This window comes from Myodes glareolus, chromosome 27, assembly GCF_982192425.1.
Source record: "Myodes glareolus chromosome 27, mMyoGla1.1, whole genome shotgun sequence".
Taxonomy (NCBI): domain Eukaryota; kingdom Metazoa; phylum Chordata; class Mammalia; order Rodentia; family Cricetidae; genus Myodes; species Myodes glareolus.
The window spans coordinates 1,410,021-1,949,967 of NC_142052.1; the positions used below are offsets into that span (position 1 = coordinate 1,410,021).

General features: G+C 42.3%; 2 protein-coding genes across 3 annotated transcripts; both read left to right on the forward strand.

Annotated features, from left to right (window-relative positions):
• The first annotated feature begins 26,636 nt into the window (after positions 1–26,636).
• Positions 26,637–460,073, forward strand: Reln (reelin). 2 transcript variants are annotated; one of them, XM_087902405.1, is made up of 65 exons: positions 26,637–27,106; positions 93,366–93,476; positions 161,171–161,306; positions 214,340–214,410; positions 225,900–225,932; positions 228,364–228,442; positions 244,699–244,795; positions 249,458–249,509; positions 268,785–268,881; positions 271,304–271,544; positions 286,634–286,779; positions 300,121–300,272; positions 309,340–309,452; positions 310,956–311,164; positions 311,976–312,104; positions 312,786–312,895; positions 315,693–315,759; positions 320,479–320,712; positions 321,381–321,542; positions 327,336–327,572; positions 342,746–342,938; positions 343,655–343,767; positions 349,173–349,310; positions 350,046–350,232; positions 356,097–356,302; positions 358,047–358,218; positions 358,658–358,858; positions 362,105–362,337; positions 367,189–367,346; positions 369,557–369,764; positions 370,846–370,922; positions 376,695–376,853; positions 377,022–377,210; positions 377,729–378,002; positions 378,742–378,882; positions 378,985–379,162; positions 382,295–382,379; positions 383,249–383,431; positions 384,980–385,151; positions 385,252–385,354; positions 387,050–387,279; positions 392,338–392,558; positions 394,615–394,762; positions 396,831–397,089; positions 397,925–398,174; positions 402,722–402,890; positions 413,925–414,065; positions 415,319–415,496; positions 417,426–417,619; positions 421,310–421,566; positions 427,064–427,218; positions 428,600–428,814; positions 433,550–433,727; positions 435,414–435,589; positions 435,737–435,843; positions 437,515–437,757; positions 438,870–439,045; positions 441,938–442,011; positions 443,454–443,615; positions 444,642–444,799; positions 447,233–447,452; positions 449,269–449,466; positions 450,464–450,562; positions 451,187–451,270; positions 454,696–458,971. In XM_087902405.1, the coding sequence occupies exons 1-65, from the start codon at positions 26,881–26,883 to the stop codon at positions 454,823–454,825; spliced, it is 10,494 nt and encodes a 3,497-aa protein (XP_087758531.1). In that variant the 5' UTR covers positions 26,637–26,880; the 3' UTR covers positions 454,826–458,971. The 2 variants fall into 2 exon arrangements, with proteins under 2 accessions (XP_087758531.1, XP_087758530.1); XM_087902404.1 differs by lacking the exons at positions 451,187–451,270; positions 454,696–458,971 and adding an exon at positions 458,983–460,073 and having other exon boundaries at positions 26,638–27,106.
• A 37,965-nt stretch (positions 460,074–498,038) lies between these two features.
• On the forward strand, positions 498,039–536,327 carry Slc26a5 (solute carrier family 26 member 5). The gene is made up of 18 exons (XM_048433508.3): positions 498,039–498,231; positions 499,164–499,303; positions 506,162–506,272; positions 507,620–507,786; positions 508,753–508,917; positions 511,571–511,723; positions 514,197–514,279; positions 522,506–522,653; positions 524,162–524,275; positions 525,344–525,421; positions 526,069–526,164; positions 526,336–526,442; positions 529,875–529,944; positions 531,031–531,123; positions 531,917–532,024; positions 532,821–533,021; positions 533,584–533,638; positions 535,789–536,327. The coding sequence occupies exons 1-18, from the start codon at positions 498,080–498,082 to the stop codon at positions 535,980–535,982; spliced, it is 2,235 nt and encodes a 744-aa protein (XP_048289465.3). The 5' UTR covers positions 498,039–498,079; the 3' UTR covers positions 535,983–536,327.
• The last annotated feature ends 3,620 nt before the right edge of the window (positions 536,328–539,947 follow it).

Sequence of the window (539,947 nt, forward strand, 5' to 3'; positions counted from 1 at the left end):
TCTTCCTGCTTGGGTGTTGCGGCAGAAGAGATACACAGCCCTTTAATGTTTCAGTCAGCCCCGAAGTCTTATGCGCCATTCCCTCAAACCCCTGAAGGCAAGGGCCAACTCAACATCTGTAATCCTCACACAGAAGCAGTTCTTCCCGAATTTCAAAACTTGAAAGCAGAAACTTTAATCTGTTTCTCACACAGATACTTTTCAACTGCTGCCGAGCCTCTGTGCTTCCTAGAAAACAGCAGGGCTGTGGTTTCCGACATTGACTCTCTGATAGAACGAAGCCATGCAGTAACTCCGGATAGGAGCCACGGCGTGTTTCTTCTTCCGCTACAAATGCTGTGTATCGCCTAAGAAAAGACAATTACCCAGTCAAAAGGAAATGTGGACGAGCTGAGAGAGAGATCAGTTGGTAAAGTACTTGCCTAGGTTCCGGGTTTGATCTTCCCAGAGCTCACATTGAAGCAAACAAAAAATGGTGATACAATTGTAACCCCAGGGCTGGGGAGTCAAAGACAGGTGCATCCCTGGTCTCAATGGCCAGCCAGCCTAGCCTGCTTGCTGAGTCTCAGGCCAAGGAGAGGCTCTGTCTCAAAAAATGGTCGCACCTGAAAAGTAACATCCAAGGGTGTTTTCTGGCCTTTGTATGCATGAGTACACATGTATATGTATCCCACACAACTGCATACATTCCCTACACACATGCATGCACTCCCCACACACCTACATGCACCACACACACACCTACATGCTCCCCACACACCTGCGTGCACTCTGCACACCTGCATGCACTCCCCACACACCTGTGTGCACTCTGCACAACTGCATGCACTCCCCACATACCTGCATGCACCCCGCACACCTGCATGCACCCCACATACTTGCATGCACCCCACATACCTGCACGCACCCCCCCACACCTGTATGTACCCCACACACCTCCGTGTACCCCCTCACAATCTGTATGTACCGCTGCACACCTGCATGCACCCCCACACACCTGTATGAACCCCTGCACACTTGCTTGCACACACACACACCTGCTTGCACCTCCCCCCCACACCTGTATGGTACCCCTGCACACCTGCATGCACCCTCACATACCTGCATGCATATTCCCACAAGTGTACCTGCAGACGAACATACACATAGAAATATGGCTAATATTAACAGGTCATATCTATCGGATCTGTACAATCAAATGCTTATCTCAGCAGTGGTCCTAGCAATTTGAAGAGGGACAGGCACTAGAATACACATTTACCATAAAAGACAGCATCACAGGGAAGTGGGCAGTTGTTCTTGGATCTAGTCTCATGGCCAAGCCATTCCAGGACTTGGGTTCTCACAGCTACTCTATTCTGTTTTCTTACCCACAGAACCCAAAGGAAGAATAATGATCCTGGGGAAGAAAGGAAGGGAAGCCCTTGAGTAAAATATTTAAGGACAAGTGACACTCTTCAGAAAATTAGTTTAATATTTGATAACACCTTTTATTAAAAACTCACTTGATTTACACCTGATTGGCTTAACATCTAGTTTAATTTGTTGTGCCTTCATTTACAAAGGGAAAAGGCTGCATTTACCTGTTCCCTTTGTAGCTGTATCGGGGCAAGCTCTTGGGATTTTTCAGTATGACAGAGCTGTATGAAAAAAAACGGTGGTGGTTGGGGATGGCTTAGTCAGCCATGCAAGTCCGAGACCTGTGTTTATAACACTGTTATAGACCACCAGAGCCTGTTGTTTACAACACGGCCAGCTGTAAAGGTGCGTACTTGCAGCCTGAGATCTGAGAAAGCAGAGACAAGGGGACTGCTGGGAATTCCAGGCCAATCAGCTTAGCCTATTTGTAAGTTTCGAGCCAGTGAGAGACCCTCGGTAGATGTCATCTGAAGAACAATATGTGGCTTCTGTATACATGTGCATACATCAACTGTACCCCTTGCACACACATGGACATGTGCACATACCTACCACACATACACATAGATACATACATACACACATACTACAATGACCTCTGAGTTCATTCTATATACTTAAGCACCATTGTAGCTCTTGTAGACAATATTTAAATAATATTTTCTTATCTGACATCTGAGAGGAACGGAGGGCTGAAGAAGCTAAGAGAATTATGCTTTAGGATTCATTTTAGGTGAACAGGGGCTCTAAAATGACAGCTTTCTTGTGTTGTCTACCCTGCCCACCCTCACACCTCAAAGCAGAGACTGAAACCATTATTCTCGTGTCTCTTTTTGTCTGTGTCCTCCAGCTCCTCCCCGGTGAGGTCCTTCCAGTAGTTGTACTCCTAACACTGACATTTCTTTTCAGACTAAAACTTCCTGAAATCGTGGGGGAATTGTGTGATCGTGGACTCGAGTGGGGCGGAATAAATGTGCTACAAAAACCTGACAGAATAATCTAAGTAAAGCAGCTCAGGGGAACGTCAGCAGTTAGGGGGAGGGAGGTGAGAGATGGATGTCCCGGCGAGTAGGCATTAGTTCCTTCGTTCCTTCTGGGGGACATCTTTCATTATTATTAAACTTCGTCTCAGGGAGTAGAAGGGCTCTACTGGGGATTGCCAGTCAGAATTTATAAAGCAGTTGGATTATAGAATATCTGAGGACAGAGCAGCTTTTTGCTTAAAATTGAACACCCAGTAAACAATCGGTGTGTACTTGGTGACACGGCTCTGAAGCTCAAAGGAATTCAGCGGAAATATCTATATGGCTGCAACTTAACCTATTTGTAAAATAAGTAGTGTTGTTCTGGCGTTTTTGCATTCATTCCCACTTGCGTTTCTCAGCTACACTGTCCGATTGGCATGACCGGAACTGTTAAAGGACAAACACATATCCAGAAAAGCACAGGGATGTGGAGGGTTGTAGCTCAGAGGGAGAACACATGTTTCATGTGTGATCCAAACTCTGGATCGAACCACAACATTTGCCCTCCAAAAGCAGATGATCCAGAATCTGTGTCTTGTCCTGTAAACTTAATATAAAATGTTAAGCAAAGTGCTTCCACCAACGAGAGTGTCTTTCCTCTTTTATTGAAAATAGATATTTTTCATATAATATATCCTGATGACAATTTCCTCTCCTACCCCAAGTTTCCCCAACCTCCCCTCCCATCCAGATACATCCCTGTGGTAGTTTGAATGTAATTGGTCCCCATAATCTCATAAGGAGTGGCACTATTAGGAGGTGTGGTTTTGTTGGAGTGGCTATGTCCTTGCTGGAGGAAGTGTGTTACTGTGGAGGTGGGCTTTGAGGTTTCCTATGTATAGGATACCACCCAGTGTCTCAGTGAGCTTCCCGTTGCCTATAAGATACAGGGCTCTTAGTTACTACTCCAGTACCATGTCTGCCTGCAGGCCACTGTGGTCCACAGCATGATGATAATGGACCTCTGAAACTGTAAGAAATGCTTCTGAATTCAATGTTTTCCTGATTCAGTCTAAAGATTCATTGGGACAGGATTACACACTTGAAAGAAAAAACACACTTCCTCCAACAAGGACATACACACTCCAACAAAGCCAAACCTCCTACATTATATAATAGGGTTGCTGGGCACCAGTAGAGACATATTGGTCCATATTTAATGATTGTCCTCTTATACTAGTATCTAGTCATCTGGATTTGGGATAATTGTTAGGCTAGATGATAATATCTGTTCTTGTCTTTGTTTGGTGTGTGTTTTGTTCCTTGGTTTCAAGCCTGTGAAAAACAATAGTTCTTGTCACATCTTCAGCAATGTAACCTATGTTTTGCTACTCCAATGGAAATATAGTTTTTCTAAAATAAATGCAAGAGTAAATAATTTGCTGTCTGCTAGACCTAAACAAGGAGTCATGTGTCTTATTGCAACTAGCAGCCATGTTCCTGGTTGCCAGGTATCCTGATGGAAGAAACATGCCCGTGAGATAGAAATCTATGGTCTTTTGTAAGCTGCTAAATCAACCAAAGTTGCAGCCATACTACGTAATAACTTTTGTTCTATGAGAATATATTCTTATTATTGCCTAAGTCAGCTTGATAACGTAATTGATATTAGTAAGGAAACAAATGGAAACAATGAATGCATAAGATCTTTCAAAGTTCAAAGACATTGTGTAAAAGTACATTATTAGACAGAATACTAAGAAAATTGTCTCAGCCCATCTATAAAGGGGTGTGCAATATGCCTTATTGGGGTTCAAGTTTGTGCTGGTTAACTTTTTGCTAATTTGACACAAGCTAGAGTCATATGACAAGAGTGAACCCCAATTCACAAAATGTTTCTCTCAGGGTGCCTATAGGCACTCTACGGGGCATTTTCTTGATTAAAGGTTTCTGTAAGAGAGCCTACCCCCACGGAAGGAAGGAGGTACCACCACTGTGCAGGACGTCCTGAGTTGTATAAAAAAGCAAACAACGAAATCCATGGGTAACAAACCGGTAAGCAATGTTTCTCCTTGTTCTCTGCTTCAGTTCCTCCCTCCCTCCAGATAATGCCCTAAATTCCCTTCACGTAATTCTGTAAATCAAACAAACCCTTTCTTCTCCAAGTTGACCTTGGTCAGGGTTTTTATGGCAACAGAAGCCTAACTAGGTCAAAATTCTTAGGCTTGATTGAAGGGCCTTGTAGCCAGTATATAATTTCTGAACTGGGTGATTGCTATCTTACAATTCATTTCCACAAACTTCTGTCCTCAAATCTTCTCTTCCTTTTCTTTAGAAGTACTCTTTCCATTAGGGGCTCAGTGGAGCTCAGTGGTAGAGTATTTCTTTTCCTAACATATCAAAGCAAGGCTCTGGATTTGATCCCCAACCACAAAAACAAGCACTCAAGGGTTAATATGTAAAACAGTGACAGAAACCTGTGAATAAAACCAAATTATCAAGATTATTTTTATTTAAATGTCCATTGGTGTGACCTTACTAGTATATTCTCAAAGATCCCTGCTTATTTCCACAGAAGAGTTGCAAGCTTATTGGTTTAATTCCATGCTGTGATCTTTATGTTGCCTTCCACCCATGAGAAATTATTATGCTGTATATTAAATATATCATATATTATATACATTATATATACCAAATATATTAAATGTATTATAATATGAAGATTAGTGATAGATGAGTAGTTTACATTTCAAATTAATAATATTGCAAAGTGTTCAGAAAGGAGATAACGGGTGTCTATGAAAGGTAAATTTGAGAGTTATTCACAAAAGCAAACTTTTTTTCTGAGGCAGGGTTTCTCTATATAATTCAGGCTCTCCTAGAAGTCTCTCTGTAGACCAGGCTGGCCTCACACTTAGAGATCAGTTTGCATCTGCCTCCTGAGCACTGGGATTAAAGGCATGCACCTCCACCACCCGGACTGTATTTGTTTTTAAATGACATTCTATAAACAAATTAATAGAAGCATACTTTGGATCATTGGCATCTTATAATTAAAACTGCTGGTCCAAAGCCCACAGCCTGAGCTATGTGCCTGCGTCCAATAGAGTCAATGCCAAGAGAGACTTCTTGAGTTGTTGCCAGGCAATAAGAAAAGAACACTGGTGGGTTTGACACACTAACGACCTCTCACCAAGGAAGACCAAATGGCCTCTCACTAGGGTTTGTGAACTGGTTGTCCCAGGAGTCTAATTAGAGGAAAGTGGAAGGACAATGGAGTCATCAAGTTGTATCATCCCAAACTTGAATGACCTTTCATCTTAGCTATAAGTTCCATATTGATGTTACAAGTGGGACTTAATTTCAAACAGCACAACTCATTGTATAAAATTAGAGTATCAGCTTGGCTTGCTTTTGCCGCTTTGTATCCTTAATAAAATATACTAATCTGAAGTAGATGAACAAATAATAACTGTCCATATCCTCAAACTTATTTGTTTAAGTACACATTTAAAAACATCTCAACTTTGTTCCTCACCAGAAACAAGTTACATGTCTCTTTGTTTCTTGGTTTCTTAATAAAAGGAGATAACAATGTTATGAACCTAAGTAGGTTTTGTGAGGATTGCATAGTGTAATGAATGAAGTACGCTCAGAAAAGCACTCAGAATTATAGTAAGTACCCAGGGTTATATCTACTTCTTTACCTTTACCAGTATTACAAATAAAGTTTAGGTCAACCTTCAAGGTTCACGGGGATGTTTTCCCTTTGAAGGGTACAATAGAGTTTGATGTAGCTCTTTCCTTTCTAAGTCACTGTTAGAAGCTTGGTGAATGGTCTTTGGCTTCTCAAAAACAAGGGTTCAGGTATTATAATTATAAAAAATTATAATTATTTTGGGACTTATTTGTAGTACTTATTATGTCCCAATCCATATTTTCCTTTCTTCTTTTGTTTATACCCTTAACTAAAAAGCTCTTGTTCAATTTTATATGTTTTTAAGGACTATCCCAAGTCCATTTGGGAACAGAAAACACATAAAAACCAACCAAAGTGCATGTTCCCTGTTGGTATATATGATAACAAGGCATTTAAAAGACAAGCTGACTAGACATGTTACCACACAGAGGGGGAATCTCAGAACTCATTTCCTGGACTGTGAGGATTTCTCATTGATGGCAGCTAGTTCTGCACATTTTAGAAAAAAATATAGTGTTTGCTTAAGTTCTTTAAAACAGATTTGATGGGGATATTCCTCTATATGCTGTGAATAGTTTTTTTTTTCCTTTTTTTTACCATTGGTTAATAAAGAAGCTGCTATGGCAGGGCAGAATATAGAAAGGCAAGAAATCAAAGCAGAGATGGAGGAGGAAAGAAGGTGGGTCAGAGAAATGCCATAAATCTGCCCAAGAAGCAGGTGGTAACAGACCTCGTGGTAAAATATAAAATAATACAAATGGGTTAATTTAAGATGTGATAGTTAATAAGAATCCTGAGCTAATAGGCCAAGCAGTGTTGTGATGAATATAGTTTCTGTGTGATTATTTGGGTCTGGGTGGTCAGAAAACGAAAGCCCAGTGTCCATTACACAAATTTATCACCCCAATGTAGCCTTTTCTTTATGTTGCTAAAAATATAGTGGACAATTAGTTCATTTAAAAGACTGAAAATCTGTCTCTTTTAAGTTTAGATTTTTAAGTTTCTGGTAGTTCACGTTTCGACAGAAGGAAGATCGTGCCCTGTGGTAAAGAGTCTGCCATCCTTGTTCAGAGAACAGAGTATTGTTTGTGATGACAACTATACAATTTCTGTTTCCTAATCTTTCTCCTCTATTTTCTGGGCCAGGTTTCTGCCTCCAGCATTTTGTTCTGAGAGAAATGAGTCCTCCGCAGGAGAGTTTTTGCTGCTTATAAGGATTTGTTAAGTGAGATGAGAAATAACATGATTCACCAGGTGTCGAAACTTGCTACTTATAGTCCCTGGGAAAAATACCTATCCACGTATTCAGAATTGTTACTTTTAAAGCAATTAGCACTTCACATCAGAAGTTGAGATGAGAGAGAGGAAGTGATAACTCCACCTACAGCCTCATCCATATCCATAAGAATGATTACTCGCCAATTTTAATTTCCTACCAACCTGACCTTTGACTTTCATCTATTTTTTCTACCATCTATATTTCTTTAATGTATATTAATTAAGAGAAAAATAGGACCTCCATATAATTACTTTTTTGGTTCATAATTCTAATTTTTATTTTTAGAATTAACTTGAAATTATAATTGCACCATTCCCTTTCTATTTCCACCCTCCAAATCTTCCCATGCAGCCCCTTGCTCTCTCTCAAAAAGCTGTTGTTGTTGTTATTGGTGGTGGTGTGTGTGTCCTAAAGAAAGTTGAGAGTGGGAGCAGAAGTCTTCCTCAGGGAAGAGACCCTGCCCTCATTGGCTATCCAGTACCATGTGGTCAGTCTTCATATCATACAGATACAAACAGCACTATGCAGGCCAAGCAGATTGTTTCTGCATGGTAACTTACGCTGTTATTTGCTTGGCAGGGTCTCTGGCTAGTTATCCTCTCTCTCCACCTCCCCTGCTAGAATGATGTGCTCAACCTCTAATGACAACTTCCATGTATATCCTTGCTCCTACACATCCAGTCAGTTCAGATATTAAAGCATTGGCTTCTATGAGTGAAGGGCTTCTCCTTTTATTGGTTTTTGTGATCTCTACCTGCTGGTTTGACTATAGTCTACCATCAGCATCTGTGGCTTTGCGTGATCAAGGTCTACCTTCTGCAGAAGGATACAGTTAGATGGTTATAAATGGCTTTTTACAGTGCAGTACTTTTCCAACACAATTACTAACACTAAATCTCATTTGGACTGGCATACAATAATTTTGACGTACAAAATTTTGAGCTGGGGGCTGGGATGATGACTCTGATTAACAACCACACGCAGTTCTGGCAGAGGGCCAACATTCACATGGTAGCTTACAGCGGTCCTTAACTATAGACCTAGGGGATTCGGAGCCCTCTTACGGCTGCTACAGGCACCAGGTACACACACAATTCACATACATACATGCAAGCACTGTCTTAGTAAGAATTTCTATTGCTGAAGAGACACCATGACCACAGAAATTCTCATAAAAGAAAACATTTACTTGGGATGGCTCACTTACAATTCAGAGGTTTAGTTCATTTTCAGCATGGAGAGGAGTATGGTGGCATGCAGGAAGATATGGTGCTGGCTTCTTCTTGATCAGAGGCAACAGGAAGTGGAATGTCTGTCACACTGAGTGAGGCTTGGCCAAGAGACATCTGAAAGCCTGCCCCCACAGTGACACACTTCCTCCAACAAGGTCACATCTACTTCAACAAGGCCTTATCACCTCCTAATTGGGCCACTCCTTATGAGTTTATGGGGGCCAATTACATTCAAACCATCACAGGCATACATGTAGTGCACATTCATGCATACAGGCACACATGCAGTGCGTATACATACAGGCAAAACACTTCATACACATGAAATTAACGAAATATTTAAAAATAAGTTTTTGCTGGTCAGATGAGATGGTAAAGGCATTTGCCACCACGCCTTATGACCTGTTTTGGATTCTTCACACTCAAATGTTAGAAAGAGTGACCTATTCTTATTGTCCTCTCCATTCCATGGGTGACACACACATTTTCCCTGATCTGTGATTCAGGCTCATATAAAATGGTGTGTACTGAGTTGATCTGAATAACAATCATAAAGGTACCCAAAGTGCTTTCTAACGTTGTCCCTCCATGTTTGCTAGATTATCTTCCCAGAACACATGCCCTTAGAAGCAAAGCTTTTCCACCCAGGACTGAAATTCTCTAACAGAGATAAATAACATTTGCGAAACGTTAGATAGACCAAGTTAACAGAGCCATGTGGCTTGTTTTGAGAAGACCCTCTTACTACCCTCCCCATAACTTGTTTCAAAAAGAAAAAAGTGCAGAATCATTCACTGAAATTTATTTTTTTCCTTAAAATGTGACATTAAGCTTTAAATCACTAGAGTAGGTTTAACAGATTGAATATATGTATATATAATTGCTATATGATGGCCACTTGTTCGTTTTGTGGCTGCTCAGCCCTGAAATAATCACACAGAAACTGTATTATTTGAATTGCTGCTTGGCCCATTAGCTCTAGCTTCTTATTGGCTAACTCTCACATCTTAATTTAACCCATTTCCATTAATCTGTGTATCACCATGTAGCTGTGGCTTACTGGCTAAATTTCAGTGTCTGTCTCCAGTGGAGCTACTACATGGCTTCTCTCTGTCTCTGACTCCTTTCTCCCAGCATTGAGTTCTGCCCTCCCCACCTAGCTAAGCTCCACCCTGTTATAGGTCCAAAGCTATGCTTTATTAACCCATGGTATCCACAGCATACAGAGGAGAATTCCACATCATATAATATGTATTATTATTCTATGTGTATACGTATATACTTACTCTAGTAAGTTTACATATACATATACCTCATGTTCAAAAGACATCTCAAGCCAGGTGGTGAAGGTGTGCACCTTTAATTTCAGCACTCTGGAGGCAGCAGATCTTTGTGAGTTCAAGGCCAGCCTGGTCTACACAATGAATTCTAGGTTAGGCATGGAAAAACAGAGAAACCCTGTCTCAAAAACCAAACCACACCAAACCATACTAAAACAAAACAAAAACTCAAAGCAGAACAAAGCGAAGGGATATAAAAAAAGCTTTCTTCTACCCTTACTCAATATCCTTTACGTGTTTGGGTATCTCCCAGAAGTGCTCTTTGTGTATGCAAACATGTACTTGTAGTTCAGTGTTTCCACACAGGATACTGCATGTCTGTCTATCTGCTTATGATGGGGGAGGCAGGACAAACTGTCTAACTCTGTTTTATTTCATTTCCAGAGTAAAGCAATATCAATAGCCTTTCAATGCTCTAATGAAGACAAAAACTGACTTTTTCTGAGGTTTTAAAATGGGAGGAGGTCCTCTACTTTATTTGCCAATTTTCTTCTGCTACAGAGTATATGGACCCACAATGTACAAACTATGAATCTTATTCTTTTTTTAATTCTGAACAACTAGTAATCCACAGGATAGATATAATAATAATAATTTCTATTAAAGCATCATTCCTGGAAATAATGTGGCAATCACCCTTGCAGTAAACTTTCCATTTCTGTAGTTCTGCTTTAAGAGCTTTTCAAAGATGCTACTCTCTGAATTTCCCAACATGAGACTCTTATGCAAAGGGATGCAAGCCTGTTCCATCGGTGGCATATAATACAGTGGCTCACATGCCATTGGGAACAATCAGTTCTAGCATTAATTGTAATTTGCCTGCTGCTTTTATTTGCATTTGTCCAGTAGGATCAGCTTTTGGTTGTAAGTACTGGCCATAACAGTCATCAGTAATTTCTCCTGGGAACCAGATGTCTGTGTCATCTCTCAATGTCTAACCATCTTCTTGTCTTCTGTTAGTCTTGATATTACCAGTAGTCTATAGAATCACTGTATATCAGTTGCCATAACTGTTGTGTATACATTTTCCTACTGAACGGATTATCAGAGGGGTGACTTAATGGCCAGTTGTGGATCAGACTATCTATATTCAAATTCTAAGTTTATCTATTTTTGTGTAATCTGAGGTCAGGTACTCATCATGTGAAATTGGTTGAAAATAATGCCTATTTCATCTGATAGGATGGAGATATATCAATCATGTGGAATGGCATTTATCACACAATAAACCTATGTTTTTATTTGCTGTCATTATGTTTGTAATAAGTTTTGCTCTAAAAGTCTTTTAAATCATTATATAGACTCTGTTTATTAGTTTATTTAATGGCTTCTAAAGATTGCCTCTATCTACTTATGCAAACCAATGGCTTTTTAAATTTAAATCTATATTTATTTCAGTGCGCTTAGAGAAGTAAGAAATGAAGTTTGTGATTTTTCTCTACATGACTAGCCTGCTATACTTGTATTGTCTATATTAAATAAACTCCGCCCTCCTCTGCTATCAGGTTGCCTGTATACCTGGTTTTTCTTTTCTCTCCACGTGATTCCATTACTTCCTTGTTTTTTCATATTGTTTTTTTATGATAGCAGTATAGAAGATTTTGATAGGCTAGTCCCATTTCAAGATTCCTTTATCAATAGAGTCTTTTAGTTATTCTCAAATATTTCAAATTATCCTTTCAAATGTTATTCAGCATAGATATCATTGTTATGTTTATTGCTAATTTGTATATAAATATTTTATGCACATGAATGTGTGTCTATTTGTACATGTATGTGCCAATGTGTTTAAGTAAGTGTGTGCACCTGCCTGCATATGTATATTTGTGTGTGTGCATGTGGAAGTTGGAGGACATAAATACTTATTAATAACTTAATAATAACATCAAAAATATTAATATTGATATTGGATGACATCTTCAGGAATGTCATCTACCTCCTTTGAGACACAGACAAATTGGCTGATCAGAGAGCCCCAAGACTCCTCATATTACTCTGTAGTGCCGGTATTGACTACAAGTTCAGACCAGTATAGTTGGCTTTTTATTTTCATGGGTTCTGAGTATTGAACTCAGGTCTTCATGTGTACATGGCATGCTCTTCTCCAGGAGAGCTGCCTCTTAGCCCTGAAAACATTTTTGACAGTAGATTTAACTATTAGATTTGAGTTCAGTCTTTGCTATCATTTACTGGCTGTCTCTGGCACATCCTAGGCATTCAACTACTAATTACTCTAATGAAGCTCTATGGAGCCCTTTTAAGTTCACTGAGCCTGGCCATCTGTATCTATAGAACGACACAGTAATAACAGCTCTGTGCGTTTACTGCGGAGACGAAATGAAATGAGTCCCTTTGCATACAAATGTTTTCTCAGTAACAGAATGCTGCAACAATGTATAGTGTAGCATGAAACTGAAACTTTGACCACTGGACTGGGAAGCAATGTGTTGAATACTTACAGTGTTTCTGTTTCTGTGACTTTTGTTTATCTGTTTTGTTTCCTTTCTAAACAGTTTAGCATTAAACACCAGCTGAGTGGGAGATACCTCAGCAGCATGGACTCTTCATGGGGTGATAGCTCAGATGCTATCTGGTCTTCATAATAAAAACACGGAGTCAGATATAGGAGTTAATGCTGGAAGATCAGAGAAGCAGAGAAACCAGCTACTAGAGAGTTCTTTTACCTCTACCAACACTTAGATCAAAGAGGTGATCTTGTCCTCAGATTACCTCCTCAGAGTGCATCTGTCTCCATTAAACCTCGGACTGCCTTGAACTCCTGTCTCCTCCCGCCCTATATCCCTCCCTTCACCCAGCCATATCACTCCTTCCTCCTCCACCTCCCTAGTGCTGGTATTAAAGGCCTGTGATCCCAAGTGCTGTGTGTGAGCTCTGTTTCTCTTTTAGAGAGATTCAATCTTGTGTAGCCCAGGGTGGCCTTGAACTATCAGAAGTTCCTCTGCCTCTGTCTCCTGAGAGTTCTGGAATAAAAAGTGTGTGCCACCACTCCTTGGCCTTTAGTGGTTTAGCGCTACACTCTGATCTTCAGACAAGCTTTATTTGTTAAAGCATAAACACATATTACTATGTAGGGTTTATCTGATACATGGTAAAAGGCCTCAGGGTTTCCTCAACCCTTCAGCCTCAATTTTGTAGATAGATAGATAGATAGATAGATAGATAGATAGATAGATAGATAGATCAGGTAGCATATCTGACCATAAAATTATGTTCACAATCTTAAAATTTCATCTGCAAGCAAGGTGTTATGGTGCTGTTACACCAAGCCTGTTACATGCCCCGAGGAAGGAGACAGAAAACACTGATGGGTTCCTTATATGGGTTTACCATATAAGTGGCCCACTGATGGATCAGAGCTGCAGGACAAGGACTCAGGAGCCTTGTTTCTCCTGACAGCCCTGAGCAGGGGCAGAAGAGGAGTTTAGAAGCACAAAAATCACAAACATTTGTTGTCAAATTACAGTTACAAATTTTACTAGTCGGGATTTAGAGATTAGAGGCTTTCTTGAATATTCCACCCATTTCTATTAATCTGTATATCACCACGTGGTTGTGGCTTGCTGGCAAGGTTTGGTGTCTGTCTCTGGTGGGGCCACCTGGCTTCTCAGTGACTCCCGTCTTCTTTCTCCCAGCATTCAGTTTAATTTTCCCTGCCTAGCTCGTCTCTGCTGAGCCACTGGCAGAAATAGATTCTTTATTAACCAACGGTATTCACAGCATACAGGGGGGAATCCCACATCAGATTTCTATGAGTTTGAGGCCAGCTTAGTTTGGAGACTCTGTCTCAAAAAATCATTTGCTAGGCTAGTAATGATTATTCTGCTTATTAGATATTTGAAGCACAATTTTCTTCTCCCTAAGCTCAAATTTTCTTGTTTACATCTAAGTTGACCCAAACTAGACCCTGTCATTTTGACTTCAAGCTCATCAAACTGCCAGCAAATGAAACCTAAAATACCTGCAACTAAATAAATGGCTACACATTAACAAATCATGTCTGCTACAGTTGACAATAAACATTAGATGACATAATCACCAAGCCTCAGTCTTCACTATATTTTAGGATTTATATCTGAGTTTATATCTTAATGAATAGGCTTATGTGTGCTCTTAAACTCTCTGTGAACCAGTTGTGAGATATCTGTCTGTCTATCATCTATCTATCATCTATCTCTATCTATCTATCTATCTATCTATCTATCTATCTATCTATCTATCTATCTATCATCTCTCTCTCTCTCTATCTATCTATCATATATCTATCTATCTACTTTTCTATATAGATATATATTCAGAGAGAACACATATATGCATAGAAAGAGACAAGGACAAATAATTGTTCTAATAATATACATATTTATATCAAATATTAGCAAAAATATGGTGGAAAAGAGTAGCAGATACATAAGATGAAAAAGTCTAGAGATCTAATAGAAAACATAAGGACTGCAGGCAACAAGAATGTTGTACATGCTGTATAAGATTCATACTAGTATATTTAGTTTTCAACCCTCTAGCCCTGCCCTCCATAACAAAAACAGAAAAATGGCCTTTTGCTTATTAAATATTAGTGAACTTCTCATTAATTTATTTGGGAAAAAGATATGGTGCCAAATCAAATAATTCTGGAAGCTTGTCATTGATAGAATTGTTATATATTGCCTATGGTTTTGAGCTATGTTCATATTCTAGCCATTAACTAAAAAATAAGAACAAAAACATGTCATTGTATCTTCTGTGTGAAAAATAAAGTCTCGTAATATCATAGGCATGGAAGTTGCTTATTATTGGACATTTAGCACTTTGTTTGAAACCGACCCATGACCCATTTAAGATCAAAGTTCATGCAACTGGCAAGTAATGGTGGCTTTATTATGTGTCTCTGACACGTGACGTACACAGAAAAGGAATTCATAGTGATAAATTGTTTGGAATGAACAAGTTCCCTCAAATTCTTAACAACTTTCTCAAATTTAAATAAAGACAAAGAATGAGAGAAATAAATTAGTAGAGGTAGCCAATTTTATTCCCCCCAACCAAAAGAGGAGCACACATTCCTAGGTCTTGAACATTTTTATGCCTCTCAGGGTGAGTTTCATGGTCTAAGACCCACACATTCTCTAAACGTGACAGATTTTTTCAGTGCGCTAACTAGGCCTCTGTGGGCAGACTGAAACCTTAACTATGGTTTTCTGTATTTGGAGGAAAGGACAGAAATTCGCAATCAGAAATGTTGCCTGTAAGCTGCACATAATCAAAACCCTTCCATGCACACCTGTGTGCCACATGTGTGCAGACCCTGTGATAAATAAGGGCCACAAGTCGGACGTTCTACAATAGGAACTTGATGTCAGAACTCCTTCTGTATATGTGTTGCTTTTATTGGCTAATAAATAAAGAAACTGCTTTGAGCCTATAGCAGGACAGAACAGATCGAGGCAGGGAAAACTAAACTGAATGCTGGGAGAAAGAAGGCAGAGTCGAGGAGAAGGCATGTAGCCCTGCCGGAGACAGATACCAGACAGAACCTTGCCAGTAAGCCACAGACACATGGCGATACACAGAGTAATAGAAATGGGTTAAATTAAGATATAAGAGTTAGCCAATAAGAAACTAGAGCTAATAAGCCAAACAGTGATTTAATTAATATAGTTTCTGTGTAATTATTTTGGGTCTGAGCTGCCAGGAATGAACAAGCTGCCTCATACAACAGAAAATGGAAGCTCACTTTGGAGCAAGAAAAGTCACTGACCTACACAGGTTTTCTTACCTCTGTCTTTCTAGGGCGGGGATGAACCAGACAGACATATTCTTCAGCAGGAGAAAACCCTTCACATGGCCTCTTGGGTCATAGGGAGGGCTTCCCAGGCAGAAGGGCTTACAGTTGAGACCAGCATGGTGAGGAAGAATGCACCTGTGGTTCATGTAGTAGAAATCTTGGAACAGTTACCTGTTTGGGGGATTTGAGTTGTGCTGGAACCAGTCATACACATGTGCCTATTCCAACCTCTGGGGCAGCTGCAAGGAAAGTTGTGCTTTGGACGTTCTTATCCTTCCACGTTCATGCCGTCACCAGCTTAATCTCCAGTGCAGCAGGGTTCAGGTGGGACCTAATGGGAAAGGTTTAGGTCATAAGGACAGAGAGCCCAGGAATGAGTCAGTGACCTTATACACAAAAGGGCTTGTGGGAATGTGTTTGCTATGTCCATGCTTCTGCTGTTGGGAACAGTACTCTACAGGGTGGGGCATCCAAGGCACAGTCACAGACTAGGATCTCGGGTACAGCATCCAAGGCACAGTTGTAGACCAGGACCTCGAGTGCAGCAACCAAGGCACAGTCACAAACCAGGATCTCTCGAGCACCACATACCAGTGTCTTGATCATGAAGTCAGTCCACATAAACACCTGTTACAAGTTACATGGTTCTACAAATCTTCTATAGTAATATAAATAATATTAAATTGGTAAAGTCCCAAATATTTAACACCTGGTCCTTTATAAGGAAAGTTTTTAGGCTTTAACCTAATCCATAGCTTATAGCCATCTCAAGAAAAGTAAGCTACTAGACTGTTTTGAGACAAAATTAATTATAATTTCATGAATAAAATCTCAGTGGCTATGTGACAGTTTCTCTGTAGGCTCTTTCCTCAGGTGTATAAGAGCTTCCTGCAACTTTAGCTGGAACTTCTCATTCGTGTAAGCCTGCATTAGTTGGTTGGACACCTGTTTGCACAACCTTCTGTTTACGATGCTTTGGTTACCCCTTCCTCCCCTACTCTACTCTCTTGTCCCTGGGGGAGTTTTAGTCCTTGAGACTTAGTCCAAGTCTCCCTTAAGGCACTTCATACTCACTGAGACATCCTAGCAGCACGGTCACTGCATCTGACTGTGTTCTACAGCGCCTGCAAGGACCAGAATCGGTAACATTCATGTTGTCAAGGTCTTGCTTACACAAGAGTCACACGTGTTTCTTCCACTCAGCTTTAACTCACTCATTTTGTATCATCATGGCTTGGTACTATACCTGGCATACTATAGCTGAACTATAATTCATGAATTAATTATATCCAGTGTTACTACTCATAAGTAGAACTCTGAACACCTATTCAATGGGAGGAAATTTTTGTAAGGAAATGTCTCAGAAGGTTTCTTTGGACAAAGTGGACAGATCTCTCCAATTCTCTCTCTCTCTCTCTCTCTCTCTCTCTCTCTCTCTCTCTCTCTCTCTCTGTGTGTGTGTGTGTGTATGTGTTACAGAAAACTTACTTTCTAAGCACTAATAATGGAATATTGAATTCCAAAATAATTTTTTTGCAGTGAAAAGTCATGTACTCTGAAAGCATCTATTGTGTTTTCTGTAATCTCAGCTGTAGTAAGACATTGATAATGTGGGTAGTATTTTCTCAGAGTATTTCACTGAATAATTTTCCCATTACTGAATACTTTTCCCATTACATCAGCATATATAACATTGAATCCAACAATATTAAGCAAATTCTTCTTCTTTAAATCTAACTATACTAGAAAGCTTTCAGGAAAAAAATAATATGCGTATGTAATTTTATTATGGGGGTAGCATGTCGAAGAGTCCAACAGAGACACTTAAATGCTGTTGTTTTAGAAAGCATTGGAACCCTGGTCTCTGTTTGATGGTGGTCCAGACCTTTTATTAAATGATATTAAAATTCATTAGGCTGAATTTTGTATATTGCTCAGGGGAAGAGTGCCTGTTTATAATTTGCCCTATGTTTGTTCACCACCAAATTAATAATAATAATTATGATAATAATAATTAATAATAATAATTGTAAGTGGAGACTGTGTGTTTATTTTCTGACTTCTCAGACCCAAATAATCACACAAAACTATGTCAATTACAAAACTGTTTGGCTGATGGCTCACGTGTATTTTTAACTAAATCTTTTTTAAAAAATATTTTATTTATTATGTATACAATATTCTGTCTGTGTGTATGCCTGCAGGCCAGAAGGGGGCACCAGACCTCATGTGGTGGCTGGGAATTGAACTCAGGAACTTTGGAAGAACAGGCAATGCTCTTAACCTCTGAGTCATCTCTCCAGCCCTTAACTAAGTCTTATATCTTAAATTAACTCATTTCTATTCATCTATGTATTGTCTTGAGGCTGTACTGGTAATGTTATAGTGTTTGCCTCCTTTGGCAGCTACATGGCGTCTCCCTGACTCTGCCTTCTTTCTCCCAGCATTCAGTTTAGTTTTTCCACCTAGTTCTATTCTGCCCTGCCATAGGCTGAAGCAGCTTCTTTGTTAAGCAATGGTAATAAAACATATTCACAGCATACAGAAGGGAATCCCACATCAAATAAATAATAATAATAATAATAATAAAAGTTAAAATTTACCTTGCTTTGAATGTTACTCGTGAATATGAGCCTGTCTCAACCCTCACCAGATACTCTACATTGACGAGAGGACTTGACATAGGATGAGTTTCCAGTGGGAGTCAATGGAAGAGCACGTGCACCCTCAGCTGACAGCGTGGACGTTTACCCCTGGCTCTGCTTTTCATCCCCACCTTTCTTAGGGTACACTTCCCTCAGGAGGCCCACCCTCCCTCTGTGTGGGCTTCAGATGCATCTATCTCTGCACTGCGCTCTAGGGGAGATGCCCCACACTGGGACAATTGCACTTCTATTGAGCCACTGGTTTGAGCGGTGACACGTGACTCTCAGGCAGCCCAATCAGATTCAGTCCTCTAAGGATAAAACAAGCCTCGACTGTCCAGGAGCCACCATGCTGCCAGGGTTTGCCCGCGAGGTCATTCTGGGAAAGAACAATAAGAAGTAGGTGATGGAGAGCCCAGCAGCGTTATTTCAGCTGTGTCTGCAACTAAAACTTCCCCAGAGCTGGTCAGTATTCGTAATCAGTAAACTGCCTTTTGATTAAACTAAACTAAACTGAATTAAGGTCTGCCGAGTTATCACCAAAAGGTTTTGTCAGTTCTGTTCTACAAGTAATACTAGACAGAATTTTTTAAAAATTACCTGGAAATGATTTCTGTGAAGATTCCACAGGAGCTCAAGTTAATAGAAAAGTAAAAGACAACATAAAGAGAATGAATTTGGGAAATTGAATATCTCCAAAAGGATTTGAGGGCAGCTTTAAAATTTAACCAAACCACCATTAACCATTCTTGAGGCTAAGATGTGAGAGATGATATCATATTTTCCTTTCCAGTTTTAATTCCATAATTTGACTATGGCATAGTACTTCAGACATGTTCATTAACATTTTGAATGTATAATTAACACTTAAGTGGGAATATAATTTTTCATTACACAATTTAAGAGTTAATTCATTATGATAATTGTATGTAATGAAATAGCATATTATACAAAATTGTATTAGAAACATTACATGTTTAATACAATACATAAAACAACATATAACAGCAAACACCAGGTGACCTACTCATTTAACCTGTCTATTTAAAACATATTTAAAACATACAAAATATACTGAAACCTCCCATATCTTTCCTTAAAATCCCTCTCTTTCTTCTGCCTACAGGTAATTACCATTCTGTATTTGTTATTTTCATTCACTTATTCCTACTCCACCGTATACCTGTGAATGCTTAAATAACGATAGTACTATTTGGCATCTCCCTAAGCTTAATATCAGTGTTCATTTTCTTATATTTTGGTTGTAGGCCCAGTCTTTAACGGCTGAGCCATCTCTCCAGTCCAATAAGGGTATATTTTCTTATATTGAGCTTGCTTTTTAAGCTAAACATTGAATTCGTGAAAGCAGCTCCTTTGAGCAGCTCTTCATTGACATTTACTACAGTAGAGCAGTCTATTCCAAGTTCTTCACAGGCTGAGAACCTGGTGTGTGCTGAAGGATTCCCTCCAGTTACGAGGCTGCCCATGAACCACGTTCGTCATGAAGACACAGCATACACGCATCCAGCTTGTACACTTTGAGTGGTAGCACAATATTTTGCAGTTAAACACAGCCCAAGTTCCTCCTAACTTTGAAAGTATTAATTGCTAGTTTTGTCCCCATATCTTATTTTAAAGGCTCATGAAAACATTAGTATAAACATTTTCAATATGTTGACAATATTCACATTTCAATATGATTACTTTCTTTTGAATTCCAAGTATTTTATTAAAAGTTGTTAAATATACATAAACATTAACCTAAGAACAGCCTCACGGATCTCACCAGTCCACCAAAGAATCTCCTCACAGAGGCAAAGCTGAGACGCGGTTTCACACTGCATACTCCTAAGATCTATCTGAGAAAAAGGAGTGTTCACATCTTATATAGAGCTCCATGGAAATGTTCCTGGCAGCGTTACTGTGAGTCACAAACATGTGGATGATATCCCTACCGTACATGAGGATATAGCTTTAGCAACGAAATAAACCTGATTTGTGGGAGTGGCTCAGTGCTTAAAAGCTTGCATACATGTATGAGGCCCTGTGTTTCACATCTAGTCCCGCAAAACTTGCAAACTAACCCCCCCCCAATTAACTACGGAAACACTCGACAACATGAAGGAACTTCAAAATATTGTGCTAAGTGAAAGAAGCTAAATCTAAACTTAAAGGTGTTTTAATTCTGTTTGTATGAAATGTTCAGAAAACTCATTGTTCCCCAACCATATAAAATATCATGAAATGTTGCGTAACAACGATGTGTACACTGTCCTACCGATGATTATGTTGGAAAATTTGTCACCTGATTTTTTTTTCCTTTAATATTTCTTACATTGTTAGCAATCGTGAGCCATTTCATCTGGAACTCACAGAACAATGTGTACCATAGCACTGAGTGTGTGACTCAGGAGATGCAGAAACATGGAACAGGAGACTTCACTGCGTCAGCTGATAACAGTGGGACCACAGGTCTGTGACTTTATTTTATTATACACGCAACTCTGCTTGAGTTAAAATGCATGTATTTCAGGTTATATATAAAGATACAACATACCTGTATCTTTAAAAACATGTCATTTCATGTACTCCTAACAGAATAAAACTAACAGCTTGAAACACTTGTGTTGTTGTGGCTGTTTTTCAACAACTGCCATGACTCATATGGCCTTGAACTCTCTAGGTGACCGAGGCTCTCTTAGATCCCAGTACGTCATCCTCTGAGATGCTAGAATTATGGGAATTTTTCACAATGCTGAGTGGCATTTGGAAGTTCGTAGAAAGACAAATGTGATAGAGGAGTCGGGAAAAATAGAAAGGGAAGGGTTATAAAAATGTCTGACTTATTTTTCCAATTTCCTAAAGCCTATTTACCATGCAAACTGGTTTCTAGGTTCTGAGACCCATTGGAAGAAGCTTATGAATGTAGGGGTGTGTGTGTGTGTGTGTGTGTGTGTGTGTGTGTGTGTGTGTGTGTGTGGCGGGGGAGACCTGGTCTGATTTTACAGTTTTATGTAGCTAACCAATAGCCTCAGAACATGTACTGAAAAGCCCACTTCTTTCTTTTTCTCTGCAGGGCTGGCTGCCATGTACTGACTTTCGACGTATTTGGCATGTCACTGTGTATACTGTCCAGGTGTTCCCTTACGTGGTTCCAATATCAGTGCCTTCAAAGGAACTGGCTTCCTGAACTCAGAACACAGACCTGCGCATTTTGTGCAAGGTCCTGCAAAAACATTGCAGCCAGGAGTTTTCGTCCTGTCTAAAAGTCTCCTAAAATCTCAGTGATTTCCTTTACTTTCTTTAAATAATCTTATACATTTACTTTTTTTTTTTTTTTTTTCTGGGCCTAGTTGCCGCACGTGAAGAGCTAGCTAGCTATTCCATCCTCTCAGGGGCAGATGCCTCTGTCCTTAAGAGTTAAATTTTTACTGACATGAATTTTCACTGTGAGAATACCTGGCCATTCCTGATGGTCCCTTATTCATAGTTATGATTTTTTAAATGTTATTTTTTCTAACTTTATTATTATATGCTGACAGCTGAACATTCCAATACCAGAGGCCTAGTGGACCTGACTCTGGCCATCCGCTCTCATCACTCACTGGGACATGATCTCTCCTGGTATTGGTGATTTTTGATTGTGAACAGGTGTTTCATAACTCCCTGACTGAAGGAGTTTTTTGAAGTCTTACTTGAAGTTTTTGCTCCGTTGCTTTCCTGAAGATGTTTTAGATTCATTTCTGCAATGCGTGTAGGGACACTTCAAAGACAGGAAACAAAATCTTGGCTCGAGAGCTTCCAAGTTAAATGAAAGTGTGAATTGGAGCCAGAATCTCTTAAACCACAGTTTTAAATTTGGGTGAGAGGGTCCCCTTGAGGTCACTACCCTCTGTCGAGATTAAAATCAACGTGGAAGACATCCCCCACCTCCGTTCATTCTTTCCCCGAGGGTCTAGAGATTTGGGCATGGGCACCAGCTTTATGAGCTTATCCCTGATCACGCCTTAAGAGCTTTTGTACCATCATAGACGGGCGTTTTCATAAAGCACACACACAGAAGCCCACTTGGGAGTTACGGCGAGTTTCTAAACACTCCGTTGTGGTTCCTATCTGCAGGCCAGCCCTGGAGTGTGGGCTGATCTGCAAAGCCACTTTGAGGAGCATAACCCTATCATCCTCCCCACCTGGGGACTGAGCTTTATCTCCTGTCCCCTGCCCCACAGGGCCACCGAAGAGAAAATCCAAGGACTACCGAAATGGGCAGATGCATCAAAGCGCCGTGGGGGCTGGATCCTTTGTTATCGGTGGATTCCTGGTTTTGCTTCACGTTTGCTATGTAAGGGCTTCTCTTTATTTTTCACTGGTTCTGCTGAGCTAGGTTCCCTTCCCAACTCTCTCTTATCTGGAATAGATATGCATTTGTTTCATCAAAAGGTACATGAAAGAGTATTTTAAACCGCAGTGTTTACGGTTGAACAATAGTCAAAACTTAAACATATTTCTAAAATGAAAATAACTCAAAACTACAATAATAATGAATGGTGATTTTTGTCTCATTATGAGGGTTATTCATAAAAGTGAATGATCCTTTGCCACGCGCACCAACGTAGATATTCTCACAGTCGTGACTTTTGAGCCAAAAAAGCTGAACATAAAACCAAATATAGTGTGTAATGCCGTTTATATAAAATTTACAAACAGGCAAAAGAAAAAAAAATCATCCCGAACACCCTGCTGCAAGTCCTCTTCATAGCTTGGGGAAGAATAGTTGTTCAAAGGACAGTAGAGACTTTTGCCTAGAGCTGTGTGGATGCAGTTTACCCAGGATGCCCCACGTCACTGGAGACTTTCGCCTGGAGCTGTGTGGATGCAGCTTACCCAGGATGCCCCACATCACTGGAGACTTTCGCCTGGAGCTGTGTGGATGCAGTTTACCCAGGATGCCCCACGACACTCTGCTCTGCACTGCAAAACAATCATTTCCTTCATGTGTATGGGTGTATTTATCTGTGTGTATGTCTGTGTGCCACGCACATGCCCGGGACCTGCAGAGGCATGATGAGAGTGTCGAACCTCCTGGGACTTGAGTTACAGCCAGATGAGAGAATCACGAAGATGCTAGGAACTGATTTTGGTCTTCGGGAAGAGCAGCCAGTGCTCTTGGACACTGAGTCATCTCTCCAACTTGAGTGAGTAGGTCACATTTTATACTTACGTTTCGCTTACACTTCAGCGATATGTTTCTTTTCCACTTTATTCACTTAAATAATAAAAAAGAAAGACTTAAAATGTAGCTTCCCTAACAGCCACAATTTGCCAAAGGGTGAAACCCTGACCATTGCCAGTGACTGCTGACGCATCCATCCCCACTACTTCCGTCTCTGATCCAGCACCTATTTTGTTCCGCAGACCCATAGGTGGGGTCCCTCCACTTCTCAGCTTTGTGCCCCTCAACCCTCTGTGAATCACGACATCCCTCCCTCTGGTTAGAGTCTAGTTTTTCCTCGGCATCTCCTCTCACTGCTGTATGTTGAGGATGATCTTTTAGGCATGTATATGACTACAATAGGAACTGGCTTACCATGTTTCCCCTTCACGGAGGGACGGCCACTGGCTGCACTGGTTGCTCCACCTGCTTGTTTTTCCCCTGGAAGTCTTTCTTGCACTAAGATGCTTTTTGGCCTGTGAGATATTTTCTTCCTTATGATGCCAGCTCCTTGGAGATCTTAATGTCAGTCCCTTCCTCAGGAAAGCCAAAGCTGTCCTCTCTCTTTCTGTCCCTTTTTGCTTGCCAAAAGCATACATCAGTGTTGTGATTCCATAATTGATCATAGTAATTGGCATCTATCTCTCCCGCTTGAAAGGTAACTTCAGCGAGGCAGGAACTGCATTTCCCCAGCCTAACAAAGGTTTTACATACCACAGTTTTTCGATTATCATGTGCTGAATTAATGAACGAGTCATGTACTTTACAGTATGTTAGAAACTGTGCTGAAAATTAGATTAAAAATCAGTTACTTTTGAAATATATTTAAACACTGGCGAGAAGTCAAAACCCTCGCTAACTCTTTGGCGTTCAGCATTCTGTCTTTTGCTACACTTTGGTCACACCACCCGTGGCCCGAGTCACTAGGTGCTCCCCATCACTGGGTTCTCTGATCTGCTGCTTCAGCCCACATCATCCTTCCTGTTTCTTGCTGCTTTTCCTGAGCCTGGCCTGTCCAAGCACAGTGCTGCTTCAGGGCCTTTGGACTGTGGTTTCCGGGTCTCACGTTCTTCCCCCACGTTCACACGGCCCTGCCACATGAAAAGGTTCCAGTTTTCCCTCCCGTCTCTTGACAACTCGGTGGAAAGCAACCTTTTTTGCCCTATAAACTAAACTCTACGTTCCTGTTTTGCTTCTGTATAGCATTTGCCCATCAGAAGTAATCCTGTCCTCTGTTCTAATCTACCCTCTCTTCCAAGATGAGATTGAGAGTTTTATGTGGTCTGGCACCTAACTTTGTCTGCTGCTCCGGGGAACACGTCTAGCACTTTGATGTATAGGAGGCGTTTGGCAAATATAGTTGAATGACCCGGTTGAACATTTGCTTTTTCTCTTCTGTATGTGACAGCGCTGCCTGGTAGTTCACACGTGTGCACTCACTCAATACCTGCTATCCAGATGTAGCTGTGGGTTACTTAAAATGTGATAATATCAGTGAAGAATTCACATTTTTCATTTAGACAGCTATTGTGTGTACGCGCCACCGTAATGGCAGCTGCAGCTATAATCACCTGATGTAGTCGTGGGAGGAAGAAGTTTTCTCAGAGGCCGGCCTCAATCCATGGTGGCTGCAGTTTCTTCTCCGGCTAAGGCTTTAGACGGTGGCCGGCCAGAAGCTTTTGGGGTCAGCTTTCTTTCGCCTGACTTGGGACAAACTATCAACAATTCTGACTTCTTCCTTGTGAAATGGGGCAACTTTGCTTCTTCCGGTGGTGGGGTGGTGGAGGTGGGATTATGTTAGGCTGAGATCTACAGCCTGTAGCTTGCATGGAACAGAGCTCCAGTATAATAATTATTACTAGGTGTGTGTGTGTGTGTGTTACAGTCGTTGAACTTCCAGGGGATTTGAACCATTGGAGACCAATAGGCAGTTAAGAGGAATAAAAAATCTGTCTTCTTACACCCCTGTCCCCAATGCAGGCTTGACTACCCTTTTCAGTATTACAGTTTCCGGAGGTTTTTTTTTTTTACAAGCAGACTTGCTTATCCAGGCTTGATGGTGAGCCTGGGACGGTGAAGAAATGCATTAAAACCTGGCAGCCCCGCTCTCCCGTTTCTGGATGCCGCAGGGCTCCTACCAGCCTTGCTCCGTTAAAAACGTGCTTCTGGATGATTTCACGTCGCCACCGCAGTCCTGCGTGCGACAGCTCATTACCACCCGCTTCATCGCTGCTGCCAGCCACTCCTCTGCATGCCTTCCCCTCCCCCACCCCGGAGACAGTGGTCATACATGACATGTTAAGAAATAAACTCGGACTTAAAATTTATTATCCCCATCTCGGCCCTAGGAGTCCAGTGGCAAAGCATAAAGGCAAAGTCTGGCGAAGAGCGCCTGTCGGGTCCCCAAGGCCAAGCAGCCTGACAATCTGACCTCGCACCACTCCAGGTGGTAATACCACTGACATCCAACCTCCCTTTCAGCCTGGTTGCAAATGAGGAAGGACCTGAGCAGGGGCAGCGGCGGGGCTGCGAGGCCCGGCTGGAAAGGGCGCGCGGGGCACCGTCGGGGTTCTGGGTCACTCGCGGGCGGATCACCGGGACAAGTGCTGGCCGCGGGGGCTGCGGGGCTGCGGGGCTGCGAGCCTCAGGAGGCGCGGTGAGCAGTCAGTGCAGACAAAGAACCGCGCAGTCCCCGCCGCCCTAGGCTTCCCCGTGCATCCTTGCAAAAGGAGCAGCTGAGAGCCCCGGGCTTCGCCTCCTCAGGCAAACCCGTCTGCCTGTCGGTCCGTGGTGGCTTGTCGCTTGGCTGCGACAGGGCAGCCCTGCCCTTCTGGCCCGAGTGGGACGTGGGCAGGGGACGCGTACGCGCCGGGCGCCTGCCAGAGGTGCGAGCTGAGCCCGAGGGGCGGGGACGGGCGCGGGGGCGGGGGCGCGGCTGGGACACGTGTGTCGACGGCGGGGGGAGGGGGTGGCGCCCGGGGCTTTAAGAAGGTGTGGAGGGGGCGGGAGCTTTCCCAGGCCCGGCCGAGGGGCGTCGCGCACACACAGGCGGCGGCGCTCGGAGGCGGACGACACCGCTCTCTGCGCCCGTGGCTCCGGCCCCGCGCTCCTCTCTCGCTCCTGCGGCCCAAAGTAACTTCGGGAGCTGCGGTCTCCCGCCAACTTCTCCCGCGGGCTCGGTTGCCCGGAGCCGCTCGGCTCGAGCCCGCGGCCGGCTCGCCTTCCTTGCGCGTGGCTCCAAAACTGAATGAGAGAGCGCGCGGGGCGCGCGGCGGCACGGAGCGCGGCGGCATGGAGCGCAGCTGCTGGGCGCCGCGGACTCTGGTCCTGGCCATGCTGCTGCTGGCGACATTGAGGGCGCGCGCGGCCACCGGCTACTACCCGCGCTTCTCGCCCTTCTTTTTCCTGTGCACCCACCACGGGGAGCTGGAAGGGGATGGGGAGCAGGGCGAGGTCCTCATTTCCCTGCACATTGCGGGCAACCCCACCTACTACGTACCGGGACAGGAATACCATGGTAGGTACCACGGCATCCCTATGCGCCACGGTGGCCCGCGAACGTATCTTTCCATCCTCTTCCTCCTTCCCAGGGGCTAGCGAGACAGGGACTGGGACAACCCCCTACCACAGCGGGGTGTGCTGCCCGGGGTGGAGAGAGAACTTAGTGGAGAAAGGAGTCTTGAGTTGGGATTTCAACAGTCCCTAACATATCTGAACTGGCGCTTGTGTGACAAGACAGACAGGCCCTGGGCACTGCTGCCTTTTCCCCCTCAATCCTGGTTCCTGCAGCTGCCGAACCTGCGCATCGCATCTTTTTTTTTTTTTTTTTTTTTAACTCCAGTACTTGGATAACAGACTTTTGTTCCGTCCTGGGTCCCCGCTGGTGGGTCCCCAGGTGGCGCTGGGGTTGCCATTGGGCTTTTCAGGCCAGCTGCCCACAGTTTGGAGCGCTCTGCCCATGCTGCCCACCAGCCCAAAAGTTCCCGCTGCCCTACAGCCAGGAGTCCCTCGCGATCTGCCGAGTGTCGGGCAGTCCTCAAGAAACAGAGCGACTGTTCCAGCCTTTTATTCTTTTAAAGTGTCGTTTAAAATATCAGTAATTGGTGATCTCTCTCATTCTCTTCGTACTACTAGCTTGGTGGTTGTTATGTTCCTAGTATTGTCCGGGCCACGCTTACTAATGACCTGTATCTGCGCAGCTTTAATTGTCTGGTCGAGGCTGCATGCCACTCACTAAAAGCGGATCCCTGCCCCAAAGGGATCATTATGCAGTCCTTCATCGAGGTTAACCATTACTCAAAAAAATAAAATTTCACAACAAGAAGAGCAATTTAATGTAGGGCATATATTTTTAAGTCAAGAGGAAATGTGTGGAGAAATAAAATGCGTTTACTTTCTGTGTGCATACTGCGACCTCTTAAATAATGATTAAAAACTATGAAATGGGAAAATTTCCACACAATGTTTATATCTAATGAAATAGAAACTATTGCTGAGTGATGCTGTCCATAGGTGCTGTCTCTCAAAGGTTACAGGTGTTGGCATAGCAGAAGGTGATTCCTGAGCGGCTGGCATTTCACATAGATCTGTATGTGAAAAATTACAAGAATACACAAGTATTTTGTTTCAGCAACGCCTCCCTATCTGCTCCTAGAACACGCGGTCTGCCCAAGTACATGCTGGATATTTAAAACACCACTTTAGCAGCTTCCTTGTGGTGCAGTGACCGCCTTGTCGGTGGTATTTCATAATTAGTTTTAGAAAATTAATTTCTGTAACTAGTCTCTGTAATAAAAAGGTTTACTTGTATGCTCTCCCCTTCGGAGAATTATCTGGTGATTTTCCTAGGGTCATGGAAAGCTTTGAAGTGGAAGGGACAGCCAGGAGGATGAGAACCGAGACCTGACCCACAGACTGACTGGGACTGTTGTCACTTGGTGTGACCCTTAGCAGAGACGCCAGCTAGCCTGCTAGCTGGGCGTGCGGTAGGTCCGGGAATGAAGGCTGGCCTACAAGGGGCCTCTCTCAAACTGTGATGGGAGTCTCCGATGATTACACAGCCCTTCAGACAGCACCAGTCAAGAATAAATAAGAATATGCCATCTGCAGCTTTTGTTTTTGCTATAAAGTTAGCAGATGAACCTGAGATTGACTGTGATCCTGTCATTAAACCTGGAAGGCAGGAATGGGTCACTTCAAGTTGGGCATTGTAGGGAACAGGTCCCCAGTAACTCTTTTATGCCACCAGAAAAGCTGGAGAGATTTTATTCTGTAACTTGAAAGGCCAAAATATTATAGAAAATAATGTCATTTTTAAATCCCTATTGAATGTAGTGTCAGAGTTTTAGAATTGGATACTAGCTGTATAGCTCCAGGCCTTTTAAGTGTTTTTCCTATAAAATGCTCTACAGGTAGGAGAAATGCTTAAAACAGAAGTAATACTTATATATATATTTTAAATGATTAAAATATAGCATCTGTAAGACGTGACTCACCACAGGAAAGTATAAATACGTTTGTGATCGACTCATTTTAATGCATGTTGGTGGCAGAAGGTTATTTGGCCAACGAGCGTTCTTATGTGAGGAACTCTATAAAATACTGGTTTGAGAATCTCTCTCCTAGCCTTCTGAATCTTCTAAATGCAGCTCTCACAGTGGGAAGAAACCGAATTTGTCTTGGATTGCCACCGAGATGAGCGATTTGGATGGATGGCGTTTGGGTGGAGAGCTGGTAGTTGTGTGTTTTGCCTCCAAAGACTGTACTGAGACAGAGCTGATGTGTGGGACAGCAGCCATCACACTGCTAATGGAGAGGCCAGCGGTGCTCTGAGGCTTGGGCTGTGTGACGGAGTAATACAAGTGGTCCCAAATTATCCATTCTTGTATGAAATACATTTATTTAAAGATTTCTGTTGGAGATCTCTGATGAAACAAAGGCAGTGACACCGTGCTGAAGAAGTTGGAGCCCCTAGCAAAACTGTCAGGGTTTCTAACATTAAGTAGGAAGGCTGTCTCTTTGAAGTAATGGCAGCTTATTTAATGAGTTCCCCTCTCATGCACATAGGTGGCATTCAGTCTCTTCTATCTATTTGTAAATTCTCTTATGTGAGACTCCTGATGGCATTGTTAGTCCTGACAAACTGCTCTGTCTTCTCGTGAGCACACCACAATGCACGGTTCAGCAAGAAGCTACCACATCCTTCACGTTGGATTAGAGAGGCCTCAGAATGAGAACGCTTTTGTTTTCAAGAATTTATTTTTTGGGGAGTCGGAGTCTAAAAATATGACCAGTTTCCCAGTGGATTTCCAGACTTCAAATCTGTGATTTTTTTTTTTTTTCTGTAGAAATTTGCAAACAACCAGAAAGGGAAATGGGAGCCTAGGTGGCCCAGCCTTGTAACCATGTCTCTCTCATGCCACGCCCAGCGGTACTCTGTCTCTTCTAGGGACCAGCGCAGTTCTTGAGGTGTGTGAAGGCCTAGCTGAAGTCTGTGCCCTGCTCCCCCTGACAGACACACCATACCTCTCCCTCAGACCCACCCTCGGGTGCACAATTACCATGTGTCTGTTAACTGCTCTTCTGTGGTCTAGCCAGTGTGTTGAGAATTGTGCATGTTACCTTCTCCCAGCTTTATTCAAGACTTCAGATATATATGCTATATATATATATATATATATATATTATGTATATATATTGCTTGGAACAACTATAACCTCTGGGGAGCAGACAGAAAGCCTTTTAGACACCTGCGAATTCATGTCAAATAGGAACCTGCCCACCATCTAACTGACGTTACTCAGCCACCACTGGGAAGAAGAGGCCAGGCATTCTGTTAGCGCCCTGCCCAGCAAAGCCAATCCTTTCCCAATGCCTCAGCATTCAGAAGGCAGTTTACCAGGCTAGGCAAATGGACTAGAACCCCTGCTATTGTGGTCGCATAAAGCAGAGGAAGTATTTCATTATCTGTGAGAAACAGGCTCAGAAATACTGACTGAAGGGTAAACAACAAGAACTTACCGACAGAGGATCAAATTGGTGACGTGAGGAGCCGTGGGATAGGAAAGGGCAGATTTTACTGCATTTTCTCCACCCAGCAACACTATCAGTGGTTTTCTGATTCCGTATTTCTTGTCCACCATTTTCCACAAGTGATATCGTAGGGAAGGCAAGAGAATCAATTTCATAGTGGTCAACCCGAGCATTCACTTTAAAAGGTATAATCAGGACACAGTAGTAAGGATACTCGGTGGTAAGAATTAAAGTTACTGCTTTTGTGGGTATATGCGCCCTGCAATCAACTGGTTGCTATGTAAAAATTTCTCTTCAAAGAAAGTGTAATGTTGTGTGGCCTTCAAATACAGAAATGCAATCTTTGTTAGATGCATATTTTGAAAACAAAACACAGACTTAATTCCTTTTAAGGGAATGGTTTTATTATTTGAATAAAAGCAATTGTGGTTGCTAATGTAACCGCTGTTGGTTGGTGTATGTCTGTTTTTCCTTGTTAGGTTTTCAGGGTCTGGAGTCAGCATGTTTTCACGGTTAGACTTACTGATCACGTGCAGTTTCTATGAGAAATGCACCTGTGTCCTGTGCGCATGTATCTGTGAAAACCGGGCATCTTAAAGCCTTACACCTCCACTTGTGATGTATTTTATCTTAGTCTCTACAGTTTATTACACACATATTTTGTTGATGTAGTTCAGAAATTTTTAAAAATCGTATAAACCTTTGTGTAATTTATATTTTGTGTGTTTTAGTTCTGATCTTAAACTTTAAAAAACATGTTTGGAATTATAATCTAAATCATCTCATTTGGGCAGAACTTGAGCTCATTCATGGCACCACAGTACTAGAAATTATTTACTTAGAATAATACCCTTCGTTTGGTGAATGTCTATGTTGAATTACTACTTCATTTAGATGTTAAATAAAATATAGTTGTGCCTCTACAGTCATGAACGGCCTTTCTCCAGTAAAAGTTTCTTTTAGTGGATTTCAAAGTTTTCATCGACTGATTTGGTTAAAAGAAAACATTTAAAAGTGATTTTTAATTTTTTTCGCATTCTTGAGTTGACTCCGTAGGATGGTCTGTGAGCCTCATTAATTACTTAGGAACGATTCCACATTAGACCATTATTTTATTCTGATAATTTATAATGCTTCTTTGAGTAATTATTAATTATAATTAATTGTACTCATTATTTCTTCCCAACTATGCTGAGGTACAGCGCTTTCCTTCAGAGAAGCCTCACATCTAAAAATCATGAACTGAGTGGCCAGTGCCTTGTGAACATTTAATTCAAAACGTTTATAAAGTTTCCCATGTCTTGTAGAAGCAGAAAAATGGGGCTTCTGTATACTCAGGAGAAGAAAGGGGTGCATCAAAACTGAATATGGTAAGATCACTTTGAGCAGAGAGAAAAGGCTTACACAGCACTGACACGGGAAATAAATTTATCTAAATTTTAATTTAATTTAATTTTAATTTTAATGGAAAATTAATCTATTACCCCCTGATTAATGAAGTAACCAAGCCAAAATATAATTTCAGTCATATCCATTTTAAGCAAAAAAAAAAAAGGTTGTATAACACATTTTCAGAAATTGGGATTGATTTTTAAATACCAAGGTCCTGCTCAGCAGTTATGGTCCAGATTGTTCTGGCAAAGAACCTGAGTTCAGTTCCCAGCACCCACATCAGGGACTCACAACCTCCAGGAGCTCCAGCTCCAGGGGGCTCTGACACCCTGGCGTCTGGAAGCACCTGCACACACCCACACACAGATACATAATTAATAACAAAATGTTTTAAAAATACAGATTCTGCATGATTTTGGAGAAAAAATGTGTAGTCCTTTTTTTGTTTCTTCTTTCTTTTTTCTCCTTTACAACTTTTTAAAAAACTCCCTTTGCCTTTTGTCCCTTCAGATTTCCCCTTGTGACTGCTCCTTTAGCATGCTCTAAGTATAATGTGGAAGATGTCATGACATTTGCATCTTGTATTGTAGTTTTTACCTGTTTGCAATAACTGAAGTGGGTACTAGGTTTATATAACGCTACGTTAGAATATCAAATTTTCTATTTCATGTTGTTCGCTTGTTCATTATGGCATGATTTTTTTTAACGATAGGTTATTTATTCCCAGTAGAAAATTGGCTCCCTCTTACACTATAGAATCTTTCAGATACTGGTCAGTGCTGGCACACATGCCTTTAATTTCAGCATTCAGAGGGGCAGAGGCAGGTGAATCTCTGTGAGTTCAAGGTCAGCCTGGTCTGTAGAGTGAGGTCCAGGACAGCCAGAACTGTTACACAGAGAAACCCTGCCTCGAAAATCAAAAATAAAACAAACAAACAAAACCAAAAAAAAAAAAAAAGATCTTTCAGAGTTTTCAAGCCTATAGTTATTTAATTCTGGGTTACTGCTCTCCTCACTCTGGTCAACCTGCAGAATCTGAGAGAACAGACACCCTAGTGCCGGCTCATGCCCCAGCCCTACCCCGTTTTTGATTTAGGAACAAGTCCAGCCATATTTCAGAGCTGCAGTCTTTTTAAAAGCGTAGCGAGATCCTGACACACAGTAGGTATGACTGATAGCAGCTTTGCCTTGACTGCCTTCCATGAGATAAGGACAGCAAGTGCTGATCAGAGATGCTCACCCATGCCTGACCGATTTTGTTTTGCCAAAGTGTGACGTCCCTTGAGGGAAATTCTAGATTGAGCAAATTGAGAGTAGTCACAAAAGTCAAAAGAAAAGCTACTCTTCATCAAATTTGCATAATGAGAAAGTGCTTCCTATCCCAAATTAATATACAGTTTGCCTACAATTATAATGGAGCTAGTGGAATAGCTGTGGTCCAACCAAAACTTTTAGATGGTTTAGCATTCCTTACTAAAACCTTACTATTGCTGAGTTATCTTTTTTTTAGAAGCTTTAATAACACTATAGATGTGTATGTGACTTGGTGGCAATCTAGGAAGACTGATAGGATAAAGACATCAGTTTAATGTATTTTATCAAATTCTATTTTATAATCTGAGGTAAGATAATTTAAATATGTAATTCTGCTGAATTAGAATTGAAAGCTACCGATTTTGATAGCAGATTCAGAATAGTTAGATCAAAGACTGACTGGAGAACCAAGTTCACAGTGATCTGGTGGTAAACAGCAAGGGTGGCACATCTACAGAGAAAAATACCCTGGTCAGGGAGGCGTTGGCTCTTCAGTGTATTCTGACTCCGCTGTAGCGAGGCTGTCATGGATGACAAGTGACTGTTAGGTTGTAGGGACGCATGGGTTAGATGATCTCACTGGCAGATTCCATAACTTAACAGCTTCTTAACCCAACTCCTGTTAGAAAGTCTGGGTGGCATCATCTTCTCTAGACTGTGTTGTAGGAAAAGCAACCTGATTTGAGACCCTGCAATCCTCATCTGGTGGTCTGAGGTTATTGTTTTCACCAGAGATCCCTTTTGTGTTGTTCAGGTGAACTTAGTGTCCAATCAAATGTGTCTTTCAAGTCTCTCTGTAGCGTCGGATAGTTCACCGATACGAAATAGAAGTTGGGTCTCTAGGAAGTGCTTGATCAAACTGGTGAAGGGGATCTTTAAAATGACTCAGTAGGTCACCCTATTCTTCCCAGTGGAGTATGGATGCAGAAGTCTTACCACAGGGGCATGTGCTAGGAATGTTTCCGTGCTCTTATTTATATCAGCCCTGAAATAATGCCTGGATTTCTAGAAGTGTAAGAAATTGCTCTTCTTTTATCTGATAGTTGTGCTTCTTGTATTAAACTCTGAATGACCTGATCCTCCCATACAATTAATTACTTTCTGTAACTTCGTGGACTACAACGCTTTCAGAATATCCCTTAAATATGCTCTATCTGTGGGTTTCAAAGACAGGACATTTCATGTGAACATCACTTCTGATTTGGGAACGTAACCTCTCCTTGACCCCCAACTTCTGGGATTTCTTATATACCACCAATTTATATTGTTGGTTTCTTTCCCTGAGCTCTATTTCCTGGCATTCCTATCTCTCTAAAGTGCACTGTCACCATATGTAAATCCTGTTGACATTGAAAACACAGTAGATTGTGACGTGGTTGTAAATGTGAGCTCTGCCCCAACTTTAACCTTGTTTGTTATGGATGGCTCAGTCTCTAGGACCAAATCCAAGTTTGTCATTTCTCTAGCTTGTTCCATATTGACAGAGGAAACAGACGTCCCTGCCCTACCTTCAGGAACATGCCGTCTCCCATTCAGCCAGGCACCTTTGCTGTGAATGCTGAAATATCCTATGATAAGGTCCAGTTCTTTTTATACTTCCTTTTCCTGCATAAACACTTCCTGCATTTTCATCCTGCAAAACATGATCTATGCTGTGTCCACTGGTTGTGATAGGAACTATAAGGGAATCAGTTGGTTCTCAGTTCCTGGAAAAAAAGAAAAAAGGGATTGCGGGACTGAAGAGTATTGTGCTTCCAGGGGACTGGAGTGCGCATTGTATCACTTAAATCCTAACTGCTCAAAACTGAATGTAACCCCAGCTCCAGGGGATAGTGCACTTCTGGTCTCTGCATGACTTGTATGCATATACCCACCCAAGTCAGATACACATATACACAATTAGAAATAAGGTAAATATTTAAAAAGGAAAAATGAATTTCCATTCCCACTCCAGGCACTGATATTTTCTGGAAGAACAAAAGACAAACTCAAGAAACTTTTGAAAAATTGATAATAATACTAATAATATCAGAACTTATAATATAAAATATAATATAACTAATAATATAATATAAACACTAATAATAACAGTAATGGTTAATATGTGCCAGGCACCCATATGAAAGCCTTATGCATATTAATTCATGTAATTTCGCCATAACATCTTGAAATGGATACATATGCATCCCTTTTCTGAGGGCGGAAATTGAGTCCCTGAGGTGGAAGTGTGTTATGACTAAAATGTTGTTATTGGTAGTTTTAGTTTTTAGTCCATTCTGCCCCAGAACCTATACCTTTAGGTGTTCAATTTTAAAAATGTTTATTTTATCAAAAGAAAAATAGCAGAAGTAATTATCAATTCAAGAAAGAGAAAACAAAGAATTGGAAACCAAGGTTTGCTACTTTAAAGTTAGTAAATAAAGACTGGAAAATCCAAGCAGAGAACTGCTCTCCTTGTTCAGCAGGCTGGGCAGAAATCGCCTTCTGATAAAGCACAAGGGAAGATGCCCGCTGGTCTGTGTGACCCCGAAGAGGTGGCCTTTGGTTGGTGCCTTCCAAACGTGCTGACAGAAAGCACACACCAGTTTGATCTTCGTTTAAACTCATTTTTAACACTTTTAAAATGTAACTTTTAGTAAGGCTTTTTACTAAGGGGGATTAGTTCTTATTTTGCTTCATGAATAGGATCTGAATATCTAAATAAGATTAAAAGTTTAGAGAGAGCCATCGAAGGAGATTTTGGTTGAAATTTGTGAGATATTCATTTCTTCAGGAAGTTGTGTTGTGTCCCCGTCTGCAACAGACCGAGTGGCGTGCCACATATCGGGGTTCTTGTTGGCAACACAACTGATGTTGGTTCTGCAATGACAGCGTTTCAGATCACAGAACGATGGGAAAACAGTGAAACAACATTTGTCGTGTACGTAACTTTGTAGTTATTTTTCATTCATGATTCTCTTTATTCTTGCCTCTGAAAGTTGAAACTTTCCTGACATGAAGGCAAAGCTCAGCTCCAAACTCTTGGATTGGGGTTGGGGAGTGTGGGAGAGCACAAAGCTCTGTGTCTGGTGACCAGAATCAGACTTCCATTAGTATGCAAATGTCCTGGTCATCACTGCTAGCAGTTTATTCCAAGGTTTGAGGGCAGGTTTGGATTGAGACCCAGTGAGTATTTTTATAAGTCAAGTCAAAGGGTAAAGGGCTGGTTCTGTTTGGGGGTTTCTCTTGTAAAACACACAGGTCATCAGGGGAATGATGAACACAGGGTCATCATTCCTGTGTTCCCTAGGAGAGAAAAATTTCCCTCAATCAACTCCAACAGCTCTGTAATAGCCTTTATTAAAATGCCATAAAACCTGGAAGTGTTCTGTGTATAGGCGTCTTTTCTCAAGCCTGACAAACTAGGCTGTGCTTCCTTCCGGCATTTTCTGATGACTTGTGTTGAGCTGAAGCTCAGTAGGTCAATCCATGGGCTTCCTGGGAGGTGGGGAAGGAAGTCATAGTGCAGCTTATCAGGAGCTCTGACCTATTACAGGGTTAACATTTTTAGAATTTTCCCTTCAAACAAGACTGGCTTTTTCCAGACTGTTGGCACGCTCTCGGACAGATACTTTGTTGGAAAGTATTTTAAACATATAGGAAACTACAGTAAATGAAATATTCTAAATTGGCTTCACTAATGAGTACCCAGAGGGTTGTCCTCCGTATCTGTTAAAACAAAATACAAACATGGTTGACGGCAAACTCTTCCCATTGATTAAAGTACTCAGTGGCCCTAGAGTTGATCTGCCCAGCTTAGCTCCGCTCTTTCCTGCTCATCCTACACCAGATAACCAGTCATTCCAAAGCATACCATAATGGGTAATATATTGTATATATGCCATGAAGTTGAAAACATGTCAACAACGGAGACTGTAGCTTGGTGGCAGTACAAGATGTGTGGGCCCCAAGGTTGGTTGTTGGCCTGCAAAAGAAGCCTTCACAAAACAAATACCCTTCACCTTCACCAAAAAACAAAAAACAAAATCCTCAGAAAGAGCCTGCATTATTTTGGCTAATTTAAGATTAAAGAAGACCGTGAATGAAAGAATTTCCACCGAAATGTACAGGCTGTAGTATTAAGCATCTATTTGTCAATATAGTAATATCTCTAAATTTTTCCTTGTGAAATCAGCCTAACTTGAAACTTTGTGACTTTTATCAGTTACCAGGGAGGAAAGGATTGCTCTGCCAGAAGCCAAGACCAACTATGGCTACTGTGAACTAAAACTAATAAATAGAAGGTAGATTGTGTTTCAAAGAAAAAACGTAAACGCTGCACTGGGAAATCATGATATTGTCTCAAAGATCAGATAGGGAGTGCTGCTGATGGCTCCAGGGCAGCAGACAGACTTCTCACAGGTGGCACGGGTCTCCTCCAGTCTTTTTATATTCAAATGCCTCAGACCACAAAGGACAGAAGCCTCCCTGGGGCAGGGCAGAGGGGTCCTCTTGTCATACATATGGATCTAGCCTAAAGGAGATGCACCTGCTTTTACAGTTTTATGGCAATGTTGGGATCTCTTGAATGTTGACTGTGCTGTTCAGATTGCCTGTCTTCCTGCAGGAGCAGGGCTTCTTCCTCCCTCTGACTGTTCTTCACCAGACCACCAGGGGTCTTGCTCTCAAGTTTCTTCAGGGGAACCTAAAGGCAGTGAGCATGCACATGGCTCTGCCTTCAATATCCCTGTCAGAAACCCAGCTCTTTATTAACTTGGAAATGTCAGAAAGCTTTTCTCAGGACCAAAGCAGAACTTGTCACTGTGGATCACCCCCTTTCCCTCTGACACTTTCTCAATGGACTTCTTAGATGTCACCTACCTGGCTGCAGTGTCAAGGGACCAGGAGTCTCTTTTCTGCTTTCTCTTTGTATCGGCCCATTTCCCCGGGGATGCCATCTATCCTGGTGCTTTAAGTGCAATCCACACGCGGTTAACTCCAAACAAGACCTCTGCCTACTGTTTGTTACTGCGACTTACTGTCTGCACTTGGCTGTCTGCCCGGAGCTTCTTGTGCCTCTCTGTCATGATGCCCCTTCACAGGCTCCTCCTGGAGTCTCCCCAACTCTCCAAATGTCAGCTTGCTCTCTGGAGGTACATAGTACCCCCAATCATTGTCTGACACCCCTCCAAAGCTTTCCAGCTGCATATTACAACCCTCTGAGTCCGCCCTTGGCTCTGCCACCTCTCATCTGGCTACTGCAGCCAGCTTCTTCTCACCCTCCTCGCCTCTGTTTGGCTCTGACTTGGGCTCCACTGGGCATCTAGCTAGGACCAGGCTGCTGCTGTTCTTTGCTGCGTACTGTCTACCAGTTTGCCTCCGACAGCCCTCTACCTTTGTCTTCGTACCCAGTATTCTATTCAGTGTGCCATCTTCATCATAAAAATTGCCAGAATTAGAATAATAAATTGCAAGGTAATTTTATCTTCTGTATCTTTTGTTCCTCCTATCTCCTAGAGAAAAAGATAAAAAACAAACAAACAAACAACAACAACAAATACCCTTTCCATGACGTGACCTACAGGACTTGGAGTTCTGTTTAGCATTCGCATCCCAGGATAACCTCATGTTTGTTCTTTGTAATTCTAGTCCTTGTCAGCTGTAACCTAGTGGGAACTTCCCTGACCATACTACTTAAAGCTGCAGTCCCCTTCTTCCGATGGCCCATGTTTCTATTGACTGCTTTTTTCCCCGTTGTACAGTGCCAGACACGTTGGTGAACAAAAGTCATGTGTGGGATTCCTTTAAGAGTCATAATTGCCAGTGATAATTCCAAAAACACAATTAAAAAGATCTTTAATGAGGGTGGATTTGAATGTCCGGTTTCTGCTTTGGCTGTTTGAAATGGACGATAACAATGTTTAACAAGTTTGAAAAGCCCGTTTCCACTTTCCCACCCTCTGTACTCCCAAGTTCTCATGACTTCCGTGAGACTATGTGAGGTTATTTATAGCAGCTTTTGGACTGGCTTCACTCTAACTATATGTTCGCATATCCCCGAAATTCTCAGAGCAATTAGTAACTACAATTATTAATAGAAACTATAATGGATTTTAAGTCTTTCTTCCCAGAAACTTCTTCTCTGTGCTGTACCATAAATAAATCCCAAGCAATCTTGATGAATGGGTAGATAGTTTTTATTAAAATCTTCATCTCAATGGGAATAGATAATGAGAGGCAGACTAAAATAGTTTCAACTGATATGCCACAACCTTACATAAAACACTTACAAATAACAACCTAGAAGTTTTACCTAAAATCCGTCTTCTGAGAAAAACCTTCCTGACTAGAGAGAATTGAATAGAGGGAGGAGCGGCTCTCTGCTTCCCTGTCAGTGAATTAACCTCTCTGTCCCTAAGCTATGTGGCTTTGTGACCCTCACCTTATCTGTTAAATCCTTTGCTTGTTTTTCATTCTAAGAAATTGTTTGACAATTTCATACATTTCTATGATGAATTTTAGCTGATTTTACCACCTGTTCCCCTCTCGCTTCCACCCTACGCCCCTGCTGAAACCTTTCTTTCCAGCACGTCTCCCTCCAGCTTCAATCCCTCCACGGCGCGCGTGCGTGCATGCGTGCGTGCTACGTGGTGCTGCGTGCGTGCGTGAGACAAAGAGACACACACACACACACAGAGACAGAGACAGAGAGACAGAGAGAGAGGCAGAGAAAGAGGAAGACAGAGAGAGTCACTGAGTTTAGTTAGTTTCTTGCTCCAGTGTGGTTGGGAGACGATTTTCTGGGTCAGGGGCTATACCACTGAAGAAAATGTCATCCCAGTCCTAACAGCCATTATCTGCCAATAGTTCCTCAGGGAGGGAGATGGGACTTTATGACTTCCTCCAGCATACTTTTAAGTATTGATTTTTAATAACGTGTAGGTAATGTTAGCAATTTTTTAATGCTATGTTTTATAAGCATTTCCCGTTTTCCTATATGGATTTATTTTTTATATAATCAAAGAGACACGGACTTGTTCTACATGTTTCTGATTAGATAGGGTAACAGCTGTGTATTGTTGATTTGTTAATGCTGGACTCACAGTCAATGGCACCGTGACTCAGCCTGAATGTGCTGTCTCTGTAATGTATCACGGCCTTGTGTTCTTACAGCACCGGGCAGAGCTATCGTGCTGTCTTGGGAGGCCATTTACACATTGAAATCATCAAAGGAAGCCCCAGGGGGAAAGTGGTAGCAGAAAGATTGTGAAAAGGATGCTTGTTTATTGTTTTATAATCTTTATAGCGTTGAAGGCAGAATCCGTCTGTTTATTGCGTTGGAAGAGAATGTTCTGTGTATTGCACAAAGAAGCTCCCAAACAAGACAGAAGGCAACACATTTCCCTCTGCAGAAAGGGTGTGCTGCGGCCCACCCTGAGTGAGCAAGCACAATGGGACCGGAAGTTCACTTAGCTTCTCTTCTAACACGGATGGTGACTATGCCTCCCATTGATGGGAGCTGGACCTCAGTCTGTCATTTGGCTACTTAATAATTGGTGTAAAGGCAATGAAGGAAGGTGGAGGGGTCAGCATAAGCAGCTCCTGGTCATCACATCTGGGGAATGCAGCAGGACCTTTGTGTAAGGAAAGCTTTACCAAGCGGGGGAGTTTAAAGGATTTAAGCATCTTTACGTAAAAGGTTTTCAAGGTGGGGGAGATGATGGAACATTGGCTTTTGGCAAGCTGGCCACCTTTGATAGAAAAAAGTTTTTCACAGTTCTGTCGGAATGTAAAGGAAGAGGCAGCTTTGTTTGGCCTCAGTTGGAATTGTATGTGTCGGAACCTCAACTTCATGTTGCTCACAGATGTCTAAGAAAGGACCGTGGGATTTGATCTTGGGATTCTAAGTGAATTTACAAGCTAGGAGCTTGTTCGTAAGAATGGACTGCACATAACACTGTGGAAATTGAATAGCCAGTGTCTTCTTTCTTTCAAGCGACAACCTTTCCTATCCTCCCTCTTTATATGTGAAGTGTCCCAGTGAGGTGGTGGCCAATGAGGCCATGGGTATTGTCCTGCACTCATTTTGGTCTTGTGTTTTCCGACTTCAGTTTTATGAAGACTACCAAAGAGTTCTTCTTTTAATTTTCAAAGGACCTAACTTGCTAGCATATAAATATAAAAATATTTAAAACTCATAAAATAAAACTATCTAAGATAAATATATTTTATTAATATTAAGATAAATAGTAAAGGGGTTCATTATTGTCTTCATACATGTATGTAATGTATAATGTGCTTTGACCCTTATTTACCTTTTCCTGTCCGCCTCTCTGCCATCGATCTCCTTTGGCCTCCCAATTGGTCCTCCTTTGATTTTTTTTTTTTTTTTTTGTGTCTGTGTGACCTAATGAGTTTGGTTACAGTTGATTGCATGAATGTGTGGGTGGCAGGGGGCTTTCTTTCCTGAGCTCTGGATATTTGCCCTGTACCACAGAAGAAGTCTCATTCCTTGCCAGCCACCACCACCTGCTGATGGATTCTCAAGGAGGGGTGAGGTCTCACGAGTCCCTCCCTGCTCCATAGTAGATTGTTGATGTGATGCTGTGTTATGCAAGTCTTGGACAGATAATCGCAGCGGTGCGAGTTTATGCGTGCAGGTGCCGCATTCCACAACATCCCACCCGTTTCCCTTTGTAAAATTCATTTGTTTTTGTATGTGTTGTTTTGTGAATGTCTGAGCACCACTTGCTTGCAGTGCTCCTGGAGGCCAGAAGAGGGCGTCAGCTCTCCTGGGCCTGGAATTGCAGATGGTTGGGCGTGGTCATGTGAGCCAGGGAAATGAACGTAGGTCCTTGGAAGAGCAGCCGATGCTCTCAACCGCCGAGCCTTCTATTCAGCCCCTGGCTCTTATATTCTTTCTACACCCTGTCTGTGATGTTCCCTGAGCTGTGAGGGTTGGTATAGATGTCCATTTAGGGACGGGTACTCGGCAGTCACTGGTTCTCAGCACCTACCAATTATGAGTCTCTACTCTACACTAAGCCTTGCCCGCTACAGGAGCAGCTTCTCTGGCCAGAGCTGACAGCAGCGCCAATCTACAGGGAGAATAAATGTGTAGAAGGCAGGTTGGGGTCCAAGTCTGTTTAGCCAATGAGACTGGTAGCTCCCCACTGAGCAGCCTCCTTTATGCTGTGAGCAGTGACAGGCGCTGATGATCTGATGCTGGAGTGCTGTGTCCTGCAAACCCGTTCTTAGTTCAAGCTCAGCAGTCACCCGGACTCTCACTGAAGGAAAGTCCTGGTCCATCTAAGGCTGACGGGTGAAGAGCTTTGGAGTTGCCTCAGAAAGCACAACTAGAGAGGCCGCCGGTGCACAGTTAAGTGGAAGGTGGCAGATCTCTACAGAACCCGCACTCCGGTCCTGTGGCAAGGGAATAATGTATACAGGTGCCCGGGGTGATGAGTCTCAAAGATGGAAGAGCAGAGCCCGAACTCTAGTTCAGCGGGGAGGCAGTCTGGTGAAGAGGAGGCTTCGTGTTTGTCCAGAGATGTTGGATTCTGCTCCGCCACACTGTGCCTGTCCATCTGTGTAACAACATGAGGACACTCGGAGGGAGGACGTTCCTTCCCCATGGCGTATACTCAATGAATGGGAGTTGTAATCAGAGCACAGCCAACAAGGTGGTTTCGACACTTCAGGTGTGGGGGCAGAACAGACTCCAGGTAAAAGTAGAGGCGGTTTGGAGGAACAATAGTTTTGGAAACACATAAAGATTCCAGTGTGATGGTTCTGGATTCATTGCTGTATGATTTTCCTGGGGGAAAGATGTGTAAGTTGCTATAGGCCAACCAGTTAGAAATGGGCAGCGTCTTTTGTTCATTTAATGCCTGCATTTGGGAAATAAAGGCTGCCGAGGAGCCTAGTTTCTGGACATTTACAGTTGCCAGCACTTTTCCGCTGCACTTGCCTCTAATCCTGGCTAATCCACTTGGTAGTATAAAACACAAGCAGGACATCTTAGCCATTCAGCTGGGTGGTACCAAACACAACCACTACACCCTAGCCATTCACCATAAAACAACATAATGCCCTTTTAAAGTATTTTATGTCCTTAATGTTACAGTCTGTGCAAAAATTAAATTAGTTTCCTCCATAAGTTCTCAATGAAAAATTTTAAGGTAATAGAAATAATTCAGATTCTAAAAATAGGAAAAGAAAAAAAAAGAATGTGGCTTGGCTAAGTTCTTACTACACCTTTATTTAAACAGTTTAGAATTTTAATTTAGGGTTATAAAATAAAATCTTTTCCAAATGTTGGACACTGTTGACACACATGCTCCAGATTTCCAGATGTAATTGAAACAAAGGACTTTGCTGTGTCATCTGCAGAACGAGGGAAAGAGTTGAGGATCGCACCAATCCAAGCAGCTAATCGTGGAAATACACAAGTAAATGCGTTATTCCTATTGATATTGACATTAATTTTCTATGCCCAATGACCTATTTATAATAGACTCCTAGCTTCTAAGATGCAAATGTTCTAAGGACCAAAATACATCACACACACGTTTAAAAAAATACAAAAAAATGATGGTTTTATTTTATTGTTCCCATTGGAAAACCATGGTTTTATGAGTGTGATACTTTAACATCCTGACTTATTTATTCAAATTGTCATTTTAAAAGGCCACACAATAATGTATTTTCTACCCTGTGTGTTGATGAAATTGCTCAGGGCAACGATTTCTTTCTTGAGGACAAAGGCACTTCACTGACATTCTGAGTTCTTTCCAGCATGTATAAAGATGTATTAATGCAGTCCCCTTCTTTGATGCATTTATGCCAGGCATGTATTATGGGCACCACTTTTTAAAATCTTTATTATTTTGATTTAAAAATACGTGCCATAGTGTTTGACAAATCTTGGTCCCAAGGTATAAGCAAGAAACAAAGCTTCTCTGGCCCCAAGTTTAGCCCAATTAATTCCCATGAAATGTGTTTGGAGCAACACTTCTTTATATAAGACAGTGTCTTGCAGTTTTCAATATTGTTTTAATAAGAATTATTTTAGTTCATTTTACTTGTTACTCATGAATGTATAAGGTAGCAATAATATCTGTGCGCCTATGTGTATGTGAGGTGTGTGTGTGTGCGCATGCGCGTGTGTGTGCGTGTGTGTGTGTGTGTGTGTGTGTTTTACACACACGCGCACATTTGTAGGCTGAGAGAGAGAGAGAGAGAGAGAGAGAGAGAGAGAGAGAGAATTAAGTATATACAGCCAGTGACCGGTTATGAAGGAGAAGGGGCAGGCATGCCGTCCCATAGTTTACAGGACATAGCCATGATCAGGGAAAGGGGAGGAAGAGAGTCAGTGTGGGGACACGAAACACAATTAATAAAAACTGAGGCAAATTGCGGTTTAACCTGAAAACCAGAAAAGCAAAGCAGCCAGCCTCTGGCTCTTAGCTCGACCTCAGTCCAAAAATGATGATCCTGCCTCCAGGAAACCTCAGGATGAGACTGAGATTGAGGACTGTCTCCTCCTATTTTATAATCCTTTCTCATTATGCACCACTACCTCCTGGTTTCTATGGCAAGTTCAAGTTAGTGTGGCTACTGGGATTAAAGGTGTGTGTCATTGCTGCCTAGTTTATAAGGCTGGCCAGTGTAGCGGTTTTACTTTTCTGATCTTCAGGTAAGCTTAATTTATTAAAATACAAATGAAATACCACTCCAGGGATAGGAAAGTGTATCTTGTTACAGGTGTTGGATATTGCTTTGTTGAGCTGGCTGTGAGTGACGGGTAGTTGACAGTATCAGGGTATCCACCTAAAATAATCCAAAATGGAAAAGATTTTAGAAAAGAAGAAATCCAGTCTCAGGAAAGAAAAAGAACTTTCTACTCTAGCACTTTAGACATTTTTCAGACTCCTTATCTTGGAGGCTTTGAGGAAAGCCCTGTACATCTGCCTGTGGGGCATTCAGAAATTAAATATTACTGTTCTTAAAAGATAGCTAAGGTTTAACTTCATGTATCCCACTTCTGGGCACTATGCTAAGTATTTCATAGATTATGATGATGATGATATGTGTGTGTGATGTATGGCTGTGTATGTTCCTGTGTGTGGATATACTGGTGGAGGCCAGAGACCTTTGGGTTCTTCCCTCATTGCTCTCCACCTTACATCTCGACGTAGATCCTCTTACTAGCCAGAGAGATGAGCCCAGGGCTTACAGATTCCATTAGATTATCTGGCAGCGAGCTCTGGGAATCCTATTTCTAATCACGTGGTAGTGAGGTCACGGGCTCTTGCCACTGAGCCTAGCATGAGTTTTAGGGATGGAAACTCAGTTCTCTTGCTTGAGCAAGCAAACATTTTACCCATTGAACCCCCTCCTTTGTCGCAAGACGATACTCTAATATAGATGTTATGGGCAGAACACAGTATGATGACTCTCCCACGGTCATGGTGCTAAGCAAAATTCAAAACAGCAGAGCCCGAGTTTGCAATCCTGAGTTACCTTTGGTGTGTTAGACTCAAACAGTCAAAGAATGTGACATCAGCAGCCTATTGTGTTCGTATTTCTTTGCCTTTGAGCTTCAAAGACTGCATAAGTCATCTAGTGAACCATGCATCCCCCCCTCTTTTTTTTGGCATTTCTTGCCAATTTCTTCTTGTTTATTAGCTGTCACAACATATAAATAATTGAAAATGGGGTCAAGGACCTGACTTCATTTCTATGCTCCCCACAAGTTGCTCCACAGACAAAGCTGAGATGGGTCAGCTTCTCTCTGGGATCGTCGGGGTCCAACCAAAGCTTTAAAATTTGGTGCTGAGTGTCTTAAACTTTAAAGCCTGCAAGAAAGATGGATTTTTGAGGGGAAAAGCTTGTTTTCATTAGGGCCTTAAAGAGTAATTATCTCGCTTTTTCTCTCAGTTGCCATTGCTTGCCTTAGCCAAGAACGCTGAAGTCCAAGAGGGGCTTGTTTTCTGACACATTTTAAATCCCTGTTCATTAACACTTTTTGAACAGCCACATCATCTATAGACTCATACGAAGAGCATCGTCTGACCTGACGATTTCACAGGGTTCTGACTTGTGGAGGGGAGCAGAGTTGTCATTTATCACAATGAAAAACTTCCAGGAATAGAGGTGCAAAAGGGTAATCAGGAGCTGACTTTAGGGGAGCTGTTGAATACATATGCTAAAAATCTTGTCTACAGCTCTTACTACCTTTCTTTGGCATAATTCAAGCCCTATGCCAAACCTACAAAAGATCCATAGAGTCTTGGCATAGAAGCTGGCGATCAGGAATCACATGCATAGTAAACTGGAAGTCTATTGTGACTGCAACCTGGGATAAGAGAATATTGGGTGAGTGTAAGTGCACTATTGGGCACTCAGTATGCACCCTCCCGTCTTAGTAAATGCTTGTGCAAACACCGTGATATGGGTGTTTTTCTGCCCACTGAAGAGGAGTGTTGGAAAGAGCTTCCTGCTCTGTTGGCAGGGTTGTGGAGTGAGGGACCGGTCATCAGCAGCTCTCCAGACCCTCATGTCAACATCTGTCCTATGAACACTTTGTGTTCCTTGTGTCCAGGTGAGGGGAGGCAGATTCACATCCAGGAGTCTGAAGTGGGAGGCTGGCTCTGGAGGATGCTGCCCTTCTGCTTCTGGTTGGTACTCATGGATGGCTGTGCCCCGCGTCACCATCCTTCAGCCCATCACTAATGCTCTTTGAAATCCTTTATTAAGGTATTGATTGTGCTTTCATGAGGATTTTCTGCAGATTTATCATGTTTCCTGTGTCACACAGACATGTGACCATTATTTAGCCAAAAAACCATGAAGATTCAAAATCTAATAAAATCCCCATCTGACAACATCCATCCATCCATCCATCCATACATGTAAACCTAATACAGGTGTGTGTGTATCTGAGAGGAGGGATCAAGGGCTTTCGGAGGGCTGGACCCCCAAATAGAGATGAACAGAAATTACAGCAAGGTCCTGCTGTTCAGTGTGTGTGTGTGTGTGTGTGTGTGTGTGTGTGTGTGTGTGTGTGTAAAGAGAGAGAGAGAGAGAGAGAGAGAGAGAGAGAGAGATTGAGATTCAGTTCAGACGTACTAACTACGTCAAATAATTTGAACTCCCTGGGAGCATCTCTTCTTCCTTTATATTACAATTAGACATACAGTGGTGTTTTATTAATGTTATATATAAGTTAATAAAACAAAAACCATCTGTACCATGATTGAGGTGCCCTGTTAGAATTCGTTAATTCTTTTTTGTAAAAATCAGAGAACACACCTTTTTAGCTTCAGCCGCACAGGTGTCATGACCCCAGCCGCTTTTGTAGCTTGTTTTCCTTTACAGGTTCTTCCCTGCAGTTCAGAAACAAGCTGGAAAGTCTCCTCTCCCTGGAGACTGCAGTCTGTTTTCTGACGAGGCTGGGGCCGTGAGCATGAGCAAGCCCTCACGTCCCCGTGGTGGCATCTCTGCAGCCCCGTCCTTTGTCTTTCCTGTGTCTGTCTCCTCAGTGTTCCTTCTGCTTAGCGGTGAGAGTCTCAGTCTCCTCTTATCCAGGCTCATACTTCTGATAAATATTCAGATCAATATGAAAGGATAATTTTTTTTTGCTTGACTTAAAGAATCCCAAGACACCAAAACATCCGTTCAGACCCCGGCCCACCTTCCTCTTTGTTTTTCTTGGATTCCCATTTCTACGCCCACGTTGTGTACAAGAGCTCTTTATTATCTGACTGGAACAGGAGAGCCATCTTTAACCTGGCCGCCTCCTTTTCCAGGCTGCGTGGAACTCTTAACACCTCTAAAGCCTTTTAAAAGCAGTGATAACAGCCCCTTTGGGGAAAAGACAGAAATGTGGAATTTTTTTTTTAGTTGTATGTATTTTCATATCATAGTTTTACTTCTCTCCAAAGATTGAAGTTTATCAGTATAATTTTTAATTTAGAAATTTGAAACCAAGCCAAAAAGAGAGAGATTCCTCTCTCTGTCTCTGTCTCTGTATCTGTCTCTCTCTCTGTCTCTCTGTCTCTCTCTCTCTCTCTCTCTCTCTCTATATATATATATATATATGTATGTATGTATGTATGTATGTATATCCTGGTTCCACTGCCAGAGGCCCCACAGTCTGCCCCAGCCACACAACTGTCACCCACATTCAGAGGGCCTAGTTTGGGCCTAAGCAGGTTCACCTGCTGTCAGTCCAGAGCCAGTGAGTGTTCACTAACTCAGATCAGGTGTTTCAGTGGGTATTCCCATCATGGTCTTGACCCCTTTGCTCATATTAGCGCTTCTCCCGCTCTTCGACTGACCTCTGAGAGCTCAGATACTTCGCTGTGTATCTCTGCATCTGCTTCTATCAGTTGCTGGATGACATTCCTAGGATGATCATTAAGGTAGTCATCAACCTGATTACAACAGAAGACCAGTTCAGGTACCACTATTGGTCTTAACTGGGTTCATCCTTGTGGATTCCTGGGAATTTCCCTAGTGCCAGATTTCTTGCTAGCACCGGAATGACTGCCTCCATCAAGATATCTCTTTCCTTGCTCTCTCTCTGTGTCCTTCCCTTATCTCTGCCATCCTAGTCTCTCATGTTCTCCTTACCCCTTCTTTTCTTCCCTCCCTCTCTCTCTTCCACCCGCCCCCCAACACTTCTGATTTTCTCTGAAGATCTTGTCTATTTCCCCTTCCCATGGGGATCCTTGTATATCTCTCTTAGAGTTCTCCTAGTTACCTACGTTCTCTGGGATCATGGATTATAGTCTGGTTATCTTCTGCTTTATGGCTAATATCCACTTATAAGTGAATACATACTGTATTTGTCTTTCTGGGTCTGGGTTGCCTCCTTTAGGATTTTTTTTTTCTTCTAGTTCCATTCATTTGCCTGCGAGTTTCAAGACATCGTTGTTGTTTTTTTGTTTTCTTTTCTTTTCTTTTTTTTACCACTGAGCACTCCATTGTATAAATGTATCACATTTTCTTTATCCATTCTTCAGTTGAGGGGCATCTAAGTTGTTTCCTGGTTCTGTCTACCACGAATAATGCTGCTAAGAACACAGTTGAACAAATGTCCTTGAGGTATGAGTGCTCATCCTTTGAGTACATGCCCAAGAGTGGTATTGCTGGGTCTTGAGACAGATTGATTTCCAGTTTTCTGAGAAGCTGCCATACTGATTTCCAAAGTGGCTGTACAAGCTTACACTCCCATCAGCAATGAAAGTTTCCCTTTCTCTGCATTCTCTCCAGCATAAGCTATCATTAGTGTTTTTCATCTTAGCTGTTCTGACTAGCCTAAGATGGTATCTCAGAGTTGTTTTGATTTGCATTTCACTGACGAGTAAGGATTCTTTCAGTCATTTGAGATTCTTCTGTTGAGAATTCTCTGTTTAGATCTGTAACCCATTTTTAATTGGATTATTTGGTATTTTGATGTCTAGTTTCTTGAGTTCTTTATATATTTGGAGGTCATTCCTCTGTCGCAATGTGGGATTGGTAAAGATCTATTCCCCTTCAGTTGACTGTCCTTTTGTCTTATTAACTGTGATCATTTGCCTTACAGAAGCTTCTTAGTTTCAGGAGATCCCGTTTATTTATTGCTCTCAATGTCTGTGCTACTGGTGTTATATTTAGAAAGTAGTCTCCTGTGCCCATATATTCAAGGCTACTTCTCACATTCTAATCTATGAGGTTCAGTGTGGCTGGATTTATATGGAGGTCTTTGATCCATTTGGACTTGAGGTTTTTTTAATATTTATTTATTATGTATACAATATTCTTTCTGTGTGTATGTCTTCAGGCCAGAAGAGGGCACCAGACCTCATTACAGATGGTTGTGAGCCACCGTGTGGTTGCTGGGAATTGAACTCAGGACCTTTGGAAGAGCAGGCAATGCTCTTAACCACTGAGCCATCTCTCCAGTCCCTGGACTGGAGTTTTGTTCATGGGAAATACATAAGGATCTATTTGTATTCTTCTACATGTTGACATTCAGTTATGCCAGCACGATTTGTTGAAAATGCTTTCTTTTTTTCCATTGTAGAATTTTAGCTTCTTTGTCAAAAATCAAGTGTCCATAGGTGTGTGGATTAATATTGGGGCCTTTGATTCAATTTGATTGGTCCACCGATCTGTTTTTGTGCCAGTACGAAGCTGTTTTCATTACTGTACCTCTGTAATAGAGCTTGATGTCAGGGATGGTGATGCCTCTGGAAGTTCCTTTCTTGAACAGGATTGTTTTGGTTATCCTGGGTTTTTTTGTTTTTCCATATGAAGTTGAGTATTATTCTTTTGAGGTCTGTGAAGAATTGTGGTAGGATTTTGATGGGGATTACATTGAATCTGTAGATTGCATTTGGTAAGATTGTCATTTTTACTATGTTGATCCTACCTATTCAAGAACATGGGAGATTTTTTTTTCCATTTTCTGATATTTTCTTCAATTTCTTTCTTCAAAGACTCAAAGTTCTTGTCATACAAGTTTTTCACTTCCTTGGTTAAAGTTACCCCAAGATATTTTATGCTGTTTGTGGCAATTGTAAAGGTTGATGTTTGTCTGATTTCTTTCTCAGTCCATTTATCATTTGTATATAGGAGGGCTACAAATTTTTTTAGTTAATTTTTTGTCCTACAACATTACTGAAGGTGTTCATCAGCTGTAGGAGTTCCCTGGTAGAGTTTTTGGGGTCACTTATGTGCATTATCATATCATTTACAAATAGAGAAAGTTTGACTTCTTCATTTCCAATTTGTATCCCCTTGATCTCCTTTAGTTGTCTTATTACTCTAACTAGAATTTTGAGCATTATATCGAATAGCCATTGAGAGAGTGGATAGCTTTGTTTTGTTTCTGATTTTAGTGGAATCACTTTGAAATTTTCTCCATTTAATGTGATGTTGACTGTTGGCTTGCTGTAATTTGCCTTTATTATGTTAGGTATGTTCCTTGTATCCCTAATCTCTCTAAGACCTTTACTATGAAGGAGTGTTGTATTTTGTCAAAGGCTTTTTTCAGCATCTAATGAGATGATCATATGGTTTTTTTCTTTCAGTTTATTTATATGATGGATTACATTAACAGATTTTCATATGTTACATCATTCCTGAATCTCAGGAATAAAGGCAACTTGAAAATGGTGGATAATTTTTTTCGATGTGTTCTTCTTAGATTCTGTTTGCCAGGGTTTTATTGAGTATTTTTGCATCAATGTTGATGAGGGAGATTGGTCTGTAATTCTCTTTCTTAGTTGAGTCTTTGTATGATTTGGGTATTTCTGATACCTTCTTTAATCTCTTTCTTTCATAAACTTGAAGTTCTTGTCATACAGATCTTCACTTGCTTGGTTAGAGTTGTCCCAAGACAGTTTATATTATTCATGGCTATTGTGAAGGGTGTTATTTCCCTATTTCTTTCTCAGTAAGTTTGTCATTTGTGTATAGAAGGTCTACTGACTTTCTTTTAGCTAATCTTTTATCTAGCCACTTCATTAAAAGTGTTAATTTCTTGTAAATGTTCCCCAGTAAAACTTTTTGGGGTTGCTTATGTATACTAGCCTCTTACCTGCAAATAAAAATACTTTGACTTCTTCCTTTCCAGTTTGCATCCGCTTGATCTCCCTCAGTTGTCTTTTTATTTATTTATTTTTATTGAGCTCTATATTTTTCTCTGCTCCCCTCCCTGCCTCTCCCCTTCCTGCTTCGACCCTCCCCCAAGGTCACCATGCTCCCAATTTACTCAGCAGATCTCGTCTTTTTCTACTTCCCATGTAGATTAGATCTATGTAAGTCTCTCTTAGTGTCCTCATTGCTGTCTAAGTTCTCTGGGATTGTGGTTTGTAGGGTGGTTTTCTTGGCTTTATGTTTAAAAACCACCTATGAGTGAGTACATATGTTGTCTTATTGCTCCAGCTAGAATTTCAATTCCTGTATTGAATAGATATAGGACAGGTTTGTCTTGTTCTTGATTTTAGTGGAATTGCTTTGAGTTTGTCTCCATTTAATTTGATGATTGTTACCAGCTTGCTTTAAGTTGCCTGCATTGTGTTTAGGTTTGTTCCTTGTATCCCTGATCTCTTCAGGACTTTTATCTTAAAGTGGGGTTGGATTTTGTCAAAGGCTTTGTCATCATCTAATGAGATGATCATGTGGTTTTTATTTCAGTTTGTTTACATGGTGGATTCCATTAACAGATTTTCATATGTTGAACTATCTTACATCCCTGAGATGAAGCCTACTTGATCATTGTGGATGATCTTTTTTATGTGTTCTTGAATTCAGTTTGTGAGTATTTTTGCATCTATGTCCATGAGGGAAATAGGTCTGTAGTTCTCTTTTTTTGTGTGGTTTGTGTATCGAGGTGACTGTGGCCTCATAAAGTGAGGTAATGTTCTTTTTGTTTCTATTTTGTGGGATAATTTGAGGAGTGTTGGCCTTAGCTCTCGTCTTTGAAAGTCTGGCAGAATGCTGCCATAAAACCATCTGCCCCTTGGCTTTTTTATTTTTGGGGGAGACTTTTAATGACTACTTCTATTTTTTTAGGAGTTATAGGTCTATTTCAATTGTTTACCTGATTTTCATTTAATTTTGATAGACAGTATCTATTGAGAAAATCACCCATTTCTTTTAGATTTTCCAATTCTGGGGTGTGGAATTTTTTTTTCTTTTTTATAAGTGTGATATAATGATTCTTTGGATTTCCTGAGTGTCTGTTGTTAAATTCCTCTTTTTATTTCTGATTTTGTTAATTTGAATGTTCTCTCTGTGTCTTTTAGTTAGTTTGGATGAGCATCTATCTTGTCTAACTTGTAGATTTTCCTCAAAGAACCAACTATTTATTCCTGAGGTTTTGAGAAGAAAGTATATTCCTTTGTGTTTGGATGAAATGTTTTGTAGCTGTCTGTTAGGTCTTTTGGTTCATAAAGTCTTTTATCTCCCGTATTTCTCTGTTTAGTTTTTGTTGGTGAGAGTGGGCTATTGAAGTCTCCCACTCTCAATGTGTGATTTAAGCTAAGTAGTGTTTCCTTTACAAACATGGACATCTTGTGTTTGGGAAATAGATGTTAAGAATTAAAAAATTATCTTGATGGAGTTTTCCTTTGATGAGTATGCAATGATCTTCCCCATCTTTTTGATTAATTTTGGTTTGAAGTCTATTTCAATAGATATTAGGATGGATACACCAGCTAGTTGCTTAGGTTCATTTGCTTGGGAAAATTTTTTCTAACCCTTTACACTGAGTTAATGTCTATTTTTGGTGTTGAGGTGTGTTTCTTGTATGCAGCAGGATGGATTCTGTTTTTGCATCCATTCTGTTAGCCTGTGTCTTTTTATTGGTGAATTGAGTCTGTTGATATTGAGAGATATAAATGCCCAATGGTTGCTAATTTCTGTTATTTTGTTGTTAATGGTTTTGTGTGTGTGTTTCTCTTCTTTTGGTTTTGCTGGTGTAAGATTATTAATTTCCTGTGTTTTCATGGGTGTATTTAACCTCTTTTGGCTGGAGTTTTCCTTCTAGTACCTTCTGTACAGCTGGAGTTTTGGATAGATATTGTTTAAATTTGACTTCATCATGGAATATCTTGTTTTCTCCATCTATGGTTTTTGTTGGGTATAGTAATACTGGGTAAGTTTCGCTGAGTATAGTGAAGGGGCGTGGTCGATTGATAATTAACCAGGCCAACTCAATACAAAAAGATTTAGCTTTCAATAATTGGGAAAAAGGGGAAAACTTACATGACCAGAGATCCCACAAACACCAGGACAGCAGGGAACCAAAGCGCACCTGCCAGGTTTATAAGTAAATTTTTGCCTTAGGGCAACACGCCCCATGGACAGAATGTGATTGGCTGAACTCTCCTATCACCTTCTGTACAGCTGGAGTTTTGGATAGATATTGTTTAAATTTGACTTCATCATGGAATTTCTTGTTTTCTCCATCTATGGTTTTTGCTGGGTATAGTGATGCTGGGTAAGTTTTGCTGGGTATAGTAATCTGATCTGGCATCTGTGTTATCTTAGAGTCTGTAGGACATCTATCTAGCTCCGTCTGGCTTTTAGAATCTCCATTGAGAATTCAGATGTAATTCTTTTTTTCCCTTTTTTTAATTTGACATAATTTCTTCATTGAATCTCTGGGAAATTCACATCATGTACCACCCACCTCCCAGTCCCTCCATATTCTGCCCACTACCCCTGCAGGGCCCCTCAAGATAAAATTTTTTAAAATTCAAACCAAACCATAACAAAATAAATAAGCAAGCAAACAAAAAAGATAAACAAGCAAACAAATAATGAAAAAACAAAACATCTTTTTACTCCTCTTTTTTTTTTTCTGCCTCCAACACCTACTCATTTGTCCTGGCGGTATTCACAAAAGGTATACCATTCTTTTCCATTCAGCTTTACTAGCAAATGTTCATTGCAATGAGTATCTGGTCTCGTTCAAGGTCTCTGGTTTCTGGTGCACCATCATCACTGGATCCTCACCAAAATGCCTCTCACATATCCTGATACCACCCAAGTCAATGAGCTCCTTTGGGTATAGTTCCACAGGGCCAGTCCCTTCATGGGCTGGGTGTTGTTGGCATTCGCCTTTAATCCCAGCCCCTGGGAGGCGGAAACAGGAGGCCAGCCTGATCTACAGAAGGTGTTCCAGGAAAGAGAGAAGCCTTCTCTCGAAAAACAAACAGGAAAAAATGGACTAGTTGTAATTATGATACATCTACCCTTATATGTTACTTGGCTTTTTCTCTTGCAGCTTTTAATATCCTTTCTTTATTCTGAATGTGTAGTGTTTTGATTATCATGTGGCAAGGGAACTTTCTTTTTGGGTCCAATCTACTTGGTGCATTGCAAACTTCTTGTACCTTAATAGACATGTCCTCCATTATTAGGTTGGGAAACTTTTCTTCTTTGCTTTTGTTAAAAACATTCTCTGGGCCTTGAGTTGGGTTTCTTTTTCTTCCTCTATTCCTATTATTCTTAGGTTTGGTCTTTTCACATTGTTCCTGATTTCCTGGATGCTTCGTGTCAAGAACTTTTTAGGTTTAAGGTTTTCTTTAAGTGATGAATATTTCTTCTATTATATCTTCAACACCTGAGATTCTCTCTTCCAGCGATGCTTGAGTCTAGCTCATAATCCCTCAGCTTGTGGTTGTTTTTCCTATTCTCATTTTCAGGTTTTGAGCATTTCCTTTAACCTTTTTTTGGCTTTCTTTTAGAGATGTATTTATTACCTCCATTTTTTTGTTTGTCTTTTCCTTGATTTCTTTAAAGTATTTGTTCATTTGAATACCTCTATCATCTTTATAAAGTTGTTTTTAAGGTCATTTTCTTGTGCTTCAGCTGTGTTGGAATATCCAGGTCTTGCTGGTGTAGGATTGCTGGATTGCTGTTGTTGATTGGGTTCTTTCCCTTGAGTAGCAAAGAACATAGATAGCACAGTCAAGGGGCAGAGAGACTTTTAGAGCTGGAGACGTTTTGGAGTCCCCAAGATGTAAAGCACAAACTGAATGTCACTGAATTAATTCAGATCGTTTGTGTGACAGCTAATATTGATGTCAGCTTGGCAGCTTCTAGAATCGCTCAGAAGACGAACCACTGGGATGTCTACGAAGGAGCTCCCAGACTGGTTCCACTGAGCTGGGAGGACTCACGCTAAAATGTGTGCAGTGCTGAACCTCGGGATGAAGTCCAAGCTGTGCATGAAGAAGGAGGAAGCTGGTTGAGCACCAGCCATCACCAGTGACTCTGCTTCCTGTCTGCAGGCACGGGAAACCAGCCACTTTGTGGCCTTGTCTTCTCCAACATGATGATGTACCATAAATGCTAAGCCAAAATGAACCTTCTTTCCTTATGTTTACTTAGCCAGGTACCTTGTCAAAGCAATGAGGACAAGAATTAATACAATACAGACTCACCATGAACCATCAAGTCAGATCCATTCTTCTGCCACAGGAGAAAATAATTTTCAGTTAGAAAATGATTTGATTAGTTTGTTCATTTTTAGCTTTCTAGAGGATGAAATCTAATAGATGCTTGTAGTACTATATTAAAATGTCTCATGGAGGTGCCATATGGTCATGAGAGACTTCGAGCTAGTAAACATTTTGTATGCCACTTAATTAATTGTGGTACAGTTAATTAACATGAAGCTTAGAAAAATGGATTGTGTCACTCAGGGTCTCATCTAGAATATATAAGAATGGTATCTTGCCAAATAGTTATTAAACATGAATTACATAATGCACTTTCCAAAAGTATAAGCAGCTTACTTCATTGGGATTGACTTCTGTAGTATACTAAATGCCAGGCCCGAGCTTCTTTTTCTCTTCTCCATGAGAAGATGATAAGGTTTGACCAAGCTCTTGACATTATCTTTAGTTGAAGAAACTTTATTCTTATTGGCTGTATTTCTTATGTTGTCTAAATTACTTTTCTTTAAAAATGGGTAGTAGTGTAGTTGTTCAAGCCTCTAATCACACACACTAAGGAGTGTTGAAAGTTCCAGTGTCCCCCTACCCCGAAACTTACAGAAATGCTCTCCAAATTTATGTAAAAAGAGTTCTGAGCTCTGTGGTAGAGTCTGCTTAGCAAGTACAAAACCCCAATTGAACCCCTAATGCCACACACACACACACACACACACACACACACACACACACACCATAAATATATAGGGAACCATTTACTCTTTTCCGTGTGTGTAAAATACTGAAGTTAACCTATACTTAGATTAATAATTTCTCATCATTTCTGTTTTAGTGTCTTTAACACAGAAGTTCTTGTCAAAACTTAAGCACTTTGATAATGCAATTATAAAATCTGCTTTCAGTGTTTTACTCTTATGTATAAAATTCACCTTATAAATTCCGTGGTGGAGCATGATCTCATGAGTGTTTGGAATTTTTAATTTTTCATGTGTATTTTTCCACCATCAGCGCTGCTTAGGTCTCAACAGTAGATGAATGGCAGAAAGGATATATGAGGAAAAACAGTCGAAACTATTTCCAAAAAGGAAAGATGGGAGTAAGGTGTCCTCATTGCCCTTTCCCTCTCAAAGACACTCACTCTGTTCTCTCCCAAAGTGTTTGGTTTGGTGCCTATCACCATAGCATAGTCGCCAGCTGATTTATCCATAGAGAAGACAGGAGCAGGATATGAACTAGAGCTGGTGGGTTTTGATCATTTGTTTGAGCCAAGCATTTCACCACAAACCACTAGCTGAGGTTACATTCCCTCTTGGTATTTAGATGGGCATATTGAATATTCTTTGTATAAAAGTGTGTGTGTGTGTGTGTGTGTGTTTCCCTTATAATTGCCTCAAAAATATCAGTAGTGCCAAAATGTTTTTTTTAAGAGCACATCTGTCTGCTTTTAGTGAATCTGTGGAGAAAACTTAAGTCTGCAAGTAACTGAATTACATTTTCTAGAGTTACTCTGAGTCCGCTTGTACTTGTACACAAAGTGCAGTATATTGAGGGCATGGGTCTTACTTATGGGGAGCTGTAGATAGGGCAATACCATTTTCAATAAACTGTTTAGGATCCAATCAGGAATTTGTCTTCAGAAGCATATATTTGGCATCCCGTCCATCCCTGTTGGTTCCAATGTTGAAACAAACCCCTTTCTAGTCAGCAGGAGTCTTGGAACTCGGAGCAAGCCACAAGATGGGAAAGGGAGGGAGGAGACTGGCTTGGGTAGTTAGTCCTCACAAAGTCACAATGGGAGGTGAAGGCTATGGTGCCTGTGACATCAGTTTCATTGTAAAAGGCTATAACCATTAAGTAGGGTTCTGCAGAAGGACAAAAAATGTCACATACTAGTCTTCCAGTCGATGGAATTAGTAGCAAAAAGCAAGAGCCATGTTATTGGAATATCCCTCTTATCCACCTACATCAGAGATACAGAACGGGACTGTTGGCACTTCACATTTAATCACTCCCGTGACGTAATGATCAACAGAAGAGGTTCCTGAACTTCTGACGATGCACAGCTGCCTGCCTCCCTGTTAGTTCTACTACTCACGAAACCCAAACAAAAAGAATCAGAGTTGCTAATATACATGTCTCCTGTTTAATATCCTGAAATGCAACAAGGGCAAGACTTAAGATGCTCACCCACCCTTTTCTGTTTGCTTTTCTGAAGCAGGACCTTACTCTGTAGCCCAGGATGGCTCAGAAGGCATCATGGTCCTCCTGCCTCAGTGTAATGTGGGAGGTCCTTCTGTATATTTGTTGCTTTAATTGATTAATGAATAAAGCTGGCCTATGGCAGGGCAGAATATAGCCAGGCTGGAAGGAATAGAGAGAGAGAGAGAGAGAGAGAGCGGGCAGCGTTAGGGAGACACCCATGTAGCTGCTGAAGGAGGCAGGCACTATGTAGCTGCCCAAGAAGCAAGAGGTAACAAACCACCTTTAATCAGGTTAAAATATAAAATAATAAAAATGGGTTAATTTAAGATGCAAGAGTTACTTAATAAAAAGCCTGAGCTAGTAGGCCAAACAGTGTTGTAATTAATTTAGTGTGATTATTCGGATCTGGATGACCAGGAAATGAAAGAGCAGTCTCTGCCTACATCAGTGTCTTACTTTCATTTCAGTTGCTGTGATACAGTACCCTGCAAAAGCAAGTTAGGGGAGAAAGGGTTTACTTGAACTCAAAATTCTAGGTTACAGCCAATCATTGCAGGGAAGTCACCAGGAACTTGAAACAGCCAATCCGAAGAACAAAGTTAATGAATGAATCCAAGCTTATGCTCAGATTGCTCTCCCACTCTGTTGAGTGAAGGATCTTTGTGCCTGGGGATGATGCATTCCACACTGGGAAAGTCTTCCCACCATAACTCAGTCCATCAGGATGATCTCTCACAGACATGCCCATGTGCCAGCTCCATCTAAGCAGTCCTCCCTTAAGAACCTTTTCCCAGGTCTCTAGACCGTCTAGTTGGCAGTTAAAACTGTCACACCCAAGTACTGGATCATGGGCATGTGCCACCAAACCTCCCCCTCACTGGTTTTTGCATATTTCCTTAGATTTCATCAGCTAACATAAAAACAAAATGGGTCAAAACAAAACCACTGGTATTGAACAAACCCTAAAAATCAATAAATATCAACAGCATTCAACAAAACTACAGTCAATGAGCATTAACTTGACAAAAGTCACAATGAAAATGTAGATTGCTCAAATCAAAATTATCCGGATATGTGAATATAAGTCCATTAGACTTCTAAAATATGCTTTATTAATTCTTTGAGAATTTCATATACGCATATAATTGTATTTTGACCATATTTACCCTCACCCTTAATCACCCCAGATCCACTCACCTCCCTACCCACTCTCAACTTCATATCCTCTTCTAAAAAAATAATTCACTGAGTCCTATCAGTGAAACATACATCTAAAAAAAAACCAACTCTCTCTCCCCAGAAGTCATCATTTGTTAATAGCTCTCCAGTTAGGGATGGTGACTCATTGACTTTCCCAGGCAAGAGTGTTGACTGGCTTGCTGTACAAGTCTTCTGCAGATGACTTAGCTGCTATAGTTCATGAGTGCTGCATTCCTGGTGAGTTCTTCTGCTTTGTAGGCATCATATAAAATAGATCTTTAGACTTGGGGGCTTTAAAGTCAAGAAGGCCTAAAACTTCTGAGAGCTGAATCACATAAACAAAAGTGTCAAAAGGGCTATGGTTGCTTAACAAAGGGTTTGATTTAAAAAGAGAAGCTTTGACAAAAGTTTGTGGCACTAAGTACAAACACCAGTATGAGACTGCCTGATCAACTGGGTCCATAGGAGACTTGACCATTTAGCCAAGTACTTGCTAAGACTGTGATTTATAGATACTTATAATATCTGATGTCATCTTTTCATAAAGACAGGGACATTACAAGATTTAAAATGAACACAAAAACACTTGTTTTTCTTCAAAACATGTTTAACTTTCTAAATATTATTCCCAATGTCTAATTTTACTTAGAATATAATGCCAATATATTAATATTTTTGCCATTTGCTTATAGTTAAAGATGGTTGCTTCTTATTATGTCAGTAGAATGCATTGTAGTAAGTAGATTGCTACTGAACTTCAAAGAAAATGGAGAAATCCATTAATTAATAATAATAAAACTCAGCTGTAATTAAAATTATAATCTTGTGATAATATTTTGATTCATGTACACAAAATTTATTTTCAGTGGCATTTCTGTATTCTCTTTGATAAAGAAAGGAGACTAGATTATATGCTATACACAACCACAAAGCGAATGTTTCATCACAGCTCTCTTTGAGAACCACAGTTATGAGCTGGTTGTGGTAGTCACAGATGGATGCCATTACTTGGACTCATGGCAGGATCAGAAGCCCTAGACTTGACTGCATAGTTAAACCCTGTGTCAACAAAAGAAATTCCTCTAAGTATATTTTTTAAAGACCTTTAGTGGAAAAGTCCCAGAAGTTGGAGAATTTTTTGTAGCAGGAAATATTTAGGAAACATCATGTAAAAAGTTGGGTGTGGTCGCACTGCTATTAATCTCATAACAGGAAGACAGAAGCAGGAAGATGTTGGGAGCTTCCTGACCAGCCAGTTTAGCCAAATGGAGAGTTCCAGATTCAAAAGGAGTATCTAACTCGAAGAGTAAGGTGAAGAGTCACTGAGGAAGATACACTTTTCTCTACATGGGGACAATAACTTTTGAGTGCACACACCATCACCACCATCTTCACCATCTTCACCACCATCACCACCACCACCACCATCACCATCACCACCATCTTCACCACCATCACCACCACCATCATCATCATCACCATCACCATCAACATCACTACCACCACCATTACCACCACCCACATCCTAAAATTAAAAATAACAAACCTCTAATCAGTGAATGTGATCTTCTTTGGATGTGAACCTCTAGGGTTTATGTCAGGAAAGCAGAACCTGCCTAAGGAGGTCATTGCCCACCGTCCTTTAAGAAGGGACTAGGCAGGGACATTTTCTTCCTTCTCTGTCCTCAGCAGACACTGTGGCACCTTCTGGAGACTTTCTAAATCTCCACAGTTAAAAGAAATAAAGTATTTAAGTCATGTAGACTGATAATTTGTGCTAACTCACTGACATGATCAGACACCCATTCACATATGAGGAAAAATAAGAACAGCCTGGAACATAATTCTGTCATTGTTATTGTATACAGAATGGGTGGTTTGGCATCTTACTAACATAAAGGCATTTCACTTTCCTGCTCTGGACTCCCAATCCTTGTTTCAGTGTTTAGCTCTACAGTGTATGACTGATACCCAGAAGTTTGCATCTGTACTTCACTGCCAGGATATCAAACACAGCAACTACCAAGGCCCCTCTGAGCTCATATGCTTTTGGGAAAACCACATCTATCCAGGCAGCTGCCAAACACCATTTATAAAAATATTTGGGAATATGGGCATAGTTTTTCTCCAAACTGCTTCCTGCTTTTTATTGGGCAAGTATTTTCTTTGTGGGGGTGTTTACAGCAACCTTCCAGGGGGTCTTGTTCCATGAAACCATATTGGTCTGGAAGCAATCCACAGGTTCTCATCTTCTGTGGAAATGAGAGAAGAACTTTTCCAAAGCAACATATTCTTAGACCCAAATTTGAAAGTCATGATACCTTTATAATATACACGCTAGTTTAGCTCAGCAGCCCATACAATAAAATGTCTCAGTGTACTTAGCTCATTCACAGTCAAAAAGTTCAAAGATAACATAAGAATATACATAATCCAGACTCTCTGAATTTTTCATTTTTACATTTCTTATTTTTCTTTACTCCTTTTAATCTATGACTATATGTACTCTGTCTCTTTAAAGACTTTAACCTTTTTTTAAAAAAAAACCATTAACTTCCTTTTATGACTCTCTATACTCTTTTTCTTCTCTCTTCCAAGCCTGCATACATTTATCCAACACTATGACTCATCTGGATTTGTCTTTATTGCATATTTGTAATTCTTTACTGTCCAGGAGCGCTTTTTAAAATGAGCGCTTCTTAAAACTTAAGCTGCACCATTACTAGGTCAAATATGGTACTCTCAACATGGCGGGGCTGCTTGCACCTCTGAGAGACATGCAGATGGCCCCATTCTCAGGCACATAACTGGTCCACATTGCCATCAAGCAAGGCACAGGAAGCTGCTCACAAACCCCATCCAAATGCTTGGTCTCCTGAAAGAGCCAGAGTTCGTGCTAACAGCACTGCCCAGAAAGCCAGCATTTTAAAATGGCAAGGCTTCCCCCCCCCCCGCTATGGCTGAATCAGGAAAAACTCTTAAAGGATCCATGCCTCTACTTGCTTCTTGCAAGCAAAGCCCATCCAAGAAAATGCTTCCAGAAAGCCATGCTTAACTCTGTTCTTTTGTGTCTAGAATTAATTTTTAAGCTTACTCAGGTTTTAAGTGGATTTTAGTTGGTTTTGTGGGTGCCAACCTGTTGGGTGAAGGGTCGCTTCTTTTTCCTGGCCACCTGGCTATCTTAGACTTAAAATAATCATACAGAAACCATATTATTTAAATCACTGCTTGGTCCATTAGCTCTAGCTTCTTATTGGCCAACTTTTACATATTAATTTAAGCCATCTCCATTAATCTGTGCATCACCACGAGGTCGTGGCCTACCAGCAAAGTTTCAGCATATCTATCTCTGGTGGCAGCTCCATGGCATCCCCTGACTTCACCCTTCTTCCTCCCAGCATTCAGTCCAGTCCTCTCCACCTACCTAAGTTCTGCCCTATCAACAGGCCAAGGCAGTTTTTTTATTTATTAATGGTAATCACAACACACAGAGGGGACTCCGATATCACCTTTCCTTTTTTTGTTAAAGTAAAAAAGAAAGTTTTAACTTTTACATAATAAAATTACATATAATAAAACAGGTATTAAGCAAGAATTACAGTTACAACATATATATATTATCTTGTATCATAACTAAGGAAAACTATAATTATAGCTAACTATTCTTCAACTCCAACAAAGATTCCAGAAGGATATAACATTACCTAAGTAAACAGGAAGTACATTGTAAGCAACTTCCAAAATTCTAGAAATGACAGAGACATCTTGCTGCCTGGACAGTTACCGAAAGTCCTTCTGTACCATTGGGGCATCCATTTTCAGCCTACAGGTCCCTAGTATCCCACAGACTTTTCCATGAAGCAGGAAATTTCAGACCGTTCAGTCACTTTTTTCTGTATCCTGCAGAATGTCTCTCAGACTCTTTCATGAAGCAGGAACCCCAAGAATCATCTCACCTTTAAGCAAGTTTAGCAGTCATTTCTCTGTGGGTCCTGTATGTCCAGTTAAGCAGCCCAGACAAAAGCAGTTTCTCGCCCAAATGGCAAACCAACTCCATAAGGAGCCTCTTTGATGCCCATCTGCCTCTTAAAGTAATTGGTGCTGTCAGGAGCAAATGTGTTTCATTGTCATGAAAAGTCCTAAGTTCTTAAAACATTTTAAATGCCATATTCTGAAGGTCTCTGAAAGATTTGAAGGATACCCATCTTACTGAAATTTATCACTGTACATCTAGAAAATCTAACTAACATGACTACAAGCTTGACTATTATAGATGATTATCTACTTACCTATATTTCTTAATTATACATTACATTTTTAAATGAATGGCACAATCACAATACCTTAATGAAGAGCAGAGATACATATACATATAACAAAATTGACCTTAAATTTGTATCAGTAAACGAAGATCCATGCCAATGCAAATCTCTACAGCAAAACACCATAAGCAGATCCGAACAGCAAAAAAGCAGCCCACAGGAGTGCAGACTGGGACATGGAAGGGCAGACTCACAGTCTGAGAGAGACCCAGATGGTGTCTGCTCATTGCCTCTGCACATGGTGGAAGCCAGCTGACCTAGGTTTCCTTCATAAAGGCAATAATCCTATTCATGAGAGAAAAGGCATATAGAATAATAAATCTATGAATGTTTTATAGAGTAGCCTCAGAGAATTTAGTCCATATTTATACAAATACTTAAGCTTTTAAAATGAATGCTAAGCACTTTCAGGCACCAGGCAAAGGTGTGATTTTTACCATCCCCTCTATCAAGTTCTCTAAAGGTATTTCTCAACACTTCCAACTACCAGAAGAAAATTAATGAAACTTATGAAATGTGGTATTATCAATATTCCTGCGAAGCAGTAGCATTAAATATTAAACATTTAAATGAGGAAACACTGATTAATTCATAGTATTCTGAGCAGCTTATAAATGTTTAATACACATATTTTTTTCTTGATTGGGTATTATTTAGCTGAAACCATGGTCACTGTAGAACTATTCTGTTATTACTTATAATTACAGGCCTACTTTATAAAATGATTTTTTATAGAAGATATTATTCTGCACAACACACTACTTTTGGTTAATTATTTCATGTGCTAGAACAAAATGAAAAATTGCCAACAATACTCATGAAACATTTTAGACCCTCATCGTCTCAATAGTTGAGGGTTAAGTTTGCGTAACGCCAATGAAGGAAAAGCACCTTAATGTTGAGTTGGCCCTGTTTTTAGTGTTGGTGGTTTGTTATTCAGTAAGTACTATAGAACATCCTTTCTGCACATGGCCCTGAAGATACAGTAATAACAAACAGGGGGAGCGGGGCCAGAATCACCATTTCACGGTGTCCTGGGGGACCACTGGATTCAGAAGTTGAATAAATAATCTCACAGTTATTTTCTATTTATTGTCAGTGTTACGCAATGGTACAAATTTTAAATATTCAGTGACTTTTTTTTTTTTTACATTGAAGGATGGGAAAGAAAAACTTCTGAGAAAGAGATTTTATGGTGTGTCTTACAGGCAGAGTGACTACAGAAGCAGGAAGAACATTCTGGGCAGAGAGGACCATGCTAGGCTTTGAGGCCCAAGGGGTGTGTTAAACTGAATCATGTCTTAAGTCAAAATGGCATTCCAGATGAGAGGTGGTGTTCTCTCTATGGTAGGATTAGCCCTTGGCAAGTATCGGAGAAGCCCAGCGAATCAGTGGTATAACCTCACTATAAAAATGGATGAAGGGATTTCACACTGTAGGGATCTCCCTGCTATGTGGCTACTTTGCCACCATGTGGCTGATTCCCATCCTGGCTTAACTCAAAGGTCGTGAACCTCCTAAGCTCCCACTTGTGAATCAATAATAAACTTATTTTGAAAACAAAACAAAACAAAAAGCAACCACAACCAACACAAATAAAAAACTATCAGAAATACTTCTAAAAAAGTGTCTTAGGGTTCTTTTGTTTGTTTGTTTGTTTTCCATGTTTATTTTGTGTGCAGGGGGTGGAAGGATATTCATTCCACGAGGCCCGTGTGGAGGTCAGAGGACAACTTGTTAGAGTTGGTTTTCTTTCATTATGTTTTTTTTTTTCCCCCCAAGAGATCAAACATTGTGAAAATCCCAAAGCAGCAGAGAAACACACTTAGGTTCTGGTCCACATTTGAAACAAAATCAGACTGAGAAGGCAAGAGTTACATTTTTCTGCTGTTCAATCTCTGTGTTTTACCACATGGAAGCCATCACACCCCACAATCTAGCAGCCGACTATTCTGTCTTTGATGAAATTTCATCAGTCAGGAATCCATCTTCAAGAGACAGTGGTGTAACTGTTTTGCACACCTGACTTCGTAAGTCCTCATGGTCCCCAACAATGTCTCCCACACCTTTTTCTGCTTAACCTGGATTGTGTCACCAATAGTGAGAAATTAGGTCACTCTCTAATAACTGAGCTGTAATCCAATTTGATGTGGTATTTATACAACGTAACTTACTCTTGATTTGAGCTAGACTTGGGTGAGACTGAACTTCTGGTCCTATTCTTCAAGCCCCCGGTAGATGATCAGCTGTGGTGTTCTCGGTAGAATATTCCCAGAGCATCCTTCTTCTCCTGTCACCCAGGCTAACGTGTTCCTCTAACTCTAGAGCAGAAACAGATATTAAGGACTGCTCATTTATTTATTAGTGAAAATGCCACTGCTACCCCTCTTACATGACCACCAGTGTACAATCCCACAGTTTTATATCCACTCTCCTCTAGTAAGTTTCTGGAGACAATTGATCCATCCTGGGAGTTCCAGGGCATGGGTAACCATGAGTCCCATTGCTGCTACCAAATCTACAGGGGTGTGTTCTTGGCTGGTACATGGAGCTCAAGCCTTAAGGCGGTCCAAATAGGTCCAATATTATTTTATAATCTAAAAGACTCTGAATTTTAGATAACTGTCTGTAAGGACTATGGGGAAGTTAGTAATTTCTAATTTGTTACTTAAAGCCTTCTAGAATTCCTTAGTATTTAATTTTGGCTAATATAGTTATTTCTCAATAGTTTTCCTCTTCAAATTTGCATACTTAACTCCAGTTAGTCTTAAGGAGGTCTCCTTTAATCCCCATTGTCACGCCACTTCCCTCATTAAATCTCGGGATTTGTGAAGTTAGTCCAAGAGACTGGTGATGTGTATGGAAGCTTGCCTCTGATTCGGGGCTTTAATCCAAGTTGTGTCTCAGCCCCATTTAATCTTTAACTCCCTCTCTGCCCCTTTCACACTCATTATGACAAAATTAAACCTTCAGGAGAGCAACTTCTTTCAAGAGGGGAAAATTAGGCTCACATTGATGGGATGTTTTAAAAGTCTGTTATTTATTTTATTTTATATTTTATATTATATTTTACTGTGTAGCCAAGACAGACCTGTAGCTCACTGTGCAGTCCAGGCTGGCTGGAATTTAGGAACCCCTCGCTTCTGCTTTCCAAAAGCTGGGCTTGCGGGCATGTGCCACCTCAGCCATGCCGGGCTGTGATCGTCTCACCATTCTGTGTATCACTTAGGAGAAAGTCACTGTGATCAAGGAGTCTCGTCAGAGTGCAGTTACTGCCGCTCCATCTGCACTAAGTGACCAAAAGTAGAAGAGTGTTTAGTGTCTGGTGTCTGAGTCTTCAGATAATTCCATTTGCATTCTGTAAATTAAGGCACAAAGTAGTGATTCTCCAACACGGAGTATTTGGGATACCTATTAAACATTCAGATTCCATGTGTCCGCTTTCCTATCACTCCTGTGTCTTGCCTACAAATTCTGTTTTCTTAGATGGCGGTAAGGTTGCAAACCAGTAGTCTCTAAATGTCCTAGGTGGCTCCTGAGAACTAGGTTTGTAAGGTCATGGGCTTAAGTTCTTTCATTATACTAAGAGAAACACACCAGGCATGGGAAGGTGAGTGTTGCATCGTCTTACTTATGGATGACATATCCCAGGCCCAGTGAGGAGATTCAGGCCAAAGAGTGCGGAGTCACTAGGGGTCCCTGCTCGGCAAACTGTGAACTCTTCAACAGTCTGGGACATTATTAACACTCTGCTTTAAAATTTTAGATTTAGGAGATTATATACTCCTTTTAAAAGTTAATTTATTTTTAGCATTGTTTCAAACAGTATGTTTTGGTTATATTCTTTCCCCTCCCCCAACTCCACCCAGAACCATCCTGCTCCCCCCCCCATATTTTCTTCTGTCTCTCTCAACAAAAGAAGGGAAATGAAAATTAAAAAAGCTTTACAAATCAATAAGTATTAAAAAAAGTGCATAAAAACATGGTGTCCATTTTGTCTTAGCATTCTACTCCTCAACATGGAGCATGCCATGGAGAGTGGTTGATATGCCAAGTGATGCTTTATTGGAGAAAACTGATTTTGCCTTTCCTAGAAGGTATTAATTGCTAATAGTGTCTTTTTTTATTATCGAAGAGTAGAAGATAAACATCTTACATATACACTTTAAGCAAATATTGGCTGTGGAAATTTTTGGATGATGGTATTTCAGTTGTTTTTATCTTTTTGTTAAAATATTTTTTAAATTAAATGAGCAGGTATCACATTATAATTGAAAATTTTAATTTAGTTTCAGAAAGTGAGAACTAATTTTCACGTGGGTCAGTAAGGTGAGAGATTGAGACGGAAGGAAGCAGTAACATGAAATCTAAATATGTAGGTTTACTACAGAGAAAGAAACAGCTCTAGATTGAACTTGGACTTTTGAATGTGAAGAATGGGAGGTTTTACAGGAAGAAAGCTCCAATTCATGTGACCTTTGGACGGCTCGATGGCCGGCCTGTGTGTCCTGGTCACTGTTCTGTTGACAGAGGCAACTCTTATACAAGAAAGCATTTAATTGGGGCTTGCTTACAGTTTCAGAGGCTTAGTCCATTATCATCATGGGTGAGTAGGGTAGGGAAGCAAGACAGCACGCAGGCAGACTCGGGAGTAACAGCTGAGAGCTGCATCTTGATCCAAAGGCAGCAGGAAGGGAGACTCTACCCTCAGTGACACACTTCCTCCAGCAAGAGCACACTTCCTAATCTCTCTAATCCTCTCAAATAGTTCTATTCCCTGATGACTAGACATGAGGGGTGGGGATTCTTATTTAAACCACCATACTACCGTCCTCTTTTTCCTGTTTTGGTTTTTCAAGGCAAGGTTTCTCTGTGTCGCTTTGACTGTCCTGAAACTCTCTCTGTAGACCAGGCTGGCCTTGAACTCACAGAGATTCATCTGCCTTTGCAGGTGTGTGGATTAATATCCGGGTCTTCAATTTGATTCTTTTCTTATCTTTAGTGGTATGAAAGCTGTCCTAAGGTAACAGTTGTCTCTTCTGAGGGAATGGTATGTCTTTAAAGAAATTCCATCAGTGTACTTTGGGTCTGATGGTATCAGGGTAGGATATCAAGAAAAGTGGCCAAGAGGATGGTGTCATCCACAAAGGAAAAATTAGCCCAATAATGCTTATTGAGTAGAAGCCAACTCAGTTCCTCCTTGGCTTTTTGAAAAAGAACATTATTGTTCTCTTAACAATGCAGTTTCTGTGCTTAGATTGAATACAGAGTATTCTTCCTGTGTTAGGTAACAGGTGGAGTTCATCATGAACAAAAGGTGCCCCCATCTAAAATCCTAGACGCTGACTTTAGGAACAAAACCAACTAGAAACTTCCAGTTTCAGATCTGATTTCTGATCCATTCATCAATGACTCCCTCTAGTGATCGGAAGATAAACTTTACTGAGTCTGGAAGCGATTGTTTTCTTTAACGATTTGGTTACCAAAGGGCAAGATTTGGTTATCCTCTCAGAAGTCAGAGTTCATTTATTAGTAAGTATCTAGACTAACTCTCAAGCTCGATAGAATGTTGTCTACAAGGAGTGAGCAATTAGGGGTTCACATCAGGACAGAAATGTAGAAATTAGAGCTGATGAATGAATACTAAGAATCGGGGCTCAGAGAGTCGACACAAAAGTATTCTAATCTCAACTTTGTGCTTTCATTGATGGTTTCTAACAGCCTCGCTGTAAGTAAGAAATGAAGTCCTGTCATATGGTAACGTTAAAGTTTGTTAGCAGATTGAACATAAAACACACCAGACGATAATCTGAAATAGTCAACATATTTTTTTATCTTATCTAATTACTAAATCATTGTATCCCCAACTTCACATAAATTGGCAGTAAAATTCAATAAGTGTGGGGCATTCTAGATGACACAGCCAATAGAGAGCAGCTGGGTCTCGAAGCAGGGAATTCTAGATGACAAAGCCAGTAGAGTGTGCAACTAGGTCTCAGAGCATGGCATTCTAGATGACAGCCAATAGAGAGTGGAGCTGGGTCTCAGAGCATGGCATTCTAGATGACAAAGCCAATAGAGAGTGCATCTGGGTCTCAGAGCATGGCATTCTAGATGACAGCCAATAGAGAGTGCATCTGGGTCTCAGAGCATGGCATTCTAGATGACAGCCAATAGAGAGTGCATCTGGGTCTCAGAGCATGGCATTCTAGATGACAGCCAATAGAGAGTGCATCTGGGTCTCGGAGCGTGGCATTCTAGATGACAAAGCCAATAGAGAGTGCATCTGGGTCTCAGAGCATGGCATTCTAGATGACAGCCAATAGAGAGTGCATCTGGGTCTCGGAGCATGGCATTCTAGATGACAGCCAATAGAGAGTGGAGCTGGGTCTCGGAGCATGGCATTCTAGGTGACAGCCAATAGAGTGTGGAGCTGGGTCTCAGAGCATGGCATTCTAGATGACAGCCAATAGAGTGTGGAGCTGGGTCTCAGAGCATGGCATTCTAGATGACAAAGCCAACAGAGTGTGGAGCTGGGTCTTGGAGCATGACATTCTAGATGACAGTCAATAGAGTGTGGAGCTGGGTCTTGGAGCATGACATTCTAGGTGACAGCCAATAGAGTGTGGAGCTGGGTCTTGGAGTATGGCATCCTAGACGACAAAGCCAATAGAGAGTGTAGCTGTCTCTTGAAACATTCTTGCCTTTTAGAAAGTCTCTCCTCTGCTTTAGTAATTCATGAGTCAACACTGGGAAAATTAAGTTCATGTATTTTCATGTTTCTTTTCTTTTGAGTGGGTTTCTACAAAATTGACCTTCAAATGTTTAATTTATGTAGCTCATATACATGAAAATGATATAAATATACAGTTTATTGGATGATCACAAACTGAATACATCTGTGTAACAATAAATACACATTTTTTTAAAGTTTTGGATTCAGTTGCTATGAAGGGTTTGTTTCTTGTTCTTCTCATGTAGTATTATTGCCAGTGTTGCTCACGTTAGTACATACATTCCTCAAAGGCACTTTTCAGTGACTACCTGAGTAACCCTCAAGTGGATGCACAATATCCTCTGTACATTTTCACCAGACAGTCAACATTTAAAGTTTTCTTCTTTCTCATTTTTATAAATATCACAAAGGTTATAGTATTGGGCAGAAATTTCTAGCTGGGCTCCTTCTTTAGCATACATTTCTGAAGTGTAACTACTCGATCACAAAGCATGAATATTTTAAAACTTTTGATGCAAATTGACAAATTTTTCTAAACAGTTCTATCATCCCCCAGTGTCCCTGAGTGTGTATATCCCTGTGCACGAGCTTCACAGTTGAGAGAGGGAGAAAGAGAGAGGTCTTCACCTTCTATGGGGTTACCTACTGGCTTTTCTTCACTTACTAGCAAGGTTGGCATTCTTCCTGTTGATTGGGCATGCTAATGTATTTTTCTGTTTCATATAAAAATTAATGTAGAGCCATAAAATTAATCACTACTTTCTTTAAAAGATAAAACTTCATGAAGATGCCATTTTAGCTCAGAAAAAAATGTGGGTAGCTGTAAGCTTTCCCTTCACAATTACCTTTTCTAAGTATTTGTGGTTGACAAGGATGGGTTCCATTTCCTCAGCTATGATCCAGAAGAATAAGATGATGTTAGAGTCTTGACATGCTTCTTCACAAACACGTTCCAAGTGACTATCTTCACAGCTCTCTGAGGTCTGATGCAAACACTTACTTCGTGAAGAGTCTTGAACTACTTTTATTGCATCTAAAAAATGATTATGTCAGAAGATGGTATTTAAGTAGGTGAAACAACACATTCATATTGTTCAATTATGAGTAGAAACTCATACTTTTATTTTCTTTATATAGAATAAAATTAGACTACTTTTTGAAGAGTTTTCACTTTCTGAGAAACAAAAATGTGAAATTTAAGGAGGATTACACATAAAATTAAAATGTTATATGCCAAACATTTACAATTAGCTTTCAGTTCATGGGAAAAAATTCATATTAGGGTTAACTTTTAGGCTTTGAAGATGTGTTAAAATTTTGAAAATATGAGAGAAATTATATGGAGTTTTAAGAACTTTAGGAATTACTTTTTCTTCCTTAAGCACTTTTGTTTGAAAGTGGTGAATTCTAATATGGAAACAAAGAATTCATTCACAGGACTGAGGCTCTTTTGAGTGAGTGGGAGAGATATAGCTCCTTGCCAAATGTCTCTCTGTGTCTCCATCCTGTGTCTGATGGCTGGAGAACTGGTGGGCTGTCCTGTGCTTCATGTAATGAAGACAAGTAACCTACAGTTCTGAGCTCGTTAGGAACAGAGCATCTTAACATATCTGTTTTAATCCCTATGTTAGGACTCTGATCTCCAGCTGTTATAAGCATGAAGTGATTCTTTCCTTTTTGGGAAATAGGTTTGCCAGAATTTTCCCTGTAGCATAAAGTACTGGCTGTTCTTATTCTTTACATTTTAATGTCTACTAAATTCACTTTTTTACTAGTTATTTCTTATGAATAACTGTTTCTCATGAAGTAAAGCTATGAATGGTCTTATAGTTGAAAAGGACCTTGGAGATATATGACCTTTGGGTCCTCAGAACCAAATGCCAGCAATACCAATGTGAATGCCTGGGGTAGACAGTGGAAGTGGTGGGGCACAGACTGGAGGGTATAAACCTCACCTAAGGCATGTGTTTAAAAATTCACTCAAACACTTGCTGGACTAATGAAGCATGTTCATAGGCTGTATATGACTGATAGGCCTATTTATGATCTCTCTTTATTAAAAATAAATTGACCTTCTGGGTAAAGTTACTAAGAGCAGAGATGAAAGATCAAGTTTTCTAACTTCCAGTTGATAGATTATTTATTGAGTGCTTACTTTTGCCACACATTCTTTTTCTTTTTTGAAATAGTTCTTTTTTTCATGTGCTATATACTGATTATGGTTCTCCTACTTCTAGACCTCCCAGTTCTTCTCCACTTCCCGTCCCATCCAGATCCACCCCCATTCTGTCTCTCAAAACAAATGGGCTTCTAAGGAGTAATAATAATAATATAATAAAATATAAGAAGAAAAAAACAAAAGCAAGCACATCAGAGAAGGATAAAGCAAACAACAGAAGGATAAGAGCCCAAGAAAAGGCATGAGAAAAGGCATCTATCTATCTATCTATCTATCTATCTATCTATCTATCTATCTATCTATCTATCTATCTATCTATCTATCTATATAGAGAGAGGTATATAGAGACCCATTGCTTATTAGGGGATCCTATAGGGGACATATTAGGGGATCCCATAAAAACACAAAACTGGAAGTTATAAAACACACAAAATATTTGTGCAGTAAACAAGGAGGAAAACAATACCAAGTAAAACAACTTATTTAAGATAATTGTTGTTCTTAGTGCCTGTGCCAACTATGTTCTGTTGAGGAAGTCCTTCCTGTGCCAGTGAGCTCAAGGCTGTTCCCCACTTTCTTTTCTGTTGGGTTCACTGTATCTGGTTTGATGTTGAGGTCTTTGGTCCATTTGGAGTTGAGATTTGCAGAGTGATCGATATGAATCTATTTGCATTCTTCTATATACAGTCATCCAGTTTGCTGAAGATGCTGTCTTTTTTCTGGTGTGTATTTCTGGCTCCTTTGTCAAAAATCAGGTGTCTGAACATGTATGGATTTATGCCTAGGTCTTGAATTTGATTCCATTGATAAACCTGTCTGTACACATTTTTGGATTGCTTTTATTATGTGGATGCCATCTCTTTGCAAAGGTAGGTTATGTCTAATGTAACATAATTAACAAATACATATAGAGATATGTCCATAAAGAAGATAAAGATGAAATCGATGTAGAAAAGCATGATATAAAATGGACAAAAACCTTAAAAGAAGCTTGCAATAGAGCATATAAATCAAGTTATTACAAATTAGAATGTACTGAATTTTGAAAATATTGATTAGTCATCAGACATCTTTGAGATTTAAAACAAGAATATAAACAGAGTGAACAGATAGAAACTTACAGAAGTCTATGCAGAAGAAATAGAATTTTATCAGGAAGAGGTAAGACAGGTGTGTGTGTGTGTGTGTGTGTGTGAGAGAGAGAGAGAGAGAGAGAGAGAGAGAGAGAGAGAGAGAGAGAGAGGTGGATAGGCAGACAGAGACAGAGAAGAGAAAAGGGGGGGAGGGAATGAGGAAGGAGGAGAGATTGTAAGAACAGTCTCAGTAATCCAGACCTTTATTTAGCTGGGTTTGATTCTGTGATGGGAAGAAAAGAATGTTTGGTCAGATCAGACTCTGAGGAAATGTGTTGTTCAAAGATAGGGTGAACAGTCATCTAGAGTTTGAGACTATTGTTTATAACTTTTTTCTGTATCCAAATAATAAAGAGAAGTAATAAGAGATTTTTTCAATTGCAGCCTGAGTGGAGAGGGAGTGTAGTAAGAAAGAGTCCTCTGAGCAGTGTCTGGGAGACAGGAGAGCGAATGCTGAAGACCACTTACAAAGATGTAGAAGCCACTGTTTGGATGCTCACCTTCCTGGACCTGGGGGGAACGGGGAGGACCTTATGGACTTCCCATAGGGTAGGGAAACCTGACTGCTCTTTGGCCTGGAGAATTAGTGGTAGGAGGTGTGGGGAGGGGAGGGAAGTTGGAAGGGGGGAGGAGGTGGAAATTTTTTAAAATAAATAAATAAATAATAAAAAAAGAAAAAGAAGATGTAGAAACCATTCATGCAAGGGAGGTAGTATGAGAGGAAAACAGATTTGAGGTACGGGAAGAATTTATTCATACTTAGAAAAAGTGGCAATGCTGGGAATGGATATGGCAGAAGGATAACGAAAACAAGAGAAATGTTAAACATAGTTCTTGGTCTTAGATTTTGTGCCCGTTTATTGTACACAGCGTTTGGAGACAGAGGAAAAGACACTGAGAGAGTTTTATATTAGAAGTGGAAGGATGGAGTTTTGATGCTCCACGAGGTCACCGAAAGTCTCATACATGTATTTTTTCATCATCTGACACATTGTAGGGACTCAGAAATAGTTGTTCTAGAAATAAATTATGATTTACTTTTGAGAAGTGTGTGTCGATGTCTTTGGGATATTAATGCAGTCAAAAAGAACTTTAGAAGAGAAACATTAGGGATCAATTTATGTGTACTTAATTCAAGGTGTTGGAACTGCCAGATATCAAGGGTAAAGAAGTCCATGTATTTATTGTATACATGTAAGAATTTATGATAATAAGCCTATTATTTTGTACACTTAATATACACTAATTTTAAAAAAAATGGCCAAGTACTGAAAGCCTAGGACAAAGCCTTAAATAAATAACAGATTGTAGAGGGGTTTTCCAAAAAGGATGAGAAGGCATTTCTCATTTTGTAGGAGCAGGCAAAAGCTGCAGCTCTTAGATAGGATAAAGGGTTAGAGCGGCACCCAAGGGCCAGTACGACACACAAGGGTGCGACGCTGGATTTGAAAGCTACACTTCGTGAATTCAGTAGGAGTTGTACTCTGGATTTGTTTGAGCTAGAAACTATATCAAAATGACTTGGAGAGTGGATAGAAGTGAAGAAAGAAAGGGGTGATCTGGAGGCAAATTGTGTGTACGGTTAGACCAACCAAAAGTACAAAAAAAAAATTCAGGAAACCAGGGCACTCTTTAACACAACTAAGTAAGATGCAGAGAAAATTCTTTGGCTTATTTCAGAAGTTTACCGACCACATTTTAATGCTCGAAGAGTAGAATATAGATGACTTCTAATGTATGCAACCAATGTGATCAAAGATATCTACAGCTCTACGCTTCAGCTACAAACTGCTTATGTTAAAAACTCAAATAAATATATCCATGAAAATTCGGTTCCATGTAGGGTCCTTCCCAGTGTAGCTGCTTCTTCAGAGGTTGTTGTTTTTTTCCAGGAGCAGGTAAGGTGAACATATTTTTTCATTGCCACCTGGAAGAATATACATTTTGATTAATGAAATTCCTAAACCACTGAAGTGTCCCCCCCTTTTTTTTTGCTTCTGTTGGTTATCCTGAATCCCGAGCCACAGTATTTGTGCTGCCCCCACTCCTGAGTGGAATAATAGGAGCACCGGCTACCCATCGGTGCTGTTGCCTAGCAACAGGAGGGGATGCTGTTTATCTGTCAAGTTTTGGCCGCAACAGAGTCTAGCTTCAGGAGGCTTGAGCACAGTGGCTCCAGGCACTTTCCCCATCATCAGCGGATGTTTCCCTTGTGAGGTCGTGGATCTGGATGATCTTCGAAAGATGGATTTGGCAGAGAAGTGATGGATATAGGACGTGATCATCTGGAGATGGAGATAAATATTGGAAAGTGGGATTTAGGTTTTTGGCTACACCTTAAGATTCAAGAATAATGGATTTCTGGCAAAGGATAAAAGACAAAGTAGAGCCAATAAAAACGAGACATAATGTGATTGGAAGAAATATGATTCTTACTGAATATGAGGAAGTATGGGACAAATCCAGATAACCTGCAGATGGAAAAATGAGGCAGAGAACACACTATGTATAAAGTATATAAGGAGCCAAAGAGGAAAAGATACAAAGGGTACACATGGGATTTTAATATAAGGCAACGATTTATATTTTAGCTTCTGCTGATATTTGGAGGTATTGTACAAGGTAGATCAGGTGTGGTGGTCAGCTATCCTAGAGGATTTCAGACAAATTCCTCAATGTCAGGCATGGCCGAATTAACAGGCAGCATTAGAAACACTTAGAGAACAAGAAACTACATGGTCTTTTAGGGTCCATCATCATCCTTATGGGCAGGGAACCTTAGCTTTAGAGTCTTAGTTCCCTTGCAGGGGTCATCACCTATCCTGCAGTTCTGTCTCTCCACAGAGCAAGCAGGGAAGGAAACCCACAGAACGAATCAGTCAGTAGGAAAAAAATGCATCTCCTAGGGCCTGCTTGTCCGAAATCAGGGATCATGGGCAGCCCCATCAGAAGAGGACTATCCTTCCGCTCTGGGAAGCTGAACTTAGGCGCACCTCCTGTTGCAAGGAGGAGGACCTGCTTTTAGTCAGCTCCAGGCAAACTCAGCTGGTGGGGAATCCTGCTCTTCTTAGAAGTAGGGTAGCTGGTGAGGTTGGAACACAGCGTGGAAGGAGTGTGTTTTAGGTACAGCAGAGCCTTCCCATGCTTAGTCTGCTCGTGAAAGCCTCATTAAAGTTTCAGGACTTTTGCAAGCCAGTTGTTTAAAAGTGAGTATTAAAATTTAAAGTATGAAAAATTCATATTAAATGATATTAAAAACAAAGGTAATGCATGCCAATAACTCATCGGTTGCTACTTGTCTTTTTTATTTTCTACAGTTCCTATTGCTTCTGCTTTCTGTGTAGTAAGGAGAAATACTCCAGGGGGAAATAAGGGGGCTGTTGTGCTTCTTCTGAGGGTTAGTCCAGAGGGTTGACAGTTGGAAGCTTGAAATGGGCCACGGTAGGAGTGGTGGTGTTTATAAATACCGCAGACCAGAGCCCTGTGCCCAGAAAGGCAGCTGGTACACATTACCAGTGTGCCGCTGCCCAGGCCCCACCAGTCTTGCTGTTTTATTGTGCTCCTACCGGCTTTTCACTGCCAGTGGCTGCCTCTCTGCCAGAGGGCTTTCCTGAAAGGCCACTCTCCTGCTCTTGTGTGCTGCAAGCTTGAATTAGCTTCTTCTCGGAGCTGCCTTGAGCAGGGACGATGGATGTGTATGCCCCAGATGTCTTGGTCCTTGAGTGGGATAATTGTGTTTTACACCTTTCCCCAACGCTTGTTCACAAGATGTCGTTTCTTCTGCCTGCTGTGATGTTCGTTGTTGACTGTCCTTCCTTCTGTCTATCACTTCTTCTGCTTCTGAGGTCGTCTCTTTTTACCTTGCTTCCAAGTCTATCTCTAGAGAGTTGTGTAAACGTCAGGAGAGCCGTGAGATCGAACACCTGCTTTGTTTCAGCCCTCAGGGGAATGGTTGTCCTTTTCTAAGTGTTAAGCGACAAATTTTCACATTTTTTGTGGGTTTTTTTTGTGTGTGTATGTGATTTCCCATATACAACTGGCCCTCGGATATAGTGTGAAAGGCTGCGATGTACGTTGTGAAGAACACGTGGTTGCTACACAGCTGTGTTCAGGCCTAGACTGTGGTGCTGTAGTTCAGTGAAAGTGAATTACTGTGTGTTAAACTGTGTGTCTTTGAACTGAAATCTGTATAAACTAAAGTTATGTACTGAAAAATGAATGAAAATAACACATGAAGCTCACCAGAAACCAACCCTAGGTGTTGAACTCTTAGATCGTCATAGCAGAATGCTCCAGAAAGTAAGGGAACAAACATTGGCTTTACTTCACAATGTCAGAAGGTTGAGTCTATCATGATGGGAAGACTGTGGTTGAGAAGAACAGTTCATTTTGTGATATCCATCACGTGAAGCAGGAGGAAATAAAGAAGGGGTCAGAACGAGGAATCCTACCCCTGCCAGTGATCTGTGCTCTGCTGCTTCTTACCAACCTCCAATGGTATCACATTATGAATCCGTGAAGGGGCTAATTCGTTGGTTAGGTCAGAGTTCTTATGATCTCATTTACTTTGGAAATGTCCTCATAGAGGTGCACTTGGCCAGTCACCACATTTCTTCAATCGAGGAGAACGAAGACTAACCATCGTTCACGACAACTCTAGAGGACAGCTACTGCAAACAGTGGGAATCTGTTGTGTGGTGGGGTTAATGTAAGCCCCAGCCGTTCAACTCCTGCCTTTACTTCTATCATGAAATTCACTCAACTTTGTTATATAAAATGTGCAAATCAAAAACCACATACAGTTATCTCCTTTACCAAGGATGCCACCACAGGGCTCTGGTGTTGCCTGGAGTGGTCACCCCAAATCCTTTGCAGTCCTGGCTTCTCTCTCTCATTCTGAATTTGTGCAATACTCACCAGTCAGAGAATATTCACTGGTATTATGTGGGGTCTCCTAAGAACAGGGCATATTATTAAGTGTTTTTTGTGTTGCTTATACTAGAAGGCAATTGCAGTATAATACAAAGCAAAGTAGCATTTTACTGGAGCAAATTTCTGAATACAGCTTCAGTTCAATCCTGTTAGGACTTCCAGTTGTGTGGATAGTTGGCATTAGAGACTCTTCCTGGGAGCTGTCACGGCAGCCCTTCAGGTCACTGTAACTGCTCTACCCTGAGACCACCTCTCTGATGCTTATCTGGGTGGACATTGCTGAACCATGCAGATTCCTTGGTCTTCTTCCAATTATATAGACTCCTGGAGGGGCGGGATCTAAAGGTTGTGATTCAAAATACCCCTCAAGTGTTGAGAAGTCTGAGTTATGAAAGTAAATTTTTGTTTGGGAGATTTTAGTTGGCGAATGTTTCTACCAAATTCTCGTTGTTTGGCTACAAAATGTTTTCATTTGTGAGGTAGGCAAATAAAGAATAAGTACATCTTATAGTTTAACTGATATTTAAAAATGTGTCTAGAGCCTTTATGTATACAAATAGCTATAATCATTATATGTTTGTAAAAATGTTATTTCTACATTAGCTTGCCTTTCATCCAACCCTGCTTTGCTATGCTGTCTTTAACTTAAAATTTAGGTCAAGTTTTTGAAGAAAAATTAAAAGTTAAAACCGAATATGTGTGAAGGCTCGTTTAAGATTTACTTAGAAAGCCTGCACCAGAACCTGAGGCCGATCACCTTCTGAGAAGTGATCTTTGAGTCCTTGGCAGAGATCTTTGGTTTAACCAATCTTTGATAACTGATCACTTCCCACCTTCCTGGACTCCTGAACCAAAGACATTTCCTGATTATTCACACTTGGAATTTTTCTTTACTCTTATCTTTGAAAAAAATAGGCCATGTCTGCATTGAAGATGGAAATTTGTACTTAGCTGCAAAGGATTTGTTGTTTTTTAAAAAATATATTTTTAAGACTCATCAGACGAAGTGCCATGTCGTAATATACAAAGTGCAGCGTTTTCTATTGTACCCGTATTATATGTAATTGCAGCTTAATGTTTCGTGAATTATCTGTGCATCTATTGCTTTTTCCGAAAATTACTAAATAACCCTCAGGCTGTCTATCAATGTGTCATGTAAATGATTTTCAATTTAATTTTTTTGAAAAGCATTTATTTGTAGTATATTAAGAGTGCAACTAGCCATGTACTAATATTAAAACATCCTCTTTTATTTACTTTTCTTGCCATTATTCTGTTAATCTCAGTGTTGGTGAGTTTTGAAACATGGAGTAGGGATTCTACTAAAAGGGATGAGAGCGAGACTCAGATGTGCCTTTTGTAACTGTGCAGGTGACTCACCGTTGTACCCTGCCAGGATTGGGGCTTTATAGGTATCTTTTCAATGAAAGAATGAGTTGAGCAACATACATAATCTGATCATAAAGTTGAATGCTTTTAAAACTGGCTTATACAACAAATCAGTTACCATTCTGAATTCTCTGTACGGCATATGCGTTATTTACCCAGTAAATATTTAATGTCTTCTTTGGTCTTTAGCTTATAATTAGCTGAAAGCACATTAAAATACACCACGAAAGAATATTATAGAAAAACCTTTGATATAACTTTGTCATATTTTATCACCACATCCGTTTGAAGTGCATCCACTATGAATTATGTCGGTCATTGGTTCCTTTTTGCCCTTTGCTGCCATGACTGTAGTACCGACCATGTTACTTCACATACACGGTTGTGCAAATATGATCCACAGTGTGAAAAACCCACACATGTAGAGTTAGAATCCAAAACCAGTGTGTGTTTCAAGTGTGCTGTACTAACAAGCGTGGCTTTATGATTTGCAGCATGAGTTCAAATCCCCTTTAGCTGTCGTTGTTCAACACCACATTCGGAGGGATAGAAGAGATGCTCTGTGTTAACAGAACACTGCTTAAAAAAACAGAGTAAACTAGAATAATTATCTCTACTTGACTATTGTCAGACCTTATACAACTGATCGTAGAAATATATCTGATTTGGAAAAAAAAATATTACCCATGTACCTGCTTTCTGTTCAAACAAACAATACAATACAACATATTATTACATATACATATAACCAATACAATACATACAACCAATACAATACACTTACCAGCACAGTGCTTAGGAGATGCTAGGTTTATTTTTACTCATTTTTCTCAGCCCGGAAAAGCTTGATTGACATCAATGAGTCAAAAGACATGCATTCCTGGAACTTCTATTGGGAGATCGGGGGCAGTAATCTCCCCAAATGTGTTCTTTTAAGGCGAATCTTTGCTTAAATTTTACTAAATCATGATGAATTATAGACAAGGAGTTCTTTACTTTTAAAAAAGCAAGAACAAAAGGATAAAAAAGGCTGAAAACCTGAACACCGCACTCCTATTCACATGGCGTTAATAATTTATTGAGTGCAGGGCCAACAATATGAAATTTTCATGGATGAGCATCAACCAACCTCATATAAAAGCACTATGAAAAATAAGGTCAGAGATATTTCACAAATGCCAGTGATTCTTGGCTACAATTTTTTTAAATCATAGTTAGAACTGTTATCTATACAGCAAGAGTATTTTTGTTTCTAGAAACTAAATAATGCGATCATTTTTATTTAAAATTTCAAAAATTTTTAAAATAAAAAAAATCAGAGCCATAAAAGTCAAATATAAATGTCGACCATAAAATTATCTCTGCTCTGCTTTAGGTGCAAGTAAAAGACACATTCCTTCTTTATATTTGAGATTTAGTGATCTCAAATCTTGTGATTAAGGAATTAGAATTTTGGATAGACTGCCTTATCTGTAGATTTTAAAAATATTGTTTGGTTCCTCAGTGCAGGCCCATTATTCTGTTGTGCGTCTCCCTGTCTACAGATGGAATCCCATTGGAGTAATGCATTTTATCCCAAAATTAAGTTAATGTTTTGAGAAATTGTATGTGTGTGGGGGGTGGGATAGGAGGATTTCTAGACACATTTGACCGCACCGTTTTTTAGCTCCTAAGAATGATTTAAAGGAGGGGAAATGTTTTCTTACTGGTGGTGCTGCAAGACGAGATACACAGAGAACACATTGTTCATCTGAATCCGGATCAGTAGTAGATGCATCGCAGTTGGCCTCCCAGAGATCCTGGCTCCCCTCTCCAGCCTGTACAGGGTACGTCCCATGCCCTAGAACGCATTTAATATATCATTAAGTGTTGCAGATGACAGGTCTTGTCACCTGCCACAAATCCTGGCTCGTGTCCAGCTTGCCTCCTTTCTGGTGAGGACAAAGGTGCAGGCTCTTGCCAAGGCATTGTTCCTCTCGCGTTGGGAAGCACACTGACCCAGGGCTCTTTGACTTTATTGGTTTGGCCCTCGGTGTGGTTCCTTCATCATGCCGCTGTTACTGCTCCCCAGAGGCCATTCCTGCTCCTTCCTCTCTTCCCCAAGGGAACAGATCTATCTGTTCTATACATTCGGATCTATCTGAAATGAAAAACAACAGTAATAACAGTCATGACAAATGGCCATAATAATAATTGGCGTAGCAGGTATGAGGTGAAGTGCATTCCAAAGAGCAGCCTTCTGGGCACCCTCTTGGGCATAGTCTCCTGTGCCTAGCCCGAGGACTTGGGAGCAACACTGTCTACCGCCTTTCAAGGAAGCTAAATCCAGCCTCCCTCTTAGTCACGTGGGAAATGGGGGCTGCTGTGTTTAATTCATCAAAGATGGGAGGCACGGCTTCCACTTATGAAAGATACCTCTTACGTGTCAGGTAAAGCTTTCTACTCAACTCACCCACCCTCCCACTCCATGTTAGCTTTCTCATCGGTGAAATGGTAAAATAATAGTTCTTATCTCTAAGGCACATTGAAAAGATTGAAAGTTTAGAATAGCATTTGGCATACAGTTCTACAGATATCATTTAATGGTTGTTATTATGAAGGAAGTAACTGTTAAATGTGAATACAAGCCTGCCTTTAGAGATGGTCTATGTTGGCAGTGTGTTAGACTATGGAAGGAGGAAAACAATGGGTATGGTAAGTGTTTCTCCAAAGAGGGATAGAAAGGAAGTTGCTCTAGTCAGACAGCCGATCTCCACCAGTCCCCTTTTATTTTGGTGTTGGAATTAGTAAGACAGGAGGCATCTCATTCCATCATTTCCCCTTGGTTCATTATATAATTTTTAATTTTATTTTATGTATACGTGTGCTCTGCCCGCTCATACTACCGCACACCAGAAAAGGGCATCCAATCTCAGTACACATGTCTGTGAGCCACCATGTGGGTGCTGGGAATTGAACTCAGGACCTCTGGAGGAGCAGCCAGTTCTCTTAACCCCTGAGCCACCTCTCGAGCCCCATCATTATTTAAGTTTTAAATTAAAAATTTTAAATGTGTATGGGTGTTATGCCTGTGTATGTGCCTGCCCTGGTTCTTTACTTAAGATCCCTGTGTTCAGTTCCCTACTGTGAATTCACGGCCTCCTTCAGTGAACTTGACGCTGGTAATTTTACATATTTAGTGGTGTTTTAACTTATACAATTTAATGATATATTGTTATATTCTGCCATGCGGTTGGAAATGTTATTGAAATGGCTGGTAGTGTTTGCAACCATGGGAGGAAGTCACACAAACAATGGAATTATGGGAAGCGGTTCGAGGGTCAGGCTCTTAGAGAGCTTTCAAATGGCAGTTACACTGTGATCTTGAACACCTTGATACCCAGGCCCAGGGTCACTTTAAAGAAGAATCAGTAATCGAACACATGGCGTTGACAACATTTGGCAGTAAGACACACAGTTTGTTTCATTTTCAGAGAAATATGTTTGTTCCCCAGGCTATTTAATCTGCTCTATATTCAGAAGGCAAACCATAAGGCAAAAATGTTGCAGTGATATTTTTAATATCAACACTATTGCATTCTGCTGGTGTTTTCTGGCTTTGAAATAAATAAGATTAAGAGATGAGAGCTCTTAGTGAAGGGTGCCTCACCACTAATATTTAAACATTAATTTCAATATTTTTGCAATTTGCCACCATTTGATGTTTGTCATTTTGAAAAAAAAAGGCAAAAATATCACCCCAGATATTGCATGCTTCTTTGCCGCCCAGATTCAAGGCCTTTTGTATGGTGTGGAATGGAATGTGCTTGCAGTGATCCGTGTTTAATGGGCTGTAGAGCATTGTGGCCAAGAAGCTTTGGGATGACAATAAACAGCCTGTCATGTCTAAATTTGTGTTCTTAAAGACTTCCACTGGTTTTCTGCAGGAGTAGTACTGGTTCTTATTGGGAATATTTGGTAGAAGCTATAATTGAGAATACCTGGGTCTCTGTTAGTCCTTGTGAGGCAGAACTGCTCTCTGCACCACTGATAAGGACCACATCGTGTTGCTACCTCGTCACAATGTTTCTATTTTGCTGCCGCAGCCCAACGACCGTGTTCATGGTCCCCTGGCAAGAAGCTCATCGGCCCTGTAGCACAGATGAGGGCGAGGTGTGTATAACCCCCTCAGGCTTCTGATCCTGTCTGATTTTTTTTTATCCGAGGAAATGGCATGAAGACTTTAGATAGAAGAAAATGGTGTAAGATATCTTAGAGACAAAATTACAAGATTAGTGTGGCACATACATAAAATATGCACCTATATTCACATAGAAGGTACTTGTGAGCATAGGAAATATTGCCAGGTTTAACGTTCACTTCTACTGAAATTTTCTCAGGTATTTTTGAGTATTGTGATTAATTACTGAATTACGTTTTCATGAAAAGTGCTTTAAACCTTCATATTTCATATATCCATATGAAATACTCCTTTTCCTAAAGAAGTCAGATTTCCATTTGAATTACTCTGGCTACATTATTTTGCTTTTTTCTACCAATGTATTTTACGTTGTGATATGTGTCTCTTTATAAACCCAACAAAACTGAGTCGAAGCTCTGCTTTGGCCTGATCTCTGGGAAGCATGGTTCACCTGGTTTGCAGTTTCTGGGATCTTGGGGTTCCCAGGAGGCAGAGAAATCTTTCCCCAGGAAATCGGACAGACGCCCTGAGGCAGATGGCTTCTGAGCTCACACCTGAAGAATGAGTGAGATTTGAACAAAGGTCACAGGAAAGCCAGGCTATGTGAGAGTGCCTTTCAATCATATGACAGACAGGAAGTGCAGAGCCATTCTAGTGAGATTGGATCCGGGATAATTCCCCTTAGATAGAGGAATTTCCCTGGTGGTGCTGGTTATGGCGGTCACCTGCAGGTCTTTGAAGCCGCAGTTCAAATGTAGGGTGCTAATTCTGGATAAGAGGAAGCTCAAGACCTAGAACAAAGGGCAATGCCATCCACTAAGGCACATTTGCTTTCATATTATGGATGACAACACACTCGTTATTTCAACCCTAAAAATACTAGAAGGTTCAGGATTCTATCTAAAATCCATAATATTGCTAGTTTCTTTATATTGAAGCTACCTAGTTCTATCTAAAATCCATAATATTGCTAGTTTCTTTATACTGAAGGTACCTGGTTTTATCTAAAATCTATGATATTGCTAGTTTATTTATACTGAAGGTACTAGTTCTATCTAAAATCCATAATATTGCTAGTTTATTTATACTGAAGGTACCTAGTTCTATCTAAAATCCATAATATTGCTAGTTTCTTCATACTGAAGGTACCTAGTTCTATCTAAAATCCATAATATTGCTAGTTTCTTTATACTGAAGCTACCTAGTTCTACCTAAATACCCATAATATTGCTAGTTTTTTTATACTGAAGGTACCTAGTTCTATCTAAAATCCATAATATTGTTAGTTTCTTTGTACTGAAGGTGCCTAGTTCTACCTAAAACCCATAATATTGTTAGTTTCTTTATACTGAAGGTGCCTAGTTCTATCTAAAATCTATAATATTGTTAGTTTATTTATACTGAAGGCACCTAGTTCTTTTCACAACACCTCAGTTTTATGAAAAATACAAAAAAATGGCTACAGAGAGATAAGGATTTCCTAGGAAACAATTTTCTATTTTTTAACACGAAAATCTGTAAGGCTGCCAGCAGCACCTGTGGAAAGTAGATTAAGCAGGTAGGCGCTTAGAGCATGGATTGTTATTCATGCTTTCTATCAACCTTAATGTCTGAAATGGATAGGGGGAAGCATCCTGTCCTGTAGTGTGTTTAGTTAGGTATCCATTAGATATGCATAGCATGACAATTGTTCATTGTAACTGTAATCCAAATATTAAGTTGCAATAGAATTTTTCCTATCTTAATGTGCCCTAAGTTGTATCTCTTAATTATAACTTCTTCTTATACAAAAATGTTTCATCCATGGTTTTAAAGAAATAATACTTATGGAACATTTTAAATTATGTAATTTGGGATGATAACATTCTGAACCAGTGTCAGAAAATTAGCAAAATTTCTCTAGTGGTTATTGGTATTGGTATCTTTTGCTTTCTGAAAATGGATTATCTGTATCTACAGAGCACACATGTGCACACATACACTCACAGTGATTCAGGTAGAGCTTGCTTATTTTAAAAAAATAAATAGTTATCTCTGTCTTTTATTAACCATCTTCATCAGTGGGTCAAGTATTATGGGACCTACGACTGCTTTGAGTTTTTGTGGTAACTCATGGAGATTGAAATAAGTTTCATTCACAATGCTAGCTTCAGTTTCTTCTATCATGAACCATATCAATATTCCATATAGTGTTTCTGGTCACTTGTCGGGAGTCCCTTTTAGGCTCTCAAGATTATTTCACTTGTTTAGTTACTGGCAGGTGCAGCTGTAAATAATGAACTGAGACTAAAGAAATGAAAATAGGTCTTGAGGGGTTCGTTCCAGAAAATTAAAAGAGAGCAGTTAAGTGAGAACACACACGAAAGCAAGAGCCAGTGCTTGTGAGCTGACAGGTGCAGCCTGGTGCAAAGGGATGCAGAGACCAGAGAGCAGGGAGGAGCCTTGGTAAAAGCTGCCCCTTGAAAGGATGGAGGTGTGGAATTCGGAGCGGCGGCAAAGACGACTGTGTCCAGAGCCGCCTCCAAGCAGAGACAGTACTTGATTTCTGTGTTTGCTTTTTAGGACATCTTGGCAGATTAAACAAGGGGTTTCAAACAGAGACAAGTGGAAGCATTCTAGTGAGAAAAGAAAGATGGCAGGCGAAGGGTGTGCTCAACAGTTCAGTGCCCAGGGTCTTGGTGCAGCGCCCCAGAGGTTCACTTACTTCCTGCGTGGCCTCTGTAGTCTCCAGTCCGTGAGGCCATGTGGACTGCAGGCCTCCTGAAATTTCCTGCAAGAGAATAGGAAATCTAAGCTGGACGTAGTGGGGTTTTGTTCCTGCTGTTTTTGTTTTGTTTTGTTTTGTTTTAAAAAATGTTAGCATTTAATGAATCTTCCTGTATGGCTTCAAATCATAGCACAGGCACATCCAACACCGCTAGCTAGTTCCTTCAGCTCCTGTGCGGACGAATTCGGCCCTCATGATCACAGGCTGCTGCAGGACCTCTCCCTTCCCTGCGATATAGCAGAAGTCTAACTGCACCACATCAGCTATGGGAGCAGCTCCAGTCTTGTCTTTTTCAGTGTTAACCCGTGTCTGCCCGCTAACCAGTGTCCACAGTCTGGTTCCTCTTTAAGTGGCAATGCTTCATCCAAGCTTTAAGTCCCCGGCGGGCATTTGTTGAAGCTGATTCTGTGGCGATGCATGCATGCCTCCAGCATTTTCTTCAACTCCTGGATGCCCGTGGTGCTTACGGCTGAGTCCGTGGCTGCGGATCACGTGGTGCTCTGCTGGGTCCAGGGCTGTGAATCACGTGGTCCCAGAGTTTCTGGGTCTTCGTCAGAGAAATCAGACCCATTCATTTCTTTAGTAATGGTTCCTAGCGTAACCACTGCCATGGCTTGGGATGACTCACTTGACAGAAAGAGAGGTCTGAAATTTCACAAGAGTTGGGGCAACATTTCCCTTTCTTAAAAATAAACAAGAGAAAGACAAAGAGATTCGAAATTCACATGTGGACTCTTCATCTCATCTGCTTAAAGAGATGGAAATGGAGGCTTGTTACACACTGTCAACAGGGTAGCTTATTTTTTCAAAACTGCATTTTTTCCTCTAAAAATGCTTTAAATTCCCAGGTCTAGCAAACAGAGAAGATTATAATCAATTTGTTTCAAACAAGGAATATTTTCTTTTAGTTGATCATGCAAACATTCTGCACAAGAGAACTTACATACATGTAAGTCTACCTGCTTATGTTTTTTTTAATTTTGCAAATGTTTTTGGCTGACCTTTTGGTTAGTTTCTCTCTGCATTGCTCTATCTTGGATTCGGGAAAAACATTTTACATATTTAAAGAGCCAGGCTTTCTCTGTCTCTCTCGCTCTCTTTTTTTCCCCATGTGTATTTTCCAAATGGGATTCAGCTGACCTAAATCCTGGAGTGTGGAATTTATAGCACAGTTCTCGGGAAACAACCTGAAGAGGAGATAACCCCACTTTATTTTCTGTGAATGAGTTAGTCACTATTCATTCACCAAGTATTTAGCCAGCATATAAAAATGTCATGATTTTATCTAGACGCTCAAGATGTTTTACTAAACAAAACATCGGAAGTGATTTGGTGATTACATTGTTCTACAGAACAAGACTTACAATCAATGTAATTAAAGTACTGTGAGTAGATGCATCAATATACTTTGTTACATGGTAAAAATGACAGAAAAACAGAGAAGAAATGTAGACTCAACTAAGGGATTCTGGGAATGCGGGGGAGGTGGGCAGGGTTGTCTGCCGTTGCAGATACTACATTCAAGGCAGCCTTCATTCACAGGGGGGTATTTGAGTTGATGCTTGAAGCGGGTGAGGGAATTGGCCCTTCAGGTTCTGAAAGGAAAGAACCTAAGGTGATTGGGTGGCTAGTGCCAGGACTTCTGAGCCAGGAAGCTAGGATGGAGAGAGACAACAAAGATGAAAATGCAGAAAAAAATCCAGGACGACCAGACAGTAGTTGCTGTGTAGGTCACTAATGCGTAGACTGCCTTCCTCCGAAGTTAGGGGAGACTCTAAAAACAGTGGCATGGCCTGTCAGATGTGTGTTGTAAAAGAATTTTACTGAATTGTGCTGAAGACAGTCTGCAGAGGAGAGAGTAGAGCTGAGAGGGCCAGGTCACGGAAATGATGAGACCGTTTGTGGGAAAGACAGTGCTCACCCAAAGCAGCAAGACATGTGGCCAGACTTGGAATATGGTTTCAAGCAGAGCTGGCAGGATTGGTTGGAGGGCTGTGTGAGAGGTTTGGGAGGAGCTTGATTCCAAAGGGGGCTGAGATGTTTTCGGTCTGGATAAGCAGAGGCCGGTGTGGTTATCCACTGAGCGTTGGTTACATGGAGGGCAAGGTCTCACGATACCTCTTGGATATCCAAGTGGGGATGCCAAGCAGGAGCTTGCCATGTGTCTAGAGCTGAAGAAGAGGCCTGACATGGGGCTAAAACTTCGGCAGTAGTTAGCTTACGGTGGTATTTAAATCAAGGGACAGGGTCTCGTGTTTCTCAATAACTCCATTTCATTCGCTTGGTGTTCAGAAATGATTTCTCAAATTTAAATACACCCAGAAGGGCCACATAATGGGTGTTTGACAGATCCCAGCATGGACAGGATCTTGGACCTAATTGGGTTGGCGAGGGAATGAAGAAAAAGGTAACTGGGTGAACTAGGCTCTTGGATGGAGTATCCACAACACCCTGGAAGTTCAGGGTGTGTACTGTATGCAGTTGAAGAGGGAGGCTATGTTACTGCCTCCAGCTGAACATGGAGGTGGGGTAATCACACACAGATAGACAAGGGTTCATGGTGAATCAAAGAGGCAGGTTTAGCAACCTAAGTAGGAGCAGCTGTAAGGGGACAGTCTTCAGGTTGTAAATATACAGAGGGAGGAAGCTGTGATGGACATTTTCTGCAAACATTGTGGACATTGGCGCTTGGTTCCTAGAGGAAGGCTTTGTCCTCTCTCTAAGCCTCGCCTGAGGAAGGCTTTTTTTCCCCACGGGCCCTTGACAAGACCTTAGCCATGTAAACAGCACACGTTCACTCAGGGTTTTCTCTACTCTCTTCAGTGTCCACATCTCCACCAAGAAAATAGGACCAAGTGAATCCCAAACATTCCAGGCAGTTGGAAGATGCAGACCTCTCGGGCTGCAAAGAGCTGTGTAATTTGTGACGCCGCCAATGCATCGGATCTGTCGCTTGTCATCAGTGGGAGGGGCTTTGGTTACGGGGTGGGCACCTCCATTTAGGGTTAGTGCTGAGTTTTTGAGGACAACCGAGGAAAGAACCCTCAGCTATGTTCTTGTACTCAGGCATGTTTTCATGTTTGTTTCACTGCGTGGATCATGGAAGACTTATGGAGGGAGGGCAGGCATATAAGCTGGAGATGCTGTTCATCTTGCGTTTAGCTGCTCACAGCTCTGACTCGGTGGGAATGTTCAGAGACGGAGTCGTGAGAGGAGGGGAGCTGGGGGGTCCTTGCAGGTCACAGGAATTGATGCGGGCTGTCCAGGAACTAGATAGTCAGAGGCTTCTAGAATTGTAGATATCCAGGAGCTCTGTGCAGGGTTCTCAGTTCTCAGTCTTTCTGTTCTCAGTCAGAAAGAGCAAGGTTGTGTTTAGGGCTTGGAAGTTGGAAAGGAAAGGGCCCCGGCTCGTGAACAGTTTACTGCACACACAGTGTGGTGTTTAGAAGGTAGAGCTCCATAGTAGACATGGTGGCTTCTAATTCTTCCAGTGTGCTGCGTAGTGTCTTCCCTTTTCTAAACGAGGAATCGAAGACACCCACTCCAGTCCCTCCCTGGTCAGCATGGAGAGAGTTGAAGCTCAGATTCAGAGTTGCCTCCAATACCAGACCAACACGCTCATGGTATCAATATGTTTTTTGTAAGGAGCTGGAGCTGCAGTGTAGAGTACAGAAGACATCACAGCAGCCAGGACGTGATGCATTGGAACTTAATTACTGCCTCTCTACTGATTGCAGTGATGTGGAATGAGGAAGCTGCTTTCCCCTCAAACTTCATAAAGCCAGGAGACACAGAAGCAATTGAAAAATAATTAATCTTAGTCAAGACAGCCGAGTCTGTAATCTCAGCTCTGTGGAAGGTGAGGGAGCAGCAGAAATTCAAGGGCAGTCTTGGAACCTTAGGAGATCCCGCCCCGGGACATAAACAGAAGGCTGGGGATGACATGGTGTTTTTAAGGGTACGTGGAGGGCCCCGTTCAGTCCCCAAACCATGTCTCTCTCTGTCTCTGTCTTTCTTTCCTCTTGTTGAACTCATTGATATACAGGAAATCAGCTTCAGCAGAATCAACCACAGGCTTTGGACTGAGCAACACAGACTTCGGGACCCTGGGATTAGGATATTATTCTGCAGATGAGGAAATTCAGACACAGAGAGATAACTGGGTCTCCTAAGCCCACACAAGCATCCAGTAGCAGAAGAGGACCTGATACCTGGGCCTCATCCCTTCCCTGCCTCTGCCCAGGGGCCTTCCCGTCCGAAGCCTTTTGCCCTTTTGATAACAATGCCACTGATTGCTGAGGTTTTTGCTTTATTTTTCCTTCGTGCATGTGAACAGCCCAGTAAAAAAGCTGTAAACTACTGGCCTGTGTGACACTTTGGGATCGAAAGAAAACAGAAATAAAAATAAAACACAAAACAAAAAAGAAACCACATAAACAAATAACACAACCTAGAATCATGTGGGGAGAAAATCTCGACTGAAAAACGATTTAGTTCAGGCTGGTCTGTGGACATGTCTCTAGGTCTGTCTTGACAGTCAGTAGACCAGGTCCACCGGGTGTGGTGCCCTGAATTGTGCAAGACTGAAGAAAGATAGCTGGACAGAGGCGCAGACAGACAGGGAACAGGGACGCATTTTTCCTTCTTGTCTCCCGACTGGGGGTGTGATGTCACTAGTTCCTGCCTCGCCTACCCCAAAATGATGAGCTGTAACTTGGAGTTGAAAGCCGAATGTGCTCTTGCTTTCCCCATGTTATATCCTGTCCTAGTGATAGAAGTAAGAGTATATTAGGAATCAGACATTTAGGTGATAGCCCTGGGTGCGGCTCCGTAGATTGCTCACTTTTTATGCCGGGGTAATAATAATACTTCCCTCACACACATGCTTTGACAGTTAAACGAGATGCATGTAGATTGGCGAGCTCAGAGCCCAGATAACTGATTTATATTCCAGCACTGAACCGTACTATTATTTTTTTTTTTTAATCAGCCGTTGGAAAGGCAATGTATTCGAATACCCAGTGCCATTTGGGAGATGGCCTGATGCGAGGCTGTTTTATTATATACGCGTCTTGTTTGATGCGGCATGATAGGAATGTTTCAGACCATTTATTTCTACTCACTGGACGTCCTAGAGTTTCATTTAAACCATCTCATCAGAGTTAATGTGACTGACCATTCTCCCTATTACCATCCAGTGGGATGGCAGCCTTGATCTGAGCCCTACCAAAATAACATCATTACCTTCCTCTCCTGCTTCCCCCAAATGGTGTTGTCTTTATCTTATCAAGGCTAGGCACAAAGGAGGTCATGGTTTGTTTTTAGGATGGGGACCAAGTTACGATTTTAAGAAGCCTAACCCAAAGCTTGTGCCATACAGATTGATTTACTCCAGCCTTCTTCAGAGGAACGTTCAGCTCTGCGGCCGTAAAACCGTGTGGACCTGTCTTGTAGGCTTTGCTCTGAAACACAAAGCACACAGCGGTCCCTTTCTCGTTCACAAGAGGAGCAGACAGACTCTTCTGGATCCGTGTGCTCCACTGAGAAACTTCAGGGACCCCATGACAAGCACCGCGGTGCATCTCTCTGCTCTCCGTTCAGCCAACAATAGATTGTTTCCCACAGTATGGAATAAAGTTTTTTTACAGTGTTTTGTCATAATGCCAGAACTCCAGCCATGCTTTGATAGCCTTCAGGGGTGGGACTGGAGATGGTGTGTGTGTGTGTGTATCTATCTGATGGTACATTATTTTCAGATTTTTTAAATGTAGCTAGGAAACATGCAAATGAATGCAAAAGCTAGGACCAGCAATTACAAATTATAAACACTGAGATTCTGAGGCTTTTGTTTCCTCTGCAATTTCGTGTGTGTGTGTATGTGTGTGTGTGTGTGTGTGTGTGTGCACACACACACACATACACATACATACAGATACACAACAGACAGACCCAAAGTAACCGGCTAATTTGCCGATGACTACCCCCCACCCCGACACTCCAGAGTTGTCTGTTCTCTCTCACTATACTAACGGAAGTCTTTCCCCCTCCTCTGTTTCAGTTACCATTTCAACAAGCACCTTCTTCGACGGCTTGTTGGTGACGGGACTGTATACCTCTACAAGTGCTCAGTCTTCTCAGAGCGTTGGAGGCGCCAGTGCTTTTGGATTTGGTAAGCCATCCTGTTCGAAGAGCCGGCAACTGTCAAGATTTTAGACAGTTACGCCGTCTTTGCTGTTTCGGGAATATCAGTTTTGAAAGTGTTCAGCTTTTGTGACTAAAGAGAAAATCATGTAAAATTGTATGTGTATGTGGTGCTTGAAATCAGGTGCTGTGTTGAACCGTTGTACTCAGCCTGCCATGGTCTTGGTAGACAATTTCCCTTTTCTGAATTTTCTTCCCCCACTTCTCTCCCTCATGCCTTGCTTCCTTCTTTCTTTCTTCTTGTTTTTGAGCACACATGGCTTCTTCATGTGCATTTATTGTGCTTTCTTCTCACTCATTCCCTCCCTTCCTGTTGTCCCTTGTGTAGGTCTCTTCTCCCCATGCGGTTCTCCCGTCTGATTTCTTACCATGTATATTTTATAGCTGTCTATTTCCAACCTCCCCTAAGGTGTTTTATTCACACCTCATGATCTACTTTCTAGTTTTATGGCATATAAATAAACATATAATTTTAAATATAGGTTCTGCATATTTAAGAAAACATACTGTTAGGGTTTTTTTTTTCCTTAAAAAAACTGGTTTGTTTCACTAAGCATAATACTTTTTAGTTGCATCTACTTTTCCAGATAGGTCAAGATCTCATTTTATGGATGCATGAAATTGCACTGTGTGTATGCGCACTCTTTTTCTCCATTCAGCTGTTGATGGGTATCTAGAGTGGTTCTGTTTCCTGTGCTGTGCGCTCATCACCAGCACCTCACTGTGCTGTGCTGACCCAACGCCACTCTGGGATGTACCCGAGTCACCATAGGACAGCTCTGTTCCCGGCTCTTGAGGGACCTCCATGCTGACTTCTCAAGTGGCGTGGGGTGTTTCTATTCCCACCAGCACCAAATGATAGTTACCATTTTCTAACATCCTCACCAGGGAATGACAGCCTTTCTGTCCCCTCTCTACCATGATATTCTTGGCTCTGTGGGTTTAGTGTAAATTTTTGAGTTTTTCATTCAATTTGATGAAATTTATTTTGCCATCCATGGATCATTCAGTTTTCATAGTTATACCAATCAGATGGGAGAAGAAAAGTTCCACACTGTTTAATAAGAAAGAATTGCTTAAAGGGGGCTCAGCAGTATTTGTTAATTTAATCCTATGGGTATTTATAAAAGAACGTCACTTAATACTTAAATGACTTAAGTAAAGTGTTCGTTCTTAAATCGGAGATCTGGCAGATTACACCTGTGGCAAGGCAGACGGCTTCATGAAGGTCATTAATCACAGAGGATTCTCAATTTGGAAATCTCTGATTTGCCCGTATGCTGCAGTCATGCCAACCTGGATTAAATAGACTCTGAAGAACATCAAAACTGCACATTTCATAGCAAAACCATTGATCTTATGCTAAAATCGTGAAACTATAAAGGCGTGGCAAAGATAGAATTGCATTGTCAAAAGCCAGCATGTGCTAATGCTATTTATTACATAAATATTTCCCCGTATGAAAGCTCGATACGTGGCCTATCCGAGATAAGGCCTTTGACCTTGTGGTTTATAGGAACCCGGAAGGCACCTCAGGGTTGTTTGACATGGGGAGTCATCCCATGGAGAATTTTAATCTGTTACTATTTTCTTCTAAGGCTAAAACTTGGGGGAAATATTCCTCTTAGGTATAAAGAGTCCACTGACTTAGCCTTATTTTTTTGGGGCTCCAGAGAGATGAAGGGTTTAGCTACAGTCATATCTATAGTATCTGTGCATAAATGTTACCACTTTATTATAGCAGAACTCACATGTGTGGCTGACAAATTTAGCTGATAGATCTTGAGGGCACTCAGCTCAATGTGAATTTTAGATGAATTTTTATTTTAAGTGTGCAATGTTTATCTACCAGGCTTGACCCTAACACAGTCAGTTTTCAAAAGCTCTGGAGCTATGGTTTGGTAACTTAAAGCTCCTTAGATGGTTCTTACTATTTTTTAAATTAATTAATTAACTAAAGTGTCTTGTTGTCCCAGTTAAGTTCCTGCTGTGATAAAATGCCCTCACAAACGCAGCTAAAGGGAGAACGAGTTTACCTGGCCTATAATTGGAGGGCTCAGTCCATCATGGAGGAAGCTCTAGTGGCCGGAGCCTGAGGCATCTGGACACAGCATCAGTAGTCAGGAGGCAGAGAATGAGGAACGCAGGTGCTTAGCTAGCGTTCTCCTTGTACGGTGGTCTGGTGATGCTGCCCACTTTAGGGTGGTCCTTCCACCTCACAGGTATGTCCAGGGACTGGTCTCAGAAGAGGCTCGGCTCCATCAAGTTGATAACATTAGACATGACAGTCACCCAGGTTGGTCTGGAGTCCTGGCAATGCTCCTGTCTCAGCCTTCCAAGCACTAGAAGTACAGGGTGAGTCACCAAGCTGGCTCTTGTGACTTTATCCAGGGCTGAGACACTGCTGGATCTTCTGCTACTCAGCACCAGCATCGCCTGCAATCCATCCGCACGGTTAGTTCTAGAATTACTCCATATGGGGGTGAATCCGAAACTGGGGTGGGGTGGACAGGGGAATCCAGTCATCATTTAAAAAAAAAAAAAACAAAGAACCTGGGTGATTTTGACAAGTTATTTCCACTGATGCAGTAGAAATACAGATAGCGGTTAAATGACCATATATAAATGTAATAGCAAGTAGAGGAAATTGATGGAATAGGAAATTTAAGTGGATTTCTGTTTTGGAGTAGTTTAGTGGTTACGGTGGGATGAGGCTGAAGTAATATGATTTATTCTTTGGTGCAGAACAAAAGAGTTGCCGAATACATAATTTGTTGTTAGTCTCTGGGTGTTTTGATGGAATGTGAAACATGGTTTGCTTGGCATTTTCCAACACGTAGGATTAATGTGTGATGTGTTTAACTAGCTGTGACAAGGGAGGCAAACAAAAGCATATAGTTGAGTTTAAATAGATTTTGGACAATCTTTTCTCCTATTTAGAGTTAATTTTCATTGTATTAATTACACCAAAGTTGCAGCTACTTTCTGGAATATCAAATGCATATAAGAAACAGCCCAAGTAAGGCCATAATTATTCTTCAGATACCATTGTAGAAACATAATTCTACGAACGTAACTACAGCCTTTTATGCAAAACCAGAATTTTTCAAATAAAATGCATGCCTTGCTGACCAAAAATAGATAAATGCCTAATAGCCAGAAATATATTAAAACAATAGCTACACAAAGATGCATTGTGTACAGCGATGTTTGGTTTGAAGTGCCTCATTTTGCTTGTCAGTGTAAGAAAACACTCTGCCCCAGGGAAGTGTGACGCTTAATTATGGATTTCTCTTTGTGTATCCCAGGGGGGAAAAAAATAAGAAAAGCGCCTTCCCCTTGTCTTTGGCTTTGAATTCTATCTAGCTCAATCATGTAAATTTTCAAGGCTTATTGTGGTTGCTCAATGAAGGGGGATTTGAATATCCTTTCATATAAAATTGTTCCTTGCCAGAGCTGAGATTCATTTTACTCGATTTTTAATATTCTGTCTCTGAACGCTAGAACTTTTACTCACGTTTTGATATCCTGCCTCTTAGATCGGAGAATCTGGTGGGCACAGCCGATGCAGAGTAACTAGGCTTGAAGCTGAGCCCCCTGATCAGCCAACACATCTGCCAAGTCAACAACTGTTTGATGAAATGTTTAGAGCCCTTGGTATCTTTCATTCCCCTCTTTTCGGGGGGCACTAATTAGACATCAAGTCATTTAAGTTATAAAACTCTTTAAAAGGTGAGATTCAATGAAATCAGTGTATGTGGAGGGCTGCTTTAGCGAGCAGATTCTAAAGTGTGTTCTTTTTAGTTCTTTCCTCCCAAGCACTCTTTGAATCTTATTTTAATGGTTATTAATAGATGAGTATAAATTATCTCCAATACTACCTTCAAATTATTACCATTAAAAGTTTTTAACTTCATTGTTATATTTTTTTTAAATATTATTTGGCACCAAGGCATATTTGCAAAGCAAAACACCTGTTCGAAGACAAGTCTTGGATCTATTAATCCATGGGTCTCTGGATCATAAAGATATGTGCTTCACCAGTGGGCTTAGATTTCATACCAAGGCTTCATTGCCATGATGCAAATTTCTGTTACTGCTTTCCTCTATTGACACTAAGAATAGAGACAGATGGGCCGCTTGAGCTATCTTTTGGTTATACTTCATAATAGGTCTAAGTAGAAGTGTTACACCTTAGCAGATTTTCACTTGGAAGCCCTTGTCCCTCCAAACATTTGGTGAAGTCAGTCGGTCCTAGCTGTTCTGTCTGGGTCTGTGAACTACCTGCATTGTGGACAGAGACACATATTTAGGGCTTATTATTTATCCATAAAAACAAAAGAGCCACTAGCAACCTCATTAGGTGTGGTGGATGTACCCATTTGCTAGCTTAAATTAAGGTAGTACTTTATATCAAAAGGTCTGGTTAAAGTTATTTCGTCTGTGTTTTTATGAAGAGATGTGAAAATAAATGCAATTTAAGCATCATTGTGTAATTCGAAGCCTGACCTTTTATTGGGTATGCTAAATGATCTGTAATTAACAAGACAATTCTAGGTTAATTAAACAAATTACTCTAGTCAATGGGACAAGGAGCAGAGCTGACAAGAGGTGGTACCACAATTAATTTCTCCTGCTTGCCGGGGATTAATCCAAGCATGACTTTATCCATTACATTTGGGTAGGCTGGCACTATTGGCAACATGAACATAAACCTTATCTGGTTAGTATTTGACACTTTACAAAGAATTCAGAGGTATTTCCTGACTCCTCCGTAACTTGAAAATCGCATCCTACAGAGTGGTAAAAAGTGTGGTATATATAAAATTTGTATATCAACGCATTCCCGGTGCAAATTAGTCATGGGCATAAGGCCTGAGGTGAGCTGTAACAGTCAGAGAAAGCAGTCTCCTGTAGTATCTTACCACATGATCTCTGGTGTGTGGCAACTCCGCTTCCATGCTGGTTTTTGCTAACTCACGTGACGACTCACCTCCCACAAATCTAGGTGCTTGCATCTGAAACATGAGAATAACAGACTGACCAACTTCACACAGTTATTGTATAGATGAAATGAGATATCCATTCAAGTGCCTGATATATACTATATGCTCAAAGTAGGCAGGAGACGTTGACTCTAACTGGATGTGTTCATTGCTCTCCCCAGCTGTCAGTGCACAGGTGGGGAAGGCAGGCTAGACAGTCACCCAGCATCTATGACACAAGGCAGAGCAAGTGTGAGGACTAAAGCTAGGTATTCTGGCATTATGGCCAGTTCTCAGAGGCTTCTAAAGACGAGCATTCAGGAGTGCACAAGATTGTTGACAGAGGTGTTTTGTTCTACCTGGTTCCCACAGTCATTAAGTCCCAGAGAAACCACACAGAGGTCCACATTAACTATAAATTGATTGGCCCATTAGCTCAGACTTCTTATTAACTCTTATAACTCATATTAGCCCATTATTTTTTGTCTATGTTAGCCACATAGGTGGCTCGGTACCTTATTTGGTGGGGCAATCACATCTTGCTTCTTCTGTGGCTGGGACAGGACTGTGTCCTCTTCCCTGAATTCTCCTATTCTCATTGATCTGCCTCTACTTCCTGTCTGGTTGCCCCGCCTATACTTCCTGCCTGGATACTGGCCAATCAGCGTTTATTTAAAATATAATTGACAGGGTACAGACCGTTGTCCCACAGCACAAGATGGCTGAGTAAGCACAGGTTCCTGTCACCAGACCTGACAGTCTGGGTTCTAGCCTCAGGACTCATGTGGTGGAAATAGATAACAGAGTTTGACAACATGTCCCGAGTACCATATATACTGTAGCAGTGCCTGCTCCTAAATAAATAAGTAATGTTTGCATGTATGTAATCATAAAAAACAGAACCCACATAGCACACGGGTATCATTTTGAAGGATACATTTTAATGCTTGTCAGTGTCTTTCTGAGATAAACACTTGATACCACTCTCTAGAGTCATCCAGAATAATCCAGAACAAATCTGTACCCACTGGCAGTCACTCTCCAGTTTCCCCACCTTTTGTCCCTGACGACTAACCACTCTGCTTTTTGTGCATATGAATTTCTTGCTTTGGATAACTGTTATAAATGGAATTATACAGTACATGGTCTTTTCTGCTTGGTGTCTTTTCTTTAGCATAGTCTCAAAGTTCATCATTTTGCTACAGAATAAGTATATCATTCTTTCTTATGGAAAAATAATATTCTGTTATGTGCATACAATGTTTTCTATTTAGGGTGTAGATGTGTGGAGGTTACCAGATACCAGAGTGGTGTGAATTTAGAGGAAAAAAAGAATGAAAATATTTAAAGGAATCACAACGTGTGGGGGGGTCATCAGAGCCCTTCAATACTTATCAGCAGCCCTGCAGCCCCCATAGATTAAAATTAATTAGTTTGTCTGGTGACTCTGACCTGAAAACAATTAAACGTACAAGACTCGTTTATCATGTGCCCTCCCCTCCTGCCATTCGTCAGACCATTGTAATATGTTTCAACCTCAGCCCCATTGCCTCAGTGTACACCAGGGGATAAACAAGCCAGGCCAGCCAAGTCCAGGGATTTGAACTTGATATTTTTAGCAGCTCTTCATGAGCTGAATGCAAGGGGTAGGTGACCTGTTTGGGTGAATACCTTGTGACCCTTCTAGACCTCCATCCTGACCCACTAACTCTGCTGAGCGATTGTAACACCCTTTCTCTCCTCCCTGACTTTGTTTCCTCTGCTAACACTGTCTCTTCAACTTCTGCTGTTGCCCCCAACAGTGCCTTGGCTTAATGTATGTACAACTGACCGGGGATGGGGGGATGGTACCATCCGTACAGTGCTAACCTCGTAAACACAAGGCCCTACGTTCTATCTTCAGAACCCAAATTAAAAATCTAGGTGCAATGGCACAAATTTGTGATCTCCGTGCTGGGGGCTGGTGATGGGAGGATCCTTCGGTCTTGCTGGTCTGCCAGACTAGCCCACTTGCCAAGCTGAGGGCCAGCAGAAAACCTGTCTCAGAAATAAAGTAGATAATTCCTGGGAACAATACCCAAGATTGTCTCCCTGCACACACAGATTAGAACATGCGCAAACAGACAAACGGGACACACAACCTTTAAGGAGTTAAGGAGATGATCCAGTCACATGTATGAGCAGAGGCACACGGGTGTGGAGAAGGAAGGACGTGGCTATCTTTAAGTTTAAGGAGATTTCTAAAATTGCACAGAAATCTATGTGTACACAGGTGCACACACATTTACAACTACACAGATATGTAATTCAGCCCCTGCGCTCTTCCCCTTTCTTCCTAGAGTTGGCAGGCACCCATGCTTTCAGGTCCAATGACTCGAGGTCTTTGTAGAAAAGATACACTGAGCTTCCTGAGACAGTCCATCCAACCTCATCTCTTGCGACAGACCCGAATCTATTTTACAGCATACTCAAGTTCTTACTTCATTCCTCATCTCTTTCCAGAAATGACAACTCTGTCATTCTTTGGGAATATGTTCTAAAGTAATTTTTAAATTGTGTGTATATGTGTAGGTGTGATGTGTACTATGTGTATACATGTAGGCCTCATGCGCATGCCACAGTGCACGTGTAGAGGGCAGGGGACATCCTAGGGTGTTGGCATTAACTTCTACCTATTTGGAGGCAGAGTCTTCCTGTAGACACACTGGGATTACAGTATGAACCATCACACCGTCTCCCTGTAGACACATGGGATTACAGTCCTGCATCATCACACCGTCTCCCTGTAGACACATGGGATTACAGTCCCGCATCATCACACCATCTCCCTGTAGACACATGGGATTACAGTCCCACATCATCACACCGTCTCTTGTAGACACATGGGATTACAGTCCTGCATCATCACACCGTCTCCCTGTAGACACATGGGATTACAGTCCCGCATCATCACACCGTCTCTTGTAGACACATGGGATTACAGTCCTGCATCATCACACTGTCTCCCTGTAGACACACTGGGATTACAGTCCTGCATCATCACACCGTCTCTTGTAGACACATGGGATTACAGTCCTGCATCATCACACCGTCTCCCTGTAGACACATGCGATTACAGTCCCGCATCATCACACCGTCTCCCTGTAGACACATGGGATTACATTCCTGCATCATCACACCGTCTCCCTGTAGACACATGGGATTACAGTCCCGCATCATCACACTGTCTCCCTGTAGACACATGGGATTACAGTCCCGCATCATCACACCGTCTCCCTGTAGACACACTGGGATTACAGTCCTGCATCATCACACCGTCTCCCTGTAGACACATACGATTACAGTTCTCTACTATCATGCCATGTGCAGTTTCTTCTGTACTGTAAGCATGTTACTCACCACGAGATCTCCACAGATGCTTATTCTAAGATTATAATTAGCCGGGCGATGAAGAAATATTTTTCATATAAAAGCACAGCTCCTGGCTTTAACTTCAGTACCTTCCCATGCGATGGCTCACATAGTTAATGTTAATGCAAATGTTAAGAAGTAGGACACTGGTTTTCTTCTTTTGGGTAAAAAGTTGTACTCTAGGTAGGATTTATCCATTTCCTGATTCCCTTAGAAACTCTATTATTATTTGTATTTATTAATCCTTAATACTTTGTATATTCTATAGACTGTACACTGCCAATATGTGTACCTAGAAATCACTGGAGAAATTTTGAAATGTAACCCATATATTGACTGGTTTTGTGTGGCAACTCCACACAAGCTAGAGTGATCAGAGAGGAAGGAGCCTCAGCTTGGTATTGCCTCCATAAGATACAGATGTAAGGCATTTTCTCAATTAGTTATTAATGGAGGAGTCACAGCCCATGGTGTGTGGTGCCATCCCTGGGCTGCTGGTCCTGGGTTCTATAAGAAGGCAGCCAGAGGAACAAGACAGGAAGCAGCAAGCCAGAGGAACAAGACAGTAAGCAGCTCCCCTCTATGGCCTCTGCATCAGCTCCTGCCTCCGGGATCCTGCCTGTCCTGACCTCCTTCAGTGATGAACAGCAATGCTGAAGTATAAACTGAATAAACCCCTTTCTCCCCAACTTGCTTTTTGGTCAGTGTGTTTCATCGCAACAATAGAAACCCTAACTTATTATCCCTTGAGATGAATAATTCTTCTAGGTCTTCATTTCTGCTCAAATGAATATGTTCAGTATTGGAGTGGTTGGATTTCTTATGAACAGAATCAAGAAATACACCTTCTACAGCAGATTATTGGTAGAAGTTGTCACTCTGTAAGTGAGGATTTTTACATTTTAGTGTGTCTACTAGTGTTTAAATTTTGTTAAATAAAGTATGTCTCTCTTGGCATACTAAATCCTGGTTTCTGTTAAAGACACCACTTTCAGGGCCCCTTGATGGTATGAGGGACAGGCCAGGGAAGGGCAGTGAATTTTCCTGGGGTGCTTTCTCCTGTGGCAACATTTTAAAGAAGAATCCTGAAAAATAAATTTCAGTAAAATTAAGCATTATTCCTCATATGAAAGCAAAATTGTTATATCATTTTCCCTTTTAAATATAAGAATTAGTTAGAAACACTGAGGAATCTTGGTATTTTGCTAAGAGAAGCTTATTTCCAGGGGATGTGCCAAACTGTCATTTTACCAGGAGCAGGTGCATGCTTCATGGGACAGGCTTAAAGGGCTGACCCGGACCTTACAGCCATGTCTAACCTGCAATGTAGTATTTGCGCTTGAGATTGCCCTCTACCTGGTAAATGCATTTGTGTTCTATGTTAACAGTTAATTGTTTACTGTTCTAGTTGATAGTGGAACACAGGAGAATGGAGTCTAAAAATGAGGCAGACTACCGTCTCATGCGATAGCCAACTTTATTCAGAACAGCAGACAGCTTACACTCTTGAACAATTAAGAATCACACGAGTAAAGTGTACTGTCACAAGGACAAGCCACATGTTTCAAACACATGTTTTCCCACCGAGACAGATAAACATTTAATTGAATCCGTTAGACCTGGGAAGAGCACAAAACCACATTCCAAGAACAGTTCTGTGTTTTGAAGAAACTGAGATCACAGACTCTTGTCTTGTTTCCTTGGAGTTTTCTCAGAAGCGCTCAGAAGTCTCCTCTCAAGACTCCATTTGCTGGCTCTGTGCTGACAGAAAATGACTTAAATAGACTCTTGGATAAATTCAGCTACTTCTTTCCTGGCAGTTAAATCAAAGAAAAGTAGATTTCATAATGCTATTAATTCCTAGAAATATTTTCTAGAATTATCTTTGAAATAAACGTGGGGGTGTGTGAAAGTATCACCTTGGCATCGACTAGGGGATATTTCTGGATGCAACTCTAGAATTTGAAAACGGACAGAGAAGTGTAATAAACTCACCTCACCAAATGAGGTGCATCCTGCCCCGTCTTCCTGTTCTGCAGTTTTAATTCTTCCCTCTTGTGCTCAGTTTTGCGTTTAGCCAAACAGAATAGACATGTAGGCTGTTCTCCGAGGCAGACGCAGAGCTAAATTACTGCTTTCAGGACTTGGAGTGTCTAAGTGGAAAGATACTTGCTAATGTGGGAGTTGCCATTTTGGAAAACAGAATAGCAGAGATTGTTAAGATCTCGGTTAAAGCTCAGATGGTGCCGCCCCGCCCAGTTCTCTTCCTTCGTGTTTTCATGCGTCAGAACCATGTTGTTGCTATTATCTAGTTAATTCTGCTATTTCTGGTTCTCTTGATGCGACGTGTCTCTCCAGATAAACTCTGATAACTAGCAAATTGAAGGTGAAATAAAAGTGGCTCTCGGAGATGGCATCTGGAAAGGTATTTCGTTGATTGGGAGGCAGAAGCAGGCGGATCTCTGTGATCCGCCTGTAGGAGCCTGGCCTACAGAGTGAGTTTCAGGACAGCCAGGACTGTTTCACAGAGAAACCCTGTCTCAGGGGGGAAAAATTATGTGCATGATGAGAAGAATGTTTTTAATCCTGAATGACCTACTGACATTTCTTAGAGTAACAACAAAAACAGAAAAAAATGTTGCTAATAAAAGAAGAATTCAGCTGGACATTTGGTTTTCTCTCTGGAGAAAAGGGCTAGCAACCAGCCAGGTCTCAAAATCTTGTGAGGCTGATGAAGTTGACTCCCCCGTCTGGCCCTGCTCCTTTTCTTTCTTCTTGTCTCCTTTTCAATAAAACACTGATGTCTGTCATATCTTAGAATGGACCTTGAATCCCGTGTGCACAGGGCCACTGTCCATGTCTTGAGATGTATCCACAGAACCTTTGTGGGAAAAGTGATTGCTGCTCTTAAAAGTTTTTATAAAAAAAGTTATTATAGTTTAATAACTCAAGCAGCATTCCTTCAATATGTTTTTGTCTTTACGAAATAAAACCAGAAGATGAAATCCACTCTGTATCCAGATGAGTGATTCTTGACATGGCTGTTCTTGTACAACCATCACCACTAGTGTGGAAACATGGCCTTTGCTCTGGGAAGAAGCCCATGTCCGCTAGCCAGGAGTTCTTCAGCACCTCCCGCCCTGAGTCCTCAGAAACCCCTAGTCTGCTTTCTGTGGATTTCTGAATTCGCTTACTCTAGAAATCACGTAAATTCATGCAGATGTGATTTTTCATGAGTGACTGATTTGCTTGCTGTTTTCAAGTTTTGTCTGCATTGACACTTACTTAAGTACTTCAATTTTATTTATGACGGAATGATATTCCATTTCTGGATATTCCATACTTATTTATCCAGTCTGTAAATGGGTAGTCTAGCTTTTATGTCCTGTGAACCTTCGTGCCCAAGTGTTTGTTGTGGGAACATACGGTTTAAATCCTCTTGGGTGTATGGCTGGGATGGAACTGCTGGTCATACATTACTTCTGCTTTATTTTAAAGGACTGTTTTCTATGTCAGCTACACCTTGCTTATCTTTTTAAAAATGGAACTGTCCAGTTGTTGTCTGTAGCAATGCATCTCCTTGCATCTCCACCTGCAGTGTGTGTGTGTGTGTGTGTGTGTGTGTGTGTGTGTGTGTGTGCGTGTGTGTGTGTGTATGTGTGTGTGTGTGTGTGTGCAAGTTGCAGTCTGCTCACATCCTTGCCAGCACTTGCTGTCTTCTGGTTTGGGGTTTGACTTGCTTTCAGTCACTGGTGTTTGTAGGTAGAGACCCAAATCTTGCTGTGGTTGGTTTCACTTTGGTAACATGTGAGGCTCAACCCCTCACCTGTCTGAGGTCATCCGTGTGTCTTTGGAGGAAGTCTGTTCAAGTTCGTAAGCCAATTTTTAATTGGTCCTTTTGTTTATTTATGTCGGCGTGTTTAATTCACTTGTTTGAAGTGTTTGGTCCAGTGAGGCTGATGGGAGTACTCTCGCAGATTTTTATAGTGAATTGGAGGGCTAGGTAATAAATTAAAAATGTCAGTTTTCAAATGTCAGCTGCGTGTTCTTTAAACACAAGAGTCCTCCCTGGGCCCCATGGTGATTTTGTCTTGTTTTCCTTAAACCACATTTCGAGTTCTGACTTTAGACTGTGCAGCCTGAAGCAGGAGTCCTCTACCTTCCTAATGCTGTGGCCCCAACCATGAAATTATTTTCATTGCTACTATTGTGAATTGTAATGTAAATATCTGATACACAGGATATCAGTATGGGACCACTGTGGGGTTCATGACCCACAGGTTAAGAACGCTGGAGTGCAGTTTCAGACTTCGTGGGTTTTAGTTTGTGTTTTAACAGGTTCCCTTTCCACTGTACTTTAAAAACAGCATTTCTTTTGTGTATGTTTTGCATGGATATCCTCATTCATATGCGGTAGATAGACGTGTGTGCAGTTATGTTATGTGTATTTCTTAAGCTACCTTTCATCACGTAAGTCTGGAACATTCTATTTAGTCCGTATGCAAGCAACTCTTAGGGATGTGCATTTTCTACCAATTATTCTCTGAAGTTATGTTAGAAGAGAGGAAAATGTGTAAATTAAATAAAGAGATTTGGAGTATGCACCACATAACAGATGTACCAGCTCAGACCACTGTACATTGGTACAGACCATTGTACCAGATTGAACACAAAGACCTCAGTACATCCCGTGTACAAGGCTCATGCGACCAAGTGAATGGATGAAGTAAATGGTCTTTCTGAGTTATAGTCCCATGCTTATACATGAGTACTCATCTAAGAAACTGTTACTCTTTAAATTGTTATTTATTTTTATGTATATGGGTGTTTTGCCCGCATTCAGGTCTGTGCACCATGTGTGTGCCTGGTGACCGTGGAGGCCAGGACAAAGCACTGGATCACCTGGGGCCAGAGCTACAGATGATGTGAGCATCATCTTGAATTGAACCTAGAAGACAGCTAGCTAGTGCTGCTAACCAAAGAGTCCGTTTTTTTTGTTTGTTTTTTTTTATTAAAAATTTCCACCTCCTCCCATTTCCCACCCCTCCTCCCATTCCCCCTCCCCCTCCCTCTCCAGTCCAAAGAGCAGTCAGAGTTCCCTGCCCCATGGGAAGTTCAAGGCAGGTCTAGGAAGGTGAGCAAACAGACCAGGCTCCCACAAAGCCCGTCCATGCAGTAGAATCAAAACCAGTGCCATTGTCCTTGGCTTCTCAGGCAGCCCTCCTTGTCAGCCACATTCAGAGAGTCCGGTTTGATCACATGCTCCATCAGTCCCAGTCCAGCTGACCTTGGTGAGCTCCCATTAGATCAGCCCCACCGTCTTAGTAGGTGGGCGCACCCCTCGTGGTCCTGACTTCCTTGCTCATGTTCTCCCTCCTTCTGCTCCTCATTTGGACCTTGGGAGCTCAGTCCAGTGCTCCAATGTGGGTCTCTTTCTCTATCTCCATTCATCGCCAGATGAGGGTTCTATGGTGATATGCAAGATATTGATCAGTGTGACTATGGGACAAAGCCAGTTCAGGCACCCTCTCCTCAGCAGCCCAAGGAACAAGCTGGGGACATCTTCTTGGACACCTGGGAACCCCTCTAGAATCAAGTCTCTTGCCAACCCTAAAGTGGCTCCCTAAATTAAGATCTACCTCCCTGCTCCCATATTCCTTCATCCCAGTCATCCCATTCCCCCAAGCTCTCCCCATCCTCCCCTTCTCCCTTCTCTCTCCCCCTCTCCCCTTACCCCCACCCCACCCCCACCCCCAAGCTCCCAACAGAAGAAGTTCAAATGACCAAAAGACACTTAAGGTCATGCTCAACATCCTTAGCGATCAGGGAAATGCAAATCAAAACAACTTTGAGATATCATCTTACACCTGTCAGAATGGCTAAAATCAAAAACACCAATGATAGCCTATGCTGGAGAGGATGTGGAGTAAGGGAATCACTCATCCATTGCTGGTGGGAATGCAAACTTGTGCAACCACTTTGGAAATCAGTGTGGTGGTTTCTCAGGAAATTCAGGATCAACCTACTCCAGGATCCAGCAATACCACTCTTGGGAATATACCCAAGAGATGCCCTATCATACTACAAAAGCATTTGTTCAGCTATGTTCATAGCACCACTATTTGTAATAACTGGAACCTGGAATCAACCTAGATGCCTCTCAATGGAAGAATGGTTAAAGAAAGTATGGAATATATATGCATTAGAGTACTACTTAGTGGTAAAAAAACAGTGACATCTTGAATCTTGCATGCAAATGAATGGAAATAGAAAACACTATCCTGAGTGAGGTAACCCAGACCCAAAAAGAGGAATATGGTATGTACTCACTCATAAGTGAATTCTAGCCATAAATAAAGGACATTGAGCCTATAATTCAGGATTCTAGAGAAGCTAAATAAGAAGGTAAACCCAAAGAAAAACATATAGTTATCCTCCTGGATATTGGAAGTAGACAAGATTGCTGGTTTTTTTTTTTAAAGTAATTTAAGGTGCCAAGGTTTGATTGAAGCCATGTCAGTTTACATTTTTGACCTTGTGTTATGAAAAAAATGACACACCACAGTTGAAGTAATTTACAGTGAACAAACATTATGTGGAGTTTACATGCAGTGGTATGCACACGTCTGATGGAGTTTACATGCAGTGGTATGCACACGTCTGATGGAGTTTACATGCAGTGGTATGCACACGTCTGATGGAGTTTACATGCAGTGGTATGCACATGTCTGATGGAGTTTACATGCAGTGGTATGCACACGTCTGAAGGAATTTACATGCAGTGGAATGCACACGTCTGATGGAGTTTACATGTAGTGGTATACACACATCTGATGGATATGAGATGTAACTGCAGACAAAGGAATAATGCAAATTCATATCAAAATATGTGTTATCGTAATCCAGAAAGTTCTCTCATGCTCCCTTCTGCTGGTTCCAGTTGCTGTTATGATTTTATTCCACTGTAGATTAGTGTTTTTTTTGAAATTTAAATAAGTGCATTTAGTCAATAGGCATTTTTTACATGACTCTGAGCCATTTGCTCTTGAGATCTAGCCATGTTGCATGTAACAATAGCTTGTACTATTTTATTGTTGGGTAGTCTTTGTTTGTTTTTATATTCTTGAATTAGATTTGCTCTAGCTCGTGTATACAGCTACTATAAACTTCTCATACAGTTTTTTTGGTGTATATTGATATGACTTTATTGGATATTTGTAGGCATGGCTAGATTTTATTTTATAAGAAACTGTTAGACTTTTACACTAAAGTAGCTGTATTTGCCTACATTTGCGAACATCGTGTGGGAATTATACTTGTTCGGAGTTTGGTATTGTCAGTGCTTTAATTTTGGTCACTTTGGCAGGCAGATGTTGGGATCTCATTGTAGGGAGAATTCCTTTCCTGTCAGACACACGTCCGTTTTCTCCACACAAGGACACAACAACAACCCCACAACCCCACAAAGTCTAACTTGGGGAACGAGTGAGTTTTTAGAATTTGCTTACAGAACCTGGGGGAAAGATGACTTATAGGGACATGGGAGACCCTAAGAGGACCTCGCCAGAAAGTCTTCACCCGGCATGGATGATGGATTTCCCACTGCCACACGGACGTCTACTCTAACCTGTATACTCTAACACTGCTTGAGGCGGCGTGCAGTTAGGGAAGGATTGCAAACAAATGGCTTGAGGAGCAGCTGGAATCTCAGGGGAGAATCTGATAACCCCCTCCACTCCCTCTCCGAGGGAAGATCAGCAGCCAACAGGTGGGATCTCGTAGGGCGCTTGCAAGCAGGCACCGCTGATCTGATGATGGTGACCCGTGTTTTGCTCTGCAACACCCACTGAGGTTTTAACTCTCATTTTCCAACTGACGAAAGATGTTGAGCACTTTTTTAAGTACTTCTTGGCAATTTTATGTCAAATGTTCACTTCTTGTATCTTTTGGGTAGGTGGAGAAATAACGGGACATGCATTGATTTTCTGAAAGTTTATGGTGTCCCTCATAGGTGTGGGCATGGTCCTACTCAACAGGAAGGGCTTGAGTAGCATTTTCCAAGTTCCCTTTCTTCTCAGCGTTCTGGGATGGTCACCCTTCCCAGACTATTCTCTTCACACAGGTGTCTGTTTGTCCCCCTCCTTTAAAAAAAAAAAATGACTCCTAAAGTGAAGCACAATTAACAAAAACCCAGAGACAGATATTCGGGTTCAACCTGAAGGTCAGAGAAACAAAGCAGCCAGCCACTGACTCTTACCTCGACTTCAGTTCAAAAATGGCGATCCTGCCTCCAGGAATCTCGGAATGAGACTGAAACTGTGAGCTGTCTCCTCCCGTTTTATAGTTCTCTCTAGGGCTGGGATTAAAGGTGTGCACCACTGGATTAAAGAAGTGCAATGCCTGGTTTCTATGGCAACCAGTATGGCTAATGGGATTAAAGGTGTATCTGTCAGGCTGACCAGTGGGGCTATTTAACTCTGATCTTCAGGCAAGCTTTATTTATTAAAATACAAATGAAATGGCATTACACCACAATATAATGAACTGCGTTGGGACGTTTTCTCCTATAATTATAGTGTATTCTGTTTGTATTTGTTCCCCAACCGTCTTGGGCTGCTCCCCCTTCTCTTCCCAAATAGTCTTCCTTCTACTTCCGTGCCCCCCGTTTAAAGCTTTAGATCCTACATAAGAAAGAAGTCAGCCAGTGGTGGTGCCCGTCTTTAATCTCAGCACTTGGGAGGCAGAGGTGTATCTCTGTGAGTTCAAGGCCAACCTGGTCTACAAGAGCTAATTCCAGGACAGCCAGGGCTACACAGAGAAACCCTGTCTTGAAAAACAAAAACAAAACAACAGCAACAACAAAAATAATGAAAACATGATGTCTTTCTTTCTAGGACTATTGTACTTAAAATAGTGGTGTCCAAATTCGCCCATCTTTCTGCAAATTTATACTGGATGACTGCAGCATTCGCTATTTTATACCAATTCATCCATGATTCTCCACTTAGTTCTACTTTTAAAAATAAGGACTGTTTTGGACTATTGAGTCTTTTTAATATATCCTGGTGTCCAAGTTGGCTTCAACTGTCAAACAACACAAACCTAGCGTCATCTGGGAAGAGGGAACTTAAATAGAAGAATTCTCACAACCAGATTGGCCTCTGGCCACATTTGCAAGGCATTTTCTTAATTGTTGATTGATGTAGGAGGGCCCAGGCCACTGTGGGTGGTGCTATCCCTAGCGACTACTGGGTTTGGGCTGTATAAGAAAGGTAACTGACCATCAGCTTGAAAGTAAGTCAGCAAGCAGCATTCCCTGTGGTTTCGGCTCCCGCTGCCTACCTCGAGTTCCTGCTTGGAATTGGACTATGTTCTGTAAAGTGAAAGAAATCCCCTCCTCTGTAAATTATTTTGGTGTTTATCACAGTAACAGAAAGCAAACTAGGCAAACAGGGTACTGGTCCAGCCTGTGCTTAGTTTGGCCATGTATTTTCCTGTTTACGCTCACTTATCCTTTGTCTCAACAATGTCTTGAGATTTGCAGAAGTTTTAATATTTTATAAGTTCTAACTCCTGGTTTCTTTGATAGTCATTGCTGCATGTCTGTCCAGAAGCCCCATTGCCTGCCTCGGTGTAAATGATTTTTGTTGTGAACACGTGTCCTGGATGGTGTGGCCTGACCGTTGAAATGCAATTAACTTCAATTATCACAACCTTTGGGTGAGAAGAAAACAGGGGCTGGGGCCTGTGCGCAGAGTTACTATAGACTCCCTATTAAGAATTCTTGCCTTTGGGAAAATACACAGTCAGGACCCTTTTCATTCTATAGCATTAGGTGTTTGCATTTAAAAAGTTTTTTTTTTCAATCCAAAGTGTGTAAGCTTCTAACTTTAGTGCCCCTTTACAAACTGAAATTGCCTCAGACCCCAGGACGACTCTGTGGTGAGCCGAATGGGCTTCAGGACGCTTGCTTCACACCAGAGCCTCATGCCAGAAGCCAAACAGATGGTAAACTAGATCAGAGATGACCCTCGGCACTCTCATTAGAGCAGTTGGGGAGATTTTAATGGGCCCCCGTTTGCCCGGTGCTGTGTTTAATGTCCACTGAACGGCCGCTCCTCCTCCCCTCCTCCCTCCCCTCCCCGTTACAAGTCAACAACCCGCATGGATGTTTGAATAAGGATTATCAGACACAATTTGCCCAGAAGATGTACAACCCTCTCGTGCTAATTAGCCAAGTTTCAATAATCACAGAGTTCTGCTATAATTGGAAAGAAACACCGTTTTGCTTGCCAGTGCATAACCACTAATTAACAGGAAGATAAAATATCCATGCAGTAGTCATATCTAGAAGACTCTGTTAACAGTTAATTAACAGACAAGTGGGTGCCAAGTCGACGTTGGTCAGAAAGTTCACAGATGAAGTTCTGTGACATAAATACAGAGTACGCACACTTTGTAAGCACGCTGCTGTTGAGCCAGAGCGGAGCATGGGCGGGGTAGGCCTTCGTGGTTTTGGCTTAGCCTTCCTATGGTTAAGGTCATGGTCATTGTATTAAAGAAACAGTGGGCTTGGTTCTGTGCACTTCAGACAACAGCTGCCGGTTGCTGCATTGTTGTTTACATATAAGCTTTAAAGCTCTGTTAATTTACTTTTCTCTTGATCGCAATAATTGCCTGGGCTTTCTCAGCCTGAAACTCTCCCCATGAAATTGGGCCATGACCCCTACATTTTTCTGTTTATTATAATCAGAATCAAGTGTGTAACACAGATAGCCCAAGGTTCACAAAGGAGAACATGAAAACTTGATGCCAGTTTTCTTTTTTTAATTAATTAATTTATTTGTTTATAAAAATTTCCACTTCCTCCCCTCTTCCCCATACCCTTCCATTCCCCCCACTCCCTCTCCTCCTCCCTCTTCAGTCCTAAGAGCAGTCAGGGTTTCCTGCCCTGTGGGAAGTTCAAGTTCCTCCCCTCTCCCTCCAGGTCTAGGAAGGTGAGCATCCAAACAGACCAGGATCCCAGAAAGCCAGTACATGCAGACATCTTGAATTTTGCATGCAAATGGATGGAAATAGAAAATGCTTTACTGAGTGAGGTAACCCAGACCCAAAAAGAGGAATATGGTATGTACTCACCTAAAAGTGGATTCTAGCCATAGTTAAAGGTCTTTGAGCCTATAATTCGTGATCCCAGAGAAGCTAAATAAGAAGGTGAACATGAAGAAAATCATACAGTTTTCTTTATTTTTGTTGATTCAGGAGGGCAAGGGTTACTAAAATGTTCTCCAAAAGTGTTTGAGAACAGACATTAAGCCTTTGTTTATAAAAGAGAGAGAGAGAGAGAGAGAGAGAGAGAGAGAGAGAGAGAGAGAGAGAAACTGAAGATACCTTCAAGCCTCTGTTCCTCCTGCCTCCACCTCCCGATTATGGGATTACATGTCTGTACCACCACGAGCAGTACAAGACTTTTTTTTTTTTAAAAAAAAATGCCTATTGTAACTAGAGTAGCAGACCTTCATGTTTTTAATAAAGTCTCTTTAGCTTTCTGTTTATGCTAATGGATGAATTCACATTATTAGCATATGCTGTTCGAACATGTGAGAGTTTTAAAAGTTGCCTTTGTGTAGGAAGTCTTAGTTGCTGGGCTAATACTAGAACTCCAATTATTTCTATACTGTTTGCTCAAAACGTTTACTACAGTGACAAATACTTTCCAGGTCTAAGCTGTTGTAGATTTAGAAGCTTTGGAACAGAAGGTCGCTAGCTGCTCAGGCGAGAAGAGGAAGAATACCCGGCAAACTGCGCTCTCGGTGGCTAGGTTGGGATGAACATACTTATCAGTTTCCTTTGAAATAAAGGAAAATTCATAAGGAAAAGGTTGAAACTGGAACACTTTAATAACGATAAACACGTTTAGCACATGGAGAGTTATGGAAGAATTATTGAATTAGTGGCTGTGGCAAACCATAATGTATTTTTATAGTCAATGCTCAGCTATATCGGAGAGTAGCTTTTTTAAAAAAAATTATAACTTGCAACAATGTGGAGGTCAGGGGATCACAGCAGGAGGTTGGTTCTCTTCTTCTACCAGGCGGGTTCAGGAAGGTTAAACGCAGACAGTCAGGCTTCACAACAAGTGCCTTTTCCCTCTGAGCCATCTCATAAGCCCTGCATAGAGTTTCTTCAAAGGATCAACAAAGGATAATCCTGGCATGTGATGGTTTCACTTCGTGTCCTCATTTCCTCCTCTGACTGATGTTGGGGTTCGCTCAGCCAATGCACTGATTCATTACACTTTCTTCCATCTTAATGGTTGCTGGTTTTTGAGGACAGAGTACTAGTCCGTCATTGCTGCTTAAACATGTCAGGCATTGCTTCATGAACTTTGTGGCCGTGTGAATGTGCCTTTGTGGGCTCGTGGCTGCACAGTACGGATACCAGCTGCTCCGCACGGTGACATTAAAAGCCCCCATATCATCAAGCCCTTCCCACACTGAGTATCTGTGGATATTGGCAAGTATTCATGTTGAGATAACTGTGTGATCAGATCTTGGCCATGTAAGATTTCTTCTTTCTCAAGAACAAAGCCATGAGTTAATTTATTTGGCCACAAGCACAGATTGTACTGAAGCACCCCTCCAGCTCCAGGCCCCTGTCAGCTTTACATTCTCTAGCTGGGTCTATGCAGCAAGGGGCCAGGCGTACTGAGGAGGGGGCTACCTGGCCAACTGGTAGACCTGGAGATAGACCTCCAAGGGTGCCTCAGCCTGGGTGGCCAGAATCCTGGAATTCTAACCCTCTGGGTTCCACGTAAGCCTCTGGTGTCTTTCAGGACCTGCAGCAGGCTCTTGCCACCTGCATGTTATATCCTTATTTTCCATCTTCCTGTTGGAGAATAGAAAGGAGACACCTTAATTTCTTTCTTTGATCTCCTGGCGGTATATTTTTCTCCTCTCTCTGCCCATGAATGGGTTGTACACTAAGTTCCTTCTGATCTGTCTTCACTCTCTTCTATACGACCGAACAGTCATGGAAAACTGTCCCCAACTGTCTCTTCTCTTCCAAAGCTCTTCTTGTTGGGCTCAGAGCTAAGGACATCTTTGCCTAGGCTTCACTTCCTTGCTATCTGTCCAAATACAGGTTCCCGACCACTCCCAGGTCTGCTCTGAAATACGTAATTTCCTAGGAGCCCACTCTTCTAGAAGGGGCAGTGCCGTGGGAAGAGTCAGTGGTTTTCATTTTGAACTAGACACCACCTAGTTTATATGCCCAGGCATGAAAAACAGCACAAGCAAAATGAATTATGAAAATTTGGGAGTTTTGACATTTTATTTTGCTGGACACAGGGTCTTACTCTGTACCCATGCTGGCCTTGAACTCAGAGACATCTCTGAAATCTTTCTGTCTTCACCAAATGCTGAGTCTGAACCAGTCCTGAAGAGTTATGGATCAAAATCATCTGAGCAAGTTGTATTGTGTTTATTATTTGTTGTTATTAGTGATTGTGTGTGTGTGTGTACATGTATCATGGAGTTTGTGTGGAGGTCAGAGGAAAGTTTGTGGGGGTCACGTCTCTCTGTCTGCGCAGTCTTGGGATTAAGCTCAGGTCATCAGGCTTGAGGGGCAACAGTGCCTTTACCTCCTGAGCCGTCTTGCTCACTCCTTGAAATAATTTAAAAAATAATATGTAATATTAATTTATTACTAATTTAGTAATAATATTTATTTAATTTATTTATTATTAATGCAATGATAATATATATTGATGTGTCATGTAACTTAAACTTCTAAAAAGTTTGATTCCAGAAATCTAAAAAAATTATGAGAATAAATTGCATCATGAATAACAGAAATATGCTAATGGAATTTTAAGATAGGAAAAAAGATTATCTCTGAGGTAGGTGTATATATATATATATAGGCCTTTCTCTCCAGGGTCTCAGCATTGGGTCACTCCCTGGGATAGGAGGAGACACTGGCCAACAAGAAGGGACCAGAGTGAATGGTGCTCTGCTCACAGGGGAAGTAGAGCAGTGTTTGCAGAGTCTTATGTATTCACTGGAGATTAATTTCCTGCCTCATGTGGAACATTTGTAATAGATGAAATCCAAGAAGAGGGGGTATCAGCTAGACAGTGGGGGATAGACAGGGTCTGGGGAAGGGTAACTTTGAGGGGCTCGAGGGAGGGAAGGGAGAGGGAGTGATATCATTATACTTCAGCTATAACAGTAAGAAATAAAAATGGAAACGTATATTAAAATGTTTAGAAGAATATTTTATACCATGAAATAAGACTCCAGGCTCCCTAGTTGCAATTTTTCTGTTTAACTATTTTGAGGTGTATTGTGAATTCCATATTTTACAATTCAGAAATATATATTTATTTATTTAAATGTATAAACTAAGTATATGTTAAATTGTATATATTTAGATATGTAAACTAAACTTAATACTTAAAAATGAAAAGGGAATCAAAAATAGCCCTTGCAGAAATTGGTTGTAACCCTCTCAGTGTTAGTCTGCTATCCTCATACACTTCTGGAAATGGGATCTATTGATCCAGATGTGGGGAGCTGTCACCTGCTAACAGCACACAGGCAGGGGGCAAGTGTCTATTGTCAGCATGCACACTACGTGCAAGGCCCTTTTTCCTCCGTGATTCGCCCAGTTCCCATAGGCCTCCTGTGCAGTAGAGGGATCCACGGTGCAACGTGACCACACAAGAAATCAGTCCTTTGTTGAATGTACGACAGGCAGGAAGGTGGGGCAGATTGTGAGGGCCCAAAGAATAGGAGCGTGTGGTCAGAGCTGGGGAGGAGGGGCTGGTGCCCCCAGGTGTAAGCGCTAGATGAAGACCTAGCCACCCTCTTCTCTGACGTACGCTAAGGAGCCGAGGAAAACGTAGAGGAAGAGCTGTCGTCTAAGTGCGACATGAGTTGTCTGAGCCAGTGTGCAGTTCTTATACACCCCCCTGGAGATGAATCTTGTGTCTCATGAGCAACGTGAAACACCACAGTCAGCTCAGGAAGACAAGGGCCACATATTAACCGGCATAGATGTATGATATGCTGTAATATACAAGCCAGTATCGTGCTAGGATTCCCCTTAATGCAAGCTGTAAGGTATCTAAGTGGTACCCAGTCTTGTTTTCAAACGAAGTGGGGTGTGTGTTCCAGCTCAAGTGTAATGTTTGAGGAAGACCGTGGGAGATAAATACCAGATGCTTCCCTTAGATATCAGCTGTAAGTTCTTCTCTAGCAAACTGACTTTGAAGAATTCTGTGTGAAGTTGCTACTATCTACTTTTGGACTCAGAGACAGTGGAGCACAAAAGTCATATCGTGTTTTATGTTGCTCAGTTCTCTAAATACAGACCTCGATTGCTCAAATGCTGCCAGGGCCTTGGTGTCTCCCTGTGATAGCATAGCGTGATATAGGACATACCAAGGACAGCCATGTTTCGTTTGATAGACACGCTGTACTAGAAGCACAGGGGGAAATGGCCATCTTACTTATCTAGATAGAGGACTTAACATAGTTTCTAGAGCTGGAGAGATGGCTCAGTGGCTAAGAGCACTGTTTGCCCTTGCAGAGGCTACTGATTCAATTCCCAGCATCCACATGGTGAGTCAAAAAGCGTTAGCAGAAACCTGGCTCTAGAGAAATTCCCAGGAATCCACAAGGATGACTCCAGTTAGAACCCTAAGCAATAGAGGAGAGGGAGCCTGATCTTAACTTGTCCCGTTGTCAGACTGATGAATATTTTAAATGTCACCATAGAACCTTCAGCAACTGATGGAAGCAGAGGCAGAGACCTGCATCAGAACATTAGACTGAGCTCCTGAGGTCCAGCTGAGTAGTGGGAGGAATGAGAATATGAGCAATGAGGTCAAGATCATGATGGGTTCACCCACTGAAGCAGTCTACCTGAGCTAATGGGAGCTCACCAACTCCAGCCAGACTGGGGAGGAACCAGCATGGGACCAAACTTGTCCCTCTGAATGTGGCTGACAGTTACATGGCTGGGACAGACTGAGGGGCCACTGGCAGTGGCACCAGGATTGATCCCTACTGCATGTGCTGGTTTTTGGGGAACCCATTCTCTTTGGATGGGTACCTTGCTCGGCCTGGATATAGTGGGGAGAACCTTGGGCCTTCCACAGGGCAGTGTGTCTTGTCCTCTCTGAGGATTGGATCAGGGCGGGGTGGGAGGGTATGTGGAGGAAGTCAGGAGGGGGAGGGAGTGGGACTGGATTGGTATGTATAGTGAAAATATATATATTTTTAAAATACCATTTTTAAATACCATTTTTTTAAAAAATACCATTTTCAGGGGATCCTAAGCCCTCTTCTGACTTCTACAGACACCAGGCTTACATACTGCAGGCAACACACTAATGCCCATAAAGTAAAAACAAAACAGTTCTCAGTACTAGAGCAGAGCCAAGACACAGGTGTGCTGGAATACTGACACAGACCTGAGGTATATGAGCATCTGAGTGTAGAACCTATTGCTGGAGGTGCCACAAGAAGTACTGAAGCCAGAGAAACGTTACAGAGCAGAGGCATGCATTAACAAAGGGTTGCCGCACTGAAGGAAGAATTGCATTCGCAGCAACTGTTTGGCCGAAACTCAGAGAGTCTATACTACAGGGTCCAGCTAACTTTGCGCTGAACTGCCCTGTTTTCAGACAGCTCAGACTATATTGTGCTACCTGCTTGGAGGAGGCTGGGGAAATGTTTGAAGTATTAGCCTGCAGACAAGGTTTTACTGGTGCTGCATGTAAAAGCGTGCCCTTTCTCTCCAAAATGAAGTATGTGGGCCTTTGTCATTGGAAGCAGGAAACCTGACACTTGACAGAATCTTTGCTATTCTCGTTTGTGGTTTCATCTCCCTTCTCCCTTTCCCTTCTTAGTGGAAAGGATAATACATAAGTCTTGAGAGCATTTTCTGCCTGCACCCCTGCCTGGTTCTCTGAGCAGTGAGAGACATGAGAAGCCCTCTCTCTCTACTCCTGCCGCAGCCTTTCCTCAGTAACCCCTCTGGACTCTCAGAAGCATAACATTTTCCGGAGCTCTTTGCACTTTCTAGGAGTCTTGTACTTTATCTCTCCTGCTCTGCTTTATGTTCACGGTAGCATGTTCAGGCAAGGGCAGCAGTGATCCAGTCTTCCCCTGGTTCTCCCGTGGGTGGAATTGGCCGCTTTCTTGCCATGAGCATCCCATATAACACAAGAGTGGTTGGACAAGCTGATCTCCTCCTAAACGTGTTAGATCAGAGGGAGTTTTACTTGTCTGAGCTAGGTAAAAATTGTCTTCCCCTTCTAAAGCACCGTGGGATTGTAGTCTGAGAACAGTTTAGAGATGGTGGGAACTCCCTAGGCCCTGGCTTTATCTTCCAGGATAAGGCAAGACTTGTATAATTGGCCAGCTCAGCTTCTGTCTTCTCTCTTGTTAGAAGCAGAGCTGGACGATAAGAACGAGGGGATAAGAACGAGGGGCTGTAGCTCCCTCATACTTGGTATGCTAGGGTCATGGATTAGAGGTCGATGGCCGGCAGGCTAAGTGAGGATGTCAGGATACTCCCAGGATCTGAGAAGGCCAAGGTAGGGATGGTCAGTCAACAGGACAACTTACAGAGGCTGTAGAGCCACACTCTGCAGCCCAGACCGGACTTGACATAAAGCCTCTAGCGAGGGCTGCTGGAATCAGGTCCCGTCTACCCACGTGCCTTGTCCTTTTGTGCAGAACCATTTGCTAGGAGAGGTCAGGGATTTCCCAGCTGTGGGGTCATAGGACTTCACCTTTCCTGAGCTTGTAATGACTCTACAAAAAAACCAATGATAGGCTGCTAGGCTGGTGGCTCTAAGGATATCTTCTTTCAAAAATGTAGCTACATTTGAACCCTTCTAATTAGCAAGATCCTAAATAAACGGTCTTTTGACCATTTAATACCTGTATGGAGTTAGGCAATGTTCAGTGTTGTTCTAAGTATATGACCGTCAAGGAAATGTAAAGGTTAAGACAGTTTTGTTTCAGCTTTGGGGATTTTCTGTGGTTTTTAGAAGCCAGGCTCAGGTTCTTGGTCTCAGCCCCATCAATGGGAAAAGGCTGATGAAAATATCTGGGGAGACAGAAGTCCTTGACATCTGTCTAGCTTTAGTTCATGTATGTATGTGTGTGTACACGTGTGTGCGTGTGCGTGTGCGTGTGCATGTATGTGTGCATGTCTGTGTGTGTCTTGTTGGTGACGTTGAGAGTCTTCCTCAATTGCTGTACACTGTATTTTGAAAACATTTTGTATTTATTTATTTGTGTGTATATGTGTTTCATGGTGCACACACGGAAGTCAGAAGAGAGCTTGCGGGAGTCAGTTCTTTCCTCTTCCAAATGGATTGAACTGTTGTCAAGCTTGGCAGCAAGCATCCTACTGGCTCAACCGTCTCACTGGCCCTGATGTATGTTATTTTGTTATTTATTTATTCATCCATTTATTTATTTATGCCAGAATCTCTCACTGAAGATTTGGCAAGGTTAGGTGGCCAATGAGCCCCAGATATTCGCCTGTTTCCACTTCCCTATCACTGGGTTTATTTACACTACAAACCACTCATGACTCTTACATGGTCTCTGGGCTTCCGGACTCAGGTCCCTGTGCGTGTATACCAAGAGAGCGCTTGCCAACTGAGCAGCCTCCTAGGTCTGTATGTGTATGTATATCTATATGGTCTACATGTGTATTCTTCAGTGATCTGGTAGAGGAGCATTCTGACCCACGCACCAGTTTGTGTAGTTTGGGGAATAAACATGTAAGGGAACTGCCACGATGCCCCAGAGACCTGGATGCAAAGAGGACCCCATGGAACAGGGAAGAATACGGAAAATCCTGGCAGGTCATGTCTAGTGACTGTCTCCTGGTAACTTTTGGCACATAAAAACATAGTTGATGCATGCCTTGCCGAGTTTTCCCTAGAACCACTGGTTAACTTCTCCTTAGTCCTCCATTGGTGTGCCCACGTGTAACGAAAGATGGACGTAGATTTCCTGGAATGTTGCTGACCACGTCCAAGGTCAGGAGCTAGAAGAGCCTTCCTACCTCTTCATTATTCTCCTCCTCAGAGTTGTCAGTGAGTCTAGCTCCCTAGCTCCCTCCTCACCAAAAACATGACAACATATTCTAATTGAAGCAAGTATAGACTATTTCCTCCCGTTGACACTCCTTGGATGTCTTTGTCTAGACTGTGCTGATCTTATGTGTGAACACAGAAGTCCCTTATTCAGCCAACTGTTGGAGAACGGGGCTGCTTGTTGGTTCCCAGCTGCTTAGGCACGAAATAATCACAGAAAAACTGTATTATTTAAATCACTGCTTGGCCCATTAGCACTAACTTTTTATTGGCTATTCTCTTACATATTAACTTAACCCATTTCTATTAATCTGTGTATCACTATGTGACAGTGACTTACTGGCAAAGTTTCAGCATATCTGACTCTGGCAGTGGCTCCATGGCTTCTCTCTGACTCCGCCCCTCTTTCTCCCAGCATTCAGCCAAGCTTTCCCTGCCTACCTAAGCTCTGCCTTGCTATGGGTCAAAAGCAGTTTCTTTATTCATTAATGGTAATCGCAGCACACAGAGGGGACTCCCACATCAGCCAACATCCAGCTCTGTGTGTTCCATCCTATCCATCCCATCTGTCCAGCAAGAGTAGACCACAAAGCCTGATTTACCACACCCATCATTCATCTCCCTTTTCACTTTTTGCTACCCTGGAACCCCAGTCTTTTCATAGCATTTTAATGTTCATTTTATGTAATTTCTTTCTGCATACATTTGATTTGATACCATGCATTGTAGCAGGAACAGTCTCTGTTCTCTAACCTGTAGGTTGTCTTTGCCTGTTTTGGTTGCCCAAGAGCTACCTGGTTCTGTGGTTGAAAAGGAAAGAGGTTTATGTAACTCATAGTTCTGGAGGCTAGAAAGCCCAAGGGCAGACAATTACATCTTTTTGATTCTTGGCAAGGGTCTCATGATACTTTAGTTTAGAGCCAGAAAGCTAGGGAGTTGAGGACAGGTTATAAGGGAGGGCTGAGGATGGGGGAGTTATCAGAGGCTGCTGATTAGAAAGGAAACAGTTTTCACTCCATTGTTTCTTTATTTCTGCCCACTTGTTGATTTTGAGAGAACGTGCTAGCCCTCCGGGATCCCTTTATAACAGAGAACTCTCACAATAACGCATGAAGGAAACCAGCGGGAAAGAGAGCTTTCTTCCTCTCTGACTTCCATCTTTCTGACTGACTTCCATCACATCTCAACTCTGACATTGAAAACAAAGTCTTGATGTGATCTTTGGTGGTAACAAGCCGTATTCAAACACAAGCACAGCTGTAACGTCTAAGGAGGCTGTAATGTAATGTCTTCTGCTGGCCTGGATGACTCAGCACAGGGTGTCCATGTCTTGGGATTTGTGTAAATGGCCAGACAAGTGCTAAAGGTGGAAAGGAAGTGGATGCTCAATTTCTTCTATTTCCATCCCAGTTCTTCAGCAGCTGCCTTGTGTTGGTGGCCTGCTTTTTCTTTGGGGACCAAACTGCTAAATTTGACCTAGGAATGTGCTAGCTCCAGAGGTTCTGGAGGATCTCTCCTGTTCATTATTAAGCCGTCCTTGGCAGCACTCTGGATACAGACATTAGAACAAAGTGGAAAGCCACCTTGGGCTGGTCCCTGCATTCCCTTCTGAATGTTTTGTCTTTATTTGTGTACTTTATTTGTATTCAGTTTTCTGAATTTATTGGTTTCTATATTTAATTCTCCCTGTCCACTTTATATTTTCAGTAGATTACTAACAAGCAAGTTCAAAGATGGCAGCTTTCTAACATTATATCCTCCAGAGCACCTAATGTGAAGGCAGATACATTGTGGGTGTAGGGTTATCAGTGGAATACATACACCATTACGGAGGCTGGAAAATTATGATGTTTCATTAAAGACTGATAAGTCTCCAGCGATCTTAATTGTTATCACAATTGTTAGTTCACAAACAGCTACGTTTATCTCGTAGCTGTTTCCTAGATAAGATTGTAATACTGTGAGATTTACTTAATTAGAATTACTTTTTCTGGTCTGAATATCAAAATGACTTTCATGTTCCACAAGACAAATAAGTCACCACAGCTTAAAATCAAGATGTGCATTAATTTGTACATGAAAGATAATCCCCCAATTGAAAGAGGCTAATTGGGGTTAGCGTCTGTTAGCACAGAATTATGAATGGCTTTGATAGATTATTTTTTAAGCATATGGAGAAATCCCTTTTTTAAACTTCCCATGATGGAGACTGTCTGTAGTTGATATTCTTTCAAGAATTTGATGAATAGCAGAGAAATCTTATCAAACATAAATGTTTGTCCATTTCCTTGGGATATGGATAATGAGTTCCCTCGTCCATTAAAGATGGTTGAATGCATGCATACCACAGAAGCAGTTTGGACATGTTTCTTCTCTTCTCTCCTCCTCCCCATGTACTGCCTGGAGGTTTTAAGAGTAACACAAACCAGAGAAACGGCTTCCTAATTGCCGTTATCATCGCCCCCCTTTTGTTTAAGTACTACTCATTAATAAATCTCAAGGAACAGGCTCTAATATGTAGACACGTCACAAAATTCATTTAACATCTATCTAGTTTCACTCTTAGCAATACAATTCCTTTATGGAAAAGAACAACGGCCATTGGATCAAAAACTCTTTTTTATTTAAAGGCCTGCTCAGTATGACATTGCATCTTTTATTGAAAAAAAAAACTCATTGAGTTTGAGTTGGGCACATTGTAATGTGGATATATAACTATATGGTTCTCAAAGCAACCTTTTGATATAAGACGTTGATAAAGCTGTCATAACAATACAGAAACAGGAATAACCAAACATGGAATTAAAATGAGGACAGGAACATTGTAAGGGGTGAATGCAGAAACAATCATCAAACCAGTCAGTGGGAACTAGAAAAGGGAGGGGGAGTGGGAAGGTGAAGGGAGGACTTAGGAGAGCAGAGACTTGGGAAATGACCAGTAATGCTAACAGAGTCACCATGGTAACCATATTAGGGCATGCCTCAGAGTAAATGTGCAACGAGGGGTGGTAGAAGTGGCTACATTTAAAAGAGAACACCGTGGTAGGGTGGAAAGGCAAGGCTGTACACAGACACAGATCAGAAGTCAAGTTTTAGGTTGGGAGGCTTTCCAGGGGTATGGCCCCCTGGTGTGTTCTTTTATGTTATCTTTCCCTTGATTCCATTTTTGAAGTTCTCTGTTGTGGGGTATTTGTACACTGTGTAAATGCATTGCTGTGGTTAGTGTAATAAAAAGCTGACTGGTCGATAGCTGGACAGGAGGTATAGGTGGGACTTCTGGGCAGAGAGAGAACTCTGGACAGAAGAAGGTGATACAGAAAGATGAGGTAGTGAGCCATGCAACAGAACAGAGATTGATAAAAATGAACTAATTTAAGTTATAAGAGCTAATTGGAAACTAGCCTTAGCTATAGACTGAGTTTTCATAATTAATAATAAGTCTTCACATTGTTATTTGGGGGCTGGCTGGCAGGGCAGAGAAAGACTTGTTGTAGTTCTCTAGGTTTTGGTTTACAGAAAAATATTTAATTAAAATAAAGCAAAAATGTTATTTAGAGAGCCACTATTGGTGGACTGGATGATTGGTTGCTTCATTAATTTATTATTTGTGAGACCATCACAAAGAAGGTAATGTGTTCCTTTGATGACAATATTATCTGATACATGGTTCTGCCTTTACAAAGTCAATATCCAGTACATGAGAGTGTGCTTGGCATGTCTGGTGGTGTCTAACCAACCACTGAAAATTTGCTTCAAATAGTATGGTTATTTAAATGACCATGGGTCTATAATTTGCCATGGTTTTACGAAAAAGCTTATCTCTATTCTATGAAGCATTTGCTAAGGAGAAGTATCTAAGAGGACTTAGTCACTTGTAAATCTGATGCCTCTGATGAGGTAGCTGGAGTATGGCTGATGCTTGGGTTGGATTCTGAAGGACAGATGACAAGTAGGTGGTAGAAGGGAAAGGACATAGAAGAGTGTCCCAGGGAAGGCTAAGACACAGGTATGGCCTGGCATATTCCATGGACTTGGGGTAGGTCAATGGCATTCAGAGTCAAGGAGAGGAGAGCCAGGAACAGAAGTATGTGATTAGAAGCATGTGATTAATTACAGGAGCAATGTTTATAGTATAATCAGGAGCCATATCAAAAAGGGCCATGTTTACTGGTTCAGACAGTACCCAAAGACCTTTCTCTTTTGAATAAGATATTGACAACTAAAGATGTTGAGAAGTTTACAGGAAATGAGAGGGATCAGATAATAGCTAAACAAAAATCGGGGAAAGGGCTACCACAGCAATCCAAGATGAGGAGCTAGTTCTGAGCTGTGCAAGACCAACAAGGTTCAGGAGTTTGAGTGGGAGGGAAGATAAGGAAAAAAAGGACTCTGTTAGGTTCAGCATTATAGGAAACAACCTTAGTAAAACCAGTGTAAATAAAAGCAGGGAACAATTGGTGGAGAATTTAACACAACAGGAAGTGATGCATTGGAAGAGAAAGAAAAAGTAACAGTTGGTAAGACATTAAGACAACTTGGTTGATCTGTTCATGTTGGAGAGGCCTTAGCATAGTTAAAATAACCAGGAGACAGAAGCTCATACTTCCTCAATACTAAGAAGTTATAACATCTGAGATGACAGATATGCCAGTTTCTCTGATATGATCATTACATGCCATACGTGTATTGGAATGTCAAACTGTGCCCCATGAATATATAAAGCCACTGTATACTACAAATAAGAACAGAAGCCAAGTCTGACACATGCAAGTCTGATAACCTGTAATCTCAGCATTTGGGAGGCAGAAGCTAGAGGATTAGAAGTCATTCTTTGTAGACAGAGGCTGCTCATTTATTTCCTGGCTGCCCAGACCTGAAATAATCACACAGAAACTATATTAATTACAGCACTGCTTGGGCAATCACTTATGTGTATTGTTAGTTATCTCTTATATCTTAAATTAATCCACTTCTATTATTTTATATTTTACCATGAGGCTCATGGTTTACTGATAAGGTTCCCCGGGCATCTGTCTCCTTCAACGGCTACATGGTGTCTTTGACTCCACTACTTTCTCTCTACATCTCTGTTTGGAATTACTGCCTTGCTCTATTCTGCCCTGTCTATAGGCCCAAAGTAGCTTCTTTATTAACCCATGGAAATAAAACATATTCACAACCTACAGAGGGGAATCCCACATCAATTCTTTGCTAAGCAGTGAGGATAAGGCCAACCAGGGACACATAGAACATTATATAAAAGAATAATATATTTTAAGAATAATTGATAAATCCTGAGCAAAATATATTAACTGTTGTGGTAGCTTGGAAGAAAATGACTCCCTAAGGGAGTGGCACAATTAGGAGATGTGGCTTTGTTGGAGTAGGTGTGACCTGTTGGAGGGCACAGCATATCACTGTTAGGGTGAGTTTGAAACCTCATATATGCTCAAGCTATGCCCAGTATCTCAGATCACTTCCTGTTGCCTGTGACTCAAGACATAAGAGCCCTCAGCTCCTTCTCTAGCACCATGTCTGCCTGCACACTGCCTTGCTTCCAGCCATGATGATAATGGACTGAACATCTGATCTGTTAAGTGAGCCACCACAATTAAACATTTTCCTTTATACGAGTTGTCAGGGTCACGGTGTCTCTTCACAGCAATAGAAACCCTACCTAAGACAATCATGCGTTCTATTCCTGGGTTAATAAATGGAAGACCAGAAATGTAAGTATCTTATCTCAGGTCATACAGCTAGGAGAGGAAGGGACAAAGTCTTAAACTTAGGTCTACTTCAGTCAGAACTCATGCTCTCTCTGGACACTGTGTGTGGGCGCTAATGATGCCTATAATGATCAAGAGACTGCTCCCTAATGAAATGGACACTAGGTATCTATAGCCTATAACTACCATTGCCCTTTTTATTGCATTTTACATCAGTTGCAAGGTGGAAATGAGTTATAATCTCTATCAGAGATGAGCTAAAAGTAAAAACATAGCTGAGAATAGTGTTACAAATGTATGAGTTACTTTTCCTGTTTAAAGGTCTAGTCTGTATTTTAGACCTTTTACAAGTCTTACAGTTACAAATTACACTTAAACATGCAAGTTTTCCTACCAGAACTGTAATGCCACCTTTCTGATATGAGGGCAGATGCTAAAGTCACCTATTTCTTAAGCAGAAACACAGATGAGGACAAATGGTCTCAGTCTTGGTTTCCATTTGGAAAAAATATCCTTATGTTTCGGTAGCTTTGTGCGGGAGAATCTCTCATGTAAACACACCGTAGTGTTAGATTCAGCTTGTGAAAAGTGCTTACAAAGCGATTTTCTGTCCTTTCTCTTTCTTTTTTTCCCCCTTCTAAGCATTGCGATGAAATGTAGGTGAGAAAAAGCAGCTCAAGGCAAAGGGAATTCATGGCTGGGATGGAGCCACCTGTGTGATTTTATGTGGGGAAGATCAGTGTTTAGAAAGACCCTTCATTTTTCCTACCCATGTCCTCAGTTGTCAAATACTGAACATTAGAAATGCATCTAAACTATAATTGGCCATGGGAAAGACAGCGGTCAAGGATATCAAAACATCAGAGAGCAGTGAGTGATCTCACCTCGTCCCGCCTATGAGAAGCTGCAAAATGATTAATAAGCCCATGTTGCCTTCTGGGCTCTCTGTTCGAGCTGCTGCCAGCCCAGTCAGTGTTGGGAAGGGGGCACTTGTCATATGAACTCATGTGTTGCAGGAAGCGTAGTAGTTGGTGTTGGGCAGGTCATACCCTCTTCAGAATCAAAGTGAGACAAGTGTCTTGATACGGAATGGGTGCATGTGGTGTGTTATCCTTCTAGGGGATGGTAACAGTGTGGTGGTCAGTCTCAATGACACTTCCCCAAAACATCAGAGCATAAAGAACTAACAGATGCTCTTCCCACCTTTACTAACTTCTGTTGCCCCTGCCTGGTGGGTAAAATATAAGTGAAAGGTTGGGAGCAATATCACTGGAGGGAGCTAATTCTGATATTTCACCTTTTTTAAGTACTTGTGTGTGTCATTTCTATTCTATAAGACATGCTTCCAAAGAGAAATACTTTCATTTCTATGAAAATTAAAGTTAATTATTTGAGTGACTTGTCACTTATCTCAAAGGCGATGAACTAATGTTAGACCTGTAGCTCTTCATCTCATCATCCCAAGAGAGCCGTCTTCATTCTGAAGAGGCCATTGTTTGATAGTGTTTTGTAGATTTCTTAAGTTCAAGGTTATTTAGACGTCATTGACTGCATTCCTAGTGAGCATTAAGATCTTAGCCTCAGGAGTATTTTGTTAGTAAAAGCATGTATTTTGTAAGGATTTCAAATCTGGTGTCTAAAATTTAAACTAAAATAGAAACAGCCCCTGGATCATCTGCCTCTTTGTTGGGAAAGAGAAATAATAGAAAATCAATCTTGAATTAATCTGTAGTCAGAAGCACACATTATGTTGGTAGACAAAAATTGACATATTTTTAAAAGGACATTGGGAATTTACTTGAAGACAGCAAAACAAATTTGATACTATTTATTTGCCAAATGCTTAGTTTTTAAATACCTCATCTCCATTCTGAGCACAAATGACTGTCTTCTTTTGATATATGTGTTAGAACTGACTTTTTTCTTCTTTTTGGGTTGGGGTGGGATTGAGAGAGGTTTTCTATGTAGCCTAGGCTGGCCTCAAACAGGTAAACTTCTAATTTAGCCTCCAAGTTGCTGGGGTTATAGATTGGCGTGCTTCACAAGAGCTAAAGAGCCAACATGAAAGAATGGCTTAGTGTTTAGTCTGTGGGTATGCCAAAGCCTATGGTGGGAGGCACCCCTCACACCCACTTCTATTCATCACCTTAACTGGGGATCTTGGGTCGGAGCCACTTAGTAGTGACTCTGTTATATTAATGGGTACCACTTCTCAGGAACAAGTATGAGATATGTGCACGTTGATGTTGAGAGAAGGGGTCAACAATCACAACTGATGCGTTCCAAGTTTTAAAAATTATCAAAGTAGACATCAAAGATGCAGTGTTGAAGAAATCATATTTCTAAAGGCCATGCTAACTCTAACTTCTTAGGATACATATGAGAGGGGGGAACTTTGTAAACTGAGGCAGGAAGGATGCTGATTTATAGTAGTGAAATCTGGGGTACAGGAAAGATGATTCCTTCAGAAAGGAACCAGCCTGTGGCAGGACTGTAGGCAGAGGAGAGTGTGACTGTTTAGAGTAGCTAAGGTTTAGCGTGACTTGAGAAGAGATCAAATATAGGATCCAAAGAAGAGGGCTGGGATCCGCTGTGAGATGTCTCACAGACTGGGAGCTGAGTTTTGAGAATATTTTAACTGGAAAGCCATGCAGCCAAACTACAATTATAATGACCCTTCTGTGGTCAGAATATAGGGAAGGAAGGAGGTTGAAGAGAGGAGATCAGGAATGGAAGGAGACTAGACAATAATCTAGGGGGAAATGCCAAAAGTACCAAGCTGATGGTAGAGAGACTAGTGAGACAGCAGATCTGCAAGTTGTCAGTTGCGGTCCAGGGAAGATAATTGTTGAAAGATGTAGGCTTCAGACCTGAGTGTCAGTTCCATGCTCTGGCAGGAAAGACACTGGGAATAACAATGAATCAGAGGAGTTAGGATCCTCACATGGTTGTGTCCGATATGCAACAGGAAGTCGCTCAGATTTGCAACTTGAGAGACATCTAGGAATGGGCTGATGAAGCCTTAGAGTAAATGAGATCACCCTTCAGGGAAAAGGAGAAGAGAAATGCCCTAAACTGAAGTGGGTGTTTGCTCCACCCTTGACCTTGGGTGATTCTAAGGAAAAAAAAATGATGTCCCCTCTCCCAACAGATTTTGTTTTCTCAGGGTTATGGGTAATTGTTATCTGTTAGGAGTGAAAGCAAAGGGGGAATAGATAGGATAGAATAAGAAGGTAGATTAGTGTATGTACTTGTAAACTATTTTAGCAACTCTTAGTTTTAGACAATTTACATTGGTGTAGATTCTTGTACATTGATACCTATGTAAAACTATATTTGTATTCCTGTCTAAGATAATTTGCATATTGATACAAATTCAAAATTGTATTTGTCATATTGTGTATGTTCCTATTTCTGTGTACAATATTTTTATACACAAATGTAAAATTGTTATTTTTATTATACTATATGTATGTTTCAACTTCTGCTCAAGATATTTATATATTGATACAAATTAAGGATATTTTTGTCATATTACATTATACATTTCTACCTCTGATTAGAATATTTTTATATATTGTTACAACCTTAAGATCATTGTCCTTATGCCACACACGTTTGAAGTGTTTTTTTTTTAATAATGTGAAGCTTTAGCCTTTAAGCTATATAAGTCATTAAGTTTTACAGGTTAATTGTCACCCATGTTTGTCATACTTACCGTTGTGTTAGTTATGTTTTCTAGATGCATAGAGATGTATTCTGCATAGAGAGGCGATCTTCAAACACTTCAAAGACCTACAGAATCTGGCATTTAAATGCTTCAATAATTTAGAATTCTGTTGATGTGAGACTCGACTGTTCATGGCAGTACTGGTCTGCTTCTGAGAGAATGGTGGGCACTGAAGACACTCCATGAGGATCTTGTTTTCTTCTTGACAAAACTGGCCTATCGGGCAAAGAACTGCCCGTGTCTCAACTGATGACAGTAAGCACACTGTCTGATCTGGACAAGCAGGACACCAGGAAAAGTGACTGTTGAACCCTGCCAACACAGAGTAGGATAGTCATTCGACTTTCCTTGCTTCTGAAAATGGTCTGTCAGATATTCTAGGCCTAAAGCCAACGTTAGTTGCCCCAAGGTTGCAGAGAGACTTTGAGTGACTCTCCAGGTAGCCAGCTGTTTCTGTCATTTCTTGCATCTTTGGAAGTCACTTGCTTGCACATCCTTCTTACTCAGATAATATCATTTTCCTTCTCAGGTCTTTGATGGGGTTGAAAACTAGATAGTCACAGGTCCCATCCTCTCTTATCTTAGCTAGGGCATATCAGGTAGAAGACTTAGACTCTTCAGGATAAGACAGCTACTGGAATAATCTCTGTAATTCGCCAGTCATCTATGATCTGGATATTTAGTATGGGCTTCTTACATGACATTGTTCTTGTTGGTTGTAGTTCTGTTTCTGTGTGTGTTATTACTCTTTCTCCTGGACACTAATTGATAATTGTTCTTATTGTGTATAGTTTTGTATTAGGTTGAAAATCTTCTTATTTAGACAAAACGGGAAGTATAGTAGGTATTTGCTCCACCTATAACCTTGGGCTCACTGACCCACTAGAGAGAGGCCTTACTTCTGGTCTACTGATTTAACCTCTGAAAAGGAAGAGGGGGTTGGTTGCTTACTATCTTGTATGGTGGTTGGAGATCAGACTGCTCGTTCCGTTCACACCCAGGCAGTACGGAAGACCATGGCAGTTATTTGTCTTATTATGAATCCGTGAGTATGCCCTCATAATCCGTTGATCTCCCTTTAAACAGGCTCTCCCGACTTCACCTACAGTAAACTGAGCTTTACTGATACCCTGGTGGGGGAGCAAGTGGATTTGCAAATAACTTTGGGAAGAGGCCTGGGAAAGAGAGTGGGCACCAGGTGAATGCCCATCCCAGATCAAGGGAAGAGAACATCTCTGAAAGAAGTTAGCAAGTTGACGAGGTGGAGAGATTGAAACAAAGTCTGAAAAGGACTTGCAGGATTTAGCAATCTGGAGGTTGTTGATATCCTAGTTAGATAATCCACCTAGAAAACAGTAAGTGGAACTAATTTTAATTTAAAATTTAAAGCCTGAAATAATAGGTTTTAACTAAAAATATATCATGAGCTCTAATATGTGATTTGATTATTTTTCATATTTTGAGTCAATTTTCAAAAAAGCATTAGCATTGTATGCTGCATATTTGAAAATCATTTATAGTTGAACGTTTTAGATGAAGATTAGTAGGTCACATATTCACACAGCGAAAATAAAACCAGCCATGCATTGGGTTTTATCCTATTAACACTCTATGTAATTATAACATAAAGGATTACTAGTGTCAGAAGAAGGTACAAAAGTAGTAAGACCTTAATGATAGTAATAACTTAGAGTTGATAGCATTTTCTATTTCTGTGTACATTCAAGGATGAACAAACCATACAATTTGATAAATACTTTTGGAGGAGGAGTGACTAGGGAAAACAGAACTGTGTATACTTGGTGTTCAGAACTTTAAATAACATGGTTAATCCCCACTGTGTCTTTATCCTCCGTGAGTTCTTTTTGTAGAGATTTTCACAGCTTGCTATGAAAAGCACATATACCGTGTTTCATTTTTGTTTGTTTTTTGAGGGTGAAGCAAACCTATTTGGAGCTTTAAAATAGCATGACAACTTATAATCGATGGAATGCATTTCTTCCCTTCTTTCTGTCTGTGGTCTTAGAGAGATACCAGCAATGATTAGCTGCTGGGAAAAAACAAAAATTGAAACTAGAACCACCAGCCCCTCAGGAGTGCATACCCAAGCAGCAGCAGCAGCGTGACCACCGTGGGAATTCATTTGCTGTTTTCGTTTGAATATTGCCTCAAGAATATGTGTTGGAAAGTGGCTTTTGTATGATATTGTGTTGACTCTTGAGGCTTGTCTCTCACACGTACTTAAAATATGAATTGTGTCTCAAATCTCTTGAATCTCTTTGGAATCATCCTTTTCCTAGGAAATTTCATTTATCAAGTCCTGGAGTGATTTCTGCTCATCAATTATGGATGAGAGAGTCAGGGTTCTGCGTTTTAACTGGTTGCAATTTTTGACATTTCCAGATTGACTGACAGAATTCCCAAGCCTTCTGTACGTTCTTTTCGGAGATGGTCAGTTAAGAAGTGAATCTTGGGTTTACAGCTGTTGTGTAGGTTTAACAAGGCGCTTTAAGTTTGCTTAGGTTGTGATTAATATCCAGCATCTTTTTGGTGTGGTGGAGTTAAATCTTTGTGCTAACCCATATTCAATTGTTGCAGCAGTATTTCAGAATGCAGTCTGCTGAGATGCTCAGAATTGATTGTTAAAAATATGTTTATGGTCAGAGGTGCAAGTGATGGTGTGAATAATCACTACCACAGGTTGTTAGTCTAATTTCTAGTAATGGGAGAATGGATATAATGTTTCTGATATAGTGCTAGCACGTATAGCCTCTGGTAGAAATGGCGGAGTATACCAGTAAGGCCAAGCTACGTATCAGAAGTCTATTTCCGTCTCGAAAGGAAATGATTCTGTTGTCTTCGTGATACTAAGTGCTAATGTGTTTATTTTCCCCATTGTCAACTCAGTCGTGTTCATTCTGAGTTTGATTTTCTTATGATGATGAAATGATGCCAGTGTCTTAGAACTACTTGTATGTCCAGCTAAGATACCAAGAAATCCAGAACTTTGCCTTGAGGATGAATCCTGACTTTGATGATCTTTGGTAGGGAGAATAGGAAGATAGTTTGGGTGTTGAGAAGCTCTAGTCCTTCATTGGCTTTGTACAGACATGTCCTGAAGTCTATTTAAGACACATGTTATAGAACTTTAAGGTGATCAGCCAGCAGTTGAGTTGCCAAGAAGGCAAAAATAATCAAAACTCTTCTGAGGAAAGTAATACAATCAGGTCTCTGTGTTTTATAATCAAGAATGATGACAAAATACAGTGTGATGAAGCCTATGATCAAAACGTCTTTGTAGTCAGTAGAAACCCATCGGAGATGGCCCTGACACTGAATTCAGTGAAGATATTGCAGCAACCGTTATAAATGTGTATGGATCTAAAGAAAAGTCTGTTCAAAGCATTAAATTAAAACACCATCTACTGAGTTTAACATATATCTTGAGAAATGGGAACTATAATAAAGGAGGTTGGACCAAGGAGGAAGTGTGGTCCTGCCCAGCATGGTGACTGAGTGGAGCATAGAGACCCACAGGCAGGCTTGGGTCAGTCTGCCCCAGGCACTATTGTGGTAAGCAAATGGATGCTGGAGAGAAAGAGAGAGAAACATAATGGTTTGTGTCCTGTGGACACAGGCGTGTCTGAAGAGGTGAAAGTGATGAAGAGCAGGCTGAGGTGGGTGACTGGATTGCTACTCAGGGCCATTGTCACATCTAGGCTTGGGCTGCTGCTGGGTCCCAAGTCTGGGTTCATGGCTCTCGATAGAGCTGCAGCCTGTATTGATGTCTGTGACTCCTGATACCAAGAAGATGGGGCTGTACAGAGTTGGCCCTGTCCCTCATTGGCTGCAACACAGGGGAGAATTTGTCCTGGTCCTCACCAACTGCAGCACTCAGTAGAGAGGCCTCTGCACCTCACCGGGGCAACACAGTAGAGCTGCCCCTGGTGGTGCCGGTGTGGGAGAGCTGGCCCTGAGAGGATGAAAGCAGGAGAACTGGCCCCACCCCTTGGTCATTACCGAACAGAGTAAACTAGCCTGAACAATGCTGGAGAGCTCACCCTGGTAGTGAGGACAGGGGAAAACCAGCAGGCTGACCAATCCTGCAACTACCCAGGCCCAGAACAAGGGTTATGAGTTGGCCAACTTCAATATGCACTCCATCTGTGATCTATGGGAGCACCTGTAGGGGCAGGTCCTGCAGACCCAAAGTGGTAGGATCTCCACAACACAGGACAAGAACAGAGGATCCAAGAAGAATCCCAGTGAGGAATCCAGCATCGATAGTGTAGCATAAACCAGAGCTCTGGAACCAGGCCAATGATTCTTTGCAATGAACACTTGCAGGTAAAGACACATGGTTACAAGTGTTTACTGGGTGACTCACTGTGTTACACTGCAGCTATCACGATGAAACTGATTTTTCCTTTTGTTTATTTTCTCTTAAATTTTATTTTATTTTATTTAGTGGGGTATTTGCAGGGGCAGTGGGCAGATATGAAGGGACAGGGAAATGAATGGGATGGAGGTGCTTGATGTGAAAGACACAGAGAATAAATAAAAGGAAAGTTAAAAATAAATAAAGGAGGCAGATGGAAATTCTACAGCTGAAACCTTTAGTACCTGAAGTGAGTATTTCACTGGGAGCTCTCAGCCTGCTAGAAACTACATAAGAAATTGACAGTAAACTTTCAGACAGAATAATAAGAATTATCTAATTTGTGGACTACATAGCACATAGCTTGAGGAAAATCTTTAGAGGTCAAAGGGAAAATGGTGGATGAAAAGAAGAAGTTGAGAGTTAGACATAAAATATGTTTTTGAAAGATAATGACCCTAAGCTGGGTGGTGGTGGCATAGTTCTTTGATCCCAGCACTCAGGAGGCAGAAACAATCGATCTCTGTGAGTTTGAGTCCAGCCTGGCCTTCAAAGTAAGTTCCAGGACAGCCAGGACTCAGAGAAACCTTGTCTTGAAATGCCAAAGTCATAATAATAATGACCCTAAATTCCCTCTATTTAATAAAAATCAATAACTTGGAAAGCCAAGAAGCTTAGCAGATGGCCAATAAAGGAAGTTTACATGTAGAGATGCTGTGGTCATCCAGAAACCAAAGGCAAAGGCAATCCTCAAGCGGTAGAAGGAAAAGCATTCATGTGAAACACAGCTGTGTCCTTCTTGTCAGAAACAGTGGAAGGATCGATGATGTCTCTAAACATGAAGAAACCTGTGCAAGCAGTGTTCATGTCCAGAAATGCATGGGGGTAGGTGGGCTGTAGCGCAGGGACGGAGCGTGTCAAACAAGAAGAAAGTTGTAAGTTCAATAGTCCCTGGTGGAGGTGGGCAGAGAAGAAAAGGAAGGGGGAAAAGGAGAGACAAAAAAAAAATCACTTAATATGCTATACAAGTAAATGAACATAAAATTTAGTCCTGGGTTGCAAGAAAATCTTATGCTTATTCAATTAATTCATCATGTATTATAGGATATACAGATGCAAATTAAAATAAATACATATTAGTATCCTGATCAAAGTTCACTACATAACACAAATATATATGGCTTTTGATATATAGAAGAAAACAGCAAATATAAAATATAAGCTTAAATTATTTATTGTGCTACATTATACCTAGCTTTTCACAGTTCTTGCTTCATAACTTTAAGGCCTGTACTCTGCACATCACAAAGTATGTAGTGTTATTAGTACTTCCAAATCTCCATACTTAGAAAGGGCAAGTAAAAAGTAGTTAGCTCACACCCAACTATATAAAAATGACATTAAATATAAAGACGTTAACTACTCCGAGTAAAAAGGCAGAGATTATTAGAGCAAGACCTAAATATTTTCTGTCACAGGAGGTACAGCTTACACAGAAAAAATACAAGCTGTTTGTACCAGAATGGGAAAAGACACACCATGTAAATAACATGCATGAGAAGTTAGTGAGATTATATGCATATGACAAAAGATAATAAGGAAATCTGAGTGAGTGGTACACGGGCAGATCCATGGAAAATAGTATTGATCATAAGGAACATGAATAGGTTCCTCAGCAGAACCCCAAAATTCATTAAGAAAATCTAGAACAAAAGGAAATCTCAGAAGCCTGATCCAGAGACTTCAGTTTAGCTGAGTTCCATCCTGTGCCAGGCAAACATAAGAAGGTGTTAGTGTTCTGTGACATTGTAATGACATTATAATAGTCAGTGTAGGGCTGTCAGGCTTTTTCTTGAACTATAAGGATGGCAACTTGGAAACAGGTTTTAGTCTGGTTTCTGTGTAATTTTAGTAACAAATTTAGTACAGTCTGTTCAGTTTATTTTGATGTGAAGGTAGGTTTAGACAACAATATGTTGTCTTTTAAATCTTTCTGTATATACTCAAGCGGTTTGTGAGTTGGAAAAAATACCAGTATTGACTTTAAATCTTTCTTTGGCTTGCCAGTGGTTCTACCAAACAGTTAGTTTGACCGTTTTGAGGGTGACTTTTGAATTATTTACTGATTCTACTTCACCGATTAGAAAGATCTCCATGTGCCCCAGGCTATAGATGCAGGCAATGTCTCCCTGCTCCCTAGACTGTGGTCTCAAGATGTGGGCTCTGCTCCCTGTTTGTGTCCCTGTGGGGCACCATCCCACTTATAAATGAAGGTGGCCTCAGGGTGCCTTTGGGGAGGGCCATTTTTTTTTCTAGAAACAGAGCTTTGAATTCTGTCAGGCACTTGGACAGAGCAGGAGGGCACTTGGCGCCAGGAGGAAGAAAGGCTTTGAAAGGGGAGGAGGGAGGACATAGCAGATGGATTTGGCTGGCTTCACAGTTTTGCCCAGGGTTGACTCTGGTTTAGAATATGAATTAGGCAGCTGCTGATGGGTACACATTTTGGTAGATCGCTTTCCCCCGTCTTACTTCTCTGTGAAATAAAATCAAGTGTGTATCCACTTCTCGGTTATTAAATACACATCATAGCTGCCTCATGCCAAGGGGAGACTAAATTTCAGGATGACACAGAGGAAAATATTGCAACTCAGGAACACCACCGAGGGTGGCTTTACATCTAACATTAACAGGTAAAAACCGTAGACCACAGATTTTCTTGAATGTTTCAGTTGAAGAAATACTGATATTCCTTATAGGGTTTGGGGTATTCCTAGTTAAATTTTTATTCTTTCCTTACTTAATTATAGTAGTTGCATAGCCAGCTCAGGACGTGGGTCTAGCACATTTTAAATGTTTTATGATATATATTCGCAAACAAAAAACAGCACAGAGTCTTCATATTTCTTGCCCAAAGGACACATAACAAGTCTGGGTGTGAGTCTGTTCTCTTTCAGCAAGGCAATATAATGAAGTCATCTTTCTCTTAAGGGCTGACATTTGGGGGGACTATCACCAAACTGGGAGACAGAAATGATCTGGCTTATCAAGTTTCCCTTTTTAAATGAAGGTAATGCCTCATGGTTTAAAACCACTGTGTGCTGCAATGAGAACCCATAAATAACATTTATTTCCTAACAAGATCCACACAGCAGTGTTAAGTTTTTTCAGGTAAACATTAGCTGCCATGTCATCAGCTACGGCCACTGTTAAGTAGCACCTATTCACTTTGGGTCCTGAGTCTGAGTAGGTTTCATTTTGTCCTTAGCAGGGCCCATTGTTCTATATACTTTGTTTTAAGCTAATGTATTTTATATCTCTCCTAGTTTTCTTTGACTCATGATATTGACATACCAGGGCAAATTGGGCCTCCCTAAGAATTCTCTCTCTAGATAATTAGGAGCATCCTTTGGTTCTTTGCCCAGAAGGATGTGATTGGGGGTGGAATGAGGTTGTGCAGACATCACAGGAAGCAGACAAAATGTTCCACAGGAACATGGGAAGGGAACCTTAGAGTTTCTACTTCTGTGTTTCTTTTATCGTTACCATATCTTATGGCTTCCATTTTGAGGTGTATTTTATGTTAGTGTGTAATGAATGCACTCTTTTATATCATATACTGGGGTTCATGTTTTACTGTAGCTATGCCTGGTTCCTGTATTTCTCAATGTTTTCAAAGCCTACAATTGCCTTTAATTTTATTTAAAATGTGAAAAATAGAAGAAATCAACTAGTTAGTAAAATATTCATTTTGGTTATGTAAAGGATTGACTAGGGTCTAAATAATTTTTGGAATAAAAGTGCAAGTTTTTAAAAATACAATTTATACGACAAAAGAAAGTAGTGACAGTGAGGTGGCTGTCCCTGCCCTCCATGTCCTGAGTTTGCAAGAGGAGCTTGTAGCTTTTTGTTGAGTGAGTTGTTAGAAGTGATTAGCTCTTGGCTCTGTTTTGAGGCAGGGTCTCACTCTGGCCCCAAACTCATGGTGATTCTTCTGATTCAGTTCCTGAATACTGTCTTTACAGGTGTAAGCCTCCATGTTCAAGTAGAGCATTTATATGAGACTTAAGTTCAGTCTATACCTAATTGAGAGTTTGGTTTGTTTTTGTTTTATCATGTATAGGTGTTGAATTTTACTGTTTACCTTCTTATATGTCTGACATGATGAGGATGTTTTCATTGGTTTTGTTGGTATGTTGAACAACCTTTGTATCTAGAAACAGATCTTACTTGGTCAAGGTGAATGTCACCTAATGTGTTCTGTCTTTCTTTGTTTTTCAAAACAGGGTTTCTCTTTATGGCTTTGATGCCTGTCCTGGAACCCACTCTGCAGACCAGCTGGCCTTGAACTCACAGAAATAAATCTGCCTGCCTCTGCCTCCCCTTGTGCTGGGATTTGAAGTTAGTGGGTTCTTGAATTTCTGTCCTGTATTTTGTCTGAAGACTGTTGTGTGTTACTTTGCTGAGGGACACTGGCCTGTAGATTTCTTCCTTTGTCTGGGTTTGGTGTCAGGGTAAGCTAGACTCATAAAATAAGTCTGGATATGTTCCCTCTTCAGTCTCTCGGAATGAGTTTGGGAAGATGTGTGTGTATGACTTAGCTAGGGTTTCTGCTGCTGTGAAGAACACCATGAGCACAAAGCAGCCTGTAGAGTTGGCATTTGTTTATTTCCGTTCATCACTGAAGGCAGTCAGGACAGGAACTCAGCCGGACAGGAGCCTGGAGGCAGGGGCCGATGACCGTGGAGGATGCTGCTCACTGGCTTGCTTCCCATGACTTGCTCAGCCTTCTTCCTAATGGAAGCCCAACCACCAGCCCAGGGATGGCCCCACCCACAATGAACTGGGATCTCCACCTTCAGTTGCTAATTAAGAAAATGTTCTACAGGCTTGTCCACAGCCCAATTTATGGAGATGTTTCCTTAACCAAGGTGCCCTCCTCTCAGATGACTTTAGCTTGTATCAAGTTGACATAAGTCTAGCCATTACAGTGTGTTTCCTGTGTGTTGGTGGAATTGACCTTTGTAACGTCTTGTTCTGAGTTCTGTTTGAGATTGTCAATGACTCCTTCCTTCCTTCCTTCCTTCCTTCCTTCCTTCCTTCCTTCCTTCCTTCCTTCCTTCCTTCCTTCCTTCCTTCCTACTCCTCTTCCTACTGGCCTGTTCAATTTACATATTTCTTCATGATTTTGACTGGCTGTTTGTATGTTTCTAGGAATTTATTTCTTTTTGGTTATTCAGTTTGTTGGTGCCTAATTCTTTATGAACAATCATCTCATCTTTTTTTTTTTTAGAAATGTGCTTAATTTAAAATTTTAGCTCAGTTTTTGTTGACTTCTTTTGTTTTTCTATTTTTGCTTTTATTTCTTTTCTTCTGATGGCTTTAGCTTGGTTTGTACTTTTGTTATTGTTTACTTAAAATAAAGTAAGTAATTTACCTCAGGAAACCTACCTCCTGCAACAATACAGGTCTACCTGGAGTACATTAAGCCAAGCAAAACAAACCAATCTTGGAAGGACAGGGCCTGCATAATTTCTAGTGGAGGCGGAATCTAAACTAGCCAAGTTCATGGATGCAGAGAATCAGGTGGTGGTTGTTCCACGATGGTGGGGGCAAATAGAAGTGCTGTGCATGGGTATGAAGTTTTGGGGATGCAGGATGAATAAGTTCTAGAGATCTGACCTCCATCACTGTGCAACCTATAGGTAACGGTACCATATTATATAGTTAATAGTACAACACCAGACTTAAAGGGTTTTCAAAATAATTCTGTGTCCTTATTGTACTCTCAGTGTGTTCCCCCAATGTCACATGAGTGTAGGCCTGAGATGACTAAGACCTTGAGTTGGAGGAGGCTGCTTGTTTGTTTATCGGCTGCTGAGCTTCAAAATAATCACACAGAAACTGTATTAATTAAATCACTGCTTGGCCCATTAACTCTATCTTCTTATTGACTAAAACTTACATCTTAATATAACCCATTTCTATTAATCTGTGTTTCGCCACGTGGCTGTGGCTTACTGGCTAAAGTTTCAGCTCTGTCTCCAGCAGTGCTACATGGCATCTCTCTGACTCTGCCTCCTTTATCCCAGCATTCCGTTTAGTTTTCCCCACCTAGTTCTGTTCCCCTATAGCTTGGCTATAGGCCCAAAGCAGTTTCTTTATTAACCGATGATATTCACAGCAGACAGAGGGGAATCCCACATCATTTGGTTGCTTTGAGTTGCACCATGTCTGTGTTTAAGTTAAAAGAAGTCAGCTATGCTGGAGAGAGAAGGAAGATTAAAGTGAAGTGATATGCGTGGTTCTTCCCACATATGCATCAGAGCATGCACACACACACACACACACACACACACACACACACGCACACACGTGCGTGCGCGCGTGCAGAGTAAACTCTATAGCAAATAAATTATATTTCAAAAAAGTTATTTGAAAACAAAAGCAGGGCCAATGAGATGGTTCATTGAGATCCTCTGTGAATAAAGGTAGTTAATACCAAGGCTGATGACCAGAGTTCAATCCCAGGAACTCCATGTTTGGAGGTCAATCCTGCGTGCTGTAGTATACATGGACACACACGCAAATGAATAGATAAATCTCAAGATATTTTAAGGACAGACAATAGAGACATTTTGAATTTAGGGATGCCCATATTCTGTTAGCATCTTAGCTTTAGTTTTAGTTGTCATGTGTGGTTGAATTAAATTCATTGCATGTTCTGTGATGTTTGTAGGAAATTGTCCTGTAAAGTAGATAAGAGGTAGTTTTGAAGGCCATGGCCCTGTGGAATTACACAGAGATACTCATATTTGCTCATAGTAACACTTTATGTCTCACATTTGTTTATCACTCTCTATTGTTGGGTCTCTGAGGTTGTGTCTAGTTTCTTGTCTTCTTCCTGTAAGGAAACAGTGTTTATAAAGAAGTTACTAAGTTTATCAAAACAGACGATTGAACTCTGTCCTCCTCTTCTGGTCCGGTGAATGTTATATGAGTTATGCCTGCATCTAGTGATCTGAGAGCAGAATTTGAAGGTCCAGCTTTCCAGTGGGGAAAGAAGCCCACTCTGCGGTGTCTGCGAGTTTCTGTGGTGTGAGGCTTCCCATCGTGGCTAACTGGGAGCTGCCTGTCTGATACCACTTATTCAGCCATAAGAAGAGATGTGTGACCTTGGCCTTCAAAGGCCAGATTGGGCCAGTCCTGCTGTCCTGTGGAGCTGTTTCGTAAAGTTGTTGTGAAGGGTTTTTTTTTTTTTGGGAGGGGGCAAAGCGCAGGTCATATAATAAGCCTCCTAACTTGTAGTCCTTCCTGGTTTTGTTTCTCCAGCCCTCCCTCTTCACCTAAGAGTTCCTTAAGTCCCTCGTTAAGCGCTTGGCAGCATCTAAACATTTAGAGCTGAGCGCTGCCAGAGGACCCATAAAACAGTGTGACTCTGCTCACTGCCACACTCCACATAATAATTGGCTGGCTACACATTGTAATTAAATAAAATCTTAAATACCTTGAGTCCTCAGGGAGCACAGTGTAGAGGTATTAATGTATTTGCTTTTCACAGAATCCTTGATAGGATGAATATTAAGTGTCTTGCAAGTTTGTGTAAAGTTATTTGGAGGAGATTTTTCTAGTCTTGTCATCATTAATTGCTTACTGCCATTGCTAGAAACATCTGGAGAATATTAAATTTTTCCATTTATAGTTAGGATATAATGAATGACATATGCCCAATTCAGTTTATTACAGCGAGGCATGCATATTTAAAGCCAATAAAACAAGTGATTGCATGAATGCCTTTGGAGGATGGAGTTTAATTGTTTATTTACGTAGATTTGATATTTCGTTCATGGGAGATTGAGGAATGTTTATTGCTATCATTGTACACATTTAAAAACTTCAGGTACTCTTAGTTTCCTTTGTTGATACCAAGCCCTCGGTATGATGCCTGTATCACCCTCCTTTATTGCGTGAGCTAACAATCCCCAAAACCTCTGCCACTGTGTTCTAGGTTCTGTCTGTTCAGATTTGGATAAGTCTCCTAAACATTTGATATAATAGCAAAGTTAGGAATATTACTCTAGGTTTTATGAACACTTTAAGTTTCTTCATTATTGGAAATAGAAAGAAACTGAATGTAATGTGTACCAGTTGTTTAAAAATTATACAGTCAACTTGAATTGTATTTAATCATGGTATCAAATGTGACATGTATGGAGATTCCGTATGAGCAGGGCATCCTCATGAAGAGACTGACACTGTGACCCACCGCATCAACCCAACCCTGCATTCAGTGTGCAATAATGCATCATTTACTCATGAAAACAATGCATTTAATTTCAGTTATCTTCTCTACTTAAAAAAAATAACAGTTTCAAAGGGAACAAGAACGTCCTGCATTTTTCAATGCCTGCCCAGCAGTCATGAAAAGTTAAAACTATCAAATGGAGTTATTTTCCCTCCAGTCACTTTTCTATATCCTCTGAGGAAGCCTGTGCTCAGCCCTTCATTGTAATAAACTGTCTAAAGCTCCTCCCCATCTAGGGCTAGCATTCATTGCTGAGGCCAGTTAGCTACCATATCATTATTCACTAGTAAACAAGATATTCAGACTATTGCCAAGATCTGCTGTAATAAAGCATAATAGCCACCAGGGTACTGCTGCCTTAGTGTCTTATACATTACAGGGGCTTGTAACCATACTGATTAAACAAGGTGTTGCACCAATAGCTGTGATGTAGAGAAAGGAAAGACCCTCATGACAAGTTACCTGCCTGCCTGGTTCCATAGCTGTTCAGTCCTAAAGAAACCCACATAGGTTTATATTAGCTCAGGCTTATTATTAACTAACTCTTACAACTTAAATGGACCCATAATTCTTGTCAATGTTTAGTCAAATGGCTTGGTACCTTTTATCAGTGAAGCATTCTCATCTTGCTTCCTCTGTATTTGGCTTGTGACTGCATCTCTGCCTTTCCTCTTCCCATAATTATTCTAGTCTGGCCACTCTGCCTATGCTTCATGCTTGACTATGTATACAAGTGAAACTTCTTTACAGTGTACAAGAGCATTCTCCAACAATATTTCCCCATTTTTTCCTTTTCAGAATAAGAATCCTGAATCTAATGAACTTTGTTTAACTATTTATGTTTGACCATTATGCATAACAATTTGTTACCAACACTCTAAACAAAGATAACTATCATAATCCATTTTTGGGAAATGTGGGTGTATCTTTTTAGGCTACTTTCTTCTGACTGGATTATGCTCAAGTCCTGACTGGAGTATTCTGTGAGGCTGGATTATCTCAGCCAGCAGTCTTGAAGCTATTCTGGATATAGGATTCAGAGGAAACTACAGCAGAGGTGCTCTGAAATGTTGGATTATCTGGGCCATCCACAGCTATCAGATTTTTTAGGGGGTCTTCCTTGATCAAACCTTGTTTTTCTTAACCCAGAATGAATCCACAGCCTCCTATTTCCTGTGGAAACAAAAGCAAAACCTCTTCTCCAAAGTAACATATTTTTTGACCTAAATTTTGAAGTCAAGGTACTTTCAAAATATGTATGTTGGATTAATACAGCAGCATTTCTAATAAAATGTCTTTTAACAGCCATTGCTCCTTCCTCAGCAGTCAAATGATTTAAAGACAACACAATAAAATACAGTATCCAGACTCTCTGTATATTTTTTCATCTTTATGTAGCTTTTTTTCTTACTCTAGTTCTTTCATTTTTATTTTTAATTTTTGTTTTTTTGAGACAAGGTTTCTCTGTGTATCTTTGACTGTCCTGGACCTCACTCTGTAGACCAGAGACTAGCCTCAAACTCTTAAAGATCCACCTGCCTCTGCTTTCCAAGTGCTGGGATTCAAGGCATGAACCATCACCCCTGGTTACTCTATTTTTTTTTCAAAGATTTTCTCCATCCTTTTTCTTTTTGCTCCTAAGCCCCCATATATTTTTAAAAGCACTGTAAACAATAAAGAGGTTTGTTATTATTGTTTTTTCATCTGAATCTGTCTTCACATCATATTTCTATCTTTTTCTGAGCATAAGTGTTAAATCTGCTAAGCAGCATGGCTATAATTAAAGCTGTGACTTTGGCAGCTGGCTCCACCTATTCATTAGCTTTCTGAGAGTCTAGCTTCATGGCAGAGCAACTGGTGGGAGTCATGTTTATTGTGACAACTCTGTGACGTTTGAAGTTCCCTGCCACCACCAAGAAGCATATCACCAGATGCTCATAAACACCATTTAAATGTTTGGTGGCACAGCCTCTTAAAAGAGCGACAAGGTTTTTGCTGCTAATGCTGAGTCAGGAAGCCTCTCTTACAGGAGCCATGTGTCTGCTTGCTACCAGCCACCAGCCAACCAGAGAAAACATGGTTATCAAGAAGCTGTGCTTGACTCCTTTTTGTCGGTCTAGAATTTTTTTCAAACCTTTCTCAGGGTATATATATATATATATATATATATATATATATATATATATATATATATATATATATATATTTTCACATATATATAAAAGGGCAAGTCAGTCATCATATGCCAATATTAGATAGATAGATAGACAGACAAATAATAGATAGATGGATGGATGGATAGATAGAAAGACAGACAGACAGGTAGATGATAGATGTATGAATGGATAGATAGATAGATAGATAGATAGATAGATAGATAGATAGATAGATAGAAAGAAGCAGCCACTTATCATATGATCTATTACTGATGCTTAGGATTTATGAAACAGTTTGAACACCCTACCAAAGCAAGCTTTCCAATACCCCTGTGAAAATGTAGTATGTCTAGAGAATCTAAATAACCATGCCAAGGTCACTCAGCCATGTAAAGAGACACAGATAGAGGCTACCAAGGGCCCAGTCCAGTTGTATACTCTATAGCCAATACTGAAAGCCAACCAGGCAATCCATATCATGCCAAGTTAACAACAGGCAATATGGAAGTAGGTTGGAGAAGTTGAAGAGACCACTGACAAGAACTGTCAGTATGTTAGAAATGCCACTGAAGTTGTCAGAGATAAATGTGAAACATGAAATAAAAAGCTCATCCAAGCCTTAAAGAAGTAGCTTTTCTCTCTTTGTCTCCTGTGACTGGCTAGGGAAGAACAAATGGGTGTTGTATTTTCCTCTTCTTGGTACTTCAAAGCCTGTTTTCCACCCCTGGATCTGCCTGGTGGGTGTGCTGGGTTGTGCTCTGCTTGTGGGTTCACTTAGAAGCTCTTGACATAAGCCATAAATCATCCACTGAGGGTTCTGGCAGTGTGGCCGAACCTCCTACCTGTGCATATGGATACAGATGCAAATGGAGAAGTATGCCTGTCTGTTACCCAGAAGTCAACCTTGGGTGTCATTTCTCAGGCAGCATCTATCGTATCTTTTGAGATGATCTGCTCCTCTTTCAAAACACGTCCCAAAATTTATCTAATAGTTTATTAGACTCACAAAACAGTTTATACTTCTGTCATGATGCTTACAGTCACTTGCTTTGGGCTTTTAAATATCTGTGCATTAACTAGCCTCCCATTGTCTTAAAAGACATGATTAATTCTCATTGGCAGAAATCCAGCATTCTGTCCAGCCAGACCAACGTGTAACTTTCTTGGCCAGCTTCAGACACCTGCTGGCACTTTCTCTGACGCTCCCTGGGAAGGTAGAGTGGATAACTCTGGTCCAGCCTTTTATTCTCTTACTCCATCATTACTATTCTTGCTATCTCCTTCTTGATCACCCTGGAGGATAAACTGAGTACCTGACATCTCTGTCATGAAATCTTAGTCCCTTAATTCACCTCTGGTCTGCTGAAGGCCTTCAGGTAGCTCTAGCTGCACTTTTTCTCTGACTGTGTTTTTCTCTTAGGAACATTTCTTTGCGAGGAGCTAAACAGGTTCTGCTTGCTTTAATTTTTGCTTGTGATGCTTATAAAATTGTGTTTTGTTTTGCTAAACTGACAGATAAAGCTAAATGTGTCAGAATTTGTGAGCCTGTACATATTTATTCTTACTTTGCAATGTATATGTATACTAATATTCTAAAATATACAACTTATAAATTTGATCTTAGAATTTAAAATTTCTTAAATTTTATTTCCAACCATAAAGGAATATTATATATGTCTAATATATATCTATATATAGTTTTTAAAAGTGGGTGATTGCCTTCTCAGTGAATTATTTGTATAATATAAAATAATACATAATTTAAACTTAAATTTTTCCCCCAAAGACTATCTAGAAGTTATGCTTACTTTATGTCTTAGTTACTTTTCAATTGCTGTGACAAACACCATGACCAAGGCAACTTATAAAATAAAAGAAAAAGTATTCAAGGGGACTTAGGTAGGATGAGTCCGTAGGTAAACATCCTGCCACTGTTTACCATGGCAGTAAACAGTGAGTCATAGTTCTGGGACACTAACTGTGAGTTTACATTATTATGTACAGGTAGGAGGTAGAGAGAGCTCACTGGGAGTGACAAGTACTTCTGAAACCTCAAAGCCCACCCCCGATGACATACTTCCTCTAACAAGGCCACACCTCCTAATCCTTCTCAAGAAGTTCCATCAACTAAAATCAAGTACTCAAACATATGAATGCATGTTGGGACCCTTCTCATTCAAATCACTATGCTTTAACAGTAATAAAATGGTGTAATACGTGATTCTAAAATTCCATTGCAGATAAAATGTTGCTAATGAAACTTAAAAGATGCCTTATTGTAGAAAAACATGATCATTTGGCTTAATGCATGGAATTGAATGAGAAATCAGTTTCAAGAAGTGAGTCATTTTCAGTAGGAAATGAAAATTTCTTGATATTACATGACTATTGTAGTCCCGAACTAATAGCACCTGTGGTTATCTGTCCATATCTACATCAGATCATCCCAGCCAGAAGTCTGACATAGACAGGGAGGATGATCTTTAGGCTCTACCCCATTACAGAGAAGCTGCTGTCAGTGGGTAGTTACAGGTAGGAAGAAAAAACATTGATTTTAGAGGGTTTAGTGATGGTAGGTTTTCCGTGCCCCAGTGGGTGGCTCCACTCCCATGCATCTATGGGTGACAGGACTAACTGGACTCATTGGGTTATTAAAAAGCATAGAGTAGGGAGGGAGTTGTTAGATATAACATGGAAGGAGTTAGAATGTGGAAATGGGGGTAGATATGATCATATTTAATTTTGCAGCATATGGGATTTTCAAAACATTAAAGAAAATGAAAGATATAGGGAAGAAAAATCAATTTATCTTCGACATATAATTTGCCTTTAAAAATGGAGGAAGAGTGGATCTGGGAGAGAGAGAAAGTGAGGGTACTGGGAGGAGCCAAAGGCAGGGAAACTGTGGTTAGGATATATTAAATACAAAACAAAAAGGAAATTGGCTGCCAGGTTCCAAGTGACTACATATTCAAATAATTCCCAAAGCACTTGAAGGAGTCAAATCATTATTCTCTGTGTAACTTCAGCTCACAGATTAGTACAGTTTTCTAAAAGATGATATATGTTCCAGTCCTATTTTTCCAATCTATCTTAAATCTGGGAACTAAGAATACATTTATAATCATTTAGATTCAAAGGAAATGAAATGCATATTTCTGAGATTTAGTATTCTAATCACTGCAATAGTAGGACATGAATTTAATAAAATTTAAATAGATGTAGTATACATCATGTGAAAAACAATTTTTCTTGAAAGTAGCATTGTCTTATTCTGGAAATACTTGAGTACCGTGGTAAACACGAGAACACTGAAAAATGAATGAAGTACATTTTTTAATCAAGCATCGTTTATTGTTACTGCTTTCTTGCTCAGTTCTAGGACTGAACCCATAGATACTTGTATGTGTTAGTCAAGTGATCTACCATGTCCTGCATCTCCAGCCCTTCTAACACATTCTTCTGGTACATGATCTGTTACCATGGTGTATAATAGTACTAAGTACTCACAGTGAACTTTATTATACCACATATTTTATTTATTATTATTATTATTTTTGTTGAGTCATATATTTTTCTCCACTCCCCTGTCTCCCTCCTCCCATCCCCTTCTGAATTCTCCCATGATCCCCATGCTCACAATTTACTCAGGAGATCTAGTCTTTTTTCTACTTCCTATGTAGATTAGACCCATGTATGTCGCTCTTAGGGTCCTCTTTGATGTCTAGGTTCTCTGGGATTGTGAATTGTAGGCTGTCTTTGTTATGTCTAAATGCCACTTATGAATGAGTACATACGATATTTGTCTTTCTTGATCTGGTTAACTCACTTGATATAATGTTTTCTAGATCCATCCAATGCCTGCAAATTTCAAGATGTCATTATTTTTCCACTGTGTAGTACTCCATTGTGTAAATTTTCTTTATCCATTCTTCTATTGAGGAGCATTTAGGTTGTTTCCATGTTCTGGCTATGACAAACAATTGTGCTGTAAACATAGATGAACACATGTCCTTCTGGCAGGATTTAGCATCCTTTGAGTATATAACCAAAAGTGGTATTTCTGGGTCTTGAGGTAGGTTGTTTACTAAGTTTCTGAGAACTTGCCATACTGGTTTCCAAAGCAGCTATACCAGTTTGTACTCCCACCAGCAATGGATAAGTGTTCCCTTTACCCCACATCCTCTCCAGCATAAGTTGTCATCAATGTTTTTGATCTTGGCCATTCTTATAGGTATAAGATGAAATCTCAGAGTTGTTTTGACTTGCATTTCTCTGATGTATAACACATATTTTAAGCTATACTTCTTAGTATTATACATGATCTAATGTTCTAATCTAACATTCTTTAATGTCCATAATTCTATGTATAAACAAAGATGAGGTACTAAATGAAGTGCTTTCACTAGGAAAAAATTATTTCTAAGTCATTAGGCACTTGCTAGGAATATTGATTGCTAAGAATAATTTTAATGGTGTATTAATCAGCCAACATTTATGCAGCATGTACTGCATGGTAGGCATTGTTCCAGACACTTTATATATGTTAGCATCATACCCAGCTAAGCAGGTAGTGTGGCTTTACATATTTTACATGTAAGTTTCCTGAAACCCATACGATTTAGCAAAGACATGGTATCTAGAAAAAGAAATGCAAACCTAGGATGTTTGACTTTGTAATCTTGTTACTGATTGGTTCTGTGCATCTGGTCCTTATTTCTGTTTCCCTTTGTCTGCTCTAAAGATGGATCTTTCTGTAAACACATAGCACAATGAAGAACACAGAAACAGACTAAAGAGTTTGGTTATTCTCTTACAAACAATGAAGGAGTGGTGGTATTCAAAATCAGTTAGATCAAATCATTTCTCTTAAGAACCAACATAGCAAGGGAATGAACGATGGTAGAATGAAAGATGCTATAGCAGGACACATCTTATTTTTCTGTTGTAGCAAATGAGTCCGGAACTCATCTTGACGATTCTTGGTGAGTTATTTTCTGTGCTGTTCCTCAACAGCTGAGGTTACTTTCAACTTGTGGTCATCCTTGTCTCAGCATGGCCATGAAAGCAAAGGAAGAAAGGAATATAAAAGTCTCCTATCTTCTGCTCTTTACTTCATCTAGGAAGCCATGCCTTGCAACTCTACTCAGATTCTGTTGAATAATTGCAACTGCAAAGGGAGAGAAAGGGTAGCAAGCATATTTAATGAGCTATAATGACTGTATCAAAGGCATGCCCAGTCAACTGGAGCAGAATGAGAGTTGTGAGAGCATTATTTCAGCCCTACATGAAACTAACTGAAGATGAAAGAAATTTGGTGGTTCTTCTGTAGTATGGACCTTACTCAGCAGGTTCTGGGTAACCAGCAGGAGTGAGCTTCAGTACCATGGAGAGTTACTATCATTGCATTGCTTTGACAGTGTGTGATGTAAGTTTTAATACTTTTTCAGAAGTGACTTATCTCATAAATATGTTAGGTACGTATAGTTGACATTGTGTACAGGAGAACTCAGAACACATAATCAATGAGGGAAAACAATTACCTGTACTGTGAAGATCCAAAAACAGTTCTGAAGGAAAGCCTCTTAGATGTGATCTATTGTCTCATACATGTAGTGAGTGATAAGAAAGGCTTTGCCACATCCAGGAAAGAAAGAAAATTTGGTGTCAGATTTAACCCTAGAGTTGTATCTTGCTGGCCTCTGTCCAAGCCGAGCAAACAAAAATAAGGCAATCATGGGGAAGGTAGAAGAGAAAGAAGGACAGCTGTAGAAAGCCTTGAAGGACTTGATGGCTGGTTAACTGGGCAGGAGGGGTAGAGACAATAGTTACTAAAGTGCAGGGCCTCATACTAAATATCTATATCTATACCCATATCTATATTATCTATCTATCTATCTATCAATCATCTATCTGTATCTCTATCTGTATCTATATCTATCTATCAATCTATCTATCTGTATCTATATCTATCACTTTGCTCATGATTCACCCCATTCTTCCTCCTTTGCTAAGGTGGAGACATGTAGCCTGGTTTCTCCCTATCTGACTTTCCTCGTGAGAACTGGACAGTGAAGTGTGCGGTATAAGGGAGACCTGGGGGGAGGCTATCGATATGCTTTAAACATAGTCATAGGGGACCCTCACTCTGGGTAAGAGCTGGTGGAGGCTCTGCTGCTTCCCATGTCGGGGCAGTCACGGTGTTGGTTCTATACTGAACCCTCCCCATGGCTTGTTGCATTGTTTTGTGCTCTTCTGAATTTTCTTCAAGTTTATCTGGCCCTTCTGGAGTAACTGTCTACTGTTTACGGGGTTCCTTCAATTAGACTGAGTTCTGTGGTTCATAAGTGAGAACGTCAGTAGACTGTACACCGGGCTTTTTTTTTAGATAACCTGTTTATACAAAATTTCATAGGAACTCCAAGAAAAGAATATTTTTAATCACTTCTTGGTCTGGTCTTTTGGCTAAGATCAAGTGTAAAAGCTTCTCGAGGGATTGAACTTATAGAAAGGAGGAGGAAGCGTGAATGGCACAGCACTTCACAGGCCTTGCCCTGGCAACATGCTGGTCACAACAGGAGAAGAGAAAAGGAGTCAAAGGAGCCACCGTGCCTTGGGGTGCTGGGCATGTAATGACAGAATGCCATGGGGGTTATTTGTTTTAACAAAGATAAAATGTTTGACAAGACAGTTCCTTACAGAGCTGTTCCTATGTGGAAGCAGTTACAGGTGATTTAGAATTAGCCTTGCTAGGGACACTTTTAGACCAGCCAGTCTGAAGGCACAGTTAAGATATCAAATCCTGCCTTTACATGCAGAGCCTTTCTGGGTCCAGCAGTGGTTACACTGCCTCTTGTTTACTATCTTGGCTCAGAATTCTTGCTTAGCTGGAGTGATGTGTAGCTTATTTAAAGGGGAGTTTTATGTGAGTTTAGTAGAGACAGAGAAAGACTGGAATTCAGTTTTCAGCTCTCTAAACAATGTTTCAACCCTTTTTGAACACTAGCTTAGTGACTTTATATACAAGTTGGCATATTAAGATGAGAATTGTTTCATGTAACCATTCCTATATTTCATTGGTTAAAACTTATTATCCATGTTACTAGACTTGGAGAGGTTGTTTAACTTGCTTAAGATCATTATTCCCCAATAAGTGACAGAGCCGAAGTCAATCAAACAGGGACTGGTGTGAAAAGCTCACCTCTCAGAGCTTCTAGAAAAGCTCTGAGAAAATGGGAACAGAGGTAATATTTCTCAGGGTTTCTAATGAACAAATGAGCTAGTCTTTGTAAAAAGAATAAAAAGCAAGAATTTTGCATCTTTAAGGATTAAATAAATATTAGCTGTTACTGTTTTTCCGATGATCTCATCCCTGCTGTGTTTGAGATTAGAAAATGGAGAGATATGAAGAGGTGAGATAGTAAGCTTTGTATTGCTGGAAGCGTCCATATGGAGCAAATGGTCATTCCTCTGGTAGCGAAGACAGCAGACCTGGGCGGGTGGAATGCGTTCTTGGAGTTGGCATTACTCCACCATGGCAGCGGTCTCAAGTTGGTGGCTCTGTCTTAAAGAAAGCCTTTTGGAGGCTCTTCTGAGTCCCCGATCTGGCTTGGGTTTATGACTCAGAACACCTCCTCTTTTTTACTTCTTTGACCTAAACTACCAAATATAACTCCTTTCTTGGGTAAAATGCAGCTTGTTAACTAGTGGTTATGTTGTGAATCAAACGTAAATAAGTTGAGGCCCAAGAATTGAGTTGGAACAGGGTAGTAAGATTATTCTGGACAGGTAGCTGGTGCGGTGTGGTGAGAGTAAAATGTTTGCTGGGCAAGCAGCCCACCCTAGCTCCTAGCAGCACACCCTAGCTCCTAGCAGCACACCCTAGCTCCTACAAGCACACCCTAGCTCCTACAAGCACACAGCTATTCAGGGAAGAGCCTGTTTGGTATTAGGAAAGAAGGCAGCAGAGCCCGGGGTTGGTCCAGCAAATCAGAGTCAGTAAAGACAGTGCATGCTCTGCTAGCTCTTTGGAAAGGGCGCTGATCCGCAAGCGCAGTAGCACTAAACATCTAGTCACTGTTGGCTTTGCTCCACAGGGGAGCAACTGTGACCTACAGCTGTCACAGAACTGGGACAGGTCGGGAGGAAGCCAACAGACAATGTAAGATAGAAGCTGACCTCGGATTAGATGCCCTTTACTGGTTCTGCTCTTCTTGACAAGTCACTGACACTCACCGTGCCGTGGTTCCCGAGTCTCTAAGATGGAGATTATAATAACAGCGAGCATACATAGCATTGTGAGCCATCCAGTCATTTCATCTGCACAGCCGTCCTGTTATTCTCCTGCCCATTTTCTTGAGGAAGAGCAAAGAGATTGAGGGACCCTACCAAGATTCCCTGGTTCCTTGGTATCGAGCATAGGTCTGTACAGGATCAGTTGCCTCCAGAGTCTGTGTACTCAGCTTGACCGTTTCCCAACAGCCCCTCCCATAAGATAAAGTAATAATATACGCCAAAGACACTGAGAAGACAGTAACTGTAGTGTTGGTTGGAGTGGAGACCCATCTCGGTGACCCTGATGAATGAGGAAAGGGCCAAGTTGATTAAGAATAAGCTCTGTTTACATAATTAATGAAGGATGTGGAACGGTGTACTTCTTGAAGCATCTTTAACATGGCCATCACCATACAATTCCAGAATGATTTTATAATTTATAGTTTTTTTGTTTCTTGGGCTGAAATATGAAAGCAAAAGTCTTCAATGTTTGAGAAAATGTTTTAGTCTCACTGTATGCTGTTCACCTCTTCTTCTGACCTGCTGCTTCCCAGATAAATGGCAACAAGCGTGTCTGAGGGAGATTCTTGGATTACATTTTCAGTGTATAAATCCCATCTACCTCTGTTGAAGTGTTTTGTATGTCGAACCATCGAAGGTGGCAAACAAGCCTAAGCCTGTAAGAATCAGCACTATGTTAACAGGCTATAGAATGCCTGAACGGAACTCCATACATCATTTTCTCCTTTTCTCTAAAGAACATGCTAACTTCCCAAACTAGGTTTTCAAAGCACTGTCTCATTAGTCGACGAAACCTTTTACAGAATGTGCACAGGATGAAATCAAAGGGGAAATAGAGATAATTATCTAACATATCCAGATAGTCTGGTCTTCTACATCTTAAGTAGTTGTAAGACAATAACTTTACTGGACTTTCTGACACACCATTTTACCAAGTATTCTTAAAGTCTTAGAAAAAAATCAAAGTAATGCCTGCAGTATTTTATCTGTCTGATTGGCAGGTGCATTTTTCATGCACCGTTCTGAACTTTTAATGCGCTTGCCCTTTGTCTCGCAATTCCTATACACAAGAAATTTTCATCTGAAATTCACAACAAGCAAACCAGGACACGTCTCTGACTCCTGATGCTAACTAACCATGGATACAGGCTTGAGTAACCCCAGACTTGAGTAACCATGTTTTCAATCCACAAAGCCTAACATGAATTTAATTTTCTCACAAGATTGTTATTTGAAGTATTAAAATCTTCAGTGTTGTTTTTGGAAGCAAATAAACCATATCTTATGAGACCAGGCACATTTTATTTTATACATTGGGGCTCATAGAACTCTTAGTTCTAGTTTTGAGGACCCCACAGTATGCACATTAAAAGATAGGGAAGTATTCCTCAGGGGAAAATGGGTTCATACAAGGTTTACTGACAAACTTAAAATAACTGAAGGCATGTCAGGGAAAATGACATCCCGGAAGGTACGGAAACGTGTGTCACTGCCTTTAAAAGGGATCATGGAGGCAAGTTTAGAATAATTGAAGACGTTATGAGATGAGCCTTGCAGCGGTGTGATATGGATAAAGGAAGCTGCTATGGGTTTCGTTCCTACCACAGTTTTCATAAGAAAACAAAGGCTGGATCGTAATAAACTAGTAATCTAGTGGTTTGTCCGACAATGAACTGAGATGGTCACGCTCTCTCCATAAAGGACTGTGTATATTAAAGTTCTACTGCTTGCTAATGTAGACATTAGGAGTAGTCTGTGCATATTCCGTTTTTCTGATGTGTGTATAAAACATCTAAAAGGAAAGAGTTTAACATCATGGAGAAACCAAGACAGGTACCTTATTTTGTAAAGCTTCGGAATTTGTACAGTAGACTAGTGTTCTTATCCCACCTCAGATCAGGAGACCCATACTCGTTTACTTTTGCTAAGAACCAAGTTCTCTTCTAAGTATTTTCTCAAGGGATGAAATTCTATATGAAATGTTTCATATGACAGTTTCTCTATAACCACAACAATGACTATAAAAAAAAACACTGATTAAATACATTAAACACATGGAGGCTGAATTTTCTCCCGTTTCCTTAAGAAACAACATAATTAGATTCTTTTATTTTAAATCTTTTCCTTTACAAGTATGATTAAAAACTCAACATGCAAATGTTTCCCTGCATGCAACAGAGGAAAAACTGTAAATTTAAATGTATTATTATCGTTAGATTTCAGATATCTCAAGAATAGGATTCCAGCTCACATATGTGAGTTTACATGTCTTTTGTGACACACACAGTCATTGAGGAGATCAGGGTAGATACAGCGTCCTGTGCTTTGTAGGACAACGAAATCCATTCTGACTGCTGCCGTCCTTTCTTATTTTTTTCTAGGTGTACCCTCATCATTAGGTCTGCATTTGTGCAGAATTCTCTTACCTTTCTGTTCATTCAAACTGTGCCGGGCACACTCTGGAGCCAAAAGAGGTCTTAGGGCTCAGGACCAGCATTTCACAGATGTCAAAATGAAACTGGCCAGGAGGCACACCCGACAATGGCTGCACATCTATGTATGCAAAGCTGAGGGGACTGTTTCATATTCTTAATGCTTATGTAAGAAAGGGAGATCCTAGCTTTCCCTCAAGACTCAGCACTACTGTTTCTGTCTGTAGCAGATGCTCTGGTCAGATTCCAGACCAGAATCTCCTTCGCTTACCACCTTATGGCCTTGAGCAAATTTTCTCAGTATCCTAACTGGTAGAATAATGTGTCCGTATCAGGGTCCCAGGTCATAGGAACTGTTTCTGCTGACATCCATTTTTACTATTGCCCTTGTACATATGAATTACCTTTATTTTTGAATTTGCATTTTTATCAGTACCGTCTAGTCAGCACAGACTTATTTTCTAGCTGGTTTAGTTATAATGTTAGTTTATTACTTCTTTCTCACTCATTCAAGTCATTTAGGGTAGAGTCTATTACTTCCATTTATTTGACATACTTTTGTACAGCTTATCACAATGTTGGCTGGAAGACAATGTTTTTTTGCCAACATTAGATTTTTTTCCCCTCTCTTTTCTATTTAAGTAACTATATTTCTAATGGTTGTAGCTCCATGAAGTGCTGGAGAGGTAGATATGGAAGGAACCCTGGAACTTGCTGGCTTGTCTCAAAGGAGGTAGACAGCCTTCCAGAGGGATGCCAACCATGGCTGTCCTTCTGCCTCCGTATGCATCATGCATACCCTATCACATGCATGCACACACATATACAGACACAAGGGTCCATAAAACATGCATGGGATTGTTTTAAGAGTAATGGGCAAGAGTATAGAATAATTTGCATTACTACAAAGACTGTGTTGGATACTTTTATATTGCATTGAAATTGATGATATGAGTAATTTTTACCCTAAGTTTAGAATTCTAGATTATGTTACTAGCAATAATAATATTAATGCTATAATTATTGCAAACAATAATATAATGTTCAGCAATGTATTATAATTTATAGCAATGTATAATTATAGCATTATACTATAATTTCTTAATAATATTAATAATAATTTTTAATGCAAGGTATTGCCTATAAATAATAATTGGTAAGTGACCTTTTAAAAATCCCCATTCTCGGGTTAGAGGTAACACCAAACAGTCAGGTTGGAGAATTACTGTCCTAGACAGCTGGATTCTCCAGAATCTTCACCTAGGACAGCCAGCTTACACTGCAGTCAAGTAGTAGGTGATCCGGACACTGACCGACTCTCTGAGAGCTATAAGGAATGAGGGCATGCTTGACCATGAATCCTATTACCAAGGCTTTGAAATCCTCTCTGTTCCGTTCATTTCCTCTCCCACATGATGATGGTTGGAACTTTTGTTTGACTTTGTGGCCAGACTGACTCTTGCAGCTGTGCCATATCTGCGCATTGGGTACCTGCTCCATGCCTGACGGGGAGGAGAGTAGCAGTTACTGAGTCACGGCTCCTGAGTCTGCTCTGGGCTCTCGTCCCTGGGAGTCTCATGTTCTCCCTAACTTTGTGGTTTCTCTGGCTTGATAAATTTTGTCTGCGATGCAGCTTTAAAAAAATTGAAATGAGAAAAGAACATCATTTTTACATTGCAAAGCTATCCTATTTCTATTTCTTGGGTCAGCTGTAACCTATTCCATCAACTTTCTACTGAGAAGATTCTGTTTCACTTGTGAAAGAAATGCATGGGTTGTGTTTCGTACCACCTTTCATTTTAAAGTTAATTTGTGTATTTAAACAGAAAATACTTCTTGACTATCTGTAACGGTCAGATACTGTGCTATCTGCTTGGATACAAAGATTAAGGTGGAGTCTCTCAATGGATGATGTGGGAATAAAGTCACATGCTGTGATGTAAGGACAAGTGGATTGCCGTAACATATGGGACAGGCACCTACCCAGTCATGGGGCTGGAGCAGTGTGTGGGCAGGGAAGTCTTCAAGGGCGTGTGTGATTGACATATCATTAGGTCCACCATGCTGACTTCTTTTCCAGTTTATCCAAGCTGGATCGACCCTTCCCTTGAAAAGAACATAGGAGTGAGACTATCGGAGATGACGGGACATATACTTCTATGTGTGGTGACCGGCACTCGGAGCTCAGACCCAGTAGACACATTAGGGAGAATGAGAGGCCAGATTGTGCTGAACTTCAAAATGGATTCTGAGAGTTGCATTTCTCTGGAGTCTGATGGGAAGCTATGAGAGGAAAACAAGCAGGAGATTGGGACAACCATGTGTACCTTTCTTTTTAAATTGTTTTTGTTGATATATTTTTTTCTCCACTTAACTCCCTTCCTCTCCCCTCCCTTCTTACCCTCTGCCATGGTGCCCAAGCTCCCAATTTACTCAGGAGATCTTGTCTTTTTCTACTTCCCATGTAGATTAGATCCATGTATGTCTTTCTTAGGGTCCTCTTTTTGTCAAAGTTCTCTGGGATTGTGAATTATAGGCTAGTTTTTCTTTGCTTTATGTCTAAAAGCTGCGTATGAGTGAGTACATATGATATTGGTCTTTCTGGATCTGGGTTACCTCACTCAATATGACATTTTCTAGATCCATCCATTTGCCAGCAAATTTCAAGACGTCATTATTGTTTTCTTCTGTGTAGTACTCCATTGTGTAAATGTACCACATTTTCCTAATCCATTCTTTAGTCGAGGGGCATTTAGGTTGTTTCCAGGTTCTGACTATGACAAACAATGCTGTTATGAGCATGGTTGAGCACATGTCCTTGTGGTATGATTGAGCATCCTTTGGGTATATACCCAAAAGTGGTATTGCTGGATCTTGAGGAAGGTTGTTTCCCAATATTCTGAGAAATTGCCACACTGACATCCAAAGATGCTGTACCAGCTTGCATTCCCACCAGCAATGCAGAAGTGTTCCCTTTACCCCACATCCTCTCCAGCATAAGTTTTCCTCAGTATTTTTTATCTTGACCATTCTTACAGGTGTAAGATGAAATCTTAGAGTTGTTTCGATTTTAATTTCTCTGATGGCTATGAATGTTGAACATTTTTTCAGTGTCTTTCAGCCATTTTAGATTTCTCTGTTGAGAGTTCTCTGTTTAGGTCTGTACCCCATTTTTTTATTAGATAATGTGTTCTTTTGATGACCAATTTCTTGAGTTCTTTGTATATTTTAGAGATCAGACATCTGTATGATGTGGGATTGGTGAAGACCTTTTTTAATTCTGTAGGCTGCAGTTTTGTCTTGTTGACCGTGTCCTTTGCTTTACAGAAGATTTTAAGTTTCAAAAGATCCCATTTATTGTTTCTCTCAGTGTCTGTGCTTCTGGGGTTACATTTAGGAAGTGGTCTCCTGTTCTAATGTGTTCAAGTGTACTTCTCATTTTCTCTTCTTTGGGGTTCAGTTTTGTAGTTGGTTTTATGTTGAGGTCTTTGATCCATTTGGACTTGAGTTTTGTGCACGGCAATAGATATGTATCTATTTTTATTCTTTTACATGTTGATGTCCAGTTATGCCAGCACCATTTGTTGAATATGCTTTCTTTTTTCCATTTTATATTTTTTGTTTCTTTGTCAAAAATCAGGCGTTTTTAGGTGTGTGGATTGATATCCGGGTCTTTGACTCAGTTCCATTGGTTCTTCTGTCTGTTTTTGTGCCAATACCAGGCTGTTTTCAGTACAGCAGCTTTATAGTAGTGTTTGAAGTGAGGGATTGTGATGCCTCCAGAATTCCTTTATTGTAAAGGATTGTTTTGGCTATCTTGGGTTTTTTTTACTTTTCCATATGGATTTGAGTATTATTCTTTCAATATCTGTAAAGAATTTTGCTGGGATTTTGACAGGCATTTCATTGAATCTGTAAGTTGTTTTTGGTAAGATTGCTGTTTTTACTATGTTCATTCTACCTACCCAAGAGCATGGGAGATCTTTCCATTTTCTGGTGTCTTCTTTAATTTCTTTCTTCAAAGATGTAAAGTTCTTATACAGGTCTTCCACTTGTTTGGTTAGAGTCACTCCAAGATATTTTTTGTTACTTGTGGCTATTGTGAAGGGTGATGTTTCTCTGATTTCTCTCTCAGCTTGTTTATCATCTGTGGAAATGAGGGCTACTGATTTTTTTAAATCTTGTATCCTGTTACATTAAAAAAGGTATGAAGGTAATTTATGAGTTCATGTGTTGTAGAAGTACTTTGATAGATTTTTTGGGGGGGTCACTTATGTAAATTATCATATTATCAGCAAATAGTGAGAGTTTGACTTCTTTACTGATTTGTATCCCCTTGATCTCCTTTTGTTATCTTATTTCTCTAGCTAGAACCTCAAGTACCATATTGAATAGAATGGAGAGAGTGGACAACCTCTGTTACATTGTCGTATTGTTGTTTATGAGAACATTGTGTTATACATATTTCTGTTTTCTTTATATACTTGTATAGCTTATTCATTATTTTTTCCATTTTTGCTAAATCAGACTATTTTCTGTGTATACCATTGTTAATTTATTCGTCCATCTCCTGGAATAACTTCTAGTCACTTCTGAGTGTTAGAAATGAACAAAACTGCTTCAAAGATTTGTTTTTATGTCTGTGAATGCAGGCTTCATTTCACATGGGCGAGCGGTAATAAAGCCAGCACTATGTGTTATGGTCATAGTATTTTCAATTCTACGAGAAAATTGTCTTCTAAAGGAACTGAAGAGTTTTTATCCTCACCAGCAGGCAGTATTGTCCATGTCGTTGGGTTGTTCTGATGCCAGTAGATGCCATGTTGTTGTTTTGGTTTGCAGTTTGCAGCAGTGTTGAGCATGTTTGTATGCTAATTGCCACATGTATTTTTTTTTTGGTACAGAATCTCTTCAAGTATTTTGTCTATTTTCTAAATAAGTTGTTTTCATATTGTTGAGTTTTTCGTCAGTCTTACTTGTGTTAAAATTAAGAGAACTCTTTTGTTACAGAGGATCGAAGGCATCCACCAAATGTCATTAGGTTTGGGTGGGTAGTAAACCTAATTTGGGGACTGTTTCATTTTTTTTTTGTAACATCCCTCCCTTTCTGTCTTGCAGGGATCATGTCTGACCACCAGTTTGGTAACCAGTTTATGTGCAGCGTGGTGGCCTCTCATGTGAGTCACCTGCCGACAACCAACCTCAGCTTTGTCTGGATCGCTCCCCCAGCTGGCACAGGCTGTGTGAATTTCATGTGAGTACCTAATGTGGATGTGGAAACATGGGGGGCAAATACTGCCTTTAGTGTGTGGGGCAAATACTGCCTTTAGTGTCAAGGGGCAAATACTGTCTTTAGTGTGTGGGGCAAATACCACCTTTAGTGTGGAGGGGCAAATACTGCCTTTAGTGTGGGGGCAAATACTGCCTTTAGTGGACTCACATAGAGTGCTTGTTATGTCTGCAGGTAGACTTCAATTAAAATCATTAACTGCAGCATTAAAATGAGGCAATGCTAGTTTGTAAAGTAGTTAATTTCCAATTATTTTTTGTTTTCTTTTGATTTTGTTTTTGTTTTTCAGGACAGGATTTCTCTGTGTAGCAACTCTGGCTGTCCTAGCACTCTCTTTGTAGATCAGGCTGGCCTTGAGCTCACTGAGATCCTCCCGTCTCTGCCTCCCATGTGCTGGGATTAAAGGCGTGTGTCATCATTGCTTGGCATTTCAACTAAGATTTGGTTTGCATATTTATTTATAAACTCCGTAGTTATTCAGTTCCAGCTAACAACAATGCTTTATAGACTAGAAGTCAGTGAGCAGGTAGGAGGAAGAAGAAGGGGAATGGTGAGAAGTTAAGATGTCGCTGAAGATGGGGGTTACATAGTGCAGGGTTGCAGCTGTATGAAAACCTCACCTCATGTGCTTCCCCTGGCTGCAGGGGTTGTAGCCCTAGTATGTTCGCTCTGTCTTTGGTAGAACACCATGGCAGCAGGAACAGGCAGCATGGAAAATTATACAGTTTGTTGAAGGAGTTGGGGATAATAATGAGAATATGAGAATGACGAATGTCCTTCAAAGTCATGTCCCCAATACCCTGCTTTCTTTCACTAGCTTTTACCTTCTAAAGTTTCTACAACCTTCCCACAGAATGCCACTTTCCTGGGGACCATGCCTTCAACGCATACACCTATAGGAGATACTTTAAATGAAAGCCACAACTTTAGGCATTTAAAGCCATAGGCTCCCATTCTGCTTTCTTCTTCCTTTTGTGATTTTTAATGCATTACCTAATGTCTTAGAACACATGGAATGCTAGCTGTGAAGACATTCAGTGACTGGCACCTAACTTAGCGTGTGCACGGTCTTTGTAAGGCTGATGGACTTGATAGCACACGCAAAATTTTAACCTCAGCACAGCCAATCTCTGGTGAAATTTTCATAGTTTTAAACCAAGTCACTCACTTTGAAACATTTTAAAAATTTTGCACCAAGAATTCAATACATTTGAGCTGAAATTCAAGGCAATTCTATAATGTGTTGTGGGTACCTTTCCAGTAAGTAATATAGGCTGTCTGAAGGGCCAGATAGTTACAAATGCAGCACACGGGCTGCGCTTACAGTCTTCCTTGTTTAAAAATCGTCGAGTGGGAGACAGAGGTGAGGCACGGTGAGGACGAGGGAGAGGTTGAAGGATCAGCTGTGGTGATCCACACAGACAGGGGTGACCATGAGCTTAGCATCGCTGTTTGTCACCTATTGATGACTCCGCCTAGCTGGTGTCGTCTCGTTTCCTCAATCTGTGTCTTATTGCTGTCCTGTTTATCTCAAACTAATAAACCTCAAGAAGAAAAGGGTGTGTAAGAGAGGAGTGAGGGTGAGCACAGGTAGGGACAGGAAGGAAGGATTCAAGGATAAAGCAGGAAAGCGAAGGAGGGACAGAAGAAGACAGAAGAAACCTTCGAGCCTTTTAACCTTAGAAATGATTGAAAAAGCCATCAGGGAAATAACAATGTTTAATTTACCTTATGCACGCCGTTCATCTAATTTAATCTAGTAATTCTCACAACAATGGAGCCCACTTTAGAGAATTACTCTCACTTTATAGATGGGGACATTGGAGTACAGAAATGTTGGATAATGAGTCTTAAGTCACTGTGAGCAAAACAGCCTGAGATAAAAGTGATTTTTTTTTCCACTGCTCTTACATGTAAGGTGATCACTTTTCTATTTTATTAAAGAGAATAATTATACCCATACCATTTAAGTCACATAGAATCTGCAGTGCAGCATCGGAACCTTTTCCACGTGTCTGCAGGTGTGGCCCACGGTTGGAAATATGCACAGTTACCCATGTCATCCAGACACCCAGACCAGCAGCACAGTTTCCCAGCTCAGCCAGATACCAAGAGGCACAAAAACTGAAAACAAAATGAACTGAGATATTTTCTATCTAAGATAAACTTGGATCAGCAAAGAGGGACCTGGGAGGGACCATACTTGATACTCCCAAGGAAATAACTTCTAGGGTGGTTGCTTTCAAAGAACTCTAAACAACAAGCGCAAAGATCATTTGAAGAGTTGAAGACACTAGCAGTTTCTGAATGCCTGTCAGGCTTGAGGTGGAACTGATACAGAGTTCTGGAACACTGCCTTGACTGTAGCCCGGATGCTTTTAACTTTTGATGGAAGCCATTCCAGCCTGCCTGGAGAATCCCATGAGAAAAATGGTAGTTGGATGTCCATTTATTTCTATCCATCAAAAGGAAATCCCACACTAATATCCGCTTTGTTACTTAAACACCTGAAATAAGGCAGTGACCCTACATCCCTGTCTGCTGGGAGTTCATTTGTGCCGCCAATGAGGGTGTCAGCAGTTGATACATACAGATTCTGCCTGGACCTCAAGACTACATGCAGTTTGCTGCAGGGAATACATTATCTCTTCCGTAAGTCTGAAATGATGTATCCCTACTGTGAGGTCAACTAGCTACACTGTTTTCTGAATAAGGAATTTCATCTGTAAATCTCAATTCTCTTTTTCCCCCCTGACGGTCTGATTTTCTTTTTTTATACACATCCTCCAATTTGAGACAATTATTTTCATGCTGCTTAGAAATGTACCTGTGAATGACAGGATAAAAACGTATATTATTCATCTGTAGAGGGAAAGGTGGGGAGCCTGGCTGTGGTTCGCACCTCCCGCCGGCCCTTGCTTTTTATCAGAGTCACACAGCCAATTAGGCTGCACAAGGTGACAGTCTAGCGTGTGCTCTCAGAGATCAGCACCTTGGCAAATGAGGTCAGGGCGCTTCTTGTGGATTTAATTTTTAATTGAGTGGAATGTGGTTGAGATACAATATATACATCAAATTCCAAGAAGGGTTGAAGAAATCAATTGTCATATTAATAGTGTGACATATTTTAAAAGTTTTGCCAATACTGGAAAGCGAAAACAGCTGTCTTCGTGTTTCTTTTCTCCATTCATTTGTTTCCACAAGGTAAGGCTCCTTGATTCTTTTAGGCTAATCTCCTAGGATCTCCTCAGGACCCCCATCTTTGTATCAGTCATAAGACCGCCAGAGGTGTAGGGATGCCTCTCAGTGTGGGAGATGGATATTCTGTAGCAGAATTCCACCGCAGGATAAACAGCTATGCTAGAGACTTTGCTCCTTCCTGGAGATACTTACTTGCTTTCCAGACAGTTGGGGAAAGTCTGTGGCAAAGTGCGGTCTTCCCTTTGCATGGCTTCTCTTTATAGGGTGAGGATGTCGAGAGTGTCTAGAAGGGCCTGGGGTTTGGAGGCAGAGCTGCCCTTCTCTGCCGGACCTTGTGGCTGAGGTGGGACAGCGGAACCTGGCACATCTGACTTGGAACCTCATGGAATGTCTGTGAAAGCAGACAATCAATGTCTACCAGCTTCTTGTGCTACCCTGAGAAATGCCTCTGAATCCAACCTTGCGTGATATTTGTGGGGAGGTTTAAGTTATTTCTCTATCTTTAGAGTTTATTTATCCAGCTTTAGAAGCCCCTAGTGAATTTTCATCCCAAAGTTTAACACATTTGAAATTAGCAATGGCAGTGACTTTGGAGAAACAGGTAAATAAATTTTTCCCTTGGCAGCGGACGCCCGATGGTTTGCCAATGTCTGTACACTTGGGTAATAGAGGAAATCACCGGAGTTATTTTTTGAACTTTACTTCTAGTTCAAAATCAGAATATTAAATCATGGGTGCAAATGGCAAATAAAATTCTTAATCCTTTCCCATAAAAATTGAAACAGCTAGTTTTGCCCTATATAACTTACCTAGGTACCGATATACTAGTAAGTGTATGTGCAGCCGTGTGCACATACATATATTCTAAGACTTGTTTGGAATTGTACTTGGTAGCACGGTAACTGCAAGCCGTGTACAACTGTTTGAATTAGATTAACTAAAATTAAATAAAATTTGAAATGTGGTTTCTCAGCACTGCCAGCTACATTTCAAGTTCTCACTCATGGCCTGTGACCAGTAGCTGTGGTCGCTGCAGCTGAGTAGCACAGATACACGCCATTTTGTCCCTTCCAGAAAGTTCCCTTGTGTGTGACAGGTTTAGAAAATCTGCTGAACCATATTCTCCTCTGGCATTACTTTGACATTTCTAGAAAGTAACCATATATTTCAAAGTATGATAGGTGCTTAGCACAGTCTGTTCTTACTCGGTGTTCTTACACGTGGAAGCTTACTCTCGTGTGCCTATTATTTAAACGATCTCATCTGGAGGGTAATCATTGAATATAAGAGCAATAATAGGGTCTAACATGTCGCTTGATGATGGTGGTGGTGTTGAGAGCAGTAGTGTTGTATTAACAGTAAACTCCACCTTTCGTGTGCTGGCGTGTACTGGCATGTACCTGCCATGCATTCTATGCCAGGAGTTCCTAAAAGGATTCAATAATAAATTTGACTGGAATTTTGACCTTTTACCTACTATCTTAAACTACTCTCCTATGGCACATTGGGAATGGGATTCATGAAGACAACATAGTACCTGGGAGATGCTTGGGATGGCATGAAGAAAGCCTAGAGGAATGTGTTGCCGTGCTCAACTCACAACAGATTACAGCTGTGTTTGAAGAGGGTTCTGACATCAGGGAAGATTAAGCTGATCCAGCAGGTGTTTCCCTGCTAAAATCATATAGAAATGGGAGCTAAGGCCATAAACGTTGAGATCTGTGAGAAGGAGACCCCACCAGACTCGAGGAGAAAGGAGAAATGGCTAGGCTGGCTGAAGAGGCAGAGCCGAAGTTGTCATGTCCTACAGATATTTAAACCCAGACTTAGGCCCTAAGTTTTGTTTCTTACCTGTGTAGACAGAACTGTTAGAGCCCCTTTAAAAACAGTAGAAGGCAAGAAAGGAGGGGCAACTGAAAGTAGGTGCGCTATATGAAGTATCCATTTTCTGGAAACACAGAGAGAAAAGGTTGCTATCTGCCTGGAGTCGTTAAGATAAGTTACTTATATTACTAACCCCTCAACGTGTGAAGAGTTGCTCTGGTGGTGAATGCTACCTGCCTGACAGGATCTACTAACACCTAGGAGGCAAACTTCTGGCCCTGCATGGCAGGAATTATCTCAACGAGGTGGAGAAGCCCACCCTGAGAGTGGGTGATGCCGTTCCCTTGTCCCGCGCTACCTTCTCGCCAGCAAGAACCACGCGGGACACATAGGATCCTTCTGCAGAAAAGCTTTATGTCTCTTGGGAGCTAGAGCATAAGCCACGTGGCGGAGACCCAGATAAGATGGAACCCAACCCTTATAAAGGAAACAGTCCTCGCTTCTGACGTGTCACTCTTGGATTGGTTCACTGCCCATTATCCCAGATAATGCCTCGGGAGTAGGCAGGGACGCAGCGGTAGAGAGTTACCAAGCACGTGCGCTGGGATTAAAGGCGTGTGTTACATCACCTTGGGGTCACAGAGGTCAATCTCTACCTTTGTTCCTAGAAGCAATGGAGAATGTGGTCCGGCCCTCCACATTCCCTGGTCTGCATAAAAAGGAGAAAGTTAGCTAAACACCAACATCCACTGCTCTTTTCCTCCTGACCGCAGATGTGCAGTGGTCAAATGCTCCAAATTCCTGCACTGACTTTCCTGCCGCAATACGTTATACCTTCAGCTGTGAACCAAAATTAAGCCCCTTCTCCTTTGAGTTGCTTACTTCAGGGTTGTTTTCTTTTTTCTTTTATGCATAAGGGTATTTTATCTGCCATGTATGTCTGAGCGGCCAGAAGAGGATGGCAGATCCCCAGGAGCTGGAGTTACAGAATCAAACCTGGGTCTTCTGGAAGAGCAGCCAGTTCTTAACTCCTGAGTAAAACAGACAGTGGTTTTATATCAATTGCTTGATATAAAACTCCATGTTAAGAATTAACATCTAGTTAATTTATAATGTTAGAAGGAGATAAAACAAGGAATAAGATTGAGCAACCTTAAGGAGATAGTGGAGGAGAATTTTAAGGACTGAGGAAAAGGTAAGCATCTTTTCTAACAAGATAAAGTAAATTAGCAGTGATACAACTGATAATTAGCCTTCAGAATACTACAACCAAAAATATCCAAGCCACCTAGAGAAAAGGTGTGTCACCTAAAACTTAGCAGGACCATAATCTTCTCATCTAAAGACAAAGAAAAACTATCTTCAAAATCATAACGAAAAACAACCATTACCCTGGGGTTCTGTGCCTGAAGTGTAGCAAATGTGAAAGCAAAGTAGATTTCAAAGCTATAGTTTAAAGATTTTTACTATACAAACCATTTTGAAGCAAGATCCTTAAAGAACTCGCTTTAGTAAAAAGATAAATCCAGGGGGAAAAAAAAAAGGTGGAAATGGAAGACCTCAAGGCATGGGGCACTCGTGAGGAGCAAGGCCATTTGGGGCACGTCCAGAATTTTAAGAATCAAATGTGGAAGTACTTGAGGAAATACTCACTGACAATTACTTTAATTGATGTAGTTGGACGTTTTTTTATCCGGACCATCTGCTCCCTGATACCGAGATGGAGAGTTATTATTAGTTATGAAAGCTCAGCCAATCGCTTAGGCTAGCTAGCTCGCTCGCTCTTATAACTTATATCAGCCCATATCTTTCCATCTGTGTTGTCAGAAGGCTCATGGCTTTTACCTGCCCTCCCACATGTCTGTTCCCCTGAGTCAGGCTGGCAACTCTGCCTGTCTTCTACCCAGCATCCTCTGTGCCTGGAAATCCTGCCTAGCAATTGGCCATTCAGCTTTTTGATTAAACCAATCAGAATGAAACATCTTCACAGTCCAAAAGGGTTATTCCATATCCATTTGCTTTAATTTTAAACCAATGGATAATCAAACTACAATGCAATATCGTGTTTGAGTTCAAAGACGGGAGAAAATATATTATTAAATACCTTCAAATTAACTTGAAAGATTATAGCCTTAAAGATATAAAGTTAAAAGTGGATATGAAGTTAGAACTTTCAAAGGAAGAAGAAGATTAGGAATTTAATTTTTACATCATTTAAAAATTATGGAAGTATAAAATGTAGCAGACCCTTAAACAAGTCTAAGTCCACCAGGGACTACAATGACCACAAACAGGTGAAAATTTACATTTGAAATTAACTTTCAGAATATCATTTCAAAATTGTAGCAGTATGCTTCTGAAAGTCAATCCTAAGCACAAGCTACAAAAAGAGAGCTAAAAGAAGGCTACCAGGCAAGAGCCTTACAAAATCAATTAAGTTTTGCTACATTAACCAGAAAAGTGTAAAAATGTATTAACTTCTTAAGAACAAGATAGTTTCCGTGTAAACAGAGCTGAAGCAAACATTTAAAACTGGAAAATACCTTTTATATGGCCGAATACTGAGTGCATATTCCCAACATTTAAATCACAAATAGCATTATTAAATTCTTTAAAACATGCTTGTTGAAAAGATGAAGAAGAAAAAGTGTTGGAGAAGACACAGACAAAGGGAATATCTTTTGGAGAGTCCTAAAAACAATTTGAGTAGAGCTACCATATGCCCAAGCAGTCTGCTTGTGGTTGCACATTCACAGGTAATAAAATGGATACGCTAAAGGAGTGTTTGCACCCTCGCGTTGATTATACAGTCTTCATAATATGTAAGATGTGGAAATAACTGATATCCACCAACAGGTAAAGGCCACGTGATCTCCATGCACATTGGAATGCTCTTCATTCTTACGGGGGCAGTCTGTTGTTTGTAACATGGTGGCCATGGAGGAACACATACTCATGGCAGTAAGGCAGGCTCAGACACAAACGGCACACGCTCCCACTTACACGTAGATTCTTTACGACGTTGGACTCTGAATTGCTGAGTGTGTCAGAATCGTTATCAGAGGATGGAGGTGGGCTTGGGCGTGTAGAGGAGAGAAGGTTTGGTCAAATGACCCAAAATTTCAGATGAAAGGGAGTTTGTGATCTATTGTACAGCAAAATGGAGAAACGCCAACAATTATAATATTAAAACATTTCAGAATAACTGAATTTCCAGTGTTTCACCATAGGCTATAAGCAATGATTGATTCACTTGCTTGAATACATCAAGACATCACACTATGCCAATAAGTAAATTTAATCTAGTTTATCAATCCAATATAGTATTAATTGGGGATTAACAAATATTCATTGAATGGGTATGTGAATGCATGGTATATGCCAAAGAATTAGAATATCTTGGTTTTCCCTCCAGGCGTGCGCTGGTAGCAGCAGGCTTTGTAATATGTTAATTGTTTGGGGAAATATCGACTTGGGCATTTGATAATAATCTCTCAGCAGTTCAAATTTTCTGATCTATAGTTTTTCTCTAGCAATTCCAGGGACATTACATAAATTATTCTAAGTATTAATTCTGATATTTGAACATTCTAGTACATGACTGTATTGTTTAGTAAACTGATTGAACTCCCACTTTTCAATGCTAAATAAAGGTTATTTAAATAATAAATAAATAAATAATCGGATGGTTCAAGTCCACGGAAAGGATTGCTATTATTGCTTTTTGCTTTATTTGGGATTTATTCTTTAAAATTTTGAGAAACTATACATGCAAAACACAATTTTTAACTCAAACAATTAAGTCAGTCTATGCTTAAAATTCTTTTGTTTATGAAATAAACATCAAACAAAAACACCTTACAGCACTAACATAGCTTTTAGTCACTGACGCCGGAAGGTCCTAGCTGGAGTCCAGTGTAAGGGGGTACCCTTCCCCTTCGTGTTTGTGGATGGGATTATGAAGAATGCTCTCATTATCTGAGCTGTATGTTTTAAAGAGCAATATTCTGAGTTCTGTAGGAAAGACAGACAGTGAAAATGCTTCTAATTAAAACATAGACTATGGCTGCAAGGTAGCTAAAATGGCTGTCCCTTCGCCAGACCCCTATTTAGTTAAAATAGTATGTTGGAAGTGTCTCTAAAGCTAAGCCACATAAGCCCTTCCAAATCCGCCTGCAGGCATTAAAGCTCAGATTGGAGATGGCACCCTTATTTGCTAAGTGCAGAGACGGTTACAAAAGCGCTTTTCTCACTCTGAGGATAAAAGCCGGAATATACTCTCATTTTGGCGACTGCCTGGCTCATCTCACCACCATCATTCTGATTTGGCTCAAACCCAAAAAGTAGCAAGTCAGTACTTACATGTCTATGGATCAAAATTAGATGAAAAATTGCTGTTTCTCATCTCCAAACCTATTTGCCGCACATTTTATAACCCTCAAGATGCCTTTTGTAATATGTGATAACGTAGCATCTGCCTAGAACGAGATTACTTTAATTATGGACTCAATGTCCTATTTTCTGCAAGTGATCCCCCGAGACGGGCTTCCCGCGGAAGGAGAAGTACAAGGATACACATTAAAGCCCGACGTCAACCCCGAAGACATGGTTAACGTGTGGCAAGGGCACCCATAAACTCCTTCATTTCCTCGTCTGCGCTGTGAGGGAGGAGTCCAGAGTGATAGGTTTTTAATTATTCTCGCATCTGCTGTTGTGATTTGGCATGGTAAGGGCAAGGTGAGCTTACCAGGTAACAAAATCTCAGACGAGTCTGCATGGAAAACATACTCTATTAAGCAGCATTAGCATCGTCCAAAATTTGTTCTGTTTCTTTTATATATATATTTATGTGTCAGTTTTCTCAACGAAGAAACAAGATGCTTTAATTTCTAATAATTCTTAAATTAAAATGTTGGGTAGAACATACTTTCCTTTCATGTTTGCTTTCAAGCTGAAAAATACTTGTGTTTTGTTAGGTAAGTGGTTTGCCTGTCAGTCCAGTTCTGGCTAACATATTGACTGCCTTATTATTAAGACTTCTTTGCCAACCAGAATAATGAATTTCACTTAGAATCAACATGGATAGCTTGCGTGTGTCCACCACAAATCTTAATACCATTCCACCAACTCAACATTATGAACGGGTGCTTAGAGGAAACGGTTACCTTTCTTTACCAGTCATGAGAAGAAGGCTCATGGGAGTCTCCAGAGCATAACCACACCCACATCCGGGTCACACGGAATCTGTCTGGCTCCTCAAAAAGGAAAACTGAAAAAGTGTTAATATTTGACATTTTTGGAAGGTTAAAGATTGTAGAAGACTAACTATGGGAATAAAGTTTAAACTGGAAACAAACAAAAAAAAACATTTAAGCCAGGATTTGGCATGAAAGGATTTTGTGTGTATGAAGGAAAACACACACACACACACACACACACACACACACCAAAAAAACTGCACCTACAATCACCTTAGGCAAAAACATCTAATCTTTAAAAATTTTTTATGATGACATTATTTTTTTCTGGTTTAGAAATGAAATGCTACTAATATTTCATGCTTTGATAAAGAAATTAAAATCAATATAAGGGATCTTTTTTATTTGAAACTTCTTTTCAAAAAATTTATTCTTTCATATTTTGAAATTATAATATAATTGCACCATTTACCCCTTTCCCTTTCCTCCCTCCAACTCCCCCCCCATATATACCCTTCCTTACCCTCTTTCAAATTCATGGATTCTTTTCTTCATTAATTGTTGTTATATACACATATATTCACATATATATGTGTGTGTATATATATATATATTCTTTTTATTATTATTTTATTGAGCTCTACATTTTTCTCTGCTCCCCTCCCTGTTTCTCCCCTCCCAGTTTCTCCCCTCCCCTTCAACCCTCCTCCAAGGTCCCCATGCTCCCAATTTACTCAGGAGATCTTGTCTTTTTCTACATCCCATGTAGATTAGATCCATGTAAGTCTCTCTTAGGGTCCTCATTGTTGTCTAGGTTCTCTGGGATTGTGATTTGTGGGCTGGTTTTCTTTGCTTTATGTTTAAAAACCACCTATGAGTGAGTATATGTAACAGTTGTCTTTCTGTATCTGGGTTACCTCACTCAAAATGATGTTTTCTAGCTCTATCCATTTGCCTGCAAAATTCAAGATATTGGTATTTTTTCTACTGTGTAGTACTCCATTGTGTAAATGTACCACACTTTCCTTATCCATTCTTCAGTCGAGGGGCATTTAGGTTGTTTCCAGGTTCTGGCTATGACAAACAAAGCTGCTATTAATATAGTTGAGCACATGTCCTTGTGGCACAATTGAGCATCCTTTGGATATATACCCAAAAGTGGTATTACTGGGTCCTGAGGAAGGTTGTTTCCTAATTTTCTGAGAAACCTCCACACTGACATCCAAAGGGGTTGTACCAGCTTGCATACCCACCATCAGTGCAAGAGTTTTCCCTATACCCCACAATCTCTCCAGCATAAGTTGTCATCAATGTTTTTTATCTTGGTCATTCTTACAGGTGTAAGATGGAATCTCAGAGTTGTTTTTATTTGCATTTCTCTGATGACTAAGGATGTTGAACATTTTCTTAGTGTCTTTCAGCCATTTTAGATTCCTCTGTTGAGAGTTCTCTGTTTAGATCTGTACTCCATTTTTTATTGGATTGTTTGTTCTTATGATGACCAATTTCTTGAGTTCTTTGTATATTTGAGATCAGACCTCTGACTGATGGGGGGTTAGTGAAGATCTTTTCCCATTCTGTAGGCTGTCATTTTATTGTTTCTCTCAGTGTCTATGCTGCTGTGGTTATATTTAGGAAGTGGTCTCCTGTGCCAATGCATTCAAGTATACTTCCCACTTTCTCTTCTATGAGGTTCAGTGAGGCTGGCTTTATGTTGAGGTCTTTGATCCATTTGAACTTGAGTTTTGTGCATGGTGATAGATATGGGTCTATTTTCATTCTTCTACATGTTGATGTCCAGTTATGCCATCACCATTTGTTGAATATGCTTTCTTTTTTCCATTTTATATTTTTTGCTTCTTTGTCAAAAATCAGGTGTTCGAAGGTGTGTGGATTAATATCTGGGTCCTCAGTTCAGTTCCATTGGTCCTCCTGTCTGTTTTTATGCCAATGCCAGGCTGTTTTCAGTATAATGTAAGGGATCTTAAATGTAGTCTAAAGCATTGAAATAAATATTTATACTTTCTTATCTATTATATATGCCATATACACTGAAAAAAAGTTAAAATATGTTGATACAGATAGACAGAAATTTTCATACTGCATAAATTTTGTAGGTAGACAGTTGAATCTGCGTTATTTACATGTCAATGTTTCTAAAAAGAAAAAGTCAGTATTAGTTTCTGTTTAGCTCCTGTGTGTTAGGAATGAAGGCAGGTTCACATCTCTTGGAAACAACTACATGATGTCATCAGCCACAGGAAAATAATTCAGATTTCTTTCGTATGATTATGGCTTTGAAAGTGCAGATCTCTCTTCTTTATGCCGTAGACCCAAATTGCTGTGCAGTTAAATACCCCTTTCTGAATGGGGTCAGAGGAAGAGTGGAAGGGGAGGGAGGTATGGATGGAAAGCAGGGGGGACAGAAAGGATGGGGGAGAGTTGGAAGAGAGGGTGGGGAAACTTCATGGTTGGTGTGTAAAATAAATGAAAAAAATGTTATTTAAATAAAATAAAACAGAAACATTCCAAGTATTTTTCTGATTATGAAAACAATTCTTGGATATATTAAAATATCACTTAGTAAGTCCCTTCATGTATATAGACTCACGCGTTTCTTCTGTCTCAGAAACCAGAATAGAGCCTCAGGGTGCATTTCTCCAGACGTGGATGTGTGCTTAATGGTAGTCTTAACGAATATGAAGTTCTACCATCCACTTTATTTTCTAATCTAGCTTTTCTAAGGGAAAGAAACATTTACATTATGAATGTTTTCCCAATAGACATCCGTCCACATTGCCATCCAGATAGCATCCTATTAGATATCTGTCCTGCGCTGTATTTAATCAGCCTGTCTTCTGCGGACACTGGGCTTGCCTCTGATGGGTTACTGTCATGTGATCTTATGATGGACAACCTCATAACTAATATGTTTTGTATATTTCTCATTGAAACTCTATTAGTCTCATATTAAAGTTAACTCTGAATCAATTCTAATAAAACGAGCGCTAAGACACGTATAAAACTGCATCGCACCGTTAGCTGAGGTGCACGGAGATCATAGTCAGTGTCCTAACTATTGTTCTCAGGCTTCAGTCATTGCTTCAACTTTTATCGTTCTGTAATGTTTGTTTATCATTCCGTAATGTCTGCTTCCTTCATTGAATCTCAATAAACACGTTAAAACATTTGCTTTCAACCGAAGGAAAACATTCTGTTTCCAAAGCCCCATGGAATTGACAGCATTTTACCTGATGGGTCAGTAGAATGAGATGCTTAATCTCTCTCTCTCTCTCTCTCTTTCTCTCTCTCTCTCTCTCTCTCTCTCTCTCACACACACACACACACACACACACACACACGTTTGTTGCTTTATTGTTTAATAAAATATCCTTTTATATAATAAAATATAAAACCATTGGTAAATGGGGTTTGGCTTTATTATATCATAAAAATGTTGACTTCCTGAATAGCTCATTCCCAAGTGATTGTAAGCTCTTGTTAAAACCTTCAAAATTATCACTCAGTTATTAATACTTTATATGACAGCATTATTTTCATCTTTCTTTCCTTCCACATTCTATTTTGTCTCATCTGTCAAAGTAAATTCTTTCTTTTCTTTTCTTTTTCTTTTTTCTTGAGACAGGGTTTCTGGGTGTAACAACCCTGGCCATCCTTGAACTCACTTTGTAGACCAGGCTGGTCTTGAACTCACAGAGACCCTCCTGCCTCTACCTCCTCAGTGGTGGGATTAAAGGCATGTGCCACTACACCTGGCTTCAAAGTAAATTCTTAATGTCAGAAAAGAAAACCTACAGCTGTATTCTAGAGCTCTATAGTTATCATACAAATAAATAGGAACATAGTTAATGCCAACCATTTTCTTCTATTTACAAGAATATTTACACTAAACTTTATTATCTGTGCAGTAGTGGTTTCTATTTTCATCTCTGTTTTTGCTGAATTCAAAGTGTAATATTCCTACAAGAAGAAAAATCGCATCCTTGGTTATCTGGCTGCCCTTACTCTCAGCTCGCTGGTCCATCAGTCTCCCCGAGGCACAAATCCACAGTGCATCAGTGCCCTTAGGTTTCCTTGGGAGTCAAATGGGAACTTGCCGTGAATACAAGTAGGATAAGCAAAGGTGTCAATATGAAAAGAAACCAGAGGGTTTAGAATAGAGAAATACAAGCCAGGAGAATAATCTGAGCTCACACAGTGATGGTCTCGGTTACTGCACCAACAGAGATCTCCAAGTGATGAGGGTTTGAGTCTCCAGGAAGACAGTGTGTTACCCAAGCTCCATTCTCAGCTCCTTAAAAACCACGGAACAGAGAATGTTGGCTTCATTGGCAGCTGCCATGTAGTCAGGGGTAATATTAGCTAAAATAAGTTCAGTGTAAGGTCTTTAGTCCATCGTTGCTAAAAAAAAAAAAAAAACCCTTTGAAATTGTGTGTGTGTTGAAAGACTCCTGTGGGCATCTTCCCTCGGGAGAGACCTCGTGCCCAAAGATCAGTCGAAAACATGCAGCCGGATGCAAGCAGCAAGAGGTTAAGAGGTTTATTGGATACCAGGTACCTGGGGCGACCAAGTCTCTCGGAGGACTTGCGCGCCTGCAGGTTGGGGGTGAGGGGTTCTTATAGGAGAGCAAAAAGCGAGGTTTACAGAAGCAAGATGCAGGGTGGTAAATTTTTAACCTAAATAACAATGGGGGGAACTACTCAACGGTTAACTGTTCCTCCTATCCTGCCCCCCTTTCCTGGCTGGTGACCAGATGTCTGATTGCACAGCCCCTGACTCGTGAGAGCCCCGCTTTATACGTGACTCAGGCCTCGCAATCCTCTCTCTTTGTTTCTATGGCCAGTCCATAAATCCCTGTCTTGCAGCCAGATAAGACTGTCCTTGCTCTAATTCTCAGGTATCTTCGCTCAGCATTCCAGAGGCCCTGAATTCCGGAGGCCCTTAATTAAGCCTGTTATTTGCTCAGCATCCCGGAGGTCCTGAGCTAGTTATCTGTGAACCTTTGCAAAACGGTATAGCTGTGGTTAAAACGAGGGGTCCTTAAGTGTGTGTGTGTGTGTGTCCAGAGAAAGATAGCTACTGACATCCACTGTTAAAGCATGACATTTTCTTTCTGGAGCTATGTAAGAGTCAGCACTTCCAAATGGATACCCACGCCCGACCCAGGCTGCGCGCTTCCTGAACTTGGGCCCACGAGAAGGGACGATTGTCCTGAGGGTTGAAAAAGAGACACAGACAAAAGAGACCTGGCTCATCTACAAGAGTAAATGGCAACTTTATTAAACTCAAGACAGGTATTTATATCAGTGGGCAAGAAGTATCGAAAATGCAAGGCCTCCTCCCATCCAGGAGCAGGAGGAAGATTAAAGCCTTCCTGGTGCCTTGGGCAGGGTAATCTGGGGAGCCAGGCTATCTGCCCACTGCTAAAACCTTGAATACAAGTGGAATCACCATAACAAAGAGAACCAGGTTTTAGCTAGGTTATCCCCTCAAGCCAGAGCTAGTGCAGAGTCTCCAGGAAGCGGAGGTCACACGGCCCTGCGAATAGCCAGGAGAGAAGGGAAGAAACTTTGGTAGCTACAGAGCTAGATTTCTGTATATTGAACTTTTTGCATTTTTATGCAAATTGATGATTTATATTTATTTGCTTCTTTTTAAATGTAAGGAACCTTAAAGCTACTACCTTTCTGCCGAGCCTACATTGAGAGAATGAAATTTCTGGAATACTCTCAAGTAAATTTTTACTCATTTCAAGACCCACTTAACAGTTTAACTTAATACTTCTGGAACTGAACGTGTAAGTGCTTTATGAACGAGTTGATCAGAGGGTTTAGATATCAACTACCTTTGAAATTTGTTTTTGTCATTTTGTGCCCATTCATAGAGAACTTTCTAGTACAGTGGTGGGGCTGGGGAGAATAGACCTGACCTTGGATGATTAGTGTGTGTGAGGAGTTGCTGAGCTGATAGCTCACACCTAAACTCCGGAAGCTTCAAGTATAGCAGTGGGGTGGGGGAGAACAGACCTGACCTTGGATGATTAGTGTGTCTGAGGAGTTGCTGAGCTGATAGCTCGCACCCAAGCTCCAGAAGTAAACTAGCAAGACTTCTCAGAGAACAAAAGCAAAAGACCAGAAGGAATTTAAAATGCTTTCCATGGAGATGCCCAAAGTAACACATTTGCAGGATGTGCCATTGTCAATATCTGAGTGGGAATATCTGAATTATAGAGTATTTTTTCTTTTTAGCTCTTTGGTGCACCTCTGCCAGTTCTCAGGACTGACTTTCCACAGCCCACTTTGCTCCATTTTCAATGTCTGAGTATAAACACCTAACTTGCAGAGCATCATCTTAGCAGTCTGGCACACCTCGGCCAGGTCTCAGGATTGACTTTTCACAGCCTGTTTTGCTCAATTCATATTTTAATTTTCACAATAAGATTGTCATAATAGCCAATAATAGCATTTAAAAAAAGTAGTGTTGTGAATCATAAAAATCAAAGCCTAGGAGCTGACAGTGGTGTAGTTACAGATACACAGTACTGATAAATATTTAATATCTCATAGGTATCTTACTCTTTGCTTGATGCATCAAGTCAAATTTAGGACTCCACTTTAAATATGGGGAAAATGCACCCTAAAGTCTTTCACCCAACTGCCTGTCTTAGAAGCCACAACACATAGGTAAAGTTCAATTTTATTTCTCTAGAAAGGATAAAACTATGTCATTGTGTGTAACATTTTACAAGGCCAAGTATTAGCTAGCATACACTTACACACTTGAGAACTGAGAATTTCTCAAATGTATGAAAATGGAGGAAAACTCATAGCCAAAATGACTCAAGAGATTGTTTTGTAATACAATAGTCACCTCCATTTCTGTAAGTTTGGTCACTTTTGTCAGCAAACATATTCATTATATAAAGTTGTTCCAATGACAGCTGAACAACCGGAAATTCACAGTGGACTTCATTCAGTAGAGCATCCCATTGCCTCTGAATCACCTTGAAGGTTGGCTATGAGTGCAAAATAGAGGCATATAACTTGGAAGACTGGTTTCGGGCCATTGTTAAGTCCGTGTATTGATGAGAGCAAAGTTGGTCTGTCCTGTTGTTGGGCTTATGTGGTATCCAGAATGGCTCACCTTACACTAATTGGGGAAACCGGGTTCTAGAGAGGAGAGCACACCATGAACTCCATGGCAACCATCTGCAGTATAGCCCAGGCCTCTTTCCTGCTCACCACCTGCCATGACACTCACCTCTCTTCCGCAGGTTCTCACTATTTCAAGGCGGCAAGCAGAACAGAAATAACTAAAGAACCACATTGTCACAGACTGTTAGCAATAACTAAAGAACCACATTGTCACAGACTGTTAGAAATAACTAAAGAACCACATTGTCACAGACTGTTAGAAATAACTAAAGAACCACATTGTCACAGACTGTTAGAAATAACTAAAAGCCACATCGTCGCAGACTGGTAGCAGATAGCTCATTAAGATGGTGGCACTTCACTTAGCTATTTTAGCTCTTCAGTGACCTTATAATTCTGGGTGTTCTGCAACAAGTTCAGATTGAAGTCACTGCCTCTTCCTGTTAATGGCATCACTTGTACACTATGTTTGAGATTTCTTTCTGTGCCCATGGGGTAAACCTGTTGGAGAGAGGTGAGCCGCTTGTTGGTTCCCGGCCCGCTCAGCTCCGAAATAATCACACAGAAACTGTATAAATGAAATCACTGCTTGGCCCAGTAGCTCTAGCTTCTTATTGGCTAACTCTTATATATGAATTTAACCCATTTTTATTAATCTGTGTATTGCCACGTGGCAGTGGCTTACTGGCAAAGTTTCAACATGCCTGACTCTGGCAGAGGCTCCATGGCTTCCCTCTGGCTCCGCCCTTCTTTCTCCCAGCATACAGCCTAGCTTTCCCTGCCTAGTTCTGTTCTTCCCTGCCATAGGCTCAAAGCAGTTCTTTATTCATTAACCACTAAAAGCAACACACAGATAGAATGACCTCCTACACCATAAACCTTTGGTTTTTCTGGACTCATCTAGAAAATTGGCTTGTATAAAATATCCCATTAATGAAGCACAATCACACATAACCATACTTACTTTAAAAATAGCTAAGTATCCTTCCCTCCAAGTAAGGAGACACAGAAATGTTCTCCCAGTTGGTTGACTCACTCTGCTTATCTTCCCATCTGAAGGAAGGCACGGTTGCTTTTATTTAGCCTTTTCTTCTTCAAAATTTAGTTAAGAAAAAAATCATGGTGAATTGCATAAACTCTATTCCTGGATGTATTTTCCTCAGTTCTCATTCAATTTATTGCAAGCCTTCAAACTGACAAGATTGTTGGTATTACTAGCTAACAAAAGATTGCCTGAGGATCACAAGAGAAACTATGCCCTGCGTGTAGAAAACATTTCCAATGGCGTTCCAGGAAAACCTCTGTCATGTACATTCATGTATTCATCACTGACCCAAAGCAGAGGAAAAAAACATGTTAATTAATTTCTCAGGTGATGTTAAACGGAGAGATGTTTGTTACACGGTATGAATGAGGAATTACACAAAATTCAAAGGGTCCGTGGGGATTCCTAGAGAGGATAGGAAATAAAACTGAGCAATTGTGAGAGGAAGTAATTTGAAACATTGAGATTAGATTAGTGGGAATTAGACAGCAATAACAGTAAACGAGGGCCAAGGTGGTAGTAAGTAGGAATTAGATATAAGCTTGAAGTCAACATAGTTCAAACACCACTGTGTGTAGGACCTTTGTATTCAGGCTCCATAGAAGGGATCAGATACACAGCTGGCTGAAGAGAGCTCATTGGTAGTTTCTTGACTACGTATTGATTGAAACAGGGCAAATCCTAATACAGCAAGTAGAAAGAAAAAGATTGGCCATTGTCATATGTATGCAAACACGGCATGGCCCAGGGAATCAGGTAGCAGCCATCTGCAGCCTGCAGTCAAGGCCTGGTCCCCTCATGTCCTCTCCCCGACCTTCCTGAGGCAGAGCTTTGGAGTTCTGCTTCTGAGCAGTAACTGTGGTCAGTTAGGTTGGTTCTGCTCTGCTTGTCCATTGGTTCTCTGGGAAGACAAAAGCAGGGGGCTGAGTCAAAAAACAGGGATAAGTGGCATGGGACCTAGGCAAGGTCAAAAGAGCCCACAGGGACAGATGTTGACATCCTGGGCAACGTTAAGGGTCTCTGTTTCCAAGCGACCCTACATGAAGATGGTTTGGGACTGCTGGGTAGAAGATGCCTGACTCGGAAGGGGAGTTCGTGAAAGTCATGTGAAGGAAACAGTTCTCTTAGTCATGAAAGAAAGCAACTTAAATGTGATACCCGTTGCTGACTTTTTATAGATCCTGTGACTGCAACCAGGCAAAACTATTCAAATACTCAGTCTCATTTTTATTATTATTATTATTATTATTATTATTAAAATTTTTCACCTCCTCCCCTCCTCCTACTTCCCTCTCCCTCTCTTCATTGCCCCTCCCCCTCCCTCTCCAGTCCAAAGAGCAGTCAGGGTTCCCTGCTCTGTGGGAAGTTCAAGGTCCTCCCCCCTCCATCCAGTTCTAGGAAGGTGAGCATCCAAACAGACTAGGGTCCCAGAAAGCCAGTACATGCAGTAGAATCAAAGCCCAGCGCCATTGTCCTTGGCTTCTCAATCAGCCCTCGTTGACAGTCACATTCAGAGGGTCTGGTTTGATCACATGCTCCATCACTCCCAGTCCAGCTGGCCTTGGTGAGCTCCCAATTAGATCAGTCCCACCGTCTCAGTGGGTGGGCACACCCCTCGCTGTCCTGACTTTCTTGCTCATGTTCTCCCTCCTTCTGCTCCTCATAAGGACCTTGGGAGCTCAGTCCAGTGCTCCAATGTGGGTCTCTGTCTCTATCTCCATCCATTGCCAGATGAGGGTTCCATGGTGATATGCAAGATATTCATCAGTGTGGCTATAGGATAGGGCCAGTTCAGGCACCCTCTCCTCAGCTGCTCAAGGAACAAGCTGGGGACATCTCCTTGGACCTGGGAACCCCTTTTAACAGCTTCTTGTTCACAAAAGTGTCATTAGCCTTCTCAAGGGCTTTACAGCGGCACCATTATCTCACTTTTTGGTTGGATCCATAAGTTGGACTCCAAAAAAGTTCCACAGCATTTTTATACCTGGTTTGTGTTTTACTTCAAAAGAAGTTGTGTGGGCCCATTAATCAAAGTCTGCATTAGTGTATACTTGCCGAGGGAAATCCATAATGAATTAATTCAGCTCAATGAAATTTTGTCCTTATAGAGTGTTTCAAAACCAAATGTTGCCTGTTCCAAGTACGGTAGCAAGGATCTTATTTACAATCGGGTACATACGTAGTTTGAGCTTCTTAGCATAAGTTACGGGGAATTAATGACTTGTTATTTATTGCTCAGCCACTCAGCAGAAGTGATTTATAGGACCGCGCTACGCACTGGTGGGCACTCTGCATCTCGATGCAGGCTGTCTCATCAATATCGTTAAATGAATTCGCAGTGACACAGCTCTGCTACTGTAGTTTTTGATATGAGGGATAACTGAACATAAATCAGGGCTTATGTTTAATTCATGAGATGTACCAATCTCTCATGGAGGCGTGAGTTAGGTTGGAGATGTCACAGACGTGTTTTACAGTGCCTCTATGTGCGGCTTCATACACCAGGTAAAAATAATAGGTCGCTTTGCGCTAGGCCACTCTCCAGATAAAATGCATTTTATTTTTATTTATGGATGATTGGATCCTATTGTTGTCCCACAAAAAGGACGGGCTTTGGAAAGCACAGAAGTGCAATGGAGGCCAACTGCAAGTTCACAACATCTTTAAATAAATATGGCCAATAATGACTTTTAAATTTTTTTATTTGCATATGATTTTAAAAATAGAACAATTGGGTACCAGCACAGACTCAAAAGAGTTGTCATTTTTTAAGCATTCAAACTTCAGCAATAGGTTTTTTTAATGCCCCAATTAACTGTTGGAGAATGGACCTGGTTATTTCTCCTTGCCAGTCCAATCTGTAGAAAGAATAATACTACAGCTAAACATGCCAACAAAGTGAGTTTCTTGCTCGTTTGGAAGTAAACAACTACACAAGGACAGGAATCAAGATACACTTCTGCACTAACTGCTCAAGGAAAAGGTAGAAAAATAAAACCTCCTGGCATGGGACTTCACTGGCATTGTTCGCGGTGCTGCAGTAGCCGGCATTTGCTCTTTGAACCAAACACTGTCTCAGTACTCGGTAATCCATGCAGAAGAGGTGATTTTTCCTGGAGGGCTGGATAATCTGCCTCCAGCAGAGCTGCGACAAGGGGCATTGGGATAATGGTGAGAGCGCCAGGTTGTCGGGGCTCATCACCAGCCCACTGTACAGTCCTGTGATCCGCTCCGCTGACGGTCACAGAAAGGACTGTGACATGTTCCTGCCGTAGAAAATAATTCCAGCATATGCAAGGAACTGACACAAATGTCTTTTCCTCCTTCCTCTGGTTCCGGTTGATTAGACCAAGCGTTGGGTGGTGATGATTTTAAGACCTAGTAATTTAGACCTTGCAAGGAAAGGAAGATGGATGAGCTATTGCTTTCAAGGCTGGAGTGACAAGGAGATGAGAGGAAATGACATTACTTAGTGGCGTAATAAGTAATTGATTTCATAACGCTTGGGGCAGAGGGCATAGTGAATATGCGTGCGGGAGAGCAGAGGACCCCCCCAGGCATGTCAGCAGAGGGAAGGAGAGTGGGAAACAATTGGTGCCGGCATGGGATTGCCTTGAAGGGGAAAATTACGAAGAAGGGTGGTGGTCACAGCATGACTGAGTAGTTCCTTTTGATAAAATTGTGAGCTTAACTGGAAGTAGATAATTTATTAAAGATAGAGATGTTCCATAAACTGATGGTTGAAAAATATGCTTCCTGGAATGTATATGTAGAAGATTCTACAACATGAAAGAGGAAAACCTGACTCTTAATGTCTTAGAAAAATAAAAGCCTGTCTTTGTTCACTCGGGGGTCGTCGATGCCCGTGTTCTCCATTGTGTGTGGTTCTGATCCACCCAGACACAATAGAGCTCCTCTTTGAGCTCACTGTGTCAGAATTTCCTTCAGTACTTTAGAGTAAATGATGACCTTGAAATTCTTCGGATTTCTAGTTTAGGCATCATTGAGTGTTGGACATGGTAACCAAAGACAATTCAATTGTCCTTCTGTAACTTTGGTTGGATCCAGGTTAATGGTGTATGGTGTTCATTATGTAAATACCATTAGTTTCTTTTCCTTTCCACCTCAAGATTTTATTTCCCCTAGGGTTGTTGGTTGCTTTTCCTTTCATTTGCTTCCATTTCATTTTTTTTTTTTTCGTTTTTACAAAGTACTTCTCTCAACACATTCCTGCCCATTGGGCTCTCAACAGTTCAAGCCTCGAGGTGAATCCCAGTAGAGGATTTGGTTGGGTTCTACTGTTTCTGTTGCTCTCCATGATGGCGTGAGTTATTCTGGTTTGGCAGTTTTCTCTTTCTGGATGCACTTCCTACGCCTCCACGTTTTGCCAGCACTGTTTGGAAGAGAACATCCTACAGAAAAGAGTAGACAGAAAAGTTCAGTGCTTCATTTGTATGCAGATACAGTTCTTGGCTTTGAATGATAAATTGATGTGTGTAGAATTCAGAATTGTGGTCAGACCTGAATTTATGTTGCATTACGCAGACATTACGCAGGATAAACAAATTGTCATATCTGTTCATTTAGGATACATGTAGCAACAGCTGAAAAAAAAGGGCCATATCCATGAATTTGTGAGAGACAAGGGGAAGAAGTTCAGTGCAGGGGTGAAGGAAGAGGAAAATGATGTAATTATATTTTAATTCCAAAAAATAAAATAATGATAGAATTCAGAATTGAAAATGTCTTTCTCAGAATTTGAAACATTGAACATTAGTGCTCTTGGTCATCCGTAGTCAAGTTGGGAGCTAGAAGGCAATAGAAGTTTGTTTGCAACCATATAGAATCTTTTTTTTTCTGCTTTTTTTAAGATCTTATTTTTTATTTATTATGTATACAGTGTTCAGCCTGCATGTATGCCTTCAGGCCAGAAGAGGGCACCAGATCTCATTATAGATGGTTGTGAGCCACCATGTGGGTGCTGGGAATTGAACTCAGGACCTCTGGAAGAGCAGCCAGTGCTCTTAACCTATGAGCCATCTCTCCAGCCCCCTGCTTGTTTGTTTTGAGTTGAGAAGTCTCAATATTTCTGATGCTGTTCATCGTTATATTTCCATTTTTTATCCATATTGGAAGTACAATGGCCCTTCTCCCTGTAAACTTGTTTTCTTCAGCCTTAAAAATGCTTATTGAATTCTGTCATTCAGGATTATTGCCTCTCCTGTCTTTGCTCATTCATTTACTTTTTCTCTCTTTTCCCTTCTTTCTTTTATCTGGAATATCTCTTTTTAAATTTTAGATAGGTCCTCTAGTTCCCTTTTTTTAATATCCTCTTTTCCATTCTGTGTTTACTCTACTTTCTAAGCAATTGCTTTGACCACTCTTTCCCAATCTTCTTTCTGGGGATGGAGTACTAAAATATGATATTCTATATTTAGGATAGATTCTTCTCTCCTGATTTTTTTTTGCCCCGTTCACATAATTTAACGTTTCCACTTTAAATTTTTCTTTTAAAAGTTTTATTATTTGTGGTGTGTGTGTGGTGTGTTTATGTACAAGTGAGTGCTTATGTGTGAAGCTCAGAGGTCAGCTTTTGTGGCGTCTGTTATCTCCCTCCACAGTGAGAGCCAGGAAGAGAAGGAGAGCTGGGGTTTCCTTTCAGGTTGGAAATGCTCACCTGCGTTTTCAGGACACAGCTAAGTTCTTGTTTGTTCCTGGTGTCTCCAGCACTCCCTTGTCCAGGGTTTCTGGTGGTGGAATGAGGGCCAGCGAATGGGTAGTGTGGGGTTGCTGAAAGGAAGGGAAAGTTTTGAAACAATGCTTAAACAGGCTTTCAAGCAGAGCCTTTGTTCTTAGTCTCCTCCTGAGTTCAGAAGCCATCCAGGGCCACTGACTCCAGGGCTTCTTCAGTTGGCTTCCCTGCTGGCTGAAGACGGTGGTGGGGTGTACGTTAGAACTTGTCCAGCAGCTTTGTAGTTGTCATGTCTGCCATCTTCTTGTCACTTGGCATTGTTCAAGCCACCATCTATTAACCTAGCAAAGTCCCTGTTATCATCTGAGGCTCATCCGGGAGCTTCTTCTCAGCATTTACTACCAACGGTCTCAATTGCCGCTTGCTGTTTCTCTACATTAGGGTGTGAGTCCATTGCTTTGACATAGAGCGAGTAACACGGTACCAGGGGGACCTTGTTGACTCAAAGGGCGTGGGCCCTCAGACACTTGAGAAGAAGGACTTTTCCTGGCTCGATCGGCCTTGAATACTTTATATTGACTCTTACGAATTCAGTTGTAACAGCACCTAATTTTAATGACAAGAAGATAAACTGATTTTAAGGAGAGCTCAATTTGGCTACTTGATCTGATATTTGTTTTTTTTTTTTCTTTTAAGATGGTAAAAGGTATATACTGCATCTTACCAATGTGTGTAAGGGGCTGCACTTCCCCTGTATAATGGTCACTGTCTGAGTCAAGGGCTAGCCCATCTGCACATCGCCTCGTATTTATGAGTATACTATACTAAGATGCTATACTTACCTAGCCCCTGTTTTGTATGAAACTCTTTGCGATGCTTGGTTCTTTCTTTTCTCTCAAATGTGTGCTATAATATTAATATTTATCTGAAAGATTAAGCAAGGCTTTATTTAGGCTTCTCTCAAAGTATCTACTATAGATTCCATGCCTCTTATCAAAATGCCGTTTTCCAAGATGGATGAAAGCTCATGTTTTGAATCTTTGGTTTCCACTTAGCAGTTTAAAACCTACAGATGCTTCCTTAAGCCACAGTGAGTTAGTGCTCATTACTATTGAATATCTCGTAAGAAAGTCCCCTTGAAGGCACCCATGGTGCTCTCTAGCTTCTTGTTTCTTACCCAGCCTTTCTCAAGACACCACTGTGGCCAAATTCCAAATGTGCCTTAAGGGAAAACCAGCCTTTGGGCCTTACATGTAATTGTAGATCAACTGTGTGACCAATTAGAGCAGTTTTTGTTTTGCTTTTCCTCAGATATAGTAACTCACCTTGTAACCCAAATAAGCCTCTTTTTTTAATATATGATTTTAATTTTTATTGAAAATGGGGGGTTTTCACACAATATATTCTGATCAAGGTTTTCCCCCTATCAACTTCTACCAGATCTTCTCTACTTCCCCACCCACCCAAATCCAAACCCTTCTTTCATCTCTCATCAGAAAGCAGACAGCTAAAATCAAGCAATGAAACCAGAATAGGACAAAATAAACAAACAAAAGGAAAAGAGTCACAGGAAAAGCCAAGAAACAAATAAAATGCAGAAACACACATTGACACATAGACAAATTTATTAAGAAATATAAAGCAGAAATAATTTTATATATACATATATATGTGTATATATGTGTGTATATCTGTGAGTATGTATATGCATATATGTGTGTATACTTTTATGTATGTATATGTATGTGTATATGTGTGCATGTGTGTATGTATGTGTGTATATATGTATATATGCATATGTGTATATATGTATGTATTGTGTATATATGTGTTTGTGTATGTATACATGTGGTGTAGGAGGTTCTTTTGTTTGTGTGTTGCTTTCATTGGTTGAATAAAGAGACCGCCTTGGACTTTTGATAGGGCAGCCCTTAAGTGGGTGGAGTAGACAGAACAGAAGGCTGGGAAGAAGGACAGACAGGCAGACGCCATGATTCCCCTTCCCAAGACGAACGCTGGCTAGACTCATGCCTCCAGTAAGCCACGACCTTGTGGTGACATACAGATTATTTGAAATGGGTTAGATTAGGATGTGAGAGTTAGCCAATAAGAAGCTCGAGCTAATGGTCAGGCAGTGATTTAATTAATACAATTTTGGTGTGATTATTTCGGGTGTAAGCTAGCGGGGCAGCCGAGACAAACAAGAGGCCCTGCTCACTACAACATACGTGTGTATGTGTATATGTATATACATATGTGTACATATGTATATAGATGTGTGTGTATATGTATATGTGTGTCTACACGTATGCATGTATGTGTGTGCATATACGTGTATGTATATGTATATGTGTATCTGTTGTCATATGTGCTACTCTTTATGGAAACCTGTGAAGAAGGAAAGACAGCTATTGTCTGACCTCATTTATTCCAGTTGCTGATGGAAAAAAAGAGATGGGTCTAATTTTCCTTCCACTTGATCCTGCCATTTTTCATACAATTTGAAGGGGGGAAACATAGTTGTCTGCTCATATAATGTATCAAATTTAAGTCAGATATTTAAATACTTCACGGAAAGCAATTCCTAATGGACCTCCTGATCAAAGTTAAACATCATCCATTCACGATCATGTGTCCGCCTTCCCTATTAGAAATACTCGGCTGATTGTGATGTTCAGCAAAAGAATATAGAGAAAAATACATCACAAAAAGCTAACTCAAACTTGATAACATAGACAAATTATTTTCTAACTCCCTTTTCACAGCTCATACTTAAGATTTAGGAGTTTAATTTGTTACTAGGAAATAACCTATTACTGCCTTCTGCACTATGTCTTAGTGAAGACATGCATTAGTGCATTAGATCTGTCTAAAGGACCTTGCTTCCCAGTTCATAGAAATAATTTGTGGAAGCCTGCATGCTGCAGAAACAGGTTCGGTGTTGTGCACATTATTTATACCCACATTTGAAAGAACATATTCTAACCTGGAGGCCGTGTGTAGTTCTCACAGTTACACAGCTAATATATGCATCGTTGCTGGCATGTGGGATGAATTACTTACCTGACAGTCTGTGACCCGTGTAGTGTTGCGGGCATTATTCCTAATTTGTCAGGCATTCAGAGCATAAATGATAGGTTTCTTTTCAGACCACTACTTAGTGTCATCCTATTTAAAATAGAAAAGCTTTCTAGCAACTGCAGACAAAATCTGAGATTTCTCCTCATTAATATTTTGGCTTTGTTATCAATCACCCAGACAAGTTAGACATAATTCAGAGAATTCTTCTACGTATCTCTTAACCTCAAACTCAGTTAACTTTTAAATTTCAGTCAACAGATACAACTCCCAAAGACAAAGATATGAATACATTAAAAAAAATACCAGTGGGTAGAGTTTTCCCCCTGTGAGATGAGGCGGAGAAAGGGTCTGATCAGGGCTACGTCTCCGTGCGATTATGAAGGTTAAGTTAATTATTGCAGAGGAGCTCTTCCAATTACACAGCAGTTGAGGACCTTAAACACAGAACTCAAAGGTTTTCTTGGTGGTTTTCCTAACCTTGAGATATTTTTGGGTGTAATTTTCACCCTTTCTGAAATTTTCCCCCTTTTAAGATAGCTGGCGAACCCCACTTTCTGAATCTTTCCCCGTAATTGCTCCTGTTGCTAGGAGAGGAGCAGAAGGCGGCATCCTAAGATGGGAGACCCTGCTGATTCCTGTTGCTCTGCAAATGTCGTCGTCAAGGATGTCATCGAGGCTCATAATGATCGTCACCCATTATCATTTGCAGGAGTGCCTGGAGAATTCTATCAGCCTTTAACTTTCCTGTAGCCTTTAGGATGCTGGACACTTTCTGCTGTCTCTAAGCAATTCGGTAACAGGGTTCAGGTACCTGTCCCCCACTGAGCTTAACATAAAGCCTCACACTTAGAAGGTGTCAAAGAGCGCATGTTGAATCAATCATTGGAGCAGTAAGTAGAGTCAGGGAGTTAGTGTCAGAATTTTCAATTATTACCACTCCTGTCAGACGCCTTTGAACCAATGTTATGTCAATCACCCAATTACTGCCTGCTATGAGTTTATTATATATGCAAAGAACACTGAGGATATTGAAGACATCAAACATATATAGAATGATAGTGGTGAGCTGAGTTAAAATGCATTAAAAGCCCTAGATATATTAAGGCATTTTAACCATTTGCACTGTGATTACGTTAACGTGGAAAAAGGAGTCTCGAAAGTGCATTTGTGGGTGAAAAGTAGTTGTAAACAAGAATACGTTCATACATTGAGCTTGAGTGGGAGAAGACGGAACTATTTCAACACTGCAACTGCAAAGCTGGTGAAGGCTTTTCAAAAAGAAGCGACATTATTCTTGGCCACAAACAGATCCCATGATGGCTTCCATGTGTGTGTGATTCCATGTGACCCAAAGAAGATATGTGTGTGTGTGTGTGTGTGTAAATGTGCGTGTGTGTGTGTGTGTGTGTGTGTGTGTGTGTGTGTGTGTGTATTTCCTATGGAAAGGATACCCTTCACATTCTGCTTGAGTTTTCAGCTGCCATCGTGAGCCTATTCCTGAAGGCACTTTGAATAAAACTGGGCTTCTGACTGTGTAAGGAGGCACGCAGGTCTTCCACTTTAGATGTCCAGTTTATCTTCTTGGGGGTTAAATACACAGTGCTGATATTATCCTTTGCTACTGAATAAAATGCTTCGTAAATGTCCACACGTAGGTGTCTTGGATGCATATGACTCCCACAGCATTATCCTATTTAGGGCAATTTAATGTTCTTTAAGTGAATCTGGTGTATAAAAAAATGCAAGTTTATAGGAAAAGACCAATTAGAGAATTGTAATTTTTTAATAGTCTTCCTTTTAATCACCAGCTACCTTTGTTTAACTTCCAGTACTCCCACAACATATTTTAATTCCCTAATAGATTTTTTTATGAATATGTGTACTACATTGAATTAGGCAAGTATCTATTTTAACTTAAGGGTTTAGGTGTCAAATTTCAGTTATATTTTGTTACTAAAAATAATTTTTAGGGCTTGATAATATTTGATCTTTTAAAGGAGTTTTTCAAGAACCTGAAGCTAAATTTGGGGTATTTATCAAATTCTCTCACTTCCCCCGTGAAGTCATGAAAATTTTCCATGTTTCGTGTTGTTCTTGCCTTTGTTTTCGTCTCTCCATGGGTGAAATCGTCTCTCCTGTCTTAACAGGAAATCTTAACCGAAAGGAACCCTGATTTTTTATTTGTTTTCTTCTTCACTAATTCAGGAAATACTTTTTGATCATGTGGCATTGGTAATGCCAACTGAGAAACACAAGGAGAATTGGTCATTCCTTTATGAAATCATTACCCTTATTGTGGCGGACAGTTACTGAGCAGTCTATGTATGTCAGGCTAAATGTTTTCTGTGATGTCATTTTAAGCCTTGACTATAGCCCTCTGAGATGGGTATAAGAGCTGGGGAGGACAGAGGCGCACATACTTTGTTCACACATCATTTCTTCGCTTGCTTTTTCACCGTTAGCGCACGCACCAGTCTCAGACTCGGGCTCTGAGGCTCCAGAGTCTGTGCTCATGACAGCTCAGTTCTGCTTGATGTAAGCAAAACAATCATTGCAATAGTGATAGACTTTCTCTTAGTTAGGGTGTCTATTGCTGGGGAGAAACACCATGACCACAGACACTCTTACAAAGAAGAGCATTTACTTAGGGCTGGCTTACAGTTCTGGGATTTTGTCCATTATCGTCATGACAGGGAGCATGGCAGCATGCAGGTAGACATGGTGCTAGAGAAAGAGCCGAGAATTCTTCATCTGGATCTACAGGCAGCAGGAAGAAGCAGTGACACATTGTGCATCTGAAACCTCAAAGCCTACCCGAAATGACTCACTTCCTCCAACAATGCCACACCTGCTCCAACTAGGCCACGTCTCCTAATAGTGCCATTCCCTATGGGCCTATGGGGGTCTGCTTTTATTCAAGCCACCACAGAGTTCGTGAAGGAAGATCCAAAAAATATTATCAATAATAAGGAATTGGATTTACTGTAGGTGAGAAAATGGGCCTCTTTGGGAAAGACAGAAGATGAACTCCAGAGATTACTGGGAGTTGGCCCAGCAGAAGGTAATTGCATAGTGCATCCCAGTGTCCTGAGGCAGGAAGTATTTAAGAGTTTAGGAACTCAGTAACTATGCTGTGACTGTGAGGAGATGGAGGAGTAGGGAGAGGAGGCAGGGAATGAAGAATGACTCACCTCTGGCCACAGAGGTACAGTTCATTGCACAATGTCACTTTGGCACGACTGTAAGATTAAACGGAATTCTGTTTAACTCCTCTCCATCTAGAAAAGCAGATTACTTACTCCTTCTAGACAACAGGTGCTTGAAACTAGCCAGACCATTTGTTTAATACAGTGGAAGGTGCGGACACCGACTCTCAAAACTGACTAAAGTAAAGAATATACATGTCTGTGGAGTGCTCAGCCACACATGGGACATCAGTGTCATTCCTCATTCCTTCACAAGGTTCAGGGACCATCATGGAAGAGGAGGTGCAAAGGCCTTATATGAGCCAGAGCTTGCGGGAGGAACAAAGCATAGCAGTTCCTTCTAACCATGACAGGACCGCTAGTATTGTGGACGCACAATGGCTGTGGTTGCTTGCACAAGACTTGTACAAGCTCAACCCTTGATTTTGTCACTATCGCCACAGAAGGTAGGGTGATCATAAGTCCCCATCCCTAGCTGAGGAGTTATTGACAGTTGATGGAATGAGAGTCAGTTTTCTTTAAGGGTGTGGCCCTGGTTTGTTGATCACACTCCCGTGGACGGTGCCATACCCACGGATAGCACAAACTGGATTCCGTGGGTTACCTACGTGTGAAAAACAAGGATATGAGATTAGGAGTGGTGAGAGATGAGCTTGGGTCTGGAAGAGTTGTGGGGGAGGAGATAGCTGGGATGGAAATGCATGTTATACATACATGAAATTCTCAAAGAATTAATGAATATGGATTTTTAAAATAGCTATATCAGAAAGCCAAAGATTCACAGACATAAAATACTTGGTCCCACAAGCCCTCTCTTTATTCTGATGCTTCTTTTGAAACAGAAAATCTCAGTGTAATCCAGGTTGGTCTGGAGTTTGCTGTCCTCCTTCAGCTCCAGAAGTGTGCAGGGTTTTAAGTGTGCACTGCTGTGCTAAGCTGGTTAGTTAACGAGCAGATTATGGCCACATTTCAGCTTCTTATTAACATGAAGGCTGGGTCTTCATGAATATTTTTATTGTGGTTGCAAATTTTAGTACTTCTATTAGATACTGATAATTATGGGAAACCTAAAAATGGCTCTCTAGATCCCACAACTAGAGAAGGCTGGTGTAGGAGGAGGCTGCTTGTTTGTTTCCCGGCCACCCAGACCCGAATAATAATACCGAAACTATATTAATTATAGCACTGTTTGGCCAATAACTTAGGCATATTTCTAGCTAACTCTTACATCTTAAATTAACCTATTTCTATTCATCTGGGTATCAGCATGAAGCTGTGGCTTATTGTTAAGGGTCTGGCAGGTGTCTTTCTCCTTCAGCAGCTAAATGGCGTCTCTCTGACTCTGCCTTCTTTTCTCCTCTATCTCTGCTTGGAATTCCTGCCTGTTCTGCTCTGCTCTGTCATAGGCCCAAAGCAGCTTCTTTATTCATTAACCAATAAAAGCAACACATATACAGAAGGACCTCCCACACCAGGCTGGTAAAGGATGAACCCTCCCCATGGTCAAGGCCAAAGAACTGCTGTTCCTCTTTGTATTTGGGGTTGTTTGTACTGACCTTTCTGGTGTTATATCCATGACTGCATCAAGCTTGTTGTCACAAGAATCTACTCCTCTAGTCCTCATATTAATAAGTAAACCCCTTCTACATGGGAGCAAACTGTTAAGTTTAAAGGCATCGCTTACTCCAGTTCTAGGGGATCTAATGCCCTCTTCTGACCTCGGAGGGCACCAGGTACACATGTCATATATATGTACAAATGCATACATATAGGCAAAGCACTCATGCACATATACATCCATATAGGTGAAACACTCATGCACATAAATAAATGTAAACAAACAAACAAACAAACACTGCCCCCTAGTTGCTCTCAGAGCAAGCGCAGCTAAGGAAGCGCAGAAGGCAGAACTGTTAGAGATTTGTGGAGCAGGGGCTGAACATTGCTGTACGGAGCTGCGCAGTCAGAGATGTTGTCACGGGGCATCGCCCTCACCCGTGAGCTGCGAAGGCTGAAGAGCCAAACACTGGCTGGCCAAGGGCAAGAATCGCAGTGCACGCGTAGGACCCACAGACAAAGACTTTAATCTGCGACTTATTAGCATAATTAATGATTGGTTGTTTTCTCTCTCAGATGAAAATGAGTTTGCGGGATCTAGTAATTGAGGGCACTAATTACATAAAGCTGCGCAGGCCTGCCCCAGGCAGAACTGGGTGTCTTTCGGCTTTGATTTGTAGCCTCCTTGCTTGGCAGCGCCGTGGACTCTTTATAACCGCCGTCGAGACCCCCAGATGCCCAGATTTTCAGGCTGCCCTTATCATTCCCTTGCAGAAGAAAAGGGTCAGGGTAATGAATGAGTTCACAGTAGGGTTGGGTGATAATTTAATAAAATTCATGGCCTGGAAATTTTTGTATTTACCAAAGGGATTTCAGTAAATATGGTGTGATATCTCGGACTGGAAACCGATGTGGAGGGCCATTATCAGAAAAGCCGGCAATGTTGGAATGATGATTTTTTTTTGGTGTTAAATGAACCATTGTTTATGCTTGTGTTAATATTATAATCTGTATGAATGGTATAGGAGATGCCTTGTATGGTCTTGGTAACTTCTCTACACACCTAAAAGCATCTAAAAATAAAACATTTCCTGCATAGATTGGATCTTATAAAGATGTCAAGTAATGTTCAGAAACGAATTATGAAATTTGAAACATAGAAATCATACTACAAAAGGTAAGGCTGTTTCTCCAGTTTTTCAGCCATTCACTTGCTAACCACTCTTGGTTAGTAAATCATTAGCTAGCTCATTCTTGAGCTGTAGCATTCTTTGCATATTAGGAAGTGTGTCTAAATTAATGGTAGTTCATTTATTCTTTCCATTGTAGTAACTACTGAGTAATGGTGGGGAAGAAATCTTTGAATTAAAGTTGTAAAGTAAGAACCACAACCATTTTCCCATCTTGGACAGGCATGGTTGAGTCTGAAGTTATGAATTAAGCAAACACTCACTGATGAGCTGGGAAGTGAGTAAGAAAGACCGAGGTTACTAACTTACCACGCTTTGAAACACCAGAAGAGTAAAGCTTACCTTGGTTTTAAATACTCTTCCAGGCTTTTGTTCTTTATGCAATAGCAATGTGGTGGGCCATCGGTATTCTTTCTGTGCCATAGTTTAAAGCGATAAGTGCTTGAATACATCTATTCAGCCCAATAGCCATAAGAATTTACTGTGTATCACTCTAAGGATGTTAAAATTGGGTGAGCATTGAAAAGTCACGATTTTCCTCTTGGATAGAAGATTGGCTAGTTGGCATCTTGTCGGATAAGGCGTAACAGAAGCTTGTTCTGTTATGGATATAAATTGGTTGACTTGGCAGTTGCTACAGCAATAAGCCATAATGAACTACAGAAAATGAATGTGACTCTTTTAAGATTATACCAAAAAAATAGAATATTTACAGGAAGGCAGAGGGTGACTTGAGAAGAGCTCGAGATGTATTGGGCAGTCTTCCTCATAAAAAGGAGTGGAAATAGTGTCTTCATTGGGATGCAATGTGATGTGCTTGTTCATGTGTACATGGATGTATTGGCATGTGCATGTATGAAGGTGCACCAGTGTGTGTGTGTGGAGGCCAATTTAGGCATCTTCCTCAGTCATACTTCTCATCTTTGTCATCACCATCATAATTTTTGTGGCTTTCCTTTGAGACGGGGTCTCTCAATGCATCTGGAATTCAGTAATTTAGACTAGCTGGTCAGTGAGTTCCAGGGACCTGTTTGCCTCTGCTGGGATTGCAGGCGTGCATCGACATTCCTGACTTTTTAGATGTGTGCTGGGCATCTGAACTGAGGCCGTCTCACTTGCACAGCCTTTTGAGCCGTCTTCCAGCTCCTGGGACTTTACCTCGGACCATACTGGCTCCTGCTTTTGCTCATGGTGAAGGATTGGTTTTGACTAAGTAGAAAAACTCCTAACAGGAGATAAACAGGTGTTTTGTCAAAACAGGGTCCAGAAATGAAGCTGTATGAGGAGATTCTGAGTGGGATGAGAAAACAAGAGTCTTGTTGTCCTTAGCATCAGGATCCATGTATCCGTGGTCCTTAGCATCAGGATCCGTGTATCCGTGGTCCTTAGCATCAGGATCCATTTATTCGTGGCCCTTAGCATCAGGATCCGTGTATCTGTGGTCCTTAGCATCAGGATCCGTGTATCTGTGGTTCTTAGCATCAGGATCCATGTATCCGTGGTCCTTAGCATCAGGAATTTGATGTTGTCTGTGAACAGTTTTTGTTGGCATACCTGGAACCTTGTAGTAAAAGACTTTAGAAATCACCTAATGGTCTAGGGTGAGCAGGGACAGCTCCCTACTGCAAGGAGTTCACTGGGACTCTATTGGTAAGGCTAATGTTGACAAGTTGCTTTTATAACAGCCTGTAAATAAATACCTCTCCAAAAACACTATAAAATACATCGTTTCAGGGATTCTTAGGCTTGCCAGTGAATCACACTTCATTAAAAAGCTGATCTTGAGCTAGTAAGGTGGTTCAGCCTGGCATGTGTGCCAAGCCTAACAAACTGAGTTCAATCCCCACAACCCACATGGTGGATTGCATCAAGTTTTCTTCTGACCCCCACACACATGTTAAGACATACCTTTACCTCTCTGGCCCTCCCTCCACTACACATGCTAATAAATAAATGTAAAAAGTATTAAATTAGATGTGCATGGAATTCGCATCTACCAAAGAAAGTGAAAATTTGAAATAAATGGGACCACAAAAACCTGTTGTAATCTTTGGTTAGGGAAAGCAGTAAAACCACCAGCTAGTTGGTAGTAATGATTGCTACAAGAATGTAAGATGGTTACTCAAGGCCCAGGACAGTATACTCCTGACTCAGAATAAATATATAGTACTTCACGTCTTAGGATGTAGATGTCAGAATGTATAACAATTTTGAAAACAGTATGCTTCGTGTAGATACTGTAATTTTGGTATGGGTTGAGTCCTTCGAAACAGTAATTTTCTGGCTGTGCTATACGGATTATCAAGTGCGCCGGATCTCATTGAAATTGGGCCTGTTCAAATGTATCTCTAGAATCACTAGTCTAGATTATTTAGTCTGAAGGTATACTGTTAAAACTTGAAAAACTACTTTGTCTAGCAGCTCTTGACGTCCCTCACCCACGGTGACCATCTTCACTCTTTGTTAAACCTTTCCCTGCAAACGCAGGTGACCTAGCATTGCCCTTAAGGAATTTCACATTTTCTCCCAGCAGCAACTGTCTGTTTTGCATTAGGTTATTACCTTTGTTAGTGTTTCTATTGCTGCGATGAAACACCATGGCCAAAAATCAAATTGGGGAGAAAACGATTTATTTGCCTTATACTTTCTTTATTGAAAGAAGTCAGGACAGGAACTCAAACAGGGCCGGATCCTGGAGACAGGAGCAGACGCAGAGGCCATGGAGGGGAGCTGCTTACTGGCTTGCCTCACTTGGCTTGCGCAGCCTGATTTCTTATAGAACCCAGGACCACCAGCCCAGAGGTGGCACCACCCTCCATAGGCAGTGCCCTATCCCACTGATCACTAAGGCCTTACAGCTGGATCTCATGGAAGCATTTCCTCAAATGAGGCTCCCTCCTCTCTGATGACTCTCAATGGCCTCAAGTTGACACAAACCAACCAGTACAGTCACTAACCTATCTTACCAAACTTGTACTAACCCTTGGTCTGGTCCAAAATCAGGCTGGTCAGGAGCAGAACCAGCAAAATCCTCTCCACTCAACCAACATGGAAGCCCTGCAGCTTGCTTGAGTGAGGAGCGTGACTTTATTCTGCTTCTATGTAGTTCAAAGTAAGTGTATTTGTGGGCGAGAAACAGACAAAAAAAAAATAGGCCCTCATCCAGAAAAACATCTTAAGCCTCTCTTGGTTAATTCAGTGTTACGATGTATCAAAACAATACATCCGGCTGCTGTGGATGTACTTGGAAGAGTTGTGGTCTTGCCTGAGCAGGGATAAAGTTCTTCTCTTCTTATGCCGACTACATAAAGAGGATTTTTGATTCATCATTACATCAATAATTTAAGATGTTTTCTTTCATCTAAATGTGTCCTGAGGCAGGTACGAGACAACTCACATATTGTAAAAAGAAAGAGTTCTTTGTTCCAGTGCTCAAAGTTCCTTATGATCTGCAGAAATTAAACTTTAGTTTAATTGAAATTTGGTTGTAATTTGAGGTTTTATAGCTTCCTTGGGCCACCTGCTGCAAATTTTAATGAACACTTGAAGGACTGCAACACTTACAAATACCAATTTAGCTCTGTTCTCTGGTGTTACAGACATGAAACCCCTTCCTTTTGTTTAATGTTGACCTCACAAAGTTGCAGATAAACCCTGTTGGAGGAGGCTGCTTGTTGGTTCCCCGCGGCTCAACCCTGAAATAGTCACACAGAAACAATATTACTTAAATCACACTGCTTGGCCCAGTAGCTCTAGCTTCTTATTGGCTAACTCTTACATATTAATTTAACCCATTTCTATTCATCTGTGTATCTCCATGTGGCTGTGGCTTAGCCGGCTAAAGTTCTGGCATCTGTCTCCAGCGGGGCTACGTGGCTTCTCCCTAACTCCGCCTTTCTTTCTCCCAGCATTCAGCCTAGCTTTCCCCGCATACCTCTATTCCCTGCACAGGTCCAAGACAGTTTCTTTATTAACCAATGCTATTCTTTATTAACAAATGCTTTATTAACCACAGCATACAGAGGGGACTCCCACATCAGTCTCCTGAAATACCTGTCCATCTTCCAGAATGTTTGTATCTTGAGGGTTTTTTTTTTTTATTTACTAGCGTGTCTTTCATGTACACACCGGAGGGGCATGGTGCACTTGGTGGCTCCTGAGCACAAACAGCTGGAGGAGAACTGAGCCTGAAGTTGGTGGCCATCAATCCCTAGCGATGCTCCTGTTGCCACCCTCCCCTCCCGAGGGCTGGTTTTAGACACGTGTGCAGCCGTACCTGGATATGTATGCCCAGGTTCTCACACTTGAATAGCAGATAGACTTGTCTGCTGAGCCATCTCCTTAGCTCTGGGTTTTGCTTTTAATAACAACTTCATTTAGATATGATTAACATATCACAATGTCAACTTTTCTCCCCCTTTTTAATGATTCTTATTGAGCTCTACATTTTCTTCGCTCCCTTCCCTGCCTCACCCTTCCCCCTCCCAACCCTCCCCCAAGGTCCCCATGTTCCCAATTTACTCAGGAGATCTTGTCTTTTTCTGCTTCCCATATAGATTAGATCCATGTAAGTCTCTCTGAGGGTCCTCATTGTTGTCTAAGTTCCCTAGGATTGTGGTTTATAGCCCGGTTTTCTTTGCTTCATGTTTAAAAACCACCTATGAGTGAGTACATGTGATAATTGTCTTTCTGGGTCTGGGTTACCTCACTCAAAATAATGTTTTCTAGCTCCATCCATTTGCCTGCAAAATTCAAGATGTAGTTATTTTTTTTTCTGCTGTATAGTGCTCCATTGTGTAAAAATACCACATTCAATGTCAACTTCTTAAATGTTTAAGTTGTTTTTACCATAACCACAGAATTATATAGCTTTACTAAAAATGTCTAAATACCTTTTCTCACCACAAAAGATGTCTTGTACACATTAGCAATCAATTTTCACTTCTCGCCCCATGTTTGCCCAAGCCACTAGCTGAGCACTCCTGTCTGTGCATGTGCCTATGTTGGACATTCCGTGTAAATGGAACCACACAATATGTAGCCTTTTATAACTTACTTTTTCATTCAACGTGTGGTCATGATCCTTCAACATTATAACATGAAAATTAAGTACTTCATTTCTATTTATGTTTGAATAATATTCCATTTTATGAACATGCCATATTTTTTATTTAGCCATTAATATGTTGGTGAACATCATTTTATGGACATGCCATATTTTATTTAACCATTCATCTGGTGGTGGCCATCATTTTATGGATGTGCTGTATTTTATTTAACTATTCATCTGGTGGTGAATTTTTGTTTTTAATTTGTTTGCTATTTGTGATGCTTCTCAAAACATTTGTGTACACATTTTTGCCTGAACATAACTATTTCGGTTGCTATGTGCATGTATGTGTCCCTAAATGCATGTATATGAGCATCTGGAGGCCAGAGGTTAATGATGGGTACTACCCTTTATCACTGACTGCCTTACATTTAAGATAGACTCCACCTCTCAACGTGAAGTTCACTCCTTAGGAAAGACTAGCTGGCCAGCAGCAAGCCCCTGGGATTCACGGGTCTCTATGACCCAACCTTCAGATTTGTACATGTACACTGCCGTGTTTGGCCTTTATATGGGTACCGCGGCCCTGTAGCAAGTTTCCATGGTTACACAGCAAACAATTTCTTATGCCTTCACCCCAGGCTTGGTGGATCTGTTTTCTTTTACCTCAATGACACGCCGGTTTATTTACTGTAACTTTGTGGTTGGTTTTGAAATCAGGCAGTCCACGTTCGCAAATTCTCTTCTTTATCGAGATCATTCTGATTCTTCTGAGTCCTCTGCATTTATGCTGGAATTCGGGACCCGTTTGTGAATTTGAGGGATTTTTGAGATGGGCTTAGCCTGTGGCTCCATTTGGAAGTTATTGCCATTGTACTTATTATTACCAATGTACTTATCCCATTGCTATGACAAAGTCACCGTCCAAAGCAACTTTACAAAGCAGGATTTATTTTGCCTAGAGCTTGAGTATACTGTCTTTTGTGGCAGAGAAGACATGGTGGCAGAAACGTCAGCCAGCTAGGTCTATCTTGGCTTAGAGTTTGAGAGTACCCTCCTCTGTGGTAGAGAAGACATGGTGGCAGAAACATCAGCCAGCTAGGTCTGTCTTGGCTTAGAGTTTGAGAGTACCATCCTCTGTGGTAGAGAAGGCATGGTGGCAGGCCATGGACCAGTTGATCACGTTGCACCTGGACAGGAAGCAGGGAGGATGGATTACGACCCCAGTTTGCCTTCTGTCTTCTTCCCTCTGTGTTTACTCCAGGGCTCCAGTGCCTAAGACTGGCTTCGCAACACGCACTGGAGAGAATTTATCCTTCCATTGTCTAGCAGATGTCCCTGAGTATGTAAAACTCGTTTTTCATCCATAGTATTTTAGAATTCACCAATGAAGTGATCTAGGCTTAAGATTTCCTTGTGAAAGTTGTGGGATTTTGGTGTGTGTATGCACCTGTTTGAGTGTGCATGTGCACTGGTATACATGGAAAGACTGCTTACATACAGAAGCATGTTTCTCTGCCACATAAGCATTTTTATTAATTGCTTGAGAATGCCATACATGCATATAATGTATTTGATCATAGTCACCCCTGAGTCCTCCCCACAACTCCTCCAGAAACTTCCTCTGTCTTGACTCCCTCAAAACTTTGTGACCACTTTTCCCCCTTTTGGAGCAAAACCCTTAGCAAAATTGATTTTCCTTCCCTCAACCCATCAACTACGGCTCATTAGCCCCACCCTTCTGTCCATGATGGAATGCACACTGAATTGACCTGCAGTCTCGAGTGGACAGCTGTGGATCATGAGTCAGCTGTGCTTTCAAGTCCAGAAGACACTGACATTGAGTTTGGATGTGTGGATGGAAGCCCAGAAGACACTAACATTGAGCGTGTGTGTATGTACACACAGACGTTGAGTATGTATGTCATTGTATATCATACAATGTCTGTATGTATGATACAGACATTGAGTGTATGTAGACACTGATATTGAGTGTATATGTGTAGACACTGACATTGAGTGTGTATGTAGACAATGACATTGAGCATGTGTATGTAGATACTGACATTGACCGTGTGTGTGTAGACACAGACATTTAGTGTGTGTATGTAGATACAGACATTGAGTGTATGTATGCAGACACAGACATTGAGTGTGTGTATGTAGACAGAGACGTTGAGTATATATATGTAGACACAGACATTGACTGTATGTATGTAGACACAGACATGGAGTGTGTGTATGTAGACACAGACCTTGAGTGTGTGTATGTAGACAGAGACATTGAGTGTGTGTATGTAGACAGAGACATTGAGTGTGTGTAGGTAGACACAGATGTTGAGTGTGTGTGTGTAGACAGAGACCTTGAGTGTGTTATGTAGACACAGACATTTAGTGTGTGTTGTCCAGAGACTGGAACTTGACCTTGGTGTCTTCCTCAATCATTTTCTACTCTAGTTTTTGTGAGGGGATCTCTTGATGAGCCTGAATCTTACTGATTAGCTGCCCATGGGGATCTACCTGTCTCTGTTCCCCACAGCTGGGGCTCAGACATATGCCACCATGCCCAGATTTTATGTGAGAGCTGGAGACACAAATCTAATTCCTCATGTTTGCAAACACTGTGCTGATTGAAACATCTTCCAAGCCCTTATTTATTGTTTTAAAAGATTAAATTACAAAATCAATCTCTTTTACTTACAGAACTATTTACATTTTTAACTTCTTGGATAAATTTAAGGGCTGTACATCTTTCTGGGGAAGATATATATTCCATCATAGCTGTTTGATTTTCTGTAATGTGACTTTATGTTCTCTTGTATGCCTTATTTCTTTAGTTAGTAATGATGCCCTAGTTCCTTTCTTCCTTGTAACTACCACACCATTCTGATTTACATAATAGATTCCAATTAACTGCAAAATCAAGAGGTGTATTATTTGTATCTTCTTCCTTTTTGAACAAAGCTTCATTTTGGTGGTGGTGTTGAACCAGTGATGGCTTCACTGTCTCCACTCTGAGGTTGTTTCTCTTGGTGTACTTCTCTGTCACTTCCTGCGAGAATGTACATGTGAAGTGTTTTGTTCCTTCCCTCCAGGTGACAGCTGTGCTAGAGCGATATTTTCAAATTAAAGTGCTATTTTCTGTGAAGGGCGCTGGCCTCGGGTGTGGCAGATGGCACACCCGAGAACGTTTCAGTTGATTTGGGAAGATGCTCTTTTCTTTTCCTGGAAGTTTTGGGATCTTCTGTTTGTCCCTGTTGGCTTTCAGCTTTTGACGATTTTGTCATGAACAGGATGTGTCTGTTTTATTTTCCGTGTCAGATTCTTCCTTACCATCTCCCTCCTCTCAGCCCCAGGTCTCAGTTCCAGCCCTCTCTGCTCAGTGTTTCTTGAAACAGTCGCTCGCGGTTGTCATAGCTCCCTAGCAATCATTTCATTCTGCTCATGCAAACTCTTCATTTATGTCTCTTCTTAGATTGTAATAATTACACCCTGACATACCTAGTCAGCCTGTATTTAACAACTAAAAATAAGTATGATACTCATATTTGAAAGTTTTACTGAGCATTTGCATACTGTTTTTTTATAGGATTAAGTCAGAAACCATGAGAAAACAGTCTCCAATCCATGGTTATTCTAGTCACTTAACTGATTTTATGGGAAAGCCTGTCAATCCTTTATGGATACTTAAGAAAAGCAACATTCCAGATACTAAGCAATGATATAAAATCCCATAAATAAATATTAAAAATAAATTCAAATTTCCACAAAGCTCTCATACACCAAAATAAATTCCAAGTGGACTGAGAAAAGCTTTCTAAAATAAAATGTTGGCAAATATGTATTTAACTGAAGTGAGACTGAGGAAGTACTTCCAAGCCCTAAAATCTCGTGGTATATTAAGAGGGAATTGAAACATTTAATTACATGGACACCAAACATTTTCCATGTTTGGTTCTTTTTAAAATTTTAAATTTCTTAATTTTCTGTTTCAAATTTTAAATTTTTTTATATCTCATTGGTCATGTGTGTCTCTGTGTGACGTTTGTGGTATCAATACGCTTATGCCACACTATACCTGTGGAGGTCAGAGGACGACATATCAATTTATCCTCTCCCTCTCCCTTGTGGGGTCCAGAGTTAAACTCAGGTCACCAGGCTTTGAGGAAAGAAAGTGTCTTTACTTGCTAAGTCATCTCACCTACCCCTCAAACTTTTTCTTAAAAAAAAAAATCAAAGTATAAGGACAGCAAAAGACTAAGAATAAACTTGATTAGAAATATTAACTATAAGTATAACAGTGGGCTAATAACCAAAGCCCTTAAGGAATTCTTGTAGATGTGTTAGGAAAGCATGAGAATCTATGGTTTGAGGACATGGATAGTTTGCAAAGGTGAACAATATCGCCAGAAGCTCACAAAGTATCTCCACTAATAGCCAGGAGGTTAGAAGTGAGAAGTAACACTGCCACTTGACTGAAAAGCGATGGATTGCTAATACTCAGTTCTGGCTGGAGAGAAGGCTCGCTAATGAAGAGCACCTGCTGCTCTTCCAGGGGACCTGAGTTAGGATCCTATCACCCATGTCAGGCAGCTCACAACCACTTATCCCAGCTCCCGAGAATCCAGCGCCCCTTGTGGTCGTCATGGGCACCTGCAGACACGTGCGGATACACGCACATACCCTCAAATAAAAATAATCTGGTTTTTAAAATGAGAGAGAACGGTCTACTTTTCCTTGATAAAACAGGCTGTTACATGAACTGTGACTCAGAGTTGAGTTGACTTGGGCGACTGTGGTGAAATCCTTAGGTTGGGTAGCACGTACAAATTTGGTTTCTAGAAGGACATCTTGTAATGCTGCCTCTTCCCACGTATGCACCTATGATGCCTTGTGCCACCCAGAGCTTTGGCGTCTCTCACTCACCTTTTTAATGGTCATGTTTTAATAATATTTGCATTTCACAATTGTACATATTTGGGCTATAAACTGATTATATAGTCAATGCATAAACATGAGGAATAATCGCAGCAAACAAGTTAAGAGATTTCTCACCTAAATGCTTAGCCCTTCTCCGCGGTAAGCACATTTGAAACCTCTTCTCTTAGCAGTGTTGTAAAGCTGACTGACTCACTCACCGTGCTCGGCGGTAGAGTTTTGTTTTTAGCCTCATCCCCTTCCCTGAGCCTGGTTACGCCCATTACCTCCTGCCCAGAGTCTGCATCCACCATCCTGATTTGCTCTTTGTGCGTCTATATCGTTTTTTACAAATGTGGTAACAGAAACTCTCTACGTTTGCTTTATTTCACTTCCCGTAAACTTCTCCACTTCCGTTCCTCTTATCACAAGTAACAGGATGTCCTTCTATGAGGCTGAATTGCGTCCTATCATGTGTATGTGTGTATCTCATGTTCTATATTCCATCTTCAGTCTCAGAAACTTTAAATTCGCCTTTGTGATGAGGGCCTGTGAACATGGGGAAACAGGCATCTCTTCAACAAACTGATTTCGGGTTTTCTGAGTTAAACCGCGGCGGTGGGATAGCTGGATCACAGGGTAGTTTACACCTACCTTTCAACCACCTCCCTTCTGGTGTGTGTGACTACTACGATGTTATATCCCTGTCACTTCTGTGCAAAGCTTCCCTTTCCTCCTTGTAGTTTGAGAAATTGTCATTCTAACAGGCGTGAAGTGCCATGTTATTGTGGGTTGTTTTGTTTTTGTTTTGATTTTTCGAGACAGGGTTTCACTGTGTAGCTTTGGAACCTGTCCCAGAACTTGTTCTGTAAACCATGCTGGCCTCAGACTCACAGAGATCTGCCTGTCTCTGCCTCCCAAATGCTGGGATAAAAGGCGTGTGCTCCCCCCCCCCCCCCCCCCCCCGCTATTGTGGTTTTATCTAACAGGCACGAAGTGGTTTCCATTTGCATTTCCCCAGTGATCGTTGATGGGCTCCTATTTGAAAACAACTCCTTAGGAAAATATTCATACAGATTCAGCCTCCAGGGCACCAAGAGGCCTGTACAGCTGTAGTCCAGCATAGGAAGGCCGAGTCTCGAGTGGGTAGCGGAACATGCCAGCATCTTCTGTTCTATTACTTTAATGTTCATGAAAGAAACAAGGCTAAAGGTCCGCAGGGGCTTGCATCAAAGTGTGGTGAACCAGTGACCCCACACAATGTGTAGTGGGATTGAAGTCCCTTTCTCTAGTCCCTCAGAGGGCCCTGCTTGAGGCTTTGAGGTTGAGGCCTAAATTGTAATAGAAGCCTCAATATGTTGGAGATGGTAGGACCATGGCACAATCCATGGAGAAGGCTACAGGCACAGGGCGGACCCACTCTGAAAAGGGCTATGTTTGCTACTGGGGGTCACACCCAGAGAGGCCTGAAATGGTCTGCTGTGAGTCCATCACAAGTCCCCATGTCAGACATGTTACTGTAGGGTTTTTTTCTCTGCTGGGCTATTGTCTTGCTTTGCTTTCATCTTTATGCCTTTATTCCTTCCTTTTGGAAGGGATTGGTTATTGTAGGATCTTCTAGAGGCTCACAGTTAAAGACATTGTCTTGAGTCTCAGAATTGACTTTAGACCTTTCGACATTGTCCAGGCTGGTAAAGACCGGAGGGGACATCCAAGATGGATTAATGAATTTTACATTCTGGGTTGAAAATGAGGCCCGAGGGGAAGGGAGCCTGAGTGATGTCGTGATTTAAAATGATGGGCTGGAGTGTCAAGTTGAGTTGCAGTGTTTAATCTTCATTGTTAACTTGCCTGGATTGGAAATCACCATGGGAACACACCTCTTGGCATGTCTGTGAGAACATTTCCAAAATGTTTAACTGTAGAGGAAAACTCATACGCTATGGCAGGATTTCTGTCCAGAATTCAGTGTTCTAATTCTCAATGACTAACAAGGGTAGAAATTGCTTCTTTATTAGAAATTCCATTGGCTTTCGCTTTGGCATAAAACATTTAACACATTTAACTCTTTAAATATCCAAAATGAATCTGCTGTGTTTAATTTTGTTTTAAATTCTCCTTCAACTTAGTACCTGTATTTTCTAAAGATAACCAGTTAGCATATCATTACCATAATTCCTTATAGTTTTATTGAAATTTTCACATGGTTGATCCACCCTGAAAAATAAGAGATATGTGGTTTTCGATGCTAGATCACAACGCAAACATTTGGATAAGGTCAACGTTACTCTTGACCCGTGTTGCAAATCCATCGTCTCGCTACAAATCTGTGCTTTAAACTTTAGAAACTACTCAGCTTGGGCTGCAGGTGCAGCTTGGATGTGGTGTAGACTTGCCTAGTATTAATGCAGCTCTGTGCTCCATCCCTAGCACTGCGTGAAACTATTGGTGCCAGTTGCTTGTTATCTCGGCAGTTTCCAGGTGCAGCCTGGAGGACCAAGGAGTTCAAGGATATCCTCGGACGTAGCGAGTTTGCACCCAGACTGGAATACAGGAGATACTGAGTCTGTTTATCTTGTAGATTAAGAAAAGGAGACTATCAGAGTTGCTTTGATTTGCATTTCTCTGATGACTAAGGATATTGAACATTTCCTTAAGTGTCTTTCAGCCATTTTAGATTCCTCTGTTGAGAGTTCTCTGTTTAGGTCTGTACTCCATTTTTTATTGGATTATTTGTTCTTTTGATGACCAATTTCTTGAGTTCTTTATATGTTTTGGAGATCAGACCTCTGTCTGATGTGGATTTTATCTTACACCTGTAAGAATGGCCAAGAGCAAAAACACTGATGACAACTTATGCTGGAGAGGTTGTGGGGTAAAGGGAACACTCCTGCATTGCTGGTGGGAATGTAAGCTGGTACAGCCCCTTTGGATGTCAGTGTGGTGATTTCTCAGAAAATTAGGAAACAATCTTCCTCAAGATGAGTGGATATATGCTACTTTTGGGTATATATCCAAAAGATACTCAATCATGCCACAAGGACATGTGCTCAACTGTGTTCATGGAAGTATTGTTTGTCATAGCCATAACTTGGAAACAACCTAAATGCCCTTCGACCAAAGAATGGATAAGGAAAATGTGGTATATTTACACAATGGAGTACTACACAGCAGAAAAAATAACAGTAGCTTGAATTATGCAGGAAAATGGATGGAGCTAGAAAACATCATTTTGAGTGAGGTAACCCAGACCCAGAAAGACAATTATCACATGTACTCACACATAAGTGGTTTTTAAACATAAAGCAAAGAAATCCAGCCCACAAATCACAATCCTAGAGAACCTAGACAACAATGAGGACCCTAAGAGAGACATACATAGATCTAATCGACATGGGAAATAGAGAAAGACAAGATCTCCTGAGTAAATTGGGACCATGGGGACCTTGGGAGAGAGTAGAAAGGGAGGGAAGAGGAAGGAAGGGGAATTGGAGAAAATATGTAGCTCAATAAAAAGAATTTTTTAAAAAAGAGGATAACTTTATATAGCTGATTAATGACTGTCCTTTCCAGCTGTGAAGGGGCAGTCACTGTAGCCCCTCAGACTTCCTAGGTGTGACAGCAGAGACAGGGGAGGAAGGAGCCACCATTGTCCTCAGGGTTTTGAGATGAAACAGCAGGAGTTGTTCTGCATGTTCATGTGAGCAAGTTGGTTCATTCATATAGATATATATATGTGTGTGTGTGTGTGTGTGTGTACACACATATGTACATATGTGTGTGTACACAAATATGACTTATTTCATAAATAAAAAATAGTCATATTAAACCTCTTTTCATTCCTTCTTTGGTAATTATTGGCTGGTAATAATTCACATGGATAGCAAACTTTGAATTGAAAAATATAGTTTTCTTTTATGTTCAAGTCTTTGTGACTGGCTTCTTGGGGGTGGACATTTTTTTTTTTGAATTAGTGATTCCCCTTCTTCAGAAGTTTGACCTCTTTTGAGAGACTTCAGTATCTAAAGAGTGACTGTTATCTTTAAGTGACAGTAGTGATTTCAAGTTGTCTCTCTCCTCACATGGGGAGTGTGAAAGCTGGATGCTTAAAGCAGTTTGTCCAGCGTCTTATAGCACATCCTTGGCAACGTGTGGTGTTGAAAGTGGGGTCTTCTCAGAGCAGCCAGAGCCTCAACTCTTGACCACAGCAAAGTGCACACATCCCATCCTCAAGTGCCTTGGCCAGCAGCTATTCTAGGAGTACAGTTGTCTGCACTTCTCAACTAACTACATGAGCTATTTTTAAAATACTGAATGTGGTGATTACAATGAACCTCTTCATTTGGGGGGATCTATAGAATTTGTCAAATGATAAAACTTAGCAGCCAAACATGATTTTAAAATTACTTACTTAATGGGACTCTTGTTGGCGGGCTTGCTTTAGAGATCTATGTGTCTTCCAAGAATGTAAGTACTCATTACAAACATTTTGAGAAAATTGGTCTATACTCCAGAAGACTGAACAATAAGGATATTTTCTGATCTCTTCTGAAAAAAATTACCGCTAATTATAGAAAATTAAGTGCAAACAGTACCAACATAGTTATTAGCACCACAGATTTGATGAGCTTTTCTCCAAAAGGAACTACAAATTATATAAAATAGCAATTATGATCCTGAATAAGGCTTGTCACTGAATCCCGTCGGTATCTACTCTTAAAAATATGGGATATGTGTTCCTAAAAATATATTGTGGGTTAAAAATGGAAGATCTGCCTCTCAGCGCTTTATAATTTTTTTAACATTTCTTGAGTGTGTGTGTGCATATATGTGCACATCCATATTATAATACATACATTTCCGTGAATTATTTGAAATCAGATTATCATATCATGAATAATTTTATAGACCTAGCGTGTTCTGAATAGGCCTGATACCACTGACTCCCGTGACCTGTGGTGGGCAGAGTCTTCTCCTGGGATGAAGCGGTGAAACGTGTGCTTGCCACCTGATTTTCCGTTTATTACAGACCTTGGGACTCCTACTGTAGGGTGGAGATTTCTGTGGGAAAGTGTCACCCCACAGTCCTGAAGGTTTATGAGAAGGAAAGGAACCCGTGGTTATCATGGGTCTGCCGGTGACTGAGAATGGAGAATAGGCAAGTGTTAATGATAGCGTTGGTTTGTTTGTTGTCTGGGAGGCACAGCGCTCACTGTGTAGCCCAGGTTAGCCTTCAACTCCCTGTGTAGCTCAGGATTGCCTGAACCCTGCAGCCCTCAGATGCTCTGGCTTTCCAAGTGCTGGGGGTGGAGGTTTAGGATGCCATACACGGAACTGGTATCTTAGAAGACGAATTTCCTCTCGGTGCTGGGTGTGTGGCCCGGATTCTAAGTCGAACTAGAAAATAAGCCAGTTTATCCAGAAGATTAAATTAAAGGTCCCAAAGGATTGGAGTAGAGCCCAAGCCAGAGCAGATGTGATATTAAAGTCAGACCTGAAAGCAGGCGCTCCCTCAGCAAGAGACAGAAAACCGCCACGTTGTTGTCTGAGTCAGGTTAGTGAAAACGGAATAGGTTAACCGCTCAGACTGCCCGGGCTCAAACTCTGACATCATCTCCAATTTTGTGGCATTTGTGATCACTAGTTCCATGTCTCAGGAAAACGAGAAGAATTTTACAATCTTCACTGGGTTCTTGTCAGGATTGAGTTGATTTACGGAGAGCCCAACAACAGTGCTTAGCGGGCGGCAAATCTTAGTTCTTAGTGGATGTTACAATAATAGCCGTGGTATACGAGCCCACTGTTATTGCTATGGCTTTCGCTTTTCCGAAGCAAAGAACTTGGGATAATTACACGGCGTGCAGTGCTCCTCAAGGCAGGTTTTCACTACTGAGACGTTTCCTGGACCACAGTAGCTAATGAGAACTTTAGTTCTAGAACTAACAAGTCCCGGGACTCCAGCTGGACAGATCAGTGCACTCAGCACTCCCTGCTCCCTCCTGCCGCTCCCAGGAAGACTCCTGCAGGAACTCCAAAGGAACTGAAATCCGCAGACCTGAAGTCAGGTCCCATCTGCCCAGGACAGACTCTGTGGCCCGCAATAAGCCTTCCGGTTCCCTCTTAATGTGCTGTTGACAGCTGGACTAGACCAGTGGCTTTCAAGAATGCCTCAGGAAGATATAGGGAATGCAGTACGCAGAGTATGTCAAATTAAGGCTAATTCTTCAAACACAGTTTGAAGTTCAGGCTTTCTGTCTTGGAATTCCATATGCATTTGATGAACGGGAATCACTGCTAAATGAGTTTTGGTTTCGTTGGGGTAAATACCCAGGAGAGATACAGCCGGCTCATACGTTAGGTCTGCTTTAAGTTCTTTGAGAAATGTCTACACTGACTGCCATAGAAACTGAACTGGTTAACATCCCCCCGAGTAGTGTACACACCATAGCCTCCAGACCCTCACTGTATTTAGCCTCATGGACTGGTGCCACATGGAGTCACAATATAGTTTCACTTGCATTTCTCTGCCCAAGTGGTACTGAATGGTTTTTCATCCTTCCTTGGCTAGTTATATTTTTAAGAACTGTCCATCTATTTCATTACCCCATTTGTTAGCTGAGTTATTTTATTTTGGGGGGGTTGTGTGTGTGTGTGTTCTTTATATCACAGAGATCTTTGCACATCAATATTTTATTCACAGTTTGATCCATGAGGATCAAACAATGATCCTTAGTGATTCACAGTTGCTAATCTATAAAATCAACCTAGGTGTTCGTCAACAGAAGAATAGCTAAGGAAAATACCACTTATAAACATAATGGAATTCTTGCCACACATTCACTCTAAGTGAATTAAGTCAGTCTCAGAAAATAACAAATGCTTCATCTTTTTTCTTAATTTTGGGTCCCAGACTATAGAAGAATAGAACCATATATGTATAAGATGCATTAAAACAGAAGCAAAACTACCCAGTAGAACAAAGGAGACCAGTGGGGTGGGGTTGAGGAAGAGGAGGGAGAAGGGCTAGGAGGAGCCTTATATTCTTGTGTGGAAACTGCATTTGTAACCAAATTGTTTTGTTTCATTTTATTTTTTACTTTACATCCCAGCAACAGTTTAACATAATTTAAAGACAAATTATATTTTTAAAAAGAAAAAAAAACTTTAAGAATAATAGAAGTTTTACCTAGATGAACTCCAAGGTCCCTTCAGCTACTGTTCTGCTATATGTGCTGAGATGCTTGTGAAACTGTTCACAGAGCCAAACATTGAGAAATAAACCTATAGGTAAAGGCAGTGACTTCCAACTCTGGAGTTGCTGAGTAGCTACAAGAACAGAATGGAGTAACACAGCACGGTGCTTTCTCATATTTGAAATCGAGATAAGGGCAGCTTCTGAAGCAGGTCTCTCACCTCTGTGCTTTGACACATCCTGTTTATGGAGAGCACACACAACCTGATGCTAACTAACTCTGTGGGCAAGAAGAACAATTGTAACAGGAATACTGCCAGCTCACAAAACCGTTTTGTGTGTGTGTGTGTGTGTGTGTGTGAGAGAGAGAGAGAGAGAGAGAGAGAGAGAGAGATAAAATTGTGGAATTTTTTATAAAGAGAAAAGTAATGATATGGCCATGGGTAATAATCTTACCATGAGTTTACTTTATACAGGTTATTCTAATTTCACAATATGGATGAAGTCTTCAGATTGTATAATTTTTTTGACTGTGTTTCAAATGCTATACACACTCGTTTCCAATTATAGATGGTTCCCTGTCAGTTACTCCAGTGTGGGCAACCTCCTTCACACACAGATACATGATGATCTCTGGTACTCTGGTAGAGTGGACTCAGGTCTCTGCTGCTAAAAGAATTTCTAGTTTGCCCCTTTCCTCTCCTCCTCTCCAGTCTCTCCAAAGTGGTCTTTTCCTTCCTGCACCCTGAGCTTCACCTGTTCCCTTCTGGTTTCTCCAACTTTTTTAAATTGATTTTTATTGAACTCTACATTTTTCTCTGCTCCCCTCCCTGCCTCTCCTCTCCCCCCTTCAACCCTCCCCTAAGGTCCCCATGCTCCCAATTTATTCAGGAGATCTTGTCTTTCTCTACTTTCTCCTTCCCATGTAGATTAGATCTATGTAAGTTTCTCTGAGGGTCCTCATTGTTGTCTAAGTTCTCTAGGATTGTGGAACAAAGCAGTTCTCTTAAGTGCTATATGCTATAACAGTCCTCTTGGTGGTTTCTGAAATATCCTTTACAAATGAAGTGTTTACAATTATGATGCAGCATTACCGTTAGAAGTAAGTGAGAAATAGATTTCAGGAGCACTGGGCTCAATTGATTTGAAGAATGGGTGAGGAAAATAATGTCACCACCTTCTCTCTGGACAGAAGACCCCTACTGATGAATAAGTCTATAACATATGTTTATAACTTGGAATGCCCAAATGTTTAGGCCTCACTTCAACTATCTAAATGTAAAGAAAACGTGTGTGTATAAATATATACACACAGAAAGATGGCTTCTTATAATTGATTAACACATAACAAGAACTGGACTCCTCTTGTAAGCGCCACGCATGCTGCGAGTTGAAGACTACCCCTGAGCCTTCTCACCAGTTCTGTCTCTTGTCTACACCCATGACTGCCTGTATTGTGCCAGTATGCGCATGTGTGTTAATTAAAGTATACTTTTCATAGTTGCACCACTGTGGTATGTTAGCGTGGAGCCGTGTCACCTATTAACACATCAGCATGGGCTGTTCCATCTTGATTTTCAGAGAGTTGAAGCTTGATTAGTGACATTGGGGCACAGGGACAATTCCATGGAGAACAGAGATCAGGAAGCCCCCCAGCGTGAAGTGAGAGGGTTCATCCACATGGAGCCAGAGTCAGTGCTATTGGGGGATGTCAGGAGCCAGGCGGTGCTATTGAACCCTGCACAGATTGAGATATTGACCAAAGGGTGTCCTACGGAGGAGTAATGAGAAGACCAAGTTTGGCCTCTCAGGAGTTACCCAGTGTGTTGTCTATAATCCACCTCAAGCAGATGTTGGCAGAATCACACTGTTTTTGTCCTGGGGTGATTTAATGTTAGTATGTTTTTGGACAGTAAATGTATTTGTATGGCTTCTTTTCTAAAATTAAGTTTCTCGAGGAATTGTGATCTTTTTTGTTCTAATTTCATTTAAGCAATCTATTTTACCTCAAAACCATTATTCCAGAGGAAAACAGTTCACATATAGAGAACAAGTAATTCTTCCTTTAATAAGACATTTCCAATTATAGCCATGGGGTAGCCAATCCGCTGCAGGGTGTTGGGTTTCTTTCAGTGTTCCATATGCTTATTTCTGATTAGAAGGAAAGATGTGTGGCTCCTGTAAGTGGTGAATTACACCCTGTGGATGGGGGGGGGGGGTACTTTATTCTCACAGATTTTTTTAAATTATAAAAGCTGTGAAGAGTTTTCATTTTTTGAAAACATTCCTTTAAAATATTTTTTTGCCTTAATTCTCCATGTTACGGTGACCATTATTTCAGAATTCTAAAAGTACTTGAAGAGAACCTGCCTCCCACACTGATAAGATACTCTACAAACCATTTTGTGTCGATGTATGGAGACCTTAATAAGAGTCTTTTCCACACCTGCTGTCTCCAAAATAAGCCTCAGATATTACAATGTCTTCATCAAGTCAGACCTGCAGATAACAGTTGGCCCAGGGGACTAAGCCTCCAGTCAAGCCTTCATTGTTTTTCACTTGCGCTGTTGGTTTAAAAATGTATCTGCAGATTTCAATTATTTTTAAGAACGCTTTAATATCAAGTATATTATAGTATTAAAATTAACCTTCTCCTTCTCACTTCCAGGGCGACCGCGACACACAGGGGCCAAGTGATTTTCAAAGATGCCTTAGCCCAGCAGTTGTGTGAGCAAGGAGGTAAGAGCATAGCGGCCCTGTTTCTGTTGGTTCCCTCTGAGTTACTCACGGCAGGTCCTACGTGTTATGACTGGGCTGCCGTTTCATTAATTTTCCTTTATCACGATGCTTTAAATTTGAATTATTGACCACTTCATATCCCTACTCATTGTTTATTCATTTGTTATTGATAAATATTGACTTCTGAACATAATTACTGTCAGCAAACAAACTAAAAGAAAATTTATCCTATTTTCAGAAAATTTTCTCCTGAATCACTTTTAGTTGTTGCAAAAGTGATAAATTTAAAATTTAATAGTAGTTATAAAATTGTACAAAATTAATCCCCTTTAATTTGCCACTTAAGTTTCTAGTTAACGTGTTTCTCATTATTACTTTACACTGTACTTCCTATGGCCTTGATTCAATTGGTCTTATCATGAGTTATCATATATCTATAGATAGACATAATCAGTATGATTTTACTTAAGTAAGTGACATTTGATAAATTGTTGTCAAACTTCTAATTATTTGCTAACAAATTCTTCACTCAGAAATTTCCTCCACAGATTCCAAACCTATTCTCAGTATTGTTTGCTTAAATCGACTTTTCTTCTCTGACTTTCAAGAATGTCAACATTAAAAATATGCCTTAATAGGCAAACTCATGAACTCTGTCATAATGTAAATATTTTCCATATTATGAAAATATTTACTGAAAACAGAATACCTAAAAGCAGGGAGCATCAGCATCATGAAAAATATATAATGTCAAAAAAAAACTACATCCAATCATACTTACCAGTCCCTAAAATTTAAGTTCTCTTATGCTGTACAAATGTATAAGTCTATTATAATTGGGTTGGACTATTTAAAATTAAATAAAAAGCTAAGAATATTAATGGGAAAAATTCTGAATGAATGAGGGCAAAACCTATCTTATATCATAGTATTGCATGTGCACATAATTTATGTCTGGTCCCTACGGTGTTGTTTAAAACCGAGCCAGGACCTGAAGGATATCACTGAACTCTGCAGCACATAATCCACAGAAATTGCATTGTTGCAACCAAGATAAGGTGGGAGAGCGATGACTTCCTGCTGCCAGGGAAGTAGCTGGTGCTGGAAACCCTGTGTTTATTTTGGTTCTTTCTACTTTTAACTAAAACATGATTTCTTCAAATAAAATAACATATTTTTGTATGTAATGATTTTCTATGCATTGCACAAAGAATACCTAGTATGTTTATGAAAGGAAGATATACCCTTCCCTATATACCACAGCACAGGGCCTTCCATCTACAATATATTTTAATTTGTTGATTCTAATTAAGCAATTAAAACAAGGCAGATTTTGTTTTGTGGAGCTTGGAACCAGGAGCATTTGAGATTGCATTGGGAGCCAGAAATACCGAGAAAGTAGAAGTATCTGTTGTCTGAGAACAGAATTCCGGCAGGTCATCAGCTTTGCTTCCTTTCCTCGGAAGACTGTCCTGCAGATGCTGTCCCAGCAGCTGCCAGGGGGCTGCCTGGACTCAGAATCCCTCAGTTCTCATTCCCACCCCACTCACCCTCCTCTCAGTCCTGCCTGAAAGCTGCGTGAGGGAGCCCTAGTCCAGAAGTCCAGTGCTCCGTGTACCCCCAAACCATCCCTTTTTCCTTGATCAGATGACCTTCTGTTCTGGCTGACTCAGTCTTCCAGATACTCATGCAAAAGGAGAGAGAGAAAGAAAGAGAAAGAGAGAGAGAGAGAGAAAGAGAGGGAAGGAAGGAGGGAGAGAGAGTTGACAATAATAATGTTGTGGTGTTTCTGTCTCCATCCATTGTGATCACACAGTGGCCTTGTCTGAAGCTGATGTCTGTGAGATTGTTTATGTCCCACAAGAGGACACCAAGGCCCTGCTGTGTGGGCTAAACCAGCTGCCAGACGTCAGTGTTCTTCTCTCTCAAGGCTGAGGAGAGAGAGGAAGCTAGCAAGCCATCATTTACTTTCAGGTTTCAGGCTTTACAAGTCCTTTGCAGTCAGGGAACTGTGGTTGGAACTATGGTGCGACCTTCTTGGTTGGAGGAGGCTCAGCAATCACCTGGGAAGGCTCCTGCTGAGCAAAGACTCAAGCAAGGTCAGCGGTCGAGATAACAAGTAGGAGCTCTTCAGTAAGGGGAGAGTGTGAAGGATTTTCTTCTTAAGCTTGCCTATGTCTTCTAAAAGTTTAGAATGAAATTATATTAATTGAGTGATAAGAAAAGAACACAAATTCTTCCTGCCCCTAAATTATAACTATATGTTTTACCTTTTGAAGATGGAGGGGCACTTCTGCTGAGCAGTTGAACTGAACTATTTCTCAAGAACTGAAGAGAAATGTAGAGTGCCTATGTCGCTCCTGTGTGTTGACTGTCCTGATTCTTAACAAGGCCTGTCTCCGTGTGTCCTAATTACCTTCCGAGTGTCCATTTCTCCCACCTGGAAGCCTTTGGAAAGAGGAATCATGTCTCAGTTTCTTTTCCTTTAATATATAATATGCTTGTCTTAAAGCATGCGCTTAATGGATGATGAAGAATCAGTGTGAAGGATTTCCTATGGGAAACTCGCTGCCTCTCCTGAGGAGCGTTTCCCATGGATCTCTGTGGGACAGACTGGCTATCACAAGACAGTATTCTGTATACTCTTGCAAAATGTATGTTCTGTCTACTAACAATCTGTTAGTTAGCACTGGGGAGATGGCTCAGTCAGTAATGTGCCTGTCCTGTAAGCATGAGAACCTCAGTTCAGATCTCAGCGCTCACATGCTAAACCAGGCATGGCATAGATCTGCAACTCGAACACTGCGGTGGTGGAGGACAGAAACAATCTCCAGAGATAACTGGTCAGCCTAGCTTCATCGGTCAGCTCCCAGCTCAGAAAGAGACCCTGCCTCAAAAACCAGGAGAGAGTGATTAAAAAAGACACTGACTTCTGACCACAATACCCATGTATACACATGTGCATACACACCCGCATGCATGTATGTTCACATGTGTGTATACATACATGAACATACACGCACATCACATTCATCATACATACAAATAAATGTGAAAATTGTTCACAGATCTCCATTTCATCTCCAATCAATTGCCTTAGATCACACATTGGTATTTTTATTTCGTCTTATATTCTGAGGTTCTGGAAGTAACAGGAAACACTCTGCAGATGAGTTCTTCCAGTAGCCATGGTCCAGACAACAGGCTGGAGTGTATCCTCATCTCTGCCCTGGAGAGACTGTTGAGCTGCCCCTGCTGTTGGTGGGATGTTTTGTGCATGTGTATGGGGCTATATGCCCATGTTCATTCACTGGCAATAAAAAAAAAACAGAAATGTCTACCAGTCCTCTCCAAGATTATTGAGTGCCTACTGTTGCAAGGAGAGGCTGCTTGTTCATTCCAGCCACTCAGCTACCTTAGCCCCGAAATAACCACGCAGAAACTATTAATTAAATCACTGCTCTAGTTTCTTATTGGCTAATTCTTACATCTTAATTTAACCCATTTTTATTAATCTGTGTATTGTCACATGGCAGTGGCTTACCAGGTAAAATTCCCTGTGTCTGTCTCTGGCAGATCCATGGCGTATCTCCGACTCTGCTTTCTTCCTCCCAGAATTCAGTTCTGTCTTCTCCGCCTACCTAAGTTTTGCCCTATCCAGCCAAGGCAGTTTCTTTATTCATTAACCAATACAAGCAACACACAGAGGGAACTCCCACATCAACCTACCGTGGGTGCTGGCTTTGCTAGGGTAGGTCATGAGGTATGTCAAGGAACAGAGCCCAGTTGGGTGGGAGGCAGGGGGAAGGATGGTCCCAGATCAGGAGGGTCTCAAGCAAAGGTAATACTGGATCAAAAACCCAAGGAGGAGCCAAGGAATTGGCATGTGCCTGTCCAAGGGACTTCCCAAAATGTCACTAAGATTTTTAAAGACAAAAATGGTAGTGAAGTGCTGTTTGGAGTACTTCAATAAAGATGAAATTTTAGAATAGGCTAAAAACTCTGAAGGAAGTGGAGTAGACCAGTTCTCCATAAGAATTACTATTGGGCAATCAAGAAAAAGATGGAATCATAAAATATTATGAATTACATAAAATTCATACTTGCTACATAGTCCAGAATATCCTTAAGGTTGCCTGATCCCCCTGCATCTACCACCCAAGTGTGTGATTACATTTTTATGCCACCACATCTAGTTCCAAGAAGATTTTTATTTTAAAAAATTAAATTTGAAAAATTCACAAGAATTACATGAGCCTGAATAAAAACAGTCACTGTTGCCAAAACCCTCCGACAACTCAAGGAAAAAGTTTATTCTTTATAGGATTATAAATCAAGTGTCCAGTGTGAAGCAGACGTGAGTAGGTCAACATGGCCGCGGCTGGACCAATTGTGCACACAAATCACGGCCAGGAATGGAGCAGGGAGAATAACGGTGTTATGTGTGTGTCCGCTGGCCTCTGGGCTTTTTGGCATACCTTCTTCAATCATGCACACTGATTATTTAGCAAGGCCAGCTGTCAGACTCAGTGGTCTGACCACAGGCATACCCTGTGGTGCCCCCGAAGGGTGCCTGCCATTTATAAACCGTGCTGGGACCCTCTGTGGTTGACTTGATGGCAGCGGTTAAAAAAGAGAATGCTTCGTATCGGAAGAAGAGTTCAGACTTACATCTGATGCAGAGAAGTTCGAACAACTCTGCCTTCCACTACCCTGGTAGGCTGTGAGGAGATGCTTGCTATGGGCACTGGGCTATGGTCATGGGCTCTATTGTTTCTTCCGGACATCAGATCCTTTCATTTTTAAATCATTTGTGTTAAGGATTGTGGAAATGTCAACTGTGAGCTGGAAGGGATGCAAACGTTGACTAATCAAACCCGTAAAGTAAACAGGGTATTAAACTTAGATGTGGTCCTCAAAATCTTCAAATGTACCTATAGCACAGGTTCTAATAGATCCTAATAATAAAAGTCTGGAGTCAGATGTCGGGGGAAATGCTGAGAGATCAGAGAGATGAAGGAGCCAAACCTTAGAACTCATGTCCGTGTACGAGGTCAGGGTCGGGTGTATTTCAGTGTCAGGGCTAATAATGGTGGTCAGCCCAATGCCCAGTTCAGGCAAGGCAATCAATCAGTCATTCAGTAGTAATATTTTTAAGCGTCATTTGTAGGTCATATCTACCAGAGTCTTCCCTTGGCTATACCCTTATTATTCAGTAGCTAAAATCAGTATTTTTCCAAAAACCTAAAATGCAAAATCTTTATTAAACCAGTCTTCTCTCGCAGTGTGAGTCAGAACTGTGGGTCACCTTACCTACTTTCGTTGCTGAGGGGGAAAGTAATTCACTGGAATGTCCCCCAAGTTAAAGATTTGCTTGTCAGAGACATCTGTTTCCCTGTGGCTGTTTTGTAGCTTGAGTTTCACTTTAGCAGCTACAACTTCTGCTGCTGGCATCCCCAGGCTTGTGATTTACACACAAAGAGGGCTGGATTGGAGGCCGGGGAAGCCATCCAGTAGCTGCCTCCTGCTTCAAGGTCTGAGAAAGTACCTAGCAGAGGAAAGAACTGAGGCCCTCCTGGGGCTCTGACAGATACAGCGTCCCTGAGTGATCCAGGACTGGCAAGATTAAGGGGAATGGCAGAACTTGCTCGTATGGTCACAGTAAAACTTCTTGCTAGTGTCCCTGGGTGGGTCCGTCTACTTTTTACGTTCCCTGGAAAGGGGTGTTTGAAATGGATGCTATTTCTTTCAAGGTGATTGAACAAGGGTGTAAACAGCCTTCTCTGCAGTTCTGGGGGCCGTATACATTCCCACTTGACAGCTTTATCTGGTCTAAAGTCAAAACACCAAGATTTATGCCAGAAAGGAACTTGACATTGGCTGTCTCTGAATGCCCGTAGAGCCAGCTTTCCACCCAAACTGCTATATAATCTGCTTGACTCCCTCATATTTTAAAGGACAGAGCCGAGATTTGAGTATATATAATTACTTAGGAGAGAAATTGCTGTCAACATACAATCAATCACATTTTCGTTTTTCCTTGTGAAGTATTATTTCATACGACTTGTTAATTCATTCTTATTTTGATGTATGTATAAAAATACACTTGAGCCTATAACAAATGAATACAGTTTTTCAGAAGTTTTTAGGCATTGTCACGTATTCATATCAATTAACATAAATTGTGTTCTGTCTTCGGTACGCGTATGTGGTGCTGTAACCAGACCAAAGGGAACTGTGTATGAGAGAATCACACCCCTGTCCTTAGATGGTTTGTAGTAGACAAATACTAGTCCACAACTGAAAACTCAAAATATGCATATAAAAAAACCAGTCACTGGAAGGCTGTCTTCCAATCTCCTCGGAGGCCCTTGCTCAGCCGTGTTCCTTACTTCCTCTTACTTTTCAAAAGTCCCCTCCTTGGTGATGTTTAAAATGCCGAGGTCATCACTCTTTGGGACAGGGATTTCGCTGTTGCATGCATCCCTCTGAGGGGGTTTCTCCCTCACACACCAGCCTCTGTAAAGAACTCCATATATCCTCGGGATCCACTCCTAACCCTGCTGCCTGGCCTGTAAGGATTCCACTAACATACTGGGAACCCGGCCAGTCCAGGGCCCTACTTCTCTTGCCTCCTTTTTCTAGTTTCTTCGTGGTTCCTCCCCACCACAGCGTTCATGCAGACGCTACACAAGATTCCATTCCTAAACTTCTTATGGTGCTTGGTGTCCTCACTCCTCTCGTTTTCTTCTCTGATCTCTGTCCGTTTATTTAGTGCTGACTCAGAGCCAGTAAGACAAAGTGGTTGAGAACATGGAATGTGCCTCTCTCTGCATTTGAGCTCCTGTTCTGCTACTGTGTAGCTACGAAGTTTTTCTGAGTCTCCATGCCCTTGCCAGTTACATGGGAAGAATTCCAGTGTTTGTTTTCCGAGTCATCTTACGTCTAAGGGCTTGGTCTTCTAGGTTGTATCCTAAAGGAATAGAGTGAAGGGATTACATGCCATCAAGGTCTGGCGTGATGGCTGGCATCTTGGTGAGTGTTAGTTGTCACTCTTCCTTATAAGCATGTTTTAGTCACTTTTCACGTGACTGACGAAGTAGCTGACAGCAGCATCTTAAGAATCTTCTCAGTTCTGCTCACAGTTTGGGGTTGCAAACCACAACACCCAGTGCCCAGCTCACTTTTTCATTTCGGTAGAGTCTAGGGAGCCGAGCCACGGAGCAGTGCCACCTGCCTTAACGTTAGGTCTTCCCACTTAAGTTTACCGAGTCTGGAAGCTCCTTCACAGACGTGCCCAGAAACGCGACGCCATGGGTTCCGCATCTTCTCAAGCTGACGATCGTGAAGAACCACCATAGGCGATGTACGTTTAGATGCCGTTTTAGTACCTTCAACTCGGTTCTATGCTGGACTTTACTTTCCTTGAAGGCTACCTCTTTTTTTGCAGGTCTGTTTTAGTAATCACCCCAAACACTAAATAGGAGCCCACGGAACATCTTTTGTTCATGCATGTCTGCCTTCCACGCTTATTCCAGTGTGTTTAAGATCACCTTATTTAATCTCCTTGGTATTTCTTAAAGCAGCCTTTGTTTTGTTCATAACTACGGCCACGGTTTGGGTTCAGCCCTTCCACCAGTTCATTTATTTCTTGACACAAATTGGATTTGTCATATAAGTGACCCCAGTCGTCCAGCTCCATCTGCCATTCAAAGTCTTCTCCAGACTGCCCCTGCTTCTCCTTCCCTCTGCTCCCCTTCTTCCCCTTACTGCCCCCCACTCCCTCTCCACTTCCTTCCATCCTCCCTTGTCTTTCTCCTGGTGGTTCCAATCTCAGAATGTTATTTCAATCCTGATCACATGTTCTTGGCCTTCAGTCTAACTTACTACTGACTTTCCTCTATTCTGTGAATAAGAACTATAATTTTTTAGTTATCAAAGGGTTAGAAATTTTTAAATTACAGAACGACATTTTAAAATAATGTATCAGCAACTCCTATGGTATATTACTTTATATTCTTATTTTTCACTCAAAAGATGCTGTTCATATCATGAGTAATTTTTTTAAAACTGTGTGACTGTTTCTCCAAAAATATATGTGCATGAGCTTGGCAGGACAATGAGTCCCAAAGTTTAGTCATTAGGGTTCTGTTATTGACAGCTCATAAAAAAACAGTCTTACCTGAAAGATTTCTCTAAGTCAAAAAGATATATTTTTGAGTCTGACCCTTTTAAGTTTATTTTATATATGAATGAGGATCAGCTTCTGTAAAACACAAATCAAATTGAAGTGGGGGATGAGAGGGGCAGGGAAGAGAAAAATAATCGCTAATACTGTAGGATTCTGTGTATAATTTAGCTGCTTTAGGTATTAAGTAATCTTTTATATTGATCATAACTATTTCCCAAATACGGGGAGAACTATATTCACTCTAAATTTATAACATTTTTGGAAGTTCAATTATCATACTTGAAGGTCAAATGGTGCTTTATTGCAATAAAATACAAAAAGTAATAAAGAAATTATTCCTGGGGAGATGAAAGTCTCGGATCATAGCTCATTAAATACTAACTTCACAGACCGTGTCTAATTTGTCATATTTAGCTTTGGAAATTTAATACATTAGAATTTCAAATTAGGGGAAAAGATACATGAGACCAAACTACCTAGGGCCTTTGAATTCCAAAATGATTTAGGAGGTTAAGCTCTGGTATCCTAGTGCCTGTATTTGTGTGAATTACCTGTAGTGTGTGTGTGTGTGTGTGTGTGTGTGTGTGTGTGTGTGTGTGAGTGTGTGTGCAAGTGTATATTACCTACCTGATTCAAAGACGGTCTTAAGCACTCAGTGACATGAACAGACAGCTCAGTTTCAGATATTTGAAGAACTGAAGTCTTCATTGAACTGAATACTACGCCCAATAAATCGGCTGAAATCTGTTAGAGCTACAGTGTTTCTGAGTCACGTGTTGACCTTAGAGCATCCTTCTGAAACAAGCCATTGACAGGAAATATGGTCTTAAGAAGGAGAGCACGTACAATCTCGTTTTCCCTAGTATGCCTAGATGCTGTGATTGTGTGAGGTCCTGGGAGGCCCAAGCTTTAAAGGACTAAGAACGAATTTCAGTTCTTGATTTTCATTCTGCAGTGAGTGGCTCAGTTTCTTTCCTACCTTTGAGTGCGGTGGTTCCCTAATGGATACCGAGTACAGAGTTTCTTCCTAACGCTAATTCAGCCTTGTCCAGTGGAAATAGAATGTAAGCCCTATGTGTAGTTTTAAATCTACAGTGGTCGCATGTAAGAAACAAAAATAACATAGTTAATTTAGTTAACACAGTATATGTAAAATATTAAACATTTCAACATTTTATAAGCAATATAAAATTATTAGAAGATGTTTTACATTTTTTCTGTGCTAACACTCAAAAATCTAGCATATATTTTATACGCAAAGTGCACTTAAGTATTAGAATATCTGGCTTCTTTAAGGTTTTATGAATTTGCTGTTAGAAGTAGTATTACATGCCTATCTGTCCAGTCTTAAAAGTCTTCAAAACTAGATTGAGCATCCAAAAAGCTCCTTTTCCTTTATATTCACATATTGACAAAATTTGTTCATTTTTAGGAGCGTTTATCTACCTTTGATACAAAGTGTGTGTATATGTCAATACTATGTGCAAATAAATTCTTTTATTTTTATCAACCCAGTATTGTTAATATGAAATTTGTAGGAATATAACATAAGACAAAAAGCAGCTATAGTATTATTTAATGTAACAGAAGGAGCTATGACTGATATCTAAAGGGTTTAGACAGTTTAGATGACACTGGGACTTACAAGTTAACATCTAACATCGATTCTCATAAGCAACTGTATAACATCAATACGTTTCTAGTTTATTTTATGTTTGTGCATGTGCGGGGTGTGGAGGCCAGAGACCCACGGGGGTTGCCTTACTTCACATTCTTCACCTTTTTTTTAAGATCAGGTCTCCCACTGAGCCTGGAGTGCACTGTTTCAGCTGCCCTGGCGGTGCAGTCGATACCGGGCTCTGCCTGTCTCTGCCTTCTGGTGCTGGTATTACAGTAGTTCACCACCACCTTTGGCCTCTCATAGGGCTGCCGGGGAGCCTAACTTAGATCCCACGCTCGTTCAGCAAGCACTTGGCACACTGGCTTTCTTTCCTAGCCCTATACATTTCTAGTTTGGAAGTTTCTGAGTCAAGCCTTAGAACTTTCATAGCAGACATGGGTTATTCCGACATTTGATTGCTCGAAATTTGTGGCCATAGTGGGCTACATAGTGAGATCCAGGATGCCTTGGACTATAGAATGAGACCTTGCCTCAAGAACAGCAGGAACAAATTCGGTTCAACACAGATCCTTTCACTCCCTCTTACCGGAAGCTCCCTGTTCAGCCTGTTCATATGCACTGTGATAATGGGAAAACATGCGTCCGGTGCCGTAGTCTTTGTGATTTTAGGTTATTGGGCAAATATTTCTTTTGTGTGGAGAAAACCTTCAATCAGAGTTAAGAATTCAGACAGCCTTTGTGGATCCCCTACAATTTGATCAATAGGAATCAATACAAAACACAAAATCTTTAAATGTATTATCTTTCATTTGTAAGAGTTCCACAAATGCCTTTCATAAATTTAATCATGGCACTCTCCATAAAATCTTCATGTGTGTGTGTGTGTGTGTGTGTGTGTGTGTGTGTGTGGTGTGTGTGTGCGTGTGCAAATTTTCAAGACAGGTTTCTCTGTGTATCCCTGGCTGCCCTGGAACTCACTCTGTAGACCAGGCTGGCCTTGAACTCAGACATTCACCTGCCTCTACCTCCCAAGTGCTGGGATTAAAGGCGTGCATGCCTAGCTTAAAATCTACTTTCTAAAAACCCACGCAAATATCTTCAGTATGCATTATGTGTTAAGCTGAAGTCACTTCACAGAATGGGTCTCATTTTAAAATACTGTTAATTCTGGATTCTTAGTTTGGCATAGCTGATCTATTGCCCATTGTAGGAGAAGTTGATTTTTCAAATCTAGTTGACAGTTTTCTTTGAAAATTAGAAAAGACTTTGGAGTGTCTGTGCCACGAACTCTTACATTTCGGCAGTGAACTGACATCTCCTCAAATTTGGAAACCATTATGGGGCAGGGTAGAAACAATTGTCAGCCATGTGACCTGGGCAGAGTCCTATGAGACAGGGTTTCAATGCAGCCCTGGCTGTCCTGAAACTCACTCTGTAGACCAGGCTGCCCCCAAACTCACAGGGGTGTGCCTGCCTCTGCCTCCCGAGTGCCAGGATTAAAGGCGTGCGCCACCATAACTGACTTAATATTTTTTTTTAAAAAAAATCCTGCAGGGTCAAAAGCCCTTAGCTGTGTGGTGTGATGTGTTTCATGTGAACTAAATTCTGTAGCTGCGTTTGTGATTGCTTGTCACTGGGTTTTACCTTTATGGTGAATCTGTTTTTCTTTTGTTCCAGCTCCCACGGAAGCCAGTGCTCAATTTCACCTCGGTAAGTGTGTAAGGATCTGACGACATCAGCTTAGTGCTCGGTCACCCGCCCACTTCTGGCACAGGCTGTAGAGTGAAAACCCCCAGCTCCCTGGCTCTCTGACCTTCACTGGGGTCACCTAGACTCAGGTTCGGAGGATGCTGGAGCTAATGGCCTCCCAGCCACTGCCCTGCCCCTCAAGGACTTCCTTATGTCAGCGCCCTCACTCTTAGAGTTCAGTGCCACCCTATGGCAGAGTGTCCAACAGCTAAGTTTCTCCAGAGCTCCCGCCCATCACATCAGAGTGCAGAGGCGGGAGCCATAAGTGTGGACACACTGGGGTCATTTTAAATTTAAGATTTCTGCTCGAATTCTTAGGTTGAAAGGGACAATTGTTCAGCTATTCCTTCTGGCATTGGAGGAAGCTGTTAAGTGATTACCTACTTTAAAAAAAGGAAGCCATGATTTCCTAACAGTACCGTGAACTCGGTGACCCCAACTCTTCAAGGCAAGGTGATGCGATGGTTAAAGGCACAGATTCTGGAGCCAAACTGGGTATTTTCATCTAATTGTCGCCACTTGCTTTAAGTTACGACATTGATCAAGGAATTTGTCTAAGCCCACATGTAAAAGAATCAATAACAATATCTACCTCACTGGGTTGGTATGTGTAAATGAAATTTCAAATTATTTAGTAAAAGGTATCATATTATCTGGTGATGAATGAATACCAAATGTGTTTCTGTATTCACTGAAGCTAACCTATGGTGGGGATTGTCTCTAGAAAACAATTAACCATTAAGAGTTAAATTTGTCATGTTGTGTCAGTGAAGACTTATTATAAAGCAGTTTCCTACTCTCTGTAGTTTGATATGAGTGAGAGGAATCGCCTTCACACATCCCAGTCCTTCCTGGCGTCTCTTACCATGGGGCCTGAGTTAGGTCCATTGCTTGCCTCTTGGGCTTTGCCTTTCAACCTACAAACCCAATTAATTTCTTTTTCTCTTTGGAAAATCTGCCTTGAGAAGCTCTGCTTTTATGTAATGCTACAGCTTGGGGCTCCTCTTTGGCAGCTGAACGTAACTGCTTAGAAGCATTCCTTCTGGCAGCCGCGACAGGCTGGTGGCCCACAGTGGCGCAGCGAAGTCGTGGCCAAGCTGTGACCTGAGAGAGCTGTACCCCGTAGGCACGTCCCACTCTGCATCCACACGCTGGGAGGGATCATTAACTCACCCCTGCTCAAAGCCTATCACTGGGTCCTCTCCTCCCTGCCCTCGTGCCTCAGGCTCTGAGGAGGAGCTACCGGAACTCCTAAGTACATGCTGGTTTGCTGGTTTCCATAGCTTCATTATAGGCTTGCCTGCTGGCATACCTGGTATTCAAGGGGTGCAAACTGCCATAGGTAGGATGTCACCAAAGAGAATTTGAAATTATCTTCCCTGATATTTGGAAGAGATTTTAATTACCCAGTGAGTTCAGAGAATTGTGTGACTGAGTCCCTAAAAGCAGAAAATAACAACTTTGAAAAGTATAAAAATTGTTAAAGGTCTCTGTTAGTCACATGGTATGATTTTAATTTTTCTGAAAAGTAGCTCAGTCAAACAAAATGATAAGGAAAGGACACAGGGGCTTTATATTACCCAAACTTCCCACACAAGCCTCCCAAATCCAACGAGAATGTTGTTAGAGCAGTGATTACCTTCTCCCTTCTCACTATGAGCACACTGACATCGTAGCTGGCCATGAAATCATTTTGCCCCACCTTCTTTTCAAAGCAAGCAGGCACTCTACAGTGTGTGAAGATGTTCTTTGGCATGCTCAAAATCCTGATGCTTAAAAACAGGCGTGGAATACCATTGCAAGGTGGAGCTGCTGGATTTTCCTCCATGGCTGGTGTCCCCGCATTCTCCCTGACTTTTAAATTGGCTCTATAGTTACACATGTGCTTTAGTTATATGTGCAGAGAGTATTTTTCTGTGTAATTCCGGTGGTTCAGCTAAGTTAGCAATTCAGAGCTTACTAAATGAATAATGAATGAGTATGAGGAATTCTAAAATCAAGCCAGGGCAACAGGGCCGACCGGAAGGACGAGAGGAAATGGGTCGGAAAACTCCATGGTAGCTGTGTGGGCTGCAGTAAACAGAATACTCCATTCCATTCCTCCATGCCTCAGTGAGCAGAGCAGTTCTGCCGAGGCTGTGGCTCGGTAGACGTGATGTGGATCAGGACACTGGCCCTCCTGTATGTGACCACTCTGTAGCTTCAAGTCTAAACACTAAACAGCAAAGTCTTCACCCTCCGCATTTAGGGACAGAGCAGTCACAACCACCTGCTTATATAGCTGACAGTTTTAATGTAAAATACGACTGTTCTTCCTAGACGCAGCTTGTGACACCCACAGGTAATCCCTCCATCGTGTAACGCTTCTCTCAATGCTCTCTTCCTCTCTTAGCCGAAATGCACAGTGACACTGTGATCCTACGGGACGACTTTGACTCCTACCATCAACTGGAATTAAATCCCAACATATGGTAAGTTACAGGAATGTGCTGCCTTTTGACCAGAGAAAGGATGCTGAGTTTGTTCCATGAAAACGTTTTCTCTCTGAAGGATCTGTTACTGAAAATTCACCTGCTTTTGAGTACTATGTATTGATGAAAATGGTTAATGGTGGAATTAACTATCTACCAGCTACCCTGCCATTAGGGTCTTCTTTAAAATTGGGTGGAGGTGTTCTTCAAATCTCTCGGTGCTTAGATGGATACTTAGTTTTATAAGATTTTCATATTCCATTCTAATTTACTTTTCTGTTGCTTAGTAAATACTGTGATCAGAAGGAAGTTGGAGTTTATTTAAGCTGACCTTCCAGGTTCGTCACTGAGGGGACTCAGGTCAGGAACCTGGGAGTGGGGCCTGAAGCAGAGACCTTGGAGGAACACTGCTCACAGTCTTGCTGCCATGTTTGTGTTCAGGTGCTTCATACAGTGAGGCCAGCTGCCTAGGGATGGTGCTTTCCACAGTGGGCTGGGCTGCGTACATCAGTTCGTCATCAAAAATGCCCACAGGACAGGCCAATCCTTCAGCGAAGGTTCCCTCTTTCCACGTGTGTCAAGTTGACAAGATCAGCCATCTTAGCCATATAGAACATCATGCTAGAATGTATTTAATAGTTACTGCTGAGTGGCAGAAGGAAAATGTCTCATGTGTAATGACAAATGGCTTCATCATAAATTGAAATAATCTCTCCTATTCGCTCTCCTCATTACCCGATTTTCTTTAGAAGGCTTTTAAGTATAAATTCCATGCAATTTTGAGGGCAACAAGATAATGAACTCAGAGTCAGTCTTTAGAAATCTTTGTATATAGCTTGAAATCTAAATGCGTTGGCCGTAGATTACAGTTTTGCTGACCTTAGAATAGGCCTGTGAATCAGACCTTTTGGGAAAATGATCTGAATTTTGGGCTTTTTGTAATAGGTATATGATTGTGCAGGAAAAGAAGAGTTTAAAAAATGCTAAACTTCGAACCTGGAATGAAAACCCAAGCAATAGCAATACTCAAGATCAGAAAGCAAATGATCCCATTACCCTTGATTGTCAGCGTATGAGGTCACTCTTTTTCTAATTTTTGCTGTTTAAACAAATATTTTAGTGGCATAATCAGTTAGCATATTGTACGCACACAAATATTTAGCCGAAATTGTTTAAGTAGGTTTTTTTTTTGGTTAGAAATTACATATCTCTTGAGTAGTTAATAGCATGGGACCCAGAAGAGGAATGAAGTCCCAGCAGGATTCTCTTGGAGAAAGTGGCCCCCAGACTGAAACCTGAAGATGGCAGACAGACAGACAGACAGACAGAGCACTGGGGCTCTAGCAGTAGCAAGCGGTCCTTTACATTTTCTCTAGAAACATATATTAGTCTGGATGGTGTTAAATACAATAGAATTTACTAACCCAGACAGACTCATAGTGTCCTGTAATTTACATATTTAAGAAAACAATGAATCACCGGACTATCCTTCTCTGGGAAAAATCCAAATATAAATGTCTTGAAATAAATAGAAGTTTGTTTTAAGAAAAGGCAAACAACAACAACAACAAAATATTCAGGAGCCATGTCTGACCGGAAAAGTTCTTCCTTTTCCCTTGACGTCTGTCGTTTTGCGTTCCGTGGATATAGACGTTAACGGATGATTGGGTGATTTCAGGAAAGTTCATCTCTGTCAGGCTGACTCATCACCTCCAGTTTTCCGGACAAATACAAAATGTGACTTTTATGGGATTCAAAATCTGTTGTTGTGTTTTTAAATCAATGAAATGTGATTGATTTTTACTTCAGCTATTTCCATGATTGATTGGGTATGATCTTTCCTGGTCAAAATTATGGATTTTGTGTCCCATTTGCTTATGCTATGATTTTTCCATTCTTTTGGACACTTCCCCTTTTAACCTTACAGCACCAGCGCTGCTGCTGGACGTGATTCTGAGCGCGTTTGCTGCCTGCTTGCCTATGACAGCCCTTTCACTTCGTTCCTTTAAGACTTTCTTTCTCCTCCTCCCCTTCCTTCCTTCCTCCCTTTCTTTCTTCCTTCTTTCTTTTTTTCTTTTTTTTTTTTTAAAGAAAACATAGACTATGACTCTCCTAATTGAGAAGGCGTTTTGTTAAATTAGAATTGACACAGCCTCAGATCAGGGCAGTATGGTTTAACTTCCAAACGTGTAGCTTGCTAACTTGGGCACCCTGAGGAAAATAAAGAGCTCTCTTCTTTCTGTGACCCCCATTTTTTGCAGCAAAAATGAGGCCTTGAGACGTGAGTGCTGCTACCACACCTAAGCATGACAGGTGTCCAGGAAAGTTCGTTCTTCTCCTAATTCATATTCCTCCCTTTTCCCTCTCTTTCTCCCTCCTTCCTTTCTTTCCTCCCCTCCACTCCTTTTTGCCTCGCTTTCCTTCCTCTTTCCATCTGCCATATTCTTCCCACTCTCCCACACTGCTTCCCTCCTTCCTGTGATGGTATTTATACAATGGGCTAGATTTCTTCTAAACCCAGACACGAGTCTTAAAATTGATCTTGATCCATTTACATGATGCTTCAGTCTTTGGATCACGTTTGTATAAAAAAAAAATCCGATTAAGTTTGCCTGCATTGCATTCTCTGTGAATGCAGTAAAAATGGATACGCAGACTCACACGGAAGGGCAAAGAGCGTTGTCGGGTAGCCAGGACCCCTTAAACACGAACATAAACTCCATCAGCTCATAACGAACACCCAGTAAATTCAGATATTCTAGTGTGTGTCTGTGTCTATGTATACATGTCGTGAGAGTTTATACGTGTGTGAAGGTCAGGACGGCCTTGAACGTTGGTCCTCGCTTTCTGTCTTGTTTGAGGCAGGCTCTCTGTGGTTCTCTGAGGAATGTATCAGTGTCTTACCTGTGAGCTTCAACAGGTTATCCCGTTTCCTCTTATCTTACTGGAGAAATGTTGTGAAAACAGACCTGCACTGCTGTGCCCTGCTTTAGATGGGTCCTGGGGATTCGAACTCAGGTCCTCATGTTTGCTGGACAAGTGTTGTATGCACTGTGTCATCTCTACAGCTTAATATTTTAATTGGTATTTTAATATTAATTTTTAATACCAGTTTAATATTTTTAAGAAAGTGACGAAGCCTCACCTTGGCTGGAAACCGTCTGGACAGTTTTCTCTCTCCTGCTGTCTGTTTCCACGTTTGTAATGATTGTAGCTGGGTGACCACAAGGCAAGGGTCATCATCCACGCCACCTCTGTGTCTCTGCGCCCGTGCCGCATACCACCAGAGAGGGGCAGGGTGCTGCTGTGGCACTTAGGGCCACATTCCCACAGCTAAACACCTCACCAAACAATCCTCCTGAAAAGAGAGATGTGACACTTGCACCAGTGTGGTCCCCACGTGGGTCTAGAGCCTCCGTGAGCCTCGTTCGGTTTATAATTCCTGTGGACAACCATAGGAATTCAGGGGGAAAGTCAGAAATAAACCACATTTTAGCTGTGTAATTCGCATGGACGATGAGTAAAAGGAAAAATGGTCAGGCAGTGAAGGGGAGCACCTTTAATCTCAGCACTCAGGAGGCAGAGGCAGGCGGATTTCTGTGAGTTCCAGAACAGTCTGATGTGCAGAGTGAGTTCCAGGGCAGGCTCTAAAGATACAAAGAAACCCTGTCTCGCAAAAGTGAAAAAGAGACAAAAAGAAACGAAAAAGAAAAAAGTAGAAATGAAGAAATCAGTTATAGCTGTTTAGTTTAAGATCCATTTTAAAAGCTCAGTCATTCACTTATTCGTTCCTGTTCATTTCTTCTAATGTCCATTTCTCGTTCTACTTTATGCAGCTTTTACTCTCCTGGTTGTTGCCTTATTACAGATAACTACACAGGAAATACAAAAAATAAAAAATGGCATTCCTATGGTCATGGTTAAAGCAGTAGCGGCATGTTTCCGCCAGGGTTTGGCGGGCAAAGGTGTTGGAATCAAGGAACATTTTGTACGCGGACGCAGTAGTGAAGGAACTCTGTGCTGAGCGGTTTAAAGATTTGACTTCAAAAATGATCACTTTGTTTAGTGAGAAGATCAATGAATGAAAGAATATAAACAATAAGGCCTTTCCCTTTCTAATAGAATTATATTCTCTTCCCCTGGAGCTGCTAGCTGTGGTGGTGGTTCCTCTGTCCTTCTAGAAATTATTTATATAAACACAAATGTAGTAACAAATTTCATTCGCAAGCTTGGATAGTAGGACGTCGCAGCTTCCTTTATTTTTCCGTAGCCCCCTTAATTGTTTTCCTTTTCACCCATTACACCTTAATTGGATTCAATTCCGGTTTGCCCTCTCCCTTTTCTCTAGATCTTAGCTAGGTTTCAGGAGTCGTATTAGTGCGATGGCATGTGGTAAGTCATCCCTAAGTCATCCCCCCTCCTCCGCAACCCCTTCCCGGTGCCCAGACGTGTTCCTGTCGATGCCCTCCAAATCTTCCATGACCAACTCTAGTCCTTGACAACTCCAAGCCCACAGAGACCCTTTGTTCCTGTCCTCATTGCTCTGCCAGGGCAGTTGCTGCTTCTGTTCCTGCTCCCTGCGTCTTGACTAGGGGAGAGGAGGCCGAAGAGCAGCATTCCTGCACTCAGCTATGCCAGCCAGGCTTGTGGCTGTTGTCCTTCCTCCCCCTGGGATGCACGGCTTCTTTGTCCCTGACTTTCTGTCGGCCGTCTATCTCTTCCCTGCTCCACCCGCTACTGTTTACTTCGTTTGAGAGTTAAGTTAGGAACAAAGACATCAAGCAGGCAATAGAGTAGTTCTCAGACTTGAGAGACACTCATCTGCCTTGGCCTGGGTGGTGGACCGCACGCAGGCCTACTTCTGAAGGACAGCAACGTCCTCAACAATTCTCAAGTGTCACTGAGCCTGCCTGGCTGTGAGGGGGTACGGATGGAGCAACAGGAGCCCATTAATGCTGCTGACAGCTCAGTCAGCAACTGTGCTCAGTACAGCTGCATCGCTGGTGATAGAGGATCCACAGTGCTCTCCCCATGCAGAAAAACCCTTTGAGCCCTGTCCCCACAAAAAGGGTGGCAATCTCATATGACTACATTTACATTTAGAGGCAGATTAGAAGCCACAAATCTGAAGGGCTGTGGATTAGCTCAGAGGTAAGGCATTTGCTTAGCACGCACAAGGGTTTAGATCTGAATCCCTGTATCTCCAGAAACCACAAGTATGCTTCTTCTCGTTAACACGTCACGTGGGTAATTACGACTTCGCATTGATAGTATAGGTTCCTTTTTATGAACTGAACTAATGTGACATCATCATTATGAAGCAATAATAATCTTGAGAAAGTATATGAGGCGTTGATGTGCTTATTTGTCAAAATAGAGACATATGCATTTCAGTTCTATAAATGTATCCCAATTAAAAAAATCACCAAGCTTTGGGAAAATGGCTCAGCAAGTAACATTGACTGTCATGCAAGCCTTGGGACCTGCATTTCCTCTCTGGAACCCACGTCGGGCTGAAGAAAGTGACCGCAGACTCATTTCTACGCTGACACTGTGGCATGCACACCTACACACGATAATAATAGAATAAGAACAGAAGAAAGCAAAAGAAAAGCAATAAAGTATATTTCTAATTTACAGTGGGAGAGAAAGGAGGAGAGGGAGGAAGAGAGGAAGGGAAACAAGAATAAATGAATTTTTAAAAATGATTAAGTAGAGTTTGAAGTGTCTTTGTCCCCCTAGGCAATTTGAAGTCGAGGAGGAATCTTTGTTTTGCCAAAGGTGTCCCTTTGATGCTTATTTTCCGGAGATTGCAGAAGGCATCTGAGACTGTAACATCCCGGATGCTCTGGCGGGAAGTCCAGAGCGACTAAATATCACGATGATAGATGGCGGCCAGGGGACAGCAGATGCTTCCCCTCCCGCACAGCGACAGGACAATAATAACAGCAGAACGTGTCCTGTAGCCTGATAGGGGCAGGAACTGCTTCCCAGGGAAGCCTCTTCGCTAAGTGTGTCGTGATACACAGGGATGCGGGGCATCTGGGAGAAAGACATGGTTGTCTCAAACCCTACTGGGTGAGAAGGCCTCTGTCGGCTGTTACAGTTCAGAAAACTCCAAAATCTACAGCGAGAAGACCACAGAGTCTGCCATGTCTGCCTTCTCTTGAAACCGCTAATTTGTCAAAGCGATTAGTATCAGAACAAAACAATGATGATTTGGTATAGTATTGTACTTTTCACCGAGAGAATCGTTGAAGAAAGAATCTGAAGCCCTGGTCTTAGTCTAGTGGAAACGGCATCACCAGGCAACGTAGCTTCCACTCGATATGTGGTTGAACCACTTCGTAGTTCACCAGCGTGTCGGAGACCCCGTCGCTCTGTAAATAACAGGACAAGAGGTCTTTGCCCCTCGGTGAGCAGGCATGAGCACTACAGTATAAGTGGGATTTCAAGATAATCAGAAAAGGAGGGGAGAAATTGGGTGAAATTATCTTGTTTGGGTTTGCTTGACAGAGTTTGTGGCCGTGAGGTCGGGAGACAGCGGAGCTTGTCGGGGAGAATAAACCTTATGCGTAGCTTTTACAGAGTAGGTCACTCAGAGAGATTGAGAACAGGTAAGAAAAGGGGTTGAGAGAGTATTCTGTGTTGACAGACCCTTGTCGGAACCACTGTTGTACTTTAGTGTTGAAGAATTAAAATTTTGCTTTCGGGTACCTGCGGTGGAGTCTGCTCTTGTATGAATCTTTGACACTTTTTCCTGCTGTTTCCTCTCTTGTTTATTCCCCATTGTTTCCATTAGTAACCGTTCCCTTGTGCTACAGAACTTCTCTGTCTCCTCTTTTACATCTAATCCTTCTCCTTATTATTTTTTACCGTGATGTAATTGCTCAGGGGACAGTCTTCATCTTCAGTAGAAAGGTGAACCCGGAGGTACCCACTAATGCAAGAGGGTTTAAATCTGAGACTATTGCTTCCTCCTCTCATCCGTGTTTGAGATGACAGCCAACACGAGCTCACTCAATGGAATTAAACGTCAAGCACATTCGAAACAAGCGAGAAAACGTTTCTCCGAGCAGTGTGCCGCCGAATTCGCCATAGGAGGAAATGGGAACGCCGTGTGCAGGGGTAGCGGTTCACAGAGTTATTTTTAACCTATTTGTCACCGTGCCTGTTAATGAAGGAGAGATCAGATTTTCAAGTCCCTAGTGAAATCGGAAGACTTCTCTTGCCTTCCACAGAGAGAAGTAACGAGAAAGAATGAGCTATAAATGGAGTTTGTCATTTTCACATTGAGGGGTGTTAGCTCCTTAGGAAAAAAAGGCATGACATGCTTGAAGGTGAGATTTTTCTTAGAGAGTGAAGATCCCCTGCTGTTGTTCTAAAACCATTATCTATTTACAAAGAGAACAGAGTTTTTTGAAATTTAAAAAACTTGATTATTAATTACTTCACAATGGTTGCATAAATAACTCCCAAATACATGGCCATGCTTTCTTTAGTACAAAACATCGCTTTGTTACAAAATGAAGTTGCCTGGTGGTACATGATGGTAATTCCAGTACCTGGGAGGCTGAAGTGAGAGGATTGCCATGTGTTCAAGATCAGTCCAGCCTAGTGAGTACTCGACTCACTAGAGAGACATGGCAAGACCCTGTCTCAAAAAAAAAAAATACAGCAAAATAAAATATGGCCGAAGGCTATAGAGGCCTGAGAAGACCTAGGATCTCCGGATCTGAGGAGCTCAGCTGACTGCTTAGCAGCCCACGGCCTGTGGACTCCCATTCACACTGGTTTGTCCGAGGGCCTTGATTTGTTTTTTTTGTTTGTTTGCTTGTTTGTTTTGTTTTGTTTTAATTGTTTTTATTGAACTATATATTTTTCTCCTCTCCCCTCACCTTCTACCCTCTCCCATGATCCCCATGCTCCAATTTACTCAGGAGATCTTTTTCTACTTCCCATGTAGATTAGATCTATGTATGTCTCTCTTAGGGTCCTCGTTGTTGTCTAGGTTCTCTGGGATTGTGAATTGTAGGCTGGTTTTTCTTTGCTTTATATATAAAAGTCCTTTATGAGTAAGTACCTGTGATATTTGTCTTTCTGGGTCTGGGTTTCCTCACTCAGTGTTTTCTAGATCCACCCATTTGCTGGCAAATTCCAAGATGTCATCATTTTTTTCTGCTGTATAAGTACTCCATAGTGTAACTGTACCACCTTTTATTTATCCAAGGAGCATTTGGGCTGTTCAAAGTTCTGGCTATGACAAACAAAGCTGCTATGAACATAGTTGAGCACATGTCCTTGTGGTATGATTGAGTATTCTTTGGGTATATATCCAAAAGTGGTATTGCTGAGTCTTGAGGTAGGTTGTTTCCTAATTGTCTGAGAAATCACCATGCTGATATCCAAAGGGCCTGAAGCAGCTTACATTCCCACCAGCAATGGAGGAGTGTTCCCTTTTCCCCACAGCCTCTCCAGCATAAGTTGTCATCAGTGTTTTTGGTCTTGGAAGGGCCTTGATTTGTAAATCACACATCAGCTTCTCCCAACATAATGTAATCTACACTGGGGCAGAGACACATTATCTTTGGATCAAAAGGTTATAAGAATAATTTTCTTTTTCGAGTTTTAAAACACTTTTTATGAACAAGACCAATATTAGAATTATTTTAATATCTCTGTATGAAAATGCTGGTGAAGAGACAGTTCTGGCTCATTGAATAGCTCACTGCTTCTTGTGGGGCAGAGTGAGGACTGACCTCTTGAGAAGTAATAAATTATGGATAGATAATGCGGTGTCCTAGGTCTCGGGGGCAAAGGTCATGCATCTCAAATGAGAATCTGATGATTAGTGTTTGTCGGTGACTCTCCAGGTGGCTACCTCGTTTCAGAAGTATGCCTGACTAAAGGCTTCTTGGTTTCACTCTGATCTGATGGAAGAATGAGTCATGTTGCCTGACAGCTCAAGGAAATAATACTGCAATTATTTATTTATTGTCATCGGGATGATGTCACCACCGACCATTCATAAATCTTCAGTTGTGAAAAAGAACTCAATGTCCTCATTAATCCTCCCCCTCTCTCCTGTGTCCCAAGGGCCTGCTGATCACTGCAGTGTGTGGGTCTCTGTCTCCAGAGCCACATGGTGCTCCTGATCCTCCTGGCTCTGTTGGCATACCTAAAAATTTTAAAATCAGAATAAATGATATAATGATATACTTAGAAGTGTGTTCCCTACTCAAATACACATCATATAAAATTCTTTGTTTCAAGATAAAAAACATAAAAACCTAAGTAGTACATTTGTTTAAAAAGATAGAAAATAGCAAACTTAGATGCTACAGGGTTGATTTTAGGGACAGCAAAACCCCAGTCCAAGAACTTTCTTCATTTTTCATCATCATGGTTTGAGCCTACGTGTTTTATTGAACAACATTCATAGGATCGTTTTATATGTTTGACAGCAAATGAAAGAAGTGAGAAGAGGGAAGAAGGAAATGAAAATAGGATGTAAAATAGATTTTGGTTAGTTATCCAAGGATAACTAAAGCAGCCAAACTTAATTCTTACGTACACCAGCCCTGTGAATTCACTCATGAATTTTTTTCCATGAAATCCATTTCGTTCATCTTATTTTTATTAGTGAAACCAAATCTTAAAAAAGATAATAACTTTAAGAATAGTCATTACAGAATTTCAAAGTAAGCTATGGCAGAAAAATGGCAATCCTTTGCAACACACAGTCCTTCCACAGATATGGAGTTCTTGTCTCTTCCTGCTGCGTTCAGGGTCGACCTGGATTCTGGTCCTATTTATTCTGGTGCTGTTTATCAAATACAGGGGTAATGAGATGCAGTGATGTCGCAGGTCCCCACTAACCTGATGATCTGTGAACTCCGGTAATAGAGGACGCTCATGTGGAACCTAACCATGCAATAATTAGGCCCACAGAGGGCTTCATAAATGCCACTCACACATCATCTTTGAAAATTACATGCATTTCCATTAAGATGTGTTTTAATCATATTGTTCTTGATGGGTATATTTTGACATGAACAGTTCCTATAATGTACCATGGTATCTGTTAAATTCTTATGGACAGCTTTCTCAAGCTGGGGAAATAGGAAGAAGGAGAATGTTTCTTGAATCAGAGAAACATTCCATATTTTTGCCATTAGGTAGAGTGAAAATTCATTTCTAATCCTTAGCCTGGGAGGTCACATTCCTTTTTAAATTGAGAAACAAAAGCCTATTTAACTGGGGTTATGTAAAACTTCCTCCTTCCCACACATCTGGAAGACTGGGCTGCCGAACCCTACAAAGCCTGATTTTCCACAGAAGGAGCTCAGAGGAAGAAGCCCAATTATGAGGCCATAGATTCAAATGTCACAGCAAACAGCACCTTCCATTCCCCTCTGTGAGCCCCAGTGAAGTTGGGATACTCGTCACCAAATCTAACCCCAGTTCCTGGAAACATGAAATGCTCGACAAAAGAAGAATAAAATTCTAGGCATCTAGAGGGTTTTAGTTTTTGAGAAAGGAGGTTAGAAGGCGAAAACACTTGAGAATTGTTCTGAAATCTTTAGTTAGCCAGGAATGATTCTCGATTTTATGTGGTTATTTACGTCTGTAGAATTTTAAAATCCATCTTGTCGTTCAGACACATCACAATTATCTTCTGAGAAACTCGAGTTTTCCCTTGTTCTCTTCTGTCTGGTTTCCCTCAGAATGGCTCCCTCATCTTGAATGATGGCTTTTCTTGCCCTTTGTGGTAACTTCTCATGTGGAGTGATACAATGTTTATCTTCTTGATAGAAAAGGAATGTTAGAAAGGTCCTGTGATACATTCACGATCAGGAATTTCACACTGACTGGCTGCACAGGGTGGTTAAAACAATTAGGGAAAGAGACCCCACTGCCAGTGAAACAAGGGAATTTAAGGCGTTAGGGTTGAAGAAGTTATGCAGAAGGACCACGGCAATAGTCTGAGCTCAGAAACCAGACTCGAGACGCCTGAAATGCCACTCAGGTGAAGCAGACCACATCAAGTAGGGGGAACAAGAATTAAATAATCCCACACCAGCTCCAAACAGGGTATACTAGGTTTTTCTTTATTAAAAGGGAGACTCATGGAACAGGAATGGGGCTCCAACATCCAGGTGTGGAGAGTGGGAAAAGAGGTCCGAGCAGGCTGGACCGCAGCTTTTTGGTACCCAAAGCCAAGCCTCAACCTGGTCCAGCCTCTCAAAGGTCATTGGCTAAGGGTGGTTCCCTATCACCCAGGGATACAGTTTTGGACTTTTTCTTTGTGTGTATGCCCTTCCTTGACCCCCTATCCTTAAAAATATATATTCTATTATGATTTCAACCAGATTCTAAGCTGTCATTTCTGGTGGTCTGGCTTGTCATCTCCAAATGTCCCTGCAGCCATAGAACATCGTTTTCAGTGTAGTCATTGCCTCAGTTCGTGCTGCCCAATGAGATAGGCACTCGTCACATAAGTCTGCTGAGCATTTGAAATACAGCTAGTCGGAATTAAGAAATGAATTACAACTTGGGGGCTACTATAAAAAAGAGACTATCAAATATGCCATTAATAATTTTTATGTTAATTACATGTGAAAATATAATTTGGATATACTTAAGACAAATAAAACATCTTGAAAATTAATTCATTTGTTTCTTTAGGTTAGGCCTTTTTGTTTGTTTTCTAACTTTTCCATGCTGGGAATTGAGTCTAGGACCTTGAACTTGCCAGGCAGATGCCCAACTTCCAAGCTACCTTCTCTTTGTAATGTAGCTATTAGAAAGTTGAAAAGTATATTCATTTATTTACTTATGAGGGTAGAGAGGCACAATGTGGCATGCACGTGGAGAAAAAGGACAAGTTGCGTGAACAGGTTCTCTCCTTCCAACGTGTAGATCCCAGGGATCACACCCAGGCTTGGTGGTAGGAGCCTTTCCCATCTGAGCCCTCTGGCCTGCAAACTGGAACTCAACTGTATGGCTCCTGTGTCTTACTTGAGTTACATAGTAGCCCTCGTGTTTTGGATCCTCCAGTCCATCATCCGCACAGAGATTTCTCTGAAAATTGAATTTGTCTCATGGCTTTGACTTTGGAAACAGAATAGTGGGAGTCTAAACATAGCTCTGGACATTGCTAGTTATGTTTCCTTGGGTGATAGTGTCTCTAAATTCTAGTTTTAATATCTCTAAATAAAAGTTAAAAAATTAGAGGACAATAGTTTTATGTGAGTGAGGGTTTGTTTATGGACTTCCTAACATGGTACTTCTCAGCCACCCTGTCAGTGTTTTATGAAATCCTCTACTGTCTAAGCCTGCAATGTGGCATCTTTCTGTGTGTACCAATATGATTCACTGAAGTAACAGTGAATTCAGTTTATGAATTCAGTTTATGAATCATGAGTTGAGTTCTGCGGATTCTATTCCCTACAGACATTGGTGTTTCTTCCTTGCTTAGTTTCTAGTAGAACCAGTTCAGAGGCTACCTTCTTCAGAAACTCTTACTCGTCCAGTTTTGATGGGGTCCCGCCACAGTCAGTATACATACCTTTCCTTATAGCATGTTAACTGCGGAAGAAGGAACATTGTATCAGTCCGCCATTGTATTGCTAAAGCTAAGCACAGTGTGTTAAAGTCAGGACCTCTAAGTCCTGTATCTGGTGGTATTAAACAGAAGACTGCAGTGATGATAAACGCATAAACACCACTTGCAGCTCAGAGAAAGGTTAGACCTGACCACCTAGAGGGATAGGCATTCAGGGAAAATTAAAATAAATTGTGTTGACAAACGCAGTCAGATTGTGAGAAAATCAAGCAAAGGATATTTAAAAGACTTTGGCAGGAAGCCCACTGATTTTTCCCATCAATCCTTGGGGGAAGCCTTCGTTCCTCCAGGTAGCAACCGTGTGAGTGACAGCTGGCACTTTTTAGCCCCTCCTCCCCGTTATTCTGCGAAGTAGAACCAGTCCTCCCAAAACCTTCACACCAATTCTCTAAGTCCTGGCTGTTAAGCTGTCTACATTAGCATTGTCTTTGAACAATATAGTAATATGCAGATTCTGCCCGTTACCTACTTAATCAAGACCATAGAGGAGGAGGTCTGCAATGCTTGCTGTATCAGTAGTATTTTCCTTCTATGTGACTGATTAAGAAGTCCTGGTGAACACATAGAGCTAAAATGGTTGCTACAGAAATCCAGGTGCCCAGCCTCAGATTCATATGAATAATGATAATTTCAGAGATGGTTCTAGAGCAGTGGTTCTCAGCCCTGAGGGGGTCACCGGAGTCACCTAAGACCATCAGGAATATCAGATGTTTATATTACAATTAGTTACAGTAGCAAAATTGCAGTTATGAACTAGCAACAAAGTAATTTCTGGTTGGGGGTCAACACAACATGAACAGATTAGGGTCCTTGAAAAGTCCCATAAAAGACTATCAGTCACATATGCAATGAGCAAGAGTGTTTATTAATAATAATATTTAAAAAAAAACTGCCAATACATTGGCATGGCAATAGCCGGAGAGACTTGAAGGCCCCCTTTTTAAGCAGGGTTAGGGGAATTCTAGGGAGGAGAGATTGGTCTGGGGGTTGATTGGTGCGGGGGAGGGGGGAGATGGGTCTGAGGGCTGATTGGTGCGGGGCCTGGCGAGATCAGTCTGGGGGCTGATAGGTGCAGGGGGGGGGTAGGGGAGAGGGGTCAGTCTGGGGGCTGATTGGTGCGGGGAGAGCAGGGGAGATCAATCTGGGGGCTGATTGGTGCGGGGTGGGCAAGAGAGATCAGTCTGGGGGCTGATTGGTGCGGGGGGGAGGGGGAGGGATCAGTCTAGGGGCTGATTGGTAGGTGATTCTAGAAGTTAGGGACTTTCCAGCAGCAGGGTAGGGCAAGTTATCTTAGCTAGCAGAAGGCTGCGGTGCCCGCTGATTGTTGCCCCTGAGTTGTGATTTTCCTGAGAACTGCTTACTCGGCTCCAGCCTGTTCGAGTAAACTGAAACTAAGGTCTGGTCTCTGAGAGAGCTACTAGCATGGCCTGCCTTGGCCCTTGTGTGGCTTCCTGGTCCTCTCAGTGGAACGATGCATTAAGAAAGTTGGAAGCTGCTGGCCTAGAACTGATAGCAGATAGCTATTATGAGTTTTGAATATTTTCTTATTTTTTTTCTGTCAAGTTTGATGTTTCTCTCAAGCTATTTCGTAATGACAAAGAGTAAATAGTCCTCATCTGTCACTAATATTAAAGAGGCCCATTAATTCTGTATCAGTGAAAATATTTCAATATTTAAAAATGTACTTTATACATATGGATGTTTTGTCTGGATGTTGTCTGTGCACAACGTGTGTACCAGGTGACCGTAGAAGTCAAAAGGCAGCATCAGATCCCCTGGGATTAGAGACCTCAAGCTGCCATGGGGTGCTCCTAACAGCTGCATTATCTCTCCAGCCCCTCACCCAACCTAATTTTTATGCTATTTTTTAATTAGACAAATAATAGGAAGAAATTCATATAGCTTACTCTGTACCAGGGAGAATAGAGTCAGATATACCAGGTTTTTTTTTTTTTAGTTACTAAGAAGGGTAGAAATTCACAATAGATTAATAGTGGTAATCATTTCATTAATAATAATAAGGTGCTACCTCATGCATAATGTGCCAAGCAGTATTATGAGATTTTTTTTATTTTAGGACTTCTGACCTTAAGAATAGTTCTACTTATGAAATTGTATTACGTTCGGTTATTCATTTACCCAGTATTTATTAATGCTACATAGGGTAAATGAACATGCCGAAAATGAATACACGTTTGGTTCCTTGCCAAAGCCATTGTCTTCCTTCTAATGTCACAGACATGTTATCAGACTCTCGTAGCACAGGAATAAGAAACGATTCCAACTTCCTGCTAAGATGTATGATACGATGAACTACACCGTATGCAAATCCTTATTAGAAATTCTTCTTCTTTGAAAAAACAACAAAGACAGTTGGCGTTGCTGATGTTCTGGTGGGAGCACAGCTGGAAAGACTGGTACCGCCGCGATTTGCTGATGGTAACACGGGTCAGACGTACTTAGACTTGTTTGCCAAGTCTACACTTCCTGGGCTTCTGCCTCTTGCCCTCAGGGGCTGCACCAGCTCTCTTCACACTCTGTCTCCTGTCTGGATGGGAGTTGCTGCCCCCTCCCTGAAAGCATAAACAACAGAAAGGAGTAACACAGTGGTCTGCCAAGCAAAGGGCAGAGTGCCCTTTCCACTGAGTTTGGCGCCTGGAATGTGGAGGTCTTTGAAACTATTCTTTTGGCATCAAATAAAGCATTCGTGCGGTTTGAGGACCAGATGGGGGAAATAGCTTTCTTCCTACATGTTAGCTGTGTGATGTCTGTCGGTGGCAATGGCCTAGCGAGGAGCATTAGAATGTTACTGAACATATTTCAAATGCCGTCCATTTTACTAGACATGAAAAAATACACTTTGAGCCTGTCTTACATTTTTATTACCTCAGTGTACAGTAATAAAATAGAGGATTAGATTCTTTTCAAGGTTAACGTAAGTCAGCATAAGTCCAAAACTTACCGGTATTAGAACCTGTGTGTATTCTTTAGTCATATGTAGATTACATTTGATTCCATTATGTGTAGCACAGTGGGATGTAAAAATGTATGTTTTCCTGAGAATAGTGATTTAAAGCAGTTATACTGGCCATACCACGAACTTATATTTGTGAGGCACATTTCCATTTTAGAGGTGTAGATTTTTAGCTTATTAGGTAATTGGATGTTGCTTTATTTTTACACTTGTATTGGGCCTATTGGGCTTCCATATCTTATATGCAACTGTTTGTTCCACCATATTCCAGTCGTAAGGCCTCCTATTTTTCCGCAACTATTTCTGTCAGCTTCTAGACACTGTCTAGAAGTCTTTAGATGTCACACAGTTAATTGTCACGATGGTTAGTTGAGGCTTGGGTCAGACTGTTATCTTCATTTTATTCATGAGGCAATTGAAACTTTAAGGAATTTCCTACCACGACAAGTTATTAAAAGACCTAAGATTTAATCCTAAGCCTTTCTGGCTTTGTGTTTTCTGAACCTCGTCAGAATCCACTGTACCATGACTGTCTACTACACAGGGACCATTTGAGCCAAGTAGCAATAAGTATCATGTGTTTCCTTATTGGAGCACAAAACCAACCTGTGCTGTTTAGTTCTCGGACTGAGGTTACGTTCTGTGTCCCTGCAGGGCTGAATGCAGCAACTGTGAGATTGGAGAGCAGTGTGGTACCATCATGCATGGCAATGCCGTGACCTTCTGTGAGCCATATGGTCCTCGGGAGCTGGTGAGTATGTGCTGCTGAGGTCCATCCTTTCATTACGGTGCTTACTCTGATTTTGTCAACACAAGTTTCTCTTACACTCTAGGAGTTCAGATGAAAATTTGAAGTATTGTTTGTACTATTATTAATGTCTCAAAATTGAGGTGGTGGTTTTATGATCATTTCTAAATATAAACATGACAGCTCTGTGATAAAACTGGCAGCATCAGTTTGTCTCACTAAACATGATTCATCACTATAATTACATGTGTGAAATACAGATGTGATTATGTATATCACATGTACACAATACATGTCATGTTTAAACGCATGTGACTAAGTTCTTATGTGAAGCCTTGCTCTTATCCTTACCATTTTTTTCTCTTTCCAAGTCAAGAGTTTCTTATGACTTTAAACTTTGGTTCCTAACAACAGATAAACTCCAATGGATATCTTTTTTAAAGAATGTACTGAATGAGTAGGTTTGCTTTTAATGTAATTCATGCCAAGCGACCCCAGGGTCACTCTCATTTAATTACCATGTTAGCCTTTGCTAGAGAAGGTAAATTGTGGGATTATACGTGCAATGAGCAGGCTAAATTAAAATCAGTGCAACCACTCCCATGAGCATACGGCTCGTGGGCCTTTTGTTTTGTCTTCCTTTCTGACGTGATGACTGCATTCATTTTACATCCCCGAAAAGGACATCTACAAGAGCTAGCTCCAGGACAGGCTCCAAAGCTACAGAGAAACCCTGTCTCGTAAAACCAAAACCAAAACAAAAACAGAAAACCAAAAACAACAACAACAAAAAAGGACATCAAAGCCTTGTGACACAAGGTCCTGCTGGCTCAGCCCTCGGCTTCTGGCATGTTTCTTGTGCTGCCTGGCAGGGGCCTGGCTGCTCTGCTCCCAACAGCCCCTTCTCCTCCGTACACATCTTCCTGTTCACCCTATGTCACATGGTGCGTTTCAAAGTCACTAACTTCAAAAGTGGCTGAAAAGATTAGCTTCCGTAGCAAAGAGGGGAGAAAGCCCTACGTATATGAGTAACTAAAAGATTTAGTTGTCGAGATGTGGAAGCTAGTTAACTTTGTTCTGCTTGAATATCCATTCTGTGGTAATAGATATATTTAACCTGTTGAGGATATGAGTTTCAGAACATGAATGAACTGAGTTTTCAGTGGGAACTAGACCACAAACAAAATTAATTAGGTGCAAATTAAAGTAATAGGTGCTTATAATTCAAGTCTCACAGGGTGTTATACCACTGCAGACTCTAGTAGTGAAATGCTCTCTGAAAAAAAATAAAATCAATTTGCTAGTACTCTTTAAATAATATACCGTGATTGAATTAATTATCTATAAACCCTAAAATAAAATTAATTTTATCATGGTTTATTGAGCTGAGCATAGCTGCCTGTTTGAGGAGATGCTCCATTCAGTAATATTCCTGAGAACACAGTCAATGGGAAATAAAAGTGTCTTGTGATGTAATGCCAGAATTCATATTTCCATAAATTCCCATAGTCAGTGAAAGCCACACGATCGTTTCTCTGTAGTCCAGTCTGTTTGGTATTAGGTTCGGACCCCGGCTGGCTAGTGTGGAGGTATAGATGTGAGACCATCTTCACTCACTTACCACCCCGTCACCTCAGCACGAGGCAGAGCGACCGAGGGATGGGGAGCTGGGGCCAGCCTGGGACTCGCAGCAAGAGCCTGTCTCCCAGTGTCTACATAGTAATAATCTTGTAAGATATGAGAGTGGCCTGCAGTTTGTATTCCCATCATAAGTATTTCTGGAAAATGAGCGTGTTCTGTAGGTCCGAAGAGATAGAATTCACAGGAATAATGTTCATTTAACTTTCAGTCAGTTATATTCTGTGCCAGCCCCCTAGAGGCCAAAGAATGTGGGGTACCCATGCTGCCTTCATAGAAAGCAGGCCAACCAAATGGAAAGTGAGAGATTCAGTTGCCAGTTAATATTGTATTTCCAAAATCTCGAGCATTCTTATGGAACCCCAAAACTGAATCCAATCGAAGCTGTTGTCCATGACAACTGATGAAAGTTACAAGCCCTGAAACACCACTTATTACACAATAGGCCTGCTTAGTTTTCATAATCTAAGTTTTCATAATCTAAGTTTTCATAATCTAAGTTTCTATAAATTTGTGAAGTGAAGAACCACAAGCCAAGAGTCTTTGTCAGTTAAGGCATTCGCTTTGGATCTACTTAAAAAGACACGTGCGTTCCCGAAGTCCTAACCTGGGGTCTGGATCTGAGGTCCTAGGGCTGGGTCAGGCTGCCCTAACCGAACAGGACCACGGCAGCGGAGACACAGGAGGTGGAAAATCAGGGATGGCATTTGGTTCAATGCGACTAACACAGGCGAGATGGCCAGTGTCCTAAGACCTGCCTTCTGGGGCTGGCAATGGCGCCAGGACCCTACAGGAGATTGCAGTGCGGTGTACCTGGTCGCCCTAGGTGACTGTAGTCTGGGTCATCTTGATCTCAGGTCTGGTGGTGTGGGCCCCACTAGCTCCAAAGGAGCTGTTAATGTCTTCCTGCTCACTCCAGCCTCTGGATTACAGATAAGACCCTTCACGCCAGTGCTTTCAGAGAGCTCCTGGGATTGAACTTGGGTCTTCATGCCTGCACCACAAAGACTGTATTAGCCTCGCGTATCTCCAAGGCCCTCTTGTTATTTTTTATAGAATTCACTATAATTCTCAGAATTTCACTAATCTTAGGGCCGTAGTAATGAATTGAGCATCAGACATCATAGGAGTCCTCAGCCTCCCTTGTGAAGGAAAAACAAATAGAATCAATGACTAATCAAAAGCCATGGTCACCTTGTTAGCCTCTGAAACTAAGCAGTGTGCCATGCATAACTTGCTGCCCAGTAGCAGAGGTCACAGCTGTGTGACATGGCAGGACAAGTGACCCAGCACCATTTATTATACCACCAGGAAAAGTACCGAGGATGCTCTAAGATGCTCTGTGTACTTGCAATAGCAATAACCATAGTACTTCTAATTTATATTTTAAAGAAACAGTTTCATGATTCATCTGGGAATCTATTCAGTTCCATAAAATCATTCAATTTATGTGAAATTAAAAGAAAATTTCTCTGTTGGTCGTGTGCCTCTTTGGATTTTAATATGAAATTATCTGGATGAACACCCATGAGGGAAGCTAGTTAAACCTACTTTAAAAGCTATGGGGGGAACGCAGATTGCTTTTCCAAGTATTTGATTGTTGGTATTTCTCTGATATCTCTGCTGGGAAGAAAACAGATAGGAGTCTGAGGAAGACAGGAGCCTGAGGTCTGGACATGTCAGCTAGAATTCCCTTTGTCAGGCCACAGCGCTGATTCGAGTTTGTTATACAGTAGGATCTTGTACTGACTCTGGCTGAAGGGACGATAAAATGTCCCTGCCATCCCCTCTTACCTTGGCTGCCTGCCCGCTGGAGTTCTACAGTCACATGGTTAAACGTGTCAGGTCATAAAGGAGCAAGACTAAGACAGCAGACTGTGCCTGTCTACTGAGGGTGTGTTTGCACACTAACCGCGTCAGAGAGAGGAGTTTCGTGAGACATCCATTCCTCAGTGGATGGTGCTCAGGAGCCCAGCGAAATGAGAATTTAGGTTTCATCTCATTAGAACTGTGTGCCTGCTCCAAAGAATAAATAACTTTATACATAATCATGTATGTGTCTCTCCTCTTTCCAAAGAGGAGAAGTTTGTCAATGAGTTCTTTGAGATGCTACAATTTCACAGAAGTGTGGGGAGGTTCTTCCCAGGCCCTTATTCTTAATATCTCCTCACTCTCTCCCTTCTCCTCTTCCCTCCCTTTCTCAATTTAAGAAATGTTCATAGATTCTTCAGTTCCTTTGCAAAGTTGTATAATCATTGCCACAATCAGTTTGAGAATATCTTATTATCTCGCCCGCAAAGATTATGGCATTTAAATTCGCTGTGTAGATTCTATGATGACTTTTAAGATATTCATCAATCTGACTACAGGGGAGAGCCAGTTCAGGCAATCCTCTCCTCTATTGCTTAGGGTCTTAGCTTTCTAGTCTTTTTGTTTATTTGTTTGTGTTTGTTTTTTTGTTTTGTTTTGCTTTTGCTTTTTTGATACAGGGTTTCTCTGTATAACAGTCCAGGCTGTCCTGGAACTCTCTGTAGACCAGGCTCAAACTCACAGAGATTCACCTGCCTCTGCCTCCCAAGTGCTGGGATTAAAGACGTGCACCACCACTGCCTGGCTTTTTCTAGTCTTTTACTCTTCCTTTATGACCCAGTTTTTGTTTGGTCGCCTTTTTATGAGACTCTCTTTGGCTCCCAGGCTGGTGATAACATAGAGGAAGGCGATGGGCTACATGTAGTCCTATCAAAAGCCCTTGCAGGGTGTCCTTGAAAGTTGTCTCAATGACTCTCTGAGAATCTTACCATCCAGACTCAAGTTGGGATCTCTCACAGTTTGCTCCCCAAAAGGGAATAAAGGAATCTGCCTGTGCTCCTCACGTTCATTAGCTCAGGTAATGGTACAGGTGAGAATGGTAAGCAGCTGGGGGAGTGTACCTCTGTGACCGGAGCTGTCGCGCTCCCTTGTTCCCAAAGCCCTGCTCCCCTCAAGTCTGTCTTCCGCTCACACCCCTTGTTTGTATTCTCTCTCTAGACCACCACATGCCTGAACACGACAACAGCATCTGTTCTCCAGTTTTCCATCGGTAAGTGTCTCTTAGCCATCGTAGCAATCTTTCTTAGAAACGCTTGTTTGAGTCAGAGAATACAACTGTGCCAGCTGCTTTCAGGATTGGGAATGAGTAAATCAGTTAAAAAGTGAAGTTGAATATTTTAAAATATTGCCAGTAGTAAGTAGTGTTGAAAGCGCTACAGATGATCTGTAACCTTTTAAAGACTTTTTATTATGTCCCATCTATGTATGGTGTGTGTATGTTTGTGCGTGTGGTTTATGGCTTGCATCTGGAGGTCGGAGGACAACTTGATGGAGTTGCTTTTCTCTCTTCACCCTGTGGATCTTGGTGATCAAACTCGGTTTCCAGAATTGGCAGCATTGCCTTTGCTCCTGGCTTCACAGCCCTGGAATATTTGTTATCAAAGATTATTACATATGGATGTCGAATGCATTGGGTTGTTCTGTTGTGGCAGAAATGCCCTCCTAGTTATGTTTGCTCAGATTAAGAGAGACATATGTTCAGTTTTGTGAACTCTGATGGGTAGAAAGAAGCTAAGATTTTATGTTTGACATAAATAACCTATGTTTAATTTTGATTGATTGATTAATTAGTTAATGAAAAAAACTACTGTATCTGGAAAATATTTCTTCTAAGGGTTTCTGTAGGAAAAGTAAAAGTCCCTACCCAAAATATTCAGTAACAATTTGCCTTTTAATGAGATGCTAGTGATTTTGCTACCTATTCCATTCTTTTTAAAATCTTATATATATATGTGTATATATATTTATGTATATATGTATATGTGTGTGTGTGTGTGTGTGTGTGTGTTTATGTGAATCAATAAGAAACTTGTACACATTTCCAAAGATAATATTCTAGAGAAAGAGAGAGGGTCTTCTCCACAAGACGTAGGTCTACCTCTGACCTGCTGCAGAGTTTGCTCACATCTGATAACCACATCCTGGCCAGTGTTCTGTAGGTTCCCCCTCCCCGCATCTGGACTTCCCGTCTTTGGAGACCAGCCGCTGGTAGAAGATCCTTTTCCTCAGCAGCTCCCATTCCATACTGCATGGCAGTTTGGGCGGCTGGGAGCCCACTGGGGTTGGCTCTACCAAAGTGCGTTTTTTTAGGCATACGCTTGTTACTCCTCCGTCAGCATGTCTCGTGTCAGCTTGTGCAGGTGTGTGAAACTGCCTGGTTACCATTTGGGGTACTTCTCACATTCAGTATAGCCCACATTCAATAGACAAATCAAAAGTGCATATTCGTGAAAAAAATGCTAGCAATGATAAGAAGTGGCGAGTTTTTAGATTTTTTTCAATCTGTTAACTTGCCTATCCTAACTTTCATGATCAAGACGAAATACGGTTCTTTTTATGGTTGTAATTTGACAATAACAAATTTTTAAAACTATAGCCTGATAAGCCTCTTCGTGGATCTTAACTAGAATTAATGTGTTCTATTTACTACACCACTGAAAAATCAAGGTAATTTATCTGTGTTGAGGGTGTATTTGTCGGGGTTCTGTAGAGTCACAGAACTTATAGAATGAAAATCTCTCTCCCTGATAAACACGCGCGCACACGCACACACACACACACACACACACACACACACACACACAATTTTTGGAATGACTCACAGACTGTAGTCCAGACAATCAAACAAAGACTGGCTGTGAACAGAAAGTCTGAGAATCTAGCAGTTGCTCTGTCCCACGAGGCCGGGTGTCTCAGGTGGTCTTCAGTGTGTGCTGGAATCCTGAAGAAGTGGGCTCCGATGCCAGCGAAGGAACAGATGTGCTGACCAGGCAGGGCAACTGGCGAAGAATGAACCCTTGCTTCTTCCATTGTCTGTATGTAGGCTTTAGCAGAAATGTGACATAGGTTAAGGGTGAACTTTTCCACCTCAAGATCTGAATCGAACGCGTGCGTCTTTCAGCCTAGATTAGATCAGATTAGAGGCATAGGTCTTCCTACCTCAAAGGGCCTAACTAGAAGTGGATTCACCCTCTTCAAACCAGTCAGAAAATCTCTCACACGTGTTCCCTCCATTTCTGGCTTGTAGTTCATCCCAGATGGAGTCAAGTTGACAACCAAGAATGGCCATCACATGGGGTGTTCTTTTTGTTAAAATAAACATTAATTTCAAATATTATATTCAGGAAATGAAGGACCACAAAGGAATCCATAATTTTCATTTTGCTCAAAGGAGAAGGGATCTAGCATCAGTTAAAGTATTCTTTATTGTAGAAAGGAAGAAAGTCTCATTTTGTGAGTAACAAAGATGACATCGATTCTCTATTTCCCAGCCTTTTCAGTCAGACAATTGCAATATCAGTTCAGTGGAACTCACAGAAAGGGAGCAAGCAAGGAGAACTAGGGAGTTGGTAGAGAATGTAAGGTTTAGCACGTGATATTCAGGACACAGAATAACTCCAGGCCAAGGGTTAAGGTTAGCTGTAGCATCTGACTTAGCCCAAACTTAGTTTTCCTACCTGTTTATAGATCAGCTTATATAATTGAGAGTGCAGATTTGGCGCCTGGTTCCTATATTAATGATATAAAGAGTCACAGGACCGAGGAAAAATGGGCCCAGGGAGAAAGGAAGAGATACAGATTCAAGTTTATAACCTTCAAAGTACATTTTAAAAATCCTTCTGGGTGATGGTTTTAAAATTTAAAAAATGAAATTGTAATGTAGCATTGGTAATGAATTTAGAGAAATTTTAGCTTATCAATTAGAAACTTCACTGGGAAATTCATGCACTACATTTTCAGACTAGACGTTTTAAAGGTATAAAAAGGATTAAGGCAACAGCAAACCGTTACCTACACTGTGTATGATGCTGCTGGGTAACTATGACATTACAGGTGGAGTTATTTCCAGGATGGTTGTATGTGCCTTATGATCCTTCACTTCTATGGGTGTTTGTGAGGTAGAAGGCAGTGACACCCTTCCGTTGACAGAGATGCTCTGAGTACCACATTTAAGCATGTACCAAAGTCCCAAGTGTGCCATAAATGTGTGGATTCATTTCCGACTTTACAAGCCTGTGGTAATGAAATATCATAATAGCAACTGCAGTTTCATAACTATTTCATCTATACCCGCCTCAAAAGTTATGCAGAATCAGCTTTGTGTTGTGAGCCCGGCATTTGCATTTCTTTATGTATCTTGGGATTCTCCGAATCCATACAGTTAATGGGACTATAGTCAGGCAGCCTCAGTGACACTACTGGAGAAGACATGTAGAATGTGCAGTGTTTCTCGTAGACAGTATATAGATAATAGTTATTATTTATGAGCTCAATTATGAATTATATTATTAGCTCTATTTTCATATTGTCCTTGTAAATATTTCCAGTTAAGTTACAAATATATCCTAAGAATTTCCAAGTACCTCACAGACCTGTATACAAAAATTGCTTACATTACTAAGTTGTGATTTTAAGTTCCTTCAATTATGTGTAATGTGGATAAATATTACCTGTATACATAAAATGCTATATGTATATTGTTCATGTGTCTACATGCATATAAAGAAATAAATATGCAAACACTCTTAAGTAGATGGCTTTGAATATTAAGAACATTCTGAAAGCCAAGTTTTGCAAGCTAAAATTTATCAGGTTATCAATAGCTAAACCATTTTTGAAAAGTGTCCTGAAATATTCTAGGAATTTTTCATTTTTCCATTCCGATGAAAGATCTGGTTTCCATTTCTGCGCGGAGGCATCGATTTGCTGCATTCCTCCTTTGAGTCATTGGATTCAGCTTATGGAATTTATGGTTACAGCCTTAGGGGCATTTGCCCATCTCCTTTAGATTTCCTCCAGGATGAGAGGAAAAATTTGAACTGATGCCCCTTGTGAACCATTATCTTACAGATTTCTCCAAACTGTTTTCTCAGACAGAATTCTGCTTCCAAGGGAAATACCAGAGGCTCCTCGTATCTGTCATTCACTTAACAGAGTTTTACTGGATATTTGCTTCTCATTGTCTTGAGATAACTTTAGCTATAGTAAAAGAGAAGGCGAGGAGGATACAGCAGTGTTACAGGCATCAGCTGGGCAGTAGGAGGCACCGGGTCTGCAACAAGAACACTCCAGGGCCAGGTTGTTGTGATTATGGTGACAATGCCAGGTTGTTGCAATTAGGGTGACAATGTCAGGCTGTTGCAGTAGAGGGTGATGATGCCAGGCTGTTGCAGTAGAGGGTGACGATGCCAGGCTGTTGCAGTAGAGGGTGACGATGCCAGGTTGTTGCAGTAGAGGGTGACAATGTCAGGCTGTTGCATTATTGGTCACAATGCCAGGTTGTTGCAGTAGTCTGTGTGTACAGGTCTCAGGATGCCAGGGCCCATTTGGTCCTGAGCATGGTACAACCAAAGGGAGGGTTGCAGGGAGCTTCCTAACTGGAAAACTCCTGTGAGCCAACAACCGAGTCTCCTCCCAGGGCAGAAGAAGGCTTCAGCATAGAGCAAGGGATTGAACTCAAGCAAGGGGGAGAAACGAGGGTGCCGTCCTAACCAGGACTGACTGGAAAGATGTGGACTATGGCAGGCAAATTTGGGCATATCCAAAGAGTTAGTTCATACAGGCTGCAAATTTTAATATTTATTAGAGGGCTGAGTGAGAGTTTTTAGTCAGTTAATTGAATTTACTTAAAATGGCATACTTGTAGCACTTGGGATGCTAAGGCAGGAAGGTTGAGAGTTCAGGGCAGGCTGATACATAGAGCAAACTTGTGCTACATAGATCCTATCTCAATAAAAAACAATTAATTTTTTTAATGGCACAGTTTTAACAGAGGTCTGCAAAAAGGCCTCTAAGACAATAAAACATAATTGCCCTGGTTAGTCCAATTGTCAACTTGACACAGCCAGAGTTATCTGAGAGACTCTCAGTGTGGGAACTGCCCCAATAAAATTTGCCTCCGGCATTTCTGTGGGTCGTTCCCTTGATGGCTGGCTTATGGGAGAGAACTTGCGGGACCGTGGGCACTACCATCCCCTGGCGGGTGGATCTGGGCTGTGTGAGAAAGCTATCTGAGCAGAACCCAGAGGACAAGTCAGTTAGTAGAAGACCAGCTTCTCCACGGCTTCTGCTTCCCCTGCCTGACTTCCTCAAAGATGCACTGTGACCAGGAAGTGGAAGCCAAATAAACCCTTACTTCCTGCCGTGACATCTATCACAACAAATCAAACTATGACAATAATAAAGAGAGTTCTTTAAAAACCTTGTTTTTGGATTAAGATGGAACTTTGCGTTTGCTGGGTAGACACATTGAGCCACTCTGTAAGAATAGGCCTCTTCACTCTACCCAGTTCTTTCTTTAGATGAGCAGGAATCATTTGCCAAATAAGGATTAAAGATAAACAGACACTATCAAGAACAACTAGTGTAGTTGCGGAGAGAGTTGGTTGGCTCAGTGTAAGGACCATCTAAGTGTAAGGACCGGACACATATTTAAAAAGCTGAGCAGGAATCTGGGCGGTGGTAGGGGCACGTCTTTAATCCCAGAACTTGGGAGGCAGAGGCAGGTGAATCTCTGTGTATTCGAGGCCAGACTGGTCTACAGAGCAGGTTCCAAGACAGGCTCCAAATATACAGAGAAACCCTGTCTCAAATAAACAAAAACAAATAACAACCAAAAAAAATAAAAAGCAAAAGCTGAGCAGGCATGGCAGCCATTTACAATCCTAATACTCAGAGGGCAGACATGGGGGAGCCTCACGGCTATCTGGCTACCTAGACTAGCAGGAATCGGCACACCATATTTATTTCCCCCTAAATACAGTGGAAAGCAAGCATGGAAGACTCTTGGCATCAGCTCAAGCCTCCACATGCACATTCACTACATATGTGTGAACACCCGCACATAGACACATGCGTTCACACACGCAAACAAACAAACAGATCTGATGGTGGGACGTGGGCAAATCTCTGTCAGCATTGTAACAGTCTTCGATCCAGAGCTGGGGATGCACAAACAGAGATTGACTACCAGAGTGACGAGCGGTCACTCCAGGGGCATGGAGGGAAGTGTTAACTCGGTGAGATGCAGGCTTTCGTGACAAAAGCAAATTCAGAGAAATGATCTGGGGATGTCAATCAGTAGAGATGATCCTGAAAGAAGTTAAGAATCGCCAGTAAATTTTGCTTCTCCTGACAGAAATTGGCAGAAATGCATATTTGTGTGCTCAGCAGAGTGGAGTTACTAAGCACTTTTAGAATATGTTGTTTGTTGATGATTCATAAAACTAATTACCTTTTTAAATTTGGCTTTATTTACGGATGTCTGGGTTTTTGTCTTGTGTGTCTATGGGATGCTTGTGTGTCTGTAGGTTACTGTTTTTATGTTGGGGAGTTATGTGTGTGCGTGTTTATATTGGAGGGTTTGTGTTTGTGCGTGTGTTTTTTTATAATGGAGAGATGTGAGTCTCTGTGTTTTTGTATTGTTTTTGTTTGCTTTAATAATGTCAAAACAGTGAAAGAGCATTAGATCATATACGCCTAATATTTAGATATTAAAATATGACAGAATTCTTGAGCCTGAATTTCTTTCTTTCTGCACTGCACCCACCAAAGGGTCTTTGCAATAAACAAGAGCTGCCTGCATCGTATGAACATGCTCTGAAAAGTAAACTCTGGAATAATCCAAAGTTTAAGGTGCTCTTCACTGAATTGGAAATTAACGGGGGAAAAAAAAAGAAATGTGGCTTCATTCTTTTATTAAATAAAGAAGTAAAATGCCACTTGTGTGAGATATTGTAGCTCGTGTGGTGTAGAGAAACTATTCATTTTTCCCTCGAGCCCAATTCATAAACTTCTTAATTACTCAGAACTGGATTCAGTAGATAAATTTTCCCAGTTCTCTCAGAGCAGGTAATGCAGAGGGAGGAGAAACCGAGCCCTCCGTAGCTCTGTGTGAATCACTGCTCAGTCCCTCTGTGAGCTTACTGAAATTCCAGACTATATTTCAGACTACAGTCTTGTGCTTTGCAAGGATGTGCTCCCCTTGCTAAGACCTTCAGGAAGTTATTATTGAATAGTGAAACCTCATCTGAAACATGCAAATCTGTGTCGTACCGATGGTGCTCAAAACAAATATAAATAAAATACGGAATTTTAGGAAATGTTGATGACAAAATTAATTTAGTGCTGTACTTCATGAAGTTCAATACATGTTTTGTTTGATTATAAAATTCTTGGGTATAAATTATATTAAAATCACATCTAGGACTTAATTTTCATGTCAACACACAAAACCTAAATATCTATATATAGAATACGTCTATATGGGGCTGGAGAGATGGCTCAGAGGTTAAGAGCATTGCCTGCTCTTCCAAAGGTCCTGAGTTCAATTCCCAGCAACCACATGGTGGCTCACAACCACCTGTAATGGGGTCTGGCGCCCTCTTCTGGCCTCCAGGCATACACACAGACAGAATATTGTATACATAATAGATAAATAAATATTTTTTTAAAAAAAGAATACGTCTATATATCTGAAATTAATCAATAACTGTGTGGAGTAGATTTCAACTGAGGATATCCTGCCTTTCATCACAGGAGTGGCCCGTGCCTCTGTATGACACATATGTCTTAAAAGACAAGTTTAAGTTGAAAATATACATGATTCATTTTGAGATATACTTATATTTTTCGAATCCTTTTCACACCAAAGAATCAAATGATATTTTTAGAAGAGTCTTTTTTATCAGTTTAAATGCTGCAGTAAAAAGTACTCTAAGAGTAAGTTTCTGGGGGAAAAAATTTAGATTAATTTTTAATTTCTAAAACCAATAACTAAATGAAAGATGACCTTCATATAAATTAGAATACCTCTGGGAAAGTAAAGATACGACCTTCTGCCCTTTCACTTGCAATATTCACTTTGCCACCCACCCTGTGGCACTTAAATACCAGTAATTAACTCATAACTGCATTCTGCTAACGTTAATCAGGGTCTTTCTTCACAGAGGGAGTTCATTCGTAGATGTAGAATGAGAAGTTGATCGTTAGGATAGGCAGTATCCTCCCCAGTACCACTGCTGTGAAAACTCATTCTGCTGCCCTAGCCTAATATCAGGCGCTAGACCGCCAAGTCCTCTGAATTCCTTTGGTGATATCTGCTTCTCTCTGCTTTGACTGAACATTCTGCACATCTCCTTTTACCCTTCATTGCTAGATAATCCTCCAGGACTGGGGAATGTGCATCTGTTTGTGGCTTTAGACGCACGTGAACTAAGTTGAGTTTGATACACAGCTGTGGAAAGTGACTTTGTGGTGCTCCACATCTGTGCTCAGCGTCACACCCGTTTCTGACTTCTGTAGCAATGGAAGAGGCTGAGGGAAATCTATGAACAATTCAGATCTCAGTGTGAACCAGTAACATCCAGTTTCTAGTTGATTAATGAAGGGCACTTGATAAAGGTCCTTCTGTCACAGAGGGGAGCTCTTCGGGAGTTTGCTGTCTACGATATACTGCATCTGGAATCACTGGTCTTACACCTAGAGTTTTATTTCCGTCTTTACAGATAAACGTTCTAGGGGCACTAGCTCGTTTGTTTTTATACCAAACTAACCCACTATTACTACAGGAGTAGTATCTCAATATGTCAAGTCTACAAGTATTAACCTACAAGCTGTAACTATAATATGACTCCAGTTTTAAACATAAATTATTGTCATTTCAGATCAGTTTAATATTTCTTGTTTTCATGTTGTTTCATTCCTCTCCTACTCTACGAACCCTACGCTATTATGTTACATATTGATACAATTTACATCACTTGTAAATGATATAAAATGTAATTTTTTCTCTAGTGGAGATCTAGCTTCTTGTCTAATACCCCTCAAATGAATTGTTTTTATTATTCCTATTATTTTACTGCATATGAACTATCACAGAATATCATGGAATGAATGTAACATTTCAAGGCAAGTGGGCAAATCACCAGGAAAGATGAGAATTTTGTCTTAAGGACCATTTTGCAGGATTCTCAGACCATGACTTAAATATATCTACAAAGGAATGGCTGCCAAAGGAAGATGGTCCTTGACTGAGCTGACAATCTGCCTAGTTTCCAGCAGGCGTAGTCTTAGCTGCAGACACACATCTGCCAGTGTTGTACATCCTCGACTGCAGGGCTGCTCCTGCAATTCATGAGGGGCACTTGATCTTTCTATGCGGTGCCTGCATGCAAAGCTTATGCCTTGTGAAGCACGGGGGCTGGGTGAAAAACTGAGCAGGGAAGAATGTGTACCCTATACGATCATGTTTTGTGGCAGCCCAGGAAGGAAGTGTCCTGGGGCTTCTAGGTGCCAAATGACATAGACGGGAATTGTGACTGAAAAGACACCACAGATAATCACTTTAATTAAAAATTTTTCCATTCTATACAAAGGCACATCCTGGAATAACTCTTGGACCTATCAACAACAAATGAACTCAGTTTTGGTAAAACACAGCAACCAAAGTTAATAAATTTGATAAAACATTTTATTGGTAGAAGTTGTCAATATAGAGAAATGAATATGTCCATAATATTTGGTCAGAATTGAGTTATTAATTAATAACTATTAAGCATGGAAATCTAGGGTTTATTGTCCACATTGTGAATTGCACACTAAAAACACCCCTGGGGAAATGGCCTGTTTATAATTTATAAGTACAGATATGTTTATGACTTATATTTAAATTGAGGAAGCATTATAATATTGTAGACAGGATTAGTGCACACAAGACGATTCTTTTTAAGCATTTACTCAAACAGATATTAAGGATTAAGAGAAAACAATGTAGAATATTTAAATTAATGGCACCTCAAAACTAGTCTGTAGGTATTAAAAACACGCTTCTTTTAAATCCCCCAAATGTGGACACACGATGTTTTCAGAGCGAGTATTTTCCATCTTCTGTTTTATATCCGTTTATTTTTTTAAATGATGATACCACAGAGCAATGATGTCTGCTTGGGGTTGGATCGGTCAGTGAACAGGGTCTGTGCAAAGAAATGTGACAGCGTGTGACTTCTGCATGTCTCGTCCTTAGTCATCTTCCTGGATGAACCCTCACAAGGGGACCTCTTCCCGTTTGCGGCAGATGGGCAGTGGCCACAGGAAATTAGCTGAGCAGCTGTCCTCCCCTTCGGTGCCTGTCTCCCTGTTGCTCCTCTCCCCAGTTTCTTCATTGTAACTGCCACACCTATGGCAGAGACACACTGGTTCTCTTGCAGTGTGTGCATGTGGCAAATGCTGAGAGCTCCCCCATTTTCTACACTGTTATTATTAAAGAATCAGTAGAGATGCACAGCTGCCTCCGGCAAAGGAGTCGAACACACTCAAGCCACTACCGAAAGTGGGTCGCGACCTAGTGGTAGTCTTGATTGGGCAGAATGGTTTTTTTGAAAAAGATCACAAAGTAACAGGAAGCTTTAACTGTTTTCTTGAATGTCATGTGGGTACCATGATGGTATTCGCTACCCCGGTGAATCATTTTTAAAAGATCACTCATAGCTTTTAAAAAAACATAATTATTTCACCGATAGGTTCAGGTTGCCCTTCACATCTCTGATTTCAATTTAGAGTAAGACAAGTCTGTTCACTGATGACTGCAGCTTGGGGCAGTAGGATCACTCCTGGAACGCCGCCGTTGTCCAGCCTTCTAAAGCTTTCCTTATGGAAGCCCACCCATTACCCATCTTGAAAGACAAAGGGGCATGTTGATCCTGCCAAGATTTGCTCCGAGCTTAGCAAGGAGCCCTAGGCCGCCGGGCCGCGTGCGTTCCGTGAGTTGATGATGTTTTTCTATCTAATGCGGTTATTTACATGCAGCTCCTCGAGCCTGCTCACCTCAGAGGCTGAGGCGTGAGTGATAGCAGCCTGGTTCTTATGCCAGGAGAGTCCTCCGAGGGCCCTGTTCAGACGCTCCTTGAGCCCGCAGTGTTTATGACCCTACTGTGTTATCTAGAGGCATGATTTCTGCCTATGTTCTTCCCCATCTATCACTCCTGCGAGATGGGTCCTCTCCTCCTGCTGGGGCTCCGCGCTGCATGTTAAAAGGCAGATTGTTTTTAAAGCAGCACTTTGGCGGGGAGGAGGCTGCTGTTGTCTCTCACTACCAGTCCCCAAGAGGACAATAGCTCCTTCTATTGTGTCCTGCTCTGATCTGATTTTTCTTCGGAAAGTCCTGGGATTACTGGAAAAGGACATAACCCTGTTAAAAAAAAAAAAAAAAAAAAAAAAAAAAAAACAACCTACCCAGGCCTTGAGAGACAAGATGCCAATTGATTTCTCCTGTTGCTATAAAGGGGAAAAGAAATAGAGAGAGCTGCTCACAATCCCTAATCTGCAATTTCATATTTCATTATGAAAAAAGAAAACTACAGAAAAAAATTACGAGCCAGGTTTGTTTTTCAGTATATGTGTTGGCAAGCCAGGCATGACCTGAATTCGTTTGCCAGCAAGACTTGAGTTGAGTGATTTAAAGTTATTTATAGCTTTTGTTTCTGCTACTTAAGTGAACATGCACACATTTCTCTGTAGAAATGTTAATGTGCTTGATAAGAAAGTATTGCACCAGCTATGCTTAGTGTGTGGCACATCATATGGTATATGCGCCATGTTTCCTTTCTGAGATCTGCAGACTTAATAAATAAACTATTTGAAACCTATTATCCACTAAATCTCTTGGTATTAAGAACCTATGTAGCTGTCTCTCCAGAAAAGGAGTAACTCATCAGTGTTCACAAGAGGTTACTAATATTCCTGTCTCTCGATGGCCTTGAGGGTGTGCCAAAAGCTTGTAAAGGTTGTTTATTTCAGCTGCCAAGACAGATAGAAAGAAACGGCGGGGTTTTAATGAATCTTTAAAGCTCCTGGCTCCAGAAGACAGCTACAGTCTTCCCCATGTGTGTACAGGAAGGAGAATAAACTATTGCCCAGCGAGCCGTCCTGCAGCATCCTTCAGACGGGCTGTACTTGACTCATGCTTATAATTGCTGTTTGCTCATGGGCTGGGGTATTCTTGAGAATGTCAGCTCTGTAAGAGCGCTGTGCAATCCCCGATGGAGCAGATCAGCACAGAAACACTACCGAGAGCAGGTCCTGGGAACTGCTCGATCTCTTCAGCTTGTATTGAACTTCTAGAGCTCTTAAGATCATATTCAAGTTCGACTCCAAAACTGAATAGTTCTCATGTCAGCAAACAACTGCTTAATAGTAATTTATTTAATCCCAACCCAATAGTAATGTGATCCATTTCCATATCAGAATATTTTAAGTCAGTAATAGAGAGAAGAATTTTGAGAGATTCTAAGTGCTTTTTCGTCCTTCAGAACAGTTTTGCATACCTATTTATTTTAAGTTGGCAAATAGAATTAGATGCATTTGCCTTGTCCAACATGTTATTTTGAAGTATCTGCACAGCCAGGCATAGTGATGCACAGCTTTAATCCTAACACTTGGGAAGCAGAGGCAGGTGGATCTCAGTGAGTTCCAGGACAACCAGAACTACATATGGAGATCCTGTCTCAAAAATAATCAATCAATCAAACAATCAATCAAAAAACTAGAGTACCGATTCTCCATATTCCCAGGTAACTAGATCCAGCCCCACACACCCATTCTCTTTCTGTTGTTAAAATACATTTATCACCGGCTTGTGCCGTGATCGGAAAAGTAGACGGTAAAGTCGGGGATGTGGTTTAGTGTCCTCTGCTACTCGGGCTCTTGGACAGTCATGAAACCCAGGGAAAAAAAAATTCTGTGTTTGTTCTCTGCAGAAGGGATTCACTGTTTGTCCATTTAAATTGCAGTTTGGAGGGGCACAGCAAGGGTTTCTCGTAAGGAAAGAAATGTAAACCAGTAGAATTAAAATCAGGTGCAAGCGTGATTGCTTATTTAGAATGAAAATTGCAACCGGTTTCGGATTTTTAGAAACTGACAGTTCTACAGATATTACAAAATCAAGAAATGAAACCTCTTTGATAACTTTTGGTGACCTTATAATGTTGATTCATGTCCATTGGCTGCATGCTCTTACGACATCTTATTATGTAACAAACAATTTTGTCGTATTTTGTATCAAGAGCACAGAGAGGTAATTCTGTCTCTAGGGTTTGATGCTTAATGTCTTTATCATACTGACTGTTTTCTAATGATGCCATTTGAATGTGGAGGACAGTTATTACGCAGGGAAAAAAGGTCTCATTTGGATTTCAGGGCATTTTTACTTCCTCCGTGCAGTGACTCATCTTAAACGAATATTTGAACTGACACCATTCATTAACCAATGCGTCATCAGTGTCTTTGAGTCAAGGTGCCGTGCGCGTCAGCACAGTGAGCTGTAGGAGTTCCTGGTGGTTCTTTTCAGACCGGAAAGAACTATGTTCTGAGATAGATGCAAACTCCAGAAGAAAGTCAGAACAACCCACAGGAAATGTGTCTTCCAATCAGTTCTTTCTAACAGTCATTCCCAATGCATTCAGGGTTGCCGTCACCACTGACTGTCATGGGGCAGCCCAAGGGGGTAGCAAGACTGGAGATAGCAGATATTTGAAAACACTATCAGGCTGCACGTTGCTAGAGCCCCCAGAAGGGCCTTGGAAGGTACCACCAGTACATACAAGTCAGCTTCATAGTGAATGCATCTCTGTCCATGCTAACCACGTTAGAATTAAACACCATATGTGCAGAGGCTGCATTAACTCAGCTGTCTGCATTCACATTCTGATCAGCTGTTTTGCTTCCTTTGATTCTCCTGCTAGTTGCCTGTGTTTTTCCTTTGAAGTACCTAGAAATGGGGAGTCACAGCACGGTGCCATGAAGTGCGGGTCATGGCACAGTGCCTATAAGTAGAGGTCATAGCGTATCCCTAGAAGTGAGGGTGCATAGCATATGCCTAGATGTGGGGATGCATAGTATCCCTAGAAGTTCAGAGAAGCTCATTTCCTAGGGTGCAGGTTTTTATTTTTTGGTGGGTACTGTGAAAATTTAGACAGGACAGATTTTATGTGATCTTTGCAGCTGAGAACTGTACAGTCTGAATTTTAACTCAATTCCAGAGCTGTATAGACTTTATGAACTTTTGTCTCTGGGTTCTGGTTTGTCCTGGTGCCCTTATCTTAGCACATCTCCTTTGCTGTTCTTCTTTTAAATAGATTCAGTTGCTAATCTCTTTACCTGCCTTACTAACAAACAGGCAAGGTAATATCCTGGGATTCAGCAGCATTTTGTGTGTATGAACTTAAAGCATTTGCACTGAAAGACAGGGAAAAAAACACATGAGTCAAGAACTTGAAAGTGGAGGCTCACCGATTGTGGCTATGACCTCTCGTAATTGTTGCCCAACAGATAGCTAAGTGGAATATCTTTGTGCACCGAACTGTCTCTGCAAAAGTTAAGGAACACAGCTCTTGGCTGATAAGATTCAACATTGAGCAGAGCCCCAAATCCTTCACTCCTAGGCCTGCCTGTGGAAGGAGCCTCTGGAACAACATGAGATGGAAGAAGACACATGGCCTCAACCTACGCTATAGCTAGCATTTTCTCTTACTTTATAGTTTCTGTTCAAAATTTGTTCTTTGTAAGCATCACAGTCACCACAAAGCAAAGATTCCTATTGGCCTAACATAATACAAGCAAGAAATCAAAGCACCTTGCAGAGTAATTCACCCAACCACAGGAAGCAATACAAGCCAGAGATAGAAGCTGTAGGGGGCATGTACTATGATTTCTGATAAAGGGTAATTAAATTTAATTTTCTCTCAGGAACAGATACGATCAGGTATTTCTTTCTTTTCTTTTCCTAGGATAAATGAATGTTTGAAAGGTTGAATAGTAGGCTAGGAAGTCACGTGGTCTGGACTAAGAATGACTCTGGATGCCAGGAGTCACCCCCTCAGCCTCCACAGCAGCTCTGTGACATGGGTGGCCATTGTTTTCCCCAGTTTGCAATGATGGAAACCAGGGCACAGAAGTAACAGTGTCTTATCTGGGGTCACACAGTAAAGAGATGTGAACGTAAAGATCGTAAGATTGATAGCCTGGTCCAGCTACCTGCTCTCCTAACCCTACACATAGCAACCTGGAGAAGATTCAGCAGAGGCAACTGCACTGAAAAAAGTGGGAGGAGACCAAGGCTTCTAATTTTGATTTACTAAATATTAAATGTCTTCTGGGGATGGCTAGTAGACTTTAGATCTCTGAAGTAGGAATCTCTTGGGAGATATAAACCTAGCTACATCAGTTACTTTTCTCCTTGCTATGACAGAAGCAATTTAAGGAAGAGTCTGTTCTGCCTTATGGTTTGAATGAAGTACAGTTCATTACGTCAGAGAGAACAAGATGGCAGGTCTGTGAGGGAGCTAGTTACGACATACCCACGATCCGGAGCAAAGATGAACGCGGGTGCCCCGTCCTTCATGTTGTCCTTTCTCTGTCAGCAAGCTCAGCTCATGAAATGGTGTCACCCGCATTTGCTGTGGGTCCTCTCTCTTCACTAAGCCCGGTGTAGAAATTCCCTCTCAGGTACGCCCAGAGGTGTGTTTCCTAGGCAATTCTAGATCCTGCTTGTCCACTTGGCAGAGTATTGACCATCGCACGGGGTCATTATGGTACAGATTTTATTAAAGGCCTGAAAAGGAGGTAAATGTAGAGAAAAGAAATAATTAATGCAGTTTGGGTCTACTGGGGAATAGAATGGTAGCTACCAAAACCTGAGGGTAGAGATGGTGGGCAAGGTAAGGAGAGATACGAGGCAGAGGGTACAGTTTCAGTTAGAAAAGAGCAGCATCCGATAGCCAGAGAAATGCAGAAAATATGAGTCTATAAAGAAATGTGGCAAATGTAGACATGTGTTTAAAAAAAGACATTGTTATCCGCGTGTTCTGTTTGTCTCGCTATAAATCCTACGCTATTATCAGCTGTGGTCTGGGAGAGGACTTTCAGTTTAAATCCTGAGAAGTTGTGAAGACAACCCAGTGTTCTTGTGCATGACTTGACCATGCTAAGCAGGTTTTTTGAAACAGCGCAGATTCAAAGACACAGCACAGTCCTGGCCCAGCTCAGGACATCTCAGTGGCGAGTTTCTTGATGGGCAGGCGCAAGGTGGTACCCAGCACTTTTAGCACAAAAGAAGAGATGCCTTGTATCATAGTGCGGTGCAGATGTGTCCTAAATCAGATGTTGGTAAAACATCTGTCATTAGACACTACAGTGACAGTGCTCGCTAGTGGTGTGTACAGCAGAATTAAGAATTAATTATTTAATTCTTATTTAGAATTAATTTAGAATTAAGAGCTGACAACAGAGACAGCTAGACAGAGGATTTATAAAATCCCTTTACATAAAATATATGGTCCTCTCTCAAACGCTGGGCTTGGAGATCATATGCAGCACTATGTGGTGGCTAAATTTCCTCAGCAAATTGGAGTTCATTAATTTTGCTTATTGACTCTAAGCTTGAGAGTAAAATTGAAAGTAACAAGACTTTTTCATAGTCTGGCAAGAACCAAAGGAAATGCTTGAAGGTTTTGTTGGTGTTTCTGAGACAAGGTCTCACTATGTGGCCTGGCGCTGTCTCTCTTAGAAATCTCAGTGTAGACCAGGCTGGCCTCTAACTCAAAGAGCCCCACCTGCCTCTGCTTTCTGGGTACTGGGAATAAAGGTGTGAGCCTGACCTTTGAACTTCAGACCCATCTTAAGCACAACGCTGTCTCTTAAACCATAGTTGTTACCATGGTTTCCAGTGATCTTCCTTACATTGCCCAATCGCTAAGTTCTCACACTGTTGTTTTAGAGGGAGCGATTGCGTTAAAGTGGTCTGGTGTCGGAGAAATGGGTCTGCAAATGAGGATATTTTGCATTTGACACTCATCTGGTCTTACATTTCAGGCTTGTCAATTTGATATCTTTGATATGAGAGGGAAATAAAGAGGCACCCGTTTCAGGTACCCGAGCCTCACAAAAGCAATAACTCTGCACATCACATCTGGGTACAGGAAGTCGAAAGTAGCATTAGGCTCCAGAATATGCAAGAATGCGGTGAAGAGTCACCGACTCCTCCTCTCTCCCACATCTTGAGTCTGGGGAAGAACAAGTTTCACGACAGTGACGGAAATCTATGTGACAGGGTTTATGTGAAGAACAATTTGTATCCAGTTAGCAGCTTCACTCTGAGTGGGTATGGGACATGGGTCCTCTACCCGACTGGTGCCACTCATAAGGGCCACTCATGAAAGCCTCCGAGTGAGGCAGATCTGCAAATATGAACGCTTCTCCAGAAGATTCTCCCACTAGTGACAGTCCCCATCTCTGTCCCCTTAGCAAGCCACTTGTGCCACTGAACCCAGTTCAGTTGTCCACCCTTCCCGTGGAGCCCTTTATGATGGCCCTGATACAGTTATCTTCAGAGTACCGTTTGATTTCTTGGCACTGCTGAAGACGTGCCGGAAAGGCTGGGGACTCAGTGAGCCTTACAAACGAGGGTACAGGAGAGGTCATTCACTTACAGACAGAAAGTGAGCTCAGGTGAGGACAGGTGAGGCTGGAGATGGAGGGTGAGCTAATCACAGTACGGAAGTCTGGTGAGAGCTGGTGAGGAGCCCTTTACGGTGGTCAAGCAGAGACGGATTACACAGCTCACCTTTAGGCAGTAGAGAATTTTATGATCCAGTGACTGAAAAAAAAAAGTGAGTCACCTGCCATAGCCAAGAGTCACGTGTCTCTGTGTCATAGGCATGCCATAAGTTTAACCTCAAAACACTGAAATAACAGTGTGAGGGACCTGATAGAAACAGTGACTGTGTCGGGCTGCCTTGGGTATCTGTCTGGCATGTGTCAACATCCTTTCTACGCTTGCTTTATAAACAGCTTGCAAGACTTCGCATTCCGTATGTAACTTTTGGGTTATTAGTCTATCCTTCTCAAGAACTCACCCTGCTTGTTGACTTTTAAACACCGGGGCACACAAAACATAAAAGGAGGAGGCAGGTAGCATTTAAACCTTCAAGCTCGTCTGGACTTTCCACCAAATACCGTTCTCTGCCAGAACTCTTGCTTCTTTATGCTGAAGTTTGTCCCACGAATCCTGGCAGCTTCCACTTCCAGCCACGCAGCTTGGTATTTATTTTAATCAGCTGCACATGACAGGTAGAATTTAGCAACAGCTACAGTGGCATTGGATGGGTTTCCGAGTAGATCAGTGTAGCCAGTGGCCTTCTGTTAGATGCTCCTTTTTCTCGTCCTTCTTCCCATACATTTCGGCTGTGAGAATAAATCTAAGAAAACACCTGTTTGGCCTTTTAGCTCATGGCCAGTGCTGGCAATCCCGGACTAACTGGTTTGTACTAGACACCACTGAAATGAAATGTAGTCTGACAAAAGCTTGGCAATTCTGACTGCTGCCAATATAAAACCACCACCAGATGCTGTTTGCTGAGACGCGGTGTCTTCTAGCAGATGGATGGAAGTTAAACACAAATTGTACTGTTTTTTTTTTCCTTTTGGTTCATTTGTTTTTATTGAAATATAGAAATTTTGCTGTTTTAGTTACAGTTACAGTCAACTTGTAGCAAATGCTTCATTGCTGTTTTGGGTTTTCTGGGATCTTTGAAATTACCCTCAGACCATTCTTTCTTATATGAACTTATTAGAAATGGAGAATCAAATTCATCATTGGTTCTAGAACTTCGTTTGGTACTCCAATACTGAAAATAATAATGAGAAGTAAGCACCAAATATTCACAATGGACTGTTTGTTCTGCCTCTGCCTCAGATATTAAGGGCTTGGCCATAGCCAAGAAACACCTGCCCCACCTCCAACAGTCATTGTTTGGAACCAGTGTTCTTACAGTATTTTGTTTCCTTGCATGCTGCTGCACCATTGAGATAACCCATAGATGAAGAGAATGGTGGCTTTGTTCCCCACTTCAACGACTCATACACCATTTAAAGTAATCACTATCAACTGATATTTACTTTCATCAGCAATAATGGCATTATTAATCATTCAGAAAATTGACCTATTTCTTGCCTCAGAACTGTGTGTTTTACTGTAACTTAAATAGTTCGTATTCTCTAGATAAACCTGAAATTTGTCTTTTGCACCTTCCTTCTTGTTCCAAAGATTGCTTATTAAATCACATTTATGATAAAAGAGCACAAGAAATTTCAACAAAGTGGGAATTGTGGACTAAACAAATATTTCTAAAGCGTTGAAAATATTTATAGGAGACAATCATCTGCAATTGCACTGTTTTCTGATCTTCAGATTCGTTCTTATTCTTGCTTACAGGGTCAGGATCCTGCCGATTTAGTTATTCTGACCCCAGCATCACTGTGTCATATGCCAAGAACAACACTGCCGACTGGATTCAGCTCGAGAAAATCAGGTGTGTTATCGCTAAACTATTTGCATCTAAGACTCTGTTCCTCTGTTTGCTTCACTCCACCCCTGACCTATCTTTTCACGGTTAGAACACTTTGGTTATTCTTTTCTCCAGTTGTGAGTATACCTGTTACGGCCTGTCCTACTTGAGGGAGATGTAGCGAGATATATCTTTCACATTCATAACTTCCTACTGTTAATACGCCATCTACAAGACTGTTTTGGGTTGCAGCACATTTGGGATCATAACTTCTGAGAGAGCATCCTTTGCCACATAACCTCACCAGCTGTGGCAGGTAGGAGGTGATCTGACTTTGGCCTGCGATACAGACCCAAGAGTATGACCAGTGACTGACTGCCCACATCCATTCCTGTCCACGGAGACAGGGTTCATAGCTGGGAGGCCTCTTGTGTCTCATCTGTAGTTCCGGCACTTAGCTTGTAATGTCCCTCAAGCCTATGTTTACAACCTGTATTTTCCTTATTTCAAGAGTTCTCCCAAAAGAAAATGAAGTAGGATACTCCAGATAGAAGGAACGCCATAATGCTGGAAAGGGTTGATGACGTTAGAAAGTCCCGAATCATGTTTACCACTGATGCAGAGTTTAAACCCTGAAATAAACTTCAAAGCAGATGATTTATTAAAGGAATAAATATACAAAGGAAAACAATGGCACGTTGCCTGCTGTGCCGAGGGTCATAACTCCATACTTGTATTAAAGATTATGAGGACTAGGTTAGTTATTAAGTTGGAAAAAAATTAAGTAGAATATTCTCCATCAGTTTTGAGATTTGTTTTCCATCAGCTCTTTCCTTTATATCAAAAGAACAATGATCTGTTTAGGGAAGCAGAAGAAATATTAGGTTGATAATCGTTAATACTAACCAATTTGTACAAGGCTTCTAGAAGTATATCAGAAAATAAAACCCACATATCTAAGCTCCAGTCTGATGAAACTAAGAAAGATAATTCTAAGTCAGGGTTTTCATAAATTGTCTCCCCTTTGACTGGATAAGACATAATTTATGGGTGGTTACTGCATGCTGAGCTCTGTCATGCTGGGCCAACTTTATGATAATATCTATTCTCAGTTGTAGAATTTTGAAAATACATTCATATTGGATACTTGGGCATCTAACTGAGTGTAAGAAAACCAGCACATATATAGAAATCTTACCTATATCCCAGCAGATTTCCTTCTACTATTTTATATCATAACCTAAATAAGTTATAATGTGTGCTTGTTGCTGAAAAAGAGCTATATCGTGATAAATGATAGAACTACACATTTGATCGCACATATAAAGATCACATTCAGCTGAGTACATTAAATATTTCTCACGACATGGCTCTCTCTGTTTTAGGCTGTGTAGCAAACCGCCGTACTCAGGCATGCAAACCTCCCTTACCCTTGGTGATCAGCATGAACGCTTTTTCTAACCACCATCTGAAATTAAAGTATATTCTCTTCAGCATTTCAAAATTCTTTTTGAATTATTATTTTTAAAAAAACATGGAATACTGTAAAAGAAAAGGGAATTGATTACCCCCAAAGGTGAGATGCACCATCTATAACCCCACTGACAAGCCTGAAGATATATATGTGCTTCACTGGTGGGTGAAAAATACGGCTTCCTCTCCAGCCCTGCCCGCTGATTTATAGGGAGCCCAGCCTACCACTAGTTTGCATTTTAGCACCATTTTTAATCTCAGCTAAAGTGACCGTTTTTAGAGCAGCAGATATTTCTTTTTGGTAGGATGAAAAGATTAATAAAACTTGTATGATATAGCAGAAAGAGATAAATCCTAATAGATGTGATATAAAAAGCCTATTAAATTTTATCTTTTCCAAAGATTGACCTGGATACAATTGTGAATAATTATAAGGGAATACAATCATCAGATGTAAAAAATGTATCTCATGACTGAAAATAAATATTATATAAAGACAAATTTGTCATATATATGTATATATAAGTATATATACATGTATATATATTTAATAAGGTCATTTGCCGTGACCTCTAATCAATGTATAATTTCAAATAATCCATATGAATTTCTATTTTGTCCTTTTTTCTTATCAAGTGAGTGGTTTTTAAATAGAACATCTACCATGCGCCAGAACTCTTCTAGATACAATTTGATTCTTTTCCTATAATCCTAACAGCTTGTGTCACCTTTCCTTCCACTATCCCTTTCCTGGCTTATTTGAACACACTTTGTACCTGCTTCGTGTCAAATACAAAACCCTCAAAGGCCTTAAATATGTACGCTGGTTTCACTTACTAGAAAAGCTGTGACAAGCAGCAGACACGTGTTGGGCCCTGTGCCTGTTTTGAACGGATGATGAACACTGCATGTTCAGAGTGAGGCTATGATCTTCACTGTGTGCTTGACTTCCTCTCTTTGCCACGCTTCCCAGAGCCCCTTCCAACGTCAGCACCATCATCCACATCCTCTACCTTCCGGAAGAAGCCAAGGGGGAGAACGTGCAGTTCCAGTGGAAGCAGGAAAGCCTGCGTGTAGATGAGGTGTACGAAGCCTGCTGGGCCTTGGACAACATCCTGGTCATCAATGCCGCCCACCGACAAGTCATCCTGGAAGACAACCTTGACCCAGTGGACACGGGCAACTGGCTCTTCTTTCCTGGAGCAACGGTCAAGGTTTGAACGCTTTCATCCCTTCTTCTTTTAGAGACCCAAGGCTCACTGAGCCAGTCATTTCAAGATAACTTTTCCCCAACACAACTCTGAGTATTAATTAACAATCTTCTGTCTCATATATTACCATTTAAGGGTATGATGTCACTTTGTAAAAGACATTTCTTTATTCATTCATTTTATAATTGTTTGAGGACTCACATTGGGCTGAACCCTGAGAACATCATCCTGAAAAGGCGAATACATTTCTTCCCCTTTTGTGGCTACCGATTTCGTGGAAGCAGATAGACATGTAACTGCAAATACAGGACAGCCTCGTTGTCATTTTCTGGGAAAGCGTAGAGTCTGAGATGACATCAAATCCAGGAGTGGGACTTTGGGAAGGTTATCCAGAAAGCAGAGAAAGCAAGCAGTTACTGAAGGATGGTTGGAAGGTAGCCAGGTAGGAGGAGGACCAGCATTCTGGGAAATGGGGATCACCATACACAGAGGTTTGAACTGAGTGTTTGTGTCTTCCATACATTCGTGTGTTGCAATACTATCAGATTGGGCTATAAAGTGAATGACCTTGTGAGGTCATTCAGTCATCAGGATGAAGCTGTAGTGAATGGAAGATCAATATCCATATAAAAGAGACCTCTCTGGCTCTTAGCATGTGAAGCCAAAGAGGCTAAGGACACGTAGGCACTTACTAAGTCTTCTAGAATTCTGATCATAGTTACTCTGACGGCTTCCAAAAGTCTTAGAAAGAGGTGTTCCTAGTTCAGTTTTCCAGGCCATGATATTCTCTGGCTGGAGCCCCACATTAAAGCAGATAGTCCAGATCAGTGGTTCTCAATCTATAGGTCACAACCCCTTTGCGGAGGGGTCACATATTGGATAGTTACATTACGATTCATAACAGTAGCCAAATCACAGTTGTGAAGGAGCAACAAAATAATTTTATGACTGGGGGCACCACCCTGTGAGGAACTGTATTGAAGGCTCACAGCACCAGGAAGGTCTAGAAGGTGAATCCATAAAGCAAAAGCCCTTAAATGGAGTTCAGAAGAGTTCTCCAGTAGTTTTTGAGACTTGTGGTAAGTAATCCCAATGTATGACAAACGAAAAGACCTTGAAGATCTACTGGCTGTGGGGCTCTACCTGAAGATCATATCAAAGTGGTGTTCTCTAAATCAGGCCAATCCCATTTTGCACTTGAAATTGTTCTCCTAAGAGAGAACACCGAATGAAGGGTTGAGTGGAAAGAACAAAGAGACTGCTTATAAGGCGTTCAGTGGGAGATCTTGCTAGGCAGGACTAGGGGGGACAGGATGGAGAAGTGCTGACATAGTACAGATTTGGTAACAAGGGAATGGAGGAGTTAAAAAATGATAAAGAAGACAGAGGGATGGTGGACGTGAAGTCTAGGTTCAGGTGCCGAGATGGACAAAGTGTCGTTTGCTGAAACCAGAAGTAGAAGGGAGGAACGGGCTCGCAGGAAGGTCAAAGGAGGCTTTAGTTTGGACACACAACTCTTGATGTGCAGCAGGTAGCTGGCAGGAGGTCAGAGGCATGGGCCAGAAGCTGGGAAGTTGCCGTGTTGGCAGTCGTCACTGGCAAGTGGAGATGGCAGTCGTGAGCTTGCCTGATGAGAGACTGTGATAAACAGTACGGAAAATGTTAGTCGGTCATCAGCTGGATCTCTGTGTGTCTCTAGTTTGTGGAAATAAATTGGAAATTCAGGTGACAACTGTTTTTGCTTTTTAGCTATGACTTACTGATGCAAAGCAATCCTGTGTTAGTTAGGTGAGATTCCAAGAAGGGAAACTAGGAGAATATAAAGATTTAAAATATTGTACTTCTTTGTGTATATAATTTAGGAAATTAACCTAGGACCTTATGTAAGCTAGGCAAGTATTATACCACTAAGTTATACCCCCAGCCCTCTTCTTATTATTGGGGATGGGAGTGCAAGGTCTCTCAAGTTGCCCAGGTTGACCTTGAACTCACCACGTAGTCCGTATAAGTCTCAAACTTATGGTGCCTCTTCCCTTTGCCCCTTGCCTTCTGCCCTTTGCCCCTGCCTCTGCAACTTCTGCCTCTTCTACTTCTTAGGTATCTGGGATTGGAGGCCTGTGCCACAAGGTACATCTTGCTTGCCCCCTTTTAATATTTATTTCAGAAAGCTGAACTTCAGCCTGGTGCTGTAGATCACTTTGTCTAACATTTATTTCCGTGGAACAATACTCTGAGTACTAAAATAGCAGTTGGTTGATTGTTTTGTCATTTTTTTTTTGTATTGTGGTTGTGGCTTTTAAGGCAGGGAAATCAAATAATACCATTATTTGACAATTATGATATTTGAAACATGAGTCATTGTCTTTGTAGAAGCCTTTGTCTTTAAGACTTCCTGATTATATTGATTATATTCAATTTGTAGCATCTACCCAATGGAATCTTACCTCAGTGAATACATATTCACTATCAAAAAATTTAAAAAATAATAATTTATTTCAGGAATGTGCAAGAAAAAATGATTGCAAATTATTTAGTGAGGTCACAACACAGAAACTCTCCTTCTTCCTCAAGCAATCAAAGCTTGTCATTTTGGCTCAAGGTGCTGAGGTTGCAACTGTGTCCTGGTCCTAGAAACAGGCATTCCCTCTGCTCATTCCAGAAAAGCCTCCCACTAGACTGCTTACTGAAAATTTCCAAACACAATCCAAAGCCACAGCTCCCTTAGAAAGAGTCTGCACAGTCCTGCTGCATAGAGAACCGTTGTCACAATACTCTGTGTCTTCTTGCCACTGTGTTGAAGGGGGCTTCCTGCTGTCTTTATCTATACTAGCAGGCAGGTACTGAGCCTTTTTCCAGCATCATTTATCACCTGACTCCCACACCCTCTGCTAAACAGGTACGCATTTCTGCCTCATGTTACAAGCTACTATACTAATCTAATTAGTAGCTTGGTTTCTTAATGCACGTACTTTGGTTCCACTCACGATAGAAATACATGAAGTCCGCTTTTGCTTCAGTGCAAAATTTAATTAAATTAAAACTTTGGGTAGAATTTTTTTTTTCTTTTTGGTCTTTTGTCCCACTCGTAAGCTTACTGACCACTTATAAGCTTATTGGGAATTGCCAAGGGACCTTGGTCTACTAAGAAAAAGAAATGTCACCATGGTAATGATTTATTTCACTGTCTTTATGTCACCTGCCAGAGAGAAGTTCTTCTCTGATGTCTCTTCTGAAAACTTGAAGTAAATGTCACAGTTAAATCTAAGAATTTGTCATTTCAACTTATTTGAATGACTACTTTTTAAATTTTTGTTTGAAATACCTCACAATGAAACTTTTTCTTTGACCAGATACTCCAGAATTCTAAAATAAAGGTTGTTTTTTTTAACTACATGAAATTTATTTGTCAAATATTAACCCTTCCCTTAGTGACCTCTGAGATGAACCCTGAATACAATAACTACTTAGAAGACATTTCAGTCCTTGTGGATTAGGAGAGGGTGTAAATATTACTTTATTTGGAACTTTAATTGTAAAGATTGCATGTGTTTGTTCCAACTACTTTGTATTTTTTAATATTTATTAAATGTTTCCAAGGTAGTTAGTTACGTTTTAACTGAGTCTAAGAGAAAAGTTGCCCATGACTAAGAGAGGGGGGAAACAGTGTGTGTGTGTGTGTGTGTGTGTGTGTGTGTGTGTGTCTGTGTGTGTCTGTGTGTGTCTGTGTGTGTGTGCACGTGCATGTGCATACATTTGTGTGTGTGCTCATGTGTGTGCATACGTGTATGTGCATGTCTGTGTATGACTACAAAAAATCTCTTAAATGCTAATGTTAATAAAGTAAAACAGTTGTGATTACAGACAGTTATGACTAAATTGTCTAGCTGCTGATCTCCAAGACAATGTTTAAGGGTAGTGGGTCAAAAGGAAAGAGGAAAAAAAATGAGTCATTGCCACTCTTAGAAGTATTTCTCTCATCTTCTCCAGATGTTTCAATTTCTCTGAAAATACATATTATTTCATCTGAGATATCATTGTTTATCCCATGTAGAGCAAAGTGACAGAAGACAGTAACCGGCCTAAGGAGTCACATGACCCATGGAAGTAGTATCGGTATAAACACCAGCTTAAATCTCCTCGGGCAGGTGGAACACTGACATTCTGGGTCTTTGGTAATTAATGTGAATCATGTCTGTAAGAACACAGCTTTTCCTGGAGAACCCCATCTCATGTTATTTGTGGTTTTCTGTGTGTCGTGTGGCGCAGATGTTTGAACCTAGGACCCCCTGTATATGAGGCAGGCACTCCGCTGTTGAGTTGTACCCTCCGCTCTTGGCTGTAGTTTTTGATCTGGTAAACTGAAGTAGATGGTAAGAGGTTCCATGGTGGCCACGCGCGTTCCTCCTCCATCCTCTTGCGCCCACAGCCCTGCCCGCCTCTTCTTCCAGGCTTCTCCCAGGAGATGTCCCCACACAAAAGGAAAGGTATACCACATTCTATCCTGCTTCTAATTACCATCGTTATTTTTCATTTCCCACAAATCCCGAAGCAGCCTTTGTTCACTACCAAGTGTGTGAGGCTTTAGATGCCTGTACATCCACTGGTGCACGCCTGTGCTCCTCAGAGTGCAGCCTCCCTAGCAACCACGACGCATGAGCAGATCGCGTACTGAGCATGGGAAGAGCCTTAAGCCACTTGCTGTTAAATCACCTGTTTCCTCTGCTGGCAGCGGTGATGCTGCCTTCTTTCACAGACTGAGATTTTAACTTCTGTATGCCTTTCTAGAAGCATAAAGAATTAGTGTCAGTTTCTCCTGTTCTGCGGTGGGTTGTGGTGTCAGTTCATCAGTGCGGAGGTTAGGATGGGCCTCTGTCTGGCCGCTGGGGGCATTCACGAGGCTGTGTAGAGTCAGAGGCACACCCTTTACCCTGGTGAGGGAGAATGCGTAATCTCAAGGTGACCCCTACACACACTGTGAGTGACTTCAGTTTACTCGAGGAGTAAAGGATAGGAACCAAGTATTTGGGCTCTTCCCTTTTAAGACGATCAGATTTCAGCATCTCCTGTTGGGTAAGGTTCTCACACTCAGGAATGGTTCTTGCAGTACCATGAAAACCGGTGAGGATCCTTGACAGTAATGGATGCAGATAGTAATAGGAGCTCAACTGTAGCTCTGATAAATGATGATTGTAACCGCAGTTGTGTTGGTACATGGCATGAAGGCTCGTCGCTACAGGGAGACCTGTCTTCAGCTTTGCGGCAGTGCTGAGCAGCCCTGGGAGACAGACACCCTGCCAGATCGGGGTTTCGACCACCCACTCCTGAAACGTCTCCACAGTTTCATCAGGGCCATCTATCCCCACCTTCTGCAGTCTCTTGCAGTTTGAAAGATTCTTGATTTCAGGCTCGAAGTTAAGTAGTTGCTGTAAGTCTGGAGGTCAGCGTGGGGCTACCACAGTTGCTGTGCCCAAGGAGGGTTGCCAGTGTCGGGGAACCACTCCCAGAAGAATCGGGGATAAATAAGCTAGGAAGAGCTACGCTTGAATCAGAATTTTTTTCTCTTCTTCCCGTTCTTTTGTTTTGTTTTGTTTTGTTTTCAAGACAGGGTTTCTCTATAACAGCCCTAGCTGTCCTAAAACTAGCTTTGTAGACCAGGCTGGCCTCAAACTCATAGAGGTCCGCCAGCGTCTGCCTCCTGAGTGCTGGGATTAAAGGTGTGTGCCACCACCTGCCCATTCTTTCATAAAACTCCTGGAAGTAGAATTTCTGAATGAATATATATGCCATGGACATGTATTGGTCAAGCAGCTGTTCATTTTGATTATTTACTAACAACTTGGATGGCAGATCAACTTTAATCTTGAAAGTATAAATTGTGTGTGTGTGTGTGTGTGTGCATGTATGTACACAGGCGTGTGTGTGTGCATGTATGTACACAGGTGTGTGTGTGTGTGTGCATGTATGTACACAGGTGTGTGTGTGCATGTATGTACACAGGTGTGTGTGTGTGCATGTATGTACACAGGCGTGTGTGTGTGTGTGTGTGTGTGTGTGTGTGTGAAAAAGGTGAGCAGAAGGAAGTCGCGAGCTTCAATCACTGTCCATTATAAGTGATTTTCTCTGCTCAGCGAGCCTGGTTCCCCTGAGTTTGTAAGGGCATAAATCACTGGTTTCTGTCAATGCTGGAATTGACCTGCAGATTGAAAGCAGGTCACCATGACGTAGGTGCTGGTCCCTGAGCCTCTCATTTTTGAGAAACCTTGCCATTCTAATTGCCCTCCTCCTGGTCTTTTTCTGTTTATTACTCAATTGCCTAGAGATCTAGATTCTCCCCTTGAATATGTTTACGTCAGGTGATGCTGGGAAGTGACTCAATGCTCACTGCCACCAGTACTGTTGGAATGGCTGCCCTTGAGATGAGCTAGGATTTGAACACATGCATTTAAAAAGGAAAGTCTTTTAAGAAGCAATTTATTGGGATTTGCAAGTTCACACCTAGGATTTGGAGTCACTGAATTACAAGCTTTGGAAGAGACCTGCCACTGTCTCTTCTCACATCGGTCTTCCGTTTTCTTCTTTGCCACACCTACCTTTAATAATAAGGCGGTGGAGACAGTTTTACTAGTAGAACAACCCCCAAAGGGCCCTAATAAAGACGACAGTCTTTAGGCAAGTCAACAGACCATTAAGGGGAACCATTCAATCAGAAGAAGAGATTTTGTTAATTTTCTTATTGCTCTTATGTGAAATTAACAAACTTGTTGCTCACTGGACAGAAGACAAGTCTCCAGCCCCAAATCAGAATTGTATCTTCTTTCTCAGTGTCTGGTGCCACCCCTCGAATGCTGTTAATTGTCACAAATAGCTGGCTCATCAGTGGAGAAAAAAATCATCTTCAAATTAAGAAGAAAATGTAAATGAATTTGGCTGAAAAATTTTAAATCTTAATGCAAGTTGAGGCTCATAAGGAAAAATAAAGTCTTTGACAGCGGTGAAAGGGAAAACCAAGGAGGAGCAAAATCATTTTAAACCTGCCTTTGGGGAGCAAATGCCCTGAAGGGCAAGGCCCACCTGAGGCAGGCGCCCAGTTTGTCTCCCACTCAGTGCCCTGGGAAACGGCTCAACAACTCACTTCACAACTCTGCTGTCTTACAAGGTAGAAGGACAAATGGGAAGTGGTCAGGGTGACTTGGACCAAATACGCTTTGCAGATCGCTGAACTTCAAACTGTGTAGCATGTGACTGTGGGACTTGTGTCCTGGGTCTCTAATGAGGATAAACCTGAGCCCAGGCAGACTCATGGCCAGCCCTGTTCCCATGTCTTCTTCTATTAGGCATCTGAATGATAACCCTGATTTCCTGGCTGGATTCCAGCTTGGTTAATTGCACGCTGTCTACCCAGATTCCCTCTGCTTGGGGTACCCTTCTTCTGGGTTGTGCTGTCTTATTATTGTGCTTCCCCCAAGAGGTGGGGGCGTATTATAAAATGCGCCGGAATATAATTTGTTAAGCTAATAAGAGCACTTTGGGGATAAAGGGTTAAATGTGGAAGTGTGCTTTTCACAGTCTCCCCCCAGTGAGGTCTATTTGTTTAGCAATTAACATGGAATAGCATCGGTAAAATGTGGACAAGAGCCAGGTCAGCGTAACAAGAGGAGCAATAACCTAGGAACAGCTAATGTTGGTAAATTATACAACATTATATCCCCAGAGCCTAGTGTGCCCTTTGGTTTCATCTTGTTTTGTTTGAGATTGAAACTGATACTTTAAATCCCCGATTAAGTCAGCACAGTCTTCAATAAGTAAAGTTTGTTTATTTTTTCTGGACGGTAGCATTTCCATCATCTTTGAGTGTGTTACAGTTCTTAACAAAATAACTTGCATGGTAACATTCTTTGAAGTAAATTTTCTTAAGCAAATGATTAAAGTTACAGAACAGAAGCAAAGGGAGAGTAATATTTGTGAATTCCTAAGGTTGCTGTCTTTAGACACAGTCCCCATGGCCCCTCATCTATCCTTCATCCCCATTTCAAAGACGAGAAAGCAAAGGCTCCAACATGTCCAAAGGCTTTGAGTTTTGAAGCCAAGTCTATTTTATTGTGAAACTTACCTCTTCCGTGCCAAGCTATGCTATAGCCCTCCATACGATGCCTAGCGTATCTGGACTTAATTTGAGGAGGCAAGTAAGAAAACCTAACCCTGAAGATCAAGCTGATCACAAAAGACAAGGCTAACAACTGCCCTACGGTGTCGCATTGTTACTCCTCCTTCTGCTGCTCCGGCTCCAATCAGTCCCTGTTTCCATTTCAGAACTGACACAGTAACTATACACTTGTCTCAAAATATACCATCAACTGGGATCTCTTTAAACCCTACTACAGTGTGGTTCAAATGTGAGTGTTTAATGGATCCCAGACAATGGTAAGAAAAAAATTCACTCTTTGGGCTCCCCAAAATCCACTCCCCCTGGCTGGACCTATTGTGCCGACTGAAGAAAACACACGGCAGCCCTCCTGCACCTGGACTGTATTCACAGCCAAGTTTCCAGGTTTGGAACTGGCATTAAATTACCTAGAAACTGAGCATGCGAAAAATAATAGAAATCTATTCTGTCTCAAGAGAAAACGGCTCTCTTCCTATTAGGGAGTTTTCTTTTTTATTTTTATGGGGTGAAATCTGTAACTTTAAAGACCACTGAACCAGAATGGAGAAAATCTGTGATAAGAGGTACCGCATATATAAAAGGTTTCAGACACAGTACATAGGCCAATGGCCAGTCCACTTTCAGCCACCACACACCACATCCTATTTTCATCAGGAAGTTCACATGCCAATATATTTTATTTCCAGCCAGACACTGGCTAATTTATGGCTCTGCCAACAATGCCATTTTAATTAATTTTATTCATCTTCTTTCTCTTTCCTTCGCTCCTCATATCTCATCTGTTTGCATTGCCTAAATTTTAATTAAAAAAATCTTCTCCTCTCTAAGGAGCAATCTGAAGTAGCAAAAATAATCACTTAAAATATTACAGTCATTAAAAAATTGGCTGTGGTGGAAGCCATGCATTTTCAATTTTGCTACAAATGATGTTTTAGCTTCCCTTTAAAGTGCACTTTGTATCTGAATTGTCTGCCACCAGCCAGCTTGGCTATCAAAAGTGGTCTTCCAGCTGGGTGGGCTGAGTGACAGGTCCTTAATGGAGGAAATGGATGGCTCTCGGCTCATGTGGTGGGAACAGCACACCAGGCAGAGATCTTTCCATCTGCCGCTAGCCCTCTGCAAGCTGCCGTTGCCCAAATGCCCAGTGTACCTCTTTCAGCAAAAATGGAATCATCAAGAAGTAAATTGTGAGACTGTAGATCCTAAAGGGATCATCAGGGTCGTTAGGCCCTAGAGAGGCGGTATTAAGAGTCGCTCCGGTGTTCCTTTTCTCTGAAAGCCTAATTAAACAATGGCAGAGGTGACTTCAGCGCTTTTTACAAGTACGAAGGTGAAGTCATTAACATTTGCAGCAGAGTAGAGGGAGAATGCTTCAAAAATGCTAACCTGAATTGTGGCCAAGGACGTGTTCTGTTCCATTGAGGAATTTTCACTGATGTTTCCTGTTGATGCCTTTTGCACGGCAACTTCTTGTCACTTAGTGACACTGTGTTCTGCTTGTCAAATAAAGGAAATTCATTTTAGTGACAAAGCAGAGAAATACTTTTGGGGGGGAGGCTGAGGAAAATGCATGAAGATATAGGAATATCAAAATTATAGATTCATTGTTACTTAAGTATATATGATTTACCAATGCTAAAATAATGAAACATTAATATTGTATTAATTAATTTATTAAATGTTTACATTAATAAACAATTATTAATGTAATAATTGATGGCGCATAGGAAGGTCCAAAAACAGAAAAATAGAACTAACCATTGAATTTATGCTTTATTTAGCCCAAATAAATGGGCTAATTTATTATTAGTTATTAAACATCAGTTCAACTACCTGACCTTTTTTGCTGAAGTTATTTAGGTTTGTAGTTGTTCAAATGCACGCGAGGGAAATGAGTTTGAGCTGGTGCTGGATGTTAGAAGGGAGTGTGGTTTCCTGAGACTCGACAGCTCCAGCACACGTTTCTCTTGGGTTGTTAGCACACTGGATTGTGATGTCATTCAATGCAAGTTCATCTGTTAAGAAAAGTGATGTCGGTGATCCCACATCCTTGAGTTTTCATCTGTTAGAAGAATATCTGATAATCTTCTAAAATATGGAGGATTTTTAAGTTCTAATTGATGGTTTTTATTTGCTGTAATAATGTGTGAACATTTGTGGTACTTTTAAAAAACTATATTGTATCATGGGAACTATTCTTGTATAATTTTCTAAAGGTTTTAATTAGATCTGAGGGATTATAATACTTATTATAATGAGAAACGAAAATATATTTAAATATTCTTCTGTTTCTCTATCAACTACTACTAAGACTGTAAAATATAATAGTATGTATCTTTTAAAAGTGTCTATTCAGAAATAGATATTATTTGGCACTTAGAAATTTAAAAAGAGCTGCTCTGATCTCTGACTTTCTCCCAACATATCAAGAGAGAAGATATTAGTCACTCTCTTCTTCACCCTGAGACGCTGAGACCTAGGGGGCAAAATGACTTGTGCCAGCTCCCGGGCGTCAGATATAAGAAACGTGCTTTGTTGGGCCTTCTCCCGACCTCCAGAGGCCCTGAGCGTGGATGCAGTACTGAGTGTTCATTCGTTGTCATTTGGACTGTTTTTGGTTCCCAGTAGTATGTTTCCCCAGTGTGATATGATATGGTATGATTTCCTTGATTCGTGTAAGTGCTTCATTAATTGGAGGGAGAAGTTCACACAGGCCCTAAGCAAGTGGACCCTGAATTCTCCTGCACAGTTGAGAAGCCCACTGAAGCCCAGGGACTGCTGCCCGTGATGGCATCTAGACTCCCATTGTTAATCTGGAGAGTTTCTAGGGAACCAGGATGATTTCAAAACGTTGAGCCTTGGATGAGAACACAATAGCCTGATACACTAATCGTATATCCAAGGACTGTAAATGACCACCATCTTAGAGAGAAGGGACTCAATAGATCTGTTGCTCTCAGGTGCTCAGCAATTCATCTCTTAAACCACAAGGACTTTGGGCTCGCTTGAGAGGAGACTCCAGGAATCGAGTTTGCTATTTCAACCTAATGGGATGTTTCCAAGGCTAAGCCTAGACACCGGAACAGGGAGTTCTCCCATGTCTGTATGAACAGAGCTCTGATGTTAAGTGCTGGCTGCCCACTGTGAATCTGTTAGAAGAACTCTAAAGAGATTTTAAAACTCTACAAACAATGACAACCTTCTGCCTCTCACAGAAACTTCTTGAAGACAGATTGGTTTTTATGGTCCACTAATATGAATATTTCTTAATAACTATTTACATAGATATTAATTTGTTCTTGTTATTTTTCATACTTGCCGTGGTGACTATTACTTGTGTTTCACGGGGTGGCAAGTGTGCATTTACAGAGACAAAGTGTGACTACACACTACCTTTCAATAGTTACACAGTCGTAAATGATACGTTCTGCTCCTGAGAAAGCCTTTTGAATATGCTTTCATGGTTTTGTAATTCCAATTTATTCTGTGAGAGTTAGCAATAAGCTACAAAATTTTATAAGGATTTTATGTTTTATATGAAATCTGTTTCTCATGTAAGCTTCAAATTGCATCAAGTATATTAATAATAAGGTTTAAAGGGGCAGAAACAAATTACATAGTTTTAAAATATTAATAAAAGTTTATGAAATCAACATTTAAGTAATTAAATGTATCTATAGTCAGAAATGACAAAGGCTGTTAGGTGAGCTGTTCTTTCATTGTACAAACACCTCATTCAAATTGTAATGTAAATTATTTTCTTTTCATTTGAGCGGCTCTTTCGTGTGCCATTTCCTTGGGAAGTGCCGTTTCTGCTGATGTCTGGGTCTGTGTAGGAGCTGCAGATACCCACAGGCCGCAACTGATCAGGGTTCTGACCATGAGGAAAATCGTGAAGGCTCACACCCAGAACTCAGTGGGTGTTTTTAGGGAAATAACCTTGGCTGTTCTTGTTAACGTCGGTTCTCTTTCAAGTGGGCAGGGTGGAGAAATCTGCAAAATTTACCTCCGTTTGACAGTTTCTGTGTACTGTGAAATGAACTAAATTCTTCCTCTTGGTTGATATGTCTTTTCTAAGGATTGCATAAATGAGTTCAGCTTACCATCCACGAGTCATCTGTATTCGTTGCGTATGAGAAGAGTCCCAAGCAGCCGGTGCTTGCCACATCAAAGTATTAGCGAAAGTGATGACGGGGCCCAGAAGACGCGCGTATGTCTTAGGCTGTGAAATGAGTCCCCAAGGATCACATGCTGCTGCTCTCTTGAACTTCTGGAGACTGTTTACTATTCCAACTCAGTAGCAAATCTATTACAACCCTGATGGTTTCACCAGCCATGGCCGGTTTAGATTCTGGAGGACCACTGACAAAGCCATAGTGTTGGGACTCCTGGTGCAGCTGTCTGTGGCCTTGGCAGCCAAGTTCCAACCTAATTATGATTCTCAGACTAAGCCAACATAAATAATATCTTTGTGTTCTTTTGGTTGGTTGGTTTTGGGTTTTGATTTTTTTTAATTTTTTTTAAAATTAAAATATAATTGTATCTCCAGAGCTACAGAGAAACCCTGTCTCGAAAAACAAAGCAAAACAAAAAAATATATAATTGCATTATTTTCCCTTTTTCTCCCTCCAACCTTTCCCGTATAATACCCTCTAACTTGCCCCAAAATTCATGGTCTCTTTTTCTCTAATTGTTTTACACACACACACACACACACACACACACACACACACACACACACAAATATATAAATACAATAGACTCAGTTTATATAATATTGTTATATTGTTTATATGTAGAGGATTTTAGGGCCGACTACTTGATGTTGGATAAATAAATGAAGACTTCTTCCCTAAGACTAATTTCCCCCACTCTCAGCATTACTCAGTTGCTGGGAGTTTGTTGTCCAGGCTTGGGGTCCTGTGTGATTTTTCCCTTCCTAATAACTTGACTTTGGGTGCTGTCTTTGTTCAGTTCTTGGTTACACAGCTGTGTTGGTGAGACCTCACGGATATAGCTTCCCTGTGTCTGAGACCTCATGGATGTAGCTTCCCTGTGTCTTGTAGGAGACACATTCTCACAGTGCCATCCTGTTCTGGCTCTGACAATCCTTCCAACCCTTCTTCCAAGATACTCCCTCGGCCTCAGGTGCAGGAGTGGCGTTGTAGATGGCCCAGCTGGGGCTGGGCACCGCATGATTGCTGGTTCTCTGCATCCTTGATCAGCTGTGGTTTCATGGGATGCTCTCTGCTGGGATGCTTCTCTGATGGAGTGAGAGCTATCGTTGTCTGTGGGTCCGAGGGTACATGTTTAGAATACCATTCAGAAGGATGCTGGTAGCGTAAAGTGGTGATTACAGCTTGGTTTTGTATACATTTGTCACCAACATAGATCTGTCCTTTAAACCAGATGAAGACCTGCTCGTCTGTGAAGTCTGCTTGTCTGGATACTCCCGGAGGTGACTCTTACACAGTGTCACCACTGATAATGCTGCCTGCCATTGGGCCCTATATCTGATACTTGACATTTCTCAACTAAACTAGGGTTACTTTTGTTGTTGTTGTTTGTGCTGAGAAACAAACCAAATTCCTGAAGTGTGACAGCAATTATTCTATCAAAAACCTCATCTCTAGTGATTTGTGTGAATACACATACATCACATGCACACACATATACTTGTACACATATATCACATGCACACATATACACATGCACATATATCACACACACAGCACATGCACACATATACATCGCATGCACACACATAACACACACATATACACATACATCATATACACATACATTTATACATACACATATATCACACATATGCATACGCACACATATATCACATGCACATGCATATATGCATACACATGCATCACACGCACACACATACACACATATTACACACACACACAAATAAAATAATTTTAAAGTAAAAAGATCATAGCTACGGCATTTCTTCTTTCCCGTATGAAGCTGTTTGACATGTTTCGAGTGCCTACTGTGCCAGCACTGTGTTGAGACCTGGTGAAATGTCCCTGCTCCATAGAGTCAGTGGCATAGTTGGCAATTTTGTCCAGTTGTTTTTCTTCATCTCTACCTCATTTTCAGAAGAGTATTAAAGTTTAAATGAAAGTTTGCTTTAAATTAAATGTTAGCATTTCCCTTTATGATTTATTACCAAAATTTCATAATGAAAGCTTATAATTTTGAGGAGGAAGTATTCAGTTCGCTTAGCTCTTGAGTTTCCTCTTGCCTTTGGCCATTCGCGTCAAACTGAGAAGCATACGCTGAGAATAAATCGCAAAAAATTCTTTTTTCCTTTTACAAGTGTCCTGCCAGAGAGTAACAGAGTTCGCGATTTCTGAGCCTCTCGCCAGAAACACCGTCCCCTCTCAGTTCTGGTCAGAAACTTCCTGAAAATATGGCTAAGAACATATGACATCTCAGGGATGACTGACCTTTTCAGCCCCCCGTGTTTTGATTAGCTGGCTTTTCTACTCATACTCCATTTACAGACAAATTGTGAAGGGCTTGAATGGCAAGCCAGAGCTCCACAGAATATTGAAAAGGTCACTGCGATTTAGCCTATAACCACAGAATTGAAAATGCATGACAAGTCATTATCAGACTTAATTCTCACAACAAGGGCTGTGGTAAAGATGGGATATGACTCCAATTAAAATAGTCTTGTCTCATACTCAGATGCCCTCTTGACTCCTTTTGTGTGATGACTTAATAAGTTAGTATGAAATTGTAATTGAATTAAGCAGGACCAAAGGGAGGTAACAAGTCCTTTCAATTTGCGAGTGCATCACGGAGGGGCTAATGTAATGACTTTCCCAAAACTCTGGTTATACACGGGTAAAACAATACAGAACCAATTCCGCAGCCACCCCATGATCTCTTCCTTTGTCTACAGCATAGCTGTCAATCAGATGGGAACTCCATTTATTTCCATGGAAATGAAGGCAGCGAGTTCAATTTTGCCACCACCCGGGATGTAGATCTTTCTTCAGAGGATATTCAGGAACAGTGGTCAGAAGAATTTGAGAGCCAGCCCACAGGGTGAGTAATTGTTATCTGCCGTGCTGTGTATACCACCTACCTTTGCTCCAGCTGACACATTTTAAATACATCTCGCTGGACAGCAAAAGCTTGCTTAAATAACATTGATGATTTTTATCACAGACAAGCCAAAGGGGGACACTTGTCCTAAGAGCCTTTATTAAATAGAAAGGTATTTTTTATGCATGCCTAAAAAAATCGCGATTGAAAAATACCTTATTTTGGGTGGTGGTGGTGCATGCCTTTAATCCCAGCACTCTGGAGGCAGAGGAAGGAACTCTGTGAGTTCGAGGCCCACTTGGTCTACAAGAGCTAGTTCCAGGACGGGTTCCAAAACTACAAGGAAACTGTCTGAAAACAAAACAGAACAAAACAAAAATACCTCATGACTTCACATATATCTCATATCACTTAGCTTTCACTTGGAAAAATATTTTTCAGTATTAGAATTTGAAGTCTTTCCACCACAATTATATTGAGATTTTCAGTTCTCCTCCTGGGGACTGAGATTTATAGATACTACTACCTGATTGTCATTGAAATATGGTTTTGATCCATAAAAAATGTATTTAGGGGATATAATTTATCTTTGGAGGATTCATAAAAAGGTACTTGGGACTGAAGTTCAAGGATGAGAGACCAGAAGCTCTAAGGGTATCTGGTGGTTTGTGTTTTCTCGATGTTTTGTCTGATCTGCCTTTTCCTGGGTCCGTCGTGCCCTAGACTCCTTACTAGGAGTGATATTTTCAGTAGCTCCAGTGTGTAAGGGGATATAGCTCAGCAGATAAAATATTCATCAAGTAAGTGTGAGGACCCGAGTTCAGATCCCCAGAACCACACAAAACCCACCGATATCGAGAGAACTTGTGCAACCCAGGGCTTCTGTGGAGAGAATGAGGAAAGCCCTGGAAGCTTACCAGGCATGTGAGGAGGAGAATCAACAGAGGCCCCGTCTCAAACAAGGCAGGTGAGGCTGACACTGGAGCTTGTCTTCTGACCTCTGTGTGTGTCATGGTACATGTGTATCTCCGTCCACCAACACACAGACACACATGTGCACACGTGGAGGGAGTCAGAGGGAGGGAGAGAGACTCTGAGTTCAAAGTGATCATGAGGCTGGGGAAGAAGGATCCTGAGTTCAAAGCCAGCCTAGGGTATGTAGCAAGGTCCCATCTTAACATGAAAGGCTCCAATTGAAGAAAGCCCAGAGTCAGAGAAGCAAAGGGTATTCGTAGGAAAGATGCTCAGGAGATTTTCCAGTTCTCACCCGGACTTTCCTTTCCTCTTACCTGTGGAAGGAGCTGGTTATCTACAGCAGACTGGCCTGTGGGCATGTCTGGGGGGGGTTGCCTTGAATGCTGATTGATAGAGAAGATCTTAGCCTGGAGTGGTTAGCACCATTCGCTACGCCAAGGTCCAGAACAGTGGAAAAGGTAAGCAAGCTAAGTGAGAGACGAGTAGGCTTGGATGCATTTATTTTCCTGCTTTTAGCTACGATACAATATGGCTAGCTGCTTGAGTTTCTGCCTCAACTTCCCCTTAATGGTGGTCTGTAACACCTAGACTCGTAAACCGGATAAACCTTTTCTTCCCTAAGTTGCTTTTGGTCCGAATATTTTAATCGCAGCAACAGAAATAAACAGAATAAATAGAACAGAAATTGACTTGATATTATAAGATACCAAACCTGCACTGGAACATGGGATAAACCAGAGACAAAGTTGATTGTGTGTGTGTGTGTGTGTGTGTGTGTGTGTGTGTGTGTGTGTGTGTGTGTCCTGATTACGGATAAAGGATTTCACTTTAATAAAATACCAATGCCAATGTTGTAAGAGAGGTTTTGGCTTGGCTAAAACCAAATCGTCATCATTGCAAATAGAACTACAAGGCCACTTATCAGGTTGGATTAAGTGATAAAGCGGGAAAGGATTATGAGAAGAGAACCCAGGCTTTTCTATGGCTAGGGTGAAAAAGCTGGTTGAACGAACTGCCAGGTGTTGCTTTATTGCTCCACCAAAGAACGTTGATGAAATTGTTTTTATCAGAGCTTCAGGAAAGAAGACTTTTCACTTTTCACAAAGTCAAATTGACGTGGGGAGCACTTATACATACGGTGAGAGTGACAAAGAGAAACACCGTGTTAGGTCGCTCATCTGCCCAGTTTACCATATGCTTTTCTTCCTGTCAGCCACCGCCATCAGAGACATAATTTGCCGTTAGAAGGTCCCCCCCGGTAGGACTGACAGGAAGATGGCAAGTCCTCCGTGTTCCAGGGTGACCAGTTGAATGAGCTGTCCTCCAAGACTTTGGACACAGTCCTAATTCAATATTTAGTAGAGATGCACACTCATGCCTTTCACCTGTTCTCCTTCCATGAGAACTAAGAGAGAGCAAAGGAATATGCTACCATAGTAAATGGTGGGCCAGACTGTTTTGTATGAATGGCCAGGGTAGGAAGCGCAAGTCATTGTGGCAATGTTTTAGGAAACCATTTCCCCAGTTACCCAGAATTTCCCACTGTTAGAATCAAAGCGTCTGATCTCCTATCTGTGAGCATGGGCTTGCGCATCACTGGGCTGACCCAACACGGATGGACGTTTTCTTAGTAGAGTGTTAAAGCTTTAGGGTTTTTTTGTTGTTGTTTCTAAAGAAGATACATCTGTTGCTTCGATCAATGCACTGATAATTTATGTGCATCTTTCTGAACTTTGGCTTAACCTTACAGACACATCGTTTAATCAACAGCTACAGTCTCTCACCTAGCTAAGGCTGTCTGTAGGTAGGAGAGGGCTTGGTAGAATCTCTGATGAATGATAAAACAAGAAAGAATCTTGCTAGGTAAGCCAGAAAACTTGAGAGACTTGGAGGAAAGAGACGGTGAGGAAGAGCATGAACCTAGGATCTGAGAAGAAAGGGAAGGAGGGAATCATAGTCCAAAATGCTCAGTGAATAAGACACCATATGTGGCATCTCATCTTTACTTCAGGTATGAGTACTGGTTTAGGGTGGGACTCTGAGTCTCTGTCATAGGGACTGTTGGATGACTTCAAATGCAGGCTCCTTAGGAAGGAACTAAGAATGTGGATGACTGGAAAGGAACTTCAGAGCAGTGAATGTCTCTGATCACCCTCATCCATGGTGTCTACAGAGCAGCTCCATGGTCACCCTCACCCATGATGTCTACAGGGCAGCTCCATGATCACCCTCGCCCATGGTACCTATCATTTTTACACTGGTGATTAAAGTACAGTAAGCAGCTTCAACAAATAATCTAGTCCAGTGGTTCCCAACTGTGTATCACAGCTCACAGCCCCTTTGGAGATTGAGTGAGCCTTTCCCACACATTATAATTCATAACAGTAGCAAAGTTACAGTTGGAACATTCATGATGAGCTTGGTCACCAGAGTTCTACCCCCAGAACACACAGTGGAAGGCCCTCCCACAGGCTGTCTCTGAACCCAGCATATGTCATGTCTCTCTCTCTCTCTCTCTCTCTCTCTCTCTCTCTCTCTCTCTCTCTCTCTCTCCCCCACACACACACACACACACAAATGTTTAAAATATAATTAATTTAAATGATAGTTGGATTTCTTTTGAAGGCATACAGGATGCTCAGAGAGTTCCAGATGACCTGTTACAAGCTGCTGAAGGCCACCGCTCCCCCATCTTACCTGCCTTTTGGTCTATATCCTAATATTGCTTTCCTGACAATAGAATGGTTTTTATATTAAAAATTCATAAACATTAATTTTAAAATGACTAAAAATATATGCTAAAACTGTTCTTCATATAAATTCTAAGGCAGTGCAGAAGACCAACAGAAAAATAAAAACATGGACTTTCTCTCTGCTAATCAACTCTTCATTTGATGATCGTTTTAGTATTAGTGTGTTATGTATCATATCAATCATGATTGTTACTCTGATAACTCTAGTTTAAAAAAATAACAAAACATCCGTTATAGTTTTTAAAAATCTTTTGGGCTGCATTTAGCCCTATTTTAAAGCAAAACGAACAAACGATGTTGCGTTCCCAGAAGGAGAAGGCCAAGCTGAGACACCGGAATGCTCTGGCTAGCGCGGACTTCTCTCTAAGCAGCTTCGATTGTACCACGTGGTACAATGAGAAAAACGCCGCGCCTTCTAACAACTGTGAAACCAGCATCCCAAATTAGTAGCATTCCCGTCAGGTATGCTTAAACATGGTGCATGTACTAAAAACCGGAAGCAGACCACGTGTGAGCAAACCATGGGGAATCGGTTGGAGGGGGAGAGTCTGAAATGCAGGGCATTCTGGGAAGCCTTAGCTTCTGCTGCGCTGTTATGATACAGGGGGATCCATATGCAGGGAAGGTGGAGAAGCCCCCCGAAGCCGCAGTACACACCTTGCTCGGTTTCAGAGGACCTCATTGGAGACAAACCTCACAAGCACAAATTAATGTGGAAGGGTCTCCTTCAGGGCCACATTCCTTGTTAAATATCAGAGACTAGATCCCGAATCGGGGCTGTTCAACCTCAGAAAATTCATATGAGGTTTTATAAGACATATACATTTTGTGACTATGGACTCAGCCAACCTTTGTTCTGGGTCCTAGTTCACACCTAGCGTTTCTCACCTTTGGGTGGTTTAACCGCTCCCAAAGAATATATAATAAAACAAAGTTTCACGCATAACATGAAATGTTCCGTTCCTTTAACGCATTAGGTGTCAATATTGATGAGGAAAGAACAGACTAACAAGCTAAACTTCTGCTTACCAGCCTATAATGAAATCAATTGGTTTTCATTCTGAATTTAAAACCAGCTGACGTTTTTTTTTTTTTTTCTTTTCTTTTGGTTTTCTCTGAAACGGTTGTTTGCTAGAGAAGACATGTGAACTCAAAATCCAAAGCCCCCTCCTGTGGATCCCCCCGCCCTGCTGTGAAAACTTTGGCAGTGCTCCTCTGGGGTTATCCCCCTCACATGATAAAAGGCACCATGTGAAACACCTTCTCCCGTTATGACTCAAATTTTAAAAACATATAGATACCTCATGAAAGTCCCTTTTAGTTGGTAATTATATCAACCATTTCAAAAAGATTATCTACAGGTTTAATTAACCAAACCCCCTGATGATAGACAAGGAATACCACCACGAACACCCTTGTGTATTTACTGAAGTGTTTATGGATGCTAAGTTTCTAAAATAGAAAAGGAAATTAAAGATTCAGTTACATACAAGTACCTATACGTAGATGTGTAGTGTGTGACCTCAGGTGACAAGCTTCCCTCAGAGACTGAATCCTTCTGGAAATTGCCTAACTATGAGCTGATTAAAAGACAGTTAATCTTAACAAGTCACCCTAAATCAGATGATGAGGCTGTTAGCCTTCCCACTAAGAACCTCTAAGAATCTCTCCAGGCTACCTTTACTTACTAGACGATGTGTCTTCAAGACACACAAAAGAGAGCCTTCTTTTAAAGCTATGAATTAAATATCATCGTGACCTTAGAATTTCTGAAGAACGAAGTTGCTTTAGGGCATTTTATTGATTTGAAAACTTTTCTTTTCTTTCCGCCAACATCACCTCTGACTATTTGCGATAAATAATAGATTCAAATGTATTTATAATAAATAAGATTGGGTTTTTTTATTTTATAATTAGTCATAAAGGGGTAAATATAAATTGGTATGTTGTAGGAAGCTGCCCCCAGGCAGACGTTCCTTTAGCGGTAGTCACACGGCACAGAACTGCGTTTCCTCAGGGAAAGCCATTTAAAGAACAGAGAATCAATACTCCTCTTGAGGGAACTTGCCAGGCCATCCAAGAAGCTGCTAAAACGGTTCAACACCTCAGGTAGCCACTTCTGGGCTCCCAGGTTTGGTTATTGTGTGATGATTACAGCAAGATAAAGCCAGGGTGTGTCGCTTTTTAACTGGAAGTGACCACAGTTTGGGGACCACATCACTGCAGACCATGCCTGACGAGCTGACACCCTTCTCCCCGAAGGCTTTGGTACCTCCGTGTTCAGCCATGAGCGCTGCCTCGGAGCACCCTTGAGCCAGTTTATACAAATTCATGAAAGAATTAACATGCACTCTAACCGGCTCCAAGTGAATTTTTAATAGATGTAGGGTAATTCATTCAAAGCAAGAAGATTTTTATAAAAGGTCTAATTTGTAAAACTTGAGAAAGCACGTTGCTTTCATCTTTCTCAAAGTAGGCTGGATTATTTGTGCAGTCTGATTATAAATATTTGGGCATCAAAAGAGATTGATTTCTTACCACTAAGTAGTACTCCGTTGTGTAAATGTACCACGTTTTCTTTATCTATTCTTCAGTTGAAGGCATCTAGGTTGTTTCCAGGTTCTGGCTATTACAAATAATGCTGCTGTGAGCACAGTTGAGTAAATGTCCTTGTGGTCTAAGTGTGCATCTTTTGGATATATGCCCAGAGTGTTATTGCTGGGTCTTGAAGTTTGCAAGCAAATGAATGGAAATAGAAAAAAAAAAAAACATCTGAGTCATCTGAGTGAGGTAACCGAGTCCCAGAAAGACAAACACAATATGTACTCACTCATAAGTGGATACTAGATGTGAAACAAAAGATATTCAGCCTATAGTCCATGACCCTAGAGAAGCTAGGGAACAAGGAGAACCCTAAGAGAGACATACCTGGATCCCCCTGGAAAGGAGAATTAGATAAGATCTCCTTAGAAAATTGGGAGTGTGGGGGGAGGGCAGAGGGGAAGGGAAGGAGAAGAGGGGGTAAGTGGAAGGGAGGAGGAGAACATGAGGAAACAAGATGACCGAGATGGAGGAATGACAGAGAGGGCAAACAAGGAAAGAGATATCTTGATTGAGGGAGCCATCATGGGGTTAGTGAGAAACCTGGCACTAGGGAAAGTCTCGGTAATCTACAAAAATGACCCCAGCTAAGACCCTAAGCAATTGTGGAGAGGGCGCCTGAACTGGCCTTCCCCTGTAATCAGATTGATTACTACCTTAATTGTCATCATAGAGCCTTCATCCAGCAACTGATGGAAGCAGATGCATGATCCACAGCCAAGCGCTGGGTCAAGCTCCTGGAGTCCAGTCGAAGAGGGGGAGGAGCAATAATATGAGCAAAGGGGTCAAGACCATGATGGGAAACAGCTGACCTGAGCTAGTGAGAGCTCGCTGACTCTGGACTGACAGCTGGGGAACCTGCCTAGGACCAAAGTAGGGCCTCTGTAGATGACAGTGTGTGGCCTAGGCCTTCTGTGAGGCCACGGACAGTGGGACCAGGATTTATCCCTAGTGCTTGAATTGGCATTTTGGAGTCCATTCTTTTTGGAGGGATACCTTGCTCGGCCTAGATATAGGAAGGAGGGCCTCGTCCTGCCTCAAAGTGATGTATCAGACTTTGTTGACTTCCCATGGGAAGCCATACCCTCTCTGAGGAGTGGATGGGGAGGGGGGAAGGTGGGGCGGCAGGAGGAGGGAAGGAAGTGGGAACTGGGATAAGAATGTAAAATGAGAAAAGATAGTTTTTAAAAAATAAATTTAACAATTTAAAAAAAAACGCTTTTTTAAAAAAGAGATTGATTTCCCTTTGGTTATTTTACAACTGTGTTAGTAAGAGAAATAAAAACCAATTTATAGTAAATTGGGGGAAATCGGGTTTAAAATAAGAATTGAGGATACATACACAGTCTGAATTATAGTATTGTCTATGCTCAAAGTTGTGAAAATAACTCATGTAGATTATCCTAGGAAAGTTATTAATCTACAACAAACAGCGAAGGAAAAGCAGCTACTGAACGCATTGCTTATATTCGTAGAAGGGCCTTTCGGTCTATGACAACTCCGTCTTTTTGAATTCAGCTTTTCATTTAAAACTCCTCTAAAGCAGACACTATATCTAAACCGCTGTCATCTGCATCATTTATAACTTAAATTTGCTGTGTGGATCAGCAGGCTGAGTGGTCTAATTGGGATAAATGGAGCAAGTAAGAAGACCAATGAACCAGTGTGGCGTCTTCGTGTGTATATCCCAAGAGAGAGGCTCCCGGGTGATTTACAAGTGGGTCATTATCATGAAGAGTTGCTTCAAAAGTCGCTTGTGCTCCTTGAATGGTTGGCATAATCTTTTAACACATGCAGAGAGGTGGGGAGGAAGGAGAGAGAGAGGATGAGAGAGAGTTCCTAAGATTTAAGTCTGCTATAAAATTGAATGGGCCAGAAAGGTGGCTCAGCATCGTTTGCTCCCAAGGCTGACCACCTGAGTTTGATACCCAGGAAGCCCACGTAATAGCTGTCTTTTAACCTCCACACTGTGCCATGACTTGTGTGTGCACGTAACTGATTGATAAATAAGCCTGCGGAGATGCAGGAATCATTCTGGCACTGTTGAATGTACGGCTATAGAGATTAGCTATAGGGATAACCACAAACTGAGAACCAGACTTGCTTTCAGAACCGGACAGCCTCAAGCAAACTGCTTGACATATGTACCCTACTTCTCAGATTTTAGAAAAGTTTATTATGTGAGTAATAAAAGGTCAAAAGTAAATACTAGGGATATGAGTATCTAAATAACTCAATAAATATTGAAAATCATCCAAAATTCAAAGGATTAAGCTTCTCACAAAATCAACCGTGAAGTCCATAAAGTTACATGTATAAACGCTACATAAATGTCTGTTGTTGCTTGATTTTTTTTTAATGCAAGTCTCACTGTTTAGCCAGGGCTAGCTTAGAATTCACTATGTAGCCCAGGCTGACCTCACACTCATAATCACCCTACCTTAGACTCCCAAGTTCAGGAACTGCAAGCATGAACTCCTCTGCCTAGTGATGTAACACACCTGTAAATAATTCCAGTGCTACCTTCAAAGCCTATTGCCGGTGACTGTGTGTACTATAGCTGTATACTATGTCTGTTTGGTGTTCATGAAATTCATTTGTCTGAGTAACCTTTGCTTTGGAAGTAGTGAAGCAGTCACCTCTGCCTGAGGAACTTTGTGGAAGAAATGAAGGTAGCATGTTCTTTTTGACTAAGAGGCTTCAACATTTTACCTGAAATAACTGTCAGTCTGTTTCCATCTCTGGACTTCCCAGCGGTTTGTTTACCTAATGAAATTGAGTGACCCTGGTGTCCCTCTGTGGAGAGACGAGGTTGCCACTTAAGTACATTGCTTAGAGATGGTTTGCAATATCCTATAAATGTTGGTGGGAGAAATTATGGCAAATAATCATTTTCTAGAAGAGAGCATGTCATTAGGAAAGCAGTTAACATTCAACAACTAGTAAGTTTTGCCTTTTGCTTTCCAAAATTGCTTCCATTTGATAATAGAATCAGTTTGGTTTTGGCAGAGATAGACATTTAGACTAATGAAGCCGGAACCCAAAAGAAACTCACACACAGAGGAGATAGTCATTTTGGAACGGAACTCTTAACAGTGCTAGAACAGCCTGTTATCTATACATGAAGAGTAAAGTTGGGCCTCAACTTTATTCTTCACCTTCAAGTCAATTTCAAATAAATTAAATTTATGTAAATGTGAAAGGCACAATTTTAAACTTTGAAAAGGAAGGATAAGGGAATACCGCTATAACCTCAGGGCAAGGATTTATTAAGTAGAACAAAAGACATAGTGAGATAAAAGATGAACTCTGCCATTAAAACTTTTTCACATGAGCGTATGGGTGTGGTGTGCATGGGGACACATGTGTGGCATGCGTGAGGAATCCAGAGGCTGACTCCAACCTGCTCTCTACTTCATGTATACATCAGAATTTCTCCCTGAGCCCAGAGATCTCTAGTTAGCAAAACCATCTAGCCAGTGTGCCCTCAGGAGTCACTCTTTCCACCTGCCAAGCCCAGAAATTTCAGGTGGTCATCTCCACCCACCACGCTCTTCTGTGGGGAGTGGGGCTTCATGCTTCTGAACTCTTGTCTTCATGCTTACATAAAATGGAATGAAATGAAATCTATGTCCTGGCAGTGCTCAAGCATGCATGGCAGCCTGTGTACGGCGGTTCTGTTGAACTTGTCCATATTGGGTTTCATGGTCTAAGTTGATGAGGACGACTGACCAGGTCTCTCCCTCAAGAAGGCACCAGATCTCATTACAGATGGTTGTGAGCCACCATGTGGTTGCTGGGAATCGAACTCAAGACCTTTGGAAGAGCAGGCAGTGCTCTTAACCGCCGAGCCATCTCCCCAGCCCTGTCTATTAAAAACTTTGAATTAGCAAGATGACATAAAGAAAATGAGAAATAACATATATGTGTATATGGAAAGGAAGAAAATTACAGTCTAGAAAAAAATAAAGATTTTAGATCACAAGGAAGTGAGAGAAGAGTGAAACAGGGAGAGGAAGTGACTCTGGGCCCATACCTTCATCTGGCCAATCACAACCCTGACAAGATGTCCAGCCTCATTCACAGTCATGGAAATGCAAAAGTAAAATAAAAAAATACTCCCTCCCATCTACCAGGCTAAAATTTAACAGCCTAACAAATCCAAATGATGGCACAAGTGTGTTTAGAAAGAGAAGTCTTGCATCTTCCTGATGGCAGCATAACTTTATCCGACAAGTTTGAAGATTGGCGAAGTATTGCCCATTCTGCTTACACACACACACACACACACACACACACACACACATGCACGCACCTGCTCTCACACTTTTTCTCAGCTGAAACTTTTGTGAAAGCCCAGAACACAGACAGTTATCACAGTTGCTGCCTTCCTGGTTATCCGAAGGGGATACAGAGGTGATGGATGCCGTTGGGGGTGCGAAAGAGCACACTCCAACGCACTGATGCAGTGTGTGCCATATAGGATAGGACCCTGTGTTTCTCATAGACGTCAGTCAAGGAAAACTGCTAGGGAGGTCTATCCATGACTTAATACAGGACCACCCACGCAGTATCTCTGGTCATAACCAGAAAAGTGGATATAGACTGGATATCTATAAGTTTTTGGTCATCCTCCAGAAATATCTCTTGACTTCTATTATAGTCAAAAATATAGGGGCTGGAGAGTTGGCTCAGAGGTTAAGAGCATTGCCTGCTCTTCCAAAGGTCCTGAGTTCAGTTCCCAGCAACCACATGGTGGCTCACAACCATCTGTAGTGGGGTCTGGTGCCCTCTTCTGGCCTGCAGGCATACAGACAGAATATTGCATACATAATAAATAAATAAATAAATAAATAAATAAATAAATAAATAAATATTTTTATATATATATATAGAGAGAGAGAGAGAGAGAGAGAGTCAGGTTTCTGCTTAAGGTACTTGTCAGACAGACTTGCAAGGAGGAGAAGGTCAGGGGAGAGTCATGGGAAGAAAGAGGTATAAATGGTATGTTGGCCTGCTCAATTAAGCCTGTGAATCTTGAAGCCATGAAGCCCTCACCCAGAGCCAAGGTTAATGGAAAAGCTGGTCCCTAAGCGATTACGCAGGGGTGGGGCTAAATGGGCAAGTGGTTTAAGTGGTTTAGCGATGCCCTTTTGGCAGACAATTAAACTCTGTGTCTTCAAACTTAAAAGAGGAAGTGGACTTCAAATCAGTCGTGGTAGTGCCAGGCTTTAAGATTGGACATGGGGGGTGGGGGTGGGAATGAAGGAACAGATTACTAATCTGAAGCGAGGAATGAGAGAGACCACGGTTAGGAGAAACCAAAGGGTCTATAAATTGTCTCACATGATGGGGCAAAGACAAGGCTATCAAAGACAGAGGAAAGGGAAGATGGTCCAAGCAAGGCACTGAGTTATGCTTCTTACTCTTTTGATATTGAATTCTTTAATGTCTCTATCATTATTGAGCTTTTGCTGGGCCTTAGGCCCTGAGCTAGAAATAAGAACATGGAAGTAAGGCAGCCGCCTAGGAGTTAGCATGTCATAGATGAAGAGAAGCAAATAAAGAAATAATTAAAATTTACATATTAGAAAGAGTATCACAAAAGATCAAACATGAGATGTGGTGAGGCTGTCTGTAGGAAGCTATCTCGGCAGGAGGAGTGAGCCTAGGAAATACTACATAGAGCCCATGTTGAGGAATGACTAGGTTTGGCCAGCAGAGAGTAAATAAAGGCATGGAGATCTGACGGAGGTGATTGTAGCAACTGTAAATTCCTGTTACACGGCCAGGGTGTGTTTGGTACAAGTCAGAAAGAGGCATGGAATAGCCACAGAGATAATGCCAGAAATGTGTTCTTGGGTCAAGCCAATCGGGACCTCATATTCCACATTAAGGAGTTTGAGGTTTGTCCAGACAGCCAAACATAAGGAAGCCTTTGAGTGACCCTAAGCAAAACAGAGACATGATCACATTTTCATATTTGAAAAGAAAATCACCCCGGTGTCTATGGACTAGAATCTGAACTCCTCCTTCTGTACCCTATGCTCCAGGGAATTATTCAGATATGTCTTCTCCTCTTCCAAGCACACACCCTTAGGGAGATCTGGTGATATCTGTACCGTTGATAGTGCCAGGGCTATACCCAGTTCTCAACCTATACCCATGTGATTTATCAACCCCAAATCTAATCTGTTCCTAAAGTGAGAGATAAACTCTGGCGTACAGCTACACGGTGTCAAATAAGTGCCTACCCATTGCAGGCTGACCTTAGCATCTGTATGTCTCAGTTCCCAGGTAAATCCAGGATGTCCTTGCAGGGCTACAGAGGTTCAGTTAGTGTATGAAGTCCCTAGGAAAAGGTCTAGAACATTCGCTGGCATCAGTAGAAGTCCGTCACTCTAATCCTCTTCGGCACTCGTAGCTCCTGCTTGGCAAGACCCAGGTTAGGCCTCAGCTCCTTACTGAACACTCATTGGCCTTCTCCAGGCACGTGCAGCTTTTCGTTCTAACACGCATATGTAATAATTATATAGAGTACATATGTACCATTTTCTCAGTATAAAAACACTATCCAAGCATTTGTGATACAGGAGTGAACAGCCTTCCCTGGATCACTTCTGCTTTAGTGTTAACTGGACTCAATAACTCAACTTTAAGAATTTCAGGAGTAAAGACTTTGTGTGGATGATAGCATATCAACTGGAAAAGAAAGAAGAGGGTGGATTTGGCCAATAATGCATCACATCTGTGCACGGCACTTTCAAAGCATGAAGAAAGAACAAATACTTTCTGCCTCTAGAAAACGGTTCTCGTCACAGAAGAGACAGAAGTGCGGACTCTGTTGACTAGGGTTGATAAGCGGGCTAGGACTGCATAGCATGCGTTGAAGGTCTAACCACTGCAAGTCTACAGTGTATATCTCTCCTCAGAATTATCCATCACTAAATAAAACCAATTCTATATAGAGTTGGGTTTCTCACACTTAATGATTCTTCCTTTTTTTATTTAGATGGGACATCTTGGGAGCTGTCATTGGTGCAGAATGTGGAACCATAGAATCAGGTCTGTCTCTGGTGTTCCTCAAAGATGGAGAAAGGAAACTATGCACTCCCTACATGGATACAACTGGTTATGGAAACCTGAGGTTCTATTTCGTCATGGGTAGGTACAGACTGCTGCCCTTCCCTACAGAAATAATAGGGCTTATTATTTACCATGTAACATAAAAATTAGTGGGATCTGAGCTCTCTTGTTAAAATAAAGACCTAGAGTACCCACCTCTACCTCAGTACTTAATCTAAGATAGTTTGTGCATTCAAAAATCTAGGCATGATTTCCTTTAAGTAATATTTAAACTATTTCTCACTTCATTAAAAGTAACATATAGAAAAGTTTAGTAATAAAAGTTATAATAAATATTTTATAGGTCATTCTAGTTTATCTATCTTTACCCTCCTGATAAAATGTATTTGAAACTGGGATTTCAATAGTAAATCAGTATAGTAAATCAGCCCGTATTGTTTGTGCCATCTTGTAGAGAAGGACATCCTTGACATACCATGACTAGGCCAACGACAAACAGCCATATTGCCTTTCTCTCACCTCCATTCCGTGCTCTCAGCAGCAATGGTGCATGAACTAACAGTTATTAAAAAGAAACGAGGCCATGAATTTGAAGGAGAGTACGGGAGAGTATGTGGGAAGCTTTGGGGAAAGAAATGTTTTGATTTTGAATACATTCTCAAAAATAAAGATTCATTTTTTTAAAAAAATGACAATGGGAAGGAAGCAGAGGCCAAGGTGACCCTTTGTCCTCAGCCAGTAACCTCACCACTCATCAAGGTGAGCCATTTATTTTCATGGGTATCTTGTTATTACCCAACGCTACTGTTCTGGGAAGCAGGAAGGGAAAATAGTTTATAGCGCTCCATCATGTTTTACAATACTTTCTATTTCCAGTCAGCTTAAAAACACATAAAAGTGTTCATAAAACATGCTCAAGTATATTATAGATAGAAATAAAGATGGGAAAATATCACAGGTAAATTAGGGGCTTGAAATTTGTGGCCTGCCAGATGTGTCCCACTAGTCAACATTGACTCAGTGACATAGTTTTCACTGATGTCAGCCCTACCACACACTTTCTTTGTAGAATGGAAAAGCGCAAGCAACATCTGGAAATGAAACAGGAAATAAACATTGTCTACCTTTGACCTTAGCAGCAGAGATGTCAGTTCATCAGGGCTGAATGTCCTGAGCCTAGGACTCAGAGTTACTGTTTATCCCTTACATTCCTCACTCAGTCAGGAATGACTTCTCGACAGTCATACGGCTCAAAGTTGCATGAGATAGACCTCAAGACCGTCATGAGACAGACCTTAGTGCCATCATGGTTGTAAGCATATTGCCCATGTGATGCTCCCAACAGCACTTTGTCCACAAAGGAGAAGTCATAGGTCTATAGTGATGTAATCTGAAAGTTTCCTTACTCTAAAATAGTTTTTGCATTTAAATATCTAGACCTCATTTTCTTTAAATCATATTCAAACTGCCTCTCATTTTATTAAAAGTAATTTCTAGAAAATATTTGTAATACAAAGTTGTCATATTTACTCTGCCATTCAAGTTTGCTTTCCTGTCTTTACCCTCCTGATAAAATGTATTTGAAATTACACTTACAATAGTAAGGGAACCCATCTATTAAAGATTAACTTGTCATTAAGTTAATTCCTTTAGAGAGAGCTTATGTGTGGGATAGTAAGTCAATTTTAGTTCTTCTCATAACAAAATTGATTATTAACTAATGAATTAAAATAGTGTTGACTAAGCCCAAAATTTTAATTTTAGTAAACCCAAAGAAGTACATCATCGTAAATAAAAGGAACTCCATTCAGGAAAAATTAAGACATACAAATTGAATACAAATCCAGGTAGGACACGTAGACATAGAGACAGTGGAAGGCCATGCTACCCCGGTCACAGTTGCTGGTTGAATGAGTTAACACATAAAAGCATTCAAATGCTGCCCCACAAACTCTGCCTCTGCCTGTTACTGCTTTACAAGTGACTCAGAGTCTGTGACCACAAGTGACGTCTAACTGTGTGTGGGGAGAAGGCAGCAGGCTTTGATGGAGCAATGAGAAAGGGCAGAGAGAGCTGAGGATGGCTGCCATTCACGGGGAAGGCTTCATAAAGGATACGGCATTGGACCAATCCTTGAAGGCCAGGCAGGACTTCCTTTCCAAGAAAGAATCTCAGACTAACCATTCTGAATAAAGGCCATTTAAAAAAAAAATCAAAGTGTGTGATCCATCCCAGCTGGCTAGTTTTCCCGAGGTATTAGCAGAAACGTGTCGAACTTTGCTCTTTCTCTCGCTGCCATGTCAAAGGATCCTTGCTAGGACAACATTACCTGCTTTTATAGTGAGATAATTCCATCAAGAGTATGAAGGAAAGACAAATAATCAGAAACCAGGAAACAAGACACTGGTTAGATCAGTGGAGTCGAATTCCACCCCCCAAAAGAAAGAAAGTTAGAACAGAATGCTTTATAGCTTAGTTAAACTTGTAGTCGTGTTTAGAATTTATGATGGACAATATTTCTAAGTACTAAATAAAAATATTAACAAAATTTTGGTAAATGCTTCCCTTTCCATGTGGTATATTTTGTCTGGCAACTCTGGTAAGTGTCTCGTGTGCTAATCAATGCAACGGAAGAATGAGTCAGTGCTAAGTGATATTGGCAATAAGGGACCAAGGCAAGACACCTTCAGAGACAGAAACAATATGACTTTCTCTCTGGGGGAATGGCACCTGGTTTTCAAAGAGGTGGGTATGCAGAAGAATTTAGTGTTTGACATGGTAAGACTGGGATTTCTAGAATACCAATAAGATCGAAATTCTCTTCACAGTTTTGAGCACATTTGAAAACCATCCCTGTACTGCTCCTCAATGAATGAGTGCTGAATAAAGAAAATGGGCTTTTGAGAGTGGAACTAAGTTTTCCAGTCATGAAACTTTTAGGGAAAATCTTTTGCCAGTGAAGGGAGAAGGAAGAAGGAATCGAGACTGTAAAGGAGCATAAAGAGGAGAAAGGAGGCAGGCGGGAGAGGGAAGAGGCTCCCATGGGATTATAGAGTGATCTGCTGTGCAGGAAATGCCCTGGAGGGTGAAACTAGCCAGACTGAAGACTGAGAAGTCATGGGTAGCTTTTGAGAGGGCATGCCCATGTAGTGGCAAGAACACCAAAGTGTGTAGAATTAGCTAGAAAGGTATGCATCACTGAGACAGGGTCACTCCTTCAAGAATTTCATCAGAGATAAACAAACCTGGAGTCAAGATCTTGAGAAAGCAGAATCAAGAAAAGCTGGTTTTTAGGATAAGATAAAGCTGAACCTATAGAAAAGATTCCTCAAAAAGAAAATAAAAGCAATATGAGAAGGAACTTGGTGTGAGTTTATAAGTAGCCCTCAGTGTTGTCTGAGATTTCTGTCCTGCCCAGTTCTCACAGTCGTTAAGTACCAAAGAAATTGCACAGAGGTCTACATTAATTATAAACTGATTGGCCCATTAGTTCATGCTTCTTATTAACTCTTACAACTTATGTTAGCCCATTATTCTTGTCTATGTTAGCCACATGGCTCGGTACTTTATTTGGCGGGGCGGTCACATCTTACTCCTTCTGTGGCTGGGTCATGTCATGAAACTCTTAGGGAAAATCTTTTGCCAGTGGAAGGAGAAGGAAAAGGGAATCAAGACTATAAACAAGCATGAGGAGAAAAAGAGAGGAGGCAGGCAGAAAAGGGAAGGACTTTCTTCTTCCCAGAATTCTCCTGTTCTCATTGACCCGCCTCTACTTCCTGTCTGGTTGTGCCACCTATACTTCCTGCCTGGCTACTGGCCAATCAGCGTTTTATTAAAATACAATTGACAGGGTACAAACCATTGTCCCACAACACCTCAATGTGGTGTTCTGGAAAGTAAATGGCTTGTTGTTTGTCAGTTCTAGACCTCATTCCTCTCAGGCACAGTTTGCATGTTCAATCCTTGATTCGTATCAGTTTTTATGACTATCACTTGTGTAAAACTTCTACAACTTTCAGAATTCATCTAAAACTCCCTACCCCTTATTTACCAGGCCATGTGTTCAGCAAACATTGGGGACCAGTACCCAGGACAGTGCTTTAGAGCCAAACTTTAGTGAACAAGACCTAATAGACCTATAACCTAATAAACACCATTCTTTTTACTATATTTTTATTTTATTTTTTCAAAACAATCTTATTTTTCATACCAATCCCTGTTCTCTCCTCACACTGCCCTCACCTTCCTCCCATCCCACCCCATTCACTCCTTAGAGAGGGTGAGGCCTCCCCTGGGAAGTCTACAAAGTCTGTCACATCACTTTGAGGCAGGACCAAGCTCCGCCCTGTATCTAGGCTGAGCAGGGTTTCTGTCCATAGAGAATGAGCTCCAAAAAAGCCAGTTCATACAGTAAGGATAAATCCTGGTCCCACTGCTAGTGTCCTCACAGACTGCACAAGCCACACAATTGTCCCTCACATTTGAGGGCCTAGTTTGGTCCACTGTCAGTCTGGAGTCAGTGGGCTCCCACTTGCTCAGGTCAGCTGTTTCTGTGGGTGTCCCCATCATGGTCTTGATCCCTTTTCTCCTCCTTCTCTACAACTGGACTCTGGGAGCTTGACTCCGGGCTTGGCTGTGGGTCTCTGCATCTTCTTCCATCAGTTGTTGGATGTAGGTTCTATGATGGCAATCAAGGTATTCATCAATTTAATTCAGGGGGATGATAGTTCAGGCACCCTCTCCTCTATTGCTTAGATTCTCAGCTGGGGTCATTCTTGTGGATTCTTGGGAATTAACCCAGTGCCAGGTTTCTCGCTAACCCCATAATGGCTCCCTCTAACAAGATATCTCTTTCTTTGCTCTTCCCCGTCTCTGTCCTTCCCCCAATTCTGTTCCTCTAAAAATGTTTACTACGCATTCAGTTTGTTCTCATCTTTTTCAGTTGACACTGTCTATTTTCCTCTGGAGTTTTTTTTACTACAATACATCATCACAATGCAATTAGGGCTACTTGTCATTCTTATGAAGAATCTTCCCATAAGCTATGATCTCTGTGAGTGTCTGAAACCGCGGGTCCTAATGTGCCTTTTCTACATGCAGTGTGTTCCTCTATACATACAAACCTATGGTTGAGCCTGACAAGTGAATTATAAATCAGGCAATAGTAAAAGACTAGCCAGAAGAACGATGATGAAATTAGGCGTGGGTTGGGTAGGCAACTCAAAGGGTAAAGCGCTTGCCTTGAAAGCATGAGAATTTGAATTCAGATCGTAAAAAACCGAGTGCGGCAGTGAGCTCGTGTGATCCAGCACTGACAACAGAGATGAAGGGTCTCTGGGTCTTGCTGACCAGCCAGCCTGGCTAATTTGAAAGTCCCAGCTTCAGTCAGAGACCCTGCCTTAAAAAACAAGGTGAAGAGCAATGGACAAAAATGCCCAATATTGACTTTTGGTCATGGAAGCATGAGTGTATGTGTGTGGACACACAGACACACAAACACACGCACACACACATTCCCACATGCACACACATACAATTATAATAACTGTTCCAAAAGTGAATATTAGTAATTTCATGTCATGTTTGACATGTAATACTCACTATATAAAAGTATAGTATATACTTTATAGAACTGTAATATACACTATGTAAAAGAAAGCATGGGATAGTGGATACTACAGTATATCTGTCTTTTTTTTTCTCTCACTAAATGATATACTGGAGTCAAGACATATTCTCCCTCCTAATCTGGTGCTCAGAAAATAATAAAAATTCAGTCAAATCACTTTCTTTGCACAAATAAGAATCTATAAGGTTATTTAAAGCACTATTTGAGCATTCTAACATTGACCATCCAGCCAGCTTTTATTGAAATCTTGCTGTACTTTAATTGCTCTACGAGATGCCTCCTGAGTCTTTCTTTCCACCACGCATCAAAGCTTCGAAAGCTAAGCAAGATCCCATTTCTTCCTGCAGGAGCTGCTGTCACCGAGCTTCACAGGACTGACAGATTGCCCTCACAGGGATCTTTCGGATAAACTCTGTCATCATCTTAATGTCTGAGCAAACCAGCCTCTTCGGTTGCTTCTATCAATGCCGCTCAAACACATCAAGTAGCTTTTAGAATGAACTTAGAATCATGATTGAATCTCAGTATGATTCTAATAGACCACTTCCAAAGCCAAACATGTATCCGTTAAGGTGTCTGTTCAGGATACTGAAAACAGTTGCACTTGGAAAGATGAAAGAACGGTCTCTCATAAATAATGCAGCTTGCTCATCAGGATGGGCTTTGCATGTGGCCTTAATAGAATGACTGTAGTCAACTGTTGATATTTGTAAACTCAGACAACCACATTTCCGTAAGGTCCCCAAAATGGGACCTTGGAGACTCAGAAAAGGCTCATGGGCCAGTCACAAGTCTCATTAACAGGTTATGAAAATGTGATGGCTGAACTTGAAGAAGTAGTCACCGTTTACAGCATCAGATCAGAGAGTTTGATGTTGTTACTTCATGGCGACTGCCCTAGAACTATGGACAGTGGTATTTCCTCCTTCACACTTCTTGCCAAGTGATTCCTAAGACTTGCGTTGGCCAAGAACCCTTCTATCCCTATGCACTGTCAAAGTCTGTCTCTATAGTACTCTTTTTGTCTAATATTCCTCCAGCTATGAAGTTTCTTAAGCTAATTAGGTCCCATTCAGCTTTCTTTGCTTCTTTTGTCAGACGGTTTCTTCAAAAGGTAGACCCCATTATCCAAATTGAATCAAAGCAGACATTCGTAAACAACTGGTACCTTGTTGACTTCCTCAGCTTTAGGTGGAGTCCCAAATACTGTTTGTTGATTTTGATAACTTTCCAAAGGGTGATCTTATTCTAGAGTTTGAAGATGGCCTTACTGGCAACATGCTATCAACAATAGCAGTTACCTATAAATAGAATTAACATCCGTGGTGGTTGATTTTGAAACACAGGGGGAGTTCTTCGAAGTGTAACGATAAGAGAAACGGTTTGCGTGATGAACGTCAGAAACGCTTCTGCAAGCCTTTACTCTTGTGTGACTGGTGCTGTTGTGAGTGGCAGTGTGCGGGGCTTCTAGTGAGCCTTTAAAACCAGATGAAGCAGACAGTTGATAGAAACCAGAAAGACCTAAGAATATTGATACTGTATAATAGAGAAGAAAAAAAAAAACAGAACACATACTCAGGCTATTGTATCATCAGAAGCCTCCCGCCTCCCTTCCCGTTCTAAGGGTCTATCGTTTTGTATGACTATAAAGCAGAGTGATAGATAGCAGACTGTATTATGTACCTCCCACTAATCAAATGAAGCACCAAGTATAATGCAAAAAGTAAAAATAAAAAAATTACATACTTAGAATACGAACATATCTACGAAAATACCATCAGTGCTACTTAAAACATCTTTATAATGCCATTCCAGAAATATGTGATGCAGGGAATCACCAAGTTTATCTTCATATAAATGGGCTTAAAGACAAAAATTACTTGATCATCTCAAAAATAAAGAAAAGGGCCTTGACAAAATCTAGCATAACATCATGACAAAAGTCTTAGAGAGTAGGACTTACCACAACATAATACAGGCTATGTATGATAGACCCCATCCAACATCATCCTAAATGGAGAAAAACATGAAGTGATATTATTAAAATCAGGACTAGGACAGGACTGTCCAGCATCCCCACTGTGTTTCAGTCTAGAACTCAAAGCAGCAGATGGAGCTAATGGGCAAGAGAAGGAAATTAAAGAGATTTAAAGAGATATCGATAGGGGAATAAAAGGTCAAATTATTTCTATTTACAGATGATATAATATTATACATAAATACCTACCAGAAAACCATAAACAATCAACAATTCCAGCAAAACAACAGGGTACAAAATCAACTTACAAAAGCAGCCACCTTTCTGTACACCACACAAGCACACTGAGAAAGAGATCGTGGACACGCCTACCCTTACAGTAGCCTCAAAGACAATACAAGTCTTAGAATAAACTTTTCCAAGGAGGTGAAAACTTCTACAGTAAAAACTTCAAATCTGTGAAGAAGAGGTTGAGGAAGACATTGTAAAATGGAAAGATTCTCATGTTTATGGATTAGTAGAATCAATATTACAAAACTATCATCTGACCAAAAGCCATTTACAGATTCAATGCAATCCCAATCCAAATGCCCCAAACAGTAATCACAGGAAAAGAAAAGTATCCTAAAATTTGTTTGGGACCACAAAAAAAAAAAAGCCCTCTTAGCCAATACAATTCTGAGCAAAAAAGGGATTGCCATTTAAAATTTCAAGATATATTATGGAGCCATAATGGTAAAACGGTATGGTAATGACACACAAGACTTGTAGACAGGCAGAATGAAACAGAAGATCCAAACATACATACATAGTTACAGCCATTCAAAGGCCATATACGCAAGTGCTCACAGGGACTTGGGAGATGAGCAAACCCAGGCATAATGGCTCCTGATGGCTCACGTTTGTAATCCCCAGTCTTGTGGAGTTAGATAGACAGATCCTTGAGCCTTGCAAGTCAGCCAGCTTAGTCTACGTGGTGAGGTCCTAGCCAGTAAAAGACCCTGTCTCAACAAAAGGTGACACATAAGGTTGTCCTCTGGCCTGCACACGTAAGTACAATACCACGTGCACACACATGTACCCACATGTACCCCCACACCAAAAAGGCGCATACACCAAAATATCTTTTTAACTAGGTTGGGTTGGATCATGGTCATGTACACACACATGTACCCACATGTACCCCCACACAAAAAAGGGACATATGTACATGTGTGCCATGTGCATGTGAGCACACACACAAAGATATCTTTTTAACTGGCTTGGGTTGAATCAGTGCTCAGCATGCACTGTTATTTGAGTAAGTCTGCCAAACAGAGTAATAGTGGCCTTTCCCTGTCAAGTCTTTGACCTGGAACATGACTCTTCTGAGCTACCACCATCAATTAATCCCTTGGAGCCCCTTATCTTTGTGTAAAAGTATCCTTCCGTGACATGTAATGCTGTAATTGTTTCTTGCTCTGATTTTCAACATGATGTTTGATGTTTTGGAGGCAAGTTGTTTCTCACACCATGAAAATTTTTTTTGCTTGATACAGGAGGCGTCTGTGACCCTGGAGACTCCCATGAAAACGATGTGATCTTGTATGCCAAGACTGAGGGAAGGAAAGAGCATTTTGTGCTGGATACACTTTCTTATTCCTCCTATAAGGTACCGATGACAACCCTTGTGCCCGATGACCTCAGAACCCCCAGGCTGAGACCACACCCACAAAGAGCATGTCAGGCAGGCACAGAGGCTTCATCTCTGTGGGGGACACCCCAGGAAATTGCTAGATTTTTTTTAAGTGACTTGGGAATTTTAACACTCATTTTTATTCCTGACACAAATGAAAACTCAGATTTATTCAGGAAGAACAAATTACTGAAACAATAACGCAAAACCCAAACCTCCTCTGGACAGTTACTCCTGTCCCTGAGAAAGCTGTAAAAGGGAACTCTAATTATGCAGCTTCACGGCCTTGCTTTTCGACAGAATGGGTAGAGCCCCACACTGGAAATCTTTCAGACAGAAGGCGTCACAGGCATTCACATTACTGTAAACCTTACATTTTTCTTTGCTCATTAGAACTACAGGATTGTGCTTTTCCCTTTGCTCTCTGCGTATAGGACAGGAACTGTTTCTGATTATTTGCAAACATCCTGAAAGTCACGTGAGATGATTGTCCAGGGTGTGCGGGTGTTTCACACCATCAGTGTGTGCCGACACCACCCACACTCAGTAGTTTCTCTCCACACTGATCGCTCTCTGGATACTCCACAGAGCTAGGGCTAGGGAGAAGTCTCACTCAGCAAGGTGCTTGCTCCGTAAAGTGGTCCTGCCTAAGTTTGGACCCCAGAACCTAAGTGAGAAGTTGGGCATGGTGGTGCACACCTGCAGTGTAGATGCTGGGGAGGTGGAAATGGGATCTCTAGGTTTGACAAGCCAGCCCAGCTGACCAACTCCAGGTTCAGTAAGAAATGCTGGCCCCACGCGGAAAGAAGTGGAGAACAGTGATTGAAGAAGACACCTGACTTGAACCTGGGCCTCCTGTACAAATTTGCACACTCACCCACGTAAGCACATACATGGAAAATAAAGAATTTAAAAATAGTCAACTTAGAAAGCAATCAGAGAAAAATATCCAACACGTTCAACATTCAATTGTAGCCCAATTGATTGGGATATCATCGAAGACTACTTTTCTAGCAGTTAGCTGGTATGATTTTACCTGCTCTGGCCTTGTGAATCCTTCACACCGAATCATAGACATAAATGATCGCATGTTGATCTATTGTCTATGACTGCTTCTGTTTTGAGTCTTCTTTTCAGGATTCGTGGCAGAGAGGAACACTAGTGTTATACAGAGCTGCTTTGAAGGCACAAATGATGCAGTCAGATTATCATTCAGCTGCCTCTGTCCTGTGCTCCGGGGGATGAAATGGTTACACACACTTGATCAGTCCCACACAGGGAGCCCCCTGTTTGCACAATCATTCTAAGTCCTTGAAGATAGAATCTTCCACATGAAATAACAAATCCAGCACAAAAGTCATTGCCTGGTGCTCAGTAAATGGCAGGTGTGGATTCAGTGATTGCTGGATAGAATCTAAGAGAATCATATCATCTAGATGAGAAGGATTGTAAATAATTCGAGTTTCTTTCTTCTGGAAGGTTCCATCTTTGCTTTCTGTAGTCATCAACCCTGAACTTCAGACGCCTGCTACCAAATTTTGTCTCAGGCAAAAGAACCACCAAGGGCACAATCGGAATGTCTGGGCTGTGGACTTCTTCCACGTGCTACCGGTTCTGCCGTCTACAATGTCACACATGATACAGTTTTCTATTAATCTGGGATGTGGGACGCACCAGCCTGGAAACAGGTAGGAAGCACACGTAGGAGTAGCATCCTCTGGTGAGAAATGAGCGTGCATGCACTTGACTGTTGAATGAGAATTTGTCAGTAGATACCTGTGTGGGTTCTTAATTAAATGTCTATTAACAAAATAATTAACAGATTCTTCCCCCTCCCCCTCTGTAACAAAATACAGATTCAAAGAACTGAAAAAGTTCTTTGAATGATAATAATAATAATAATAATAATAATAATAATAATAATAGGAGGAGGGATGTTACTGGGTAGAGTTTTCCCTACTGGGTGAGTATAGTTTCGTTCTGAGTGCTTGATACAAAGTATCAGAGGTGTTCACACATGCCCTGGCAACATCCCTTGTAATAAACTGATGAAAGTGAAGTAACTGAAGACCAGATTGGCCCCTGTAGGCTAGTGACCCCCTAATGATAGGTATGGAGGTCAATTAGCATTTCAAGGGCTGTAGCTTCTCTGTTTCACTTGCAGAAGTGTTGCTTGGCTCCCCTGTAAGCATTTTCCTGGTCTCACATTCACGGGGTGAAGTGGCAGTGTGAGACATGGTAATTGCCTTGCTATCTATCAGATTCAAAACACAAAGCCAGGTTACTGTGGGTAGCCCTTCAAACATAGCTTTTGGGGCAGCAAGCCAACCGCTTGCCCTTTGAAGACTGGTCAGACTCCAGGGAGAGATGACACAGACATTTAGGAAATGTCCCGTACTCGTTTGTACGGGACAAACCAGATGACCTAGCCAGAAATGCAAGGAATCATTTGATATCTCCTAACCCCCCTCTTTGTTGTGGTTGCTCTGCTATTATTAGTGTCAGCTTGGAGTTTTCTACTAACCACGGACGTTCCTGGTCCCTGCTCCACACTGAGTGCTTGCCTGAGGTCTGTGCAGGGCCCCACCTCCCACACAGTACCACCTACTCCTCTGAAAACTACAGTGGGTAAGTGAGCATGCTCCAAGGCTCAATTAAAAGATTGAGTCCACATGGTGTAAAATTAAAAAAAAAAAGAAATAGTAATTTGCAGACTAGACATTTTAAATAATAGCTAAGTAAACTGACTTCTCCTTAAGAGTGGTATCATGAAAATACATGCACAAATATCTTTGCTAAATCCTATCCTGACCACACTTTCTGGGGTCAGTCATCCTTTATGGATGACACTTGTGTTTTGGATTATATGCCCCATCGTTATTGCTTTTGAAAAGGAATTGTTTTGCCAAAATACAGACATAATTTGGGAGTAGGAAAAAAAAAGATAGCTTTTTAGAATTAGACCTGGTCAGTCCGATCTTACTCTAACATCTACCATATGCGATGGTGGTCAGTGTAACTCTCCAGATAAATTAAGGTCTACTGCACACTCTTTTGTGGGCTAGCATAAAACTCAAGATGCCTCGGTAAGACTTTTGCCAGCTTATAGAATGAACATTAGATACACAGTAAAATATTTACAAGGCCAGCAAAATGGAGACGTGGACTCCATAGGTGAAGATAAGCAATACTTTATTAATTTTGGTGTTAGAGCGAGCACACAGAAACAGGAGCCTCACAAGAATATAAAGTTCATTCAGAAGATGGGGATGTGGTTGTGAGGCTGGTGCTGTGCTAACTTTCTCACAGGTGGAACCGGATCACCATCCCCCTCCCTAACGCAGCGCTCACCCGTGAGACCAGGCTCCGCTGGAGACAGACAGGAACAATCCTCGGGAACATGTGGGCGATTGATAATGGTGAGTGTTTACCACAATCATAGGCCATTGACGCGGGTGCGTCCTAGGTTTTTGTCAGTCAGCACGGCACAGCACATTGCTAAGTCATGGTCTTGCGATTCCTGAAGCATCCTCTCTTCCTTTTCTCCTTTGCATTCCTTCAGAAGCCAGGGATGTACAATCAGAAAAAAAAAAAAAGGCTGTGTAGTCAGCAATATTAGATGCTGAAATGTTTCAACATACATAATTTTAAAATGCTTAAATCCATAAAATTCAAATTCACAGTTGATGACAAAGGATAGCCTAACATTTTCCTGAATCTTATGCAGAATTAACATAAGCACCATACTGCATGTATTAAAATAAGACCCATTCTTCTTAGTGGCTCCCATAACATCTGGGCTGCTCATCTTCTAGCTGCAGACACGATGCAGAGAGGGGGAACATCGTGTCTAAAATACTCATGAAACTCACCCTGTTTCCAGGAAATGGCATGAAAGAAAAATTTGGATATCCATAGAAACTGTGAACTAGATTGATGATCATCTCTGCATAGTCTCTATACTACAATGTATACTTTGTGTGCAATAAGAGACAACAAAAGTTGCCTAAACCTAGTATATAAACTAAAGTATCTAAGGTTTAATTTGTTAAAATAAAGTTTCTTCGCTGGCAGAATTTTGCATAGCGTTTTAATTACCACAGCTGCTGACGGGCTCCAGGGTATGTGTCCCTGGGCAGTAGGATATGAATAGATTTTTCCTAGTGTAATTCTGTTTAAGAATCTATAATGAATGTTTATTAGTTTTAGTCTTCACAAAAGAAGTTTAAAAACTAGTAATAAAGTGAAGAACAAGTATGAGGAAATTGAGAGTGTAATGAAACATGTATCTGCCTCTGTACAGGTTGTCCAGTTTCCTAAAGAAAGCAATTACAGCGTGGTTTAGGAGCAGGGAGTGTTTCCTGCACACTGCTGACCACCCAGCTTCATGTCTGAGTCTCATGGGAAAAGCTTAAGTCACAGAAAGGGCACATGGTTCACAGCGGTTACACACTAGGGAAAGAATCCCTTCAGTTCTGTCTGTCCTGTGTGAAGCTTCCCAAGAACAGCCTCCAGCCCCTGGCGCGTTCACAAGGTAGAAAGGGGCCCGCATGTCTCCCAGAAAGGACACCTCTGCCATCCCTTCCATTTAATTACCAAACCCTAGAATTGCATCAAAGAAATCTAGAGAAAATGTGGAGAATTGCCAAGGGAGACACATGGAGACAAACCTTAGCTCAAATGTCATATTCTGAAAATATTAACAAAACGGAAAATCCTAGGACAGGCTATTTCTAGCTTATTTTTACTTCTCCAACTATAGTACATTGATGAAATAATAAATCCAGGAGCGGAGGGCAAACTTTTCAGTGTGGTTTTATTGACTTGGAAAACCTTATGTTACTGATGATTTTGTTTCTATAAAGGCTTTTCAAACCACGATGTGGTGTTGCAGCCCCATGCAGCCTCGAGAGTAACCCCGTGGAGCTTACCCTCACAGGATCCCACGGGTGTCCAACCAAGTGTGCCTGTTCTGTCCCCTCAGTACGTGGTGAACAGAGGAGTCTGCTGGACAGTGGGCCAGCAGGGTAGTGGTGGCTGTGGTGCTTGCAGCCACACAGCACGATGCTTCGGGAGCATGGCACAGTTACCCGTTCTCTCGGAGAGGTCGTCACCCCACTTCACAGGATGGACACAGCAAGCCTTCGTCAGGATAAACCATTTACCCAAAGCTTTCCAGGCAAAGCCAGATTGTAGGACCACAGTTAACGGATGCCTGAATACTTTTAACCAAGCAGTGTGCTGTCCAGGCACTTCTGAGTAGGCCGTGTCTTTCACCAAGAGATTTTGCCGTGCAACTCCTTAGATTTTTCTGCCCCTACTGATTGGGTGCAGGGATTATGTGCTCCTGGGAGTTCAGGTCACAGAAAAGTTTATTTTTAAATAAATCATTGGAGTATTTTGATGTGATTTCAGGACAGAGAAGAAAGTGGCAATTTTTTTTTTTCAGGTCTGAAACTGAGTATTGTGGACTCTTAGCAACCACCGCATCTCTAATTGATTGATTTCTCCCTGTTATATTATTGATAATTGATTATACTCATTATAAAATTCTTATATTTTTACTTGTATTAGAGTCTTACTACCTCAGATAGTAAGATCTTTTAGGTCTTTTCAGAATGCTGAAGATTAGAATTTAAGTCTATACTATCATATTGTCAGTCAATCCAGCATTTGCCGAGGAAACTATATATTATGGAGAAGTCTTTATATGCAACAATAGATTCTTCATGCTGTTTCATATTTCCAGGGAGGAAGAATTAATATTTAGAATATATGCAATGCTCATATGTAGTATTATAGATTGCCTCTCAGGTAAGGATAGAAATTATAGCAACCTCATCACTTTGCAATGCACCAACTAGGTCCTCTATTTCTCTCCAAAGAATGCATGCATTGCAGGACATTTGAAGCAGGAACATTAGCAATCTGCTGTAATTGTTGGGGCAGAAGACATCGCAGTAAGGAATATAAATTACACAGCCCTGTGAGTGCAAGCAGTAAAGTCTCGATAGAATTATTTATGGAAATTAAAACAGATCCAACATATTTGTGACTGAGTGCTCACACCAGCTCCGGGTTCTCTGCATGTCACCTCATGCCCACATAGCAGGCCGTGTTTCATGGGCATTGCTTTGTAAAATCATGTTGATGATATTCTTGGTTTTTCCAATTATGTTGCTACCTTTTATTTATGTGACTTCTTTCTCCCTACAGTTTATATAGGTCCATCGTGTCTCAAATTCTGTTCTGGCAGAGGACAGTGCACTCGACATGGTTGCAAGTAAGCATTTGAAAATAATATGTTTGGTTGTCTGTGTGTGTCCGTGTGTTTGTCCGTGTGTGTGTCCGTGTGTGTTTGTGTATGTAAAAATGTATATATTATATATATACACACAGTCATTCCATATTGAGGCCATGAGTCATTTAAATGTACGTAATATTCTATCTTAGAATATGAGTTATTTTTTAAAAGCTGAAATCAGGATACTTGATGTGGAATTATTGTGTGTGGTGTGGGTGTATGTATGAGTATGATGTATGTGAAAGGTTCATGTGTTGAATAAGGGTATATATGCAAAAGCCGGAGGAGCACATAGAGCATCCTCATCCTATTACTCTCTGTCTTCTTCCTTTGAGACTGGGCACCTCACTGAACCTAGGACTAAGCTAGCAGCTAGTGAGCCCCAGGGTCTTGTCTGTCCCTGCCGTCCACATCACCAGGGTTATAGTCATGCATGCGGCCATGCCTGAACCCTACCTGTGCTTCAGCAGTTGAACTCAGGTCCTCATGCGTGCACAACCAGCACGCTTACCCTCTGGTCCATCTCCCCAATCCTGAAAATGGGATTTAAATATAACTTAAGTACAACTTGGAAGCAAATTAATAAGTTTATATTGGACTAAATTGTAAAAGCTATCGTATCCCTCATGTGAATTTGTAACAAATCCAAATCCCTCATAGCTGGATAGTTAGCTTTCTGTGCTTTGTATAGAATAATGGTGCTGGCTGTCAGGTCTGAAATAATATCCTAATAGGGTAATATCCATTTGCCGCCAGTGAGTTGTGTTATATTAATACCAAGAACAGATAGCTGCATTTATTATGTCATTCCTGGATTAATATTTAATTCTAGATCTCTTGTGAATTTCTGAAACCACAGGCCATCTTTGTCATAGAGATAAGTTTCAACACCTCAAACAAAAAAGTAGTTAATTGGGTAACTAATTAATGAATAGGCAATTTACAAAAGAGCTTTGAACCTACTTGTATAGAAATTATGGACAATTGTAAACACTGGGAGTAGTGTGGCAGGTTAATTTTTAAAACTGTATTTTATTGAATTTAATTAACAAAGAGATCACTGTACAATTAAATATTTTATAAAGTATGTGAGTAATGGAAAAGTTTCTGTTTATGCTTTAAAACTGAATATGAACTTCCATTTTTTAATTGGAGGGGTCACGTGAGCACCCTGAGATGTGTGTGAGTTTTCAACTGTGTATGTGTGCGCACATGTATATAGAAGTCAGAGGATGTATCGGGATGTCATTCCTTAGGAACCATTCACCTTGGTTTTTGAAACCAGGTATCTCTCTCCTTTCCCCACTTTTTGTGTGTGTGTGTCAGTCTGCCTGTGTCTGTCTGTCTGTCTGTCTGTCTGTCTCTCTCTCTCTCTCTCTCTCTCTCTCTTTGTGTGTGTGTGTATCTGTATCTGTATGTGTCTGTCTCTGTATCTGTGTGTTCCTGTCTCTCTCTGTCTCTCTCTGTGTGTCTCTCTGTCTCTCTCTGTCTCTCTGTCTCTCTTTCTCTTTCTTTCTCTCTCTCTCATGGGTTTGGGACTTCCAAGCTAGGCTACACATGCTGACCAACAAGCCCCACGGATCCTCCTGCCCCTACCTTCCCAAGCCTAGGACTTAGAATGAGCGTGCCATGATGCCCAGTTCTGACGTGGGCTCTGGGGTCTAAACTCAGGTTTCCATGCCTTTACCCAGCGAGCCATCTCTCTTAACTTGTAAGATAAACTCCTGCCCCGAAGTAGCTCATGGACTCTTTGAAACACTATGTTTTCCTTGAATTGCTGTCTCTTTCTATTATCTCTACTAGGCCATCTACATTTTAATGCATTTCAAATAAAATTAACACAAAAGAAATTTGAATCTATGCTTTTAGAAACTTTTTTTTAGATCAAAAATTGTCAGGAATAAACATCGCCTTCTCTTTCTGAAGTTTCACTGAATGGTTTGACAATTGGAAATTTTCTTTTCTCCATATTCTGGCAATATTGCATGTAACAGTGATTGCCTTTGTACTTTTGTGGGTAGGTTAAATTTAACTACTGGCTCTTTTTTGAGAATATACACCTTACTGAGTTGGAACAAAAATTACACTGAAATTTATATTTAATGTCATTTATTTTTGTTAGCAGATCTTAAACTTGGAGCTTCCCCACTTTGCCCTCAACGTTATTATCTTTATTTTCCACCAGGATCCCACCCCCTACCTTCCCATAACACCTTCTTATAACATGAGGGGGCCTGCTTGTTGGGGTTTCTGTCCTGCCCAGTACCCCACAGCTGGCAAACCCCAAAGAAAATCACACAGAGGACTCCATAAGATTATAAACTGATTGACCCATTAGCTCAGGCTACTTATTAGCTCTTATAACTTATGTTAGCCTATTATTTTTATCTATATTAGCCACACGGCTCAGTACCTTTCTCAACAGGGCAGCTTACATCTTGCCTCTCCAGTGGTCTGGGCAGAACTGTGGAGGGAGCTTCCTGCTTCCCAGAATACTCCCATTCTTTTTGCTCCACCTTTACTTCCTGTCTGGTTTTCCCACCTATACTTCTTGCCTGGCCAATCAGCATTTATTTAAAATATGATTGACAGAATACAGACAATTCTCCCGCACCACCTTCTGGCTTGTGTACATCTTGCGGCTGAGTTTCTAAACTGACATTCACTTGCCTAGTGAGCCTAATCCTGCCACAGACTAGGGAATGTGGGCACACTTCAGGAGTGTTACCCAGGTATTTCCACAGTGGGAGATTTCCCCAGCCAGCATCCAGGGTGAATATGTGACCAGATTTGGAGATAGGTAGATGAACCATTGGTGGTCATGCTTGGAGTCTGACAGTTTCCTGTCGTACCTAAGCCGCCAGTGTGATTGCTGGAAAGCGAAGACTGAAAAGAATCTGTTGTTTTATCTTTAAACACAAGTGGAGTCTCTATTGGGATTCTACCCCAATTAGACGATCTTTACTAATGGTAGATTTTCAGAACCGTTTCATGGGAAGAGACTCAGCGATGCCCTGCATCTCAATGGCCTCCTTTCTCGCGATCTAATTCTAAGAGAACGTATTTAAGATGCACAAAAGTATATTTATCCTGAGAGGCACTTTGCTAGACTTGCTGGGAAACAAATTCCAATTGCATGCCGTGGTAAATCACCCCTGCCCACCAGTGTGTCCAGCTTAGCTGAAGTTTCCTAGCCTGTTTGGAAACTTTTTGGTGACTCACAGGATGACTGTATCCATGAAATAGTCTGTGTAGAAGCTGAGGCTCATTAACGGGCTCAGCAGATAATAAATTGTCTATCCTTCACTTCTCCCTGAAGTTGCCTGTGTTGCCAGGAAACCCCTTGAGCCTCATGCTGTGTTACTTCTTGGCATTTTAGGGCCCAGCTTCTTTGTTAACCTGATGAAAAGGGTTTACTTGCAACACCAGAAAAGTTAGAGTGTATATCAAATTTGGCTTTTTATTTCAACTTGTTCTCACACTCCGTAACCCCTGTAGAAGGCCACTGTAGGCCTTGGTTTCAGAAATACTGTTGGAGAATAGTCTCTGAATTGAACCCTAACATCCATTTATTGGTACACTACTATGTGAGAAGGCTGTTTCAGACTTCAGGGAGTTTAAAGGCTTCATTGAAAATGTTCCTGCACCACGGATTTCACCTTGTAATTTAAAACTGTACTGTAAAAAACAAAACTAACTAAACCATTAAAGGTTTCTTACATTCAAGTAGTAATTCCACTGTGATGAAGCTTACTCATTGCTAAAAGATGGGTGATAGTCTAGGGAGGGAAGAGGGATGAGGTCTGCCCTCCACAGAGAGCAAAAATGTCACCAGGTCGTTAACAAATCCGCACACACCACTACCGCCACCACCACCACCACAACCCCCACCTTCTAGGCAGGAAAACATGGCTTTCATCTCCTCCACTGAGAAGAGACCTCCACATGTTTGACATTTCTGGATCTCTTAGCCCTTCTCTGGGACTACAAGGACCTCTGTGCCCCCAACAGACCACCTGGTATAAAAAGCACATTCTCATTGAGCAGTCGGGCACTGGGAGGAAGCTACTTTTCTTCCTGAACCACTGCTAAATTGGGAGCCACCAAGAGGCAACAGCTCTACCGAGTGCTTGCATCTAGGTCAAAGGTGTGCAGTTTCCCTAGTTTGCCAGCCTAGGTGTGAGATGCTTAAAGAAAGACTTGTTTCCAAAGCCTGAAAGTATGTAAAAGAATCCCTCTCAGAATGTTACATTTTATCTTTATTCTTGGAGGAAACTCATTCTAGATATTTTGTTAGAAGTGTTTCATGTTGTTTCATCAAGTTTATGAGCAATATGAATAAAACCATCGGTGCTTCCAAAGATTTTACGTTGTCAGTGTGTGCAGATTTTGGCTCATTTTAGATGTGTGCTAACATTGGTCAGAGGTAAATGCTGAACTGTTTTAATCGTAGCTTTTTACAGCAGGGCCTTCAGAGATTAAATTTTCCTGCAATGTTCAGTCAGCCAGCCCTTGTCACACTTCAAATTCAGTTTCTCCAAAGACCATCAAGGCTGTGTGCCATTCACTCCCTGCCTGGTCTCTGGACCCAGACACACAGAGTAGTAAGCTCAGGAGCGTCCAAAGGACGGACTGGCAAGTTCTGCGGGCCCTGAAGGGGCCGCACCTTAAGACTCACGCCCCATTCATTTCTTTCAGGTGCGACCCAGGATTTTCCGGCCCAGCCTGCGAGATGGCATCCCAGACATTCCCGATGTTTATTTCGGAAAGCTTTGGCAGCTCTAGGCTCTCCTCTTACCATAACTTTTACTCTATCCGTGGTGCTGAAGTCAGCTTTGGCTGTGGTGTCTTAGCCAGCGGGAAGGCACTGGTTTTCAACAAAGATGGGCGCAGGCAGCTGATCACATCTTTTCTGGACAGCTCCCAGTCCCGGTGAGTGTGGTGGGGTAGAGCATGCAGAGAGCATGTAGGCGCGTTTGGATGATTTTCAGTTCTACTCTTTCCTCTTTCACTAGACGGATATGCCTTCTAATCTTTAAATAGGCTGCAAGGATTCTTAGCTTATTGAGAATTAATTTGCTCTAGTTTTTAATAAACCAGAAGACTCACCAATGATTCTGAGTTACTAACGACTGACAGTTTTTTTTAAAAAATATGCGATGTTCACATCAAAACTGTGTTCTTAAGCCAAAGGCTGGTTAATTATTCATGTAGTTTATTTATTTGACAGCTTGCAGGGGTGATTAGATTTACTCTACACCGCCCCTTCCCCCAGTGCCTGATAAATAATGCAGGAGAGGAATGATTGGCATTTCAAGTTTATGTACACAGGCACATAACATACAGACAGGCATGAAAATAGCTCTATTTTATGAACACACACACATACATACATACATGCATACATACATGTATATAATACATGCACATCTTCACTTACTTATAAATCTTACAGTACAATCACTTGTATTTTATAAAACAATGACTATAAGCCTACAGCTTTTGGGAAGTTCATTTAAAAGAACTTGAATTTCTTTGAAAACAGAAGCTTATCAATAAGAATGTGCCTGTGTTGACTAACTATGAATGGCTCGTTCTAGGTTTCTGCAGTTCACGCTACGCCTGGGGAGCAGGTCTGTGCTGAGCACATGCAAGGCCCCCGACCAGCCTGGGGAAGGAGTCTTACTGCACTATTCTTACGACAATGGGATAACATGGAAACTTCTGGAACACTATTCCTACCTCAGCTACCATGAGCCCAGGTATGTCAGAATGCATCCGTGCAGCATTTCCTTCCTGGGGGAAACACAGTTCAGTTTTACAGTTTTGCAGAGTGCCAGGTTGTATAAGATTCTATATATTCTTCTATTGAAATGTACAATTGGTAAACCATATTTTTAACTTATGTGTCCCACTGATTTTGATACTTCAAAGAAATGTACTGTTATATTTTGAGATGTGCGTCTAAGGAAGCCACTTTGATATTTAGGAAAGAAATACAGCCAATCCTGTTATGCTGTAAGCTATTAGAGATGATTTTTATATGACACTCATTTGCAAACACTGTTAAAAATATTTGATAAGATTTTGCTAAATTACACATAAACATTGTAATAATTTATTACATCTGATATTCGATGTGTTTTAAGTTTTTCACACAGTAAAATTAAGCAGTAAGCACAAATAAATCTTTCTGGCATGTTCTGAGTCCGTGACAATGGCATGTATGAAGAAGTAAATAAAACCCCTTCCTCGGGCCATTTCTATTTCTCTCTGATTTTGTATATTTCCTGGATATATACACCTAACAGGGGTTCATCCTTCAGTGTTGACAGGATGGTGCCCACAAACATGGCAGAGAAGCTCTGCCCTGTTAGAACACACACTGGGCTTCTCCGTGAAAGTCCTTTAGAAGGAGCAAAGGGGGAGAAGGAAGAGAAATCTCAAAATAAGGTATCCATGTACAAACCATCAGAGGTGAGCACTGTGTCCCACCCGTAGTCCTGTACGGAGAGCTCACACTGGTGCCTCTTCAGGAGGCACCTTTCCCCTGGCTGATGAGGAGGCAGGCTTCAGTCCTCAGATGTGCCCTGACACTGATAATGCATGCTGCATGTTTTATAATTTTGCCGGGGGCCACTCCCAATTTTAATCATTTGCAAATAATATGAGAACTTTGTCCATAAAGTGAAGTAGCGGGTAACAAACAATCCCTCACGAGTTTGACCTAAGTTTTACACATTATAACCAAATTTAAGTGTCCCAGCTATGTTGGATGCTTTCTTTGTACATGTAAAAATGTACAGCTTTATCCCTCATGCCCTATAGAAAAGTTCCAGGGACTCCCCATGGTTAATATGAACCAATAAATTAAATTAAAAAACAACATGATAAGATCATGAAGAAAATACCATCATCCTAAGTGAACTTGGCGAATGCCCAATTTTTTTTCTGGCAAGGATGGACAACTTCAAAATTCAGTAATCAATCTCTCTGATGAATTTCATTAATCTTTGTTGATATTAAAAATAGTGACATCTTCAATGTTCTGCTGCAAAGGGGGCTTTAATCTCGTCCACCATGTGACAGTGGCGTTCTTCTAAGCAGAATCAAGGCGGTCCTTGACGGTTAGGGATGTGTGTGGTGTGAAAGATGGACACCGCAGTAGAGGCTTTCATCATATGAGCATCTGACCGTAAGACTCACCTTCTTCCTCCCCCTCACAAATATTAATAAAAGCTGACATGGCAGAAATGGAAGCTGATATATTCTAAGTGCTAAATTATAGTCTTCATAATAAATAATACAAACCATGAAAATTTTTCAGAGGATTAAATATATCTTGATGCCCTTAGCCATTTAGTCTGCTTTATTCATTGTAAATTACCTCCTGTAAAGTGCAGTGAATTCTATATTATCTCTTAATGTCATGGTTGTTCAGAAATGAAGTATGAGCGGTGTGTTGGATCTTCTAGCTGGTTCGCCACTATCACTAAAGGACAGTTTCAGGAAATTTTTCTGTGTTTCATTCAAATATTAAAAGAACTGTTTATGTATAAAATCTGAAATCTCATAATATATCTAGTCTGAATGACCATCTTGTGAACTAATTTGTGCTTTTATAAGTGTAAATTTCATAATTCTGTTAAACCTTAAACTTGTTTCCCCTTTTGTTAATGTTTATAAGTGTTTTTATACTCTAAAATTGCTTTAAAAATTAAATCTTGGTCAAATTTTATGCCTTGATTATTTATTGTGTTTGATCCCTTATTTCAAGTTACCCAATTCTATAATTTATAAAGTTATCAAGCTTTAAAAAAATAATTTCTTGGCCAGGTAGTGATGGTACATGCCTTTAATCCCAGATTTTGGGAAGCAGAGGCAGGTGGATCTCTGTGAGTTCAAGGCCAGATTGGTATATGGAGTGAGTTCAGGATAGCCAGGGCCACACAGAGAAACCTTGTTTCGAAGAAAGAGAAAATTCATTCAGCCTGGGGAGGTGGCTTAGTAGATACCAGTTTAAATCTCCAGCCCCTACATAAAAGCTGGTCAACTATGGCAGAAAACTGTAATTCCAATGCTTGCAAAGCAAAGCTTGAATTACCTGGATCAATCTGTCTTCCTAGACTAGTAGAACTCAACTCCAGGTTCAGCTAGAGACTGCTTCAACAAATGAAATGACAATTTATCAATCAAGGAGGACACCCAACATGAACTTCAGGCTTCCACACACATCTGAGTTCATCTGTATAAACACACACACACACACACACACACACACACACACACACACACACACACTGGCCAATAAGAAAAAAGAAAATAAAGAAAAATCATATAACACACATCTACAAAGGAATGATTGAAGCAAAAGGTTAACTTAAGTCTCTATTCTCACCAAGTAATGTTCTAATCAAAGTTTCCATAACTATCCTACCAGCCACTCTAATGTGCAAAGAGCCGACATCATTAAAAATCTCCCACGCTCTTGGCAGAAGTTATGTGGAGTAGAAGACCAAGGAGCTAGGACCAAGGTTTCTAGATCTGCCAGTCATTTAGCATCTGTTTAACCCCAAAAGGGATGATTGGCATCCCTCTTCCTCTGTGTTCACATCCCTGTTGGCATTCCCTGGGGATGCTTTGTGCACTGGAGCTTTGTATTGTCACCATGTGTCAACGACTGCTTTACATACTGACATACAAATGGAAGAGAGACAAAAAGGTTCCTAGTCCTTGCTCTGAAATGTTTTGATCCTAAATTGACATTTGCAGATGCTGAGACCTGTAAGGCACGTCAAACAGCCTTTCCTTCGGATGCAGAGTCATCAGTCATTGGGTTGACATCACAGAGACCCTGACCCAAGAGTCTAACTGCAGACCAAGAATCTAACTGTAGACCAAGAGTCTAACTGTAGACCAAAGGTCTAACTGTAGATCAAGAATCTAACTGTAGACCAAAGGTCTAACTGTAGACCAAGAGTCTAACTGTAGACCAAGAGTCTAACTGTAAACCAAGAGTCTAACTGTAGACCAAGGGTCTAACTGCAGACCAAGAGTCTAACTGTAGACCAAGAATCTAACTGTAGACCAAGAGTCTAACTGTAGACCAACAGTCTAACTGTAGACCAAGAGTCTAACTGTAGACCAAGTGTCTAACTGCAGACCAAGAGTCTAACTGTAGACCAAGAGTCTAACTGCAGACCAACAGTCTAACTGTAGACCAAGAGTCTAACTGTAGGCCAAGAGTCTAATTGTAGAACAAGAGTCTAACTGTAGACCAAGAGTCTAACTGTAGACCAAGAGTCTAACTGTAGGCCAAGGGTCTAACTGTAGAACAAGAGTCTCCACTCCTCCTTTATGAAAATATTGATATCTTTAACTATTGTTACATGTATATTCATTTTTAGCTATTTTTAAACTTATATCTGTTCATCAGGGAGATTGGTTGTATTTTTAATTATTAAAATAAAAAACTTCAATTTTTTATAATATGATGCTAATTAAACTAAATTATTTAATCAATGTCTGATGTTTGTATTATTGAACCAGTTGGAATATAGTTCAATTGTTTAGTTTCATTATGCCTTTTATGAATAAATATTCATGCCTGTCAAATAAATATTATTAGGAAAATAAAAGTGAAAGCTATCAATAATGTTTAACTTAACTATTTACTTATATTAATTATCATCTAATTAATTATATTAATAATATTATATCTAATTAATTATATTAATAAGAAGTTTATCAGATTATGGAAACTATTTTAAAATCACAGATGCATTTAAATATGTCTTTGTAGTTTACATTTTATAAATTTATGTTTTTTAAATTTATGCTACTCTGTTTCTATATTGATTTTTCATTTTTTTTATTCTATTACTTTTAAAATATACCAATCCAAATTTCCACTTTTTCCCCTCCTCCCATTCCCCTCCCACTCCCCTCCCACTCCCTCCACACACCCTCCCCCAAACCCTCTCCAATCTTGAGAGAGGGCAATGCACCCCGCTCTGTGGAAAGTCCAAGGCCCTTCCTACTACATCAAGGTTGAGCAAGGTATACATCCAAAGAGAATAGGGTCCCAAAAAGCCAGTACATGCAGTAGAGATAAATCCCAGTGCCATTGTCATTGACCCCTCCGTCTGCCCCAACTGTCAACCATATTCAGAGGGACCAGTTTGATCCCGTGCTTATTCACTCCCAGTCCAGCTGGAGTTGGTGAGCTCCCATTAGCTCAGGCAAATTGTCTCAGTGGGTGAACCCCTCATGGTCTTGACTTTCTTCCTTGCTCATATTCTCACTCCTTCCAATCTTCAGTTGGACCTTGGGAGCTCAGTCCAGTGCTCTGATGTGGGTCTGATGGAGGAAGGACAGAGATGAGAGCAAGGAAAGAGATCTCTTGATTGAGGGAGCCCTTTGGGCATTAGCAAGAAACCTGGCTCTAGAAAAATTCCCAGGAATGCACAAGGATGACCCCAGCTAAGACCCTAAGCATTATTTTTTTTAAGATGTGTTTTCTCATGTTTTAGACAATTCCACCCGGTTGTGACTGTCTATATAACCAGGAGTGGCACTCAGTCTTCTCTCCTCATATTTCTTTAAAGGCTGTAAAGGGAAAATGATAGTAATTCTCAGCAGATAAACCACATTTCCAAACTATCGTTTTAATATTTTATGCACGAGAAAAAATATGAAGCGCAGTCTAATTCTTCAGTAAAGCTAACCTGGGATAATGAAATCTTAAATACTTCAAGGTACCCACATAGTCACTTGGTGGAAGAGGGAGCGGAAGTTTTTCTTTACTCGCTGGAAGCAACCCTCCTGAGACCCGAGCCTGCCCCCTGCAGCGCTGCTCCTGGAGTCCTCCCGCTGCATTGTGGGAGAGGAACTCCCGCTGCATTGTGGGAGAGGAACTCTTGCTTTCGCATCTCACACATCTCACGCATCTCACCTGCTTGCATATGTGAGCAGCCTGGTGCTGTGATTTATGGAGCTTTGACACTGATGTCATCGGGAGGCAATTAAAGCGTGGGTCCTGCTACTGTGTGCAATAATTGCTCCTTGAAACTAGATATTCTTAATCTCCACCACTTGTCGCCGTGTTGGGACACAGTCAGTGACCTATGTCCACGCTGGCTAACTCAGGGGACCAAGAGAGTGGTTTGCTCCCCTCTGCCTCACACCTGTAGTGTGCAACAGGTTACTCAGAACCACCACTTTGTCCCTTTGACACCTGTGTTTAATGGAGTCAGCTTCCTTGGGAGCCTGTGAATGAGAACACAAACACATTTTTTGATACAATTAGAAGATGTTGTTAGAAAAGTGCAGCAAACCAGGTATCTCAGAAGAATGCACATGATTGAATCATTGCTATGCCATAGTTTGGTGGGGGTCCAACTATCCTGACTAATTATTTTAGTATATCCGATCTTGGAGATTAGAGTTTCAAATAATTCAATTCATTCGACTACTTATTTGACTTGGAAGTCGGGTTTGTAGTATAAATATTTAAGGCAGCAAGATAACCTGAATTTTAATTTTTTTCCCTTTAGGATCATCTCTGTAGAACTGCCAGATGACGCGAGACAGTTTGGAATCCAGTTCAGATGGTGGCAGCCCTACCACTCCTCCCAAGGAGAAGACGTGTGGGCTATCGACGAGATTGTCATGGCCTCTGTCCTGTTCGACAGCATCAGTCTCGACTTTACCAATCTGGTGGAGGTCACTCAGTCTCTGGGATTCTACCTTGGGAACGTTCAGCCGTACTGCGGTCATGACTGGACACTTTGGTAAGGATCATTGTTACCATTTGCATGAGTAAGCAGAGTGCATAGATAAACTTTGAGTCCGTTCTGCGCTTAGTCTGTTCAAAAATACGGATGGAACGTGGTACCTTAAAAAATTGGTACTGGGACTGGAGAGGTGGCTCAGAGGTTAAGAGCGCTGTCTGCTCTTTCAGAGGTCATGAGTTCAGTTCCCAGCACCCGCATGGCAACACGGAACCATCTATAGTGATATCTGATGCCCTCTTCTGGAATGCAGGTATACATGTAGACAGAACACACGAATACATTAGTGATTGGCTTGTTAAAATTTCATACAAGGAGTTTTGTTTTCATGCTGTCCTGTGTAAAGTTCAAGAAGCTTGGCATGCCTGATTAACTTACATGTTCCTTTAATCCCTTTTATCAAACAGTATTGGCTTATCTAGTTAATGACATTGGTGGATGCTCAATATTGGGGGAATCATAATTAAGATAGTCATTATTTTTGGATTCTCCTTCTGATGGTCACTTAACAGATTTAATTATATAAACAAACAGTAAGTGAATAGTTTTTTTAATATTTATTTATTTATTATGCATACAGTATTCTGTCTCTCTGTGTGTGTGTGTGTGTGTGTGTCTGCAGGCCAGAAGAGGGCACCAGACCCCATTACAAATGGTTGTGAGCCCACATGTGGTTGCTGGGAATTGAACTCAGGACCTTTGGAAGAGCAGGCAATGCTCTTAACCTCTGAGCCATCTCTCCAGCTCCCTAAGTGAATAGTTTTAAGTGTAATTCGTACTTCATTAACGCCACTAAGGATGGTCCAGTGGTAACTAAGAAGTGTAAGGAGCTAGTGATTTAGCAGGGAAGCCCCACTGGCCCTGAGAAGAGGCTGCCTTAGAGCCTGCTGAATCCTGGCCCTTGAGAGCGGGGAGCATGGGGATCAAGTTCAGGACCATCTTCAGCTGTGTACAACGGGTTCTGGGCCAGCCTAGGCTGCTTGCATAAGATGGGGCAAGGGCTTCAGAGACAGTTTTCCTTTGAGAATCCGAGAAGGTGGACATGATGTGTCTCACTGACTGGCAAGTGGAAAAACAAGGAAATCCCAGCCGTGTGGAAATCCACAGGAAGAGAAATCCGGCTACGGGTCATTCTGTGGAAAAAGGATGCCGAGATAAGAATGAATGACTGAGGCGTGTTCAAGGATCCGAAGGGAGGGCGGCGGCGGTGGAACCCACATGTTGAGAAGATAAACATGTGTCAAGAGCGGAAGCCGAGATATGTTCAGAGACATTACAGTGTCTTCTAGATCCAAGAGATTTCCAGATTAAGACTTGTGTCTAAATGATCCCACAGCCTTCACTATTATCCCCACTGCCCTTTCTAGGTTCCTTTTAAACTGTAAGCATGAGCAAGGAACAACTTCCTAAGAGACTTTTAATTTCTATTGAGTCATGATCAGGCCCATTTAATTTCCTCCAGATGAGTCATGCTGAAAGCTAATCATTGCTGTTGCCTCTAGAGAGCGTACCGTAAGTGACCCATCAGGAACCTTATCCTAATTAGAGGTAAGTTTTACGCGCCATTGCACCGAGAATTGCCTTTGATTGGGGCTGCGCGTATGCAGTCACATCTCACCCAGTGGGCTGAAATTCTAGCATGAAAATGACAGCTAATGGAAAGGAAGTACAGCTGGTCACTTTTGCTCCAAGCGTGTCAGACTAGACACAACGAAATGTGTGCTCATACAGCTAGAGACTGTTCAACCACCTTCCAGTTGATAGCCTCGGATGCTTGTGTGGTATGTGTGTGTGTGTGTGTGTCCGTCTGTCTGTCTGTCTGTCTGTCTGTCTGTGTCATTCCCAAGCCTATAGCTCCAAAAACTCAAATAAGATAAAAGAGAAAGAGAGGAAGATAGGAGATACAGACTAAAATGAGATTTATTAGAAGTTGACGCTGCTGAAGTTTGTTTGAGTGGCCTGAACTAAGAGTGATTCCAATTAGTCATGTACCATAAACCATATCTCCCAACATTGTGTAGTAAGATTTTTTTCAGCACTTAGCTGTAACAAAGAGTTGTATCAAGAATGCAAGTCCTGTATCTTGTTTATTTTCATAAAAAGTTAACATCTGCTCAGATAAACTCCAGAGCTGCTGAGCGTTTAAACTTAACGTTTGAGTTGAATGCAAGAAAACTGCATTTTAATGTTTGGGCTTTGAACAGATCCTGTGAACAATATCCTTTCACACAAGCCTGATGAATATTCTCAACCCACCACAGCCTTCATTTGTGGAGATTCATTTACTTTATGAAAATACAATCACAGTAATTCTAGAAAACCAGAAGAAAATACAAATAATTGTGCTCGCCCAGTGGGCACCCTGAGCAGCCCTGTAGGAGTTTTATTAACCGCAGCTTGTGAGCAATCAACTTGACTTTCTGCTGTTCTCTCAAACAAACCGGAGTTGTCTTTGTTGTGAGACATCAGAGGAGACACTGTCAGTGGTAATGAGACCGGAAAAACACATTAACAATTTTTAAAAAGACATGAAAAAAAATGCTTACTGCTCATTAAATTGAAGCAACATGGACGCTCTCAAACTGCTCTCATTTTCCTAGTCAGTGAGTCAAAATAAAACTCTTTTTAATGACACTGTTTCTCTGTTCTGCTATGGAGGAAGACATTGTCTCAAATTGGATGCAAACTTGTTTGGCAGTGTTTTTCAGAAGCACTTGCTACAATATAGAAATTAGAGAGATGATATTGCAAACAATGTATCATTCCCCCCCACTCGCCAGTCCTTAACAGGAACAGTCATTTTTTTTCATGTAGCATCTTGGCAACGTGTTATCTTATTAAGTAAAAATTCTTTAAATGTATTTGAAAGCATGGCCTCTACCCTGTGATGACCTTGTTCCTCTCCGGGGAAATGTAGACATGGTTTGCACTGAAAGGCTGGTGTTAAATTAATGGTTGTTGGCTCTTCCCAGCTGTGTGTTCATTTAGTTCTCATTTCAGACCCGTGACTGTCCATGAGCGTGGGTTGTTGTTACCAAGGCGGTTCTCCAGGGAAAGCTTGGACAATCGCTTTTTCATTAGAACTATAGTTAATATGCTGTGAATCACTTAGCGGACGCCATTCTAAAGTCCTTTTTTTTTCCAGTAGGGAAAGAAATTGCTTCTGACTCTTGGCAGTGCTTTCCTTCTATTCATTAAATCTGTATCCGCTTTAGCCTTTTAAAATAATTTTGAAATATCTTATAAATGTAATGATATATATTATTTGGGGTTTTTTTTGATAAATAAATCTTCCCTGAAGACCAGAGGCAAAGCTAAAGACAGAAGAGGTCAGGCTGGGTGGCACACACCTTTAATCCCAGGATTTTGGAGACAGAGGCAGTGGGATCTCTGTGAGTTCAGGGCCACCCTGGGCTACACAAGAGCAATGCAAAAACAGATCCAGGTGGTGGTGGCTCACCTTTAATCCCAGTACAAAGGAGTCACACCCTGAATCCCAGTCCTAGAGGGAATATAAAATGAGAGGAGAGAGATGCTTAGTCTGCTTAGAATGCAGTCAGCCAGCCTTGGTAAAGGTAAGATGTCTCTAGTGGCTTCGCTATTTTGCTTTTCTGGGTTGAACCTCAATTTCTGTCCCTGGGTTTTTATTGTTCATGCTACATATAAATATTTTTTTAAAAAGTTTTCAGTTGAAATAGAATCACATCACATTTACTCTTCCCTATCTTCCTCCCAGGCCCTCCAGTTACCCTCTCTCAAACCCTTCTCGGAGCCCTGCTGAAGTTGATAACTTCTTTTTCTTTTATTATTATTGTTACTTACATATATTGAATGCATATATATGTATGTGTGTGTATACAAATATATAAATATAAGCTGCTGGGTCCGTTTTATTAAATATATATATTTAATAAAATAATTATATATTATATAATTTAATATAGTGTGTGTGTGTGTGTGTGTGCGTGTGTGTATGTGTGTGTGTGTGTGTGCGTGTGTGTGTGCGTGTGTGTGTGCGTGTGTGCGTGTGTGTGTGTGTGCGTGTGTGTGTGTATGTGTGTGTGTGTGTGCGTGTGTGTGTGCGTGTGTGTGTGTGCGTGTGTGTGTGCGTGTGTGCGTGTGTGCGTGTGTGTGTGTGTGTGTGTGCGTGTGTGTGTGTACGTGCAGCTTCAGGGCTGACTACTCTGCACTGAACAACCAGTAAAGGGGTTAAAGGGGGTTCGTGCCTGGAAAGGCTAACTCTCCTTCTCCCAGGAGTCACGGGTTACCTGGAGTTTTTGTTTAGGGGACCCCATGAAAATCCCCCCTACATTAGCATTTCCATTAATAATGCCATTGTTCTGGCCCTGCTTATGTAGACATTCCCAGGGGAGACGGTGTGTTTTGGCTCTGGCGATCTTTCCGTCCTCTCCTCTGTGACGTCTCCCGGGGTCACAGATACGGGAGCCATAGATGTATCTGTTGGAGCTGGGCTCCTCATGCGCTGTGGATTCTGCACTGTGTGTCCTTGTGGCTCTCTGGGATAGTCTCTGTTTTTATGGCAGCTTCTTTGGTGAGAGGTGTGTGCGCCACTTGCCTGTGGTGTGAGGATAAGATGTCAACTTTGAATGTAGTAAGGAATCATTCCGGTCTAGCAAAGTGATGGTTGTAGAATCTTTCCTAAAGTCCATGACAGCATTGCCCCAAAGCTGGCTAGGTTCCTAGTCCCTGGTACGATTTCCCTCCTGTTGAATGGGTGTTACGTCCAGCTAGACAGCTGTTGGTTGCCGCTGACGTTCGACTAGCACTTACTGCACATTTATGTCGCTCTTGCCATCTGGTCTGATCTGTTTCTGTGGTCCTTAGGTGTTGCAGCTGGGCAGAACAGTTTCCAACTTGAATAATGCTTTTCAGAAGCATGGGAGTCAGACCACTGGTCGGAACTCCCTCCCTGCCATCCCATTTCCCACTTCTTATCACCGGCTCCCTAGCACTCTCATCCTAAGAGGCCCTGACAACAGCACACCTGCAGGACAAAGATGGAGAAACTACTGTGATGGGTGATGATTAAAGCAAAGATTAGCCTGAGATAAGAAAATCTGTCCTTTGCAGATCATTAATGGCATTTAAAGAAAAGAAGATTTAATTAAAAGAATTAAGACTATGTGTGACTTATGGAAATGGTGAAAGAGACACCTACGTACTTCACAGGCATGAAAGATCCAAGTGCACTCAGTCTTCATTGTGACTAATGTTGTTTTATTTATTTCTAATTGAATCGTTCTTATTCTTTATATAAGCAAATCATGAGCTCTTGTTATGTTAGGTTCAGGATTTAGAAAGAGAAATTTTTAACATCTGATTTGAAAAGAATGAAAGACCAACAGGAAGGAATTAAGATTAAGGTAGGAATGGCAGAAGATACAGGGGGAAAGGGGTGGCGCTGTATGTTGGTTGATATGAGAGGAGACCCTTGGAAACTCAGCTTTTCCGTGAGCACCTGGTAGCACGGTCACCCCTGGAAACTAGAGATCTAAGATAAAAGGAACACCTGCAGCATGGGTAGGTGGCCCCGTTCAAAGGAACCAACAAGTAGCACGTGTGTTCAGGACATTCAAACCTTTGTTACCATCTCGTGAGAGAGCTCTATTAGTATGGACAATAAGACAATATTTGCTTGCATACTTATTGAAAGCAAGAACTACATGGGCAAAACTCCAGAGTTAAAGAGGATGCTAGCTACCTATCTGTCTCATAAATTGAATGAGGTCCATTTAGCAGGCCTAGGAGTGTGCATCTGTACACCAAGACACTTAGCATGTTGAGGTAGAAAATTTGCTTGGGGCCATGATTTCTGACAAAGCTGGGAAATGTCGTGAAACCTGATCTCAGAAGAAGAAAAGACACAAAAGACTAGAGAGAGGGTTCGGAGGTTAAGCGCACTTGCGGATCTTCCAAAAGACCCGGATTAGGTTCTCAGCACCCATGATGGTGACTCATCCCCTCGAGTTTCTGACATCCTTCTCTGGCCTCAATGGGAGCCTGCACACACGTGCACATACACACAGAGAGACGTGCACATCAGTAAAAGCAAAAATAAATGTTTTAATAAAAATAAGTAGGGCTGGGGATGTATAGCTCAGTGAAAGAACATTTGCCCAACATGAGTAAGACCCTGAGTTTAACCTCTAATACTACAATAAGTATTTTAACAGCACCTGCAATAGATAAATAAATAACAATGCCTTTGCCACGACTATTCACAGAGAGAAAACCAGTAATTTATTATATAATAATCAAGTACTACCTGCATAATGGAATAATAACTGAAATTTTTAGATATGTATGTGAGAGACTAACTTACTATTGAACCATTTCTAGCCTTTAAGAACGTTCTAGAAATAACAATGACTTGTAGCCTGGATAAACAGCAAGATTTTCCCGCTGACCTAGAGAACCACCAGCGGAGCTGCTGGTGCAAACTAGTCCTCATGGATCTGTAGGAAAGTCAGACCAGAGAGAGAGAGAGAGAGAGAGAGAGAGAGAGAGAGAGAGAGAGAGAGAGAAGAGAGAGCGCTCAGAAGCACTGGTTCATACATTTTTATAAATGACATCTACATCTCTTTTATTATCTTCATTATTTTTAAATGTGTTTACCGGAAGTTGAGTCTTTCCCCCATATAAATTTTCATTCATTTACTCCATTGTGTTTGTCTATATAAGACTAATCAAAGAGAGGGCTTGTCACTCATGTAGGATTGTGTTGTTGGTAAACATGGATAAAGGAGAGGTCAGAGGTCACATCGGGACTTAGCTGAGACTTTAAGCACCCCTAATTCCTTAGGTTATAAGAAAACTATTACTGAGAGTCCTTTGTGGAGTTGCCACAAGTAAAGGAATGACTTTGACTGTCCCTGCACCAGTATTCTCTGAACAGTGTGTGTGGCCGGACGCAGGTAGGGGAAAGAGAATGTCAGGGCTTTTTGGTATATTTCCTCCTCCGCTCTGTGCTGCGCCCTCACCCAGGGCAGGCAGACCAGCACAGTCCTGTCTGAAATGAAGCACGTGGACACGGTACGGAACTGGGAGTGTGCTGACGGGAAAGCAGCATTAAGGATTAAATGTGGGCCTGGGAAGTTGATGTCCACGTGAATTGGCTCTCGGATGCTGTGGCTGTAACTGTCAGAAGCTCCTGACAGCCAGAGGCTGGCGATAGTCCAGGGCAGAAACTGAAGGGGCTAGAAACAACCAAAGCTTCTTGATCACTTTCAGTCGTCAAAATGGCAGGGAAGTGCAGCAGCCCTGACAACTATTCTTCACACGCACACACGTACATACACTTTCTTACATGCACACACTATCACACATACACATGCACATACACTCACACTCATTCATACACACATATACACATTCACTCTCTACCCATACACATACTTACATGCACATACACACACTTACACACACTTTCTCTCATATACACTCACTCTCACACATACACACACACTTTCTGTCTGTCTGTCTGTCTCTGTCTCTCTCTCTCACACACACACACACAAACACACACACACAAATAAAGGATTCACTGAGGGTTAGAAGAAACTACCTGCCCTCGTCCATCAGACATCTCCTCTCTGGGAACATAACCTATCACCCAAGAGTGCCGCCTTCCTCTGCTACAGTTCACTCCAACTGCTGAACATTTCCTTCAGAAGATGCTGTGAGATGTGCAGGAAGGAAGGAAGGAAGGAAGGAAGGAAGGAAGGAAGGAAGGAAGGAAGGAAGGAAGGAAGGAAGGAAGGAAAGAAGGAAGTCTCACAGACTAAAAAATGACCAAGGACTTCGAAACCATTTTATGCCAGCTAGTCTGTAGCTTTGAAAATGCGTGAGATTATCTAGAAGCTGGGCGAGCTGCCCTTAGACCCCAGGAGACACAGGAGGGTGAGTGGCTGCAGATGGGACGTGGAACAACTAAGGGAAACAAGAAGGGCCCCTTCCTGTGACTCCAGTCTTCCCTACCTGTGTGTACCACAGCATCTGCTCTAAGTCCCTGGGACTTGGTCAGAAGAGAGTGTCATGTGACCATCGCCACTGTTGGCCTTTCTCTCTCCGGAGTCCTATCTCCCTTCTTCTGTCTTCTGTAATCTGAAGTTATCCTGTCCTTCTGGTGAAGGGGGTAATGCTAAATTTTGTGCTCAGCAGTTTTCAAAGAGAAGTCCTTCTCCCTAAAAGCTCATTAAACAGCAGCCAAGTAGCTCAGGCTATACTTCTTATTGTCCGGAATGTGTCTCTAGCTTAGCATAAGAGTCTATTCTTATGTCTAGCTTTAAGAACTGTAGAGAAATTTCCACGCTGAGAGAGAGAGAGAGCTTAGGAATGAAGAAACCATGGAATGGAAACTTCATTGACTTCCTCTTGGAATATAAAGACAAGAGAAGAAAAGCAGGTGCTTAGGACAAAATGTCTTTAAAAAGCCTGAAGCAGGTGCTAGGAACACTTGTACCCCAAAATAGCTTTAATTGTCAAAATAACCCTGAAATCTCAACTAGACAAACAAGGAAGGGGAGTTAGCCACTGAGAAACCCGCAGACTTCGCGCATGGCCCACTGAATGTGACAAAATGCACTTTGTAAAGCTCTTCCAGGTTTGCTCTAATGAAATCAGCTTTTTAAAATGTCAAAAATAAATATAATATTCAGAAATATCCTGCTTAGATAACAAGCCTGGCTGAGAAACTGGTTGAGAGACTGTAGTGAAGAAGCCAGAAGTATTAACAAACCAGTCCATTGTATGAATGTGGCATCTTAAGCCAACGTGTTTAACACTCGGTGATGTAAGCCACACACGCCACACCGCTGTTGGAGCCTTAAACATGGATAAACTGTGAACTTCTCAAGGAAAGGATGTGGTGACTAGAGCTAGGAGAGCAGGATCTTGGCAACCCATGGCCTTCCTAGAGACAGCGACAGAGGCACCGCGGTGGGAAGGGAAAGAAAGATGAAGATAGACAGGGCCGCCACTCACTGTAGCCCACAGAGCTGCTGCACACCACGGACCACAGAGAAGTGGCCCTCGGACACCGTGGACCACAGAGAAGTGACCCCCGCACACCACGGACCACAGAGGTGGCCCACACACACCATGGACCACAGAGAGGTGGCCCCTGCACACCACGGACCACGGACCACAGAGAAGTGGCCCTCGGACACCGTGGACCACAGAGAAGTGACCCCCGCACACCATGGACCACAGAGGTGGCCCACACACACCATGGACCACAGAGAGGTGGCCCCTGCATATCACGGACCACAGAGAGGTGACTGCCACAGACCACGGACCACAGAGATGTGACTATCACACACCATGGACCACAGAGAGGTGACTACCACAAACCACAGAAGTGGCCCCCGCACACCACAGACCACAGAGAGGTGGCCTCCGCACACCACGGATCACAGAGAGTTGACCCCTGCATATCAAGGACCACAGAGAGGTGGCTGTAATGCAAAAGTTGCCAGAATTACAAAAGAAATTTTAAATTTCCACATTTCAGTGTGGTTTTAATACCAATGCTTTCTTTTCAAAGTCGCACAAAAGAAGTGAGGCCCTAGATAAATAATATAAAGAGATAATGAACAGGCAAAGTTTTTGAAAATTATATTCTACAAGTAAAAAATGCTGTGCTCTTTCAAGTGGGCATTGGGCATTTGCTGGTTATGAGCTGGGATCAGAGTCAGTTTCAACAGACACCAGTAATATATGACACCAGAAGCGAGGGCCATAGGGTCAAATGTTCTGAAGCTTAAAATATTTACACATGTGTTTAGAAGAGGAAAAAAAAGAAAGGTTTTACTTTGTTTGTAAGTTAAAATTTGTAATATCAAGCTGGCATACTTGGCATAGAGTACATCCTCAATGCGTGGAGAACGCTTTCAAATCAACAAGGGAAAGGTGTACTCTATTTCTGAGCCATGGAAAATAAACAAAAACTACCGTGGCCACACACAGAAGCAGATATCTTTTTAATGTCCTTCATAATCAAAACCGTAGTTCGACAGCAGACGTAAAGTGGCTGGGAAGAAAGCGACTGTCCACCCCATGATGGCACAGTCGGCACCAGCCTTTACTGATGGAGGACAGCCTGGTGGTGGGAATTGGTTTAGTGAGCAGTTTTAATCCTAGGAATTTATCCCAGGGACTATGGACAAGTGCACAAAGGCCCACACAAATGCATATTATATAAGCATCGGTTATAATGGTGAGAGATGGAACAACTTCACCAATATTCCATACTTAGATACCAGCTGCCTTCACTGGCAGTTGCAATGCTTTGCCATGTATGTGTCTGTGTGTGCATTACGTGTGTGTGTGTGTTAATCTAAGGCAAAAATTTCTGGAAATATGTATGTCAAGATATAAACAGTGGCCACCTCCCCACCGCAGAATTGCAGCCACTAAAACAACATGGGTGCATCTGCTTTGTGATATAATAACGTATAGTGAACATTATTCCAACAGCTGAATTTAAATGTGACCTTCAATCCTACAATATCCACAATGTTATCTGTCAAATCAAGTAAGTATCTCTTTGCTGATTGTAAGATTAGAGACAAAAGGATGGGTGGTCCCAAGATTCATTCACTTACATCTCCTGCAATGGACTGGAGTATCCAACAAGAATAAAAAATAAAAAGGAAGGAAGGAAGGAAGGAAGGAAGGAAGGAAGGAAGGAAGGAAGGAAGAAAGAAAGAAAGAAAGAGTGGTGTTCGGTGTTCTGTCATTTCTCTGCAGGGGGAAAAAGCAGAATATTGTCTATGTTTCTAAAAAATAGAAATAATGCTGCCATCTTCCGCCATGATATAGTAATGGGAGTTCAGCCATATTGACTTCCTAAGCAAAAATGTTGTCCAAAGTGACTCATTCCCTGGGTGACTCAGAACCCAGCATAGATTTACTTCTCCCTTTCTTTGACTGAAGACATCTACATTTCAGATGCAGAAGTCTCTCTTACCCCCAGAGATGAAAAACACACTCTGAAAAGAAGCAAAATGGTCACCAAAACCTTGTCTGAGTTGATTACTAATTTAGATAACTGTAGTTTTGTAAAAAACCTTCCTGTTCCCCCCATTTCCACACCAACATAGCATGGTGGGAAGTCTTTGACTGGACAGGCTTCCTATTGTACGTCTGCCAGCTTCTTATCGGCTGTGTAGCTCTGGGTCAACTCAGCCTCTCTGTTCTTCCAAGCTCAGGTTCCATATGGTCCTGACTGAAAGGTCAAATGAGATCATCTAGCTCTTAGGAACCCAAAGCATCACACGTAGGTTGGTTTTGTGAGATTCTAGCACAGTTCTGCACCTTAGGGGCTGCTTGGGTGAGTGAGGCTTCTTCCTCCCCTGTGGAAAAGGCTTCCAATCTGATCCTGAAGACAGGTCACCTGCTATCCCCAAGAGGCAAGGTGGGCAGAGGCAGAGGAGCTCCACCACAAAGCGCTGACCTGCGGCGATTCAGTTACGTTAGGGCGTTATCCATTTGACAGTTGTTACAGAGCACCTGAAAGTCCTCCTGGGTGTGGGGGTGCAAAGAGGTAGCCCTGTCCAGTGGAGAGAGACATCCCCAGTCTCTCATTAAGTCTTGTAAGTAGATACAGTCACTTGTGAAAGACTGTTTATTTTGAGATGCATTTGCAATATCATGAATGACCCCAGCCCCCTGATTTCCAGGGTACTCTGTCCCCAGAATTTCTCCTAATTTACATTTCAGTGCTTGCAACAGAAGCAGTTAAGTTCATTTTGCGTTTATGAACAAATCTTGTCTTTAACATGCAGCAAAGAGAAGTTCTGTAAATGGGAGAACTCAACCCATCAAATTCTCTTCTTCTCAAACCCTGGAGGAATAATAACACCGGAGGGGACGGGCGGCAGACGATGTACCCTGGCTTATGCTGATCTTGCAGGAGGCAGAAACGGTCACATGACTAAGAATGGGCTAGCGTTTAAAGTGTGGCTATCTGTCCTCTTCTCCTGTTTTGTTTCCAGTTAGGGACGGGTATCATTCAGTGAAGTAGGCGGGTGCATAGGCTAGAAATGCATTCGGTTCTAAGTTAGAACCAAAATAAGACTGACTGTCACATAAACAAAAGTCAAGGCACTGATTTGACCTTTACGACAAGCAGTCTTGGGGTAGACAACCCAGGCTGGGGAGACCGTACAGCGACCCAGGCTGCTGGAGTCGGGTACTCTCTACCTCTGTGTGGTACATCTCAGCAGGAAGGACTCCATCCACGGGTCTCCACCAGATGAAAACTGCCAGGCTAGAAAGGAAGTCGGCAGGAGCACGGGAAGGGTACGACAGTCAGTTCCGTCTCTGGAAGGGGTTGGGTAAGGGAAAACTCTGATCACTTCCACTTGCATATCTACTAGGTGAGGATGCCCTGGTGCACACAGTGTGACCATGGCTGCAAGGTGTGGGGTGGGAGTGGAGAAAGGAGACCGGCTGGCAGCTGCATCCGCCTGCCCACAAAGATCTGCCACAAACAGCTCAAGACACCTACTTAACAGCTGATAGACGTAGGTGTTAAGCAAAAATCTTGTTGTCAATGCTTATTTATATACTTTTTTAAATGTGTTTCTTTCTTGGTATCTTAGCAACTTTGAAACCTCTCTCAGGTGTGTTTTTACTCTCTGCCAAGTTCGTGTGGTTCCCTTTGTAACCGTGCAAAGGGGCGATACAGACAGCGCCTGTAAATCTCAGCGTCTCCGTCTGTGTCTGCATGAAATGAAGACGCTGCGCCTTCGCAGAAAGAAGTGTGGTGAAATGTTCTCAGACATGCTGGGGTCAGGAGAGGGGTGGAAATACGCGGCAGAAGTGAGGTTTCAGCGGCTGTCTCTTCTGGACCCTAGGCTCCTGTGTAGCATTGCATTTTCCTTTCTCTGAAAATGTCCAGGAGACAGGCTATCTTTTTAACACAAAACCAATTTAAATGAAGCCTCACTGGCTAACTAATAGCCTCCATTCTAAATGATAATATAAAAACAACCCTTAAAGCTAAAACAGCCCTTGATTTTCACAGAAGAAAAAAAATATTTAAAGTTGGAAAACCTTGACACCAACAAGACCGTGGGTGTGATACAGATAAGTTTATACCTTTGTGGCTCATTGCTGGTTTTGTTCTACGTCATTTATTTAACCAGTATTGCTAAAAAATTTAATCTAGCATTTTACACTTTCAGGATTACGTGTTGTAATCCTGTAAAGAACTCATGATTTTTCTTATTTTTAACATCACAATATCACAATATAATAGCTGAAAGTCCATGGTTTATAAAATGGCTGTAAGAAACTTTATTTCGAATTGCAATGCTTCCTTCAATCTCAGAATAATTGAAATGCAGGGACTTTGGTGCCCCGCAATGCTGACTTCTCATCGAGGCTTTACCAGTTAGTACCATTTCCCATTCACCCTACTTCCCAGCTTTCCCCACTACACAGCATCACCGTAAGCGTGAATCTAAGGAAGAGTAATCTAAGGAAGATTCATGTAAGCGTGAATCTAAGGAAGAGAACGTGGGCATTGCGCACCGCCTTCTTGTCCTAGGACTTGGCTGAGACTCGACAAATGATAAACACCATTATAAAAGATGAGCAAGTCATTGCCTTTTCTGCTTCTGAGCTCCATTTGCAAGGCCAGCAATCGTGACCATGAATTCTACTGGACATTCTGCTGAACTGGAGATTGAGCCTTTTCTTTTCTCTTTTCATACTCATTGGCCAAGTGAAAAGTTTTAGTTTAAAACTGAGAAACAGTAATTTTTCATTGCTGGATAAGGTTTTTATTTTATAGCCTTGATTCTAAGTCGGTTGCAAACTTACAGATGAACAATAGTTCATTTAATAGTTCATATTAAATAATGCCTTTGGAGAAGATGGATACACACTCATGTGTGCAGGTGTAGAGTCGAGACAGAACAATCCACCTTAATTTCAGAGACAAGGTCTCTCTGAGATCTGGGTCCACTGATTAGGCTGGGATGGCTAGCTAATGAATCTGAGACCTGCCCGTCCCCACCTCCGCAGCAATACCACCACAGCTGCTTCGTCCGTAGGTCCTGAAGATCACACTTAGCTCCTCAAGCTTCTGTAGCAAGCACTTTGCTTTAGTGATCACCCCAGCCCCCCATTTTAAATAACATTTTCATCTCTAGTAGGACCAAGCCAAGGTAGTTACTCCGTGTTTCTTGGATTCCACAAAAGATCATTAATGAAGTATATCAAATGAATCAAGTATGTCACAGAATTGTACATTAATTCCATTGGACACATTAGCTATGTCTGTCACAGCTTGAGAGGACTGTGGAATGGTACTGGGCCTGCTTCAGAATGGAAGATACCAGTGTGCCGCTGGGTAAATCTGAGTGCAGTTGACACACGGTAACATACATTGACTCCTGTAACTAAAGTGCAAAGGTATCCAGAGTTAAATCCTGACAGATTACAAAACCCTTGAGTTTTTTTTTCTAAAAATGGCAATGCTTTTGTTTGCTTGAGAATCAAGATGAGAATTTAACTGACTTTGAACACAAACATTAAAAATGTGTACAGCATTTTCAATATTGAATTCATGAGCATGAAAAATATTTTGAAAATAAACAAAAAGTTAGTAAGTTGTCAAATTTTCCACCACAACAAACATTCTGGTCCATGTTTTTCTGTGGTGTTTTGTGGATGGTATTGAAACTTAATCATAATACAAATTTTAATATATTTGTATTATCTTTATCAATATATAAAATATAGGGTATTCTGTCAGGTTACGTAAGCTTTCCTATTTCCCTCTAATTTGGTTCTGAGATTACTACCAACTACTAATAAAAATAATCATTTAATATTCACTACGTTTTTCTAAAATTATATTTGCATTTAGAATTATTTCATTTGGGTAGATTCCAGCTGCCAAAATTAATGAAAATATATAAGTTCTCAATTTCAGATACACCTGACAACCCGTCCATGTTAGCATTTTTAAAGGTCTTCTTTGTTTCAGATGGATTTGTTAGACTGACTGAAATCTGTTCTCCAGCTTGACAAAGTTAAATAAATCAAACGAAACTGCCTGGACACGCAGAATGACACCTCAGTCCTTCTCTGATACATCCGTCTGTGGAAGTGTCTGATTCCCACCTTGTTTCCTTCAGTTTTACAGGAGATTCTAAACTGGCGTCAAGCATGCGCTATGTGGAAACACAGTCAATGCAGATCGGAGCCTCCTACATGATTCAGTTTAGCCTGGTGATGGGGTGTGGCCAGAAATACACCGCTGACATTGACAACCAGGTGAAGCTGGAGTTCTCAGCCAACCATGGCCTTACGTGGCACCTGGTCCAAGAAGTACGTATGCTTTCTCTGACCCTTGCAATGGCTACCTTCTTCCTTAATCAGTATTATACAACCTAAAATTGACATCAAGTTAGAACCAACACAAAGAGACACCCTCCCCCAGAAGTATCAGATTCCAAAGAGCAATTGCAAATAAAAGAAGTAAGTGTAGTCAAGACTGGATACTCTTGGATACTGTATCAAGTCTTATTTCTCCAGCTCCCTTTCTCTGAAAGCATGGCTTTTCCTCCCCTATGGCATGATTTGAGCTCTCCTTTTCCCAACCAGGGGTTGTCTAGATAAGGAATGAGTTGGCTTCTGACCTTAGAAACAAACGCATAAGAACTATAATCTAAATTTTGCAATAAATCTACTTTGCATATGATGCATGCACACTCTGATAATCTGACATTTCCATAAATGCAAACATATAACACAAAGAATAAGTTTTATAAATGCTAATTATGTTAAGAGGTTGAAATTGATCTTCATTCCTATTTGTGGTGAGAGCTGAAAGATGTTTAATTCTATGATGACGTCTCAGTTGCAATTTCTTCCCAAATGTTTTTAATGTCGCAGAAGAAAAAAAAATGATAAATTTGGTCCCTAGTGCCAGTAGCTGAGATTGTGGCCTTAGCTGGCTCTGCAGTCTTTTTCTCTTGCTGTAGGACAGGAGAGATCTGCAGCAGATGATGGGAGGCTGAGTTTAACTTCTGCATCTCTTTCAGGAGTGCCTTCCCAGTATGCCAAGTTGCCAAGAATTTACATCTGCCAGTATTTACCATGCCAGTGAGTTCACACAGTGGAGGAGAGTCATTGTTCTTCTTCCCCAGAAAACCTGGTGAGCAACAACGCCCTAAACATGGCCGCTCCTTCCACTTTTATCCTGTTATCATAACTTGAGTATGAAGATAATCTCAGCAGATAGGAAGATTGCTTTCTCTCTGTTTGGAAACCTAATCTTGCTTATATACTCAGGTTTTTGGAAAATGGAGTTAATGAGAAATATGAGAATTTGTTTTTCCAGTGTTTCTGATCTCTCTTCTTACCCCCAGAATTCTGCTTTTGTGGAAACGCTCAATGAGCCTACTTCTTACCATTTGACCTTCAGTAGGAAATGACACAAGGGATCTAGAAACCCAGGTAGTTCGGATTGTGAGTTTATTTTCTCATTGCAAGGCCTAACTTTATATCAAAAGTTTAGCACACATTCTTTTTCTAGTCACATTTTTTTTTAGCAACAATAGAAACCATCCCTTGGGAAGAAAAAGCCTCAGTAAACAAGGAAGAAAGAACAATCGAGAAGAGGAAGAAAAAATTACAATAGATTTTTTGCAGTCTACATTTTTTTCATCTTAGTCTGGTCAGTCAAGACATTGCAATATCAGTGTCTATTTTTTCATTCAGTGCTATGGATAATATTTAAAGCCTTTTGTCAGCATAAGTTTGCCCAAAGGAAAAGTCTCAGACTGCAGATTAGGTCTGAATTCTCAATGTAACTCCATCAGTGATCAACCAGTCACATGATCCTTGCTATTACCACCCCCCTCTTCAGGGTAGACTCCTGTGGATGTATAGACTAATTAGTTTATCTTAGAGGTTCCTCACCCTGGACATCTAAGATTCTGATTTATGTGTAGAAGAAAAAGCGTAATCAAGACCAGCGTTGTATTTTCCTATTGAAGGTATACGCCTTCAATGCGCTTTTTATGAAGAGAAAATAACTAAACAAATCTTTCTCTGATTGTTTTCTATATAAAAGTTGGGCACTTCCCAAAGGCAATGGACAGGTGACAACCCAGAATTTGCTTTGTAACTTCTGGTGAAGGCTGAGTGACTGCACTGTGTGAGAACGACTCCTTGATTGTTTGTAGAGTACATCATTATGTCAGTTGGCATAAGAGGCTTGAAATTTGATTTCCACAGGTGTTTTTTAATGTCCCACTGTGAGCCATTTCCAAGATGCTCTATTGATGCTTTGTGTAATAAGTCGTTGGTTTCTTTAATATTCTACTCTTTTGTGTCTACTGCTGGGAATGTAATCAAGATTTTTATTTAATTTCAATAATATTCCAAGCATGTATTTCAATGAAAGCATATGTAAAACAACACCTCAAACAATTGAAACACTGATCACTCTGACTGCAAGCTCCTGAGGGCTTTCGGTCTGTGTTGCTGCATAATTAAATTTATTTCTTTCATTATTAAGAAAATCACCAAGTGATTTGACTCATTGGCATATGTGACTCGATTTTAAAATGCCTATCTTAAGATAATATTTTGTTGTGTGTTGTAGAAATTTTTTTATCCCTAGAAACATTCCAAGCTACCATTCCTTTTTAGTCTTTCCATGCATGAACGTTTTGGCTGTTTTGTGTCTTTATGCCATGTGTGCCTGGTGCCCTCAGAGGCCAGAAGGTGGCCTTAGGTCTCCTGGATCTGGAGTTACTGACAGTGGATTCTGGGAATCAAACCCAGGTTCTCTGGGAGAGCAACCAGTGCTCTTAACCATGGCCTCATACCAGCGGGTCTGATTCAGGACAGGTTACTCTTCATCAATGTTGAAGAGAAATGTCATGACTCTTAAACTCTGTACATTCATTAGAGTGCCTGGCCTATAGTAGGCTTATTAGTATATCTTCATGGAATGTTAGAAAGTTAAATAGAATTTTGATTCAAAGCACATCAATGTATTAAAAAGATGGCATACTGTAAGACACATATGTGAACATACGATATGAAAACAGAAGGAAACCTATTTGGGGTCAGGAAGGGATCTAGCAGGAAGCAGAAAGAGGGAAAGAGAAAGTGGTAGATGGAAAATATGAGCAAAATGCCATGATATATGTATATGAAACTTACTTTGTATGCCAACTAAAACTTTTGTAAATATATTACTCTCGAACAAAAGAAACTATTATTCTTGTTGCCATGTGCCTTTAAGCACATGTACTCTGTAATCAAATTCTGCTTTCCCAATTTCCTTTAGACTCCTTGGGAGGGGAAAGTGAAATGTTATTTTTAAAAACAAACATCCCAGTATAGTATTTATTCCCCTTGACTCATGGTTGATCTAAATATTATTTCTACATAAGAAAGTTTTATGCTGGTTATTGCCATTGTTTCTGAGAATATAATGATTAAAGTCTCTACCATAAGGATTAAATTTATTTAGTCTACACAGCATCCTTGATAATTTTTTTATAATGCCTATTTCAAGGTTTTTGCAAAAAGCATTCTACGGGGGAAAGAGGGAGTTTGGCTTGAAGCAGTGTTATTTTTCTGACCAAATCATTGTTCTGCTGATTTGATTCAAACATGTATGCAAGTATAAATTAAATACATGAAAGCAAGCATGGTCCTTGCAATATCCTAGGTATGTTAACTTTGGAAAAGGTGTTCGATTGGATAACTGTCAAGTGGAAATGGCTCCTGGATACACCTGCTCAGAGAAATTACACTATATACGAACTGAACATTTGCTACCCAATGAAAATTAATTTCATTTTTATGAGGGATATTTACATAAGAACAGGGCCTAATGAGACCCAAACAGCTGTCAGTTGCGGACTTCATAAGCAAATCAACACCTAATGACTGCGTGAGTTTCTGAATAATTGGGCAAATGTAATTACGGGAACTCTAAAGGTGGAAAATACAATTTAGCTAGCCTTCATTTACCTTGATTCTTCAGTTACATAATAAGCATAGAGAAATGAGTGGCTGCCAGTATGCTTTGGTCATGAAGTTTATGGGAGGAGGGGGGATTGCCTCAAGTTCTGTTGCTTTTAGAAATCCATGGAGTTTGAAGTTTGAATTTTAAATTCAAGTCAGTGTTATTGTGTGACCTCTTCAGGGATGGATGGATGGATGGATGAATGGGTAGGTGGATGGATGGTTGGGCAGGTGGATGGATATATGGATGGATGGATGGATGGATGGATGGATGGATGGATGGATGGATGGATGGATAGGTGGATGGATGGGTGAGTGGGTGGATGGATTGACGGATGGATGGATGGATGGATGGATGGATGGATGGATGGATGGATGGATGAATGGATGAGTGGATAGGTGGATGGATGGATGGATGGATGGATGGATGGATGGATGGATGGATGGATGGGTGAGTGGGTGGGTGGGTGGATGGGTGGGTGGATGGGTGGATGGGTGGATGGATGGACAGAAAGACAGACAGACAGACCAATGGTAGAATGGATTGACATATGAAGTATTTGTGTTGAGGACAGCATTGAGCAGCGGTGCACCTGTGAGTCACTGTGATCACGCCTCATCTTCCCTACCTCTTCAGAGTCAAGGGATTCTAAAAATCAATTTGTCCAAACCTTTTTCTGAGAAGTGAGGAACTAAAAGCCTCTGACAGTTTGGATTTCTCACTGAAGCTCACATTTCTGCTGGGCTGCAGAGCTGGAGTCAAAGGAGTCTATTCCCTGACTCCCGTGTTTTTTTGTTTTGTTTTGTTTTGTTTGAGCGCTTAATTTATTCTGTACTGTGCTTATCTCTGAAAGACCATGACGAGTCAGTTGGGACTCTAGACACAACTCATATTATATCAGTTTAAAAAGAATAGAGCATCTCTCCTCTTTGTGATGATAGTGTCCATGAGTTTTGTTTGGTTCAATTCTATAGGGTACTATGCTTATCTTAGCATGCTATTGCTGTAATAAGACACCTGGCCACAGCAACTCTTATCAAAGAAAGCATTTAACTGGGGCTTGCTTACAGTTACAGAGGTTTAGCCCATTATCATCATGGTGGGGAACATGGCAGCATTCAGTTCAGGCAGGCACGGTGTTGGGAGTAGCTGAGAGTTCTACTTCTGGATCCACAGCAGCAGGAAGAAAGAGGCTATGGGCCAAGCGTGGGCTTTTGAAACCTCAAAGCTCATCCCCAGTGACACAAGGCCACGCTTCCTACTTCCTCTCAAGTCGTACCACTCCCCGACGGCCAAGCTTTCAAATATGTGGGAGCCATTCTTACTCAAGTCACCGCAGTACTGGAAAGGAATCTACACTCGTTGTAGGTTTTTCTAAAAGACAGTTTGTAATGGAACTATGAAAATCAGGATGGCTGTTAAATTAGAAACATAAACCTACTATCATAGAGGTGTCTCTGACTTATGTCCCATGATAAGTACTGATATGCAAATAAACCCCAGTCTACTGGAGGCCGTCAGTAAACCCTGGAGTTACCCGACGACATATGAAAACACAAAGTATTCGCAACAGACCACTGACAAAATACACAAATAAAAGCTTTGTCTGAATTTTAGCAGTCTGTTGTGTACTTGTGGTGTAATTAATATGTGGAATTGGGGCAGATTAGTATGGATCATTCAGAGGAAAAGCAAATGTGTTTGTAGTGTGCTAGGGGATGCTCTAATCAGCAGAGCTCAGACTCACAAGGATTCTACGTAATTCTGTGTTGCTACCGCTGCTGCTGATGTGGTTGTTTTAGCACCTCGAGTAAAAAGAACACAGATCTCTGAAAATTCCTACAGGTGAAATTTTCTCTGTAGTTTCCAAAAAATGTTTTCAAGTAATCATTGATCCTGAGCCTTTTTTATACGACTTTCCAAATATCTTCTTTAGACTCTGATGCCAATAAACTAAGACCCCCAAGTGTTTGTGTTTAACTTTTCATCTCTATTTAAGGTCAACTGGCCCATGAAACTCAAGCAAGTTTGTGCTTCAGAAATAAGCACACCTTCATGTGCAGATCTTCTTGCTAGATATAACTTTTCAGCGTGTCTTCTCAACCCCAAAATTGTACTCTAAAGGTTTTGTTTTCTATTCTGAACCAAACCAAAGTCTTCCGATAAGACTGGTGTGCCTGTTCTGAGAAATTGTATTACTTGGGGTAAAATATTTCATATTCTCACCTGTGAGAGACATGTTTTATTTAGTGGGTAGCTTTTACTTTTGAATGTTATTTCTTTGTTTCTAGAATCAAATTTTGAGTAACAGCAGAAAGTCTGGCCCGCTATTTTCCTTTAAAATGCTTCAACTAAATTAAGATTAAAGCATGATATAGGCAGGCTCCTTTTCAACTTTCTTTCATGACAGAATTGCTAAATTGTAAAATAATTGAGTAGAAATTAAGCTAAAGAGATATTGGGATCCTAAGTAGAAGTTCTGAAGGGTGTGTTTTCAGAAAGGTGCTGAACTCTGGTCTTCTTAGGGAGAAACGCCACAGTTGAGCTGATATTGTCTGCTTTGTTCCTAGGTCCAGCGCCACCCGCTTCCGCTGGAGTCAGAGCTACTACACAGCCCAGGATGAGTGGGCTTTAGACAGCATTTACATTGGGCAGCAGTGCCCCAACATGTGCAACGGGCATGGCTCATGCGACCACGGCGTGTGCAGGTATGTGCTCCTGAGAGCATAACCCATCCTGAGTTTGTGCCTGTGGGTTCTTCCCAGAGGTTACTGCAAAGAATCAGACATAACAAAAGAGCCAAAAGAAAGTGAGTCTCCCTTCTGCTCTTATTTTTCATGTAAAAGAACTGTTACATGAATGCAAAGCCATATATCATATATATTCTAAACCTCTAAATCTAAACTTAAGAGCAGGCCTCCTGGGTTAACCTGAAAGCCTGGCTGTTAGTTTCCACCCACCCCTCATCATCCTCAATTAGTCAAACATTCTGCTACACTCTCTGCTACGCTGCTTCGCTTGAAGCTCAAGGTTGTGCAAATGGGAAGAAAGTGACCACACTTGAATCCTAAAAGACCCCCAAATGTGTGATTTAATCAGAGCTATAAAACATCACAAGAGTGGCCTGTTAGTTGAATAAATGAACCTACGTATATGATATCTTTAAAGTCGTGGGGAAATCCCAGCCTCTCTTGCACAAACATAAGCTCATGTGTCTTTCATTACTTCTAATCTTAAATCCCACAATTTTAACATAATACCTGTAACTAAACATGCTACCCATTTTGAAGTACGTGAAAAACGGAAGATAGTACCATATCATATGTCCATTGATGCTGCAGAAAGATCTGGCGTAAGGATGAGACCCAGGGGAACATGGTATGTGGGACAAGGAGGAGAGTATTGTGTCGCTAATGACTTGGCGATTTTCACTGTTCTCATAGGTGTGACCAGGGATACCAAGGGACCGAGTGCCTCCCAGAGGCTGCTCTTCCTTCCACAATTATGTCAGATTTTGAGAACCCAAACGGTTGGGAGTCTGACTGGCAGGAAGTTATTGGTGGAGAAATTGTAAAGCCCGAGCAAGGCTGTGGGGTCATTTCTTCTGGATCGTCTCTCTACTTCAGCAAGGTATGCCCAGAAGTCAGAATGAGCCATCATCAAGGCAGTGGCTGGTTTGACAGGAGACTTGTTCACAGGCGTGCTGAACTCCACAGGTACAAACAGGGAATGGTTTTATTATTCTTCATGCCCTTCATCGGGCTTAGCCATGTGCCGGTCCTATTGTGACATCAGGAAACCCATCTTATTATTGATATGAATTACTACAAATACAGATTAAGCCAGCTTAGAGTTCCTAGTACTCTTGTTCTTTTCTGTGCAGTGCTGGGACGGAACAGACAAACTCTGACATGGTGGGCAAGCATCCTGCCACTAAGTGACATCCCAAATCCCTTCACCCACCAACGCTCTTGCACTTCAGTTAAACCCCATTGCTTTCCTGTGCCCCAGTGCTGTGCGGGCTTCTGTCTTGAAGGCTGTTGACTAAAGCAGGCTTTTAATCTGTCGTCGCTCCGCCCTTTGAGACTCTGTGAGAAGACACGCCTAGGATGAGAGACAGACAGGGCTGGCTGGAGGAGCCTAGAGGTTAGAGAAGCTAGTCTCCGTGTTTGATTCAGCCTGATGCTACCACTTCCTAGCTGCGTGTCTGTGGGCGTATCACTTCGTCCTCTTTCCGCTCACCTCCTCATCCACAAAGGGGGCAATGAGAGAGTCCTCTTCGGTAGAGTTCTTACGTGGATGGAGTTAGTGAGGGCTGACCCTGGAGCAGAGTCTAGGGATTGTGTTTATTGGATTTGTCAAACTGTGAATCTCAGGACTCTGGTTGGAGGAGGTAGGAGTGTTGAGAGAAAGGGAGTGGATACAGAGCCATTCCTGAAGGGAGGGGGCTGACTGTTGAACAACCGTAGCTCAAGGGCTAGTCTATCTTAGTTTGGTGACTACTGGTAGACTCTACTGGTGTAGAATGCTTCATCAATCTTGTTCTTGAAGCGTTCAGCTTTCCTGGTTGTAGCACCCAGTTAGGCATGCACATTGGTAAATGTCAACAAGGGACTCAGATGCCAGGCACTGGCGGAACTGCAACAACTAATTCTCCTTGAGCACCCCAATCCACGTTGATTTGCTGAGAATGAGAGGGGAGCCCCCTTCCTCTCCTCCTACGCTGTCGTCCAGGCAGACCGTCTTCTGCACCCTGCTCTGGTTCATCTCCAGTGAAAACAGAAAAGACAAAGAGCAGGCGCCAACCTGAGTGACATGTCTAGCCCTAAGCATGGGCAATTGTCTTCAGGATGGGAAGTGCTTAACACCGTCTCTTTATAGAAGGATTACAGTCACCAATTCCGGTACAATTAGAAATGTCTCACCTCATTTACATCCTATAGCAAGTAGACAGGTGTGGATGATAAACCACGGGGCTCATACAGCGTAGACTTTGGCAGAAATCCAAGAAAAATTAATTCGTGCAAGTGCAAAAATAGGTTCAAGTTTTGTTTTGATGTAGGTGTGAAGCAAAGAATCTACAAGGAAACAAGACAGGGAAGGATGGAAGTCGGGATGGATCTACTCCACATGTCCTGGCTGTTGACGCTGAAAATCTACCATCATGATCTTTACAGATGGTAGTCAATGACCAGTGCACAGCAGAAACATGGCTCTGCAGATGGGAGCTGTGCTCGCTGTCAGCACCAGCTGTAAATTAAGATTATATATATTTCACTGGTGAATGTGTGTCTATGCAGACACGGAAATTTCATACATAAAGTGTCCTGGGTGAAAGATCCATATTTCATCCCCTTAACTCAAAATTGTCTTTTCTACAGTCAGACTGTCTGGGTACGCTTCGTTCCAGAGATCGTGTGGAGGTCGCCTTGTGGAGTTATTTCTCTGGATTTCAGTATTCCTGTCTGTAGGTGCTGGGCGCAGTGAGGAAGTTAGTGCAGGTGAAGAAGAGTCATATGGGGAACAATAAGCATTAGTCATCACTGTTATTTTTTATGAGAGGAAATTATAAAATGGTACCATTGAATTTCCCCCCACATACACCCTTCCACTCAAAAATCATCATTTCAAAGGTACGAATGCTCCCTTCATCTCTCGGTACAGCTTTCCCCTCTGGGCTTCTGTAAAAATATCTCAGAACCTTTCTTTTCCCTATTTTTCTCTAGTAGCATCTATCTGTTTAGAATTCTAAGTGGAAATTTTTATCAACTAAAAGAGGAGAAAATTGTATCCATGCAATCAAAATAAGGGAAACTTTGGAGGACCTGACCTCAGGAATAGCAATTATTCAGCTACTCACAGACTGTTTTCCTATTCCTATGTCAGGTTGACTATCGCCATGAGAGTAGAATCATCACTTATCTCCAAAGGGAAAGCAGGGAGGGTTTCTGGTTGGCTCCTCGGTGTCCCGGGAGGAGTGGTGTAGAGATCCCTGCCTGCAGTAACCAGGCTGTGTGCTCGCTAGCATAGGAGAGACATGAAACACATAACTGAACATTCCCCACAGTAGAGCATTTTGAAATGATGAGCAGGCAGCAAAGGAAGAGTTCTAAGTCACGTGCCCACCTCCCTTAGTTGATGTCTCTAAAATCCCTCCATCCTCTGCTTCTCCAGCCACCGCATCCGAGCTGCTCTCTGACCCACCTCCCTCACTCACATCTCTGGTATTTGCTTTCCAACTGGGAAACTCCCACAGCTGAATGTTGTGTTTGGTTCCTGCCTTTACTCTGAGTCTGCCACCCTGCTACTCTGCATTCACATGAGCCACGCCATCTCCTGAGTAAAGATCTGTCTGCCTAGCTTGACAGAGCTAGGGCAGACTCTCCCAGGCATTGTCTCCTTAGCCTTTCTGGGGTGATATGTAGCTGGCGTATTCTTCCTGCCTTTCTCATGGGACCAGGTAGAAAACACTAGCTGGACTGAGCTCCAAATAAAGTGGCCAGCTCCAGAATGCATGTCATAGTCTAGGTTTATGTATCGATAAACACCCAGAGGACTAAGTAGGTCTGGAATTATTAAATGTCCATGTGACCAAAGGGACCTAGGCATGTGATCAGTTGGGCTGCAGCCATAATTGTCATATTGAGTCTGCCACAATATATGGCTTCTTTTCATGGTGTTTTGTGTAACACGGTTATTATAGAATTAGTTGGTTTGGCTGAAAGGAGAGATTCTAAAGGGATGGTTGCTTTCAAGTAAATACAATAGAAGTTTGTCCCTTGTGGCGTTTTCGATAAAGAAAACCAATGAGATGAGAGGTGAAAATTCACAGCTCTTTACAGGATCTGTTACCAGTTCTGTTACCTCCCATCTGGTAAGATTTGATGTATTTCAGCTGAACGCTTAAAGTAGGGGCCATTTCACCGCTAGCTTATTTTTCTTCTAAAATCTGTTCCTCCCATACAGACTCTGAGATATGAAAATACTAGAATGTCTGAAGGGTTACTCACAGCATTTCAAATCAACTGGAGAATCGTTTTCCCACTCTGGGAATGGAAACATGCTCATTTAGTCTGTTGCTCATACAGACACACATCACGTGTGTGTGGGGGGGGTGTACACATATGTGCATGAATCCATAGACCACAGCAAAGTAGGAAAACTTCGAAGCAATAATTACATCATATTCTAAATTCTGACAAAAAGAATTTATCATGAGCCCTTTTTTTTTTCTTTTTCTCTTAATTTCTTTGAAATAATGTTCAGCATTTCAGGTCCCTGAACAAAAGAAATGATGTTTGCTATTTATCCATGAAAACACACCTTCAGTGCCAAGCTAAACATGCATGTGATATTTCCCACCATGTCTAAAAATCAACCAAAGTGGTTTCCAAACCCCTAGGGACTAACCCATCACGTAGAAGAGCAAACCTGCACAGTGGGTTCACAACAGATCCTTGTTCCAAACAGCTAATTGTGATGATTGGATTTGTATAATTCTCACATTAGGACCTTATCCTTCTGGCCCATTTCCACATGCTGCGTTTTTCATAGATCTTTGCTAGGTTGAAATCAACCTGCTAACTCTTGGAGTTTTTCTCCCAAACATCACTGTACTTGCTATGGTCCTGGGGTATGAAAGAACGGGGCGTTTCTCACTTACCATATTTCAGACAAACAGTTAAGATAGTACGAAGCAAATACAGGAGTTCCTCGAATCATACTAGAAATGGGAAAGTTTAAAGAATGAGCCCACGTTGGAATCAGCGTCATCTCCCTTGCAGGCAGGCATCCTGGCTTCTTTTGGACTCTTAATTGGCTTTAGAATTCTTGATAGCAGTATACTTCTTTAATTATTCCACAGATAATTACCCTGTCAGTTTCTGTGGCAGAAGAACTCTCCCTCGATGAACTCAGGAGATGACACTGGGGCTCAGTGTGAGCATAGGGTTTTCCCTCTAGTCTACACGTATTGTCTCGGTTTTCCTTCCCGATCTCTAGTCGAATTCCCATGTGCCCTCCAAGACCAAAAAAGTCTGATTAACTCTGGTAAAACCTAACTATGTGGGAGACTCTCATGATCAATCTTCCTATAGCACCTTATCTTGAAGTCATTACACAGAACAGGGTGACAACTTCTTGTCAACCTGTGTCTGACGCCACCCAGCTTGCTGACATACAGGGCCACAGCAAGAGAAGGAAGCGAGCTACTGGATTTCTGGACATTTTTAACATGTTAAGATATAAGAGACTGTTGAGTGGTTAGACACTTACTGAGATGGCTCCTCCAAATGCCTCTGCTTGAGGGTAAGCAAAGTAGATGGAGAGACCAGAAGACTCCCTTTTTGTCAAGAAGTTTCTGTCTTGCCCACTTTGCCGTAACTTGCTCTGGAGATAAGAGCTGTGAGCAGATCTCTGGGGAAAATACACCTTCAGAAATGCATGTAGTGCACCAGACAACTTACATACAACACATGTGCTTTAATACAATTGTCACAATTCCATAAGGAAGGAAGGATTGCCAATATTGCACCTGTGAAGCTCAGAAAGGCCGCACGACCCATGTACAGAATGAATAAAAGACCGAGAGCCAAACCCAGCTCCAGCCGGTGCACACGTGAGTCATAGTATCAGGCTCAGTCAGAAATGCTTGCCTTTTCAGCACAGGGACCTGAGTTCAATCCCCAGAACCCACATGGAAAACAAAATTCTATCCAGGCATAACACAAGCCTTTGAGCAGTCTGGAGGTAGAGACAGGTGGATTCTGTGAATTTGAGGTCACCATGGTCTACATAACGAGTTCCAGGACAGACAAGTCTGCATAGTGAGACTCTGTTTCAAAAAATAATAATGATAAAATTGATTAATTAGAATAAGAGCAGACAGGGTGATACATACTTGTACTCTCAGCACTGGGGAGGTAGAGGCAGGCGTATCCTTAGAGCTTACTGGCCGACCAGACTAGCCTAGTTGGCAAGTTCCAAGCCAATGAGAGACCCTGCCTAAAACTAAACAAACAAACAAATAAACAACACAACAAATGTGGTATTGTCTACGCATTGGTCTCCAGGGTTGTCTTCAGACCTTTGTATTCATAAGCATAGATATGCCCATGAACCAACCAACATGTATCCAGTCTATTATCTTTCTTCTCCGTTACTCCTGCATTAGATGGGAGACTTACAAGGCAAGGACTGAAAGTGTTTTGAGTAGTTTTGCTCTATTTTTTAGGATTCTTTGATACAGTAGGGAATTTTCAAGAGTCTCACAGCTGGGTCTGGGTATCAGTGATGGAGAAATGAAGTGAGTGATCCAGGAGCAGGAACCACACCATAACAGAGACAAGAGAAGAGCAGAGTTGGCTCTTCTCAATATTCACCAGAACCAGAGCTGTCTTCTATAGTGCAGGGTGCTCGAGTGGACTTGAAACCAAGCTGTAAAATGCCAGAGAGCTCCCAGATCACTGACTATGGTTTTTCTGTCTTTTGGAAAGGCTGGGCAAAGACAGCTGGTGAGCTGGGATCTGGACACGTCCTGGGTGGACTTTGTCCAGTTTTACATCCAGATAGGCGGAGAGAGCGCTGCATGCAACAAGCCCGACAGTAGAGAGGAGGGGGTCCTCCTCCAGTACAGCAACAACGGGGGCATCCAGTGGCACCTGCTGGCAGAGATGTACTTCTCCGACTTCAGCAAACCCAGGTAACCCCTCTGGTGGGCCGGCCGCGTTGTTCCAGGGGTGGTAAATATTCAGTTGTTAGTGAAAGGTCTCTGAAATGTTGACAGTTCCCAAAACAGAAAGACTCATAAAGATTTGACAGGAAAGCCAAGAATAGACAATTTTCATCTAAGTCATTAAACAAAAACCATGTGTGCTCTCATTTAATTTTTTTTAGAGCTGTTAGTTGGATATGGTAGCTTAAGCTGGAAACCAAAGCAATTAGAAGATCAAGCAGGAGGAACTTCCTGACTTCCAAAAACAGCTGAAACTACCGTGAGATCTTATCTCAAAAGCAAAAAAAAAAAATCCTCTTTTAAAACTGTTTCTAGAGATTTTGGGAGATTTTTGACTACGAGAAAATTACTAGCCATTGCTACATCAAAGTCCCATACTCGCCTCACATTTGGGGATTTTGCTTCCGTTCTGGGCACACACAAAACATGTTCATCTGTTAAACGTACACGAGATGGAGAATTTTGTTCTGAGTTTTCACATGACTGAGCACTGGGTTGGTCCTAGACAGTGTGTGACCCAGTCTCTAGCGTTCAGATTCTCAAACCTTTTCACAGACCTATCCAGGGTTTGATTCTGCCAGCTCAAGAATACACACAGTGAAACGGCCAGCTGCTCATGAGTTGTTGGTACCGATACCCACCAGGCAATCAGCATATTTATAAGTAGTTAAACTTAGTTCTTTTGTGGTTATGTCGTGTTTGACATTCTTTTTAATTTTATATTTCATATGAGCATAACAAAACTACTCAAAAAATACCATTTTAGAAAATATTTTTTATAATCTCTTATCTCTACCTTAATATAGACATAGGTTCTTATATATTACCACAAATCAGTATTAATTTATTTTAATGTTCTGTTCTACATATTATAATGAGCTTTTGTGTTGAAAAATATTGAAGGGAATACATATCAAATTCTTACAAATCAAATATATTTTGCTACCTAAAATTTACATATGGTTGTGTATATTATAAATTGTGTACATAATAATTTATAAACTGATGGTACACATTAAAATTGTAATGGAGCCCAACCTCATGTAATGTATTGATGATTATGTTTCATCTTAAATTCACAATTTATATTTTTCACCAGGAGCAAAGGTTACTTTGAAACTTTAAAACATACTATTTAGTGTAATAACACAAAAGGAGAACAAGTTTCCCTAGATATTTCTTCTCTTTTGCTACATTGTTAATTAGTATGCATATGTGTGGGCAAGAAGAGGCCATAGCTGGGTTTCAGAAATGAGTTGCCTCCTTCCATGTGGGTCCAGGGGATCAGAGAGGTTATCAGACTTGGCAACAGGCACCTTTACTCCAACGTATTTTCTCTAAAAGTTGTGACCATATGGTGTTTCTTGCTTGTACATTATATACATACACACATGGTGCGCTTACATACATGCAGTCAAAAGACTCATACACATAAAATTAAAAAACAGATCTTTTGAAAGTTTAATACTAGTACTAAGAAGCCAGTGAGTCAGTCTGTAGAAACATAATAACAAATGAAATGGACAAAATAAGACAAAGCTTTCTTATTGCATAAGCCTCCCGTGTGATCTGTCCACCCTCAGAGCCCTCTGAAATGCCAAGGGATCAAATAAAACTAAACCTTCTCTTGTTTCCGCCTTTGTTACTTTGCCGGCTTTTAAGAACAGCACAGCCTTGCTTTTCCAGCCACGAAGCGTTTGTTTTTATGCAGATTTGTCTATCTGGAGCTCCCAGCAGCCGCCAGGACCCCTTGTACCAGGTTCCGCTGGTGGCAGCCGGTGTTCTCCGGGGAAGACTACGACCAGTGGGCTCTCGATGATATCATCATCCTGTCAGAGAAGCAGAAGCAGGTTATCCCCTTCGTCAACCCGACTTTGCCCCAGGTATATCTCACATCAGCACACCAAGATGCAGAGGGTTGGCACAGTGGATCAGAGAAACAACAATAGACTCCCTTAAGGACCTAGGGTCTGGCAGGGAATAGGGTAACTGTTCTTGCTTTTTTTGGTTGTTGATGTTCACTTCTGTAGTAAGAAAGTTCAGTCCTGGGCTGCTAGTTCTCAGACTGTCCTGTTCAAATGTGAGAAAGCGTGTGAATTCTAGAAAGCGGAAAATTGTTAGTATGTTTAAAAATAATTAGATACATGGTGGCAAAATAATTTTGGTTCTTAAACCATCAAGAAGCAATGTTAGTGCGCTTTTTAAGTTTACTTAGTGGTTCTGGATTTTCAGGACAACGTGGTCCACATGTCACGAACCAAACATCTCTTCCTGTTTTCAGAGGTATAACACTGTCTTCCTGTTTTGTGTTGCTCCCGCTAGAACTTTTATGAGAAGCCGGCTTTTGACTACCCTATGAATCAGATGAGTGTGTGGTTGATGTTGGCCAACGAAGGGATGGCTACAAACGGCAGTTTCTGTGCGGCCACACCTTCAGCCATGGTGTTTGGAAAGTCGGACGGAGACCGGTTTGCTGTAACCCGAGATCTGACCCTGAAACCTGGATATGTGCTCCAGTTCAAGGTATCTGTGCGACAGGGCTCTTCCCCAGCGCGGGGGAGCAAGAGCTCCGACTTTTGCACGCATGGCTCCCAGAGAACAGAGTTTCCCACTCTCTATTAAAGAGGGGACACGCTTGAGTAAAGGCTCCCCAGTTTCAGGATGGTAAAACTTTTCTACTCTACTCATGAGGGAAACAGTTGGCTAGATTTGGGGGAGTCCCAGAAGTTGTACCTATCGCTTTATATTGTTCTTGCAACTCTTCCATCATTGAAAATATAATTGAGTTTTTCGATCGGAGTTGATGCAATGAACCCTTTACTTTCAAATCATTATTGGTATGCCTGTCTGTCTCACCAGTGGCTTGGGGCTTGTGTTTTGGACATCAAGCCTAGGACCTTGCACACAGTAACTGGGCTCCAACCCCAGCCTGTATCAACATGCGTTGACTACAGCATTTCCCATTTCCCTTTCAGAAATTTGATGGATTTTTTTTTCTCTGCCGCTCATCACTTTCCTGAAAACATATTGTTTTTCATGCTGGATAACGTATCAGCAAAAATAGTGAGAATGTACCTTGACAGACCCTTGCCTCCGAACGTAATCAAAATTTCATTGTGCTTGTTTATAATAAAACCCCACTGGTGAGTTCTGGAGTCAGAAGGTGCACAAATACACCTTCCTTATGTAGCAATAAGATACAGACCCAATAGTTTACAAGTGGAATTGCTGAAGCGATCAGATGTTTGTGAGTGGCTCTTCTATATGATTACTATAGGCCTTTACACAAGGTAGTCAGCCATCAACAGGGACAAAGTATGTCCTAGCAGCAATGAGGAAATGGTAATCTGCCTCTGTTCATATTCGTATATTAAACTACAATGGAAAAGCATCAGTAACAGTTCATGTCTTCATAGGCGTGTGTTGGTGACACTTGGTATTAATTTAAAATGTCCATAGAGTACTATACCATTCCTCATCTGATACCTCTTCAATTTAATCAACCCCAAATATCATGGTAATATAGACATTAGATTCTCCTTGGTGAGCGTCTGAAACTGAAAAAGCTAACTAGGAAACATATAGTGAATTTTTCAGATATTTAAAGGGGCAACAGTGCATATTAAGAAAATCCCAATTCTCACATCACAACTAAATACCTAGTAATTTGTGCTCAGTAGTTAAGTGATGAATAGTAATTATGGATTACACATGGATTGATAGTTAATATATACTAGAAACCCTTAAAATATCACTTGGTGACTTTTATATAAAATGTATATTTTATATAAAAAATATAGTTCTGGTGCCTTCTTGGTAGTTGCCACATGACAGATAGTGGGTTGCTAGGAATATAGAAACCAAAACCATGGCCCTAGTCCTCAAGAAGCTCAAAAACTAGAGGATAAGTCAGAAAGGTCAGCAATCACGGTGTTGTCAGAGGCGTTGTGGTAGAACAGGTCCCAGGTGCCGAGAGAGAGCCCTGCGCAGTGCTGTCCCCACCGACTAGATAAGGAGAGGTCCGGCAGTGATGGTTACCAAGACCGAACTAAGCAGCAGTAGAGTTCATTCAGACACTGGTTTAGGAAAGAACTGCCTTAAGCTGTCATTGCAAACCTAGGGGGGTGCTAGAAGGAACCCTTTAATAAAAAACACACAGAACTTTAAAAATTTTGAAGTTTTCAAGTGTTTTCAGATTTTTGACTCAACAATACCACACCCGAGACCTCTCTGGTGGGAATCACTCGGGAGGAGAGCTGGAGGGAACTTCTTTCTTTTTTTTCTCTTAACTCCTATTGCTTCTTTGTGGGTTTCATATTATGCATCCTGATCACACCCATCTTCCTTCCCATCCTCCCTCCCACACAGTCGCCCTCTGCCCTTGCAACTTCCCATCCCAAGACAAAACAAAAATTAATAGAAAAACAAAAAAAGAAAGAAAAAGAAAGGAAAGGAATCTTGTCGTCGAAGTTGTAGTGTGGCCCGTTGAGTCACACAGGTCACCCTTCAGTGCATACATCTTTGTTTGTCTGTATTCATTGCCAGGAGTCTTTAGTCTAGTTTGAGGCTCTGGCCTGCGCTGCACCATCTATAATGGCTCTCACGGGGACTCCTCTTGGCTATCCTGTTGTCCTGTGTCATGGAGATCCTGTCATTTTGATTCTGTAGGTTCATCCCCTTCACATGCTCCAATAGTTCATAGATTCTGTGGATGTTGGGGTGGGTCGACTCAGCTTTGGTTCTGGGTCTGGGTAGTAGTTAGGTAGGATAGATAGATAGATAGATAGATAGATAGATAGATAGATAGATAGATGATTAATAGATGATAGATGGATGGATGAATAGATAGATGATAGATAGATGATAGCTAGAGAGAGAAGATAGATAGATAGATAGATAGATAGATAGATGATTGATAGATAGATGATAGATGGATGGATAGATAGATAGATGATAGAGAGAGAAGATAGATAGATAGATAGATGATTGATAGATAGATGATAGATGATGGATAGATAGATAGATGATAGATAGAGAAGATAGATAGATAGATAGATAGATAGATAGATAGATAGATAGATAGATAGATAGATAGATGATAGATAGAGAAGATAGATAGATAGATAGATAGATAGATAGATAGATAGATAGATAGATAGATAGATAGATGATAGATAGATAGATGATAGATAGAGAGAGAGGGATGGATAGATAGATGATAGATAGATGATAGATAGAGAGAGAAGAAAGATAGATAGATAGATAGATAGATAGATAGATAGATAGATAGATAGATAGATAGATAGATAGATGATAGATAGAGAGAGAGGGATGGATAGATAGATAGATAGATAGATAGATAGATAGATAGATAGATAGATAGATAGATAGATAGATAGATAGGTGGATAGATGATAGATAGAGAGAGAGAGATGTGTATGACTCTTGTTCTACAGCAAGTAGAGGCAAGGCAGCCCTCCCTCTGGGTAGCTCCCTCTCAGACTCCTTACCTGCCTGTGTCCTCTGGGAATGAGAACGAAGACCGTCCCTGGCTCCAGAAACCGACATGATGAGAACTTGTCTAGCTCTCTACTGAAGTGAAACCTTCCAGAATTTACAGAGGGTTTGGGCTGAGTCTGACCTGTATCCTCCTCGTCTCTGAACTGTCATGCTGACTTGGAAGCAGGGCCCTGGCTGTCACCGCTCCTCATCTGATGACCGGTATCTTTGAGTGAACGCCCTGTCTAATACTGCCCTTCCTCCTAACAGCTGAACATAGGGTGTGCCAGCCAGTTCAGCAGCGCTGCCCCGGTTCTCCTGCAGTACTCTCATGATGCAGGCATGTCCTGGTTTCTGGTGAAGGAAGGGTGCTTTCCAGCTTCAGCAGGCAAAGGATGTGAAGGGAACTCCCGGGAACTGAGTGAGCCCACCGTCTATTATACTGGGGACTTCGAAGAATGGACAAGAATCACCATTGCCATTCCAAGGTCCCTGGCATCCAGGTACGGCAGCCCCCCCCCCCCCCCGTCTCTCTCTCTCTCTCTCTCTCTCTCTCTCTCTCTCTCTCTCTCTCTCTCTCTCTCTCTCTGTCTTGTGTGCCATTGCTTCATACAGTCTGGCCACTCCTACCCAGGGTGTGACTTGAGGTGAAAAATAAAAACTGAAGTAGAATTGCCAAAATAGCACAAGTAGATGGCGAAACCTATTAACTCACCTGAAGTAGAATTGCCGAAATAGCACAAGTAGATGGCGAAGCCTATATACTCACTATTAACTCTTTAAATAAACATTTGCTCACCACCTGTCTGTGCCATGTACAGTTCTGGGCACTGGCACACAGCAGCTCACAAAGCTGTTAAGGGTTGAAAGAACCACATGGCCTTGCGTCAGGCTTTTTCCATACATAGATCTTATTTACCTAATGCCTCCTTACGTAGAAAAGTGAAGGGTCTTGCAGTGTAAATGATCGCTTTAAGTTGACTGCTAAGACAAATAATAACAGAAAAAAAAATTTCAGCGAAAGAGGGCAATAGAAATGGACTGAAAATTTGAAGTGAATCAGTTTCCATGAAGGAGGGACCAATTTAGCTCTCAGCCGCTTGGCAGCTAAGTGACGCAGAATCATTTCCGCTCCATTGGTAATAAACATATAAAGCAGATATGTGCGATTTTTTGTGAAGATGTGTTCTTTCAGGTACAATAATATAGAATAAATTTTATAGCACTTTGTTTCAGATATAGAAAGTAGAAGAGCGAGATCGTTATTTTCCACTCTATCATTTTAGGAAGGATAAAGAAACATTCTTCATGTAGACACTTTGTAATTAAACTCTGGAGTGCGGCGTTAAGCGTGTCTCAGTCAAGGCCTTTGACTTCAGAACTGAAATGACAACACAAAGTTGTTTATATTGCTTCTTGATATTGTGACATATAGAGTTGGGATACTCACTAGTGTCATTTATCTATACTCCAAGAGTTTTTATTTCCTGGAATAAGGTAGGCTTATGCCACATTCTTCAAAATTTAACAGATGGCCTAATTTGAAAAAAAAATGGCATGATAAAATGTGAGTGTCTGAAGCACTTAGCTTTCTAGAACTCAGGTGCTTTCCCAGGGTTCCCTGCAGTGAGCTAAAGCATGCTCCAGCCTCAGGCCTCAGGTGCAGTAAAGCAGATTCTTTGCCAACCTGTGTTGGATGCCTAAACTAGGTGAGAAATAAGCTTGTGTTGGAATAATTCGCAGGGTCCGGAGTTGTTTGTGGCCGAGGGTAACCTGTCCCACACTCCGGTGTTGTGGCAAGGAAAGCAGCATGTTCCCAAGGCTGCTAAGCACTGTTTTTTTCTGTCACATTTTCACCTAGTTGATCACAGATTTCCTGAGCATGACCTAACTACTCCAGCCAGTTGTACTGTCGGCCTTCATCATCAGTTAAGTGTGTAGCCCCAAGAACATGCTCAATAGCTGTTGGTGGGAAAATATCTGGATTGCTTGTTGGATCAAAGACGTAAAATTCCGTGTGAGTCTGATAAACCCTGAAGCATAATCTTAAGGTATCTGCTGTTTCAAGAACTTGCCACCAAGCATTCAACCATCAGATCCAAGTCCAGTTACATGTAGTTTCTTTGCCTTTCTATGCCAGGGTTGTTTTGTGGTTTAGCGGAGAAAAACAAAACAGAGGGGACAAGAAGAAATGGGAAGTTCATGGCTGTCAGTTACTGAGCCCCTAGGAAGACTGAGCTTCGCCAAGGAGCTCGTTAATTCAGCTTCCTTTATCCAAAAGCAATGTCTGGGACAGGAATGTCCTTCTCTAAGACAGCTGTCCCTGAGAGCAGTCCTCCTGTCCATTGCTCTGGGCTCCTGGTTTCAACGCTGTAAGCCTTTCTCTCTGAGGAATCATTCGCCTCCGTTGGAAACTCTGTGACAGCCGTGTCTTCTCGCCTCCCGATCTTCTGAAGCTGCCAGTATCAGCGCAGCCCTGTTTGAGTGGTTTGTTTCGTTTTTGTTTTGTTTTGTTTTCTCACCTCAACCACCCCCTTCATGATTTCTGAAGCCGTGGACACAAAACAGCTCTTCCGAATACATAAGCATCAAGGGGACCCCTTGCTGCAGTGATTGGAGCATCAAGGTGATGAAAACATCACTAGAAAAGCAGAGAGTATCGCCCACAAGCCCAACGTGATTTCTGAGAACTGTGACTAAATCTGTAAATTACAGTTTCTTCTCTAGTGGGGAGAAGTTGGCAAGACCACATTATGAGAAGTCAGAAAAGCTCAGCCTTCACATCATTAAGAAGGCCAATATTTTGAGTCTCTCAGTATTTGAAATTTTTTTTGTATTTCAATTTTTGGAGAAAAAAAAGAAATGTTCTTCATTAAAATCCAGCTTCTGATTAATTTGGATTCTCCCCAGCTTTCTGACTGATGGCGTTTGTGGTGAAGGGTCCTCTGCTAAAGAGCAGTAAATATGTTTCTATTTCTCCCAAGCAAATGAGCTGTCGGTTTACTTTCTGCAATATGTTAAGTTCAGGAAGCCCCAAATGCAGTGTTCAGAAGCTGAGAGTCTGAGTGTCAGAACGTGGAGCTGTTTTTGCCAGGAAGCAGCATGCTTACAGGAGTGAAGGGCCTCACTCGTTCAGAAGTAATTCTAAGGGGATTTTTCAAAGTCCGTGCTCCCACGAGCCCGCCCAGTTCTTGCCTACAGAAGACAGACATGGAGGTGGTAAATCTATGCTGGCATCTGTGTCTCTCCCAACTCTCAGAGGCATCCCTATTGAGACCCAAGAAATCTGCAAATAACTTATTGCAAAGGGTGTGCCTACTTCATATTAAAGTGAAATATAGACATTTTGTCTAAATTTTGCCTTATTTCCTTCTTCTTTGGGGTGGTCTGGCTAGTTCTTTATCATCATCGTCATCGTTTTTAATTATTTCTTTTATTTTTGAAAGTGTATTATGATTGCATAATTTTTCTCTTTCCTTTCCTTCCTCCAAATCTTCCCATAGACCCCTCCTTACTCTTTCTTAAATGGATGGCCTCTTTTCTCAGCCACCACTGTTAGGAGTGTGGGTGTGTAGGTGTGTGTGTGTTCCTAAATACATGGGTGCAGCCCGCTCAGTCAGTGTTATTTTATTTGTATGTATGTATAGGATAATCAGTTGGTATGCTCCCCCTTGGAGAAGACTTTTTCTTACACTTGGCATTCCTTAGTTGTCTGCAGTGTTTTGTGCAGGGCTGAGGCTTCCTGGGCTCTGAACCTTTCCCCTCGCAAGCCAGCATGTCTATGGCTGCCCTTCTCCAGCTCCTGCTTAGGCAGATACACGTTGGTGCACTTTGTGGATGTAGATTCTCATATTACTAGGAGACACAATCTCATAGCGAGCTCCCTGTTCCCCTGACTCTTACCAGCCATGACCCCTGAGCCTTGGGTGCAGGAGTTGGGTTTTAGAGGTATCAGTTGGGATTGGGCTCCACAACTTGGTATTTTGATCGGTTGTGACTTTCTGTAATTATCTCTGTCTGTTGCAAAGAGAAGCTTCCTTAATGCAGGGGAAAGACTACACTATCTGTGGGTATGAGAATTAACGTTCAGAATGTAGTTAGGAACCCACAGCATGAATAGACATTTACTTAAACTAAAATGTCTGCATCTCAAATAATTATTATATTTTAGGGCTACCAACTTCAGGAAAACACTTTAAGGATAGGTGTAGCAATGGATTTCAACTGTATGCTTTCTTCTTTCATGCCTTTCCTTCCCAAATGCCCTGTGGTCCAGCATCTATAACTTACCCCCCACATATTTGTCCACCGCTCATCAGGTTCCTCATGGTCACACTCAGTTCCCTCTTCATTCTTTATAACTCTCCTTATTCCAGCACCTTCGAAGGCAGCAACTTACTGTATTCAAACCCAATGTTACATCACTGAGCCCAGAAGCAGGCATCGGGTGTCAGGGACAATGTAGAGAAAGGCAAACAGGTCGCAGCCGTGAAGCCATGCTCGGTTTGCTTCTTCCAACCCAAGGCAATAAAGGGAATTTTTCTTTGTTGGTTAGCAGTGCTGAGAGGCATCCCGTCTGGTTACTAGGAAATCGCAGAATAAGCATCTTAGAAATGTAAAGGTGAGATGAGGAGGAAGGAGGGAACCACGGGTGTCACTAGAGCTTTCTGCCCACGTTCTTGCCTTCCCTTGTCAATACCAAATACCCAGAGTCTCATTACATCTGATGGCCTCAAAAACCTGCCAAATATTCTGCTGGAAAGAAGGGGTCCAGAGAGAGCATTGGGGTCAGGGAGCAGGGGAATAAGAAAGCATTATGACCGGTAAGCATAATCAAAATACATTACGCTACAGGCAGGAAATTGTCAAACTGTAAATTTACATTTTTTTCAAATAGTTTCTCTAAAACTATCCATAAAATTAACGTGATAGAAGGGGGGAGAGTAACTAAAAAGGACAATCTCTGGTTATGCCTTAAAGAGCACGGGGCAAGAAAATACGTGAACAAAAACCTATGGTATATGTGGTATAAAAAAAACCTATGATGTATCTGGTATAAGGCTCCTTTAAGATATATCTGGTATAAAAACCTATGATGTATCTGGTATAAGACTCCTTTGCAGGAAAAATGTCAGACCGTTGTGCCTCATCTCTCCCGGGAATTAAACTATTTGTGCTGAAGAGGAGATCAGGCAGGTTTGAGGAAGATTTGAGAGAACCCTATGAAGGGTCTCTGTGCCTCACACGGGCATGCCTCTCAGGGTACACGGCTCTGGTGAAGCCGTCTGGGCCTTTCTGCATTCCTCTGTCTGGTGAGATGTGACCATTAAGAACAGACGTGTTTCTCCCAACAGTAAGACCAGATTCCGATGGATCCAAGAGAGCAGCGCGCAGAAGAACGTGCCCCCCTTTGGCTTGGATGGAGTGTACATATCAGAACCTTGTCCCAGTTACTGCAGTGGCCACGGAGACTGCATCTCGGGCGTGTGTTTCTGTGACCTGGGATACACGGGTAAGGCCAACATGTGTCTCTGGCAGTTTGCTTGTGAAAGCTCATTCACACACAGACAACAGATTCTGGGTTTGTTACTTTCTGTGTCTAAGAATTCTAGAACTTGGCCACCCAAGTACTTGAGCTGCTGAGTATTCTGCAGTTTCAAGCCACCTAGAAAGAAAACCTGCTAAGTCCACTCCCTAGAAAGGATGTGTTTGTCAGTAGTAGCTGTCATAGTGAGCATTGCTTGGAGCCCTACACCATGCCAAACATTATAGTAAATACTTTCATTTTATTGAGTTTGAGTCTAAGAATAACTGTTCCCACAGTACTGCTAGCCCTGTTTACATTTAAGGAAACTAAGGCAAAGAGTGGATTGATTGATTGATTGATTGATTACTATTCTTCTTGGGTTCCATAGCCAGGCATTGCTAGAGATGGGTTCTGAACTCAGACATTTAATCTTTAAAACCCAAACCAAGTTCTTCACTACATGCCTTCAGAGTCTCCCTGAGCTTTTCTCTCTCTGTCTCTGTCTCTGTCTCTCTCTCTCTGTGTGTCCTTCTCTCCCTCTCTCTCCCTCTCTCGCTCTTTCTTTCTCTCTCATGAAATATATTTCTCTACATTTAAATTTAAAATAGAATATAAAATACTAAGCCCAAGTCTGTCAAAAGAGAAGGTTTTTTTTTTTAAACAACATCCACCTTTGGGTGTTGCCATAGCAAAAGTTTTGAGAGATCTGAGATTAAAGCATAAAATTGGAAAAAACATATCTTAAGCTATAAAATCTGCTTCTAAAGTGTTCCTGGCAGCAAAATCAAAAGACCCCTTCCCAACTTGATACTCAGGCCTTTCTCTGACGAGAAACCAAAGACAGACTGGCTGGCTCTTGCAAGCCTTCTGTGTCAAGCACAGTTTCAAGGGCGACATTTTCTAATTCTGTGCTGACTGTCCTCATGAGCCTCTTAATAGCAAGACAGTAAATGGATGGCTTTATCGTGGGCAGGATCTCTGCTCACACAAGGTGGGAACACCCGTAGACAGCCAAGATTCCCGGTATCAGTCCTCCTTTAGAAATAAATAAGTAACAAGGGCTGGAAAGATGGCCCAGTGGATAAGAGCTCAGAGTGATCTTCCCAGCACCCACATTGGGTGGCTCATAACCACTGTCCCTGTAATTCTCAGGGAATCTAATGCCTCCATCTTCCACAAGCTCCTGCACTTGCTTGTACAGACATGCATACATGCAAGAAAACATGCATATATATGATTTTTTAATTGAAAAATATCTTTTTTAAAAAGTTAAAATTAAAAGACAAAAATAGCAAATTTCATTGATTTCTTTTTGTTATCTTTGTGAGGGGAGTCTTTTTTAATTTAAATTTACACCTCCTTCCCGCCTCCCTTTTCCCTCCCCCTCCCCACCTCCCCCTCCCTCTCTAGTCCTAAGAGCAGTCAGGTTTCCCTGCCCCGTGGGAAGTCCAAGGTCTTCCCCCCTCCATCCAGGTCTATAAAGGTGAGCATCTAAACAAACCAGGCTCCCACAAAGTCAGTCCATGCAGTACAATCTAAACCCAGTGCCGTTGTCCTTGGCCTCTCAGTCAGCCTTGATTGTCAGCCACATTCAGAGTGTCCAGTTTGATCACATGCTCCCAGTCCAGCTGGACTTGGTGAGCTCCCGTTAGATCAGTCCCAGTATCTCAGTGGGTGGACCCACCCCTCATGGTCCTGACTTCCTTGCTCATGTTCTGCCTCCTTCTGCTCCTCATTTGGACCTTGGGAGCTAAGACCAGTGCTCCAATATGGGTCTCTGTTTCTATCTCCATCCATCGCCAGATGAAGGTTCTATGGTGATATGCAAGATATTCATCAGTGTGGCTATGGGACAAGGCCAGTTCAGGCACCCTCTCCTCTGCTGCCCAAGGAACAATCTGGGGACCTCTCCTTGGACCTGGGAACCCCTGTGAGGGGAGTCTTATGTAGTCCAAACTGACTTTGAACTCACTATTTGGCCAAGGAGAGCCTTGAACTTCTGATTCTTCTGTCTTCATCTCCCAACTGCTGGGATTTCGGGCACACAGCACACACCTAGTAACAGCTTTTATGTTAGTAATAATGGCCGCCTTTAGACAGACGGTTGCACGATGGGAACTCTCCTTGTTCATGTATCAAGCGTATGTTCACACTTAGTGATTCTAACAAAACTTCTGCATTGGTTTTCTCTGAAGCTGCCCAAGGGACCTGTGTGTCAAACATCCCCAACCACAGTGAGATGTTCGATAGGTTCGAAGGGAAGCTGAGCCCACTGTGGTACAAGATAACAGGAGGTCAGGTTGGGACCGGTTGTGGGACTCTCAACGACGGCAGGTCCCTCTACTTCAATGGCCTTGGGAAACGGGAAGCCAGGACAGTGCCTCTGGACACCAGGAATATCAGGCAAGTTGTCGATTGAAACAGTTCTCCTGAGCATAGTAGATGACTGTTGCTGCGTATCTCGTATAACACGTCTACCTGCGGATTGCATGTGCAAAACATGAAGCTTGGCTCAAGCTGTATAATAAAATAGATGGGGAAATGCAAAAAATCACACCATAGTTCCTCAATCAGCCCGTACTTATCAAGACCTCTGTGTCTGCTACATATTCACCTTAGTTTGCAAAAGTTCTGTTATCCTGTAAGCTCTTACATGTTCTTAATGTAAACTGACAAAGTAAATATACTTTCAACTTCAAATTTGATGTCTGAAACTGATTCCTCTGTGTACGAGGTGGTCCATTTGTGGTCACTTAGTGAAAGCGCCCCCCCTCCAAAATTTCAATGCCTGCCCTGCCACCTACTGGTCAAACTAAGAACTGTTTGGCTCTAAGGTCAAGTGAAATTGGTAGCACACCTAACATGATCCGTGCCTTTTACATCAATTAGACTGCCTGGAAGTTAGGAGGAAGAAAGTGAGAACAAACAGGCGTGGTCTTTACTAAAAATCCAATGTCACCCTTCGTGGTTTTTCTACCGTTCGTCTGTTCCATGTTCCTTCAGCATCCTGCCCTCAAGGGTCTGCCTGCCCAGCAGGATTCACTGGTTGCCATGGGCACAGGCACGAATTACATCACACTGAGTGTCAGGTGTGGGAGCTTTAGCCCGCTCACTCTAAATCAGTATCAGACAAGCGACGGTCTGCCCTTCTAGAATCTTTAACGTCTTGGTGGGAAATATTCATTCCCTCATCTTGAGTTTCCAAGATTGCAGTATCTAAAGATTTCTTTTTTAACTTGTTGTGAAATTGCACTAACTGTCGCAGTGAAATGGAGTTCCTTTGTTTTCTTTAGATCAGTGTACAGAATGAAGTCATTGTCCCTGTCAATTAACTTTTTAGATGCTTACCGAGTTAACTTACTATCGTGTATGTCTCTCTGCCCCTCTGACTTTAGAAGCGGTACTTGAGAATGTTAGGAGGTTTTTGCCCCCTTTTTGTTTGTAAGCAAGCTAAAGTCTATGTGTTTGTTTGGTTTTCTTCCAGACTTGTTCAGTTTTACGTACAAATCGGAAGTAAAACATCAGGAATCACGTGTATCAAGCCGCGGGCTAGAAATGAGGGTAAGCTGAAATGGTTCTGAAATTTTTGTTGCTTTGTTTTGGCATCTCATGTGTAAGAGGTGTCTGTGCATGTATATCAGTGTATCGTGTGTGTGTGTGTGTGTGTGTGTGTGTGTGTGTGTGTGTGTGTGTCTGACGCTTGTGGAGGCCAGATTCCCTGGAACTGAAGTTACAGACAGTTGGGACCTACCATGGGGTGCTAGTAATTGACCCCAGGTCCTCTGGAAGAGCAGCCAGTCAGTTCTTACCTGTTGAACTGTATCACCAAACCCAAGATACTATGCTTCTGTAGAGATTATACCAACTTTGATTAATTAGCCTTTTCTTACTTCCAAAGTCTGATGTGGATTTTACAAACTGGAAGATAATCCCTGCGCTCTGTTCTGCTTCATAGAAAGAGTTGCTGTGTAGACCAGGGACCCCACAGTTTCTCCTAAAGTCCTTTAAGCCTGAAATCATGTCTGCCCTAGGTGTAGACAGAATCAAATAGCATTTCTTTTAGTGAATTCTACTTCCTTATATGCTGCACAGAGAGGAAAACAATAGAAGTTTTTGCATTCATTGTGAGAGCTAAACTTGTTTTCATAGAGAATTGTTGGAGTGTATATCAAATTCTACTTGGACATTCTGGAGGGGACAGAATTCTTGCACAGTTACTTCTTGGCAGCCTTAAATGGCTTTTCTGAGTACCTGCTGCCATAGATGCTGTCTTAGAACTGTTTAGCAGGTGCGAAGGGTGAGGCACGGTGTGGCCCAGGAACTTGCACGCGGTCGTGTAGACAGTAAGACAGGCAAGGATTTGAACCTCCCACTCCAAAATGTATGCTCCCTTCTCTTGACTCCTTCCTCACGAGGCTCCCACAGTTTCTGCCTCAAATCACAAGGTTCTGAACGAAACACAGCAACAGCCTTGAGCTGTGAACAGTCCAGCAACTCTGTGGGTATGCTAGGAGTCTCTCAGGACCCTGCGTGTGACTAGTCAGCGTAAAATCCACAGGCTTCTCTGGTGTTTCTGACTCCAACTTTACTCTTAAAACAGCATTGGGTTTTACAGCCTTACAGCTTACGTTTGTTACTGTGTCAGACTGTGGCTGTGTACGATTCACTGGACCAAACAGTACCTGCTAGTGAACGGGCTGTGGAGAGCTCTGGTCCACACTGACCATCTCCTTATTATCTCTGGCTGGAGGTTTAAATGGTTTCCTGTGATTGTCTTAATACTTTTGCTCTTGTAATTATTCAAATCATTCTTTTGCTGAGGAAACTGTCTAGAAACTTCCATAGGCTATGTTGGTTCCTCCATCTCTTCTACAGATGTGTATGGAGTCTGTTTTAAGTCAGATACTCTTGTGGGAACTGTAGATACAATATCACGACAATGGCATCACAGATGTATCAGTCGTGAGCTAGGTTATGCCGCAGTAACAAATAATCTCTTTAAAATAGAAATAAGATGTTTTCTCTGTTGTGATACATCCTCTTCATGGATTATCCGATGCCCTTATCCCAACCCTGAAAATACTGGCTGTCCACTGGGGTTGCCAGCCATGTGGCACAGAGAAAGTGCCCTAGAGACACTTATGAAGCACAACGCCACCGTGTGTAGTGACAGAAACAGCTAGGGGAGTGTCAACAGCCACCTAACAGGCAGCGCTGGGTGAAAGAAGTCAGACAGTAGACAATAAAGAAAAAAGTAAAGAAGGTTAGACTGCAAGTGGAAGACAGAAGCAATTAAACTATGTAGGTGGAAGGTAAGCATGCAGGGGGCTGCTAATTTTAATAAAGCAGGCTGGATACCAGCTCACCCAGCTAATGGATGTTGATAAATTCAGTGCAACAGAAGCTTCCATGCCTCAGTCTGGTGAAGAATCCACACTTGTATATAAGATTTAAAAAGACTTTGTGGGAAGCAAGCACTTATCAATGACGAGGCCCGCTCTATTCTTGTTATGGATATAATTTGCACTGCCGGGCTAGTTCCCCTTAGGATCCCTTTAGGAACAGGCGATTTGTTCTCAGCTAGTCTTGGACCATCGTGTTATCTGTATAATTCACATCCCATAGGCATTTCTCATCCTCTTCTCAAAGGTTAGTTGTTAATATGTAAATCTGACTAAATCCTTGAACAAATCTCTGCCAGTGATGAAAGTGAAGATTCCTTACCTAGTCAAGCCAAGGGACCAATTTACATATTTGGAATTAAACTTAAAATTGGGCTGTCTGCAATATGACAAGGCAGGATGCAGATGGAGTTGTGGTTTAAACAGAGAAATGTCTTACACGATTTAAGCATTCAGGGGATGAGCTGAAATGACTTGGCTTATTCCAACACACGATGTGTTAGATGACACACTAATGAGGCTTAGCAACAGGTTTGAACCGGATATTGCCCCTTTCCTCCTGACATTCCTTCCGTCTCTACTTGTCTGGGAGGCTCTACTGTAGACAGAGGCTGCTCATTCATTTCCCCGTTGCCCATACCCGAAATAATCACACAGACACTGTATTATTACAACATTGTTCGGCCTGTTAGCTCATGCTTCTTATTGGCTAGCTCTTATATCTTAAATTAACTCATTTCTATTAATCTGTGTATCACCATGTGGTCGTGACCTACCAGTAAGGTTCCATCCAGTGTCTGCCCTCTGTCTCCTGCAGCAGCTCCATGACTTCTCCCTGACTCTGCCTACTCTCTCCTCCTCTCTCTGCTTGGAATTCCCACCTTGCCCTATTCTGCACTGCTATAGGCCTAAAGCAGATTCTTTATTAACCAATGGTATTCACAGCATATAGAGGGGAACCCCACATCACCCTATCTCATCGTGCACTGGAACCAAGGTTCATCTCTGGAGACCTCAATGCTGTGTCTAGGTGGACACAACTCTCCTGAAAAAAGCTAATGAGGAGAAAGGCAGCAAGCAGGCCCCAAATGAAGGCCACACTTCCTGAGCTAAGCCAGTAGTATTTTTGATAAACACCTCAGGTCTCTCAGAATTTACCTTTGCTGACATGCAAATTCTGACTTGGGGGCAATGGAGTGATATGCCACATAGCAAGACCAAGTGGTATGCCACATAGCAAGTCCTCGTAAAGACCAAGTGGTCTCCTGAGGTGTCAACCACTGGTCAGCTACTGCCCACCTCTTTTCTCCCTCCCCCCTGCGTCTCCAGTCTCTTTTCTGTCACTTACCTAACTGAATATTAATTATGTGTATTCAAATTAATAGCCACAAAAATGAAAGTTGTGAGGTCTCAGACATCCAACATCGCCCAAAAAAGTAATAGGACAAAAAAATTAATAGGACATATTTTGAACAAATATTGAGCGTTACCGAGTAGCGCTTTGGCTAAACAGCCCCCAGGCTGACTCAAATGAAGACTGGACACCTCTGATTCCATTTTCTTCTTGAAGTCATGCGGCTCCCAGCTTCCCTGAAATATATATAGGTGTCCCCTCAACCAACGGCCCCAATGACTCTCCACCCCTGCCCGTGTGTGAACTCAGAAAGGCTCTGTTCTCCGAGTAGCCTGTATTCTCAGCCAACCTGACAGCGTCCTCAGTGGTAAACATATCAGACCGAATTCTCTGCAGGCTTCCAGCTTTTAACATCTTTGTCATTAATGTTCGGGGCATTGTCACTTGTCGAATGCAGTGCCCGTAATTTTATGGACTGTCAATTTATACTGAACAGCTTTCTCTTTTCTCAAAGCTTTATGCTAATTAACTCTTTATTGTCTAGTGTTACAATGACTCGAGGAGCTTTAGTCAATAGATGTATTTAAGTCCTGTGTGCCGTAAATGATTGGTAATTTTTCAAGAGTTAAAATATAACTTAAAGACGTAACAGATAGAACTTTACTGGACATAATTGCTATAAATGCTCAAGAAGTAGATCAGCGTCCCTAACTATTATTACAAATATTCAGTACCATTTTTTTCCAATTAACTTTTTATTGGTTCTTTGTGGATTTCACATCATGCATCTCGATACCCTTGCAACACAACCCCCCCCCCCACCCAGGATAAAAAAAAAAGTTAAAGACAAGAGGAAAACAAGAAGAAAAATCACCGTGGAAACTAGTACGACACAGGGAGTCACACATCCTTACCCTTTACTCCATACATCATGACTTATAAGAGTTCACTGCAATGCGCCATCGGTCTGGTTTGAGGCCTCTGGTTTTGCTACATCTTCAGTACTGGACCCTCACTGGGGTTCCCCTTGGATCTCCTGTTGTTGTCCTGTGTTATGGTGAAGCCTGCAGCTTTGGGTCTGCGGGACTGGCTCCAGCAGATCACAGATGATGGAGTGGATGTTGGGAAAGGCCAACTCTTAGTCCTGGATCTGGGTCTGGGTGGTAGCTGGGTTGGTCAACCTGCCAGCTCTCCCTCATCCTAACCATCAGAGTAAGCTCTCCAGCACTGGCTAGTTCACCCACTGCAGTGAGCAGCAAGGAGTGGGGCCATTTCTCCTCTCATGTCCTCTGGGGCCAGCTGGCCCACACCTCCACCACCAGGGTCAGCTCTATTGTGTTGCGGGTGTGTGTGTGTGTGTCTGTGTGTGTGTGTGTGTGTGTGTGTGTGTGTGTGTGTGCAGGGACCACTCTCCCAAGTGCTGCATATAACAAGGGGCAAGGCCAGCTCTCTCGTCCACCACAAGTGGTGTGGGTTGAAGGGGGAAGACATCTTTCCCTCACCCTCACCACCACACGTCAAATGTGAGGTGCGTGGCCAGCTCCCCCATCCCCATGACCTCAGGGCAGGCTCACCGGCGCCCCACCAGCAGGGTCGGCGCCACTGTGGTACCCAGGTGGGGTGCAGAACTTGCTCTCCTGAGTGCTGTAGCCTCAATACCAATTTTATGAATAACTGTGGAAGAAGCCAGGAGCTGCATTCCCTCTGCTTCCTCCCACAGATGTGCATTCCTATGACTAGTACCGATTTGTATCCGTGTGTGTCGTGTGTGTGTGTGTATGTACATGTGGCCCTCAATCTTATTTTCTGTAGCAGTTTTCTCCTTGGCTCATCGTTACCTTTCCCCTGTGTCCGCTTTTAAAGGACAATGTTTCTGGGAGAAGTAGCAGGGATGCCTGACCCTCTAGCAGGGATGGCTCACGAGGTGCCTGACCCTCTAGCGGGGATGTGTAGGTCCCCAGATCTCGTCACCTTGTGACGGTGGAGGTGGACAGATAAACGCAAGGAGGAGCGACACAGACAGGAAGGAGAACCGGGCGTGGAGTCTCGTTGCTTTACTCTTGAATAATCCGCCTCATTCGGGTTCCACAAATCAAGGCCTGTCACCATGCGGAAGTGCCGCTCCGCCTAACAGACGACTGCCCTGCGCTTCAGCAGCAACGAGCACAGCTGGTCTTGTGCCGGAGAAGTTAAGATATTTCTTCTGAGTATATAATGACCTGAGACTTTGTAATGCTCAAGATAGAATCTGAATTTCAAGTACACGATCTGGAGCGGGATTTTATGTCTCCCTCACCAGCCCGCTCATCACTCATACAAAGCTGAGTGTCTTGACAGGGGCTTTGTGTATTTCTTGTCTTCATTTACTGAGAGCCAGCGCATTAGAAACCGTCAGGAAATTGATGGGTCTTTGAGTCTACGAATTCATGCCTTGGAAGGTAGAACGATGAGTGTGCCTTCTCTGAGACATAATGTGGACTTGCTGCAGTTTTGCTGTATATAAAAAAAAAAAAAACCTACTGTTTCTTGCCTCCCAGAAAGCTGTCATAGCCCCTGGGTTTCTATCTTGTACCTCAGGGCTGGTTGTTCAGTACTCAAATGACAACGGGATACTCTGGCATCTGCTCCGAGAATTGGACTTCATGTCGTTTCTGGAGCCTCAGATCATCTCCATTGACCTGCCGCGGGAGGCCAAGACACCTGCCACTGCTTTCCGGTGGTGGCAGCCGCAGCACGGTGAGTCACCGCTCTCTCCGACTTCCTGGTGACTTCCAACTTGTAATGTGTGTGTGTGTTAGTTTACCGTCAGTTTCCAGACAATTTGATTTAAAAGCGTGGTCGCGAAGATATTCATATTGTTGTGTAATGAAGCTTCTCCAACCGCTCCTGTTGATCTGATTGCAGGGAAGCATTCAGCCCAATGGGCTTTGGATGATGTCCTTATCGGAGTGAATGACAGCTCTCAAACTGGATTTCAAGACAAATTTGACGGCTCTATAGACTTGCAAGCCAATTGGTATCGAATCCAAGGAGGCCAAGTGGATATTGACTGTGTCTCTATGGACACTGCCCTGATATTCACTGAAAACATAGGTATATATTGCGCCGCATAATGGAAGGGTATTTGATTAACTACAGGGCTAAATTAGCTAAAACTCGAAAGGAATTTTCTGTTATGCGATTATGAGCCTTAACTTCCTTTGCTGTGGAGGGCAGGGTACACGTTGTCCTCTAGAATAGCCCAGTGACCTGGGCCTGCCGGAACTTTCTTTCATGGAGCATGCTGAGAAGGAAGATAACTTAAGGCAGAAACGTCTCTCTCTCCGTGGGCATTCTTATAGTTTGCAATTTGCAAAATTGAGAGTTTATGACTCTGTTAGTCCCTCTTAAGATAAGTAAAGGCCTTTGACTTTATAACCTGCTGTGTTTCCGATTCTATGACAACCATGTAAAAACAGTAAATGTGGGAAGAAAAGCTAACGCGGATCTGAGGCAGTAAACGCAAGCCGTTATTTGGGTTTGCTGTGCAAAGTGTTGGTAGCAAGCGTAAGCATCGCAGGAGAGTGCGTCATTCCGTGATGCGGTTAACCCCTTGCTGTTGCCTTTGGTAGGAAAACCTCGTTATGCTGAGACCTGGGATTTTCATGTGTCGGCATCCAGCTTCTTACAGTTTGAGATGAGCATGGGCTGCAGCAAGCCCTTCAGCAGCGCCCACAGCGTGCAGCTCCAGTATTCCCTGAACAACGGCAAGGACTGGCATCTCGTCACCGAGGAGTGTGTCCCTCCGACCATCGGCTGCCCGCACTACACGGAGAGCTCAATTTACACCTCGGAAAGATTCCAGAGCTGGAGACGGGTCACGGTCTACCTTCCGCTCGCCACCAAGTGAGACTCGTCCTGTGACTGCATGTTAGGTTTCTGTCACCTAATTTGGAAATGTTGGTAATCCCACCTCCTTCAGTTAAATCATCCTGGGTGCACCCTCATGAACCCATGGACCAGAGCTGTGGTCCCAGGGAGATTTTAAATCCAATGAAGCTGACAACGAGGATTAGTCATCATGCTTAATATATTCCCAATAGCAGACTATCAACATGGTAGAAAAGAGGGCGCTCTATCCAGTGCTTGACTTTAGACGCATCATGTTGAGAACAAACATAGTGTATAGGACCTCATATACTCTGAGAAACCATTAGGGTCAGTGGAATGGAAACCTCACTGCCAAAATGATATAAGTTCCCAATATCTTCCCTTTGTTGAGCCTTCAATCTTTCCCTAAGCCTAGAAGCAAACACTAAAATTACTTTGAATTTCAAAAATATACATCAAGATCTCTGGATAACTTTGCAGTGTTAACATCCGTTGACTTTCCTGGGAGAGAAGTCCTACAATATTGGGAAAGTGTGCATTCTGCTCTCCTCGTTATGAATCAAGAGGAGAGACCACTTAGTACTTGGTATGAAGGTAAAAGTGTCTCAAAGGACAGAAAACCGGACTGTGGAAGAAATAAATAAATAAAATAGCTATTCATGCTCCATGCTTTCAAAATTGCCAGTCAAGCCCACAGTGTTTTGTGTTTTGTTTCGTTTGATTTGAGGTTTTTTTTTGTCTGTTTGTTTTGTAGTTCGCCCAGAACGCGGTTCAGATGGATTCAGGCCAACTACACCACCGGAGGAGATTCCTGGGCTCTCGATAATGTTGTTCTGGCCTCGGGGTGTCCTTGGATGTGTTCAGGAAAGGGGACTTGTGATGCTGGACGCTGTGTGTGAGTAATAAAGCCCGGTTTTCTTCTCGGCAGAGCCACAGTGAGACTGGTTTGTGGACGTCATAATAAATGCAGCTTTTTCTCCTCTCCTCCTTTCGGTAGGTGTGACCGGGGCTTTGGTGGACCCTACTGTGTGCCTGTGGTTCCCCTCCCCTCCATCCTGAAAGATGACTTCAATGGGAACTTGCATCCTGACCTTTGGCCTGAAGTGTATGGTTCAGAGAGGGGGAATCTGAATGGTGAGACCATCAAATCCGGAACATCTCTGATCTTCAAAGGGGTGAGTGAGGTTCTGCGTGCTCCCCTATCACCCCTGAGCCTCGCTGCCCACACGCATGCATCCCTGGTCTCATCAACATGTGATTTCATACACAACTGCTGTCTTCTAGGGCACACCTCATTCCATTCTGTTAGCGCATTTGCTTTTCCTTTCTTTCGTCCCCCTCCCTTGCCTCCCCTCTTCCGTTTTGTCTCTGAGGTAAGGTCTTGCTGTGTCTGCTACATTCGTTTTCGTGGTCCTTTGGATCCAGCATCTTCCCTCTGCTTTGGAGATTGGAGTCTTCTTACTTTCTGCTGGAATCCATAGGGATATATATGTGCATAATTGTTAGAATTTGGTGACTAAAAGGTAGCATTTCATATTACTGAATTTTTGTCTTAAAGTATTTGTTAATGATTTTATGAAATTTTTCCCTTTGTTCTTTTTGAAAAACTTCTTCCTGCCAGTAGTCTGATCCTTCCTTTCAGGGGATTAGAGGAAGACCAGGCCGTTAAGTCGTGTTAACTAGCAAGCACAGACCTCGTTAATGTTCCTTTGTATTCCTCCCTAGATGTCTAGTTAGAGAAATGTCTAGCAGAGAGAGACTCTGCTCAGGTGGCACCTTTCCGTGTGTGAATGCCACATGCGTCCCTCTCAGCAAGGAGAAATCGACTAATCTAGGTGTGCAAATGAAGTCCTTGACAGAAGTCTGCATGGGTTTCTACACAGCCTTCATGAGTCATGCCGGGCACTGTGAAAATTAGACACCCTGGAACTTTTCAATTATAGCTCGTAGATGCCAGTTAGCATACTTGCTTGAATCCAGATTCCTCTCAAGTTTCGCGTGAACAGAGAGAACAACTTACTGAACTGAGAAATGTGTAAGTCCCAAGAGTGCCGATGGACCAGAGACATCGGGACAGCACATTCATGATGAAAACCCTGGTGTGAGAGGTCAGTCTCTCCTAAGGACAGCCCATGACCTCCAGCTGCCCCATTCCAAGCAGCTGACTAAACCGAAGAGCAGAACCTTTCAGAGGCCTTTGTCTGAAGTTTGGATGAAGTTCCAAGTAACAGCGTTGACCTAGTCTTTAAGACTTACAAGTAGGGAAGGCGTGTGGGCTCTTTCCCTTTGGCTACCCAAGTGCAAGAGCGGCCAAGCGTCAAGCGTCATCCATCAGTTCTGAAAGATGCAGGCAGCTCAGTGTGTGCCATTCAGCAGGTTGCAGTGTGGCCTCCAAAGGCCATGAAAGAGGATCGTCTTTCTTAGTTGTTAGAGATTCGGAAGTGCTCTCCACTACTGAAACAGCTTGTTGGATGCAAAAGATTTTTTCTGTTTGGTACAGATAGATACGACCCTCGTGAAAGAACCAAAAGGAAACGTGTCTATACAGACAGAATCCACAAGCCGGGCATTGGTGGCCCACGCCTTTAATCCCAGCACTCGGGAGGCAGAGGCAGGCGGATCTCTGTGAGTTCGAGGCCAACATGGTCTACAGAGCTAGTTCTAAGACATCCATGGCTATGCAAAGAAACGCTATCTCAGAAAAAAGAGGAGAAAGAGGGGGGGGACGGAGGGAGGGAGGGAGAGAGGGAGGGAGGGAGGGAGGAAGGAAGGAAGGATGAAGGAAGGAAGGAAGGAAGGAAGGAAGGAAGGAAGGAAGGAAGGAAGGAAGGAAGGACCAGCAGTATCAAGTGCTGAGCTAGAATATAGCCAGCGTGGGAGGAGCCTTTTCAGTTACAAGTCGTGGCCTGGACAAAGCAGTGTCACATGTGTCCTTGCACAGTGGCTAGGCCTGCCCTTGGGAACAATTTCATATTCACATTCCACAGCCAAGATGGAACAGTAACAGTCCTATGTCTCAGTGTAAGCAAATGACATTAGCTGAATCTCTGAGATGTCTGAGGATACCACCTTTGTCCACAACCCATGGATGCCACCTTTGTCCACAACGCGTGGACGCCACCTTTGTCCACAACGCGTGGACGCCACCTTTGTCCACAACCCTTGGACGCCACCTTTGTCCACAACGCGTGGATGCCACCTTTGTCCACAACCTGTTTCCTTGTAACCCTCAAGTAGAAATTTCTAATGATTCTCTCTCTCTCTCTCTCTCTCTCTATCTATCTATCTATCTATCTCGTTTGCAGCATGAGAATAATCTTCCTCTTAGCAATATTTGTAAAGTGTCTGTTAAAACCCTACATGTTGTGGGCACTTCATGTATGTTTGCTCTTTCAGCTGCTCGTGGCGGTGGTGACAGTCGTCTTTGATAAACATGAAGGAGAGGGGAAAACTTACTTTTCCTAACTAATACAGCATTTGGCCTTTCGTTGATGATTAGGAAGTCATTTGGTGCTGTCTCAGCCACAGACTGCTGAAAAGTCACTTAACTCAGCAGGCTCAGCCGAGAAACTAAAGCCTGTTTGGACCTCAAGACTCTGCATAGTGAAATGTACTGGCTGTCACCGCAGCCCTCTACATACATGAACAAACCCGCCTTCTGAGATGTCGGTCTCGGGCAGCCAGAAATAGTTAATTAGCAGAAAAAATGACTAAAGCTAATGCGGTCGTTTTCCTCGTTGTGTGGTTTCTCTGCCTGAGTGGTTGCTGTCTAGGCATGGGGACCTGGCTTCCTTCTGCCTTATTTAACTCGAGCAACTAGGGCGTTGTGTCAGCCTGCGTGAGAACCTCCTGGGGCTGGCAGGGCAGGCAAAGCGGTAGTGAGTTTCCCAGACTCCTTGGAGCCCTGGAAAAGTTAGCTGTTAGTTCTTGGCCTCCAACAGGAGCGCTCGGCGCAGATTCATCTTTTCCTCTTCGCTTCTCCCACAACACGCTGCGATCAAATGAGACGGTTTTGAAAACGCCAACAGTGGACAGAGCTATTGTTTCTGCACCGCTTTTAATAATAGTCACAAAAAGTATGCATCAGAGGTAGGGTAATAAAAATGTGTTGCCTAAACACAGAAAATGAGGGCATTAAGAGAAGAAGATGTCTTCCTTTTGTCCTTTTAAGCTACACAAAACATTGTATGTTCATCGTATGTAGCTACCATGACATCTAACCATGTCACTATAACCTAACCAGGGTAAGTATATAAAACAGAAGTAATTATGCAAGTGACAGAGGTTCCTTTCTCTCTTGTTTTCAGGAGGGACTAAGAATGCTCATCTCAAGGGACCTAGACTGCACCAACACTATGTATGTGCAGTTCTCACTCCGGTTTATAGCCAAAGGTAAGCTACTCCCATGGTGTGCACCCTTTTCCTTCATGAAAGTTGCCCTGTGCACAAACTCTCCCCCATAAAAAGATAGCCCTTCAGCTTCACTGTTCTCAAGTGATCTTGATTCAAGTTCTTCTTGCCACGGTGGCGCAATCACTGCTGCTCTAAGCCGTTTAATAAAGATGTGGTTACCGTGCTGGTTGGTAAACCTACTGTCATGTCCTTGAATGGCCCCATTGCTGCTTTCTAGCTACCAGAATTTTAAATTAAAAATTATTAATCTTTGAGCATTTGGGGTTTATTTTACAGATGTGAATTCTCCCAAAGCACTCCTTGGTCTTTCTGACTTTTTGTATATAATTAATAATTTTCTATAAAAATAGTCACTATAGATATATGCATTTTCAAGTGATTTTTGTTTATATTCCCTTGATTTAAACGTTTCAACATATACAAAACTGTGATGTCAGCAGAATAAATAAGGTTTGACTTAGTGTCGGCTGCATATAAGAAACAGGGAGGAGGGAGGGAAGGAGAAGGAGAGAGGGATGAAGGGAGGGAGGGAGGAATGGAGGAAGGAAGGGAGAATGTGTGCAGGCACACGTATGCATGTGTGTCACACACCTATAAGACAAAGACTGTCTATGTTTGGTGTACTTTTAAAAATATATTCATACACAGGCTTTACCTACAACCACTGAAGCGTTTGGAGCAGAAAGTCTCTGTGTGAATATAAGCAGGCTCACGGGCTGATGCCCCGAGCATCATCAAGTCTCTGTGTGAATATAAGCAGGCTCACGGGCTGATGCCCCGAGCATCAGCTCGGAGCGGGCCATGTCCTCTTCACGGTGTGCTGTAAGCCTGTGCTGTCTCCTCCCTAGGTACTCCAGAGAGGTCCCACTCCATCCTCTTACAGTTCTCAGTCAACGGAGGGATCACCTGGCACCTGATGGATGAGTTCTACTTCCCACAAACGACCAATATACTTTTCATGAACGTCCCCTTGCCGTATAGCGCCCAGACCAACGCTACAAGATTCAGACTCTGGCAGCCGTACAGCAATGGTAAAAATGCATGCGTTCTGTTTCGATCAAAACCGATGGCCGCATGTTAATGTTCTTGTTCCTAAGACATGAAGGAAGGAGGGCCTGAGAGGCACATGGACTGTGCACGCCACAGATTTACACACTTCCCTTTTGACCACTCTCATGGAATGTTCAACTTTATGTGTCCTTCTCACCTTGTACAACTGACTGATAAATCCTTGCTTTAGTTTGTCTTCATTTGGTTTTGACCGAGACATCTTTCCCTTGACTCACAATATGGCCCAAATCTCACTAGACATCTCAGAACAGTTTCAAATTCAAGATCCTCCTGCCTCAGCCTCCAAGTTGTCGGGATTATAGCATGAGCCACAGAATCTGGGTGTTTTGTTTTGCTTTGTTTACTAATAATCCATCGTTGCCATTTGTTCCTTACCAACTGCAACTACGTTTTGGTTGAATTCATTTAGGAATTGCTATTCTTCTGAATGGCATTCCGTAAGTGAAGTAGACTATCATAGAATGCCTAGAAAAAGTGGGAGGACCTTAGACCAAGCAGACAAGGTCTACATCCAGACCAAGCAGACAAGGTCTACATCCAGACCAAGCAGACAGTGTCTACATCCAGGCCAAGCAGACAGTGTCTACATCCAGGCCAAACAGGCAGTGTCTACATCCAGGCCAAACAGGCAGTGTCTCACATCAAGCATTTCACATTCACAGAAGGTTTTCAGATTTCTAACTCTGGCTATTTCTTATAGTACTATTAATATTGAATCTAAAGGGCCAGATTTTGCAAAAACATGCATCTAACTGCCTAATTAAGTACAATGACAATGTATTAAGCAGAGGTAACAGAAGTGAGTAGGAAAAATATACTTCTGTCTCTAAAATTTAACCTATGTATTTCTTTTATGACTAGTAAGTAAATAAGTTGAAATAAAAATTTCAACATGTTGTAAGATAGATAAAATCATGGTAGATTTTTGTTTAAATGGATTCATATGTATAAGATATCCAATGCAGGTGAAATTATATAAAGTGTACATGTTATAAATATATTTTTACCTGATATTTTATACTCATGAATTTTACTTAAGGATCAAACACCACTCTGAAAAAGAAATACACCCAGTTTCAAAATCCAGACAATGTTGGGCCTCATGTTACATTTGAAATGCTTGCTTTATTTTTTTTATTATATTCATCAAACACTTTCAAACCAAGACAATAGAAAGCTCCTAGAGTTAGGGCCACAGTAGGAGTGAAGAGAAACAGAGGTGGATGGTTCCACTTCCACAGGCTTCGAACTAGAAGCCCAGGGCGTATGCACAAGCCGCTCACCGGCCCTCCCTGTGCTAACACAGCTGTTCTGTGCTCTGTCGTCTCATATGGCTACAAGCTTTCTTTTCCTCACACTTTGATCGCTGTGAACGTGCTGCCATGTGGCTTGTGCGTTTCGTCTGGGAACCATATGCTGAAACTGTTGCCACTCGGCTTCTCCTGCTAGTTGCTTTTTTTTTTTCTTTCAATGAGCAAATCCAATTTTCTTATTTAAAACTGTCTCAGGTAAGAAAGAAGAAATCTGGATTGTTGATGACTTCATTGTCGACGGAAACAATCTGAACAACCCTGTGATGCTCCTGGATACCTTCGACTTTGGGCCCCGAGAAGACAACTGGTTTTTCTACCCAGGGGGTAACATCGGTCTTTACTGTCCATATTCTTCGAAGGGAGCTCCGTAAGTATTAGGCTGAAAAGCTGAAAGGGAAATCATTGCTCCATACAAATCAGGAGGAATTTTTGCCTAAACAATTTCCCTTTGCTTTCCCGATGACCAGCGAGGAAGACTCAGCCATGGTGTTTGTGTCCAATGAAGTTGGTGAGCACTCCATCACCACCCGTGACCTAAGCGTAAACGAGAACACCATCATCCAGTTTGAGGTACTGACTCTGTCCTATTGGGAACGCTTTACGTCTTACCTTGAACAAAACCTCAGCAGGAAGAAGGAAGTCTTAGATAATTTCACACACTGTGATTTCCTAGTTGTGTATAAAGTCATCAAAGGTCTGTGGGTCATAGCTTACTTTATTATCAGACCAATTTATTACACTAATGTGTGTTTCAGAAATAGTTACTTGTAACATACATTCCCTCCTATCCACTATAGCAAGTGTTGAAATTTATTACTTTAAAATTTAAAAAAAATGTGAAGGAATGCTCTTGTGGTCTTGTTATCTTTTACAGTTCTTATATAAAATTAGAATTTGTTAGGACCTAGGTCACTCTAACTATAGTCTGTACGGTACCAGCAGACATACAGAATGTTTATCATACTGTGAATTTTACATATAAAACAGTATCACATTTGTACAGTATTAATATACTTACTATGTGTAGCTGTCATTTCATGCATTCCTTATATTTGTCAAGAAACTAAATCCATAATCAAAGCATCTGCATATTTGAAACACTTGAGTAAAGTCATCAGAATAAAAGGTTTGTTGTGCCAGCGTTCTAGGTGGTAAGAGACGTCATGCTGATATCTGTGGTTTACGTGCTAAGAAAAGGTAGCATTTTCGTCAAAAGCTCATCAAGTCCCAATTGCTTATTCATCAGAAGATAGAGAGATAACCACACACACACCCTACTTTGTGTTCTTCCCCCTCCACTCCACTCACTACATTTTAATAATCAGTTACCATAGTGGCATGATAGTAAGAAAATATTCTTTGGAAAGATGAGATATGGCACAGAAAAATTCTCATGCATTTAGCAGAAAGAGGCTTATCAGGAAGGAAGGGGAGGGAGAGAGGGAGATGGACAGATGGAGCGAGAGGAAGGGGAAAGGTCAAAGGTTGCAAATTGCCATTAGATTGAAAAAAGAATCTAGATATCCAGTGTCCAACGTGTGGGTTAGGCTTTTAGGTGCTGTGTTAGGTTAGCACATGGGCGAGAATTGAAGACACTGTATTACGTACTGGGAACGACAGAGCAGATCTTAGATTCTCTGACATACACCAGGCACATGCGTGCTGAAGAAGACATGCACAGAGCAGCTGCAGAAGTGAGTGGACTGAGTTTCTTAACTGTCCTCTCACCACAAAGGCTATCTCAAAATCCTGTCGGTCCTGAATATCTCCAACTTTGAAACATCTTTCCTAGTCAATAAAAATAGCAACAATTGTATTCTGTTCTGTTTTTACACTGAGTGTATGTTGAAGGTGAAAGCTTTTGGGGTATTTATCAGGTGTCATGAGAAGGAAATAGAAGGTCACTGTTTAGTAAACTGGTAAGGGAACTGTTAGGGAGAAAAAACTCTTCTCATTTTTATTTTCTTGAGTTGCCCATGATAAGAAAAAGTAGGCCAAAGGTAAAATCTGGAGTTATCCATTTTATGTTATCCATTTTATGTTTCTTGTAAGATGAGAGAAAAATTTTTTATGAGACGTTTTTAGGTTCCTTATGAAGAAGGTGTAATTTAAAGGTAATATACAATGTCCCTTGTGCAAAGTCGATCTTCCAGAGTTACATATTTCAGTGAGACACTTGCCGGGAATTAGATTGGCACCAGGAGATATGGCTGGTGTCAGTTGCTGCTCCGTGATCATCTGTGCCACTTTTTCTTGCCTCCCAAGATCAATGTCGGATGCTCCACTGATAGTTCGTCTGCTGATCCGGTCAGACTGGAATTTTCCAGGGACTTCGGAGCCACCTGGCACCTGCTGCTACCCCTCTGCTACCACAGCAGCGTCCACGTCAGCTCCTTATGCTCCACCGAGCACCACCCCAGCAGCACCTACTACGCAGGGACCACCCAGGGCTGGCGGAGGGAAGTCGTGCACTTCGGGAAGCTGCACCTTTGCGGGTGAGGGTCTGACGCCTGGCACCACGTGTGGTTTTCCTTTGACATCTGTCACTCACTTGCCCTTTCCAGGAAGAAAATCCCACTTTGTATTTTTTTTCGGTTCTCGCTTGAAACAGATCAGTAAACGTTTAAGGCAGGAAAAAGAGACAATGTAGCTACTCTTGCATAGTTTAAGGGTGAACTGAAGAGCGTGCTGTGGATTGTGTAGCTTGAGATCCGTTTCCCATGCATCCTTCACAAATCAAAAGGAAGCAAGATAAAACATATTTTTCTCATTATTTTGACCCTCTTCCCATGGGCCCTCACCTCACGCTATAAATACAGTAAAAAATGCAATGCATTAATACACACCCCCGTGGGCATGTATGGAAGATGGAAGCCCACAACCAGTTCTGGGCATCTCATAAAAAAAAAAAAAAAAAAAAAAAAAAAAAAAACACTTTTTCCCCTTGGGTATTTTTACTTTTTCAACCTCTCTCAGCATTCTTGTAACATTCTACTTGTCTCTTCTGTTGAAAAGCTGCTTACAGATAAAGGACTTCTCCTCTCAGAGAGAGGAAATGAAGACATAGTTTCCAAAAATAAAGCTTACACCATGAGGAAAGGACGGAGAGGAGGGGTCGATGCAGCTGCCAGCCTAGGAGTCGGTTTCTTTGAGACAGTGTTTCTCATCCTTCCTACCTGTGCCCCTTGACATAGTTCCTCATGTTCTGGTGACCCGAACCATAAAATTATATCATTGTTACCTCATAACTGGAGTTTTGCTACTGCTATGAATTGTAATGTAAATATCTGTGCTTTTCCGGTGGTCTTAGGCTACCTCTGTGGAAAGGTCATTCCACCCCCAAAGGGGTCATGGCCCACAGGTTGGAAACGACTGTTTTAGAATAATGTTCATTTTTCTCAGTGTATATCAAAAAGAAGAAAGTACTGCTATCGTACTTTCGAGATGGAAATGGATGTTTCATCATTGTGTGAAACTAGGCATAATTAGACCTCTTTTGTCTGTAAACAAAACTAATACTTGGTACTCTTTGCAAAGATTGAAAGTGCATTTTCAAAAGTTAGCGTTGTCTTGAAGCATAACCCACCCACCCTTCACCACCTTGCTAGAGCAGTTCTCATTATTTGATTATTAAGACCTTGAATATTCCCTGTTGTCTGTGGTACTCGATACAACATGAAGGCAGTGTAGAACACCCAGTGTTTTCTTCACACGCTGGTATCACTAGACAGAACGACTTCTAGACTCTAAGTGAAAGTCATAGGGGGTGAGGAGACATTCTGGAGCTCACAGAAATGATAGGACACCACCCAGCTTGGTGCTGACCTCCCTATTGCTCAGGAGAGATGTTCACAGAAGAAATAGACAGGGGACAGTGTCTCAGCAGAAAGAAAAGTGGGTCTATCTGAAGTCAGTCATTTTCCACTTAGAACACGGAAGGATTTAATGAAAAGATGCCAGGGACTTTGTGGTCCTGTGTTTATCACTTTGCCATCAACATCAAATAGATCATGGTTCTTGTTTCCTGGAACCCTTGATTCCAAGTCTCCTAAATAGAAAATCTGAATAGTCAGGTAGGTCAAGAGTTGGGAGAACTCTTAGACAGCCTGGGCGTGGGAAAAGCCTGGGGCTCAACCTCTTAGACTCTCTTATGGTCTGACTGTGTCACCTCAAAATTCACACGATGGAATCCTAGCCCTTAAGGTCATATCATTAGACAGAGTGGCTTTAGGAGAGGTCACTAAGCCATAAATGGGATTACAGCTCTCATTAAGGAGGTCGCAGAAAACCCCTTTGCCTCTTGTATCACAGGAAAACACAATTCAGCTAGATAGCATCAAGTATGAACCTTAAAACAAGTCCTTAGCAGCCCTGTGCTAGCTCCTTGATCTTCAACTTCTACCATGATTAAAAAATACTAGATGTTGTCATTTATGAGGTGCACAGTTCATGTTACATTTTTGTAATCATTGAAACAGAGTGAAACACACACTTCAGATCGACCCCATCATGTGCATGCTGTGAAGTACCCAGTCTCCTCTTCCATGGGCTTCTGCATTCTCTGACTTCCTAGTTAAGAACAGACCCAAGACAGGCTGTAGCCATGACTGTGGTGTACCGCTTAAGACATGCTTCAGCAAGTTCCCCGTGCAAATAATCTTACCTGAAGTATGTGGAGTCAGCCAAGAGATCTGTGAGTGAAAAGCAGAACAGGCTGCCCACACCAGGAGGACCAAAAGGCGGGGCCGCACCTCACTGCCGGCTTCCTGTGGGCCACATAAAGCATAGCAGCTTATCTTGGACATGTGCGCAAAGAAAACACAGATATCTCTATTTCACCCACTGGAGGAAATCCATTTTTGGAAAGAAAAAAGGCCTTCAGAATGTAAAGAATTGAGACTGTGTGTTGCTCGTATACCATGTCATTTTATGTCTATGAAATGGGTTTAAGTGGGTCAGGTGTCATGTCCACACTCGGAACTCTATCAGCTCAAACTATTTTCAGTCATATCTGCGGAGGGAAGAATTGTCTTCATAATACTGCCTCATCCTTGTCTCAAGAAAAAAAAATTAGTCTTGTTCTTAAAGCCCACACAGGCTTGAATTGCTGGAAGGCAAAAGTGAAATTTTCTCCAGCGCAGTGAACCATTCTGTGGTTTGTATTCATCATGGGACATAACAGTAGCATAAATACTAACTGCTAAAGTGTATGTGTGTGTGTGTGTGTGTGTGTGTGTGTGTGTGTGTGTGATACTAACTTACTTAATGCACACACACACACACACACACACACACACACTGAAATATATACGGCTTTGTTTTCAGTGCTAAGTTTTTACATTTTTTTACATTTTAACTAAAATATAATCGTATCACTTGCCCCTTCCTTCTCCTCCCTCCAGCCCCCCCAGTGTCCCCTCCCTCCAGTTCCTTCCATGCCCCCACTCTCAAATCAACAGCCCCTACATAATGTTTACATTCAAAACACACGTTGAATTTTCACCTAATGTTATTCACATCACCGTTGTGTCTTTCGGTCTAGAGTCTTTCTCTCCGAGAACGTCCCAATTGTTTCTGCTTTATGCATTTTTATGATGGAGACAAGGTGACGTACCTGAAATTTCAAGTGTGTATTTTAAAGAGAAGACCCTTTGAGCAGGGCTGGCTGGGGAGCAGGTGCTGACATTTGCAAAGAGGATGACAATGGGCATTTTTCAGAGTAAGAGTTCAGCCGAAGGGAACCACAGCCAAAGCAGGCTAGAGCCCATTTGTCACAGCCCTTGTGGTTTCTGTGCCAAGGTGGGCGAACACTAACAAACAAATGTCCAGCCGAGGTGGCTCATTTGTATTCAGAACATTTGAATAAATAAGTTCAAAAAAAGAATCCATGTAGGCTTTCATTAAAACGAAAACTCCGAGCATTTCCCTCAGCTCAGCAGTCTGAGAGTTCAAAAGGTAAGGAGTGCTTTTGCCAAGACTAAATTTTGACAAGTCTAGGAGAACCTGGTTTAATTATGTATTGGCATGGGGGGCATTTTGAGCTCCTGATATAAACAATGTGCCTATATGTGAGAACTTGACTACGTCTATCTTATTCTCTGCCACGCTGCAGAAGCTTCACAAACTTCCTTCTCGTCACCCATGCCCAGCCCTTCACTTCTAATTAGTTTGTCAAATGAAAACTATCCAGAATGGAGCTTGTGTGATAACCAGAAGATGGATAGATTCACGGGGCACAAAAAGAAGAACCCAGGATCTATTCAGTGCCCATCTTCTCTAAAATAATTCCAACTTCTTTGAACTGAGTTTTAGACATGTTTTAAAAATATGTTATTCTGGACTTTTGGTTAATCTAGTTAAATACATAGATTATTTCCAGTGACATGATTGTCACCAAGAACATTATAAGATAATTCGTTTGCCAGTTTCGGTGATGCTGTTGTCTTGGGGAACTGCGGGCAGTGTGGTGGTTGGTTGGTTAGGTTAGTTTGGGGGTCTTTGTATTTTTTTGAAACAGGGTCAATGCTGGTCTAGAACTCTCTCTGTATCCAGGCTGACCTCAAGAGCAACTACTGTGTCAGAAACACTATGTTGGGTGCCATGAAATGGTAGGCTAAAGGAGGCATAGACGTCAGCTGCTACAAGCTCTCTGCTGATAGAAGACATTGGCGTGTTTTAAGTAACTCCAGTTGTTCCGGCTGTAGTACTGTAAGGATGGAAACGCCATCACCATTGCAGAAAAGTGCCCATGTACCTCAGACCCAGAAATTCCACGACCATCCTTCCCAGAGCCGAAAAGGACCTAAACAAACACTCCCCATATGTTCACAAGCAGCCCTGTTCTCCACAGCCCAAAGGTGGGAACAATCAAACCAATGAATGAGTGAGCTGAAAAATCCCTGTAAATCCCGGTGACGGCGCGTCAAGAGGAGGAACATCTGGTACTTGCTGGAAGTGAATGGCCCTTGAAGACATTAACGCTGAGTGAATGTCACTGAACACAAACCATAGGTTGCATGGTTTCATTGCTGTGGCAGACTCAGAGGGGTAAATCCACAGAGAGAGGAAGGGCACTGGCCGTTGCCTGGGAAGAGAAAATGTGGAAAGGCTGCTGGGGTTTTCTTCAGGGTGCAGGAATGCCTTGGAACTCGATAAGGGTAGACAGCATCGGTGGTGTGTAAATGTCACAGGATTGTGCATTTTAAGTGGATCAGGGTTGAGTTTATGTTTCATTGGTTTTACGTCGGGCTTATTTTTAGGATAGTTATGCAGAGTGTTGAGAAGAAGTCTTCACCAAGGGAGCCGGTGTTGGAAGGGTAGGAAGATCAGGAGCAGTTTTCACTAACTGGTAAAATTCAGAAGGTTCTAGAGAAACAGTAACCCTACCTTCAAAAGGAAAGTGGCAAGTCTCATTTTCTTCTCTTTTCTTTAGCGGTGTTTCCTTCCTCTTGAGTTGATACATCAGTAGGAATTTCCCGTTGTTTATGGACCAGATGCGCTAAGGATGTATTGTTCTGTTGAGTAACTTTGAGCCTCTCGGGTGTGTTTTCCAGGTCCGTGCGTTTCCGATGGTACCAGGGATTTTACCCTGCCGGCTCGCAGCCTGTCACGTGGGCCATCGACAATGTCTACATTGGTCCCCAGTGCGAAGAGATGTGCAGTGGGCATGGGAGCTGCATCAATGGGACCAAATGCATCTGTGACCCAGGCTACTCTGGTCCAACCTGCAAAATAAGCACCAAAAATCCTGACTTCCTCAAAGACGATTTTGAAGGTAAGCTTCTCTCCTAAATCCCGGGTAGGTTTTGGAAGAGTTTGCATGTAGGCCCAAGCTGTGATGGTGATTTAACCACTCGTGCGTATTTTAATAATTATTGTTACAACCGCAAATACACGAAAGTCCATTTCTTTCTGTATTGATAGGGCTATATTTGAAACCATGGTTAGTCAGGGAGAATAAGTCTTTGATTGATAGCTAAAAGTTATTTTCACCATGTTTTTGTAAACTCTTTTATTTTTCAACATCTATGTTGTATCGTTAATATCCTGATACTAATGATGAGATAAGCTATACACATGAGAATCTATAAGAAAAAAATAAAACAAATTTTTAATTAATTATATTATATATAATAAATATATATTTAATTAATTATATTGTATAATAATTAAATACTTATTTTTAACTTTTAAAGTGCATTTATTAGTTCTTTGAGAGTTTTGCACGAAGTGTTTTGATATTCACCTCCCTGCTCCAACACTTCCTAGGTCTGTCCATCCACCCTCTTCCCTTCCCAACCAGCTTTGAATCCTTTAGTTACCAAGTTTCTACGGCCCCAACAGTCTTGAATGTGGGGCCTTCCATTGGGAAGAGGTTTTATCAGGGACTGTACTCAGAGAAACATGCCTCTGCCTCTCAACACTGACATCTGCTGGTGGCGTCTTGGCTAGGGTGACCCTTCACGCCCAACTCCCTTCTCCATGCTGGGACCTGCTGGGCGTGTTGGGGTCTTGTCCATCCTGTCACAACTACTATATCTGCACTACTTTTTGTACTACAACTAATTTCTGACAAATGCCAATTGAGAGAATATTTCCAGAGGATAAGCTTGGATATAGGAATGAACTTTTCAGAAATCCAAGTTCTGTCAACTCTTCAGGCGACCCCTCCTCCTTTCCACACCTTCATTTAAAACCCAGAATTTGACATCACGACATGGGATAATAGTGTTACAACAGAGAAAAACAAATATTATAAACTAACAATTGGGGAGCATCTAAATTGTAGATGCACTATTCCCAAACATTAGATTAAACATCTTCATATGATGGTCGAATATACCACCATATCTATGTTAATGTAATCAGACCCAAAAGACTTCGTTTTTCTCTATTTTCTATAAGACTTTTAATATATTCATGGTTTTATAATACAAATTAAAACCAGATTTAGGTACAAATGTAAGATGAAACATTATACTGCCATAAAGCATTTGAACTGTTGGCAGATGCTACAATGTATATGAACCTTGGAAATAATATAATAAATAAAAGAAGCCAGACAGATACATGCACTGTATGTTCTGTTTATGTGAAACATACCAAATAAGTCACTCCTTGGATGTAGAAAACAGAGTGTCTGGTTGCCAGAGATGCAGTAGAGAAGGATGCTCTTTGGTCTAGGCTTCCTCTTGGGGAATGAAAACCTTAAAGCTGTTGCTGGTGAAGGTTTTACATCAGGAATATACTGCATACCTTTGGATTATTCACGGTTAAATTGTTAATACAGTAAACATGTTCTGTGTATTTTACCACAATGAAAGAACGAACTACCTCTAAGGGGCATATCTGAGTACATTTGAGAACTGCCTTTGAAAGACATCCAACAGCAACTATTGAATTATGTTTAAATTTCTTTAATTTTTTTTTAAAATCACCTTTAAAAGATACTGTGTTATTCCTCGGACACTGCCCTTGCATTAGAGTGGAGACATCGCGGGTGGGGTGTGTGCCCTCCCTGTCTCCCGTCTGGCTTCATCCACTTCCTGATACCCAGTTTTCCTCCTTCTGTTCGATGTGGAGGGGCTTACGTGGGTGAGCCACAGATACCTGGGAAAAGACCCTCCTCCGGTGTGTGACCCTTTGTATTAGTCAAGGGCCAAAACTTTGAAGAAGTTCCTATTATAAAGAGTCCTTTTATCCCCCAAATGGCTTCAGTGTTTATGGCTTTGCATCTTTAAGCTGCATGACACGTTAGTCATGTTTCTTTGAAAATATAACGCAGCTGCACTGACGGTCAGAGGTCAAACCACGTTTCTCCACTTTCCCAGGTCAACTGGAATCCGACAGATTCTTACTGATGAGTGGCGCGAAGCCTTCTAGGAAGTGTGGGATCCTGTCCAGTGGGAACAACCTCTTCTTCAATGAGGACGGCTTGCGTATGCTGGTGACTCGGGACCTGGACTTGTCACATGCCAGGTAACTGTAATTATGGACATTGTCAAAGCAGAAGCAGGGAGCTCTCTGGGGCAGTACCTTCCATGCTGACGTTAGACTTCTCTGCTCAGATCCCCACATGTGAAACACAGGTAAACAGCAACAACAACAAACCTAATAGCTGATCCTGGATAATCCAGGACATAATGATATTTAACTTACTCTAACTTCAAGAGAATCATATTGCATCTTCTTTGCCCACCTTCTACTGACTACTTTCATCAGCTCTTGAACTCCGGAGAAAATATGCACATTTATTCTATCGTCTTAACAAGAAGCTCAGTTGAAGCGCAGTGCGTCCTCAAGTTATGCATGATTAATTTTATCTCCATTAGCAAATTTCGTTGAGCGTCTTTTAAGTGCAGACTTAGTCTCCGTAAGTCCGATGCTTCGCTAGCATTGTGAGAAGTCATTTTCTAAATTGAGCATGGTCACTCAAAGCGTTTTTAACTGTCTCGGAGGATTACGTTGTCACAGTGTATATCCCTCAATCACTTGACGAGCCGAAACCTTAACCGCAAAACATAAGATACAGCTTAACGCGTGCAAAATGCAACCCCTGACCTATTTTTAAATGAGCAAGGCAAACAGGTTTATTTGTAAAACCTTCCCCAGGACTTTAAAATGCATCCTAACATTCCCTCTTTCTCCTGGCTCTCTCAATTATTGATCATAAATAATACACTTCTCGAAAGTACAATTCTATCTGAAATAATTGTGTAGTTACTAAAAGCAAACCTTTATTCTACTCCATCCTAATGCACACAGTTTAATTTGATATTCTTCATGTCAGATTTAATAGCAGCCAAGTTCTCTAATTTAGAAGTTAATTAAGTTTTTCTAAATAAGTAATTTTCTAAGCAGTAATTTGGTGTTTCTATCACTAAATTAATGTAAACATCTTTCCCATACAAGCAGATAATATACCCAGTTCTTCCTCGGTAAATACCATCTTTACTCATGTAGACATCGCTAGGCACTAACAATGCATGTTTCCCTTAATCAGATGTTAAAAGCTGCATTCTATAGCTCGGCTAGCTGCATGCTGTGTGGGATTTGCATATATTGACCTTAAAATGTTCAGCGTTAAGATCGCAGTGTTTGCGGAGCCACGGCATAAATAGGTAGAAGTTGGGGAACTGTGAGAGATGAACGGCGCTGTGTATGATACTGATAACATTTATTATCTGTCCTGTTACATTACTGAGTATGTATGTTGAATTTGACGTGGAATTCATTCTGCTTTACCAGTCAGGATAGTGGCCAGGCCAGGCACCAGCAGCTTGGCTGCCAAAGATAACATGTGAACCAGTTTTCCTTGGCACCCCAGCTGCTTGCTGCCACCCTGTCCACCACCTCCATGCCAGCTAGGAAAGCTGCCACTGGCCGGCTGCCACAGTTCTCAGCGGCCAGTATCACCCGCACCCAGGCCCAGCAACAGTCAGAGTCTGGCTCAGCCCACCAACATCCCACACTCACCCTTTCCCTCCCCTGACACAGAAGACAGAAACGAGGCCTAGGCTAAGCACAGCTCTTCCCAAAGTGGCCTGCTCTCCTGAAAAGAGGAGCTACCACGGCTGAACTTAGATGTGTCTCCTAAGGCCAGCGATACAAGATTCGCAAGGCTCGTAGGGATTGGATGACTTTCCCGTTCTTCTAGTTTCAAATACTGACGACCGAAATCCAATTGTTTTCACCAGACAGCAATACACTCTCAGACTTGAACAGCCTTTGGATCTCTCCCAGCATCTTATAAAGTAGCCAAAGAATGCAATGGCATTCAACTCCACTTTCCCCAGGCCCGTTGGAAAAGAGATGCAAGGTACAACTAGAGCCAGAACTGCCATTTTTCACACTGCGCATTTAATTAACTCTCACTCACATTAGAAAGGAAAGTTAAGCTTGGAAGCGATTGTTTGGGGTGCTCATTAAATCGTCACGTTCATGAAAGCCGCCCCTTGCCCCTACGCCGCCCAGGGTGCTTGCCTTTTGTTGGCGAGGCGAATTTCTCTTTGAAGTCAAAGTCTACAGTAAAGTCTTCTGGTGTCAGGTTTGTGCAGTTCTTCGTGAGACTGGGCTGTGGTAAAGGTGTGCCAGACCCCAGGAGCCAGCCCGTGCTTCTACAGTATTCTCTCAATGGCGGCCTCTCCTGGAGTCTCCTTCAAGAGTTCCTCTTCAGCAACTCCAGCAACGTGGGCAGGTACATCGCCTTGGAGATGCCCCTGAAGGCCCGCTCTGCTTCCACGCGCCTCCGCTGGTGGCAGCCGTCTGAAAATGGGCACTTCTATAGCCCCTGGGTGATCGACCAGGTCAGTCCCTTCGGAATTATCTGCTTTAACTTTTATGACCTTAGAGAGTGCGGTTGTCCAGCGCGGTCCTGGTGGAAGCCTGGGCGGATCGAATGACTTGCCCAAGGGCACAGGGCTAGATTAGATATGGTGTTTAGCTTTCCTGTCATTCTCTACACCCCCAATTTCCTATGCCTATAAAAGCAAATGGCACCACAGAAGGCCCAGGTCGAGCTCAGAGAGGATGCTGCCATATGGACAGAGGGACTTTATCAAGCGTGAGACTAGGTTATAATTCTCTGAAAAGGAGAGCATGCAAATCAGCATTGGGGCCACATGCAGTTGGTCGCAAATCCTCTTTTCCAGCCTTTGATGAAAAATAAATAAATAAACCTCCCCACCCCACCCCCGACATCTTTCTGGACCGCTGTAAAGGATCTTCATACATAATACAGCGTATCAAACAGAATTCAGGGACCCTGTTCGCCAACAGTCGAGCTCAAGCAGAGAATTGCAGCTGAAATGCCTCGGGGCGTGACTGTCCCTAAATAGAAATAATCACAGGCAAGCCAAAATTTTGTCCTCCCAGCTTGGCGACGTGTGCTTTCCGAAGGCACAAGTTGGCCCACGAACGACTGTGGATGGCATGGTCAGGCCTTGGGTTTGTTTTCTGCGGCTCCTTGCCAGATGGGCAGGCAGACCCCAGAAACAAAAGCGTTCTCAAAGGTCCCCAGCCCTATGCTGTCATACAACACCCACTCTGAGGCAGCTCAGGGCTCAAAACAAACAAACAAAAACGACCGAACTCTTCCGTACGCTAAAACCAAAATGTGGGGTGTTTTAAAATGCATTTCAGATTCTCATTGGAGGAAACATCTCTGGCAATACAGTCCTGGAAGATGATTTCTCAACTCTGGACAGCAGGAAGTGGCTGCTTCACCCAGGGGGCACCAAGATGCCCGTGTGTGGCTCCACAGGCGATGCCCTTGTCTTCATTGAAAAGGCCAGCACCCGCTACGTGGTCACCACAGACATTGCCGTGAACGAGGACTCATTCCTGCAGATAGATTTTGCTGCCTCCTGCTCAGTCACGGACTCTTGCTATGGTAAGTACTCCACACGCTGAGGGACAGAAGCCTGAGTGCCCGTGGCTGTGGGTACTGTTCAGAACCTCTGTCACGGAGTTAACACGATGACTTAGCAAAGTGCTTACTGAGCAAGCATGGGGGGGGGGACGGAGCTCAGGTGTCCCAGCACCCACATAAAAAAGGCTGAGCATGGTTGTGTGTTCCTGAAATGCTACCCTGGGAAGGCAAAGACCTTCATGTATGCTAGGCAGATCTCCAGAGCTCACTGGCCAGCCAGTTTGATTAATCAATGCGCTCTGAGCTCAGTAACAGTCCATATCTCAAAAAGTAAGTCGGAGAAGTGATTAAGGAAAGCATTCAGTGTCGGCCTCTGGCTTACACACACATCTACAAGCACATATATGAATACGCGCGCGCGCGCACACACACACACACACACACACACACACACACACACACAGTTCAATACCTAAGTGCTAGTGTTAAGTACACAAATGATCGCAGGCCATGTTAAGTTCTTGGGACATTCTTGAAGCTTTAATTTTTCTCCACAACTTTCTATTGTAAATAGAGTATATTTTTGAAAACACGGTGACTACACTGAGTTTTAGAAAGTTACTTTCCTCCTAGGGATGTAGCTTAGTTGGAAGATTGTTGCCTAGCACACATGAAGCCCTGAGTTCACTCCCCAGCCCTGTGTAAAATGTGCGTGATACCACGTGCCTGTTATTCAAGCCCTCAGGAGGAAAATGCAAGCTGCCATCCCTGCAGTTTTGACCCTTCACCTGAATTTACAGACGCCGGGGGATTACCGAGGAGTTGCAGTCCTATACCACCTTCCAGGACACCCCGAGGCTGATAGGGGCCCTTGTCTGTCTTAGATTCGAGGGCGTGGGGATTCGAGGAGCTTGGCTACTTTCCAGTTTCCATGTAACCAGGTCTTGATATTCTTATGATTTTGAACCTAGGAAATATCCCAGAAATATTTTTTGTGCTTCAAACACAGTTGACACCAGTCATGGAGGGAGGGAGGTGGTGGAATTTGTGAAAGGAAAGATGAACCAGCAGAAGGTGCATATTCTGTATTCAGTAGGTACATTCTGCTTGAAGAGACGCCTCAAGAATGCAGAATACAGGAGATGGCTGTGGAAGAGTGTTCTATGGAGCGAGCCTGATATCACACCAAGTCAGGACAGGGAGAGAGGATGAATGGCTGTCCCTTCCTAAAAGAATAGCTTTAGACAAAGAGCTAAGTCTCCTTTGGATCTTCATGGCTGGAGTGGATTTTAAGGGTAGATAGATTGGAGGAGCCATCTCCAACTGGGTCAGCTAAACTTTGGCTTAAGAAGGGAAGCAGTAAAGAAAGCTCCCCCAGCCCCCAGGGAAGCAGTAAAGAAAGCTCCCCCAGCCCAAAGGGAAGCAGTAAAGAAAGCTTCCCAGCCCCCAAGGAAGCTGTGGGAGAGCAAAGCATCCTGGCCCTCATCCTCCAGTAGCCTATGGAGCTAATGGAAATAGCAAAGGAGTAAGTAGCAGCAGCAGCAGGACCAGCCTTTGGCCCTCGACCAGCTGTGTGTGCTTCTACCACAGGCGGGCACAGGCTCCCAGGAGGGGCAGGAAGTAAGAAAATGAAGGACAGAGTAAGTCGGGAGAGCCGCAAATTTTGAAGGACTTTAAAGAGCAGTTGCAGAAATTTGTGCTCGACAGTCATAGATATCATAGATGTTGTAAGTACGGAGGGGTGTGGTCCTAGTTTCTGCTCTGTTGCTGTGGAAACAACCCTGACAAAACCATCTTAGGGAGGAAAGAAAGTTTATTTCCTCTCACAGTCCCAGATTACAGCCCATCATGGCGGGGACGACAAGACAGGGACATCAAATAGTCTGGTCACACTATAGTCGGAACACAGAGAGACAGGACATCAAATACCCAGGTCACACTATAGTCGGAACACAGAGAGACAGGGACATCAAATACCCAGGTCACTCTATAGTCGGAACACAGAGAGACAGGGACATCAAATACCCAGGTCACTCTATAGTCAGAGAGAGACAGGACATCAAATACCCAGGTCACACTATAGTCGGAGCACAGAGAGACAGGACATCAAATACCCAGGTCACACTATAGTCAGAGTACAGAGAAACGAATGTGTATGTGCTCGTTTGAATGTTTGCTCGATCAGCGCTGTTTCTCCACTCTTGTATAGTTCAAGACTCTGCCTAGGGAATGGCACTGCCCATAGCTGTCTGGTTCTTCTTCTATCAACCACTTTAAGGCAATCCCCACAAGCCAAACTATTGCAGACAGCTCCCCACTGAGTCATTTTTACCAGGTGACTCTGGGCTGTGGCAGAAAGTTGCTCGTCACAAGAATTGTAATATGCTCTAGGAGAGACTGGCTCTGTGACGGTTAGCATAAAGGAATCCTAATAAATAAGGTGGAGCAGTGATCTCCAGTGAGGGCCTCAGGGAGGACGGCGATAGGGTGCTGTGCTGGTGTGAAGAGAAGCAGAAAGGACGAAGGTAGCGTGAGACAGTGAGAACAACTAAATCTACCAGGACTAAGTAATGGCCTCCACACAGGGAACTCAACAGAGGAGTCAACTTTTGGAAGTGATGTCTTAATTTCAAACCCAGAGAAAGAGTGTCAAAATATCATCCTTGCTGAAGTTTAGTGGTTACTAAAATTTGTTTGTTTATGGAAGGAAGTGGTGTGGTTTTCTTGGTTCTAGTGACAATACTTCTTGGACCCATAAGAAGGACCTGTCTAGACTGTTCTTCTCAATGTATTCAGCGTCCAGTGTAATGCCAGAATCAGTAAGCCCTGGCTGAATGAGTCAAATCAGTTTGGAGACATAAAACGTGTAGGTGTTGTTGCAGCCTGAGTGTGTATGTATGGAATAGGAGGCCAGAGAGATGTCTGGAAGGAATGTACAAAGCTCCCCTAGTAAACGAAAGAGTCAGCGTGAAGAGGGGATGCCTGGAATAATGATCTCAACTGAAAGAATCAGAGAGTGATCAGTGATGTCTGAGACCATAAGGACACATACAACGAAGGCTGGGCATTGTCCGTATCTAGAAAGCTTAAAGGAGCATACGGCCTCATGTTGGCCACACAGAATCCCCTGGGGCTCTTCAGAGCTGCTGACCCCAGGCCCAGGGTCCAGAAAGTTTGGGGAAGAGACTGACCATGAAATGCATGCACCAAGAGTTTCTCAAGGTACCCAAGGAGGTTCAGTGTGCAGCTAAGATTGAAAGGTACCCAAGGAGTTTGAGTGTGCAGCTAAGATTGAAAGTTGTTACCTTAGATCAAGCAGGAAAGTGGGAACTGAGGCAGCTCACAACGCACTCGTAGCCAGCAGAGCAGCAAAGACGGGAAAAGCTGACTGTTTCAGAGAAAGAACGGGGAAGGAGAGAACTATCTTTCTGCAGACCCCAGTCTCACTGCTGCGTTTACACAAACTCCATGACTTTCAGGTGGCTCTCTATGCATCCTTGGCTCCCCAGTGTTGTCCCTTTGTGTAAAAGAGTGAAATATAAATATATAAGGAAAGAGATGGTGTCGTTTCTAAGAAGTGTTGTTTATAATGAGAGCAAAATGGACGTAACTGGCCAGAATGTTTGTGGGGTGGTCAAAATCTAAAAGACTGGGGTTAGAGAGATGACTTGGTGCTAAGAGAACTTGCTATTCTTAAAGAGGAGTGAGGTTTGGTTCCCAACACCCGCGCTGGATGCCTCACAACTGTCTGTACCTCAAAAGAGGAGCCTCTTTTGGTCTCTACGGGCAGCCACCCAGACACACACACACACACACACAAATAAAAATAATTCTGTCTAAAATTTTTGAAGACTGCTCAATTCTTTTGCATATTTAAAAGAGATCATTAAATATAGCAGTGACTAAAAGGACATGAGATTGAAGGGGACTTGTTGAGAAGGGTTATCAGACAGGGCGTTGAGTGTACAGGACTAGAGTTCACCGTGTAGAGTATGTAATACATCGGCTGCTCATATACGCATAGCAGCATAGGAACCAATAACGTGTGATTTTTCTAACAGGTTCTCATTATAATGCGTGATTTGGGGAAAGTTGTTCTATTTCACTTGTTTATATCTCCTTAAAAGGAGTTGTAGTTCAACATTATTAAAAATTAGCACTAATGGCCAGGCCTTGTGGTCCACATCTTTAATCCTAGCACTCAGATCTCTGTGAGGCCAGCCTGATCTACACAGTGAGTTCCAGGACTGTGTGAGAGAGCGACCCTGTCTCTAAAAGACAAAAAATAAAACAAACAAAAAAGCAAAAATAAACAGAGAGATAAACCAAACTGGCAAACATTTCAAAGTCAGAAACACAAATATAGGGAATAAGTAATACTATTTCATTACATTTGTGCCATATATACATATACATATACATACACACACACATACATACACACACATACACACACACATACACACACACACATACACACACATACACACACACACACACAGTAAGCTACTGTGGTCCCCGGCTCCGCAGGCATGTGTTGGCTTTAAGAACACTACTTCCCGTTTCAGCTATTGAACTTGAATACTCGGTGGATCTGGGGCTATCGTGGCACCCGTTGCTGAGGGACTGCCTGCCCACTAACGTCGAGTGCAGCCGCTACCACCTGCAGCGGATCCTGGTGTCAGACACTTTCAACAAGTGGACCAGAATCACCCTGCCCCTGCCTCCTTACACCAGGTATTGCTACTTCTGCCTGTATCACCCCGATGTACGTCAGGTTTTAGCCAGACCAAGTTTAAATGAGATGCATGAGAATTTGCTACTTATCTGAATATATATTAAGGCTAACTCAATAAGAAAAGTGGAAGTCAGTTTTTATGGGGAAGTTCTTTTTTCCTAAAATCCAGGCTTTTCCTGACTTTTAGTGCTAATAATTTTTTAAGACTGGCTTATACAAGAAAACACTAGTTGCAACATCACAGCTTCTCCTACATGATTTAGAGATGCCAAGAAGCAGCCATTTAAGACCACTGGATGCAAAATAGATTTAAATGCAATCTATTTTTCTGCCACTTAAACCACTGTCCATACAGTGGTTAGTGGTTTTCATATAAATGAAGATAGCAAATAAATGTGTCCTAACATTAGCCTCTGCTTTCCAAACCTTATTTTGAATATTACTTTGGAATTTATCACCTGGAGCTCCTGTGGAAAGCAACCGTAAGGGCTTCATCCACTTCACCGACGGCAAATAACTTGGTTTGAAAAATGTGCCTGGGGCTGGAGAGATGGCTCAGCCGTTAAGAGCATTGCCTGCTCTTCCAAAGGTCCTGAGTTCAATTCCCAGCAACCACATGGTGGCTCACAACCATCTGTAATGAGGTCTGGTGCCCTCTTCTGGCCTGCAGGCATGCATGTAGTCAGAATATTGTGTACATAATAAATAAATAAATAAATAAATAAATAAATAAATAAATAAATAAATATTTTTGAAAAAAGAAAGAAGAAAAAAGTGCTGCTGGTGACAAACCTGAATCATGTGTGCGTTGGAACGTGGAGGGTCAATTCTCCCCAGGGGAACCGCGCTCTACAATTCCTTTGCCACCAACAGCGAGTGTGGAGCCTTAGGAAAGTGTTAAGGTTGCGGTTAGCACCCCTGTTTGCTCCGCAGAAACCTGGCCGGCTGCTGCCGTTAGCGGAGAAGGAGGAGAACGAACTCAGTGTGGAACAAGAGTTACAGTTTGGGCTCATTATTCTCCCGTCACCTCCCTGCACATGAAGAATGAGTAAATCCCCCTAGCAAAGGACCTTACAATGCAAGCATTCATCTGGGGCGTAACTCTTCCTGGGATTATCATAAACGGAGTGGCTTCTGCCTCTCAGAGCCTACGGCTGCTTTACAATTGCTGGCTCGGAGGCAGGGGACAATATTAACTGTGAGGCAGAGCTGCCAAGTTTAAATGAGTTTAAATGAGATACGTGAGATTTTGTTGCTCGTTAAAGGTATTGCTGTACATGAATTATTAAGGCGATCTTAATAAGTTACGGGGAAAAAAACCTCCATTAAGGCAGCTGTCTTTTAAGTCTTTATGAATTCTATGAATTATTACCCAGCTACTTGGCAGCATTTGGCAAATAAGCGACATTCTAAGATTTACTCCGGCTGCTCATTATACCCTTGAGATGTCTACCAAAGAAAGGTAATTATTCCTCATATTTTAATCTGTCTTTTAATTGTCTCTTGCTCGCACTCGCAAGAATTTTGACCCTTTCAAATGATACGTGGAAAATCTGATGAGCATCCATTTTCCCCTGTTACCATAGTGAAAAGACACAGTTTGTTTCCTATATCACCCTCAGGGCTCATTGTCATACGAGGGTCTTAAAGGTGACTCCGCCTTACAGCCCACCCCGCTGAGAAATTCGGAGAGGAATGGGCATAGGGGAAGCCCAGGCTGGACCCAGCTCTGTGCATGGTTTGCCATATGCCAAGAGAGCTCATGAAAAGTCTCAGATGACTGGCTCAGACACATGCTGCCCGTCTCTCCTGCTTCCACACTCTGCCCTGTGGCTTTCAAGGCTTTTCCTTGTTTTTAGTTAACGAACTTCAGTGGTGGAACACCTGTGTTTATCATGCATGAGGCCCTTGGTTTGATCCCCAGTGCAGATAGGTTGGTAGCTCGGTAGGTAAGCAAGCAGACAGACATACAGACAGACAAGTTAAACTAACTGACTCCCTAAAAGTCTGGGAATGTGCTGAAGCGTCTATGCAATCTGCAAGACCTGAGTTTGTAGCTGTTTGCTGTAAACAAGGTGCATGCTAAGTAGGGCTCAGCCCTAACTGTGACCACCAGACAGCTGAAACCTAGCTACTGTCTTATGATATGGCTTTAAGGAGGATCCGGGTATTGCTGGTAATGGGTGTAAATGGAAGACGGTCGCCCACAAATTGCCGTCAAACATTTCACTCTGCTGAAATAGCCAGGTCTCCAGGAGCAATTGTTTATCCATTCAGACATAATCTTTTTTTTAAAAAAAATGCTTTTAAGTACTGAATTGTTTACTAGTCTTTAGTCCATACTGGGTTGAACTTTCAGTTCAGTAAAAGACAGGGGCCTTCACCAGAGATCATCCAAACTCTAACTATAGGATCCGTTGTGATGGGATGGAGTACCGGAAGGTGGTGCTTGATCAGGAAGGCAGAGGATAGTTTCTTAAGAAAGGATTAACTTAAGTAAGATCTGAAGGTGAACTGGGGAAGGAGAAAGGTCGAAAATGTTCCAGGCAAGGAGAATGCCCCGTAGTGGCAGGAAGTTGGTGTGTCTGAGTTCAGACGGAGAGAAGGGAAGAAAATGAGATGTGAAATGGTATCAAACCATAAAGAACCGGATGCACTAAATATGGGGCTTTCTTAAAGCAATGCATACACATCCGTTAGAGTGTGCAGGAGTAAGGGGCTTGGTGAGGTCTGGAGTTAGAAAAGCTTATTATTGTAACTGGAGAATCAATTCGGGAAGGTGAGAGTCTCAGAAAGAGAGGGTGGGGCAGATTGGGATTGGGAGGGTGGTTAATATGTTCTCAGTGGACATATCGAGAAACTCAGATTGCATGCTGGGTGAGCTGATGACGAAGAGGACATCGTAGAGTGAGAAAGGGGCAGTGTTGAAGGTCCTCCTGCTCCCCGAGAGACAGGCAGTGCCTCTTCCTGATCGGGGATACCGAGAGGGGACACAAGCTGTATCAGACTCTGCTCCAGGCATTGCGGGGTTAAAACCCGAGAATTTGGTGTCGTTTTTTTACCTTTATTCTTTGCCATGTGCAGTGGTAAAGTCAGAGCTTCCTGGAAAACCGTCCATAAAATCAAAATGAATGAGAACCGTTTGTGTAGCCCTGACAGAAGCGAGCCCAGAGCGGCAGGATGATACTGTCTGAACCTCTCTCCCTCCTGGCAGAGGCTGTAACCTGTTGGAGGACCTGAAAATGCTTCCTGCGAACTGTAACTTAAGGCTATGCTGAGGGACAGGCTAGAAATGCCACAGGTGTTGAACACTTGGAGATTGTATTGAACATGTACCGTGTTCTTCAGATGTCCACTAGGTTTAACATGTACCGTTCTTCAGATGTCCACTAGGTTTAACATGTACCGTGTCCTTCAGATGTCCACTAGGTTTAACATGTACCGTGTCCTTCAGATGTCCACTAGGTTTAACATGTACCGTGTCCTTCAGATGTCCACTAGGTTTAACATGTACCGTGTTCTTCAGATATCCAAGAGAGTCTTGAGTTCGTTTTGTTAAAGAGATTCCCTGCGGCTGCCTGGATACTCCGTTTCTTCTGTTGTTTTTCCAGGACAACAGTATGTTTTGAGAGGTTTCTTTTGCAAGCCATTCATATAATGGAACCACATATTCAAATGTTAAAACTAAGCAGAGAAAGAGAAATACTGTACCCGTCTTGCATGCCATCTTCTCCTACGTCATCTGACAGTTTGAACATCACTGCTATGCTTCTACCAACAGTTTATTGGCATTTGGCATCCACAAAACGTAGGGATTTTGTATAAACCACTGAGTCCTCCGTACTAAAAAAGTTGTTATGTTGGCATTCGTGTGAGATTGGTAAAACCTGTGTTCATCTTTTCTATAATAGAGACACGGCTGCCTCTGAGCCGTATGGGGTGCCCACGTATTCCAAGATTTCATCAGAGAATTTGATATTTGACTGGTCTTATACATATAGGCGAACTGTTAAGAGTGCTTTTACAGCTAAATATAAACCATCCTCCATAGACAAGAAATGTTGTAAACTGTCGAAAATCTCCTGTATTTGATGACTACTGTGATGTATTGAAGCTCTCAGTAGGTTTATTCAGAATATTATAGTTTTTCTTATTGCTGTCTGTGATTTTTTTAAACACAATTGATTTTTAAAAGTTATTTTGTTGAAAGATGATAGTCATTCCTTTTTATTTCTAATTCTGAAATTTAAAATATCTTAGGCTTTTAAAGGGATTTTATTGGCTTACATTTTTATTTATTTAAAAGGCAAGCATACAAAGTTAAGAGACTGGTGTACCAGACTCCCAGGTACTCACTAGCTAGTTTGAATGCATTATCAACATTGAGTACCCCCACGTACTCCTAACCCCACGCTATTGTGAAGCAAATTCCAGACATCGTAGCATTTCCACTGCAGATAGTGCCGTGCACATTACTGGACGAGAAGAGCATTTTAGACGCTATGATGCAGTTATCACAGCTAGAGAGGGCAAAGTCTTGTTTAGAACTTCTTCAACATTTGTTACTCAGATTTCCTTATCTCACAAAGTTTGCCAATCATAAACTAATTGGTTGAACTACCTCCTGAGCCTCCTTTAGCCTCCAGTTCTCTTCCTCCTTTTGTAGACATGGCTGGCCAGAGCGAGGTCGTTTGCTTTCCCCAGGTCGCACAACCAGTGGCTGAACCTAGCTGGACACAGCAAACTTCACTCTAGCTGGACACAACAAACGTCACTACTTGTTTCCTCTCAAGGGAAAAGAAAAGCCTGGTGGAGTTGACTCGTGCAAATTCTCCTATGGCTGACTGGTTTTTGTATGCGTTGTGATAAAGTTTCAAAAGATTTACTTCATAGAAATTCAAAATATCCCTGGAGGCTGGATAAATGCTATATAATCACACTTATTATAAGTCAAGTGATCTGGGCCTCCTCGCAGTGCTTCATTAGTAAATTGTGTGAGCGTGAAGTCCCTGCACCTCACCATCTCCATCAGAGGTGAGAGAGAGAGAGAGAGAGCTAGCAGGGTTCCTGGTGCAACTCCTTACCTTCTCCATCAGAGGAGAGAGAGACAGAGCTAGCGTGGTTCCTGGTGCGTCTCTTTGAGAGCAAAGGGTAACATCACTGAGGGATCAGAGACCGGAAATGACAGCCATGGCTTTTTTCAAAGGCGTTCTTCTCATCAGGGTGATAACGGAAGTCTCTCTGGGTGAGTGGAGTCATCCTACAGAAGCTCAGAGTATGAAATGTTCACTGAAGTCTGTTAAGAGGTGTGGCCACATCATGGAGGAGGCCCACGGAATGACCGCGTCTGGAAACGGTGTTGTCTGCACTAACATATTAGCTCTTCAGCAGTGGGTAGTTACTCACCTACATTTTGAAGCACTTTCCATGTGTTGATGGGGAGGGAGTGGTATAAATTCAGAAAATAATCAAAAGGAGAGATTTCGAGGTTATGTGAAATAAGAAACTGGCTCTGGGGCCATTTTTCCTCCAACTCCAAGAAGCAGCAGCTGGTAGCAGCCGTCATTATAAGGGACCTTCAGGATAAGCAACGACACCTGCCAAGGGATGTGCCAAAACACTCGTAGGTCTTGGTAAACATGAACTAATTAATTTTCACAACACCCCTGTGAGTCAGGAAGCTGCATTTTCTGAGCTTTACAGATGGGAAAGTGTCAGCACATAGACCTAAGTGATTTGGTCCCTCTGACAGGGAGGCCAGGCAGGCCTGGGAATTCTTGATCTATTGGAAAGGCTTAGAGGTTGAATCCGACACCAGTGTTCTCACTCTGAACTTACTGTACTCCTTTCCTTTAATGAAAGTGCTGCTTCTTCCTGTAATATAATAATGGATGAGCACACACCACTGCCTGGGAGTATGTGATTATTTGATATCGCTAGTCCTAAGAATCTAAAACCATCACGTTTCAAACTTGACCTCCTTGTTGTGTCTAGACGTTTACTTCCTCGCCATGAACGTAGAACTCACTGGTGCCAGAATACAATAGAGCACCCCGTTATCTTTGGACCCATTGACCAACTCCAGGCTTAGTACAATCTTCACAGGGTCCCTACTGATCCCTTTTCTGTGGGACTCCAAAGAATGGCACAGACTAAAAAGGGGTGGGGTTAGAAGTCTGCGCAAGGGCTGTCACCTCCAGAAATTCATCTGGTTTAAGTCCCCTACTCAGTCATTCTGTCCAGGCTGTGACTGAACAAAACCAGTGGTCGGAAAGCTGCTCCCTGCTAGTCAGCTCTTCTCCTCTGACAGCCGTCAAAGCTAGCTACCCCAGTTCCTCCCCAACCTCCCGGAAAGGTGTCTCTTATTTGCTTTCCCCAGGAATCTTTATTGCCGCCGACTTAATATTCTTTCAGCAGGTGTTTATGAAATCCCATTTGTGAGTGTCACAGACAACGGGATGATAAATGGAGAGGGTAATCTAACGAAAGAAACTGCTTTAAAATGTAAGGTGACAGAGGCTTTAGTGAAACATGTATCTGATATTAAGAGCACGGGGAAAGTTTATTACTTATTATTATCTGTAAGGACTGAAGACAGACAGCAACCCTACCTTTAAGAAAACTTGTAGCCAGAAGCAAAAGAGGGAATAAATCTGTGTATGTTGGCTGCAGATCCGAGTGCATGGTTATGAGCTATGGAAACATAGTTCCCCTGTGTCACAAGATGTTGCTGTATAGAAGTAGAAATAGTAGTGGATTCAGTCATCCAAAAGAGCAGAGCGACTGAGTTGCCCAACACTGGTGAGGGTGGGCACCAGTACAACATTGCTCCCTGCGAAAACAGTGGCCCCTGAATATCAACTCCCTGTCCTTGGAGAGCACCACTCAGTAATGAGCAGAAAGAGATCTGCCCACAAGAGCAACCTGACAACATAATGGTCCAGGAAGGAACTGTGTCTCCCTGAAACATACTCACATGCATCCCCGATGGTGCTAAATTGTACTGAGTGCCAGGGAAGGAACAGGCTGTGGTGGGTCTGAATGAGACATGCCAGCTTTACAAGAGTCCTGAAGACAATGTCTCTGTGAAGACTAACACTTCCTGGGAAACCCTGGAGACACATAGGGGTACACCACGCAGAGAGAGAACGCACTCGGGAAAACACAAGTGCAAGGAGGTGGGAATGAGTTTGAGGTGCTAAAGAAACTCAAATGAGTGATGCTGGAAGCCAAAAGGGAAAAGAGGAGAGACCTGCGCTCAGACCCAACCCCCTGGGTCTATCTATCTCTGCTTGAAATTCCCACCTTGCCCTGTTCTTCCCTGCCATCGGCCCAAAGCAGATTCTTTATTAACCAATGGTAGTAAAACACATTCACAGCATCCAGAAGGGAATCCCACATCACCTTCCCTTTTTTATCTAAATAAAAAGGAAGGTTTTAACTTTAACATAGTAAAATTACATATAGCAAAAGGTATCAAGCAAGAATTACAGTTACAATATTTATATCTACTTTATCTTTTGTCATAGTTAATAAAAACTGTAATTATAGCTATCTATTCTTTAAATCCATCAAAGACCCCAGAAGGATATAATATTACCTAAGTTAACAGGAAGTGCATTGTAAGCAACTTCCAAAACTGTAGAATTGACAGAGGCAATTCACTGCCTGGACAGTCACCAAAGTTCTTTTGTAACATTGGGACTTCCATCTTCAACCTATAAGCCCATAGTATCTGGCAGACGTTTTTATGAAAGAGGAAATTTGAAAGACTATTTTGCCTCTTTTGGCAGTTTGTCAGTCACTTTCCTAAAGAATCTCTGGCAGATTCTTTTATAAAGCAGGCACCCTGAAGGACTGTCTCACCTTTAGGCAAGTTTAGTAGTCATTTTTTGTGGGTTTGTTTGTATATCCAGTTTATACAGCATACTACCAAGCAGTCCAGGCAAGAGCAGTTTCTTGCCCAAATGGCTACCAACTCCATAAGGAGCCTCTTTAATGCCCATCATCCTCTTGAAGTAGATTGGTGCTGTCAGGAACAGATGTGTCTCATTGTCATGAAAAGTCCTAAGTCCTTACAACATTTTAAATGCCGTATTTTGTTAGTCTTTGAACATTTTTAAGAATACTTATCCATCTGAAATATATTTTTGTACATCTAGAAAATCTAACATGACAAGTTTGACTATTATAAATGACTATCTATTAATCTTTATTCTTAATTATACATTACATTTTTAAATGAGCTGCACAAACACAATACCTTAAACAAGAGCAGAAATATATATAACAAAATTGACCTTAAATTTGTATCAATAGGTCAAGATTCATACCAATGCAAAGTATTCATTTCTATGTCATAACCCCCCTTTAAATGTAAACAAAGATTTATAAATAATCATTTAGGGACTTTGGACATTGTTCTCTAAACTATTCCTGATGATTGGGGGTGTTGTTAATCAGGTCTTTTATGGAATACCCTGTGTGGTAGGTCCATCTCAGTCAACAATCCTGAAGCTGTCATGAATGTTGGACCATCTGGGTCATTGCTTCGGGGGGGGGGGGGGGGGTCTTGTTTGATCAAACCATATTAGCCAGTAAGGAATCCATAGCTTTTTATTCTCTATGGAAACAAAAGCAGAACCTCTTTTCCAAATCAACATAATCTTAGACCCAAATTTTGAAGACAAAATACCTTTAAAACATATATGTTGGTTTAGCTTAGAAGCCTGTACAATGAAATGTCTCTCTGTACTTAGCTCATTCACAGTCAAAGAAAACATAATACTATACATAATCCAGACTCTCTGTGTATTTTCCATCTTTATGTGGCTTAATTTTTTTGCTCCTTTAATCTATGACTGTCTATACTCTGTCTCTTTAAAGACTTTGCTTTTTTTAAACTAATTTTCATAACTATCTATACTCTTTTTTTCCTCTCTCAAGGTTACATGTATTTTTTAAACATGCTGTGACCTGTTTAGATGTTTATTTCTGTCTGAATCTGTATTTATGGTGCATCTGTAATCATTTTTGACCAGGAGTGTTTTTAAATTGGAAAGCAGCTTGGTCTCAGCAGCACTGGATGCTGACTCTGTCTCTCTTAGCCTTTTAATAAGGTGGAGGTACCTTTACCACCAGCTCTGGGACTGCCAGGTGGGAGCTGTGCTCACCACCTCAACTCTGGTAAGCAATTAGCTCATGCTGCCACCAAGTCACTTGCAGCATGTTGCTCACAAACCCCATTCAAGTGCTCAGCCTCCTGAAAGAGCCAGAGTTGTTCCCGCAACTAGCACAAACCAGGAAGCCTTCTTAAAGGAGTCGGGCAGTTTTTGCTGCTACTGCTGAGTCAGGAAGCCTTCTCTTAAAGGAATTGTGCCTCTACTTGCTTCTAATAAACAGAACCTATCTTATAAAAGAAATGCAGCTACCAAGAAACTATGCTTGGCTGCTGTTTTTGTGGGTCTAGAAGCCCTCTTTTGTTTTTTTAGGTCTTATGTGAATTCATGCTCCGTGTTGGATGCCATTTTGTAGTCAGAGACTGCTCATTCATTTCCCGGCCACCTAGACCTGAAATAGTCACACAGAAACTTTATTAATTAAAACACTGTTCGACCAATGACTCTAGCATATTCCTAGTTAGCTCTTACATCTTAAATTAATTCATTTCTCTCAATTTGTGGCCTACTGGTAAGGTTCCTCAGGTTTCATGTTTCCTTCTGCTTTGGCAGCTACATGGCATCTCTCTAACTTCACCTACTCTCTCTATGTATCTCTGTTTACATTTCCTGCCGGGCTATGTTCTACCATGCCATTGGCCCAAAGCAGCTTCTTTATTAGCTAATGGTCATAAAACATATTCGTAGCATACAGAGGGGAATCCCACATCAGTTTTGGGCTTAATTTCAGTGCAACAAAAAGTGATCAGAAAGATCTGAGTCGAGATACTTCTGCTGGGCAGAGTGGGAGCTGGAGAGCCAGGTCTGCAGAAATGAGATTCTCAGGATATAAATTGAACCGAGCTGTCTCCCAGAATGAGAATCTTAGTTCTAATCTGTTGTTCTTTTTTAATTAATTACTAAACTTCATATAAGTATTTTCCCTTAGAAAATATAAGACTCTGGCTATTATTTTATCTTTTTTTCCCTTTCTAAGACATTCTCCAATCAAAATATTAAGTCCTTTAGTGTTAAATACACATGGCTCAATAAACACAAATTATTTCCTCCACAAGTCTTTAACGTTTGCCCGAGCCCCGGGTATTGTTTAGATTTTACTGCCATCTAGTGCCTTGGAACGCATGTTTGTGTCGCTGAACAAGATGCTCTCCAAACCATGAAGGAGGAGGTCCATTTCTGCTTCTGGAATGGAGAACGTTTAGGTTACTTTTATTTACTTCACTTTTTAACCGACGTAAAATAAGCCTGGCCTTATTTATCACCCCGTCTCTTCTCCGTAGACAGTTACCTGGATTTCATTGATCTCTCTGGTTTAAGTTTATCCCATCCCCTAAGGCTTCCTTCTATCAGGATAATCCCTCAGGGATGCTGAGTGGGGTGGATGCACGTGTCCACTGCCCTAGAGCGCAGGGGGAGAACAGGAAACCCAGCCCACATGCTGTTCTGAAGTTAAAGGCAGGAGGGTTAGTTGCTCAAGGGCAGGCATCTTCCTCCCAGTTCCATAACTCAACAGCCCTGGTGTTGGTACAAAGGCTGCCACACAAGCTCAGACCCTTACCAGTCCCTTGAGGCTCCCGGCTTTAGGATTAGATTTTGCTTCTGACGTAGTCTTCTTTTACACTACCCAGAAAGATCCCTGGGGCAAAAAATGCGTGCTGAGTCTTTTTGTTTGGCTTAGTTTTGTTAACTAGAGGTTTGCTTAGGCTACCATAGTAGCAAATGTTCTTTTAAAAATAGGAATGGGAGCGTGTCCTTCTGTGTTACCCACTTCGGGCTTCCCATAATGCTTCGGGCTTCCCAGAATCTGTTTCCCCACTGTGTTCTCCTTCATTGTAAATCTCTTCCTCCTCCAAGGTCTCAGGCCACTCGCTTCCGCTGGCACCAACCAGCACCTTTCGACAAGCAGCAGACGTGGGCCATCGATAACGTCTATATTGGGGATGGTTGTCTAGACATGTGCAGTGGCCACGGGAGATGCATCCAGGGAAGCTGTGTGTAAGTTGGAATCTTTCTTGTCTAAACAGCCTTATTCGTAATTCCATCCAGAAGGTCTCAGAATGCTGGGTTTTCCATCACTCCCGAGTGACCTTAGCTTTTGAACTTTTCTGAAATATAATATTGAACTAATGGTGGAATTAATGGCTTTTACAACTGCATTCTTACTTAGTGATTCGCACCTGAACAACAAACAGCTACATGGCCAAAAGAAAGCTGAATTATAATGGACTATATTCATTTTTCTTCTGTTTCTATGATACATTTGAGCCTTGAAAAAGATGATAGATAACTTTAGGAGTTCATTATCTTTTCCCCCCAAAAAGTAATACTAAGTCCAGATAGAAGTAAGGACATGCATTGATAATTCTTACATTGTTTGCATAATAAAGTATAGACATGTCTGGTCAGTTATTAGGCATATTTGAGAGGCAGCCTGCTATATCATTCTTGTAGATGTTAGCATCTTTGGAAGAATCTACTTTTAAAGCATCTCGATGGATGTGTGTGCAAGCACCGGCCACACACACACACACACACACACACACACACACACACACGTGCACTACAGCCTTTTTGTTTTGTTTTCTAAGACTGTGCTGTTCGATTGGTTAGTGTAGAGAAGCTAATAGAGAATTCATACGCTCTTCTCCACTGATCTCCATAAACATGGGAAATCTGGCCCTTGTTTAATGACTGGAACCCATATCCAGGATGACTCGGAAGAGCCCTGGACAGCCTCCCGGTCCTGTCCTAAACAGATAGCTGAGAACTCTGTTCGGGGATGGCTTTGGTTATCCAAAGCATCTTCAACTACTTAGCACACAGCCAGTTGGTGCTTCAATGGCTGGAAGCTTCTGCTTAAAGGACCAATTTCATATATTATTATCACCCAGCACTTTAGTTTGGCAGCTGCAGTTTATAGGCTATCTGAGGCTGTTTCCTGTGAGATAAGACGCTAGTATGTTGTTTAAAGCTGATTCTTTCTTCCACCTGCAACCCCTAGTCACTAGTTAGGAAAGCCTGGAAGCGGTTAATTCAAAGCCTGCCTCTAATCCTGGGGCATTGTTCAGGAAAGCAGGTGATCTTTGGCTCTGTGACTCTGTGAAGAACAGCCACATTGAATCAACCTGGTCTGCAGGTGGTCTTTGGCTCTGTGACCCTGTGAAGAACAGCCACATTGAATCAACCTGGTCTAGGAAAAAGTTGCTTTGTTTGCCATTGACTGTGCCTTTTTCTCTTTCCACACCCAGCTGTGATGAGCAGTGGGGAGGCCTATACTGTGATGAGCCTATGACCTCCCTTCCAACCCAGCTCAAAGACAACTTCAATCGTGCGCCCTCCAACCAGAACTGGCTGACTGTGAATGGCGGGAAACTGAGTACCGTGTGTGGAGCCGTGGCTTCAGGACTGGCTCTGCACTTCAGTGGGGTAAGAGTTGGGCTGGCGCTTGCTCCGTTTTCTGCCCTCTAAACTGAGTCCCTGAGGCGCCTTTGCCTTTAATGCCTGGTCGTCATCTGAACTCTCAACAGCGCTGAGCGTTTCCAGAATTCCCCTACCAAAAGCTTGCACTGAGGTTATCAAAAATTCAGCTGGCATGAGCACAGGGAATATTTAAGAACACATCTTTAAAGGACTTTGATAGATTTCCATGCTGAGAAAAGGACACCTAAGCAGTGTGTGTTGGGGATGGGCTCCGTGTGAATGGAGCCATAATTGAGACTGAAGAGTCAGCAGCCCAGGGAATGAGCTTCCCTGCTCCTTGAATGGACAAGCAACACCTAATTGTTTGTAAATCACCCCAGAGAGAGTAGCTTACTGGTAATTACTGAACATTCATATTTATAGTGTATTACTTTGTGAGCGTCAGAAGCAATATTGGAAAGTTTTCCTTTGAAAAAATTACAATCATTCTATTTTGCTGCCAAATTTTAACTTTGTAAATGTATCATTTCTTTAGTATCATGATTAGATAGGCAAATTAAGTTTTTTTAAAAAATAACCAATTCATACTCAACTCCTTCTTTTTTTTAAACTGTACTCTATCACTGAGTTCATATTGGTGCCAATGAAGTATTAATTTATATCCAGTATTTTACCCAGGGGAAACAAAAGTTTATAAATCATATTGATTTTTCATAATTGGCAACATTAAGTATGAATATTCGAAATACTCTTGTTCCTCAGTAGAAGTGAGAATGGCCAGGAATTCCACATATGCTCAGCTGACAAATACCTACCTATCAAGATTAATATATTGATAATTGATAATATCGATGACTTTAAATCAGCTATGAATATTTAAATAAATGACATTTGGGGCTGGGGAGAGATGCTTCAGTCAGTAAATGCTTGCTTTGTATAAAGACTTGGATCCCCAACATCCATATAAAAATCAAGCTTGGTAGCCTAGGTAACCCACGTGTGGAGGGTTGGGAGAGGGGTGAGGTGGGAGGAGAGAACAGCCAGCTCCTCAGAGCTCATTGGCCAGCAAGTCTAGCCAATCAGTTAGCCAATCCAACCCCAGGTTCAGTGAGAAACCCTGTTCTAAAAATAAGGTGGAGAGTGATGGAGGGAGGTAACCGACATCATCCTCTGACCGCTACATGCACGTGAACACATGTGAGCATGTAACCCCGTGCATCCATGTGCACATACACTCACACAAAACAACCACAGACATCCACACACATTTAAATAAATAATTTTTAAACCATTTAAAAGGACATTGTAACTATCTCATTATTAAATTAAATAATATAATTTTTTCAGTTGTGGTCATTTTAAAATTTCCCTATTAAAAATATTTACCTAAGGTGGCTGGAGAGATGGCTTAGCAGTTAAGAGCACTGACTGCTCTTCAGAGGACCTGGGTTCGATTCCCAGCACCACATGGTGGTCCCAGTGGTCAGTAATGGTTCCAGGGAATTCAACACATATATTCACACAGACATTCTTACACACATGTAAATGAAATTTTAAAAACTAGTTATGTCAAAATGTTACTTCCTTAGTAACTGGTGCTTCTTAGCAAATGCTAACTAATAATTGGAAATAAATTAATAAAAACTTTGGATAGTTACTTTAATCCCAACGTTTGCTATGGAGATATATGTATATTATATATTACAATATAAAAATATATGACTAGAAAACCTCCTTAGAATATATGACACTTGATTAAGTAAGTCTCAATACTGAAATCTGAAAGTTCAACAGACATGAGCTGGGCCACATGCTCGAAGCTACTGTACGAGAGATAAGAACACAGAATGACAAAACCAGAGAAAATCTGTAGTCTGCGATCTGCAGCCAAAATTCCTGATTGCTGCTTTTCCCCGGTCTGTTCCTCATTTTTAGGGCTGTAGCAGATTGCTGGTCACTGTGGATCTGAATCTCACCAACGCTGAGTTTATCCAGTTCTACTTCATGTACGGATGCCTCATCACACCGAGCAACCGTAACCAAGGGGTCCTCCTGGAGTACTCTGTCAACGGGGGCATCACCTGGAACTTGCTGATGGAGATTTTCTATGATCAGTACAGCAAACCTGGGTTTGTATCTGAACTGCAGTACCTAGGCTGTCAAGCTTGGGAAGGCTCCCAGTAACCGGCTGTCAGGGACTGAGGGGACCTCCAACTTACTTATCAATAAAGGACACCTCAGAGACACGCAGGAAGAGCTTCCTGGGGTATATAATAGCTAATCAGAGTTTTTATTTTAAAAGCAATTAGCTTTCATATCCCAGAGTAAGGTTAATTACTATATCAGAATGCCAACAGTAAATAGTGAAAAAAACATGGAGGCTGGGTGTTTGCTAATTTCAAAAACATGGACCCTGAGTGTATGATAATTTCGAAAACATGGAGGCTGGGTGTATGATAATTTCAAAAACTTGGAAGCTGGGTGTATGCTAATTTCAAAAACATGGAGCCTGGGTGTATGCTAATTTTAAAATCGTGGAGGCTGGGTGTATGCTAATTTCAAAACATTGGAGAAACAAACATTTGTTTAGCAAGTGTCTGCCCAGGGTAAACAAGGAAACAGGAAAATGGCAGTATCCTCAGGATGCGTAGACCCTCTTACATTCTTCTTAAAAGACCCTAAACAGCCATCAAATATGGACCAAATATTCTAAAAAGACAAAAAGCCGTCAGTGTAGCCAAGTAGAAAAGCCAGAGAGGGGCCACATACGATGATGCCTTTATGGAGCCTCGGTTACTCTGTTGGCTGAGGGGGAAGGATCAGACGGCCAGGCTGGGAAACATTGTGAGACCCCATCTCAACAGCAGAAGGAAAACAATAGAGGACATGAAATAAAAGGAAAACGTTGAATCAGGAGTTCCACCGTTGCCCTCCAGGCTCAGAAACTGGTTGAGATGATGGGGAGGAACTGTAAGACCCAGAGCCGGTTTGTGAGGTTAGGGAAACAGCGCTTTCCAAACAGAGCAGGGCCAATGCAGAGCTGAACTCTCAGAGTTCAGCATGCAAAGACCTTCTCAGGCTTAAACCAGACAGCTTCCCAGTCTGGAGCAGGGGAGGTGGGCACAAAATCTGCCTCGTACCCACGGAGCTATTGGCATTTGATGACTTATGGGAGAGGGAGCAGCAGTTTTCATCAGTGATTGACACTTGGTATATTGAACACACTTTAGGTCACGCACAGCATTGGTCAGCCAAAAACTCTGCATGGACTCTTAGTAGGGGCAGAGACCAGGAAGTGGAGTTGGGGCGAGAGGGGGGTGGGGAAGGATCTGGAAAGAGCTAAGGGAGGGGAACGAATATGATCAAAATACATCATGTGAAATTCTCAAATAATAGAAAAAGAAGGGTAAACTGTTGAAGTATTCCTGTCTCAAGGGAGTGAGGCAGAGGGAGAGAAGGGGACACTTACCAGCGTCCTCGGGCCTCCACACATGCCTGCGTGGACAGAAATACCCACATACCCACACATGCCTGCGTGGACAGGAATACCCACATACCCACACATGCCTGCGTGGACAGGAATACCCACATACCCACACATGCCTGCGTGGACAGGAATACCCACATACCCACACATGCATGCACACCACACATTGAAGTCATGACTGAAAAGAAGAGGTGGGAAGAGGGACTTTAAAGCGTCGCGATACGAGGAAATAAAATTTGGAGAGGCCTGCCTCAAAGCTGCAGGTCTCCAAGCACCCAGTAACTACATAACTGAGGATGAAGGGTTCACATTTTCCTGCCCTAGGGCACTCACCAGTGTTCCACGGTCCAAAGAATGTACAGATTGAAGGGTTAGAAGCCCTCACACGCATCCTAGTTGGTCCCAGTCCAGAATGCTACCTGCTATGCTGGACCCTTGTCACCTAGAAGGCACAAAAGAGCAGCAGGAAGGCCAAGCAGGTAGCTCAGGGTACAGTGCTTGTCTGGCATGGCCCGCAACACCAAAAAAGAAAAAAATCAACAAGAAAATGCCATGTTAACAAAAGGAAATGAGTTAAACCTCTTTAACGAGAAAGTCAAAGATTCAAGCAACTATTATTACAGTTTTAGGATCCATCTGAGATTAATTTACAGGAATTTTAGTGCTAAGAGGCTGAAAGACAGGTGGATAAACGGGTTTTAAAAAGGCCGTGATCTCTGCACAGGTTGAAAACTGAAGAAATTGTTTCCTTCAAGCCCTGTGAGCTCTGGATATAAACCAAATCTGTGGTTCTATTGCTGACTTTCAATGGGTATTTTAAATTGTAAATGTAAGTCCCATTTCTCCATGAGGAGGTTTGTATTGGAGCATTAAGCTATCTGTCCTTGGTGACTGAGTCAGAAGACATGCTGAATGTGTTTGCCCCTCTCTCCTTCAGTATTTCTTTCCCTGCATTCACTGAAGCACATTCGCAAAGCATTATCCATACCACAGGCAACTTCGGCCTGATTACCTTCAGGTTGAGGCTCAAGCACCCTCTATCACAACTGGTATCCATATTGCAAGCCTTTTGCTGGTATTTAGCAGATTCAAGTAAAAACAAAGCCAAGGAAGAAAGAGAGCGAAAATAACACTTATGTGACAGGAAAAATAAAGTCAATCTTGACTGTAGACTTACGGTTACCTCGCAAGGAATGAAGAATGTCTAAGGTCTACGAGCAACTCAGATAGCTGTTGGATTTGCGTATTGTTTACATTCTGTTTCTCTAGTTTAACAACTTGTAAAACGAAGCCAGTTAATCAGGGTCCACACCCAGGAATCGACAGGTTATATTTAAAAAAGGAGAGGGAGGTGGGGGTGTATCTGGGAGGAGTTGGGATTATGACCAAAATGCATTGTATGACATTCTCAAATAGTTAATAAAACTATTTTTAGTTTGTGTCGCGGGCTGTGCAGGCACATGAGAAACTGAACTGAATCCCTGGTATCCATGGTTTAAAAGCCAGGTCAGGCAGTACCCGCCTGTAATCCCAATAAGGGAGGTAAACAGGATTCCTGGAGTTCTCTATCCAGCCAGTCATTCTGGGAGCACCAAGGGCAGCAGTGAGAGACACTGTCTGGAAAAATGGAGAGCAATTGGAGAAGACCCTCGACATCGACCTCTGCCCTCTATCTGCCAACATACATCTTTGCACATGCAGCTGTATATACACACACACACACCCATACACTTACATATACATGCACACACCCATACACACACACATACATACACACACATACATACACACATACACACACATACACTCACATATACATGCACACACTCATATACACACACCCATACACGTCCATACACACATCCATACACATACACACACCCATACACGCACATACACGCACATACACGCACACACACCCATACACGTACATACACACACATCCATACACATACACACACCCATACACACACACACATACACGTACACACACACACATCCATACACATACACACACCCATACACACACATACACACACATACACACCCATACACGTACATACACACACATCCATACACATACACACACCATACACACACACACACACACACATACACGTACACACACACACATCCATACACATACACACACACATACACACACACATACACATACACACACATACACACACACACACACACACACACACAGTTTTAGGTAATGTCTTCACTTCACTGCCTTGGGACACACAACAGCTCATTGCTATTTCAGGTCTCCTCGTATGAAATATTTAACCTGTACATTTTTCTCACCCTCGTCATTTTCCATCAGGTTCGTGAACATCCTCCTCCCTCCCGATGCTAAAGAGATTGCTACTCGCTTCCGCTGGTGGCAGCCGCGACATGACGGCCTAGACCAGAATGACTGGGCCATTGACAACGTCCTCATCTCGGGCTCTGCTGACCAGAGGACAGTCATGCTGGACACGTTTAGCAGCGCCCCCGTGCCCCAGCATGAGCGCTCCCCCGCAGATGCTGGCCCCGTGGGAAGAATTGCTTTCGACATGTTCATGGAGGACAAGACTTCAGGTGATTTGTTCACTGATGCTGGACGGAAGTGCATTGAAGTGTAATGTGTGTGTCAGGGTGGGGGGAGTGGAGTGATCACGGTGTGTGTGTCAGGGCAGGAGGGGGTGATCACAGTGTGTGTGTCAGGGCAGGAGGGGGTGATCACAGTGTGTGTGTCAGGGCAGGAGGGGGTGATCACAGTGTGTGTGTCAGGGCGGGGAGTGGGGTGATCACAGTGTGTGTGTCAGGGCAGGAGGGGGTGATCACAGTGTGTGTGTCAGGGCAGGAGGAGGTGATCACAGTGTGTGTGTCAGGGCGGGGAGTGGGGTGATCACGGTGTGTGTGTCAGGGCAGGAGTGGGGTGATCACGGTGTGTGTGTCAGGGCAGGAGGGGGTGATCATGGTGTATGTGTCAGGGCAGGAGGGGGTGATCACAGTGTGTGTGTCAGGGCAGGAGGGGGTGATCATGATGTGTACATCACGGCAGGGAGCCAGGTGATCACAGTGAATTTGGGTCCTTTTTGGGTGTTCAGATGAGGTACAGAGTCAAGAACATTATTCTTTCGCCCCTGTCAATCTTCCCGTTAAACATTGTCTCTCATCTTTACTTTCATAAATAGTAGTTTGTGGATAGAAAATTTGGGGGGGGCATACTTTCATTTCTATGTTTCTTATTTTTTACTTTGGATGAACAAAAACATTTCCTGGCCTATTGTAGTCAGTGGTGGTAGTGTTTGGGTCCGGGCCCTCCTGAGCTAGAGTTCAGGCTGTCCTAGAACTCACCATGAACCTCACACTGACTTCAGACTTAACAGTGATCCTCCTGCCTCATCCTTCTGGTTCCTTTATTCACATCTGTTGTATTTTCTAAGAGGGCCCACTTGTGGTGGCATTTCGTGATTCAGATCATGCCTCGGGTTCCACGTGCTGTAGGACTTGCTTCTCATCCTTCATCCTCAGCGGGGATTATTCACTGTGACTGCCAAATAATGAGGACCGCACACAATTCTCATCTGAGTGTTTGTCGTTTTATAGTACTACCGTCATAAGCTTAAAGCGGTATCTCATATTAAGCCATAAGCGTAAGGTGGTATCTGATATGAAGTCTGTGGCTTCTTTATTAGCCAGTGGTGATGAAACATATTCACAGCATACAGAGGGGATCCCACATCACTCCTCCTCCTGTGACCACCCCTACCCTCTAGCCTACCCCCCATCCACTCAACAGAAAGGGTAAGGCCTCCCATGGGGAGTCAATAAGGCCTAGCTCATTAAGTTGAGGCAGGACCAAGTCCCCACCCCTACCATAGGAAATGAGCTCCAAAATTCCTGCTCATGCACTAGGGATAGATCCTGGTCCCCCTACCAGGGGTCCCATAAACAGACCAAGCTACGCAACTGCCACCCGCATGCAGAGGGCCTGGTTCAGTCCCGTGCAGGTTCCCCAGCTGCCGGTCTAGAGTCCACAGGCTTCCACTAGTTCTGGTCAACTTCTCTGTGGGTTTCCCACTCATGATCTTGAACCCCTTTGCTCACATAACCCTTCCTTCCCACGCTTCAACCTGGAACTCAGCCTGGTGTTCGGCTGCGGATCTCTGCATCTGGTTCCATCAGTTACTGGATGAAGGCTCTCTGATGATAGTTGGGGTGGTCCTCAATTTGATTGCAGGGAAAGGCCAGCTCAGGTACACTCTCCAGTATTGCTAGTAGTCTTAGCTGGGGTCATCCTTGTGGACTCCTTGGAATTTCTCCAGCACCAAGTTTCTCCTTAACCCCATAATGGCCCCCACTATCAAGATGCCTCTTTCATTGCTCTCCCTCTCCTTCCCTCCCCCAATTCGACCATCCCATTCCTTCCTGTTTTCAATCACCCCATCCTGTCCCCTCTAACCACCCCCCAATTTACCCAGGAGATCCCTTCTACTTCCCCTTCCCAGAGCAATCCATGCATCCCTCTTAGGGTCCTCCTTGTTACGTACATAGCTTTTCTGGAGTTGTGAACCGTGGCCTGGAGATCCTTTGCTTTACACTTAGTATCCACTCATGAGTGAGTACGTACCGTGTTTGTCTTTCTGGGTCTGGGTTACCTCACTCAGGATGATTTTTTTTCTAGTTCCATCCATTTAGCTGCAAGTTTCATGATGTCATTGTTCTTTACGGCTAAGTAGTACTCCATTATGTAGATGTACCACATTTTCTTTATCCATTCTTCAGTTGAGGGGCATCTAAGTTGTTTCCAGGTTATGGCTGCTACAAATACTGCTGCTATGAACATAGTTGAGCAAGTGTCCTTGTGGCATGATTGAGCATCTTTTGGATATTTGTCCAAGAGTGGTAATTCTGGGTCTTGAGGTAGATTATTAACCAATTTTCTGAGAAACTGCCATACTGCTTTCTAAAGTGGCTGTACAAGTTTGCACTTCCACCAGCAGTGGAGAAGTGTTCCCCTTACTCTACATCCTCTCCAACATAGGCTGTCATCAGTGTTTTTGATCTTAGCCATTCTAACAAGTGTAAGATGGTATCTCAGGGTCATTTTGATTTGCATTTCCCTGATGACTAAGGATGTTGAGCAATTGCTTAAATGTCTTTTGGCCATTTGAGATTCTTCTGTTGAGAAGTCTCTGTTTAGATCTGTACCCGATTTTTTAATTGGATTATTTGGTATTTTGATGGCTAGTTTCTTGAGTTCTTTATATATTTTGGAGGTCACCCCTCTGTCAGATGTTGGGTTAGTGAAGAACTTTTCTTATTTTGTAGGCTGACATTTTGGCTCATTTACCGTGTCCTTTGCCGTACAGAAGCTTTTCATTTTCAGGAAGCCCCATTTCTTCATTGTTGCTTTTAGTGTCTGTGCTACTGGTACTATTTTTATGGAGTAGTCTCCTGTGCCAATACATTCAAGGCTGTTTTCTCCTTTCTCTTCTATCAGGTTCATTATAACTGGATTTATGTTGAGGTCTTTGATCCACTTGGACTTGAGTTTTGTGCAGTATAGTGCAATAGATATGGATCAATTTGCAATCTTCTGCATATTGACAGATTCAAAGCCTTGCCATGTTTTTTCCTGTGTAATAATTTGCATAAGTAAGTTTGCAGTCAGAATAATTTAGGCATTACTTCTGTATTTAAAAAACCAATATAAGCCAATTTGAAGTACCTACTATATATGCTTGTTTAGTTTGTCCCTGACTCATGATTGAAGAAAAGCATTCCTGGTGCCTGCCCATGTTGCAGAAAAACATTTCTAGAAGCTAGAACATCTGGTCACAGAAGCAGCTTCTGATAGCACAGAGGAGGGTAGTGGGTTTGCTGGTGAACCTTCTATCAGAACAACAGCTCTGCAGCATCAAATGAAAGGCGCCCCACAGAGAAGCTGGCTCTGACTCTCTGGAGTCTGAATGTTGGTTCACACTGATTCTGCAGCTTTGTCTGCGTCTATGTCCTGTGTCTGTCACTCTAGTTCTCTACGAATGAAGATGCAGACAGTAGAACGGTGCCATTGAGCCGTATGAATTGAGTAATATGTTTTTCTGTAGACACGTGTGCTCAGACCAAACTCAGACTCACTATAGGTGAAATCTGAATTACAAGAAAATTGCTTGGTGTCTTTGGATCTCTGGAGTCATCTTCCTCTGCTGCTTACATGCCTGCCCCAAGCCTCTGGTTATGCCTATTTGTCTCCACTGTAGATATGGGACTGAATAGAAAGCTTAGAAAGTTGGACCGATAAGATCAAGGTCTATCATCAACTAGATACAATTTCCATTATTTATGTTTTGTATTTTTTCATTTCTAACTTTACTGGCTAACAAATATAATATAAAATCACCTCTTCCCACTAGGCATAATGACATAAGCCTGTAATCAAAACACCCAAAAAGCTGAGGCAGGAAAATCTCAAGCTCCAGTCAGTCTGGGCTACATAGAGAATTCCCAGTTAGTAACATGAAACACTAAATAGACTAAGATAGAAAGGAAGAAATAAGAGAGGAGGGAGGAGGGGAGGGGAGGGGAGGGGAGGGGAGGGGAGGGGAGGGGAGGGGAGGGGAGGGGAGGAGAGGAGAGGAGAGGAGAGGAGAGGAGAGGAGAGGAGAGGAGAGGAGAGGAGAGGAGAGGAGAGGAGAGGAGAGAAGGAAAGGGAACTGTGAGGGAACTGAGTGTCTATGTATATCTGTATGTCTATATCTATGTTTGAATAGAAGATGGAGGATCAACACAGAAGATGGATTCTGCATTAATAATTCATAATTCTGCTGCTTATAGAGTCTTCCAAATCCCATCTTTAGGTTTTTATTTATTTGTTTTGGTTTTTTGTTTTGTTGCTGTTGTTGTGTTTTATTTTTTCTCAGCACATTTTCTCAAAGAATTACTGTTGATCTGGTTTAGGAAAGTTGATGATTCTTTTTAAAATACTTTCCCACAATACTTAAATATTCAAATCTAAATATTCAAGAATAAAGAATGTTAGTGAAGCAAACTTAGCATTTTGGAGATAATAAGAGTTCCCTTCTCGCTGATGTCGTTTTGAGTTGTTGAAGCGTCTTAAGTAGCCCAAGCTGCTCAAACTTGCCATGGAGCTGAGGTTAGCCTTCATCTCCTGATCCACCTGTGCCCACCTCCAAGGTGCTGGGATTCCAAGTGTTCAGGACCATGCCCATCTTAATCTGAATTGCTTAAGTAATCTCTTTATACTACACCTTAATTTTTTTTAGGCTGAGCACAACTTAACAATTTAGGATTCAAACTTAGTCTTTATGAGAAACTACTCAATGCAAAGCTCAATTTTTCTCAAATGCTGTCTGGGCCTCCAAAGTTATTTTTCATCCAATTAGAGTGGTTTTCCGGGATGTGGCAAAGGAGAAAACAGGGGTCACTTGCAATAGTTCTATTATGTGTGAGGGAGAAATTCTAATGATTCTTTGATAACATTGTACCTGTAGTTAACAATAGACAGATGGACATGGTGGTTTCTGCCTGTAATCTCAACACTCAGGAGGCAGAGACAGGAGGATCACCATGAGTTTGAGGCCACCCTGGGCTACATAAACCCTGTAGGTAGGTAGGTAGATGGATGGGTGGATGGATCGATAGATCAGTGGATCAATGGATGGATCAATGGATTGGTGGACAGATGATGGCTGGATGGGTAGATGGGTAGGCGGATGGATGGACACACATTTTATTTCAAAATCCATTGTGGAGCTGGCCATGGTAGTACATTGTTATAATTTGTAGCACTCAAGAGACTGACTTAAGAGAATCAATCCTGAGTTTGGAGCCAGCCTGAGCTGTAATAGTAAGATATTGTCTTTTCCATCCAACCCCTCAAAAATGCACTAGGAATATGTTGGTTATTATAATATCCATGGATGTAAAATGATATTTCTACTAGCGTTTCTTTTATGTGATATATTCTATGTAAAAGAAAATTCTACTTAATTCTAGGACTTGGTTAAAGTGAATGTTTCCTTTGACTCCTTGATAAGCCTGCCATCCCTTTCTGTCCTTGTTTAAGTGAATGAGAACTGGCTCTTCCATGATGACTGCACGGTAGAAAGGTTCTGCGACTCCCCTGACGCTGTCATGATCTGTGGCAGCCATGACGGACGAGAGGTGTATGCAGTGACCCACGACCTGACTCCCACGGAAGGCTGGATCCTGCAATTCAAGGTGAAATTATCATGGTCTCACTCCCATAAAGAACCAGACGCCAACAACATAACTAATGAGAAACATCCTAAAGGTCATCCAATCTTTCATTGACTTAATATGTACTTTGAAAAATGAAATTTGATTTTAAGGTAGCATAAAGCTCATCTAAATAGTGCCTAATGATTAAAAATGTTGTGCTTCTACACTATTTAAGGCTAAAATTTCAGATTTTGCATAAAAGCAAATAGTGACAATCAGGATTATATACTTACAGAACAAAAATATTGGTTTAGGAAACTCAAGGTACTGATGGCAACTTATGAAGTTAAATCACTATATAAAAAGTAAGTTAGCTAGAGAGATGGCTCAGTGGATAAGGGCACTGGCTGCTCTTCCAGAGGTCCTGAGTGCAATTCCCAGCATCCACATAATGGCTCACAGCCATCTATAATGTGTTCTGATGCCCTCTTCTGCCACACAGGTATATATGCAAATAGAGCATTCATATGCATAAAGTACATGAATAAATAAATAAATATTTTTTTAAAAAAAAAAAGGATGTTGACTTGATGTGTTGGTGCCCTCCTTTAATTCAGGCACTCAGGAAGCAGAGGCAACTGGATCTCTGTGAGTTCAAGGCTAGCCTGATCTATATCGCGAGTTCCAGGCCAGCTAGGGCTACATAGTGAAATCCTGCCTCAAAAGCAAAACAAAAGTTAAATTATTTCTTACAAGACTAAATCTATAATGGTTATTTCTGCTTTTTCTAGAAGCTGTTAAGATGTTTCTGTGGAACAAAAATTACAGACTATAACAGCATGGTTAGAATTCATGCCAAGAGCAGCTTTGGGGAGCATTTGGGCCAGCATTTCTTCCTCTGTGTTCTGTCTACCGAATCCCCCTGTGTCTGCAGATCTGACACATTGTGGCTGTGGCTGTGTGAGAGGCATTGTGTTTCTCTTGTCGCTTCACTGCACCTTGCTTGCAGGCGAAAGTGATTTATTGAGAATTATAAATCATATGACAAAATAGGAACATCAGTAAGGCTGCTAGCAATCCTTTTTGGTCGGGTGTTCTACCATACCTAAGTGCCAGGCCATTAACAAAACCATTTGTAAGTGTGGGCACAGGCCTTCCCAGGAACCCAGCCAGCGTGGCAGGGGCACAGGTATCGGCTTCTCTCCCAAATCCTTACACAATGTCCTTGGCACTCTCTACGCTTTGTCACCTTGAGTAACCATGCCAATGTCCCCTGCTCATCAACAGAACAAATAACGCACTTGAAAATATAGGGCGGTAGATATCAAGGGATCTGTGCCCCTCTACTGCCAATTCTTTGGAGATGAAATATGTTAATACGGTTTTAATGCCTTGACAGTCTTCATTTTCTGACTATTAGATCTCTGTTGGATGCAAAGTGTCTGAAAAGATTGCCCAGAATCAAATCCATGTGCAGTACTCTACTGACTTTGGTGTGAGCTGGAACTACCTAGTCCCTCAATGCTTGCCTGCCGATCCAAAATGCTCTGGAATTGTCTCACAGCCTTCTGTGTTCTTCCCGACGAAGGGTTGGAAAAGGATCACCTACCCACTTCCTGAAAGCTTAGTGGGAAAGTAAGTTGAAAATTAAAATAAAACATGGCTACAAACATCCAGAAGGCAAACATGGGGACTGCTGTCTAGTATCAGATTATATATCATTATGGGTAAAGTGCTCTCTTCTGCTCTAACTCTGGAGTCCCTGGTTGGTGACTACCATGACAAACTTTCTTCTGCCCTAACTCTGGAGTCCCCGGTTGGTGACTACCATGATGAACATTCTTCTGACCTAACTCTGGAGTCCCTGGTTGGTGACTACCATGATGAACATACTTCTGTAATCCTTAGACTTGAGGGCTTGGTCCTCAGTGAATGGCCCTGTCATGTCCTCCTCTTTCCTAAACCCTAGGGCCGTCAAGTAGGAACAGAACAAAAAAATGCTTGCCTCGGAGCCAGATACAAAGACTCATCTTAACTACCCTACTGGCCTTGCAGACTGTAATCCAACATAAAGATGTCGCCCGAATCCTTGAGAGAGCAAGGAGCAAATCACAACTCATACTAGCTTCACACCTTCTAACTTCAGGCCATGTGTGTCAGGTGGCTCTTGGGTCTTATCTTTCTCTGACCATGGAGCACTGCGTTCTGCACCCGCAGTGAAACCCAGTAAGCCTGGATCAGTGGCGATCATGGCCATTAAATGGTGTTCTGGGAAGTCTGTAGATAATTTAGGGAGATTTCAAAAATTCCCATCCACTGTAAAATTAAGAAAAGAGGTGCATTAAGCAAAATGACAGGCGTGCTTCTACTAGATTAGTCACAGAGTCTGGCTATGTACAACGGCTTCTGCTGAAACAGATCATGATTTATGAGCAGGACTGAGCCTCTGAACAGAGCGGTGTGCACAGCCTGTCCAGTCCTGTTGATGACACCATCAGTTTCCTGGACCAGATCAAACCCCAACCTACGGTGACTCACTTAAAAATGAAGTATTCTAGTGTTCGAGAGACAGCTCAGCAGCCGACCCCAGTTTGGTTCCCAGCACCCACATTGGATGGCTCACAACCCCATAGCTCCAGGTTCAGAGGATCTGCTGCCCTCTTCTGGTCCCTGCTGATACTGCACACACGTACACAAAGTCCACACACAAACGTGTGCAGATACACATAATGGAAATTAAAGCTCTTTTTTAAAACACATTTTATCTATAGCAAAAATGTAAAGATGAGTAGACTCTAGGACTGGTTGGTTTGTATATTTAAGAATGGTTTTAAGGTTCATTGAAATGGCCGGGAGATAAGGACGTTTTCTGCCAAATCTGATAGCCAGAGTGAGATCCCTGGGACTACACACCCACATCCTGACATACACATACACAAATAAATATAATAGCAATATTCTATGTATTCTTAAATGATTTCAAGGACACCGTTGTCTTGCTCTCTTCTCCCTCTAATGATGGCACAGGACTTGTTCTCAGCTTGAAGAGGGTCCCCCGTTGAATATAAGATGGCTGCCAGAAATGTTCCCTTACCTGTGTCCAGTGGGAGAGAGAGGGTTGTTTTTCTTTCTCAGAGATCCAGAACAACCACCTCCTTGAATCCCATTGGTACAAATTAGGCCGTTCCTAAATCACTTAATGATTGGGAAATTATATTAAAATGATCATCCCTCAGTGAGTCATGTGGGACAGAATGCATGCTGGGGACTCCACGATGGATGATTCGTTTGTGCCTCCTATGCGCTCTCTCTCCTCTCTCCTTTCTGTCTCCCTGTCTCTGTTTGTGTGTCTCTTATGTGTGCATATTATCGTATACACATACATTCTATATATAATTTACACAGTGTACAAACGTAGCACTTGTTCAGATGAAGGACTTTTACTGTCATGTGACTCATGTACCCACCACATAAAAGGAGATGCAGAACATTTAAATCGCCCTAGAAAGTTCTTTAATACACTTTATTTTAATATAAGCTTAATTAGAGCTTTTTTTTTTACCCAGAAGACATAGAAGAACAATGATGAAATTAAAAATCTCTGGGAAATTGTCTTTTATATCACCCTTTCAAAATTGTTTTCTAATTACTACAGTTACTTTGAGACTATTGATAATCTTCAAGGAATTGAGAAGCTACTGTTTCCTAAGTGCCTGCGGGCTGCGTGCGTGCTAACAAGACTGTCATAGGCTCCACTCGCCTGTACAACTTCAGAAATGTAATTCGGCAATCACAATGCTCCCACAACCACTGGCATTCAGCTCTTTTGCTCATCCAATCAATAAATGGGCCAGTGAACAGAATAGATAATTCTCAAAAGAAGAAACACAAACACAATGCCAATAACTATTTGAAAAAAGATTTCAATGTCCTTCGTCATCAGGAAAATGTACATTAAGACTGCTTTGAGACTCCATGTCACTCCGGTCAAAATGGCATTGAGATAGCAAATGAAAATACGCAAGCTGGCTCCGTGGGTAAATCCACTTGCCACCACGTTTGAAGATCAGAAGTTCACCCTTGGAACCCACAGGCACACTGTGACACACACAGAGGTCAGATAGATGATAGACAGATGATAGATAGATAGATAGATAGATAGATAGATAGATAGATAGATAGATAAGATAGATAGAGAGAGATAGATTATAGGTAGATAGATAGATGATAGGTGATAGATAATAGATAGATAGATAGATAGATAATAGATAGTTGATAAATGGACAGATAGGTAGATAATAGATAGATTATAGGTAGATAGATGATAGGTGATAGATAATAAATGGATGAATAGATAGATAGGTAGGTAGATAGACAGACAGACAGACAGATAAGATAGATAGAGAGAGATTATAGGTAGATAGATAGATGATAGGTGATAGATAATAAATGGATGAATAGATAGATAGGTAGGTAGATAGACAGACAGACAGACAGATAAGATAGAGAGAGATTATAGGTAGATAGATAGATGATAGGTGATAGATAATAAATGGATGAATAGATAGATAGGTAGGTAGATAGACAGACAGACAGACAGATAAGATAGATAGAGAGAGATTATAGGTAGATAGATAGATGATAGGTGATAGATAATAAATGGATGAATAGATAGATAGGTAGGTAGATAGACAGACAGACAGACAGACAGACAGATAAGATAGATAGAGAGAGATTATAGGTAGATAGATAGATGATAGGTGATAGATAATAAATGGATGAATAGATAGATAGGTAGGTAGATAGACAGACAGACAGACAGACAGACAGATAAGATAGATAGATAGAGATTATAGGTAGATAGATAGATGATAGGTGATAAATAATAGATAGATAGATAGATGATAGATTGATAGATGATAGATTGATAGATGATAGTTAGGTGATAGATAATAGATAGATAATAGATAGTTGATAAATAGATAGATAGGTAGATAATAGATAGATTATAGGTAGATAGATAGATGATAGGAAGATAGATGATTGATAGACAGATAGGTGATAGATAATAGATAGATAGATGGATAGATAGATAATAGATAGATAGTTGATAAATAGACAGAGGTAGGTAGATAGATGATAGATAGGTAGGTAGATAGATAGATAGATAGACAGATAGAAGATAAGATGTAAAATATATTTTTAAGCAATGGCATCAAATGATACTGGAGGACTATGAAGTTATGAAGAACTAATATTCATTGTTGTTTGGGGCTTAAACTTTCATAGCCATAATAGAAATCAATATGCAGACTCCTCAAAACATTGAAAACTACCATATCACCCAACTATACCACTCTAGGGAATATAATAAAGGGATGCTCCAACAACATACCACAGAGATCCTTGCAAATCCTTGTTTGTAGATACCTTGCTCATAATAATGAAGAAACAGAACCAAGAAAGATGGGGTACAGGACTGGAGAGAGGACTCAACAGTTGAAAATACTGGGTGCTCCTCCAGAGAACCCCAGGTTCGGTTCCCAGCACTCACTGGATCTCCAGGGCCCTCTTCTGGCCTCTACGAGTATTACATACGTGTGCATGCAGAACACCTATACATATAAAATGATGAATAGATGTGTCAAGGTGGTACAGACAGATGATGAAATTTTATGCAGCTACCAAGAGAAATTAAATCATGACATTTTCAGGAAATGATGCAATGGAAATCATTATGCTTAGCAGAATAAGTCAAACAGTGCAGGTTTTCTATCACCTGTCGAACCTCAATTTAAAACTTTGGTGTCTGCACTGTGGGGAAGGGTCACAAGCTAAAAAGGAGATCATGGAGGAGGCCTCCAAGGAAAGTGTAGACAGTTAAAGGTAGAGAAATACATTTAACAAATTAGAAGTTGGAAATCACTAGAAGAAGAAAGGGAAGTGGCCAGAGGAGGGAGAGAGAGCTTGAGGGAGGACGGCCAGGGAGGAGGGTGAACGAGCACAAAGCGTAGCGTTGCGTTGGTAAGACGGCGCCGTGATGGGATGCATTACTTTGTACACAAACCCTAAAACTCAACTTTATGAACAAGAAAAAGGAATCTGGCTCATATTTACAGGTGAAACTGTAAAATAATCTCTTACTTAAAAGTCCCCACTGGTTTTTATTTGTTTCACAAGTTGAAAGCGGCGCACGGTTCCGCTACTGGAAATTGGAAGTGGTCGGGAAGCATTTTTATGACCTCATTCCATCCATGGAGAATAAATGCCTTAAGTGCTTCTGTCTCCCAAGCACGGAGCACACGTGTGCGGTAAAATAGCTCTGGGTAACGTTAATTTTTGCTTTTCTCTCCTCTGCTTTGGCCAACAGTCCCGTAAGGTTTCGGTTCTACCAAAAGTACTCAGATGTGCAGTGGGCAATCGACAATTTCTACCTTGGCCCTGGCTGCTTGGACAACTGCCGAGGCCACGGCGACTGTCTGAAGGAACAGTGCATCTGTGACCCAGGGTACTCGGGGCCAAACTGCTACTTAACTCACACGCTGAAGGTACCGTCGAACCCTTCACCCGCAGGCTGTCCTGTGGCCGGTTTTCATACATGAGGCCAGTAATCTGTAGCCAGCATGTCCGTTCCCCCATTTGTCTGTCTCTTCCCTTCCCCCTGCCCACCCCTTCCCTATCTGTCTCACTGTGTAGCCCTGACTGGCCTAAACTAGCTGTGTACACCAGGTTGGCCTCAAACTCATAGAGATCCACCTCACTTTGTTTCTCAAGTTCTCGAATTAAAGGCATGTGCCACTGTGCCCAGCTTTTTTTCTTTAAAAGCAAAACACTGTTTAAAGTCAGTATTTAGCCCTTTTAAAGATGCTCCTTTTTAACGGATACAAGGTGTTGTTGTTATTCTTATCAAATGAAGCAAATATTACAGGTAGCCCCACAGACCGAATTTTCAAGCATGCTTACACAGTGCTCAAATGTTTACCCAGAAATCTTATGATCTAATTAATTCATTAACTACTCAAATGTGGCTGCGTGGTAGCTGCATCGTCATTTTTGACACATTAGCTATTATATTCAATATGTAAAGTTAATGCGGTTTCTGAACACATTGTCATAGAACATAGAGCACATACATCATTGTAATAGCAGAAAGACGCCTCAGCTGAAACAGTACAGTTGCCAGACATAGTAGCCCCCCACTGTGATCCTGACTCCCATTGAGTTCCAGGCCAGCCTGAATTATCGTAGGAGATCCTCCCTCAAAAAAGTTCATGTAATTGAAACCTAGTAAATAGTGAAAAGAAAATTTGAGGACATTGCTCATTTATGTCTAAAGGGGGGAAAAAAACCTAAGACTTCATGTGAACATTCAAATTTCATTAGTGTCTCTCGGAGAAGAAATCATACTGAACTCCAGTTCGGTCCTCTAATGAGGGCATGTGCGGTTAACTGTGCATTTCTGGCTCGTGTTCTTGCATACGAACAATCATTTATAAAAACCGTGCTCATTTTCTCACCACTAGTGAAGCAAAGTGAGGCTGGCTTATGTTTGCATGCCTTTAATTATAGGGCTGATTGTTGCGAGTTTGAGCAAATGAGACTTTATTTAAACATTTAGCTGCACAAGACAGAATCCTCCTACAGAACTGGAGACATGTAGACAGGGGTGCATATAGAGATTGCTTTTACTGCAGTTGTAGCTCTATGTCCCCTAATCATCAGATAAAATCATGTTGATATTTATTATATTTACTCTTTGGATAAAATAAAATCTCAGAGCTTAAAGGCCAGTGAATAAGAAACAGTATTTATGTGTTTGGTTTTAGGTATTATGTTTCCAGGACAGCTGGATGTCTCTGAACAGGAAAAGATTGTTTCACGAATCTAGCCATCATTTAAGTTACTCTGATTCTGCGCTTACTAACATTATATTAAAAAGATAATGACACGTTGACTTTGAATCTACGTTTTAATGTGTGTTCGAATAAAAGTTTGTATTTCATAGTTAAAAAAATAAAAGTCTGAGTATTAAATTTTTATTTAATCGGTTTAAATTATCTTCAGTAAATGGTAGAAAGTCAAATTGTGAGCATAACCTTCCGACTTTCAAACATATCTTTGAAAAAACTCTGAAATCGGTTCTATTATTCTAAGTCCAAGCAAGTGGATTAGATAAAGTACCATCGTTCTACCTGAAATTGTTCTGTCTAACCACGCTCTATGGAACTCCGCAGACCTTCCTGAAGGAGCGCTTTGACAGCGAGGAAATCAAGCCTGACCTCTGGATGTCCTTAGAAGGCGGAAGCACCTGCACGGAGTGTGGGATTCTCGCCGAGAACACCGCGCTCTATTTTGGGGGCTCCACCGTGAGACAGGCTATCACTCAAGACTTAGATCTCAGAGGTGCAAAGTAAGTCACACTCTCAGCCTTCTATCCCAGCTTTGCAGACTCACGCCACACAGAGTGCTGAACACGTGTGGATGCGATTACTCAGCCCCTGAGCGGCCTCTGCGCTCCGGTCCGCCATTCTGACCGAGTATATGCGCTTTCGCTTAGGTTCCTACAGTACTGGGGGCGCATCGGCAGCGAGAACAACATGACCTCTTGCCATCGGCCCGTCTGCCGGAAGGAAGGAGTACTGCTGGATTACTCCAAGGATGGAGGTCTGTTTCAGAGCGCATGCCCACGCTCCACCCCGCGCCCCTCAGAAACGTCTCTGCCGAGCTTTGCTGGCGGTCATAGTCATGAAGACCTCCACTGCAAAGCAGCATGTCCAGCTCGTGTTGCGCGTCCTATTCAGGGACTACTTTTAGGCAAAAGCTGCCCTTCCACAAGGGGTTGAGAGAGAGATCCCATTAAAAAATAAAATAAAAGGTTTTTTTTTTCTTTTCTTTTCTTTTTTTTTTTTTTTTTTTTTTTCGAGACAGGGTTTCTCTGTGGCTTTGGAGCCTGTCCTGGAACTAGCTCTTGTAGACCAGGCTGGCCTCGAACTCACATAGATCTGCCTGCCTCTGTCTCCGGAGTGCTGGGATTAAAGGCATGTGCCACAAGCACCCGGCTAATAAAAGGGTTTTTAATAGAATTTGTTTTCATTTATTCTGGGAAATACTTGGATATGGTGTATCTTTACCTATCCACAACCCACCTCTCCCCCTCCATTTCCCCCCCACACTCCCTCCCACCTGCCATCCCCCTTCCACCCCCACCCTCCCACCCCACCCACGTACTCTAACATACCTCTTCCCTGGTTGCCCCATGTCCTCTTTTAAAATAGATTTTTTTGTAAGAGAATTAAAAAACAAATTTTGAATGATGTTCTGAGTGAAATAGGATTTCAAAGGAATCCTAGGCCCAGCAAAGTGGTATATGCCTTTAATCCCAGCACTCGGGAGGCAGAGGCAGGCAGAGCTCTGTGAATTGGAGACCAGCCTGGTCTTGTAGGACAGCCTGCATCACATAGCCAGACCCTGTCTCAGAAACAAAGTTCTAAAACCCTTTTTGTGTCGATGACAACATAAATACCAGAGGGGTAAAAGAAAGCTTCCCCAAAGAAAAGATCCTGAATTAACAAAACCTTGTTAATAAAATTCTGTTGTATTATTTTGAAGGAACTATCAGGCCATGGATACCATGGAATGGTTGGAAACAGTTGCTGAATAGACGGACTCGGTGCTTTGGGGGGGGGCCAAGGCTGAGTCCCAGCCCCCACACGGTGGCTCGCCATCATCTGCAGCCCCAGTTTCAGGGGATCCAACAGTCTCTTCTGGCTTCAAGCGAAACATTCACACACACAAAATCAAAATAAATAAGTCTTTAAAAGTAAAGCAACTTGACAAGATTGTTGATATGAAAACAATTCCAACTGAAAGCAGTTTAAAATCATGTCTTCCAGAAGAAACTATGTTTCAGCAGCTGGGTATCAGCTGTCTCTACCCCATCACCTGTTTTAAACATTTTTCCCACAGTCTATCAAGAAAGCCAACTTCTTATCGGTCCAAATAGTTGCAAATTATATAGAATTTTAATAGCTGTATTTTTAAAACTAGAAGTTGCTATCTAGAAACATGAGTATATCTTTTTTTAAATAATAGCTCTTAAGAATCTAGAACTGAATTTTAAAGATAGATGTTATCATTTTACTTCAATATGCTTACTTTGATCAAGCATGTCTAAACACCCTCCCATTATGATCAGTTTGTATTGAAGCTGTCATCAGGTTCAGTTTGCTGTGCCTGGATAAAGATTTCTGTGGGAAGCATATTGAACTTGCGATGTGACGCTGGTTTGTGGGTTGTTTCCAGCCGTGACTGCACTGAGAATTTTTGTCTTTCTAGGAATTACTTGGACTTTGCTCCACGAGATGGATTTCCAGAAATACATTTCTGTGAGGCATGACTACATCCTCCTTCCTGAGGACGCCCTCACCAATACAACTCGGCTCCGCTGGTGGCAGCCTTTTGTGATCAGCAACGGGATTGTGGTTGCCGGGGTGGAGCGCGCGCAGTGGGCGCTGGACAACATTCTGATCGGTGGAGCCGAGATCAATCCAAGCCAACTGGTGGACACCTTCGATGATGGTAAGAAGAACGCTCCGCACAGCATCCTCTGCGCCGGCTGTCTGTGCAGATGTCGGATGGGTCCAGAATGTGCACATGAACACAGGCAGGGTCTGGTACATGCAGCTCAACCTGCGTTTGCTCTTGTCGGGCCCTGCAGTTTATAAAACATCGGTCACGTGCTGAACTGTCAGTTCAGAATTTAATGAATATTGCTAAATACAAAATGTTTTCATATAGTTTGGAATTGCAATACCCTGGATAATTTTTTGCTCTTTTAGTCATTTCTGTACCATAGAACACATACTGCAGATGTTAGTTTTCAGGCATCTGTGCTGGCCTGCCCTTGGGGTCCTCGCAGGTTATGTCCTCAGCTGCAGCCACTAAGGGTGCCTCCTGTGAACACTACGTTCCCTTCTAAAAGGGCCCTGCCCACCTCCTCTCTCTCTGTCTCTGCCTGTCTGTCTGTCTGTCTCTCTCTCTCTCTCTTTCTTTCTCTCTCTGCTTCTCTGCCTCTCTGCCTGTCTCTATCCTCCCTCTCCCTCTCTTTCTCTCTCTGCTTCTCTGCCTGTCTCTATTCTCTCTCTCTCTCTCTCTCTCTCTCTCTCTCTCTCTCTCTCTCTCTCTCTCTCTGCTTCTCTGCGGGTCTCTATCTTCTACCTCTCTTCCTGTCTCCTCCCCTCTCCTCCCCTGCCCTCCTCTCCTCTTTTCTTCTCTCCTCTCCAATCCTCTCCTCTCCTCTTCTCCTCTTCTGCACCTGTTCCCAGAGGCCGGTCTCCCCTCTCCCCTTCCCTCCTTTCTGTTCCCTTCCCCCTAATAAAAACTCCTCCATGTGAACTCCGTTGCATGATGTCTTTCTCTCTCATGTTGCATTTTTTAAATTTTTAACAGCAGATGCCTAGAAGGAAATAGAAAGTCTACTCAGAAACACAATTACCATTTTATAGCAAAGGGGTCATGCTGGCAGCCTTCAGGAGTTTTGCTCTGACCTTGACTCTCACCTAGAATTTATATAGTAGTCAGTTAGATAAAATAAATAATCACCCTCAGTATTAAACGCAAAAGTAATTTAACATTAAGCATCTCAGCTGGAGAAAAATAACACACAGCATTGCTTCCCACTTATTTAACAGAAGGATCTTCCCATGAAGAAAATTGGAGTTTTTACCCTAACGCAGTAAGGACAGCAGGATTCTGTGGCAACCCGTCCTTCCATCTCTACTGGCCGAACAAAAAGAAGGACAAGACCCACAATGCTCTCTCCTCCCGCGAGCTCATCATCCAGCCGGGATACATGATGCAATTTAAAGTAAGGGAAAATGATACAGAAAGCAGCAACTCCTATGTGGGCTGTGGGAGAGGGATTTGTTCTGACAACTGCAAATGATTGATTTCGACCATTAAAAGATACTGTGACTGCGGTAACGTTGTACAAAGGCCTTTCTTCAAGTATGGTTATTTGAGCGTAGATAAAAATCTGTGGTGTTAAGATATAGCAAGAAATATAGCTGTGTTGTAGCTCATACATTCATCTGCCAAAGTGAAAAGCTTAAATAGACGCCTGGAGCCCTCTCTGACTCTCCCGTCACCCCCTGCTCCTCTTCCCTGCTACCTTGTTAAACCATTTGCTTCTCCAGTGATTCTTTTTCAGTTAATTTTTCGATATTTCTTCATCTCCAATTTCACAAACCTGTACATTAGCCCAGTTGCCGATCCCAAAGTCTCAAAGAACTAGAGAATTTTTTAGTATTTTATACTGAATAGGTTAGAAAGAAAGACATTGGAGAGCAATTAGGAAACATGAGGATGATTAAAGCCAGGGCAATGCAGCCTTCTTAGCAGAAATTAAATCTGCTTATTTTTGGCTCTGTGTTGGACTCCCCTTAGAGATGAACCAGCTCTCCCAATGCTACCACGCCCTAAGAAAATGTTCTGTGACGTGAAGAATCATACCTCAAGGTCATCTCTGGTGTCATTCCACACCAGCTTCCAAGCCATGCCCTTTAAGAGTCAAAGTTCTCCTCTCCTGGTCCCTCGCTGGTCAACACTGTGTCCTCCTTGGATGGTTGTGGGAACTCAGAGACGAAGGGCTCTGTAATTTTCTTTCTTCAAAAAAATCAATTTATTTAAAATAAAAGGGGAATGGATAGGTGGTTCAGCAGTTAGGAATGCTTGCTGCTCTTCTCGAAGACCTAAATGTAGTTCCCAGCACCCATGTCAGGGCAGCTCACATCCCCTGCAACTCCAGCTCCAGGGGATCCGATCTCTGGCTTCCACGGGCACCTGGAATCACATGCATATGCTCCCTGCCCCATCCCATGCATACACGTACAAGTAAAATAATTTTTTAATGAAAGTGAATCTGTCCCCTGAAATTTAGGTTACCATGGACTCTGCCTACCCGAGTCTGTCCCCACCGCTGCCCTCCAAGACTGTCCTCACCCTCTGCAGCTGGGGAGAAGCTCTCTCCTTGTTCTGTTCTTTTATCTCCTTGGCTTCTACTTCCCTCCACCTCCAAGATCGGCATTTCTCAGTGCATCTCAGAGCCCTGTTCTCCCCTGCCTTTGATCACTGAGAATTTCATGCAACCTTCTGGCTTGGAACCTATCTGGAAACACAAGTCTCAAATCTGGATCTCTAACCTTGGCTGGCTCGCTAACAACTCGGTTTTATAGTAACCTTTTAAGTGACGCTATTCATCTACTTCTCTGGGGTGTGTGTCTGTGTCTGTGTATGGCACATGCGTGCCATGGTGCCCATGTGGAGGCCAAAAGACAACGTGAAAGAATCAGTTCTCTCCCCCACCATGTGGACCCCAGGGGTCAAATTCAGGTCATTGGGCTTAGCTCCAGGGCCTGTTACCTCCTGAGCTATATCACCAGCCGTTTCTGTACATTTCCGACTCACACATGGGCCCTTCGATTTAGCGTGTGTCATGGTGAAGTCACCATCTCCACTCTGACACCGCCCCCTCTTTCCAATTTCCCCTTCTCTGTTGACGACACCGCCTTGCGCCGCTAAATAGCTTTAATGTCCTAAATTGTCTTAATTTTCACTTTGCACATAGCACCCCTCACTGCCTGTGCCGTCTAATCCCTGTTTTTTTTCTCCCATCCCAACGAATCTTCTCTGCACTGTTACGCCCATTCATATCCGCCAAGTTCCCATCTGACCCCCATCTCTCTCCATCCATCCCTAACTTTGATGTCAGAGTCAGATTAGCTTTGTGTAGCATGGCTCTTGGTCCATCGTTCCGCTCCTCAGGCCTCCAGTGGCTCTCTGTTTTTAGAAAGTGAAGACCAAACGCTTGTTTATCTGAGCAGAACTCAGCTCGGCATTCAAGCATCTCCCCCAGGATTCCATCCCCTTTGTACTTGCATCCGGTCTTGTTCCCAGAGCTCTGGATTCTACCTAAACAGCTCTCTGCCACCTCTACCCTCAGATGCTTCAGGGTCAGCTCACAGGCACCTAACAGATGGATTATTTTCCAATCCATCTGACCAACTGTCTTTTATGTGTGTGTCTTTCCGATTCCCGCTACTATTACTGGACTACGCGTCTTATTCCAACCTTGAATTGTAATTGTCTGATTTATGAGTATTATGCCTGAAATGTTAGCACTAACTTCCCTAATACCAGTAGTAAAAAAAAAAGGACTTGTTGATTAAATCAACTATTAGAACTTATAATTGAGTCACCAAATTTTCTAGCGTTCATGCATTATTAATGACTCCACCATTTAATTGCTGAACATACTGAAAAGGAGAGACAGCAACAAGAATGGATATTAAAGTAATTAAATTTGTTGTTTTTCACTTCCAGATGAAAACTTAAGAGCAGCATCTAAGAAGTTAAGATGTCAGTGGGCGTGTTTTGCATTAGACACTTTCAATTTCTTTCCATAAATTCTCTTCATAATATCTTTAGCCAATTTAGCTTATCTAAATTTATGTAATATGATTTATTAGTTAAATTAGTAGAGATAATACCTTAAAATCCTTAATGCTCAGCTTCTTTGAAAGCTGCATGTCTTAACAGCTCTAAGAATGAATTCTTCATGCACCGTCAGGCTGCTTGTGAAACTTTCTCTGAATATTTGATTGCCCATTAGAGTCCTGAGGTCGAGAAATAGGATTTCTGATTAGTCACATTGGATATCATTTAATCTCGCTTGTATATTGATTGCTTCTGTTTGTTTTAGATTGTGGTGGGTTGTGAAGCCTCTTCGTGTGGTGACCTTCACTCTGTAATGCTGGAATACACTAAGGATGCAAGGTCTGTGAAATTATTTTACCTTTCTTCCAGACTTGAAAACATAATTTAAACACATGTCTAATGTTAAGGTAGCAACTTGCAAAGAAGCAATTTGCATATTGAAAGTGGATTGAAAGCAGTTTTAAGTATTGAAAACCTTCAGGAGATTAGGGTTCCTGTAATCCCAGGACTAGGTAAACTGAGGCATCCTGGCAACCTACGGAAGCCCTGTCAGCTCTTGTGTATGTTCATATAAATTTCACTAGCACAAAATTTGCCTATATGTCTTCAATTTTTTTTCAAACTAAAGAAAAAAGTCAGTTTTCACACTGGGCCGCTGCTAAGAATTATATTTAAAAATAAGTAAGACATGAAGTTTGTTCTCGGAGAAGTGTGTTGGTCGTGTTGCTCATTTTCACCCAAACTTCAGAAAACTTTTAATAAGTTGGTAATCTGCATGAGCTGCTCCTGAAGTCTTGACTCCTGACACATCCGCATGGTGCGTGCAGCCTGAGTCCTGCAACACCCGCATGGTGCATGCAGCCTGAGTCCTGCAACACCCGCATGGTGCATGCAGCCTGAGTCCTGCAACACCCGCATGGTGCATGCAGCCTGAGTCCTGCAACACCCGCATGGTGCATGGAGCCTGAGTCCTGAAACACCCGCATGATGCATGAAGCCTGAGTCCCAACACACCTGCAATAGTGCATGGAGCCTGAGTCCTGACACACCCACAGTGGTACATGGAGCCTGACTCCTGCAACAACCGCAGTGGTGCATGGAGCCTCACATGGGACTTTGAAAACTTAATTATATTATGTTGTCAGTTGGTTCTAAGTATGTTTTAGTGTATAAGAATTCATTCTTGTACATGTTATCATTTTATTGTTTCTGTGAATACACTAATGTAGTTTTAAAGAGTAACACACATCTAATGAGAAGGTATTTCATTATTTTTGTTTTATTTATGCTATGAGAATTTCATACACACACACACACACACATATATATATAAGGTATTTTTTATCATATCTACCCACTCTCTTCCTCCCAACTGAGTGTTCTTCCCAAGGACCCAGGTTCAGTTCCCAGATGTCAGAGGCTCATAACTGTCTGTAATTTCAGACCGAAGGGCTCTGACTGCCTCTTCCATCCTCTGCAGGAACTGCAAAAACACATAGTGCACATGCATTCATGCAGGCAAACATTCATACACATAAAACAGAAAGAAATCTTTTTAAAACAAAGAAATTCACATAAAGAGTATTTAATCCCAGCTTGGCATTGCCTGGCGTGTTGGTCACATGTGTTTTACTCCCAGCCTGGCATTGCCTGGCGTGTTGGTCACATGTGTTTTAATCCCAGCCTGGCATTGCCTGGCGTGTTGATCACATGTGTTTTAATCCCAGCCTGGCATTGCCTGGCGTGTTGATCACGCGTGTTTCTGGCTTTGATTGCTGCAGCTCTGACTCCTGGCAGCTTGTGCAGACCCAGTGCCTGCCCTCCTCCTCCAACAGCCTCGGCTGCTCCCCATTCCAGTTCCACGAAGCCACCATTTACAACGCTGTCAACAGCTCAAGCTGGAAAAGGATCACCATCCAGCTTCCGGACCACGTCTCCTCGAGGTGTGTTGTCTGCCAGGGTCATCCTAGTGGGACTCCAGCAGCCTCTACAGCGGCGTTTTCAGCCTCCCTGCTACTGCAGCCCTTTACATCAGTTCCTCTTGTTGTGGGGACCCCAACCATAAAATTACTTCTGTTGCTACTTCGTAACTGTAAATTGCTACTGTTGTGAACTGCAATGTAAATATCTACATTTTCCAGTGATCCTAGGAATCTCCGAAGGGGTTGTGACCCAAAGGTTGGGAACTGCTGCTCAGCAGTCATGCAGAAAGATGGGGCAGAATTTTAGCTACAACCTGAAGACCCTTTCATCTTCTTGCCATTCTGTGTCCCAAGAGGGAAAAAAAGGAATATATTTGGAAATTATTCACAGAGCTCAGATTTCCTTTTCACAACGTATCATACATGTGCAACAGCTGCTCACACATCCTGAATGGCAGATCCTACACAGGCGCTAGAGTTGGGGCCAGTTCTGCTGTGGCGTTCTGCTCCGCCAAAGGCTGTGCTGGTCATGCAGACATGCATGCCTCCTGGTTGTCAGGTTACAGAAAGTTTAAGACAACAAGGACAACATGTGATATTGCCAGAGGCAGCATTCATCTCACTGAAAGATTTGGAAAATGGTGTGTGTGTGTGTGTGTGTGTGTGTGTGTGTGTGTGTGTGTGTGTGTGTGTGTGTAAATTCTCATAAAAATTCAATAGAAGGAACAACCTTTGAGACTGACCGCTGACTTCCATTGTGTACAAGTATACATTGCATATAAGCACACGCATGCATTTGTACCTACTTAGGTATGCACATGCATGCACATAGGCAAAAGAAGGGAAAAGCTTGGTGAAGATACAGCTTTCAGAAAGACACATGAGGGCACATAACCCATCTGGAGGATGAGTCAACTCGTTGCTTTTGGGGTGCTTTGGGTAGGGATTTGAACTCTTTCCTCAGATCACCGTTCCCACAGGCAGAGGCTGGACAAGACAGGCAGAGGAATGGCTGCTGACTCTCTTTGTTTTCCTTGGGTCTCTCAGTGCCACACAGTTCCGCTGGATCCAGAAAGGGGAAGAAACTGAGAAGCAAAGCTGGGCCATCGACCACGTCTACATCGGAGAAGCCTGTCCCAAGCTGTGCAGCGGGCATGGCTACTGCACCACTGGTGCCGTCTGCATCTGCGACGAGAGCTTCCAAGGTCTGCACCCTGCGCTGCTCCTGAAGCCGGGTGCTGGGCTCCCTGTCTCACATACACAGGAAAATGGATGCAAAAATCAGGCTTAGCGGCGTGAGGTTGACAACCTTTGACCACTGAGTTACCATCTTTAGAATGAATTCTCATACAGACTTGAGATCTGCTCCTGAAAGCATTTTGAAATTCTTTTTAGCCGGCCCACAAAACATTGGCTTTCGTTACAATATTTACACATATAGTCCTCTTCCCCCAAATAGTTCCCCTTCTGCTTCCTGAAACCCAGTTTTAAAAGTAGGCTGAAGAGTTGGGAGGGATATCTCAGGCAGAAAAAACGCTCGGTTTGCAAGCTCAAGGACCTGAGGTCAATCCCCAGAACTCATATAAAAATGGCAGCCATGGTGTTACACACTTGTAAACACTGGGGACAGAGGCCAGCCATGGTGTTACACACTTGTATTGTAAGCTCTGGGGACAGAGACCAGCCATGGCATTACACACTTGTATTGTAAGCTCTGGGGACAGAAACAGAAGGTTTCTTGGGGCTGAGTTGGCTGCTAGTCTAGACTAATCCATGAGCCCCACTCGAAGGAGGTGGATGAAATTCCTAATGATGACATTTAAGATTGTCTCCTGGCCACTGCATACATGCATACACATGCATGCACACTTTTGCACCTGCATATACAAATATACCGAGAGATGTCTCACATACATGAGTTAAATAAAAGACTAAAATCAACTTGATAAATTCCGTACGTAATGATTGTATTTGTCAGTCAATGAGTCAGGATGCATCCACTCAAGACGTCCCTGTCCCTCACATTAGTTTCCTGTCCCAGCCGTACCCCAACACTCAGTTCCCAGCCTCGTCCTGATATCTCTTTAAATACTTTGTCAGTGTCTGTTAGACTCTTCCTGGGATCCATCTTCCATCCTCCCGCAGTCCTAGCTGGTGGCCTGAGTTCTCTGCTTCTCGGGCCACTGCGCCACCTAGAGGGGAAAAACTTCATCAAACAACCAGAGTAATTTGAGTTAGTGGGTCTGTCAGCTTCTCACATGGTAGGAAACCACCTGCCGGTCCTGCTTTACCTTCATCTAAACTTTCCAATTTCCAACCTATGTCACTGAATGCTTACTGTGTCTTCGTAGCTTAAAAATTGCCATTTAGCGGAGCTGAGAAATCTTTGAACTTTCTTGGTGAACACTGCCTTGGTGTTACTATTTGCGCAGACAGTCGCCACTCTCGGGAGCCACTTAGAATTTATGACAGCCCTGCAAGTTCCCTGTGCTCAAGATGACCATTACTACTCAATCAATAAGGAAACTAAGACTCTAGAGGCTAACGGATGTGTCAAAAGTCACAGAACGAGTAAAGACAACCAGATCATGGATCTTTCTGCCCAATCACCAAGTTCTCAGAGCTAATTTATCTAAAGAAGACCAGAATTATACAACTTCCCCAAGAATATGATATTAGGATATATATATATATATATATATATTTGAATTCCACAGTGGCATCCATTTAAATTTCTTGGTTGATGCTGTTCCTTCGCCTCCAGATGAAATGGATGTGATTAATGTAGGCGCCGGCACAGCTCTGGTGTTGAAAATTACTTCCCTACCTCCTTCCTCCGCTGTTATCACTGCTGCTGAGACCATCTGAGTTTGTCTGGGTATTAGCTGAAGAATTTTAACTTTGGGCAAATTAATGAATCCCACATCTCATAAAAAGGCCCAGCTGTCTGGAATTTTCCGGTTTCCCTGATCCAACAGAACTAGAGCCTTTTGATTTTGAACTACTGTGGGCTTTAGAACACGTGTACAGTTGAAATCAAGGAGACATATAAGCGTGCACACATTCCCTCATTTAATGTCTCATACACCAGTGTCTCACCCTTGTGGCTCCTGAGAGACATTTCCAGTTTACTTAGTGTTCATTTGTTTATCCCAGCTTCATTGCTGGAAGGCTGTGCTAGGTGTTAGAATCCAGTAAGGAACTAAGATGTAAACTCTGCTCTGAGGGTTCGTCGAGGAGAAAGTGGGATGAGAACCAGAACACAGTGTATCTAGTTCCTACAAAATCGTGCTGGGAACAAAAGAAATTAGGTTGGCTTCCTATGCCAGGGTGTAAGCTCCCTGCGGAGACCCAGCACTGGTAAACACACAGGCCTGGCCGGACACTGTAGCATGTAGAGGATGAATTAAGTGCATTCACGTGCACATGTTTAATGAGCGTTGACTCAAACCTACTGGGATTTTTTTCAGCATAAGTCAACAGTCACCTAAATTCATAATAAACGGGAGTCTGAGGCAGCCTGGTACTTGACTGTTCTTGCAGTACCTGCAGCTCAAATCTGAAATTGAATATTGTTGTGCTCTTGGAGGACTATGTTTATTCCAGCTGATACCAACCCCTGTGATCCTTTTCCCCAGGGGATGATTGCTCCGTCTTCAGTCACGAGCTTCCAAGTTACATTAAAGATAATTTTGAATCAGCAAGAGTCACTGAAGCCAACTGGGAAACGATCCAGGGCGGCGCCATCGGAAGTGGCTGTGGACAGCTGGCACCCTATGCCCACGGAGACTCACTCTACTTCAATGGCTGTCAGATAAGACAAGCTGCTACCAAGCCACTGGATCTCACTCGAGCAAGGTGAGCAAACCCTTGTGCCGTATTCAAGACACAGAAGTGATCACAAGCCGGTCCTGATCATGAATTTCATGCAACAATGTCCACTAAGCCAGGGAGCCTTAATATCAAAGGACCATTGTGTGTGCTGACAGCTCAGAATGATCGTTGTACAAATTTATCATAGGATAGGATGTCTTTGTTGTTTCTTCCCACACAGACGGGTTAAGTGGTGATGCTATAGCAGAAATAGCTAAACATAACGGAAAGAATGGTCGAGGAGAATCTACATAGATAACTTAATGTTAGCCATATCCAAGTTCATAAATATAATATGACATATACATATATATATGTATATACATGCAAATATATGCCTAAGTTTAGCATCTGTAAGTTTAGTAAATAGAAATAAAGGATGATGAGATCTTTAATTATTCACATGTATGGGAGCTGGCTGTTCATAATTCAGAGCAGGGTGAGCGAAAAATGCATGAGTGTATTACAGAAGTGAGGTGGGGAGACCCTGAGGTGTGGGTAAAGATTCTGAAGTTTTACGGGCAGCGATGCACTGAACTGGAATTCCTGCTTAGCGGTGAAAAGTGTCCAGGAGTCACGCAGGGAACCTCATGGGGATATGCTTCTGTGTTTAAAATCCATGTCTTCGGGGCTGAGGAGTTGACTTGGTGGATAAAGAGGCTGCCATGCAAACATGAGAACCTGAGTTTGAACCCCCAAACTGACACAAAGCCAAGTGTAGGCATGCAGCTGTCATCCTAGCTCTGAAGAGGCAGAGAAAGGAGGCCTGGTGCTTGCAAGATAGCTAGGCTAACTGAATCAGTAAAAGATAGCCAGGCTAACTGGATCAGTAAAACCCCAGGTTCAGGGAGAGACACTGTCTCAAAACTCTAGAAGACAGCTGACGTCGACCCCTGGAATCCACACACATGCATGCACATGCACACCCCATACAGCTACATACAAACCCACACACCACACAGTCATGTTCATACATGCACACAGAGATAACTGTGTCCTGTAAGGAGAAAGATGTCTGGGGAAAGACACCTAGCAGAGAAGAGAAGTGAGCCCGAGCCTGTAGGCTCTACTTCAGCTTTCCCTCCTCTGATCCGGAAGATGGCTCCTAAAATAGACATGATCATTTGTCCTTATCCAGATGCTGTCCAGATTGGAGCGATTCATAAAAAGCAAACAGCACACAGACTGGGGCTGTGTTCCTGTCCTCAGCTGCCTGGCCTATGTGACTGTTTAGAAAACAGAGGGTTGGGGGCAGGGATATACTAAACGGGTTTCCAGCATCCTGCAAAGAGGGACACATCTTTGGAAGTCAGAACTATTTATTCATATCTGTTTTGATTATACAGTCAGCCCTTAGTAAACATGGCAGATTGATTCCAGAATCCCCGGGGATGCTCAAATCCCTCTTCAATGCAGTACTTACACTTAGTCCACACTAAAGCCTCCTGTGTGAGTCCCATCTCTATCTGATTTATGGTGTCCAAATACAATGTATAAACATATAAATACAATGTATAAACATATAAATACAATGTATAAGCCTTGCAGATGGATGATACACTGTCTTGCTTGGGAGATAATAAAGGAAATAAAGACTATAGACTTTCAGGACAGGTTTTTTTTTTCCTGAATATCTTCTGTGTGCGATTGGTTGAATCTCCAGACATGGAGCCCACTAAACCCAATTGTGCTATGAACTCAGGAATTACGAACTTTAGGAAGAACAAAGGTTGAGAACTTCTTCCTCCTTTAATGTTTCCAACTTTCATCTGAAGCTGATTCCCCTGTATTTTTTTTTCAGCAAAATTATGTTTGTCTTACAAATTGGGAGCACATCCCAGACAGACAGTTGCAACAGTGACCTCAGCGGCCCCCACGCAGTGGACAAGGCTGTGCTGCTGCAGTACAGCGTCAACAATGGCATCACCTGGCATGTCATCGCTCAGCACCAGCCAAAGGACTTTATGCAGGCTCAGCGGGTGTCTTACAACGTCCCTCTGTAAGTGGCCCGAAGGGGAGCGCGTGATCTCCTGCCCATTCCTGGGAATCCTTGAGTTTGGCGTGGGAGTTGGGTGGTTATTGGGTCAATGCCATGAACCTAGGCAGTGGCAGACCCAGGATAGCCCAGACCACCAGCATTGTGTTGCTGTTTTCCAGAGGTCCAGAGGCAAATGGCCAATCAAAATAGACAAGAGGGAATGGCTAGATAGCTAAATGCAAAGACACTGCACATATGTAGCATGGTTTGTCCTGGCTGCCCAGCTAGCTTAGCCCCGAAATAACCACATAGAAACTGTATTAATTAAATCACTGCTTGGCCCATTAGTTCTAGTTTCTTACTGGCTAATTTTTACATCTGAATTTAACCCATTTCTATTAATTTTTGTATCGCCACGTGGCAGTGGCTTACCGGGTAAAATTCCCAGCATCTGTCTCTGGTGGATCCATGGCAACCCTCCAACTCTGCCCTTCTTTCTCCCAGCATGCCATTCAGTTTTCCCTGCCTACCTAAGTTCTGCCCTATTAAAAGGCCCAAAGCCGTTTCTTTATTAACCAATGAAAGCAACACAAAGACAGAAGGACCTCCTACGCCACACATACTTCTCTAGTCCTTTGGAAAACCTGGAGCATCTCTTTGGAGTGACCATTTGGAAGTCTGGGGAATGTGCAACCATATCACCTTTGCTTAGCCTTGGTTCACCAAACCACTCACACAGAACCTATCCCAGAGAGCATTTCATGTTCATGGATGAACAGGTTGCTTTTCTAGATACCCTAGGACAAAGGGAAGGAGGGAGAAAGAAACCACTAGCCTTAAGTTGCCAATAAAATTCCATACTGCTTAGAAGAGTACAAGGCGCTAAGCAAATCTGGATTCTGTGTACAGCACGGCCTTGACTTAGATTAGCTCACCAAATCGTCTGAGATCTGCAGCTCACCTACCGGAAGAAAGGCCTTAAACATTCAGCCACTTTGTCATTCTGTCTGTGATGCAGGGAGGCGCGGGTGAAAGGAGTGTTGCTGCGCTGGTGGCAGCCACGTCACAATGGAACAGGTCATGATCAGTGGGCTTTGGACCATGTGGAGGTCGTCCTGTGAGTACCTGCTGCTTAGCACCCTGTGTCCGCTTCAGAAAGGTCTGACGTTCCTTTGACCTGGCATGCTCCTTGATTCAGGAAGAAGTAGACCTGACGAGAAGGCCCCCCACAGGCCACTGTGGCTAACATTCTCCAGCAGCTTCAGGATAGTTCAAGTCAACAGTGAAGTGTAACAAAACCCCAAACATAGTTTAACAGGCTTTAGAAAGCTTTGATAAGTAAAATGCTTGCTTAAGGATTGGCAGGGTTGATCAAATTCAACAAAACAGAAGTCTCTGGGTAAATGGGAAGTGACGTCTTATGCTTGATCTGGGTTGCCTTACAAAATAGAATGACCTCCTAAAAGAATGATCTCTGCTGGTCCGTAGACAGAGTGTTCATAGTGGATGAGCCCGTGAGGAAGACCTGTACCAGCCCCAGAGGCGTTCTGCCTTTGAGGATTTGGTTGAGCTAGAACAGAGAGCCTATGGTCTCACATTCCTTGTGACAGTCCCACCACCCAAGAGTTAAGGGTGTCCTCCCCCTCGTCTGTCCCCTGTAGAGCGGCTGTCACTGCTCTCCTCTGGCTGGGTTGACTGTTCCCTTGCAAAGAGATGACTTGCTTTTTCTCTAACAATCTAGTTCCTGTAAAACGGGGATGCCTATGTCTCGACGCGTTCGAACTGGTGGCTCCAAGTTGTTGGCGAGGAGAGGCGAATCTTCTCGGTAGATAGGTTCACACGTTCATTCTGTTTGCCAGATCCGAAATGAAATCAGTCGCCTGGCTGATTTCAATCATTTTGAAAGCAAATTTCAGTCATGAGTTGGTAGGAAGCCTACCAGATTTGTTTTCTTTTCTGTCATAGCCATGAGCTGACTTCTCCAGTCTTGAGCTGGCCCTTGTCTTAGCTGTCACCGAGGCACCTGCTTGCATGGCGTCCATACCAATCCCGATTCCAAGAGCAACCTGGTCCCCCACACAAGCTCCCACTGTGCACGCTGCTGCTTCTGGACCACTTGCTGGGCTCTGCCTCCACGAGACGAAAATCTAAGCTCATAGGAACAGTCAGACCCTTGGTTCTAAACATGAGGCTGATATTTTCCCGTAGCTATTGATCTCCTCCAACTGCGCTATTCCAGGAGAGTAGAATCACTTGGGCTCCGAAAGACTGTAAACAATCACATGTATGTACACAGTGAGGAGAAAGAGAAATATGACCAATGAGAACCAGAATCCAATCCTGGAACCACCACGCCCTGAACTCTCTCCTTAGAGCAAAGAGATCCATTTGAGGGATGCTCAGAATCTCTGGGGAATCTGGCCTTCCTCTGAAGGATTTGCCTCAGCGGCACTAAAAACTGAGCATCAACTTTTTAAAGCACCTCGGGGCTTCTTGTGAACTGACTTAAAGTCAGCAGCCACATCTCTTTCAAGCCTTCTGCCCAGACAAACCTGAGTAAACAGGGCTAGGCATCACCAGCTCCCCCGGAAACTTCAGAAGTTTCCCATTCTCCGCAGAAAGCAGAATGCCAATTCTGTCCTTGCGGGGCACAGGAATCCTCCGAATACCTGCATTTGAATAGATACTTTCCACTCCCGCCTAGACAGGCCACTGCCATCACCTAAGATGCATGCGGTCTTCTCATAACTGGAAAACAAAACTCAGCTCCCTCAGAGGCCCTCAGAGTTCTATCGGGAAGCCTTCCCACCTGCCCCCAAGAGAACCTTATAGAATACCTGGTGTTGGTATTAATTTTTGTAAGCAACCGCCAGCATCATGATACTGGCATAAGACTGAAATTCTTACTGCATTCTGGAACTGTAATATTATAAGACTTCATTGTTGCTCAGTCCCAGAGTTTTAAGATTTAAAGATTTTTAGCACATGCCAGCCACCTGCCTGCTCTCACAATGCATCATGGTCTTGAAGCTTCAGGACCCAAAGCCCTCAGAACAAGGAAGGCACCAACAGGCATGCGTGGTGTTGCTTAGCTTGTTTTACTCCAGGTCAGCTTTCAGTGACTCACTCAGAAATGATAGCTTTACACTTAGACCATATGATAACAGTACATATAATTTTAGAAACAAATGATTTATCTTTAGTGACCTTTCAAAATTTGTTAAAATTATAGAAGTACTGTGTTTCCCTTGTTTTAGAAAAAAAATATGTACTTCACAGAGCTCAATTCAATAAATGATTCCTAACATATATTTCTAAAGAATTCTGTTTTACAACTATATATATATATGATATTTTTGCTCTGTTTTTAAGATATGATTTCATGCCATTATAATATTTCAAAGTATTTCCTTCATATGTATTTGGTAGCTTTGCAATACAATTTATCTTTTGATGAGTGTATGATAGAAAGTTCCAGATAACTCAGGAAAATAAACCATAACAACCCTGTGGTCCTTCAACTCTGTAAGACACAGAATCTAGCAGAGGCTCACATTACTCATAAATGCTACAGATTTTACTATGAAAGTAAGTGTATTTAAGAAGTAGGGTAGAATGTGTCCAGAAAACCTACTGATGAAATGCATTTTCTTACTTGGCTACACTTCCCTAGCAGAACCTTTAGCTGTATGAGCTAACAATGCTTATAACCTCTCCCACATGGAGAAGGAAGAGTAGCAAGGGCACACACATGCGGGGACAACCTAGTTAACATGCAGCAGAGCTGTTGATACGTTCTTGCAACATCCATGTCAGTTAAATAACCTTTAGAATATATTCTCTTTTGCAAGTGATGATTGTTTTAATCTAGCTTTAATGTCATGGTTTAGCTTGTGTATATACATACCAAGGACACATGCTAAAAACCTTTAGGAAGGAAAGCTGTGGCCATGCATGGTATCTTACACTGAGTAATGTCCATAATGCCCATATTAACCAAGGACGCGTGAGTTTGATGAGAACAAATTCAACACCTTTGAAAAACGTTTCAAGGTATATAGGAGCACTTCCTAAATGAATGACACATAATATATTCTTAGCGTAATGGTTTAACTGTAGAAGGCAATATGTGGAATGATTTGAGGGTCGTGAACATAAAGAGTGTCAGAGATAGAACCCGCCCTCTCAGCGTTCATCAAGCAAGGTCCTTGTGCTTCTGTGAGAGGGTAGCCCTTCCTCTCGCTTGCCAATGAGCCCTGCACACTGACGGTTAGCCCCTGCTAATCTGTCTGCCCTGAACCAGCAGGTCGTTTCTTTCCAGCCTCACTAGTTGACAGAGAGACCTCAATCTGTAAAGCCCAAATGATACAGAATAACCTAATCATCACCGAGCAGGTGAAACTCAGCAGGTGAAACTCACTTGCTAGCGCAGGATATTTGCTCCTCAGTGAATGTTTATGAAGACACTTGGGCAGATCCCTCACAAGATCCATGCTAGTAGGGCGCTTCTTAGGGTAAAAAGGAGTTGTCTCAACCCCTCTTGTGGGGCACTCACGCGTCTATCCTAAGAATCTCCCTCGCCCAATATACATTCCATCCACACATCACATCTCCTGTGTGCGTGTCTCAGTCACAACCTGTCATGTGTATAACAAATTGGGCCAATTTCTGCATGTGTACCTGGAAAGCAAATCACCCAGGAAAAAGTTAGCCTTTATGAATTGATGTAATAACAAGCAAATTCGTGCCACGTTTGTTGAGAATTGAAAAACTAATACGCTGCTAACTTTGGCTCTAAACACATTTATCAGATTTTAATATAAGTTCCATCATGATCATGCCCCCTTGCTATTCATCATCAAGACACTGTCACGTTTTTGGCACAAATGATTTATGAAGATGAGCGTATTACATTTGTCCGCAAAGCATATTTTCCTTTATTGAATTGGACTATGTTATCTGATGTAGAAGACATCTCCATTAAAGCCCATTCCTTCTCTTCTCGGCTGTTAACAGTACCTACAATGTAAATAATTGAAAACTCAGATAAAATGTGCAGTAGTTATTAAATGATTAACATTTCTACTTTATATGTAACATTTATGCCAAATGTAGTGTTATAGCTGCGTGTACCTTGACATATGGTTATGAGCAAATAGTGCATGTTTCATTACATCAAAAAGTTAAGCATAACTCTGTGGTGGGTGTTGGAGGATAAGAAATAACATGTTCAATTTTTATTTTCAAAAGAGATGAAAAATCCTATATTGCACCTAAACCTGATCAGGCTTTTATGACTAATCACAGTGCTGCATGCGTTGAGAGGCATTTTTTAACTTGTGTTATATTTCATTATTTGCTGTCGCTGGTTTTCTACTAGAGTAAGGTAAGTCATCCTCACTACATCTGGAGAGCTTTTTACTGTTCACTCGCGGTTTCACCAAAGCTAGCTGAGAATTTCTGCAGAAGACCTTTCACAGGTGGATATTTTCGAGAAAGGCAGTTATAGATGATATTGGGATACATTGACTGAAATGATCAACATACACATAAATTCGGCCAAATTAAGAGGAGTCTAGGATGTATGTAATATTGGATATAGAGGCATAGGCTGGGTGTGGGAATCACTATTCTCTCATTGGGCAAGTGTGCCTGGCTCTGTCTCTGTTTGAGACAGCCTTAAAGTGCTCACAGTTAATAAACTCCTTATGAGAAATGGGATTAGGAATATACACAAAAGATCTCTAGTCTATAGTTAACGACTTTCAAAAGATTCATCAGCCAGGGGATTTGCATGAAGGTGCCTTGACTTAGCAATTTAAGGTTAATAATTGACAGCGTTGGGTAGCTTTACTCTAACACCTGAGAGTTCTGGATCATGCCCATCAGGTAGGATGGACCACCTTCTGCTTGTCCAGACTGGGAGTAAAATGGTTCTAAGTACTAGACGTGTGCACATAGACGTGTGCACATAGACGTGTGCACACAGTGTCAAGGTTTTTCATTTCATCCTGACCGTTTCCCGAGTGGTCAGACATCACCCTCATTCCATTTAGCAGGAGAGAAATCTGAACCTCTCATTTGTACGTCCATGTATTTGGCATGGACCTTTCTGAAAGTACATGCCATTGGGTGCACAACCTCGTCTGTGCCCAGGATTAGTTTGAAGAGCAGCACCCATCCTAAACTCACCCGAGTTTCTCTGGGAGACACAACTCCAGTCACTGAATCCTTATTTCTGCCTTCAGATAAGTTGCCATCTCTTGTATCATATGTTGAAAATAATGAATTACTGATTGATAAAATGCCCAAATTTCTACAAACTCAGACGCTTCTAATCTTCCCGTCTTGCCATGTCTTTTAGAATTCATCTTTCCAAACCAGATTTAATTGTTTTCATGACAATAAATGAGCTAGCCTTGTAACTAGTAAGAACTGGCTCAAAAGAATACAGATCACGAATGCCTCAAAGATCTCGCGATGCCAGTATTTTCTATGCAGAACAGGGAGGCATTTTCTAATCCCATATGCTCTCTAAGTCTTCGAAATCCCTGAAATAATGGAAATCACAGTCAGCACTTATAGAAAACTGCCACTCAGAGAAAGCGCTCCCTTCTTCCAATGGCGCACGTGAAGAATCATTTAAAGACATCGTTAACGGCGCATGTGAAGAATTCTTTAAAGACGTCGTTAATGGCGCACGTGAAGAATTATTTAAAGACGTCGTTATACCAACAGTCAAAGCAGATTGTTTTGTCCAGTGCTAGGTTGTACCTTGGGATGTGTGTCACTGCTCAAATTGAACTTATAATTAAAAACTACTTTCCCCTGTAGTTGCAGTGAAGAAATGAATCTCATGAGCTCGGTTTTCCCTACCTTGACATGATCTAAAGCATGCATCTACATATATTGAAAGCAAAATAAGTTCCCCGCAGAATGACCAATAACGGATTTTTAAATGTGTTTAAAATTCCTACGATGAAAACTGCTCCCATACAGTCTTGTAGTTGGAGATTTCAGAAGACAGAGAGTAGCAGCTTAATATTCACTGAGGGTTATTAAATGGACCTAGAGATGACATTCTGTGATCACCATTCCCTGTGGTCCATGAACAGGCTTAGGAACTGGAAAAACCCACCTCATTGGACTTCAATTACAAATGACTCGTAAGCAAATCACTAGTTAGCTGCAAGCTTTGAAAGTGCGGCTGCTTGAATGCGGTCGTGTACATGCCAGACACCTGAAGCCGTCACTCTTCCACGTCCGTGTGAAGCCTCATGGGAAGCCACAGATAAAGTGACGTAAACCGACTCAAAGTCAGTATGCCCAGTGAATTAGGATATTCCCAAATTAGTTGTAAGCCTCTTTAAAAACCTACAGCCTGCTAATATTTTTCTTACACATAAAGATGGAAGTTTTAAAGCAGTTCTACAATAAAATAACCTCATGTAGAATTTTCTTTGATGCTATTAACAACTTCATTTAAAGTTAAGTATGTCTTTATTCTCATATGTACAGGGTCACTGCCACCTCAATCTAAGTTACAACGAAATAACTAGATATCGTGCCTGTTTGGGTTTTTGTGTAAAATATTTAACCATCTTAAATTTTCTTTGAATACTTTGTCTTTGAACGTGTTTTGACAGAATAATTTCATTGCTTTAACTCTGCAATTATTCCTTATAGTTAAAGAGTAATGGTTTACAGCAGGAATCCAATCAGTAAGTCAACAAAGGTTCAATAGCATGCCTTGACCACCTCCGGGTCAAGCAGAGGCGCAGTGCTGCGGTTGGGGGTGGAGAGAGCTGGACAGCAGGCCCCAGATTATCAGGAGCTTACATGTGGGGAGTCCAGATTCCACCCTGCAGGAATGGGCATTGTGGGAGTTCAAAACAGAAAAGCCAGAGTCACTGCTAAGGGGGTGCTGTCAGCAGGAAAGCCGGATAGGGTGGACAGCAAACTAGAGGACATGCTGTGTGACTGGTGGAGCCCAGAGCAGCCTTGCACAGAGCAGTCTGCCTAGGGGAGGAGCAAAAGAAATGATCTGAAAGCAGGATTGATCGAGAGGACGTGAGATTCGTGGCTTTCGTAGCTTAGGATGTTGTTATGAGGTGTAGGAGTTCTGGATAGTTTGTTACTACACTAACAAAGCTGACCTCTGAAGGAAAGGGTCCCAAGAGTGGTGTGTGACTTTACTGTGTGTGTGTGCACCAGACCTAGTACCCATGAGTACAGTCTGACTGTTCTCTTAGGTGCAAGTTGTATGCTCCATAGTTTGGAGAAGAGAGACACAGAGGTTGGTGTAGGGGCCACTGTGATAGTGCAGAGGACTCAAGGGGACCTCAGATGCTGGACGGAAGATGTAGGTTTAAAGCTTCCTACGTTTTTATAGCTAAGTACAGTGCCTAGAATATATTGTTTAAAAAAACTCATCATTTTACTCCTTGCTAGAAATTGGTTATTGATAAAATTCTCCTTTCCCTCTACCCTAATACAAGTTCCTTTTATATTGCCCTTGATGGTAGCCACAACACTGACATCATCTCTCTGCCTACATTCAAGAAACTCAGCACAGTTAGAACATGTTGATAGGTTTGCCCTCAAGCCACATACTAATGCCACATATAAACATTGCCCTTTGGGTCAGTGTATGAAAACACAATTCTTACAGCAGTGATGATATCAACTTAAAAAAGGATAGGTGAGAGTTGGGGTGCAGGCCTCTAACCCCAACCCTCTGGGGGGCTGAGGCCCAAGAAACCTAAGTTTGAGGCCAACTTGGGCAGCATAGCAAAACCCTGTCTGAAAAGTAGAAAATACCAGACCAAAACGTTAGTAGCTGCTATGGAAACTATCAATTAATTTCCTAGGAGTCCTGATATCCAAGTCAGTATACTTATCAGCCTCACATATGGAATGTGTAGGAATGTGTGTGCGTATATGGGACACTATAAATGCACACATGTAGGGTTATACATTCAGTTACCCTTCCCTGGCATTTGTATGATTCTTTTCAGCATTGTGTCTCTTTTCACCAAGACATGATTATTGAATATAACCCCAGTTGCTTATTGAGACAGACAGTGGAGACCAGCATCACTTTGAGAGGGACCAAACAAGGAAAAGCTAGCTCATTCTGCTGGAGTTTTTTTTTATTTTAGCCTTTTAAGCTTGAAATGAAAATGTTGACTAAAGTAACCAATGCACTTTTGCTAACTGCTAAAGATGTGTGTAACCAAGGTAACGGATATAGTGTACACATCCTTGGGATGGAGTTCATTGGGGAGATGATGTTCTCAGGATCTGTAAAGAAAGGGCCTTCAGGGCTAAAGGCAGGGAGCCAGGGGGCAGCCATTAATTATTCTGCCCCTAGGTGGTGAAGTCAGCATGATTTCTGAACTCTGAAAATTTTCAAAAAAAAAAAATATATATCAGGCTACCTTGGGACCTTAGAATAGATCCTACATTCAATGACGGAACTTACATGCTCTTTCTCCTTTCCCTCCCCGCCTGCTCCCTTCCCGTGATTTTTAACAGCACTCGAAAACAAAATTACATGATGAATTTTTCACGGCAGCATGGGCTCAGGCACTTCTACAGCAGAAGAAGAAGGTCGCTTAGGCCCCACCCATGAAGAAGCCAAGTTGATTCCCCTTCTGGCGTGTGCGATGTGTCACTTCCTGTTCTTTTTGAAACCCCTCTCACTGCTTCGCGTATCGGGAGACACCTGTGAAGGACTTGTCTAACAGAGAGCCCTTCCGGACCGCGTGCACACCACTGTCCTACACTGTGAACTAACAGCGAGTCGCCTCTCTGTGTACAATGTTTCGTGTCGGTGCGTCTGCGGGAATTGTGACCTCTTGTAATTTGCGGTGTCAGTATTAAGAATAAGAAATAGTTTAACAGGAAAAGAAGTCTAAGCACAAAGTTTTAAAGATTTTACTTTTAAAATGGCGTTTTAGCACAGTATTGAGCATTCCCTGGTCACCAAGCTATTTAAGTAGACTGTATTTCAGCTTTGTATCTTGTTTTGTATGATTAAGTTATCGTTGTCCGTCCTCTGTGGTCCCCTCTGCAGTACAACGCGTTGAAACTGTATCTACTTGCTATGTTGCAGTGATTTGCTGCTGGGCTATGCTCTACTTGTATTCTGCAGGAAGTTAATTCAAATACCTATTCAAGATGATAGCTGTAAAGACACTGTTATCTCCTTTAATGTGCTCTTTAACATGTATGCTGATTTAGCATCATTTTGTGGATAGTAAAGACGTTGGACCTTCAAATATTTTCTACTTAAAAATTGTGGATGAGCACCCTATGTCCCTCCCACAACGAAGCTCCGGTCACCTTGTCTAAAACCATTTCTTCAAGTGTTCTGTGGCTATCTACTAACAATGAGTGCCATTGTGTGTCTGTGATAACGAAGTGATTTGTAACATGGTGGATGGTCTTCTTGTGTTCTCTTCATGGGTTGTTTTCCCTGTGGGTCATATTCACACCTTCTGGTGGAGTTGAGCCACACCAGCACCCTGTAGCCCCAGACTAGCCATGAGGCAGAAGGCCGTGCTCCAGGGTGGGCCATGCTAAAAGCCCGTGCTTAAATAAAAATCATGTCTGAACCATCTGAAGCTCACTTGTATTCATTTGGTTTTTAGTGTGTGTGTGTGTGTGTGTGTGTGTGTGTGAGAGAGAGAGAGAGAGAGAGAGAGAGAGAGAGAGAGAGAGAGAGAGAGAGCGCACGCGTTTGTGGAGGTCAGGGGACAGTTTAAGGTGTCTCTCCCCTACTTTCACCTTGTTTGAGCCAGGGTCTCATGTTGCTCACAGCTACACAAGACAGTCTAGCTGACCCGTGAGCTTCTGGGGATTGTCCTGTCTCCATCTTCCACTTTACCATAGACACAAAGGGATTACAGAGATCTCTGGCTAGACAGAGAACTCTCACCAGATGAATCTAAAATGGCTGAAAGACACTTAAGGAAATCCTCAACATCCTTAGCCATCAGAGAAATGCAAATCAAAGCAACTCTGAGATTCCTTCTTACACTTGTAAGAATGGCAAAGATCAAAAACACTGATGACAACTTACTCTGGAGAGGATGTGGGGTAAAGGGAACACTCCTCCACTGCTGGTGGGAATGCAAACTGGTACAGCTGCTTTGGATGTCAGTATGGCAATTTCTCAGAAAATTTGGAAACAATCTACCTCAAGACCCAGCAATACCACTTTTGGGTATATACCCAAAGGATGTTCAATCGTGCCACAAGGACATGTGCTCAACTATGTTCATAGCAGCTTTGTTTGTCAAAATCAGAACTTGGAAACAACCTAAATGCCCTTCAACTGAAGAATAAGGAAAAAATGCATTTACACAATGGAGTACTACACAGTAGGAAAAAATAATAACATCTTGAAATTTGTGGGCAAATGGATGGAGCTAGAAATCATCATATTGAGTGAGGTAACCCAGACCCAGAAAGACAAATATCATATGTACTAATTCATAAGTGGCTTTTAGATATAAAACAAAGAAAAGCCAGCCTACAATTCACAATCCCAGAGAACCTAGACAATTAAAGAGACATACATGGATCTAATCTACATGGGGAGTAGAAAAAGGCAAGCTATCTTGAGTAAATGGGTAGCATGGGGATCATGGGAGAGGGTAGAAGGGGAAAGGAAAGGAGGAAAATATACAGCTCAATAAAAGCAATTTTAAAGCAAAACCAAGGGGTCACAGATTCCCGATACCTCACTGGGCTTTTATGTGGTCCTCAGGCCCAAACCCAGGTTCTAATGTTTACACAGCAAGACCTTAATCCATGGAGCCTCTTAGTAGGGCTTCACGCATTTCTAATTAACATTTACATAGAAATTATAAGTCACATGTTTGGAAAAGGTGTCAGGTACTAGTTTTTCGAGTTATCATTAGTAGTGTGAAGCCACGCTTTCAATTTTACCAGGTTTCTTCAGTGTGTATCTGGTGCATGAGTATCTGCATACCCACGTGTGCATACGGGGTGGAGGGCAGCTGTCACTGGGAGCCGCCTGTGTCTGCCCCTCTTCCATCACCAAGGCCAACCGGACTCATCACAGGTCAACCGGACTCAACATTTGCATGGGTGTGGACTCAACATTTGCATGGGTGTGGACTCAACATTTGCATGGGTGTTGGGATAAGAACTCAGTCCCTCAGCCGGGCGGTGGTGATGCACGCCTTTAATCCCAGCACTGGGGAGGCAGAGGCCGGCGGATCTTTGTGAGTTCAAGGCCAGCCTGGTCTACAAGAGCTAGTTCCAGGACAGGCACCAAAGCTACAGAGAAACCCTGTCTCAAAAAAAAAAAAAAAAGAACTCAGTCCCTCATAAATACCCATGGAGTCATCGTTTCAGCCCCAACTATTTGTTTTACTTTATTCATCTTTTTTATACTTATCATTCTGTAATAGAGAATTCTGGAAATAACCTAGGTCCCAAACACTTTTGTTAAGTGCTAATACAATCCATGGCTCATAAAAGGCATCCTGCACTCACCCAGCAACTGTTTAGATTGTAAGCTCTCTTCTAACTGGAGAGGCTACAGCGGTGATTCAGACCCCTGCTTGCTTGTAACATGCCAATTAAAACACCAACAACAACTGGGTGGTGGGAGGCAGACTTCGAGGCCAGCCTGGTCTACAGAGTAAGTTCCAGAACAGGCTCCAAAGCTATACAGAAAGACCCAGTTTCCATAAAACTAAAACTTAATTCATTAATTAATTAAAAGAACAAAAAAAAAAACCATACTTATGCTATTGGGGGTATTTTCAAAAGGATGTTTTTCAATCTTGGGAAACTTTAAGTTTAGAGAATTCAGCAATGGTAAATGTTTCCATTTTTTGGATACCTCAGATGTTGAACTTAATTGCACATACAATGAATGGATTCCTAAGGTATTAAAGGAAGAATGCATGCCGTGGCCAACACCACCAGCGTGAGCTCTCCAGCATTGCCCCGGCTAATCACCTCCTGTGGAATAGCAAAGGGTGGAACTGGTTCCCCTGCTTCCGTGCCCTCAGGGTCAGCTCTCCCACACCGGCACCATTAGGGCCAGCTCCGCTGTGTTACCCAGCTCTTCCACCTGTCTCCGGGGAAGGGCATCTCTCCTCTGCCCATGCTACCGCACAGCTGCCCAGGCCCAGAACCAGGGTGTGACGTGGTTCACCTCACCATCCGCCCCATCTATGACCTGCTGGGGCACGCGAAGGGACCTGACCTGTAGATCCGAAGTCGAAGGATCTGCACAGCACAGGACAACAGCAGGACATCCAAGGAGAGGCCCAGTGGGGCCCAGCATGGATAGTGTAGTAGAAACCAGAGGCCTTGAACCAGACCGGTGACTCTTTGCAATGAACACTTGTAAGTAAAGAGATACGGACAAAGCGGGTGACTGCATCACTCACTGTGCCACACTGCGGCTTCATGACGAGATTTTAAATTATTTCCCTTTTTTCCCCCTTTTTTTCCTCTTAAATTTTGTTTTATGGGGGGAGAGGTGCAGGTGGATGAGAAAGGACGGAGAAATGAATAGGATCAAGACACATGATGTAAAGGATGCTTAGAATAAATAGAAAGAAAAAATTGGTGTTAGCATCCAGGCACACCTTGGCCCTGCCCTTTGGGCACAGTCACCTCTGGGATTAAGGCAAGCGGTTCCGCTGTAGACAGTGCAAAGGTCCCTTTAAGAGACAAGCTCCGCCCACTCCTGATCTCTCTTCTGCCTAGGCTAGCGAACTGGCCTCTATCTCTCCTCTTTCTCTTTCTTCCCTTCCTCTCTCCCTGTCTCTCTCTCCCTCTGTCTCTCTCTCTCTGTCTGTCTGTCTGTCTTTCTGTTTCTCTCTCTCTCTCCCCCCTGTGTGGGGTGTGTGTGTGTGTGTTTGTGTGTGTGTGTGTGTGTGTGTGTCCATTCCGTCCCTCCCCCCCTATTCCCTTTATCTCAAATAAACTCCACTCTCAAGCTCTCTCTGCATGGCATATTCTGTCACCAGCCATGGTTTGGGCCCGACCAACTATGGGACACTGCAAAGGTCCCTCTCGCTCTGTGTCTTACAATTGATAAAATAGACTTCTTAACAAATCTTAATAAGAAAGAAAAGAAAGAAAAGAAAATTCAGCTATAAAACAGGCTGGTGCGTTTGCGTGGCTCTCTCCAGAACCCACACACCTATAGACTGAGCTGTGTTCTGTGTGACCATACAGGCCTCTCCCTTCTGTCCTCCACTGGAAACCATTACTCTAGCCTGTGTATTTTCCTTCTGACTCCATGTTAGGTGATATTCTTAAGTCACACGTAAGAAATAGGAAGTCTGAATTTTATGTGTTAAGAACTACATAAATGGAGACACATACCCTTTTTACGTGTAGGGATTCTCATTAATATTTTTTTCAGCGCCCCCTAAATTTATCTCAATATTCAATGCATCTTAGCCAAAATTCCTACAGGCGTTTCCATAGACATTAACAAACTGATACTTAAATCTACCAAGAACTGCAAAAGAACAAGAAGACCCAAATTACTCTGATAAGAGAGAAAATTGAAATACTACTTTAGGTGACTTACTGGAAAGCTTGTAATCAAGACAACGTGGTACTGGCACCGAAACAAATGAACAACGAGCCAGAAAGAAGGGCTGGGAAGATGGGTGGGTGCCTGAGCGTACCTGCTCTGCAAGCATGAAGACGTATGTAAGTTCTCATCCCCAACAACCACGCGTTCTAAAAAAGAGCTGGGAATGGCTGTGTGTGCCCACAACCCCAACAGAATTTGGAGACAAGCCAAGAACCCAAATAATTTGTTGGTCAGCCACTCGAGGTTAAAAGCAGTAAGCTTCACAGTTTGGTGAGAGACCTTGTCTCAAAGCAATAGGGTAGAGCGTAATAAAGTAAGACACCCACCACCCTGCTCCTGCTTTCACATACAACACACCAGCTGACAGAGATCTCACGGACAGGTGTGCACGCTTAGTAAGCATTTGCTCAGAAATACAAAATCAACTGAATGGCAGTTTCAGCAAACGGAGTTGGCATAACTGGAAGGCCAGGTGAAACATGAAGTTGCATCAGTAACTCACGCCCGATACAAAAGAAAGAAACTCCGAATGGATCTTAGCCCTAAATATAAAGCCTAAAACTGTAAGAAGTCGAGGAGAAAGCAAACCATGAAGCATCTGAGTTACTTGGTGACATCTTAGCCAGGGTAACGAAAACACATCAAATGTGTTACATAAAAGGATAAGTTATCAAAATTGTACTTTCCCGATTTTTAAAGTGTTGCATTATAATGCAAGTAAATACAAGCTGCAGAATGAGAGAGATATCTACAAAACACATTTAGTAAAAGGTTTTTTTTCATCCGGAAGGTACCAAGAATTCTCAACAGTCATAAATTTTAAGTACACAGTCCAATATGCAAAATAAGGCAAAAGATTTTGCCACTTTAACAGTGTGTATGTGAGGAAAATTAGCATGAGAATACATTCAGTATTTTCAATAAAATTAAAACCACAATGTGATAGCCCTACACATTAACGAGAGTTGATAAAAATCAGAGAATACCTCCATATCAAGTATTACCAAAGATATAAAATACAGGAGCTTTTTTTCTCTTATGTTGATGTGTGGAGAATGTAAAATTATGTTTTCATCTGGGAGAACAGTTTTTCACTGACTTGAAAAGCTAAATATTCACCTTGTGTGACTCACTGGGTCCACACATCGTATTTACTCAAGAGAAACAAAAGCTCCCAATTCGTGGAGTTTCCATAAAGACAAGTGCCTCACCCTCTCTTTGGATTGGAGGGGGGTGGGGTGGGAGGGTGTGTGGAGGGAATGGGAGGTGGAGAGGGAGTGGGAATTTGGATTGATATTTTAAAAAAAATTTAATTAAAAAAGAAGAAGAAAGCTCCAAGTCATTTATTTGTAATGAATAAAGAATGATGCTGAGATGACTTATTCAAATCAAATTTTTTATTTTAATTTTTTAATTTTTTTTAAAAGAAAACAAGCTCTTTTTTCATTTTACATACCAATCCCAGTTCCCACTCCCTGCCCTCCTCCCATTCACTCCACTTACCCCCTCACCCCACCCCACCCCCATTCACTCCTCAGAGAGGGTAGGGCACATTGCTTTGGGGGAGTCCAAGACCCTCCCTACTATATCTGGGCTGAGCAAGGTATCCATCCAAAGAGAATAGGTTCAAAAAAAGTCAGCACATGCAGTAGGGAAAAATCCTGGTCTCACTGCCAGTGACCCCTCAGTCTGCCCCAGCCATTCAACTGTCACCCACATTCAGAGTGCCTAGTTTGGTCCTGTGCTGGTTCCTTCTCTGTCTGGAGTTGGTGAGCTCCCATTAGCTCAGGTAAATGGTTTCAGTGGTGTCCTCATCATGGTCTTGACCTCTTTGCTCATATTCTCACTCCTCCCACTCTTCAACTGGACTTTGGGCGCTCAGTCCAGTGCTCCACTGCAGGTCTCTGCCTCTGTTTCCATCAGTTGCTAGATGAAGGTTCTAAGGTGATATTTAAGTTATTCATCAGTCTGACTATAGCGCAAGGTCAGAGAAGCTCCCTCTCCTCTGTTGCTTAGGGTCTTAGTTGGGGTCATCCTTGTGGATTCCTGGGAATTTCTCTAGTGTTGGGTTTTTTGCTAGCCCCATAATGGCTCCCTCAATCCAAATACCTCTTTCCTTGCTCTCATCTCTGTCCTTCCTCCTTCTCGACTATCTCATTCCCTCAAGTTCTCCTCTCCCCTCCCCTTCTCCCCTCCTCTTTCCCTTCTGACCTCTCTACCCTCTCCACCCCCATGCTCCCAATTTTGTCAGGCAGTCTTGTCTATTTCCTCTTTCCAGGTGGATCTATGTATGTTTTTCTTAGGGTTCACCTTGTTACTTAGTTTCTCTAGGATCATGAACTGTAGGCTCAATACCCTTTGCTTTACAGTTAGTATCCACTTGTGAGTGAGTACACACCATGCTCATCTTTCTGGGTCTGGGTTACTTCCATCCATTTGCCTTCAAATTTCATGATGTCATTGTTTTTTTACAGCTGAGTAATACTCCATAGTGTAGATGTACCACATTTTCTTTATTTTATTTATTTCCAGGTTCTGGCTATTACAAATAATGCTGCTATGAACATAGTTGAACAAATGCCCTTGTAGTATGATTGAGCTTCCTTTGGGTATATGCCCAAGAGTGGTATTGCTAGGTCCTGAGGTAGGTTGAGTCCCAATTTTCTGATATACCACCATACTGATTTCCAAAGTAATTGCTTTCCACCAGCAATGGACAAGTGTTTCCCTTCCATCCACATTTTCTCCAACATAAGTTATCATTGGTATTCAAACACACAAAGTTAACAGCTAGCTTGACTGTGTAGGGGAGTTAGAGAGTGTCGGGATCGAGATGCTTATATGTCTGAACTTACTCTCAAGACCTGTGAACCACTTGTCTCCAGTGTCGGTGAGAGGATGCAGAATGAGAGATGGGAAACAATTTAATCAAAAGGCAGCAATTGGGAAGCTACCAGAAGGTGTTAAGTACATCCCCTTCTAGTCTACTAAAACCCAAACAAAGGAGTATTGGCATTAGAAAAGAAGCCAAAAAATCAGAATTAATTAACGGTGCATCTAGGGTAGCAGCCATATAATTATCCTAAATTGTTAATAATTTTACAACGGTTTTATATTTTTTCAGATTAACTTCAAACTCCTCTCATACTAAAGATAAGAGCAAAAATAAAAAAGCACACATTTATTTATTGTTCAGAAGGAAAAAAATCACCTGTTACTGAGAGAATTCCAATTAAGTGGTAAGAAAGACTTCTTACAGCACATCCCATGTAATCCTTTGGGTTCTTATTATAAATGAATTTTCTGTGGTTGTTTTTATTCCATCGTGGATAGAAATGGATGCAGTTTTATGGATGTGACAGGGCTTTCAGTGACAATGGGAAACCTTGGCATTCCCCCGTGGCCTTATTACCTACTCTTGTCTCTGGACCCGCTCCCCCATATTGCTGTCAAAGCAGCAGAACAGAAGTTCAGTCTGGAAAATAGAGCTCTTGAGAGAGAGTGCTTACAGAATATCGTACAGGACTGAGTAAATGAGTAATAAAAGCCACAGAAAATTGTGTATGAAATACTGCGTTAGGAAACCAAGAGACAGGAACCCAACCCACACCAAGGTAATTACAGTAGCCCTTTACTGTCGGTGCTCAGGGAAAGCATATGTGTGGTGATGGGTAAGACATCTCTGTGTGTGTGTATGTGTGTGTGTGTGTGTGTGTGCACGTTCCTATTGTACAGATAGACCTATATGCATGTGTGCATTCAACAAGGTGGCCAGTATTCATCCCCTTCTCTCTACCCCTTCCCTTCTCTCTTCCTCCTTCTACACCCCGCCACCGGAATCTCTCATTGGCCTAGACTTTTCCAAGTTCTCTAGGTTGACTAAGCGATGAGCCCCAGTGATCCCAGTGTCTCCAACTCCCTAACACTAGGATTAGAAGCGTATGTGGTCATCCATGCATCCTTGATATCAAATTCAGGTACTTCTGCTTGTAAGATAAGCACTGTACAAATTGTTAGCCCAGCCCTAAGACTTCTCTGCCATCTCTCGGAAACTAGACCACCCCTGAAAGACTGGAGACAACAAACCCAGGCATTCTGAGCTCTACCACAATCTCTTCCAAGTTCATACTTTTGGTAATTCGAAGTTAATTCCTTGATCTTCCTCTAAATGTCCTATGACAGAATACCTAAATTCTGGTATTGTAGACAGAAGTTTCTGTCCCGTCAAGTCCCACAGCCATTCAGTCTTAAATAAACATACAGAGGCTTATATTAATTATAAACTGTCTGGCATATTGCTCAAGCTTATTATTAACTAGCTCTTACAACTTAAATTAACCCATAATTCTTATCTGTGTTTAGCAACGTGGCTTGGTATCTTTTCTCAGTAAGGCATTCTCATTTTTCTTCCTCTGCCTCTGGCTAATGTATGTGTCTCTAGCTTTCCTCTTCCCAGAGTTCTTCTAGTCTGGTTGTCCCACCTAGTCTTCCTGCCTGGCTACTGCTCAGTCAGAATTTTATTAAACCAATATAAGTGACACATCTTTACAGTGCTCAAGAGTATTGTTCCACAGTATAGTATCCTCTACATTCCGAAGTTGGCAAAACAACAAAGGAAGATTGCCAAAAAGCTCAGTACCACATTTTGGTGGCTACTGCAGCCCCCACCCAAGCACTCAAGTCCCCACCTAAATGCTCAGCTTTTGACTGTACTGAAACACAAACCCAGTTTGTGGAGGACACATCATTACCGCTTGTCTGCAATCTACAAAATCTGCTTTAGCTTTTTGGAACAGCCTCTTCAGCCTAGATCTCTACGACTGAAGAACCCACCCAGGAGTTGCTCTCTATAAACCTGTTGTTATAACTTTTTGGCTTGATTTGGTTTACTGTGTCGAGGGAGAAACTTATTATCGTGGCAGAAGATCTTTTATTTAGCATTTGGTGACTTTAAGCTCCTGGGGTGGCACATTCAGTGCCACACCTGCCCAATCCTACCCTCATAGGGGAGCATTCATCACCAAGAGAGTGGACCTGATTCTCCATGAATAGAGATACTCAAAAACCATCTATGTGAGAGATAATTAGATATGCTATGGTTTTCCATTGTACAGGACTTTTATTTCAACCTTGTACAGGACTTTTATTTCAACCTTGTATGACCTCCTGGGCTGCTTAGGATTAGGGTAGATCAGGCTTTATGGTTCTATAGCTTATACAATTTTATATACTCCCTTTCAGAAAAAGAATAAAATTAAGGACAAAGGCACTTGTTTTAAATGAGAAATGAAATCATAGCCTATAAATTTATCAACTTATAAAAACTGATAAATGTCAAATTATCTGAAACTGCCAGACTTCCTCAAGCATAGATGAACCAGGAACACAGAGATGTCATGTGGTATGTTAGGAAGCAAAGATGAACCAGGAACACGGAGATGTCATGTGGTATCTTAGGAAACAAAGTAGGAAGCGTTACATATAGATGAAAAAGCAGTAACTAGCAAGTTTTTAATTTAGTGGTGTCTGTAAGATCACAAGTCGAAACGCAGATAACATCAAGCTGATCACAGAAAACCACTCTCAGGCACATAATTAAAATCTCAGAAAACCTGTCACTGAGAGCTGAGATTTGACACTCTCCTGGAAACTGGCAAGAAGCTGCTGCCATCCACATATCCCGGGTCAGAGACAAATGACTGACCTCCCAGCACAGAAGATGGCACACCCTTCACGTCTAAATCAGCTACCCTGCTCCTCTGGTGGACACCACAGGCTGCTACAAAGGGAGTGGAAAGAGCGGGTATTCTACCCAGCAGATTTGTGTCACAGCTGAGAATCCCTGAGTTTGAAAACACGTCTTTTAACAGGGCTACCAGCACACCTGCCCGACCTCTACTCTAGAATATTACATTCTCTCCCTCATTTGGAGTGAAGAACTCTCTGTTCTGAAGATGGGCACTGCCTCGTTCTTCTGCAATCACTTATTCCACACAACTCCCTGAAAAGATAACCTAGAGCAAAGCCACCACAGTACAGAGATAGATAGGGCCCACGGAGTACTGCCTCCCAAAACTCCTGCGTAACCAGCTTCCCATGCTCTGGTCCCTAGACTACCTGCAAGCCTGTTCTAGCAGCTGAATAACTATCCCCACACCACACATTTCCATCAACACCAGGATTGTTACAAGATGTAATTACTCATTAGGTCTCTCCCATCAACCGTTCTCAGCACATCCTGATTTGAATTCTGTTTCACGGTAGTCTATCAAACACTGTATTATTATTATTATTATCATTATCATTATTATTTTGTATCTCTACCACAGTTTCCCCTCTCTCCTCTCCTCCAAATCCCTCTCCCGAACCACCCCTCCCCCTCATTTGTTTCTATTCAGAAAAAGGCAACCTTCCATGGATATCAACAGAATATGGCATACAGAGTTGCAGTAGACTAGGCACTTCCCCGTGTGTTAAGGCTGGGCAAGGCAACCCAGTATGAGAAAACAGGTCCCAAAAGCCACTAGAAGGGTCAGATACAGCCCTGTTTCCACAAGAAGACCAAGCTACGCAACTGTAAAATATATGCAGAGTTCCTAGGTTGGTTCCCGTTCCATGTAGGCTCCTTGGTTGTTGGTTCAGTCTCTGTGGGTCCTTTGAGCAAAACTCTGTTCTTATATCAAATAAACATTGATCGGTCATCTTGTGGCTTGACTTTGATGGTAGACCAGATCTCCCCTCTGACACTTCCCCTTCCAGTTGAGTAGCGTGTACAACATCAAGATGCTGTCTTAACAGGAGCTTAGGTAGCCCACAGCTTGACTGATCAGTACCTTGGAAAAGAGTTGACTGTTGCTAAACATATAATGCCTCCCTGCTGAAGTTCAGCCTTGGGGGGAGGGTTTCAGATTCTGAGGCGGAAAAGCGGCATTGATAGAGGAACATTTCTGACCACCAAATGGATTGCATTCAAGTGGCCCAAATAGCTGGCCATCTTTATTTATACTTAGATAGGTTTTTTTTTTAACCAGGGTTACATGAACAGCTTTATTATTGGCTTTTATTTTTGACTTCAAGAAATACACCATAATGTATTTAGGGAATATATTATGATCATTATGAAAACCCCTATCATTGCCCTTTATGCTTCCCCAAATATACCATCCCACCCCCTGCATAACCTTATTCTAGACATAGAGTTCAGCATTTTTGCAGGCTTAACTCTTTATCCAGCCAGACACAACTCTCTTGTGGTTACAAAGTTTAAAAACAATAGACATGGATACAATGCTTTAAGGACAATAATATTCAAACCTACACAATTTTTTCATGTCTGTAAGACATGCTTTTATATGGGTTTTTTTTTTTTTACAAGAGGGTCCCACATCTCAATTTCTCTGTAAAAGGCAGACTTTAACAAAACACTCTTTTCCCATCTCTCTACACCATCCTTTTCCCACCAACATAAACTCCTGGGTACAAACCTATCCACCCCACATTTTATATTGTGCTTTTTCTCTTGGATCATACCAGATCCTACCAATAATCCTATGCTTGATGTCCAGGGATCTGATTCTCAACAGTTGCCATTATGTGTGTTCCTGAGGCTTTTCCCTATTCTATGTCTGCATGCCTTACTCTCCTCTCCAGACCTGTGAGACATGGATAAGGTTCCAAGTGTTGTTTTCTCATCTGTACCTAACTGTCTGTCGTGAATCAAAAAAGTTTTTAGGATTACGAGTTGTAGATAGTAACTCCAGATAAGAGATTTGAGAAGTTTTAGCCCCCTGTTGAATCTTAGGGGAAAATACTTGAGAAAGAACAGAATTTCCAGAGGAAATTACACCTGTTGCATGTGTGACTGACTAAGTCAGAATAAAAACCACCCAAATAATCACCAATATACTGGGAGACAAAAGAGCCTGCACTGTTCTGTGGATTACTGGTTCTTGCCAAGTGGGAGTATGTGTTGGGACCATTTGGAGTCCTGGCCTCCAGCTGCTCTTCCCTGCTAGAGATCTTTACTTTCCTTCTGATTTGAGTTACTGAAAGCTGTGTCAAAGTTGTTTACCAGCTCTGCTTCACGAGCACGTGTTGCCTTGGCCTTGAGGATCAGAGGATAAGGTTTTCACCTGTGGGCCACTTGACTGATGGGTATATAAGCCTCTGTGGTGCTATTGAATAGGGGGCTTCTTACCAGTGACTAGAGGTCCGTGTTTCTGTCTGTCTTTCTGTGTGTGTTTTAACCTCCAGCCCTTTGCCCGAAGTTAGCGAACTGTATGGTAGAGCATAGAGCGCAGACAGGCATTGTGCACTGCAAGTATGTTTCCACGGGTGCCTTGCCCTGAGGAAACCCGTTGGACAGGCAGTCATATGCTGATCCGAGACCAGGCTGCAAGGCGCCCAACACCTACCTCTTCCTGTAAAGCCATTGTCTTCCGGCCAAGTTCCACATCCAGGGAACAAACTCAGCTGTGAAGGACTTTGTAAAACCTGGCTCCTGGGAAGAGATGCTGTTGCCGGTTCTCACACAGTCTGGGAGCTGCCTTCCCCTACAGTAGCTGGCACTGGCTGATCCTCTGTTCACTTTGAACCCATTTTCCAAGCAGCAATTAAGCTGATCTTCTCAAAACACAAACATGACGCCATTGCCTCTACTTAGACTTTTCCTGAGTTCACCCTGCCCTTAGGATAGAGGACCACATTCTCAGCATGGCTGTCAGGCTGACCTGACCTCTCCTCCACAGGAGCCTTGTCATGCATGCGAATGCAATTTCTCTTACAGCATAGGTGTGAGCCCTGGCTTGCAGCAGCACCTCCTCCTCGTCTGGGAGAGACTTATATTTACAAATATTCATATACATATGTATTCATATACATACATACATACACACACACACACACATATATATATATATATATAGAGAGAGAGAGAGAGAGAGAGAGAGAGAGAGAGAGAGACTTAGAGCACTTACCCAAGTTTACAGCTGCACTTTTACAGATGGGATGACCTAACCAAACTCTCTCCTCACCTTGGCTGGGCTACAAAGTCAATGAGAATGGTTCACCCTTATAGCCTCCAGGACCTCCACATGTGTAGGAAGTTAAAGCCAGCCAGGCCAAGAGGAGTCAACCTGGAGTCTGCCTGGTGCTGTCAGAGGTCCTGATCATGCCTAGCCAATAAGGAGCTACCTACAGGGTTTCCTGAGTGCTTAATGACAGGCACAGTCAGAGACAGCGCCTAGCCAATGAATGGCAACCATACGATGTCAACTGTCAGTGGATCAGAACGCCTGGATGCTGGGAGGGTTTATAAGTTCTTTTCCCATTTTTAAATAACAAGTCTGCTCTGTCCCTTTCACGGGACTCTCGGCATCTGTGACCATTGACGTCATGCCTTCTTATCTCCTCCCCCAAGGAAGACGTTAGGGCCCAGCGATATCTGGCACCGGGAACTTCTAACATAGGTTTTGAGCTAACCTGGTCAGAGTCCTATTTTTCATTGCGCCTATAATTTTCCTGTTTTGCCCAGAACAGGTTCTAGTCATCTTCCCACTGAGCGCCCATGTAATAAAATTCAGTGTTGTAGCCTCCATGACCTCCACACGTGTAGGAAGGTAAGGCCTGCCAGGTCAAGAGGAGCCAACCTGGAGTCTGCCTGGAGCTATCAGAGGTCCTGACTGTAGCTAGTCAATGAGGGACAACCACGTGATGTTAACTGCCAAGGGATCGGAACACCTGGGTGCTGGGAGGGTTTATCCGTTTTTCCCCATGGTTAAATAAACAAGTCTGCTCTATCCCTTTCACCGGTCTCCTGGCGTCTGCAATCCTTGATGTTGTGCCTTCTTGTCTCCTCTCCCAAGGAAGATGTTAGGGCCCAGCAACACAAATGGCATTTGAAACATTGACAATTGTTAGAGCAACAAATGGATGCTCTAAATTCAAAGCACAAATGATTTGGAAAATATCTTTGGTACACTTACCACAGAGGAAATAGTAATGACCCTAACATGTTAAAGTCTTTTACAATTGAGTGAAAAAATATTAACATGGATGTTAGGGGAGTAACACTTTTGACCTAAGTGTTAGGTCATTGTTATTCCTTTGGGTCACTTTAAGAGCTAGCCACGCCCACCCCCCAGCCACTTCTGACCTCCCCCGTCGCCATCTTTTCTCTCTCTTGTGTGTTTGTCTCACGTCGTGTGTACGTGTGTCTTTGTTTTCTCTATGTTTTTCTTATGTCTCTCTGTTTTTCTCTTCTTTAAGCAATAACTATCTCCCTTTTCTTTAAATAATACTATGCCCTGTGAGCCTTTTATCCGCCGTAACTGCCCGCCTGACTCCCCCAGCTGTATGGCGCTGCCACCCTGGAGATCTTACAGGGACCCACAGCCATCCTTGTCGGACTAGAAGCTGCTCCGCGAGCCGCCCGGGGCATCCCATCATCATATTCTTTTTAAAAGAACAATAGTCATTCCATGGGATGGAATCCATACTAGACACTGTTACTGAGGGCAAGGATGTTGAGCAGATAGGTCATGGGCCTCAGGGGAAGACATATTACTTTATTCTGTTAAATGAATAGAGCAATAAATAAAGAAACATAGAATAAAGGAGTCCTAATGACATATTGCTATACCCATTGACCAGTGTGACTCACTAATTCCCCCTCAGAGAAGTCCCTTTCTGCAGGAATTAACAGACACCTACAACTGAACAGCATGCAGAGAGGGAGACTCTGAAGGGCTCAGTCCTGATGGCCATGTCTCTATCACGCTTGTTCTCTCAAGGTTCACGGATCTACAAAGAGGGAAAGATCTGTAAGAACCACAGCTGAGTTTGAGGAAGCGATGTTTTCCCAGCATGTCAGGGCACCCACCAACGTGAACTAAAGGATTGTAACAACTGTGTGTGACCTTCACAGATCTGAGCCAGGCAAAGCCCCAGTGCAGAGAAGGGAAGGAGGCACAAAATCCCACCCCAACCAAGAAGCTGTTTGCAATTGGTAGTTGCTGGGACACAGACATCAGTTTTCTTCAAGGAAGTGACATTGGGTGTATCAACCACATTCCAGGGCAAGCCCCACGCTCAGGAGGAGTTGGTTTTTGATTTTACGGTTGGCTTTGGTTTCAGGTAGTCCTGAATATTAGTACCCATGTGGGAAGACATACATGATATTATGTACCCCAAAGGGAAGAAGTCTGAAAACCATGTACCCACATGATTTTGGATTTCAGTGCTATGTGGGAGCATTCTGAGACATTGGTACCTTCGTGGGAAGAAGGAAGGGATATCGCGTCCATAGCAAGGGAAGAAGTCGTGAAATTTATGTGCCACCATGGGAAGTAAACTTAAGTATCATGCACCTTCATGGGAAGTGGTGCTGGATACCTGGTGTGTGCAAGCAGCGGACTGCGTAGAGGGCAAAGGGTCCTTGTGCACACTGAAAGCCTCGGACAAGCCAGGAAAAGTTAAACACGTAACTTACCTCTTCAAAGGAAGAAGACGCTTGGCTGTTCTCCCAGAATTCTGGGGAAGAACATTAGTTTAGAACCTGGCTATGCTTTGCTATCTGTTGACTCTGCCTGCATCCCCCAGAACTGTTTTACTTACCCCAGGCCATTTCCACCTAAATCTCCAGTGTAGCTTCTAGGCCATAAAACCCATTCTTATGCATGACATCACTTGTGCTTCACAACAGCCCGAGTGACTTCTCTGTTGTCTCGGTCTTCTCCCTAGACCCTAAATCCTGGACACTGTGTGTGTGTGTGTGTGTGTGTGTGTGTGTGTGTGTGTGTGTGTGTGTGTGTATGTGTGTGTGTGTATGTGTGTGTATGTGTGTGTGTGTGTATGTGTGTGTGTATGTGTGTATGTGTGTGTGTGTATGTGTGTATGTGTGTGTGTATAGATAGATAGATAGATAGATAGATAGATAGATAGATATAGATATAACCAGGTATATGTTGTAAAGAATTTCAATGTAAACATGTCTTAAATTTTATGTACACTTGAGACTGACTTAATTGTTATCAAAACTTATTTTCCGAAATTGTGTTGTGCTTAAATATAAATAAAGGAACTGGTGTCAGACTCTTGAAGTTTGAACTAGTGACAGCTGGCTGAGAGAGAGAGAGAGAAAGAGAGAGAGAGAGAACACTAAGATGGGGGAAAAGATATAGGAAGATATTTAGGCAAGGGGAAAGCATATGATCAAAATATAGTGCATTAAATTTTCAAAAAGCAATAGGGATTGGGAGCCCTGACAGCTCTTCCAGAGATCCTGAGTTGAATTTGCTGCAACCATATGATGACTTTACAATCATCTATAGTGAAATCTGGTGCCCTCTTCTGGCATGCAGGCATACATGCAGACAGAACACTGTATACATAATAAGTAAATAAATAGTCATTTAAAAATTATTCAAAAATAAATAAAAACAAAAAATTAAGGCAAAAATGATTTTAAAAAATGAGAAATAAGCAAAAGACATGAATGGATAATTCAAATGGACAACATTTGAAATGGCTCTTAGACATATAAAAATATATTCTGCCTCACTCTGAATATGCAAATTAAACCTCACTGAGAGCTAATCCTACCCATCAGGTGCAAAATTCCAAAGCAGAACTATAGTGATATTTATGTCTTAAAAAATAAAGCTTGCCTGAGTATCAGAAGGGCAACGCTAAGCCACTAGAGGTCGGGCAGTGGTGGCACAGATACTTTAACCCCAGGATTTTGGAGACAGAGGCAGAAGAATCTCTGTGTATCCAAGGCCACTCTGGGCTACGCAAGACCAATGCAGAAACAGATCCTGGTGGTGATGACTCCCACCTGTAATCCCAGTACTAGGGAGTCATACACCTTTCGTTCCAGCACTAGTGGGAATAAAACATGAGAGGAGAGAGAGGCTTAGTCTGCTTAGATTGCTTAATCTGCTCAGTCTGTGGTTGCCCAGCCTTGGAAGGGGTAAGACTTCTTTAGTGGCTTGGCTGTTTTGCTTTTCTGGTTTTCGGGTTGAACCCCACTATCAGTCTCTGGATTTTTATTGTCCGTGCTACCCAGAACAATATAAACTTGGCAGGACTGTTATAATAGATCCCTTCATTCACAGCTGGTGAAAAAGCAAAATGACTGAAGTCCTAACTTGCAGGCGCATTGCCCCAGGGCATCTGTAGGGGCCGGCCATGATAAGTTAAATATGAACAGACCACCCAAAGGAAGTTCTTTACTTCCAACCATTATCACCTGCCAGAGTAGGACTCATCCCATCAATAAGTGGAGGCCTGAGTGTCAGTAGTTTACCCTGAAGCAATACCTGGTTGCAGGAAGGACCATAAACTAAGATTACCTGAGCACCAGCCAAGAACAGACCATCCAAAGAAAATGCCTAATGTTCCAACAGCTGTAGATAGGATCACCTGCCAGCACACACTCACCAGGACACCCCTAGACAAATGTCAGTCAATCAGGGGTCCTGAACCTTAGAAACCCCTCACCCCCACCTTTACTACTATAAAAACCCAACTCTAATTGAGCTTGGGGCTCTCTGTTTATCCCAATACGTTGGACACACAGAGAGACCGAGTTTGGGAACTTGCATAAAATAAGGGCTCTTTGCTTTTACATACGGGACTCGGTTTCCTTGTTGGCTTTTGGGGGACTTTGTGGATTTGGGCATAACAATATACAGAGTCACTGGTCTCCAGAACTGATCAACCAGGTGACAAAAATAATCACACACACACACACACACACACACACACACACACACACGGCGGGGGCAGGGGGAAGACACATGTACACAGAGACACACATACAAACCTCAAAGTGGTTTAAGTTTATAATTTTGTGTTGAGCCATATTCATAGCCACCTGTAGCAGCCTGCCGCCCACAGGCCAGGCTGCAGCGGACACACCTACAAGGAGAGGAGTGTGGCAGTGGTTTTTAAAACTGCATATGGATTTGATCTGGTCACTCCATAAACAGAAACGCTTTCACACACGTGACATTATTCTACATGCACGGATGACTGGTCGCAGCATCATTTGTAACTGCAAAATGCTAGCAACCTACCTGAACGTGTAAACATAGGTGAACATTTGGACACTATGGAATGAGTCGTGGGGCTGCAAGAGAGAACGAGGAAGATCTCTGTGAGGTGCTAGGAGTGACTTCCCTAAGACTCAAGCATGTGGACGATGTTACTCACGTAAGAGCATAGAGTGCATCTCATTTCCATGCCTTTAGCTTTGCAGAAAGAGACAGAGAGAGAATGAACCAGGAAGTGAGGCCGTTTAGTCAGAGCACAGGTAAAACAGGCGGAGGGAAAGTGGGGGGACACCTAAATCTGTGTACCATTTTTGCTGCTTGAATCCTGTTAACGTTCTAAATATTCAAAGAATAAAAATAAGGGCCTGGCGAGAAGGCTCAGGGAAGGTCCTGGGTTCAGTCCCCATGACCCAAGTCAGGAGGTTCCCAACTGCCTGTAATTCCAGTTCCAGGGGATCAATCCCTCTTCTGGCCCTCAGAAGCATAGGTACACATGGCACCCAGACACAGACACGCGTACATGCCCTTAAATAAAAATAAAAAAATAAATCCCTCAAAGATTGGAGGGAGCAGTGCCTTAAACTGACTCCAAACATCTCTGAACCAAATAAACACCCACATTATGGTGAATGGTATCCTTATTCATGATTATTTCGAGTTCCTGGGTGCTGTCCCCAGAAGTAGTTTTTAACCCATCCATCTGCAACAGTGCTACTCAAATTTGGTTAACAGCCTAGATGCATTGAGGTGGGGTGGGGTGTAGACATGCTCCCTCAGGCTCAACTCATGAACCTACTGAATCCAACTCAGCTTCGTTAACTAGGTCCATAGGTGCTGCATTCGCTCTTACAGCTTCAGAAGCGTTAGGCTGCAGGGCATAAATTCCAGATAATTGACAGCAAGAATGGACGTCCCAAAAGCCAGTTTCTTCTTGGAAAACCTCTCCCCAAGGACTTGTTCGGAGATGGCCAAAAGCCTAAGGGAAAAGCCTTACAACTTTCCCAGATTCCAGGAGCTCCTGCTAGCTGGAGGCAGTCCCCCAGGTGAGTCTGAATGCAGCGCCCTGCTGTGAACCAGGGCTTTGCAGCCCTTCCTCTTTCTCACCCAGGATCCCAACCTTCCGCCACCTAGGCAGGGTCTGCTGGTTTCCTTGTGAGCAGCAATTGGTCTCTCTGAGTGCTCTTTTCAGCTTACAAAGGGCTGCCAGACAGTGGACTTGGCGCTACAGCCTGCGACCGCAGAAATGCACAAATCAAAAATAAGTGTTGCTTTATAATAAGTCGTAAGCTTTGCTAAGCCGCAGAAGCAGAGCGAGCTGTGCATAGCAATCATTTCCTCCCCTCACCGTGTTGGATACTGGCATTCGCCCGGACTCGCGAAACCTAGTTGTTGAAGTTAAACAAACCGTTTATTTCTCCTCCTTTCTCTTCGCCCTCTTTCTTCGTGCCAAATAACATGTAATCTTCTTCAAACACGACGGCTGGTTTGTAAATTCAAACTCCAAGGCCTGCAAAAGAACCACCTGCTGGCGGAGTCGCTATTTGCAAGTCAAGTGTTCATCAAGGCGGCTCGTCAAAGTTTAAAGAAAAATACCTTCAATTGTCATTCAGTGTTCCCTAAAATTTAAAGTGATCCAACGGCCGAGTCAGCAAATGGTTGTACTATTTTTCACTTACATAACACCAAGCCACGCTTTCCGTCGAACGCCACAGCAGCCTCCTCAAAGCCACTGAAAACCTTCGCTGACAAGCACGCCCTGTGAGCAGGAAAGCGAGCGCCGGCCCTGTAATCGGGGGCTTGCGGGTAATTTTACCCAGGTCTAAGTTTCCTAGCGCATCTTAGAAAGTTCTAGGTGTTTGCGAGGGGACCCGTGGGGAGCAGGGAAGCCCGGATTTCGGGCTCCGAGGCGGGGCGGGCTCGAGTTACTGCAGCACTCCTGGCTGGGCCACCCGCGCCTCCTCCGAGAGAGCTCACACCAAGGCACAGAGCGGTGCACACCGCAGTGGCGGCTCCGCCCAGCGCAGCCACGGGCAGCGCCGGTGAGTACGCGGGTGGCCGGGGTCCCGGGCTCTCTAGACCCAGGGCTCTGCCTGTCACCGCTACATCTACAGGTCTGTCCCTCTGCCTGACTCTTGTTCTCTTTTCCCACTAATGGCCAGCACATCTGACTTGCGGTGTGCCTCAAATGTTCCCCAACCCCTACAGGGTAAGATCATCAAGAAGCGCTTTCATCTGCAAAGTTCCCCCACCCCACCCCCGAGAGCCCCCGTTTCCCTCTCAGCTGCTTCGGGATGCTTTGTCAGGAGGGACCTCTTGAGGCTTTTTGGATGCTCACCTTGTATTCTTCATTCATGGTTTCCAGTACACCCTGAGCTGGCCTCGTCTTTGCTTGCCTAGCTGTGGCCAGCATCCAGGGACCCTCTTTAGACTGTTGGTAGCCACGTAAAACTTAACAAAGCAAAGCCTTGTGTCTTCTCTGGAGACCAGCTACCTCCCGTTTAGTCGGCGTCTGCCTGTTCTGGGTCCCTGGGTTCCAGGAGGAGGCCCTCTAAATAAAGCATGAACCTCTGTCCTCCACTTCTCAGTTAGTGAAGTGAGCTTCTATGAGCTGTCTTGTCCTGAAATGTGGCGTTGGTCTCCCTGCCCAAGCATCCTGTGCTCTCCAAATCACTTGGATGTAGGTGCTCCATCTACTATGGTGACTTGGTGGTGTTTGTAGCCGGTAGGGACCCCTAGTGTAAAACAAACTTTACTTGTCCTAACTGCCTCCTTTAACTGGTCCATCTCTGCCCAGTACCCAAAGTGGACATTCTTGGTGAACTTAGCATGTAAGACAGAAAAAAAACTGCCAGGATCTGCTGGCCCTGGTCAGTCAAGAAGTGGGGTCTTGTGGTACCACTGGAACTAGAACTAAACCGTAATAATAATGATTTGGGTGGAAGATTCAGCTGTTTCTCATTGGGAAACCGGGGATGGTGTGCATTGGATATCGATGTATTATCTACCGGGAGTGTCCAAAAACGTTGTTACTATGGTGGGACATTGACGTCTACAAATGGGTTGGGCCTCGTTCATTGCTATCCTGGGATGCATGAGGCTGGTGAGCCTGTAGGATATTTGCAGCTGAAGGCTTAGGTACAGAACATGGAAATTAGGAAACCCTGAAATATGCAATAGAAAATCTATACATTAAAAAAAAAAAACTTTGAATTTGTGGGTAAGAGGGAGGGCTGGGGACCAAGCTCGGGCCCTGGCACAAACAAGTCCCTACACTGAGCTGCAACCCTGGCTAAAATACACTCTTCTGCCAGCCCATCCTTCTAATTATAAGCGCAGAGAATTGCCTTGTTTCAGAAGACCTTAGCAAGTGAAGGATTCCTGGGTAAGGTTGCCGACTGATAGCGTAAGTGCCCTGCTGGAGAGCTTTCTGGGTTGTTAAGTAACACCAGGAGCCCCGCTCTGTGGCGTCCATAGCACTGCCCCGTTCTCTCCTTAACTACTGTGAAACTAGACAGAGTTACACGGTCCTCATTAATTTATGAGTGATACCGAAGAATTGACTCAATCCAAGGATTTCAGTGTCTTCGGTGTGTAGGTGCTTTGCTAAGAGCTAAAGGCGGAACCCTGGGGAACTCCCTTCTTCGCTGAGTAAGAAGGTGTAGATGTAAGGTTGCCCAGTCTGTTTGATTGACAGTCCAGTTTGCAGCTCATTTGCAAAACCTTCTAGATATTCTAATGGGTCTTGTAATGTTTCTTTATGCCCTTGCACGTGTCAGTGATTCCAAAGGAAACCGTTTTCTAGAATACACCCTGATGTTTGCTTTGTTATTAATACAGTTACAATCAATGGGGCAAGTGAGAAACTATGCTTTTCCTTCACTTTGCTTTCCAACAAGTGAACTTTTCAAACAAAATCAAAATGGGTACAGTTAGTCTTCCAGGGTCTCCACACAATATTTTTGTCTAAGTCCCAATTTCATGAGATGTTTTATTTTATTTAGACACAGACTCGTGTAGCCCAGACTGATGTCCAACTACAAAGCCAAGAGTCTGTCATTATGCCTTCCAAATGCTGGAGTAACAGGGGTACACCACCATGCTTAGCTCATGCAGCTTTGGGGGTCAAACCCAGAGCTTCCTGTATGCAAGGCAAGCACTCTATTGAGCTGTGACCTTAACCCCTCCTGAATTCTTTTAAGACCTTTGAACATAAAATCATTCATTATAGCCACTAATGATCAGCAGAGTGACCCTTGGAAACCAGGGGTGACAAACCCAAAGCCTGGTGATGCTCAGAATTTCATCTCTAGGAAAGCATGCGTGCATTCAAAGTATTGCAGACTTTCCAGAAAATCCCTGGTGCCCAGGTTATGGAACACCTAACAGGGCAGATAGGTGGGGGGGGGGGGGAACAGACAGGGAGCCCGGATACAAGTCAATGTACTGTCAAATAGAATAATCTGTCCCCTGGAGTCGTCTGCTGGGAATGAGGTGTGCAAATTGCATCATTTGGGAGACTAGAAAGGCTGACTAATTTTGTAATTGAGCAAGATCACTTTTTATGTTAAAAAAATATCCCGGCACTACCAGATCTCATGTATCCTAAGCTAGCCTTGAGTTTACTTTGTAACTGAGGCAGGCCTTGGAATTATTATCCCCCCTCCCCCTGCGGTTCCCAACTGCTGGTATCACAAGTGTACACCGCCACACCCAACTCTCCCATCTCTCTGTTTTTCTTGCTCTCCTCAAGAGAAAAAACTGCTTCCCAAAAGGTTTGCTTCCAATACTGTCAGGGCTCAAATCCATAAGCCCAGATACTCTTGAAGCTGGGACAAAAAGTATCACAAGTTTGAAGCTAGCCTGAACAATCTAGGAGACCCCTCCAAAGAAAGGGGACTAGGGATGTCACTGTGTGGTGGAGTGCTTCTCTAGACAGAATAAAGCTGTCGCTTTGATACACAACAACACATACCCTGAGCTTTGTCTCCCAAACACCCTCACAGTTTCTTCTTAAGACAAATATTCATTTTGGTTTTTATATCATTAAGCATTTTATGCCATATTGTGGCCTATAATATAAACCACTATGACAAGAGTAATTATGTCTCGGAAGGGGATGGTAAAGGGATAGGGCTGAAGAAAGGGTTCAGAGAGTAAAGATACTTGCCACCAGGCCTGCTACCAAATTTGATCCCTGGAACTCAAATGGTAGAATTGGCTCCCTCGGGTCTCCCTCTGACTTCCAGATGTATACGATGGCATGAATGCCCCCGCTACAACAAAATAAATACATTTAAAAAGAAATAAGAGTTTTAGGAAAAGAGCTTGGATAAAAAGAGTACAAAATATTCTGGACATAGTACCTTTCATAGGACCAATGGGAGAATCCTGGGCTAATTCTCCTTTCTTCTCGGCGTAGGGGACAGTGTCCTGTCCCTTTTCCTGCCCACAGCCTGGGCTGCAGTTTACTGTCCTGAGCCTGGAGCTCCCAGTCGGAGAGTCATCCCCTGCCCCTCGTGCTATATCTTGGATCTGGGTGAGTAAAAGGCCCCCGGAAATACCTCCAAACAGGTCACAAGTGACAGCAGATTGGGCTTGAACCAAAGGAAGCCGTGTGTTTTCTGGAGGCCAAGATCACACAGCACTCTTTGGAAGGAAAGTGTGAGAACATACCAGAGCTTACTCTCTCTCTTTTTACCTTTGATCAGGACCAGGCTAACTATTTTTATAGACCCATCAGCTTGCACTTAACCCTGTCCTTAATGTCAGGTAACCAACTAATGGTCAAGTCTAGCATATCATGGCGAGACGTCACAAGATACGTAAATCCATGGAGGTCATGGCTTGAGTCTACTCCCTAGGCATATGTATTTGGGTGAGTCACAGTGCTGTATGGAACTATAGGACAGCAAATGAGACCAGTGGACAGTGGTTCTCAGACACGTACATGGAATTCTGTTGTGTTTGGATTGCCTAGGGATTTACTTTAACTCTTTATTTATTTATTTATTTATTCTTTTTGTTTTGATTTGTTTCTTGAAACAGGGTTTCTCTGTGTAGCTCTGACTGTCCTGGAACTAGTTCTGTAGACCAGGCTGCCCTCAGACTCACAGAGATCTACCTGCCTCTGCCTCCCAAGTGCTAGGCTTAAAGGCCACCACTGCCCATCTGAAATATTATTTTTGAAGCAGGTGTTCTGATTTCATTGGTCTGGTAGTCCAAGCAGCTCTAGTTTTTTTTTTTTAAGTTCCTTGAAGAAATACTAACGTCCAGTCAAAACAGAAGATCACCGAAAACTGACCTGAGACCCTGCCACCCTGCCCTTGTGCACGGAAGTAAGCCTTCGAAATCCCCACCACATACAGCCTGCACCAGCACCACACACACCAAGCGCTCACCATGCATACACATGCATTTTGCAGCTGTTATCCAAGCCAGGCGTCAGTATCTGGAGGCACAGGGCTGTGCCTTCTCTCCTCTCTCCCCCCACGATGCTCCGCTGAGTCCTCAGCTCCCCGTCTCTTTGCATGGGTGAAACTCTGGCTATCTGTGTTGATCAGCTGTTTTGAAGGGCCCCCAGGAATGATAGCATCTCTCTGGGTATCCATGCCAGTGTTTAATAGCCCCTTGAAACTGCCTAGAAGTGACCCACGTGGGGAAGGAAGGCGTCAGCGAGGCATAAAGGTAATCACCTTGATTGTCGCTGAAATGTGAGTTTCTGGGGCCAAGCAGAGATAAAAAGCGATCCTCGCGCCTTTCTCAAGTAGCCAGAGACTATTGAATTTCCAGACCAAGAGGGGAAACAAGAGCACAGCACTTGCCTCGCCTCACTTACTTCTTGGGACCTGATCTTCCTGCCCCTGCCCTGTAATCCTGCAGTTTTCACACTTGAAAAGCTATTCTTTGATTTAGAGATGACTTCCTGAACTCTATGATCCGCTATCATTAATCTTACCTGTTGTTCTCCTTTACGCCTTTCTTTATATCCTAAGTTACATAGAATACAAGGGAAAACACATATATATGACGTCTGTCAGGTTATCAAGGAGGAAAGAGAACCCAGGTAAGAGTCAGGCAAGTGGCGAGGAACTACATTTAATTTCTCTCCCCCACCCCACCTCCTCCGGCGTGTTCTACAGATTCCTACCCCACCTGTATCAGGACAGGTGAACTCAAAAGACTCATGATTCTCGTGTGTTCCCTGTGGGCTTCCATACATGGTGTGTGGAATGGCGCTCCATGGGTAAACTGGCATCCTAGGCACACTTGATCTGATTCAGTTGGCCAACCCCAGGGTCTTATTTAACTCTTGAGAATGTCTGGGGTTTGAGGATTTCTATTTTTCTGGAGTGGGGATTTACTTGCACCAAGTTTCTTAACCCATACCAGAAACCTAAAGCCTGCAGGACCTGTTCTCCCTAATCCCTTCAGCCCCCATAAAGACAAGCCCAGGATTGAATTCATCTGATAAACTTGTTGCTAACCATAAGACGTCATACTATTGGGAACAGGTTGCTTCACTATTCCGTAATTGATTCTTTACCAAGTATTTAAGGCACTAGGAGAAGATGAATTTGTCACCATGACTTTGGTGCAAACCTTATGATTGCTAAACTCAAAAGCATATTCATAGGGCTACCAACAAGCCTTTGTCCCGCCGTCCAGTGTGTTTAAGATTATGGAAACAGCAGGGCGGTGGTGGCACATGCCTTTAATCCCAGCACTTGGGAGGCAGAGGCAGGTGGATCTCTGTGAGTTCAAGGCCAACCTGGTCTACAAGAGCTAGTTCCAGGACAGGCTCCAAAGCTACAGAGAAACCCTGTCTCAAATTAAAAAAAAAAGAAAAAAAAGATTGTAGAAACAATTCGAATGTCCTGGTCCTAGGATTATCTTTCCTTTTCAGTTTTTTATTCAAAATAATGAAATGCTTTGGAACAATTAGAAATGATAAATTTCTCAACTAGTCCCTATTTAGTTGAATTAAATTAAATCATATTGAATTAAAATAAATAAACTTGCCCCTTCCCTTTCCTCCTCCAGACAACTCCAACCCCTTCCTTGTCTTTTAATGTCACATTTCCAAAAGTAACCGTGGTTTTTATTTTTTCCTCTTTAACTCATCTAATTAATGCCTGCTATACACTCATTTTCATGTAGTTGTATTTTCATGAAGGAAGAAATAAAAGAGTAGAGAAAAGGAAGTATAGTGTAAGACAGTCAGCTATAAGTGCACAGAGGGGAAATAGCTGGAGAGAAAGCAGTAGGGGAGTTGGACAGTTCCTAAAATAAGGTGGTCAGAAAAAAAATCTTCATAGTGAGAAAGTTTTGGAAGGTACTGAGGAGCACAGAGCCTCTGGGGGGTCAAGCATGCTGCAGTGAGTGATTTCACACATAACGTGTACAATCAGCATAAACTGGACATAGTGGATTATAAGATAGATAGATGATAGATAGATAGATAGATAGATAGATAGATAGATAGATAGATAGATAGATAGATAGATAGAGATGATAGATAGACAGACAGACAGATAGATGATAGATAGATAGATAGATAGATAGATAGATAGATAGATAGATAGATAATAGATAGATAATAGATAATAGATAGATAGATAGATAGATAGATAGATAGATAGATAGATAGATAATAGGTCAGTAGGTAGGTAGATAGACAGATAATAGATAGATAGATAGATAGATAGATAGATAGACAGATAATAGATAGATAGATAGATAGATAGATAGATAATAGATAGATAGATAGAAGATAGATAGATAGATAGATAGATAGATAGATAGATAGATAGATAGATAGATAGATAATAGGTCGGTAGGTAGGTAGATAGATAGATAGATAGATAGACAGACAGACAGAGCACACAGGGTAAAAGCATATAAAGAGGTTGGAGTTGGGTATAGGGCAGATCCAAGAGGAGTAAGGGGTAGGAATAGAGGATGAGTTTGATCAAAATATGTTGTATGCATGTACAAAAATCCCAAAGACTAAAGATTTTTAAAGATCTAATATTTTATTTGTATGGGTGTTGTGTCTGCATGGATGTCTATGCGCCATGTGTGTGTATGCAGTAACTGGGGTGAGGAGCTGTCTCAGATCTCCTGAAAGTGGAGTTACAAGTGTTTGTGAGCCACCATGTGGGTGCTGGGAATCGAATCCAGGTACTCTGCAAGAGTAGTTAGTGCTCTTAACTGCTGAGCCATCTTCTTTAGCCCCAGCTAAACACATTTTTAAGAAAAACTGATATAAAGACAACGACAAAGAAGCCAGTGATTCTCATGGAAACACACATGCACACACACAAAGAACATATAAGCATGGACCCATTAGACATGGGAAATAGGCGTGAGTGGGGTGTCTGAAAGCAAAGAGATGTACCAAAGTCTTTGTGGATTAGTTGTAGGGACAACAGTTACCATGTGGGTGTGGACACTACAGGGTGAAGTCAGCCCTCAGTGTTCATGGAAATGGTATCCGGTGCCCTCCTTACCAAAGTCCACAGACGCCCATTACTAGGTAAGATGGTATAGAATTTGTATATAATCGACATGATCCTCCGGTGTACCTTAAGTATTCGTCTATAAATTATTTATGACATAGTAATATAGTGTTGATGTTATCTAAAAAGTTGTTTAAGGAGAACGGTAACAAAAAGGCCTGTTCAGGACAGAGACAGCTGTCCTCACGTATGTTCCTTCTGTGGCTGGTTGATTCTGTCAATCTTAGAACCCCCAGATACGAAGAGCTTATTGATATTTCTCTTTCTGACATTTAAGAAGAGGGTAAGCCTGCTTGCTGGTTCTTGCTCCTTACCCTAAAGTGAAGCTGTCTAACCACGAGGTCCACTCTGGTGCACAAAGACTTCTCCGTTTTTTTAGGGAGTAGAAGACCTAGTTCTGGAATATGTCTAGACAAAGCTGTGAAAAAAGGCATCACAAATTAGGCAAAAAAAAGTGTATGATGTCCTGAACTTGGGAAGATAATATAGAGCCAAGAAGAGCCTGCCTGGTGAAGAACAAGGCATGAAAAAGACACATCAAAACAACTAATGCCATTGCCAGAGAAGAGAGAACTCAAGAGAAAGAAAATCATTTTTTTAAAAAAAAAATATGTGCCATTAGAATAATTAAAAACATTACTTACAACAACAAAACAAAATACTATTAAGAAAAAATTAAAAATAAACTAAAAGTATTACAAGAAATGTATACATGTTAGTAAAAATAGTGTTTATTGTACTTACTCAACATAGTAAAACCCCATCTCATAGTAGTAATAATAAATACTTCTTAGGCTAAAAAGTAAAGTTTTAAAAAAATTATTCATTGTTATCAATTTTGTATGTATATGTGTGTGCACATACATGTATGCCTTGGCACCTGCGAAGGACTGAATCAATCTACAGGGGTTGATTCCCTCTTCTTACCACATGGGTTCAAGGAATCAAACCCCGGTCCTTGGACTTCTCAGCCCGTGACTGTTCCATCTGCATCATCTCTCCAGCCAAAACCAAACACCTAAATCTCCAAGTTGCCTAACAAAGAGATGGGGAATGTGCCAAGAATGGGGCTAAATGAGAACAATTCAGTCAATCTGCTAGAACTTCAGAACGAGAAAATAAATAAAAGAGAAGTTGATTAAAAAATCAGCAAAAAAGCAAAAAAAAAATCCTATAGTAAAATGGATTCACCAGATTGTATGTAGATACAGTAATGCACGCCTTTAATCCCAGCACTTGGCAGAGGCAGGTGGGTTTCTTCTTTATTTCTTTTCTTACCTCTATCCAGATATGTCCCTTCTGTACCTCTCTTGATGTGTTCCTTCTAGCTAACTTTGTTCTTTCTCGTACAGCTTGTATATCCCAACAACACCTTTAAAGCAATATAAAAATTACAATGTGATTACATTCCATCTTTTAAGTGAAGGGTTATGATGAATACAGGTGAAAAGTAACATGTCGCATATCCCTTGCATGATTAAACATTTTACCTACTACATGTGAAAAACAGTCTCCAAGAAACCACACACATTCTTGTTCAAACAACTTGTTGTAGATTAACAGAGTGTAAGCAAGCAAGGCATTTTTCTCAGCCAGTTCTTTTACTGGCAGGCTGCATTTTGTGGTTACAAAGAAAGGATCAATCACTTTATTATATATCTCAAGAGGTAATCTTACAAAAAATTTTAAAAATCACGAATCTAAACTTTTATATATGAAAAACAATCAATCAGCTCTACTTTAAATCCTCAGGGGACACACTTATTCAGTTACAGGGTATATATATATATACCATGATATATATGTGTATATATATATATACATATATATTAAGAAATTAAGAGCAGAAATGGGTGCAAAGAATTAATCATCACCCTTGATCACCAACCCATCCCAGCAAGAAAGGCACATCAGCTAATAATGACCGAGCTGCTTTGTTCCTGCTTCTTGACCTCAACAAGTCCCTCGCTTTGCGCCTTTCTAAACTTTAAATTGTTCCTCAAGGCTTTCTTTGTTAAAGCTATTAACAGAAGCATCTTAACCCAACCTTAAGTCATTATTTAAAGCTTTTTTTTAGCTATGATACATCCAAAATTTATGAACATATCTCTCCCAAAATTAAGAATAAAAGAACTTGAAGCTTGGTGGTGGTGGCGCACGCCTTTAATCCCAGCACTCGGGAGGCAGAGGCAGGCGGATCTCTGTGATTTCGAGGCCAGCCTGGTCTACAAGAGCTAGTTCCAGAACAGGCTCCAAAAGCTACAGAGAAAAACCAAAAAAAAAAAAAAAAAAAAAAAAAAAAAAAAAAAAAAAAAGAACTCGAGCTAACGTAGCTTCTGGGACATACTTGTTTTCCTTAATCATTAGTCTAAGCAAACTACAATCTATACACCTCCTCAAGAGAAACTCGTAAATCCTAAGTGCGTAACATTTCCTTGATCCTATTTTCTACCCTCTGCAGCTCCTCTTTATTAGGGGCAGGGGCAACAGTATATCACGCCTTTACCTAAATCAATTTTCCCACTCACGTAGCCTCTATCATGGTCCCTTACTATATTTATTAAAAACTCCCAATCATCAAAATTCTATTTAAGCCAGCACTATTATAGTATAAACTCATTGCTTCCTTTGAACAGTACAGCTTTAGAGGAAATCATCTTCGTAAGAATCCACAGGTGGAAAATGCCCAATAGAATGGGATATTTCCATGAAATAATCACACCACATTAAAGGCAGTGGGGATCCCCCCACACCCATTCCCACCATGCCAGAGACCAGAGAAAAATGACAGCAGCAAGCATGTAAAAACACAGCCGTACAAGAATTCTGGAGCCCAAGTCCTCGCCTTGCCTGTCCGAGATTCACCCATCAGTGCCTTGCATTCCTGGTGGGCCAATATCTCAAATCAGTTGCCGCCTGTTGCTCTTCTGACCTGGCCACCCGCAGAAAAGAAAAGCTGGCGCTGGAGAAGTTGGGCTTGGTAATAAATGGCTTCAATTCCCATCCCTCAGGAGACTGGGGGGGGGGGGGAATTAAGAATTCAAGGGCAGCCTGAGATCCATAACAATCCAAAGGACTGGGATATAGCTATTTTGGCATAACGCTTATCTAAGACGTGTGCAACCCTGGGTTTGACACCCAGCGGGACAGAAAACCCAGCAGGACAGTGGTACACAGCTGTATTGCCAGTATTTGGCATGTAGGGAAAAGCGCAAAAGTTTCAGGCCCTCCTCAGCGAGTTCAAGGCCTGCCTAGGCTACCTTGTCTCAAAAGAGAGAAGAAAGAGGAAATACAAGAACAGAATGGTAGCTGTATTAAAAATATTAAATGAATAAAAAAGCAAGAGAGGACCAGGCATGGTGGAGGTGCCTTTAAGTCCAGTTCTGGGAGGCAGAGTCAAGAAGATCTTTGTAAGTTCAAGGTCAGGCTAATCTATATAATGGGTTCTAAAACAACTAGAGCTACATAGAGAGACTTTGTCTTAAAAACAAAATAGCCAGCCAGGCGGTGATGGTGCAAGCCCTTAATCCCAGTACTCAGGAGGCAGAAGCAGGCAGATCTCTTTGAGTTCAAGGCTAGCCTGGTCTACAGAGTAAATTCCAGGACAGGCTCCCAAGCTACAGAGAAACTCTGCCTCTAAAACCCAAATATTAATTAGTTAATTAATTAATCAATATAATTCAAATAAAATAGCAAGGAAGAAAATAGTATATTATGAAAATGAAATAAACCCATTTTTAAAAATATAATAATGAAAATACAGCCACTTAATTTGGGAATGAGGGCCAGTGATGAGGTAGGGAGATCACAAATTCAAGACCAGCCTGAGTAATATAGCTAGATCTGGCCGCAAAATAAGAGGCAAAGTCAGGCAGTGGTGGCGCATGCCTTTAATCGCAGCACTCTGGAGGCAGAGGCAGGTGATCTCTGAGTTTGAGGCTAGCCTGGTCTACAGTGTGAGTTCCAGGACAGCCAGAGTTATACTGAGAAATTTTATCCTGTCTGGATGAAACAACAACAACAACAACAACAACAACAAAAAATGGCAAGATTGAAAGCATGCACAAAGCGCAAGGTTCAATCCCCAATAGCACAAATAAGAATAAACATAAATGGGTCAGAAAACAGTAAGGAAAATGGCGACTTTAGGGACCAGAACAACAGCTGTGGGGAAGTGGGAAAGTTTTCCATTTTCCTCCTCAGTTCTTCCACTAGGCTGTTGACTATATCAAGTCTATCTCATTTTGACTAAATGTTATTATTTAAGTGGGGGAAATGATTGGAGTTAGCCAGTAGATTCTCCTTCTGTTTTCACATGGAGAGTTTTTTCTTATTAAAGTGTCTGGCATTCAAATTCCAGCCCCAGTTTGAATCACTGGGCCCTTCCTATAAAATTCTGGAAGCCGTGTCGTTAAGATTAACGATATTTCAAGTGTTCTTGGTTGGAAAATAAATATTGCAATATAGCAACTTATGTGCTCATAGCTAATCTGTGTTTGGAGGGATTCGACTTCTTTAGCAAAGCTGAGCCATTTCTCTGTCTCCAATCAGCTGGGGATACCTGGAAGGGGTACTGAACCTAAAGCAATGTTAGACTGAGAGAAATTGAGACAGAAAACACAGGTAGATCTGGGGGACTTCCAGCTTACTCTACACAGCCCCGAGTTTATTTCGGAGCCTGGATATACACAAAAGCAGAACAAAGCAGTCCAGACAGTCAGTTAGTCAGTATCAAACCACAACACTGCTCCTGTCCTGGAGCAAGCAGGTTCTTCTCCTATGTGGAGGTGCCCTCTTCTGGCCACCACCAGCCCACGTCTTAGTAGATAATGCGTTCTTTCTCGTGGGCAAAATGCTCTTTCACATGGGCTTAACCAGAACTTTCTCACAGTTCTCAAGGATGCAGGCAGAGCAGGTGAAGGACTTTTAAGTCAGAGTTGACTCCAGCTGGAAACTGAGTCGCATGTGGGCTCGCACACTTCTCCGTAGCAGAATGATTCTGACCGGGAGTCGCCACTGTGACTGGAGAGGACAAAGAAGGATGCGGTGGAGGTAAAAGGCAAGAGTCTGTAGTTTCTCAGTCAACCCTCATTGCCAGCCACATTCAGAGTGTCCATTTTGATCACATGCCCCATCACTCCCAGTCCAGCTGGCCTTGGTGATCTCCCATTAGATCAGCCCCACCGTCTCAGTAGGTGGACACCCCCCTCGTGGACCTGACTTCCTTGCTCATGTTCTCCCTCCTTCTGCTCCTCATTTGGACCTTGGGAGCTAAGTCCAGTGCTCCAATGTGGGTCTCTGTCTCTATCTCCATCCATCGCCCGATGAAAGTTCTAATGGCACTGGGTTTTGATTCTACTGCATGGACTGACTTTGTGGGAGCCTGGTTTGTTTAGATGCTCACCTTCCTAGACCTGGATGGAGGGAGGAGGACCTTGGACTTCCCGCGGGGCAGGGAACCCTGACTGCTCTTAGGACTAGAGAAGGAGGGGGAGGTGGGGAGGGGGAGGGAAAAGGGAGGCGGGGAGGAGGTGAGAAAAGGGAGGCGGGGAGGAGGTGGAAATTTTTAATTAATAAATAAGTAAATAAGTAAATAAATAAATAAACTGGACCCTGAAAAAAAAAAAGTCTGTAGTTTCAGACTGGAACCTGCACTCTGCCTCTTACGCCCTCTAAGATCTGGTTCTTCTCACGTGACCTCTTTTCTGTAACCTCTCAAGCACAGTTTCTGCCAGCATCTTCCGTAGACGGCTCCTGAACATCGCCTCTCGATGCTTACCTTCACCGCCTTGGAGGGTGACCCACCCCTACCCCTCTGCATTTTATGCTAATAAAGAATCCCTTAGAGTCCAATCTTTTCGGAGGCTTATCTTGAGCCTGGCTTCTAATTTAGCTTAAACCGCTTTTCTTTGTAAACAATAAATCATGACAAGTGGGAATGCGTGCCCATAATTAACATAACTTAAAACCAAGCTAGAGAAACATTGTCATGATCAGATCTAATACAGACTCAGTGAGGCAGCCAGGGTAAGAACGTGGTCTCTGAAGCGAGACAAAACCTAATTCAATCCCAGCTGTCAAGATTCCGTCAGCGCCTCCAGCCCTTCGTCTGATTGTGTGTCTGATTCTTACCTACACGGATGCTGCGGTTCTTCATCACAGCGAGTAACTGCCTTAGTTAGAGCGTCTATTGCTGTGAAGACACACCACGATCAAGGTAACTGTTATAAGCGAAAAGATTTAATTGAGGCTAGCGTATATAAATTCAATCCATTATCGTCATGGCAGGGGGCATGCAGGCAGACAGGGTGCTGGAGAAGGAGCAGAGAGTTCTACATCTTGATCCACAGGCAGCAGACGGAGTCGGTGTCACACTGGCCAGACCTGGGCTTACAAAGTCTCAAAGCCAGCCTCCATAGTGACACGCTTCCTCCAAAAAGGCCACACCTCTTAATAGTGCCATACCCAATAGGCCAAGCATTCAAACACATGTGTTTATGGGGGCCATACCTAGTCAAACCACCACAGACTGACTGGCTTTTACTATTGCGATTCAAAAGTGAACACAGACGGTCTGTATTGCTTTAAATCAGTCTGTTTAATGTGCTCATAAAATATGACTTATAGTTAGTATCAATACTGTTTTTTTTATTTATTATGTATACAATATTATGTCTGTGTGTATGCCTGCAGGCCAGAAGAGGGCACCAGATCTCATTACAAATGGTTGTGAGCCACCATGTAGTTGCTGGGAATTGAACTCAGGACCTTTGGAAGAGCAGGCAATGCTCTTAACCTCTGAGCCATTTCTCCAGCCCTCAACACTGTTTAAATATATATCCCCATTTGTAATAGCAAAATAGTGAAAGAAGCCTAAAGAAATCTTGGTAAAGGAATGATTAACTAAATTATTGTAAATTTACTAGAAGATATCAAGTATCCATTAAAGTCTATACTTACAAAACTGTTTACTTGATGTAGCAAAATGGCTTTAATACAATATTAAAAATATAATCAAAATGTTGAAATGGCCTCTCAATCATGTATATATACCACATGTAGGTATATTGTGCATATATGTACATTTATAATACACACTTAATATGTGTAATTTATGGATGAAGCATAAGTTTCCAACTTTTTACAGTGGGCATAATAACAAAGGAAACGCATTTTATATATCAAAACCTCAGTTTCCCTTCCTGAACCTTGACATTTCCTCATTTCCTCACCAACAGTCTCCTGGTCCCATCCCCAAACCTTCCTGTCTTTCCTGTGTGCCCCATCACTCTCCATGAGCCTACCTACACGGAAGAACTGCTCAAAGGGAGCAGACTGCCCCAGGCACCAGACAATCTGGGTCCTAAGGCAATGAATTCAACCCTCGGCACCCGTATAAACAGCCAGGCATTGCTCCTGTAATCCCAGTGCCTGGAGGCCAGTGACAAGCGGATGCCCAGGGCTCACTGGCCACCCAGACTAGCCTAACCGGTGAAGTCCAGAGCCCAGTTAGAGTCCAAGATGGACAGTTCTTTGGAGACAAGACTCAGCTTGAGTCAATGGTTTTCTGTCTTGCCTGACTGCACAGAACACCTGAGAACTCTTAAAACTCTCCATCACTGGCTGATTCCTAGAACAATTAAATCAGGTTCAGTGGCAATGGGGTCAGGTATCAAGTGTAGATAAAACTGTCCAAATGACTCCAACACACAGCCAGGGCCAAGCCCCAGTACCCAATATGGAAATGACAGGTTTAGAAGCCTGTTCACTACTAACATGTCTCCTTAATGTACTTGAAATTCCCCAACACTGATTTTCATTAGTTTTATCAATCATGTTATTTTATACAATATTATATTGATTATGTTGTATGAAAAACTATAAGACTTCCATTTAAAAATAATCACATGTGTATTTAAGTTGCATTATTATATAAAAGTCTAAAATTGTTCTTAATAGATTTTTCTTCCCCCCCCCCCCGTTCCCTGACACACACACCATAATAAGTGTCTCTGCCTATGCAGTAAGCCAGATCAAGTCAAAATAAATAAGTATAACAAGAATATTGAGCAATGCAACTCCTGGGCGGGTTCACTGATCTCAGCGATCAAGGCCAGAGAACTTGTACACCCAGGCTAAGTCAGGGAGGTTTTATAGGTGGTAGGAGAGGCGCCCTGACGTGTCTGCTGCAGTCTGGGTTTGTGCCCAGGTCAAAAGCTGGGCAGTTGAGTGGGGACTTGGGCATCTGACAACCTCAGGAGTGGAATCTGCAAAAGCTGCCAAGAATGCAGAACTGAGCTTCTGGACACCTTTCCTTTGTTTGGAGACTCTCTGAGTAGGAGGGGTTGGGGGAGGGCTTTCTGGACCATGCGGGATGAGCTAGAAGCTCCAATTGAACAGTGATCATTATAGATTCTGTAGGGAAAAAAAAAATCCTCCTTTGCTGGAGTTCCCGTTCCTGTGTTGGCTCCTTTGTGCTGCTATAACAAAACAGCACAAACCATCTCCTCAGCTGGCAGGTGGCGTAGGAAGGGCAAATCCCTCCCATCAAAGGGCATGGGATCCCATCTAAGAGGACAGAGTCCTCAGAGTCCTGTAACTCACCACCTGTAACAGGCACACATCCTTGTGCTCTCGAGTGGGCAACTGCATTTCAACACGGGCCTCGAAAGCAACAGCAACGTAATCATATATCAACCTTCCATCTTCTTCTAGGCTGTTGGAATCTCTGTCTCCTCGAATGCATTTGTCTTTGATGCTTTAAGCACACCCTTCACGGGATGGGATTGCCATTTCATAAAACCTAAAGCCTGACTTCTCACCATGACGGGGCTATGTTGACCAAAATTACCAAGCCACAATCCCAAGGCTGTCCATAGGTGACCATGTACTTATTTAACCCCAACTTAACTTACCTGGGGAACACGGGGTTTGGTTGTTGTGTACCTAACTTTCCGTAACAGTGTATATGGTCTAAGAGTGAAAACAAGTCCTAAAACTCAGGTAACACGCACCAGGGAGAGAGTCTGAGTGGGAAAATCTCCCACAGGCTCATCTGTGGAATCCGTGATCCCCACTGGAAGCTAGGAAATGGGACCTGGCTGGAAGAAGTAGGTGTCTGGGGCGTGAAGATTTAAAGGGCTCGGATTCTCTCTCCTTCTCCCGCCGCCACCCTACTCTTTCTCTCTCTTCTTCCTGACTACTGTAAAGTGAGCTGCTCTGTTTTCCCGTACTCTTCTGCTAAAATGGGCTGAAACCATAAATTTTACAAACAATTCCTCCTTAAGCTGTTTGAAGTCTGGCTGACACAGCCTTGCTCCCAAGTCTTACTGGACAGGTCCACTCTTTCTCGGAGCCTAAAACACTGCAGATGTCATTTGTTTAAAAACTTGGGCTAGCCTTTGCCAGTTTTAAAAACTTGGGCTAGCCTCTTCCCGTTTTAGTCTCCTCTCCATCCTAGTCTTTGTGGTTACTGTTTTTCATTGTTATAAATGGTTTTATGCTTTTTAAAATGTGAGATCATTCCTCGCAGCTCAGGCTAGACTTGAATTTTCAATTTTCCTGCCACAGCTGCTCAGGTCCCGTTTGTGTCTCATTTGTTATTAAAAATTAAGTGCTCGAGATTTATCGACAATGATGTGTCTACAGTTACTTCATTTCTTTTAGCTATTACGTCTTGTTCCATTTATGCATATGTCTGTTTTTATTGCATGCAAGTATGTATTTGCATTAACCACTACAGTTCTCCTACGAGTATTTTTGTATATACCACCATATGTACATCAATGTTGGGTTTTTATTCTGGAAATATTTATTTTACTTAGTTTTTTCAGTATGTATCAAGGAAAAAGGAATCAAGCCACTACACCATTCCCAATGTAGCCAACTTTAAAACAATATCATAGTGCACTCATGCTTCTAACTAGGGACGACTGTGAACGTCACCAAGGACTTCCTCCGTGGGGGTACAAGCCTCAGCCCTGAGTAGCAAGTATTAGTGAAACACAGACTTAAGAAAGACAGTATAATACCTTCCCAAGGCGTGTGGTCAGAGGAAGGACTAATCTAATCTTACCATCTTCGCTGTTGGTTTGACATGCCGTTGATCAGAGTTCATCTGACTTCACTTCTGTTAACACAGAGCTAGAGGCAGCGGGCTGCAAGACTGGCCCTAAGCTTAACATGAATGCTTGTTGAACTTCTGCACACTCCCTATTTATTGTTCTGAGGGGAATACACAAACAGGGTTTTTAAATTTGTTCTTGTTCACGATATTTGTGAATGCCTACTCTACACAACCTCATGGGAAGTATGCTGGGGGCTCTGAGGAGTCCTCAGAACCTGGACACCTTAAGGAAGAGAGGGGTTTCGCCATGTAAAATGGGTTTTGTTTTCTCCCTTAGTGACTGACCCTCCAGAAATGCTTGTCTCCTGCTGCCGGTGAAGAACCGCAGACCATGGATCATGCTGAGGAAAATGAAATCCCCGTGGCAACTCAGAGGTACTACGTGGAGAGGCCAATCTTTAGTCACCCTGTCCTCCAGGAGAGGCTGCATGTGAAGGACAAGGTCTCCGATTCCATCGGGGACAAGCTGAAACAGGCCTTCACGTACGTCTAACCCATTTCCTCTTCCGTAGCCTTCTGCTCTGAGAATTCAAGGTCCCACGCGTAAAGATCGTTTGGCGAGTTGGAGGGAAAATGAGCGGTGAACACTTGCAGTCTACAGAGCCACGCCTTGGCGGTTCAGCTGGTGTCAGGCTTTGGCTTGGTCCCGTGAACACCGTGCATGGCACCGCGAGACTTGGTTTCATTTCTGTTGCTATGATAAAACAGTCTGACGAAAAGCAACAAAGGGAGGAAGGATTTATTTGTCACACAGCTCTATTATTGCAGGCAGGCAAGGTCGGAACTTAAAGCCACAGTCAAGAGCAAAGCAGGGGGAAGTATACAGGTGGGCATTTGATAGCTCTGTGCTCCCTTATACTATTCAGGACCCCCTCCTTGGTAAGTGGGGCCACAGTAGACGAGGTCATACCACAATTAACAACCAAGACAATTTCCCACAGACAACCCATATTGTCTAGACCAATTGGATTTAGATAGTTCCTCATTAAGACTGTCTTAACAACCAAGACAATTTCCCACAGACAACCCATATTGTCTAGACCAATTGGATCTAGATAGTTCCTCATTAATTCTGTCTTCCCAATGGTTCTAAGTTACGTTGGTAAATTAAACTAACCGACAAGCCATGTTTATTGGTTTTCTACTGTGCCTTACATCCATGTAAAGGTTTGCATACCTGTTCTCCAATTCTCCACGAAACTCTAAACCATCTGCCTCCCCCGTTGTTCCCAGGGCTGGTTCGGCCTCTCTGCCTTGGTTCCCATGTGGGTCCCCCACCCTGCTCAGTAGCATCTTAATCACTGACTGTGGTTTGGTCCTTATCATTCATAAACTGAAGAACAGAGAACATCCCAGTGTGGGTTCTCCAGGGATGCCCCTCGCTTACAACTTTGTCTGTGTCTTTGTCTCCTTAGATGCACTCCTAAGAAAATAAGAAACATCATTTACATGTTTTTGCCCATCACCAAGTGGTTGCCAGCGTATAAATTCAAGGAGTATGTGTTGGGTGACTTGGTCTCGGGCATAAGCACGGGAGTGCTGCAGCTTCCCCAAGGTTAGTACAGTGCATTGTGCGCTCTGTGTGTGTGTGTGTGTGTGTGTGTGTGTGTCACTGTCTCTCTCTCTCTCTCTCTCTCTCTCTCTCTCTCTCTCTGCTCTTTCTGAGTCGCTGTCTCTCTGTCTCTGTCTGTGTGTGTGTGTGTGTGTGTGTATCTCTTTCTCTCGGTCTTTCTCTCTCTGTATGTGTGTGTGTCGCTGTCTCTCTCTCTCTGTGTATGTGTGTGTGTCTCTCTCTGTCTCTCTCTCTCTCTCTGTGTCACTCTGTGTGTGTGTTCTCTCTCTCTCTCTCTCTGTGTGTGTGTATCTCTTTCTCTCGATCTCTCTCTCTCTGTATGTGTGTGTGTCGCTGTCTCTCTCTCTGTGTGTATGTGTGTCTCTCTCTGTCTCTCTCTCTCTGTCACTCTGTGTGTATGTTCTTTCTCTCTCTCTCTCTCTCTCTCTCTCTCTCTCTCTCTCTCTCTGTCTCTGTGTGTGTGTATGTCTCTCTCTCTCTGTGTATGTGTGTGTGTCTCTGTCTCTTTCTCTCTCTCTCTTTCTCTCTCTCTGTGTGTATGTGTGTGTGTGTCTCTCTCTCTCTCTGTCACTCTGTGTGTGTGTGTTCTTTCTCTCTCTCTCTCTCTCTCTCTCTCTCTGTGTGTGTGTATGTCTCTCTCTCTTTCTGTCTCTCTCTGTGTATCATTCTCTCTCTCTCTGCTCTTTCTCTCTGTGTCGCTGTCTCTCTGTCTCTGTCTCTCTCTCTCTCTCTGGTGTGTTGTGTGTCTTCCACTGTTTGTTTTCCTTACTTCCATCCCCTCATATAGTTGTTTAACCTGTGCTCATCACAGTTGCAGATTCACAGGTTTTTATTGCTCCAGTAACTTTTACCTTTCTCAGCAATCTTTTCAGAAACTTCAGAAGGCTTGGGATCATTCACAGTGGAAAGGGGTGGTCCCGATATGAGGATCAGTCAGTTGCTCAGTCAAAAATTGTTGTAGTTGTGGTAAATTTCTTGTTTCTTGGCCAATGACATAACAAAAAGGGATTGCGATACACCGGGCTTTCTTTGCAGCTCTGTGTTATTAAAAGAACATTAGACAATATCAACCTGTGAGCCAGGTATGGTGAAACATGCCCTAAATCCTAACTCATATGGAATACTGTGATTTCAAGGAAAGTTGGTCCAAATAGCAAGCTTTGGGACAGACAGGATTACACAGTGAAACACTGTCTCAAAAAAATTGTGTTCATTCTGAGTAATATGTGCTATCAAGCACATGTCTGGTTCCTGTACACCTAGAGTGCTAACTATCCAAACTGGGACTAAGACAAGAAACAAATAAAGGTACATACACATGATTAAATTATAAGCATCATAAAGGAAAAGAGAGGATCCTGAGACATTATTGAGGAGCTAGTTTAGGTAAAGAAATAATGAAGAGTTCTTCAAAAAAAGTGGACTCAACAAGCATTGGTGCAAGAAACTGTAATTAAACACGGTACTCACACAAAGAAAAGGAAGATATCAAAGTGGGAAGGGGTTGATGTGAAGAAGGATTGAAAAAACAGGAAAGAGCTGAAAAGGTATAAGAGATGGGGAAAATGATCAAAATTTAGTAAAGAGACGTGATAAAATTGTAAAAAAATAAATTTAAGTCAATGTAAGCTGAGACATCAGCCAGGTAAAAGCAAGAGAAGAGGAAAAGCATTTCCCACAGGAGGAGCAGCGTGACTGAGATGGGCTCAGGAAAGGAGCCAAGGGGAAGGTGGTGCATGAGGAGCATAGACAGGAAGACAGTGCACCAGGGGTGTAGACAGGAAGACAGACAGTGCACCAGGGGTGTAGACAGGAAGACAGACAGTGCACCAGGGGTGTAGACAGGAAGACAGTGTACCAGGGGTGTAGACAGGAAGACAGACAGTGCACCAGGGGTGTAGACAGGAAGACAGACAGTGCACCAGGGGTGTAGACAGTAGAAAGACAGTGCACCAGGGGTGTAGACAGTAGGAAGACAGTGCACCAGGGGTGTAGACAGGAAGACAGTGCTCCAGGGGTGTAGACAGGAAGACAGACAGTGCACCAGGGGTGTAGACAGGAAGACAGACAGTGCACCAGGGGTGTAGACAGGAAGACAGACAGTGCACCAGGGGTGTAGACAGGAAGACAGTGCACCAGGGGTGTAGACAGGAAGACAATGCACCAAGGATGTAGACAGGAAGACAGTGCACCAGGGGTGTAGACAGGAAGACAGACAGTGCACCAGGGGTGTAGACAGGAAGACAGTGCACCAGGGGTGTAGACAGGAAGACAGTGCACCAGGGGTGTAGACAGGAAGACAGTACACCAGGGGTGTAGACAGGAAGACAGACAGTGCACCAAGGGTGTAGACAGGAAGACAGTGCACCAGGGGTGTAGACAGGAAGATAGACAGTACACCATGGGTGTAGATAGGAAGACAGACAGTGCACCAGGGGTGTAGACAGGAAGACAGTGCACCAGGGGTGTAGACAGGAAGACAGTGCACCAGGGGTGTAGACAGGAAGACAGTGCACCAGGGGTGTAGACAGGAAGACAGACAGTGCACCAGGGGTGTAGACAGTAGGAATACTGTTCACCAAGAACAGTATAGACAGCAGGTAGTGACGATTGGAAATCTAATGAAGAGCCTCTGTCTGGACCCCGAGTTGCCCTCAAATCAAACCCATCAACAAACCAAGTGATAATTCTTATGAAACTCAAGGAAGACATGTTAGCCTGGCCTTTTGTCATAGGCCTGTAACCCTTTCTATTCAGAGGCTGGGGTAAGAGCCTCTGTTCATTACCTCCCTAGGCTACAGAGAAGTCTCAACTCAGCCTGAGAAACGGGGCACGATCCAGTCTCAAAATAAAAAAGTAAAAATGAGCCAGGGTAGATGGAGCCCAGCAAGGTGCTAGGTTCAGTCCCAGTAGAGAGAGGAGAAAGGGCAGAGAGAAAGGGCAGCTCAGAAGGAAGCAGAGCTGGGAAGATGGTTGGTGGAGAAAGACACCTAGTGCGATAGCCTGGTGACCAAATTCAGTCCCAGTACACATGTAAGGGTGAAGGGAGACCTGATGTGATACAGTTGTTCTCTGGACTGCATGTGTGCAGCATGGCACAAGTCATAATACACACACACACACACACATATGCCCATACACACATACACCCACACACACATACACATACAACCACACACACATACACCCACATACACACATACACCCCCCACATACACCCACACGCACATACACGTGCTCACACACACACATACACATACACCCATACACACATACAACCACACACACATACACACACACACATACAACCACACACACATACACCCACACCCACATACACATACACCCATACACACATACAACCACACACACATACACACACACACACACACATACACCCACCCACACATACACCCACACACACATACACTCACACACACATACACCCACACACACATACAGCCACACACACATACATGTGCGTACAGACACACGTGCACTTATATAATAAAATACAAATATCTTGTGAAAACAAAGAGGCAACTCATCAGAAACAGAAATACCAGGGAGGGTAACTCTTTAAAGAGACAGAAAGGAACTACAGTGAGCCTATGAAACAATCATGGGCTGCTGTCATTGATAAGCAACAAAGAATCAGACAGCGCTCACTGAGACCAAACCTCAACTGGTTCCCAGAGTAACATTCAGGGAAGGGTTAGAAACTAAAGTAGAGGAAGTCTTCAGGAAACAAATAAGTAGGTAATGATAAAAAGAAAACAACAGCAATGATCTGTCTCCATGCACTGTTGTTCATCCAGCAGGCTTCCAGGAGGAATTCTGTAAGGGATCAGAGTAAATGGAAAAGAATTAGACAAGACACACGTGGTAAACCATGTGAATATCAGGGGAACGAAACTTAGTGGCGATGAAAAAGGCATGCCATTGTATCATGAGAAGCCGAAATACTTGAAAGTCGGTGGTTTCTATTCAAAATTGTTAAATGAGGACTTGAATACCACAGCAGACCACTGGAATTGATTCACCCACCCTGCAGGACCCTGGACACCGGCACACATCTCCTAAGTCTCTCAGCCCATGGCATTTCCATCATTTGTTATAGGAACTGCCATGTGTTGTAGGGTACCAGCAGTTTCCTGACCTCTGATCCCAGCTGCCACAGCACTGCCATCGTGATAAAAAATGTCTCTAGAGTGTACCAGATGTCATCTGGGGTTGGGGGGAATTGTCTGTTGAGAAGCCCTGGTTTAGGAGTTTGGGGGCAGAGGGCTGCCGTTCCCCAGCTAGAGCCTTGGAATCCCACTTGGCTTTCTGAACAGTAAATGTGCTTTTCTCGGCTAGAATCACTTCTTTAAGGGTGATACCAGAGTGACTGCACCATTGCATATGAAGCAGGCACGCTTTCCAACTCATTTGCTCTCTTATTTCGGAGCCTTAAAATGCAGGAGATACGTTTTCCAGGTGTCCCGGAAATTTCGCTGAGATCTCAAAGCTGAGGACACAGGCCTTATCAGCAACACATTGCAGGGGTGCCAAAATCAACGCAGAGCGTGAATGACACCCTCTCCCCAAACTCTCCCTTCCATGCCCCACTCCAACAGAATGCAAGGGCAGCAGAGACTGATATACGATTTGGAATAAGAATTTTCTAGAAAGAAGTGACACCTTTATGCATTTCCTTTCCACTTAAAACAAGTAGGCAGAGCATAGATCAGAGCATAGATCATGTCCCCTGGAGTTTGTAGAGACTACCACCTAACTCTTTTGTGAAAAATAGCCTGAAAACCAGACTCCTAAAAAATAGAAAGAAAGGGGACTGGAGAGATGGCTCCAGCGGTTAAGAGCATACCCTGCTCTTCCAAAGGTCCTGAGTTCAATTCCCAGCAACCACATGGTGGCTCACAACCATTTGGTCTGCAGCTCTAAGATAGATAGATAGAGAGAGAGAGAGAGAGAGAGAGAGAGAGGGAGAGAGAGAGAGAAAAAAAAATGACCTCTCCAACCCCTGCAGAGACCTAGGAGGAATGTGAACAAGTACATATTTATGGGTAACAGATTTGGATCTGAAAAGGCTATGATCGCCAGTCATGTGACATTCTGAAAAAGGCAATCTTGGGAGAGAGAAAAAAGATCCGTGTGACTAGAGATTTCTGAGGAGTGGGGGACAAGAAGGTAGAGGATTGGGGACCAAGGAGACTATTCAGTATCATTCTGTAACTGTGTGTGGGTAACATCACACGCATTTGCACACACACCATCAGAGTGAGGCCACACTTAAACTCTGGGGAATAATGATGTCTCGGTGCAGGCTCATCCTTCACAGAAACGTTCCGCTGTGAGGTGGGAGCCCTGATAGTGGGGAGGGCATGTGGGGGAAGAGATAGAATGGGCGACCCCTCTGTACCATTTAGTCAGTCTACCAGGAGTCTAAAACCGCTCTGGGAAATGTCTGTTTTTAAAAACGAGGGGATGTGGACAAGGTGACATAAACTCTCTGAGACTGACGTAAGTGGTCTGGGGTGGAATGAAAAGAGGGACCCTGTTGTGCGGCGCCATCCTCTGGCCCAACTGCAGCCACCTTCAGGAGTCCAGCTAGGCCGGTGCGCCAAGGACCGCCACGGCTGGGCTTGCTCACTGTTGATGTTCCTCTAGGAAGGAGGGGCAGGCAGGGCATAAGACCCTCACCTGTGCATCCGGCTGCCTCCTGCACCCAGCTGTGTGCCGTTCTGCCCTAACTGCACGTGGTTCCAGAGTTCCTGGGAGCGGCTAGAGAAGCCGTTCTCAATCTATGGGTGGTGACCCCTTTGCGGGTTGTGTACCAGAAATCCTGCACATCAGATATTTTCATTACAATTCAGAACAGTAACAAAATTACCCTAACGAAGTAGCAATGAAGTAATTCTATGGTTGGGGGTCACTACAACATGAGGAACTCTATTAAAGGGTCACGGTATTAGGAAGGTTGAGAACCACTGGGCTAGAAGATGGGACGGGAAAGGATGAGGGGGAAGGATTCCATCTACAGAGCCCTGGGGAAGCCTGAAGTCATCCCTGCTGGGAGCAGAACGTCCAGCGTGGCTGCCTTAAGGTCAGCCATGCTCCAGCCGGGAGCCTGTCACTCATTCCTCTGTGAACTTCTTGCTTTCTCTGAGTGGCTTTGGTAGGAATCGTACCTGTCTTTGTTGCTGGGACCTTAGGAGAAGTGGATATTATTCATGTCTCTCCGCAAAGGAAGGAATTTTGGCAGCACCCCCAAAGGGTGTGACCTGCACTGTTAAAGCCTCTCAGAATAAAATCCCAAGTGTTCTGGTTGGAAAACTGCAAACCTGGAAGTGAATCAGGCTTGGCTCACTTGGAAGATACCTGTCCAAGAAGACTGCAGAATGAGCATTTGGCAACAGAGGAGCCCGGGAGAGTGTAGCTTCTGATGAGGGACAAGTAATGGTGCATAGTGGTTGGTTGGGGGGGGCATGGAGAGGCCATGGCACAGTGGAGGATGTTGCTCAGCTCTCTTGCCCCTTCTAAATCAGTCCAGGACTTAAACCAAGGGAGTGGTTTGCCTACCTCCGTTAACCTCGTCCATACAATCCCTCCCAGACCAGTCAGGAGGTTTCCTTTCAGTGACTCTAGACCCTGTCAAGTTTACAATCAGGATGAGCCAACATACTGCAGCCTGGGCTGTGTTCATGGTGTTAGGGCAGAAGAAAGGCATCTGCTTAAATTAAGAGAGGTATCACGTGTTCATCAGAGACCAAGAGGTTAAAAGGAATACCCCGTGCTATTGTCTTACCATGACCCTGTCTGTGCCTTCTGTCCCTGCAGGCTTAGCCTTTGCAATGCTGGCAGCGGTACCTCCTGTGTTTGGCCTGTACTCTTCATTTTACCCTGTTATCATGTACTGTTTCTTCGGGACCTCCAGACACATATCTATAGGTAAGGACATATTTAATAACCTAAAGCTTTTTGCCAAGCTTTGCAATATGCTTATTATTATTGCTTAATTAAACTTTTGTGACTGCATACCCATTAATTGCTTTAAAAATGTGACTACACTCTTCTGAGGTAGTATGCCAGCAGATTGAACCCTCGCCTAGCCTGTGTGCATCCCTAAACTCGTTTCCCAAGCAATGGAAAAGTGTGTACGTGTTCCTCCTCCTCCTCCTCCTCTTCCTCCTCCTCCACCTCCTCCTTCTCCTCCTTCTTCTTCTTCTTCTTTCTCCTCTTTCTCCTCCTCCTCCTTTTTCTTCCTCTTCTTATTCCTCCTTCTACTTCTCCAAGATTTCTAAACTTAATAGCTTTCTTATCATCTTGGGTTAATTAAATGGGCAATTTTCTTGCATAAAAGATTGTTAAGATGAGACTAATGCTTTATTTTCCAATACACTTTGCTCGTGTCTGGTTTTCCTTCCGATTTATTTTAGTAGGGATACTCAGGGCTCCTAATCACCTTGTGTGCATATGAAACGTCATCATATTTTAAGCTCCGAGTGATCCATGTTCTCTCCTTGTGCGTTTAGGATCAGATGCCTGTGAGTTTAATTATAATGCTAGAGCTTTGTAAGGCTGTGTGTTCCTGGCATTGCTTGGTAACAAACGCCACCCAACTTAGAAGCTTATATTGTAGATCACTTTTAAAAATAAATTCAAATTTAAATAAGTAAATAGAATTCATGGAAACAAGCATTTCTCTCTCTCTCTCCCAGTCCTGGGAGGGCAGCATCTCAGAAGGACTCACCTAGGCAACCACTGCTCTTCCTACTCCCTCCCTTTCTTCCCCCTCTCCTCCCCTTCGTCTCTCGTACATGTGGTCCCAGGAATTGCCCCATATGACCTTTCTGGAGCTTTCTCACACACGGTGACTTAGGCTCCAACAGAAGTTTTGAGGCTCTTGAGCTGGTAAGATGGCTCAGCTAGTAAAGGAGCCTGTCTCCAAGACTGGTGTCCTGAGTTCAATCCCTGTGGCCCTCTAGAAGGAAGGAACGGACTCCCGTAAGTTGTCCTGTGATTGCCTCACATGAACTCAGGTGCACAGCCCTTCTGTTGACGAGGCGAGCCTGTGTGTGTCACAACCCTGATTTCCCTGGTGCTTCTCCATGAGCACGAGGACCTCAGAAGTCACTCAGGGTCCCTGCTTCCCGTTAAAATGATCTGGGTCATTCTTTTGGCTTAAATTAAGCTATAAGCTCCTGAACAGGGAGGGGGTCATTACTGATCATGGCATCAGGGCTACTGGGTTAGCTTCCTGAGCTTCTGAACAGCTCATTCGTGCTCCTGTTTCAGGCCCCTTTGCTGTTATTAGTCTGATGATTGGTGGTGTGGCCGTGCGGTTAGTACCAGATGATATAGTCATCCCCGGAGGAGTAAATGCCACCAATGGTACGGAAGCCAGAGATGCGTTACGAGTGAAAGTCGCCATGTCTGTGACCTTACTTTCAGGAATCATTCAGGTGAGGCTCCAGTTTGGGGAGATGGACTCGGGTTGGTTCATCTGTGGAACGCCTACTGAATTCTCCGAGCCGCTCTCGTGTGTGGGCAGAGGCAGGCAGCAAAACTCCAGAGCTGGGGGCTCAAGACGCTGGCAACAGCTGCCCACTGAGAATGACTAACGGTTTTACCTTGAGTGTAAACAAGTTTGATGGAGTGGGTGGTGGTCGGGGAAGAGGCCCCCCCTTGTGAATTTGGAGGGGTTGGCCCGTGTGTGTCCTGCACGGGTGAGCCCCTCATACACAAAGTGTAAGCACCGCCAAAGGACTCAAGCTATGGCAGGTTAATGTTATTTTCTTTATAACCGCTGTTGCGTTAGCTACCACAGGTACGAGTGGCCTAGAAAGTGTTATGCCTAAGCTTCTGGTCCCCAAATAAATTCAAGGAGCCGGATTTCCGATGCAAATTACATGAGGATTTTTTTAATATTCAAACTCAAGTTTGGACCAGCATCTTTCCAGCACCGCAGCATGGTGGGTGCAGAAAGTGTGGCAGGGAGCCCTGGGAGGGTCGAAGTTTTAAAAGGAAAACACCATAATCAGGGGAGTTCGTGTCCTGTCATCTTGGGATTGGGTAAGGAGGGCATAGGGTAAGGTAGTTTCTGAAACCATTGGTCTGTTTGGGGTGTGTAAACCTAATAGAGTCATAAATAAATAACTGACAAGATATCTTCAAGGACAGGATGCCTCCCAGGAACATCTGGACCTCGTTAAATTTTATGGCCCTGCTCCCTAGCTCCTTAATTGGCTATTTTCAGGGTATCCTCCCCCCCCCCCCCTCCCAGCTCATTAGACGGCCTAAGCCCCTTCTTTAAAATGGAGTTTGTAAAGCCAGGTCCTCACAAGAGAGACTCACACGTTGTCCGTTGATTGTCTTTTCCTAACCCATTTATTTTGCTGTTTGTTTCTTTGTCATTTTAAAAACCGTAGTTTTGCCTAGGTGTCTGCAGGTTTGGGTTTGTGGCTATTTACCTCACGGAACCTCTGGTGCGGGGGTTCACCACCGCAGCCGCGGTGCACGTGTTCACCTCCATGCTGAAATACCTGTTCGGGGTGAAAACGAAGCGGTACAGCGGGATCTTTTCGGTGGTGTATGTAAGTAGGCGACGCCGGACTCCCGCTGCTGGCTCCCCACCCCCACCCCGGACTCCACCCCTGTCTGCCTCTGTTTATCTTACACCTTCAATGCTCAGGAGGAAGGACGCGGTTGCTGCTTAAACCCTGAAACCCACGTTGGGGGTACATCGTTCTCCCCGCCTCAGGAGTTGTTAGTGCGTTGCTGGTGGCTGCACCCATCACTCTCATTAGCTGAGCAGTCAGCCCGTAAGACCACATGAGGGTAGTTTTAAAGACAGAATAGGAAGCTGGGTGGGGTGGCGCCCACCTTCAATCCTTGTACTTCGGAGGCAGAAACAGGCAGATCTCTGTGAGTTTGAGGCCAGCCTGGTCTACACAGTGAGTTCCAGGTCAGCCTGAGCTAGTGAGTTCTAGGTCATCCCAGACTACATAATGAGATCTTATCTCAAAAAAACAAAGAAAAGATATAATAGGAAACCGTCTCTCATAAAGGCTGCTTATTCAAGCTGGCAAAAAAAAAAAAAAATAAGGGCTATAAATGGCTTAACTAACATAAGTAATCAGTCTACTATAATAAAACATGTATACGCTATACACAATAAAGAAAGTAAAAAATGTTTGCAAGTGCATAGCAAAAATAACTGATCACAGATCAAAGCTGGTTATATGAGGCTGATAACACATCCTAAAGGTTCAGCATTTTTTCACACTGTACAATATAGCTAGAAACCATTAACAGTATAGCTTCCCAAATCCTGCATGGGCACTAGAGAGATGTCTCAGCTGTTAAGGGAGCTGGCTACTGCTGCAGGGTTGCCAGAGTTAACTCCTAGTACCCACATCAGGCAGCTTTGTACTCGCCTGTGTCTCCAGCTGCAGGAGATCCAGCACCCCCTTCTGGCTTCGCTGGGCACACACGCACACACACACACACACACACACACACACACACACACACAAATAAAATACTTAAAAACAAAACAACTACTACAAAACTTAATGTTTAGAATCCATCAAAAACAAAATCAAAATCAAAACAAAGTAATTATAGCCAATTAACAGTGAAATCCTACAAAGAACACTTTCAGCTCCTTGGCTGTAGTTTTTGCAGGTGTTTATATGCCAGGCCTTTACTAGACACTGAAATGAGTGACAAGCTGACCAGATACAGCGTGACCTTGGGGCTGCCACGACATCTGGAAGGCAGTCACGGTCAACCAGGTGAACCACGACTGGGCAAACGTGCCTTACAAAATACGTTAAGCGCCCTAAGAAGGGGAACAGGGTCTCTAAAGCTGAGTACAGACTCCTTTAGATTAGGGTTCTGGGAAGGCCATTTTGAAGAGGTGGCATTTAAATTTGAATCCTCAGTTGATAATACTGGACTCAGATTGTAAGGAGATCCCACAAATTATTAATTTCTGTGATGGCTGGAAATAGAACTCCTACTCCTAGACTTCTCAGAATGACTTGTCACAGAGAAAATGCAGTCTGGACCTGCATGCGTCCTAGGCTGTGCAGCCCAGGTGTGGTGGGCTCTCTGCTTTCTTGGGTTTCAGATGAAATGGTTATATTTAGGTATCCAGACCATAGCTATAAGATGATTGGCTTTCTTCTCTCCTGGGCTTCTTCCTAAGCATCACTCTCCTGACCCCAAAGCTTGCCTGACTTCTCTGTCGTTTTCTCCTGACAATTGCTAAAGATTTCTAAAACTTAGCTGTGTGTTGACCTCTGTGCAGAATTCTGTGGGGTTGACCCTAATTCTTCTGTAACATTCGAAACTCAGTCCCAGGGGGACTTCTCTGAATTTTATATGAGCTATCTTCCGATGTCAGCACGTCAAAAACACCATAAGCCTTGTGTTGGCCTGTCCTAACACTCCAGAGGAACTCAAGTTCAAGGTCAGCCTGGACTCCACAGTGAGATCCTGTCTCAAGCAAAACAAAACAACAACAAACCCCTAAATATTGTTGGATAAGAATTATGAGTATAAAGTTGTACGGTTAGGTTAAAGAAAAAGATCTCCTAATCTGTAGAAGATATGAAGAGTTGGATCCAGGGCCGGGAGCACACCAATTACACTCTCCACCACTGAATTGTACACTAGCTGCTCCCACCCATCTCTGTTTGAAGTTTAGCCTAAGCCGAATTTTTTGCAGACTTTTTTTACTGTGGTAAAATACACTAGACAGGAGGCCTGGCTGGAGAGGAGGCTCAGCAGTGAAAGTACTTGCCGCCCTTACAAAAGGCACCTGTGGTGGCCGTAATCGCCTGACACCATCTCCCGACCTTCATGGGCTCCTATGTGCGCGATGTCAAACACATACACTCAGGCATACGTGCAGACTTGCCAAAAAATAGACAGGCGTTTTTAAAATACATAGCAGCGTGCATCTCACGGTTCACGCTCTTGCTAACTCAGCAGTGCAGTGCAGTTAAGTGCATTCATTTTGCCACGCAACTGGGGTCGCCTCCATTTCCAGAACCTCTCTAGCAGCCCAGACGGAAGGACGCTCCCCTCTCATGAAGCGGTCTCGGCCCATCCTCTCTGCTCAGCTCTGCTAGCCGCTGTCATACTTGTCTCTCTCTGTGAACTGCGTGTCTGGTACCTCACGTGACCGGGACCGGAGCTGCTGCATGATGTAAACATCCGGCGTTCCCTGTGTTACAGAGTACCGTTGCTGTGTTGCAGAACGTTAAAAACCTCAACGTGTGTTCCCTAGGCGTCGGCCTGATGGTTTTTGGTTTGCTGTTGGGTGGCAAGGAGTTTAATGAGAGATTTAAAGAGAAATTGCCAGCGCCCATACCGCTAGAGTTCTTTGCTGTAAGTACGTGCAAGGCTGCGGCCTGTTCAGCTCCTGCCATCGCATGCTTCTGTTCCTACAAGGGGGCGGCCTGTTCAGCCCCTGCCATCGCATGCTTCTGTTCCTCCAAGGTGGCAGGCTGTTCAGCCCCTGCAATCGCATGCTTCTGTTCCTCCAAGGGATTCTGAAGTGGGTGACAGAGTGATAGGGAGCTGGAGGGTCCTCCCCCGATTCTGCAGAACAACTAACGAAATAGTAAAAATAAATATGCATTAAAACATACACATAGATGACTTTTAAAACCTAAGTGAAGACATAATGTGAGTTTTAACATTGGTTATCTCTGAGAGATGGGATTTGGAAGTATTTGCTTTGCTTAAGTTTTTTTTCCATTATCTGTTTACTTTTTAAAGAGCACACATTATGCTGAGTGGTGGTGGCACACACCTTTAATGCCAGCACTCGAGAGGCAGAGGCAGGTGGATCTCTGTGAGATCAAGGTCAGCCTGGTCTTCAGAGGGAGTTCCAGGACAGTCATGGCTACACAGAGAACCTTTATCTTGAAAAACAGAAACAAAAAAAAATCATATATTACTTTAACCACCCATAATAACTTCAATAGCTTTACTTTAATAAAGTGGCTTCCATCTTCCACTTTGAAAAGAGAATTTCCCCAGCTTTCTCTGTTTCTGGTACTTCTAAGCTGAGGTAAACACGTCACAGTCTCACGCAAGTCAAGTCCGAATATCTCACAACATATTCGTGACTGAAAAGTTAGTAGTGTTTCGTCAAAACATGTACGTATATTGAGGTAAACAATGTTATGTTCTGAAGTGACCACAATTATTTATTCATGAATGTGGACATGGAGTGGACATTGTATAACCCTCAGCCTTGGAGTCAGAGTGAACACTACTACCAGCTCACACCTCTTCACAGAGACAACCCACAGAGCACCCAGTTTTTGTGAAGATGAGACACTGTCAGAGGACGTGGTCTACACTGGTGTTCAAACTGTGAGCTACATCCTACTAGAAAAGGCAGAAGAAGGCATCTCCAGCAATTTCAGGACCTCTTCTCCAGCTAGGATTGGGTGCAGAGTCCCAGTTTCTTCTTGGAACAGCGAGAGGTGCAGGGCAGCTTTGCTAGGCACAGGGCAGCAGAGGCTGCTGAGGAACTAATGGCTGTCTGTGCCCTCTCCTGCCTTGGGTACCAGTTTTGCCCACCGCCCAGATTCCCTTCAAAAATTCCATCACGTTTCCTGGGGGAGTGGTTTCCTACAACTATCGCTGAAATAATACTTCCCGTGTGCTTTTTAAACCTCTCATAGGGGCAGTGAGATGTCTGAGGTGAGTTCCATTCCCAGGACCCACATGGTGGGAAGGCGAAAACCGACTCCCAAAAGTTCTCTGACTTCTACATGTACAGTGTGGCACACACGCACTTGCACGCAGACACACACATCAACCCATAAAATGTAACCTCCCCCACCCCCCAAGAAACCTGAAGCACATAAACTTCTTACCTATGCATTCCACAGAGAAAAGAAAAAGGAAAAAAACAAAGCATTCTTCTGAAAAGTTTGAGGACAGGGTCTTCACAATTCCTTTTAAGCGTGACCTTTATTTCTTATAAATTTATTTTGAGTTTTGCATTCTGTGATACGCCTCTTCATGTTAACAGGAAGCTAATGGTTTAGTAATTAGTTACGGTCACATAAAATTGAGCCTCCAGGTATTTAAACCATCCTTGTTTTGTGAGCTGAAGTAGTCTAGGCATTCCTCCAGTGTGAGAGGCATAGCAGGCTGACGTTACTCGCGGTGATGCAGAGGCCGCTGCTGTGGGAACTGCCTGTCCTGAGAGCTGGCCTTTCTTCTCTTCTGGACAGCCCATTCCAGAAGTTCTGGAAGCAGCAGTTCTGGAAATGGAGCAAGCAGCTATTACACCTTCTGTCTTGCCCTTCTGCTCGGAGCATTGTGCTTTGTACCTCACATAAATCTAGGCATTGGGAGCTCTGTTCTGGGTGACCGACTGTGTACTGTGGACATGGAGAAAACTGTGAGCCACGATGGGAAGCTTCTGGCTATGTTGATGTTGTTGTCCTAGAGACAGGGACAGCAGCAGCAGCAGGATTCCAAAGCCAAACATGGGTTCCATGGTGACAGGCTGACATTACCAGCCTCACCACACACATGGCGTAGCCTACACTCCTTCGACCCGCCCCAAACTCAAAGTCAACCCCAGTGATGGCCTCCTACTGCTGTAGCTAACCGCACACCTCAGCTGGGAGCAGAGCAAAGAAAAGAAACTGATTTAGGTCTTGGGCCATAGGGTTTTTTTGTGAGGTGAAGCCACTGAGAGGAGTTAGCTAGCAGCTGAAGACCCCCCTCCTAGCCCTGGGAAGTGAGACGATTCCCTGATCAGCAGATTCTTTGATTTCCGAGTGTGTCAGGACTTGACTCTGAGGTGTGCCTGGCTTTGTGTCTCTTATAGGTGGTGATGGGGACTGGTATTTCTGCGGGGTTTAACTTGCAAGAGTCCTACAGCGTGGATGTCGTCGGGACACTTCCTCTAGGGTAAGAAAATAGTTTAAGAAGAGTGGTTGAATATTCAAGGGATCTACTATCTCTAACTCAGCATGAAAAAAAATTCATCTTTTCTGCATATCAAATAGCTGAATGTTTTAAAGGCTTGAAGATGTGTGTTTGTGTGTGTGTGTGTGTATACATGTAGCAGCTGAATGTGATGGCACACATCTTTAATCCCAGAATTTAGGGGGCAGATCTCTGTGAGTTCAAGGCCTTCCTGGTCTACGTAGCAGGTTCCAGGAAGCCAGAACTATGCAGTGAGACCCTGTCTGATGGGGAGAGAGGCATAGTAGGAAAAAATTTTAAGATTTTACTTTTAACCATTTTTAAAGATTTTATCTTTATGTACATGTGCGTGCATGTGTACACATTCAGGAGGCCAGAAGAGGTCCTGGAGCTGATGTTACAGGAGATTGGGAGCCCCTTGACATGGGTCCTAGAAAGCAGACTCTTAGCCTCTCTGCAGGAGCACTAAGCACCCTCAACCACCGAGCCATCTCTGCCCCCCTCCCCCCATTAACCTCTTTTAAATACGCAGTCCAGTAGCGCTGAGTATATTCACGCCGTAAACGGGCCTCTGGGACATTTTCACCTCGCCAACCACCTAGGTCAGTCCTCACCGAAAGACACGCCTTCTTTCTCTGTCTTTTAGGCCCTGGTAACTGCGATTCGGTGTTCTGTCTGTTCTGTAAACCTGACTGCTCTCGATGCCTCTTTGCCGATGGATCGTACAGTATTTGTCTTTTTGTGATTGGCTTGTTTCACTGGACGCAGTGTCCTCAAGATTTATTCCTGTGGGGACACAGGACAGCACGTCTTGTTCATCAAAGACGTGGACGGTGTCTCTCCATTCACCCGTGCGTGGGGGTCCATTTGTAGCCACCATTTACCTGTTGTGCATAGCTGCACTGCGGGCGCAGAGACGCAGATCAGTCTCGACACTGCTTTCAGTTCCGTTGGGATTACTGAATGCGGCAGTGAATCTCAGTTGCCAACAGAATGGGATTTATCCAAAAGACGGGCCTTTAGGTATGGGGGATGGTCTTGATTAGGAGGCCCTGCCCACTGTTGGTGGCGCCATTCCCTGGGCTAAGACCCTAAGAAAGTGGCCACGCACATCTACTCATCTTCTTTGCCTCCTGGCCACATATGTGATATGACCAGCCACCTCAATTTCCCATCCTAGTGAACTATAACCCTTCCTTGCCACAACAAGACACTGGACGGTATTTTGAATGGTTTCAGAGCAGCGCGACTACTTAGTAATCCTGCTAACAGTGGGCATTAGGGTTTAGTAGTCAAATAAGCTAGGGTTTGAGGGGGCCTAGATATGCCTCAAAGATCACACTGCCTAATAGATCTTACCCAAGATACTTATGAGAGGGGGACGAACGGCCACCTCAGAACAGGGACAAGTGTGAGAGAGAGACAGAGAGACAGAGACAGACCAGACAGGAGCCAGACTGCAAGAACGACTGAACAAGACCGCCTGCCATGATTGGAGAAGGGCTGTTAAAGGGTGCAGCTTTCTGTGTCCGCTGCTGGTGATGGTATGGCGGCTGGTGCTGAGCCGCTGAGGGCAGGCTCCTTCTGTTTATTATAAAAGGTGGGGAAATACGAAGGGGTGTTGGTGAGGAAGGAATGGGACTGCCTTGCTCTTTAGGCTGCTTCCTGTTGTCTAGGGATGTCAACATCTTTGGGGATCCAAGAAAGGTGGTATGTTGGCCAAGGCCTGGAAGAGCAGGCTGTTTTATTCGCTGTCCAGGTTCTGAAGAACCTTCTGGGGCTAGGGAAGTGCAGGCAGCAGTTGGAGCAATTTGTGAGGCTCGACGACCTGGGGGTGCAGATTTTGGGGGACCACCTGCCGCTGGCTTGCTCCTCTGCTTTTCCGCCTGCTCAGTCTGGAACTTAAAGACCAGACAGATGGACAGTGGGTTCCGATAAAAACAGCCTTGGAGTGGAGAAAAAGAAGCAGGGGGATGAGGAATTCTTGGGCATTCTCCAATCACATGGTTGCCACTTTTGGATCGGTTACCTAAGAGATATTGAGACCAGATTTGACTAGAGAGGTAAATAAATTTAGAGGCCTTTAAGCTGGGTGCTAGGTGGGGCGGCCAGAGGTTCTTCAAAAGAATGACGAAGGGGAGCAGTATATGTAAATGATGCAGTTCTCATAAAGGTGCAGGGCTCCAAGGCCTGAAGTCCAGGGATCCCAAGAACTCAGGAGGCCTGAAGTAGACACAGCTGTATAGTGGGTCATCCCCTCCCCTGGCTAAGTCTCGGGGGAGACTTGGCATCGAGTACCAGAACTTTGAATAAAGCCAAAAGGCAGAAACCAAGCTCAAAAATGAAGCCTCCGTCTAGAGAAATCAGAAGTGAGGTCAGTGAAGAGGATCAACCATAGTTTTAAAGACTCTATAGCTGGGGGTATATCACCTCTAAGAATGCCATAGGGATGCCTGGTGCTCGGGCTGTCCCTTCCTCAGATTCAGAGAAGCATTTACACCAACTGAAAGCGGAAACCTCCCAATTACCGGTTTGGGATGTTGGGCCCAGCAATCAGTAAGCCAGAAAGGGAGCCTGTGGCAGGTCCCAGTGTGGCTTAGACCCCCCCCCCCCGAAGTGGGGAGTGTGTAGGTATTAGTCATCAACACCAACGCCAACGTTAGGATTTATACGACAGGAACACCTCGGTGAGGCGGGGCCAAGGTATGCTATAAAGACCACCCCACACAGCGGATCTCATGCAAGGGATTTATTGGGGGAGAGCAAAAGACTGTCTCTGAATAAGGACGAGAAAGAGAGAGAGAGAGAGAGAGAGAGAGAGAGAGACCACACCACACAGCAGATCTCATGCAAGAGATTTATTGGGGGAGAGCAAAAGACTGTCTTTGCATGGGAACCTGAAAGAAAGAGAGAGAGAGCAAGAGCGAGGGAACAGGAGCACAGACTGTGGCAGGGGCTCCAGTTGGGGCTGAGAACCTGAAAGAAAGAGAGAGAGAGCAAGAGCGAGGGAACAGGAGCACAGACTGTGGCAGGGGCTCCAGTTGGGGCCGAGAGGCTGGAGGAGCTCTCGATTTCTGACACTGAGGAGTGGGAATTTTCTTCTCTTTTAAACCTTTCGTAAAATCTCTTCTCAAGTGACACAGGATTTTAAAAAGCAAAGAGACATGAATTCCAGCCTGAGCCTTTTGGTCGTGTTTCCTTGGGCAGATGGCTTCTCCTCATAAAGCCCTGTGTTCCTCGCCTGCGGTGTGGGTGTGGCAGCCCACACTCGTTCCTGCCGTGGCTGTGATGCTGCAGGAGATAACCCAGGGTTCATCCCAGGGGGCTTTCCGGTTCTAGTGTATATGCTGATTACTTCTTTGCTTCCTCTATCTTGATCAATTCCACATTTCTAACGTGAATTATTCCATGTATATTTGAAAGAAAAGAGTAACCCACCAGCTCTGCCCAACTCTTCCCGTCCCTGGCCCATCCCCTCCGGCCATCTCTCTCCAGGCACCTCTAACTGTGTCTCTGTCTTTCTGTATTTGTCCTGATGCTCCTCTCTCTCTCTCTCTCTCTCTCTCTCTCTCTCTCTCTCTCTCTCTCTCTTCCTCCCCTCTCTATCTCCCTTTCCTTCTCCCTCCCTCTTTCTCTCTCTTTCTCTCTACCTTCTAAAGCAGCAGAGCCAGACTTCTACCCAGATGTGGGGCACCGAGGTGAGCCGTCCTGTCCCATCAGGCTGTGCCCAGCCAGGAGTCTCCAGAGAGGCAGAGTGCTCTCACGCAGAGACCTCCCTCCTCCGAGCCAGTACTCAGGCAAGATTTCCAACTGCAAACATCAAAACCAAAAATCAGTTTCGTGAACATGTTTTTTTAATAGTGACTCGGGGCAAAATCATAGCAAGGCGGTAACTTCGTTTTCAATTTAGACTGAGAATTTGTAAAAACACTTATCCCAGTTGAGGCATGTAGCAACCCTACTGACAATATATATTGTTATCCCTACTTTTCATAAAAATTAGCCTCATTTATTCAGCCGTTGTTTACTGAATGCCTACCACGGGCCAGGGAGACGGCTATTACAAACAAAACAAACACACAGCAAAAAATGTCCTTGCCTTCTGAGAGCCTTGTGACCTGCCGGACACAAATAGCCAGTCAGCAAAAAGAGGCAGAGGGAGCTGAGAACAGATAGCAGGCCAGGGAAGGCGGCGAGCTGAGTGTCGGGAAGAGCTTCCAGGGAAGGTGATATTTCAGAGACCTAAGTGAGCTGCCGGAGGAGCAGGAGCAGCCCCGGAGCTGGTCCTCTGACACCCGCGCATCTTCTTTCCGTTACCTCACCCTGACTCTCCAACAGTGAGCCCCGCGGGAAGCGTCAGTCTTTGATTCGATCCGGCAGATAATCCTACTCGGTTACTAGTTACAGATAATTTAATTAAATGAGAAAGTCTAGCATTTAGATTTCTCCTTTAAATAAACAAAACGAACGAAAAGGCACTGGAAAGTTAACACCCGGTGTCTGTGTGGCTCATCCTCCGTGCGATCCCTCCTGCTGGGACCCTGCACCAGGGTGCACCACCCTCCTTCGTCTAAGGGAGTTAAGGTTTTCTTCCAGAAGCTTGGCTACCTAGAAAACTTGACTTCAAGAGCCGGGCGGTGGTGGCACACGCCTTTAATCCCAGCACTTGGGAGGCAGAGGCAGGTGGATCTCTGTGAGTTCGAAGCTAACCTGGTCTACAAGAGCACCTGCACTCCCAGCTTGTGGAAGGCTGTGGTAAAGGGAAGGCAAGCGTGAGGCCAGCCTGGGCTACACAGTGACCTGGAGTCATCCTGGGCTAACAGCTGGGGCGGTTGGTATCTTCTTTCCTCATGGCTGTTCTCCATCCAACGGAACAGCCAACTCTTTTTACAGCAGAAACTTGGTCCAGCAGGTGAGGGTGGGGGAGGGGCAGCACAGCATTGGCAGCAGGAGCTGGCGTTCATTCCACAAGGGGCAGCAAGCTCAGAAGGAGAGAGCACAGCGGAGAACTAGGGACGTGGTTGACCTTCCAGGTCCTTCCCCTGCTAACCTATCCTCTATCCAGGCCTACCTCCTAAAGGCTCATGACCTTCAAAGAAGTGCCAGGAGCTGGGGACTGGTAACTCTAAACCGGAGCTATGGGGGACCCTGTGAAGTCACAGCTTTTCTTGCACATTCGGCTCAGAGGCCTCCTCCAGGGAAGCTGACCTGGCTACACACTGGCTACACAAGGATTCCTCTAGAACTTTGTTGGAAGCTCCAGCGATCTGTCACTATTGCGTTCTGCGTATCTGCAAAACCAGCACCATAGACATAACACCAAATTGTGCTGCTAGCCTTAAGACATAGCCAGGGCTAGACGGCCCAGAGCAGTGGACAGACATAGCCAGGGATGGACAGCCCACAGCAGCGGACAGACATAGCCAGGGCTGGATGGCCCACAGCAGTGGACAGACATAGCCAGGGCTGGATGGCCCACAGCAGTGGACATAGCTAGGGCTGGACAGCCCACAGCAGCGGTAGCTTGTGAAGGCCTGCACGGCTGGATTTGGTGGAACATTTTCCTAGGCTGCCCTTTTTCTGCAGGGCAACCCTTCATCTCTCTCTTTTGCAACAGAAGTTGCAAATAAATGTGCATTCTTCTACTCTGGGGCCTTCAGGGAGAGGGTCACACTCTCGAGGTGTCTTTCCCGTTGTCCCGCTGCTTCCCTGGCTTCTCTTTAGTGAAAGAATCTCTTTAGCAACCTGTTTTGTCTGGAGCAGCTCTGATGTGCTCTCCGTCATTTCCTGGACAGCCTGCTCCTTTATTTATCTAAATTCTCACTCCCTGACTAAAAGCGGCGAGCAATAGCCATGCCACAGCTGAAATAGTATACTGTCTTGCAGTTTCCGCCACCAAATCGTCTAGCCAATTCCTTTCTCATTCCTCCTCCTTCATATTTTCAGGACATGGCTCCAAGCACCCAGATTCTTGGCCAAGGGCAGCACAAATCACTAATTCTCTTTAGATACCATGTTCCTACCCGAAACCTCACGAGCTCAGCCTTCGTATTCATATTTCTAGCCACATTTTGTACTTTCAAACTCTCAGCAGAACCAACCAGGAAGCTCGCTTTAGAATTCTAGGGTTTATCGAGCCTACAGCTTAAAACTGTTCCGTAGTCCTACTCAGCGTCAGTTCTAAGGACCTAAGAGTACAGGATCAGGTCTGGGATAACAGCAGCCCATTTCTTGCATCCTTTGTAGCTGTGACCAAAGTACCTCGGAGAAACAATGTAAGGAAGGAGAGAGTTGTCCCTTTTGCCCCTTTCAGTCCACCATAGTAGGACAGGTGTGGCAGAATGTCTCCGTCCACAGAAGCAGGAGAATGAGACAGTGAATTCTCACATTGTGGATGAGGGAGCAGAAAGGCCAGGCCCGAATCAGGGGTGGAAATAGCTTTCAAAGCCCTGTCCCTACTGAGCTACCTCTCCTGGCCAGGCCTCACTCAAAACAGTACCACAAACGGGATATGAGTGTCCAGAACATGAACCTGTGGGAGGCATTGCATGTAAGCATCAAAACAGCAAGTCTGAAGGCCGCCTAGATTTAGTGAGAAAGACACATCTAGACAGGAGAAGTAGTTGCGGCTTCTGTGGCTGGAGGCTGAGTCTGAAGCCAACCCCTGCGCTTATCAGTATGTACACATAAACAGATCCTGACTGGCCCAGAAGGCGGCAGCTGACAGGTAAGAATCCCAGACTCACTTTCTCGAACTTTTTTCAAATATCCTGCTGTGCTATCCTTCATTTCAGGCCTAAACCAGCTACCGGGTTGTCCCTCTTTGCGTCAGACCTCTGGGTTTGTCTTTCTGTTCTTTGCACCTGAAAGGATCCTTATTTTTTACATATAGTTTGGAATATTAATGGTACCTATGAAATAGGTCTGTTGGGAGGAAGAAAAGAGAAGTTGTATGTAATAAATAACCTAGGCTTAACAGGCATGATGTCTCCTCCCCCTCCTCCCCTCCCTTTCCATACCGCAGGATTCGCAATGCCCTTCTGCCCTTGTAGTTTGACACAGCGTGGAAACATTGGTGGAAAAGGCAAAACATTCATGCTACTGTGCTCTCAGTGGGAGAACTAATCGGGCTTACACAGTGGTGTAGCCTCGTCTGTAAAGTCGGGGTGACGTAAAGTCGGGGTGACATAAAGTCAGGGTGATGAAAGTCGGGGTGATGTCAAGTTGGAGTGATTTAAAGTCAGGGTGATGTCAAGTCGGAGTGATTTAAAGTCGGGGGGTGACGTAAAGTCGGGGGTGACGTCAACTCGGGGTGACGTCAAGTCGAGGTGACGTCAAGTCAGGGTCAAGTCTGGGTGACGTCAAGTCAGGGTGACGTCTAGTCGGGGTGACGTCAAGTCAGGGTCAAGTCAGGGTGATGTAAAGTCGGGGTGATGCTTCACTCATGGTCGATGAGAAATAGTCAGGTAAGCCCAAGACACAGCACAGAAGACTGCACACACGAGAATGTGACAATCGACTTGCATAGCAAGTAAGTTATTTAACCCCATGCCTTGAACTGAGTAAGATGCCGCTGCGATTCCCACTGTGGCTTCCCTCGTAACTCTGCGGGAACGCTCTACCATGTTACATTTAGGACAGATGTTCCAAACCACCAATACTGGGAAACGCTGACTCCTGAAGTTGCACCTTAGCTCCCCCAATTTCCATGTGAGACCGTCTCTCTTCTCTCTTCCGTGTTAGAACTCAACCGAAGGGACAGGGACACAGGAAGAGCAGAGGGGAGACGTGAGTCTGTTGCCAGGGCAACAGTTCTCCACCGAAGCCGCGCTTGTCCCAAACTCTCTCCACCCGAAGCCCGACTCGGATGTCTGTGGCATCTGAATACTCCACCGCCCCTGCCTTCACCCTAGGCTTACTTAGACCTGACATCAGGCATGAGGTTACCCTGCTATAAATACCTCAGCACCTGATCCACACCGATAGCCTGTCCCGCAGAAAGTCACTCCACAGTATGGACCAGGAAAGGACGTGGGCAGCGGGAGGGCCCTTCTTGCTGCCACTAAGAACCAACAAGTACAAGAACCCGAGCACTGGGCATTGCATTAGAAGATAATGCACCCACACACACACCCGCGTTCCGCCCCCGCACTGTGTGTTTACCCGCAGCGGTCGCAGCTCTTGACTTAAAGCGCCTTGGCTTTTCAGGCTACTCCCGCCCGCCAACCCGGACACCAGTCTCTTCCACCTCGTGTACGTGGATGCCATCGCCATCGCCATCGTTGGATTTTCCGTGACCATCTCCATGGCCAAGACCCTAGCAAATAAACACGGCTACCAGGTTGATGGCAATCAGGTAAAAAAAATGATCAGTTTCACACGGGAATTTCCCTGGGGCGCGAGCGCCAAGCTCTGCTGAAGGCGGCAAGTTTAGTAGGCAAGCCTTCTTTCTGGTGCTGGACACAGCTGAAGCATGTGTTTTGCTGACACTGCAATGTGCTCCTCCCTCCTTCTCTCTCTCCCTCCCTCCCTCCCTCCGTTCGTCTCCCTTGCTTCTTCTTTCTCTCTCCCTTCCACCACTACCACACACAAGGTCTCACATTGTGTCTATTGACCTGGAATCCGTTATGTGGCCCAGGCTGGCCTCGAACTCACAACAGTCCTGACTGCTGGGATTTTGTCTTCTCTTTGCTGTCTTCTTTTACAATCCAGCTGCCGTGGGTGTTTAATCCAAACACCAGGGCCTGTAATCTTGCTCTTGTGTCTATTTTAGTTCATTGCATTTTCCCCCAAAATCTTATGGCAGATTCTTTGATTTTTTTTAAAGAGTTATTTATTTATTATGTACACAGTGTTCTTAGTATTCTGTCTGCATGTATGCCTGCAGGCCAGAAGAGGGCATCAGATCTCTTTACAGATGGTTGTGAACCACCATGCGGCTGCTGGGAATTGAACTCAGGACCTTTGGAAGAGCAGGCAATGCTCTTAGCCACTGAGCCATCTCTCCAGCCCTGGCAGATTCTTTATATATGTTACAAAATAGCAAATCTTCGCATAGAATGAGAATCCTTTCTGAGAAAGGTCAAACAAATACTTCTCTTTTTTATTTTATTTTATTTTGCTTTTGAGACAGAGTCTCATTGTATGTCTCCGGCTTGCCTGGAACCCACTATGAAGACAGGGCTGGCTTTGAACTCAGAGATCCACCTGTCTCTATCCCCCAAGTACTAGAGTTAAAGGTGTGTACCACTATCCCTTCTAGTGGACACTTTGTCTTAACACAGTGGCATACTGATTGTTTTAGAGACACAGTCTCACTCTGTAGCTAGCCAGCCCCAAACTTGTGGTACCCTGCCTCAGCCTCCAAAGTGCTGGGATCACAGGACATGAACCACGTATCTAAAGGAACCAGATACTGCACATTTATATAAAACCAGCCTAGAAATTCCAAAGTAGCACATAGAGCAGGACTCCCAGGTCCAAAGACGACACCGGCATGCATTTCGTCACAAGCGACAGGCCACACATCTAAAAGGCGCCGGTACTCGTGTCTCCGGAACTTTCTCTTTTGAAAAGTATTTTCTCAGCTTTTTTGCAGGCTTTTTTAAAGCCCTGTTTGTATGGAGAGTGGGTTTGGGAAGCAGGGAGTAGGTAGGAATCACAGCACTTATCTCCAGCACAATACAAATTCAGTTTTCCTCCCACTATACGATATGCCATAATTGCGATTTTTGGACTCATGCTAAAGAAACAGCGTTTGCGGAGCAGAGGGGCAGCCTGTGCTGCTGGCGGGGTGTGTCTAATGCACTCCGGGATCCTCCCTGAGAGTGACCGTCGCCTTTGCTTTGTTCCCGCACGGAAAAGGAGCTCATCGCCTTGGGGATCTGCAACTCCATCGGATCGCTCTTCCAGACCTTTTCAATCTCCTGCTCCTTGTCGCGAAGCCTTGTTCAGGAGGGAACAGGAGGGAAGACGCAGGTGCGTACACCACAGGCTCCTGAGAACTGGCGGTCTAGATGGTGACGCAGGTGCGTAAGCGACAGGCCTCTGAGAACTGGCGGTCTAGGGTGCGTACACCACAGGCCTCTGAGAACTGGCGGTCTAGGGTGCGTACACCACAGGCCTCTGAGAACTGGCAGTCTAGACGGTGAGTCTCTTGGTTCTGTTCTGAATCCAAATAAAGCTACCTACAGAGCCATGCTCCAGTGAGCTGTGTCACAAATCAGAGAAAGGCATGACTGATTGAAGCAAATCACACACACACATATGCTCACACACAGGCACACATATGTAGACATACATGCACATGTGCACACACGCACACATGCACACATACATATGCGCACACGTGCACACACGTGCACACACACAGACACACGTGTGGGCACACACATGCACACACACACAAATCTATAGGAAAGAGGTACCATCTCCAGTTAAATTGGAAATTACACGACACTCCACCTGTTACAGTAAACCTTAAATGTTCAGACATGAGATTTTTCTGCCAGCCTGATACTGAGGGTGGCCAAGAGGCTAGCTCCATCCAATGGGACATTCACACAATGATAGAAGTGTTTATTTTTTTGCACCATCCAGCATGGCCGCCATGAACAAGATGTGGTTCTCGAGTACCTGAAATGTGGCTATGCAACCAAGACCTTTCATTTCAATGTTTAAAAACCGAAATCATGACATGGGGCGGGCAGCTGCCATATTGGACAGCAAATACTAAACTCTGTTCCTGGTCTCAGGCTGACACACCCAACGCCGTTCTCCACCTCTGATGAGAGCATTTGGCCGGGATGCTTACCTAATTCAGTTCTGTTTAAAAGCCGTAAGAGGAACTCACTGTCAAGGAGGGAGCGAAGGGTGTGGGTCGGAGGTAAAGAGCTAGTGTAGTAAGCCTACGTAATGTTTTGGAAGACTTCTTTAAACTGCTATGTTCTTGGTTTTCCCATGGTGAAAATGGCCAAAATAAGCTCAGCCAGTGCCTACTTTTGACTCTGGTCTCAAAGCCCCTTCCATGTGTCTTCTCTCATCCAGCTTGCAGGTTGTCTGGCCTCGTTAATGATTCTTCTGGTCATATTAGCCACTGGATTCCTCTTTGAGTCACTGCCCCAGGTGTGTAGCGTGGGCTTGGTGGGCGGGAGTCCACGCTGTTCTGTTCATGGTTCTGTGGCTGTCTTGGAGGGTTGGGCTTTTCTTCTATGCACTGTAACCTCAGCAAGGGTCGTAATGGCGCCATAGCAAGGACCAGGTCCTGCCCTTTGTCTACTGACAGCCGCACATCCCTGACCTCCTTGGCCGGTTTCCTCATCTGCAAAGGAACATTTGGGCTGGCTGACCCCCAAGACACTTTCTGCCTTCGACCCTCAATGACCTAACATTTTCATTAAAATTCTGAGATGACCTACAACAGTTCGTTTATTTGCTGATTGTATTTCATCTCAAAGAAATCAGAAAAAAAAATGAAGTCATAAGGAGAAAGACTATAGATGAAATAATCCCTGTGGTCACCAATTTTATCCTGGACCTCTTAGCTGTCGTGCAGATTTTCTGGTCGGACACACGCCTGGTTTTCTAGGGCCAACTTTAGATGACCACATGCTGGAAATCCTGGTGCTCACAGCTTCAGAGGTGCCCTGAGTGCCCCATAAGGCTAGGCGGGACAAAGGGGCGGAATGGGCAAAGGGAAGGCGGTGAGAAGCCAGCAATGGAGGCTCTGAGGTCACAACCGGAGAGACAGGGGCGACTGTGCTGTGTTGCAGGCTGTGCTTTCAGCCATTGTGATCGTCAACCTGAAGGGGATGTTTATGCAGTTCTCGGACCTGCCCTTCTTCTGGAGGACCAGCAAAATCGAGCTGGTAAGTAAAGGGGGGTGTGCGTTAGAGGTGAGCAGCCACCAGCAGCGCGAATAAAAGCGTGAGAAAGACCTTTATTCAGGTGAGGCGTGCATGGGTGTGCACGCATGGCTGCGTGTGTTTCTTATGGAATTATTAACATGATTCTCTAGAAGCTTTTCGGCTTTCCTTTAGACCATCTGGCTCACCACCTTTGTGTCTTCCCTGTTCCTGGGGTTGGACTATGGACTGATTACGGCTGTGATCATTGCTTTGCTGACGGTGATCTACAGAACGCAGAGGTGAGTGCCCGGCTGATGTGGTGCAAGTGTCCTGCTGCTGTTTTTCACTCTTCGGGGGCCTTCCATCCAGCCCTCAAATAAATACGCACAGAGTGTTGCTACTACTATTTCTAGCCAGTTTTTCTTAAATGATCCCATCTACCTTTTGTGTCTTGGCTTCCACCTTTCTCTATTTCCGTGTATTTTCTATGCTTCTTCCTCCACGGCTAGCTGGCTGTGTGGCTGGGTGACTGGCCCTGAAGTCCTCCTCTCCTTTTCTTATTTCTTTATCTTTTCTCTCTTTTTCTCCTGCTATGTATTCTCCCTGCCTGCCAGCCCTGCCTATCCTTTCTCCTGCCTTGCTATTTGGCCATTCAGCTCTTTTTTAGACCAATCAGATGTTTTAGGCAGGCACAGGAACGCAGCTTCACAGAGTTAAACAAATGCAACATAAAAGGAAGGAAGACATCTTTACATCATTAAACAAGTGTTCCACAGAATAAGCAAATATAATACATCATAAAATACTTCTCCACCACCGTGTTCTTCACCACAGCGGTGTGAGATGCTCTACTATGCCACCGTTGAAGGAGACCCGGCAAGGGTCTTTTATTCTAAGAACCTGATTCCTAACCTCGCCCCTGCTTGCTCCCCCTCTTCTTAGTCCATCATGGTTTGTCAACACCATGGCACTAACTCTGCGCCTGCTTTCGCAGGTTCTAGCTGCCCCTCCACTCTGAGCTTCCGGGCTCTGCCATCCCTTCTTCCTGGTGAGAAACTGCGTCCACTGGGGAAGGCGTAGAACAACCTTTCAAAACAAGAGCTTTCATGTGAATAAGGGGGGCAGAGAGGTAGGCACCTTACAGTGGTACCACCCACTTAGCTTAGGACAGTGCCCTGCCCACCTGTAATGCACAGGTCAGAGGTCAGTCTACCTGTAGTTACAAGTCACAGGATGGCCCTTTAAGTTTTGAAAGGCCCGGCCTGGAGAGTTGGCTCAGAGGTTAAGAATGCTGACTGCTCTTCCAGAGATCCTGAGTTCAATTCCCAGCAACCACATGGTGGCTCACAACCATCTGTAATGAGATCTGGTGCCTTCTACTGGCCTATAGGATATATGTAGGCAGAATACTGTCTACATAATTAATAAATAAATCTTTAAAAAAAAGTTTTGAAAGGCCCCTTGTGTGGGATTATTGGGGGATGTTAACCCTTTGCCTGCGGAATGGCGGATGCTCCTGCTGTCAATGTAGGAAGTGAACATTTTCATCATTGAAATGACATAAAAGAAAAACGTAAAGAACATGTGGTCTAAGTTGAGACTGGAGTTAACTACTTTAATTAACACATTTTAAAAACTATTGTCTGTTGTCCATTTTTCACCTTTTTAATTGTATTTCATGTGTGCAAGTGTCTTTGCCTGTGTGTGCGTCTGTGTACTGTGTACACACCCAGTGCCTATGGAGAGCAAAGAAGAGTGTTGTATCCCCTGGAATGGGAACTGTAGACGGTTGAAAGCTAACTTACGGGTGCTGGGAATTAGACCTGCGACCTCTAGAAGAGAAGCAAGTGCTCTTAACGACTGAGCCGTCTCTCTCCAGCCCCCTGCTGTCCATTTTCTCTCAAAGAGGTTTCCCCCTTGTTATACAAGTTCTTACTAGAATATAGAAGAGTTCCTTCTCTCAGAGCTCTGGTAAATAGTGTGATTAAAGATGCCTAGGGGGCCGAGGGTGAAGCTCAGGGGTAGAGTGTGTGCTTTCCAGAAACGAGGCCCCAGACCAGCCCTCAGATCCAGGACAAACAAGGTCTGTATCCTCTGACAAACCACAGGATAGAATCTGAGAAGTAAATGACTTGTTCTCTTTACTGGGTCGGGTTTCATGATTTCTTATCAAGGGTTGTTCTTTGTTTTATTTCTTTAACGATACACTTCTTCGTCTCCCTCAAAATAATTAGATTGAGTTTTATGTCCTGTCCTTTCTGGCTTTCCTGGAATTTTGCAGGTTGGCATTTGGGAGGCCATCACTCAAAACTCCTGTCTATTCTCAGTTGCTTCTTATTCTAGAATTAGGGCACACATCCAGGAGCCAGCTACTAGCACATTAGTTTTGCTGTTGTCGTAGTTACGGTTTCTATTGCTGTAATGAAACAAGACTAAAAGGAAATTGAGGAGGAAGGGTTTATTTGGCTTACACTTCTGCGTTGTAGTCTATCACTGAAGGAAGTCAGGACAGAAACTCAATCAGGGCAGGAAGCTGGGGGCAGTTGCTGATGCAGAGGCCATGGAGGGGTACTGCTTACCGATCTGATGCCCATGACTTGCTCGGCCTGCTTTCTTATAGAACCCAGAACCACCAGCCCAGGGGTGGCCCCACCCAGAATTGGCTGGGCCCTCACGGATCTAACACCAATTCAGAAAACGGCTTAACTGCAGCCTGGTCTTACGGAAGCATTTTCTCAACCGATGTTCCCTCCTTTCAGATGCCTCCGAAAGGACATAAAACTATCAAACTGACACAGAACTCTCAGCACAGGCATGTTCCAAACGCTCGGGTTCCCTCCGAGGACACAGCCCAGAGGAGAAACCTGCATTCTCCAAACCATTCCTAAGCATCCTTCCCATGAACTTTGGGCGCTATTGCTACAATGGAGTCTTTCTTTCACCTAAAAGTCCATGCTTTAGTCAGCTTCGGAAAGCTTGATAAAATAATTAGAATCTCCCTTGAGTTGATAGTTGTTGAGGTTCTGCTGTGCTGCCCCAGACAGGCGAGTCTCTCAAGCTGTTGTGGTCAAGAAGACGCTGTCCTTCCCTTCTACACATTGGTCTTCCTATAATTAGTAAGAGTGGCAATAAATGACTATAGCTGCTTACACGCCTAACTCTTTGTGGAAATCAATGTTTTATGTCTTTCCATCCACACAACCCAATGACTTAGCATCCCCATTCCACACATGTAGAAACTCAGTCCTAGGGTGGCTGGGGGACTTACTCCACAGCCTGTGATGAGACAATGATTCACATATGGTTTTTCATGGATCGAGAGGCTGGTTCTTCTTGTTTGGTTTTTGAGACATGATTTCTCTGCATCACTGGCTGTCCTGGAATTCACTCTGTAGACCAACTCAAACTCAGAGTTTCTGCCCACCACTGCCTGCTAAGTGCTGCACACCACCACTGCCCAGCTTCAGAGGCTGATTTGTAGAAATTTTATCATCTTCATCAAACTAAAACATATAGTTATGCATGCTGCAGGAGGTGCGGCAGGCTCCACAATCAGCAAAGAAAACCAATGGATGTTTATGAAAAGAGACTTCTTCACTCCGGGCATCCACTGACTTCTGCTGGGATCAGCAGGATCTAGACCTGTACAGAAAGGGTGCCCGAGCACTCCAGGGGTCAGGGTAACACTTTCCTCATTTGCCAATTGAACTGTTCTTTTGCTCTCTCTACAGCCCGAGCTACAAAGTCCTGGGGCAGCTCCCCGACACCGATGTATACATTGACATAGATGCATTTGAGGAGGTAGGACCTTTCTCTGATACCTTACCTGAGTGTGAACATGTGGCGGGGGAGTGTGTCTACCTACGGGGAAGAAGAGAAGGGGAGACGTGAAAGACGCAGTTTCTGTTCACTGTCTGGACTCCGTTTCGTACTCTATTAATACCTAATATACCTGAGGTGTATGAATTACCCCACTTCCTGATGTTCGTTTTCAATAAGAGTGGATCTATAGAGTACGAACACTACGGCTGAGGATATCTTGTGTGCACATGGCTTTCTTTTGATGAGTTCAAACCAAAGGAGAAATGCCATTGTTAGTCATGCTAAGACCTAGGCGGTGGGATGGTGGCCCCCTCCCACTTCATCTTCAATAGTTAGATAGAACCTCAGTGTTCTTTGATTTTGATGTTCTTGTTATCTGCAGAATCTCAAGGACTTTATAAAATCTTTGAAAGCTATTTTATTTGTTTTCTGCTTGGGGAAAGACCGAGATTCGCTGTAAGCTGTTGGAAAATGAGCCTGGTGTCAGGATAGACATTTCTCTATTAATTACTAAACTCTAACAAGCATCTTCGGGTTCCATGAGGCTTCTCGAGAAAAAAAATCACTCTGCTTTATTTGAGCTGAATTGTGCGTCCAACCAAGTACCTCGTTGGCCTGCAGTCCCCATCTGGCAACAGCCCAGCCTTTCTTTTCTCCTTTGGGTGATTTTTCCAGCTCTTCCTTGTGTTTAGTGGTTAAAAAAAAAAGCCAAGATTAACTCATAAAATAAATAGGAGGATGTGTGTTTTCTAAGCTTTCCAATGAGGCAGTGAGTCCTGTGGTCCCGTCTCCTTGTGAGGCAGAGGTGGGAGGGTTGCTTCAGTCCAGGAGAGGAGGTCGGGCCTGGGCAACAGAGCCTCACACGCAGCCTCTCCTTTGTAAGTCTCCTTTTGAGTTTTTGTTGAGTGACATAATTTTATCCAAGCACGGTAAGCAGACCCTTCACACTTTCTATTGTCAAGGGCCCTCTTTCTGTTTCATCTCCATGTTGGAGGAGGGAGTTGACTGCAATCTTGATTCTGAAATATACCCAGCTGTTAAAACTGTTAATGTTTTACCTCTCAGGTGAAAGAAATTCCCGGAATAAAAATATTCCAAATAAATGCCCCAATTTACTATGCAAACAGTGACTTGTATAGCAACGCACTAAAAAGAAAGGTGAGCGCCTTTTTGATTATTCATTAAGAGTGATAAATAAAAATAAAAACACAATTTTGATTTTTTAAATTAGAAACTAAAAGTTGATCGTTTCTGAGGAGGGCTTTGTGGGTTGGAAGACAGTAAAGAATTGCTTCTCGACCTAAGTGAAATATACAGAAAATTCACTATATTAAGCTTTCTGGGTTTGTTTTGTTTTGTTATTTTGTTTTTCAAGACAGAGTTTCTCTGTGTAGCTCTGGTAGATCCTGAAACTCACTCTGTAGACCAGGCTGGTCTTGAACTCAGAGATCCACCTGTCTCTACCTTCCAAGTGCTGGGGTTAAAGGCATGCACCACCACCGCCCAGCTATTTTAAACAGTTTTAAGTGCAGCGTGCAGTGTCTGTCGTTAAGCACACTGCCAGGGTTAAGCAGCCATCAGCTCACTCCTTTGTCACGTGTATTCATTAAAGAAATGGAAAGGTAGTCTCACTCTGAGGTCCCTGTGGGCTGTGATCAAAGCTCAGCCTTCATTACCCACAAGGACAAGCTTAAGACTCTCACAAGTCCACATTTAATAAATACCGCTTGTTTTTTCCAGTTCTTCAGTGTCTGCTAGTCTTGAATAAAGAGTCAGACCAAGAAAATAACTAAGGGCTCTCACTCAGTTCAGGGCATCTGAGGGAAAGGCTGGGAAGATAACGTGGCCCAGCATGCAGTTGGCCTGGGTGAAAGAACTGGGGATTTAGTGGCGTTCGGGTGGGTCCTTGGGACTAATGGAGTGTGACTCTGCCTACCTTGTCTTTGCAAAGACTGGCGTCAACCCGGCACTCATAATGGGAGCGAGAAGAAAGGCCATGAGGAAGTACGCAAAGGAAGTTGGGAATGCCAACGTGGCCAATGCGACCGTTGTCAAAGTGGTAAATGACCTTGTTCTGTGTGTCCTCCACCTTTAACCAACATGGCATGACGGCTCTAGGCTTCCCCTATGATAATACGTGGTAAGGCTGGGTGAGCTGGTGCCCGTCAGGAGGCAGAGGCCAGCCTGGGGTGTGTGAGATCCTATCTCAAAAGCAAAATAAGACCGTGATACAATCAGTTATGAGGACGCTGATGAAATAAGCCACAAGAGCATGGTTTGAAAAGTTAAAATAACACAGTACCTTAATAAATTTGACAGTGTACTTTATTCCGCTGATGATTCAAAACCCAAAGACTAGTTTTTGCGGTTAGAGTTCTGGTAACGTGGCCTGTCACGCTGACATCCATAGGGACTATTTCCTAAGTTGGAAGGAAAGTATGACTGAGAAGAATAACGTGTAGAGAAGAATAAAGGGGAGTGTGTACGCCTGAGGAAACACAGCTAAATCTGAATAAATATACATATAAGTTTTGAGAACACGTGAGTTTATTTTCCATTATAAATCTTTCTTATAGGAAAAAAGTGAGTTGTTTAGAAAATCCATGACTTATGGTGCTGGGGAGATGGCTCACAATTAAGGGCGTTAGCTGCTCTTCCAGAGGTCCTGGGTTCAACTCCAGCACCCACATGATGGCTCGCAACTCCAGTCCCAGGGGTATGATGGCCTCTTCTGGCCCCCATGGGTACTGCATGCACATGGTGCACGGACGTACATGCAGACATGTCACTCATACACGTAAATAGTTAACTTTAAAACATAAAGGAGAAGATGTATGGTCTCAATTTTGACGCAGGATGCAGAGGTGGATGGAGAAGATGCTACAAAGCCGGAAGAAGAGGATGATGCAGTAAAATACCCTCCAATCGTCATCAAAGCAACATTTCCCGAAGAGATGCAGCGATTTATGCCCCAGGGGGAGACTGTTCACACTGTCATTCTTGACTTTACCCAAGTCAACTTTATCGATTCCGTTGGAGTGAAAACTCTGGCCGGGGTAAGTACCACCTGGAACAAGTCATCCAGTGTCTGTGCATCCAGCTTTCCGCCAGTCACCTCAGGGGCAGGGACCAGAGCCCCTTGTCTGTCAGTTCTTACTTTGTGGATGCCTTTGAAACTTCTGGTTATGGAGATTTCTTTAAATGTAGAGTAAAATCTGATGATTCTCATGTACAGCCCTCACTCAGCTGCAGCAATTAACAGCTGATGGCCAGTCTGCCTTCATGAATTCCCAACACTACATCCTAAATGTCCCATTATCGGTCCATATCTTAGTATCTAGCTCCATAATATTTATTTAAAAATCATTATCCTAGTACCTTTATTACACCAAAATAAAATTTAATAATGCTTTGATACTCTTAGTCGCTGTTGGCATGGAAACCAAATAGGTACAAAATTACTTTAGCTTATTAGCCTAACGGTGCGTAATTGCTGAAGCTAAGAAGCCTGAGGAAGTGAACCCGAGCGTCTCGTGTCTTTCACCCATATCAGTAGAAAATGACTTGCACGTGAAGCAGGGCCAAGACGAGTTGAACCTTGTTTTGATATCGTTACAGATCGTGAAGGAATACGGAGATGTTGGTATTTATGTGTACTTAGCCGGATGCAGCCGTGAGTACACCTCAGGATGGGAAAGGCTTTTTATTTTGGATTTATTTATGTTATGTGTATCGGTGCTTTGCCTGCATGTATGTGCATGTACCATGGGCATGTCTGGTGGCCGCAGGGGTCAGAGGAGGGATCAGAACCGCTAGAACTGTAGTTAGGAATTGCTGGGAACCACTGTACTGGTGCTGGGGTCCAAACCGGGGTCCTCTGCAAAGGCATCTGTGGCTCTTGAGCCATTTCTCCAGCCCCCGGATGGAGAAAGTTTTAATAATCTTGTTTTTGGTGGTTGGTTAGTTTTTGTTTTATTTTTTTTAAATTAACTGCACTTGCTACTTTTCCCTGTAATTTAAACTTTTCTATAGAATAAAAAAAATCACTCCTCTGAGAAATCACCATAAAGCCAGTTTTGAAATCAGCTAGCTGCAGGTGTTGAGACGGCCTTCTGGCCTAGAGCCGGAAGACAGGAATTGGTCAGAGTTTCCTGTTCTAGTAGCTACTACACACAAGTCATCATTCTGTCGGTCTTTCTGCTGGCCAGGATTTCCATCCAATGGAATAGCTTTCCTGATGCTTTTGTTTTATATGTTATCTTGGCTGAGAAGGTGCTTAAAAACAAAATCTACACAAAGACATCATCGTCATTCTTAGTCTGTGAAGTCGGTGAGAACACGAATGGACGCCAGCAGCACATTTTAAAGGCACCTGGTAGAGAACAAGTTCTCACAGAGGAAGTAGTTATGTGCAAAATGGAGCAGCCCCCATGAATAGCAAACAGACAACAGCTTTTAAGTTACAAATTCAGCCAATTCGTATCTTCCTGTAGACACACAAATGGCACCTGTCATTTGTCCATTACCTCATCATCTATCCAAACAAAAGTCAGGAAAAAATCTTCAGTATCAAAAGGAACTGGATGGGGGCAGGTGTGAAGGTCTTCAACACCAGCCTTCAGGAGGCAGAGGCAGAGGCAGAGAACTCTGAGTTTGAGGCCAGCCTGTTCTGCAGATTGAGTCCCAGGACAGTCAGGGGTATGTAAAGAGCCCATCTTTATATATATATAATTATATATCTATATTATATGTATAGAATGAAACCCTATATGAATATTATGAAATGAATAAGTGAAAGTACAGCTTTATAATAGATTATCAGGCAATGATAAAGATAAGTACTAAGTAGATCTGGGGATGTGCTCATTTGAAAGAGTGTTTGCCTGGCATAAATAAGGATCTGGGATCAATCACCAGTGGAAATTAAAATAAACCTAAACACAGTCCAGAATTACAGAGAGCTACTGAGTGTTGTATTCAGGCAAGGAATGAGGGAAAATAAGAACTTGTTTTCTTTCTGAAATGAGCTTGCTATATAGTTCAGACACTCCTCAAACCTGCAATCCTCTTTGCCTCGGCATTCCTAGAGGCAATATGATAGGCATGCACCACTGTGCCCAGTGAGGACACACACACATGCACATGCGTGCGCACACACAAAAACATGCAAGGCGTTCCTATGTATCTCTGACTAGCCTAGAACTCCTATGTAGTCCAGGCTATCCTCAGATTTACAGAAAGCTGTCTGTTTCTGTTGCTCAAGGGCTAGAATTAAAGACGGGCACCACCACACCCTGCACGCCACACACAGTTTTATACATTCAAATGTTATGTAAGTCTTATACCAGTCTGTCTCAATCTTATCACAGTGTGTGTGTGTGTGTGTGTGTGTGTGTGTGTGTGTGTGTGTTACTATGTAATGCCAGGTGTAAACCCCAGCACTTGGAAAAGGGGAAGGCAGGTCAATCAAGAGTTCAAGGCCAGCCTAGGTTACCTGAGAATCTGTCTCTAAATTAACAAGCTAATTCTTTAAACTATGAACAAATTACTCTTTTCAATGTTTGAGATCAAAACATGGAATGTGAGGCTGGACGGCAGTGGCACACGCCTTTAATTTCAGCACTCAGGAGGCAGTGGCAGGCAGATCTCTCTGAATTGGAGGCCAGCCTGGTCTACAAGAGCTAGTTCCAGGACAGGCTCCAAAGCTACAGAGAAACCCTCTCTCGAAACAAACAAGCAAAAACCCCAAAGACAAAAACAAATATTTTTTTAAAAAAAAAAAAGTGTGGAATAATGTGAAATATGTTTCTTTTCTTTGTATAGCACAAGTTGTGAATGACCTCACTCGCAACCGGTTCTTTGAAAACCCCGCCTTAAAAGAGCTTCTGTTCCACAGTATCCACGATGCAGTCTTAGGCAGCCAAGTCCGAGAGGCAATGGCCGAGCGAGAAACCTCAGCTCCGACTCCCCAGGACGACATGGAGCCCAACGCCACACCCACCACACCCGAGGCATAAAGGACATATATGGGGTTGTGCACCTCTCCTGAACTCTAGACTGACACATGTTCTCTTCTCCACCCCAGGAAATTTTAGTATTTAAGGCTTGATTTGGAGGGTGAATGATAAGATGTATCTAATACTTGTGTTGTTGGATGTTTCAAAGATTAACTGGCCTTTTACGCTTATGGAGTGACACTTCTATTATACCCTAGTGTTATCTTTGTTTTTTTATTTTTATTCTCACTTTTGATTTATTATCTATTAACCTCTAGGAAGGTTACAGACCATATGAAACGACAAAATTAGCAAATGTCTTGAAGTCTGTATATAAAATATAAATTACTTCTAATTTCAAACTCATATTTTTGTACTACTCAATCTAAAAGAAGGAAATAAAGGAAGGAAGGGAGGAAGGGAAGGAGGGAGGAAAGGAAGGAAGGGAGAGAGGGAGAGAAAGAGAGAGAGAGAGAGAGAGAGAGAGAGAGAGAGAGAGAGAGAGAAATGGCTCACACCATTCTTTACAAAGGGAGACTGTTCCTTCTGGACTGCAGGAACACACCCATCTCAAAACATTTGTCTTGGTCATGTAGAGTTCGAAGATGAGATTTTTATATCCCACCCCTCCACACACACACAGCTTCTGGGTCATGCTTTCCTCTATGAAAGGAGTTGGGTCCAGCTGATGTCGGTGGGTCCCTCCAATATTCTTCACCTGCATCTCTGCTTCTGGAGGCGTTTCTTCTGGTTCACGATCTTCACCTTCACCGAAAGCTGCTGCTAGTCAGAGGGTTTTTGGAGCAAGACTTGGAACCATTTTCTTAGGTATCCATCTTGATTGATCCATCTTGGCCAATCTGAACTTTGGGATTTTTGTGGGTTTGTTGGGGGGTCTGTACCAGTAGCTTCTTCAGCTGTCATGCATGACTGGAAGAAACTGTTCTCAAAGGTTTTTCTGATTCTTCAGGTCATCGGGTGGTTCTGGCTGGCGGGGGCTTGTCCGGCTTCTCTCCCGCCTCCCTGTCCAGCATCTGGCCCACTCCTGCGCCTCCTCCCTTGGTGATTTTAAGCTTTGTAAGCTGAGCACTTAAGCACGTTTACGTATTTCTTAGGACGTGCTATCAACAGACAGTTAGTGGTTCCTTGGTTTTGTGCTTGTTTGGGAGCAGACTGTCCACAGTCAGTTTCCTAACAGAAGAGGAAACCTAAAATGTTCTACAAGTACTGGATTTACATGAGTGATTATTACAGAATTGATCTAAGTGCACTGTTGGTAAGTTGAGAAATAGACAAAGGAGAATAAGAAAACAAAACATATCCTCCCTTCTCAGAAATGACCACTATTGGTATTTAATGAGTATTCCTCCTGATCTTTTCCAGTGTATATTTTTTTCCAGCAAAAATAAGCTCACGTCTGCCTAGTGTTTTATGGTCCTTCCTTTTTGCTGGCATTCTCCACTGTCTTATGCCAGGGTATTTCCTCACCCAATATTCAGGCTTCCTATTGCCCTCCAATTTGCAGTTGGTTTATCTACAGTTTTAATTCTACCACTTTATATTGTAATTAGTCATGTATCTTATTTCAATTTATACAGTTTTTTGTCTTTTGGCAAAAACATACATGACAGTTATATTAAGAATCCCATTTTGTGACTGTGTCTAGTTGCTTCTCCCAGTGCTGTTGGGTTTGCTCTGCTATTCCCCACATTACCTGCCATCCAGAAGTCAAGACACATGGATATAAGTTATGGATTTTATGCCAGTATGGACCCTAGACCAAATGCTTCATTCGTACCACTTGGAAAACCAGAATGTCTGTCTAGCCTGCCACCATTTACAGTGTGCAGATAAAGTCCATGAGAATGGCAGTCTGATTCTTAAACTGGTTTCCTGCTTTGTATATTATCCATATGACAATTCTTTGACAGTAAATGTCATTTCTCATCAGCCACTGAACCAGAAATGGTAACACTGGGTGACAGCCCTCGCCGAAGTGAGTGGTTTCACTAAGTTTGTCCATTTCTGTCTAGCTCGCTCAGTTCTCTCGCATTTACTAGCTGGTCGATCTATTTACATTACGGTTTTCCTTCCTCACACAGACCTTACTGGCAAGGGAGTAGCGTCCCATGTCCACGCAATTATCAACCTCAAAGCAGATGTGATAATTTTTATAATTTTAATGTGCTCCATCACATTGGATTCTTTCTGATGCTCAGAGTGTCGCAGCTGTGGCCAGAGAGCTGCACTATGAATTTTGCTTTTGTTGTTGATAGTGAGGTGGCCTGAAAAACCTTTGAGGTCTTTGAAAGCCAACCTCCTAGGTGCAGTTGACTGTCTTCCTCAGGAGCCTGGAAGTTACGTTAACAATTCATCAGACAGCCAGAGTACAAAACTTCTCTCACATTTATAGCTGATGTTTGCAGGTTAAGGGGACTTCTAAGCTGATTCCATCTTGGTTTTTGTTAGAACCTCAAGCTCACTGTCTAGCCAAGGTTGGTTTTAAACTCCTAACCTCCTCCTTCAGGTCCATGAGCGCTGGGGCTCTAGGTATTGCCATCATACCTGACTTTTCCTATACTTCTAACATCATTTTATTCTCAGTACATCAAAGCACAGGCCAACCTATCTGAAGTTCTTTCTGCTTAAGAGTTGTTGGGGTTTTGTTTGTTGTGTGTGTGTATGTGTGTGTCTGTGTTGTTTTTAGATGGGTCTCTAGAACTCTCTTTGTAGCTGATGACCTTGAACTCTGCTATATTTAGAGACCTGGGCCACCAGGCCCAGCTAACAGTTGCTGTTAAGAAATTGTCATTTTGACTTTGTTGTTGTTTGCCATGCCTTCTTATCGTCGCTTTATATTGGTTTTCATTAAGCTACTGCCAGAAAGAAAGCAGTCGGGTCCCAGTAGAAGTGGATTAACATAGTAGGTTCGGTTTCTCAGTAACTTCACTAACAATTCCATGGAGACCACTTCCTTCTAGTCCTTTACCCTGGCCTGCACGGCAGGTTTACAGCCAGGTATTTCTGTGCAGGCATCACACACAAGGTCAGATCCATCTGCGTTCTGCCAGACTGCCTCCTGAAAGAGCCCATAGTTACAGGACTTAAGCTCACAGGAGGACCTCCGTAAAAGGGCCTATGCCATTTACCATTTGAGTAGACTCTGAAGGTTTAAACATTACCAAACACTTAGCTGTGTATTCCTTAGCACCAGTCTCAAGTCCTAGTGGCCCATAAAAGTAATGTTCACCAAAGAACATTTTATCTACGTTTCACCGTCTTCTGTTTTCTTCCAGTTTTTCCATTTGTAACTTTTTAAAAGAATCCTATCATGTATATATAAAACTTTTTCTCAAGGTTGGAAAATAGTTTGTTTTATTATACATCTGAAAACGTGAAATGTTTAACATCCCATCTATATGTAAATACATCTTAGTATTTTACTCAGAATTGTTTCACATGGAAATTTTGACTTTATTTTTTTTTTTAGCCTTAATTCTCCCGCCTCTCCCAGGAAGTCCATGTACCAGCTTGCATGTTCTCTGTGGACCTTAGTAACCAGTACTGAAGATCTTTCTATGCTTTTCTGCCCTGACTCAAATCATCCACATTATAAACCTGGCAGTGACTCAGCGGGTAAAGGTATAAGCCAAACCTGACAACCGAAGTTCAATCCCCAGGATCAACTCCCACCATGGGGGTCCTCTGGGGCACACACACACACACACACACACACACACACACACACACACACCTTTCTAAATAGTGAAAGACAGCGGCTGGAGCGATGGTTCAGTGGCTAAGAGCATTGGCTGCTCTTCTAAGGGGCCTGGTTCAATTCTCAGCACCTACATGGCAGCTCTCAGGTGTCTGCAGCCCCAGTCCCAGGGGACCTGACATCCTCACAGACATACTTGCAGGCAACACCAATGCACATAATGTTTTTTAACTGTAAAAATAGATGGGCATTATAGGCAATGACAAAT

Coding starts and splice junctions, on each gene's coding strand:
- Reln (XM_087902405.1), top strand. CDS start 26,881: ATGGAGCGCAGCTGCTGGGCGCCGCGGACTCTGGTCCTGGCCATGCTG. Junction 392,559..394,614: donor CCTCAAAGACGATTTTGAAG/GTAAGCTTCTCT, acceptor CCACTTTCCCAG/GTCAACTGGAATCCGACAGA. Junction 435,590..435,736: donor TTAGATCTCAGAGGTGCAAA/GTAAGTCACACT, acceptor GCTTTCGCTTAG/GTTCCTACAGTACTGGGGGC.
- Slc26a5 (XM_048433508.3), top strand. CDS start 498,080: ATGGATCATGCTGAGGAAAATGAAATCCCCGTGGCAACTCAGAGGTAC. Junction 499,304..506,161: donor AGTGCTGCAGCTTCCCCAAG/GTTAGTACAGTG, acceptor CTGTCCCTGCAG/GCTTAGCCTTTGCAATGCTG. Junction 529,945..531,030: donor ACATAGATGCATTTGAGGAG/GTAGGACCTTTC, acceptor TTTACCTCTCAG/GTGAAAGAAATTCCCGGAAT.